The sequence below is a fragment of the Panthera onca genome, chromosome E3 (assembly GCF_046562875.1).
Source record: "Panthera onca isolate mPanOnc1 chromosome E3, mPanOnc1 haplotype 2, whole genome shotgun sequence".
NCBI classification, from domain to species: Eukaryota; Metazoa; Chordata; class Mammalia; order Carnivora; family Felidae; genus Panthera; species Panthera onca.
Genome location: NC_138354.1, coordinates 30,781,454 through 31,269,040, shown reverse-complemented (window position 1 = coordinate 31,269,040; position 487,587 = coordinate 30,781,454). Strand labels below are relative to the sequence as shown.

At 45.1% G+C, this 487,587-nt stretch overlaps 1 protein-coding gene across 2 annotated transcripts; it reads left to right on the top strand.

The window, feature by feature from the left end:
* The first annotated feature begins 21,436 nt into the window (after positions 1-21,436).
* On the top strand, positions 21,437-299,731 carry SHISA9 (shisa family member 9). Of its 2 annotated transcripts, XM_060648542.3 has the most exons (5): positions 21,437-22,461; positions 34,695-34,822; positions 272,512-272,667; positions 280,367-280,414; positions 297,355-299,731. In XM_060648542.3, exons 1-5 carry the CDS (start codon positions 21,776-21,778, stop codon positions 297,732-297,734), a joined length of 1,398 nt encoding a protein of 465 aa, XP_060504525.3. In that variant the 5' UTR covers positions 21,437-21,775; the 3' UTR covers positions 297,735-299,731. The 2 variants fall into 2 exon arrangements, with proteins under 2 accessions (XP_060504525.3, XP_060504526.3); XM_060648543.3 differs by lacking the exon at positions 280,367-280,414.
* Positions 299,732-487,587: the final 187,856 nt, after the last annotated feature.

The window sequence follows — 487,587 nt, the reverse complement described above, 5'->3', positions numbered from 1 at the left end:
AATACCCTTTCCCTGAGACATCCTGCTCATTCTTCAAAACCCATCTTTAGGTCATCTCCTGCATGAGATCTTCCCAAATATTGATCTCTTTCTCTCACTTATACCCAGAGTGCATTGTTGAAACCTTCTCTTTCAGATAATCTGCTCTTTGAAGGACTTAACTGTATGTCTGCCTTTCTCCATCTGAATGTGATGCCCGGATGGCAGGGACTTGGCCCCATTCATCTTTCAGGTCTCACATAGTTTCTAGCTCAATACACGTTTGCTGAAGAGTTGAACCATGGAATATGTTACCATGAATTTTGATGGTATTTAATTAAAAGAAAGTAATCTCAGGGGAAAACAGGATTCGTATTTTGAGAGAACAAAGAATATTTGTCTTAGGGCTCTTTTGGATGAAAGAACCCAAAATCTGTTGAAATTAGCTTAGGTGGAAGTGGGCTTTTAAAGAGAGATCCAAATCCCACAAAATCCCAAGAAAATGTAGAAATCTAGATCTCTCAAAGGAAAAGGAACTGGGTGGTACCACGGAACCTACAGCTGTCAGAATTTATGAACTATTTCTCTGGTGATTACCTTTTCCTTCAATAAGTATATATACACACACATATAGTGTATATACATATATATACATGTGTGTGTATATATATGCGTATATACATATATATAAAATACCTGAGAGAGAGAGTGCAGAGGAGAAAGGCAGAGGGTGAGAGGAGAGAATCCCAAGTAGGCTCCATGCTCAACATGGGCCTCCATCCCATGACCCTGGGATCATGGCCTGAGCCAAAATCAAGAGTCAGAGGCTCAACTGACTGAGCCATCCTGGCACCCCTCAATGAATATTTATTGAGCACCTAGTATGTGCCAGAGTGGTGGTAAGCATTGGGCATACAGCACGAGGAAGACTGTACAATTCCTGCTCTCATGCAACTTTGTCTGGTTCCGAAGCGTTGAGGTAATGGGACTCCCTGTCCCCCATCTGTGTTTTCTTAGCCCAAGTTCTTGAGGACAAATATAATTCATTTTAGGCAGCATTATAATTGACTGGATCCTCCTGGGTCAGGCATCTGCATCCATCTCTGGCCAGGCTATGGAGGACTTTTCTCTGCAGAGGGTGCGCGGTTGATCAGGCGCCCAAATGTGCCTCTTGTAAAAAATCATCTCATTCTACATGATTTGCAAATATGTTATTTATGATTCATTTTATATCCTTTAAGGTGCCAGATTCCAAAGATAACTCTAATAAAGAAAAAGCCATTTCATATTATGATGGCAACATCATACGCTGCTGTGGGAAGCCAGGACAATTACTGCTTTAATTTGAAAGAAAGTTCTGCCCGAGCAATTAGCTCTGTCAGCGACTATTGCAGACGGTTTTTGGAGCCGGGACCTTAGAGAGCATTGAATTCTGCTGACCTATTTTCCAGATGAAAAAACCGAGGCCCAAGGAAGGAAAATGGTTTAGTCAAGGTCAAGGATCCATCATGGAGGTGCCAAAAGTGGAACTCAGGTGGTGGTTGTTGAGCTGTTTGAGGCTCTTTTCTTTTTCATCTACCCTTCAATTAGTGCACTTTCTTGTTTACTTTGCTTTTAAAAACACTTTTATCAATTACTTTGCTGGAAGCAAAGTAAAAAATTACTATGCTGAAGCATATAGATGGTTAAAAAACAGTACAGAGAAGCATTCTGGGAAGAGCAATGCGCCTCGCCATGCTTCCTGTTCTGAGGGTCACTGCTTCTAGTACATCTTCCCAGAAATAGTCTGTGCATTCTAAAAGTAAGTGTGCTTGGGGCGCCTGGGTGGCTCAGTGGGTTGAGTGTCTGACTTCGGCTTAGGTCATCATCTCGCAGTTGACGAGTTGGAACCCTGCGTGGGGCTCTGTGCTGACAGCTCGGAGCCTGGAGCCTGCTTCTGATTCTGTCTCTCCCTCTCTCTCTCTGCCCCTCCCGGCTCATGCTCTGTCTCTCTCTCTCTCTCTCTCTCTCAAAAATAAATAAACATTAAAAAAAATTTTAAGTAAGTATGCTTGTATTTCTGCCTTACTTCTTAAAAAAAAAATTATATCTTGACTGAAGATCATTTCAGATATATATACATACACACACAGTATGTATTTATATGTATATTTTATGTATTATAAATACAAATTTACTTCTAAGTTTAATATTTGTATTATTTACATAAATAAATTCATATGATATACTTATAATATGTATTTTTACATTTTAATAAATAAATATAAATATAAAAAAATAAATATATTTATTATATATTTTTATAAAATATATTTAGATGTATAATAATATGAAATATGTGAATTTATTGTAATTTATAACATGTCTAGAATATAAACATATTTATTAAACATATTTAATAAACATATTTATTAAATATATAAGTAAGGCAGTAATGCTTAAACTGAGTTCTGGATTTTTTTTTTGATTGATTGATTTTGTAAGAGAGGTGGGCAAGGGGCAGAGAGAGAGGGACAGAGAAAGCCAAGCAGTCTTTGAGGTGTCAGCTCAGAGCCTTCACGGGGCTCGATCCCACGAATGGCCAAGATCATGACCTGAGGCAAAATCAAGAGTGGGATACTCAACTGACTGAGCCACCTAGGCACCCCTAGAATTTTTTTAACTGCTGTATAGTATTCCCATATGGAAGTACTGTTAATTATTTAGGCAATATCTCACCGATGGAGAGATCTCTCTGGGAGACTACCAGTTCTCTCACCGATGGAGGTTTTCAGTTCTTTGCTATTACAAACAATGCCATAAGGAACACTTTTCTACATCTTTGTGTGTGTGTGCAATGACACCTTTCTCCTCCCCTCTCCTCCTCCCCTCTTCTTGCCTCTTCTCCCCACCCCTGCCTTCCCCTGACCTCTCCTCCTCCTCTCCATCTGGCCAACTCATGGCTTCCGGGAGGAGAGACACAAAATGTAACACTTGGTGGTGATGTGACGAAGGCCTGAAGAGAGAAACTGGAGATAAAGTATCTCGGTCAGAATTATAACAGGAATCAACTTGAGCTAATTTAGGCAAAAACAGGAGGAAGGTAGGAGGACTTTATTGGAAGATCCAGGAGTATCACACAGAACCCCAAAATCTCAGGATCCAGAAAGCCATCAACAAGGTAGTTAAGTTCCTTTTTGTCTTGTTTCTGCTTCTCTCTGGAATCATATCTATTTTCCTTTTCTGTTTCCCAGCACTGTTTGATCCTGTCTGTGCATGGAGGCCAATGGGATTCCCCACAGGACTCGGTATAGACGTTCTCAGCTCAGACTGGTTGGCTTTTTCTCAGTCCCAGATGGGTGATGAGGACCAGATTGGCTGGCAAAGTGATCTGCATAAGGTGCAAATCTGAACGAACGTGTCTCTCTTTGCTTTACATTGTTAGACAAGGTACCATCATTATAGGAAGCAGTCTCAAGCCCCTTAGCAAGGCATTGAAACAAGCTGACCCCCTACTTGACCTTTATCGCCAGTCTTTTCTCCTCAAAAGCTCCAAGTTCTGGCCATGCCAAGCATCAGATCATTTTCTGTATACACCAAGAGTACGTGACTTGGCCAGGACAGTGCAGGTTGGATTTCAGCCCCAGCTCATGCATCAGTTGGGGACATCTCTGTGGAGCACACATCAGCATAGGCATACAGGCAGAAGCAGGAAGTCAGAGTCAGAAGAGATTAGGAGAAATAGAAATCCCTTGATTGTGGCATGGGTGGTGATGACGGTTAATGCTGGGTTTCTCTTTATATGGGGATGGCGCTCCAACTGTTTTATTCAATTTACAAAGGACATGATGGTCATGGCAACTACAGGATTTGGAAGAAGGCATCCAATGGATAACACCTGGTCTTCACAGGCACCCTCCCTGTTCCTTTAGACTTCCCTAGTTTGTCTCTATTCCGGATAGGTGGTAAGCAGGTTATGTCCTTTGCAGGTACCATCGACCATCAGAGTTGGTGCAGCTGATGTTGGTGATGGAGTGGATGTCTCTTATCAGAGGCGGGCCATCACCAAGTCCTGTTGATTCTACTACATACTGCCAGGACCCTGAATTATTGCCTTTCTACTTTTCTTCTGGAATAAAGCAAATGACTGTCTTCTGCCTCCAGCACTGGTTCCCCTGATCTGCTCTCCACAGAGCAGGTGGGGTCATCACGCAAAAATGCAGATCTTGGTCAGGTCACTCCTGCTTCAATGGCTTCCTGGTGCCCTCAGGCTTAAATTCATTGCCCCCCTCACCTTCCTCTCCTCCCTGCCAAATCCTGTTGGATCTGGACCTTACTACCCTTCAGCCTTAACTTCCACTTCTGACCCTGCCTTCCTGTCTTTTTGCCTAGCTCACTAATGAGGGATCCTTATCTGGAACTCAGTGTAGGCATTACTGCTTGTATTAGTTTCCTCTTGCTGTTGTCACAAATGACCACAAATTCCATGTTTTAACGCAAGAAAGCTTTATTCTCTTATACTTGTGGAGGGTAAAAGTTCAAATTGAGCTTTAACAGGCTAAAATCAAGGTGTCGGCAGGCAGATTCCTTCTGGAGGCTCCAAGAGATTCAAATCTCTTCCTTGCCTTTCTCAGCATTTCAGCTTCGGGGGCCTGTGGACCCTTCCTCTGTCTTCAGAGAACATCACTCCAATCTCTGCTTCTGTCATCCCGTCTACTTTTTCTCTTCCCAGGTCAAATCTCGCTCCCTCTGCCTCTTAGAAGAACACTCATGATTCCAGTTAGGGCCCCCTTGGATAATCCAGAGCAATTTCTGTCTCAAGATCCTTAACTTAATCACATCTACAAAGTCCTTTCTGCCAGGTACTAGGTTTGAGGTTCCAGGGATTAGGACTTAGATATCTTTGGGAGTCATTATTTAGCCCACTGCCCTGCATTCCTGAATCCAAGGATATGTTAAATATATTAGACCCTCCCCTGGTTCCCATAGGATGCATACTTCCCAGTTACATGCATGACAAGCATCCATTGAGGAAAAGACTCGTTATACACTCACCAGCTCTCTGTCCTCCTCTGAGCACATAGGAACACTACACTTCCCAGACTCCTTCGTGCTTAAGTTGGGACCATGTGACCGAGTTCAGCCAATGGAATATGGTGGGAATGATGTATGCTACTTCCCAGGCATGGTCATAAACTACCTCACTCCATCCTTCTGCTCTTTGCTCTATGGCTCCATATGGCCTCCACACGGCTTCCACATGGCTGAAAGTAAAGGATTTTGTGATGGCGGTGCTGCATGATGGGAGGGACCTGGATTCCTAAGTCACCATTCACTGGGTTAAGCCACTGAGATTTTGTGGTTATGCAGTACCGCACATGACCTGCCCTGACGAATAAATTAAGTCTTTTTTGTTTCTTTCTTTAGCCAACGATGGGCTCTCTCTTATTTCCTCTTATGTCTGCCACCACAGCAGAGTGCTTGGCACGATGTGAGCATTCAATAAAGGCTTGTTAAGTGAATGAAAGGCAACTGGATTCAGGATGAGGACATGGAAGTGGGGGTAGGCAAAATTAGGGAGAAGTGTCATCATCACCGCGAGAGATGATGAGGGCTGAACTGAAACAGGAGGAATGGGGATGACAGGAAGGAAGGATCTGATGTTTGTTCAGGAGGGAGAATTAACAGAACTTGGTGACCAACAGGATGTGGAAGTTGAGACAAAGGGAGGCACCAAGGACATCCTGGTTTACCGGTTTGGAAACACGGCTGGCTGTTGGTGCACTGAACTTGCCAATGTACAGGGGTTGCTCTGATTATGCAGGTGAAAACACAGCTTGTGTAACTTCATGTGACTGTTGCTTCTTTGCTAACAGTAAAAAACATGAGTATCAGTTTCTCCTGGAATACTGTCGGTGGGGCAGTCTTGGAGACAGGGAGATTTTCATTCTACTGTGGTTAGTAGTAATGGCATTTGAACTGTTTGTAACTTGAAGCTATTCTCTGTGTGTCCTCTCAAAATTCCCATCTGGAAATCCTAATGACCAATATGATGATATTAGAAGGTGGGACCTGTGGGAGGTGGTTAGGTCATGAGGGTGGCGTCTTCACGAATGGAATCACTCTTCTTATAAAAGAGACCCCACTGTGCTCCATCACCCCTTCCCCCATGTGAGGACACAGTGAAAAGGTGCTGGCTATGAACCAGGAAGAGGGCTGTCACCAGAATGTGTCTATGCTTGTGTCTTGATCTTGCCAGCTTCCAGAACTGTGAGAAATAGATTTCTACTATTTACAAACCACCCAGTGTGTGACATTTTGTTACAGCAGCCCAAATGGACTAAGACAGTTGACATAAAATAGCTACAGTGATTCACACATCCCTGCATGCATGTCCCTTTTTTCTTTCGTTCTTTTCTTTTCTTTTCAGTTTATTTTGAGAGAGAGAGAGAGAGAGAGTGAGTTCAAGGGTCAAGGGGCAGAGAGTGGGAGAGACAGAGTCCCAAGCAGGCTCCACGCTGTCAGCACAGAGCCCAACTGAGGGCTCGAATTCACAAACTGTGAGATTATGCCCCAAGCTGAGATCAAGAGTCGGATGCTTAACTGACTGAGCCACCCAGGCACTGTGTGCATGTTCCTTTACAATGCAACTTTGCCACTCTTCCATATTCTCCTTGAATACGAACTGCCTTTGTAGCTTGTTTTGTGCCAACAGAATATGGCATAGGGATGATGTGCCTGTTCTGACTCTGGGTCTCAATAAGTCTTATGTGCTTTATTTTAGTGAGTAGGAACCCTGCCCAGGCATCATGTGAAAAAGCCTGGGCTAGCCTAATGGCTTATGAGAAATCTCATGGAACAGAGAGGAGCTGTCCCACATGAAGGCTGTCCCAGACCAACCAGCACCCTGGTGACCTGGCAGTTAACAGCAAATGCATGAGTGAGTCCAACCAAGACCAGAGGAACCATCCAGTTGAGGCCAACCTAAGTTGCCAATCCCCAGAAGTATTAAATAAATAGTTGTTATCTTAAGCCACTAAGTTTTGGGATGATTTGTTACATGGCAAAAACTAACTGATACAATCTGTATTTATAGGCATTTGTTGGAGCAGAGAGACACGAGTCTGGGGAGTTGTGTGGTTTGCATCCAGCCATAGCTGATTCCTGGGGATACACCTCGTCATTTCAGCCAATGTATTTAGCTGGAAAATGCATGACCCTAAAACCTATTTTGGTTTCACAGTACAGTTGGAGGGACTTAAATTATTCAGAGAATTGCTTCAAACTACCACTTTACTTGTGAACAAAAGCTACTGTGAGATTCTTAAATTAGTCATCCCAGACTCTGGGATTTCATCTCTAGTAAAATGACCAAAAATTAGGGACGATAAGTCTACCATTTTTTCCCTGGTAAGAAATATTTAAATATGCATACGAGTGCATACACACACACACACACACACACACACACACTGATAAAGATAAGACTAACATAATTGAGAAAGTGAATTATTATACAAATAGAGTACACAACCTTTAAAAGAGGTGCTTACAGAACATCTATTTCATCAACCATAATTTTTCTCCATTTTCTATGGACCAGTGGAAACTTAAGTATGGAAAACTTCAGTTTTGTTCTTCAGACTGACATTTGAGACACCAAATCGTTTCAAAGGCTATGGATGGTGAAATCAGTTATTCTTTTAATTTCTCTTCTTACCCCCTATGTTGTTCTTCATAATTGCATTTCAGTCTCCTCCTTTATCCAAGCCAATGACCCTACAGGGTACATATGTCTGTCTGTCTGTATTTTAAATATGTATTTAAGACCTTGGGTCCTAAATGGAGGCAGAGCTTTGGCTACTGGTCTCAGAAACAATTATTGCCTCTATTTCTATAGAACCACCTAAGTTCATAACTTTTCTCTCACTGCAAAACAAGGGGAGAACATGGGTCTTACGATGAAGGAATTGGTTTCTTTTTTTTTTTAAGTTTATTTATTTGTTTTGAGAGGGGGAGAGGCAGAAAGATGGGGAGAGAGAATCCCACGCAGGCTCCACCCTGTCAGCGCAGAGCCCCATGTAGGGCTCGATCTCAGGAGCTGTGAGATCAGGAGTTGGATACTTAACCGGCTGAATCACCCACGTGCCCTGAGAACTATTTGTAAAGACAATCTACCAGGAGGAGCCAAGATGGTGGAACAGCATGGAAATTTTTTTGCACATCACGTCCATGAAATACAGCCAGATCAACACTAAACCACCCTGCACACCTAGAAAACAGATTTGAGGATCAACACAACTATCTGCACAACCTGAACCACAGAAATCAGCAGGTACGCGGGGCAGAGAGGTGAACTGGGGGAGGGAGAAGCCACTGAGGGCAGGGAACTGTTATTGCCTGCAGAGAGAGGATGGGGGTGGGGGGGAAAGCACACCCCCCACCCCCAAAAGCAGCTGGAGAAAAGTGGAAACAGCCACAGGGACTGAACTAAAGGGGAGAAAGGAGAAAGGAGAGAGTTTAAATTCTATTAAGACTCTATAAACAGGTGATCGCAGAATCTGAAACTCCGCAGCTCGTTACCTGGTGCTGCTCTGGTGGGAAGGGTGAAGCCTTGGGCCAGATGCGTGTTGTGATTTTCCATGATCCCCGAAACGCTGCTGCTACACGATCGCGTGAACCTTCTCTGGGGCAGGCTGGCGCCCAGCCGCAGTCTCTGGCTACGGCAAGAGCAGAGTCCCGCGAACGTTCCCGGGTGAGGCCGGCACCCAGGCACTGCTCAGGGAGACCCTCCTGCAGAGGATCTGAGCGGGTCCAAGCCGCGGTCCCTCCGAAGTGAGGGGTCGGGAAACACAGCCGCGTAGGAAATAAAGCTCGGAGGTAAGTGCCGCCTGGCAACCTGATGGCTTGGACACGGACAGCGTAGAAGCGGGAGCAGAGGAAGCCGGAGACAAAGGATGGGTGCGCGATTGTTGGCCGGGGAGAGCACAGAGTTTCCATACTAGAGACTGGGCAGCTGGATGACGCCATTTTTACCGCTCCCGCGCATGCGCATACACACCTGCAAGCGTCACAACAATCCCTTCCAGTGAGCTGAGCAGCGCCATCTAGTGGAGAACGAAGTCATTACCCTAAGCCCCGCCCAACTGGGCCAACCTCGCTCTTCAGGAACACAAGTCTCTCCGCCTGCTTAGTTTACGAACTATAAAGTGTTTCATAGTTTGACTTCTAGGGGAAAACGAAGTGATTTCAATCATATTTCAGCCTGTTCACTGGTCCATCTATTCAGTTTTCTTTTTTTCTTTTTCACTTCTTTTTCTTGAATACAGAAAGACAAAAAATTTATTTTTATTTTCAATTTTTATTGAAAATATTTTTCTTTATTTTTTCTACTATATTTTTTACTTTTTTGTAAAGTTTTCAAATTCTATTTTACTTCATCATTTCATTTTATTCTATTTCATTGTATTCATTTTCTCAAATTTTCAAACATTTTCCTTTTTTATCTCCCCCTCAACCCTCCCGCTTTTTTCTCTAATCTATCAAGCTCCTTTCAATAACCAGACCAAAACACACCTACAGTCTGGCATCATTTATTTGATTTGTGTGTGTGTGTTGTTTTTAATTTTTTCATTTTAATTTTTTTTTTTTGCTTTATCAATTCCTTTTCTTCCTTCAAAATGACAAACTGAAGGATTTCACCCCAAAAGAAAGAGAAGAAAGAAATGACAGCCAAGGACTTAATCGACACAGATCCAAGCAAGATGTCTGAACCAGAATTTAGAATCACGATAATAAGAATACTAGCTGGGGTCGAAAATAGATTAGACTCCCTTTCTGCAGAGATAAAAGAAGTAAAAGCTAGTCTGGAGGAAATAAAAAATGTTATAACTGAGCTCCAACCTCGAATGGATACCCTGGCAGCAAGGATGGATGACGCAGAGCAGCAAATTAGCAATACAGAGGAAAAACTTATGGAGAATAATGAAGCAGAAAAGCAAACAGTGAAGGCAAAAGAGCACGATTCAAGGATTAGAGAAATCAGTGACTCATTAAAAAGGAACAACTTCAGATCATAGGGGTCCAAGAAGATGAAGAGAGAAAAAAGGGGCAGAAAGGTTATGTGAGCAAAGCATAGTGGAAAACATTCCTAACCTAGGGAAAGACACAGGCATCAAAATCCAGGAAGCACAGAGGACCCCCATTCAATTAAATAAAAATGGGCCATCAATAAGGCATATCATAGTCAAATTCACAAAATACTCAGGCAAGGAGAGAATCATGAAAGCAGCAAGGGAAAAAAAGTCCTTAACCTACAAGAGAAGACAGATCAGGTTTGCAGCAGACCTAGCCACAGAAACTTGGCAGGCCAGAAAGGAGTGGCAGGATATATTCAATGTGCTGAATTGGAAAAATATGCAGACAAGAATTCTTTACGCAGCAAGGCTGTCATTCAAAAGAGAAGGAGAGATTAAAAGTTTCCCAGACAAACAAAAATTAAAGGAGTTAGTGACCATCAAACCAGCCCTGCAAGCAATTTTAAGGGGGACTTGCTGAGGGGAGAAAAGACGGGAAAAAAATTATCAAAAGCAACAAAGACTAGAAAGTACCAAAGAACACCACCAGAAACTCCAACTCTACAAGAAACAAAATGCCAATAAACTCATATCTTTGAGTACTCACTCTAAACGTCAATGTACTAAATGCTCCAATCAAAAGACAGAGTGTAACAGAATGGATAAGAAAACAAGATCCAGGGGCTCAGTCGGTTAGGCATCTGACTTAGGCTCAGGTCATGATCTCACGGTCTGTGACCTTGAGCCCCACGTCGGCCTCTGTGCTGACAGCTCATAGCCTGGAGCCTGCTTTGGATTCTGTGTCTCCCTCTCTCTCTGCACCTCCCCTACTCGCACTCTGTCTCTCGCCATCTCTCAACAATGAATAAATGTTAAAAAAAGTTAAAAAAAGAAAAGAAAACAAGATCCATCTATATGCTGTTTACAAAAGACTCACTTTAGACCTAAAGACACCTTCAGATTGAAAGTAAGGGGATGGAGAACCATCTATCATGCTAATGGTTGACAAAAGAAAGCCTGAGTAGCCACACTCGTATCAGACAATTTAGACTTTAAAATAAAGACTGTAACAAGAGATGGAGAAGGGCATTATATCATAATTTAAGGGGTCTACCCACCAAGAAGACCTAACAATTGTAAACATTTATGCTCCAAATGTGAGAGCACCCAAATATATAAATCAATTAATCACAAACATAAAGAAACTCATTGATAATAATACCATAATAGTAGGGGACTTAAATACCCCACTTACAGCAATGGACACATCATCACAGCAGTGGACACATCCTGACACAGAAAACCAACCAGGAAACAATGGCTTTGAATGACACACTGGGCCAGATGGACTTAACAGATATATTCAGAACATTTCATCCTAAAGCAGAGGAATATACATTCTTCTCCAGTGCACATGGAACATTCTCCAGAATAGATCACATACTGGGACACAAATCAGCCCTCAAAAAGTATAAAAAGATCAAGATCATACAGTGCATATTTTCAGACCACAACGCTATGAAACTCGAAATCAACCACAAGAAAAAATTTGGAAAAATAACAAATACTTGGAGACTAAAGAACATCCTACTAAAGAATGAATGGGCTAACCAAGAAGTTAAAGAGGAAATTGAAAATTACATGGAAGCCAATGAAAATGATAACACCACAACCCGAAACCTCTGGGATGTAGCAAAGGCAGTCAAAAGAGGGAAGTATATAGCAATCCAGGCCTTCCTAAGAAGGAAGAAAGGTCTCAGATACACAACCTAACCTTACACCTTAAAGAACTGGAAAAAGAACAGCAAATAAAACCTAAAACTATCAGAAGATAGGAAATAATAAAGATTACAGCAGAAATCAATGGTATTGAAACTAAAAAACAAATACAGTAGAACAGATCAATAAAACCAGAAGCTGGTTCTTTGAAAGAATTAACAAAATTGATAAACCCCTAGCCAGTTTGATCAAAAAAGAAAAAGGAAAGGACCCAAATAAATAAAATCAAGAAGGAAAGAGGAGAGATCACAACAAACACAGAAGAAATAAAAAAACAATAATAAGAGAATATTATGAGCAATTATATGCCAATAAAATGGGTAATCTGGAAGAAATGGACAAATTCCTACAAACATATAAACTACCAAACTGAAACAGGAAGAAATAGAACATTGAACAGACCCATAACCAGTAAAGAAATCAAATTAGTAATAAAAAATCTGCCAAAAAACAAGAGTCCAGAGCCAGATGGCTTTCCAGGGGCATTCTACCAAACATTTAAGGAAGAGTGAACACCTATTCTCTTGAAGCTGTTCCAAAAAATAGAAATGGAAGGAAAACTTCCAAACCCTTTCTATGATTCCAGAATTACCTTGATTCCAAAACCGGACAAAGACTCCACGAGAAAGCAGAACTATAGATGAATTTCCCTGATGAACATGGATGCAAAAATCCTCAACAAGATATTAGTGTATCTGATCCAACAATCCATGAAGAAAATTATTCACCACGACCAAGTGGGATTTATACTTGGGATGCAGGGCTGGTTCAATATCTGCAAAACAATCAATGTGATTCATCACATCAATAAAAGAAAGGACAGGAACCACATGATCCTGTCAGTAGAGGCAGAGAAAGCATTTGACAAAATACAGCATCCTTTTTTGATAAAAACCATTAAGAAAGAAGGGATAGAAGGATGATACCTCGAGATCATAAAAGCCATATATGAAAGACCCAACACTAATATCCTCAGTGGGGAAAAACTGACAGCTTTCCCCCTAAGGTCAGGAACAAGACAGGGATGTCCACTCTCAGCACTGTTATTCAACATATTATTGCAAGCCTTAGCCTCAGCAGACAACACAAAGAAATAAAAGACATACAAATGGGCCAGGAGTAGGTTAAACTTTCAGTCTTCGCAGATGACATGATACTCTATATGGAAAACCAAAAAGATTCCACCAAAACCTGCTAGAACTGATCCATGAATTCAGCAAAGTGGCAGGATAGAAAATCAATGCACAGAAATCAGTTGCATTCCTATACACCAACAATGAAGCAACAGAAATAGAAATCAAGGAATCAATCTCATTTACAATTGCCCCAAAACCCATGAAATACCTATGAATAAACCTAACCAACGAGGTGAAAAATCTATACACTGAAAACTATAGAAAGCTTATGAAAGAAATTGAAGAATACACAAAAAAATGGAAAAGTATCCCATGCTTCTGGATAGGAAGAACAAATATTGTTAAAATGTCAATACTACTCAAAGCAATCTACATATTTAAGGCAATCCCTATCAAAATAACACCAGAATTCTTCACAGAGCTAGAACAAACAATCCTATAATTTGTTTGGAACCAGAAAAGACCCTGAAAAGCCAACGCAATCTTGAAAAAGATAACCAAAGCAGGAGGCATCACAATCCTGGACTTCAAGCTGTATTACAAAGCTGTAATTATGACGACAGTATGGTATTGGCATAAAAACAAACACTCAGATCAATGGAACAGAACAGAGTACCCAGAAATGGACCCACAAACGTAGGGCCAACTAATCTTTGACAAAGCAGGAAAGAATATCCATTGGAATAAAGACAGTCTCTTCAGCAAGTCATGCTGGGAAAACTGGAAAGTGACCTGTAGAAAATGAACCTGGACCACTTTCTTACACCATACACAAAAATAAACTCAAAATGGATGAAAGACCTCAATGTAAGACAGGAAGCCATCAAAATCCTTAAGGAGAAAGTAGGAAAAAACCTCTTTGACCTTGGCCACAGCAACTTCTTACTCAACATGTCTCTGGAGGCAAGGGAAACAAAAGCAAAAATGAACTATTGGGACCTCATCAAGATGAAAAGCTTCTGCACAGCGAAGAAAACAATCAGCAAAAGTAAAAGGCAACTGACAGAATGGGAGAAGATGACGTAGCAAATGACGTATCAGATAAAGGGCTAGTATCCAAAATCTATAAAGAAGTTATCAAACTCAACACCCAGAAAACAAAAAATCCAGTGAAGAAATGGGCAAAAGACATGAATAGACACTTTACCAAAGAAGACATTCAGATGGCCAACCGACACATGAAAACAATGCTCAATATCACTTATCAGGAAAACACAAATCAAAACCACAATGAGATACCACCTCACACCTGTCAAAATGGCTAACGTTAATAACTCAGGCAACAACAGATGTTGGCGAGGATGTGGAGAGAGGATCTCTTTGGCATTGCTGGTGGGAATGCAAACTGGTACAGCCACTCTGGAAAACAGTATGGAGTTTCCTCAAAAAATTAAAAATAGAACTACCCTACGACCTAGCAATGGCACTACTAGGTATTTATCCAAGGGATAGAGGTGTGCTGTTTCGAAGAGACATATGCACCCCAATGTTTGTAGCAGAACTATCGACAATAGCCAAAGTATGGAAAGAGCCCAAATGTCCATCGATGGATGAATGGATAAAGAAGATGTGGTGTATATACAATGGAGTATTACTCGGCAATCAAAAAGAATGAAATATTGCCATTTGCAACTACATGACTGGAACTAGAGGATATCATGCTAAGTGAAATTTGTCAGTCTGAGAGAGACATATATCACATGACTTCACTCATATGAGAACTTTAAGAGACAAAACAGATTAACACAAGGGAAGGGAAGCAAAAATAATAAAAAACAGGGAGGGGACAAAAACATAATAGACTCCTAAATATGAGAACAAACAGAGGGTTACTGGAGGGGTTGTGGGAGAAGGGATGGGCTAAATCAGCAAAAGGCATTAAGGAATCTACTCCTTAAATCATTGTTGCACTAACTTGGATGTAATTAAAAAAATAAATAAAATTAAAATTAAATAAAAGAGAATAGGGGTGCCTGGGTGGCTCAGTCGGTTAAGCGTCCGACCTCGGCTCAGGTCATGATCTCGCGGTCTGTGGGTTCGAGCCCTGCGGTGGGCTCTGTGCTGACAGCGCAGAGCCTGGAGTCTGTTTCAGATTCTATGTCTCCTTCTTCCTCTGACCCTCCCCTGTTCATGCTCTCTCTCTGTCTCAAAAATAAATAAATGTTAAAAAAAATTAAAATTAAAAAAAAAGAGAATATACCAAAATTCTTCTTGCTATGGGAGTGTCTGGGTGGCTCCATTGGTAAAACTTGATCTCAGGTCAGGTCTTGATGTCACGGTTGTGAGTTCAAGACCAGCATTGGACTCACACTACCCATAAAGCCTACTCAGACAAAAAATTCTTCTTTCTATGTTACTGAGAATGCTTACATGTTGCTGGGATGTCCCCTTTGAGAAGCCTTTGCCTGTGTAGGCTGAGCGAAACATCCTCCTGTAAGTTCCCACACGCTTGGCCTCTCGTTCTGCCAGAGTTGCATCCCCTACATAGCGGACAGGCTGCAGAATTGGTGAGGCCCTGTGTTCAGAAATCATTTGAGTTCCAAGGTAACGGCAGAGCAGCAAAGCATGGGGCCCTCCTGAGCATGGGTTGCTGCATGGAGAGCAAGGATCTTGTCTCAGCCTTTGGTCTCCCCAGGGCTCAGGGCAGTGCCTGACGCCTGCTAGCCTCCTTCAGGTTGGCTGTCATAAGAGTGACTCTTTACTAAGCACTGCCTAAGGTCCGTTTCACTGTGCCAAGCGCTCTACGCAAGATATGGGGTGTTTATAATATTAGAAGATATGGAGTGTTTGTAATATTCCTGGGGAAAGCACCACTCTTTTTTTTTGAGTTTTTATTTATTTATTTATTTATTTATTTATTTATTTATTTATTATTTATTGAGAGAGCGCACCTGTGCATGGCGGAAGGGCAGCGAGAGAGAGAGAGAGAGAGAGAGAGAGAGAGAGAGAGAAAGAATTCTAAGCAGGCTCTGCACACTGTCAGCATCGAGTCCAACACAGGGTTGAACTCATGAACCATGAGATCATGATTGGAGCTAAAATCAAGAGTCAGAGAGGCTTAACGGGCTGAGCCACCCAGCTGCCCCAGGAAAGCACCATTCATATCCACATCTTATAGATGGGGAAACTCAGGCTTAGAAAGGTTAAGTGACTCATTTGAGGCCATAAACCTCATAGGAGAAAGAACTAGGATTTCAACACGGGGCAGTTCTCAATCGATTTCGCAGTGTCTGCTCATCCACAGTGTTTGTTTGTGGCAACTGGGAGGTGCTACTGGCATCTAGTGGGTAGAGTCCAGGGATGCTGCTGAACCTTCTACGATGCACAGGACAGCCCCCCCCCCACCCCCGACACCAGCTCCCCACAGCACAGAATGATCCTCTCTAAAATGTCAGTATCACTGGGGCACCTGGGTGGCTCCCCCCAGAAAGCGAGTACTTTGGCTCAGGTCACGATCTCATGGTCTGTAAGTGCGAACCACTCAACCGGGTCTGTGCTGACAGCTCAGAGCCCGGAGCCTGCTTCAGACTGTGTGTCTTCCTCTCTCTCTCTGCCCCTCCCCCACTCACTCTGTCTCAAAAATAAATGAACATTTAAACGATGTTAAATAAAAGGGGGTGCCTGGGTGGCACAGTCGGTTAAGCCTCCAGCTCTTGATCTCGGCTGAGGTCATGATCTCACAGTCTGTGGGTTCGAGTCGGGCTCTATGCTGACAGCTCAGAGCCCGGAGCCTGCTTCAGATTCTGTGTCTCCGTCTCTCCCTGCCCATTCTCTGTTCATACTCTGTCTCAGTCTCAAAAATAAATAAATACTGAAAAAAGAATGTCAACAGCATTGACACTGAGGAACCCTGTCCTCATACCAAAATCCACCTTTCCTAAACACAAGACACTTCCTCTTATGTTCTTTATTTATATTTTATTAATAAATACTGTAATGTATTTATTATTCTTCTTAAATGTACTTTAAATTGACGTGCACCTGAAATGTTTCTGCCCATGAAGCCAAGTGTGGACGTGTCGTTATTTTTTTCTGACACACATTAAAAGTAAATAGAAAATTGTTAAAAAAAAAACATGTTTGGGTACCACCCAAAATCCTCTCACCTACTACTTGTAGTCTGGGGAAACCCAACTTTAGACCCGCTTCACTTCTCTTGTAGTTTATCTTTTATCTTCCTTTATCTTTTCAGAAAAAGAGAATAAAATACATCAAATCAGTGTGTTGCCCCCGCAAGGCAAGGGGCTGGCCACATTTTGGCTTCTGTTGGAGAAAGTCATCCAGGGGACATGGCCTCCAGTTGACCCCTGAGCTGGAGGTGGGCAATCAGAGGCTCGTCACCCCCTCCTCTGTCCTTGCAACGTATATTCCACCCACTGTTCTGGCACTAGGAGTCTGCTTCAAGGATGCAGCCTTGGGAGAGCAAAGTGCTGTTAAGACCATCTGGACAATTTACTACTGACCCCCATTGCGAGCTCTGTGTAATATAAACTTGTAAGATTCTGGCAGGCAGTTGCAGAGATCCACTCGCCTTGCAGGGCCCAGGGCAGGCCTTGTAAGTTCCCTAGCTTATTACCCCCACCACCCGCCCATCTGGAGACATCTGCCCCCTTCTTTGGTCTCTCCTTACGCTCTGTATATGGGAGTCCAGTTTTGATTCCCCGCCCCCCCTCCAGCCCCCAAGTAGCTCTTAAGGTTTCGAACCAACAGCTTCTGAGTCCTCTCATTTCTTTTTTCTCAAGGCTAACAGTTGCTAAGAAAACTTTTTGAAACCCTAAAAGCCACCTGATGAGGACTATTAACAATCAACGCCTTCAGGTGAGGGCCACAACACAAATAGTCTGATTTGTGGAGTTGCTTATAGAGGGACACTGGCTCCGAGTCCTGGTGAGCAGACTTCCTTTGTAACATCGCTCCTTCCCCCTTAATTGTTGGGAGTACGGTTGCAGGCTCCTTGCACATGGTGCTGCAGACTGACATAATTAAGCCTAGAGCAAACGAGATTCTTCTTTAGGTATTAAAAGTGCCTGTCTTGTAAATAATGTCATCATCTCTTTCATAGAAAGCACTTTCATTAAGAGCTGCGTTTTAATTTCAACACATTTGCATGAATTCATTTGGGTAGTGGTGGGGGGTGGTCTTTGATGATTTTTCATCTTCCATGAACTTGACAGGTGTTTCAATTAGGAAGTTAATAACCATCCCCCCCCACACCGCACCCCTCCCCGTGAGGAACCCTGAAAGAAATGTTTTCTCAACCACGTGTTCTAAATGGGGACATGTTCCCAATAATCACACACCTATTAGGCGACAGTGACTCTATTTACTGAGTTGACATACCCAGAGGAAAGTGGCTTTCTTCCTTTAAAGAGTAAAATGAGCCTGATTCCCCCCTTCTTGTACATATTTTTCAAAGGCTTGGGAAACAGGTGTGGGCGATATTCCAGAGGGGCAGGCGGGAACAGCAAGGGAATTCACTTTGGGTGAAGCTCACAGGGGGAGCAGGTTTAGAGTTTGGGATCTGGCAAATAAGCCGCGAAGGTCGGTCTATTAGGTCGGCTTCTTTCTGAAGCAGGCTCCCTGCACTCTCCTTGTGACAAACAGGGGGCAGTCTCTGTTAATTAAAGCCGGGAACAGCAGCCAGAGTGAGTCTCCTCTGAGAACCGGACTCAAATGTTCTGGTGACAGGCAATATTTTACAGAGATTGGAGACATTCTAAAATGGACTTTGCTGTCTAGATTTTGTCTCTTTTGGCGAAGGTGGTTTTTTTTTTTCTCCCTCTTTCTTAAAATCAAATTTAGAAGTATCTGAACACCCCCAACTCTTGTGGGAACGTGTCTGTGACCTATTCTTCTACCAGGCCACTGACCTAGGCTCCCAGCCCTATGCTTGCTGGGAGGTGCATTGGTGGGGTGCGGTGGGGGTGGGCAAGCAGGAAAGCAGAGGTTAGGAGTCTGGCATTCTGCACCCAGCCCCGGCTTTCCCATTTGCTGACCATGTGACCTTGGGACAAAGCCCTTAACCTCTTTGAGCCTCAGCTTCCTGGACCTCGGCAGGCCTGCTGGAACAGTCTTTTCCTATTCTGATTTAGTGCCTAGAAATATCCCAATCCCTCTGCGTGGTCCTGACAGCAGAAACTCCATTGTCTGTTCCTGTCGTACGGTTCCTTTCCTCCCTTGGTTTAACACCAACGGTCTTGCGTAAGAGAGCTTAGTAAGTTAATCAAAACAGCCTCTAAGTATTTTTTGAGTGTTTGTCATGCTTCTCGCTGCTGTAGGTGCTGGGAGATGCTGCAGGAATCAAGGCCCCTTTCTGTCCTGGAGTTTACCAATCGACGTGCGGAGACAGGAGACAGGCAAAAACCAAATATATAACATAATGTCAGATGGACAGGGAGTCTGGAGGCCTATTTTAGGAAGGCACTACCTGGAATGGTTAGAACACAGACCCAGGAGTCACATTTGTTGGGTCAAATGCCAACTGGGTGGCGTCCCTTGCTGCACTACTGTGGGCAATTGGTTTAATTGCTTTGGGCCTCAGTCTCTCCCTCTGTTGTGTGGGCCCGGTAATATTACCTAGAGATAGAGTTAAATAAGATCAGTCACTCAAGTGGTTTAGCAACTATTCCCAGATTGTCTGCGAGATGCCAGGCACTGCTTTGAGCATCTGTGAGGAGGTGATTTTAGAAAAGACAAGCTTAGTGGGTATGTTGTAAGCATCGAATAAATGTCAGCTATCATTAGCTCTCACACACCAATGCTTGTGTTTGTAGAGGCTCACACAGTGGTGGTGGGTGTGGGTCGACAGACATGTCACACTACCCTATTTCGGGAAGCTCATTCCGATGGCTCTGATGCATTTAGACTGAACAATCTCACACCTTGTCCAGGTGGGTTTGGGACAAAATACAGCCCATAATTCAGTGAGTCTCCGAGGGCTGGCATGCTTCCTGGATATGCTGGGTCAGGGTCGGCCTGGTTCGTTTTTTCCTGGAATAGGGTCATTCTATGCTAGTCTTTCGGAAGACAGTAGGTGACATTCTTCGAAGAGAAAACACAATTAGCTTAGCTCCCTGTCATTCTGAGAAAACTTGCAAGAGAGGCCAGTAACCACCTCTCTAGCATGCTTTTTCAGTTAAAGAGAACCCACTATGTCATTTTATATGTGGTCCAACTTTTTGGTGCTTTGAAAATGCCTGGAGAAGCCCCTGACTGAAGCCCAGGGCAGGGGGTGGGGTGGTTGGAGGCATCATTTCCCTGCAGATCGCCCAGCCGACTGCAAAGTGTATACTTAGTTAATGCAATTAAAAAAACAAAAACGCAGGGGCGTGTGGAGATCTAAATTCGGTGTCGCAGCTTTGGTGCAAATGCTGTTTGGGGGGCTATTGGAGTCAAATTCAAGCAGAGGACAGAAGTGGGAGAAATGAGACAGGGCCGACGGGTGGCTGGAATCTGCTGAGTGGAGAGGGCAGATTTGGAAATGCTGACGGGCGACGACCGGAGGCTGGAAGCCGAGGAGGCAAGGCCGGACTGCGCCACATCGGGTGAGGATGTCTGGGGGGCTCCGTGAGCACAGGCGCCAGCCGTCTCCGGAGACCCACGCGCGAACTCCAGGCGCGGGAGGGTGGCTGAGGCTAGGTGTCCAGGCCTTGCGTTGCACCGGATCTGGGCGCGCAGAGGAGGCGCGGCGGTGTGCCCTCCTGTGGAACGCAGGGAACGCCGCGAGGTCATAGAGGGACAGAAGTGGCAGGTCCTGGGGCCTAGGAGAGTCCCAGGAAAGACCTTCCAGGACGTGGGACGTGCTCCTGCCAGGTCTGCTCTCTCCCTACCCCCTGCGCTTCTTCGACTTCACTTCATCTCACGGCCTTCTCCCGGGGTTGCTGACCTCGGGGCCAGTGGCTTGCCACCCCGCCTTCCCAGCTGAGCCTTGGTCCTCGGCAAGTCCCAGGGAGTAGAACCATCCCGGATGCGCGCCTGGCTGGAGGGCGCATTCGGGGGAAAGGAAGGGCGAGGCGGCCCCGTGCACCATGGAGGGGCGATCCTGATCAGTCTGTACCCCAGTCCGCCTTGGAGTGGAAGCCACTTAGTCTGTCCCTAACCCCTCCGAGTCCCCTCTTCCCTGGAGGGCAGATTGGAGCCGCAGCTCCTCCGCACGCACGCCTGAAAAAGCCACGGGCGGAGCCGCCTCTTCGCCCGGAACAGGTCTGAGCCGTGCCTCCCTCCCCGAGAGGGCGCGGGAGGTCCCGCAGCCATCCTCCACCTGCCGGGAAACCCGAGCGGTGCCTTCAGCCCCGGTGGCTGCCGAAGCTCCCTCCTCCCCGCCCGCCAGCCTAGCTCAGCTCCGCACGCCCCCCAACTCGCTCCCGCCCCCCCGCCCGCCCGAGTCACCTCTTCCGCGCCCCCGCCCCTCTCGAGCTCGCGCCCGTTCCACCCCCCCTTCCCTCCTCTGCCCGCCCTCCTTCCCCTCCCCCTCCCCCTTTCCTCCCGCCCTCCCTTCATTCCACAAGTGTTGCTTCGCTCTCTCCAGCGCACTTGGCGAGCTGGAGAGGTGAGAGGGATCCTGCGAGCCGGCGCAGGGCGGCGAGTCCGGAGCCGCCGGCCAAGGCGAAGCGCGGACAGACCGACGCTCCCCTGCTCTCCGGCCCCCGCCTCTCCCCGCAGCCGGCCGGACCTGCACCCCGCGCTTGCCCCCGCTCATCCTTCCCCCGCCCGGTCAGGCGCGCTCCTCCCCGGCCGGCCCCTCGGCGCGCGGCGCGCTGGAGGCGAACGCGGGCTGAGCCGAGCGCAGTGGCCGCCGACCACCGAGCGCCCCGCGCCGCTCCCTGCATGTGCGGCCCGCGGCGGCTCGCAGCCCCCGGCAGCAGCCTCGGCAGCTTCGGCCGCGCCTCGAGAGGCGGCTGCAGCGGCTCCAGCGGCGGCCGAGCGGCCGAGCCCGGGCTGGGAGACACGATGCGCCGCGTCCTCCGGCTGCTCCTCGGCTGCTTCCTCACCGAGCTGTGCGCCCGCGTGTGCCGGGCGCAGGAGCGAGCGGGGCACGGGCAGCTGGCGCAGCTGGGCGGCGTGGTAGTGCTGGCGGGGGGCAACCGGTCCGGGGCCGCCTCGGGAGAGGCCGGCGAGGGCGCGGGGGCCTCGGACGCGCCCCCGACCCGGGCGCCCACGCCGGACTTCTGCCGGGGCTACTTCGATGTCATGGGCCAGTGGGACCCGCCGTTCAACTGCAGCTCGGGCGACTTCATCTTCTGCTGCGGGACTTGTGGCTTCCGGTTCTGCTGCACATTTAAGAAGCGGCGACTGAACCAGAGCACCTGCACCAACTACGACACTCCGCTGTGGCTCAACACCGGCAAGCCCCCCGCACGCAAGGACGACCCCCTGCACGACCCCACGAAGGACAAGACCAACCTGATCGTTTACATCATCTGCGGGGTGGTGGCCGTCATGGTGCTTGTAGGCATCTTCACCAAGCTGGGGCTGGAGAAAGCGCACCGGCCGCAAAGGGAGCACATGTCCAGGTGGGCTGCCTCCCCTCCCCCCGCCGCCTCCCCTCCAGGCGCCGCTCTCCCTCGTCTTCCCTCTCCACCTTTCCCTGGGCAATGGCGCTTCCCCCCCCCCCGCCCCCCCGCGTCTCCGCTGGGGGAGGTCGCCCGGGAAGCCAACTTCGGCTCCCCGCGCGGAGAGGGGGCGCTGGGCTCCGCACAGGTGTGGACTGGAGCGCGTGTGTGTATGGGGGGGGGGGTTCTCTGCACCCATCACCCTCCCGCCGCCCCCTCCCGCCTAGGATTGAAGCGGGTCTGAGACACACACAGCCCGGGAGCCCGCTGCCCCGGAGTCTTGGGTTTTGGGGAGGGGTCTACCCCTCGGATTCCAGACGCTAGCTTCTAGGTAAACAGGGCAGGCGGGCCCGTAAAGGGAAGGGGGGCGTGTGTGAGCCCGCGCGCGCGCGTGTGTGTGAGGGAGGGAAGGAGTGTGTGCCGCCTGCAACTCGTAAGGCTCGCGAAAAAGAGGCGAGGGAGGTGGAGAGAGAGAGAGGGGAGGGAGGGCGAGAACAAAAGCCTTGCCTGGAGCGGCCGCCTCTCTCTCTCTCTGAGCTGCCAGGTCCCCGGAATCGGGACCTCGGTTGCCTCCCGGCCACCCGCACCCCTCGCCCTTTTCCGCCGTCGCCACCTCTCCCTGCTGGGGGCCGGGGCCTTCGCCGCGCGCTGCGCCCCTTGCAGGGGGTTGGCGCGGACTCCAAGGGCGGGAGCCCCCCTCCCGCCCCCCTGATTCGTCAACTTTCCTGGTTGCCTTATTCATTATGCAAGTCCCAGCGCCAGCAAGTCGCAGCAGATGGGAGAAGGCATTTGGGGATTAATGGAGCTATTTGCCTTTTGCTTTTTTTAAAAGTGTCTAAATTGATTCGCACAACCCAGTAACTTTGGAGGCCGAGAACGCAACCCCCAGGACTCAGCCCCCAGACCCGACGGAGGCCAGGGTTGGCGTGAGGTCTGGGCAGGCGGGGTTGGAGAGCGACTGGCGGTCTTGGAACGGCTGGATGGCTGGGCGCTAGCTAGCTCGATCTTCTTGCCGAGTTTAGGCAACGGGGGTCGCCATGGGCCCCCCCCCCCCCGACACACACCCTCCCCACACCTCCGGCGGGGGCCCATGTGTGCTCGTGTGGATGCACGAGCTCCGTACGCCTGCCTAAAAAATCTGAACAAAGAGACCCACCAAAAATAGGCGAAGGAACATTACCACCTCACTAGTAATTATTTTCTATTTATACGCAGAGTATCCGATGATTCTTTTTTTTTCCCCAGAGGGGAGGGATTTGGGGCAAGAGGTGAGGAAGTTCCTCTTGGTTTGGGTCAGCAGGGAGGGGTGGGTGGATGTTGGGGTCTTGAAGCACAAAAGTAAGCTTCCAGGGGATTCAGGAAACCCTGACCCACTGAGCGAGTAACACGCTGGCCCCGCCCACCTCCTGCACCCCCAAGAAGCCCTGTCGCCAGCCCCACAGGCCGGAGTTTCACTTCCCCGCAGTCCCCGCCAGTCCCTGTAGCTTCCCGGGGTCTGTGTTGAGGTGAAGGAAGAGTACCGAGGCAGGACTGCGGCAGGCGGCGGGTGTCGCCTTGGTAGGGAGAGAGTCCCCAGGGATAGGTAGACTGCCTTGCAGATTCGGGTTAATTCCTCTGCTGAAGTATCCACTGAGCCTTTCCCTTGCAAATCAGCGCTTACAGAAGCCCTCCTGGGTGTTTGGGTGGGGGGTGGAGGAGGGGAGGAAAGGCGGGAGAAGGGGAGGTGGGAAGGTGCCAGCGGAGCTAAGGGTGGGCGGCTCCCTTTGGCCTGCGGCGGGAGAAGGTGATGTGTGATCTTCAGGCTCCGCGTGATCTGGGTATTCCTGTCGAGAGCGCTCCACCGCCGACCTGAGGGCCCAGGAGCGACTCCCATTCCTGTCCTGCCACCTTGCAGCTCTTGTCTGGAGAAAAAGAGTCCCCCCCCCAGCTTGGTCAGTTGTGGCCACTTCTGCAGGGACCACTAAAGGGCTGCTTGGGGGTGGCATCGCGGGGCACCCAGTCCTCTGATAACAGAGCCTGGCCACAGGACTCTCCGGGTACAGTTTGGAAATTCCAGAATGCGGTAGAAGTGCATTCTCTTGAAGAGAAAGGATAGTTGATTTTTATTGGCAGTTTCCACCCTGTGGTTTTCAACCCCAGCTGCTGTTTAGGACCACCTGGAGTGCTTTAAAAAAAAAAAAATCGTGTTGCTAGGGGCCCCGCCCTCGACAATTTCCATCAGAATCTCTAGGGTTGCTGAGTCTGTGTACTTTTGTAAAGCTCTCTAGGTTTTCCAGTGTGTGGACAGTTACCATTACGGAAAATGAAGGAACATTTGCCAAGCACCGTACTAGGGGTGTGTGTGTGTGTGTGTGTGTGTGTGCGTGCGCGTGTGTGCGCGCGCGCACGTGCATGTGTGTGTAAACACGCCTTTAGTGTGCACGGCTGCCCTAGGAGACAAGTGTTGTCAATTCCCACTGATGAGAAAATCACGGTTCAGGTTGGATGGCTTCTCCAAGGTCACACAGTTATAAAACTGCAGTCCCCAGGCCCCTGATTTCAAGGTGTTTTCAGTGCCAGTGAGCATTGGATGGGGGTGGGGGTGGGGGCTTCCTAAAATGCACATTCTTGTGTTCTGTCCGGAAAGGTTCTGGGTCAGTAAAGGTCTGGGATGAGCCCCAGAAATCCGCATGTAACAGTCTCCCTGAATGGCTCTTCAAAAGTGGCCTTGACGTTCTTGAGGAAGACTGTTCTTGAGTTTGGGACTATTTTTTACATTCTTGGGAATGGATGAATTAATCCAAGCCCACTCCCTTATTTGCATTTGGTTGTGTGTTTTCTGCACGTATTTCTGCTTTGTGTATTTGTGGTGCTGGGGGCTGCCCCAAGGACCGTCCAAATGCATGTTGCACTGTGTGTGTGCAGTTGTTCATTTCAAGTCCCAGCCACAGCCATGAGCTCATTGGGTTTTGCTTGTGGGGGCCAGGGGGTACCTGGGTGGGGTGCACCCAGCCACCTGAGAGCTTCTGGGTGAAATTAACGTCTCAGCCACAGCCTCTTAATTTATTTTGTCTTGGGCTGTGCGGGTCACTGAGATGAGGGGTTCATTCTCATTTCATCGGAAAGCACCCCTAGGTCACCAGTTGCTCCTGGTGGTATCCTGGAAGAGGCCTCCGTGATGTCGGTTTTCAGACCCAGAGTCCTGGGCATGTTGGCTGCTCCCTTCTGGGCCGACTGGGACCTGAAAACAGGAGAAAGTCGCTAATTCCAGGAGCTGCGGGGGTCTCACCCACGATATCAGAAGAGCTTCAGAGACCCTCATTCACCAGCCAGAGCAGCATTACATCCAGCCACTGTGGATCGGAACAAGTGACTGCAAACAGTGGCCGGCTGTGGTTACCCAACCATGCAGGCATGTTTTGTTTGGTCTGCAAGGTGTGGCTATTTATGTATTCTTACTTTTATTTTAAAGTTTCTCTCTCTCTCTCTCTCTCTTTTTTTTTTCTTTTTCGGTGAAACATTTTGCACATACAAAAGAAAAAACTTGAAACATAAAAATGTCTTTAGGGTTTGTCACTCCCGGTACGACTGCCATTTGGAGCCGGCTCATTCTCGGTAGTGGGGGGGGGGCTGTTCTGTGCATCGTAGGGGGTCTGGCAGCAAGCTTCGACTCCACCCACTATGCCAATAGCACCCCCCTTACAACCCAGGTGTGACAGTTAAAAAAAAAATGTCCTCAGTCATAGCCACATGTCATCCGGGGGTAGAATCACCCCCAGTTGAGAGTTACTAATCCAGGCCACACAATTATTAGTATTTTGTCATGTTTGCTTTAGTACACACTCTGTATTTTCTTTTCCTCTGTCCCTTTCTCCCTCCCTTTCCTTTTCCTGTGTTTCTTGGCTGAAACATTTGAAAACGAATTGCAGACATGGCACTTCATCCCTAGATACTTCAGCGTGGATTGCCTAAGAACAAGGACATTCTCCCCCACGACACGATCCTAGGATCACCCTCGAGAAGAAGGGCAGAAAGTCTGTCATACCATCAAGTAGCCAATCAGGGTAACATTTTCCTGGTCGTACCAAAGATGTCCTCTGGAGCTTGAGCTCCCAAACTCGGATCCGGTCAAGGCTCACTGCATCTGGCTGTAAAATTTCTTCAGTCTCTGTCATACATTGTGTTTTAAAACCAACTTAGAACTAAGGAGATTTCACGTAGAAATCCCGATTCCTGACTTCTCTTGAGAAACTGGTAGTTTGGACAACACTGACGTGCATTTTCCCAGGGAAGCTGTTGGTTGCCACCCAGTGGTGAGTTCCCTCTTTAGGAAGCTCTCAGGTCGGCCTCCGTCTCCACCCCCACTCTGGAGTCCCTGGAGACTCAGTGGAGCCTACCTCAAGTCAGATGTCTGGAGATTCCATCCAGCCTGGCCGCTTAGGAGCTGTGTGACCTTGGGAATGTGACTTCACCTCTCTGAGTTTTAGATTCTTGTCTGTAGAATGAGACCCTGGTGATCCCTATGTCCCAGGCTTGTGCGAGGTTTCACTGAGACTGGACTTGGGAGGCCCTTAGCACAGGACCTCTTTATGGTCACTGCTCAGCAAGTTTTACCCCTTTGCCATCACCCTTATTACTGGAATTTTCTACCCCTTACCTGCCAAAGGGGTAAATGTTGTAGTCTGAAACTCAGTACCTAGTCCTTGCCCTATTCCATCTTTTAAGCTGTGTGGCATTGGTCCAGTCTCCTAACTCCTTCAGAGTTAAGCAGCAGAGGGGGACAGGTTCAGAATAGGAGAGAAGACCCAGGAATGGCCTCATTAAATGCCTTGCAAAGTGTTGGCCTGGGTGATATGAAAGAAGCCTTGTCCAGCCTGCTATTTCACCACGAGCTTGTGTATAAGTGCTCATTTAATTCCAGGCCCTGCCCCAGTGAGGCAGGCCTTAGGACAGTGTGCCTCTGAAGAGGCACAGATCGCTTTCCGTGAGGATGAACGAGGCCCTGGGGAGTGGAGGAGTCAGACTTCCAACCCGGACAGTCTGAGGCCAGGGCACAGGTCCCTGACCACTAGGCTGCACGGCCTTTGAGTGGACACGTGCTGGACTAACGTGCTCTCAGATCGCAAAGAAGTGCTTGCTGTTCTGCAAATGGCGACACGTGCAGGGGGGCCAGTTCAAGGAGCCCCTGTAAGATCAAGACCAGGAGTGTTTCCTGCATCCGCCCCTGGCAGGGCCAGCGCCCTTGGAAGCAGCAGTTGATGAGAAGCGACCTTGGGGGCAGGAATGTGTGTTTGAAGCTCCATACGCTTGAGGCCAGTAGGGAACACATGTCATTATTTTGCCCACCTTCAAACAGAATCAGAAATCCAACTGGCACATTGCACAGCACAGTGTCCCGGGTGCTTTTCAAACACGCTTCAGAAGAGCTGGAGTCCCTTTTAAAGAAGCAGCATCAACCGATAAACGTCTCGCCTCCTTTTGCCTTTTCTCTCTTCCCGCTGCCCCTTTTTCCTTCATGTCTGTGGTTACCCTCTGGCTTTGACCAGCTCCCCAGCTTGGAGAAACCCTTGCAGGCAAATCTTGTTGCCCATGGAGAAGTCTCTATAAATTCTCGCTCGTGGCAGGTTACTTTACTTCTCTTTGGGCGATGGAGTCCTTGCATTTTAGCAGTCACCTTCAGTGGGGTATATACTTTACACAGTAAAAGGCACACGTTTTAAGTTTAAGTGTGGTTTCAGGAGCTTTGCCTTTACCTGTGTAACCACCACTCCAGAAAGTTACCTCATGCCCACGGCCCTTGCGTTCTTGAAAAAGTAAAAGATGCTTCAGAGGAAATGTTGCGGAATCCTATTCAGGTGTTTAAATGTCAGAACATAGTTTAGACCTCGGGATTCCTGGGAGCTTTGAAGCCAGATGAGGAGGTTCTGAGCTCTGTTTGGGAATGTTGGGGTCTTTTATTTGCTCGCTGTGATTGGAAAGTGAAGGAACACCGTATTCTCTTTTTGTTCCTCAAATATGCCAAGCTCATTGCTACCTTGGAACTGTCGCGTTGGTTTGGCTCGAATCCTCTGTCAGACCTCATGCGCTGGCTCCCTTGCCATGGAGGTCTCCACTCTGGTGTCGCCTTCTCCGAGAAGCTGTCCCTGACGACCCTGACGACTCAGTTACCATTGCCCGCCCCCCTCCGGCTCATCGCCTGGTGTTTCTTGCTTCATTTCACATTACAGCCTAAAATTAACTTATTAATTTCCTGGTTTGCTACTTGATTATCTGTATCTTTGCTTTACTGTCCAAAGTAAGGAGTGTGGGGACACCACATCTCTTCTGTTGTATCTTCAGTGTCTAGAACAGTATCTGGCACGGACAAAACCAGTATCTGGTTTCTGACATCATAATTTACAAAAGAAAGTATCTTGTCTTTTGTTCATTCATTCATTCATTCATTCACCCATTCATGTATTCATTTCATAGGTATTTATTGAGCACCTATGGCATACCTAGTACTGTTTTGAGAGCTATAAGAGAATAGTGACAATACAGACGCAATCCCTGCACTCAAAAGAGGTAACAGTCAAATGGCACGAGACAAATAACACACGAGTACATCTAGAAAGAAATTGACGCTAAATTGAAACTTAGGAAATTGCCAATATTCAATCATCTATGACCACAAAAATGGCAATGTTTCAAGGTAATTGTTCTGAGCTGGGACAAGAGATATCAAAGAAAAGTGTAGTTTCTTTAGTAAGGTTCCTGTATTAGTTATGGTTCTCCAGAGAAACAAAACCTGTAGGAGATATAGAGAGAGAGAGAGCAAGAGTGAGATACATGATGTGGACTTGCCATTAGGAAGTCTGAAATCTGCAGAGCTGACATCCCAGTTTGAAGGCTGTCAGGCAGGAAAATTCCCTTTTACTCAAGAGAGGGTGGGACTTTTGTCTCTGCATGCCTTCAACTGATTAGATGAGGCCCACCCGAATGCTAGAGGGCAATGTACTCAGTCTGTTGAATGTCAGTGTTCATCTCATCCAAACGCACATTCTTAGATGCATCCATGATGACGTTTCACCAAATATTTGGGCACCCTGTGCCATAGTCAAGTGGACACTTAAAAGCTACCATTATAGTTCTTTTAGGGACTTAGTACTCAGAGTATGTCCTGTGGAGCCGCCTCATTTTCGTGACCTGGGAGCTTGAGTGGAAGAATCTCATGCCCTGCCTCAGACTTACTGAAATAGAATCTACATTTTTAACAAGACCCCGAGGTAGCACGAATGCACATGGTTTGAGAAGCACCCAAACTATGTGCCGCAAATAGATGGCAAATCCTTGGGAATTTGGTTTATAACACATAGTTGGTGATGTCCATTGTCTTATTTATGAAGCTTTTTGGACACGTATTTTAACATGTTTTTTGGTCTGTACCCTAATCCATACACATTTATTGTACTAATAAGTATGTGCATGGACCAGTGAACAGTTGTTAGGTACATTATAAAGCACACATAAAAACAAATTTTAAGCTGAGCTGAAAGTGCAGTAAATATTAAAGTCTGTTGGTAAGCATGATGACGTCATGTAATCATTAGCTAATGTCAAATCATGATGTTTGTTGAGGATGAAACTTACCATTAATAAACAGTCCACATTTTGAATATTTTTCATGAGAATTTTGACTATTTTTGGCTGACTTGGCTTTGATCTGAATAGAACATTGTTGTTTTTAACCTTGTAACAAGCTAGCTGTTGAAGAAAAGTGGAGAGGCAACGCAATTGTTTTCTTTTTATGTGTATATATAAAATTTACTGGTTTCCATACAATACCCAGTGCTCATCCCAACAGGTGCCCTCCTCAATGCCTAGCACCCACAACGTGATTGTTTTCTTGTGCTTCCTCTATCAGAATTTTCTTCAGCCTGTGGTTTTGTTACGGTTGGGGGCGCGGTGGTGGTGGTTAAGCCATGTGCCTGCTCAGTGATGGTTAGCCTCGCTAAACCTAGATAATGTATCTGCCTATCCCCTTTAGGGGGGCACATAGCTGTAATATGGGCAATGTACCCCAGTCACCGTTCTTGGTCTGAGCTTCCTGATTCTCGCTGGCTGACGTGGGCATCTCAAGTGAGGGTGCCAGCATCCATACCCATATTGCATTGATTCCTCACTTGAATAACTAAAGACCATACACAGGAGTTCTTGGATTTCCTGTCCTTATGCCAAATCATTTTTTTTTTGTGGTGCGTAGCGTGAGTGGACTCTACTTTGAAGACTGCTTTTCCAGGATATGGAGGCCTCTTAAGAACTCTCCTCTCCATTGCATGCCCTGGGAAGGGCTGCCTTGGGGAAAAGCATCCTTGGCTTTTGGGCTGGGTTTTCAGGAACTTCAGCACACCGGAGAGGCCCAGGGAATGTGCAGATAGCCACGCTGACCGAGTTCGTGGTAGCTGTCCTGATAACTTACTTTACTAACCTCTTGAAAGCCTGAATAACATGGAATTCCGGGGGGGACTCCTTAGAGGAACTGGTGAAAGCTATGGCTCCTTGCTTGAGAAAAATACACAAACAAAATTTCCATTCAATGCCCGAGGGGTCCAGGGACGCCCTGAAGTTCATGATGAAGATCCTGTTTAGAAGTGAAAAAGGCATATCAGGTTTGGAGCGCCTGCTTTACCTCAAACCTTCCGTTTCCTGCAGCCTCCTTGAGTTTCAGACTCTGCTTACAGCACAGAGTAAGGAAGGAGGCTGAACTCTAATTTCAGAGACACTCGGGTTTGTATCTCAATCCCTGCAGTGATGAGCCGGGTGAACTTGAACAGTTTTTTTTTTTTTGCTCCATAAAATGGGTAGGATAATCCTCACCTTGAAAGGTCCCTTCCTTATTGCCTATCCTCCAGCTTCATTGGACTTTTGGCTTGTACTTCAAGTATATGAACTCTTTACTGCCCCAGGGCCTTTGCATTTGCTGCTCCAGCTGCCAGGAAGTTTCTTTCCATCACCTTTACGCGATCAACTCCTTCTTACAGTTCAGGGCTCACCTCAAATGTCAACTCCTCAGGAAAGCTTTTCCTGGTCACCTTATCTCTCTCTCTCTCTCTTTCTCTCTCTCTGTTTATGTAGAATTTTAGAAAAGTGTACAATTCAGTGGTTTTTGACATATTCATAAATTGAAGCAACTATCACTCCTGTCTGATCCCAGAACATTTTCATGGTTGAAAGTCCGTATACATTCCAGAGCCACTCCCCAGTCCTCCCTATCTCCAGCCCCTGGCCACCCCTGGTCTCCTTTTTATCTCTATGGATTAACCCCTTCTCAACACTTAATGGAAATAGAATCACGTACCCCGTGGCTTTTTGGGTCCTTTGCAAGGAGCTTCAAGTTTCCAGGTTCCATCCATGTTGTAGCAGGTGTCGATGTTTCCTTCCTTTTTGTGGCTGAATCATACTCCACTGCATATAACACATTCTGCGTGTCCATTCATCAGCTGATTTGGGTTGTTTCCACTTTGGGGCTGTTGCGAATAAGGCTACCATGTGTCGGTGTCGCTTGATCGTGTTATACTTTTTATTTACTTTTTTTTAATTTTTTATTTATTTTTAATGTTTATTTATTTTTGAGACAGAGAGAGACAGAGCATGAATGGGGAAGGGGCAGGGAGAGAGGGAGACACAGAATCTGAAGCAGGCTCCAGGCTCTGAGCTGTCAGCACAGAGCCCGACGCGGGGCTCGAACCCACGAACTGTGAGATCATGACCTGAGCCGAAGTCAGACGCCTAACCGACTGAGCCACCCAGGCGCCCCACGTGTTATACTTTTTAAAAATGTATTTAACACGCATATATTTTTTTATCCTGTCCCCTAGAATACAAGGTTTGGTAAGACAGTGATCTTGTGCATCTTGCATACTGGCTGTGTTCCCAGAGCTTTGACTAGTGCCTGGCACATAGTAGGCAATGGATATTTGTTGAGTGAATGAGTGAATGATTGGGAGCTGTCGTTATTGTCTTGCGTCTTGGCACGCTCAGTCTGTTCCTCTAATGCGCGAGGGACTCTTGCTGTGTCCCCTGTAGTTCACATCTGACACTTCTCACCCGCTGTGGTTTTTGGGCCATTGTCTCCTTGCCCCCTGAGCAACCACTCAGTCCCCAAGCTTGGGGCCTCCGTGAGCCTAACACAGGCTCAGACTTGGATGTGCACCTGAAAACACGGGTGGCTGCCCCTGGAGTTTCTGAGTCAGTAGGTCTGGGTGGACCCGAGAATTTGCCTTTTAACGTGCTCCCAGGTGATGCCGGTGCCGCTCGTTGGCAGACATTGTTTGAGAATCGATGCTATGCGGGGGCTAAATTTCAGCCGGCAGGCTGACCTCTCTCAAACAGCTCTCCTTCCGTCTCTGTCTCCCTCGATGTGGGCTCAGAGGGTTCTGGTTGGTTAGGAGCATCTGGATGTATCCTAAACCATGGCAGTATGACTTGTGGGTGTGTACCCTGAGAAGCTCTCCCTGGTCCGAGAGGAGGCATGAATGAGGGTGCCTTTGGCTGTGTTGTGTTCAGAGGCAGGGAGGTGCTGAGCGTCTCGGTGCCCATACTTAGGGAAATATTGGGGAAATGGCTAAGCAGGGCTGATACTCGTCTGCTTCTCCATGAAACCACTGGGGAAAGGAGATTCACACTTAGCATCTTGGCTAGCTCTCCTGTCGCGCCAAGAGGAAGAAGCAGAATGAGGTTGGTGGTCAAAACACGGCTCGTGTCAGAGATGCACACCTGTGCAGTTATACCCACAATAGTACGTATCGTTCAAGGATAATCCTGTCTCAGGAATGACCTGGTGGAGCGTAGGCTGAGAGGCAGACGTGGGGTGGTGAGGTCTGACCTTAGATGTGGTATCCGCTTGGCACTTACCTCTGTTCTGCTCTCTGTGCAAACGCTGAGCGGCTTTACTAAGGTTACATCTAATTGCGAAGGTCACCGTTCTGGGGGAACGGCGTACCCCCGCCCCATAACAAAAGCTTTTTTAAAGTCCTGGTCTTGTGGTCCTCAGAATGTGACGTTATTGAGGAATGGGATTTTGCACATGTAATGACTTGAGATGAGCTTATCCTGGAGGAGGGTGCGCCCCAACCCAGTATGACTGGTGTCCTTAAAAGCAGGTCTTGACGGGAAGACAGAGCCTCGTGAGACACACGGGGCAAAGATGGAGGAAGAGCCTGGGGGTGAGGCAGCTGCGAGCTAGCAGATGCCAGAGATTTCCACCAGAAATCTACCGGAAGCCAAGAGGAGGCAAGGGAGGAGTCCCCTAATATCCTGATTTTGGACTTCTGGCCTCCAGAACTGTGAGACAGTACATTTGTGTGGTTTGGGGCCACTTAGTGTGGGGCACTTTGTTACAGCAGCTGGGAGAAACTCACACAGTCACTGCACACCTCTCAACTAGTTTTCTTATTTGTCAAAGACAGCAGAAAGAATACTGACCCTTGGATGAGTGTCAAGGAGGCGAAACGTGATGATAAAACCCAGTTGGTGACTCAGGTTGTAAGCTTGCCCTATGTCCCAGCTACTGATTAAGAGGGGCACCCACCTTGGGGGGTATGGATAGATTGTGCCAAATCCTAACTACAGGAAACCCAATGCACTCAGCGTACAGAGCTGTGAAAATGGACTCTTGTTCAAAGACCCGTGCAACGGGCTGTGTGACTTTTAGCAGGTTAATTCACTTCTCTGAGCCTTTGTCCGCTCATCTGCAAAGAAGGAGTAATAAACCTCATAAGGTGTTTGTAAGCCCCTTAGTTAAGGCTTAACGTGATTCACACGGTGCCCCACTTGTGGTAAGCACCCTATAAATGTTATTTGTGGCTAATAGTGGACCGCTGATGTACGTGGGGTGTGGTATCAGGTGTCAGCTATGAGGGGGGCTAAGTTTATGGGGTGCAGACGCATTCCATATATTCCATATCCTCTCCACAGCTCTCTGCAAGGCAGGTGATATTGCTAATTACACATCTCTTGTGGGGAACGCGTGTCCTGTTTTGCATGAAGTCCTTATGTAATCTGTAATTGCAGTGATCTTTTTAACTTCCTGATGTCTTTTTCTCCCTCCCACCTCTAACGAGCATGGCAACTCCGTGGAGTAAGGGGCCTCGTCCTCCTAAGCACAGTGCTCAGAACACAACAGGTGCCAGTCATTGCGTTTGGAATGAACAGATTTCAATTCTTTCTCTTTTCAGGGCCCTTGCAGATGTCATGAGGCCACAGGGCCACTGCAACACCGACCCCATGGAGAGGGACCTCAACATTGTGGTTCATGTCCAGCATTATGAAAACATGGATACCAGAACTCCCATAAATAATCTTCGTAAGTATAGCTGTGTGGTCCGTTTCCAGCCCCACGTGGTGACCCAGGCAGTGGTCACGTGTCCAGATTGCATGGGATGTGTTTGGATTCATTAAGAGCTTTTCTGTTTGTTGCCTAGTTGCAAGTTTTCTTCCATCTCTCCGGATGAAGCTAGCTAGCTGTGTTCGGCATCATCCGATTTCACTCGGTTGGTGTTTCTGTTACAGATTGATCCATTCGGTTGGCTTCTGATGGTTGGTTCTTCCGTTAACTAATGGCCCTCTTCGTTGGTTCATCATGGGGACTTAGTTAACCAATGGGTTACTTGGTTGTTTCATTTTACGTAATCTGTTTGGCATTGACCCATTTTATTCGTTCATCTTGATCGGAAAATCGTTTAACCAGTGGTCCATTGGCTTATTTGCTTCCTGAGGTGGACCAGTTGTGACCTTTAGGCTTCATGCTGTTTTCAGTGAATGGATAGTAGTTCAGAAGAATTTGATCTCTTTTTCATAAAAAAGAGGGTTTCATAAAAATAATTGCAAACTACTCTGAGTATGTACACATGAACATACATGTGCATTTGTGTATGTGGGGTCTTGACTGCTGGTTATGTTGCTTTGGGGTGCTTATTCCTTGCTATTATGTTTTCAAGTTACCCCCCCACATGAAAGTAATGTGGAGGGCTTCGTTTAAAATAACACAAGCCAGACAGTTTAAAGGATGTATTTAGTTGTGGCTGGAGGTTCTTAAAAACACGGCACATTTTATAGTCTGGGTCGCCTTTGCTGAAGCCCCGTTACAAAAGTTGCATTGGTAGCTTATTTGCTGAATCACCATTTCGGACTTTTGGCTACAAATTCTGATGCTTGATGGGTAGAGGAATAAATCTGCCTTATGTGACACAGGTGATGTAGATTCTCTGATTCTGCATTGTGATAATTTTTCATAGGCTTGGAAATGTTGCCACATAGTTATCAAGCCAACGTTTACATGGTTCGGAAAAGGGCTACCAAATAGAATGTCTTAGGTTTCGCTGTATTCAATGATTTGGCATTATTTATTTATGAATCGGGTCATAGAACGGAGTGAGGAATGACCACATTTTAGAGCGAAATACATCAGCAGTTGGAAGTTTTATGACCAAACCTCACAGCCCTGAAAGATACGGTAAATTGCACCAACTCGGAAATGGCAGTTGCTGAGTTCCATTCTGTCTCTGATGGAAATGAGCACATTCCCTTTAAGGTGTCACTGGGAAAGAAGCAGAACCTAGTTGTATGTGGGTCCCAGACGTCACACGTGAGAGAATGTGGTCACGGAGTAGACAAAGGTGAAATGGTATGGAGTCCGTGGCTCTCCAAGGGGAGTTAACAAGTTTCTCGTGTGAAGTTGTAAGTTTTGTGGTGATTTTTGAATCAACACTCAAACAGAATAACAACCTCACTGAAGTCACCCACGTTTCATCATTGCATTAGGCCAAAGGGCACGGAGCGTTAATGAACCTTGTTGAAATAAGGGACTTCTGTTAAAAGTTGTACTGGAGATAAATTACTGCTCAGAGATGGGTGTCCAGGCACTGAGGAATTCAGAAGTCTCTTGTGACAGACTAACTTGGTTTATTTATGATTCTTGCGTTTGGCCTATGTCTGAGTCTCAGTAATCAGAGATATTTATACCAATTAAAAAAATGTCCTGTAATGTTCTCTTGGGTGGATGTACGCCAGAGCATTCCTGGTGGACTACAGAAGAGAATTTCAGGTCTACACAAAGACTTACTGCATTCGTACAAGATGTTAATTTCCTATACTGCTGCTGGGATGATCCAGTCCTTATTTCCTAGAATTTTTGGGAAGGTCTGGAAAGATAAGAAGCGTATAGCTTTTCCTCCAATTTACATTAATCAGTTGAATTTTGTTTAAAATTTTGTTTAAAATGTATCTATTTTTTGGGGCGCCTGGGTGGCTCAGTCGGTTAAGCGTCCGACTTCAGCTCAGGTCACGATCTCATGGTCCATGAGTTCGAGCCCCGCGTCAGGCTCTGGGCTGATGGCTCAGAGCCTGGAGCCTGTTTCGGATTCTGTGTCTCCCTCTCTCTCTGCCCCTCCCCCATTCATGCTCTGTCTCTCTCTGTCTCAAAAATAAATAAACGTTAAAAATTAAAAAAAAAATGTATCTATTTTTGAGAGAGAGATAGAGCGAGCATGGGAGGGGCAGAGAGAGAGTTAGAGAATCCGTAGCAGGCTTCTGACTGTCAGTACAGAGTCTGATATGGGGCTTGAACTCACAAACTGTGAGTGAGATCATGACCTGAGCCAAAACCGATAGTCAGAAGCTTAACCGATTAAGCTTAACTGATTAACCGATTAAGCCACCCAGGGGCCCCTTAATCAGTTTAATTTTCACAGTTAATTTAGTACTTGGTAGTAAAGATAGCCTTCCTTGTAGTGATTTTGTCTTTTTATTGATTCACAAGAGCTATTTACATATTGTAGACACAGGGAAAATTTACATGTTCAGAAGAGGGAATGATTTTGGAAGTTCATTGACAGGCTAGGCCTAAATGACTGATATTTATCAATTATTGGGGCTTCAAGAGGCCAGGCAGTCACCAGAGCCCATTTTGACCCATAGAGGACTAGGAAAGAAGGAATTCATTCCAACTGAGAAGTTAGACCAGCTCTTGGTGCCAGAATTAGAATGCACCTATTGAATTGAACCCTTCTCTGGACATTGTGAGCAGTGAAGATTTACCATTACCAAAAATGGAAAGAAAGGTGCATCCATTTGTGATATACCAAGAGGGGGCACATCATGCCATTGTTGCAGTATTCTTCACTAAACATGCAAGTTACCAGACTTGACTGGGAATTCTATAACCCAAACTTGAGTGTCATTTTCATCTCTATTCAGTGACCCGCTCAACATAGCTTTCAGAGAATACTCATCTCCAATCTATTTCTCTTTCCTCATTTTTTTTTAATGTTTATGTATTTTTGAGAGAGAGACACACAGACCATGAACGGGGGAGAGGCAGAGAGAGAGGGAGACACAGAATCCAAAGCAGGCTCCAGGCTCTGAGCTGTCAGCACAGAGCCTGACATGGGGCTTGAACTGACGAACCATGAGATCATGACCTGAACTGAAGTCAGACCCTTAACTGACTGAGCCACCCAGGCACCCCACTTTCCTCATCTTGATACTAATGCTAGACCCCTTTCTGATCTTTCCATTATGCCTTGGTCAAGCTAAGAGAATCAAAAGTCTGCAGAAATCCGGATATTTAGAAGGAAGGGCCTGGAGGACTAGGGTAAAGGCAAATCCGGGTGGTGGGGGGGAATCTTCAATGTGGGGAAATGTTGTCAACTTCCCTTTATACATTTCCTAGGGGTGATCTTTCCTGTGATATGCAAGAGTTGCTTTTTTATCTGAAGATGAATTTTTCTTCAGCTGATGCTGTTCATGTTCTTTCCAGGCATTCAGTGATATTGCCTAAAAATATTTAGTCTGATAATCAAAAGGGCCTCGACCTCTTTGATGAACAGGATGTAGATTCAGATGAGATAGTGATTTTTCGCAAACGCTCCTCGGCTTCTGTATAATTATAGTTTGCTTTTGAAGGCACATTTTGTCCTCAAGTGCTATGAACGTGCTTCTGTCTCCCCCACCCCAGCTTCCCAGCCTGCCAGGGACACTCCCCATGCTTTTCGGGAGTGCGGAGTAAATATAGGCTCCCTTGTGTCTTAAGGATGGGAGTTGTGAGGAGACACCTGGGTGGCTCAGTCGGTTAAGCCTCCTACTTCGGCTCAGGTTGTGATCTCAGGGTTTGTGAGTTCAAGCCCCACGTCAGGCTCTGTGCTGACAGCTCAGAGCCTGGAGCCTGCTTCAGATTCTGTGTCTCTGTCTCTCTCCACCTCTCCCCTGCTCATGCTCTGTCTCTACCTCTCAAAAGTAAACATTAAAAAAAAAAAAGGATGGGAGATGTGAGTGAAGGCTGTGGGTGCAAGGAGAGAGACCAGGTTAATGTTCCTCAGCTCATTTGTGTTAACAGCACAATTTCTAAAAAATATATGTAATTTTAATCTGGAAATAATTTTATGTTTACAGAGAAGTAGCAGAGATAACACCCAGAGTTCTATATACTCCTCACCCACTTCCCCCTGATGTTAACATCGTTCATTACTGTGGTACACCTGTCAAAACTAAGACATTAACATTGGTACATTATTTTTAGCTAAACCGTGGATAGTGTTTGGGTTTCAGTAGTTCCTTTTCTTAGGTCCCTTTTCTGTTCCAGGATCCACAACAGGATGCTACATTGTATTTTGTACAGTCAGGCTGATAGTAGCATTTTGGTTGTGCAGTATTGTTTAATGATGTGGTAAAGACTGAAAACGGCACTAAATAAGTCAGCGGCAATTACAAAGCCTTTATTGCCACAGTAGAAAAAGTATCTCCCAGGGTCTATAAAAGCATCCACATAAAATTATTCCCCTGGTCAGTGTGGGAATAGAACCAGTTTATGTCTTCACTGTGCTCTCACAGAGGCTCGTGGGACAGAGTACCCTCTGAGTGTTCTATGCAAACACGTCATGCCTCTTTCGAATTGGGTTGATAGTACAATATTTACTTAGAAGGTGAGATCTCACCCCAGACTGAGGGGAAATGCTGGCTTGATGTTTCTGGACACAGAATCCATCAGAAAGACCAGAAATTCCAGCCTCAGCTCCCCACTGACCACCCTCCTCACCCCCCCCCCCCCCGCCCCGCCCCGACCTCCAGGACCATTTCCCAGTGGGTTTACAGGGAACCAGATGAAAAGCAGATCCATCATTTCGCTTCTGAAGATGTTGTGCAGCTCATATCTAGGGCCAAATGGGTTTCCATTCATTTCTCATATTTACCAAGACACCCAAATGTCCTATACTTGACTTTTAGAGACACTGGCAGGGATATTCCCAAATATCTTTTAAAAATCGGGGGAATTTCCTAATCGGGGCAGGTGTATAAGAGTAAAAATATATGTAAGATAGTGAAATATTAACAGTAACTTATATAGGCAGCATTCTACCCCCCACCTCCACACTGAATGTTCAAAACCTTATTAGGTTGGTACTGTTATTTCCACCATCATAAAGGTGGGGAAACTGGGGCTCAGAGAGGTTAAATGACTTATCCAAAGTTCATACAGCTACTAAATGGTAGAGCTGGGATTTAAACCGGGCCAGTGAGACCCCAAGGTCTGTTTTTCAACCACTATACTATGTGACCTCTCCTTTGGGTACAGGTGTTTGCAGAAGGGGGAAGTCTTCCCCCCCTAGGAGTTGAAGTGGTTAAAGGATTTGGGCTGTGAACCCACAGATCCATTGGCCCTGTAGGAAAGAGAGCTGTTTCAAAAACACACTCCAGTGTAGGTCTTGTGATGAGTCCTTCCTTAGGAGGAACAGGAACTAACGTTTATTGAGCACTTACTATGTGCCAGGCATTATGTTAAAGCTCTGGACGCGTTAGCTCATTTTGTACCGAAAACAACCCGTGAACAGCCTTGCTCATCCCTGCCCCAAGATCTTTGCACTTGCTGTGCTCCCTGCCTGCAGAACCCTGCTCCTAGGCCTCTTCCCTTTTACATCATACGCCTAAAGCTACCTCACTGGAGAAGACTTCCTTGTCTCCCTTTGGCCCCCAAGCTCCCTACTGTTCCTCATTCCCCCATTATTTTCTTAATAACTTTTGTTCTTTCTGAAGTTGTCTTCTTCCTTATTTATGCCTCTTCCACTACCATGTAAACTGCACGAGAGCACATGCTTTGTATTGTGACAGCGACCCCCATACCGTGGGAACCGGGCTGGCTGACAGAAGCAGCCCCATCCAGTTTTGTCTAGAGAATGAAAAAGTCGATGGACAGGGTATCATTATTCCTGTTTCAGTGGAACAGTGGAACAGAAGGGGGGAAATATTGCATATTGCTATTAATAAATATTACTATTATTGTTATTATTTGGTGGCCAAATACATGGGAGTCCATTCTATCTTTGTATTTGAAAATATCCATAATAAAATTAACCACGAAAGATCTTGTCCACGGTGTCGTAGTTAATAGATACAGGAACCAGGATTCGTCCCCAGGTCTGTCTGACTATATAGCCTGAACTTTGTTGGATACACATGGCGTATCTTCTGGGGACTATCCAGGCTCGGGAAGGATAGGAATCAGGGTTACCTTCAGGACTTTAGTAGGTGGAGTGAGTGAAGCATCACTTTTGTCTTTAAGGCAGTTCACTGCTGTGTCTTTTAGTTCCTATTATGCAGAGAGAGAAAACGTGATTAGCTTCTGACCAGCCCTTGGCCTGGCTTCCCCTGGATCAGCTGTCTGACCCGGGTGCAGTCAGTTGAGTGGGGTAGAGAGTATTTTAGCTCCTCTCATGGCTGTGGTGGAGCTGGTTCTCCAAGAAGGCCATCCTTGAGAAGTGGGGTGGAGATAGCTGTTTTAAGCCTTGTTGGGGTGGGGCAGGGGTTGTGTTTGTTTTAGTCACCCTTTTATCATCAGTGAAATGACACAGTGTTCAACAGGTGTTTGTTGGATGAAAGAACACATGCATGGAAGAATGAATCTCTCGTCAGTGGAACCTGTTAGTAGGACCCTTGGGATTTTGAGTTTTGAGGGAACTTGGCTAATTCTGACTCTTGTGAGGCTCTCACTCTTTTCAACGAAGCCATGGCTACCAACGCTCTTGTTTCTGAAATGTGAGCATTCTTTTCCCCAATCAGGCAGACTAAGACTGTTCCATCTGAAGATCTCTGACTGTTAGGGTTTTGGCACATGGCTCAGTAAGTGATGAAGTTAATAAGAGGTAGGGGTTGGGTCTGTAGTGGATTAACACATTTGTAGGTTCTGTGCAATGACTTGAATCAATTTTGTGTGATTTTAGATCAAGAGTTCCGGTTTTCTCTTGAAGTATTCAGTGTTATGGAAGGGTCTCTCACGTGTGGTCGATGTCCACTAAACATGTCCAATATGTCTTTGAGATAGTGCAGTGAGGCAGTGGGGTATGTGGGCTTGGGAGGTAGACGTAACTGGGTATCTGCTCTGTTGCCTGTTGGTTATGTAATCTTGGGAAAATTAATTTCATTTTCTGAACCTCGGTTTCCCATTCTATAAAAGGAGCAAAAGAAGATTGTTTGGGAGGATTAAATGCATTCATTCAGATAGTGAACTTAACATAGTGGCCAACCTAAATGTTGGCTGTTACTCTTACTTGTGGGACGAGGGAACCTTTGTGCTAATGTGGTCCATTAACGAGGGGGTGATGATACACACCAGCACGAATTCATCGTGCAGTTGCTATTTCAAAGTGAAAATGTTTGCCCTCCACAGTCTGCACGTGTGTGTGTGTGTGTGTGTGTGTGTGTGTGTGTGTGTGTGTGTGTTTGTTACTACTAATGTTTTTGATGCCAATGAGAACCGAAGAATCTGTCAATTTCTTCCCAAGGAAATAGTTCTGATGGAACAGCTGTCCTATTCTTAGCCATTTGTTCCTGTCTTATGTTTTTCTTTTATTCCCGTTGAAACACATGAGCTTTTGTTCTGTTAGGAATATTGGTTTTAATATTTTATTTACAGTGGCAGACCAGACCTGTAGAAATCTGTATGGTTTCAAACATGACTTGTATTTTCACCCAGAAAATGGGATTATGCATTCATGAGGGTGTGTGTATCTGTGTGTGTGGGCAACACAGAAACGGAGCCCTTAAAAGAATAAAAAAAACAACAACACAAAAACCCCCCCAAACCCTACCACTTTCTGTAAGCCATCTCCTGGGCTGTTTTCAAAAATTGCTACTAACTCTGGCCACATGGCATTGCTTAATTAGATTTGCATTGCTTTTCCAAAGTGCTTCAAACCAGCTGTAGGACTATTTGTAAAGAAAGCCTAAGTGCCCATCACAGTGTCTGGTTAAAAGATGCCAAGCTCTGTTTCTGCCATACTAGGGGAAGGCTATTCTTGGACACAGGTATTTTTGGGAGAGCGTTTCTATTTATATATCAGGATTAAATGATGCAACATGCCTACTATGTTTTTGACACTTAGTGTGGATATAAAGGGGGTAATAAAACAGAATAATGTTTGTTGTGCACCTGTCACGTGCATGCATTTTACTTCTCACAATAACCCCATGAAATAATTGGAAAAGATCTTGCACCCACATATTATAGATGAGAAAACCGTATCTCAGAGAGTTTAAGTAGCCTGCCCAAGGCCACAGAAATATTTGGTAAGGCATTCACATCCTATATGTGGGTTCAAATATGAACTCAACTCTTGTCTGGCTTTATACTTTGTACTCTATTCATGACTTTTCTTGGGCCTTTTCCAAGGACCTACACTGGGTGATGCTCCAAGTTATGTCTCTTCTCTTTCTTCTCCTTATGTTTTGGTTTCTGCTAATAATCACTGTTTTAGACTACACTAATCTTTGAAAATGGACCAATGGAGAGAAAGTCACCATTTCTGTTTTGGAGGACTCAGATTTTAGCCAATTTGTCTGATTTCTTGTCATTAATATTTCCATCGACTCAATCGATATTTAACTGATACTTATAAAATCCTGCCAGACAATGTGCTAGGAATGGGAGGTATACAGATGAATGAGACAAAATATTGGAACTGTCCTCTTAGAGTTTATGAGATAGTGGAGTAAACAGGTAATTGCAAAGAAGCATGGTAGGCGTAAGGGCAGGATGCCATGGGTGCAGGCAGGAGACCTCCTTGAAACACTTGGGGCCAAAAGAGAATGAAGAGATTAGCACATTTTCTTGAGAAATTGATATTTTGTTCTAAGAGAAATATGCCCTAACAACTTCCCAAGAATCATAGTGAAAGAAAGCAGAAAAATTTCATGTACTGATTTTCCTCACCTTCGATTGAGGGGAGATCTATCAGTTTTAGAATATAGGTCTTTCTTGCAGGTTTGATTAGTTTTATACAGATTGTCTAAAGGGAGAAGGGGATTTTGTTTGGTTGGGGTCACACTGCTTTTGGTAGGAAAATGAAAATGCCACACCTGACGTGGAAGGACTAAAATTTCAGGATTAGCTGTCAGGAGTTGAGTACAGATCCTTTTCAAAGTACTGTTTTCAGTTCAATCAGCTCACTGTTCTTCAGGATTAGTGTTGAATTTTTTCTTCTTTTAAAAATAACAGCCAATATAAAATTGAGCAACATAGTTTAATCCCATAATAAATATATTAAAATAACTTATAATAAGGTTTTAGGAAGCTGCATGAAAACCCCAGTAAGAATTCTCAACAAAGTCAATTACAAGTTGAAAGGGAAACCCCATCAAGTTATTCTGAGAATGCAGTTAATGAAACTAAGTGTAATCATAATCTGAATATTTTATTCCATGGAGACTTAAATTTATTAATTTAGGTATTAGGCCTTGAGTTGTGTGGTCACATGAAGACTGCCATGCTCAAAGCAGAGCCTCCACTGTCTTCTCATTTAAATTTTTTAAAATGTTTTGTTTATTTTTAAGACAGAGAGAGACAGAGCATGAGTGGGGATGGGGCGCAGAGAGAGGGAGACAGAATCTGAAGCAGGCTCCAGGCTCTGAGCTGTCAGCACAGAGCCCGATGCGGGGCTCAAACTCACAAACCGTGAGATCATGACCTGAGCCAAAGTCGGACACTCAACCGACTGAGCCATCCAGGCGCCCCTCTTCTACTCATTTCAATCCAGCCCTTTGTCCCCCAAGACGGGCCCCATATCTGGAGATCTGTCCATGGTGCTGAATCACTCCCTGATGCAGTTAACGGTTCAAACCATCCAGCAAGAAAAGTTTATCTCCTAGAATGCTGGAGCTTGAGAGAACTTCAAGAATTATTCTTGCCTTTGGTTCACCACACTATTGGTTTCAAAGATGATTAAAAATTTTAAAGAAATTGGAGAACTGGGGGATCAACATAGTATACTAACTTCCACTTTTGCCAAGAAAGGAAATTTCGTAAAAAGTAACTATAAAATACTATCACCATCATTTCATAAATGATAGGGACATTTTAACACCAAACATGTAGGTAAGAAATACTTCTCAAAATAAAATACATTTCCTAAATCAAATGAAGTGTTGATTTTGTGAAAAATGTGTTCCACTGTCCTTATTCTCGGTCTGTCTCTTTCTCTCTGCCTCCAATAAGCTGAGAATGAGAAAATGGATTTGGAGTTTTGAGAATAATTGATTATTCCTTAAATGGTTTGCTTTACTCAATGAGTCTTTATTGAATAAATACTGGGGCTTGGTGCTAGGGATGCAGATATTGACTGTGTGTGTGTGTGTGTGTGTGTGTGTGTGTGTGTGAGAGAGAGAGAGAGAGAGAGAGAGAGAGAGAGAGAATGTAGGTATATGTGTATATATCCATATATCACTTCATAGAGATTATGCTCAGTCCATTCTTTGCATTTTACAAGTAATGAAACTGAGGACCAGGAAAATGTATGGGTTTTCTTAAAGTCATACAACAATGAAACTTATCAGATTAATATTGTCTTAAAAATATTATTGAATATTTAGGACACAATAACTGATCACAGATACATATTTACTTGGCAGTTCTCTGAAATGGACTTAAAGATGTGAATGGTAGGGATAGACTATAGCTATTGGTACAGTACTAGTTTAGTTTGATGTCTTACCTCTAATCCAAAGGAGCTCTTTGAAATATTCGGATATTCTTAACATTTTTAACAAAATATTGACTTGTCAAAAGCCCACGAGTTGGAAGTTGTCTAAGAGCAGCATGTGGTATTTGACTTCGTTTATTGAGTAGTAACAAGGAATGGAGAAAGTGCCTCATTCTTCAGTGGCGTTACTTAAAAAATTTTAGAACGTGTATTCAAAGTCAAAGAAGGTCATCAGTCAAACAATTCTTTGATAATAGCCAACAAAGACATTGCACAAACATGTTTTTAAAAATTGTTCCTTGTGAACATTTTTGTTCTCTAATCAGCTTAGAGGTGGCCAGGTTCAGATTCTGGTATGTTTCTTTAAAACACGTATTTGTTTTGTTTTTTGTTTTTGTTTTTTTACTTATGACTGTTACGTACATATATATAATTATAGAAATTTTCATATAATGTGGTACTGAAAATTCTTGCTTCTGTCCTTCATAGCTCCTTTAGAGATACAAACAGGATCTTAAGTCATATAATTACCAATTCTTTGTAAACCAAACTAATCATTTTATTTCAACATGTATGTACCATGTATGATATACATTCTTAAATTTCATCTCCTTTGTTCATTGTTTTGTCTTCTGTGCCTGTAGTAGGGTCTGCCGCATAGTATGTGCTCGATGTGTAATGCTAGATGAGTGAATGAATTTATAGAATTTTGGCACTTTATAGAAGGAAATTCAGAGATTAGTTAAGCTTGTCACCTCAGTTTAATTACAGTACTGAATAATCATCTGTAAATTTTACCTGCCTAAAATTGCCTCATTTTTGGGCAACACCAGCACCCTGACTTTTCTTTTGGGGGAACTATTTCTCATCTACATTTTGGGTGGAGCTCATTTCCTCTTATTCCATGGATGAGCTGTTGACTCAGTCATAAGCCAACAAATGTACTGTAGTCCCACAGTGTATTCTGACTTTTGGAATAATGTAATGTTGGTCATCCACCTTTGTTATTTTTCTTCAGAGTTGTTTTGAGCACAGCTGTGGGTTCAAGACTGGGCAGTTGACCCAGTAAGAACTGGGTTCACAATTTTGTTTGTGTACTGGAGAGAAAAATAACTTACTGATAGGGTTGTAATGAAGGTAGGATGTACTCCTGGAGTTGATGGAAGCCATCTTGTCACTGCAAGGTGGAAAACCTTCCATGGAATAAAGCTATTGTGCAGGAAGGCAGAATGGAGAGAGTGAGTTTAGTTCTGATGATATTCGTTGAGTTCCTGGGTCCAGCCACCCCTGAAGTGAGATTTTTAGTGACCTAAGAGAATGAATTTCTTTCAAACTTAATTAGCTTGAGCTGGATTTCTGTCACTTTGAATGGAAAGAGTGCTGATTTCTGTAAGCAAAAGGTACCTTTCATAAATTAGTCACAGTTTTCAAAGCATATATCTCATTTAATTCCTACAAGAATCACCTGGGACTACAGCCTATTATCCAGGAATACCCAAATTTATGCATAAATGTGCTAATTCTGTTGTGATTTTATCCTACTAGACTGTGAACCCTTTGAGGTCTGGGATTAGGTCCCAACATTTGGACCTGAACACACAGTAGGCAGTTAGGAAATTGTTGGTAAAGACACTATTGAAGCCCTGCCTCTTAACTCGTTGTGACTGGTCGAAGCTCAGGGTCAGAACAAGGACTCCAACCCCAGTCTCCAAACCTCAGGTCTAGCACTTTGATTGCCCACCTTGCATGTGAGCCCTGGCCGCTTTGGGGGTATAGTGACATGTGGGTCTTCACCTTCACTTCATTACATCACAAACTCCATTACCTGCTTAACACTAACCACCTGAGATTTCCATTGCTTGTTTCCATTGCCATGCAAACAAAATACCAAACTCCTCACATGCCCACAAGGTCCTACATAACCTGCCCGAGCTCTTACCCTCTACTCTTCATCTTGCTCGACCACGGCAACTTATATTTTCTCTTCTTCGAACATGTCAGGATTGCTGTCACTTTAGGAGCTTCACTTTGAGTCTTCCATCTGCCCGTGACACTTTTCCCCAGATCTTTGCAAGTGGAGGCTCTTTCCTGCCATTCAGGGCTTGGCTAACCTGCTATGTCTTTGAGGAAGCATTCCCTATAGAAGGTAGCTCACCCTGTATACAGAATCCTACCACCATCCCTCTCTATCAGGTCACCATTTTCTTTACTTTTGTAGTGTGTGTGTGTGTGTGTTTTTTTTTTTTTTTTTTTTTTTTGAGAGAGAGAGAGCACGTGTGCCCCGGTGTGCAGGCGAGCTGGGGAGGCTACAGAAGAGAGATGGAGAGAGAGAATTTTGTATCCTGTAATTGGAGAAGCAGGCTCCACACTATCAGTGCAGAGCCTGACACGGAACTCGATCCCACTAACTGTGAGATCATGACCTGAGCCAAAAATCAAGAGTTGGATTCTTAACCAACTTAGACCACCCAGGCGCCCCACCATTTTATTTTCATCATAGCTCATTACCTAAAATTATCTCGTTTACTTGTTTTCTTTGTGTCTTCCCCACCAAAGTGTGAGGTCCATGGTATCAGGGACCTTGTCTGTTTTGCTCCCCACTTGTAGTATCCCCAGTGCCTAGCATAGCGCCTGGCACATGGTAGGTGCCCTCTAAAAATTAGTCAAGTGAATGCTGTCAAAACACAAGGCTGGGCACCTTTTCAAGTACTTGCTACTATTACTACTTCTTTGTCAGTTCTTTGGGGTTTTATTTCTTGTGGACTAAATCTTCAGTGTTGTTATCGGTTTAGTTTAGCAGATGCCAACTTACATGCCAAGAGAAGTTGCATACGTTTAAAAGATCGTGGACAGATATTCCAGCATTACCTGGAAATTATGAAATGTCACCCAGAGACAACGGTATCAGAATCCAGTCTACCGACTTAATCCCGGTAGATTTTTGTCATTGGCATTTCCCGCCATTTTATTTCATTCAGCTTCTTTGGGTCATAGATGTCGTGTTTTCATCAGCCCGAAAGCAAACTAAGGAAGGAGTTGGGTGTGTTTAATAGTTATGCAATTGCTATGGTGTGTTGATATGGCTAATAATAAAAAAAAGACTTTGGTGGTGCAGGGTAACCTTAATCATCTCCTGCTTAGGATCACAATATTAATTTAAATGTATTGGCAAGCAGAGTATTATATCTCCAGCAGCTATGTTCCACATTTAATTATTGTATTTAAATGGAAGTCTTAACCACCCAGAGGGAGGAGGTGGTGAGTATGGGAGGGGGGGGGGGGGATCTCAGCAGACCCACAGATTCATTTTGTATCCTGTAATTGGGCAATCATCCAATGGCAGGCCCTAAGCCCTGACTTATCCACGGTTACGATCAACTGTTTACCCACCCTTTGAGTCCTCAAATGCTCCAATATGCCACCAGATCTTATAATGCTCACCTCTGGAGCAAAATCAGGTCAAGCTAAGAAAAGTGCTTAAGAACAAAACACGCATCCTTAGGATTTTCAATCACGAACTCTCTGAGCATCTCCCGCTGCCCAGGATACTTTTTAGTAAATGTAGGGAAAGAAAATGGATAGAATGTGTTGTGTGGATAGAGGGGATGGAGGGAGGAAGTTGGATTTTTTTGTTCCCTTTTCCTGATTTTCAGTCTTTGTGTCCCATTGTGCTAGCTTCTGGAAGGTTTCTGTTTATGCCAGCCCATCTTATTAAGCCATCATTGTATGTGAAACCCTCTATGAGGCTTACTTGGGGGAAAACTAATAGCACCGGAAGATTTATTGGATACCTGCTGTGTGCCACATGTTTCAAATATATTATTTAATTCTCTTACCGAAGAGAAAGTGGGTAGGATTATCTATATCTGACAGAGTAACCAGGCACAGATTATCCTTCTGATACATGGATTCAAGCACAATGTGGTCTGACTCCAAAGCTGGGGCTCTTTCTTCCACCCAGAATAAACACCCCCTAGGGGTTCCTTTTGGGTGCTATCACTCATGACCCCTAGAGTCGGCCTGAAGTGGAGTGTTTCAAGGGTCTCGAGGCTGTATTCAAGCCTGGTGGGCGTGAGTGGTGAGATTGAGTAGCCGCGGCTGCTGTTTGTGTGGTATTTATGTTTACCGCTATTTCTGAAACACATATGATAAAGGCACCTCAAAAGACTTATGATTTTGTAAATGAGGGAAGATAAAGGTAATATAAAATGAGGGAATATGCACCAAACTGATGGGTTGGAATGGAAAGGCCTCAAGTGTGTATTGCCTAACATGTGGCATTTGAACATATGGCAGCTGATGAAGCATATCTTTGTTGAATGAATGAATGAATGAATGAATGGATAGTTTGAGGCGTTTGATAGCTTTCTGTTCTCTTAGGTTCTCAAGCTATTTACATGCATCAAGTCATACCACCATGAAACTACGTATCAGAACTGCATTACTTTGTTTCCTATAGGCGTAGCCAATCCAGGACTGTATTCATAGTACCTCCTTGTGTTTGTTTTCCTTTTTTTAAATCATGGTTGATGTAACAAAGGGCAACGTGAAGAATGCATATGCATTCTTGCAAGTGTGCTGTTGAAAATGGGGCTTATTCTATTGTTTAATCCTTTCTACACAGAATAACTTCTGCATTACACAGATCTTTGTCTTGCATGATCTTGTTTAAAGATCGTGCTAGTGGAGCAAAAAGTAAGCCACATCTGTGACCTCTAGAGTCTACAAGTGATTGATGGAAAACTGTTCTTATATTCAATAGATAAAAGTGAGAATTATTATTTGTGATATGTATAGGATGAAGCAAGGAGGGTGGTGAGATAAGGAATAACAACGGTAGCATCATGAGGAGGTGACAATTCAAGTGAGGCCTAAGGATGAATGAGAAGGAATCATCCACATAAAGAGTGGGGGAAAGTGGTATTCTTGGCAGAAAATAAGGAATGTGCAAAAGCCTTGTGGCAGGAAAATATTTCACCATGCCTGCGGACATAAAGGAAGCCCAGTAGGGCCAGAGTCTGGTGAAGGAAGGGAAGGAGTTAGAGAAGTAAATGTGGAGAAAGGCTATTCAGAAATGAGAAGGAACCAAGTGGGATACTAAGTATAAACTGTCGCTATAGTTTTTGAGAGCCTTCTGTAACTAGGCATTGTGTCACCTGCTTTACATCTGTTATGTTGTGTCTCAATGGTTGATATGTCCTTTTTTTATGTAACAAATTTTTTTTGAAAGAGAGAGAGAGAGCGAGAGCGAGCGAGTGCGCATAAGCGGGGGAGGGGCAGAGAGAGAGAGAGGGAGACACAGAATCCGAGGCAGGCTCCAGGCTCCGAGCCATCAGCACAGAGCCTGACGCGGGGCTCGGACCCACGACCTGTGAGATCATGACCTGAGCCGAACTGACTGAGCCACCCAGGCGCCCCTGATGTCCTTCTAATAGTGCTTCCCAGTGGGTGTTTCCCTGAACACTAGTCCTCTGAGATGTTCTACAAAATGAGAGTTTCTTGGCCAAATAAATTTGGGAATACCTCCATGCTCTCCTGCCTCTTGGAGATTTTCAGAAACATAGTAACACGTTGAAGACAGGGAGAATACACACAATGAAGCCATTTTCCATGGCATTCAGGTCAATGCTTTTCAAACCGTTAGATCTAGGAGAAACATCTTTTCATCTGATGATTACGCATGTACAGAGGAGATAACATCTGGAGAGCTAACTTTGAAGAATGCCGCTGGATGAAAGTTAACTTGGCCCTACTTAATCACCCGCTTTGGTGGTAAGCTCTTTACCTCCCGAGGCGATCCCTTTTGCTTTCAGGCAGGCCTCCTTGATGGGAGCCATCACCGCAGCCTGGGAGTCCTCCTTCCAATCCTGCACCAAAGCGTTTGGAGGGTTGCTAGGAAACGGGATGCTTGAGCAGTTGAGATCTGAATATAACAATTCTCTAAGTTCCCATGGCTGGAGGAGGGGCAGGCCAGTCCATTGCCACGTTTTCTTACCTTACTCGGGAGGAGAGTCAGGCATAGGTACCTCTAAGCTGTGTGGATTCAATTCTGTGCTCTCAGGTCAGGGATGGGGAGAAGTGAATGGGAGAGGGGAGCCAGAGGGAGAGAGCGAGAGGGCGACTTAAATAATGTCGGTATTTCTGGTCATCACTCCACACAATGAGCATATGCCGAAAGTAGACGGGAGACGTGAGCCTGCTTTTGCCTCAGACAGACTCACTTCCCACGAGCTTCTCCTGAGTGTGATTCTAGCATTTAAAGATATGCATTTTTCATAGAACTTGGCCCCGAAACACAAGCCAGTTCCTTCATCTGGTGCTCGATCCGAGAAACAGGCACGGTGGGTGATGCTGGCTAAACGTGACTTTAGCTGCTCCTTCTGGCCCCAGACCCCTGCCCCAGAAGGGACTCCAGTGTGTAGTTCGTTGAATCCAAGCTGATGCCATGTAAGTGCCTCTCTGCTGACCTGCCCTCCCCTTGGCACAGTGTGGACTGGCTGGAAAGTAGCGGGGCTCATTTATTTGTCCTGTAGCCCCAAAGATGTCTCTTCTAGGGTCACTATCATAAGCTGGAACAGGAAATACAGCCGGGTACCCTCATACAGTTAGCCGGGCCTCCCGTGAACCCCAGCCCCTCCCCGCCCCCTCCACTGCCCTTGCCTTGCGTATTTCTTGACGTTTCAGGGATTGATTCTCAGATGGTTTGTGTAGCTGGGGATTTCCCAGAAGGACAGCTTCCCTAGGTCTCTGGGCAGTGTCCTCTGCCCGTTGACATAGAGTGCATTTTTTTGGATGTATGTATGTATTTATTTTTTAAATCTTATTTTAGAAAGAATGCGAGCCAACATGGGAGGGGAGGGGGGCGCGAGGGAGAAGGAGAGAGAGAATCTCAAGTGTCAGGCTTCATCTCACCAACCATGAGATCACCACTCGAGCCAAAATCAAGAGTCGGAGGCTTAACCAACTGAGCCACGCAGGCGCCCGTACTTAGAATGCATTTGAAACATTAATGTCTTTCTCTGTCTGAATAGGTCAATACGTATACGGAGTAAAAAATCAAGCAGTAGAAAGGGTGTAAAGGAAGCACTAGGTGTCTCCTGTTCTCGTCAGAGGCCACCACTGTAACAGGTTTTACTGTCTGTTCTCCCAAAGATGCTCTACACATTTATTAACATTTATAAACAGCTTTGCACTTTGTTTATCTCACTTAATGGTACATGTCCGCTCAGGCCGCTCGGGCTACTGTAACAAAATACCGTAGACTCCCTGGCTTCAACAACAGAAAATTATTTCTCCCTGTTTTGGAGGCTGGGAAGTCCAAGATCAAGGTCTAGTCCATTTGGCTCCTGCTGAGAATTCTCATCCCGGCTTGCCGATACCTGCCTGCTTGCCGTGTCTTCACTTGGAGGACAGCTGCCTGGCGTGTCTACTTCTTTTTAACAGGGTGTCAGTGCTATCCGATTAGGGCCCCACCCTTGTGGCCGCATTTAGCTTTTATCACCTCCTCATGGGCCCTGTGTCCCAATACAGTCACCTTGGGGGTTGGGGCTTTAACGTATGAGTTGTGGGGGTCAGGGGACACCCAAACAGCCTGTAACCGCGGATGTTGAAGAGTGTGTGGGGAAACAAGCTCAGGGAGGTAATGACTCCATCTAAGTGGCTATGTTGGGATTTGAATCCCTAAATCTGGTTGGTGTTTTCCCCACTCCATCAACTTTTCTCACCCTGCCTCCCCCTTCTCCTGCCTCTCCCTGCCCTCTTGGTGGTATTGGATGAAGCATCACAGGAATGATAGAAATGATAAGGTTCCTAGCATATGCCCGGCGTGGAACACGGTCTTGTGCATACAAGGTCTGTCAGCGGAGCCTCATTCTCTCGGGGCAGAGATGCTGAGAGAGCAAGTCTGGGGGTGAGCCTGGGACGCATGGCCATTTAACAAGCTCGCCCTTCTGCCAGGTGATGCTGATATAGATGTTGCTGGGCCATATTTTGAGAAACACTGTCTTAAGAGCTCTAAGTATTCAGCTTACTGATTTGGACTCTGGTATAAGGGGTAGATACTCAACCAAAGGTTGACTCCTCCCAGATATCTTATTTTAATTTTTTTTAAGTTGTTTTATTTATTGACGAGGCGGGGAGTGAGCACAGCCAGCAGGGGAGGGGCAAAGAGAACCCCAAGCAGGCTCTGGGCCATCAGCGCAGAGCCTGACGTGGGGCTCCATCCCATGAACTGTGAGATCATGACCTGAGCTGAAATCAAGAGTCGGATGCTTAACTGACTGAGCCGCCCAGGTGCCCCCCCACCCCCCTGCCAGATATCCTATTTTAACAGTGTGGCTCATACATGGCTCTGGTAAGGAAGGCATTTTTTGTTAATGAAGGCCTGGGGCAGGGGGTTCTTCTGCCTACTTGTGGTTCCATGGTGTCCACCTGTCAGGGTCTGAGGCAGAGACCGGAGCGTGGGCTTTGGGGTCCCTTAGACGTGGGTCCAGACTCGTGGGCTGTGCCTCTTATCTGTGCTGTGACCTGGGGCAAAGTGCATATCCTCTCCCTCCTGCCACAGGAAGTGATGGTGTTACGGCTCGTTCCTTGGATTGCCATGAAGAGTAAACGAAATACCGTGTGTAAAACCATTGGCACAGTTCCAAGGCAGCAGCAACAACAGACAAAACAAACACACCTTGTCTTCCCGAGTGTTGTGTTGGGATACTCTGCTCCAGACCTGCCTTTATCCATGGAACTCGAATATGGCACATGGTCAGACTAGGCTTTGTCAAAACATTACTGCTCCAGGACAAGTTTAGGGGCACGATGGCTTTTCTCCTTTTTCTTTGCAAGGACAAAGACTCTGGAACAATCTGTGACTTGGGCTGGTGCCATTTGAGATCCCCAGTGCAGTGACAGCCTGCTGGTAACGTGAGATCCTAACAGCTTGCGTTAATCCTGGGGACAGAAGGTGAGGACAAGGGAGGCTCTTGAGGGTGGCGCCCCTGACGTCTCCATGCCCCTTGCTGCCATCTTCCTTGGGGCTGAAGGATGGGAGATTTTAACTCTCTTGAGCTTCCCTTCTCAGTAGGGGAGGACAGAACCTTCAGGAGCTGGTACAAGTAAGCTGATTTCCAAGCAGGAAAGGGCAGAACAGGCTGAGAATTGTTAGTGGCTACAGTGTTCTAGAATTGGCTCTAGGAACGTTCACCGGTGGAGAGAATCTTCAGGATTGTGCAGAGTTGGATCATGTTGCCTTTCTCCTGATCCCACAGAATCAAGCTGACCAACCCTGTAAGGCGGGTCGGAGGGTGGGTGGGGGGTGTTCCTCAGCATTTGCAACAGAGTCTGGGTAACAGCTTTGCAGATCCCATGATTATATTTGCTGAAGGGTGTGCACCGAAGGGGACGTCCTCTGTATCTCAGCATTTCCTTCTACAAAGCCCATTGTGTTTTGAGAAGCTGGTGCTAGGAGAAAGCTTTGGTTCTAGGAGAAAGCTTGGCGTCTCCTAAGGAGCTCAAATATTCTCATGCCAAACCTACGGAGAATGATGTACCTGGTCACCCTAACCTTCCTTGACCCAAAAAGGCAACCAAATTCAAACCTGCGTCGATTCTCATCTCCTGTTCTCTGGTTTCCATTTTGCCCTCATCTTGTTATGTGCCTGGACTGCGTCAGGATCTTTTACATTCTAGTGACAGAAACTGAATGCAAGCAAACAGATTCAGTGGACCACGTCACTGACCTTCAGACATCACTGGGTTTCAACAGGTGTTCTCAGAGCCCTTTCTCTCCATCTGTAGACTTTGTGTGTTCCCTCATCTTAATTAAAAAAAATTTTTTTTAATGTTTATTTATTTTTGAGAGAGAAAGAGAGCATGAGCAGGCATGGGGCAGAGAGAGAGAGAGAGAGAGACAGAGAGAGACCGAGAGAGAGAGAGAGAGAGAGAGAGAGAGAGACAGAATCTGAAGCAGGCTCCAGGCTCTGAGCTGTCAGCCCAGAGCTCGACGCAGGGCTTGAACTCACGAACCCTGAGATCATGACCTGAGCTGGAGTTGGGCGCTTAACCGACTGAGCCACCCAGGCTACCCTCCTCCCCTTTTTAATGTTTATTTATTTTTGAAGGCGAGAGAGAGAGAGAGAGAGAGAGAGAGAGAGGGAGGGAGAGAGAGAGACAGAACATGAGTAGGGGAGGGACAGAGAGAAGGAGACACAGAATCCAAATCAGGCTCCAGGCTCTGAGCTGTCAGCACAGAGCCCGATGTGGGACTCAAACCTGAGAACTGCGAGATCATGACTTAAGCCGAAGCCAGATGCTTAACCGACTGGGCCACCCACGTGCCCCCTTGTCTTAATTTTAAGACAGGCTCTTTTCCTGGGCTGGCAGTCCTAATGCAGCATTGTCCTTAACTTCCAGACCCCAGAGAATGGGACAGCTGGAGTTCTCCACAAAGTTGGAAAGAACCTTGGAGAGGTCTGTGATTAGTCTCTGGTAGCATGCCAGTCCCTGCACCAATCACGTTGACCAGGCAGAGCGGTGCTCTGACAGGTCACTCTGGGATCACGTGTTCACTCTGGCTGTGGGAAGAGTCAAGTACATCCAGATCTCACAGACGAACAGGATCCCCATGGAGCAGGTGTGTGTTTGTATACAGGGCGTGTTTGATGGGGAGTTCTTCAAGAAAAAAGTTTCCAAACAGACAACCACCTTAACGAAAAACCCTCCACACCCCTTATTCTAATCTGTATTGTTCCTGGTTTGGGTGTATGATTGTTTGTTTATATCTACTTGGCTGCCTCAAACCCTTTGTGAAATGAGGTGGAATAAGTAAATGATAAGATGTGTAAAATGACTGAAAAGACACATCAACACATCTTTCCTTACAAAAAGGGGGTGGGCTTGGCAGAGAGAACAGTCGGCAAACCCAGCACCAAACTGAGCTGTGGAATGTGTTCGAGTGGAAAGCTTGTCTTCGACTTCCTTCAGACTTCCATTCTGTGATGGGCGTGCCTATTTAAGAAATGGCCCCACTTCCTTTTGTGGATGTTGATGAGGGAGTCGTGATAAGGTCAAGACCATTTCCCAAGTGGAGAACCAAAGCAGAAGAGGAAGGCACTAGCCCAGGTTTCACATCTCAAAATTCTCGATTTGGTTTTTGCCATTCTCCCTTCTCCTTCCTCTCTTATAGGGTCTCTCAACCTTGATACTCTTGACTTTTTTTTCTTACTGTTTATTTATTTTTGAGAGAGAGAGAGTGTGGGGAGGGGCAGAGAGAGAGAGAGGGGAGACAGAGGATCCAAAGCAGGCTCTGAGCTGTCAGCACGGAGCCCAGAGCAGGGCTCGAACTCACGAAGCATGGATCATGACCTTAGCTGAAGTCAGATGCTTAACCAACTGAGCCACCCAGGCTCCCCTCACAAACATTATTTTAAACTGCCGTGTTATATTCCAGTGAGTACCATATTAGTTGTTTAATGCCGCGTAACAAATCACCCCGCTTGATGGCTTAAGACAATAACAGTCATTTATTATCTCCCATGGTTTCTGTGGGTCAGGAATTGGGGACTGGTCTGACCAGAAGGTTCTGGCCCAGGGCCTGTCCTGAGATCACGGTCAAGATGCTGGCTGGGGCTGCCATCATCTGATTAGCTCAGGAGGATCCACTTTCAAGATGGCGCACTCTTGATGATAGTGTGAATCTCAGGATGTGAGAATCACTGGAGGCCATCTTGGAAGCTGGCAGATACGTGGGCACTCATTAAATATCTGTTGGATACATTAGTGAGTAGCTGTGATGCAGTCATCCTCTTATTGCAGCATATTCTGATTATTGGTGGGGGGCAAGAATCTTTGGTCCACAGGAGGGGGCCTGAGTGGGGAGGTTAGACTGCCTTGAAGCTCATGACAGAGCTTGATTTTCTCATGTTAGAGTTCCTCGTCCTATTAAAAATGGAAAGCTCGGGGTGGGGGGGTGGCGTGGGGTAAAAATGGGCAGAGCGAGGTGCTGGAAAAAGGATTAAGTCAGGTAAAAAAAAACCCGTCAACTGTGGGCATACCAGCCAACTAATAACAAGACCTGATAATAAAGCGAAATGTTTTTGGAGAATCCGCTGGTTACGGGGCACTTTGACCTTTGCGTTAATGATGAGAGCAGCTTTTCAAGGCAACCATTGTTGTTCTCATCCGGGAAATGGGTGATGTGGGTACTCACTGAGCCTGGGTGTCCTCATTTACAAACGGGCTGACAACACAACCTCCGTAATAGTGTGTGTGTGCCTGTGTGGGTGCCAAAGTGACTAACACGACGCAGTCAGCATAGCACCTGCCATGCTGCTCAAGACCTGCTCCCTGCTCTCGCCACTGTTCTCACTGTGTTTGTTGTTATTCTGACTGTCGTACGTCCCAGGAAGGTGGCAGAGCCCACGTCTGTCAGATTCTGTATTCTTCGTCCTCTACAAATGTGCCAAAGATCCATCCTCCTTGGCATTCGCCACCCTCCAAGGCTCTCAGGGTCTTGGGAAAGATGCACCTTGGGAGCGTAAGACAGCCAAGAGAAGAAGACGATACAGCTTGGGTTTTAATGTCTTATCTCAGGTTGATTTCCTAGAGGTAAAGCCTAAGACACAGATTTGGTTGGGAGTGTTTCCCTTACTGAGGAGAAGGGAGGTGAGGAATCAGAATAAGGCAGAGGAACAAAGCTAAGCGAGCATGTGGCCTTGGTGGGAGATGAGTTTCAGCCTGATCCCATAGGGAAATCTGGAGCATGAATTGTATCACAGAGCGGGTGCTGCCTTGAGGCAAGTGGCTGGCGTTTTGTACCTTTACTTCAGTCAGCCCTTTGTTGGCTGTGGGTGCTCCCCTGAGTGGACGCAGGGCAAAGTAGCTTTCTAGGAGAGATGGTTCTGGTAGCCAAGGTGGAGAAGGGGCAGCCGTGAGCCATTAGCAGCCGGTAGAGATGATCCGAGTCAGGCACTAGCAATGGCCACTGTCCATAGACCGGGGCAGGAGTCCAGAGACTACAGCCCGTGGGCCAAATCCTGCTTGCCACTGTTTTTGTAAATAAAGTTTTATTAGAATACAGCCATGCTCATTCATTCCCATATTGTCTCCGGCTGTCAGTGCTACAACGGCAGAGTTGAGTCCTTGTGACAGAGACCATACGGCCTTCAAAGCTAAAACATTTACTCTTCCCAGCACCTAGTCTAGGGGTTCAGAGAGGACTGAGGTGCTCAGAGTAATCTGGGGTGGCCCCATGGTGGAGGTCACTTTTCCCTGGGACTTAGGGGATGGGTGAGGTGTGGGGTAGTGGTCAGGAATCTGGAAGATCTGCAAGGGCTAGTAGGTGAATGCAGGTACAGGGGAAGCAAATACACCCTGAAAAAGGTGGAAGACTGCACCGGGGAGTGTGATATGGTCTAGAAACTTCTCTCCAAGGACCGCGTGGATATCTGGGACAGGAGCTTGTTTAAGTGAAGAAATCCACTTAAGGCTCATTTCCAGGGAAGAATTCCATTTAGAAACCCTTAATCAGAGGAGTGTGTGGTCTGGGGTGTGCTAAGCGCAAATGCATTCAGACATAATTATTTGGAACAGCTATAAACAAGTCTGGTCACTTAAGATAAAGATGTAAAGCACACACATTGCCTTCATAGGAACAGCAAAAGAAGAGAAGGGTGTCTCAGTCCTTGATATTGGTGAACGCGTAGCAGGAATTCACTCAGCACCGGTAGACATCATGTGCTAGCTAACAGGGACATCAGGACAGCAGCTCTTGCAACCCACGGACTATTTTTGTCAAAGGAGAATTCAGTTTTAAATATTCGATGCCTTTAGGATAACTCATCTATCACTGGGCCAATTTAAGTCTCATTAATCACATAAAGGAAAGGGGAAAGAACTGTCTGCCCCTTGAAGGTATTAGTGCGCAGCTGTGGGATGGGAGCCCGGTTCCCCTGAGAAATGGGACTCGGTGGCCTCAATATGCAGATTGGAGCGACCGTGATCCCCCTGAGTGGGGACTGTTCCTGGACTCAAAATTGCCAATCGTGGCTTTTGCTGCAGATCCCGGGGCAACCAGATTTGAGAGGATTTGGAAGATCATGATGGGGATCTACAGAACCATGGGGCGTTTGGGGTTGGGCAGCCTCCATCTGTGCGTCTGCCATCCACCGAGACCTACTATGTGCCAGGCACTGCACTGAGCACTTTAAACCCCAAATCTCACTTGGTTATCACAACAACCCTATGGGATGTATATCATTGCCACCCTCTGCCCCTTTTACAGGTATGAAAATTGAGGTTTAGAGGCATTAAGTCAAGTTCATAGGGCTTGATAGTGGCCGAGCTGGGATTTGAACCCCGGTTTGACTATTTCCCAAACTAAACCAAACGAAACGCTTTTACTGTTACACTGCCCTGCTCTCAAGGTAAGGCAGTCTCATCAGAGGAGAAGTACTCACCATGCACTTTGGAAAAAGTGGAAAGCACACAATGGTAGGAAGTTGAGAAAAAAATAAACAGCCATTAATTCTAATTGCTCGAAGTAAGATCGATAACACTGTGGTCTATTTCCTTTCAGGCTTTTCAAAAATGGTCCTATTTTAAAAACACTTGTATTCACACAGTGCCTTTTTATCTTATGTTTTCCAAATCAACATGATGCCATAAGTGTTTAAATATTACCACGTACCGTTGTAACAGTAATTTGAAAGAGCCCCCCAATATGTTATTGAGTGGCTGAACATACTCCTCTACGTTAGGTCCCTTATCTTTAAAATGTGGCCAATATTTCCTACCTCATAGCTGTATAGTGAGATAAGATAACAGTTATTAAGTGTCTGGCATATGATGGGTACTCAATAAATATTGTCTATGTTAAGATAAGTTTTCTAGAATCAGAGCCTTAGATGGGGATGCTGGCATAAGCCTCTTTTTTTTTTTTTGAGCTGCTCTCTGATGATAATCTCATCATCAGGATCATCATCTGGGTGATGTCTAGGGTGTCACCTGGCCTTCTGATTAACCAGTTATAAGTCAAGCTTCCCAGGACCCCCCTCCTTGAGTTTGATAATTTGCTGAAATGGCTTAGAGACCTCAGAGAAGCACTTACTTCTGTTTACCGGTTTATTATAAAAGGGTATGATAAAGGATACAGATGAGTATTCAGAGGGAAGAGATCCATAGGGCAGAGTATATGGGAAGGAGTATGGACTTTCTAGTACCTTCGTGTTCAGCAACAGTGTGAAGCTCTCTGAACCTTCTGTTTTTGCGGTTTGATCGCATGATCATGTAGGCACGATAGATACTTAGTTTTTAGTCCCTGTCCCCTTCCTGGAGGGTAGAGAACGGGGCTGAAAACTCCAAGCCTCTAGTCATGAGTTGGTCTTTTTGGTGACCAGCTCCCATCCAGAAGGCCACCAAGCATTGCCTCCTTAGAACAAAAGACACTCCTATCACATTTCAAGGGACTCAGGAGCTCTGTGTCAGGACCCAAGGTCACTGACCATATATTAGAATAAAAACATGCTCTTGGTGCCCGTATCATTTAGGAAAATATAAGGATTTCAGGAGCTCTCTGTCAGGAGCAGGGGCAGAGACCAATATATGTACTTTCTGTTATTTGATAGGTGTAGAATCTTTGAGTGAGGAGTCTCCTAGTCTCCCAGAGGAGACTTTCTAGAGCAGTCCTTCCCAACATGGTAGGGAAGGACTATGAAACGCTCGGAACGTGGCTGGTCTTACCTTGTGATGTACCTTGTGATAAAATACAGACCAGATTTTCGAAGGCTTCACGTGAAAAAGTAGATGTCTATATCATAAATAGATTAAAACTCAATTACATGTTAAAATAACACCTTGAATACAGTGGGTTAAAGAAAATATATTATTAAGATTAATTTCACTGGTTTGCTTTTATTTATGTTTTTAAATGTGGCTGTCAGAAAAAAATGAAATTACATATATGGCTTGCATCTGTGGCTCTGTTGGATAACATTGCTCTGTAGTAGGCGTTGGCAAACTTTTTCCATAAAAGGCCAGAGAGTGACTATTTCAGACTTTGTCGGCTGCCCAGTCTGTGTTGTAACCACTTCAGCTCTGCACTTGTGGAGGGGGTAGGGGTGGGGTGGTGTGGGAAGGGGCCATAGAGACAAGGTAAATGTTGAATGGGCATGGCTGTGTTCCAATAAAACTTTATTGATGAAGGCAGGTGGTGGGCTGGACTTGGCCCATGGGCTGTGGTTTTCTGATTCCTGCTGTAAGAGAAAAGAATCAGCTGTGAACTTTTAGCCAGTGTCCACACCAGTTGGGGATGGTGTGTATCAGTCTGTTAAAGACAATCTGGGTGGGACACCAACAGTGTGTTCTCCATAGTCCCATTTTTCCCCTGGTTAGGGAAGAATTCTCTGCCCACATGATTTCCACCCCCCCCCCCCCCGCCCCTGCCTTTGCTACTGACCTCTACTACTGTCTCTAAAGGAGTAAGCTTTAGCAGAAAACTTTAGGGAGCTTGGACCGTGAGGCTAAAAATGGAGAAATAGAGTTAAGACCAAACATTTCTTTCCTTGAGAATCAGAGGAGAGGAACACACGCCCATCAACCCCATCAACGCAGCATTTGAAGATGCCATTTGGTATTCTAAGGGTCTCTGTAACTGGTCTACCCTGGAAGGTCGCAGGCAGTGTCCTTTTGGGGATTTAAGTAATCTTTTTTTTTTAATGACACAGCCTTCTTCCTTCCTCCCCCTAGCTTTTGCCAACACAAACAGAAACTTGGGGTTTTTCAATGGAGAGCAATTAACATAGAATGGCCTTAGGCCAGGAAATAATTAACACACAATTGTGGGGAAATGGCAGCCCCTGCCTCCCCAAGGTGGACTTACTCAATTAAAATGATCTCTTGGCCTCCAGAGAACTAACTGTGACCTGTTTAGGCAGAACCTGCAAGTCTCCACTGGCTCTGTGAATGTCTCCTGGCAGCCCCACTGCCCAGCCCCTTCTTGCAAATGCTGAGAATCTTCCAGAGGTCCCTTTGGCTGGTTTGCAGCAGATCCTTCTTGATGTTTTACCCATTTATAGCTGAGGATGCCCTCCCAGGTCTCCTGTCCCCTCCAGTCAGGCTCCTTCAAGGCAGATTGACATCTTCCTCTTTCTAATTCTTTCTTGCTTTCACAAATGTTTATTGAACACCTATTATGTGCCAAACCTGTTTTTTAAGGCACCATTTACTAGGTCAGGCTTCGTATGCTAGTGGAGAAGACTAAGAATGAATATGTAAATCAATAAGCAAATAATACAACTCTAGGAAGTGATAAGGGCACGGGGACTGAGATGGGGGGGACAAGAGATGTCTTCTCGAGAAGGTAGCATTTGAAAGGAGGCCTAAAAAAATAGAACGAGCATGGCCAGTGTTTATATCATGCCTCTGTGCTACCGCAGTGTTTCCCAGACATTGATTGATATCCATGAAGAGGCATTGCGATAGACCTAGGATGAGCCCCAGCTGGTAGAACCTGAGGTATAGACAGATGAAGTCATTGGTCTGAGGATGCCAAGTTCACCAGTGGTGGGATGGTTCCAAGCTCCCTGGCTCCAAGTTCTCTCAACTATCAGGAGGCATTAGGACATTGATTTATTGAATATTTGATTCATTGATTTATTCTAGACTCTCAGAGAGGACCTAATATGGGCCATGTAGACATAGGTAAGACCTATTCCTCACTCATTGCCTTGGGGAAGAGGCAGCCTTGGGGCTCAGGCTTGCTGAGAACTGTTTTCAACATGAGCTAGGATCTTTTCTCAGCCTGGGACAGTGGCGGAAGCACCATGGAGACCCCTTGAGAGAAAGTGACAAGATAAACTGATACTTGAAGGACGGATTTGCAGGAAGGCAGTGTTGGACTGGAAAAGCGGGAGAAGAGGGGTCAGGAAGGGCTGGCAGGCACAAGGGACCACACTTCGCAAGGACACGGAGCCATTGCAAGCTCAGGCAAGTAATGGTACCGACAGAGCACCCGTAGGGAGGCAGCAGCTCATGCGACAGGCAACGTGGGCAGAAGTTCAGATTGCTTGAGCAACTGGGGTTGGTAGGATCCCATGGGATGATTCTAAGTAAGAAGTGACATGGTTGTATTTGTGCATTTAGAAGATCCCATGGGTTCCATTGTACGAGTATGTGGCGGTTTTACGGGGGAGACCCAGGTGTATTTGTGTATCACTTCTTATTCCTAAAGTAATATATATTCACCACCAAACATTTAGACCATTTGGGTAAGCAAAAAGAAGAAATCAGAAGTCATCTTTATTCTTTTAAAAATTTTGTTTTTATTTTTTAAAGTTTACTTACTTTGAGAGAGAGTATGAACGGGGGGGGGGGGGCAGAGAGAGAGAGAGAGAGAGAGACAGAGAATCCCAAGTAGGCTCCGTGCTGTCAATGTGGAGCCCTGTGAGGTGCTTGAGCTCACAGACCATGAGCTGAAACCAAGAATTGGACGCTTAACCACCTGGACCACCCAGGTGCCCCCAGAAGTCACCTTCAATCTTACCATCTAGAGATAAATGCTGTTGATATTTTGGAGAGCGTTCATCTAGTTCTCTGTCTCTCTCTCTCTCTCCTATTTATTACAAAATGAAATCATATTGTAAAATGCTATTTTGTAATTGGTCATTTCCCGTCACCACTTGATGGAGGCACCTTGACATTCTTCTCCAGGGATGGTCTTCAAACTGGTTGTAGCCTTCTGATCTGTTTCTATGAGCAATGGAAATGAAATTTATAAGACAGATTGCTTTTGTCTGCTGGGGCTGCTATAATGAAACCACAGCTTGGGGTGCTTAATCAACAGATATTTATTTCTCAGAGTTCTGGAGGCTGGGAAGCCCTCGATGAAGGTGCTCTGATTTCGTCCCTGGAGATCCCTTTCCTGGTTTGCTGTGAAGGGGATCTTTCTTGCTGTGTCCTCATGTGGTAGTAACAGAGAGAGAGAGACAGAGAATGCACTCGCGTGAGCGCTCAGGGGTCTCTTCTTCTTATAAGGATACTAATCCCATCATGGGGTCCCACCCTTATGACCTAATCCTCACCTAATCACCTCCCCAAAGCCCCACCTCCTACTGCCAGCACATGGAGAGTTAGGACTTCGACATACGGATAGGGGGACACCAACATTCAATCCATAATACAGATAAAAGAGCCTCTCGGATTGAAGCAGAAGCAAAGGAACCCAAATTTCATGCATTTGTCCTCTGTTGGCTCCTAAGTCAGCTCTGTGGATCTTCTAGCTTCCCAAGGAGGACTTTTTGCAAAAGGAAAATCCTTCTCTGGCATTATTTTAGGTGGTCTCACTGTATGCCATTGTACCCACGTATCCATTCTGTAGCATCAGACATCTAGATTGCTGTCCATTGTCTGCCATTAAGAACGACATGATAACGGACAGCTTTGTATGTCCAACCGTGTGTGTACCTGTGATCGTTTCCCTCGGATGTGTCTTAGAAGTGAAATGTCTTTTGATTTCTGGCTGGTGGAGATTTCCCTCTGAAGCCCAAATCTTTATTTGGCAGGCCAGGAGGGTAGGCCTGGGTTCTGAGTGCGTATGTGATGGACGCAATATGTCTTCATAAGAGACGGCTGGTGGTGGCCTGCTGAGTCGTGCCATGTTGTCAGGACAGCCACAGACTTACCCCTCGGTCCGGCCTGGCAAGACTAAAGCCTTTCATGCGATCTTGCATTTGCAACAGGCTTTGATAGTTTTCAAAGTCCTCTTCCTCTGTTGTCCCACAGTTACTCTATGAGGTAAATGGGGAGGAGACAGATGGATCTTTAAAACAATTTAAGTCATACTGAGGTCCAGAGAGGTTAAGTGACTTTCCTAAGATTATGCATCTTGTAAATGGTTGCACTCTGTATTAGTCAGTTATTATGGCAATAATGCTGCATAACAAATAATACCACCTCCCCCCCAAAAAAAAACCCAGATCTCAATACCTTACATCTACGATTATTTTTCTTTCTTCCATGACAGCTGAGTGTGAGGGTTGGTTGTGGTTTGGCTGATCTCAGCTGGGGAGCTGTAGCTGGGTGCAGGGGACAAAGGGAAGGGGAGACCAGATAATGTCCTAGAGGAAGATTTTGGCAGGACCCGAAAGGCCACAGTGGGGACTTTAAATGTTACACTTACTGCAAGTTGGGAAGGTGTTGAAAGATTTTACGTGGTGGGGGGGCAGTGTGAACTGATTTATGTCTTAAAGGATTATTTAGACTTGTTTATTCCACGTTGGATTTTCTGTTCGTGGTTCATAACTGATGCACCGTTGATATTTTGTTGGATTAATAATGAACCCGTTTCCCAGAGAAAGCAATGCTTGCCAGACCTGAGGAAATGAGTATTGTCCTGTCCTGTGCGAGACGCTGTCGAGCTGGTTGGCTTGTTTGGGCAGGATCTGTTAGTTTTTTCATTTCACTAATTCAGCAAGCATTTACTGGGTGCTTCCTCTGGGGTGTCCACCCCAGCTCAGGGAAGGCTGTGCATCTGCAGAACTCTGGAGACCTCAGCTAAGGTCCTGACCTCCCCTCTTCTGCTGATCTGCTTTTCTTCTAAGGAGGAAAATCTCAGAGCAGCTGGTGAATAAAAGGGGTTCAGACTCTTGAGAGACAGACTCCTTCTAGAACTATTGGAGGCAAGGAACCAGGGCAGAGGGTGACAGTCATTGGTAGTGCCAGAACACCCTTCATTCACTTCTTCACTCAGTTCAGTTGTGTGGAAACCAAGTCCCCGGATGGGGGAGAGGCAGGGAGGTGTCCTGATTGCTCAGGACAACCCAGCAGGACAACCCAGCAGATTAGCACACAGCCAGGTAGACCCAGGACAACCCAGCAGATTAGCACACAGCCAGGTAGATCCCGCCCCCCCCCCCCTTGTTTTGCTCCTGGGGCTCCTTTGCACCACCCTGCCCGCCCCCCCTCCCCGTACCTTCCACCCCCGCATTCACCTTTAAGCCAACAGTTTCAATGCTGCAAATACAACCTTGGGGAAAGAAAATAATGGTGTTTATTTTGAATTAAAATGCTTTTTTGATTAAGGACCAACTCCGTAAAGATAGTTTACGTTTAAAATGGAATGTCAAAGTGCAAAGGTTGCCTTCAGGAATGGGAATTACGGTTTCTAATTATATAGTATTTGGGACTACGTATTTATGGAACCTTTGAAGAAATGCTTTTATAAATGGGTCAAAACGGGCCTCACAGTCCTTATGTGTTTATTCGCCTGGTACGCTCATTTGGCATCCGGCCCCGATCTTGTGCAGCCCTGACTTTGGTTACATATTCTTGTGTAAATGAATCCTCTCCAGCTAGACTGTAAGCAGGATTTTTTTTTCTTTCTGTTTATCCTTTCTTTCCCTCCGTCACAGTGCCTAGCATCATGGTACCTGGCACAGGGAGCTTACTTAATAAATGCATCTCATTCCTTCTCCCCCCCCCCCCCCCACCCCTCCCCTACCTCTTGTCTTACCACCCTCCTCCTCCCTTCCACAAACACCTCTGGAATAAAACCATTCCAAACCCTTTATAGCCACTGGGGATTCAACGATGAGTACGGTGAACCGTTCCTGCTCTCAGAGTTTTGAGTCTGGCTGGGGAAGCCCAGACACTAAGCAGCTAGAAAGTGCGATCACTTGTAAAATTACATCTCTGATGTGAGCAGGGGAGAATGGGAGACAGGAGCGCATGAAATGGGGGCTTTGGTCAAGGGTTAGGGAATGCTGTTTGCCCAGGATTTGCTGCTGGAGCAGAAACCTGGAGGGCAGGTAGGAAACGCAGTAGGAAGGAACAGAGTAGAACAGCAACCCAGGCCCAGGGCACCACATGGCTCTGCTGGGGGAAGGCCTTGAAGTAGGCAGTGGCCTGGGCCTTTGGAGGAGAGGGCAGGAGTCCTGAGTGGCCAGAGCGGAGAAGGCAGAGGGGGTGTGGAGAGGTCAGTTCACCGACCGTGGGAGGTCTCAGAGGCCATGGGGCAGAGGGTGGCGTTTTTCTCGAGAGCAGTGGAGATCCACAGAAGCGGTTTAAGCAGGAGGAAATCAGTCTGAATTTCATTTCTGGAGGGTCCCTTTAGGCCCCATCAGTAGGGAGTGGGTTAAATAATCGGTGTTGGGTCTGCACTGTAGTGGTCTGCAGGTGTAAGAAAGAAAACAGAGGAGACAGAACGGTCCCCAGAAATGGGGAGAAACCAAGGTGCAGAACGTAAGAAGTAGAGGGAGTAAGACTGTGTATCTGAATTTATGTGTACTTGAAAAAGGAAGCATTGGAAGGCTGAAGACAAATGTAGCAAAAACGGCTGGATATCGTGTAGGGGGAAGACGGATGGGGACAGGGTGGCCGCTGCAGACTTCTCCACGCGTGCCTCTCGATGTCGTACTGCCTTTTGAGCCACGTGGATGGCTTCTGGTTCAGAGATTGCAGACAGATAGATGAGCTGAGCTGGGCCCTAGCAGCCGGGGGCTCTAAGTTTGGGGGTGGGGCGAGGGGAGTGCAGGCTGGCTGTCAGATCTCCACAGGAACCACTCTTTTAACTTTGACTTTCCCTGCCGGTGCTTCCTGGTATGATGGCAATGTTTTAATCATTTATTGAACAGACGCTCCTCATCTCCTAGCTCCTTCTCTGCCAAGACTCTGGCTTTAATAACTAATTCATTGACATCTTACCTTTGACGGTTGTTGTAGGGTTGCCTCAGCTGGAGGGTGACGTTATCTAACTTTTACTGAGCACATACTATTCACCAGACACAGCGTGTTCCTCCTGCACGGTCATATTTAATTCTGACAGCCGTCTCTCGCCACTGCTTGGTGCAGGAGGAAACTGAGACATAGAAAGCTGAGGCGTTTTTGTCAAGAATCCCCCCCTTGGAGGTCACCCTGGGGAGGGTAAGAAAGCATCCCGTTACGGCCCGGGTCATGATCTCACAGTCCGTGGGTTTGAGCCCTGCGCTGACAGCTCAGGACCTGGAGCCTGCTTTGGATTCTCTGCCTCTCCCTCTGCCCCTCTGTCTCCCTCTCTCTGCCCCTCCCCTGCCTGTGCGCTCACTCACTCACTCTCTCTCTTTGCCAAAAATAAATAAAAAACATTAAAAAGAAAAAAAGAAGTGCTCTGAAACTGACATGGGGGAGGAGCTAGGTGGGGGCCAGGTCGTGCTGGGCCTTGATACTGTTCCTGGGCTTTATGTCATTTTCCCCGGCCAGCCCACCTCCGATGTACACCTTTCCAGGCTATCAGTAAGTCCTGTGGCCTTTAGAATAGGTCTGTAGTCAGCTCCCGAGAGTCCTTCCTTGCTCAGCTGAGCACTTGCTATGTGTCAGCCTCTGAGCTAGGGGTTCAGTGGTGAAAATTATGCGGTGCTGTCTTGGGTGAATCTGGCATGGAGACGGACAGTTTCCAGGTGTTAAGTGACATTATACAACGAAGCCCAGAGAAGGGGCATGTAGCTAGAGGCAGACGGTGGTCGGGGAGGGCTTCTTGGAGGAGGTGACCCTGGAGCTAAGTGCTGGTGGATGAGAGGGGGAATTGGGTGGGGGGTGAGCTGGCGATGCCTCAGAGCGGAAGGGGCAGCAGAGGCAAAGAAGTGTGTCTGAAACAGCGGAGTGACCAGAGATAAAAACTAAAGGGCTAACCAAGGCCCTGGGAACCAAACCCTGAAGTTGAATACAGTAGTTGCCAACTGAAGCGGGAAGGAGGAGGAAGGAGAAACAAGGGGAAGAAGGGAGGCATCCTCTATTTCAAAACCGTTTCCCACCCAGAGCAGCCTGTCAGTCAGTCCCCAGAGCACCTGGCACTGGCACTTTCCCCCGGGGGACAGTGAGCTCCTCACAAGAAGTCAGGTTTCGGCTGAGCCCTGCACACTGGGCAGCTGTCAGGTGTGATCGTACATACCTGCCAGAGCTGCCCTTTGTCCGCCAGGCAGTGAGGTCTTCCTGCGTGGCTGAGAGCAGGACCCCAGGGGGCCAGAACCTCCGGCCTGGTAAGAATAATTAAAATGGGATCAGCGGTCCCTGTGGCGACCTGGACATCAGTGCTCCCAGCACGGAGGCCTCTGGCCACGGCCGGACTTAATTTCTGAGGGCTGGCCCCCCTGCCTGCCTTGCCTGCTTTGGCCAGGCTCACCCCAGCCAGGCGGGAAGGAAGCGCCTCCCTCCACCACCTGCCGTCACGTGCTGGCGCTGTGCTGTTGTCACATTATACGCATGATCCGAATTGTCAGGACGGCAGCCTCAGGAGGCAGGAAGGGGAAACTGAGGCCCAGGGAGCCCCTCCCATGGACCGTGGGAGCCGAGTCAGGATGCGACCCCAGGTCTTCGGGCTGCTGCAGGTTCTGGGTTTTCCAGCCTCCCTCACCACCTCTTCTCAGCCCCTCCTCGTTCTAAGAAGGATGCTCACCGTGGTCCCTGTTGTGGACTGAGTGGGTGTGCCCTCCCTAGGTTCCTGTGCAGAAGTCCTCATCTCCATGGTCTTTGCAGGGGGGTCTTGGGAGGGGCTTAGGGTTAGGTGAGCTCATGAGGGCGGACCCCCTTCCCCCCGCCCCCCATGGCAGTAGTGTCCTCAGAGGAAGAGGAAGAGATACCAGAGCTCTCTCTGCCTTGTGGAGACGCATGAGAAGGCGGCCGTCCACAAGCCAGGTTGCCCTCACGGTGACCTGAGTCGCGTAGCGCCTTGACCTTGGACTTCCCAGCCTCCACAGCTGTGGGAAATCAGCGTCTGCTGTTGAAGGGCCCTGGTCTGTGGTGTTTTGTTATGGCAGCCGGAGCAGATTTAGACAGCTGGCACCTATTGTCACTTCCTTAAGGCACCCCGATTTCCACTTGGAGGTTTACCTCCTCTCCCTAGCTACCTCGTGGTGGGCCTGACCGTGGGCTGGTTATGCGACCACGCCAGGCCAGTCGGAACTTTCCCAGACCTGGCCTCTGCAGTAGATTCTCAAAAGTCCAGCAACTTCCTTCCAGGGGCGGCTTGGGGACATGGGGAGTGTGGCCTGACCCCAAGCCTACTTCCGTACCTGGTTCTCAGCCTCCCATCTGCTCTGTAATGTACTTGGGGTCCGTCTAATCTTGTCCCCACAGCTGGTTTCTGGTGCTTTCAGTCAGGGTGGCCCAGGGACAGCAGTAGCCTGGTTCTGGGCACTGTTTTCTTTTCTTTTCTTTTCTTTTCTTTTCTTTTCTTTTCTTTTCTTTTCTTTTCTTTTCTTTTCTCTTCTCTTCTCTTCTCTTCTCTTCTCTTCTCTTCCTTTCCTTTCCTTTCTTTTCTTTTCATTTTTCTGAAAAAAAAGTATTTATTTTTGAGAGAGAGAGAGAGAAGCAGAGAGAGAGGGGGACAGAGAATCCCAAGTAGGCTGTGCACTGACAGCACAGAGTCCGACGAGGGGCTCAGACTCATGGACCAGGAGATCATGACCTGAGCTGAAGTCAGAGGCTTAACTGACCGAGCCACCCAGGCACCCCTGTTTTGTTTCAAACAGCTTTATCAATATATAATTTACATTTCCTCCTGTCCTCAGCCCTTGCAGTTACAAATCTACTTTGTAAACTCTGGCTTTGCCTATTACAGACTTTCCACATAAAAGAATTCACACTATATGCGGCCTTTCGGGTCTGGCTTTTTAGACTTACTGCATTTTCAAGGCTCATCTCTGTCGTAGCTTGTCTCAGTAATCCCTTGCTTTTTAACAAATCTATGGTAAAAAAGACACAGAACATGAGATATATACCCTCTGAGCAAATGTTTAAGCGTCCCGCACAGTGTTATTCAGAACTTTTTCATCCTGCAAAACAGAAACTTGATACACATTAAATGCCATTTTTTAGAAAATATTTTCTTTAAAAATTTGGAGGGGGGGGGCACCGGGTGGCTTAGTCGGTCAAGCGTCCAACTCTGCTCAGGTCATGATCTCACTGTTCTTGAGTTCGAGCCCCGCGTCGGGCTCTGTGCAGACAGCTCAGAGCCTGGAGCCTGCTTCTGATTCTGTGTCTCCCTCTCTCTCTCCCCATGCCCCCACTCCCCCCCACCCCTGGCTCTCAGAAATAATAAATAAACATTAAAAAATAGTTAAAATTTTTTTTAAGTAAACGCTCTGCCCACGGTGGGGCTCAAACTTATGACCCCAAGATCAAGAGTCACCTGCTCTACTGACTGAGCCAGCCAGACGCCCCAAATGCTGTTTGTTTTTAATTGTACACTGGAAGTGTGTAACCACCAAACAAGTTGTTACAACCGAACATGTATCCTGTGAGAATGTGCTAGACCAGCAGGAAAGGCACTGAGCATGGAGTCTGTCTTTGCAGGGTGGAGTCCTGGGGGGTCCAGAGGACCCTAAGCAAGGTGACCGTCTGATCCATTCCTGCAGCTGGAGCAGGACATGGGGGTCAAAGGTGCACCCATCACAGGCTTTGACCTTTGGGGGCTCCTATGTGGCAGGAGAGGTCGGCAGGGCCTAAAATAACCACATTGTGGTGAAAATAATCTGGAGTGGAGGAGACAAGGCAGTGGGTGTTCAGAGGACAGAGGTGGTTCTGTCTGTGGATGATTAATAATGATAACAGGAACAATGACAATAGGGCATTTGTTGAACTTTTATTATGTGCTGGGTGCCTTGCTTCATGTTGTATGTTTTTACATCATTCGATCTTCATAATAGCCCAAGGAGGCAGCCACTGTTCATTCTCCCATTTCCCAGTTGGGGAGACTGAGGCACAAAAGAGGTTATAAAAGGGGCTCACGGTTACAGGGTCAGAGCCACATAGAAACCCTCCCCTTTCTGGCTCCGCAGACCTTGGTTTCCACAAGGTTTCACAGGGCTGGAGTTTTGGGAGTCGAGCTGTGAAGGCAGGCTGGGAACATTTAGCCCAGAGTCAGATAATACTCACCTCAGGCAGAAGGCATTAAAACAAGCTTTTTACATGTTCTGGGTGTTGTAGGTGAGAGAAAATCATTCATGTAATCCCTTCCCTCCAGTCCTCACTGAGGGGGCTTCTGCAACCCCCTCATGTCACAGCCTTATAATTAAGTAAATGAAAAGCTCCCTGCAAACAGGGAATCTTCAAAGGGCTGCTGTTTGCAGACTAATAACACTGACACATCATGGTTTTCATTAGAACAAATTGCTGCCGAAGTCGGGCCAGGCACAGGTCTGCCCTGGTTATGTTACAAAGCAGTCCGTTTTCAGATCTGGCCTGAGATACTGACTTTGAAAAGAACTTGGAGCCAGGATACAGACTTGGCTGATCTGGAAGGAAGCAAGAATGTATCTCCTGTCTGCTGGCCCCAGATCTTGGCACATAGTGGGTACTCCATAAAAATCTGATGCCTGAACAAATAAAAAGAGTTCAGAAGTAATTGTGTGGAGCCTCACCGGCGTCACATGACCCAAAGGGGTGATGGTGAATCAGTCAAACCTTTGTTTGGGGTTTTCTGCTTTTTGATGCAACAGAAATTGAAACTGATTTAAATAATAGAATATATTGGCTATATAACTAAAATGTCCAAAGGCATAGTGGCCTTCAGGAAAGATTTGATCCAGCAATGTCAGTGTCATCAAATTACTGTTTTGTTGTGAAAGCTCAGCTCCTGGGAAATTCAAGACAGGATGTGTTTGTACTACAGCCCTGTTTGAAATCTGATGTTGTGGCTCGGTCAAGGGTAGTATTTTACAGGCACATGATCTGGCCTGAAATGGAAAGAAATCGCCAGATTGCCAGGATTTTGTGAAGTAGAGAGGAGCAAATCAGCAAAAGTCAAGAACACAACAGAGAGTGGAGGGAATTCCTAGCTCTGTTAACCTCAGAAAAGTTGCTTAGAGCTCCCCAAACCTTGTTTCTCTGCAATACAAATGAGTAGTAATTTTTGCCCTGTTTAATTCTTGGGGCTGTCCAAAGGCTCAATTGAGAAAATATATCTATTAGAATTCCACACAAATGAGCAGCTATAACTAGTGATCATGGGAATTAACTGATTATTGATAATGGTAATTTCTTCTAGTAGGTGCTTAGGCTGATTCACTCATTTATCTATGCATTTTTTTTTTTCTGTATAGTTTTCAGGAAATGTTTGATCTAGCGAGATCACCAGATGATTGTTTTTGTCTTGAAAACTCAGCCCCTAGGAAATTTGAGAGGTGATGTGCTTAAACTACAGCCCTATTTGAAGTCTGTTTGAAATAGGCATGTGTGTGTGTGTGCACAATTCACACACCATACAGTTTCAGCCTTTTAAGGTATGCAGTTCAGCGGTTGTTTGCATGCTCACAAAGTTGTGCACCAGTCATCACTTTCATCTCCTCAGAAAGCAACCCCATGTTCATTAGCAATCATCTTCCCTTTCCCTCTTAGCCCAGCCCCTGGCAGACACTAATCTCCTTCCTGTCTCTCTTATTGAGCACCTACTGTGTGCAAAGCCCTCTACCAGGTGCTAGACAGATGATGATAAGAAAATCCTCCTAACTGATTTGGAATCAGATGAACAAACCCTGAATTATTCAGGCAAAACCCCAAAATAAGTGGACCTGCCTGATTGCTGGTGTCACTTAGGCAGGTGACTGCTTTTTCAGGAAGGGACAGCATAGGGTGGAGCAGAGCTGACTCCCTTCTGCCAGGAGTTGGCAGCCCTGTGGCCTTGGTCTTCCTGAGCCCATTTTCTTGTCTTTAAAATGTCATCCAGCTTCTAGTGTTGTTCTGAGGATAGAATGAGGTAATGCATGTTGAGTGCACCTAGGTGATGCATGTTGAGTGCTCCTAGGTGGTGCATGTTAAGTGCTCCTAGGTGGTGCATGTTAAGTGCTCCTAGGTGGTGCATGTTAACTGCTCCTAGGTGATGCATGTTAAGTGCACCTAGGTGATGCATGTTAAGTGCACCTAGGTGATGCATGTTAAGTGCTCCTAGGTGGTGCATGTTAACTGCTCCTAGGTGATGCATGTTAAGTGCACCTAGGTGATGCATGTTAAGTGCACCTAGGTGATGCATGTTAAGTGCACCTAGGTGATGCATGTTAAGTGCACCTAGGTGATGCATGTTAAGTGCTCCTAGGTGGTGCATGTTAACTGCTCCTAGGTGATGCATGTTAAGTGCACCTAGGTGATGCATGTTAAGTGCTCCTAGGTGGTGCATGTTAACTGCTCCTAGGTGATGCGTGTTAAGTGCTCCTAGGTGATGCGTGTTAAGTGCACCTAGGTGATGCGTGTTAAGTGCTCCTAGGTGACACATGTCAAGTGCACCTAGGTGGTACATGTTGGGTACACAGCACCTAGTGCAGAGTAAAATAAGTGGTCAATAAATGGTACCAATATTACCCTTGAGATGAATGATGAGAAAGAAGTCATCTTTACCAAAAAAACAGTAAAGACAGTGCTTATCTCAGGAACGGAAGAATGGGGAACATTTTCTAAACCTACTACATTGAATCTGGGGTCCGACCCTGGCACTCTGGCCTGGATAAATCTCTGTCGGGGTCCAGGTCTATTGTGGGAAGCATAGCAGTGTCCCTGGACTCCAGCCACTGGGTGCCATTTGCATTTTTCAAAAAATAACAACCCAAACTGTCTCCTGACATTTTGCCCCATGTCCCCTGGAGGGAAGAATAGGGTGGCACTGGTCAAAACCGGATACTCAAGTACTTTCTGAAGAACCCTCCTTGGCTTTCTGGCCTCAGTGATTTTGTCCCTTGGGGGATTTCCAATGCCCCAGCCCCACTGTGTCCAAAGCCCCCCATTGACTTTCAAGGCCAAGCTCCAATGCCTCTTCCGTTTTGTATGTTCCCCGTTGTAAGAGCTTCCCCCATCTCAGATCCCACGTGTTTGACAGTCCTCATGGTAATTCCGCAAGGAGGGCATCTGTATCTTCATTTACCGGTGAGGAATCCGAGGCTTGGAAAAGCTGTGTCACTTGCTCAAGGTTGCATAGCTGGAAAGTGGCTGAACCAGAACCTGTGTGTGCCCTTTAGGGTGTATGCTTCTTCCTACACCCCCCGCGGTCTTTGTGAAAATCCCTTTCTTTGCATTGGCATGACCCACATACACAACTCTCTTCCTCTAAAGCCTGGGAAGCCGTTTTGCATTCATTTTCTAGTGCAGCCCCTGGCTCGTAGCAAGGGCTAAAGAGTATTTGTCAAGCGAGTACATGACAAGTAGAAGAAATCTCCGAGGAGGCTGCCAGGTACGGTCACTGAGATTTTGAACCTGGGAAAGACGCTGACCTATCTGAGGTGGTTAAATATTTATCTTCTGGAAGGAAGGCTGTTGTCTGGGTTATCTTTTGAATTCTTGCCTGCTTAGAGCCTTTCAGCAGAAGTTTCTGAGTGTCTCCTGCATGTGATAATTTCTAGGGGTCTAGAAATGAGTAAGACAGGACATTGCTTGGTGGAAATATTCTGGAAACCAATTTGGAAGCTTCTTGGAAAGTTGAAGATGCTGATACCATCTGAATGAGCAGTTTCTCTCCTAGGTGTAGATCCTAAGAAAGTGAGTGTCACGGGCACAGGGAAACCTGCAAAGAATAGTTATTGCAGTGTTAACAGTGAAAAAATTATAGCCAACCTAATTCATTGGTTCCCAAATTTGTCTGCCTGTTAGAATCGCTGGAGATCTTTAAAAAATTCCAAAATTCGGGCTACGACCCATTTCAAGTAAATCGTAATCTCTGGGGGTGAGACACAGCTGTCACTGTGCTTTGAATCTCCCGGGTAACTCCAAGGTGCAGATGGGTTTGGAACCACTGATCCAAATATCCACTGTCAGGTGAATGAATAAATAAATTATGGTATATTTATATAATGGATTACCTTCCTGTAATTACAATGAATGAACTACGCTACAAGATGTGTGCATGGATGTTTATAGCTGCACTCTTCATAATAGCCCTAAACTGGAAACAGCCCAAACATCCGTCAACAGTAAAATGGGTAAATAAATCGTGGTGTGATCATAAAACGGAATACCACACATCAGCAAGAATGAACAAACTGCAATTACATGTGTGAGTCTCTTAGGCTGTGAGTAAAAGAAGGCAAACCCAAAGGTATACAGACCATATGATTCCCTGGATGTGAGACTCTAGAAGAGGGGTCAGCAAAGTTTTCTGTAAAGACAGCAGTAAATATTTCAGGCTTGTGGGCAGTATGGTCTCGATTGCTCACCCGCTTTGCCATTCTCGTGCAAAAGCAACCATGCACCATACATAAATGAGCACGGCTGTGTTCTGATAAAACTTTATTTATAAAAACAGGTGGCAGAATGGATTTGGCCCACCATTTGTAGTTTGCCAATCCCTATTCTAGAGCAAGCAACATTAATTTATGGTGAAACTGCCATGAAATTTGTTACCCTAGGTGGAGACTGGTGAATGGAAAGGCAGCTGCTGGGACTTTTTTTTTTTTTTTTTTTCTTTCCGTTTGGCTGCTGATTATGCTGCTGTGTTCACTCTATGGAAATTCATCGTTCTGTGCACTTACGATGTGTACACTTTTCTGTGTGATATTATTCCTCGGTGTTAAGTTTGCATTGGAAGCAGCAAGTAAACAAATGAACTGAAACAATGTGCTTTAAATGATAGTGTAGGACAAAGTCAGTGTTGGAAGATATATACACAATTTGAAATAGGCAGAACAATGTAACAGACTATTGAGGGACCACGAAGGGGTTCATGGGAATGGTAACCTCCACATCCAGGATAGTGGGTATCTTTTTTTTTGTTTTTTAACGTTTATTTATTTTTGAGACAGAGAGAGACAGAGCGTGAACGGGGGAGGGTCAGAGAGAGAGGGAGACACAGACTCTGAAGCAGGCTCCAGGCTCTGAGCTGTCAGCACAGAGCCCGACGCGGGGCTCGAACTCACGGACCGCGAGATCATGACCTGAGCCGAAGTCGGACACTTAACCGACTGAGCCACCCAGGCCCCCTGATAGTGGGTATCTTGCGAGGAGGGAGGAAAATGGGATGGGCGGGGCTACAGAGGGGGCTTTTGGTGTAGTGCTAATTTCTAATTTTTTTTTATCTGAGTTTGAGTAAATCAAGTTGTCTTTTATTTCCTTTTATGTATCTAAATATGCAGTAATAATAGCAAAAAGAACAGCAGATAATATCCCTGCCTTTCAGGGGTATATGTTTTCAAGTGAGTTGAGAAGATGGTGAGCCCAGGAGGGCAATGGTTTTTAATCCTCTTAATTCATTTCTTTTTCTCCAGTGCCTAGAAAAGGTCCTGAGATAGAGTAATTAAGCACATGAAATACTCATTGAATGAATGAATGAATGAATGAATGAAGCTCTCATCACACAAGACTGAGATTGATTGGTAATTAGAGTTTGAAAGTGTGGGAATTTGGACAGAAGGGGAACCAGGGACTCCCTGAAGACCCACACCTGGGACCTGGGCAGGAACAGTGGACACTGCCCAGTCTTCAAAGGTGCTCATTTTCCAGCCTAAATGACACGATCAAAATGTTGGGTCAAGCATTTAAAAGATGACACCGGCTGACCTTATTTCCCTTCCAGATCCTGAGTTTGTGCAGGGAAGGCGTGAGGACCCCTTGGCTTGCCTGCTTTGTGGGCTGTCTAGTAAATTCTGCAGCCTTTGTTGGGAGCCAGGAAGCTCAGATGGCCAGTGCTCGCTGCTGGGGAGGGAGGCGGTGGGGGAGATACGGGCCGTGTCTGGCCGCGCTGGAGAGGCAGGCAGAAGCCCGCTTGTTTCTTGGCTGGCTGCCCGGTCTTGAATGGGAAAAAGGTCTTCCCATGAAGCATGAGTCAGCCTCTGAAGCTTGGGGAGGGGTGGGGGAACTGTGGCCTAATTTGGTGCATAATTGGGGAGGCAAGCACCCTCCCTGTGCTCTGCGGATGCTGTCGTTTAAAAAATTCATGAATCTCCTTACTCACCCTGTGCTGTTCTGTGGATCATCTCTCTTTAGGAGGATGAACACTGAGAGCCATGTGCCGTACCCGATTATTTCTGTGATCACCATTATTATTAATGCCATCACCGTTGTTCTTGGGGTGGATCTTTGAGGCAATTAATCAAAGCAGCCAGAGTAAAGAAAATCCTGTAAAAATGGAGAAAGCCGGTATTTGGCAGACTTTCCCAGCTCCTTTTCAGCTCAGTGTTCAGCTCAATCTTAGTGGTACCCACGGGGTTATTCATATTAGCTTTCTCTTTAGAGGATTGCCCCATGGATTCTGGCCTGTCTTTGCATCATAGTTAGTCTATTCATTCCATAGAAATTTCTCTTGAGCCCTTAGTCTATACCAGGCACCTTCTAGACGCTAGAGATGTGGTTGTAAATAAATTTGGTAAAATCCCTGCTGTCCCAGAGTTTATGTTCTAGTACGTGTGTGTATATGTAGGGCGGGGGCAGGCATGAGGACAGAACAAACATAAACAAATAGGAACATTTCCAGTAATTGTAAGCACTAAGATTATTATGGTAGCAGAATCCATTAGTTAGAGGAGATCAGGGAGGGTTCTTAGGAAGGGCAAAACCTGAACTAGGACCTGAAAGATCAGAAGAAACAGTAGGGCAGAATGGAAGAGTGTTCCAGCCAAAGAGAACCGTAGGTGCAAAGGTCCCGAGGTAGGAAATAATTTGGCAAGGTCTAAAACCAAACAAAAGTCCAGTGTGGTTGGAACCAAGTGGGCAAGAACATGGGTGACACTTGATGGGATGAGAGGAGATATTGGAATGAGTGAAGTCATATAGAATCTTTCGGACCCTGATAAGGAGTTGAGACCTCCTTCTAAGGCAGCACTCTCCAGTAGAGCTTTCTGTGATGATGAACCTCTCTGTTCAATATGGTAGCCACTCACCATGTGTGGCTACTGGGCAATTGACCTGTGGCTCATGCAACTGAGAAACTCTATTCTTAATTGTATCTAATTTTAATGAATTCAGAGTTATATTGGAATAGCTGCTTATAACTATCCGCTACCATATTGGACAGTGCAATTATAAATGACCCATATACCAGTGGGTGGTTTTGACCAGTGGAATGGTATGATTGGGTAATATTTTTCCTGCTAATGGACTTTTGGGGCAAGAGTAGAAGCAAGGGCCCACTTAGGAGGCTGTTACATCCTATTTTCTTTTCCTAAAGAGCCTGGCAGCTGAGTCCAATACAAAGAAAAATTTCCTTTTTTCCTTCTTCTTTTCCTTCTCAAATGCCATCAGCTTCTCTGGAATGATATGGGATCATGCCTGAGCAGATCCTTTAGGAAAAGAGATAGTCATGGGGAGTAGGCTTTGTGTTTCGATAGACAGCTCTATTCTGGGGGTACTCAGGAAGAGATTCTTGATTCCCATAAAGATATGGACTATAGACCAAGCTAGTTAATGCCATTTGAACAATCACTGGGCAAATGGTACATCTTGATTTCTGAGCAGAAAGCTGTCAGGACACTGGGCAAGAGAAGGCCAGTTTCACATCAGTGGCTTCCCTGCAGAGAAAGCTCACATAATAAAACCGGGAGATGTTTTTTTTTCTTTTTTTTTTCAATATATGAAGTTTATTGTCAGATTGGTTTCCATACAACACCCAGTGCTCCTCCCAAAAGGTGCCCTCCTCAGTACCCATCACCCACCCTCCCCTCCCTCCCACCCCCCATCAACCCTCAGTTTGTTCTCAGTTTTTAAGAGTCTCTTCTGCTTTGGCTCTCAAACCGGGAGATGTTAATGATAGCCTTTTTTGTTGTTGTTGAGTACCTATGAGCTATGCCACTTATGATGTATATGTAACACATTGAATTTTGACAACCGCTCTCCCTGTGGATGATAGATCCCTAAGAAATTTCAAGATACAAATATTTGTATTAAGACTCCTCAAGGGAAGGATGGCATCGCTGATATGGAGACAGTGGAAAGAACAGAGGACCAGTGCTCCAGAGACCTGGGTTCTGGCCTCAGTTCTGCCACTAACTGGCTGTGTGGCCTTGGGAAAGGCTCTTCTCGTGTCAAGATATTATTTGGAGGGGATTAATGAAGTCTGCCCCAAGGCCCTTTCTGGACCCTGCATGTTTGCCCTTCTTATCACCCATAACTGGTGTTATTGAGAGTGAGGCTCAGGGAGGGAGCATGGCAGAGGGTCTCCAGCATTAGCACGGTCAGGGTCCTTGGGTGGCACGCAACAGAACCCAGTTCTGGCCATCCTGAAGAGCTGAAGATGAGGCCTCGGAAGGACAGGAAGCAGGACTTCCAGGGTATCTAGAGAATGGCTGTGAAGGCCTACCTAGGTTGAGCCCTTGTGTTCACATGCACATGATTCCAATTATGGGGAGAAGAGCATATGTTTGGACAAGCTTGGACCACTGCTCGGCCAGGAGAGGGCAGGCCGCCTTTACTGATAACTTCTCAAAAATTGAATCTGGTGGGAGAGAGACCTGTTCCCTAAAAGAAAACTGACACCCTCTTGCTGACAGAAGGGGGAAACCAGGCCAGGTTGGTGGAAATGACCAAGGTGTCTCCTAAAAACAAAGACTATCATTTTGAAAGCGAAACATGTAATCCAACTGCCATATACACATTGATGGTACCAGCCGTAATTCTAAGGGAAATGTGTCTATTAATTAGAATCCTCAATTCACTGTTTTGTTTTGTTGTTTTTTTTTTTTTTTTTTTTAGGTGACTCAATGTGAAAATTATTCTGAACTTGGAACTATTTCTATCTACATCTGTATTATCTATATTTCTACTCATTTCTCTATATTTACATAATGTTTTGGGATTAATGCATAGTCAACTGAGATCCAAACTCTTGTACAATGTTAACCTATATGCATAAGACTCTGATCCCCCCATCCATCCACCCAGCAGGTGTTTGTTGAGTACCTTTTGTGGCTAAGCACTGTCTTTAGGTGCTGTGAACACAAAATTGTAGAAGATACATTCCTGGCTCTTCAAGGAATTTTTGGTTGGGTGTGGGTTATCGTCAGGTGGTGGGTGGGGAGACACATAAGGTAACAAATGAATTGCCACGTATATTGTGGTCAAAGCTATTTTGATCTGGTGAACTAAGTATTGTGGGGAGGGATGGGGCTCAGAGATTGGAGCTATTAGCTCTGTCCAAGTAGTCGGGATTATGGAAGTTGGGTGTTTAAGGATGATTAGAAATATTTAAGTCATAGTGGTGCCTGGATGGCTCAGTCAGTTCAGCCTCTGACTCTTGATTTTGGCTCAGGTCATGATCTCATTGTTTGTGAGTTTGAGCCCCACATCAGGCTCTGCACTGACAGCTCAGAGCCTGCTTGGGATTCTCTGTCTCCCTCTCTCTCTGCTCCTCCCCCGCTTGCTCTCTCTCGTGTGCTCTCTCTCTCTCGCTCTCTCAAAAAAAATAAATAAACATTAAAAAAAGAAATATTTAAGTCATAGTGACCAGGGAAGGCCATTCAGGCCGTGATAACTGAGGAACAAAGGGGTAGCACTGTGAGTAGGCCTGGCCTAATCAGGAATTGTTTAAATTTCAGAGAAAATTTGTGGGTGAGGTCTGTGGCAGACATGGATGATGCCCCAGATATTTGACAAGATCCTCGGTCATCCTTGAGGGATTTGAAGTCATACTCAATAGCCTGGCTTATTAAGAAGGATAATAGCTTCATTTGTTTGAGCAGGATTTTTGGCAGTGAGCATTAAACCGATAGAAATTTCTAGTGAAACATTAATTCATCAGAAAATCTGATGACCCAGAGCCTCCTGACTAATCAAAGTTTTACTGCGATTCTCAATTAGTTTCGTTTGGCAACATGTTTGAACCAATCCTGAGTTGCTTACCCCACTGATAGCTCTAGGAAAAGAAACTCATTAATTTTTGAAGAGGGTGGCCCTTTGGATTCTCTTCTGTCCTTTTGTGGTCACTGGCTTGCGTGCATCATCTCTGAGCTTGAAAGGTGGGAGATGCAGCCTCCCCTGCCGCTAATTCTCATTCTGCTACCGTCTCCGCGGCATTGCAGAGGTTTGGAAAGATGCTTTACTTTCTCCTGTATGTTTGGACCAAAGATATTTTCTCCTGAATCTTTGAATCATTGAATCTGAGAATCTTTGCCTCTCAGAATCTCTGAATCATTCCACGCTGTGGCTTTGCACTGCAATGTGACTTCCAGGGGCTAAATAACAAACGATTTTCAGGCGGGTGAGCGTTACAGTCAAACGCGGGTGACAGTCAAAACCTTGAGCCTGAGTCAGACCACCCTGGTTCCAGGCCTAGCTCTGACTGAAATGTCCCCCTCGACAGACGAAATGAAGTGGCATGGTAGAACTGGGGAGATGTGTCAGGGACCACAGAGGAGGCTGGCTGAAGGTAAGCCAGTGAAGACTTTCAGAAAGAGATGGGTCTTACAATGAATCAAAAGAACACGTAAGGTGGCTGAGAGTCTCGGGAGGAGACCATTATGAGCTTGAATGATGCGGGAAAAGGAGTCATGTGAGTGGAGAATATGTTGGGTATTTTTGTGGGAAGCAGGGCTTGGCAGGATGATTGTGCATCAGTCATCCTAGTTTGGGTTATGCTGCAGTAACAGTTGGTCCCAACACTTCAGTGGCTTAACCCAAAAAGGCTGATTACTCCTGCCTCAAGACGGTTGCAAGTAGGCTCTATTCTGAGTCCTACCCACTCAGGAAGCCCACTTACCAGAACGTCCATTCTCTGGAACGTTGTCCGTCTCTGAGATGGGGCCGAACGGGCTACAGTAAGTCATGTGGTGGCTCTCACAGGCTTCTACTCACGTGTCACTGGCCAAAGCAAGCCACATGTCTCTGCCTGGCATCAGGGGCATTGCAAGGTCCAGTCCTACCCCGTCGGAGGAGAATGGGAAATACCAGTGTACAGAAGGAATGACTACTAACAGAGTTATAAAATTGATTTGGAATCATTTACTATCCTTATGTGATAAGGAGATATTAAAGATTCTTGTGCTGGGCTGACTGAGGATAATTATAATCACTGCTGCAAACCATTGTGCACAGACTATCTGCTAGGCACTGGCTACATGTTTTACGTGCATTAAAAAATGGAGTCTTGGGGCACCTGGGTGGCTCAGTCGGTTACGCACGGGACTTCAGCTCAGGTCATGATCTCGCAGTTCACGAGTTCAAGCCCCGCATCGGGCTCTGGGCTGACAGCTCAGAGCCTGGAGCCTGCTTCAGATTGTGTCTCCCTGTCTCTCTGCTCCTCCCCCCTTGTGCTCTGTCTCTCTCTCTCTCTCTCTCAAAAATAAATAAAAACAAAAAATGGAGTCTTAAAGAACCCCTGGGTGGCTCACTCAGTTGAGTGTCCCACTTCAGCTCAGGTCATGGTCTCATGGTTTGTGAGTTCAAGCCCCGCATCGGGCTCCTTGCTTCAGCGCAGAGCCCACTTCGGATCCTCTGTCCTCCCCCACCCCCCTTTTGCCCCTTCCCTGCTTGTGCTCTCTCTCTCTTTCTCACTCTCTCTTTAAAAAAAAAAAACAAACATAAAAAAATCGAGTCTGTACAACCTACTCTGTAAGCTAGATTTTTAGTTATAAAAATGCATGCCCATTTAATGCATGAAGAAACTGGGGTTCTGAGAGGTTAATCTAAGTTTGCCCGAAGCTACCCATGTAGTGAATTCTAAGGTTCATAGCTTGAGCTCGGGTTTCTCTTGCATCAAAGCTCAGTCTTTCCAGCTGAAAAGGAGATGGAACCCTTATAGGAGCATGGCAGCTCCCGTCCTGGGTGTGTGTGTGTGCGCGCGCGCGCGCGCGCGCGTGCCTATGGGCGTGGCGTTCCCCCTGGATTGTAAGCTCCGTGAAGGTAGAGGACCTTTCCTGTCTCATTGACCCAAGTGCTCATTGTGTCCCAAGTGCCTAGAAGTTTCTAGTACTTGCTCAACAAGTAGCTGTTGAGTGAATGAGAAGGGATAGACCTTGGTGGGTTATCCTCTGGCAGGCACTGAGCATAGACATGAAAGAAATGGGCCCTCCCTTTAGGGGACTCACCACAGATGGGAGTAGGTGGTGCTGTGGGGAACACAGTCCAATGGGGTGCTTGGGCGGGGAGGGAGGAATCGGGTAAAACTTCTTGGGCTTCCTGAGCAGAGCTGTGAAGAACGAGAGGAAGTTACTCACTTGATGTGAATAAGGGTGGGGGTGGGGAGGAAGCTTGCCTAGGGACTAGCTGGTGCAGAGACAGAGGGGAGAGAGAGAAAGAGAGAGAGGGAGGGAGAGAGCGAGCATGGTAATGGGTAGATGGCACCTGGGATGGGGCTGCTGTTCACCAGCTCATAAAATGGAAACCCGAATTTGCCCCACCCTACTTTCATTAACCAAAATGGCACCGCTGACTCGGTGTCAGATAATGGGACCGCTCAGTGTTTCTTCCGGAAGAAACAAGCCTGACTTCTATTCCCCCTTGGGGAAGAATTTTCATAAATGTAGCCCTGTTTCATCCAATTACAATTGCTGATTTATATAAAGAAGGAGGAGTATTATGTAACCTAAGGAGTCAATTTTGATTGTAACTGACGTTTGAGTATTATTTGAAGCACTCAGAATTTAATTATGCTCCATGTAGATGGTAAATAATTTGAAATGTTAGGTGGTGAGTGTGTTTCCAAACCCCAGACCGAATGCCAGTGATGCAAATTGCCACCTCCATAAAACTCACATAAAGAACAATTAAGGACAATAGTGTTTGTTTCCAGAGTAATCTGTTTAATATCTAACAGGAATGACATTATCAAAGCCCCACAGGAGTGCAGCTACCTCGGGTGGGGTGGGGGACAGTTAGGGATCATCGCATATACTGTTTGGTCTCTGTGTGTAAGGAGGTGAGAAATTTCCTTCAACTTTGTTTCCTTCCCAATGCATTGTGACGGAACTAGTAAGGGGACCCTCTCCTTAAAAACATAAACACTAGCAGGGGCACCTGGGTGGCTCAGTCGATTAAGCGTCTGACTTCTGCTCGGGTCATGATCTTAGGGTTCGTGAGTCCGAGCCCCACGTCGGGCTCTGTGCTGACAGCTCAGAGCCTGGAGCCTGCTTTGGATTCTGTGTCGCCCTCTGTCTCTGCCCCTCCCCTGCTCGTGCGCTCTGTCTCTCTCTGTCTCTCAAATATAAATTAATGTTAAAAAAAAATACTAGTAAAAGAAGATGAGTTGAGGGGTGGCTGGAGAATGGATAGAATGAATGATAGATCGTGTGAAAGAAAATCTATCCAAGTACTGACTGTAGCCTCTACATGGTGAGTACGTGGGTCTTCACCATACAATTCTTTCCAATTTTCTGTGTATTGGGAAGTTTCTGTAATAAAATGTTGGGGGGATGAAAAAGCCAGACACCAGTCTCTTCAAGTGATGGGATGGTTTCTAATCAGTTTGGGGGGTTCCAGAACCTGGTTGCCAGTCTTGATTCCTCTCCCCTCTCAGTCTCCCTGTCTAATCAGCCACTGAGTCCTGCGGATTTTGCGTTGGCATTAAATCTTCAGGTACTGCCCTGTCCTTTCCTGTCACCATGTCTTGTCTCACCACGTATCCTTGCCCGGGTTATACAGCCACCCCCTCTTTGCTGGTCTTTCTCCAATCCCTCTGTGATCCTGCACATTGCTGCCAAAGTAATTCTCTATCCATTAAGCACCTTTTGAGTATCTGCTCTGTGCAAGACACATCTGCTATGTGCTGGGCACACAAGACTGGACTGATCATACTCCTTGGTTTAGAGCGGACTCTTATTGTTCCATGCAGGGCTTGCTTTTGTGTGGTTAGTTATGTCTAATAGTTGATCATTTTGGGTGATGTGATAAGCACCTGTGAGCTCATACCCCAGATTAAGGTAGAATATTGATAGTAATGTGCATCTAACCGTATGGTTCCCTGTCAGCCCACTCCCATGGCTTGCTCCATCCAAGTCCAAATACTCCCCCCCCCTTTTTTAAATGTTTATTTGTTTATTTAGAGAGAGAGAAAGAGAGCGTGCACATGTGGGAGGGGCAGAGAGAGATGAACAGAGAGAACCTCAAGCCGAGAGTTTGGATGACTTGGGGCTCTGGCTCATGACCATGAGAACATGACCTGAGCCAAAATCAAGAGTCAGATGATCAACTGACTGAGCCACCCAGGCGTCCCTCCTTGCTCTCCTTCTGATATACTTTTTTTTTTTTTTAATTTTTTTTTTAACGTTTATTTATTTTTGAGACAGAGAGAGACAGAGCATGAACAGGGGAGGGTCAGAGAGCGGGAGACACAGAATCCGAAACAGGCTCCAGGCTCTGAACTGTCAGCACAGAGCCCGATGCGGGGCTCGTACTCACGGACCGCAAGATCGTGACATGAGCCAAAGTCGGCCGCTTAACCGACTGAGCCACCCAGGCGCCCCTCCTTCTGATATACTTATTGTTTCTCCTTATATTCCTAAATGTTTGTATTTTTATTTTGACTGCTTTTTTTTTTTTTTTTTTTTTTTTTTTGTGAAAGGTGTATCATGTTATTTATCACCTTTTGGGTCTTCCCTTTTGTCCCTGATTTAATGAATATTCATCCATAACATTGCATGTTGCCATCGTTCATTCGTTGTGACTGCTGTTTATCTGTTGTAATTTCTTTCAGTGTTTCTCACTTAAAAAATTTTAATCCTTGCTTTCTTTTCACAAATCAATGTCTCTAGGTCTCCTTTTGTAAGATGAGTACTTAACACACTTCCCCATCCCTTTGGCCCTTCCCTCTTTACCACTAACTACTGACTTCATTGGACTGGTGCCTATCACATTCTTTACATTTTTTTAAAAATGTTTTTGTTTATTTTTGAGACAGAGACAGAGCATGAGCAGGGGAGGGGCAGAGAGAGAGGGAGACACAGAATCCGAAGCAGATGTCTCTCACATTCTAATATGTATTTACATCACCTGTAGGTCGTATTAAAATGCAGATTCTGTTTCAGTAGGTTTGGGTGGGGCCTCGATTCCTGCATTTTTAACAAGCCCAGGTGATGCCCCGGCTGCTGGTCCAGGGACCACACTTTCAGTAGGATCTGGAGGCTTTTAATTCTGTGTTTTTATGGATACAATTTCTTTTTATTTGGTCTTAGCCATTCCTTAAAGACTGCATCAAGACAGTTTGTCAGCTTTATCAGTCTATCTGCCATCTCCTGGATATGTCTTTCCCTTTATTTAGGTAATTCATTCCAAATTGTTTTCCATTGTGGGGCTGGCTCTGTGTGACATTTTTGAGGTCTTCTGTGCCTGACAATACTTTTATCATATCTTCATATTTGGATGACAGCTTATTTGGATATAACATTCTAATTTCTATGTTTTTTCCCATTTAATTCTTTGAAAACGCTACTTTGTTCTCACATACAGTGATGCTGATGAAAATTCTGATGTCAGTCTGACTCTTTGATTTTAGAAATGTGATCTCTTTCTCCTTGGAAGCTTTTAGAATTTCCTCTTTCGTTTTGATAATTTTAACTTGTACTCTAATATGTCAACATACATGTTTTTCCTCATTTCTCCTCTTTGGACCTTTAAAAAAAAAAACTTCTGAGAACACCATATCCAGTGTTTTTTCAGATACTTAATCTTCTGTACTTTTATTTCTCTCTTTCTGGGATTCTTATTGTGAGATGTTAGGGGTTCTTTTCCATTCTCTGTATCAGTTGACTTAAAAAGTAATTTTTTGTTTTTTTCTTCTTTCTAGAAGATTTCCTCAATCTTGTCTTCCAGTTGATTAATTCTTTCTTTAGCTGTGTTTGTTCTTTATTTCATTGTATTCTTCATTCACATTGTATTCTTTATTTCAATGATTACATTTTTCATGTCTGATATTCCAACATGGTTTATTTATTAAATTCGTTTTTTATGTTATGTTATGTTACTTATTTATTTATTTTTAAAAATGTATTCATTTTTGAGAGACAGAGACAGAACAGGAGCAGGGGAGAGGCAGAGAGAGAGGCAGACACAGAATCCAAAGCAGGTTCCAGGCTCTGAGCTGTTAGCACAGAGCCCATGCAGGGCTTGAGCCCACGAGCTGTGAGATTATGACCTGAGCTGAAGTCTGATGCTTAACTGACTGAGCCACACAGACGCCCCTGAAGTTTATTTATTTATTTTTGAGAGAGAGAGGGGGGCGGCAGGTGGGTGGAGAGAGAGAATCCCAAGCAGGCTCCCTGCTGTCAGTGCAGAGCCACAGGTCTGTGGGCCTTGATCTCCTGAGCCACAAGGTCATGGCCTGAGCTGAGATCAAGAGTTGGTCACTTAACCAAATGAGCCACCCAGGTAGCTCTCAACATGGTTGTTTTATATATTTTCTTGTTCTTTAAAAAATTTTTTTCATTTCATTTATTTTAGAGACCAAGAGTGTGCAAGAGCATGAATTGGGGAGGGGCATGGGGGGTGAGACAGAGACAGAGAGAGAGAGAGAGAGAGAGAGAGAGAGAGAGAGAGAGAATCTTAAGCAGGGTGCACGCTTAGCGTGGAGCCCAGCTTGGGGCTCCATCCCACGACCTGGGTATCATGACCTGGGCTGAAATCAAGAGTTGGTCTCCACCAACTGAACTACCCGGGCACCCTGATAGTTTCTTGTTCTTATTTTTTATTGCTGATGTTTTCTTTTTATCTTTTTAATACGTTTAATGAAGGACTAATTTTAAATTCTGACTGCTCCAATATTTTTTCTTCTGTTGGAACCTGTAACCCAGTGTGTTGTTTTTCTTTTGAAAAGGTTGTATTCCTCAAATGTCTTGCTATTTGGGGTTGTAGGCTTGTTTTACCCTGAAGGTATTGGGTTATGGTGATGGGCAGTGTAGACGGGTGAACGCCAGTCCCCAGTGTTAGCTCCAGTGGCCTCAGGGCTCAGAGGGTAGGTGGTGGGTGCCCTGGCATGAAGAACCCCAGGTGCCAGCAACCCGCAGCCAATCACTGCTCACCATTCCAGACAGCTTTTCAGGCATCACTGTGCCATCAGGGCGGCAACAGAGGAGGAGACGCTTTTGGGGGTTTGAAGGTCGAGAAGTCCTCACCTTTCTTTGAGGTCAACTTCCTTCCTTCCTTCCTTCCTTCCTTCCTTTTAAAAATTTTAATGTTCATTTAATTTTGAGGAAGAGAGAGACATAGCATAAGCAAGGGAGGGGCAGAGAGAGAGGGAGACACAGAATCCCAAGCAGGCTCCAGGCTCTGAGCTGTCAGCACAGAGCCTGATGTGGGGCTCAAATCCACAAACTGTGAGATCATGACCTCAGGTGAAGTCTGACGCTTAACAAGCTAAAGCCACCCAAGCGCCACAAGGTCCACTTCTTTTAGGTGACTTAGGTCCCACCTGCTTTTTTCAGCACCCTATAAGCACACAGCCTTCCCTTGCCCTGATTTTACCTCCGACAGCATCCGGATGGGAGGCCTGAGTTGGGCGACAAAGGGGCAGGTGCTGTTTGCCCCAGGGCAATGGTAGGGGAGCACTGAGGGCCAAATTCTTACAGCTGCCCTTCTGCTTTATCTTCTTACAGCCATGCTAAGCAGCTTCTGCCTCAGATCCCAGTCATTCCCCACTTTCCCCCGTCCAGATTAGCCCATAGCCGCTCCAGCAACTCCTGCCCAGTCCTCTGCTTTTCTCCCTGGTTCCTCCAGGGTGGATCCCCAGGGGAACGATCCAGCAGCCAGGCTAGCACAGCCTGTGATCAGAATGGAATTGGCAATCTTGATCTGCCGCCTGCTGTAACTTTGTTAGAACATAAATTGTGTGCCCCTCCCCCCCCCCCATTCATATATTTAAGTCCTGACACCCATTACTTCACAGCATGACTGTATTTGGAAACTGAGTCTTTAGAGGGCTCACTGTGTTAAAATGGATCTTATGGGTGGGCTCTGATCCAGTGTGCCTGGCGTCCTTATAGGAAGAGGAGATTAGGACACAGTCATAAAGAGAGAAGGCCATATGGGGACACAGGGAGAAGACGGCCATCTGCAAGCCTCAGAAGAAAGCAGCTCTCCCTCCTGACCCTTGACCTTGGACTTCCAGCCTCTGGAAGGGAGAGAGAATACATTTTTGTTGTTCATTCTGCCCGGCCTATGGGACTCTGTCATGGCGGCCCTAGGCAACCGCCTGTTGCTATGGGACTCTACGGAGGCCACCCCACTCAACACCTCTCAGACTTCTGTCCATCTTCCTGCACTGATGCTTGTTCAGTGGTTCCTGTGTGCCAGGCACCGTTCTCACCGCTTCACATGCACCCACTCACTTCATCCTCCGGTGCTCTGGGGAGACCTTAGCATCATTCCCATATGGCAAATGAGAAAACTGAGGTACAGAGAGGTCATGGAACTCTGGTCAGGGTTGTGCAGCCAGTTGGAGGTGGAGTCAGCCTTAAGGGTGCCTCCAGACACCATTCGGGAACCGTTAAGTGTGGCTGCCTAATATGGCACCGTTAGTCACATGTAGCCATTTACGTTTAAATTAATTCAAATTCCGTAAAAAGGAAAATTAATTAAATCAACATAAAGAGCGGTGAAACCTTGAGGAATTTCCTTGGACCTCTTGGAGCCTCAGTTTCCCCCTCTGAAAAACGGGGATGTTTGCACCTCAGAGACTGTCTGTGTGGGTTAACTGCGAGAGACTGCAGGTCAAGCATTTGGCACAATGCCTGACATGTAGTAGGGCCTCAGAAAACATTATTTGCTTTCACTTGGTGTCACAGAGGACAAAGTACTTTTGAGTATTAACTTTCTGGTTATTTACCGTATTGAGCTCTGCTCTGTGCCCTCTGATTCTTCCAATTTAAATCCCCTTTAGTTCAAGCTGGTTTGACTGGGTTTCTGTTTCTTACAACCCAATGGTACATGATTAAGGTAATGAGTGCTTGTTGGCTCTTGGCGGTGGCTCCTGTTTATGACTCCATATTGGCATCCATTCTCTTTGGCTGTTGGTGTTATTTGCTTCAATACTTGGTAGGCAACGTTGATTTCCAAGCTCAAACCCACCTTGGACTCTCCATACGGGGATCTGGCATTCGTGTAATCCCAGCATTCCCAGCCTTCCTGCCACCTTGCCCTTGTCACTCCATTGCCAATACACTGATTCTTATCTCTTTAAGCTTCCTCAATATCGAAGCTTCAAGCATCAAGGAAATGAGCAGAGGTACTGAGTGGCAGAAAAAAAAAAATGAAAGGCATATTCAATATCTACCATGGTGAAAATTAAAGCCCTTGTAATGTATTCAATCATTTTCTTTGTGGAAGGATTTCATATTAAATCTTAGCGGCCTTTTATTTTGCCCCCAAATATGAGCTCATTTGCTGAAGTTCTGTGAACAGTCGAATTCTCTCTTATTTACTGATCCATGTATGAAGAGAGCTGAAGATCCAGGAGCAAGTTACTCAATTATGTCTCTCTCTCTATAGAGGTGTAAAATGCGATACTTTCCTTCGATCAGAGCCACGCTTAGGTAATCAGCTCTTGGAAACAGTCTCCGAGATGATCTTTATAACTTCAGGAAGGGAGCCTTCTTTCCACTAGACGGCAGGGAAGTTGGTTCTTGGGGTTTAAAGCCTAGGGCTTGGGAGAGTGCTGCTGGGCTTGGGGAAGGATGATGGAGGCCAGTATGTTGTCCGCCTCTCCTCCAGTTGCTTTGGCATGCCTCTGTGGGCTCTGCTTCCCCTGGACTCTTTGAAGGACCCCTTTGGGCAGTTAGCTGGATCCTTTCTGCCTGGGAGCCTGCATGCCCCCAGTGCCTGAGTGATGCAGGCCTGTGGGGCCCAGTTCTCTTACCTTGAGTTGGAACTAACTCTGAGGTCTCGTGTTCACATCAGAACTACAAAGAGGATCAGGATGAGGTTGGCACGTTCCCTGAAATTGCCCCTTGCTCAACCTCTCCCCCTTCCCTGTCCTGTTTTGTCTGCTCCCTTACCAGTTTTTGCTGTGAGCACTTTCTGGAAAATGTGTTGCACATTACCTGAATTGCAAGTAAATCCTCCTCTCAGGGTCTGCTTCTGGATTATGTCTGCACCAAAACGAGGTAGTGCTGGTGGGGGTGGGGGTTAGAGAGAACGTAAGGTGTATTGTCTGGCGAACTTGAGATCCTGGACTTTCTCTGTTACCACTTACCGGTTGTGAAACTTTGTCCAAGTCTCTCAAACGTTCCTAGCCTCAGTGTGCTCCTCTGTAAAATGGGAAGAATATGATCACCTTGCAAAGTGTGGTGAGGTTGGACCCATGGTCTGCCCAATGGTGTTCTATAAGTTTTAACTCTTATCACTCTTTAGTATTGAAGGGAGTGAGACTGGAGGCCAGGAGTTCATTTGGAAATGAATTGCCAGAGGGGCGCCTGGGTGGCTCAGTCGGTTAAGCATCTGACTTCAACGCAGGTCATGATCTCGCGGTTCGTGAGTTCGAGCGCCGCATCGGGCTCTGTGCTGACAGCTCAGAGGCTGGAGCCTGCTTCTGATTCTGTCTCTCTCTCTCTCTCTCTCTCTCTCTCTCTCTGCCCCTCTCCTGCTCTCTCTCTCTCTCTGTCAAAAATAAAAATAAACATTTAAAAACACAGAAATGAATTACCCGAGAGGAGAAATGTTAACCACCTGAGCAGGTACCGTCTGCCACCCTATATACCATTTATCTCCCATAGTCATCATTTATATGCATTCCCTCCCCACCTAAGGGCTTGGACTGACATCCAGCCGGTGTCACGGACAATGTCGGCACTCCACCCAGGTCTGCTAATTTTTCTTTTCAAACTGAAGATACTGGATTTTGTTCAAACATGTTTTTGCATGACTATTTCTAGTTTTAAAAATTATAATTATCATCATTACTACCATTCTCGTGGGATCCGACCTTTGACTTTCCTGTGCTTTTGTTGGCAACAGCCAGTACCACTGATTCTTGTTCAGAGGACTTTCCCAGCTGCTCCTGGAGCTGTTTCGCTCACATGCAAGGAGCCGAAGACGCCTTACGGTTTGTATCCTGCTCCCAGGACAGCCCTGAACTCATGACTGCCAGGCACAAGAATTGAGAGCCCAATTCTCTTGCCCTGGGTCAGGCCATCAGTGGGGCCAGTTTATACCCTAGACCCTGCCCCCCTTTCCTTTCTTTGTTCTGCTTCAGTTGCTTTCTTACTGGTTCATTGTTGTTATATGTTTGTTTGTCCGTTTTTATTTTCTCTGGGAGCAGTTTCTTGTTAGGTCACCCACGAGACACCCGGTCTAGGACAGCTGGTATACACGCGTGTGGCCATGAGCGGTATTTAAATATTGAAGTGCTTCCTTGCCATTTGGGAAATAGCCATTGCCCTGGTGCCCTAAGTGCCCACCTGCCACCTTGGCCCTTCCCATAGATCCTCTAAACCTTCCCAAGATTTTTTTTTTTAACTAAAAGGGTAATGACAGTGTACTTCCAGAACCTTCTCCAATGCTATGGTCAGTGTCCATTCTGATTGGTCAGTAGATGCACTGTCAGGGTTATTAAATATTGTGTGTCAAGCAGGCACACACGGGGTTACCCAGAAGTGTGTGTGTGTGTGTGTGTGTGTGTGTGTGTGTGGAATTGAGAATGGCAGGCAGGCTGGCCCAAATTTGTCATCTTGTGGTGGCACTTCTCCCAGACATCACAAAGCCTCCCTTGTTTAACAAAACCCTCAAGCACTTCTATGTGCCCAAACGTCCCGACTCACGCCAGGGAAAGGAAGAATGGGCTTCTGTTGGAAGTCAGCAAGACACATGAGTCCATTCAGCTTGAGGCTCACCCGCAGTGACCCCAGGGGGCTTCGGGGCAAGCAGGTGTGATGGTGGCATAGTCGTAGGGAGACACCTGTCACCTGTCTGCTCTGGTGAGGCCAGGAGAGAGTGTGCTCAGGTGTGCAGTACCTGTTTGTCCTCAGACAGTCCTGCCCTGACCATGGTTATTCCCCATTCACCCTTTCCTGGTGGTGCTTAAGGACTCGCTTTCTCCATTCCTCTCTCCCTCCTTCTTTCCCTTTCTCTCCCTCTCTGCTTCCTTTTTCCTTCCTCCCTTCCTCCCTCTCCTCCCGTCCTTCTTTCCTTCCTGCCTCCCTCTCCTTCCTTCCTCCTTCCCTCCCTCCCTCCCTCCCTTCCCTCCCTCTCTCCCTCCCTCCCTCCCTTCCCTCCCTCTCTCCCTCCCTCCCTCCCTCCTTTTCCTTTCTCTCTTTCTCTCTCTCTCTCTCTCTCTCTCTCACTCTCATTCTTTTGTGTGTATGTGTGGTAGGGTACAGTGTGGTATTGTCTTTACAATTGACTTAGAATTCCCTTTCCATGTAGTGAATGGATGAATTACTCTTTACAGCCATGAGTTGTTTGTGTTTGGGGGGGAGGTGGTGGAAACAATGAAAGTGTATATCGTAATTCCTGAGAAAGTTTCCTGTAGATCTGGGTGGCGAGATGGAGGGGGAGTTCAGATGTGTGAGGTCATGAGTCCCGAGGCCTTCCCAGACTGGATATTGGAAGGGGTGCCTGACTCCTGCTGAAAGGATCTCATTTCTCTGCAGGTCGGGGAATCGGGGAATCAGGGAATCAGACTGTCTTTCCAGGATCCATACATCTAGTCACCCAGATTTCAGGAGTGCTAGTTACTCACATTCATTAATCACTCACTTGTGTGCCAGGCACGATCCCAAGGGCTTCCCCTTATTCTGTCCTGCCGACGATCCTAAGTGGGAGACGCATTATTGTTATTCTCCCCATTTTACAGATGAAATACTGAGCCTTAGAGAGGTGAAGTTTCTTGTCCAGTTCACATGGCTGATCAGATCTGGAGTTAAAACCAGGGACTATGCCTTCAGGGCCCGAGTGCTAACCATGATCTGACCTTGTGTCCTCTGCTCAATAGCTGCTACCACACTTGACTGACGTGCGTCTTGCCTTCCATCTCTGTCTTGGCCACGGGACTCTGAGCCACCTGAGGCCAACGGGCTGTTTCTTGACCTTCTCAGGATCCCTCGCAGCTCTCCGGGACCCAGCACCTGTCAGTGGGTGCTGAAGGGAAGAGAGCATTGTGGGCAGAGACCATGTGACGATCCCCAGAGCAGGTGATGGGGCCAAGGAGCTGTTGTCTCTCATTCTTTGTGCATCTTCCCACTGATCTAGCCCGTGTTTGAAGTTTCAGAAGGACCATTTCCACGTTGAGGAAGGTTCTAAGTCTACGTTGGGAGGAAACAAAATGAGAGCTGCCATTTTAGTGAATACTTGCTAGGTGCTACCTCCAGTGTGCAAACCAGTTTACCCAGCATCAGTTCCAGCATCTGCCTCTTGTAGATGTGGAAATGAAGGGTTACTACCTGCATAAAGTAAGCAACTTGCTCAGAGGTACAAGAGCTAGTACATAGTGGACCCAGGATTCATCTCTAGGTGGTGGGTCCCCAGCTTTCCTATGCTCACACACAAAGCTATTCTACTTGTCTAATTACGTCAATAGTCAGAGACCCAAAGAGGAAAAGGAAGTTGCGGGACAGGCAGGAAGATCTTGAAGCCAAGTGTCCAGATTCTTTCAGGATGTCCCTGGCCATGCCCATGGTCCTCTTAGATTTCTCTGCAATTACCTGGGACTCCCAACTCTCCAGGCTCTGTAGTCTCAAGGGACGACTGTATGCCCAGTAACATTCTCAGACTCGATTCCCCTGCCTCTTTGTAAGGACTTTCATTGGCTGTTTTAACTGTTAGGTCAACTCTTCATGACCATTGACATTTCCATACTCTTGCTTTGAAGGTCTCTCTCTGCCCAATTCAGACAACATTTTCCTACAGGCCGTGCCCTTCTGCCAGGCAGATTTTTCATCCCTGTCTTTATTCTACCACTAAGAGTTCTGCCCAATGCCAAGTCCCCAAGCACCAGTGACCACTCACTGTCAGATAGCATCTTTCCCCCTGGAGAAATCAGATGAGCTCCTCCTGGCTTGGTGCCGTGTATTTGTTTTCTTTTTAAGAAAAAGGTTTTGGGGCGCCTGGATGGCTCAGCTGGTTAAACATCCAGCTTAGGCTGAGGTCTTGATCTCACAGTTCAAGCGTTCGAGCTCTGTGTTGGGCTGTGTATTTACAGTCTGAGCCTGGAGACTGCTGCATATTCTGTGTCTCTGCCTGCCTATCTCTCTCTCTCTCTCTCTCTCTCTCTCTCTCTCTCTGCTCTTCTCGCACTCGCTCGCTCTCTCTCTCAAAAATAAATAAACACTAAAAACATTTAAAATAAAAAAAGAGAGGGGCACCTGGGTGGCTCAGTCGGTTAAGCGTCCAACTTCAGCTCAGGTCACGATCTCGCGGTCCGTGAGTTCGAGCCCCGCGTCGGGCTCTGGGCTGATGGCTCAGAGCCTGGAGCCTGCTTCCGATTCTGTGTCTCCCTCTCTCTCTGCCCCTCCCCCTTTCATGCTCTGTCTCAAAAATAAATAAAATGTTAAAAAATTTTTTTTTAAATAAAAAAAGAGGAAGTTGAATTAAAATGTAGTTCCTGTTAATGAGAACTAGCTTTTATCTGAATTCTTAACGACTTGCCAGCCACCTTCCTAGGCATTTACGTGTGTTACCACGCGGTTATCCCATGTGGTGGATGAGGTCACAGCAATTCGGAGCTTAAGAGTTAGTAAGAATAAGTGCTAGAAAGTGGCACTGCTGGGATTTAAAGCCAGGCTTTTCAGACTAGAAATCCATTCCCTGAGCTTATAGAACCTGTAGCTGTTTTGAAAAAAGAAACAAAAACTGCTTTTTCATCCTACTACCTAAAGAAAATGGACGTGGGCATTTGCTTTATTTCCACTTAGTCTGTTTTTTTTTTTTTAATTTTTTAATGTTTATTTATTTTTGAAGGAGAGGGAGCAAGACATAGAGTGTGAGCGGGGGGAGGGGCAGAGAGAGAGGGAGACACAGAATGTGAAGCAGGCTCCAGGTTCTGAGCCATCAGCACAGAGCCAGACAACATGGGGCTCAAACCCACCAACTGTGAGATCCTGACCTGAGTGGAAGTCGGGTGCTTAACCGACTCAGCTACCCAGGTGCCCCACTCCACTTAGTCTGTTTTCCTAAGAATACACGTCTAATTAAATTCTCTCCCCCCATGCCATTTTGTTATGATTAGTTTTCCATGCCATTAAATACCTCTTAAAAGCAACATTTTAAATGTCTCCGTAATATTCCATTGTATGAACAGACTATAAATTATTTGACCTTTTTGTTATAATTGGACAGGCGGGTGGCTTAAGTGGTTATTCTTAAATCAGTGGTTTTCCATGGGGATTTTGCACCCCAGGGAACATTTGGCAATGTCTCAAGACAGTTGTGCTTGTTGTGACTGGTGGTGGGTAGGCGAGTGGGTGTGCTCTTGGCCACTAGCAGGTGGAGGCCAGGAATGCTGCTAAGCATCCCAGGATGCACAGGGCGGCTCAGCAGCAGAGACCCCAAGTGTCATTTGTGCTGTGCATGACTGGCCTTGGTCGTAGACATTCTTCATGATGGCCATCCTGTCCATTAAACCAAGCACATTGGACTGACAGAGCTTCTGTGGTTTCTAGAAAGGGAATTGCTGAGTCAAAGATTACCCCCTCTTGGAGGGCCCTTGAAACACAGTGTCAAATTGCTGTCCAGAAATGCAGAAACACCATTCTTCCAACATGGGTACCCATGCCACGACACTCCACCTAGCTTGGAAAATGACGATGTTGCGACCCTTCGCTAATTTGTAACAACAACAACAAAAATGCTCCCCTGTTGTTTTAATTTGCATTTTCTTTGATTAGTAAGGAGTTGACTACTTTTCATATGCTTCTTAGTTGTTCGTATTTCTTTTCCTATGAATTAGCAGCTCATGTCCTTAGTGCCTCCCCTTTTTTTTCCTACTCAAGTTTTAGGGGCTTTTAATTGGTGGGAAAGTGTTCCTTTTGAAACCTTTTTTTTGGATTTCAAAGGCAACTCAGAACATAACGTGTTTGGCTCCTTATGCATAACTTATTAAATATTGTTTGGTAAGAACCATCTAATAGGATGATGATGGGTTTTCTGGAGATTTTCGCCTGTCAGATATAGAGAAGTCTTTGAAAGTTGGCAATATTCTTTGAAGATGAAGACGTCTTTGCCTGGGTGTAAACTAACCTCCTATTGAACTGGAGAGAAGGAGATGAAGGGGCCTGAAGTTTCAAGTGTGAATTGAAAACAGAACCAGGACATTTAAGCATGTTCTCAGAGTGACAGAGCCCAAGTCTCCGGCTCGGAAGAAAAGTTCTTGTAATTGTGGAGTAATTCCTCAATTAACGTCCCTCTGTTCATCGCTCCATCAGAGTGGGCTGGAGGAGAGGAAGGTAAGCTGTGTCATTCCTCCCTCCAGAGGCGTTCAGAACAGCACGCTTGGGAGAATTACATGGAACTCAGCTCTTTTCCGAGCCCAGGTATCCAGAAGCATCCACCTTGTATCACTGGGGGCACCTGAGATTTTATAGACGGATATTGATGGACCCTTCTAATAGTTACGTTTATTATTTTTGTGTTTTTAAAAAATTTTTAAAAAATGTTTATTTGTTTTTGAGAGAAAGAGAGAGAGACAGAGCACGAGTGAGAGAGGGGCAGAGAGAGAGGGAGACACAGAATCCGAAGCAGGCTCCAGGCTCCAAGCGGTCAGCCCAGAGCCCGACGCGGGGCTTGAACTCACGGACCGCGAGATCATGACCTGAGCCAAAGTCGATGCTTAGCCAACTGAGCCACCCAGGTTCCCCTGTTTTGTTTTGTTTTGTTTTGTTATTTTAGAGAGATTGAGAACAGGGAAGGATTGGAAGGGGAAAGAGAGAAAGAATCTTAAGCAGGCTTCGTACTGGGCTCAATCCCATGACCCTGAGATCATGACCTGAGCTGAAATCAAGAGTTGGACACATTCAGCCGACCGAGCCACCCAGGCTCCCCATTATGCATTTATTTTAATGTACTCTAGAGAAAATATCTCTAATTATCTGTATTCACGGATATCAGTGCTCAGGAGAAGGTAAAGTGGTATAATTAGGTAAAAAAACAAAACTGCTCATCTGGAGCAGTGCTCAGTACTCAGAACTGTCTGACACATATCAGGGCTCAACAGACATTTTTTGGATAAACAGAATATATTATTAAGTGGGTGATATGGGTAGTATGTAGGTACTTTATAGTAAATACTGCAAAAGTTGTAAAAGAATGGAAAGTTTGAAGAATAGTGTTACTAACATCCTTGACTTCACACAAGAACCCTGAGCCTCACTCACGGACAGAAAAAAGTTGCCCAAGGTCACATGATAAGACCCAGACTCTGGTCTCGATGCCAGTTTCTCTGTTGCGGAGACCCGTACGATTTCAGCCAGAGTAAAAGGTTGTTTCTCGCAATGTTAGCATGGAATTTTCTTCTTCGCTCTTGTAACTGTAGAAGCCACTTCCCCTGTCGTTGTTGGTCTGGGACATGACAGGTGGTGGTGTGCATTTTGCCAAGGGCATGCTTTCCAGGGGCAGTAAACATTTACCGCGTGCCCATCGCACATGGGGCGGAACTGAGCCCTTCACACGTTTCATCTCTCTGCTTTTCCTCCACATCTCTACCACGTAAGTGCTAGTCGTTTCCTCCCATTTCACAACTGGGAAAACCGAAGCCCAGAAAGATGACATCACACTTCTTGTGTCATCCGTTTGGCCCTTCTGCACGCACTGCCAGTGACATTTTCCTCGTCTTGGATTCTTAAGGAATTCATTTTTGTCTGTATGTATTTATAGCTCTTTCTCTGAAAGAGATGACATGTTTTATGGCGGGGATGGGGTGGAGAGGAGAATGGGGTAGCCTCAGTCCCTCCGGGAGCCTCCCACTGTGTCTGCCCCCAGTTGTGGTTTCTAAAGAAGAAATGAGTGAACTTTCTTCTTGTCTTTGAGGCTGAGTTAGGTGGCAAAGAACAGGAGCATGGCCGGCTGTCTCTGGTCCTGAAAAATTACTTTTGGGGTGCCGCTCGAGGAAGCAACAGACAAAGCACAACAGTTAATTGTGTGGACCCTGAAAGTGGACATAACTGGGTCTGTGTCTCAGTCTGGTTTTTCCTAGCGATAGGACGTTAGGCCCATTCCTCTGCCTTTCTGAACTTCCATTTCCTGGGATTAATATACCTAGATCAGGCATGGTGATGAAATAAAACAATCTAGAAAGTACCTGCAGGCTTGGTGTTCATTCAAGAACCACTTATCAAGCACCTGCTCTGTGTGCTGTGTCCAGCACTCATGATTTGGTGGGGTGAGTCGATACAGCCCCTTGCCCGCATGGAGTTTACCACGTAGTGGAGAGGCGGACATCAAGCCGACACTTGCCCACTTTGGAGTTTTCAACTTCCGATCATTTCAGTTCATAACAAATGTAGGTTATTTAAGGAACTAGTCTGAGGAGCCTGTTTAGCCCGGGCAACCCCTTGCCTTTCTGAGCAAGATATGTTAAGCTGAGATCTGCAAGGTGAGTAGGTGAAGGCTCAGACACCAAGGAGAATGGTGGGGGGTGGGGGGTTGGTTCCCGGTGGAGGGAATGACCAGGAAACGGACAAGAGGTTAGCCAAGTAGGGGGCCTGAAGGCAGGCCAGTGTGGCTGTAGCAGGAGTGAGGGCGGAAAGGGGAGGAAATGAAGCCCTGTATCCCAGGCTAAAAATAGCTAGAGATTTTTAGCTAGAGAAATAGTCAGTGCCCTAGAGGTCAGGATAGGGTATTTGGACTTTCCTGGAGTGCAGTGGGAAGCCATCGGAACATTCACCATGAGCTGATCAACGTGTAGCCAGAAATGCTGGCTCCTGTGTGAAAAACAGATTGGAGGGACTGTAGAAAGCAGGCGATTGCAAGGCTGTGTGACACCCAGTTGAGAAATGACAGTGACTAGGCCCAGGGTGGGGGCAGCGGCCATGGAAGAAGTAGATGGATTCAGGATAGGTTTTGGAGATCACCGAGGACTACATCACTGGCTACACTTTCCCCCCACCATTGGAAGACGGTACTTCCTCAACCACTGATCCTGGGCTTGGCTGCGTGACATGCTTTGGTGAGTGGAATATGAGCAGAACTGACTGTGATCTGAGAAGAAACCCTACGAGGACTTGGACGTGTGTACCGAGCTCTTATGTTCTCTTGATTTGTTATGAGATCGTCAAGCCTGATTGGTGGTCGTGGTGGTGCTCCATCACCCTTGTTCTGGGATGAGGGGACGTGTGATATGGTCCTGCCCTTGCCCTGCATCTTGAGAAGAAGCCCAGCAGAGTCAGGCAGACCTCCTGTTGACTCCCTGTGGTCTCCAACCCCTAAGAGTTTGGAGTTGTTTGTTACTAGAGCAAAAAGTGAACCTTACGGAGGTAGAACGGATGTGATCACGGGCAGGGATGTGATGTCAGAGTGAGGAACACAGTGATGTCAAGGTTGATACCTGCGATTCTGGTATAGGCAGCTGGATGGATGGTGGAGCCATTTACTAGGAAGGTCAAGGGTTCCGTTTTGTTATTGGTAATCTGAGATAACTGTCAGGTGCCCAGGTAGAAATATCAAGTCTATAGATGGACAAACGTGTCTTGGGCTCGCTCACAAGAGGGTTTTGGGTTAAAGATAGGCTTTTCTTTTTCTTTTTCTCGATTAGCCTCTAAACAATGCTCCCAGGCACGGGAATGGGTAAGATCATTTGGGCCAGTGTTTCTTGAACGTTGGTGTGTGCCCAAATCTCTTAATGGTGCTTGCTGAGAAAGCAGGTGTCTTGGCCGCACCCATGGAGATTCCAACTCATTAGGCATTGGCTAGGATCCGGGTTATTGAATTTTTAAGAAATCTCCCCAGGTGATTCTCTGGTCAAGGGTCTGTGGACCATACTTTGAGAAACACTGGACTGCGGAGAGGTACCTCGAATGCAAACATGAGGGTCTTGCGAATCTTCACTTGGCGTTCAGCCCAGCAACAACAATGTGCTCGATTTCCAAATTTAATCCTGCTCTTGACTGCTCCTTCACTTGGCTTCCACCTTCCCACCACCAGAACTCCTAAGCCTCCAAGGATTTCTCAAAGTAATCAGCTTTAAGAGAAGATGTTTGCATTCCTTTTTACTTACTTGTTTGTTTGTTTGTTTGTTTATTTATGGACAAAAGTCTACCATTAGATGACCTAATAAGCATTTTTAATTAGGCATTTAATTGTGTTTATTAATTTGTTTTATTTTTTTTATATTTATTTTTGAGAGAGAGAGAGCGTGTGCGTGTGTGCATGAGTCAGGGAGGGGCAGAGTGAGGGGGACAGAGGATTCAAAGCACAGAGCCCAATGTGGGGCTGGAACTCAGGCACCACAAGATCATGACCTGAATTGAGTCAGATGCTTAACCGACTGAGTCACCCAAGTGCTCCCATCATGTTTATTCGTTAAAAAAAAATTTTTTTTTAATGTTTACTTATTTTTGAGAGAGAGAGAGAGAGAGAGAGAGAGAGAGCGCACGCACGCAGGGGAGGGGCAGAGAGAGAGGGAGACACAGAAGCCAAAGCAGGATTTGAGCTGTCAGCACAGAGCCTGATGCGGGGCTCAAACTCACAAATTGCAAGATCATGACCTGAGCCTAAGTCCGATGCTTAACCGACGGAGCCACCCAGGCGCCCTATGTGTATTCATTTAAGTGGTACCTTCGCTCAGCTGCTTGAGCCTGGGATCTGTGTAACCACAGTCTTGTAATTCCTGCCTTCCCAGTGGCTGTCACTCAGGTGTGTCACTGGCCAAGGGATGGATAGACATACAGGAAGCAGTACCCATGGCACTCATGGTGCTTCCAGACTTGAGTTTGGTGCTCCTGTCTCTGGTAATGCCAATTACATAATTCCCTGGAAATTGCAGGAAGGTGTGACTAAAATCTCCTGCCTCTCAGAAGGCAGACAGCGAAAATTCCTAAATGTATCCAGGACGCAATGGGATAACGTGCACCTGCCTCTTCTCATTTGTTGCCAAGAACGCAGATGATTTTTGATTAAAGTCTTCCGCCCAAAGTTGCAAACTGGTGACCAGGAAGGCTCTGGAGTTGTCTGGCAGATATGTTTGATTTGGGCTGCACCGTGGGTTTTTTTTTAAATCAATTTTATTCCCAGCATTTAAAAACTGGGAAGCTGCATATAAAATGCAGATTTTTGGCTCTCTTGAAAAAATTCAGATCTGGCAGCACTGAGCGCATTTTCCCACATAGCAACCGTCAGTTGGAGGTGAGTAGCTGCCGTCCTGTTTTAAGGGGGTCGGGTTCTCCCATTTGCCACAAGCCCCACCACACCCTCCTGAGCCTGGTATTCTGGCTGAGGGCTGGTTGCCATTTGTCATCTTTTCCAGGCCTCCTTGACTTGCTTCGGTTACCGGCATGGCGCCCACGGCTGCCACAACTAATACCTCAAGCGATGCTATTCACATCATAGTCTGGAGGTGTGCCTGTGTTCTGTGCAACTGTACTCAGCAGCCCTGCAAATTCCCTTGGATCCGTGGTTCTAAACCTGGGATCCCTGAGCCCTTAGCATCTTTTGATGTGTCTCAGGGGCCTTGGAGGTGAAAAGGGAGTTCCTGAGGGTGGGACCTTATGAAGGACTTTACATTGCCTGTCTCTGGTTCCAACAGAAAAGCTTCCTTTGGGTCTGTGATTGTGGAATGCCAAATAATATTTTCATTTTGAAAAAAATAAAAAGTTTTGTGGCTAAGAAAATTTGGAAAAGACGACTGCTCAAATTAGCTTTTCTATAAGGCGCCCAGTGCTGAGCTCTCTGGGGATAATGCCCCTCAGCATGCCTGTAATTGGCATTTGCAGCCCTCCAGTCACCAGATCCTTAGCCTAGAATTTGTTTTAGGCAGTGTGATGTACATACAGTGAGCTGCACATAGCTTAGGTGAACAGTTCGGTGAGTTCTGACAGCTGCATTAACTCTTGTAACCAAGCCCCCAGTCAAGATGAGGAGCCCATCCCTCACCCTCAAAATTCCCTCATGCCCCTTCTCATTCAGCCCGCCCATCCCCTAGAGGAAACCACTATTCTGATTTGTCTCGCCATAGACTAGTTTTGTATGCTCCTGAGTATTGAGTAAATGGAATCATCACTTAATGCTGTCCTTTGTGTTAGCTCTTCTAGTGGGCCAATCCCTGAGGCCCACTGACTAGGTGTCAGAAGGTCTTTCTGCTGTTCCTGAGTTTTCTCCCCTTTCCTGAGATCCCTAGGGTGGATGTATTTACCTAAGCCTTTGGTTCTGAATCTTGGCTGCACAAAGAATCTCCTCGAGAGTATTTAAGATTGTAATGCCCCAATGTAAAGAGAAAGAAATCAAACAGTGGTTGATTCTGGGGAAGGGAGGTGTGGATTGACTGAGGAGTGGTATGGAGGAACTTTCTGGGGCAATGTATCATATCTTGATAGAGATTGGGAATATGCATAGGAATAGGCAGTGTTAAATCCATAAAATGGTATGTGGCAGATTTGTGGGTTACATTCTAAATAAATATTATCTCAAAAGATAAAAGCATAAACAGATTGAACTTCAGTTAATGACATGTTAGGCATGCCAACATATTTAGGGGGAAATACTCTGATGTCTAAAATTTACTCTGAAATTCATAAAAAGTAGTATGGAGTGACGGGTGGATAAAGGGATGGATGGATGGATGGATGGATGAATGCAAGGAAGGATGGAAGGAAGGAAGGAGGGAAGAATGTAAGGAAGAAAGGATGGTTAGACAGATGGAAGGAAGGATGGATGAATGGATGGAAGGAAAGAAGGATGGATAGAGGGATGGGTAGGTGGAAGGATGGATGTATGGATGGGTAAATATACAAGAAAGCAAGAATAGTAAAATGTTAAATGTAGAAGTCAGGTTGTGGGTAATGAGGGTTCACTGTAAAAATCTTTCAACTGAAAAAAAAAAATCTTTCAACCGTTGTGTATGCTTCAAATTTTTCATAAGAAAAATTTTGGGGAAAGTGCCAATGCCCAGGACCCTCCCCCAGATAAATGGATTTAATTGGTCTGGAATGGGGCCTGGTTGTCAGTACTTTCTAAAGCTCCCTGTGGTGGAAAAACCCTGACCCTTTTACCTAGGGTAGTAGCATTTCTCTTTTATCATGTGCCTATTATATGCCAGGACCTCTACGTACAAGATTTCATTTAATCCCTTGTAACAGCTCTGGGTGACCAGAGAGGGGTCATGTGTTCATCGTCACACAGCTGCTAAGTGGAAAAAACAGGTTTGGAAACACCATGCTCCCTATCCTTGATGTGTGACCTTTCGTGCAACCTTTCTCATGGGCCAGGCATGATGATAGCATGCAGAATTTCACTGCTTCCCCATGCAATTGTCCTAGGAGGAGGTCATGATTATCCTCACTGTGGAAAGGCAGAGCCTGAATTGCTCAAGCAGTCGTTCGTTTGGTTGATAAAAAGAGATGTACCAGGCACTGTGACAGTCAGCTGGCTCCTGTGTTCATAGAATTTACTGTCCAGTAGGAAGGGAGGCTCCAAAACGCATTCTGGGCCACACACCTTATGACAGTGGTGATGGGTGCTGCACAAGTCCAATTAGAGGGCGCTATGAGTTTATCTAAGAAGGACATTGGACTGAGCCTTGGACATGAAGAGGCCATAAGCAAAGCACCATAAGAGAATACTATTGAGCTGAAATCTGAAGAAATAGTTGGTCTTGGCAAGGGGGTGAGCACATTCCAGGTAGAGGGAACAGCATGTGCAAAAACTTGGAAGTGGGAAAGAGCAAGAAAGAGCAAGAAGGCCAGGGTGGTTGAAGCAGATCAAGAATTGGACAGGGTGGTGCAAGCTGAGAGTAGGGTGGTAGCCTGTGGCCGGATCCTGCATGGCCTCATGCACCAAGTGGGTGACTTGGAACTTTAGCCCCAAGTCCTAGGGAAACAAGGAGGGGCTCTCAGACCTGAGAAGAATGTGACCCATTTTGTTCCAGACTCCATAAGTGAGAAAATGGCCATATGCAGATTTAGACTGGCATCTCTCTGTCCACAACCTGTGTTCATCTCCCCTAAGCGGTCACTCTAAGCTTGATGGGATTCCACACTTTTTTTTTATGTTTATTTATTTATTTTGGGAGAGAGAGAGAGAGGGAGGGAGAGAGAGATAAAGTGCATGCATATGCACGAGCCAGAAAGGGGCAGAGAGAGGGAGAGAGAATCTTAAGCAGGCTCCACCCTGTCAGCCCAGGGTCCAATGTGGGGCTCAGTCTTACGAATAGTGAAATCATGACCTGAGCTGCGATCCAGAGTCAGATGCTTAAGCCACTGAGCCACTCAGGCGCCTTGGGTTTCCAGGACTTCGAACGCTGGTGTGTTTCCAAGAATTAGTTGTCTTGGCCGTATGTGAAGACCCGATCTGCTCTGACGGTAAGGAAAATTCTCTCTGTTCTAAGGCAGGGGGTATGAAAGCAACCTGTAAACACCACTCACGACAACAAATAATAATCAGAAGTTACAATATCCATAATATTCTGTGCGGCAGGAATAATGAGTGGGTGTTGGATATGCAGGGTGCTGGCCACGCATTCTTTATGATTTCTGTTCCAGAGGTGTCCTGGGAGGACAGCGTGTTGGGCTGTGGTGGGAAATAAAGCAGGAAGGGGAGGACAGCGTGGGGATGCTTTGCATATTCTGAGCATTCTGCTTAATAAGTGCTCAGAAGTTGTCTGAGAAGGGGGACTGTAGATCTCTTCCTTAAGCCTGCCTCAAACGAGGTATAGGAAGGAGCCTACCTTTTGACAGTTCTGGAAGGAAACCTGGGGCCCAATGTGTCCATTTTAAGGAAACCCAGAGGAGCGATGTTACGCAGTCAAGGTTCAGCAGGAAGCCTGTGGTAATTCAGGAGCTGGAAACCGGGTTGCTTGATGGACGGGTCAGCATGTTAAGTATCTCCAAAATCAGGGCCAAAGACATGGTCAACAGCGAGGCTGGAGGGTTGGGCTGGCCCAGTTGCTGCTTTTGGGGTAGGGTCCTAAGGTGAGGATTTTGGTCTTCTTCTCAGAGCCCCAGGAAGCCACTGGAAGACTTGAAGTAGTGGACTGACTTGACCAGATTTACATTTTATGGAGAGATCGCTAGATGCTTGGTCTAGAGCAGATTGGCAGAGTCATTCAGGTGGCAGATGATGGTGATTGAGCCTAGTGTGGGGTGGGGGAGGTGTTGACTGGGGATAGATTCAAGAAATATACAGGAGATACAATTGGACACGACCCTTTTGATGGTTCATGTATGAGGGTGGGAGAGAGGTGTTGAGGATGCTTCCTAGATCTCTAGGTTGGGCCGTTGAGACCAATGGAAGTACCGTTCCTGAGGCAAAGGTGACTAGTTTGTGCAGTTGGTGGGCAAAGGGTGGCTTGATCGCTTGATCTGAGGCACTGAATCCGGGACGCTTGTGAGACAGCCAGTCACAGATGCCACGTCAGCTGTTGGATAAATGAATCTGGAGTTCAGAAGAGAGATCAGTGCTGGAGATTTAAATTTGGGAGTTTTGGAAGGGCTGCAGGACAGATGAGATCAGCTGCTAAGGAAGCATCGAGGGAGAGGAGGCTGGGAGTGTGGGCAAAGGACAGCCAGCACTTATGAAGCACCTACTGTGCACCAGGCCCTCTTGCACCGTGCTAGCACCCTGGGGGTGCATGCCTGTTGTGCCAGTGAGGAAAATGAGGCTCAGGGAAGTTAAGTCATTTTCCCAAGGGCACACAGCTCGTAAGTGGTGGCAGAGTTGGAATTGAAATCCCGGTCTTTCCCTCTCCTAGAAAGAAAGCTCTTCCTGCTCAGTGGATCTCAGAGATGCCATTCATAAGGGTCCTGGGACTGACTTTTGCAGGACAGATATGATACATTCTCATCCCTGTGTCTATCACTCGGGCCAGCGGGACCTCTTGATTGGCCTGGCCTGGGACACATGCCAACCCCTGAGACTAGACACAGACCACATGGCTGGAGAGTGGGGGGAGGGGAGAGCTGTTACCAGAAGAAGGGGGACAGGATGCTGGCAGGGACAAAGAGCAGGTGCTCAATGCAGGCAGACACTTAGCCTCTTGGGCACCAGCATTCCAGAGACCGCAGCCTGTTTGGAAAAGCATTGCTGCCACATGGTGGCTCTTGGGTGACCTCGGCTTATGAGCAGGGGAAGGTCTGAAGCAGTGGGAGGCTCTTATTTCAGACAGCTGAGCGCAGAATGCTGGAGTCCTTTTAGATTGTAAAGTCACCCACAAAGGCATATGTCTCCCTGCAACTCAGGATGCAGATGGGCAGTGAAGCCACACACACATACACACACACACACACACACACACACTCTGAGAGACTGATTTCAGACGAGCTTTTATTAGCTAGCATATCGTCTGTGTGAAGAAGAGACTCACATTTGAGCATTTGCATCATTGGAAGGAAAGGAAAATAAACCTGCCAGACTCTTTCCTTCCTCCCCCAAAGGAAGGGACGAGAGTGACCTCAGCAGCCTGGTGGGTGTGTCTGGTCTGAGCACCTGTCCTCTGGCTTGTTTTCTCAGCCTAGAATGGGAGAGGTCAAATCACAAGCCATCAGCAGTGACAGAGAGTCTGGTGCGGGTGGGGGTGGGGGTGGGGGGAGGAGAAAGTTCTCGCTCCCTGTTACCTATCAACATCACAGTCAGCCCGTGACACTGGGTCAATATTTATCGAGCACTTTCTCTGTCTTTCCAACTTGTGGCTGAGGGCAGAGACGATGCCAGTGAAGCATGACTCAGAGTTCTGTCCTCAAGGACTTTGCAAGTCACTAGGGGACTTGATTCATTCGTTCGTTCATTCATTCATTTATTCATTCATCATTTTTATCTGTCTTGTCCATTATTGTATTGCCAGCACCTTGCACATTGCCTGGTTCGTGAGAGCTGTTCCGTGAATACTTGTGGGGTGCACACAGGAGGGAAGAAATGAGGAAATGAGTGGTAGGAGACCCTTGGTGAAGGGATCAAGAACCTGCCTTCATTAGGGGGACGTAGGCACCCATCACCACATCTGAGGCACCTCCACTGGCCGCTCTCTGATCTTTGAAACTCACCCCTCCCTTGCTTTTCACGCTCCACTTTCTCCTCTGCTTCCTTTCCTTCCACCACCCAGCCCACACAGCTCAGGCTACCCTTCTCCCACCTGTCCCAATCTGTAGATGGATGTCTTTAGCTCTCTTTTTCTCACCTTCCATGCCTTCTGCACATCTGCTGTCTCAGGATCCTGTCCACACCACTGAGCACTACCTGGCTTCATTCTGCCATTCAATCAACAGGGACCCACGGGGAACTGTTCATGAGCCAGGCCCTTCTAGATGCCGGAGAGAATGTGATGAACAGCACAGACCCAGTTCTTGCCCTTGGAGAATGTCTGTCTTCCACCCTGCAGTCCCTCTTGAGTTCTAGACTCATGCAGCCAGATGTTTTCTTGATTAGACGTCCAAAAGGAAATTCATCCTCTTTGCTACAGACCAGCCCATCCTCCTGCGTGAGGGATCTCAGCAGGTGGCTCTTCCCACTACCTGGTTCTCCAAACCAGAGAAGGGAGGCTCACCCTAGGCTCTGCCCTCTTCCCGTACCCCCTGCACCCAACAGGTCTCCAGTCCAGTGGGTCCCACATCTGGCATATCTCTTGTTTTCCACCTGCCCAGCAGAAGTGCTCTGTAGCTCTGGCCTGTATATACTGCTGTGGCCACCATATGGGTCTCCCTGTCTTTGTTCTTGCCTCCTTCCAATTTATATCCCCACTGCTGCCAGAGGGATCTATCCCAATAACATCACACGTCTTCATGGCTCAAAACTTTGAAAGCCTTACATTGCCTTAGGGTGAGAGCCCAAGCTTTTAAATATGGCACTAGGGCCCATCATCTTGACTCTCCCCCCTCTGGATGCTTCCCCACTCTCAGCTCTTCCCCACTCACACTGATCTACCCACCGAAACTCCAACCCTTTGCTCATGCATATCTTCTCTGTAGCTGTGTCTTACACCCCTGCAGAGACCTGGCCTCTCCTTCCTTCAAACGCCACTGGTGCCCTGCAGCCTACCTATCTGTAATTCTTATTACACAGGATTATTTACACATCTTTTAAATATTTTTAAGTTTATTTACTTAGAGAGAGAGAGAGAGAGAGAGAGAGAGAGCGAGAGAGCACACAAGTTGGGGAGGAGCAGAGAACGAGGGAGACAGAGAATCTCAAGCAGGTTCTGAGCTGTCCGCTCAGAGCCCACCGCGGGGCTCGAACTCATGAACCATGAGATCCCAGTCTGAGCTGAAGTCGGAAGCCTAACCACTGAGCCACCCAGGTGCCCCTAAACGTCTTTCTTTTTAAATCCCACAATGGAAAGAGCAGGGTCTTAGTTTCCTCAGTGCCTTGCACTTGTAGGTGACTGTCCCAGACACTTTTGGTGACTGCTTTCCTCTTTCCTGCTGGCTTCTTACCTGCAGGTACCTGGGACTCTGCCTGAGCAGTCTCGACGGCCACAGGAGCAGGCCTGGGATGTGAGAGGGGCAGGGTGGAGGTTAGGGCTGTAGGGAGCATTGGTGGGTAAATAATAATTTAAAATATATGTTAAATTAGGATTGGCATTGGAGGATTAATAGCCCCGCTTCCTTCCTCCTTGGGTGCAACAACCGTGAGATGGTTTCCCCGCCCTCTCTGAGAGGTCCCCGTTGTGATGTGCCCCAGTTATGTCTGTGGTAACCTGCTCGTTAACACACCCTTCCCCCGTATCATGTCCTCACTCCTCTGCTGCGACTTCCTGGGATCATCGTGTGAAATAAGCCATTGTACCCGAAATCTTTGTCTCAATAATGCCTGCTTCTGTGGAACCCCACTAAGACAGTGCCATAAGGAACCCCGTAAGAAATGTTTGATGACTGACCACACAAATGTTATACAATAACTATAGAGTATCCTTAAAACAGTAAGTGAGAGTCCCGAGACAGCTTTTAAGCAACCATCAACAGTTGCAAAGCTTTCTAAGTCAGAGGAGAAGGACCCCAGTGAGGATGGGGAGTGATGAAAGCTAACACTGAATGGGCATCGAGTATGTCTCAGGCTCTATTCTAAGGGTGTGTCCGTGTGTATTTTTTTCCTCATTTAACTGTCACAACAAGTCCTGGTGCTGTTGTAACCGCGCTTTACACGCGGGGAAGTAAACTGGGGCACAGAAGGGCTGAACGTAAGACTTCCCAGCTGTAGGTGAAGGAGCTGGGAGTCTGCTCCAAACGGTCTGGTCTCCAGCTGGATTCTAAGCCGCTGTGCCTTGACAAAGCGATGGGATTTGTTCTGGGTCTGGAATGGCTGGAAGGGATTGGGGGGACGGCTAGGAAGGCAGGTCAGCAGGAGCAGAGCAAAGAGTGTGCACAGCTTTGCTCAAGGTCTCACGCCTTGAGCGAGTCTTTATTTGCAGGAAGGTCTGCGTTTTGCAGCTATCTCCTGTCGTCTTCCGTTTTCCCTGCCCCTCCCCTCCCCCAGTGTTTTTAGCACTGGAGGGTGTGGGGACGTCTGAAGGGCCAAAACCTGGAATCAGAAGCCTCTGAGGAGACTGGCTGCAGACCCAGCTTTATGCATTTGTAGTCAGAGTCTTGCAAGAGTCTGAAATGCACACGGGAACTGAGATCCAAAATCACAGGATCCCCGAGCATCATATCCAAGGTCACAAACTGAAATGCCTTTAAAGGCCAGGCAGTCTGGGCACACAGTGGAACGCCCTGATGTAAGATGGTAAATGCCAGGGCACCTGGGTGGCTCAGTTGGTTAAGTGTCCAACTCTTGATTTTGGCTCAGGTCATGATGTCACAGTTCGTGGGATCGAGCCCTGCGTTGGGCTCTGTGCTGACAGTGCAGAGCCTGCTTGGGCTTCTCTCTGTCTGTCTGTCTGTCTCTCTCTCTGCCCCTCCCCTACTCATGCGCTCACCCTCTCTCTCTCTCTCAAAATAAATAAGTAAACTTAAAAAGAAAAGATGGTCACTGCAGCCTGTATCTTGCCTGGAGAAGCCAGGCAACACCCAGCTGCAGCCTATCATTGCCTGCTGGAAATGCTAAATATTGACAATAAATTAATTTAAGAAAACAGTTTTCAGGCTGACATTGAGGAGGTCAGACAAAATGTGTTGGTGGGTTAGGTTTGGCTCACAAGCCCCCATGTCTAGACTTCCTACTGTAGACAATAGAATACTGTACTCAGATCCACAGAATCCTGGATGTAGAGAATCTTAGCTTCAGAATCATTAGTGTTATAGATGCTCGGACTTAAAACTCTTCTGGATGCTTGGCACATTAGAATAACAGATATAGAATTTTAGCTGAGACCTCGGGTATATAGAATCGTAACCAGAAAATCAGAATCGTTAACCTGATAGAGTTTTCTGAGTCCGAATCTTTATTGTTTAACTTAAAATCTCACAATCGAGTATCATTCGAATCAGATGCATCTGGCCTTTAATGTATTTAAAGTTAGTAAAGATGTTTAGCTGAAAAAGTAGAGTTGCTAAATCTCTGCCTGAATGAATCTCCCTCCCCACCACCCGATATTCTTGTTCATGTCTTCCAAAAATTTTTTACTCAGCACCTGATAGAGGTATCAGTGAACCGAGAGAGACAAGGTGCTGCTGTAACGTAGCTTAAATTCTTGTGCAGGTAGGCAAGCAGTAAACACATACACAAGATGATTTTAGGTGGTGATGATTTCTTTTTTTTTTAAGTGTATTTTCTTTATTTATTTTAAGAGAAAACTTGAGCAGGGGAGGGGCAGAGAGAGAGAGAGAGAGAGAGATGGAGAGAGAGAATCCCAAGCAGGTCCTGCACAGTCAGCCCAGAGGCTGGATGCAAGGCTCAATCTCACAAATGGTGAGATCATGACTTGAACTGAAATCAAGAGTCAGATGCTTAATCAGCTGAGCCACCCAGGCGCCCGGCAGTGATCGTTTCTAAGGAGAAGTGAAACAGAATAATATTACAGAAAAGGAGCTGGTGGGATGAAAACATTGGGGTTCAGGTGGCCCTCTTTGACAAGGTGACCTTTGAGAGGAGACTCGAATGATGAGGAGTCAGCCATGGGAAGATTCGGGGAAAGAGAGTTCTGGGTAGGCAGAACACCATGTGCAAAGGCCCTGGGGTAGGGACAAGTTTGTGTGATTGAGGTGTAGGAGAATACTAGTGTGGTCATAGCACGGTGAGTGGGTTGGAAAATGGGGGGAGGTGAGGCCAGATTGCTGGGCAGGAGTGCACCCTCTTTTCAAGTCAAATAAACAAACTTTCAGCACACTTGTGTTGAACCCCCTGTGTACTCTACGTCACACGTTAAGTGCCTGCTAGGGGGTTTTGCATACAGAATTCAGGTCACAGAGAATGAGGTGGGGCTTAGCTCTGCTCTGGGCCACAGTGTCGTGCAAAGGTCCGCAGTCAATTTTGCTCAGTGCTCTTGTAAGCATCCTCCTCTGTACTTAAACCACTTGCCGTCATCACTGCTTTGTGATATCCCCTCCTCCCTGGTCCTGCAGTGCTGGGGTCCTGTGTCTCTATCAGCAACGGCCAGACAGGGAGGAGAGGCAACTTTCAGAAGGGTGTGTGAGAGCTGTCACAGCCTCTGTGCCTGCTATCTCCATGGTACCCAGGCAGGGGGACAATCTAATTAGGCTATTTTCAGCATCCCAGAGGGAGGGGGGAGTGGAGGGAGACAGGGAGAAGGGGACCTGCCTTTCTTGCTGCCTGTCTCTCCCTCCCTCCCTCTCTGAAGTTCTTATTGATTAAGGAGTCAGGGGCCAGGGAGGCAGGACCTTTGCATGCTCCGTGCTGGGATCAGAGGAGGCTTTCTGACAATGTGGTGGGCCTTGTAAGTCACATCAGGGACCCCAGGGCTGGCAGGCTCCCAGGCCCCCATTACTAATGAGCTCTGAAGCTTATAGCATTGTCCAGAAACATGTCCCCTGCGGGCTATTTGTCCTGTGCTGGGGCCAGCTGCCACCAGCTTCCTCTGGAATGATGGGCCCAGGGATAAGGAGGCTGGCAACCCTGTGTTTCTTAGCCCGGGGCTTGTGTTGGCCTTCAAGGCTTTTGCCTGTGATATTCAGAGCCTTGGAAGGGAGCCGGGCTTTCATCTGCCTGGAACACGTGGCCAGAGGCTTCTGGAGGTGACTCATGGGCTGTAGACTCAATGGAAACCTACCGGACTCTTAAGTTCTGAGTGGCCAGGGATCACAGCCAGTTTGGTCCCCCATGCCCCGGCGTCTAGCACTTACAGGCGCTAAACATTTATTCATCAAGTGTCCTTCTACGGACCTGTAAGAAGGCGGGCTCTGTACGTTTTTTCTTTAAACCACAAGACACCCCTTTTCACATCTGCCCATTTGCTCCTGCTTTGTTCAAACTTTGCCCAGGTCTACTGGATCTGGATGTTAATATGGTCAAATCAGGTTGCAAAATAAAGCCATTACTCTGTGTAGGAAACTGTGCCAGATGGGCCCCGTGCATCGTCTTATTTAACCCTCAGAACGACTCAGCAAAGCAGGTATTTTTATTAGCCCCATTGCACAGATGAGAACGCGGAGCCACAGAGCGGGTAAAGGAAGATGCCCAAGACAACACAGCTGGTGTCAGGTTTGGGATTGAAACCCAGTTTTGCCTGACTCCAGAGCCAGCTTTCCAAGGCAACAAATTTAAATGGGATTCACGGTTTCAGGACTCAAAGGTGTCTTTAAAAGGTTAATATGAGTTGTGAGTCTCAAAGAAGGGGCATCTCCTGAAATTATTTGATCCTTTTTTGTTTTTTTTTTTTTTTTTTTGTTTTCTGGGCACACTTGTTAACGTCTTCTGACAGCATTTTGGGAAGGGCTGCTAGGAGGTAATTAAACAGAGCAAATGATAATGTCCTTAATTAATCCAATTCACTCTCTTTCATTTGTGCTTATTTCCTTATATTGGCAATAGCTCCAACAGGAGGTCTTTAACAGTCAAACCCCTGGTTATTCCATCTGACTCCAGAAAGAGCATGAACACCAGAGGGGGCGCTTTCAGAGAGAGGCTCATCTTGGGTTACTGCTTTGCACCAATTGGAGAGGTGATGCTGTCTGTCATAGCAGAGGGCGGCGCATGAATTCTGAGCCGAGGTTAAGGCTGTTACAGAGCCATACATACACCCTTTGACACACTCACACGCGTGCCCTGATGAATCGGAGCTGACCTTGGGACTTTGTCCTTTTGTTTAAAGTATTACAGAGTCACAGGACTTCAAAGACAACCTTCTGATATTTTTTTTTTTTTTTATTGCTGGATTCCCTTTTACCCATTATTTACTTATTTGCTCTGTGACACTGCCCCGATGGTGGGTCTCACTAGTATGCCTTCTACTTCTCCCTTTCAGTGTCTAGCAGAGGGCTGGCTATGCAGAAAGTCTCAACAAATGACTGGTTGGTGGGTCTTCACTCAGCGTTGCTGTTAGCGTCGTCAAAGCTCCCCCTGGTTGATTGTCTTCTGTGAGTAGACGTCGGGCTTTACGCTTCATAGTCCAGGGTCGATATATTGCAGCCCATCGGCCAAATTCAGCTGGCTGCTTGGTTTTTGTCAAGTAAATTGTTAGTGGAACACAGCCACGCTTTGTCATGTAGGTATTGTCTAGGGCTGCTTTTGTGCTGCAATGGCCGAGGTGAATAGTTTAGGCAAAGCCCTTTGCAGAAAATGTTTGCTGAGCCCTGCTTCGTAAAACACACGCAGTCTCTTTTAATTCTTGTAACAACCTTGAAAGCAATGTTCCCATCTCACAGAGAAGGAGATCGAGGTTCAAGAAGGTTAAACAGGGGCGGCTGGGTGGCTCCGTCAGTTAAGTGTCTGACCTGGGCTCAGGTCATGATCTCACGGTTCGTGAGTTCGAGCCCTGCGTTGGGCTCTGTGCCGACAGCTCAGAGCCTGGAGCTTGTTTCAGATTCTGTGTCTCCCGCTTTCTCTCCTCCCCCGCTCACACTCTGTCTCTGTCTCAAAAATAAATAAACATTAAAAAAGTAGAAAAAAAGAAGGTTAAACCATTCGCTCAGATGTTAAGTGGTAGACCCAGAGTTTGGGCTCAGGTCTGTGCCTCCAAAGCCAACTCTCTGTACTTTGCCCTGTGTCCCCTGTTCCTCAGCAGCACAGAAAACTGAGAACAGCCTGAATAGTTTGGAACTAGGTTTTCAGAGCATCTGGGGTTGGTGCTATTGGTGGTGGAGGGGGCAGTGCCTACCTAAAATCACCCGAGAAGGCAGGCGGGATGCCTGGGTAATTGGAGCTGGAGGGGACTGTTACCCTCTGCTTAGAGACACAGATTCCCTCCTGGAGATCAAAGGTGTCGGGAGCTGCGGATTCATCAACACTTTTGAACTCTGGTGCCAATTTCACAAAGACAAATGAATTTCCTTAGCCTCCCAGCCTCTGATGGCTTCAACACTTCCAGTGCTTTTCCTCTAAAAAAGTCTTGCAGTATTTCTGCACGCCATGGATTCCTAGAGCTGGCCGAGTCTTTGGTGGCTTAGAGTAGAGCCCAGTCCACAGGTGTTAGGTCTGGCTGGTTGGCTGTGCATGGGTGGTGGTGAGGGCAGAGAAATTCTGTGTCTCTGGAAAGAATACTCAGACGAATTAATCTCCCGGTCGTCGGTGGAGTTTTTATCACTTACATTTTCGTTAGGCAAGCCTAACAACCTGACCCAAATGCAGTGCATCTCATTTCGTTCATTGATTTCATTTGGACCTATGGTTATCTTGATGTCAAGGTGCTACAAATTCATGACATCATGTGTCAAGGGAACAGACTTTGTGGAAAGCGTGAAGTGACAGGAGTCAAGACCATCTTGCAAAGGCAGGGGCATGTTGGTTTGGTACTTTCTAGGCACTTTTCAGGGACATTGCAAAACACAATCCCCAAGAGAGGCAGTTTTGACCTAGTGAGCTTTTTGTGGTATTAGGAATTTGAAAGTGCTCACCTGTGTGCTGGGGGGGACACAGAAACCTTTGCTTTTCTGGAGGGATGAGATTTGGGATTCTGTGCAAGGCACTTTGCTGTACATTATCTTCACACGGTAGCTACATAAAAAGCCTTCCATGGTGTGTAATCATTATCCCCGTTTTGTTAAAGCAAAAAAAAAAAAAAAAAAAAGAAAAGAAAAGAAAAGAAAACAAAACAAAACTAAAACTCAAATCTATTAAGCAAGTTGTTGAAAGTCTCACAGTTCCTGGCTAAGCAGGGATTCCCATTTAGATCTGTCTTACTGAAAGTCCTTTTTCTTTGAAAATAATGGTATCATCATCATCAACAATAACCATGAATAGTTGATGGCATTGAGTGCCAGCTACGTGTCAGGCCCGCGGTAAGCGCTGCCCGTGAATTACCTCATTTAATCCTCATGATAACCTCACGAGGCAGGTCTTACATTATCCTCATGTTACAAATTCGAGAAAGTGAGATTCGGGGCAGTTAAGTAACTGTCTCAAGTCTCCCCAAGACTTTACAAGTACCAAAGACAGCGCTTGAGTGCATCTTGCCTGATGCCAGTGCTGGAGGAACAGGAGTTCTGCTGCCTTCTATTCAAGTCACACCCATTCATGTGCTCAACCAGGGATATCCTTGCTTAGGGGTCATCTTATCCCAATCTCATCCAACAGTGAATCCACTGGGACTTCAGGAAACTCCCTCATGTCCCTCTTCCCCTCTCAATGGAGATTTTTGGCTACTTAAAGGTGAAAGGTCTAGACTCAGCCTTCTTCCATATACCACCCAACACCATTCACTCGCCCCAATCCTATGTTGTCCCCCACTGAGGGGCTAGCTCAGAGCCCCAACCCTCTGCTGGACAGAAGCAGCCACAGCTAGATACTCACGCAGCCCACCCTTTCTGCCCCTAGTGGAAACATTCACCGTCCGCAGACATCAATGTGGGGACGGTTATTGAGCCACTGCTGGCCTGGCTTCCCCTGATCATGCATGCCCTACACCCAAAGCCTTGGCCCCAATCTCGCAAGAGGGGTCTGGTCTGCTCTTTGAATTTAGTCTCTTGTCTGTTGGCTCCACCCCTGGGGAAAGCCATTGGCACTGGTCAGTTAAGACCAGATTCTCTGCGTTTCCTGTTTCCTTCCTGGTCTCTCCTCTTCGATCCTCCATCCGCCTACCCTACCGCCAAGCATTTTCCTGGCACCCACATCTTGCACCTCGTGGGTCATTCGTTACAAGCTATGCTTTTGAGCAAGGCAGGGGAAGAGGAGAGGGTTCCATGGGGATGCAGGCAGTGCTCAGCATAGCAGAGAGAAGAGTCACAGGCAGGACATGCGGAGACATCTCAATTTTCTCTCTGCCTCCATCACCGTCATTTCCAGCCCAGGAGAGGCAGTGCAGCTGGTATTTCCAAAATAGAAATCTGCTTCAAATCCCTTACTGATTCCCAGCCACCTATCAGCTTTGGTTATACAATTTTAATGTGCATGAACATCACCTTGTGAGTTTGTAACAATGCAGAGGTCCTGATTCAGTAGAGGTGGGTTGTCTGTATTTGGAAGAACCTCTGGGGAATTCTATGCAGATGGTCCAGGAACTGAACAGTGGAAAGCTTTGACCTACAGTCCAGACTCCTTCGTATATGTCTTAGTCTGCTTGGGCTACAATTACAAAATGCTCTAGACAATAGGCTCCAACAGCGTGAATTTATGGTCTCCCAGGTTTGGAGGCTGGACACCCAAGATCAAGGGCCTAGCTGACTCAGATCTCTCTGCCTGGTTTGCAGATGGTACCTTCTTGCTGTGTTTTCTCATGGCCTTTCCTTGGTGTGTGTGCAAGGAGAGGGAGAGGGAGAGGGAGAGGGAGAGAGAGAGAGAGAGAGAGAGAGAGAACTGGCATCTTATAAAGACATGAACTGTATAGGATCAAGGCCCCATCCTGATGTTCTGACTTAACTTTAATTACTTCCTTTAAAGGCCCCATTTCCAAATACAGTCACACTAGTAGGTTAGGGCTTCAAAATAGGAGGCTTTTGGGGGGGCGAGTAGGGGGACACAAACATTCCGTCCATAACAGTATTGCACTCAGGGTAGGGGGACACAAACACTCAGTCCGTTATAGTATTGCACTCAAGACTCTTTGAGACCTGACCCTCCACATCCTTTGTGTCTCCACTGCCCCTTCTGCTTGGCATTGTCCGGTCCAAATGTACCAAACTACACTAGGCCTGTGATATTTTGGAGGGATGGGTTCCCAGACCTTTGCAGCTCTAAGCATCAAGGCATTCAGAGTGAATGTGATGCTCGCTCCTCTTTGGAGGAATGATACACAAGGGCACAAAGTCTTGATTTCATTCTTGACTGCAGGCCTCTGACAGCTCCCCACCCCCGCGCTTCCGTGGGGATTGGTGCTGGAGCACGAAGCCCAGACGTTAGAATCCCCGTCTTGGTTCTCCTGAATCTGGAAGAGCTGGGTGTGCCGAGCTGAACTTGTTCGTGCAGCCTCATGGACAAAGAGGGGGTGTTCCTGTCTTCCCCATGACCGGATGCATGTGTGCTGGGTTCTCCTCTAGCGGAGGGGTGAATCAACCCGGAGTTACCCTGCCTTTCTTCCTTCTCCCCCAGGGGTATTGAGCAATATCTGGAGACACTGCTGATCATCACTCATGGGGGAGGGCGGTGGCTCTCGGCATGTAGTGAGTGCAAGCCAGGGCTGCAATACACAGGACCCTCTTCCCTCCACACACGCAGAGCAAAGAATTACCCAGTCCACATGAGGGCAATGGGGTTGGGAAACTCAGCTCTAGAGGTCCTGCTGAGGGTATGCTGGCAGAGGGCGTGTGTGTAGAACAGTCTTCCATGTATGGAGGCAAGAAGTGACACAGGAGGGGGGCTTTGCATCTGATATTTACCAGCTTGCTCATCATGCCCACTAGCAAAATGTGTCTCAGTCAATGTAGCTACTTCCAGATGTTCAGATGAGCAACTCCTCTGCCCAGGGGACACTGGAAGACTGGGAGCTGGGATACGGGAGAAGGGGACAGAGAAGTGACCCACTCTCTGGGTGGAGGGGGCATGGGTGGGGGTGGGGGGGGAGGGAGAAGGTGCACCAGGCTCCTGTGACTGCAGCACCACCATCACCACACACAGCCTGGCTGTAACACACTACAAACCAGTTTTCCTAAAGCTTGGGAGGCCAGAGGTCTGAAATCAAGGTGTTGGTAGGGCCACACTGTCTCCAGAGTCTTGAGGGAGGGTCCTTCCTTGCATCATCCAGCTTCTGGTGGCTCCGGGTGTTCGTTGGCCGGTGGCCAACCTCATCCCCGTCTTCACGTGACCTCTTCTCTGTGTTGCAAATCTCCTGCCTTTTCTCTTATAAGGACACCTCTCCCTGGATTTAGGGCCCACCTGGGTAATCCAGGATGATCTCATCTTGAGATCCTTAATTGGATTACATCTGCAAAGAGCATTTTGCTAAATAAGGGCACGTTCACGGTTCTGGGGATTAGGAGTTGGACAGTCCTTTTGCGGGGGGGGGGGGGGGGGCTGTTATCTAACTCACCCGAGAATGGGATAAACCACGGAGATGGAAGAGGATAAAGACACTCCATGGAATATGATTTACCACCTAAAAATTCAGGGCAAGAGGCTGACGAAGGAGACAGAAGCATTAACAGGGCACCCACCATGTGCCAGGAACCGGGCCAAAGTGTTCCATTCCTCAGACCCGTTAATCCTCACGGATACTTGGTGGATTGGTTATCTCCATCTTCAGGATGGAAATAGAAGCTTGGAGAAGGCAAACAAGGAGCTCAAGCACCTACAGAAATTGAACACAGGTCTGCTGTTTCCAGAGCCTGTGCTCTTTCTAGGATAAAGGAAGCATTTGCAGCCTCTTACTAGCAGCTGCGGGGAGAGGCCAACTCCAGAACATCTATTTTGCAACAGAGAAGCTGTCACTGCTCGTCCTAGGCCTCCCCCAGCCTGGCGTTCACCTGCTTCCTTTGGCAGCAGGGACCCAGGTGCTGGACAGCCCAGCTGGCCCGGAGCCTCCTGAGGCTGGGGGACGGAGGCAGATTCTGGCTGGTTCAGAGGCAACGCCCCTTTTGGCGCCCTTGCCCACTTGGCACGGCAGAGGAGCCAGTCCCACAGATAAATATTAGTGGGTTTGGATTCCCTACTCCCACTGGTGCTGGGATCAGAGCAACCCAGGCTGGATTTTCTGAGAGAGGCTGGGCAGAGTGAGAGAAAGAGGAGGTTGCAGGGGGACAGACCTCGGTTCAAATCTCATTTTTCCCACTAATGGGCTGTGTGACCAGAGGCGAGTTATTTCAGTCCTCTGAGCCTCCGCTTCCTCGACATTAGACTAAGGGTGATAGGGCGCCTGGGTGGCTCAGTCGGTTAAGACTAAGGGTGATAATCACCACCTTCGCCGGACACGCACATCATACATCTTGAATGGTGCCCGCTGCATAACAGACTCTCGAAGTTCCTAGGTTGGCTGAATCTGCAGATTCCTGAGATGCTTCCCTACACCAGGTTAGCCTCATTCAGTAGGGCCTGGTCGCTGCTGAACTCTGCAGTTGTAAAGCTGGGATCTCACTGTCGGGTACCTTCTGTCAAATGCAAATGTGTGCATCAATGCTAATGAACGGGGCAGATCAAAAGAGGTTGTTAAAACTCTGCCTTTTGTTCCTTATAAAGGGAACCGTAAACTTCCAACACGGAGCTTGCAGCCCAGAAATTCCACTCCTATGTATCTACCCAAGAGAACTGAAAATTACATCCACACAAAGGAATCTACACTAATATTCATAGAAGCTTTATTCAGATTAGCCCGAAACTGGAGACAACCCAATTGCCCAATAAACAAACTGTGGTACATCCACACAATGGAATAATTCTCAGCAATAAAAAAGAATGAATATGGATACATGCAAAAAAAAAAAAAAAAAAAACACGCTTGAATCTCAAAAGCATTCTTGGGGGTGAAAGAAGCCAGGTATGAATCTATTCATGAGATTCAAAAAAAGGTAAAACTATAGCGATAGAAAGCAGACCAGGGGTTGCCTGGGGTTGGGATGGAGTAATTGACTTCAAACAGACCTTCCTGAGGTGATGAAAATGTCCTCTCTCCATTGTCATGGGCGTTACCTGACTAATACGTCACAACTGATCGAATTGTACCCTTAAGACGGGTGCATTTTATTATGTGTCAATTACACCTCAATAGCGTTTATTTTTTAAAAATCCACCTCCGTCTCTAGGCCCTGCTTACCTCTCTGTGCCTTCACTGTCAGGTAGCCTCTCCCCAGGTGGTGGCAGGGACGGACCTCAGTCACTGTCGCCCTTCAACTTAGCAACCCTAAGGGAAGAGAACTTGTTCCTATTTAAAGCTAGCGTATGCGTTGTTATTGGTCTAGCTGGGTCATATGACCTTCCCTGAACCAATCACTGTCTGGGAGTGGTAGTGGAATTGTCTCATTGGCCAGGCCCGGGTCATGTGCTAGATCCCGGAAGTGGGGTCAGTCCTCCAAGGCCACGGCGCACCGAGGCAGGAGAAGAGAACAGAGGAGCTCTTACCGGAAGGTGGAGGAATGGACGGGCTGCATAGACCTTACCTAGCTATGACCTTTCTGGGACCCTGTCTCTCTTGCAGACCCCTCGTCTTCCAGAATTAGAGAGATCCACCTCCGTCTCGCCTTCTGCCGGCTTGAGGTCGGAGAAAGAGGTGTTGCTGTCAGAAACACGTGGGTTTGAATCTTAGCCCGGCTTCTTCTTAGCCCCTTGACCTCGTGAAGTTTTATTGAAGTTCTCCAAGAATCCCTTTTCTCACCTCTGAAGGGAGCATAATCGCAAGGCCCGCACCGAGCCGCTGTCGTATTAAGTGAGATGATTCACGTCAAGTGTTTGCATAATGGCTGGCACCCAGTAAGCGCTTAAATGTCCTCTATAACTATTGGTTCTGCGATTTCAGATTTCTTTTAAGAGCTGAACATTTTTGTTTATGACCGGGTGGAGCAGATGTATTGGGGCCCTGCCATACACCCTGGGCGCTTGCATTCCCATCTACCCTCGTGGAATCCTCCTTACTACGGGAACCTCCTACTCCTGCTGGAGGGCTTTCTCTGGCATGTTCTCTTGCATGCGAGGTGGGCTAGAAGTGCTGAGTGTTGGCGCCCGTGGGAGGAGCCCTCCGCTAGTGATGGGTACCCAACTTTCTCATCTCTTGGGTGAGACAGTTCTGGGGCACATTCTATAGCGTCTGACAGGGCTCCCCCCTCCCCCACCAGTTGTTCCTGGTAGTAATATGACCTTTAACAAGGGATGGGCTTACATTCCTTTCTTGTCTATCTTCCCTGTTCCTTCCTACCTACTAAACAAACTATTTGCATCCAAACTTTATTTCAGAACCTGCATCTGAGGGAACCCAGCCTGAGATCCAGACCCTATGAGTGAGTTGAAATATCCTTTTTTTTTTTTTTTTTCTCTCTTGGCTGGAATCACACGATTGTCTAGTGTTATAGTGTAGGGTACTTATCTCCTGCAGGCCAGAGGCATTGAGTGGCAGCTCTTTAAGGTTTTGATGAATAAAATATGGTAAAAAATAATGAATTATTCCCTAGTAAATGCAGGTTGATGGATAGGTAGACCCTATAAAAACATTTATAGCGAGGAATGCAAAGGGGGATGTGAATCCCAAAAGGCAAAAAAGAGAGGGAGTCACTGACGGGGTAGTTCTCAGTAAATATTGGTTGAGTGATTGATTAGCCTGGCTCTTTGCACCGGGCTATGACTCAGTGTCAGAATAGTGAGCCGCGGGCTTGTGTGCATCCTAGTGGCTTTGCAGAACTGCAAGGCTTAGAAGGCTGAGCACACAGCCTCAGGCCACTCCTGTAGCCCTGTGCTGTTGCCAGACAGGGCCTCATCTGAGAAGACATTGGCTAAACAAAGTGCCACTGGGCACCCTGGCTATGGTGGGTCTTACCCCATGCTTTTTGGAAATGATTTCGCTAAGGGTCCGCAGCCTCCAATTTTAATCCCTCTCTTGCCATTGTTTTCCTGAGTGACCTTGGTGAGTCCCCTGCTCTCTCTGGCCCTCAGTTTCTTCCTCTGTCCAGTGGAATGGTTTGGATGAAGAGGTCCCAGTGTGTTTTGTGAGCGGTAGGAGCGCTGTTGCCTTGTCCATGGTGTATCCATCCACTGTGCCCTCTCTTGTGATGCGTGTGGGTAGCAAATGGACACTGGCCCATTTTACAGATGGGATAACTTAGGCAGAGTGAGCAATCTGATGCAGTCACCACATACTGTGCCACGTTTAAAAAATTTCAGTGCAGAAGCTTGTGTCATTCCTGACACTTGTGTCGTCAGAGGTAGGGCAACTTAGGCATGTATCATAGGAAATAGCGGCGTTTAGGTGAAGCATGCCCGCGTGGAAAGCAGGTGAGTGCTACGGTCTGATAAACACGGGTTTGAATCGTAGGTTGGCCACTCACTGGCTCTCTGAACCTCAGTGTCTTCCCTTGTAAAATGGGGAGAAATCCTATCTATGTCCCAAGGTTAGAGGTTGGGCTCACGTGAGAGAGTTCTGCTGCCACACTGGCCCCCAACACATGCATTTGTTCCCGTGCGATTAATCTGTTAGGAAATGGTTTTGACTATAATGCAGATTTCACACTTGCTTGCGTGCAGTTTCATCAGCGAGAGACAATAGGTGAATGAAGAAAACTGCACTCACCCGAACTGAGCCGTGCAGGACTACCCCCAGGGCACACATGTGCACACCTCAGATGTCTCCCAGGTGAACTATGAGCCCTACCCATTCACGCCTGCTGGTAAAGCTTCCCATCTGATTTTGGATAGCTAACAGGAGTCCCACGTCTTCACAACCCCAGTTGCAGCCCTTACAACACACACCTCCAGCAGCCACCTTCGGGTCATTTCCAAGGTAAACCGTCACGTTTATTGTCAGGTGCATGCATTTTAAGACCGCAGACTCCATGTGAAACTGTGCTACCATTTTGATGAGGTTCCTGTGTTTTTTTTCCTTTCAAATGCCTCGCTGGTGAGGTTTTTGAGTGCTGTCCCCCAGCCTCGCTTTCCCAGGAGCTCTGTGATGTTTGCTGCGTGATTTTGCCTGGTGCATTGACGTTTAGGGATGCACGTGCTGTACTGTGGCAGAACTGAGTGCAGGGGAGTGCCTAGGATAGTACATGGCACAGAGTGAAGGTTACAGTGTCCTCCTACCTTCGTTCTTCATCCTCATGTGATACAAGGTAGAAAGGCACGGTTGTGACTCTTGATTGTTGGTAAGAGGAACCCCTCAAGATTTATAGGTGAAAAAAGAGGGATTGATAGAATTCTCTAGGGATCTTTCATGGACAGGAATGGAAGTTGGCTTCAGGGAAGTCACACTGATGCCCTTTGGTTGTAAGAAACAGAAAACCCAGCTCACTTCCTAAGACAAAAAAAAAACAAAACCAAAACCAAACTTATTGGCTTGTATTTAAAAAGTTCGCGGAAGATTTGTTTCTGTCACAGATGGATCCAGGAACTCAAGCCACAGCCATGTCCCTGGGACTTCGTTTCTGTCTCTCAGCCCTGCCTTCTGCCACGTTGGCTCTATTTTCGGGCAGGCTTTATCCTAGCGGTACCACGATGGTAGCCAGCAATGATTGGCTTACATCCATACAGCTTCGAGCCAGTGGGAAAGAGGGTGCTCTTTCTTCTAGCCTCAGCTGCCTAAATCCTGAGATTTGTTGGCTCTCATTGGGTCATATTCCCATCCTTGAAATTACAACTGTGGGCGGAGGGACACCATGTTCTTATTTGGCCAGGCTTGGGGGCCACACCATGCCCTGGAATTAGGGTGTGGTCAGCCCTTATGGGAATGACTGGCACTGAGGCTGGGAAAAGAATGGTTCTCCAAAGGAAATTCAAAGTATTAGTACCCACGTTAAGAAGAATGAATATTGGGCAGGTAAACGCAACAGAATTTCATTATATGAAGTTACTCAAACCAGGGATTTGGAAGCCATTTAGATTTTCTTTCCTACTCTGTGCTTCATCCTTTTCTTTGCCGAAAACTTTTCTTTCTCTGCTCGTCTGATTCACATGGTCTTCATAATGGGCAGAATCTGCCAACCCCCACGCTTGCCCCACACCATTACAGAGCCAGCCACCAGAAGGGGGTGACTATCCAATTCAAAATTCTAAAGGAAGGAGTCTATCCCAGCTTGGATCAGGGGCCCGCTTGTATTCATATGGCCTGACTCAGGCATGGGGGTGTTGCTGTTCTGTCGTACAAAGACATGCCAGGAGCCCACTGTTATGTCTGTAGATGGGGAGAATGAGAGGAATAGTCAGCGTGAGTTGGTCAGTTCATAACAAGGCAGGTGTTTTCCACCTGCTCCTACCTTTACTGCTTTCAGGATTCCAGTCCAAGATGGCTTAGCCCATCACTGACAAAGCGGAGGAGGCTAATTATGAGATACCACCGTCTGAGGCCAAAATCTTCCCTTCCCGCAAGCAAAGAAGGAGCCTGTTTGGTCCTTGGAATCTAGCCTATTAGGAAGGATAGAGGGGAACACAGAGGAATGGAGTTGGTGGGGGTAGAGGCAGTGAACAGTACCATCACCTCTTTGCCAGTGACCCGACTTCGCAGCTTCCCTTTCACCTCCTGGCCCTGCTAGACTTGGTAATGAACAGTAACGCTGACTCATGTCTTACAGAAGTCAGGTCGTCGCGATGTTCTTTTTTTCCTCAGATGAGGGAAATTGGATCATAGGCATTTAGCCTCACTCCAGAATTAGTGAGATACGAGAGCAGGAAGTAATTTCAGTTTATCGTTTTGGTCCACTTGGGCATTGTTTGGTCCGCTGGCAGATGGTCATGGCAGACCCAATTCTTTAGCTCTCTTCCACACACACACTCTTTTTTGTGTGACGTTGCAGTTGTCATTGCAAAGAGGCAGAGCTGGTTCCCCAACCTCTTAAGTTTGGTGTGGCCTGCGATGTGCTTTGACAAGTTTGACAGAGGTGACCATGTACCGGTTCTGAGCCTAGAGCTGAAGAGACCCTGTGTGTCTCTCCTTGGACTTATTGCACCTCCACTGCCCAGACCGGCCTGCTGGAGGATGACAGACATGTGAAGCCTCCCTGGGACCCCCGGTAGCCCCGTCTGAGATTTTCGACAGTCAGCCCGTCCTGACGTGTCAGTGAGCTTAGCTGAAGATCTTGGTGGCCGATCCTTACCTCAGCCACTGGTCCTAGACTTAGGAGCTAAATACATTTTGTTTTAATGTTTATTCATTTATTTATTTTGGGAGAGAGAAAGTGAACGAGCAGGGGTGGTACAGAGAGAAGGAGAAAGAGAGTCCCAAGCAGGCTCTACGCTGTCAGTGCAGAGCCCGATGCGGGACTTGAACCCATAAACCGTGCGAGCTGAAACCAAGTGTCAGACGCTTAGCAGACAGAGCCACAGCATTTTTTTTTTGAAGCTTCAGTATTTTTTTTGAGGGGGGGGGAGCTGATTTCTAAAGTAGTGTTCTGTGACACATCACTGATGTATGTTTGGGATAGAACTAATAGTTCTATATCTGAGTATCTATTACGCAACAGACATTTTATGTACCATGGCTTTAGTCTTCCCAGTGCATTTAGGTAGGTTACGTTTGGTAGACAACTGGGATGGGGATCAAAGAAACAAGTGACTTACATGGGGCCAACCAGCTAGCAAGGGGGTAGTTTGAAATAACACAGCAGATAATTGCCAGTCTATCATTCTGCCTACTTCTCTGTTGTGCATCCACACCCATGTTGGTGATACCTATTAGTCCAAAGAGCTCAGTAATTCAGAATGAAGGTGTGTGTATTTGTGTGTGTGTGTGTGTGTGTGTGTGTGTGTGTGTGTGTGTGTGTGTGTGTAGGCAGGGTGGAGGGGCATTCTCATGGATGGTGTCATCCTGAGGTTGATTTTGTCTTCCTGTAACTCCGTTTTAATAATTTCTACCCATAAAGGTCTTGGATTTGTTGGTGGTATTAAAATCATATGTAAAAGAGCAAAAAATTTGAGCAGACAGTTCACCAAAGAAGACATACTAATGGCTGATCAGGTCCTGAAAAGATGCTCAACATCATTAGCCCCCGGGGAAATGCAAATTAAAACCGTAATAAGATACCACCCTATAGAATGACTGCATTAAATAGAGTATCCAGCGATGACAAAAATGCGGAGGCCACTAGAATTTTCATATATGGCAGGTGTCGAAGTCTACAACCAAAAGGAGTTTGGCACTTCTTCCGTAAAGTTAAATCTGCACTGGACCATATGACTCATCAGTTGCACTCTAGGTATTTACTCAAGATACATGTAAACATGTCAGTGGAACGACTTGTACGCTGATGTTCATAGCAGCTTTATTCATAATAGTTCTGGAAGCAACCCAAAAATCCATGTATAGGTTAATAGGTAAACTACTCGTGGGATGTTACTTAACAATGAAAATGAGTTAACTAGTGATATATGCATTAATATGGATGAATTCCAAAGAAATTGTGTGGAGGGAAAGACAGCAGATATAAATGAGAACATACCATGTAATTCCATTAATGCGAAGTCTAGAACTGACAAATCACATCTATAGTGACTGAAGGGAAATAAGTGGGTTTTTTTTCTTCCTGTGGCTGAAGGTGTAGTATTTAATTCATATAAGGCCCAAGGGGGCTTTTGAGGATGACGGAGATGTTCTGTAGCTTGGTGGTGGTGATGGTTAAACGAGTATATAAATTTGTCAAAAGCCTTCAAAATGTACAATTAAAATGAGTGCATTTAATTGTACATAAATTATACCCAATAAAGTTGATTTTCAAAAAGACCTAAAATTAGGTCTTTTGAAAGTCACATGGTTAGGAATTCTTGGGAGATGGTGGATGATGAGGTATAAAACCAGCTTCCAAGAATTAGGGGGGGAAAAAGTCCCTGAGTTGCCCAAGGTAATTCAGGACCACAGACAGCCCCTAAGTGTTCAATGATGTATCTAATGCAGGTAAAGCCAGTAGCACAGAGCCTGGCAAGAGAGTTAAGCTCTTACTAAAAAGGCAGTTCAAAAAACCCTTTAATGAATGCCTACTATGTGCCAAGTATCACGTAAGACCCTATTTATATGCATTATTTCATTTTATTCTCACCAGCCACTATTATTATCGTCACTTTGCATTTGAGAAATCAAGCATTTTCCTTAGTGCAATTTTGTAAGGAAAAGGAAAGTGTGGAGAAACACACACACACACACACACACACACACACACACACACACACACACACCTTTACCATGTTTCCTGAAAGGGGAAAGGGCATTCTTGCTTCTCTTGTATAATCATGTTCTGCTTCCAGGATGTCTGAAGGCAGGGTAGTCATCAGGCAAAGCAGCTGTATGTGCCAGTGTGGAGGAACCACAGGTACATTTCCCCTAGCCTCTGGCAGATTGTTTTTTACATACAAAATTACTTGTCAGGCAGACTTTTTTTTCCTCCCTTAGTTCTCATAGGATAGAAACAACAGTGTTATATAACATGCATCAGCAGCGTTGGTTTTGCAGAGCCTCTGACCAAGATTGGGGGGTGGGCAGCAGCAAGGGAGAAGGTAGTTGTAGCTAAGGGAGCTTTGAAGGCTGGAGTTCAGGGCAGACTGCCGGGTGAGAGCATGGGGCGGAGACGAACCCTTCGCCTTGCAGATTGGGCAAAGGGACAAGCTGGGGAGCTCGAACCCGGGGTCCTTGCCCACCCGCTTCTCCTCCAGTTCACACTGTTGCCCTGTGGTTCCACACCCATCTCTTGCCTGAACTTTAGAAGTGACTTCCTAAGTCCTCTCCGTTCCAGCCTTTCCTTGGCTTAACCCTAGAGCTTTGTACACGTGTATCAGATTTTTTTTTTTACTCCGTTCTAGCAAATGTATGAAACATTCTTCCAAACTAAACTTCGTCGTGTAGAGTCAGTCCTTCATAAGCCTAAGGTGTCGTTGAAGATCAGGGTCCTGAGTTCTTCACCGGCCTCCTTCCTTGCTTCTTTGCACCCTTGATCCTCCTTCCACTGAACTGTTTGCAGATCTCTGAATACATCATGTTGTGCTGTATTTTGCCTGCATATTTCCCTCCACCTGCGGATCCACCTCTCTAACTCCTAAATGTCCTCAAAAAGCAAGAGGTCAGTTGTCAGTTTGTCCCAGAATCTTCCTCATCTCCCTTCCCCCATTACCATTCTGGCTGGATGAGAGATCCCTTTGTTGTGCTCCGACAGTATCCCTATTCCAGTCCCTTATGCAAACTTGTACTTGGTAATATACACATCTGTTTAATCATTCTGTACTTTGCTCTCTTTTCTCTAGTTCTCTTCCCTTCCTCCACTTCCTGCAGAGCAACTAGGGATAATTGTTTTAGGAACCCACTCTTACTAACACTGTTCCAGCTACCATGGGTTTTGGGGTTGGAGAGGAGGCTTCTCCCACATGCACCATACTCCTCCTGCCTCAGGGCCTTTGCATGTGCTGTTCCTACTACCTGGGATACTCTTATCCTTCCCCATAGTTTCCCATCTCATAGCTAATTCCCATGCTTCCTTCAGAATTCAGCTCAAGCATTTCCCCCAGGACCCCCTCTTTGTGCTTTAATGTCACCTTGCATGTTTCTTTAAACACATGTCCTAACCCTGTGAAATTAAGTATTTGCTGATGTGATCGTTTGCGAATTCTCTTCCAGGCTAGGCTGTCATAAGCTCCGCAGAGGTGGAGACCACATGTCATATCTGTGTTGCCTACCACTGAATTACTAGCATCTGGCACATAGTAGAGGCTCAAGAAATTTTTATTGAATCGCTCAATGGCTCTCTCTACGTCATCCCCTCACGTTAGAGTAAAAAGTTCCTAATAGTAATCGTAATGTCACATAATTCAGTTCACAAATGACTTTGACGTGCAATGCCTTCTATATTTCTACTCGAACTCTCTGAGATTGACGGCATAGGGTTATTACCCCATTTTTCAGAAGAGAAGCTTAAGGCTCAGAGAGGTTAAGTGACTCAAGAAGGACACCCAGCTATTCAGGAGCCTCTCTCTGTCTCCTGCTCTTTCCATGCTCCTGACTCCAGCTTCTGTAAATGGAAAAGATATGCCTGACCGATTTGTCAGTGCCGTGGGTTCATTTCCGTGACTCATAGAGGAGGTTGCGAGGCTAAGGAGGGTGGTGTGTTTAGATCCCGGAGAAAGCTACAGTATAATGCAGGCCCTTATTACATTACCCTTTGGAAGATGAATTGGAGCCGCCAGGCATTTGCCTAAATCAATAAGCAGCATGGCATTAACTAGAGCGAGGTCCACTTCTCGTCCCCAAAAAGGAGCAGTTGGCTAGAGGGACTATGCACTAATCCCATACACCTGTTCTTTGCCAGTGACCATAAGCACAAAAGCTCCATAAAAAGAAGGCAGACTGGAAAGAATGTGCTGGGCTCTGGAGCCACACAGACCTGGTTTCATATCTTGGCCCTGACGGTTTCCGGCCCGGTGGCCTGGACCTCAGTCTTCCTAGTTGAGCAAATGGGGATCATAAGCCATTCCTCATCCATCATCCCCCACGGTTGTTGACCTGCTTGATTCTTTTCTCTCTTGAGTCCTATTTTTTTTTTTTCTTCAACTCCATCTATACAGTGTGCCCTGCATCCCCCTGCTTCTGGGCACCACCTTGGTCCAGGCCACCATCATCTCCCTGCTGGTGTCCTGCATTAGCCTCCTCCCAGGTTTCCTGATTCCAGTCAGACCATCCACCCACAGAGCCCTCACTATGCCCTGCGAGGCGTGCATCATCTGGTCTGTGCCTCCCTTTCTTGCTATGTACACCTCCCTGTGCCTTTCCTACTCAGTCACAAGTGTACTGGCCTCCTTTCCTTCCTCCAACACTTGACGCTTGTTCCCCACCCCAGTGCCTTTGCACTTGCTGTTACCACTGCTTGGTGTGCTATTCGCTGTAATGTTTGCATGCCTCCTTGTCATTCATATTTCAGCTCAAATGCCACTTCTACAAATGGTCTCTTTTTCTAAAAAAACTTCCTGCCTGGCCAGTTTGTTTCTTCTGCATCTGCCTGTTTAAAATTTTTTTATAGCATTGATCACATTCCAAATGATCTCATTCATTTGCATGTTTTCATGTTTATGGCCTGACTCCCTCATTAGAACATAAACTTCAAGAGAGAGGGATCTGGCCTATTTTTTTTTCCTGCTCTATCACCAGTGCCTTACACAGTGTCTGATGCATAAAACATCCCCATAGAATTTTTGAATTAAAAATAGCAAACAGTCACTGAGTAAAGAAAAGCTTCTTTTCCTTCTTCCTATCAAGCTAAGGTCTGAGGATGCTTAGAGGTACGGTTCTGGTGCAGGTGAACACTGACCATAGGAGTTTTAGAGTCATAAGCAAACATTGCTTGTCTTAAGCTGCCCCACTGGACTTCACAAGCCCACTTTCTAGAGCCGGCCTGATTTTTCCACCACTTGGAGTGGGGAGCAGGTATGGAATCCTGAACATCACTTCCAGGGCACCTTTGCCTAGAAATGGGCACCTTTGCTTCACCGTGAGCAACAAGGGACTTGTAGCAGATATAGCCCTTCCTCTATCCGTGTATCCATCCCGCCCTCTATCCATCCAGCCAACAAATACAGTAAAACCTTGGTTTGCAAGCATAATTCGTTCCAGAAACATGCTTGTAATCCAAAGCACTTGTATATCGAAGCGAATTTCCCATAAGAAATAATGGAAATTGAGATGATTCGTTCCACAACCCAAAAATATACAAATATACTATATAATATACACTAATCTATATAAATATATACTAACATAATACAAAATAATAACAAAAATACAAAGTAAAAAAGGTAAATAGATTAACCTGCACTCACCTTTGAAAACCTCTGTGGCTGGTGTGAGGGAGGCAAGAGAACAAGAGAGAGGAGTGTTATTGTGTAGGACGACTTTCATTATCACTAATGGAATCACTGCTGTCTGTTGGCTTAATGGAACCTTTTTCTGCATGGGGGTCATTGTATACACTCGCACGGGTGTTGACTACAGTGCAGTATTAATAAACTCTTGTCATATACTATATTTAATGTAACTGGCAGTAAGGCATCGGAGGAAAGGGTCTATATCCTCAAGCAGCCCGACCTAGAATGAAGCAAAACATTCCTAGGCTTACTCTTGTCTGGAAAAGCAAAGGACTGTCCGGAGGTGCTTGGAAGTGACAAAAGATACACCAGTGCCAGTTGTGGGTACCTTCCCGCGTTCTGAAAAATCACTGATTTCTGCCAAATACCGCAGCCTGAGACTGAACATCCGAGCATGGGACACGATCACCCACAGTCCCGCAGCGAGAGAGAGAAGAACCACTGACTCATTCGTGATCACGTGATGTTCGGCATCATGTACTACTCCTCTTGCAAGACATCACTTGCTTATTAAGTTAAAATGTATTAGAAGTGTTTGCCCGTCTCACAAACACTCGCAGAATAAGTTACTCGCAGAGAACAGTTTCTCTGCAAGTCCTGGGCTCCGTATCCAGGATGCAACGTTGAACAAAACTTACATTTTTCCTCTCAGCAGCTCACAGCTGGGTGTGAGGTCTCCGTGATGGACATCATAGCTGTCCCCAGGAGCACTGCTGCACCCTCAAAAGCTCCCCTTTCCTTACCAGTTCCTCCCTGGCCAGATAGAGCCTACCTCTTTGGCCAAGTTGATCTCTTGTTTGCCTCTCTGTGTCCCATAGCTGATCTCTCTTTGTATGTTGGGCTCCAGTCTCATTGTGGCTGATCCATATTTAGGATGCCTGTCTTTGTCCCCAGCCTGGGCTTGGCCAATCCCTGACTCCCTGCTCTAGCTCTTATCAGGCTTTGCAACCTGCCTGGCTCCTCCCCCACATCCAAGGTCGGACCGTGCCTTCCTCTCTTTGGCTGTTCTGTTCCTTGTCAGGGCCAGGTAGCCCCCGATATGGCTTCTGTGGTGCACCCTCTACCCTCCTCAGCCATCTTGAGGCTTGCAAATCAGGGGCTGGGTGCAGTTCTACCCAGATGATTTTGTGTTCTGAAATCCTCATGAAGAACTTATTTTAAGGAAGGGTTCTGTGGCTCTGATCAAGTTTCACAAACACTGATCAGATCAAATGAAGGCGCAAACCGGTTTCTTCCCCTTTTTAGCAAAACGTCAAGGTAGCGCCTAGGTTCACAGTTCTCAAATTTTCGAGTACCCGAGGCTCGTTGAGGAAATTGATAAAATACCAATTCCCTTGACTTCACCTCCACGAATTCTAATTCCGTGTGTGGTAGGACTCTGGAATCCGCCATTTGAAAGAACTCCCCGGGAATTCTGATGTAGGTCCAGGGGTAATATCAAGAATGTTTAGGGGCTCTTGGGTGGCTCAGTCGGTTAAGCGTCCGACTTCAGCTCAGGTCATGATCTCGCAGGTTTGTGAGCTCAAGCCCTGCATTGGGCTCTGTGCTGAGAGCTTAGAGCCTGGAGCCTGCTTCAGATTCTGTGTCTCCCTCTCTCTCTCTCTCTGCCCCTCTCCCACTCACACACACACACTCTCTCTCTCTCTCTCTCTCTCTCTCTCTCTCTCTCTCTCAAAAATAAATAAACATTAAAAAAAAGAATATTTAACAAATGTTATGACATAAGCACCATCCTGTCGACAAAATCTTGTAGGTCCCCCTCAACCTTTCACCAAATGCCTGGCTTGCCTTTTTGGTTTCTGGATTGGAAGGAGATTTAGGGGAGGTTGAGGGAGTTGTGTAGCATTTGGATGATCCAGTGGATATTTTGGGTTCCCAGGGCAGTGCTAGTAGCAACAAATATGGACGTGTTTCTGTATTTTAATAACTGGTATGAGTTCCAAGCTCTTCTGTGATCTGCTGGGTAGAAGGTCTGCCGGAATGCAGCCCATAAGGAAGACTGGAAGTCTTGGACCAGTTCCCACGTCACCCTACAACTGTGCGTTCCTGTTTACTAGCATCTAGAAGAGGCTTCTTCCTTGCTGCTCGGCAAAGTTCTAGCACCATGCTCGTGATTGCCTTTGGCTCACTGGCAGAATTTGTTCCTTTGGGGACTGATCTATAGGATTAATGAAGTCAAAGCGGATTTGCTTTGACTGTCTTTTGTGAGAAATACAATAGCAATTTATAGCAGAAAACAGAGCTGCGTCAAACTCACCAAACACTTTTTGCAAGCGTGTGATCAGGGTCGGAGCAAACGCTTCCCTTGTTCTCGTCAAACTCTTCCCAAGCTCAGATCGTTCGGCTAGATGTCCACTGAGCCAGATGTCCAGTTTTTTGATGAAGGGGGTCAACGGTGGCCCATTTCTTTGACAGCTCTCTGGTCCTCTACTGTGTAGAATGCTAGATACTGAAACAGACTTTTTTGTTTTGTTTTGTTTCAGAAGAAAAGTGGAGGCAAGTGACTCCCTGATTCAGGGTCAGTGCCCTGCTCCCTATTCCTCTCTTCATGTCACCTTGTTTTATTTCCAGTACAGCTCCTTTTGCAGTCTAAAATGCTGTTTTGTGCTTAGTTGCAATGTATCTCTCTTTACTAAAGTTGCATAACAGCAGGGCCCTTTTCCTTGTCCGTTGCTGTGTCCCCGATGCCTAGAAGCATCCCTGGGACAGACTTGACTCTTTGCGGAACGAACTAACTCAAGGAGGATGTTGGTTAAAGTAATGCTAGCTTCCGGAACAGATAAACTCCAGCATCTCAGCGGCTTTAATGCAACAAATGTATCGTGCACAGGAAGTCCGATCGTATATTCCCGGACAGCATTTGGGGACTGGAGATGGCGATAGCACGCACTGCCTCATGCAGTCCCTCAGGGACCCAGGATGTTGGAGGAAGGTCCCGCTTTATTTATTTTTTTAAAGTGTATTTATTTATTTTGAGAGGGAGAGACAGTGCAAGCGGAGTAGGGGCAGAGAGACAGAGAGAGGGAGACAGAGAATCCCAAGCAGGCTCCACACTGTCAGCGCAGAGCCCGACGTGGGGCTCAAACTCGCAAAACCGCGAGATCATGACCTGAGCCCAAAGCAAGAATCAGACGCTTAACCTCCTGAGCCACCCAGGCGCCCCAAAGGTCCCCCCCTTTATCATATGGCTCTCAGGGTTGGTCTAGGTATCATTTTTAGCAGGGAATGCTGTGGACACAGGAGGGAAGGATCCCCTGGGAGTTTTTAATGGGCTCAACCTGGAAGTAGGCATGTCAGTTCTGTCCGTAGTCTTTTGGCCAGAACTCAGTCCCATGGTTACATCCAACTGCAAGGGGGAGCCTGAGAAATGTCTAGCTGTGGGCCTGGGAGGAAAGAGAAACAGGTGTGGTCGTTAGCTAAGCACCCCCTTTTGTGGGGGCTTTCGTGGTTGCTTTGTGATTCCAGAGCTGGACTTTGAGGTGCTTTACTTAGTTTCTGAAAGGACCCCAAATGACATCTCTCCTCCTCCTCACTGGCCCAACAGGCTCCACGAACATTGAATCCCACCTTTCTTAAGTACTCTGTCTGCTTTTTTGACATGTTTACAATTTTCCTTCGGGGTGGGGTGAAATAGGTGTAGGGGATGAAGGGGGACAGACATCCAGTTATAAAACAGATAAGTCACAGAGATGAAAAGTACAGCACATGGAATATAGTCCGTAATACTGCACTCATGGCATAATGACCACACCTTCAAGGTGAGCATTGTGTAGCATATCACACTGAGTCACTTTTTTGTATGCCTGAAACTAGCCTCAGGTTGTATGTCACCTATACATCAGCAATAAAAATTAAATTTTTTTCCATTGTAGAAAGGCAAATAAAGTTAACATTTATGTTGACACAGTCTCTCCTTGAAAAGCCACGTGAGTATTTCACAAGGCTGCCCAGTGTGGCAGTGTTTAACGTAGCTTCCGGAACCCTGCTTCCTGTTTGAATCCCTTCCCTGCAGTTCCTAGCCCCGTGACTTTGTGCCGATTCCTTGTGCCTCAGTTTCCTGATCTGTAAGACCCGATATCAACAGTACCCGCCTTATAAGCTTCTTCTAGAGATTCAATGTGTTTGTTCTTTTTAGTGGGAGAAATTGAAGGTTTTAAAGTGTTTTTAAGGCAAAAGTGTGAGTCAATGTAAAAAAAAAAAGTGTAAGTTTTTCACGGGTAACTTTGATTCCTTACTGGGTATTATTCTAAGTGTCTTACCTGTATCATCTCATTGAATACTTACTATGAGGTGGGTGTTAGAAAACCATTTTACAGGTGTGGGCAGATAAGTGGTTTGCCCAGGGTCACATTGTTAATGACAGAGCAAGGATTTCTGCTGGAATTCTGCCTCTAGAGCCCACACCACTAATCATGATGCCCTGTCTTGGTTTAAGTAACACAAGATAGTCCATGGATATGGCAGAAGTAATGAAATGTGTTCATTCACTTACAAACTCAAGAAATACTTATTTTTTTTTTTCAACGCTTTTTATTTATTTTTGGGACAGAGAGAGACAGAGCATGAACGGGGGAGGGGCAGAGAGAGAGGGAGACACAGAATCGGAAACAGGCTCCAGGCTCCGAGCCATCAGCCCAGAGCCTGACGCGGGGCTCGAACTCACGGACCGCGAGATCGTGACCTGGCTGAAGTCGGACGCTTAACCGACTGCGCCACCCAGGCGCCCCAAGAAATACTTATTGAACATCTACTATGTGCCTGGCTTGCTTGAAAATGCCGGGATCGGTAAATCTCCTGGGGAGTTTCAGTGTACTGGTGATGAATCCATAAGCAAAGACATACACCAGATAATTTCATACCCAGATAAGTCCTGGGAAGAAAATAAAGCCGGAAAATGGGATAGAGTGTCCGGAGAGATCTTGTGTGGCTGCCCCAATGGAAGAGGCCACAAGGGGCTGGGAAAGGAAGGTTTTTGTCATTTCCCCGGCTGCGGCTTGTCCTTGCTGATAAGCCGGGCCATGTCACTGTTATGAATTCAATCCAAATTTCAAGACGGTCAGGCCTATTAAGTCAGACCTTCCGTCCAGTGTGCTGAGCACAGATTTATTATATGTCAATGTTTGTTTAAATCCGTAACTCTCTCACAGCGGAATTGAGAAGGCAGGCTCCAAATAACCATCAGAGCCCATTAATTTTCTCCAAATGCAACAGCATATTAATCAGACCATCACCAAGAAGCTGTGGTCTGGAGGTGACGCTGATGCTAGACAGATAATCTCATCTGCTCCCCTCCTTCAGCCCCTTTCCTGGGGAGACGCAAGTTTCCCTCCGTGCCTGTGTATTCTATGTGTGCAAGATGAATGTCGCGTCACAGCCTATCTGTGCCAGAAGAGACCTTAGTGAGGGAGGCTGTTTTTTTCTTGAACCTCAATTCAAGTCCTGTCTGGGCCGACACAGGATTTTTGAGCTGCTTCTAAATGTGAGAGACATTCTGGATACGGGATCCAGGCTCCCAGAGAGCAGGGTTCCCAGGTCTTTGTGGGGGGGCTGCCGTGACACAGAGGATTTCCTGGGCCTGCCGCTGGGGGAGCCAGGATGCATTCCTGCCCTGATCTCTACTATCAGCTCTCTTGTCTCATCTTCCAGGAGATAGAGCTCAGAGAAGGTGTAAATGACCCCTAAACACATAGCAAGTTATTGAGAGAACGAGTATTCACTGTAAAGCAGCCGGGGCATGTTCATAAGTTTGATGGGGCTTCCTCCTGCCTCAAGCCCTCCGTGGCTCCCCATTGCTCTAACAAGGGAAGTTAAACTCCTTACCTGAGTCTCCTGTTCACCTCCCAGGTGTCTGATAGCTTGGTTTCCTCTGCCTAAAGCACACTACCTCTACTCCACCTGGCTAGTTTCCCCTCATCCTTCAAGCTTCGGTTGTAAAGCCATTTCTCCTGGGATGTCTTTCTGGAAGCTCTCACATGGAGCAGCCGCTCCTGCTCTGTGTCCTCACCGCCCCCCCCCCCCCCCCCCCCCCCGGCCCTAGTCCCTCCCCGCCACAGCGCTCTGCCTGGTGCTGGCCACAGGAAAGAGACCTGACTAAAGGTGCTCACATCGAAGATGATGCGCGGGAGTGCGGGTCTCTCTCCAGGGGACCTGGTTTGCTATTTTCTAGGACAGGCAAACAGGAAGGCTGGAAGTGTATTCATGCCCGAGGTCTGCCCCACTCCTAACTCTTCAGCTCTGCCCCTGACACCCATGTTTCAAGGGTTCCTTTCTGGCAGTTCCCCCAGAGCATTAATGTGTCCCTTTCCGCCCTTCCTACCCACCCCGCGAGAAGGGAGGCAGCCAGCTCACTCTCTGCTCATGACCCTCAGGCTGTCTGTCCCTCCGTTAATCAGACCACCAGCCCATGGTGCCTCACCCATCCTGGGGAAAATCAGAAACCTTTCTCGGAGCCTTTGGGGACAGGGCCAGGGCCTCCAGCTGTGGCTTCCGATGCTGGCACCCATCCAGCCCCAGACTGTGGCAGATTTGCTGTTCTTATTTTAAACAAACTTTCTTAGGCAGCCGAGAGGAGTTTGCCCAGGGCGTAGGAATTGGCTTTCTGATTGTGGCTTTCTGGAGGGGGGGGCTGGGTGTTTACCACGTAATGGTTCTGCCCTTCGTAAAGAGAATGCATTCAGAAAACCCCCAATAGGGCCATCTGGAAAAAGTGACAAGAAATAAACATATATCAAGTTCCTCCCGAGTGCCAGAATCTGTGCTAGTTTCTTTGCGGCTTTTATCTCACTTGAGGCTCTCACAACCCTATGGGCCTAATACCACTGATGATATTCAATAATAAGGTCGCTAAAGCATGGCGAGCAATTACCGTGTCCCAGACCGTATGTCGCGGGCTTAAGATGCATCATCTCATTGGATCATCACCACCGCCCTGTGAGGTCGTGGCTGTTAATGTATGTTCCTTCCCGTAAAAGTGACGTGGAGACTCGGAGAAGCCAAGTGTACTTAGGTTTACCCTGTTCAAAAGTGGGATTCAGATCCTGTCCAGCAAACCGCAAGGCTGGTTCATTTTTAACGCCTGGCATTCCGACTTAATTGTTAGCTGAGCTGATCGTGCAGCCTGTTGAGGCTTTCTGAAAGGACACTGCCCCAGGAGACACCCTCCCACCCCTGCCCTCGCCCCAGGAATTTCTTGAGATGGATTCGGAAGGCTCAGCTTTGAGGTAGCAGTCTCCAAAATTTGCATACCAAACAACTCATTTGTTACTTGTTTTCCCACATCAACTCTGTTGTTATGATAAATGGCATCTCTCACACCACTGGTGTTGAGGAAGTAAACAAGTCACTTCTCTGATGTTTCATTTTGTCAAACTCAAAATCTGGTGGGGTCCTCAAGACTTCTGATCAGTGTGGTAAGGAGGGCAAGCATTCATGGAACCCAAAGCAAATCCAGGCCGGTCTTGAAGGTGCAATTTCTCAGAAGTCTTTTGAGCCACTCAGCATGGCTTATGGACCCACAGCATTTTTAAGAAGCACTTTGTGCATCTAGGAGTCTAGAGAGGAAGCTGGATTGTAAGGTCAGCTTTGGACTTTAAGAGAACTCCATAGTCGTTAGAAGGCATGGGACCTGCTTGTCGAGTATACGTGGGTTTCACTGAGTAGATGATTCAGTCATGAATTAATTATTCAATTAGATACATTTGCTCATTTAATATTTCATTTCTCCTATTATTTATTGATTGATTATGTCATTCAATTCATTAAATCCTTTGAGCCATCGTTTCTGGTCCAGTGTGTGAGGTGTTGGAATGTCTAACAAGGGAAAGTAACCTTAAAAGAAATCTACTTTTTGCTCCTGGCCCTTCAAGGCACATCCAGGAATTATTGGCAAATCCAAAGCTTTGAGCAGCCGTTCTAATTTTGGTGTGTGTGTGTGTGTGTGTGTGTGTGTGTGTGTGTGTGAGAGAGAGAGAGAGAGAGAGAGTGTGTGTGTGTGTGTGTGTGTGTGTGTGTGTGAGAGAGAGAGAGAGAGTGTGTGTGTGTGTGTGTGTGTGTGTGTGTGTGTGTGTGTGTTGAGTCTTCAGGCTTGCTTGGTATTTTTCCAGATAGGTGTCAGGACTCATGGAGGTATTTCATGGCTTCGGGGAAGAAAACAACACTGATGAACGGTCCCAAAGTGCTCTCTGTTAGAAGGTAGCATACCTGGGCCCTGGGGTGGTTCTGTTCCTTAACAGTTATGTCGTTTCTGGTGAGTTGAGGAACATTTCCAAATCCAGCGCCCGCGTCTGTAAAATAAGCTGGTTGACCAGGTGACCCGAGATTCCTTTTATGATTGCTTGTGAAGGGCCCTGCCTTGTGCTCCGTGGGCAGTCAGCTCTTGGTAGGTCATCACTTCCTTTGCTTCTCTTGCTCCAGGTTTGAAATGAGGATTCATGGAGAAATGACCAAGTGTGGTTTTGTTCCTTACTCTCTGGGGAGGAAAGTGTGTCCTCTGTGTTGTTTTCCCCCGCGGGATCATTGATAGTGGCCAGGGAGCTGGAGATCAGAGACCAGCCCGTGTTGTAACTAAAATGAGCAGCTATGGACAGCACAGATTTCTTCTCTCTGTGTGCCTTAAATCTTCCCTGTCAAGAGGGGAGAATTACACAAAGGAAAAGTTCTCCTTTCTTCTGCTGCTTTTCCTCCCGGTGAGGTCAAAGTGTCCTGGCTTCGCCCTGCCGGCCCCAACTCAGCTCATGCTGCCAGATGATTCTGCCCTCGTGAAATGCTCAAATTGGAGAGGTGATGGTATGGGGGTCCGCCTCTCCCTGTCTGTGGGTGGTTCCGCACCCGGAGCCCCACTGCTGATACTTTTTTCCCCTCGATGTTTGTTTTGTCATGTGCCTCTACACGTGTCTATTCAAGGTTTCGAGGACAGAGGGCTATACATCTCCTGAAAAGGAGAAACGACTTCTAGGAATTTATCCCAAGAAAATCAGCGTGGAGGGGTCAACCTGAATGCCCATAAAAGGGGATGTTACATAAACGAAGTATTGTGACATCACATCATGGGGATGTAGAGTAAGTATTCGCATGGAAAGGTGTCTAGGATGTCTTTGGTAAATTTATAAAAAGCATGGTTACCAAATTGTATGAATAATATGACAATGTGATCGGGAGAGGGATATGGAAAGAGTTCTAGATACATCGGTATATAACAAAATATTAAAGTTAATCACTGGGGAGGTATTTCCTGTCTTGCCTTAGTCCCTTAACAAACTAGCAACAGAATAGGCTTAAGCTCTTTTCCTGGGACATCCCATCTCCTAAAGATTCATCAAGAAGGGTGCACCAGGAAAACCCCAAATATTTTGCCACGAGTAAATATCTGTGTATGGAAGCGGGGTAGCTTTGTGTGCTTCTGTTTTACCACTCCTTCGCTGGGTGACTTTGGGTCTCAGTTTTATCCTCTGAAGATGGGGTTAATAATGATCCCATGGTGGGGCGCCGGAGTGGCTTAGTCGATTAAGCACCTGACTTTGGCTCACGTCATGATCTCACAGAGTGAGTTTGAGCCCCGCATCGGGCCCTGTGCTGACAGCTCAGAGCCTGGAGCCTGCTTCGGATTCTGTGTCTCCCTCTCTCTCTCTGCTCCTTCCCAGCTCAAGCTCTGCCTCTCTCTCTCAAAAATAAATAAACATAAAAAACTGATCCCATGAGACTAGGCTTCCAAACAAGCTTAACACAGACTATGTTTGTTCCAAGTACACATCAGCTCCGGCTGGTTTGGGGTTTGGAATTCATGTTCCCTCTCTGCCATTGGTTCTTACTACCCATCTACTTATCTACGTTCTGTTTTTTTTTTCTTCTTCCTCTCCTTCTTCTTCTTCTTTCCCAGTTTCTCCTCCCAACTCTACTGCCTGTCTTCCTCCTTCTCCTCCTCTTCCCAGCTTGAGCAGCATTTTTGTATACCTGGGGCCACATGGTTTAGATAAACAAGTGAGCAGGTAACAGTCAATGTTGGAAGCTAGTCCGTATTTCCAGAGGAAGTACCACTTTGTTTTTTTTATTATTAATTATAACTTATTGTCAAATTGGTTTCCATACAACACCCAGTGCTCATCCCAACAGGTGCCCTCCTCAATACCCATCACCCACCCTCCCCTCCCTCCCACCCCCCATCAACCCTCAGTTTATTCTCAGTATTTAAGAGTCTCTTATGGTTTGCCTCCTTCCCTCTCTGTAACTTTTTTCCCCCTTCCCCTCCCCCAGGGTCTTCTGTTAAGTTTCTCCAGATCCACATGGGAGTGAAAACATATGGTATCTTTCTCTGCCTGACTTATTTCACTTAGCATAATACCCTCCAGTTCTATCCACATTGCTACAAGTGGCCAGATTTCATTCTTTCTCATTGCCAAGTAGTATTCCATTGTGTATATAAACCACATCTTCTGTATCCATTCGTCAGTTGATGGACATTTAGGCTCTTTCCATAATTCGGCTATTGTTGAAAGCGCTGCTGTAAACATTGGGGCACAAGTGCCCCTCTGCATCAGCACTCCTGTATCCCCTGGGTAAATTCCTAGCAGTGCTATTGCTGGGTCATAGGGGTAGGTCTATTTTTAATTTTCTGAGGAACCTCCGCACTGTTTTCCAGAGCGGCTGCACCAGTTTGCATTCACACCAACAGTGCAAGAGGGTTCCCGTTTCTTCACATCCTCTCCAGTATCTATAGTCTCCTGATTTATTCATTTTAGCCACTCTGACCAGCGTGAGGGGGTATCTCAGTGTGGTTTTGATTTGTAGTTCCCTGATGAAGAATGACGTTGAGCATTGTTTCATGTATCTGTTGGCCGTCTGGATGTCTTCTTTGGAGAAGTGTCTATTCATGTCTTCTGCCCATTTCTTCACTGGATTATTTGTTTTTCAGGTGTTAAGTTTGGTGAGTTCTTTATAGATTTTGGATACTAACCCTTTATCTTATATGTCATTTGCAAATATTTTTATCCATTCCGTCGGTTGGCTTTTAGTTTTGTTTAGATTGTTTCCTTTGCAGTGCCGAAGCTTTTTATCTTGATGAGGTCCCAGTAGTTCATTTTTGCTTTTAATTCCCTTGCCTTTGGAGATGTGTCAAGTAAGAAAATGCTGCGGCTGAGGTCAGAGACGTTTTTCACTGCTTTCTCCTCTGGGGTTTTGATGGTTTCCTGTCTCACATTCACGTCCTTCATCCATTTTGAGTTTATTTTTGTGAATGGTGTAAGACAGTGGTCTAGTTTCATTCTTCTGCATGTTGCTGTCCAGTTCTGAGGGAGTACCACTTTGAATTAGAGTCCATTGTGCCCTCAGTCATGCCCCCATATAGTGTTTGTGTTTTTAAGGCATTTTTAGACTTTGAATACTCCTCATTGCAACCCTTAAAGCCTTGAGGAAGGCCCAAACTTAGCTTACCCACAGATGCTAGAAAACCCCAGCCATTAGAAAAATAACACACCAAGAAAAGAAGAGAAAAGAAAAGCAATATTGTGTGAAAGTCCAAATTAGAACCTGATCGCCAAAAGGCTTTATGCTCCCATTAGTGATTTAGAGATCTTCCCCCCTTTTCCTGAATAGGCTTCTGGGCTTTGGAAATAAGCTCGTTTTTCTGATAACTCCTAGGGAACATGTCACCTGAACTGTTTGGGTCTAAGGATGATTAAGGGCTGTGCATGGGAGAGCGAAGAAATAAGACCAGGGAGCTGCATCATTGGGCTCTGTCTTCTGAGAGCTCCACAAACAGCCTTATCTGGAGAGCTTCGTCCGTTGTCCCACTGCTGTGGATGAGGAGTGAATCAACCCCATCTTTTAAATACTCAGAGCTGCCAGTCGCACAGAAATTATGGAGTCTTGAACCCACTGTGGCGAGAGTACAACTGACTGGCGGACTCTGTGCCCAAACCCTATTCAGGTGAGTTCACCGAGCTGTGAAGGCCCTATGGCTCCAAGTTGCTGGAGAGTCACTTGTGTTTTCCTGGATTAAGTTAAATTTCTTTAACCAAACCTGCAAGACACTACTGGAAAACTTTTTTTTTTTTTTTTTTTATAATGCTACCTGGGCTGTGCCCTGCGCAGGGCACCTCCCAGCAACTGTCAATGTGGGCCTGGCTGTTCTCGCTTACGGCTGGGGAAACTGAGGCTCACAATTTTAGGGCGTGGCTTGATGTGGTTGTTAGACACGAGGAAATCCTTTAGGACTCCCTTCCGTCTCTCCTCCCTGTCTCCCACCCTTCCCCTGGGCTGGCGTCCTGTCTGCCTTACGTGGTATACACCAGATCACTTCCTCTGTCCCAGTGCTTGGACCCTGGCCCGAGTCTCCACCACATGTCACCCGTGCTAAACAGGCCTGCTTGCTGCCTCGCTGGCCTCTTGAGATCCATTTTCCATCTGCCGTCCAAGTGTTTGTTTTAAAACGGTAAATCGGATTGTGTCGTTTCACCCCGGCACCCGTCCACAGGTTTCTCATCCGCCGGGCTCAAACTCTACACCCTTCCGCATGAGCTCCCCCTCTGAACTCACCTTTCTTGGTCCCTCTCCTCCCTGAGCTCAGCGATCCGAACCTTTCCCTGTGCACCTGACACCTGCTAGCCATGCTTCTGTCTGCCTCAGTGACGGCACATTTGCGCTTGTCTGGAACGCTCTGCCTCCAGATGCTGGACGCAGCTTCTCGGTCCAGATCTCAGGTCCGTGTCCCCTCCCCAAGAGGTGCTTGTGACCATACCAGCCAGAGAGATCCCCGCCCTTTCCCCCCCAGTCTGTGCCTTCTACATCGCGTACTTGTCAAAGCCCACGTCAGTCAGAAGTACTTTGGCTTAATTTTACGTCTTTCCCATTAGAATACAATGTCCGCAAGGGCAGAAATGATGTCTGCGTGTCCCTTGCATGTAGAACCATGTCGGGCACTTAATGCGAGTTCAACAGTCCTCTGATCACGGAGTAGATGACTCCATCCTTGGGTTTGGAAAACGTGGCCTCAGCTCTTCAATTCCCTTAGGCTCATGCGTTCTTATTTATTGTAAGTTTCCGGGGGCTTTGGGTGTGAGCAGCCTTGCCAGGAAACAAGGTGCCTCCTTACTCAATCCGGAATTTGCTCAGGGGGCTCCGGTACCCCGGGAGCCGTGCCACTTGGCCTGGGACTAGGGGGTTTCCTGGCAGGCCTTTCACTGTTAAAAACTGGGAGAGTCCCAGGCAAATTGGCTAGGTAGGTCACTCTGATGAGCGGGGACCAGCTAACCTACGGCTAGCCCTTTGACCATCGCTTTGTCTTTCTTCCTCACCTTGACCATTAATCAAGGGTAGCAGGCCCACAATAGATCCAGGCTTTGCTTGAGACACTGGCCTCAAACCATCAAAGGAGACTTAGTTCAGTCATCTGTAAAAAGTCGGGGTACTAAAGATCTTTAGCTTTACAGCGGGGTGTGGGGGTGGAATTAGAAATACCAGGGTGGAGCCCATCGCCGGCTCGGCCCCCTCCCCCATGCACACTTGGCCTTGGCTAACGTTACTCTCTTTCTTCTTCTGCCTTTTTGTGTAACACTGAAGTTTCCTCAGCAGCAAATGATGACTGTTCTATTTTAAACTCCCCGATATTTCTGGGAGCCAAGGAGCCTTGTAAGTCATTTGACTACACACACAGCCACAGCAATTCTTATTGGCGAATCAAGGAGAATGCCTTTAACTTTCCATCATAACCTCCTTTTAAAAATAGCTGACAAATTTGACTTATTTTCAGGGCAACAGTAGGATTTTGCTAAGGGGGTTTGTGAAACTCCTCTGGAGATGGCTGATGAAATGGCAAAGAATAAATTGCCCCATGTGGGGAGGGTTTAGACTTGCCTTCAGGCAGAGGCATGCTTACATTAGAGGGAAATCTTCAACATGCGCTGCCTCTCTCTGGCCTCTGCCTGCACCTCCAGCCCCCTTTCAACCTATGTCCCCTTCACTTTCTGCATTCCATTTACACCGACCTCCTTTTAGTGCTTGGAAACGTCCATGTGCCCTCTGGCCACAGGGCCTTTGTACATACTGCTTTGTGCTCGCTCTCTGACTCACTGTTCTCTCTAGTCCAACCTGAGTTGGACTTGGCCTTTAAGTTTCCACTCAAATAGTGGAACTTCCTCTGTTCTGCGAGAACTTTCTCTGACCTTTCCAAATCAAATCCCTTTGCCTCACCCTGTCAGAATGTCCCCGTGATCACAGATGCAAGTTTGTATTCACACACATCATTGTTAAATGAATAATCCTGTTAAATTTGTCCATCGACATCATCGCCATAGCTTACCTGTTTCAAACCTCTTCTCTGTGCCAGGTGCTGTTCTAAGCACTGCACACATGTTAGTTTATATAATTCACACAACAGCCTCGTGAGGGAAGTACTATGATTATGCCCATTTTTCAGGTGGGGAAACTGAGCCACATAGTGGGTAAGTGATTTATGGAAGACCACACAGCAAGTAAGTAGGGCCAGGATTAGAACTCAGGCATCCTTGTTCTAGAGTCTGTGCTTTGAGCACAGTGGGAGCAATGACCGTGGTGATTTTTTTCCTATTCACTGTCTTTCTGGTTCTATTACAGGGCCCAACACTCAGTGGGCTCCACCTAAGTATTTGGGGGATGATTAATGGCTTGCTCTCTCTAATTCTGTGCTCCACACCCACTATTTCCTTAGTCTTGGTGATAGTCACCGGAAGAAGGTGTCTTGATTCTCTGCTCGAATCCCAGTTTCATGAGAGCTATCCTGGGGCTTCATTGGACTCACTGGGGAATGAGTCGCTATCCCTCTCTGGTTTACAACACCCGAGCAGAAGTTGACAGCACCCTCCTCGTCCACCTACCCTTGCTTCCATCACGGAGCTCTGGAGGTCGTGGCCACCCAGAGAAATCCTGAAAATACAGAGAAATTCTGGAATTGCTGAGGGAGTAGCAAAGTTGATATCGTCCTATTCGTTACTCAACCAAGGTGTATTTTATTTTATTTTATTTTATTTTATTTATTTAAAAAAATTTTAAATGTTTATTTCTTTGGAGAGAGAGAGAGAGAGAGAGGCAGACAGAGGCAGAGAGAGAGGGAGAGATAGCATCCCTAGCAGGCTCCACGCTATCAGCACAGAGCCTGATGCGGGGCTCGATCTCACAAACTGGGAGATCATGAACTGAGCCCATATCAAGAGTCGGATGCTTAACCACCTGCCACCACCCACGTGCCCCAGTCAACCAAGGTGTATTTTAGAAAAACCTTTCTTGCGCTCAGGTGAGAGTGGATGAAAACCACCAACTGTCCTTGGTAGCAGCCTGTGAGCCCTTGTTAAACAGAGTTCGTGCGTTGCTGTCCGGATCTCCGGACCCTAGTCAGTGCTGTCATCCGTGGTTTTCGTGATGCTGGGGGCACAGATGTGCTTTGTGGGTCCCACACCTCTCTCCCTCAGTAGGCTGTGAGCTTTGGTGGTGGGAGGAGAGTCAAGGGCTCACCAAGGACTCCCCAGGGCACACTTCAGGGCCAGACACATAGCAGGAGCTCAGGAAATACTGGCTGAATGGATGCATGAGTTTTGGGGGCTGTATGTGCAAATGGGCTGTGGTCTGATTCTTTATACAGGGCATCAGAAGGCATGGAAAGCACGTGTGTGCTGCCTCAGCACACGAAATGATGGGAGACGTGCTGGGGGACGTTCACGGTGATGGAAGACGTGTCGGTAGAGGCAGGAGAGAAGTGTATTTTTCAGGGTGGAGGCAAACCAGGCTTTGTCCGAGGAAGGGTGCAGTCACCTAATAGGGGCTGGAACGCAAGGAGGTAACAGCCAGCTCTCCGAGTCAACTTCTCCGGGCCAACAGGATCTGTGTTGGCCCACCTATGGTGGACTCACCTATTGGCATCAAGGTCAGACGTGTAGACCAACATTAGGTCTGGGGAGGGACTCATATTCAGTGGGAGCTTGTTAAAAATGCAGATTTTGGGGCCTTACCACAGACCCAAGAATCCGAGTGGAGGGAGTAAGGGCCTCAGAGCCTGTATCTTAAATACGCACCAAAGGGGATCTGATACATTACGCAGTGTGGGAACTGCGGCTCTAAACCGGGGATTCTTCATCAAGAGTCTACCGCAAAATTGCCTGGGGAGCTGTTTCCACATATACATGTGCAGGGCTTGCCCTCTGGAGATTCCGATTAGGTAGGGCTAGAGGTGGATTTAAAAATAAATGCTTTGCCAACAATTGGGTGAATACCAACTTGAGTCGCTTTTCGCCTGGCGGTAACAACACCTGCACACTTGTTTAAAATGCCACATCCCAGGCTGGCCCCAGTGTTGCTGGATTTGCCTCTATGGGAAGCGGTGATTCTCAGCATCTGCTAAAGTTTGGGACACGGGGTCCCTTCCTGTGCCTGTTTCTCAAGGGCTCCCTGGTGTCCACAAGCAAGGGAGGTCATGTTGACAAGTATCTGCTCTTTGGCCCCAAGCCAGGAGACACTTTTGTGCCCCTCCTTTTTTTTATTCTCACACCTCTCATAATAGGTGTTCATTATCTTCCCCATTTACACATGAGCAAAGTCGAGGCCTAGGGAGGGAGCCGTGGTGCTGGGAAATGGTGAAGCTGGGTGTAAAATGCTACAGCCTAAAAGGTTCTCCTCCAACCTTTTGCTCCAAGCTTAAAATAGCTGCATGTATCAGCTTGTCGGGGTGGGTCATTGAAAGTTTTGCATGTGCTCAGGGCTACCATGCACCATGCGGGCACCTTGGCATTGGCCTGCTGTTGGCTGGTGTTTGTGTTGTGGGGGAGATATCTCTGGCTGGTGAGGGTCCAACTCCGGGCCAACACACATTAACACCATCAAGTAGCTCACCAAAGAGCAATCCATAATCCTAGACCATTTGGCCAAGATATGCATTGGCTTTGTGTTGGGGATGGACATTTGGAAAGGTGTTTCCATGTATATTTTCTGTAGTAATCAATAAAACATTCTCATGAGGTCATATTATGGGTTGAGCTGTGTCCCTCCCCACCCCCACGTTTCATATGTTGAAGTCCTAAACCTCAGAACCTCAGAATATGACCTTCTTTAGAGATGGGGTCTCTACAGAGGGAGTCAAGTTCAAGTGGGACCATTAGAGTGGGCCCTGATGCAATAGGACTGGTATCCTTGTAACAGGGGAGGTTTGGACACAGGGACATGCATGGAGAGAAGACAAGGGAAGACACAGGAGAAGGCAGACATGTCCAAGCCAAGGAGAGGCCTGGAACAAGTCTCCCTCACAGCCTGTGGACACCTTGATTTAAAAAAAATTTTTTTTTTGATGTTTGTTTATTTTTGAGAGAGAGGGAGAGACAGAGCACACATGGGTGGGGCAGAGAGAGAGGGAGACACAGAATCCAATGCAGCCTCCAGGCTCTGAGCTGTCAGCACAGAGCCTGACATGGGCTTCAAACTCACAAACTGCGAGATCATGACCTGAGCTAAGTCGGTCGCTTAATGCACTGAGCCACCCAGGCAACTCTGGACACCTTGACTTTAGACCTCTAGCCTCCAGATCTGTGAGACTGTTGTCTAAGCCACCAGTTTTTGGTGCCCTGTTACTGTCTCCTGAGCAGACCGATGTAGGAAGTAATTACTGTTGTTTACCCCCATTCTACAGGTGAGGTAACTGGGATTCACAAAGGTCATGACCTTGGTCCAGGGTCTCGCCCTGCCGAACCCCAATTGGACCCAACCCCAGTGTCCTGGCTTTCTCCCTTCCCTTGCTGTGCTCCACCCTGCCACATTATTTAGGCTGTCCAGTCATCATCCTGGGAAAACCATTTGGATTCCTTCCCCTCCTTCGTCTGATGGGGGCTGCTGGTGAGGACGGTGAGGGTATTAACTGAGCTGTCTCCAGACCTCATGTCTGCCTTCGGAAGCAACAGACTGAGGTTGAATTCCCCTGCTCTGTGTCTTGTCATCCGGAGGACATGGGACCGTTTTTTTTGTTTTTGTTTTTGTTTTTGTTTTTGTTTTTAACCTCTCTCTGGGCCTCTGTTTCCCTCTCTGAGAAGTGGGGAGAATGGAACTTATCACAGAGGGCGACGTTGACGATCAGAAGAAATAAGGCCCGGAAGCAGCCTAAGCCCAGCACTGGGCCCACCAGGCTCTGGGTGGTTGGTAGCCACCTCTGTGATTCCTTGGAATCAGACGATGTGCCTTTCAAGTCAAGGTGCTCGTTTCCGGAGAGGTGAGCCTTTTGGCTCTAATCTTCCTATCTCCACTGGGACCAAAGGAACTGGCATATAGGAACAGCAAGCCTTGGCTATCACTCTGCCACTTGGATGCTAATCCCCATTAACCATAGTAAACAGTAGGGATGCTTTTTCCGGCCTCCACACGGGGCCTGCTACGGCTACAGGCAAGACCTACTAGAATAGGCTTCCAAAGCCTTTGCATATGCTCTGTGCTACAGCCGGAGATATAAATATGCCTCACACACAGTGTTAAAAGAATCATTCCCCAGCCTACACAGATGTCAAAATAATAACAGGATGATGTTAGGCAGGGAAATATTTTTGATGACTATTCCCCCATCTAGAGTTATATAATATACATATATTTTTGGTTGTTATTGTTGTTAAGAGAAGTAACGTGACGGTTGGTGAGTCCAAAGGTCTAAGACTGTTGCAGAGCGGCAAAGCCTTTGAACTTTGCAGTTTTGCGCATTGCCCGGGTTAAAGGGAACGTGGGCATGAGGTCACGTGGGAGGGTGCTTTGAGGACAGGCAGGGTGCTGCTGGCCTGGGGCTGCCCAGTGGTTCTTTCGACTCCACACATTTGTTGAGTGCTTTCTAAATGCTGGACACTGTGCGGGAAGCTGGGCGCGGAGACAGGACCCGCCAGGCGCGGCGGCTGCCCTGTGGAGGGACAGCCCCAAACCAAGTGACCAGCCATGTAAGAAAACCATTGCAAGTTATGACTCCTGCTGTAAAAGAAGCAAACAGGCAGAGAGACAGGGAAATAGGACGTGAAGTAACGGGAAGGCTTCTCTGAGGAGGAAGCGTTTAAGCCAAGGCTCGGAGGACAGAAGAGAGCCGTTGAATGGTGGGAGAAGGAATATCACAAGCTGACCGAAGGACCTGTACAGGGTCCTTCCGGTTGGCAACAGCTCCCTGTGCCTGCTGAAAGGAGAGAAGGCCAGTGGGGCTGGACTTGAGTGAGGGAGGGCACAAGCGGGGGCAGGTAAGTGCCCGCTCAGGCGATTCTTTTTATTATCCGATTATTTTCGTTATTCCAAATCTGTTGCAGCTAGGGTTGCTAACGGCAATCCAGGATGCCCAGAGAAACTCAAGGGTCAGATGAACAGCAGGTAACTTTGACTGTGTGTCCCAAATATTACATGGGGCTTACTCTAAAATATTATCCTTTGTTCATCTGAAATTCAAATGCACCTGGGTGTCCTGCATGGCTAAATCTGTCCACCCTGGCCGGAGGGATCCACCAATATTCCATGCAGACCGCGAAGGCAGACCGCGAAGATAGAGGGAGGCGTTCCAATCAATCTAACGGGCAAAGACTCTGGAGTAGAAATAAGGACTGAGTCTGGGTATTGGGATCCCGCCGTGGGGCCTGGAGCAGGTTGCTTAACCCCACTGGGCCCCAGCCGCCACGGCGGAAAAATAGAGTTCCTCTTTGGGTCTCACGGGCCTCAACAGGTTTTACTGAGGCTTCAGTGGCAGAATATTTGCTAAAGCGCCACAAAGGGTATTGAGCGTTTTATAACCTGAGGGCACGAGATACGATGCCGCCCCTTATGAGTCCCTGGCACTAGGTACACAGCCGTTTCCTGGACTCATGTGAGCAGGGTATTTACTGGTTGTTGGCCTCGGGCTCTAATTTGGCTTGGCACAGCAGTACTGATTCTGTATTTTATTTTATTTTTTTAAGTTTTTAATGTTTATTTTTGAGAGACAGAGAGAGAGAGAGAGAGCTGGGGAGGGGCAGAGACAGAAGGAGACACAGAATCGGAAGCAGGCTCCAGGCTCCGAGCTGTCAGTGCAGAACCCGACGCGGGGCTCAAACTCACGAACGCGAGATCATGACCTGAGCCGAAGTCGGACGCTCAACTGACTGAGCCACCCAGGCGCCCCTTTTTGGGCATTTCTAGTTACACCTTCCACTTGCCAGTAAGCAGTGGGGGAAGCCTTCTTTTTTTTCTTAATGTTTATTTATTTTTGAGAGAGAGAGACAGAGTGCGAGCCAGGGAGGGGTAGAGAGAGAGAGAGAGAGAGAGAGAATGAGAGAGCGAATGAGAGAGAGAGAGAGAGAATGAATGAATGAATCTGAAGCAGCCTCCAAGCTCTGGGCTGTCAGCACAGACCCCGGTACAAGGCTCGAACTCACAAACCCTGAGATGGTGACCTGAGCCGAAGTTGGTTGCTTAACCTACTGAGCCACCCAGGTGCCCCGCAGGCTTCTAATCAAGGGCACATATGTGATAGAGGCGCACAGTCAGGAGCCTGAAACAGAAATGTGAAATGTGCGTGCTGGGGGAGTGGGTGTGGTGACGATGAACCTGAAAAAATGGGGGTCTTGAGCGTTCATGCACTGGGAAAAGCCGGGGTTTCCCCATGGCCCACTCTTTGGTTCTCTCCCACCCTTGGGCCCCTGCGTCTGCCTCCCATTGTACCGGAGTCTGCCCTGCGCCGGCCATGCTCTCCAGGCTTCCTGGCCGAGGCAGGCTTTGTGCTGGGTCCCGAGGCTCCTGGCTCCCCTGCACCTCTCCGTGTCTGGGTCCCTGCACTTGGATTCACCTCCCGTTTCCTAGATCGTGACTTTGGAGTCTCCACTCCCCTGGGAGCTGAGACTCAAACAGATGTAGTGGCAGGCTACAGTCCTTCATTTATTCAGTCCACAGATACTGATCCGGAACGTCTGTGCTTGGCACGTCTGTAGATGCTGGGGATACAGCAGTACAGTCACAGAGACGGGTCGCCACGCTGAGGGAGAGCACATGAATGAGCAAGACGACTTCCAGTGGGGGGAAGGAAACCAAGCAGGGCCAAGGGACAGGGCTCGGGGAGGACGTACACTGAGATGTGATGTTGGAGCAGAGGCCCAGTAGACTATAGTCTGCATCCTTCCTTTGAGATTTGTGTCTTTATCTGTGCAACAGGGGTGAGAATCCCACCTCCCGGGGTGACATTAGGAGTAGACACAGCTGGCATTTGACCGCTGCCCTTCAATCTGGCCTGAGTGTCAGAAACCTTGCCTTGATCTCCCCCAGGGGTCCCAGACCACAGTCCTAGTCTAAGAAGGCATCACTTAAGTCTGGGCCTCCCCCTGCTGCGTTCTTCTTCTGTCCTCAGTTTCCATCCATGACAGTGAACACAGCCCATTAACAGTGGAAGTCTCTCTCTCTCTCTCTCTCTCTCTCTCTCTCTCTCTCTCTCTTCTTGTCTCCTGTCTTTTCCTTCTTTCTCTATCTCCTCCCTCTCACAAACCCAGCCTCTCACCACTCCGTGAGTTGGGCCCCCATCTGGACACCACCTCATCGTTCGGGTCCAGACCAGATGTACATAAGCAAAGGACCAGTGATGCTTTCAGAGAGAATAGGATGGAATTTTCACGGTTGCCAAACCATGTCCAGGGTACAGCCACTGTTCGCGCAAAAAAGACACATCTGTTTATCGACTAGATATAAAAATGATAATGATAATCCAGATGGCCTTTCATGCTTCTAGGTGAGATTCCTCCCCACCTCTTTCTAATGCTCTTAACATTCTTTGCCTACGTGAATAATCCTGTCGCCGTGGAAGGGTTACAAGGTTTGCCATGGTTTCCATGCTGTGGCTCTCTGTGGAAAGGAATAGAGAAAGAAAAAGTTCCTAAAGCAAAACGGAAGTCCTTTGAATTTGCCAAGGGAGGTCAAAGCAGTGAGTCTTGTCTGCAGCTCCTAGAATCTCTGCTTGTCAGGAAGACTGGGCAGGTCGTCATCTCCCTGAACTTTGACCTTCAGCATGCACTCCCTGCCATAGTTCACTTGGCAAGGGCTTCTCTCGGGTACCTGTGCTGCATGAACTGTCTCATGTCAGCGTCCATTGATAAGTCATCCTAGTAGCCTGGCCGAGTGAGCAGGTGCAGGCTTGTGAAAGACCGGCGTTCACATGTCCGTTTTCTATGATCTTTCTACCCTGAGCAGCTCCCGCCTCCTGCCCCCACTACTCTGAGGGAGGCTCAGGTTCAGGAGGGCTGAACACAGTAATGTCTCTCCCCCTTCCAGGGGCAAAGTAGGGTCATGCTTGTCTTCATTTTAAGCTAGGAGTGGCCATGCGACTTGCTTTGGCCAGTGAATCATGAGCAGAAGTGACACGTGTGTATCGCTTCTTGTGGAAGCTGTAATAGCCAGTACGTAATTTCCCGTGTCCTCTTTCCCTTGCCTTGGAGATCACGCTGAGATCAAACACACATTGAGATGGAGTCTCCATCAGCCTGGGTCCCTGAGTGACTATGGTGAACACATCCCTCTGCCGGCTGGTACTTGGCATGAAGTGTGAGTGACAGACCAGCCACTGGCTCTTCAGGATTGTGTGTTACTGTAACACAGCCTAATGATTCCTGACGGATACGATATCCCCTTTATGTTTTCTTTTTCCTTTATAGCTTGTATCACCCCCACCAAGCTTATTTATCCTTACTTATTTTTTTTTCTAATTTTTTTTAAACGTTTATTTATTTTTGAGACAGGGAGAGACACAGCATGAACAGGGGAGGGTCAGAGAGAGGGAGACACAGAATCTGAAGCAGGCTCCAGGCTCTGAGCCGTCAGCCCAGAGCCCGATGCGGGGCTAGAACTCACGGACCGCGAGATCATGACCTGAGCCGAGGTCAGCCACTTAACCAACTGAGTCACCCAGGCACCCCTATCCTTACTTATTTTTTATCTCCTTTCTCTAGAACACAAGTTCCATGAGAACCATCTTTTTTGTTATTTTGAAGTTAAAATTTTTTTAATGTTTAAGACAGACAGAGAGAGAGAGAGAGAAGAAGGGGCAGAGAGAGAGGGAGACACAGAATCCAAGTCAGGCTCTAGGCTCTGAGCCATCAGCACATATCCCAATGTGGGGCTCAAACCCACGAACCATGAGATCATGACCTGAGCTAAAGTCTGACGCTTAATGGGCTGAGCCACCCAGGTGCCCCGAGAACCATCTTTTTTGTTAATGTTTACTGGAGTAATTCTAGTATCTTGAAAAGTGCTTAGTACACAGTAGGCACCCAACGAATATGTATCGAGTTGATTAATAATTTGATTAATGTGGGCAGGTCACTTAAGTCCCACAAGCCTCACACTGCTCATCAGTAAAATGGGAGTACTAGCCATACCTGTGTCACAGAAATGTTTTGAGAATTGAAGTGTCAAGAATATAAAGCACCTTGCACTATGCCTGGCACATAGTAGGTGTGCAGTAGATATGTGCTGTTGTTTTGTAACCGTGAACCAAAAACAGAGCCCCTGTTGTCAGTTACACTGGGCAGATATAGTTCACACAGTTCCCCAGACTTATAAAAGGTCCCTCTGCAAATGGGTGGCATCGTTATACTGGAATCCCAGGTCCTCACTCAGAGAGACTCTGCGAGACTTGTTCTAAGTGTCTGCTTTTAGGTTCACAAGCAGGAAATGTAATGTGGGGAAATAAGGTGGTCTACCTTAGGCTGGTGCACAGTCGAGCCCCCAGGGAGCTTTAAGTGCTTTGGGTCTTGGGATGGATGTTCAAATAGGAAGGGATACCTCGTGCCTGTGCAGTTTCCAGGGATTCTACATGGAGAATTAAACTTTTCAAACCCTCAGAAGAGCCGGGGTGCTTACACTTAACTTTCTTTCTCATTGCTCGGTGTGGAATCTGGTTCTGATGTCGGGGATAGGGCCACAGTGGAATCTTCCAGATTCCTCTTGGCCGAGAGACGGATGAGTCTATAAGAAACACCCGACGGGCAGGGGCTCGTGTTGGTGCTGAAGTGTTGGGCTCTGGGGTTGTATGAACTCAAGCTTGAATCTGGGCTCCACAAGTTTATAGACTCGGCAAATGGCTTGTCCTCCCTGTGTGTTGGTTTCCTTTATCTGCCCTTCTGGGGAGAAGCAGGTGAGATTCTCTGTGTCTCCAGCTGGACTTAACCTCAGTCAATCTGTTCTCTTGGCTGAGGCTGATGTGTTCTTCCTAAGAGGCAAATTTGATCATGTGACTCGTCACCTAAAGAACAAATCTTCAGCGGGTGTGTGGCATTTCCCTCAGGGAAGGGTCTCAACTCTGCCTTCCACAAGGGTCCTGCCTTCACTGGGCTTTACCTCCCTTCCCGATTCCACCTGTTTCTCACCCTGCGTGGCTCACCCCACATGCTTGCCTTCCATTCTGACTTCCCTCTTCCTGCCAATTCCTCCTTGACCTTCAGATCTCTCTGTCGGTGTCACCTCCTCGAACCCCAGGCCCTGGCATTTCACTAACAGGACTCAGTCTGTAACGCATAGGCCGTTTTCAGGCTGGCTGGGATGGGGCGATCATCCTGGGAGGGCTGAGGAGCTGAGTGTTTCAGCACGTTGGACAGCACGCCAGGCCTTCCTGTGCCTTGGTTTCCTCACCCGTCAAACAGGCCGACAGCCATATGCCGCGTAGCTGAAATGAGATCACACATGTTAAGTGGTGCCTGGCACATAGAGAATGGTTTTCTAAGTTGTTTTCAGCCTGTCGTTTTGTGGACCTGAAAAGTAAACAGGTTCCTCAAAGGGTGTGTGACACCCACGTAGTCATTCTCTGTCTCTCTCCCTGTCACTAGGGGACATTGGGGACAGTCCCCTCAAAGTACCAGACCTTGTGGTGCAGTCGGGCAGGTTTGGGAGTGGCCTTACTTTTCGATGGAAGCCGGGACCTGTCTTCTCAGGGGTCGTCCTCCGTCCCATACTGGTAGCTCAGTAAGTTGATTTGGAGGTATGGCTTTGGCAGGCGTCCCGGATGCCAATGAACACAGCAGCTGTGCCATTAGGAAGCCCAGCTTCCCCGTGATTTGCAGATGGAAGAGGGTGCTAGGTGTGTGTGTGTGTGTGTGTGTGTGTGTGTGTGTGTGTGTGTGAGATCATATATGCGCGCGTGTATACGTGTATGTGTACATGTGTGTGGATGTGCACGCGTGTGCGTATATGTGTGAAAATAGCAGAAGAGATGGAATTTCTTTTTTTCTTTCTTTCCAGCATTCTGCATTTCTTCCCTGCGTTCCTGCTCGTGTCACTTGGTCTCCGTGCCTGTCTCTGTCCTCTGTTTCCTCCCCTCCCCCCCCACCGTCTCTGACCCTCACTCTGTCAGTCTACACTCCTGGGTCCCTCTCTGTGTCTTCCCTCAGCGCCCCCTCGCCCAGCATCCAGTCTCTCTGTTGGCACAGAGTACTGGTTACCTAGGAAACCACTGCAGGGTGAGCACATGTGATTGGCCAGATTGGGGCTCGACTCTGGGTTGGCGGGCAGATTTTGGGGGTGATTCTTGTCCTCAGTCCCCTTTGGGGGAAGGGCCATTGTCCAGGACACGAAAGGAACCTCAGTGTGCTGCGATGAGCAGGGCTTCTCAGCCGGGGAAGGGATTCCTGTCCTAATGAGTCCTAATGAGGACTCAGAGTTACAGAATGAGGTCGCACTAAGAAATTTCTAAAAGGGCATGCTTGCAGGAGGCTTTGGGAGGGTCTATAATAGTAATAGCTAACACCTACTTACTCAGTCGCTCTTTTCTGAGCTCTTTATATCTATCAGCTCCTTGGCAAACCTATGCAATAGGTGATCTTTTTCTCCCCATTTTACAGATGAGGAGAGGGAGGCTGAGAGAGAACTATCTTGGCTAAGGCGACAGTGCTGGTAAAGCAGAGCCAGGATTTGAACCCAGGCACGTCCTGTATTTAAGCCACTTTGCCTGGGATCTATAGGGAAGGGATGGAACATGTGGGATCACTGCTCATGGAGGCAGGGGCATGGGTGAGATGGCTTTCCAAAACCCTTTTGCCCATTCCCCCAGCCCTGTCCTTTGATCTGCTGTTCTCGCTGCCTCTCCCTCTCTCTGTCTCTCTCTCTTTTTTTTTTTTAATTTTTTAACGTTTATTTATTTTTGAGACAGAGACAGAGCATGAACAGGGGAGGGGCAGAGAGAGGGAGACACAGAATCTGAAACAGGCTCCAGGCTCTGAGCTGTCAGCACAGAGCCTGACGTGGGGCTCGAACTCACGGACCGTGACATCATGACCTGAGCCGAAGTTGGCCGCTTAACCGACTGAGCCACCCAGGCGCCCCTCTCTGTCTCTCTTAAATGTTTATTTATTCTTGAGAGAGGAGACAGAGCCCGAGCGAGGGAGGCTCAGAGAGGGTGACACAGAATCCAAAGCAGGCTCCAGGCTCTGAGCTGTCAGCACAGAGTCCGACGTGGGGCTTGAACTCATGAACCATGAGACCATGACCTGAGCTGAAGTCAGATGCTCAACTGACTGAGCCACCCAGGCACCCTTCTCTCTCTTTTTATTTAAGTTTATTTATTTATTTTGAGAGACAGAGAGAGAGGGGGGCAGGTAGGCAGAGGGGCAGAGAGAGAGGGAGAGAGAATCCCAAGCAGATTCCGTGCCATCAGAGCAGAGCCGGATTGTAGGGCTCGAACTCACGAACTGTAAGATCAGGACCTGAGATCAAGAGTCAGATGCTTAACCCACGGAGCCACTCAGACACCCCAGTCTTTCTTGAGTAGCCCACTGCTTCATGCAGGCCTGGGGTGCTCAGGAACTAATGTATCACACCTGCTTCCTCATCTTTCAAGAATGACAAGGGCTTCTGGAAATGGATGGTTGGTGATGGTCCTCTAACGACGTGAAGGTACCTAATGCTGCAGATGAGTGGTAAATTGTATGTTCTGTGTATTAAAAGAGTGACCAGAGTCCTGTATGCATCCACTTGGGGTCTTGGGAGCCTATAATTCTGGCCCTGTGCCTGTCCCGTGGGAGAGAGAGGAGTCGGCTGGCAGGGTGCTTCAGAGTGCTTTCTCTCTGCTAGTGGGCCATCTGCTAAACCCTTCAACGTCGATTATTTCACTGACTTCTCTCAACACCCCGTGAGGCACTTTCCCTCGTGATCTCCATTTTACTGATAGAGTAGTTGAGGCTTTGCGAGGCTGAAGAAGCTCTGGAGTTCACACAGCTAGCTAGCGATGCCTTCTGGTTTGAAACCCAAGCCTTTCTGACACCAGAACACCTCCTGAATTGCTGAAGGCCTCCTTGCTACCTTATCATTCTGAGGATGCCACTCCTCTGTGGTCCCGGGAGATTAGATGATCCCTTGTCCCTGATTCCAGCTCAGTCCCTTCTCAGGGCCTTGGTGCCCATCTGTCTCCTAGCGGGCAGCTGGCTGGCCCAAGCCATCACCCTAGTGTCCTGAAAGTGTCAAAGCCAGTTCAGTGATGTTGCAAAGTGGTGGCTGGAAATAAACCAGGGACCCAGCGCAAGTAAGCTGGCCAGATCAAAGCTAATGAGGCACATCTTTGGGAAACGCAGTGGAGGTGGGCAACCTCGATCGATTGCCTGCCACTGTCCGTTCTGGAGATGTGGCCGGGCAGTAAATTGGCCAGAGGGGAAGAATCTGGGGCTCTGCAGGGCCGGGAGAGGAAGGGAGGGGGCAGGACACATTCCCTTGCAGTCACGTGGCAAAATTAGAGCCAAGAGTCCTTCCAGCCACCATGTGCCCATCACACATCAGGACTGCTGGCTTGCTGAGAGTTTTAGCCGTGGCAATGGCTTCATTTATACACACAGTCCATTAAGCCTTTCAAGAACTATGACTGGGCCAGTCACGATTCTTCTCCCCAGGTGCCAGGGTGGCTCAGTCGGTTAAGTGCCCAACTCTTGCTTTTAGCTCAGGTCACGCTCTCATGGTTTGTGAGTTCGAGCCCTGTGTCAAGCCCTGCACTGACATTGTGGAGGCTGCTTGGGACTCTCTCTCTCTCATCCTCTCTCTCTGTCCCTCCCCCACTCTCTCTCCTTCTAAATAAATAAATAAATAAACTTAAAAAAAAATGATTCTTCTCCCCATGTTACAAAGGAGGAAGCAGGCTCAGGGAGATGAAATGATTCATCCAAACTCACACACCTGGCAAGATGCAAAGTTGGGTCTGGCTTAAGCCCAACCTCTCTTTTTTTGTACTGCAGGTCTTCCTGCCTCCTGAAGATTAATTGGGGTCACTAGGGAGTCAGGGCAGGGACTTATGAGGTGGTCAAGGATGAAAGATGGGGGCAAAAGTCTACCATCTGTCATAGTCTGTTCAGTGCACACATCTGACATTAGTGCTTAAATACCAGAACATCTGATCACGTGGGCGTGGAGTGTTTTGCCTGTGGCACTGGTCTTCCAAGTGCGGGCACTGGTCTTCCAAGTGCGGTCCCTGGTCCAGAGCATCCGCATCTCCTGAGAACTTGTTAGAAATACAAATTCTGCAGATGGAGCCCAGAAACCATCAATCTGTGTTGACTGGTCGCCCCTCAAAAGGTATGTCCACCTGCAACCTGTGTGTGTGACCTTATTTGGGAAAGGGGCCTCTGCAGATCTAATTCAGGTAAGGATTTTGAGAAGAGATCTTCTGGAGTTAGGATGAGCCCCAAATCCAATGACAAGTATCCTTACAAGGGCAGAAAAGGGGAAAAGGACACGACGTGAAAGCCACTTGAAGACGGAGAAAGAGATTGGAGTGGTGGCGGAGAAGCCAGCGACCCCCCAAATCTAGGAGAGAAGCATGCAGTGGGTTCTCCCTGCGAGCCTCCAGAAGGAAGCCAGCCTGCAGGCACTTGGATTTCAGACTTGTAGCCTCCGGAACTGTCAGAGAACACGTTTCTGTTTTAAATCACCTTGTTTGTGGCCATTTGTTGAGACCGCCAAGGGAAACCGACACAAAACCTGCTAGGTGATCTTGGTGTATAGTAAGCCCTGGCTTAGAGTGGGACCTGTCCGGGTGTGCAGATACATAGGCCCCAGTACTTGCCCACCCAAACCAAGTCAACCCAAGGATGTTTAAGTTTTAACAAGCGTCTATGGTGATTTTCAGGCATAGTCAAATTTGGGAGAATTTAGCACTCGTGAGTATTGCAGGTAAACACCTTTGTCTCTCCTCCCCTGCCTGCCCATGCCAGGCCAGCTGAGGGACACCCTACTTTAGCCAGCTCCCTATGCTTGCAGGAGCATTGTTATTTTTTACCATTATCGTTGTTACTGTTCTTTTTTTGCTCGGTATCTCTGCTTTTCCGCTCTTGGCAAGGGAAGGAGGTGAACGTGGTTTGTGGTAGAGACCCATGTACCCACTTAGGACTCCACACCTGCCCTGCACTGTAAATGCATTCTGGCACACTGCACACAACTACCAGGATGGGCATGACGCTTGACTCCCTAATCCATATCTGGGGGCCGGACCCCTGAGAAAGCAGAGCAGGAATGTGGAAATTTCCTGATCATCTGCTTGGATGGTGTAATGAAGTCAACATGCCACGTACTTACATACTTGAGAAGGTTTCCATTATTCACTGTGTTCTCATCTCCAACACCTGGTGGTGTTGGCCCCTCCGGAGACAGAGGGCCTGGGTGGCCAGAGACGCTTGCCTGGCCTTTCAGGCCCTAAAGCCAACAGCTCCTGAGCACATCCTTCATGATTTGAACCTTTGGAACCATCTTTTGAATCCAAGGTGCTCTGCTCTGCCTGCCTCTTGCAAGAGATAGGAAGATGGGAAGAAGGTGTCTAACCATGAAAATCTCCAGACTGGGCTAGGAGGAGCGTCACCTGTGGCTGTGGGCCCCCCCCCCCCCCCCCCAGGGATTCTTCTGGTTCTGAAAATTCAGCCATGGCTGACCAGGAACGGCCCATTCAGTTAAGAATATCTATTGATGGTCTCCTGTATGCATAGTGCTTCCTATACGTTATCTTTTGACCCTCATAAAAGCTCTACCCTGAAGGTATTATTGATTCCTGTCCTGTAGAAGACAAAATAAGGCCCAAGGAAAAAGTACCCTGCCAAAGGTCACACAGCTCCTAAGGTACCATGAAGATTTGTTTCCCATGGCATTTCTCATCCTTGGTGCTGTTGATATTTTGGACCAGACTGTTTTGTAGGGGGGAGGGGGGGAGGGGGGGGACTGGCTGCCCTGTGCATTGTGGGATGTTTAGCAACATCCTTGGCCTCTACCCATTAGAAACCAGTAGTGCCCTGCCCCCAGCATTGTGACAACCAAAAGTGTGCCCAGACATTGCCAACTGTCTCCTGGGAGCAAAATCATCTCCCGCCGAGAACCGCTGGTCTAGCTTCGGATACTGTGTTATTTCTGCAATGCCAGTTTGTCTCAGCAAACGTTCCGAATCTGAGCACCTTTGTGTGAGGCACCAAGGTATAAATTACATATGACACAACTCATTAACTTCATTACCTTCTAGTTGACTCCTTTTCCACACACACACACACACACACACACACACACACACACACATTTTTGAGGTATGGAACAACAGAGAGTTTTGTCCACTTGTTTCAAGGTCTGTTTGACCTTACAAATAACTGAATCCAGGAGAAAGTCCTGTTTGCAGGCCCTCATCCAGTCCTTTCTCTGCCTCTGCCTTCTCTTCCCACTACCTCCCTGCAGCTCCAAGGCCTGTGTGTTGCTCCTGCAGAAGGCTGGGCGGGCTTCTTGAAGATTCATTATGTTGCGTCAGCCATAGCATCTTGGAATAATTGGTTTCTTTGCTTTCCCTCCATTCTTTCCCAAGAACTATCATCTCCACAGAGTCATAGATGTCTGTAGTGTGTTCGGTACTATATCCTCAATGCCATCATGGCACTGGCACATAGTAGGCCCTCAGTAAATATTTATTGAATTGATGAAGAAATCACTGTTAGGGCTGTTTCCATGAATGAAAATCACAGGGGCATTCGTTACCTCTTGGTATCAGCAACACCTTGGTAACGACTGGTTTTGAGACAAGAAGCAGAAACCCACTTAAGGTGGATAAAGCAAAAAGACGTCCTTTATTGGGAAGCCCCAGGGACATTGCACAGACTTCAGGGGCAGGACAGCCCAGCATCAGCAGGCATCTGGGCCAGGAACTGGACCACTAAGGCTAGCTAGGGTCCGCCTTCTCTCTGCATGAACAGCTTCAGATCTTAGGGTTCCATCTCTCTCTTACTCCTCTCTCTCTGCTCCTCTACCCCCTCATTTTCTTTTTCATTCCCTCTCCATGTCCCGACCGGCTTTCCCTACCTTACCCCCATGGCAGAAGATGACCTTGAAAAATCAAATTCTGGACCTCCAAACTTACTTGACCCCTTAGTTCGAACACAGACTCAGATCAAGGGAGGTCTCTTACTATCAATTTCAGGTTTTCAGCAGGGAGAATCTGATTGGCCTAGTTTGGATCAGGTGGTCCTGTCTGGTCCAATCCGGAATGGCCAGGAAGCAGGTCGGGCTTGCTTAGTATAAAAATGACCCCAGTGGTCCATTTCCATGTGTTGGGGGGCAGTCCTGAGAAAGGTGGGGGTTGGGGAAACACTTCCAAGGGCGTCCACTACACTTTTGTTGCCCAGATGAGAAGTGGCAGCTCTCCCTAGCTTGGGTGAAAGGCAGGTACTCAGTGCAAATCTTCTGAGGCATGCTGTCCCCAGTTGCTAATTACAGCCAGTTTTAGTTCATCGGGATTAATTGGGAGGCAGAAGACCAGTTTACATTAACGAAAAGCCAGATACATATATATTCCTCTGTTTTGATTACTTGTAAGGACACGCGAGGAGTTACACTACAGTCGTAAAAATGTGGTGGCAAAAACAAGTAAAAAGAAGCCAAGAAGGATGAATAGAAACTTAAGCGATAAAAATCCCAGGGGGACCTGCTTTATTCAATAAAACCATAATGGTTGTAATAAACACATAAACAGTTGAAATGGAAACAGGTGCTCGTTTGATTCTCTTAAGTAATAACAATGATAAGAAAGAAAAGAAGCAAGTGTGTGTATAGCATTTACTTTGTGTCAGGCACCGTTCTAAGTGTTTGGTAGATTATAAAAGCAATTCACTTAGTCCTGCAGCAACTCACTGAAGGAGATTCCTAAAGGATGTGAAGCCCAGTACTAGACCCTGAAGCTGGGGTCTGCAAAAATGCTTTGAAGTTACTTTGGGGATTAGTTAGGGGGAGAAAGGGAAGGGTATGTCTAACCTCCTCTAGAGGAGGCCTAACGGAGTGGTTAAGAGGTGGGAGTCTGCAGGAGCCAAGCAGCCTGTGTTTGAAACGAGCTGAGCAACGTTGTGTGAGTTACTTAACCTCTCTGAGCCTCAGCTTCCTCTTCTGTAAAATGGGGATAAAGAACACCTGCCCTGATCGGGGTGAGGGTTAAATGCGACAGAGAGCCTCTGTAAATGCCTAGCACAGCGCCTGGCACATAGTAGATGCTGAGTAAATGCCGTGACCTAGTACTTGAGGACACACTAGATCCCGGCTGTGTGCCTTACAAGCTTTACCCACTGGGAGTTACTTCTCGCTAATCTTCCGTTTTCTCATGGTCGCTGATAGATCCTACTTCGTGGCGTCTGGTGAGGAAGAATTCAGGGAATTCAGGGAACGTACTTAGTCCTGTATCTCGAGTAATGTAAACTTTGCTGCATATTGTTATTACTGTGATCAGCATTCTAGGGGAATGGACTAAAGAAGTGCAGAAAAAAAGATGGTGGGCTATTAAGAATGACAATGTGAAAACCGTTCCACTGTTAACCAGTTTGTGCTGTGCAATTAGAAAGTTACACTTTTCTTTTCTTTTTTTTTTTTTTTCCCAAAAGTGCTTTAACAAAGGAAGGCATTTGTGCCAATCACGACAGCCTGTAAACAATTTTTTGCCCCCGGATGATCCATTTTCTCCTGACAGTGCTGGCTCAGCTTGATGGCATGCACATTCCCCTTGATTTGCCTAATTTTAACGAGACATTAGATAAACATCACAAAAGTAATTTCAGATGACTGTGGTTCCTTGACAGGATTCTGTTACCATGGCAAGACTTGGTTTATACCTGGAGAATCTGTGCCGTTGATTCCCAGGCCCAAACTCTTTTGGACTGCCAACACAAAATGTGAAATGCTGATTGTTTAAACTATGTTATTAAGGTTTTTAAATGTTTGTTGATGCATGCTGCAGAACCCGACCTTGGCTGGCATACGTGAAATGGAAATGTAATTAATGTGTAAGAGAAGGGAAGGCTAGGGAACCAGGACCTGGGGCAACTCCAAGTGTGTGGGAAGCAGGACAGCCGGGACAGTCTTGTCTGGATACCACCACATGGTCAGCTCCACCTTTCTCTCAACCTTCTTTCCTTCCAGGTGAGGATTGAGGTCCCGGGAAGAATCCTATTGGTCTAGCTTGGTCTAGCTTGGATCTTTTGTCTGCTCTTTGGCCGGTTAAAACATGATGACTCAGTCTCGCTGAGACCACAGACATTGAAGAAATTTCCTAAGAGCAGGTGTGACAGGAGCGGGGTCATGGCGTGTGTATGCATGGGGCCTCCTTTTCTCTAGTTGTCATTTACCAGAATCCCGGCTAGCACTTTGCAGTGACTGATTAACGTCCAGACTTAGCCATGCATTAACTGCTATTGGAGATGTAAAATAGGCATGCTGTGAAAGAAGGGGGTTGTTACTTCACAGAGGATTGGGGTTTTCGAAACCATTCTTTGTCTCCTCTGATTCTTAGTCCAGGGAGTTTTTGCTGTATCCAAGAATGGATAGAAAAACGTGAGACACAGAGTCAGAGCCTGTTAGTGATCTGGGCTTTGTGGTCATTTTACACAGAGAGGGAGGGCCACATTTGGATTTAGACGCAGAACTATGGGAAGGGGTCATCATTTAGTCCCCGGAAGAAGAAGAGATGAGCAAGACCACTTCATAACACTCTTTATCAGGAACGTAACCGGGTCAGACGAGGCTGCCAAGCCGGTCCTCAACGGCCACTGTGAATAGGCGAATTCCTTAGCTGGACCGAAATTGCGATGTGAATTATTTAAGTGGGACACGAGGAAGGACTCTGTAGCTGCCAGGAAAGTCAGACATTGTAGCAGGACTTCAAGGTATGGTTTTGATTCAAGGTGGTCAGCTAGTGCCCCTTCTCTCCCCTTCCCTCCTGCTTTTAAATCCTGTGTCTGTGATGTGTATCATCGGGTAATCACCGCCTTTCTTCCAGGCAGGATCAGATTTCAGAATATTTCTCAACTCAGCTTCTGAGATGGCCTCTACCTCTCAACAGGATCAACTCGCAAGTGGGGGAGGGGGAGATGAACAATTTACGGCCCAGAATCTAGATTCAAAATTGAAATTATGAGTGGAATCAGGGGACTGCACTAAATATCTTCTCAGTGTTGTGCCGTACTTAGGAGTCACTGAACAACTCATTAGGTAATTGCCGAGCCAACAATGACAACAACAGGAAACCCCCATGGGGAGGAAAAAAGGACAGGGGATTTTGTCAGGGTGAATTCACTGAGGGCAAGTAAGGCATTAACCAGAAGTGTTTGACTCCTTTGAGAACACACAGAGTAGATACATACCATTTAAGAACTTTTGCGTTGTATGCAAAAAAACCCCAAACTGCAAATCCCTCTGACTTAAAAATCAATGCAACTTATTGACTAACACAACAGGAAAATCAAGAGATGATCTTGATTTAGTTCAGGTAGGGCTTGATCTAGTGGTTTAAAGACCCGATTTCCTCTTACTTTGTCTTTCCATGGTCATAGCCCCATCCTCGGGGCGCCTCTCTGTGGGTCATCAAGAGTTCCATACCGTCTTCTTCTGGTTCCCCAAATGGCTACAACAGCTGCAGACTTGGCATCTTCAGCCCACGGCATTCACAGAAGAGTGTCTCTTCAGATACTTCCTACTCAAGTCCTGGCATCTTTTCTTTCTCATTGGTCCAAATTGGCCAGTGTGCCATACCCTGAACCAGTCACTGGGTGGGGGCCGGTATGAAGGTCAATCCTTGGAATTGAGGGATGGCTCACTCTGCCAAAACCACGTGGCTGAGATTGGAGTGGAGGTAAATTCCCCGAATGAGAAGCCGGGTCAGATTGAAAGGAGAGGGGAGACTGGACACTGAGGAGGTCCTAAAAGCTATTGTCTGCAGTTATAGATTTTATATGTGTGAGTGGATGGGTAAGGGGCGGAAGTCTGTTTCTTACAAGCCCTCCTTTAAATAAAATGGGAATAAGGAAAAGATGGAAAGTTTATCGTGTCCGTAGGTTCTCAAGGTGCACATTTTAGAGAAAATCTTTGGCTCCCCAAGAGAGTCCATCACCTTCTTTACCGCCTCTTCGTGCAGAAATTGGTTTGGGTCATCTTTGCCAGTGGTTTGCTCCACCAGCTTGGTCTGAAGCTTCCCCTCCCTAACAACTCTGCCACATGTGTGCCTGGTTCAGAACCGGTGTGCCGGGTGGACATGGGCTTTCTCAGCCCCTAAAGGTTGGGGCGCGAGCAGCCAACCGTGGGACCCCCCTGTTGGCTGGTAAAGGAGTCACCTGAGAAGTAGATGCTATTTCTCTTGCTCTGTCTCTTCTCGCCCCCACTGGGCCTCATGCTGGCTGCTCCGTGGGTCTGGTGAGGGAATGGGATGGGGATGTGCTAAGACTTGGCCTTGGACAAGTTGCCCAGTCTCTTCTCGGCCTTATGCTTTCCCACTGCAGTGGTGTTATGAGTGAGTTATTCTGAGGATTACCATAGGCATTACATGAGATGATGTAGGCGAAGCAAGAGTGCCTCCTTTTGAGTCTTGGATTGGGTTTTATAGAAGCGGACTCTGAGACGGGGGTTCTTGCACGAGTGGTTTATTGAGGGAGGCTTTCCGGAGAAGGGTGGTGAGAAAAGCAAATAGTTCAGGGGAAGGAGCTCAGCAAGACTGTGGTGGTCTCAGCTGGTCTTCAGCCTGACCCCATGGGAGACTCTGGGATATCAATTGCTGGTCCCACTTTAAGGCAAAGGGTCTGGATTTCTGTGCCCCTGTGTTATTCAGTCATCGTTTGTGGGTGGCTCCAAGGGGCTGCGGGGGCATAACCTCGCTGGTGAGGCAACTCCCATTCAGTTGGAGCCAATTTTCCATGGAAGAGGGTGGCTGTGAGTCATTAGCAATCATCATTCATAGCATCTGGGAATGCCCCCCCCCCCCTCCCGGTGAAAGGAATCTGGGCAGGGCACCAATGGCACCCACTACACCATGCTGGATACAATCTGGTGGCAAATGGGGGAGGGACATAAGGCTTGTGATTAACTCTGATTTATAGATTTGGGAACTGATGTAAAGAGACCATGTTTCTTACTCAAGCTCATGTTGGCGCTAGGGCTTTAGGGGGGCGGGTGAAGGTATAAAGTTCTTTCTGCCTTTTGCGGTGAGGTTTTTAGTGTTGTCAGCTTTCTGAAAAAAAACCCAGAGCAGTCTCTTGTAGATTATCTAGACCGGCCCTTTTATTGTACAAACCAGGAAACTGAGGCCCAGAAAAGACCAAGTGACCCAAATTCATAAAGAGAGTAGGGCAGACTCAAGATCAAACCTGCCCAAACATACCCATCAAACAAACCCAGCAAGGCTCCTCCTGCTGCTGCTTTTTGAAAACAGACAGCTCAGAAAGTGGCTGTTGGTTTGTGGCAATAAGTTCCCATGAACTCAATGACCCCCTGCCACTTAGAAGAAAATTTTGATCATGTGGTGAACACACCTCCCAGACAACAGCATTCTTGGTTCAGAAGAGGCTTGTGGGAAAGTGCAGTGAGCTCAGGTGCACGTTTGTGAGGGTGCCAGAGAGGGCTGGCACCAGGGGGCTTGCATTTCTGTAGCAAGTTTTTATTGTGCTAGACAGTGGGGGGTGTGGCGGTACACAATCCAGATGGGTTCCTTTTTCTGGAGGTTACAGTCCGGTGGGAAAGACAAAAAATTAAACTACTCTTTGTGCGATTGAAATGACAGTCATGGTAAGTGCTATGAAGATGTTCAGGGTATTGTGTGAACATAGAACCAAATGACCTGACCTAGTTTGGGGCCAGGAAGCTTTCTCTGTGGGAGTGATGTTCTAATTGAGATCTAAAGAATGAAGAGAAATTAACCAGGGGTGAGGGTTGAGCAGATGGAAGAACATTCTAGGCAGAGGAAACAGCTTGTGCATCATCTCCGAGGTGGGAAGGTCTTTTGGAGACCTACTTGTTGGGGGAAGGCCAGGGTGGCTGGAGGTAGACAGGGGAGGAGTTTTATAAGAGATGAGGATAGAGAGTTGGCTCTTTAGTTGAGGGAAAGACATTAAGTGGAGGTAGGCAGGAGTGGGTATGAGGAATGAGGGTGGGTGTGTGTGTGTGTGTGTGTGTGTGTGTGTGTGTGTGTGTGTGTAGGGTACAGGATAAGATTTGTGCTTTCGAACTATCATTATGTTAGTGATGGTGTAGGGAGAATAGACTTGGCAATATGGCAGACTCAACTGGCATAGCTATTTCCCTTCTTAAAACATATAGAACTATTTGATATATATATTATTATATATTAATTTGTATATATCTATTGTTTTCTCTTTTTGGTACTTTCATCTCTGGAGTCTTGGCTTCATGGTTACCTCTTGCTGGTCACTTCTTAATTAAACTCAATACTAGATTTGTCTTTCCTCTATGACTCTGCAAAGGATAGTTGGGTGTGCATTCTTCTAGCTCTCCTTTTCCTGTTGGCCTTTTGATCATTTGTTTAAGCTGGCCATGAGCACCTATAGAAGATATCATTTCTTTAGTTTAATTGAACTACAGTAAGTTAACATACAGTGTTATATTAGCTTCAGGTGTACAATAGAATGAATCAGCAATTCTCGGTGCTCATCATGATAAGTGTTCTCTTAATCTTTTTTATTTACCCTGGGCCCTCTTTGTCCCCTGTGACAATATATTATTAGTCAATTAATATGTTATTAACTGGCACTCCTATATAAGGCTAGGACTTGTCCTCTTTTGTTAATGGGCTAGAGAAACTCTGTCCACATGTCCAAGGGAGGTCCTTGGCTGCCCAGGATTCAAGGTTGGGAAAAGATTTCTGGTGAGAAAATGAAAGGCTGAATCTGTGTTACGTGTGGATGTACACACCTGGGTTAGAAATTCCATCCTGGGCAATGAAAGCATTAACTAATCTAGGGCCCAGGAAACCTGAGATCAAGATCTCTTTGTAGGGTAACCTCTGTATCCCTAGGCTCACAGGAGTTTTACAGAATAAAGAACCTATGTTGAAGGTGAGCTCACAATTAAAATATTACAGACTGCATGATTAGGCATATTACATAAAGGAAAGTTAACAGGCAGGATATGTAGAAATAGCATCTCAAGAACTTGAGACTATAGAACCATCCGGAAAAGACTATAAAATAAGTTTGTTGAAAATGACCACAGAGATAAAAGAAGGATGAGAGATCATAATGAAAGCAGAAGATGTTATAAAAAAAGAGAGAAACATTTTTTTAAGCCAACTAAAATTTATAGAAATCAAGAATCTCCCTATTGAAATGAAAAACGCTATTTCAGAGTTAAACAGCAGATTAGACACAGCTTCAGAGAGAGGCTGTGAATTGAAAGACAGACTGGAGGAAATTAGCCACAGGGCAGCAAAGTGGTATTGCTAGATTGGAAGAAGTCAAGAGTAGATTCAGAGACTCTTGGGTTATGTAGGTAAGAGACGGTTGTTGTGTTCTGGGAAAAAGTGGTGCCAGTGAAAATGGAGAATAAAATGGAATTTAGGAGACTTTGTATTTCAGGATTGAGCCAAAGAATGTGCTTAGGCCGATAGTAGGGTGCTTGTCCTCTGAGGGGAAAACAAAGAGTAATGCATGGAAGTTGGAAGGAGGCTGGTTTTTGTGCATTCTTATTTTTCTAAGAACCAGGCTTGGAGACATTATGAATTCTTATTCTGAATACTACTGGTGGAAACATGATTCCAGTTCTTGTTGGCACCAAAGCCCATTTGTGGAAATACTGAGCCGGGGTCTAAAGGGATGCAGCTTTGAGGTTTCCTGCATCTGGCGGGCAATAGCAGAGGCGGAGTGGTTGGGGAACATGGAGGGCACGAACTCTGTTCTTCTGGGTCTTGGCCTAGGACTTACTCAAGCTCAGGCGATTAGGAGGAAATTCTTTGTTTTTTTTCTTAAGTTTATTTATTTATTTTGAGAGAGAGAGGGAGAGAGCGAGTGTGGGCACGAGCAAGTTGGGGAGGAGCAGAGAGAGACAATCCCAAGCAGGCTCCACAGTGTCAGCACAGAGTCTGTCCTGGGGCTCCAACCCACAAACTGCGAGATCATGACCTGAGTCAAAGTCAGATGCACCCCCCCACCTTTCCCCAGGCCTCTCCTGCTCTTATCCTCCCCGCCTTCCCCACTTATCCCCCGCTCCTGCACCTATTCCCCCCTCCTGCACCTATTCCCCCCTCCTGCTTTTATCCATAACAAAGGGGTTAAGAAAACCCCAACTCCCAACTCTGCCACTAACTATGTGATCCTGGTCTGGTTGCTTTCTGTGTCTGGGTCTCTGTTCCTTCATCTGTAAAGCTGGGATGCTAATAGGACTCACCTTGCAGGGCTTTAGACACGATTAACTGAGCAACGCGTAAAACGTCAGGTTTGCTTTAAACTTGGTAATAAACGTTGCAGAAAGGTAGTTACTCATGACTATTTCTGGACACAGTTCACAACTTGGGATGGGAGGGGTCCACTTTGAGGAGATCCCTGACCCTCAGCCTTCACGGATCCCAGGTAAGGACTGAAGTGCCTTAACCATGAAAATTCCAGGTATGGTGTGTGCATACGGGAGAGGGCGGGGCGCAGACATTATAAATTCCCTCTGGGGAACCTCGTGTTTCCCTTTGGGCAGTTCTTTTGCTCCTTTTCAGCCCTGAATTTTTTTTTCCCCAGGTGCTCAGGTGTGTTTTGAGAATTTCCTTGGGAGTTTGGGTATTTTTTTTCCTTGGCCTTCCCCTTCCCTCTGCAGCCTGTGCATCTCCACTGTGGCAGGCCTTTGCTTACACACCACATGGTGCTGTGAGGGATATATATAGTTGGGAGGGCAATCTAGTTCAGATGAAATTGTCACTGACTCAGATGTTCACTCCTCTGGCAGAAGGGACAGGCAGGCAGGATTTAGTGGGTGTGGCTTGCCCTCCTGTCTGTCTCCTTTCTCCTCTGCCTTTCCCTGTGGCCTACTCAGCTCCAGGCCACACCCCAAGAAGGAATGCCCCAGGGGCGGGCCCATTCACAAACCTCCCGTCCCAAGGAGGCTGCCCAGGTCCTGCCCCTTGGTACTTTTCCATTCTGCCTTTGTCCTTTGCCAAGGCGGCAGTGGAAGGGATTCTGGGAGAGAAAAATTTATCGTTGTCACAGGAAAGGAGAAAAGGTGACATGACAAACTCCCCAAGCGTGCTTCTCTGGTTCAGGATGGGGGTAGAAGATGCATTCCACATCCCCCCCCCCCCCCCCCGACCAAGGGCCCGAAACCATGGGCAAAACATGAAACTGAACTTACCATCCTTGGAAGATGACTTTAAAATAGGCCATTAGACAAAAGTAAGCTAAGAGCCAATTTGGTGCTAAATATACCCATTCTTATAAAATCTGCTATTTTTGAGTTAAATGTTGCAGAAATTACCGAATTTGCATTTAATTATTTTAATAGATCTTGTTTACAGATGACTAGGCAAAAATGAAAAAAAAAATAAATATATCCCCCAAACTAATTCACTTTGACTGTTCTGGTTGTAACTGTGCCTAAAATAGAAAAACATTCTCAGAATCTCTCTCAAAGTCGGAGGGAAAGACAACCTTAATTCCATTTTGTCTTGGTGCCTCGACACCACACATGCTGTTTCCCTTCTTAAGTGAAATTCATACCTTTGAGAATGGGGATGAAATATATTTTCCCTGGTGAAGGACTTTTCTTGATCTATCTCCTAATGGGCTTGCAGGCTTTGTATGGGGTGTGATGAGGACTGACATTTTATATAATCCACAAGACCCTGTCTTTGTGGTCCAGCTTGGCTGGGACTGAATTCAAGTTTTGCTGCGTACTAGCTGTTTATCCTTGGGAGAGTCACATAACCTCTCTGAGTCTTGGTTTCTTCTTCTAAAATAGAGATATTAATTTAACTGTGTAAGGGTGTCAGGAAAATTAATGGTAATATACGCGGAAAGCAGCTAGTATCGTGCCCGACATAATAGGTGCTCAGTAAATACATTTTCCTTCCTTTCTTCCCTTCTCTAGATGTGATCAGTCCCTCCCCCTCCCACCTTTTGACAGAGCCAACTTGATGGGTTCAGTGATTTGTCAAACAGTTCCTGGGCCCCAGGGATAACTGTGAGAGAGAAGAGCAGAATTCCCTGAGCAATCAGTTATGACCATGTGTGCAGGCACCTTGTATTTGGAACATGCTTCTTGGGAGGCTGGCAGGCATCTAGTTGCAAGGGTTTTCACTTCTTATCTCTACTTCGGGGATGACCAGCCTCATTAGCCCACAACGTGCAATTTGTCTTGGTGTTTTCACACCGAGCTAAGGATGCCAGGAAGTGGTCAGCTTTGCTGCATTGGCTGACTCCCTACCTTTATAGGGCTAATGGGTAGAAGAGGCAAATTATAACTTCTCAGATCTGAGTGTGGCTACCCCATTGGGCCAGGGAAGGGAAACCAAAAAAAGAAAGTGCTGGGGGGCTGCCAGCTTCCTCCTAGGGACTGTTCTAGCTCACATGGACACAATATTTGCCATGTGTTAAGGAAAAAAGATTGTGTTCCAGGCAGTCTTCATTTTACAGAGCCCTAGCCTTGGGATTCCAAGTATGATAGAGTATAACGTTCTCTCGGCAAGCCCTAAACAGTTAGCTTCATACACACAGGAGCTGGTGATGGTCTTTTCTTGCCACGGTATTCCCAGCATTCCACATACTATCTGGCACATGGTGAATACTCTGTAAGTTGTGAGTGAGTTTACACTGCCAGATAGTAAGCCCTGTGCAGTGGTTGTCAAAGTTGAGCATGCATCAGAATTACTGGGAAGGCTGGTGAGGACAGATTGCTGCCCCTTCGTTAGGTCCTGGGTGGGGCCAGAGACTTTACATTTTGCGAGCTACTGCTCAGGTGGTCAAGAGTGAAAGCTTTGGAGGCAGGAACACTTGATCTGGAATCCGTGTTTCACTAGATGTTAGGCGGGTAACTTTGAGCAAGTCACGTCACTGCTCTGAGCCTCAGTTTCCATTTTCATATAATGGGACTAACACCAGCTATGTCATAAGGTAGTTGAGAAAATTAGATGTGAGGATGCATGTAAGGTGTTAAACGTAAGCCCGTCTCAGAGTAGCTGTTCGATAAATGGAAGCTAGTTTGATGATACGCTGAGCACCTGCTGTCTACAAGGCTCCGTGCTATGCAGTGGGGAAGGCAGAGACAAGTAAGCTATGGTCCCTGTTTCCACGAACTGTATAGATTAGTTGGGAAGGCAAAGGGCTAAAAATGGTTATCTACCGTGACCACATGTGAGAGATGCAGGCTTCTATGGGGGCACAGTGGGAGGCACCCAACCTAGCCGGGGCTAGGGTCTTAAGGAGGGTCCCCGGGCAAGGCTGATGCCCCTGTGGAACCTTAAGAAACATAGTGAAGATGGGGAAAGTTGTTCTAGGTGAAGAAAATGTTTGGGTAGACTTGGGATCTCCCATTTGGTGTCCTTGTAGAGAACCAAAGGCCATTCACGGTGCTGAGTCTTACCATAATTTTGGGGGGTTGAGGCAAGTCTTGGAAGTTTAATTCACTGAGCCCTTATCAGGCATAGACTCCCTGACTCACTCACTCACTTCTGCCTTCTTTGACCCTTTGAGCTTTCATGAAGACCCCAAGTGGTTTTTCCGCTGGGCTTTTGTACCTGCTGTCCCTTCCACCTAGAACTCTCTTCCCCCAGACCTTCTCATGGAGGACTCTCTCCCTTCATGTCATCCTCAGAGAGGCCATTCCTGATACCTGTCTTAAAGTAGCTACTCTGTCCTCTTCACCATATTCTTAACCTGCTTTATTTTTCTTCAAGACACATATCACCCCATGAACTTATATATTTATTTTCTCATTTATTATCTCTCTTCCCCACTAGATGATCGTCTCCCTTAAGACACATACCGTGCCTTGTACCATAGGTGCTTAGGGCATAGCAAGCACTTGATAAGCATTTGTTGACATAATGTATGAGTAACTGAGACAGTGGCTAAGTGACTGAATCCCTGTGTAGACCCCTACAGTACTCCTTGGAGATTATCTAGTTCTGTTCTTTTGTTGTATTGGAAGAAGCCCAGGAAGGGGAAGGGAGTTGCCCAAAGCCATGTAGTGAGTTGCTGTAAGGTCTGGCTTTGAATCCAGGACCTCGAGTCCTAGAACGGAGCTCTTTCCTCTTCTAGCCCAAACAGAGAACAGGTACTTTATGGGGTGGGCCATGAGATGGTAGAAAGTCTTGCATTATAGTGGCATTGTCTGGGTCATGCAGTCTTCAGGGGCTTTGACTTTATTATTTCCTATACAGAATACAGCTTAATAGCACTGGGTGACTGGGGGTGGGCTGGAAAGGCATTTCAAAGTGGGTAGAATATCAAGGTAGACAGCATCCTGCTTCACCAGGTTGCCCCTGGCCAGTGATGGGAACCTTGTAAGGCTCAGAGTCAGAGCTTCGTGGCTTTGGTAGTGACAGTAGTGCTAGGTCTGGGTCTGGTACTTGTAGTTCTAATGATAGTTGTTGTCATTAACTGACTGCATTAACTTCCTATGTGTGAGCCACTGTTTAACGTCTTGCATGCAGATTCCTCTCAACAACCTGCAGATCAGATACTATAGTTATCCCATTTCGCAGAAGAAACTGAGGCCCAGGGACAGGAGGTCCCCTGTCCAAAGTTTTGAACACGGGTTGGTTGACTCCACAGCATGTGCGCCTAACGTTATTGCTGAAGAGTCACAGAAACCTGGGCTCAAATCCGGACTGTGATTCTATGGAGCTGTGTGATCTCGGGCAGATGACAACCTGTCTGAACGTGGCTTTCTTCTTCTGTCGAATTGGAGTAAAACTACAACCCCTGTCAGATTGTTGTAAGATTTAGACATAACGCTTATTCGGTACTGAAGAAATCCCTGGTGCATAATTGGCATCCTTAAATGCCGGCTCTTGTAATTAATGACCACTGGGAGGGGGGCTTTTCTCTTGGCAGAGCCTGGGAGCCACTTCCAGCCTCTAGCAAGAAAGGAAAGAGGCTCGGAGAAAGGGGCATGTGAAATTAACGCAAATGACTTGAGTGGTTTCTGGAGGATGCACAGGGCAGAATGTCCAGATTCTCTTCAAGGACTGGCCATGGGCTCCCGTGCACTCTGTGCATGTGGCCCTTGCTGCCTCAGGGATGGAGCTCGGTGCTGAGATAATGGGCTTGCAGAGGCTGGGTGGTTCTGGAGTCGGGCACACCCCTGGCTCTGCCTCTCCAGACCCCATGACCTTGGACAGCTCCCTTTGTCTCTCCATGCTGGTTTCATCTGCGTGGTTGGTGTGGTTGTTAAAGAGAGTGCTGTCTATATGGGAGGGACATTAAAGCTCTGAGTCTGTTCAGCAAATCTTTTTTGAGTGCTCAGTGTCTGCTAGGCATGTCCTGGATGTGGGGTTGGCAAACAGCCCACGTGTCAAACGCTGCCTATTTTTGTAAATAAAGCATTGTTGGAACACTTCCACATTCATTCGTTTACGTATCCTCTGGCTGATTTGGTGCCACGGTGGCAGAATTGAGTCGCCGTGACAGAGACCACATGGCTCATAAGGCTTAAAATCTTTGCCATCTTACCCTTTCCAGAACACTTGTAGGTGAGGAGATAGGGAATAAACAAAACATGCACACACCTCTTCACTAATTTGAGGAGAGAGAGGAAGCAGGTAAGAAACCAAATAAATAACTGAATTTTATAATATATTAGAAAGTGGAGAAAAATAAAACAGGGGAGGGTGACAGGGCCTGCTGGGAGGGAATGTAGTTGTAATTTTGTATATGTGGACCGGGACCAGCTTCACTGAGAAGGTGACGTTTCAGCCCTGACTTGGAGGAGGTCAGGGAATGAGCAGTGAGGTACCTGGGGGAAGAGTGTTCCAGGTAAAGGGCATGGCAAGTGCAAAAGCCCTGAGGCAGGGGCATGTGTGGTGTGTCCTAAAAGCCTCATGAGTGTGGTGTGGCTGGAGCAGCATGGGTGGGGACAGAGAAGTGGGGAGAAGGAGGAGACTGAGAATCCTCATCTCAGAGTGGTCTTCTGAGACCTTGTGTGTTTTCCGTTTTCCCCCTGAGTGAGCCAGGAGCATGGACGGTGTCGAGCTTGTACTTCACGAGTGTCACTCTGGCTGCTGTGTTTGAGCGGGGCAGAATCTAGGAGATTGGAGAGCCTGGGGTCTCCACGTGGACCTCCAAGCCTTCCATCCTTGACCTTCTCCCTTGGCACCTGAAGGCAGTGTTCAGAAACCACGTACCCACGGGGCGTGTGATCCCACAGGAAAGCAGGGACTGTAGCAAAGTGGGCACGTGGCCCTTTAAGAGATAGCTGCTGATTAGCTCCCGCAGGTTGTCACCATATGGGAATGTGAGCTCCACGTCCCCAGAGCTGATTCCTCAAGAGAACCCAGAAATGCAGATTTTAATATCAAGTCTTCCAGCCTTTGTATGTTTGCTAGTGATTCAGCTTGTCTTTCTAAATACCACGTACAACAAAACATATCTGCAGTATCTTGCCAGCACAAATACAAATATTCCCAGCTTTACCGAAGCTCCACCAGGATTTGGACTGTGGGCTTGTAAATTTTTGAAAATTTTTTTCCGAGAGGGCCGATTGGACCTGGCATTAGCAAATTGTTGTTTCTAATAATGTGCCCTGGTGAACTGTGACATAAACCAGAGTACAAATATTGCTCTGGGTGGGGCTGCTCATGCCAAGCGGGTTATAGCCTCACATGCGCACCAGGACTGGGGTCTGCATGGCCCTATCTGGCTTCTAAAACCTTGAGGGTGTAACTAGCCCAGCAGTGATGGTTGTTTGCCCGGCTCATTCATACTCCAGGCTTGGCTCTGTGCTCTGGACTTTCCAAGGGGCAGAGTTGGCAGTCTTGTTCTTGCCCTCCTGAAGTTTCCACTCTAGAAGAAAAGGTGGCACAAATGTCCTGAAAAACAGAGAAATACTGGCTAGTACCAGGTTGCAAACTGGAGTCCTCAGGTGCACCTAGCCAACAATCATGTGGTGTTTGGGGTGTGTGTGTGTGTGTGTGTGTGTGTGTGTGTGTGTGTGTGTGTGTGTGTGTGTGTGTGTGTGTGTGTCTGTTTTAAGCTAGGTACTGGCTTTTGTTTTGTTTTGTTTTTTAATATTTTTAAAATCCTTGTTTATTTTTGAGAGAGAGAGAGAGAGACACAGAGTGCAAGCTGGGGTGTTGGGCAGAGAGAGAGAGAGGGAGACCCAGAATCTGAAGGAGGCTCCAGGCTCCAAGCTGTCAGCACAGAGCCCGACACAGGACTCGAACCCATGAACCACGCGATCATGACCTGAGCTGAAGCCAGATGCTTAACCCACTGAGGCACCCAGGTGCCCCTAGGTACTGGCTTTTGAAAATGGAAACATTTCACAGTAAATTCCAGATTTGTGCTTCTCTTGAAACGTCAGGAGAATCCAGTCACATTCTGCTCAAATTCCGGTCCAGACAATTGAATGGTGCTGAGAATGGCTGCCTCCTTGAGATGGGGTATGTGCTAGCAACTCACACCTTGTCCGGGTCTACTTTGTTAATTTGTGGTCCCTGCCTGTCCCCCTTTTCCCTGCAGGCTTTGGAGTCTGAATCTTGAAATTAGGGCTTCAGATCTGAGTGAGACCCACTGGCGGCCGTATCCTGTCTCTAGGGACTTCCACGGACTTGCATTCATTCCCAGGACTCAGTCCCTCATGTGTCTGCCATGACCAGTGACCAGTTAGGATCCCTCCTATTTATTGTGTATCCCCAAGCTTCTGGCACAGTGCTCTGGGCTCAACCTCTGGGGCCGAGCAGCCTCCAGAACGAGCTACCAACAGGCCGAGTGCTGCTGTTTTGGTAGATGTCTGACCTGCCCTGGTGTCTTCACCTCTGCCAGGTTCCTGTGTCCTCACCTGATGGCCCAGATCATCATTTTTCAGAGTGTGCCCATGGTAGCCATTGCTGCCTCTCTGAAATACTGAGGGGTAAGAGAGAGAGGACAGGTTTTCCCTCCACCCCTTCTGGTGCCCTGGTGCAGCATTCTCAGGCAAATTGATCATACAGCAATGTCAGGGTCACAGCTGGCCCTTGGGAAACACTTCATCCATGATGTCATAATTGATTTTCCATGTCCTGACTCCCCCCCGCCTCCCCCCCCATTTCCCTGCGTCTCTACTGCTATGATGCTTTACTGATTCCCCTTGATGTTTGGGGGAAAATTCACTCTCCGTGACTTGTTTTGTCCCTGTTAATCCCCAATCAATATGTGGCATCCAGTGCAGTCACTGTTCAGGGGAAAATAATAATTATTCTCCCTGGGCCAAAAGTCATCTTAATTTCAAGGATAAATGGCTAAGTCAACTTTCAGGTTTTTCATTCTTAAAGTGACAGGTCATGGGTTGGCAGAGGGAGGCAACGCTTCCTCCTATCAATTCCAATATGATAGTTTATTCATATAATAATAATACCCTTTTTATCTTTAAAAAAGTGCCTTCTTATTTCTGCTTTGACGGAGCACCTACAGTATGCGGATCTCTTTGAGCACATCATCTCTGGGCCTCTCAATTGCCCATAAGGTGGTTTACTCCTTTTGGAACAGGAGGAAACTGAGGCAAAGAGATTGCATGACTTATCCAAGGTCATATAACTAGTCGGGGTGGTGGAGGTATGTTATGCTCCAAAGCTCACAAGTACATTGAGCAAGAGCCCCACTGGTAACTTCATTCCCTGCCCTTTCATCCTTGTCCATCTCCTGGGACAGCCTGAAAGCCCCCTTCTCAAAACTCCTTTTCCGGCAGGAGTGTGATGATTTACTATTCCAGGTCACAGAGTGTCTTTAATGTTCCGTGAGCAGGTGAGTGGGAGCAGCAGGGGCTGATGGGAAGGAAGCCAGGGTGGCATCTGCAGAGCAAGAAGGGTCTCCGGTGAGATCAGCTCTGCTCTTGAACACTCTCTTCCAGCCTGTGGGGAACAGGGAGTCACAGGGTCAGGGACTGGCCCCGTTTTCGGGCACTGATCATCTCGCACACATGTAGAACTCCTGCCTGTGCAAAGTCTCCTCTGTTATGTCTGAGGATTGTGCAGTGGGTCCGTTGTGTTTTTGCTTTGGTCTGGCTGTATTCTTCTTACAGTGTCCGCCACTTTTTTTTTTTTCTACTTTGGCCTCATTGTCAATGTTTGCAGCTTGAGATGCTCTTGTGGGTGCTTCATGGTGCTGGCACCCATGTATTACCACACCATAGGCTCTGTCTTAGGACGTTTGCAAAGATGCCAACTCTTAAGTTTCCAGAGCAGTGAGAAGTCATGTCTCCTGAACTCTGGGATACACTCTACCATTTGAGCTCCAAATCCATCCATCTTGTGCTTTGCACTTAAAGTGTCTCATAAAAACACAGGCTTCAGTTTATCCATTCATATTCTCTCTAGATTGCACCAGGGACCACGCCCTTGGTTCTTACTCTTCCCCCATCTCTGTCTCTTGGGACATCAAAGCCTCTTGTTTCTTCTTCATCCCCAACCAGTGCCCTTATGCAGTGGGCTCGTGGAAAAGCACTGTTCCAGGGGGCCCAGCGCACCTCTCAGACATGTTGGGATTCCAATTTGGCTTCAAGGTAGGGCCTGGTAATATTTAATAGTATGGGCTTGGATGAGAATGTAAAATGGTGCACGGGGCTTGGAAAACAGGTTGCCGATTCCTTAAAAAAACTAAATGTAGACTTACTCTATGACCCATCAGTTTCACTCCCAGGAAGTTACTCAAGATACAGCCATGAGGATTCTGAAAAGTATTATTCATAATAGCCCCAAAGTGGAAACAAGCCAAGTGGACATCCATCAGTGAATAGATATACAAGATGTGGTAGTTCCATACAGTGGAATACAATTCAGCAGTAAGAAAGCAATGAAATACTGATAACTGCTAGCAAATTCGCTTTTGACCCTCAAACACATGCTGGATGAAGACATCCAGATGTATGGGCACGTTGCACGATTCCATTATGAAATGTCCAGAGAAGGCAACTCTATAGAGACAGGAAGTAGCTTAGTGGTTGCCTGAGGGAAGTAGGAGTAGGGATTAATAGAAAATAGGCATGGGGGGAAATTGGGGGCATGCTGGGAATGTGGAAGACTGGAGGGTGTTGATGGTGGACATTCTATAACTTTACTAAAAACATCATAGAATTGCATACATACAACGGATGAATTTCATGATAGGTAAATTATACCTCAATAAAACTTAAAAAAAAAAAAAAACCCACAACTATGTGGGCCCTGATTCAGACAGACCTTGATTTGAGTCTCCACTCTATTGCTTACTAGCTGTGCCACTGTGGGTTACTTCGTTTATTTTATTATTTTTTTAAGTTTATTTATTTTGAGAGAGACAGTGTACATGTGAGAAAGCAGGGCAGGGGCGGGGGTGGGGGGAGGGAGAGAAAGAGAAAGAGAGAGGGACAGAATCCCAAGCAGGCTCTGCGTGCTGTCTGAGCAGATCCCGACCTGGGGCCTGATCCCACCCCCTGGGATCATGAGCCTGAGCCAAATCAAGAGTCAGACACTTAACCCACTGAGCCACTCAGGTGCCCTGAGCGTTACTTCATTTAACTGAACCTCTGTTTCCTTATCCATAAAATGGGCATAAGCACTGCTTCCTAGGGTTGTTGGCAGGGTTAAAATTGGTCAAAGCACTGTTAGCATCAGGAAAATATAGTAACAATAAAAGTTAACATGTATTAAAAAAATGAACATTGATACACTCTGTGCTCCATGCAAGTTAATTTTTTCATTGTCTTTCCTCCATGCTGAGATACTTTTATATTATTAACTTTTTGGTTTTTTTGAAATGGACCTCAGGAGTGCACAGCTAGTGAAGTAATTCCATTTCTGTATCTTGGAAAGAATTTTCGGACATGTGGTGCCCTGCTTACCACAACGGTCTTTCAGGCTTCCTGGGCTATCAGGCTCCTGCTTCTTATTTTTGCAAAGCTTCTTGTAGAGAGGCTTAGATGGAGGATGGGCAGGATGGCCCCACGGGGCTTCCCGCAGCCTCCCAATTAGACTAGTTGTGGGGAGACTCTGGAGGAGGGAGGTCTGGGCCCGTGCCAGCAGGATGGCTGGGAGTCTGGGGAGAGAACACAGAGCACAGAAAGGGAACTGTCGAAGCAGCCAGTTTCATTCTGGGCTTGGCAATTGCTTGTGCTGTCAGGAGGAATTGAGCTACTCTGCCGAGGAGAGCTGCCAGGGGCTGAGAAACTCTATCCTTCCAGGTCTCCCAGCACCTCTTGGGCTTCCTGAAAACCTGGCACTGCATGGTGGGAGACACAGAGCTTTGAGGTTGGGAAATGTTGAAATGACATTGAGAGCGCCATCTTGGATGATAGTGGCATTCGAAGTCTTCATCATTTGGCTTCTAGTCTGCATCTCCCCCCGAGGCTTGGCTCCTCTGAATGTCCTGGGCTCCCTTTGTCCATAGGTACCATTCCCCCTCTGCCTCTTTGCCTTCATCCCTGCAGCTCCCCCGCCACCTTTTTTTTTTTTTTTTTGCAGAGGGGGACTTTGAACCTTGAGAGGTCAAGCACTTCATTCAAGGTCACACAGCCAGTAAGTGGCAGAGGTGAAATTAGAATCTGGGTTTCGATGATTCAAGAGCCCTTGGCTACTAAGCTCTGTTACCTCCCAAATTTTGGTGTCAATAATAGCACATGTGAATAATTTAGTGTGAATAATTATCACATTATATCGTGACTTGATGATGTCACATCTGTCTCCCCTCTGCAGGGATTGCACATTTTCCACCTCTGTATCTTCTGGGCTTAGCACAGAGCCTGATGTACAGGAGTGACCTTGGGTTCTACCACTTGCTAGTTCTCTGGCTTTGGGTGACTCATTTAAACTTTCTGAGCCTTGGTGAATAATACCTACCCAGGCCATTTGCGAAGATTTGGTGAAGTGATCTATGCATGGTGCTCCATGCCAACTAAGTTTGGGGCCCCCACTCAGTTTGGATGGAGTTTACCTTAATCTCAGCTCCAGGGACTCTGACAGACCCCCGGCTGGCCTGGCCAGATTGCCAGGCCACAGGATTCCTTTGCCACAGGGATTGGTTCAGAGGTGGACATGGGATCTGGATGGGCCAATCTATGCCCTCTCTGGGACCTTGGCTAGAAATACCAGGAAGAGACACATTCCATCCTTCTAAGATAGCGGGTGCTAAGGGCCATATAGACAGTGAGGTATTGCTTTCACCAGGCAGGAAAATACTTTCCTGAGAGCCCAGAGGAAACAGAACCAAGAGGAGAGTGAAAGAGATTTCTGGTCATATTATTTGAGTTTCTGGATCCAGCCACGTCTGGACTTTCTCAGCTACGAACCAATAAATCCTCTCCCTTTCTCGAAACTTTTGGCTCGAGTTAGCTTCTCTGGGCTTTGTCACTTGCAAGTGAAACTACATTTCACACAACAGGCATCTGAAAGTGATGAGTCTTATTTTTATTTATGTGGTCAGTGCTTGAAGGAATGAATGAAATCATACGTGCGTATGAAGTGATCAGAGTTGAACTTCAGATTTAGCGAATATCACATATTGAGATAGGCAGGCAAGGTGAAGACATGGGACAGGGTCTAGAATTCACGGGGCAGGAGGTTCTTCAGCAGGGTGCAGGACATCGAGACCTAGCTGTTTTCTGGTATAAAAGCCACCATGGGGTTGGGGAATAATGACGGCAGGTTGAGGCCCGGTGACGAAGAACTTTAAATGTCATGATGATGCATTGGAGGGTAAGCAGTGGATAGTGAAACCAAAGGCCAGTAGGTCATATGGAATGGGCACGAAGGAGGACAGTACTGGCAAGTATGGGGCACAGCTAGTTCTCAGTCTTGAGTCAGTGAAAGCCAGGTTGGCAAGGGGATGTGGGTAGGGGTCTAACCATGCATAGCATAAGCCCTGCCCGTGGTAGGTGTGACAGGTATGTTTTGATTTGATTTGATTATTTTTTAAGGAACTGAGCTTGTTGACTGTAGTTTTACACTATCCTAGGTTTCATTCATTTAAACCATCCATTTAGCAGGTATTTATGCAGCACCTATCACAGACCAAGCACCCTTGGGGGCCCAGCTGGTAAAAAAAAAAAAAAAAAAAAAAAAAGAGGGATTCCCAGACATCTTAGAGTGTACTTCTCATGGGGTAGTGCATGTGGGGTATGTTAGGTGGTGATCAGAGCTAAGGAGAAAAGACATTTGGGTTTTGGGGGGGACGGGGAGACCGAATGGAGGAGCACATGCTGTTTAGGGAAAGTGGGCAAGGGGAGCTGATAAGGAAGTCTGCCTCAAATTCAAGGCTCATGGCAGGGGATGCTTATTAATTTTTGGGAGGTTGTTTATGGTGTAATACTAAATGGGGAAAATCAGCATAGGAACTACAGACCATTTGGGGCTAGAGTAGGATTGCTTTTACCAGTGGGAAAATCTTGAATCTGAGCCAATCTTTTTTCTTTTTCCTTAAGCAACTTTGGTAATTTTTTTTTTCATGGTTGGAAAGGACTCTCATTGCAATTGATACTAATATCAGAGACCGTCATGAGACCGAGGGGGAGAACAGCCTCCCCCAGGTAAAGTCAAGTTATCCACCTTCCTCCCACAAATGTTGTGTCCTCAATTGACTAAAACCTCCCAGAGTGCCCTGAAATGGGACAGGCAAGGCTGTTGTCTCCAGGCCTGTGACAGGTACAAGCTCCAGGAATCCGGGGCAGGGTGGGGGGCAGAGTGTCTTGACCTGGCTCTCTTGGGACCACAGTCAAGCTTGGTATTTCCAAGCTTGTCAGGATTCTAAAAATCCAATCATTGTCTCATTGATTGATTGATTGATTGATTCATTCATTCATTGAGTTCCCAAGTATTGTGGGCATCAGATGCCCATGTCCCTCATTTCTTACTCAGTCTCTCCTTTTGCTCAGGGATATGGAGGAATGGTGGCAGCCTCAAAAAAAAAAAAAGAAAGTCTGATACATGCATCCTTCACTAATTCAGAAAAATCTGCACGTTTGATGATTAAAACAAAAGACCCCACCGTATGCAGGTACAATTTACATAGCATAGCATTCACCCATTTTAAGTGTACAATTTGGGGGATATTTAGTAAATTCAATGCCTGGTGCTACCATCACTGCTTATCCAATTTTAGAACATTTTCATCGCCCCAATAACATCGCTGTTCTCGTGCCCATTCCTACCCCCAGGCCACACCGGTCTATTTTCTGTTTTTGTAAATTGGCCTATTCTGGCTGTTTAATATCAATGGAAGCATACAATATGTGACCCTTGGTGTCTGGCTTCTTGCGCGTAAGCGCACTGTTTTTGAGGCTCATCTGTGTTGTAGGTGGTATTGAGATTTCATTTCTTTTCATTGCTGAATAATATTCCATTATATGCAGGGACCACTCTATGTATCCATTCTGGCTCTTTTCTGTTTGGAATCTATTGTGAACAATGCTGCTCTGAATATTCTCACACACGTCTGTGTGGATGTCCGTTTTCATTTGTCTTGGGTAGATACCAAGGTGGGGAATTGTTGGGTCATACAGGAAGACTACTTTTAAGTTTTCAGGAAACTCATAGCTTAGGGGTTTTTTTTTTAATGCTTTTCTTTTTCGTTTTGTTTTTGAGAGAGAGAGAGAGACAGAGTGAGAGCACGAGAGGGGCAGAGAGAGAGGGAGACACAGGATCCGAAGCAGGCTCCAGGCTCTGAGCTGTCAGCACAGAGCCTAATGTGGGGTTGGAACCCATGAACCGCAGGATCATGATGTGAGCAGAAGTCAGACGCTTAACCCACTGAGCCACCCAGGCTTATAGCTTAGTTTTTAAGCCATGTTAAAATGTCCTCCCAGCTGCTTGCAAAGGGCCTTTGGTGGCGCTGGATGCCCTTCCCACGTGACTATCCCAGGACTTACAATGGGATTTTCAGTACCTTCTGCCACCTGCCAGAGTAGATCCCCACTGCCACCCCCAGCCACTTGTCCATGCAGCCCCCTCCCAGCTCCGAGGAAGAGGGAACCCGAAGAGGGCCATGACTGTCTGAACTGGGCTTTCTCCCTGGACCAGACCGGTGCAGTCCTGTAAAAGCAGCTGCAAGGTTTCCCTGCTGCAAAGGGTTTTTCATGCAAGGGACAAAGGAGCTGAATGTCGTGTTGGAAAGGTGAACCCAGGTAGCTGGGATGAAAACAGCTGGGCACTATTTGCTCTGCATTTCCCTGGGAGGAATCAGCTGCGTTTGAGGAGAGGTCCGGTCCATTTTTCAGCTTCAGCTGCGGCTTGGGTCTGTGTCAACTTTCAGAAGCATAGAGAGGGGAGGGGACTGAGACTGTAGCAGGAATCAAAGGTCTCTGGAGACTTGGAGACAGCCTCCAGATGGTGTGACAGGTCAGGGAGGCCAGTCAGCCAGCTGAGCAGCTGTGATGGGGAGCCTGTGATCAGAGAGCCACACGTGGCTTCGTTCATCCCGTGGGAACCTGGGGAATTTGGGCTCAACCACACGGTGCCCAATGGAATCTTCACTTGTCTAAGACACAGGAGGTCAGTGTAAGTTGAACAGATGCCAACGGTACCAGTCTTCTTACTGGTAACTGATCCTCCCCTAATGGGGCCGAAGGTGATTTTAGAAAAAGACTCAAAACCAGGTTCCCAAGATGGAATTGTTGGTCGCTGAGAAGGTGCTGTTAAGAAGGCGACCTCAGGGGCGCCTGGGTGGCGCAGTCGGTTAAGCGTCCGACTTCAGCCAGGTCACGATCTCGCGGTCTGTGAGTTCGAGCCCCGCGTCAGGCTTGGGCTGATGGCTCGGAGCCTGGAGCCTGTTTCCGATTCTGTGTCTCCCTCTCTCTCTGCCCCTCCCCCGTTCATGCTCTGTCTCTCTCTGTCCCAAAAATAAATAAAAAAAAAACGTTGGAAAAAAAAAAAAAAAAAAGGCGACCTCAGGGGACACCTGGGTGGCTCAGTCAGTTAAGCATCCAATTCTTGATCTCGGCTGAGGTCATGAGAGATGACCCGTTCGTGAGATTGAGCCTTCCTGTCAGGCTCTGCGCTCAGCCTGGTGCCTGCTTGGGATTCTCTCCCTCCCTCTCTCTCTGCTCCTCCCCTGCTTACATGCACATGCACTCTCCCTCTCTCTCAAAATAAATCAACTTTTAGAAAAAAGAAGGTGATCTCAGGCATCAGATTAGTTATACAAAATCATCGGATAATTTATTTAACTTCTCTGTGCCTTGGCTTCTTCATCTGTTAAATGGAACTGAAAAGAATATCTCCTTGTTTTGAGGATTAACTGGGATTATTTTTGTATAAGCTTTAGCAAAGTGATGGGTTCATAGAAAGACAATAGTAAATCCTACCTATCATTATTTTTATTTTTAAATTTATGCTTTATTTATTACTAAGGTGAGTTTTTAAGTCTCCATTCTACCAGGTGAATCTGGTAGATTCTCCCATTCAGTTCTACCAATTGAATCTTGATGTATTACAAGTAGCCCCTGGTGATTCAGTCTTGCCTCTCCTCACAGATTTTGTGTCTGTAAATGTCGTAGGGTTGTAGGTGAAGCACATGGAGAGAGTGTGGTCATCCTTGCCTGGGCGAGGGACCATCCTGTCTTGAGTTATCATCTGTCCAGGCTGATATCTATGGAGGCTCATTTTATCGTGTTACTTGCAGCTGTAGGAACTGAAGCCCAGAGAGATTAGGAAACGTGCCTAAAGAAACACAGCTGAAAAATGGAGCCAAGATTGAAAACCAGGTGTGTCTGACTTCAGGGACTTGCTCTTTACTCTGTGTCTTCCAGATGTGACCTGAAGGCCTGTGCACCTTAAGTCCAGATGGTCCCATCATTAAAAAACCAAGGGGAAAAAGGGTTTTTTTGAGGAATGGACTAGGATTGCCTTGTGACCGGGCAGAGAGGACCTTGGGTACTTACTTGAGTCATCTGCCAGATAAAAGGTTTTTGTTAAGTTTAGAAAGCAATGGTGTTTCAGTTAACAAGGTATATTCAGTGCATATCTGTTGAACTGAAGGAAGTGGAAAGGGAGAAGAGAAAGAAAAAAGAGGGAAGAACGTAAGAAAAAGAAAGGAAGGTTGGAAAGGAGGAAGGGAGGGAGTGAGGGCAGAAAGGTTTTTGTCTTCCTTCATGAGGCATGCCTTTGGTTTTCTATTTTGTTGTTTTTTTAATATAAATTTTTTTAAATGTGTATTTTTGAAAGAGAAAGGCAAAGCATGAACAGAGGAGGGGCTGAGAGAGGGAGACACGGAATGCAAAGCAGGCTCCAGGCTCTGGGCTGTGAGCACAGAGCCTGACACGGGGCTTGAACCCTTGAACCGCGAGATCATGACTTGAGTAGAAATGGGACACTAAACCAACCGAGCCACCCAGACGCCCCGAGGCATGCCTTGCAATGTAATACATTATGGGACTTCACTAGGTTATGCCTTAGTGTCTCCAGCAGAACATTTTCAAAATTTGTATTCTCGGTTTACACCCCACACGTACTGAGCTGGAATCCCCGGGGTCATTCCTGGGCAGGTAAACACAGGTAAATCGACATTGTAACTGTCATCGAGAACTGTGAGTTTGTAGTTTTTTGATTTGGTTTGGTTGGTTGGTTGTTTTGAAGCAAATTTAGGATTGATTGAGATTTAGCAAATGATTTGTTACAGGTTGTGAGTCTGGGTTGATTGGGTCTCTTATTTAGACACTTCGGACTGATTTCCCTGTCGGAGGTGTGCTCAGTGATGCACTGAGGGACCATTAAAAGGCACCGCTGGGTCAAGGCCCCCTTTGCCTTTGTGAGGGCCAAGGAGTGTGCGGGGTTGACATTTTCCCTTTAAGCAAACCCTGTGTCACTTGGAACCAGAGTCTCTTTTTGTACCTTTATCTCGCTTTAGCTCGCTGATGGTAGAGTAACAGATTTGTACACATCTTCCTGATTTTCAGGAGTAAAGATTTTCAGGTCTAAATGGACCTAAATCAAAAATGTTTTCACTAATTGTAGCGATGGTGGCCACGGCAGAGGTTCCCAAGGGACCAGTGAGACAGCATCTCCTGTGTGTTTGCATGAGGATGTTCTCCCTGCCTGTTAGCATTAGGTTAGGGTTAGAGTGATCTGTTTTTCCAGGCAGTGCCCATCGTGACCTAGCTGGTGATTGCCTGATTTGAATTTCCCGTCACCAGAGTAGAGGATGGTCATCCTTGCTTGGTACAGCATCTCTGAATTAATTGGCTGCCTTCAGGACTTGTAGGTGACAGCCATTGGACAGGAATAGATATTGAAACCTTGGGAAAATTGTCTTGCCTGAGAGGCTCATTACTGCATCCAATACAAAGGAATTTGGGCAGGGAGGTCAGAGCTAATGTGCTTAATATTCGTTGCTGCAGGGACCTAGCCAAGGAATTGAGAATGTCCTGAAAATTACTGGCTCATTTGTTTGCATTCTCTGGCTGTGTTCTTGGAACCCATGGAGGAGGGAGGGCTGAACACAATGGAAACTGGGAAAAGGCCCAGGCCAGTATCTTAGGGATGAGAGGGGTTTTGTGGCCATAGCCAAGAGGTCGTTTAATCTGACTCTGGGTCAATGTAGGCTTCTACCCTAAACTAGCAGCGATCATTCATTCATTCACCACATACTTACCTAGGACCTGCTATAAGCCTGGAATTATGCCTGGAAATTTTTCAGAGATTACCTGTGTTGGTTAAAATATTCCTAGAAACAAGTGACTGTTTTCCCAGAACACAAAGATTTAACGATTTAGCCAAGTCATAATATCGAAGTGTCCCTTCTACTCGCAATGTTTTTTTCTTCTTCGACTACAGTTTTTATTTCGAAGAAGTTAAAAAGGGTACAGAAAAGTACAGAGAACGAGGTAAAAATCACCCGGCCTTCCACCACCCAGACTCTATGATTGTTAACTTTTGGTCCCATTTCTTCGGGATGTATTTTGTTTTGACATCAGAACCAGTAAGTGACAGATCATGTTGAAATTGCCCCTTCTCTGTCACCATCTGTCTTACCCTCTTTCAGGCATGGGGTTAAGGGTCATGAATTTTGGTTAGTTCCTTTTTATATCTAACCTGGATAACATTTAAGTATTTAAAATTTATTTCTTTTTTAATTGTGGTGACATTTATGTAACACAAAATTTGCCATTTTACTACTTTTAAGCACACAGTTCTGTGGCATGAATTGTGCAACCAATTCTATGACCATCCATCTCCAGATTTCTTTTCATCTTGCAAGACTTAAACTCTGTACCCATTAAACACTAGCTTGCCAATTCCACCTACCCAGCTCCTGGCAACCACCCTTCTACTTTTTTTTTTCTACTCTCTACCTCTATAAATTTGAGTACTCTCTGTACCTCATAGAAATGGCATCCTAGAGTATTTGTCCGTTTGTGAATGACATTTCACTCAGCACAATGTCCTCAAGGTTCAACCACGTTGTAGCCTGTGTCAAGATTTCTTCCCTTTTTAAGGCTGAGTAAGGATTCTGTTGTATGTATATACCACATTGTGTTTGTTCATCCGTCCGTGAATACTTGGATGTCTTCTACCTTTTGGTCATTGTGAATCATGTGGCTCGTAACATGGGTGCTCAAATACCTGGTTGAGACCCTGTTATCCGTTCTTTTGGGTGTATCCCCAGAAGTAGAATTGCTGGATCATAGGGAAATTCTATGGTGAATTTTTTGAGGAACCACCATTCTGTTTTCCACAGTTTCATTTTATAGTCCCATCGCTTCTCGGCCTTTTGGCTAAGATCAAGTATAGTCCCACCAGCAGTGCATAAGAGTTCTAATTTCGCCACATCGTTACTGACAATTGTTATTTTCTGTTTTTTTTTTCCTATCTTTTTTTTTAATAGCATCTATTCTAATGGGTGTGAGGTAGTGTCTCACTATGGTCCAGATTTGTGTTTTGCTGATGATGATTGATAATTGAGCTTCATTTCATGAGCTTATTGGCCATCTGTATATCTTCTTTGGAACAGTGTACCTGCAGGTCCTTTGCCCATTTTTGAATTTGGTTGTTCATTTCTTTTTTAGTGTTGAGTTTAGGAGTCCTTTATAAATTCTGGATATCAACCTCTTATCACATAAATAATTTGCAAATATTTTCTCCCATTCTGTGGCTTGCCATTTCACTCTGTTGATTGTGTCCTTTGGTGCGCACAAGTTTTTGATCTCGATGTGGTTCAATTTGCCTGTTTTCTTTTGCTGTCCCTGCTTTTGGTGTCATATCCCATGAGTGTCAAATCCATGAGATCATTGACCAATCCATTGTCATGAAGGTTTTTACATCTGTTGTTTTTTAAGAGCGATGGCTTTGACTCTTATGTGGAGGTCCTCTTGTTAACTTTTACATATAGATTTATGTTTTGGTAAGTAATATATAGTATTTTATGTTTCAGTTTTTGTTCATTATATAATATTTGACATTGCATTCTCCACCTGCCTTTTCCCCCCTCACTCAACATTATGTTCTGAGGCTTTATATATGTTACTGTCTAGCTAGGTATTCCATCTAGCTCCATCCATCCATTATCCATTCAGCCAGCCATTTCTGTTTTTTCCTTCCTTCCTTCCTTCCTATCCATCTGTATCATTTTTCTTCTTTGCCTCCTTCTTTTCCATCATCATCGTCATCATCATCATTTATGTATCTACTTACTTATTCATCTGTCTGGCTGTACCTACTTTACACTTATTCTGCATTACTCATTCGTTATTCTTGCCTCATCAAGTAACAGGGGTGATACTCAAAATATCTAATAACCCATATGCTCCGTAATAAAACTTTGTAACGGCCCCATCAGACTCCATTTGGCTATGAACAACTGGCACATCTGTCGTATTGGTTCGCACCAGCTGACCAGTCTGCCTGCTTGTAGGCACTTGGACTTGTAAACCCCACACTAGCAATACTGCCGTTCCTTCCAGGGGTGATGTTCTTAGAAACAAAATCATCTGAATGTCTTCCTCAGGAAGACTTTCTCCTTTGACTGCTGACTCTCTCACATCATCTCTCCTTGTAGAAGTTTAAGCAGCCTCTTTGGCCTATTTCAAATAGCACTCCCTGCATGGATAACTCTCGGACCTCCAAGGCAAATGTTTGCTTTGATTCTCTACTCTTATAGTTGGGGGTCTATCTGTAGCATTGTCCATCGGTGGCCTGTTCCAATGGACTGTAGGTTCTTTGGACCCGGTAGTGTACCTTACTGGTCCATCTGACTTTATTTTGTACCCACCTCTCACTGAAACATGCATGTCAGCTGGTCTCTGGGGCACACCACAAACTCTTGTCAGGTTGGCAAAGGATCAGTGGTGGTGTCTACTTGCAATGCGACGTCAGGAGTATGTCTGGGACAACACGAAGATATCTGGTTTTCACGTTCTCATTCACAGGAACTTCCCAAGGTGTTCTTGGCCCTACGGGTCCTTGCCTTTGACAGAGCTTGTCAGAGTAACATGGCTCATGGTATGGCACAGTGACGCTGCTGAAGGTATCAGGAAGGAGCTGAAGCCCCAGATAAAAGACTTGCTTTGAGAAGATGGAGGCGAGATGGTGGTTGACAGCCGGGCGGTGTGGACCAGTGAGCAGAGTGCTGGCTTTGGAGCTAGACACTCACCTCTGTGGGGCTGTGCCTAGAGAAGCCTGGGAAAGTGTGCGTCTTAAACACAGTCATTCCTGGCATGCGGTAGGCACTCAGTAAATATTTGCTGAGTGTGTGCATGGAGCCACATAGCCCCGGGTTCAAATCCTGGCTCTGATGCTGGCTGCCACCTGTGAGATTTTGGACACATTTCTCACCTGAACTGAATTTCAGTTTCCCTACCTGAAAACTGGTGACAGGAATATCCACCTTCATGGTTGTTGGAGAAAGGAGGCATCCTGGATGTGTAATGCCTAACACAACTACCTACACAAAGTGTGTGTGCCGTAAACACATTGCACTTAATATAGGTTAGGGCTTTTGTGTATGTTCAGGACAAGCCCTTGGGAGATGGACACATGTATTTGTCCCAGTGCTAGTCTAGTTGTGATCCTGGGAAGGTTTGACGCTGTTGCTGTTTGTTTGTGTTTAAACCCTGTGAGAGAATGAATTTCTGTGAAGCCACCAAGTGTGTGGTCATTCGTTAACAGCAGCCGCCGGAAACTAACTAATTTCTGTGCCGAATTCCGCTTACGCAAGAACGTTTTCTGCGCATTGCAGGTGCTTATTGAAATGCCCTTAAAAAGTTTACCGTACAGTGCTGGGAGAGGACACAGAAGCCAGCAGTTCCACAGCGCAGCAGGTGAGGGTTCGATAGAGAGGAGCCCAGAAAGGACAGGTAACCCCTTGGCAAGGTGGTGCGTGGGTGTTTCCAGGAATACTTCCTGGAGTTCATGGAAGCTGTGTCCCAGAGATCAAGGAGGAGGCAGCTAGACAAGGATGTGGGAGGGCGTTTCAGGAGAGGGCGCCACACACAGAGGCATGAGACAGCAAGAACAGGCAATAATTCTTGTCTTGCCAAGTCTCTCGGGAAGGTCAGAGAGCCGTCTGGGGCGGTGCTTCTCAAACATTGAGGTGCATGCGGATCACCTGTGGGATCTTGTTAAAATGCAGACTCCGATTCGGTGGCTCTGGGGCGGACTCGGAGATTCTGCATTTCTTATGAGCCCCCGGAGGCTGCTGGTGTCGCTGGTCTGCAGAGGCACAAAGCCTTAGGATTCTGAGGTTCCTAACACTATTTCAACCTGCCCCGGAGAGAGCCCGCTGAGAAGAAGGGCCCTGCCTGAGGTCACGCAGCCTCAGATGACATCGTTGATCTTAGAACCTAGGTTTTCTGACTTTGAATCCAGTGCTCGTTTTAAACAAGGCATCGTGCGATTTCTTATGATATGCAAATGAAGACCGGATTTTGATTTAGACCCAGCCTGGGAGTCTTTTTTCTTTTCCTGCATACCTTGCATGCTTATTATCAATTCTGTCTTCATTTTTTGGCGATGCTTTTATTCCTTACGTGTCCTTGCAATTTTCTTTACCCTCCCCCTTGTGTCTTTTCCTCTAGATTGGTGCTTCCCAGCAATAGACACATATAGGAATCCTGTACGGAGCTTTAACAAATTCTGCTGTCTGGCTCCCGCCTGAGATTTGGATTTATTTGCTCTGGCATGTGGCTTAGGTATCAGGATTTTTAAGACTAGCCCCACGTATTCTTTTTTTTTTTTTTTTTTTAATGTTTATTTATTTTTGAGACAGAGAGAGACAGAGCATGAACGGGGGAAGGGCAGAGAGAGAGGGAGACACAGAATCCGAAGCAGGCTCCAGGCTCTGAACCATCAGCCCAGAGCCCGACGCGGGGCTCGAACTCACGGACCGTGAGATCGTGACCTGAGCCGAAGTCAGACGCTCAACCGACTGAGCCACCCAGGCACCCCTAGCCCCACGTATTCTAATGAATACACCCGAGGTTGGGAATCACTGATCTAGTTTTTTTGGCCTCAGTTTTCGCTCCCTTCCTGCTACTTGCCTAATTTTTGGGGGGTTTTGTTGGTTTCATTTTTGGTTTTTTAATTTTTTTTTAAATTCTTAATTTTTTAATTTTTAAAGTTCTTCAGTTGATCATCTATATATTTAAAAAAATTTTTTTAATGTTTATTTCTGAGACAGAGAGAGACAGAGCACGAGTGGGGGAGGGGCAGAGAGAGAGGGAGACACAGAATTCGAAGCAGGCTCCAGGCTCCGAGCTGTCAGCACAGAGCCTGACGCGGGGCTCGAACTCACAGACCGTGTGATCATGACCTGAGCCGAAGTTGGTTGTTCAACCGACTGAGCCACCCAGGCACCCCATCACCTATATATTTTTAACTAGTACATTCAGTTCTTTTCCTTCATTTGTTATCAATCCCTTTGAAGTGGAATCTTTTAATTCGTTATTGTGAAAACATTTGAGACAAATGTGGATATTCACTCCCACATGCCTCTTCCTGTTAGCCCTCTTTATTCCAGCAAATCCCGATTCCAGTGTAATTGGTAAGCTCTGGGTGTATGTCTCTGTGGCCTGTGGGTTTCTTTCACTTCTGTTGGTGTTGTTTATTTTGTACCATTTGACTTTTCCATCGACACTTGTAAGAGCCACATTCTTTTCCCAAGGTTGCTCAGCTTTTAGTTCTGTATTTCCATGGTTTCCTTTGTTAAAACAATTTGAAGAAGTTGGAGGGGCTAGAGGGATGGAAACAAAATTACTGTTTCTAAGATAATAATTAATAGTAATAATAAGTCCTTCTTATCTGGTAAGTCATGACATCTTACTAATCAGGGCTAATTAGGGAGCAGGTTCCAGGCCTTAAGGGGCATTCATTCAGCTGGGGTTTTTTTGTTTTTTGTTTTTTTGGTGGGGGAGGATTTTGTTTTGCATCCATGTGTATAATGGAGACTGGTTTTCTTGTGTGGCCTTTGTTGAGGAAGGCAGACTGGGTTGGATTCAATCCTTATGGTCTTTGTCCAGTCTTGGTACTGATATTATATACTTGTGTCATAAAATGATTGGGGTAACTTACCTCTTTCCTATGTTCTAGAACAGTCTGACTAAACCGGGAATTCTCTGTTTCTCAAAGGTCTGCTACACTTTGGCTATAAAAGTAATTGGGATATTTGCTTTTGTGGGAGTGTATTTTTTTTTTAACACTGGCTTTTATTTTGAAAATTTGAAACATGTTCAACTTACAGAAACATTGAAAGAAAGTACAACAGCAATGACTTTGGTTTAAAAAAATTTTTTTAATGTTTATTTTTTAGAGGGGGGTGGGAAGGTGGGGGGGGGGGTGTAGAGAGAGGGGCTGGCACAGAGGATCCAAAGCAGGCTCTGAACAGTCAGCACGGAGCCCGATGTGGGGCTCGAACTCGTGAGATCATGACCTGAGCTGAAGTTAGCTGCTCAACTGGCTGAGCCACCCCGGCGCCCCAGAAATGACTTGAATTTTTATATGGCTTTTGGTCTACTATGGTTTTCTACTTTCTCTCGGGCCAGTTGGGCAATGTGTGTTTTGCTTGAAAACGTGGCCATTTCAACGAGATTTCTATTTTAGGGTGAAAATTTTAAATAACATTCTCTCATTTTCCTAATCTCGGCCGTATCTGCAGTTGTAGTAACTTTATCATTTCTGACAGGTTTTATGTTATCTCTAATCCTCATAGCGACTCTATGAGGCAGATACGACAGACGTACCAGTACCGTCCGTAGTTTACAGATAAGGACATTGAGAGAGGGAGAAATTCAGTGACTTCCCAGGGCCGAACAGCCGGTAAGCGAGAATACCAGGTTCTAGCCGCAGCTTTCCAGAACAGAGTCCAGCTTCCCTCAGCTGTGTCTTCACGGCCTGCTGCTCTGCCACCCACACTTGGGACAGCAAGACCTCAGTGTTCCGAAGTGTCCAGCACTGTTTGCCCATTTCTTACCACATGTGGGCCTCCCTTGGGGATGGCGGGTTCCCCATTTGCAGCTGGGAAACCAGAAGCTTTCAGAGAAGAGCGGCCTTGCCCAAGGTCACCTGGCCTCCACTGGCACCATTGATTTTCGAACCCAGGTTTTCTGATTCTGATGACAGTACACTTGTTAATAATTCACCATGCCATTTTGTCGTGGCATACGAATAAGGGTTAGGTTTCTATTTTCTGACCCGGTCCGAGAGGCGTTTTCTACTAACAGATTGTTTATATCCTATATCCACTTACTGATGTAGCAGGCACGTTTATTGGCCATTAATAATAATTATTATGTTTCCTATTATTAAATAGTTACATAATCAAGTAACAATTATCAGTGGGTTATTAATAATCATCATTAATTACAACTAATTAAATTAATTCTTATTAAGCTGCCTCTCTTCACAGTCTCCCGAAAGGTGTGGACAGAAGTCTCTCCTTGTGTTGTTACCTTTAGGAGAAGTGACCTAGTGGGGTCTGGGGTGAACTGGGCTACACCCAAATCAGCTTTCCCCCGACCAGAGCCCTAGACGACTATAGTGTGGGGCTTAGGCTTAGTTCAGGCAAACACTGAGTTCTTGGCCACCTGCTTCTATCGGGTAGGTACTGACTATTAAAAGGGGGCTGATATTTTGTTGTTGCTGCTGTCGCTATTATAGATTGCATGAGATCTAAGCTACTGTGCAAACCCATGTGCAGTCAGTAGTTTGGAGGTACATTTTTTGGAAGAAGGATGATGGGCGACCTCAGAAAGAGCCGAGTGCACTCCAAGGCAGATGAGAATGTGATCTGAAGACAGTGTCCTCCTAGACGTCCGGTGGGAATGGGTGATGGCAGCTGGCATGGCCGTAAAAATGGGATGATGGTAGTTGGCTACAGGAGGGGACAGGTAGTGCAGCCCTGAGGACGAATCAAAGGAAGGAAGGTTGTAACTAGATATATCTAGATATGTCTACAGTATTTCTTAGCTTTGGCCACATGAGTTGGGTTGCAGAGTTACTCCCACTGCTGAGGGAGCTCCCACTATAGTAAAGCAGTGAGAGCTGATAAATTCCACTCCAGAGCTTTGGAGCCCTTTGACCTATTACCTGGGGTCACGTGACCAGGGGACCTGTTCACAGAAGGGTCACACATCAAACATCTCCTCCCCACGACCCAGGATAGAGTTGGTGGCCTGGGCCTGCTCCAGGCTACAGGGTGTTGTTGTGTTAGCCGTGCCCTGATTTCCCCGCGGTGGTATATAGGGCGGAGAACCCCGAGGACTGGAGAACATATTTTTACACATAAATATTTATGTCAAATCAGCTCTGGTAAGAAGGTGGCAAAACAAGGCATGAAAACACAATGAGACAGAGCAGCCTGACTTTCTGCAAATATTTATGAGAGAGGAAAATGCTGGGAGAGAAATAGCCCTGGAAGAGAATAGCAGAAGAGGAGAACAGAACCGTCAAGGGTGCCCCGAGCTGTGACAAGGCTGTCTTGTTGGAAGAAGAGGGTACAGAGGGCAGGGCTGATCACATAATGCTGTTAGGGAGGGGAGGGGTTGACACTGTTTATCTGTGTCTTGAATACCTATGTGACAGGCACTTTGCTAAAGCACATGAAATCCTTTTAACATTTTTGTCCACTTCTGTTCAGAAGTGTTAAAAGGAGCATTATCACTAAATTGTGCGCGCATGCACACACACACACACACACACACACACACACACACACACACGCAGAGGACGGGTCTATATAACAGGCATATCTGGCATCCTTCTCTTTGGTAGAGCGATGACAGCGAACGCCCTATTTCATGGGATCCTCTGAGGACTGAGCGAGATGGTCCACATAAAATACCACAGTGCCCAGCACACTGGAAGCTCTCCATCCATGTCAGATGTCACGGTCCTCTTTTCAGCATATGGCTCCTTGGAGAAAGGCACAGAGTGGTGGTCGATGGAGCGTGCATGTGCCATGCTCATAGTAGGGGCTCAGTGCTTCTGTTGTTGTTGAAGAAGAAGATAGAAAGAAATACGCTGGGGCTCTCCCTGGTTTTGAGAGAAGGAGGTCCGGCCTCCGTGTACAGTACCGCTGTAGGCGGTGACCGGCCACTGCGGAATTTTCCTCCAAGGGTCTTCCACTGTCCCTTTAAGATGTGGCCATTTCTTGCCAGGCCACCAGCAACTGTTTCTGCCTGTGGCAAGCAGTTATCCTCAGATTGACTTGACAGTCCTGTCCTTCCTAAATGCTGGAGGGAGCCGAACTGTAAAACCTCTGTCCCATAGGAAACCAGCCAAGCGGTGGTGGTGGTGGTGGAGAAACAGATGCCCCTATGATGTTTGAGTGTTTTCTCAGTTCAGCTTTGATGGACTGTCCATTTTCCAGGCATTGTGTTTGGTGCTGCCTGGGTGTTTTCTCTTTGGATCTTCACACAATGCTGCGGGGGTGAAATTAGCATTCCTGCTTTATAGATGGAGAAGCCAGCTCGACTAAGGTCCTGTAATTCAAACAAATGGGATAGGACTAGGGTTTGGGAGCTAGACTACCCGTCTGGGTTTTAACCCTTTGGGAGGGTGTGTGGGGATCGAAAAAGCAAAGAGGTGTGAGAGTAAATGCGCGTTAGCATGTAGTCGGTTCGGTTTTGTGCCCTTGAGAAGTGGGGCAGGAAAGGGGAGATCTTGTTACTCAAAAGGATACATGCCCTTGTTCACCTGGGAGCTGTGTGTGGCCCCGCTCATGGCTGGCAACCAGAGTCAATCTTGAGCGTCTCATCTGATCTGTTTGGTAGTGGTGCTTGGTGGGAAGTTGACGAATGGGGCCCCTTATGCACGTGGGATAAGGAATCAGTGGCCTGTTTGCTAGATCTCTGTTGCTACTCCTGGAGCAGAGAGGTGACCCTTCTGAGTCATACAGGAAAGGCATAAATAAGGGTGGCTGGATTGTACCATCGTGACAACAGAGGTATGAGGTGAATGGTGAGCACACCTGGCAGAGACAGAATCCAGTGAAAATGGGCAAAAAAGGCCTCATTTTGTGTTATAACGAGAGATCATGAACTTGACAACTCTCCAACTGCCCTGAAGGGAGGCAGCCCAGTCTGGGCAAAAGAGAGACATTCGGAAGAATCCAGAAAGCAAGGGCCTCTTCCAGTAAAGTGGCTACTAACAGTGGGACTTTTGGAGCTGGGCAGGTCACATTTCAAATCCTGGCACCACCACTCAAGAGCTGTGTCACCGGGCTTTTACCTCTATGTTCTCATCCAGAGTGTGTGAGTACTGCTCCTGACGCTCGGTGTTATTCTGAGAATGACGTGACATAACATCAAAGTGCTTTGCATACAGCAGGTGCTCTGTGATCCATAGATCATTCCCTTCCTCTCCACCCACTGTCTTGTACCCTGCATCTGGGGATTCTCTCCTTGTTGAGGAAGGGCCTCATCGGGGAGCACCGAATCCTGACTCAGACTCAGTCCAGCCCTTGGTATACAGGTGTCTCTAATGCCTGCCCCTTTCCATGACCAAACTTCAGGGCCCACTTGGCTTACCCTATTACTATTAATGGAAACTGTGTTCCTAATTCCCCTCCCCGCTGCGCAGTCAATTTACCTCTTAATGCCTGGTAGAGGCAGCATGCAGAAAGATTGACAACATTGTTCACACTGTTTAAAGGTTCCACTGTGCGCTGAAAATTGTCTAAATGGGGGGATAATGAACAATCACCAAATTGGAGCTTTCTCAAGCTGAGAGGAAAGAAAGGCTTCAGAGAGCAGTGGCCACATGACTGAAGTTATTAGCAGGGGTGGGGAGGGGGAGAGAGATAGTTTCAGTTCCCCAAGCCCAAGAAAGATTGGATCTGTTGGAGCATGAAGCGTTTGGAGCCTTACACTATTTGCAGTTTGCCTGGTAACTTTCCAGGGGATGCTGGGACAAGAAGGGTTGGCACACCTTGTATTCTCCTAGCTCCAGACAGGTGAATAAAACTGTAAATCCATTGGCGTCCACCACAATCTGGACCTACTTGAGATATGAATTCACCATCGATTTCCTGACCGCAACTTCCCCGATGGGATATGCTGGATGGAAGGATTGTATCTTAAATCCCATCTCTCTTTTAGTAGGGGTGTATCTTAAGATAGTTGGCTTCACTTTAAGTCTCCACTTTTTGCCTGATAAATGAAGGGATCTCACAGAACCATTAGGAGGAATTATAGTTGTAATATTTAGAAATAAGTATCATTTGCTGTGCTGCCCTTTTATGGTGGAGAAAGACACTGTGCTCTGTTTTGATCAGCAGCCCTGTGACATAGATTATTATCCACATTATAAAAATGAGATGCTGAGCCTCGTAAAGTTGAGATTTGTCATCCAGGACCTCACAATTAGGAACCAAAATCTGCTTAACTCCAAATATGCTACCTCATCCATCTATGTAAGAATAATACCTCCACATGAGTCACTTGCTGGTTCCAGAACCACCCAGTCCGGGGCAGGAATGCTGCTCAGGAAGTATTCATGTTGAGCAACCTGCCAATAGTCTCATGGGTGTTTCCTTGTATGTAACCCCTCTCTTTTCTCTTGCTGCTTTGACTTTTGCCAGTTTACTTAGAATGTGTCGGGTATGGCCCTAATTGAGTTCAGCCCACTTGGGATCCTTCAAGCCTCATGGATTTGGATGTCCATTTCTCTTCCTAGGTTCAGGGCCTTTTCAGCTATTATTGTTCTAAATATACTTTGTCCCTTTCTCTTTCTTTTTTCCTTCTAGAATTCTCATAATGTGAATATTGGGGGGTTGTTTGGTTTTTTTTTTACATTGTCTCCCATGTCTGCTAGGTTTTCTTCAGTATTTTTTTATCTTTTTTCTTTTTTCTCCTTTCACTGGACAATTTCTTCCTCATCTTTTTTTTAAAAATCTGCACCTTTATTTATTTACCTTTCAGTAAGTTTAAGTCCTCGAGGGGGTACAGCATTACACAGATTCTGTGGCCCATGGCTTTGGCGGGAAGGTTGTTTTGGAATTTGGCACGAGCCATATGCCACTGTGTCCATGAGCACGAATTACTTTTCCCAAGATCCCTCTGGTTTTGTTCAGTTTGCCACCAGGAGTCACTGTGTTGTTCTTTGCTTTGTATACATGAGCACATCACTTGCCTAGATAGAATTTAGTTTCATCTCGAGCATAAACACCTTCAGTTTTAAGAAGAGCCATGCCCTCCCTCTGTTTCCAGAGACCCCACTTTAACCTGCAAAAATGACTTTGGACCACAGCTTTCTAGACATATCTGTTGTTTTAGGAGTCCTGTTCCCAGCAGGCCTCCCCAGGTTCCAAGGTGGCGGAAAGAGCTGGGTAATTTCTAATGTTCTGTCCTCCAGGTCACTGATTCTTTCTTCAGGAGATCAGATTTGTGGTTACCAGAGGCAGAGGGTGAGGGGAGGGTGAATTGGTGAAAGTGGCCAAAAGCTACAAACTTCTAGTTTTAAGTTCTGGGGATGTAATGTACAACATGGTGACTGTAGTTAGTGCTGGTATATGACATATAGGAAAGTTAAGAGAGTGGATCTTAAGAATTCTCATCACAAGAAGAAATTTTTCCTTTCTTTTTACTGTATCTGTATGAGATGATGGATGGTATCTGAACCTATTGTGATCATTTCACAGTCTGCGTAAATCAAACCACTATGCTATATGCCTGACACTTACACAGTGGTGCATGCCAATTATTTCTCAGTATTACCTGGAACAAAAGAAATATTTATGTGTTTATTGTTCATTAATCTGTCCTCAGCCCTGAGCACTGATCAGCTCTGAGGTTAGTGTTGGACGTCCACTGGTTCATAACTAATATTACCAGTCTTGTTGATCCTTACCTGGCATAAAGAATGGGTAGGCAGTCGGGGTGCCTGGGTGGCTCAGTCGGTTAAGCGTTGACTTTGGCTCGGGTCATGATCTCACGGATCATGAGTTTGAGCCCCGCGTTGGGCTCTGTGACATCAGCTCAGAGCCTGGAGCCTGCTTTAGATTCCGTGTCTCCCTCTCTCTCTGCCTTTCCCCTGCTCGCACTCTTCTCTCTCTCTCTCTCTCTCTCTCTCTCTCTCAAAATTAAATAAAACATTAAAAAAATTTTTTTGTTAAGAATAGGTAGGCAATAGACTACCTTCTTTGGCTACTACAGCAATGGTGGGCCCTCTTCGAAATTGACAGGAAGTGAGGAAGGGTCCAATTCAATGACATATCCTAGCTAGTGGCAAGTCCTTAGGTGTCTTATGGCACAGGTTGAGAACTCCGTGATTGGCAGAGGCTGACAAAGTGTTCGCAGCCCTGTGTGGGTGGATGGTGACATCTTGAGCTTGGACGGAAGTTTAGACAGTGATGAAGAGGCTGCCTGGAAGTGAAAGCCTTCCCTGGGGCCCTCATCCACACTCACAGCCAACTCTGTTTTCCCTATCGTAATACTTAACCTCACTACTGTGGGGTCTGTTTTGCTCTCTGTCCCCCTACCCCACCTGAATGTGAATTCCTTGAGAAGACAGATATGTCTAATGGATCTGAGTGTTCCCAACGTGTTGCATAAGGCCAGGCAAAGAGTAGGTAGTTAATCAATACTGTGAGAGCCTGAGGGTGCATGAGGGAGGGAGGAAAGGAGGGATGTAGAGAGAAATTGAGGGAAAGGAAGGAGGGAAGGAGAGAGGGAGACAATCAAAGTAAGGAGGGAAGGAAAGAGAGAAAACAAAGGCAGAGAATGGAGGGAGAAAATAAAAGGAATTTAAGTAGGGAGGGAAGGAGGAAGAAGGAAGAGACGAAGGGGAAAGAAAGGATCGAAGAAAAGACTCCACAGGCCAACTCTTGAAGGGTTTCTCTTTGGCTCTCTTGCAAGTCACGAACTCAAGCTGTCTATGTGACTGGTTTCCCAGGACACCAGGCTGCAGGGTGAGCTTAGGAATTTTATTCCAGAAGACCCACCTTTCTCTAGGGCTCAGTCCTCTTGTCTGTGAAACAGGCTTAGCCATGTCTAGCTCACACGATTGTGAGAATGAAGTCACATAGTCACGATAAAAGAGTCATGGCCCCTGAAGCATGGAGACCCAAGCGAGGAGGTGGACCTATTCCAAGAAGCTCGGACCGGAGGAAGGAATCTCAGGGAGGGCCCAGCTTCCCATGGTGACCTGTCAGCCTTTCCCCTTCTAAGTACTCCAATTGTTACATTCTTTTATTAGACTCTTTTCTCTGGTTTAATAGGCCCATGTCTGTGATCAGGACCTTTCCTGGGGTGCTCACAGACTGTGCTATTTTGAATTCTGCATCATTAAGATAATTAGGTGCCCAGACGGAGTTTAAATACTATGAAGGGTTTGATGCACACTGCCTGGCCCTGGTGGCAGAGTCATTTGGGGACACAGCCTCTGCTTGCTGCTGGTGTTGGGAGCTCAGACCCTTGCCTAGGACATAATGTCTCTCCTGGGCGAATGAAGGGAAGAGAAGGGGAAGAAGGTGGCATATTTCCCAGCTCCTTCTCAGTGCCAGGTGATCGGCAGGGAATTCTACATGCCTTGTCTGATATACTTTTATCCCCTGAACAGACTTGTTAGGTGTGCATTATTGCTCCCATTTTATGGATGAAGACAGACTAGTGGAGGGGTGAAGGCTTGTGCCTCAGATCAGCATCTGGGAAGCCCCTCTGGCTGGGTATCTCTGAGACCTCTCCTTCACCTCTCTAAAGCTGGATATGCTGAATTCGTAAAATGAAAATAGCAGTAACACCTACCATGTAGGGTCGAGAAGCAAATTCAGCACCATGGGACATATATAACACTCTTATCACAGTGCCAGGTGGCTACAAAGAACTTGATAGTGGTGTGTTAGCATTCTCATTCATTCCCACATTATCTGGGCCCAGAACCTAAGCTCAGTGTATGAATCTGTGAGCTTCGCTTGTGACCCACCGGGAGACAGACATGGGCCCCACGTGGACAGCAAGAAGTCGCTCTTCTGTTTAGTATGTAATCATTTCCAGTTCCCATCGTGCTCTAGGAATTGAGCTGTACCATGGCTGTGTACTTGTGTCTACACCACAGTGCTGTAAGAACTCACTGTGTCCATGCCTGTATGCCTACTCTGTGCCTGTGTGGCCACCAACCCACTTTTGCAGTGACGGAAAAAACAAATATCTTCACAGAACTTTACTGTTCACAGAAGAGCCGTGTTGTGTGTCAGCTTTTTTTTTTTTTTTTAATGTTTTTATTTATTTTTAAGATAGAGACAGAGCATGAGCAGGGGAGGGGCAGAGAGAGAGCGGACACAGAATCCGAAGCAGGCTCCAGGCTCCGAGCTGTCTGCACAGAGCCCAACGCAGGGCTCGAATTCATGGACTGTGAGATCATGACCTGAGCTGATGTCAGACGCTTAACCGACTGAGACACCCAGGCGCCCCATGTGTCAGCTTTTATCTCTTCCCAGTGACCCTCGGTCACTGATTGACATTCATCTCGTCCTCAACCTACCAATAGTTGTGTCTACAAATGTGTTTCTGAGCATCTTGTTTGTCGGACTGTTTTAGACAGAGGAGCAAATGAGAAGACAGGGTTCTTGTCTTCATGAAGCTTCTGTTCTAGTGGCAGTAAGTGTATAAAGGGAAATAAAATATTTGTATATATTTTTTTAAAAAATTTTAACATTTAGGGGCACCTGGGTGGCTCAGTCGGTTGGGCGTCCGACTTCGGCTCAGGTCATGATCTCACGGTTCGTGGGTTCGAGCCCCGCATCAGGCTCTGTGCTGGCACCTCAGAGCCTGGAGCCTGCTTCAGATTCTGTGTCTCCCTCTCTCTCTGACCCTCCCCCATTCATGCTCTGTCTCTCTGTGTCTCAAAAATAAATAAACATTAAAAAAAAAACTAAAAAAAAAAATTTTAACATTTATTTATTTTTGAGAGAGAGAGAGAGAGAGAGAGAGAGAGAGAGAGAGAGAGACGGAGTGTGAATGGGGGAGGGGCAGACAGAGGGAGACACAGAATCCGAAGCAGGCTCCAGGCTCCCAGCTGTCACCACAGAGCCCTACGTGGAGCTCCAACTCACAAACTGAGATCATGATCTGAGCCAAAGTTGGCCACTTAACCGACTGAGTCACCCAGGTGCCCCAAAAGACTCGTATGTATTAATTAGGTCTACGAAGGAAAACCAGAAACTTCAAACACCCAGTGCATGAATATGACCCGTGTTCACTTCTTGTTCCCATGACAGTGAGCGCTGCTACACGCAATCATTCAGGGCCTCAGGACCCTACGTTCTGCTGGCTCTGCCGTTTTCTTAGGGCCCTGAAGTCCTCCAGTGGGCCCCTAGCAGACCAGGGGACAGTGTAAGATGGGGGACAAGAGGCTTTTTACTAAATAGACCTTGAGGGGCAAACATAACTTCTACTTAGGTTGGATTATCCAGAACTATTGTGTGGCTGTACCTTGTTATGAGGGAGACTGGTAAATACGGTGTGGCCAGTTTCTCAGGAAGAAAAGGGAACCAGTTTAGTAAAACATGCCTATGTCCTCTGCCACCACGTTCATGAGTGTGGTTGTGCTCTGCTGGCTGTTTGCAGCTGTATGGGCTTCTTTGGAGGAACTTGGGGGGGCCACTTTCTGCAAGGGAAGGAGGCATCCCTGGTGGGTGTGTGATGACCCCCCCGCCTCGCCCCTGGTGCCATGATGCTCTGTAGAGGAAAATCTGACCTCTGAGCCTGCCATTTTCACATTCTCTTTCTCTCCCTTTTCTGTCTCTTACCCCATGTCCTATCCTTTGCTCAGGCCTAGACAGTGCTCTGTTTCCCTTCTCCCTTGCCTGAGTTCAGATCTTCTGGCCTTGTGAATCCCCCACCACTCCTCAAAGGCATCTCACAACTGGGAACCCAGATCATTTCTTGTACCTTTGAAAAATTCTCAGTTCTTCGTGGCAGTCACACTAATGTCACTGCTTCGTTTGAATGGCCTTCAGAGTCTTTAGTGAACTTCGGTGTGCTGGGACTTCGGGCTCAAGGTCTGTATCCCAACTAGACTGTGGGTGCCAGGGTGCGGGGACCATGGCTGTCTGAGCACAGCTGTACATCTGGTGACTGGCACAGTCCCGGGTACAAAGTGGAGCATCTGTACGGCATGTTCAGTGGGCACATGCATACATGATTGAATATATCTTATTTCACCCTCCCAGCAACTTTAGGAATTAAGTGTAATTATCCCATTATGCATAATTTCTCTTCCCCAGTTTAATATTACCCTCAGGTTAGAAAACTGACTCTCAAGGAATTTAATAACTACTTTAAATCACAAGAATAATAATTGGGTGGGCTTGGATTCATACTCAGGTGTGCTTGATTCCCAATTCCATGCCTTTTGGCTTTTTTTTTTAAGTTTGTTTATTTATTTTGAGAGAGAGTGAGTGAGCATGCAAGCAGGGAGGCCCAGAGAGAGAGAGAGAGAGAGAGGGGGAGAGAGAGAATTCCAAACAGGCTCCATATGAATTTCTGCATCATATTTGTCCTGTATCATTTCTCCTTTATCATATCCCATCATCTAATACTAATACTGATATATAACAAATATATAATACATATTTTACATAATTTTAAATATAATTGTTACATAATTTATAAATGATTATATACCACATAATAAATATATAAATAATAATAGTATGGCTCACATTTTTTTAGTACTTTTTGAAAGTACTTTTACATAGGTGATTTCATCAGAATATCATGATAATTCAGTTCAGTGTAGTTTGTATCAGAGGCTTGTTTTTATTTTCCTATTGCACAGATTTGGAAAGAAAGTCTATAAAGAGACTTCTACACTAAGGGTCAACAAATTTTTTCTGTAAAAGACTAGACAATAAATATTTAAGGCTTTGTGGATCATACAATCTTTCTTGCAACTACCCAGCTCTTTCCTGGTAGCACAAATACAGCCATAGACAGTATGTAAAAGATGGGTGTGGCCACGTCCCCATAAAACTTTATTGACAAAAACAAGGGACAGCCACATTTGGGCTGCGTGCCACAGTTTGTCAACTCCTGATCTACACAATCATGGAAAGAGTTAAAATGGAAAATACCAGAAAGGAAAAATCAGGCTTGAGAGTTTCAGTAACTCGCCCAAAGTCCCACAACATATTCGTGTCACAGCTGGCCCCCAAATCTGTGTTTCTTGCTTCCTGACATAATGTTCCTTCCAGTACACCAGTCTTCCTCCTTAGCCCCTACGGCGGGGAGAGAACCTGATCTCAGACTCAGAGATTTGCCATTTGTTCCCTTCCACTACAAACACTAGTCACTGCTCAGTCTTTTTTTTTTTTTTTTTAATTTTTTTTTTTTTTAACGTTTATTTATTTTTGAGACAGAGAGAGACAGAGCATGAACGGGGAAGGGGCAGAGAGAGAGGGAGACACAGAATCGGAAGCAGGCTCCAGGCTCTGAGCCATCAGCCCAGAGCCCGACGCGGGGCTCGAACCCACGGACCGCGAGATCGTGACCTGAGCTGAAGTCGGACACTCAACCGACTGAGCCACCCAGGCGCCCCACTGCTCAGTCTTTAGTGCTGATAGCTTCCTTCCACAAAAACCCAGAGAAGGGCAAACACTTTGCTGTCTTGCATTCTCTTTCCTAAAGAAATGAACCTAGAAGCCAGAACAGAAATCCTCTCTTGATTTTCAGTTCACCAGAGTAGTCAAGAATCCATATTTAGGGCCAGGCAGTGGTGGAACAGCAGCTCTGATGCTTACCAGCTGGGTGACTTTGGGAGCCTCAGTTTCCTTATTAGTAAAATGGGGTTAGTAACAGTCCCTGCCTCAAAGGGTGGTTGGATGAGGACCAGAACAGTGAGAAGTGTGTACGCATTTAGGCGAATGTCTGCCATCCAGTAGAGGTTTACTGCTGATGCCGCTGTTTATCACGATCTTCATTATCATTAGTCCCAAATTTAGGGAACGCATGACTGCTTATCTTGACTGCTTCTAACCGCCAGTGCCGGTGATGCAGAGTTTCTTGCTTTTGGCATTAGTGACATTTTGGGCTGGTAACTCCCTGGGTGGAGAGGGAAGTCCCATGCATTTGGGGATGTTTAGCGGCATCCCTGGCCTCTCCCCACTAGATTGAGGAGCATCCTCTCCCTCTTTTGGTTGTAATAACCCAAAATGTGCCCAGACATTGTCACATGTCCCTTGGGTTGAGAGAAATAAACCAGGCTGAAGAATGAGTATTTAAAGCAATGATCGTTCCTTTGGGTTTGTTTCTTCAGGATTTTGTGTTCCTGGGGTAAATATTCCAGGCCACGATCAGGTCCTTTGTGATCCATCAGAAGCTGAAATATGCATCCCAGGCCCTCTGACACTCAGAGATTCTGGGCTAAGATAGGCCCTTTAAGAGAATCCACAGGCTCTTTTAAGGGTTAGAGCTACCTAGAAATAACTGTCCTGAAGCCCTTGCGATTCTGTGGTCTTGTTTTTTTTTTTAATCAACCGTATCAGCGATGCCTCTGTGTATTAGACTGTACAAGCAAAAGACCCGTGTTTCAAGCCAGAAAGACCTGGGCTTGAATTCGAACTCTTTATTACCAGCTGCTTGACCGCAGACAACTTACATAACTTTGCTGAAACTCTGAGGTTTCTGAGACAAGGGCTGGGTTAAGCAAGAAAGAGAACAGGGATTGATTAATGATGTCTGTCACAGGAACAGAATGAGCATATGGGGCCACACATGGCACACACTTGCCGTCTTTGTGGCAACATCAGCAAGATGTATCCTTTCCCATCCAGGAGTTTTCAAGCCTGTCTCAGTTTGTGGGAAATCAGGTAGAGTTTTGCTTTCGCAAGGATGTCTGTCTTTTGTAACTAGCCAAGTGAATGAGAAATATTTGTTGGAACTGCACTTGGAGGCATGCTAGATGCTGTTGGGTGGAGTTCTTAACCTGGCAGTCTTACCTCTTTCTTTAGGACTCAGTTTATGTACATGCACAAGAGTGCTGCTTCTCATGTTAGCATGTATAAAAATCACCTGGAGAATTTGATAGAGCACAGCTTTCTGGGCTTTATCGTCAGAGATTCTGATTTAGTTGGTCTGTAGTAAAGCCTGAGAGTTTGCATTTATGCATACTCATAAATGGCTGTGATGCTGCTATTTCATGGACCGTGTTTTGAGTGGCCCTGTTCCAGAACCTTCTCTCTGCAAACAGCAGCATAAGCATCAGCTGGGCCCATCTGACATGCATAATCTGAGACCCCATCCCAGAGCTGCTGAATCAGAACCCGCACTTGAACAAGATCCCCTGGTAATCCATATGCCAGTTAAAGTTGAGAACCTCTGGTCCAGGAACTGTTGTCTACTCTGCTGTGCTGGGAGAGGTGGGTTAGGTTCTCATCATCCCTCCCTCACATCCCTCCCTTATCACATGATTATAATCAGAGTAATCTGCCTTTTGAGAACACGGCCCCACATCTTCACTTCTGTATATCCATCTCCTAGGCCAGTACTTGTGTAGAGGAGGGCCTCAGAGAAGTGTACGTTGAATGAACAAATATGGTAGCCTCCAGACCTTGGACTCCACTAACCATCCCTCCAGGTCTTATTCAAGTTCTCTCTTGGATGATCTTTGAAGAGGGATTTTAGTTTTTCAGTGATTCAGGAATATGGACGCCTCACAAAGGGAGCATTTGAGCCATTTAGGAGGACAAGGGATTTCCAGACACATCAGCTCTTATTTCCCTGCAAACAATTGCTGTTGTAATTATGAATCATTTTCCCCCATTCATGGGAGCAGGTCATGAGGATTCCCTATTTGGCAATATATTTTTGCAGGATTAGTGCCTCATGAGATGGCTGGAGTGTCTGATCGTCTATCTGAAGTTTTTAATTCTATTACACCTACCTTCACCTTTCGTTCATTGGCACCTTGGGCTAGGAGCTTTTTTTTTTATATATATTATTTTGGAGAGAGAGCATGAGCAGGGGAGAAGGGCAGAGAGAGAGGGAGAGACAGAATCTTTAGCAGGCTCCACACTCAGTGTGGAGCCCCAATACGGGACTTAATCCCACGACTCTGGGATAATGACCTGAGCTGAAATCAAGAGTCGGTCGCTTAACCAAATGAGCCACCCAGGTGCCCCTCAGGCTGGGAGCTTTAATTAGGGTACCTTGCTGCATTGCAGGGTAAGGGGAGTGGGGGTGGGGTGGATGGAGCTAATGGAACTTCTGTTCTCAAACAAATGCACTGAGTTTGAATTAGAAGACTAGAGTCATCATTGTGAAAGTAATGTTTCCTTCCAGAGTGACCTCAGAAATTCTCCTCTCCTGACTTCATTTTCTTGTGATAGGTTTGGATGTTATTAGTAATTTGTTTTCTTCCTTATTTTGTTTTTCTTCCTTAACTTTGTTCCCTCCATCAACCTCCTCCCTTCCTCCCCCCTTCCTCCCCCCTTCCTGCTTCCTTCCCTTCCCTTCCCTTCCCTTCCCTTCCCTTCCCTTCCCTTCCCTTCCCTTTCCTTTCCCTTCCTTTCCCTTTCCCTTTCCCTTTCCCTTTCCCTTTCCCTTTCCCTTTCCCTTTCCCTTTCCCTTTCCCTTCCCCTTTCCCTTCCTTTCTCCTTCTCTCCCTCCCTCTTTCCTTCATTCTTTCCTCCTTTCCTTCCTTTCCTTTCTAGTTTCCTCTCTCCCTCCCTCCTTTTTTGGTTTTGTTCCTTCCTCCCTTCATCTCCCTTCATCTCCCTGTCTGTCTCCTCTCTTCCTTTCCCTTCCTTCTCAACCTTCATCTCCCCGCTCCCAAGCTTCCCCCTCTCTCTTTTTCTTTCCTTCCTTCCTTCCTTCCTTCCTTCCTTCCTTCCTTCCTTCCTTCTCTTTCCCCCTTCCTTTCTCCACCCCACTTCCCTTTGCATTATCAACATAACCATTTCTTCAGGAATCTTGTGTGGGTGCCACTTTGTAAGCCAGTCACGAATGGAGCTGCCCCACTTGGTGTGTCTGCATCACCAGCCTCTTCCACTTTCTCTGTCTTTGAAACAATTCTGTAGAATCCCAAATTCCTGTGAAGTGCAGTTTACAGACCACTGGATTTGATGATCTCTGATGAACATTTTGTTCCCAATAATTTAAAGATCATATGAGTAAACAAGACAAGTCAGGTTAGAATGTCTTGTTTGGCACCTCACAGCAAGACAACTTTAAAGCTCTTACCCCAGGGCCTCAGAAAGGACAACCCTTGAGGCTCAGACTCACTCATATTGGCTCTGATTCAGATGAGTGAGGCTCCTGGTCGTCTGTATCCTTGTACCCTTTGTCATGGTTCTGTCCATTTCTCACCCTACTTCCCAGCTTGGCTCTGTCTTTCTGTTTTGGCTCTTGGCTGTCGGTCAAGCTTTTTTCTTTTATAGGTCAATAATGCTCTCTTCTGGGGGTAAGCAAACATCTCATGGGTCCATTCACTATCCACCCAACAAAGAGTCATTACAGTGAGTTCCATATGCCAGACGCTGTAATAGCCATGGGACTGTAGTAATACATCACACGCTATCTTGCCCTCAGTGATGTTGTAGTCAGGCTGAACATGCAAACGCATCAATACCTATCAGTGTCAGCAGTGCAATGACAGAAACCTGTGCATGGCAGTGAGGGGAGAGCATGAACGCTGTAGGGAGGCTTGTTGGCATTGGGGAGGCTTTCCCAAGAAAGGTCATAGCTAGGTTTTGAAGGAAACCTCCCAAAATTGGACTGGGGAGGAGGTGAGGCATTTGAAGTTGGAGGATTAGATGTATGAAGATTCCGAGTTGTGAGGCCACAGGACATGTGTGTTACACGTATGGGCATTTAGAACTATCGAAAAATAACTGTCATCTCCAGAAGGAGGTGGAGTTGTGGATGATGAAATCACAGGAGCAGGACCAGCCCCTGAAGGCTCTGATATATTACACTGAGAAGCTTTACTTTGTAGATGACTGGGCAACAGTGAAGCCTATGTGCAAATCTGATTTCCCTCAAAAGTCATGGTGGAAATTTTAGGAGACAGAAATCAAAGAGATGCAAAAACAAAACAAAACATCTTACCTATGGAAGCCCATGGTCCAAAGGCAGCAACTGCTTATTTTCTAGTCTTTTTACTATGCATTTTTTGATATAGTGGAAACAATACCAACAGTGAGTTTTCAACAGGATAGTCAAATCCAGACTTGCCCACGAGAGCAATCATTTTGTGGGCCACATGACATCTGGAACCCTAAGCAAAATCTCAATGGACCGGAAATTATGTGATAGTATTTTGTTTCCAAGTGTTTACTTAAGAATAGTTTAGACTTATAGAAAAGTTGCAGAGATACTACAGAGAGCTTCTATGTACCTCTCTCCCCAGTTTCCCATTTCATAGTCTTAATTAATTGAGGTTTATTGCCATCACTTGTTAGTCAGGTAAGACAATAGGCAAGTCATGGGGATTTGTCTAAAAATGTGGTGGCTGGTTGGTACTTCCCCATGACTGCCCTCTCCTTGTAGCTATAATACTGGACATTGAGGATGACAGTTCACATTGATAACTGTGCAGGGACCTGTCCGTAGGTCATCTTTGCCGAAGCAGGAAATTAACTCAGATGGTAGAATGATTCCCCACCATACCAGTTGAAATAAACATGGCTTTCTATTCTACCTGAAATAAAGTTCCAGCATCCCCATGCTGGAAACGTTTCTGAGCCTCATCCTTGAACCCATAGCCAGTTGGAGAAAGCTATGCTGGGTCTGGCTCTAGGTCTTTCCTCTCTGGATGTGGACTGGGTGAAATGGGAGTCCAAGGTTCATTATAATTGTGATAGATAATGGGGTGTCTAGCACGGCCAGGCCGAGTGGCATAGCCACAAGTACTTGTTAGGTCTTCCCTGAGTCCACGTCAGTAACAGCCTACACATTCCCTTCTGTAGCTAGAGAATTTGAGTCCCCCAAACCATACTGCCTGAGCCAGGCAGTTTAACTGCAGCTTCTGAGCTCCTCTTGGCTCCACTTGGTTTTCACAGTCCAGGTAAATACATGTAATCATAACCCAATTTATGACTATAACTCTTTGGCCAGCTGCAGTGGAAACTTTGCAAATAGAGACCATTAGTCTATAATACTCAGGCTCCAAGTCTTGATATTAGAGCTGTGCATAGTTATCTTGCCCTGCCTATGAAGACTGCAGACGATGCATTATCAAATCATCCTTTTGATGGTCCATCACCTGGCTCACCTCTGCCTTTTTTTGACCCCAGATTTAATGCTATTTTTTATCATGTCATTATTTCACCGAGGGAGGGACATTTCCATGGCAATGCAGAGACCTTACTATTTTGAAGCAAGTTAAAGCATGTTAGTATACTGTTTAGGAATTTTTTTTTAGAGGGAACATTATTCAGGATGCTATACAGTATGTCACAGGGGCTGTAAGGCTTTTCCCTAATTCCCCTTTTTATATTTTTCAAGGGAGAAGATATAGTCAAGTTAGTGGGGATGAACTTAAGAGCATATGGAGCTGAGGAAAGGTCCTCAGTAGATGTTTCTTCTATTCCAATTAGCCTACTCACTTAATGTATTAGTGGACATTTTCAGCCTAACAGCACAGTGTGCTTAGGATAAATATGTTTCCATACTTCTCCTTCTGGAATTCAAACTGTTACAACAGAGGGTTATAAGAACTTCACACACGACACAGGGAAGACCAGTAAGCAGCTGCACTGGTTCCCAGTGGGCCAGCTCTGGTCTGGTCACCGTGCTCTAGCTGTGCTCCCCAGCCTTATTGGCTGTCTCTCTTGATGTGACCTGGCTCCAGCAATTGACTCCCACTAGATTGATGTATAAACCATCATAAAAATATATCTATTGCCACTGAAAGAGAGAGTTGGTCATCAAGCAGACAGCGTTGGGGTAGATGAATGAAATCTCTTCTGTGGGTCACACCACATGGGAAGCTAAATTATAGTCAAAATATTCCTTCAGTGGTACCACCAGGGATGCTGGAGCGTGCTTGTTTTGACCTACAAGGATCAATTGTACATGTCTTTTCCCAAATCCAACATTCCTGTTGGTTGCTTGCAGTTGGGCATGCTGAGAATATTTACACTGTGATAATTGGCAAATGTTACAAATTACTGCTTTTTTTTTTCTCCCCCAGAAATCTGATTGTTGAACATTTATCAGTATATCAGTTGACTTACTACATGTATCAGAAAACATATTTAAGTTGGTAGCATAGTCCTGGACATGTCTTGCACAGACCATGGAGGGCCATGACGGATGTCTTCTTCCTTTACTCTTCTTGTGGCTGGACAGGAATTCTGCTAATGGATGGATCTACTGTTATGTCCCAGCATGGGAGACTGTTTTCTCCTTACTACTCCTTTAAGTTGATGTTATTTACCTCTACTCTGGTGTCCATCTTATATTCAGCGGATAACCTAGTTTCTTGATTCCAGGTTCTCTGGGGCCACATCACTGTTGGCCTTGCATACACTACTGGGGGTGAGAGTGGCAAGATAAACAAAAAACAAGAGGCAAGTGCTGCCGTCATTTTAGTGACTGTTAATCGTCTGTCATTAAATGCCCTTGGTGAAACAATAGATTTAATGGAAGCTCAGATTGCATGTGAAAACTGGCCTTCTACTGATCTTGGGCCTTGGTTTGGACAAATGGGAGGAAGCAGAACCCTCACTAAGTAGATTTTGCTCTTCTTAATGAGGGATATAGTGTTGAAAAAATTAAGTTTCTTTCATTAGTGAAAATGAGGCTCCTTCATCAACTTTCACATTACACAAAGAATGAAAGAAAAAACACAGGCAGAAGAGAAGGCAGGGAGCCTAGACAAAGTAAACAATTATTTTTGATTTATTGATCCCTGCAAGAAGATAGAGCTTTTGGCAGAACAAGGAGCATCTTTCTTAATTAGTGCCATGATTTTTCAGCAGTTATTGACCATGCAGTGTCTTCAGCTCTATTGTTTCCTTAATGCCAGTCTCTTTGTCTGTGTTCTTCACTGTCTAGTTTGGATTCTTCATCAGAGGGATGAGAGGGAAAGGAGATTCTCTGCTTCTCCCCAAGAAACCAAAGGGGTGCCTGGATTGCAGCATAGTCCACTATTGGAACCAACCTTGAGTTCAAATTCCACTTGTGTCACTTAGCAGTTACGTGGACTTGGGCAAGTTTTAACTTCGCCAAGTCTAAGATTACTTAGCTTGCACGACTATAAAATGGAATAATCAGACCCGCTTCATGATTTTATTGAGAGAATTAAAGGTGCAGTGTGGAACGCATTTCATGGTTTAGGTGTAAAGTGGCAGTTGTCAATAATAGTAATGATTGGACAGATCGATTTCTGCAATCTGCTGACAGGCACAGTATTCATTTTCCTAACAAATAACTTATTGAAAATAACCTACTCTGTGTCAGAAGCTGTTCTAGACACTGAAGTTTTATCAGCACACACAACATACAAAACATTGCTGATCTTACAGAGTTACATCCTAGTACATCTTGAGAAATTTACACTTCCTTGACTTGAGAAGACACTGGAAACCTCAGCCCAATGACTCTTAACTGAAGTCAAAATTGCTGCATTCAGGAAATGAAAGGGTTATTATCCAAGTCCTCTGGGAGGAAGTTAGGTACGTACTTCTTAAAGCCAACATTTTTTGAGCTCTTACAATGAGACAGCGTGTCAGAGTCAGAATTTAAGCATAGGTGTGCCTAATCTTGAACTCATGCTCTTAGCCATTACTATTGAGATACCAACTTGATGGGTGGGATCTTTCCCTGAAACTTCCTTTCACTTCAGATTCACGTGCAGGTAATGGGACCAACTTTCTGGACAAAAGTCTGATTTCTGTCAATTTTAATATATAAGCTTTACAAGGGCAAAGTATGTGTCTTTTTGGCTGGCTACTGCATTTTAGAAGCTAGTTGAGTTTCTGGAATTTATTAATTGCCCCCAAATATTTTGAATTAATAATGAATGAATGAATGAATGAATGAATGAATGAATGAATGAATATGGTAAGATACGTCCTTCCTGGTCCTTGATGTGTCTACAGAGGGAAGACAGCCGAGTTGGACTTACTCAGCACAAAGGACAGCAACCTGTGTTTCTTTGAGGAGGTTATATTGCCTCTGAGGAACAGTCAGAGCCTAGAAGATATGGTGAGAAGAAGCAGGGAATGAGAAACTAGTACAGTCAGATCATCGAGTGTCTTGAATGGCATGCTAAGGAAGTTGGATACTATCTGGGGGCTATAGGAAGTCAGTGAAAAGTTGTTGAACACATTAAAAAGGGTTGGAATAGTTAAAAATTAAGATGATTCTAGAACCAAGAAGAGGAAAGGTTTGCCTAAGGCCAGACCCCAGAATAGTGACAGAGCAGAAACTAGAAACCCTAAAACCAGAGAATTTCTTCTGAGCCACACTATGTCTTAATTTTTGTGGGAAAATGTGAACTGTGCTTTAACTATATGTTATTTCTGCTCAGGGCACGTTTGGCATTGCTTTTGTTTTGACCATCTCCATTAGGTGGGAAAATCTTTGCCTACAGACTAGAGTTTGAGAGAAGCCCATATGTACCAAGAAATGGTAATTTCTCCAAATACTTCATGCCTAGTCAAAGGGGGTAATCAAGAGTTGGAGTCCCAGAGGGACAAAGGAGAGCAGTGAGTTAGCCTTCTGGAGAGCACCTTCAAATAGGTCTCTGGAAATATGTTGGAGGAGGACCTAGAATGTTCTAAACATTAGAAGGGTGTGCTCAAGAGTCTGTAACCATCTTTTCCTATGTCAGCAGCTGTCATGTGCATGCGCGCATGCACACACACACACACACACGCACACAAATAGTTACACACCCCTTCCAGCACCCACCTGCGTGCTCAACTTAGAGTTCTAGTGCTGCCCACACATGCACACTGTCAACACACATTTCCCACCCATCCCCACACTATCTGAATACACACAAACACACATTCCCCACACTCACTGAAATATATGCACCATACACTCACATAGGCTAGAACAGATGTAATGCCTTATGCTCACACACCCTTACACACCCCTGCAAGCACACATACCATGTTGTTTCTGCAACACACCCATACAACTCGTGCTTTCAGCCACAGAAATACACTACACACCTGCATCAAAACCTTCCCACTCCCCAAACACACACATTTCATACTCACCTTCTCACCCAAGTTACATATACCTTCCTCTACCACCTCTCCACAGCAAACACACCCCATATTGTATTTATACCTATATCTATGTTTCTATGTGCATCCACAGCCACATTTCTAGCTATATTTACCCACACGTACATACCCCATACACACACACGCATGCACCCTCGTTTGCTCACATATATGCATATATACTTATGCCATGATTTTACCATGTGTATGTACCATACTTATTTCCTAGGAATCCTAAGTCAACAGTGAAAACATTGCCCAGGGCTGAGTGCAATCTTTGTCTAGGATCACTAAAAAAATATTATTTAAAGTTTAAAATTTTTATGGGAAAATAAAATTCTATTTGCCTATTTTTAGCTCCCCTGAGGTTAAATATGGCCTTATTCCATGCTCAGGCAGCTTCCGGGATTATGTAACTCAAACAGCTCTGACTTCTGACGTCAGTGCCTGTCTACCCTTGGTAATGGGAGTGTAAGGCCCTTTCATCCACCAGCAGCAGCAGCAGGTGTTCTAGGCAAAGGGATATTTACTGTTCTGGTTAAGGGATAGAATATTTGGGGGAAAGTGATGCCCTCAGCCCATTCGATGAGCTTCCTGAACACAGTAAAGCCCAGACCACAACATGAAAAATGGTCTGTTGTTGCCACATACTGCTTCCCAAGCTCGCTTGATGTGAGTCAGATATCTGGGGGAAAGAGTGTGGACTCCAGGTGATCAGGCTCAAGTTCCAAACATGAGTGTCGAAGGGCAGTTGGGAATAGAGATGAGGGGCCCATGGGGAGAGACTGTGGTTCAACGCCTTGGGCTCTGCTGTTCATACTCACTGGGCATGGGGTCACAGAGGGTTTCCAGAGTCTACTTACTGGCAGGGATGATGTGGCCGCTGCATCACCAGGTGAGGGGCAGTATTGCAGGGTGGTTAAGTATATGGTGCCTAGAATCAGGTTACAGTGAGTCACATCCCGGCTCCTTCATCTTTTAGCTCTTTGGCCTTGGAGAAGTTCCTTGGCTTCTCTAAGCCTCACTTTCCCCAACTCTAAAATGGGGATTGTTGTGATGTCCAAAAGATAGAGTCATGAAAAGAGCATAGCATGTAGGAAACACTCAGTAGTCTTCAGAATATCTTTTTTTTTTCCCAAACCAGACCTATTTTTCTGGTGTCAACTGTGGCCAAGATTGAATTCGGAAGAAGCCCTGCTCTTTGGTTTTTCCTTTGAAGGTAGAACTTTACTCTTCCCCCACATTGGTCCTTCAGTAGTTCTTCAAATATGCTATATTTGTTATAGCTCCATGTCTTTGCTCATGCTGACTCCTCTCCATGTACTGCCATCCCCTTCCTTGTTGGCTTGGCAAACTTTTACTCACCCTTCAAGTGTGAGCTTGTCCCGGTTAGTGTTCCTAGATACCCCAAGAAAGACTCAGGATTCTTCCACTCTGTCACTGCTTCTTGTGCATGGTGACCGTTGTCCCCATCCTTCACTTTTGTGGCAGACTTGACCCTGTTTGGCAGCAGCAAGAGACAGCAGGAGTAGCTAAGAAGGAGGGCTGACGACAGTCTTTAGAATAATGAGTTCAGTCTACTCCAAGCTTTGCTGCTCAACGTATGTTCTGGGGAGTCATCGTCACCTGGGAGCTTGTTAGAGATGCGTGATTTCTACCCTGCCCCAGACCTACTGAGCTGGAATATAAATTTTAATAATGAGGTGATTCATTTGCATAATGACATTTGAGAAGCTCTGTCTAGGACTCCCCCTATGCAATGATGGTGACAAGCAGGGCAGGTGAAATATTGTGCATCTGTGAGCATTTGGTTTATTTTGGCTGCTTTCATCCATGACCATGGGGAAAACACAGGTAGTTACCATATGTATGCAAGATGCAATCAAGAATATGATCGCGGTCTGTCCTGTTTATTGAATCCCCAAATCTTTCTCCATATTATTTTCATCTTGCCCTCATCTTAAACCTTTCCCAAGATCTAGCCCAGTGTTGCCAAGGTGGAACCAGCAGACTATGGTTTTCTCTGCCCTTAATTATTGCATATTTACTTGCACGTAGATTTTTTAATATTATAATTAACAAGGGAAAAATGCTCCAAAGATGGAAAAACCAAGAACGGTACCCAGTCTCTTTGGTTTTCAGTAGACTCTATCTTCCCTTCATTTGACTGAACAGCAAGAAGTTTAGTTTCCTCTTATGTTCACAAGAATATAAAGGCTCTGTAGCTATATCCTCTTTATGTATCCTACCCACCAATACATGCTCCCTCAACTCTCTTCAATTAGGATCTATCTCTACTGTTGTTGTATAAAGAATATTTCCAAATTTACATGACTGCGTAATTAAACCCTTACAAATTCTTGAACTAAATATATTTTATAAGCTTATCAATTAGCCAAATGTACTTCCCTCCTTCAGAAAAAAAATAGATTTCCTTGCTGATCATTCTGTACACCAGCACATGCCTCCTTTGTCTTTATACCCTAATCTCCATGAGTACAGGACCATGGATTAGCTGACACCCAGTAGGTATGCTTAGGACATTTTTCTTAGGTGAGTCACTGAGTAGGACCTTTGGGCCCAGGGAGTCTGACTTTTTCATCTGTACGTTCCCAAGTTTGCTGGCACAGAGTAGGTGCCATAATTAATTCTGAATGAACGAATGGACAACAGGAGCAGTCACTTCTGCAGCCTCTGCCTGTAGGGATCAGAATGGCTCCCTAGATGAAATTACATGAGAAAAAGATCAGGGAAGAAAACAATATGCAGAAACCTTATTTCATGTGTATTATCATACTGCTCTTTTCATTCAGTGTAAATAAATAAAAGGGGCTCGTTCCAACAATGGAGCTGTGAAAATACCCAGAGATGCATATAACAAGTCTACCACTACCACTCCCTAGAAATAAATTCATCTGGTTGAGCTATTTATTTCAGACTCACTTTTTTTTTTCTTCAAAATAAGTCTGCTGTCCTCCATACAAGTCAGAAGAGTGTATCTGCATGCTGGCTTTATCTTTAGGTTCTGTGAGTTTCTCTCCTTGTCTCTGTGTCTCTCCTTTTGCCTGATCTTCCAGGGCTTGTGGGTTGCAAGCAACAGAAACTAATTCTGGATGATGTAAATAAATGATCAACTGGACGAAATAGGGGATGGCTTGTGGATTCAGAGGAAATGCTAGAGAATCGCACTTCCGAAAGGAAAGAGACCAGGGAAGTTTCAGAGAACTGGAACCCAAGGGGTCTTTTCAGCATGCTCTGTCATTGAGATGGTTGAACCTCAACCATTTTTCATTGGTGAGTCGCTCAAGATTTAAATCCCAGCAACGGGGTGGGTGATGGGCCTACCTTGGGCCCCATGTGCAGTCCTTGTCCAGGCAAGGAGAGAACACCCAGTTTGCTGGATTGACCAAGACACATCAGAAGAATAGACGATGTGGTAGGAAGAATAACAATCCCAAACATGTCCACATTCTAATCCTAGAAACCGTGATTATGTTATGGAACATGGCAGGGAAGAATTAAGATTACGGGTGGAATTGAAATTGCTAATCAGTGGACTGACTTTAAGACAAGGAGATCAGTTGTCTAGGTAAGCCACTGTAATCACAAGGGTCCTTTAAATGTGGATGAGGCAGTCAGAGTGATGTCTCATAATAAAAAGTCAACCAGCCAATGCTGACTTTAGAGATGGAAGAGAGCCATGAGCCAAAGAATGAGGACAGTTTCTAGAAGCTATAAAAGGTAAGAAAATGATTCTCCCATTGAAAAGAACGCAGCTTTGTTGACACCTGGATTTTGGCCCCATGAAACCCATTTGGACTTCTGACCTCAAGAAACATAACATAATAGATTTGTGTTGTGTTAAGTAAGCCACACATTTGTGTGGTCGTTTGCCCCAGTAGTAATAGGATGTAGATACAGATTATCAGTCAGAAAAAAAACAACACTGTCTAAAACAGGGGTAGCCTGTAAGTGTTTGTTTCCACGTTGAGCTTTTAATGGAAAGCTTGGTGTCAGCAGTCCTCAGAGGTGGACAGTCGTAGTTTTGTTCCAAGACCCAGCACAAAGGAGGTGCTTGGTGAATGTTGGCTTCCTGAATTGAGAGACAGTAGAGGTTTCTTGCTTTCGGCCTCTTCCTGTTCTGGTGTTCTTTGGGATCTACAGTGAATGTTCTTTGCCCGCTGTTCTAGAAGCTTGTGTGTTCTGGAACTTCGTTGTGTGACTTCACACCAGAAAAGGGCTTCTCCATCTCTGCTTTCTGCAGGGCCTTTAGATAAGGCATAAAAATGTGCCCTGGAGTACCACTTGCACCCATCACGAGCTCCAGAAAACAGAGAGACGCAGCCCTCTGGAGGGGCCCAAACCTGATGTTCCGGGGTGTTTGCCAGTCTTCTCTGGAGCATGAGAAAATATTGTACTTGATGATCGTTCATTTTGATTACACTTCTGCTCCGGGGAGTATGGTACTTTTTTCCTGCAATGTTTGGGAACGGAGCATCTCTGGGTATTGGTCTATGCCCATCAGAAATCAGTGTTGTGATATAATTACATTTTTACATTTGCAAAGCAGATGGATCATCAACGAGCAGGTGGCTGAAGCTCCTGTTTCAAAGAGAGGCAACAGATATGAGGGCTGGGCTGGGGGTGGGGGATTGAAATCTCTCCTCTGTTCCCAGATAAGAGCTGTCTAGTTTGTGCCTCTGATGCTTTTGTAAGGAGGTTGGCAGGGAAACCCATGCAGGGGCTCAGGGAGGGGAACTCATATTTATTAAGCACCTACTATGTGCGGGTTCTTTCCATACCTATCTCACTTAGCGTCTGTCGCAGACCTAAGTAGTTGGTGTTAATCGTCTGCATTTTACAAGCGAGGAAACTGAGGCTCCGGGAAGTTAAGTTAGGGCCCTATAGATGACATACCCAGCAGGTGTAGCAGCCCTTAGCACTGTCCAGCAAATAGTTCCAGTTCTGTTCCTAAGCATGTGAGAATTTGCCTGGTCTCTGACTTTCTCAAAGCGTGATTTCTCTGCTCTGACCTTCGAGTATGGGCATGTGACTTGGTTAGGACAGGGTCATGTGAGTAGAAATGAGGTGTATCTCTTCTGGGTAGGAAGCTGATGCATTTAGAGGCCACTCCATTACTTGCCATGTGCTTTTGGCCTCCATCGTGGTGAGTGTTCCAGATAGAGGCTGCTCTGACAGGAGGCTCTTGGCAGTAAGGATACCACAGAGCAGCACCCCCAGCCAGTGCTTGTGAGACATGAATCACAAGTGAGAAATAAATCTTTGTCTTAAGCCCCTGAGATTTTTGAGGCTATTTGGTATATCAGACAGGCTAACCCTGTCTGATATAGCTGCGAAGGAGAATATCTGGAATTTGACCCCTTCTTAGTCTGGCTTTCCCTCTGCATGGCACCAGAGGAGGCTTGGCTTCTTATTCATGATCTGTATATAGAGAGGCCTTTGGGTTTTGACTTGGTTTTGGTTTTGGTTTAGTTTTGGGTTTTGCCCATGATCTGGGTTCAACTGAGTCTTTGAAGGCAGAGAGGGTTATGTGTTCCTCTGTTGTTTTGGAAGGGTTGTCTCTGCCCACCCCCCCAAGAAGGGTGCATTGATGGGGACTCTGTCTCTCTCTCCATATCCCTCATGGTACTCAGAATGGCTCACAGGGTAGTTGACAAAATACTTACGGCAGCGGTTACTGGAACAGATCGAAATGGTTAAGAAGACAATGAAATAATGGAACAGGATGAAATGGAAGGGAATGGATTGGGACACAGTGGCTTGAAATGGAAGAGGTTGAGATGCCCTGGACGTAGATGAGGGACAATTGTATTGAACTGGAATCCAGTGGAATGAGTTGCAGTTGGAATGGCATGGAATGGGCTGAGCACGGAATAGCTTGGAGTGGACTTCGTGGAATGACATGGAGGGACACGTTTGGATAGGATGGAATGGAATGAACTGGATTGAACAGAGTGACTTACTGGGTTAAAGGCATAGATGGTGCTGGAAAGCGTTCTTTGTTTCCAGTCTCCTGTTCCCACCCCACCCCACCCCACCCCACCTTTGCCTCTGCCCCAGGAACGATTTTTGCTGCTGTAAGTTGTCAGCATGCTGTTGAGAAAGTGCCATTGTTGGGGCACCTGGGTGGCTCAGTCAGTTAAGCGCCCGACTTCAGCTCAGGTCATGATCTCGTGGCTTATGAGTTCTGGTCCCACGTCGGGCTCTGTGCTGACAGCTCGGAGCCTGGAGCCTGCTTCGGATTCTGTCTCCTTCTCTCCACTCCTCCCCTGTTCACGCTCTGTCTCTCCCTCTCTCTCAAAAATAAATAAACATTAAAAAAAATTAAAAAAAAAAGCAAGTGCCATTGTTAAAAAGATGTCCCTTCTGTGAGGGAAATAATTTCGATCTCTTTAGCTATACCAGGCTGCTCCAGGGATGACCTCTGGCCTTTGATGGTGCATATGTGTGTGTGTGTGTGTGTGTGTGTGTGTGTGCACGTGTGAGTGTGTAACACGCACACACACACACACACACACACACACATACACACACACACCCTGGAGTAGAATATGATCCCAACTGGCATATCCACACTGCAGGCTTCGAACCAACTAGCTATTTCTGGGCCTGGGGGAAATAGTGCTGGGTCAGGGGGCATATGGCCGGTTCTCTTCTGGGAAAGTGCATCTTACTACATACCCTCAGCTTCAGCTTCTCTCCCTCTTCCCCATGTCTGCTCTCCCCCTGCCCCTGCTCTGTGTTCCCTGTATAGTAACAAGAGGCTCGCTCTGCTTTTCCCTTCCCTCTCCCAGAACGAGGGAATGTGCTTGGAAACAGTTGCCGAGGGAGCAATCTTGTTTTTGAAAAAGAAACTGTAAAAAAAATGTGTTTGCGGGGATGCCAAAGTGGAGTGAGCCTTATTTAAGTGAGTGGGGTGGTGGGAATGTGTTTACCCAGCAAGAAAACGCAGGCTGACTGTCTGCTATTTCTTAAGTGGATGGTATTTTGAAAGGACTTTATGATCTATCTTTTAATTCATTGTTACTGCCTCCAGCCCAGGAAAGTGTGCCTTCCTGGTGGTATTCACGTAGCTTGGGTTAAGCAGCAGAAAATTGACAGCCAGTCTGAGCCTGTGATTACCTAACAGAAATGTGTGTATGGGCAGCTCAGACAGAGCCAGGCACGCATGCGTGACTGGGCACACCCATCACCACCGCCGGGAGCATTAAGTGGAGTTCACATTTGCAACATGCTTAGGACAGAGCCTGGCACATAGTAAGCCCAAGTTAGTGCTAGCCCATTACTTAGTAACTTTGTGCAGGTGTGTATGTACCCAGTGCTGCAAACACTCATTGATGGGTCCTGTGGTATGTCCGTACACAGCCGTGCACATCAAATGCCGGGCACACCTGCGGGATTCCGTTTGTGCACAGAACTCCATGCACACCTCTGCCTGCACATGTGTACAGCCAGATGTGCCCTTATCTGTGCGCTCGACCCCGTGATGTGTGCACCATCAAAACATGAAAACACAAAGGAACTGAACGCCGAGGGGCTGTAGACGATATATAGAAGCAGTTTGTGAATTTCCTTTGGAAACCTGGCTGAAGGCTTTTCAAGCATGCTTCAGAGGATCCCCTTTTAGAAACTGGTTTCCACGTTCCATTCTTTCTCACTTCCAGATGGCAAGATTCCATCTCCTTGCTCCCATCTGAATCCTCATCTTATGTCTTCTTCCCTCCCCTTCCTTCCTTCCTCCCTCCCTCCCTCTCTCCCTCCCTTCATTCCTCTTCCTCCCTCCCTCCCTCCCTCCCTCCTTTCCTCTTCTTCCCTCCCTCCCTTCCTCACTCCCTCCCTTCCTTCCTCTTCCTCCCTTCCTCTTCCTCCCTTCCTTCCTTCCTTCCTTCCCTTTCCTCCCTCCCTTCCTTCCTTTTTCTTCCTCCCTCCCATCCTGTCTTTCCTAATGTACTTTATGTGCTCATTATTGGCTAAACATGTTGGCTTATAAGACAGTCCTGCACCTCCTTTCTCGGAGCTTCTACTCTATCCTAGCATCAAGTAAAATGCTTGCTGATGTGTGAAACAACTTACAGTCTCAAAGCTCCGCTGCATACATTATAATACTTGGTTAGCCCAGTACCGGAGCTCTACTGGTTTTGGAGCTAGACTACCTGGGCTCACGTCCTAGCTGTGCCAATTTCTTGCTGTAATGGGATGAGTTGCTTCACCTTTCTGTGTCCCATTTTCTCATCAGCGAGACCGAGATGACAGCAGCAGGACCCAGTTCATAAGATTTTGGTGAGGATTGAAAGAATTTATGTATGAAAGCCCTTAAAACGGTGTGCAGTGCACATCATGTGCTATTGGTTGTTTCTAAAATTGCTGTCGTTGATTTCTCTCAGGCAGGCCCGTGCAGCTCATGGCACTGTCCACATTTTGCACACAGGAAAACAGGATCCAAGTGGCTCAGTGTTACCCTTGGCTGACGGTCACTGACTCTCAGCTGTCCTCCCTGCTTTACTCTCCATCCCCGTTCCCCAAAGGACGGGGAGGCCACCCCCAAGTCCCCCAAACAGTCGTTCATCCCCTCTTCCAGTTTCCCCGGACCTGGCGGTGATTGCAGATTTGAACCTTGTTCGGAGATGAGACTTTGAGACATCGCTGCACAGGGTCCAGCGGGCCCTCACCCGTCTCCTTGTCTGGTCTCACCGTGCCTCTGCTTCTACTCATCTCCAGGGCCTCGTTTCCTCTGACGTGGGCTCCTCAGTTAGTCTGAAACAAGATCCTTATGTCAGGAAGTGGTGCTGTTGGGGATGACTTTGGTATACTAGAAAGAACCAGGGGTTTGTGGCCCAAACCCAGGCTCCAGTCCCTTCTAGGCTTACCTCTCTCCTCTCTGCCTCAGCTATAAAACAGGATCAGAGTTCTTCCTGTGTTTCCCCTCAGAGCCACGTGGACGTAGTGGGGAATGCCTGGGCTCTGCCGTCAGGCTGACCGGCATCCAGATCCCGGCTCTGCTTCTCCCCTACTGGAACTTGCTCATCTCCTCCAAGGCTGTTGAATCGGCCCGAGTCCTTAGTCACAAGCAAAGGGACCCTCCTCTGAATGATTCCAGCAGAAAAGGAATTTATTGGAAGGATATTAGGTTGCTCATAGAATTTCCAGGAGACTAGCTTGGAAAATGAGCAGAGACAGAGGGAACCACAGTAGCCAGAACCACTGTGTCACGGAAGGTGTCCTATGAGGACCCTGCTGTAGCCACCCCAGGACACTGGATGTCGTCACAGTGTTTCTCCTCCTAGGATGGCTTCTTCACCATCCCTGTTTCTTGTGCCATGAGCTCCCAAATCAGGAGGCTGAAGCCTGTGAGTGGCCAAGCCTAGGTCACACGCTCTTGCCTGAGCAGCAGGGGAGGCTAGGAAAGGCAGTCTTTCCAGCTGCAGGGAGCCAGACTCCATGTCTCTCCAAGATTCATAAGATGGGGAGCCCCCCCACAAACATAGGAAGAGGGGGATGAAGATGATTGAAAAAAACAGTAAGACAAAAACTCAGCCAAACACCGTCAACTACAATACTGATTCCTCCTCTGTAGATTTGGGGAAACAACACCCATCTCTAAGAATTCTTGTGACGGTTACATGAGTTAACCCCTGCGGAGTGCTTAGACATCATATCTAGCGTGTCATATCACTCAACGAGTACCTGTATCCTTTCGCTTTTTCTAGAATCTGCTTCAAGAATTTAGGCTCATGGAGATGTCCACACCATTTGTCCTTTCTCCACGTCCTAGGTTCGGGTCTGTCCCTTCGGTGAAGCTGTCTATAACCAGTCCCCAGAATTCTCTCTTCCATGAATATGTCTGTAGCCCATTATCTTCTTTTTTTTCTTACGCCTGTTCTTCCTCCTCCAGTTATTCACCGAGGGCCTACTAGGTGCCAGACACTGGAGATAAAGTGGATATGAAGACAAACATGCTATCTCCTCTAGGAGAATGTCCATTCTAGTAGAGGAGAGAGAAAATAAACAAGGAATAAAATAATTCCATATTGTAGTGGGTGAGGGCTAGGGAGACTCTGAAACAGTGGCCCTAGGGAAGCTTAGGAAACTTTGTGTGGATATCAGTGGGAGGTTCCTCGGAGGGGAGAGAGTTCCAGGTAAAGAGAACAATGTGTCCCAAGGCCCTGGGTAAATGTGAGCTGAGGTGTTCTGGGTATAAGTACAGGATGAGCACAGCTAGAGAACAGTAAAGGGAGGAGACAATGGCATACAGGGTTCAGTTAATAGTACTTTTTATCTTGGCTTGTAAACTTGGGTTTTCTGTAATCAAGCGTGCGTCTTCTACTTCTTAATGTCTTCCTGTTATTAATTGTGCCCAGAATGTACTGTTCACTGGAGGAGGTACTTAAGTTGACATTTGTTGATTGACATCCCTATCTCATTTGTGTATTATGTTGCATAGGTGGTCCTGACCCCTTCAAATGTTATTTCCCGCAAAATTGTGAAGCCAAAAGCAGAAGACCATTGAGTCCTACATGGCTTCAGTAGGGTGCATCTAATGCAAGTTGGGTCGCGTAGCCCAACCCCAAGCAGTGGATATGAGGAACAAAGTCTGATGAGAAAATTCTAGTATGCGCTCTTTGAAGATGGTTTTCACACCTCCTTGGGCTCAGTTTAATGATACGGCCCTCTGAACCTAATATTTAATAAGCTCCTACATATGCACGTAGATCTGTTAGAATACTTCCGTTGAGAACATTCTGACAGTAGGGAAATGATGATGTCTCCCTGAAGCCTCCTAATTCCGATGCCTCTGGCTGAGACAGGGGAGGCGAGAAATCAACACTCTCCTTTTCAGACTGGCTGGCTTCAAGGGAACAAGTGGAATCAAGTGGATTTTCAGCCTCAGGGCAGAGGTTGGGTTGAAATGACCCTGGTGTCTTTCCCTAGTCCTGGTTCCCATGGCAAGAGGCATTGAAAGGTTGGCATTGGAGCCAAAACTTTAAAATTTCCTGGAAAAGGCAGATCCTGGTTAGAGCCAAAGACCTGTGTATTTCAAAGGAGCCATAGAAATTCTTAGACTTTTCTGTCCTGTATGTCTCCAGGGAGTTGTGAGCAGAGAAAATTATAGGCTGTGGGGGCCTCCAGGATACCTAGGACTTTCTGAGATACCCATGGAAAAGGAGACCATCCAAGGATTATCAGAAGTCAAGAGAGGAGGGGTTTTGCTACGTTGGTGGTCAATCTTTGTGACATCACTGAGGATGTCTCCCCTCGCTGTTCAGGCCTTTATGTCATCAGATTAAGCTGCCCATATGGACAACCCCACATAGACCTGGACCCTACCACCTTCTCAGTGTTCTTTTTTTAAAACTTCTAAGGAAATTCTCTCTCTCTTTTAGTCAAGTGTAATTTTTTAACATACAATGTTGTATTAGTTTCAGGTGTACAGTATAATGATTCAACAATTCTGTATATGACTCAGTGTTCATCATGATAAGTACTCCCAACTTCACTTAACCTATCTTGAGACATCTTTATAACCAGCTCCTGAAGCAGTTAATTAATCTTTTTCATTTGAGCCCTTTGGGTACTTTTCCCATCTCAACTTTGACTGTCTCTCTATAGCTAAGATGCCACCTCCATATGAACTCAAAGGCGTTTTTTAAAAAATATAATTTATTGTCAAGTTAGCTAACATACAGCGTATACATTGTGCTCATGGCTTTGGGAATAGATTTCCATGATTCATCACTTACATACAACATCCAGTGCTCATCCCAAGTGCCCTCCTCAATGCCCATCTCCCATTTTCCCTCTCTCCATCCCCATCAACCCTGTTTATTTTCTGTATTTAAGAGTCTCTTATGGTTTGCCTCATTCTCTGAAACTATTTTTCCCCTTCCCATCACCCACGGTCTTCTGTTAAGTTTCTCAAATTCCACATAAGAGTGAAAACGTATGATATCTGTCTTTTTCTGACTGACTTATTTCACTTAGCATAATACCCTCCATTTCCATCCACATTGTTGCAAAAGGCAAGATTACATTCTTTCTCATGGCCAAGTAGTATTCCATTGTATATCTAGACCACATCTTCTTTATCCATTCGTCATTTGATAGACATTTGGGCTCTTTCCATAATTTGGCTATTGTTGACAGTGTTGCTATAAACATTGAGGTACATGTGCCCATATGAATCATCACTCCTGTATTCAAGGCATTTTTATGTCCCAGCATTCTTGGGTCTGTGTTGGCCCAGACCCTTGACCAGGACCCAGGCAGTGATGAACCAATTTTTTCTTGTCTTTGCATATTCCAGCCTCTTTTATAGACAGTGGTCTTTTGGGTGCCAGCCATGTACAAGACAAAGTTTTGGGTTGGCTGGGGTGGGAGAGTTTAGAGTCTCCCTTATAAGCAAAGTCCATTTCTGGGTATTTTTCTTACCAGTGCAAGAAATGGGAAGTTTCTAAAGATTTGTTTCCTTGGAGGCTTTATATTGGGGAAGGGGAAAATGTGATGGCACAGGTGGATTTCAGATGTGCCTGGCAGTAGATGAATTAGCCCATATGACCCCCAACATTCTCAAGTAGGTAATATAAGGTTTGGTAAAAGCCAGAAGAGTGGGTGTTTGGAAGGCGGTGGGAGAGAGCTTTTCCTTGGAGATGTGGAATACATGTGTCAGTCTTGGGTTCCTGGTGGACCTAGAATAAAGGGAATAAGTATGAATTTTTAAGACTTATGAGTTAGTGCAGAACAGTATAATTCCTTCATGGTAGACAGTGAAAGTAGTTATTTGTTCGGATATAGAAGTCATTAAGGAACAAATTAAATAAGATTTGCTGGTTCCTATAGCGCTGTCAAGGAAACTGAGAGGCCAGGATGTTCCTTTATACCTTACATTAGCATCCATCACAGTGCACGTTGTTAATACATGGAACTGATTACTGGAATGATACACCAAATTCCACTAAAACAAATTCAAGGCTTGTCCAAATTCTTTTCTGTGATAGAATCAATACATAGCAAATGAGTAATTAGGCCACTCCTAGGCCTTGACAATGTACCGTACAGGATTTTGTTGTAATTCTCTTGGTATAGAAGGTGGCTGTTACCATGTAGGTATGGGATCACTCTAAGGGAAAACAGAAGAGAATGTTAGCAAAGTAGATGTCAGAACGCTTGAAAAAGACTTCAGTTTCTAGTGCTCTGGAAAGCAAATTAAGTTCTTCATTTACATGAAAACAAATACTGATAAGAGGAAGTAGTTTTGAATAGATACTGTTTTATTGCCTCAGAGTAGTTGTTGTATCAAAAGATGGCTCTCCTCAACCTTAATTCTTTTTTTTAAAAAAAAAAGTTTATTTTTGAGAGAGAGAGCCTGAACGTGATCAGGGGAGGGGCCGAGAGAGCTAGGAGACACAGAATCTGAAGCAGGCCCCAGGCTGAGCTGTCAGCAAAGAACCCAACGGCAGGGCTCACTCTCATGAGTAGTGAGATCATGATCTGAGTTGAAGTCAGACACTTAGCCGACTGAGCCACCCAGGTGCCCCTCAACTTTAATTCTTAATGTATTAATTTAAAACGTTTTCTAAACCAGCCCACATCCTTCTCTTAAAGAACATGTTTTAAAAGAACGTGGACAGAACTTGAGCGGCCTTGAACAATTCACTTAATTGACCTGAGTCTCAGTTTCATAGTCTGCAAAGAAAGCTAAGAGTGGTGAGTGGACATCCTTGTCTTGCTTCTGATTCTAGAGCAAAAGCTCTCCATTTCTGACCACGGAGTGCGGTGTTAGCTGAGGGCCTTCATTATGTCGAAGTATGTTTCCTCTAAACCCCCTTTGCTGAGAGTTGTTATCATGAACAGATGTTGAAGTTTGTCAGATGTTCAGTGCAGCATTATTTATAATAGCCGAGGTATGGAAGCAACCTAAGTGTCCACTGATAGGTGAATGGATAAAGAAGAAGTCATTCATATATAATATATATAATATATATATATAACATATATATATATAATATGTGTATTGTAATGGAATATTACTCAGCCATAAAAATAATGAGATCTTGCCTTTTGTGACAATATGATGGACCTCGGGGGTATTATGCTAAGTGAAAGAAGTCAGAGAGAGACAAATACCATATGATTTCACTTATGTGTGGAATCTAAAAAAACAAAACGAGCAAAAAGCAGAAACAGACTCATAAATGCAGAGAACAAACTTATGGTTGCCAGAAGGGATTGGGCAAAATGAGTGAAGGGGAGTGGGAGGTACAGGCTTCCAGTTATGGAACGCATAAGTCATAGGCATGGAAGGTAGAGAAAGCATAGGGAATATAGTTAATGATATTGTACTGGTGTTGTATGGTGACAGATGGTGAAGATACTTGTGGTGAGCGTAGCATAATGTCTCGTCTGATAGGCTTGTTACATGCCTGGAACTCATGTAACATTGTGTGTCAACTGTACTTTAATAAAAAATGGTAATAAAAATGGAAATAAAATGAAAGAAAGCTAATAGTGCTTAACCTCTAGGGTCATACTAAGAGTTAAATGAGAAGATGTGTTTGGAAGTACCTACCTAGAACATGTCCCAAGTTCTAGGGAAAGAGGCAGCCTTGTTTGGGACAAGTCCTAGGGAGAGAGGCAATAAATCCCAAATGTCATTTAAGGGAGGAGAAAGGCATGATCTTCCCTTGACCTTAGGAAAATTATTTAATATCTCTGAGCCAACTTTATTTAAAAATAACTTTTGAAAGTTGCTTCGGTTATTATAGATCTTTTGAATTTCCATATGAATTTTATTTTATTTTATTTTTAAATTTTTTGAGAGAGAGCGAGAGAGAGAGCATGCGCACGGTGGGGAGGGGCAGAGAGAGAAAGAGACTCTGAAGCAGGCTCCATGCTCAGCTTGGAGCCCAACGTGGGGCTTGATCTTGTGACTGAGGTCGTGACCTAAACTGACACCAAGAGTGGGATGCTTAACTGCATAAGCCACCCAGGGGCCCCTCCATATGAATTTTAGAATCAGCTGGTTATTTCTGCAAACAGGTCTGCTTGGATTTTGATTGGGATTGCATTGAATCTATATATCAATTTGGGTCAATTGACAACAGCCTTGAGCCTTCCAAACTATGAATAGAGTGTACCATTCCATTCATTTAGGTCCTTTAAATTTTTTCTCAGTAAGATTTTGTAGTTTTCGTGTACAGGACTTTCACGTCTTTTGTCAGATTTTTCTCTAAGTATTTAATACTGTTATGCAATTCCATGTGATATTTTTCTTCACATTCTATTTCTCATAGTTCATTACTATTCTGTAGAAAAACAGTTGAGTTTTGTATATTGATCTTATGTCCTGCAACCTTGCTGAATAATGTATTAGTTGTAATAGTGTTTGCTTGTGTTTTGTTTTGTTTTGTTTTGTTTTTTGGTTGATCCCAAAGAACTTTTACATAGATGATGAAGTTACCTGAAAATAAAGACAAATTTAAGTTTTTCTTTCCAAAATGCATTTTTTTCTTGCTTTATTGTGCTTTCTGGAACCTCCGGTAACATCCTGACTTAAATAGTGTAAGTGGATAGTCTCACCTTACTCCTGACCTTAGGGGAAAGTTTTGGGTATCTCAACATTAAATATGATGTCCATTATCAATTTGGAGAATTCTTCTCTATTCCAAGTCTGTTGAAATAGGATTAGTAGATGTTGGATTTTATAATATAACTTTTCTGCATCCATTGAAGTAATCATATGGCTTCTTTCTTATATTGTTAATATTATGAATTACATTGATTGGTTTTCAAATGGTAAACTAACCTTAGATTCCTGGGATCATTAACACCTGGTCGTAATATTTTATTTTTATGTATTGTTGAATTTGGTTTGCTAAAATTTGGTGAGAAATGTTTCAGCTATGTTTATGATGGACATTGGTCTGTAGTTTTATTTCATGTGTTTGTCTGGTTTGGTAATGCTGGCCTCACAGAATGAGTTGCAAAATATTCCCTCCTCTTCGGTTTTTTTTTTTTTTTGAAAATATTTTGTGTAATTCATATTATTTCTTCCTTAAATGTTTCTTAAAATAGAAACTGAAGCCGTTCATTGGAGATCTTCTACCGTGAGCATTTATGTTATAAAGTATCCTCTAAATACTACTTTAGCTACATCCCACACATTTGGTTTGCTGTTTTCACTTCAGTTCAAATTACATTCTCCTTTCCTTTTGATCTTTTCTTTGATTCTTAGATTATTAAAAGTGTATTTTAGTTACCAAATGTTTGGGTATTTTGATAATTTTCTGTTACCAGTTCCTATTTTAATTCCATGTGGTCACAGAATATACTTTGTATATGAATCCTTTTAAAATAGTTGAGATTTATCTCATGGCCCAGAATATGTTCTGTCTATGGATTGTCTTCTGGAGTGCATCGTACCTGCTAAGAAATCTGCCATTATTCTTGTCTGATTCCTCTGTATGTAATGTGTCCTTTTTTCCTACTGTTCTTAAGATTTTCTGTATATCATTGGTTTTCAGCAATTTGGTGATGATATGCCTTTAGTATAGTTTTCTTCATGTTTCTTGTGCTTGTGATTTGTTAGCCATCTTGGTTTTTTATAATATTTGGAAAATATTTGGCCATTGATTATTCAAACACTTGTTTTTTCTCTGCCTTTCTCCTCTCCCTCAGGGACTCAGATTCCACATATAATAGGCTGCTTAATGTTATCCGCATCTTGCAAATGTTCTCTTCATATATTTGCTGTCTTTAAAAAAAAAAAAATCTCTGCCTGCCTTCCTTCCTTCCTTCCTTCCTTCCTTCCTTCCTTCCTTCCTTCCTTCCTTTCTTTGTTTCTTTCTTTCTTTTGGAGAAAGGGAGAGAGATTTGAATTAAGTCTTATCGTCTGTATGTCTTTGAAACGAGTCAACTGAGTCTCAGAAGTTAAAATGGCATGTTTCGAATCACCGAGAACCAGGACAAGAATTCAGGCAGTCAGATTTCACAGTCTGGAATCGTATCTTCTACAACTTGCTGTCTCTCTAGTACAGTGGCTCAGTGTAATATACATATCCCTAGCTGTACTTAAGAGGATTTCAGGCTGGGGCAACTGGGTGGCTGAGCCAGTTAAGCGTTCAACTCTCCATCTCAGCTCAGATCATGATCTCACAGTTTGTGAGTTTGAGCCCCATGTTGGGCTGTGCGTTGACAGCACAGAGCTTGCTTGGGATTTCTCTCTCCCTCGTTCTCTCTGCCCCTCACCTGCTCACCCTCTCTCTATCTCAAAAACAAAGAAATAAACATTTTAAAAATAATAAAAAAAGAGGACTTCAGGGAGTACATAATTGAATTTATTGTAACTTCAGTAATTTATTAGAAAAATATAACTAACACATCGAATTTGCAATTTTATAGGTGCTACTGCTTAGAATGAAGCAAAGGTAGTGATATCAGACCTGAGTTTAAGAAGAACTATTTAATAAACACTATTTAATTAGTTAAGTATGTAGTAAATAGATAGGCAAATTTGGCAAAAACCATACAAGTGTCATAAGCTTAGGAAACTTTCTGTTAGATTTCCTATCCCACTGCATGGATGGGGAACCTGAGGCTGAGGCAGAGAGTCCTCTGAACATGAGTAGAGAAGGCACTTTGCCCTGTCTTTCTTCTCTGTCTTCAGGAGGTTCACAGCTTCACATACAACGTCCCTTTCCATAACGGGCAGGAGACTGGACACATTATCGTATGCTGATAGGCAAGCAGAGTGCTTTCTGCTGTGAATTTATTAAGATTAATTTGCGAGGGTAGTCGGGGGACCTATTGAGCCCTTAAAAATGTTAATGGACAGAATTCCCAATAAATCATGTCAACAGATCTTTATAAAAACAGTAGGGAGCTTTTAAATTGGGCCCAAGAAACAGCTTTGGCCCCACAAGGTGGGCTCCGTATAGCCTTTAAAAGAAAAAGGCAGATATTATCCGCCACTCAGAGTCTGGAGTCCGTGATTCCCCAGCCACAGAATTCTCAGTGGGAAGTCATTCGCGTAATCATAGCGATCATTTGTTAATGCCTGCTGTTTAGCAGGAGACCGTGCTTGGGATTTTATATATGCTGTCTTTGATCTTGCAACTGTCAGTTTTCTGATCTCTCATTGCATAACCTTGCGACATTCCAGGTCCTGAGGCATGAAGGGACTTGTCCAGGATTGTGGGTTTTCTCCAAGCCCTCCTCCCAACTGCAGCTGTCAGATTACTAACAGTGCTTTCATGCTTCTGGGCTTCTGATCTGCTTGTTCCTTTCTGGCCAGAGCACCCTCCAGCTCTGTCTCTGTGACAGTAGCCAACGTATCCTTCACGTCACAGCCCTCTTGATAAAACATATGGTCAAGGCACCTACGTCCCTGCTTAACGGTCTTAGAACATCCCCTTTGCCATGGGATCAGGGGCATGCTCTTTAGCATGGCTGACAAGGCAGGATTGGAGAGGACTTTCCTGGCCACTTCTTCTAGGAAATCCCCTTTCCCCTCTCCCTCCCCATTTCCTGTCTCTTTTCTTCCTTTACTTTCTCCATAGCCCCCATAACTGACATTATACACTTGTCCCTTGTGCTGCCTTTCTCCTACACTAGCATGTCAGCCCCACAAGGGCAGGTCTTTTTGTCTCTTTTATCTAGTGCTCTGTCCCCAACATGTCCCCCAAATGTTGCAGAAAAGCTGTCAAAATGAGGGCAAAGGAAAGGTCATTGGATGCGATGAGTGGAAAAGCCCCTGGTGAGCCAGATCATGACGGAGGGAATAGGGAAGCAGAGAAAGTTGTGGGTAGAATATTCTACCAAGACTTTTGTTGTTGTCAGAAGAATGTTTCCCTGTTCTTATTTTACTCTACTTCTGAGGATTTGGCACAGTTGCCTACTCCCTTCGTTCCTGGACACTCTTTATTTAATTTCATAGATTTCCTGTGCTGCTCTGTCTGCTTTGAGTATGACTTCTGGCTCTTCCATGGCTGTTGGCTTGCCATCACTCAGGTCTCATTCACCTGTCTGTAATGACCGTGTTTTCTGATTTCTATACTTGATGCTTTGACATCTGTGGTCTTGCTGGACCCTGGTGGGACTGCCCATCCCAGGGTTAGCCAGTTCCTACAGATGGTAAGGCCTTTCATATGCACACCATCCAACCCAGAGCTCATACCCCCAGCTACCTTTCTTATCCAGTTCTGACACCCCAGGCCAATGACTGTTATTCCACCTGAATCACCCAGGTTTAGGTATTGGACAACTAGGATGGCTTGTGGGTTCCAGAGCCTACCAGAATCATTCAAAGTAACGATTCCCACCCCTGCTGACCATAGAAACCACCACTCTTGTCCATATTCCCTCCCCTTGCATGTCCCTCTGCCTCCTGACTCACCCTGATCCTTCCCCTTGTGACCCCCCGCCCCCCCATGGCATGGGGTGCCTCGTCCTCTTGGGATCTGTGAGTAAGCTATCATTTCAATGGTAAAGGGTTTTCTGATCTCCTGATCTGTTGGCCATGCCATACCTAATAACAAAACCTATACTTTAAAACAATGTTATCTCCCCAGAGAGCCCTTTCCTCACCCCCCTATATTTCTGTGTAAACACACTTGTTGACTTCCTTCATGGGAAGTACCAGAGATTATAATTATTTAATTTGTGTGTTCATTTGTCTTGTTATCTGTCTTCCCCCACCTGATTCTTTGAAGGTGTTTTAGAGAACTAAAAACAATAGGAGATATATCAACTATATATATATATATATATATATATATATATATATATATATATATATGTATATTATATATATATATATATGTAAGACACGCACACACATATATGTAAGATATCTATGTATTATCTATCTAGTGGAAGTTCTAGTTCAAAAGCCAGTAAGTGCAAGACCCAAGAAGGGTTGATTTTCCTGTTTGAGTCTGAAGGCCGAAAAATACAAATGTCTCAGCTCAAGTATCAGGCAGATGAAGTCCCATCTTAACTCTGCCTTTTGTCCTTTACAAGTCTTTGGTCAGTTGGATGAGGCTCACTACACTGGGAAGGATGATCTGCTTTATACTGAGTTTACAGATTCAAATGTTAGTCTCATCTACTAACACCCTCACAGAAACACTTAGGATAATGTTTGACCAGATATCTGGGAAGCTTGGGGTCCAGTCTAGTTGACACATCAAATTAACCATCTGGTGCCTTGCATACAGGAGGTGTTTAATAAAGTCTGTTGATTGAATGCAGAAAGGTGACCTAGAGACATATGGTCACTCTCTGAGAAGGGCTCTAGTTAAGTGAGGCTAGGCTGTGCAACAGTGATGAATAAACCTGGAAACTCAGCAGCTTAACTTTATTTCATATTTACACAACTCTGCAGCATATTGGGCAGGCCACTTCCATTTTGCGGCAACCCACCCACACATATGGCATTTAAAATTGCCACAGCAGTGGCCTGGAAGTGGCTTACATCACTTCTGCCAGCATTCTGTTGGTCAGCGTTTCATCACATGGTCCTAATCTTACCTGCAAAGGAGTCTGGGAAACATAGTCTTCCTGTGTGCCCAGGTGTGGTAAACTGCCAAGCACCTCCTGTCCATGTGACGCCATGAAAGAGAAGAGGGAGCCTTTGGAGAGGCCATGGTCCGCTGCCGTGGAGAAAGCTGTCCCGAAAGCATTGACAGCTTAGAAGCTGCTAGTGGTCTTGGGTTTGCTCTGGATCTCATCAGCACCAGGTTTCTGGGGTTTTTTTTCCCAGCATCTCCTGAGAACCTTGGAGCTCAAGATATGAAATTAGAAGGGCATGATTCCCATCCCCTTGTGCCATTGACTGGTTGTGTGGCTTTGGGCACATCCCATCACCTGTCTGGGCCCCAGGTTCTTCACCAGTAAGAGTGAGCATCGATACCTGCCTATAGAGTTGACGTGAAATTGGCATTTCACGTGCGTTGTGCCTGGCACTAACACCATGCTTAATGAGTGATGGTCACCATTGTAGTTGTCATTTTGTCACCTTATTAATTACACAGAAACCTACTGAGGCACAGACCCTACCTAGCAAAGTGGAAGCATCTTCCAGGTTCTGGGTTTCCAACTCCTCACCTATGGTGACCCCACGGAGGGCCTCATACCTGTTTCGGAGAAGAGAGGCACGCTGTGAGGGGTTCGGCCATTTCTCTGTCTTACAGGTGCCGTGACCCTCACCGCACCCAACTCTAGTTGGAAGGTCAATTGCAGGGCAGCCCTTTTCCAGGGTAATAAGTTTCTAATGTAGATGCAATTAGTGAATAAGCAGTTGATTAGTTCATTATGAAAATGCCGAAAACAACCCCATTTGCTGTGGCAGAAGCTCTGGGAAGACAGATGTACTCCTTTTCATTTCATCAGTTGGGTCATAGTGCCAGGAAAGTTAACATATTTTACCATAATATTAAAGCCCTGTTTAACACTGGAAGGCCATTATGTTAGGAAAAATGTCCCTCTCTGGGGTATTAATTAGAGAGAGAAAGTTTAAAAAAAATCATAATCTCATTAAATTCCTCTCTTATAAAGCCATTTTCATAAAGAATCCTTAATGTGAAATGTGGATGGAAAAACGCAACTCTGGATGAAGAATTTATGAAAAATGCTGAGCAGCTGATCCATCCTTTTTAAAGGGGGGGGGGGAACACAAAAACAAAACCAAAACATTTCATCAGATTCCTGGCTTTGGATTTCTGAAATAATTATGAGCGGCCTGGGCCAGAAGTCAGAGAGTAATGTAGTCTTTGTAGCCCAGTCTCCAGCCTCCCCCCCAAAACTAATGATGACGGATGATCGCTCTGGGTGGAAACTTATGCTCTGCGTCCCAGCCCTGAATCACCCTGTTCTCTCAGGGCTTTCCTGAGATACACTGGGTCTCTGGCTGGCATTATAATCTGGTTCTGATTCTTGCCCATGTGCTTAAAAATATAGCCGCTTAAATATACTCATTCATATTCACACTTATCATCAATATATATTCAGCCCTATAGTAAATATCTATCGAGCTACTGGCCACGCCATAAACCGGGCAGGGGCTATAGTGGCGGATGGAGCAGTCCTGAACTCAGATGCTTCTAGAGTAACAGAGGGGCTCTGTGCTCATCAGTAAATCTCTGAGGCTGGTGAGAAATTGCAAATGGGGCAGATGTAATGGATGAAGGAGGTATGCAGTGCCGAGAGAGGGAATGACCCTCCAAGATGTTGTCAGGGAGCGAGCGGCAGGCAAGGCTCCCTCTGAAGGTGAAAGGCAGGAAGGGAGGGGGTTTTACCAGGTGAATGGGGGGTGTTCCTTGATGAGGAAACCGGATTGGCAAAGGTCCTGCTGTAGGAGCAAAAGAACAAACGTGGCGAATGGAAAAGAGGCCAGGTGGCTGAAAGGGGGGTGTGGGAGGAGGGGTGGAAGGGGGGACAGATGGGTGGAGCTGTGCAGGACTGTCACCTTTTACCCTAAGAGACTAGAAAACTATAGGAGCATTTTAGGAGGTGACGTGATCATTTTATGAATATGTGTGCACACAGACACAGACAGTGCAGTAATTAAAGATGCAACATTAACTCCGTGCCGCTGAACGAATGGTTTTCTCTCTCTGACCCATTCCACGTGGATTAAATGAAGCTAGTAATGGGACCCGCCTCTAGTTTTACAGTAACTATTATGTGGAGTAATCCCAGTGCATATGCTTCTGTTAGTGGTTGGTAGGTCTTAGGGAAGATACTTTCCTTTCTTGATCTCTTTCTCTTTTTCTTCCTTCCAGCCTCCCTTCCTTCCTTCCTTCCAGCCTCCCTTCCTTCCTTCCTTCCTTCCTTCCTTCCTTCCTTCCTCCCTTCCTTCCTTCCTTCCTTCCTTCCTTCCTTCCTCCCTCCTCCCCCCACTCCACCTTCCTCTTCCTCCTCTTCTGTGTCCCTTGTTCCCTCCATTCTTCTGCCTTCATCAAGCTAATACCTCCAGTGGGGGGGGGGGGGGGTGCGGGAAACAACCTACTAACCAAAAGATATATTCTGCTTCTTTTAAATATTAGGACACTTAAGGCTCTTTAAAAACAACACACTAAGTACTCTGCTTATTGCAGTTTTTTTAAAGTTTATTTATTTAGAGAGAGAGAGACTTCTGAGTGGGCCCTGAGCTGATACCGTGCGGAGCCTGATGTGGGGCTCGAACTCACGAACTGTGATCATGACCTCAGTGTAAATCAAGAGTCAGATGCGTAACTGACTCAGCCAACTGGGCATCCAGCTTACTGCACTTATTAAATCGATTAATCAATGGGCGTGAAATGGGGGCTAGCCTTATGCCTGGTTCTACGGAGATAACCCTCGAGTGTGGGAAGCCCCAGTTGTCACACCTGTGCCTCTGTATGGCCGGATGTGCGTAAGGGGCCCTTGATTAAACATGCAGGTGGCTTCAAGGAAGCTGGGTAACTTGCTGATTGGGGAATTTGTTACCAAGCCCAGCCATTAGTTATGGTGTCAGATCATTGTGCAGAGCCTCTGTGTAGATGCACCATCATCTTGTTTATGGTTTTGACTGTTTTCCCTTCTTGTGGCACCGTCCATGGCCCCTCCGTCCTCTTTTTCTTCCTTTTTGTGAAATAATAATGAAAACACCATCACCTCACTATCACCTTCATGCTGGCAAGAACAGCGATCATCCAGCCTGCCAGCGACAATCTGAGCCTGTTTTCTCCTGTCTGTCTCTTCAGACTCATAGACAAGTGTTAAAAACAATCCTACGACTTAATCACAATTCACTAATCCTGATGGTTTCTTTTTCTTTTTCCTCTTCTCTTTCTTTTTCTTTTTCTTCTTTCTTTCCTTTTTTTTTTGGTAAATAATCTTGATATAAATTCCTGGTGGGCCCATTAGAGAGGAGGCGGGTTTTAATGAATGGGAGATGAAGTGGAAATATTTTGAAATGCTGAATAATATATTTTGCTTGTCACCTAATTACTTATCTGCCACCTAATGGCACATTCCATAATATCTTACTTCCCGATCTGTTCATCTGGCAGTAAGTAAAAATTCTTCCTTGTGATTGCCATGTGCTCCAGAGTAAAGACCAGTACATTAGCAACTGAACAGAGAGCCACGCTTTAATGACCCAATAATGTCTTTATTCGGGAATGGAGAAAGGGTTTTCTTGTTTCACTGAAAATTCATTTTCTTCTCCAAGGGTCTTTTGTTTGAGAGGGAACTGTTAGTCAAGATCGATCTCTCTCTCTCTCTCTCTCTCTCTCTCTCTCTCTCTCTGTCTCTCTCTCTCACACACACACACACACACACACACACACACACACACACACACAATTACCAATCCAGAAACAAAACATTAAATTCCGATTAGCGCCAACAGTTTCTCTTACTCTTATTGTAACAAGGCAGTATAAACACAGCAGTGTTGAGCGCATCCCAAAAGAGCAAAAAATGTTGCAGTTTTGGACAGTTTATTTTGGAAACGACAATATGGGGATGGCATGTACATGTGTGTGTGCACACACGTACACACAGTCACGCCCCGCATATGCATGTCCTAAGTATAGATGCAGTTTATTGTATGTTCGCCGTGTTTCAGGCCCTGTGCTGCACGGTAGGAGTATAATGTAGAGAACGGGAGGACATGGCCTCTGCCTTCACACATGTCACAGCCTAGATCACTCCTCTCATCTGGAGGTGTTTTTACTGTTCCGCCCCTGCTCCTCAACCCCAGGGAAAGTTGGTAAGTTCTGGAGACATTTTGGTTGTCACAACTTTAAGGGGATGGGTGATGGGCGTCTAGTGGGTAGAGGCCAGGGATGCCGCTAAACATCCCACAGTACACAGGACAGCCACCCGCCCCCCCCGCCCCGCACCCGAGCAAAGAATGATCCAGCCCAAGATGGGATCTCGTTGTGCCGAGACAAAGAAGCTGTGGTCTAGCATAAAAGGTGAATGAAATGTTCAGCAAGTACAATTGAGTTTGCTAAGTGGATTCTATGCCAGAGGAAGCTTAGAAGGCTGTCAGGGCAAAGGGAGTAGGGCATTTAACCCAGCTAGGGAGTTGAGGGAAGACTTCCTGGAGGAGGTGATGGCCGTACTGAGTCTTAAAAGGCAAAAAGACATAGACGAGAAAAGGAAATGGGAAAAAGATATTCGGGGAGACAGCACACTGAGGGGGGAGCCAGAGTCATGGCAGAGCCCAAAAGCTGGCTCACGGTGTGGCCCTAAGTATGTCATGTCACCTCACTGGGCCTCTCCCCTCCACCGTAAAACAAGAGACTGGAGTGGGTGATTTCCAAAGTCCTTTCTAGCTCTACGTTTGTGATTCTGTGCCTCCAGCCTGTATCCGTTTGCAAAACGCAGTATTCGATTCCTGCCTGGTTTCATTTTTGTTGTTTTCATTGTGGGGCCTTCTCATGTGACAACTTGCAGCCTCCTATTTGTTTACCAACAACAAATGACTTCCTTTGGGCTCCGCGTCATGCTAGGTTCTGAGTAGACAGAAATTCTCTTTTTTCACATCCTCCTCCTCCTCCTGCAACTGAAAATCTCCTAGAAGCTCCCCTCCATCATTGCCATGATCCTTGAGCAGCCCCTGGGAGTCAAAGGGCTGTGAGTCTACGGGAGCTGTTACTCTTAACTGGGCGGTGGTCCTAGGAAAGGTGCTGGTGGCCTGGATCGGGGCAGGGGATGTGGAAATAGAACTGACGCAGGGATGGGTGCGATGAAACTTGAGGGATGTTTATAAGAAAGAATTAGTAGGACTCAGTCAGTTATCGGGGCATATGGTGATGGTGTCCAGGAGGAAGCCTGGGGCTTTGATCGGAGCAGTAGGTGGATGGCGGGCCCTTGGAGGAGGAAAGGCGTGGAAAGGAGAAGCTGTTTTTATATGAACATGGTGCTCCTGGTCCTTCTTTCTTCCTGCTCATGGAGCCAGGAAGCCCTGTGGGAATGTGAGAGGTACAAAGCAGTCGAGTAGATTCGCTTACCACTTGTGGATGGAGGCAGCTCTGACTCAGGGAAACAAAGAGCCCTCCTGTGGGGAGAAAGCTTGCCCCACTGTCCTTGGCTTCCTGACACTGGTGACAGACCTAGATGAAGACCCGGGAAATCCACGACTGACTGCTCAGGCTGGGGCACCCAGTGGGACTCAGATTTGGAGTGACATGATCTGAGCTCGGGTTCCAGATCTTTCTGTGGCATTCTGTCTGTGTCGGGGCTCCACTTTTCCCCTGCCCAAGAGGGAGGCGATTCTTCCCATGTCTGGGGATGCCGTGAGCAGTGAAGGAGAGAATGGGGGGTAAAAGTACTTAGGAGACTTTTGGAATGTTCTGGGATCTGCATGGGACATGCTGAGGGGCAGACTCAGAGAGGCATGGACTCTGGCTCCCTCACATTACCTGCCAGGAGGAAGGTGAGGGTTCAACATAACCCATGAGAGAGGCAGGGCTGCTTACAGGTAACTCCCCTGCTGGTCTTAAAGGGACTTGGGGAGTTGTGGTGTTTCTCAGCAGGGGCTCTGTCAACATGTTGGGGGGATGAGTACCCGTGTTGGGACCCCACACACCGCAGGGCATTTAGCTACAGTGCTGGCAGCTTTCCCTTTATCACCTGACCATTAGAAAATGGCCTCTCCCAGGGGCGCCTGGCTGGCTTACTTGATTAAGCGGCCTCCTTCGTCTCAGGTCATGATCTCACAGTTCTTGGATTCGAGCCCCACGTCAGGCTCTGTGCTGTCAGCTCACACCCTGGAGCCTGCTTTGGATTCTGTGTGTGTCTCTCTCTCTGCCCCTCCCCCATTTGTCCTCCCTCTTGCCTCTCAAAAAGATGAATAAACATTAAAAAAAAAAAAAAAAGACAATGGGCTGTCCCAGACTTGCTCACCTTTCCAACGGTGGTAGGCAGCCCCACTCGGGTTAGAACATCACATATGAGGAGACCAAGCCAGAGGGAGCAAATAACCAGGCCCAGAGCATGTGGCTATCAAGGGCATAACTGGGATTTGAACCTACGTATATTCTCGTTCTTGCCCTCTCTGAATGTAAGTTTATATATGTGTGTGTGTGTGTGTGTATAAATACAGATATATATGGATATATAAATATATGTTATATTTATATATGTTATATAAATCTATATTTATATATGTTATATAAATATATATTTATATTTATAATATATATTTATATATGTTTAATTTTTATATTTGTAACTTGTATATTTATGTTTCTATTATATGTTACATATATTGTTTATAAGTATGTTTATTTGTTTACAGATTTGTAACTTACATATACTTATTGTGCATGTATAACATTTATATGATATGTATTTACATTTATCTTTATCACATGTTTGTATTTATGTATTAATATTTGTTTTCATATATATATGTAAAATGTTATTTATAATTTGGCTTAGTCTCTGCTTTATGTTCATATTTGGCCTAATGTTAAAGACTTACATCGGCCAAGCAAGATTTCCTTACTCAACTTATTCTGCCTCCTTGTTCGTGCCCACGACTGCATCTCAATTCACAGGGGCTGGCCCAGGGTCCAGGCACTTTGGAGGCACAGGTCTGGCCTGCACTTGTCACCTGCTTTGGTCCGTGGCCCACATAAGACGCCTGTCCTCACATTAGCACAGGTGCCTGTGTTCTCCTTCGGTCTCTGGTCCTATGGTCCGTGCCAGGCCCGCTGCTCTGTGTTTGTCGTCTTGACCTCAGGGTCTGTCCAGAGTGCCACAGTCTCCCTTCAGGACCCAGATCTCGACTGGTACCCCCTGTGTCTGGTGGTCCCACGCCTTCCCAGGGCCAGGTGCTACTCACAGGCACAGGGAGTGTCGCCTTGGGCAGCCAGGCAGGCTTATGAACGTGGACCCACAGCAGGGGTTCTCAATTTAGCCCAAGACTTGGCCCCCTCCCACTGACATAACTAGTGGTACCCGTTACATCTGCGAGCTGGTGTTTGACTCACCATTATTTTTTTTTTCACAAGTAAAATATAATTGCAGGCTTATTGTTATACTATAACCTCACACGGAGGAGTGGGTGGTAGGGTGGGCTGAAGGCTCAAGACAGATAATGGCCTTCTACGGCTGCAGCTCTTGGATCACCCACATCTCCTCTCTTCTCCCCGATTTTAATCTCTTTTAGAGACAATAGCTAAGCCCTGATGTTGACTCGGTGTTATTCATCCATGTAGTTACTCCGAGGCTGGGGGGGACTCACAACTCCATTTATAGACTGCTTGCCAGCCTTTGATCTTTGAGGACCCGGGGCTGGGAGCCTCCTCATTTGCTGACGGGGGAAAACCTGATTCTTTCTGCATTTCCTTTTCCCTGCTCAGTCACCAGCCAGGAGGATCTCTGATCTGGGGCCAAACTCTAGATCTGCTTGGAGGTCTGAGTTGTAGAGATCCGTATTTTATTTCCACCACGAGCAGCGTACAGGACCCCACCCCACACCAATGACAGCTCACTCAAATTATTCTCTTACCTAGCTTTATCCTCTCCTGCGACCTGGGATTCCTCTTAGCTTCTGCACCAGAGACAACACAGCTCAGCAAATGCTCGTCCTTATCAACACCATGTTTCGAAGCTCAAAAACCTGGCATCTGACTCTTTGGTTGTCCGAGTCCATTGTGCAAACTCTCCATCGAGACTCTGGCTGCACTGTGGCCATCTGACCAATGGGGAAGGGTCACTGTATTAAAAGAAGTATAGGGCGGGGGGGACAGGGACATGGCCATCAGTTCTGCATACCATCCCACGGCACATGCATTGGCACAACTCGTGCCCAATACTTTTCCTTAAAAGAACTGATGTAACTTGTACATATATTCATGTGATTTTCTTCTGCCTACTCTCTCTCTTTCCCACTAGAGTATGAGTTCCCAGAGGCAGGAATGAGGTCCATTTTTTTTTTCACTGATAAATTCCCGATGCCTTGCATATAGATGCACTCCAAAAATATCTATCGAATGGATGAATCAATGTGATCAGGTCTATTCTGAGGTTCTAGAGGTCCAAAGAGACTCTTGAAGAAGAAATGTGAGCACAGAGAGGAGAACTGGGATATTTTATCCTCAAGTGGCTCAGAGCATCTCCTCCCCCTGTGGACTGGGTGTGAGTTGGGTCAGGTGTGTCTATGTGGGGAGGGATGTGGTCTAAAATTCCAGAGCATTGACTCTCATCCGGCACTGATGCATATTTGCTGAGTGATGGTGGCCAAGCCTACCCCCTCTTCAGGTCTTGTTTTTGTTTTTCATCCAGAACACTTTGAAGGGGCTGATAGAGTGTTCAAGGTCCCCCGTTTTACAGTCTCCTGAGGAAGTTTCTCCCTTCCCATCTTGGGCCTCACGCTTACAAGTTGCTTCCTCCAATCGCCCTCCAGGCTCCTGACACAGCAGATGGAGCCGCTGCCCGCCCACGGCTGACAGATGAGCCTCATTTACAGCCCTCAACATTTAACCACTTGGCTATTTGGCAGAGTCATAGAGCTCTGAGACGCTGGGGGAGCCCTCCTTGTCCTGAGCAACACAGACAACTTCCCGCCCCCATGCCTTGGTCTGTGCCAGGGACCTGGGAATGCGGAGCCTAGAAGCCAGCCTCCTGCCATGGGTCTATGGGGCCTTACAGAGCAGCCACATTTGAGCCTAGCAACACTGCCCAGGGAACAGAAGATGATGAGGCAGTGTCCAGACAAGCATGAGCTAGCTTGACCTATTTCCAGGCCACGGAAGTTTGGACCAGGGTTGCAGGACACCTAACCTAGAGGCAGCCTGTCCATAGGCTGATCTGTGTTCTCAGAGTAAAAAAGATGAACTGACCAGAGGAGACCCCCGACAACCAAATGTTTGGAAATGGAAAACAGACTGAGCCATCCTTATGGATTCAAAATCACGAGCATGGCACAGAGCACTGTCTAGAATGCAAAATTCAACATCTCAGGAAGCAGGTTTGGGGACCAGGTTCCTTTTCACATGCAAAGTTATTCCTGTTTCAGGAGACACCCAGTGGAGTTGCAGAGTCCATCAGAGTAACATTTAGCTTTTTTTTTTCCATCCAGAAACATGTCCTGAGCGGTTACTGTGGGCCGGGCATTGTGCTGGGCACTGGCATTGACCCAGTAAGCAAATTAGATTTGGTCACTGCATGTTTAGGGGAGGACATGGGCATCGGTTAAATAATCATTCAAGGAAATATATTTTTATAAAGTGCGATTACAGAGAGAAAGGTTGTTGTTACTGTTATAATAGTCATCTTTACTATTTGGGGAGGGCCAGATTTATGCAGGGGAGGAGGCTCAAGGAAGTCTTTCCTAGAAAAATAGCTATGAGTCCCCAAAGATCAACCAGAAATCAGGAGACAAGAGAGCATTCTAAGCAAAAGGGGAGAATATGTGTGAAGGCTCTGAGTAGGGACATGACTTGTGTGTGAGAAGGTCCCAGTATGGGCTAGTGTGGCTGGGCGGAGTGTGGGTGGCGGAGAGTGACAGGGAACCAGGGGCTGGCGAGGTGGGCAACTGTTGGTCGTGCGTGACCGCATCGTACATGGTGTGCATTTTGAGTTTACCTGAAAGTGACACTGGGAACTGATTATAGGAATTCAAACAGGGAGTGTTGTGATAGCAGGTGTATAATAAAGATTGCTCAAACTTGTGAGTGGTTAAATGGGTTAGAAGTGGGGGGAGGACATGAAGCATCTTGGTAGGAGGACCCAGATAGGAGACAATGGTGGCTTGGTCTAGAGAGGTGCTGGGATGCGTATTTCATGTAGAACTACTCTAAGGGAACCAGCAGGAATGAAGCATGTTATGAGTTAGGAGTTCCCACAAAACCTTTGCCCCAAACTCTGAGTAGTAAGTATGGTGTGTAACTGCTATGGGGCCTTAGGTGTTTGGGATGGGGATTCAGGAATCATCACCATGGGTAGTGGTAGCTGGACGCATGTAGCAGTGGGGTGCCCAGCAAGCTCAGAGAGAGGCATGTCCAAAAGGAGTCAGTCTGAGACATCCCAAGTTCTCATCCATCCTGAGATAAAACAAAAGGTTTGCCACCCACCTTGGCCTAATCTCTCTAATTTCTGTATCCTTGCGTGTTCATTTTCCCCAGATATTTTTGATGGTGGGCACTCTCTGTGAAATAACTATTATTCCCCTCACTTTTTAGTTGGGAAAGGGAAGGCCAGGGAGGTTAAATTACTTACCCAGGATCACACAGCCAGAACTCCAAGTCCAGAAATCCCCATACAAAACCTTCTTCTTGCCCAGTGGTTTAGAAATATTCAGCTGAAAGAAGAACCCACCATTCCTTGTTGGTTCTGTGTCCACATCCCTTGCCCTGTCCCCTTTTTTTCTCGGCACGTCTCAGCCTACCCACTACTGGTGGTGGTGACGGGGTGGGATAATAACACTGAGTCAAGGGGTGAGAATCCTATTTTTCTTCTCATGGTTCCAGCTGTCGCACATGTTAGGGACTGAAGATTAAATTTCATCTCATTTAATTTCCCGTGAAGTTGAAAACGGATGTTATTTTAAAGAAATGCAAATCTCATATTTTCAGATCTACAAACTAAGATGTTTTTTAATGTGTTGCTGTGTACTGAATTAGCCTCACAAGTCAGCAGCTTGAAACAAAAACAAGCATTTTATTGTCACCCGTAGTTCTAGAGGTTGACTCTTCCCAGCTGGGTGATACTCACTGGGGATTTCTTATGCAGTTACAGTCAGACAGTGGCTGGGGCAGATGTCATCTTGAACTTTCTTTACTCACATATCTGGTAGTTGATTGTGGCCACCAGCTAGACTCTCAGCTGGGACGGTCAGGTGGAACATCTACACATGGCCTCTGTCTGTAGATTGGGCTTCCCCACAACATGGCAGCTGAGTTCCAAGAGCTGGCATTCCAAAAAAGCCAGCAGAATTGCCTGGCAGCTTCTGATCTAGCCATGAAATTCACAAAGCATCATTTCTGCCCTACTGTGTTGGTGAGAGCAGTCACAAAGATCTGTGAGGGCTCTGCAATACAGGACACAGATACCACCACCAGATGGGAGAATTGTCAACATCATATTATAAAAAGAGCAAATGAGTTGGGGAGGTATTGTGACGACCATCTTTGGAAAATGCAATCTGCCACAGATGATAGGAGATAAAGAGTAAAATGAAACATATTAGTTGCTAATGCCCACCTTATGTATTTGTACTCATAGGTGGACACTTCCACTGCATTGTGATTCATGGCTGGTGGTTGTGAGCACTTTCATTGCAATGCATTTCATGGCTACTGCCATAACGAAAAGCAGAATAAAAAGAAGCCTTCCCTGTGTATTGTCTGCTGTAGCTACTCTGAGTTTATTATGGTTCCTTAAAAACCACAAAATACTTTTCTGTGGTTCTTTACTTTCATCCTTACTGTTTCTCCTGCCAGGAATGATCTCACAACTGAGAGCTGGCAGAGTCTAAGAAGGCTGCCCTGAATCCTCCAGAGTTAAATCTCTATGAAGTTCTTCATCTTGGTTTCAACAACTGTGCTTTTCTTTTTGGAAGAACTCTATTTGACTCTTTTTTCATGAATACCTGTTCTTCTTTCATGTATGCAATAGCTCTGAGAATATTAATTACACTCGTTTTAAAGTCCTGAGCTAACAGTTCTGTTGGTTCTGTATCTTTAGATTCACATTCTTCCACTTTTTGAGATTATCTTTTCTATTTCATGGTGTTGGTATCTCCATGGGTTCAGTGAATCTGGATTGGGTACTCATCTTGGTATGTGAGATTACTTGTTAGGTTGTCTACGGATTTGTTAGCACTGTCGTCTTGAGGGAGGGAAGGGAAGGAACTTTTGTTACTTGTAGTTCCTTAACCATATCCACATTCTATGCAGAGAGAGTGAGGGGAGGGTGGGATGTGTCACTCTTTGGGATGCTCAAGCAGGTGGTCTTCTTGGTGGTAGTGATTCTTCCTGAGCACCCCCATCCACCTTGGGCATTCCTCTGTCTGTCTGACCTAAGATGTCTCAATCATGGCGGCTGACTTGCTAAACTGGGAAGCCAGAGGGTTTGGAAAGATACATGATGGCTTGGGTTCTACTTCCCTAGCTACCTCCACTGCAGCACAAAACCAATAACCTGTCAGTGTCCTCAGCATTTCTATCCCCTCTGGGATGTTCGAACACATCTTCTGTAGCTCTGTTCTCTGGTTCAGATCCTGCCCTATGAATCCTTTTTTAAATATAATCCCATTTTGGCCTCACATTTCAGAGATTCCTCACAGTTTCTGCTCTGCCAGCAGAACTCTTTGTTGCTAAGCAGGGTAATGTCTTTACATATTTTTAAAAAATTATTTAAATGTACTTTATAATTTATATACAGTGAAATTGATTCTTTTTGGGGAACAGTTCTGTGAATTTCAACAAATGCATGGAGTCACGTAATCATTACCACAGTCAAGACCCGAAATGTCTCCATCCTTCTACCCCACCTCCAGATTCCTTGGGCTGCCCCTTTGTAGCCGGTTACTCACCTGAACCATCACAATCACAGACCTGATTTCTGTCCCTCTGGTTTTGCCTTGTCTAAAATGTCATATAAATGGAATCATATCCTGTCTGGCATTTTGAGTCTTCCTTCTTTCACTTAACATAATGTGTGTATTCATAGTCTTTTCCTTTTTACTTCTCAGTGGTATTCCACTGGCTGAATGTGCCGAAGCTTATTTACCAATTTTTCAGTTGAAGGACATTTGGTTTGTTCTTAGTTTTGGGTGATTATGAATGCATCCACTTTAAACATCAAGCAGGTTTTTATGTGAGCCTAAGTTTTCATTTCTTTTGGTTAAATACCTAGGAGTGCGATTGTAGAGTCTGATTGTAAGTACAGTAAAACCTTGATTTGTGAGCATAATTCATTCTGGAAACATGCTTGTAGTCCAAAGCACTTGTATATCAAAGCGAATTTCCCCATAAGAAATAATGGAAACTCAGATGATTTGTTCCACAACCCCAAAATAACCATATAAAAGTGATTACAATACTGTAATATAAAATAATAAGGAAAATACAAAATATGAAAAAAAATAAACAAATTAACCTGCGCTTATCTTTGAAAACCTTCGTGGCTAGTGTGAGGGTGACGAGAGAGAAGGGTTATTGTGTAGGACAACTTTCACTGTCACTAATGGAATCACTGCTATCTCTTGGCTCAATGGCATCTTTTTCTTTTTGTGCAGCTTTAACAAGGAACCTATCCAATGACCTAGAATGAAGCACAGCATTCCTAAGCTTACTCTTGTATGGAAAAGCAAAGGACTGTCCATAGGGGCTTTGAAGTGACAAAAAATACACTAGCGCTAGTTGTGGGCACTGTCCATTGTTCTGAAAAATCACTGACTTCTGCCAAACACCATAGCTTGAGGCCGAGCATGCAAGCATGGGAGATTATCACCCACAATCCTGCGGGGGGTGGGTGGCGGGAACCATGGCTCAGTTGTGATCATGTGACATTCAGCATCATGTACTACTCATATTGCAAGACATCACTCATTTATCAAGTTAAAATTTATTGGAAATGTTTGCTTGTCTTGCATAACGCTAGCAGAACAAGTTGCTTGCAATCCCAGGTTTTCTGTATATGTTGAACTTTTTAAGAAACCGCTACATTTATTTTTCCAAAGGGGCTGTATCATTTTGCATTCCTACAAGCAGTGAATGAGAGTTTCTTTTGCTTCATATCCTCATCAGGACTTGGCATTGTGAGATGTTTTATTTTGTTTTTGTTTTTGTTATTCTTTTAGATAGGTAGTGATATATTATCGTGGTTTCATTTTGCATTTTTAAGAGTTTTTTTATGCCTTGATAATCATTTTTAGGAATTTGATATAGGAAGGATTACTATCAGGTAATTTTTATCTTGAAACATAGGTTGCCTCATCTTTGTGTCTACTTTTTTAAAATGTTTATTTATTTTGAGAGTGAGCAAGAGAGCAGGGGCAGAGTAGAGTGAGAGAAGGAGAGAATGAGAATCCCAAGCAGGCTCTGCACTGTCCCTCCAGATCCCAGTGCAGGGCTCAATCCTATGAACCATGAGATCATGATCTGAACGGAAATCAAGAGTCATACACTTAACCGACTGAGCCACCCAGGCGCCCCAGATCTTTGTACCTACTTTTACTATCACATGTGTTACCAGGAGTGGTTTACCTTTCAGTTCCCCCTTCAATGGACTGTGAACTTTTCAGAGGCAGGAGTGGGTCTTAGGCATTTCTCCTTCCCCAGTACCCAGAAAGACACCTGGCCTAGGATTAGCACGTTGTGATTATTTGATAAGTGGGTTATTCAGTGAATGAATTTGCTCATCTGGCAATTAGAAAGGATTTGGTTTAAGCAATAATCACCCCTTGGAACATTCTCAGAGACAAGAAGAAATGGTTACATTGAATGTTTTTAAAATGTGGAAATATTATGGGGAGAAAGGTTTACCATTACAGATTCTTACGTGTGCCAGATATTAAGGTCTGTGCTTTCAGGACATATCTTGCTTGATCTTTTCTGGACTCTGTCGAAGATAATCAGTTAGAATGGAGAAGGAAGCATTGGGTTGGGATCAAGCTGACTTCGTCTCTGCTGCCTGTGACCTCACATACATGGTCCACAGCCCTTTCTTTTTGCCTCATTTTTTCCCATCTGCCTGTTGTGCACAATAATGTCTAACTTACAGAATGGCTTCACGTATAATGAGGGGTGTGTGGATAGAGCACTTGGCACGTGCATCTTGGTTTCAAAATTTGGCAATGAATGCATAACATAAAATTCACTATCTTAACCGTTTCTAGGTGTACAGTTCAGTAACATTAAGTATATTTACATTGTCGTGCGACTGACTTATGGAACTTTGTGTCTTGCAAAACTGAAACTACCCGTTGAACACCAACTCCCCATTCCGGTCTCTGCCTACCCCTGGAAACCACCATTCTGCTTTCTGTGTGACCATGGATCTGACTACTGTAGCTACCTCATATAAGTGGAATCATAGAGTAGAAGTCTTTTTATAACTGGCTTATTTCACTTAGCATAATGTCCTTGAGGTCCATCCATGTTGTAGCATGTATCAGAATTTCCTTCCTTTTTGAAGCTGAATAATAGTCCATTGTACGCGTACGGCACGTTTTCTTTATCCCTTCATCCATTGGTGGACACCTGTTGCCTCCACCTCTTGGCTATTGTGAACAGTGCTGCAGTATAGACGGGCAAGCAAACGGCTGTTTAAGAACCTGCTTCCACTTCTTTTGTTGGCATTCCCATCTCGCCCATTTCATATGCAGTGAACCAGAGGCACCAGAGCTCAGTAATTTTCTTAGGACCTCACAGCTAATACATGGCTGGAGCAGGATTTAAACCCTTGTCTCCCATCTCTAAAGGACGTATTCTTTCTGTGTTCTCACTCTGCTCTCAGATAACTCCTCACAGAGGAAGCTGTTTGGAGAATTTTGGAAGGTATGGAAAATGGGGAGAGACATGATTGTGTCTATCACTGTGAATCTCAACCACTCTCTGTGTGGTAAGTCCTTAAAAATGGACTCTCCAGGGGCGCTTGGTTGGTCAGTTGAATGTCCAACTCATGTTTTCTGCTCGGGTCATGATCTCAGGGTCATGGGATGGAGTCCCGTGTCAAGCTCCATGCTGAGCATGGAGACTGCTTTGGATCCTCCTTCCCTCCCTCTCTCTCTTGCTCTTTTTCTGTCTCTCTCTCGCCCTCAGCCCTTCTCCCCTGCTCAGGCTCTCCTTATGTCTCTGTCAAAAAAGTGTGTGTGGGGGGGGGGGTGCCTGGATGACTCATTTGTTTAAGCATCCAACTTTGGTTTAGGTCATGATCTCACGGTTTTTGGGATTGAGCCCCTCATGGGGCTCCATGCTAATGGTACAGAGCCTGCTTGGGATTCTCTCTCTCTGCCCCTTCCCTGTGCACACTTGCTCTCGCTCTTGCTCTCTCTCTCTCTCTCTCTCCCTCAAAAAATAATAAATAAATGCACTTACAAAACGGACTCTACAAGCTAAGTGGAGGAGATTTGCACCCAATTCAAGTGGGCTCTTTAAGACAGAAAATATACGGGTGATAGGAAATCAGTCTGTACTCTGCATCCGTGCATTGGCTCTGTGAAGCTTCAATGAAAGCTGGAACTAAAGGCCTTCTTGGTGCACACTGGAAAATTCCTTAAGCAACAGGTCCGTTGCAGCCCTGCATAGAATTGTTTCTGCTGGAGACTTGGTATAGGATATACTTCGTCCTCTGTCTGTGGGGCATCTGTGTTGTGTTACCGCCTGGAGGACACATACCTAAGCAGCGTACCATCCCTGGTGTTTGGTTGAGCTGAGCCCAGTTCCCTTATTTGTTTCATCCCTTTGCTTTTTTGTCGTTATCGTTTGCTGTCCCAGGTGTCAGATTGTCCATACACAAAATACTTACCTGATGCACGTACAGTCCAAAAAGAAGAAAAAACTAATTTCAGAGCAACCGAAATGGCTGTTGCTAAGCCGATACATCCAATGCCTTTTTCTTAGTGAAAAAGCTGACTTTTAGGTAAAGCTCCTTGCACACTGCCTGCCACCTAGCAGGTGCCTGAAAAATGGTCTTTTTCCCTCTCATCCTTTCCTGTGTTAGTTAGAACTCAGTTCCATGGAGGGAGCCAGGAGAGGCACTGGGAACGGAGGGGTGGAGGAAACTGAACACATTCCCTGGCCTCAGTGGTATGGGAAAACAGGCACTGGAAATAAATAGAAGTATTTATGTGGCTAAAGAAGTCAAGTTAAGGAAGTGTTACACATTGAATTGTGCCCCTCTCAAATTGAAGTGTTGAAGTCCTAATGCTCAGTACCTCAGGATGTGACCTTATTTGGGGATAGCGTCATGGCAGATGGAATTAGTTAAGGTCATACTGGAGAAGGATGGGCCCCAATTCAATAGAATGGATGTCCTTATGAAAAAAAAAGGGGGAATTTGGACACAGACGTGCACACAAAGGGAACACTATGTAAGGGTGAAGGCAGATATTGGGTGATGCTTCTATAAGCCCAGGAGTGCCCAAGATTGCCAGAAAACCACCAGAGACCAGGAAAGAGGCCCAGAACAGACCCTCCCTCATCACCTCAGAAGGAACCAGGCTTGCTGACACCTTGAACTTAGACTTTCAGCCCCTAGAACTGCAAGACGTTACATTTTTCTTGTTAAAGCCCTACTCTGTGGTTATGGTGGCCCTAGCAGACGAGAGGTGCAGGAGTATTTACGATTGGATGGGGTCAGGAAGGTCCCCTGGAAGCTGTGATGTATAAGCTGACCCTGGAAAGATGATTCACAGTCACCTTGGGAAAGATGTAGGGAAAAAGGAGAGCATTTTGCAGAAGCAAATAGTATTTTTACATACGGTTGTTGTTTTACCATCCATTCTAACAAGCTTGGGTATCTAGTTTCTCTCTTTTTTTAAATTTTTTAAAATGTTTCTTCATTTTTGAGAGAGAGACAGAAGGTGAGTGGGGGAGGGGCAGAGAGAGAGAGGGAGACACAGAATCTGAAGAAGACTCCAGGCTCTGAGCTGTTAGCACAGAGCCCGACAGGGGGCTCAAACCTACAAACTGTGAGATCATGACCTGAGCCAAAGGCGGAACTTAACCAACTGAGCCACCCAGATGCCCCTCTAGTTTCTTTTGTTTTTTAATGCTTATTTATTTATTTATTTTTGAGAGGGAGACAGAGAGAGAGAGAGAGCGAGAGCGAGAGCGCACAAGCAGGGGAGGGGCAGAGAGAGAGAATCCCAAGCAGATTCCATGCTCATTGTGGAGCCCAGCATGGGGCTCCATCTCACGAACCATGAAATCATGACCTGAGTTGAAACCAGGTCAGCTGAGCCACCCAGGCACCCTTTGGGATTAGTTTCTAATCCCACAACACATTTGGACTAGAAATAATGAAGTCCAAGAGGACAGGCCGCAGCTCACCATGCAGCTGGTCAAAGACTAGCCATGGTGGAAGGGAAAAGAAAAGTACTAAATAGAGGTGGAATTGGAAGGAGAAGGATGCCGGGGGAGGAGAAGAGTACAAGGAGCAAAAAAGAAGCAACTATGGCTCCCTGGGCTATTGAAGGAAGGGGCATATACACCATTAGATGGGCTCATGAACTTGACCTTGGGGAATGGCTGCTGTTCACATAAGCAGATGTTGGTATTATAATGATGCTAAGCTATTGGTGGTGAGTTAACCCACCTTGGAGATGTCCCATTGCAGAAGCAATACCAGTAAATGGTAGTTTCTAGATTGTGCTCCTGATGCTATTTCCAACATGGTCCTCTAGTTACTGTCTTTGACAATCTCTCTTTCTCAAAGTGTAGATGAAGGTCTTCTTCCTTCTAAAACTGAGCGAGGTACCCTGTCCCTTGCGCTGTCATGGGACTCTGTGTTTTGCTGTATTATGGCACTGTACTGGTCTATAAAGACCATACTAGTCTTTATGCATATATGTGTGTGTGTGTGTGTGTGTGTGTGTGTGTGTGTGTGTGTGTGTGTGTGTATAAAGTTTATTTATTATATTTATATAATTATATATGTAAAGAGAGAGAGCAGGGGAGGGGCAGAGAGAGAGAATCCCAAGCAGGCTCCACACTGTCAGCACAGAGCCCTACATGGGGGGTGATCTCCCAAACCCTGAGATCATGACCTGAGCTGAAATCAAGAGTCAGATGCTCAACCGAGTGACCCAGGCGCACCTAACCATGCTGGTCTTAACGGTCCTCTGTGTCCCTTGCGTTGTTCTTGTTCTGCCTCCTATCCTAGACTGTCATCTCCTTGGGGCACAACCTGAGATTTGAAATGAATCTCTGCTGCCCCCTCCCCCGCCAGGACCTGCATAAAAACTGGCAAAAGGAACATTAAACAAATATTTAACAACTCCACTTTTAAAATAGTCCCATCCCAAATGGTCAAAATAAGAAAAAAATGTTTTGCATGCTTAGAGGTATAAACCCATGGGCACCACAAATGCCTCATTTACCAAAGGTTTTACAATGATATATGTGCATTTTTTTCCCTCCATTGCAAATCCCTGCTGGTCTCTCTGCCACCAAATTTCAATAAGATGGATTTAATTCTCGTTCTACATAAACCTTTTCTGGTGAGAGGCTCACCTGCTATGTTCTTTTTTGGCAAATTCGGGGTAATTTTGAGTTGGATTTGATTTGATTTTTTTTTTTTTTTTTTTTTTTTGCTTGCTTACGGCCATAGAAAAATCTACATGGTGTTTCAAACTATAATTTTCGGGTTTTTCTCTTTAAAAGGATACTGGGCATAAAGGTTTGGGAATGATAGAAAGGAAAACAGAGCTAAAAGCCAGAGCTCTGCTATGATTTATGAACATGCATTCTCTTTTTTGTTGTTGTTAAGAGAATTATCGGTGCAACTGGCCCCCCGCAGGAACATCTCTTGCCTATTCTCTCTCATTTGTCCTTTTCCGAGTCAACTGAATGATCGGGAACATGTCCAGGAATCCTGAGTCAAGAGAGGACCACTCTCTTTCTGTGGCCACCCCATCATGTTTTCTTTGTTTACTGGACAATTGGAGGCAATAAAGCTTTGGCTAGAATATGTGGGATGGTTACTCTATTTCAGGGGCAATGCTGAGGATTGTGTACATGCAGTCTCCATGAAGTCCCCCACGCCCAAGAGGATGCTTTTATGTCCCTATTATAGAGCTGAGAAGACTGAGGCTCAGACAGGCATGATAACATACCCAGTGATGCTATTGGGAAAGGGAAGAGCCAGAATTTGAGCCAAGAGCTGACTGAGTCAGAATTCCATTCCTTTTTCATTATGTCGAGTCATTATGAGGAGGCACAGAGAATGTGTTGGGGAGCATGGGGTTCATCTGAAGTACAATGCTGGTCAGGACCAACATGGCCTCGCAGGCCAGGCAACCTCATGGGTGTTGAAAAAACCTTGGGAAATGTTTCCCTAATTAGTTCCTCTATTTAGTAAGTGGTACAAGAGCTAGGACTTGTCTGCCAAGTTCAATGCCTGGCCCACCGCAGACACTCAAATATATGAGGAGGGATGGATGGGTGAGCAAGTTGGAGAGGTCAGAGCACAGGCACATTCCACAAGGCAGTAAGGGATTCTCAGGATGGGCAGGGGGTGGGGAGGCCTGCTCACTCCTTGCGTATAACACAAGTTCCATTCTCTGGTAGAAAGGGAAGCAAAAAGACACAAGATCTGGCTAGTGGTTTACGGGTCTGAGTGGGAAATTTTACAAGAGGGAAGATACTTGTGATGCCTGGGTAGCTCAGTTGGTTAAGTGTCCGACTTCATTTAAGGTAATGATCTCACAGTTAATGGGTTCAAGCCCTGCGTTGGGCTCTGTTCTGAGAACTCAGAGCCTGGAGCCTACTTTGGATTCTGTGTCTCCCTCTCTCTGCATCCCCCCCTCTTATGCTCTGTCTCTCAAAAATAGATAAATGTTAAAATTTTTTTCTTTAAAAAAGAGGGAAGATACTTAAGACCCAAGAGTCTCTCCCCATAGAGGAGGCTCCATGCTGAGACAGTAGTTTCTTCTAGTCCCAGCTAGGGGCAGCCTAACTTAATGGAGGAAACACCTGTTCTGCCATCTGACAAAGCTGGGATCAAATCCTGATAGTTACTAACATACTGTGTGACTCTGGGCAAGCACCTCAATCTCTCTGGGCTTTGATTTCCTTGTATGTAAAACAGGATTGTGATAGGCAGAGAAATCTGTTTTTTATGTGGTTAACGTGCTTTTCTATTTGGCCTTTGTAGGTGTGTGACTTCTGTCTGAGTTGGCCCGTGCTAACTGTCTTGCTTGGGAGAGAAAGGAGAGTAGAATCAAGTGGAAGGAAACGATCTATGTGTGGAACCCCCCTGCCCTACAATGAGAGATTCTCTGGCGAGATTCCTGCCCTCAAGCGCTATGGGATGTGAGGGTCATTGAGGAAGGTCAATTTAGGCATCTGGTAGTCAGATCATACCACTCCATTTCTTAACTGGCTCAGCTACCCCCTGACAGCTTAGCGCTTCTTCCCTGTGAGATCCTCCCAGAGTGAGACAAGAGATCCCTGCCGTCAGCATTTTCCTCATCCATCATTCTCCATCCCAACCTGGGTCTGAAGACCAAAGAGAGAAAGTTGAGTGACATTCTTTCATCTCTCTCTCTCTCCTTTTCATTTTCTCGATTCCCTAGAATCAGAGAAGGCAGGCTTCTTATCCCATTTCTTCCCTGGTCTACGCTTGAGAAAAACTCTGTGGTCTTGTCTACCAAGTCCAGACCTCCACATGCTGAAGAGCAGAGAGAAAGGTATGAAAGTTCCTCAAAATGTTAGACATAGAACTACCCTACAATCCAATAATTGCACTATTGGCTATTTCAAAGGGATACACTGATTTACAGGCATACATGGTCCCCTATGTTTATTGCAGCATTATTTACAGTGCCCAAATTATGGAAGCAGCACAAGTGCCCATTGATAGATGAATGGATAAAGAAGAAGTGAGGTGTGTGAATGTGTGTAATGGGATATTATTCAGCCATTAGAAAGAATGAAATCTTGTCATTTGTGACAATATAAATGGACCTAGAGTATATTATGCTAAATGAAGTAAGTTAGCCTAGAGAAAGACAAATGCCATATGATTTCACTCATGTGGCATTTAAGAAACCAACAAAAACAATCAAAGGCAGGGGAAAAAAGAGAAAGAGAGAGCCAAACCAAGAAACAGAGTCTTAACCATAGAGTACAAACTGATGGTTACCAGAGGGACAGTGTCTAGGGGGATGAGTGAAACAGGTCACAGGGATTAAGGAGTGCACTTGTGATGGGCATTGGGTGATATATGGAAGGGTTGAATCACTGTATTGCACACCTGAAACTAATATACATCAACTGTCCGGAATTCAAAATAAAACTTTAAAAACTAAGAAAAAAAAAAAAAGAAAGAAAAACAAAGAGTGGTGAGAAAGGAATAAAAACCTACCACTTTCCAAAGTCAGTCACATGACTTAAAATTGTATTGTTGTCTGGCTACAAAATAATTTTTTGAATGTCAAACATTTGAATTTAACTCCCTTAAAGCCAAAAGGAAGTGGTCAAGAACGCAGATTCTAGAGGCAGATGGCCAGGAACACAGCATAGCTCTGCTGTATATAAATGGTATAACTTTGGGCAAGTTACAAAGCCTCTCTCTGTCTTGGTTTCCTCCTCTGCAAAGTGGGGTTAATAATAGTATCTCACAGAGATTCTTGGAGTGACTGGATTAGTTCGTATACAGAATAGTGCCTCGTACCTAATAACACCTCTGTGCGTATCATGTATGTAAGTGTATCTTCACCATCTCCATCATTGATTGATGCCATCCATAATGATTATTTTTCTTTGTGGTCCTTCTGTAATAAATCCCAATTCCCCAGCATTACCCAGGCATATGGATGCCATGGGCCATGATGCTCTTAGGAAGACAAAAAGAGAAAAACACTTTAATAACTTGAAAAATCCATTGTCCTTAGACTGTGCTGTAATTGATAAAGTTGTTTCCCATGGGGATATGGGATAATGATTCTGGTATTGCTAGACATGGATATTGGACTTAACAACTCAGTCAATGGATGGCGGATGATGGGAGCCATGTTTCTCGTTGGGGTGAAAGATTACAAATAAACAAGGGGAGGAGCCTAGAATGATCCATGGATCATGGATTAGAGCTGGAGAGAGCAGGATGCATGTGTTTGGCTTAAGGTAGATACAAATGGTTACATATATAAATATTTGTAGATCCCGGAGTTTATGAGTTAGGACATACACATAGTTTTCCTTACTCTGTCCGCAGAGAGATAGAGAGAGAGAGAGAGACCAGAAGCACCCAGATCTTGGTTGCTAACACCATTTCTACAATGAAAAGAACCAGGGCTCCTTGGAGAGATGGCTGATTCTAGCCCTAGACAGGGAATATACAAGATGAACGTGGAGCATCTCATATTGCTAGAGAGCAGGGGGTGGGGGTCTGAAAAAGGAGACACAGGAGCCAACTGAAAGAGTTTCCAATGACTGGACCTGGAACAGTTTGAGCAAAAAACAACATGGTATTGGTTTATAACCCAAAGTAATAACATATATATCTATGTGTCCACACTGATATAAATAAATGGTTGAATAATCAAGTGTGGGAAAAGAGACAAATCTCCTACATTGAAGAATTCTAAATAATTTATGTAGATACTCTTTACTCGAGGAGGTCAAATGTAACTCCCCACTCCTGAAATGTGGGTTGTGCAAAGTGGCTTATAGAGGATAGCATGGAAAAAGAAAAAAGTAGAACAACTTTACAGTGGACAAGCTTGATGGACGCTACCTCAGGCAGGTGATCAAGGTTAACATCAACAGTGGTAAGGCATCATAGTATGTATCCTTGATAGGTTATGATGAGAATGTCACTTTATCTCTACAGTTCCCTTCCCCCAAACCCACAGCCTCAGTCTGGTCATGAGAAAAGCATCAGACAGATTCCTCTCAAGGGCCATTCTACAAAATACCTGGCTGGTACTCCTCAAAACTGTCACAGTCATCAAAAACAAGGAAAGTCAAAGAAACTAACCGCCACGAGATACCTAAGGAAACATGAGGGACTCACTTTAATGTGGTAATTGGATGAGATTCTGGAACAGAAAAAGGACATTAGGTAAAAACTGAGGACATGTGAAGAAAGTGTGGACTTGTGTTGATGGTAATTTATCAAATCAGTTCATTATTTGTAACACACACACTACACGACACACGCTGTTACTATCAGGGGAAACTGGACCTGGGGTATATGTGGGACCTCCTGATGGCATCTCTGCAATAGTTTTATAATTCTTAAGATTGTTCTACAACAAAAACTTTATTTTTTTTTAACTTTTCACACGTTTATTTGAGAGAGAGAAAGAGACAGAGAGAGACAGAGAATGAGCAGGGAAGGGTTAGAGAGAGAGAGAGAGGGAGACACAGAATCCAAAGCAGGCTCCAGGCTCCGAGCTGGCAGCACAGAGCCTGATGCGGGGCTTGAACTCACGAACCATAAGATCCTGACCTGAGCTGAAGTTGGACTTTTAACCGACCGAGCCACCCAGGCACGCCTCGAAAACCTTATTTTAAAAGATATTTTGTCCGCAGCTCTCTACCTCATAGGGTTGATATGGGAATTAAAGTGCATGAGAAATTCTTTACCAATGACTGGCATATAATGCATGCTCCACAAAACAACACCATTTGACTGTCTTGTGCCTTTCTCAGTTGTTTCCTTGTGATGTGCCATGAAAGACTGGCTTGTGTCGCTTTGCTTCCAATAGGAGCCACATTGGTCCAGTTTCTGATAGTTGTTATTTGTCTGTTCTACACTGAGAAACCCACAGCATCATCCTAGCGTTTGCCGCGGAGCGTTTTTACCTTAACTGACCCTGTCTGAATGACATCTATCTCCTTTCTGTTTAGTGGCTAAGATATACCACGTATAATGGTATTTCCACAGCAGTTACCTGGGGGCAAGTCAGCCAGAGGTTTCCAATTAGAGTAGCTCTATCTTACCCTTCTTTGAAAACGGTTGTTTAATACATAAGGCCCCTCTTCTGTCTCAGGAAGGAGAGCACAGGGACATCATCAGCTTCTTGTTTGTTGACCGAGGGTCTTGACTGAAAACAGCATCCCAGAACAGAAAGTTCTCGTTGGCTGTTTATAAGGGTCAGGATGAGTTGCAAAACTGTAATGCGGCAAAGAGTTTTTCTTACGGCACGGGGTATGAAGTACTTAGAACGGTATCTCTGGGGCCAAAGTTGGTCTATAAAAGAAACCATCTGGCTGAGAGCAAGACAGAGTTGGTTCAACTGGATTCTCTCTATGGTTATGACTATGCAAATCAAATGAGATAGACATATCAACATATATATCATAAGTAATATATATGTATGCGTACATATACCTACATACATAAAATACATACATATGTATGGGGTGCCTGGGTAGCTTGGTCAGTTAGGTATCTGACTCTTGATTTCAGCTCAGGTCATGATCCCACATTTCATGAGATCAAGCCCCACGTCGATCTCAGCACAGAGCCTGCTTGGAATTCTCTCTCTCTCCCTCTCTCTCTGCCCTTCCATGCCCCCCCGCCATCTCTTTCTCAAAATAAATGAATATTTAAAAAGCGCATACATATGCATATACATGTATACCTACATTCTGTCTATCTATCTATGTATCTATGTCTTTTATTTTTCTTCTCTCTCTTGTCAAGGACAGGATTTGCAGATTATAACCCAGATCTCACTCTTTGTGCTTCCCTCACCCTATTGTTCTATTTTGGTTGGATGCCAAACTGGGCTTCCTTCGCATCTACACTTAGGTATCTCCTCCTTAGCTGGATATATTTGTAGAAAACTCCCAGGGAACCTAGGTGGCCAGCTCTTTTCCATCTTCCTGTTCAGTAAAATGAAAATAACATTTAAAAAAAATCCAGTCACACCTGCATTTAATAATTTTTTGTTGCTGCCCTGAGACCAGATTTCTTTTTTTTAAGTATGTGCCTTTTATTTTTAGGTTGGTTGGTTGGTTGGTTTATTTATTTATTTATTTGGTTGTTTATTTATTTATTTTTGAGAGAGAGAGACTGAGTGCAAGCGAGGGGGGTGCGATCGAAGGGCCAGAGAGAGAGGGAGACACAGAATCTGAAGAAGGCTCCAGGCTCTGAGCTGTCAGCACAGAGCCTGATGCGGGGCTTGAACTCAAGGATGGACTATGAGGAGATTGTGACTTGAGCTGAAGTCAGATGCATAACCAACTGAGCCACCCCGGCGCCCCCTAGATTTCAATATTTCTGAATATTTGATGCCTGGAAGCAGGCACAAAATGGCTGTCTTCCCAGGGTTCTACATGGGATAGCAGGAATGTGACTTTGGGCTGGTGAGGGATCCCTTTGGTGGGCCATCTAGGTCATGCCCACTTACATTAAGTAACTACTCACTGTCCTTGAGGTAGCTCAGGACTTGGGAGATATCATCCAGCAGCAAATACTTTATAATGACATATTAAATATTCTGTTGGATAACATAAAAGGCTGTCGCAAGTGATGAGGAACATCTCTACAGATTTTTTTTTTCCTTTAATGACATGTTTTGCATCTCTCCTGGCAGGCCTGGGAACAGAAGTTGAGCATAGTGGGTGGGATCTAGAACCAAGGGAGCAAGGAGATGGGAGAAAGGGCCCACTGGACAGTGAGCTGGGGAGAGGCCAGCTCTTTAACTACACAGGCTCATGTTTGGGATCTACTTCCAGGGGTCAAAAAAAAAAAAAAAAAAGGCGACCACCATAAAGACATTAGTTAATTAGCTTATGAATAGCTTTGGGCATTCTCTATGTACTAGTAAGGGCACTTGCGGTTTGAAATTTCTACTATATTTCTGTAGAATACCCAGGAACAATGCCTTTATCATCTTAACACCATCCCCAGGCCTTGCTTTATATCCACATGGGCAACTTCCCCTCTGGTTGGTTCCATTTCCCAGAGGAAATCCAGACATCTACACTAGTCCAAACTATACAGTGCAAGAGATACACCCCAAAGCATACTAGCTTATTAGAAAGAGGCTTCCCTGGGGCATCTGGGTGGCTCACTCGGTTAAGCATCGACTTCAGTTCAGGTCGTGATCTCACAGTTCATGAGTTTGAGCCCCGAGTCGGGCTCTGTGCTGATAGTTCATAGCCTGGAGCTTGCTTCAGATTCTGTGTCTCCCTCTCTCTCTGCAGCCCTCCTCCGCGCTTGTGTGTGCTCTCTCTCTCTCTTTCTCAAGAATAAACATAAAAAAAGGGGAGGGCCTTCCCTATCTTCGCTGCTTCGCTCCTGTTGTCCTTATTCCTTCACAGTAAAGAGATTCTCCTTCTCCACTTGGTAGGTTCAAACTCGAATCCATGGCTTCCTGGATTTTTGAATCCAAAGGTTCCAAATAGAAAAATTCAGGGAAGTATTCTGATTGGTCCAGCCTAGATCACGTGCCTGCTTCTGGCCCAATCACTGTGGGAAGAAGGAGGTATTGTGATTTGTCAGATTTGGTCACGTGCTCACTTCTGTGGCCAGAAGTGAGAGTTACTGGCCTGATATCCAACTGCCAGCCCTTACATGTCTGAATAAGAGTTTTTTTGCCTGCTAGAGCACACTCTGACCATGAACATGGTGGGTTGCAAATGCTGAGGCATTGCTGTCTTCCAGAAGCAGCCCTCAACTGATGACTCATGGGAATTGGTATATAAATACTAAGGGGCTTGCTTAATGATAGAATTCTCAGACAGGCATTCCACATCATTTACCAGCATTCCAAAGTGGGATTAAACTCCAGTTTACTAGAATCGCCCCTTGCTTGGCATTGTGCTCTTTGTCTGTTTTCCCGTCCCTTTCTTGCTCCCTTACTCCTTTTCTTTTTTTTTTCTTTTTTTCTTTATTTTATTTCATTTTTTAAATTTATATCCAAGTTAGTTAGCATATAGTGCAACAATGATTTCAGGGGTAGTTTCCTTAATGCCCCTTACCCATTTAGCCCATCCCCCCCACACCCCCTCCAGTTACCCTCTGTTTGTTCTCCATATTTATGAGTCTCTTCTGTTTTGTCCCCCTCCCTTTTTTAAAAAAACTTTTCCCCTTCCCTTATGTTCATCTGTTTTGTCTCTTAAAGACCTCATATGAGTCAAGTCATATGATTTTTGTCTTTCTATGACTAATTTTGCTTAGCATAATACCCTCTAGTTCCATTCATGTTGTTGCAATTGGCAAGAATTCATTTTTTTTGATTGCCGAGTAATACTCCATAGTATGTATATACCACATCTTCTTTATCCATTCATCCATTGATGGATATTTGGGCTCTTTCCATACTTTGCCTATTGTAGATAGTGCTGCTATAAACATAGGGGTGCATGTGTCCCTTCGAAACAGCATACCTATATCCCTGGGATGAATTCCTAGTAGTGTAATTGCTGGGTCATAGGGTAGTTCTATTTTTAATTTTTTGAGGAACCTCCATACTGTTTTCCAGAGTGGCTGCACCGGTTTGCATTCCACCAACAATGCAAAAGAGATCATCTTTCTCCACATCCTCACCAACATCTGTTGTTGGTGAGTTGCCTGAGTTGTTAACGTTAGCTGTTCTGACAGGTGTGAGGAGGTATCTCATTGTGGTTTTGATTTGTGTTTCCCTGGTGATGACTGAGGTTGAGCATGTTTTCATATGTCAGTTGGCCATCTGGATGTCTTCTTTGGAAAAATGTCTGTTCATGTCTTTTGCCCATTTCTTCACTGGATTATTTGTTTTTTGGGTGTTGATTTTGATAAGTTCTTTAGAGATTTTGGTTACTAGCCCTTTATCTGATATGTCGTTTGCAAATATCTTCTCCCATTCTGTTGGTTGCCTTTTAGTTTTGCTGATTGTTTCCTTTGCTGTGCAGAATATTTTATTTTGATGAGGTCCCAGTAGTTCATTTTTGCTTTTGTTTCCCTTGCCTCCAGAGACATGTTGAGTAAGAAGTTGCTGTGGCCAAGGTCAAAGAGGTTTTTGCCTGCTTTCTCATTGAGGATTCAGATGGCTTCATGTCTTACATTTAGGTCTTTCATCCATTTTGAGTTTATTTTTGTGTATGGTGTAAGAAAGTGGTCCAGGTTCATTCTTCTGCATGTCGCAGTTCAGTGTTGCCAGCACCACTTGCTGCAAAGACAGTCTTTATTTCATTGGATATTCTTTCCTGCTTTGTCAAAGATTAGTTGTCCATACGTTTGTGCGTCCATTTCTGGGTCCTCTCTTCTGTTCCATTGATCTGAGTGTCTGTTTTTGTGCCACCCTTACTCCTTTTCTACGGTGTTCCTGAGAGCACCCCCCAGATATGCTCATACTTGGATCCTTATTTCAGTGACTTCTGGGAAAACCCAGACTAAGACAATCACCGTAATTGGCAGCTCATCACATGACCCAAATTCAGATGAAGCAGGATGTAGAAGGAAGTGGCGGTTCTGAAGACACAAAAATAGTAGCTGTCCATTAAAAAAGATACAGTGTGAGCCGCCCCCCCCCCCCAAAACAGCAAACATTGAGAGTTTATAGTAAGTGCTCCCACCAGACCAGCATTTGGGCACAAAACATGTCTGGCCTGACGTGCCGAGATGAAGTTGACCTCCCTAACAGGTGGCTCTGGAGAGGAAGATGTCAGACGATCTCGGGGTCCACACCATAACAAACGCTATGCCTTATGCAGCCCTATTTCCATTATTTTGTTATCTTGAGCCTTCCGGACCCAGCTGAATCACAGCCAAAATGCTATTATGGCAGAAGGATACACCCACTTTCTCACATGCCAGCAGAGGCTGGGCGACGTGGCATATGTTTGGTCACATCCCCATTACGCATTTGGGGTTGTGTGCTTGTGCAGTGATAAAAATGTTCTTATCTCTGTGTCTCAGCTGTGGTATCCCTGCCTCTTTCCATTTGGGTTTATTGGTTTCTAAAGGCAAGCATTCCATACACGTCATGGGGTATAACGTGTAGAGAAGTCATGGGTTGACTTGTCTAGAAGCAGCACTTCAGAGAGGGGGTTCAGGTGTATAATACTCTGAGGGAGTGCTCTTCAACACACACACACACACACACACACACACACACACACGCCCCTCTCAGGTTGTGAGAGAAACAAAATAGGTAAGATGAAGGAGTCTCACACGGATGGGGGTGTCAGTCTCAGGTAAAGTCTGGACCAGGGTTAGTCAAATTATGTCCCTTGAATCGAATCTAGCAGCTACCTGTTTTGATAAATTAAGTTTTATTGACATACAACCACACCCATTATTTGACATAATGTCTGTGTCTGCTTTCTTGATACAAGGGTGGAGTTGAGAGTATTCCTAATGAGACTGTGTGGCCCATAAAGACTGAATTATTTACAGTCTTGTCCCTTTACCCAAAAAAATGCTGTCCCCTGTTCCAAACCCTGGGAGCTCTGGAGCATATCCATTGGTCCATAAAGCTATCCACACCTTGAGGCAAGGGGCTGGTCTGCGCACCTTAGTGTCAGCCAGCCAGACACTGGTGGCCAGCCACCTCAGGTGTTGAGGGTGAGGTTCATGAAGCACCCGAAACCCAGGGTGGTGGTTCCTGAGAATAACTTAGTGCGTGCTAGGGCCAGCTCTGAGCTGTGAGTCCCCTCCAGAGCAGCTGGGAAATGGGCACATATGCCAGGTAAAGGGGATCTTTCAAAGCAGCACCAGCATCCACCGCCATGTTTATCTGGATCTGCATGAGTGCTTCATGTACCTGGAGAGAATCTCCACTTCCTGCCTGAAACTGAACAATAACCCCCCTCTTCTGGACTCCGTGCCTCATCTGAGTTTGCCCCTTCCCTCCCACCGCTCTCAGGGTGACACAGAAACCCTTCACAAGGCATCGTGAGCCCTGCAGGCCTGTTCAGCCCCACCTCCTCCCTCTCCCCTCTTCTGCACGTGCCCGGAACACGCTTCTACTGCCCTCCACCTCCTCCCACATTTAACTCACATCTGGATTTCTGGGTCTCAGCTCAGAGAATATTCCTTCGGAGCCGACTTCTTGAATCTCTCCAGGTGAATTCCATTTCCTGTACGTAGTCAGTATTCTGCTCATGTGTCTTTACATATTTTTTTTCTGTCTTTGCAAATTACAACACGCAGATTTTCTTTACCAAAAATGCTGTATTATTTGCATTGCTTTCTCATTTTCTTTTTCCTTCCTTAACAGTATAAGCCCCAAGGAACTATCCAGGTTGACGTGTAGAGTTAACACATCTTTCTGTAAGATTTTTTTTAAGTTTATTTATTTATTTTGAGAGAGACAGAGACAGTGTGAGTGTGGGATGGGCAGAAAGAGGGAGAGAGAGAGAATCCCAAGTTGCCAGCGCAGAGCCTGATACAGGGCTTGAACTCGTGAAACTGTGAGGTCATGACCTGAGCTGAATCCAAGAGCTGGACTTACCTGGCTGAGCCACCCTGGTGCCCCAGAGTTTAACTCGATTTTAAACACTTTTTTTTAAGCTGCATGATATCCCATTGTATGCATGTACATATTGTGTATGTAATATGAATGTACAATAATTTAATAATTCCCATATGTATTTTTTTTGAGAAAGATAAGAGAGAAAGTGGGGGAGAGGGGCAGAGGGGGAGAGAGGGAGGGAAGGAGAATCTTAAGCAGGGTCCATACTCTAAGCAGAGCCCAACTCAGGGCTCGATCCCATGACCCTGGGATCATGAGCTGAGCTGAAATCAAGAGTCACATGGGCCATCCAGGTGCCCCCAAGAATTCCTGTAATTTTAGGAGCTCATGTTGTTTCTGTGTGTGTGCATATATTTCACCTTATAGACAATGGTGCAGAGAACATCTCTGAACAAATATCCATGTATTCTGATGTCATTTCTGTAGGCTCATTCCCTAGAAGTGGTATTGTTTGGTCAAAATATGCACTCACTTTACATTCTAAGACACACTGTCATGTTCCTTTCCGCAAATATGGCAAATTGCGTGCCCACTGTGAGTTGATGAGACCACACAACTTCCCACATCTTTACGACTATCGGTGTACCTCCCCCCTCTTACTCAATGTTTGCCAATTTCTTGGCGAAGGAACGGCTTCTCGTCATTGTTCTGACTTGCATTTCCTTGACTGTTACTGAAGTTAATCATCTGTATATAGTTTATTTTTTAATGTTTCTTCATTTTTGAGCGAGAGCACGAGATTGGGGGAGGGGCAGACAGAGAGGGGGACAGAGGATCTAAAGCGGGCTCTGCGAACCCGATGTGGGGCTCCAACTCACGAACCGTGAGAGCGTGACCTGAGCCAAAGTTGGACGTTCAACCAGCTGAGCCACCCGGGGAACCCCTATAGTTTTAATAACAGAAATAGCCCCTGCAATGGTAGGGACCTTAACACATCTATTTCAGGGGGAGATGAAAAGTTCTAGGCCCACCCATTGCCCTTTATTCACCCATCCCCTGCTGCTCTCGCTCTCGTGTCCCCAGGAGGGTGGGGCATTTGGGACCCTGCGAGGGTAGGTTGCTTTGCATGGGAGGAAGGTCCCGCCCCGTCTGTGACCACCCCCTGTTATCTTGCTTGCAGATGCTACGCAGATGAACAACGCGGTGCCCACCTCCCCTTTGCTCCAGCAGATGGGCCATCCGCATTCGTACCCCAGCCTGGGCCAGATCTCTAACCCCTACGAGCAGCAGCCGCCGGGCAAAGAGCTCAACAAATATGCCTCCCTGAAGGCGGTTGGTAAGTGCTGTTCTCTTTCTCCCCTGCTTTTCTGTACTTTTCTCTCCCCCCCCCCAAACTGTTTTTTCTGCTCCTCTCTTTCGTTCTACTTCTCGTTTTCTTTTCCTTCTTCTCGTCTCCTGAACTCTGTGTCTCCGTCTGTCCATCTCTTTCTCTATCTCCCTCTCTGTCTCTCTCACACATATTCTTGATGTCTCTACCTGGGGCCCAGGTTACTGTGAAACAGTTGCTTTCCCTATGACAAGCCAGGGTGGGGGTTGGGCAAGGGACACGTGTGGGGGCTGTTTCCTGGGACAGAGCGCGCCTGGAGGCTTATCTGGACCCACAGACACCTCAGCCCCTTCGTCGTCCACCATCTGCCCTAGTGAATCCCCAGGACATAGAATCCAGGACACCCGGTGTCCGAGTGTCTTGCCCTGTAGGAGGTAGCATCCATCACCCCGCAGTCACCCTGTCTCTGTGAAGTCAGTAAGTGGAACGCTTCTGCTCTTCCGGATTGGGCACGCAGCCTGGAGCTTGTGCTAAGTTCTGATCAAGTTCTTATCGATTGCACGGGACATTTTATACATCCTGCCTCTTTTTCTCACAGCGGTCCAAAGAGGAGGGCACAATTATTATCCCAGTTTTCAGATCAGGAAACTAAGACTCAAGGGGTCTCCTTTACCTTGGTCCAAATCAAGCAGCCTGTGGATTTTTATTACTCCAGAGCCTATCCTCCCGCTGCTAGCTTCCCCCGGCCTTGCTCCTCCGTTAGTCCCTTTCCCCAGCTCACACATGAGGGAGCGTCACGTATGATGGTGTCCCGGGCTTCCGAACGAACCGTGTGGGCAGGAGTTCTATCGGATGGAAGCAGCAGCCACAGCAAAGTCACACTTTGGGCAGATGGACTCACAGGCCACCTGCTTGCTTTTATTATCAGCTACTTGTCTTCATTCCTTCCCTCGCAACCACGCCCCTCATCAGAGATGGGATGGGAGGTGTTTGCTGATTGATTCCTGTGTCCAATATCTTAATTCCATTACAAACGGACACCAGAAACCAAAGCCCAGACGCTGTGACGTGTCTGTGATGCTGGAGGTGACCATGGTCTCCAAACATCGGAGGCACAGAGCATCTTGGTGGCTCGGCAGAGGGCCAGGAACATACTAGGAGCTCCGTAAGCGTTTGAATCACAAATATCTTTAGGAATTCATGTCTCCCCGTCTCCTAGGGCTTCCAGATGGAGTCCCTCAAAGATGGGCAGACCAGATTTCTAACCCCAAGGACGCAGGCTGAGCAGACTGACACAGGCTTTTCCAAATCCCAAGCCCTGCGAGAACTCATATACCAGTTCCTGTGTTGCATGTTGAGTTTCTGCACCGAACTCAGCCCTTATACACACCCCGTGACCACAGATTCCCCCCATTCCAGATCACGTGTTTGCACAGCATATGCATCCTGAGCGTGTTTAAGTAGACTCAAATATTAGGAGGAGGAGCTGCAGGCTGTTGCCTAGGAGAGAAGGAGTCAGGGCATCTACACCAATGTAGCTGTGGAAGCCTTCATACACTGTGTGGTGCCCTGCCCCTCCCCGCCCCCTTCCTGAGCCTTGCCTTTAGGTGACAAGTGGCATCTGCCAGTTCCATTTGATTCTTCTTTTGGCATTAAAAAAAAAATCAACCCAGACATCCTTTTCCCTTTGAACTGGTTACATTCCCCTAAACAACTTATTTCTTCAGCTTAGGCCTGGTGTCTTGTTCCCCCTCCAAACCCAGTAGTTATTTGGGTGAATCATAGATGGATATTCCCACAATGCTCCTTGATTTTTCCCCCAGATTTGTACAGAGATCCTGCCCATAGCACATGTCTACAGTGCATTTAGAATTCCATTTGCAGTTTTGCCCTCCTTAAGTAACCCTTTCTTCCATAAAGGATGGAGTTCTGTAGTGTTTACTGAATGAATGATTGCGCTTGTCTTTGGCATGAGTCCAATCATAGCTCAGTTGTAAGGAAGTACCCCTAATCTTCTAGAAAACTCTGAAGGATCTTACATAAAGAACCCTCCTCCATCCTGGATATAGTTGATGTGCCCCTCTTCTTCTCTGTCCTTCCTCTCTGGTTGTTGTGGGAGTTCACAGACTTTACCTGAGTCGCCGATGGTCTTGTGACTCTCCAGGGAGGAGCAAATTAAAGGACTGCCTGACCCAATGGGTTACCCACGTGTCCAGCATCTGCCTGCACAAATGAAATGCAGATCCTGGGCTAAGTGCTGTTCGAAAGGTTTTTTATTAAGGCATAATTCACACCATGATGTGTGTGCGGATGATGAAATGCATTTCATTAGCAAAATCATTACCACCCAGGAGAGAAGTTGTTTAAAAATTTTTTTCCTTTGAGAGTTCTGCAGCCTTCGATAAGCAGATGCATTTTCTAAAAATTCCCAGTAAAGAAGGAAGGACTTGGACAGCCTTTAGGGTTAACTGCCAGGTTCAAAAATACCCCTGGAAAATAAATTTCTCTTGGTGGCTTTAATATCCAGAACATGGGGTAGTTTCATGCAGTCACTGAAACTCTCTGACCTCAGCTTCTTCATGTGAAAAATGAGGAATGAAAAGCGAGGAAATTTTAAAATAGAAAATGAAACAATTCTACTCATTCTAGTTATTAGAATACTGTGGGCCATTAAATATGTCCCATCCATTCACTGCCAACTCCAGAGAGAAAAGAGTGGTAACTGTTGGTACATTTATTTTATTTTATTTTATTTTATTTTATTTTATTTTATTTTATTTTATTTTATTTTATATTTTATTTTACTTTATTTGCTTGTTGAAATCACACTCATTAGTGTTAAAAAATTTTTTTAGTGTTTATTTATTTTTGAGAAAGAGAGTGTGAAAGGAGGAGGCGCAGAGAGAGAGGGAGACACAGAATCCAAAGCAGGCTCCAGGCTCTGAGCCGTCAGCACAGAGGCTGATGCAGGGCTCGAACCTGCGAACCATGAGATCATGAGCCAAAGTCAGACGCTTGATTGACTGAGCCACCCAGGCACCCCAACACACTCATTAATGTTTAAAGAGAGCTCTTTTTTTCTACAATTCAGGGATATAGCATGTGAGTACACAATGTTCTCTGTTCCCAAGGGGTTCACTGCCCAAGTGTCAGCAAAAGATTAGCACACATTAGGGAAATGTTAGCAGCTAAACTTCATCAGATTTTGTACAAGGAGGTATGATGGGGTTGGATTATCATTTGTTTCATTCATTCATTCATTCATTCATTCATTCATTTTAGACATTTAATCTGGTGTCCCTTGATTGTAGGTCCCATTGAGGCATGAACCAAGTCTGTCCCATTCATCAATGCATCCCCAGCACCTAATACCATGCTGGGAACTTACAAGTGCTCCCAATAAGTTTTTGTAAAATTAGTGAATTAGAGCGTATGGTGAGTACCACATCAAGTCAGGAGCATGAGATGATCAGCAAGATGGTGGAACATGGCATGGCCTCTGCCGCTGGTCAGGACGGAGTTTAAGATCTCTCTAGATATTTTCAGGCTCTTTCTGAAATTACCTAACCTCCTCAGGTCTCAGTTTCACCCCTCTGTAAAATGGAGATAATAACAATACGGAGCTGATGGTTTGTTGGGTAGATTCAGTGATACATTGCACAGAATGTGTTTAGCCTGACATACAGTCAACCTCAGTAATACTGGAACATATTAAAGTTTCCAGACCAGAGTTGTTTGTTGGCCATATTTTTCCTCAGATCTCCAAGATATACTGATGCCTTGATTAACATGCAGTGGCTCAGGTGTCATTTTGAGGGAGGGAGAGTTTATTCCAGTTTGATGGGAAAGACATACAAGGAAGCTAACTCACACTGAGGATCTGATAAAACAAACAAGCAAGCAAAACAGCAAATGACGTTTTTGAGCCGTTCTAAGGACCAGCAGTCAGCCAAACCTCTTTACTGCCCCATATCTCCTGAATGACAAAGATCCAGACATATGGCTACTACAGTCCATTAAAAAAAGATTCCTAGTCTCCTCCAACTGACTCTCCTTCCTAAGTTACAACTGCGGATTTAAACATTGTAGTTACATCCTCCACCAAGACTGAAGACAAAAAGTGTGTCTTGTGGTAGATTGAGTCGAAATGTAACCTGAAGTCTCCGTTAAGCACACGAGTTCCCTGGCTTGAGCCTCCAGTTTGATGGGTAGTTACGATGTGAAGAACCCACTTTATGGTTCTTCATAGGCAATGTTGATAGGACAGAGGTGTTTGGGAAAATGTCCAGAAGGCTTACCTGCTGGTTCAGAGAGGGGTGGTTCCTGTCTCCAGAGCTGGAAAAAGACCATACTTTCACGTAATTTCTGATGGACCTTGCATACAGAAAATTGACTACGCATTAGCATTTATCGCCTCTTGGCCCCATGTCCAGTTTTTTCCTCTAGGCACGTAAGACTTAAACTCCTGACCACATTTATTTTATTTTATTATTTTATAATTTTATCTACTTATTTATTTATTTAATATAATTTATTGTCAAGTTGGCTAACATACAGTGTATACAGTGTGCTCTTGGTTGTGGGAGTAGATTCCCATGATTTATCGTTTACATACAACACCCCGTGCTCGTCCCAACAAGTGCCCTCCTCAATGCCCATCCCCCATTTTCCCCTCTCCCCCACTCCCCCACCCTCATCAACCTCAGTTTGTGCTTTGTATTTAAGAGTCTCATATGGTTTGTCTCCCTCCCTCTCTGTTTGTAACAATTTTTCCCCCTTCCCCTCTCCCATGGTCTTCTGTTAAGTTTCTCCAGTTCTACATATGAGTAATGAAGACATATGATATCTGTCTTTCTCTGCCTGACTTATGTCACTTAGCATAATACCCTCCAGTTCCATCCACATTGCTGCAGATGGCAGGATTTCATTCTTTCTCATTGACCTACATGCCCTTTAGATGCTTCATTGCAACCCTGGCTTCTCAGTGAGAGAAAGAGACAGGGCATACCAGCATTATTGATAAAGTGCCATGGTGCCTTCATTTTTACATTAAAATTTTATTAAGAAGATATCTTCTTTGTTGCTATTTGACAGACAAGGGGCTCTTGCCAGAATCCTGTTCCATTTTCCAATGGCACTGTTTAAAACCACAACAATGCACTTCAACATGGCAGCAATTTCCTCTTTCGTTTTGCTGTATGAGTCATGCATGAGAAACCTACCTGATGCATGAGACCTCAGCCATGGATTGACCTCTACATGTTTAATTTTTTTTTTTTTTAAGTTATGGCAAGAAGAGGGCTAACATCATTGAAGTCTCAAAACACTATACCTCTGAGGGAGGTATTGTTCCCAATCTTTGGCAGATGAAATTAAGCAATTTTGGCAGGTGAAATTAAGCAATTTTCCCAGTGTCTTCCAGTAAATGGCAGAGGCAAGAATCACATTCAGGATTACCTGATTCAGAATCCTGTGTTCTTTCCATGACATGATTTCATCTTCCAGAGGGCAATTTCTGGCATCAGAAGGCTATAACCAGACTAAAAAAAAAAAAAAAAAAAAAAAAAAAAAAATGGGGAAGCACCTTTCCCTCTTTTTTGGAGGGAGGATTATTTATATTGAGTTATCTTTCTTTGTTTGAAGTTTAAAGTTTTCCCATGGTGCTGAGTATAATTGAGGTATAATATATTTAAGGTATACTGCAGATAAGGTAAAATTTATATGTAGTGAAATCTGCAGATCATAATTTTACAGTGGCATGATTGTTGAAAGGCACATACTCAAGGATAACAAACATCCCAGTAAGGATAAGAAGTATTTCATCACCCAGAAAGTTACCTCACGTTTGTTTCCTCTCACCGCCTTTGATTCATCCCCCTTTAATAAGTGTTGAAGTTTTTCCACCCAATAAATATTTATCTAATGTCAGGGGTAGTGGCACCAAGCATGTAGTGGGACCTTACGTGTATATTTGGAAGCCTGTGTGCCACCTGATTAAGTGTCCTTATTTTCAGTGGATTTATGAAAGAGAACTTGTTACCACCTTGCCAGAGCTAAGCCCTGCCTTAGGTGGGGATAGGGGTGACCATGGCATGGTTCCTGTCTTCAAGTGATGAACTTGGCTTAGGGGTAATGACCTGTTTGGCGTCCGTGACTCAGTGACTCAGGCAGTCTTGTGTCCACCCACACAGGAAGATTTGGGGCCACATCACTATTTCCAGATGTCAATGAACCTGGGCGGGTCTCAACTTAATTTTAACTTCTTCACCCTCCTGTCCCTTCGTTTCCCCTCTGTTGTGAATAATGAGGGTGTTGAGTTCATATCGGCAGGGGGAATGTGGCAATCTGAGCGTCCTTTGGCATGCCTACGAGGCCAACCAGAAATGTTTAAATGAGACCGGATCTGTGCCCTGTAATCTTTCACATCACACAGAATGTTCCCTGCAACTCCTCTCAGCTGGCAGCCTGATGTCTGTCTGGAAATTGTGCAAAAATGCTGAGAACTTGGGCTTTTCAGGTAGATTCTTAAGAAAGGAAAGGGGAGCCAATGGCACACACTGATTGGTGAGGCCTCTGGCCAATGGACAGAGGCTGCTGCACAGACACGTGAGCAGGTTTACCCCCCTTTGAGTAAAATCCAATCTTACAGAGAAAGTCTAACAAAGACAGGCTTAGGGTGTGGCCATTGCCCTTCTTAACATTCTTTACTTTACACAAGAGGTTACCAGGGAGTTTTCTTAATAAAGTACCATCACCCAGGGCTCATTCAGCACACCTGAAATGAAATTCAACTTAGAGAAACTGATTTCTAAACAAAATTCCAAGCATTATGTGATGCTTAAATAACAAACTTGAATCCTGTAGCATTTAGGGGAATTTCCCTCCCTTAGGAAGAGTGACTCACAGAGAAACTTGAATTTGTTCGTTCATTCATTCATTCATTCATTCATTCAACAGTATTTTTCTTTCTTTTTTCTTTTTTCTTTTAATGTTTTTATTTTTGAGAGGGGGAGGGTCAGGGGAGGGACAGAGAGAGAGAGGGAGACAGAGGATCCAAAGCAGGCTCCATGCTGAGGGCAGAGAGCCCCATGTGGGGCTCAAACTCACAAACCCTGAGATCATGACCTGAACCAAAGTCGGACGCTTAACCGACTGAGCCACCCAGGCGCCCCATCAGTATTTTCAAACACAGATTATGCGCATGGACAGTCCCTACCCCTTGGGTGCCTGCCACCCAGCCTGTAAAGTTGCAGTCACTGCAGAGCCTGGCCCAACCTTGGATTTCCCTCTAACTTTTTCAGGAGAGGGATTGCAGTAAAACAGGATCCAAATGTATCTTGTCAACCAAGTGTTGTCATTAGCGAAAGTGACCTCATGCAACTCACATTTCCCTTTCTTTCTTAGAGGGTTGAGATTTAGAGCCAGATTCACTGCCTGAGAAGTCTCTCTCTCCCTGACGTAACTGAAAGCATCTAGGCCTTTTTCAAGGGACTTCTTCTGACCCTCTGTTGGGTGTTATCTTGATGCTGCAGAAGGAAGTGCCTACAGAATCACATTTGCCCGTTTGGTCTCTCGCCCTGTTCCCGGGGCCCCTGAGGCCTGCTCCCCACCTGCCTTGGAGGCTGCGGCTGGGGCCGGCAGCAGGTGAGGGCAGCGAACACGAGAAGCCGGCCAGCAGATCAGCATCTCTCGATTGTTATTTTTTTAGGAAGTTCTGATGGTGACTGGGCAGTGGCGACGCTTAAGTCACCAAAAGGTACTGTACGGCTCTTTCTAGCTCTTTTGTCTAGGTCTTGTCACATTTGACATTAATCATTGGAAGCACAAAGTGTCCTGGTGTCTGTGTGTGACCCAGTGCCACACGTGTGTCCCCATTGGGTGGACCTGAAATCCGTCTAAGTTCCAGCATGTAGGTGTTCTTGTGTGTGTGTGTGTGTGTGTGTGTGTGTGTGTGTGTGTGTGTGTGAGATGTATCTGTGCTCTGGGCTGTTGGAGAATGTGCTACCCGCCCCCCTTCTCAATATTCATTGCCTGAAGGAAAATGTCCCTATCAGACACCATCCAGGTAAGACATCCAGGAAATGTTTTATTTTATTTTTTTTTCAGAAAGCAGCCCAAGCAAACTAGCAAAACACAAGGTGAATTAATGCAGGGGAGAAAACACACCTTGTGAGGCAGAGATAAACACAGTCAGGTTCTTGGCTCCAGGTCTTGGGGATGATTTAGCCTTTTTGCTCTGTTCAGCTTTCCTGAGGCGGTCTGGGGAGAATCAGGAGTCCTTTACATGGAGTCTGTGAGTTTAACCAGCTGGGTGGCTGGACCAGGAGGTAGCTAGCATCTCCTCACTCCCTACCATGTGCCAGACAGGGTGCTGGCCCTTTGCATCATGTTGTCACTAAATTCCCTGATGACCCAGCCGTGCAGGCAGTGTCCTTCCCCTTTAGCGATGAGGACATGGGCGTCTGAGGGAGGGTGTCTCGCTTACGTCCACAGCTGCTAAGTGCTGGCGTTGTAGTTTGGACCCGCATCCGTCTGACTCACATGCCTAGGTTATTTCCCACCTGAGTGTGATGGGAGTAGCTCTTTTCAGAACAGATGAGAAACTCTGTTCCCTTCTGCTTTCACTCCATTTGCTTTGTTGGATTTGGCGGTGGGGAGGATGTCACTGACCCAAGGCGGTGGAGGCAGAACTGTTTAGTGACCTTGGACTGGGGAAATTAGAAGGCCTCACAGGGCTCTAGACAGGATACTGGCAGTACCATTTTTGCATTCTTGAACGATAGTTTTGGTTTTCAAGTGGAGCTAGGATTAGGGGCAAATGGCCTGGAGGTAGCCCCCCCTCCCCCCCCCGCCCCCGCCGCCCCCGGAGGCTCCTACGATTACCCAGGTGGGCGGTGGCCTGGGCCAGGTGCATAGAGAACACAGAAGACAATGAAGTGGGAGACAAGGGACTGTAGAAGGTCATGAGTATGTGCCTGTGAGCAGGAAGGAGGGAACAGTGGGCCCTCACTGGTTCTCACATTTCAGCTCCTTGAGCAGCATCAGCCTCCCCCAGAGGATTGTTAAAACCCAAATCCCTGGGCTCCATCCTAGAGCTTCTGATTCACTGGGCTTTGGGCTGGGCTCGAGGAGTTACATTGCCACCAGGTTCCCAGGGGATGCTGCTGGCCTGGAGACCACACTTTGAAAACCACCACAGTAGAGAAATCTTGCTGGGAACTAGCACCCTCTGGTTAGGTCTCTAAAGATCTTTCTGTGGGCTGAGGGTTCTGATGAGGGGAGTTTGACTAGTTCTCAGTGGCTCAGAAACAACCTGAGCTCTGGGGGGAGCATGGAAGGGAAGGGGATGCACTGTATTCCCATATCCACAGAGAGAGCCTTAGACCCACGAGTCTGCTAAGGATCCCTTGACTACACAGTTGTTGCTTTTAGAGAGGCAGATTTTTGGGTCTTGCATTAGGTAATAACTGTTTACATGTCAACATCCATTTTTAGAAAGGCAAACAATTTGGAACATGACAGACCGACTAATTTGAGGCATAAACTTTTTTTTTCTCTCCCGTGTGAAAAACAAAGCCATTATGATTCCCGTGACAGCATTTAGAGGCAGTCAGCACCCCTGTCTTTATATCAGCTTATTGTTGTCTGATGCATTTAGGAAATATTTCAGGATGGGTCAAAAGCAAGGGCTTGGAAGCTGTTTTTCCACCCAAACTGGGCTAATTTCACCTGTCCTGTTAAATGCATCTTTATTTATCCTGCCTTGTCTTGGGGGTGGGGGGGGGGGGGAAGGGGTCTCAGAGTTGGCCAGGCCCAAGTTCCTCTAGAGTCACTGATCTTTCTCTAGTGTTCTCTACTCAGTCTCTAGACCCTGAGTCTACATGAGGAAAGGGGTCTCAGAGTTGGCCAGGCCCAAGTTCATCTAGCGTCACTGATCTTTCTCTAGTGTTCTCTACTCAGTCTCCAGACCCTGAGTCTACAGGAGGCATGATAACAAGGTTGGGGAATTTGGATGGCCCCTACCTCCCACATGCCGCTCCCTTCTCAAAAGGGAGACACATGCAGGGTGTGATGGGTTTAGCCCCAGACACTCCTGGGTTACAATCAGGCTCATCATTCAATACTCTTGTGACCCTCAGCAAGTCAGCCAACCCCTCTGAGTCCCTGTTTTCTGATCCGCACAACAGAGACCAGACTGTCACCCACTGCCTAGGTTGCTGTGAAGATAAGGTAACGTGTACAACACGTGGTGCGGTGCCTGGCATACGGAAAGTGGTAACCACATGAAGGCTATTACTGGCATCATTATGACTATTTCCAGGTGAACAAATTAAAGGCTCTGGAAAATCTCGTGGTAACAAAAACTGTCAGACTCTACCACGTCATTTCCCAAACACTTTTGATGTCTGGTCTCTCTCCTCTTCAGGAAACGCAGTTAACCTCTTCATAAACAGGGGCATGAATGTGGCTAGAAACCCACTCTGGGAACGTAGGGCAAGAAGGAACAGAGGAGTAGGAGGAGGGGTGCGTGCCATGTGGGGAGGTTGGTGAAGGAAGGGATAGCTGCCTAGAAGAAAAGACAAGGTCCCTAAAGATGCAAGTGTCCTGCTTCCACTTGCATGATCTATAATTCCCTTGGGAGGTGAACCATATCTGCCAGGATTGAATATGGCAAACAGATCACACCGGTTCGCGCCATTCATTTTTCTCTGAGGTTTCTCATGCACACCACCCCCTAGTGGTCCCTGCTGTTACTCCACCCGTGTCCAGCCCTGGGAACTCCTGGCATAATTGTTGACAGTGCACCTGGGAAGACACTACCCCCTCAAGCCCAGTGGACTTTCCTTATCAGCACAAAGCCATGTCTTTTGAAACCTGGTTATTTGCAAAATGAATATTTGAACCTGACCTATCGCTTAGTCCTGAACTTGGGGAAAATGCCAGCATGGTGCTGTGTACTGTGATATAGTCACTCTGGCTCTGATCAGAAGCAGACCATATGCTTTTGCACAAGCCACTCACATTCTCTGAACACCCATTTCTACCATTTCCAAAGCAGAGGCAATGAAAATCCACACCCTGTTGTGTTTGGGGCTGGGGGATGTTATGAGGTAATACAGGTAATACACGGCAATGGTGACAATGAAGAAAATGCACCTGCTTCAACCTTTCTGCTTTTATGGATGAGAGAACCAAGTCCCCTGAGATAAATGAGGTTGCCCGAAGTCACACGGGAAAATTCTATCATACCCAGGACACGGACCCAGTCTTCAAAGAATGGCTTAAAACCTGGACTCAGAATCACTGGAGATGCTTGTTACAAATGAAAATCCTTTGGACACATTGCAAAGAAGCTGGAACCACTGGATGTGGGACCTCAACATCTTTTCATCATGTTTCTTTCTTTTTTTTTTTTTTTTTTTTTTTTCATTTTGTAACTGCACCTTCTGGATAATTCTCTATATACTAAAGTGTGGACCTACCTTTCCTAAGACCCAATCCCTAGACGCAGTTTGCCCTACAACGCCAATTCCACATGCCAGCATTCTTCCAAACATGAGTATTTTTGGTGTTTGCTGAAATAAAACTGTTTTCTTAATTGAGGGTTTGAGCTGGAGCCCCAGCTGGAAAGTAGGAACATTAGAGGTGACAGTCTTGGATTTGGTGTCCTGCCCTGACACTCATCAGCTGTGGCACAGAAATTTGGTGGCCTAATTACTCAGTATCTCTGGGCCTTAGTTCCCACTGTCACATGGAAAAGATGATATTGCCTTTTCGTCCGTCTTTAAGAGGGTTTAAGTGAGATAGTGTCAGTGAAATGGCTGAGAGCGTGTCCAGCACAGAGTAGGTGGTCAGTAAATTCCAGTTCTTTCTTTTTTTTTGAAGAATATTGATGTAGCTCAATAAATATTCATCCAAGAGATGCTACAGAAGGCACAAAGCAGTAGAAAACATGTAATTTGGGTTGCAGTTCTGTCGGGGTGCGCACATCTTGGGTAAGGACCCACGGAAAAGCAACCTTAGAACATTACTTCATGAAATGCAGCCTTTTGCAATTTTCTGATTTGGGTTATTGGTTTGCTGGTGAGCTGGAGGGTGCAGAGCAGGTGGAGGATAGGGAGGGGATTTTTTTTTAATAAAAATCAAATCCCACCAGCTCCTAAGTATGGCCTCTTTTAAAAGCACACAGTGAGCACTGGAGTTTTGATGAGCTTTCCTGGGAACCCATAGGGCATGGGGGAAATTCTCTGCTTTGCAGAAAAGGCTGCTGTGGTAAGATTGCAATAAACATTTTATGCTAGTTTGAGAATATGCCCCTCAGAGACTAAGCCAGCTAGATCTTATTCATTCCAAACTTCGCTGGCATCTTGCATGGTACCTGTGGCAGATAACAGACACTCAGTATGCATTTTATTAACAAATTATTAAGTGAAGTGAGGCATAGCATTTGCAGGGAATCCTGCAGTCTTTTCTGAAGAGGTGCTGGGACACGGATAAATTAAGCAGATGGAAGTCCAGGAGACCTGTGTTCCAGATCCATTGCTGCTTCCACCTAGTTTGGTATCCTTGAGCCCTTCAGTTTCTCTCCTATAGAATGGAAGGTTGGGGGTCATTGATCTCTTTAGCCCTTCTGTCTCTGTAACCACAGATCCCAGGCTTTGCTCTCATTGGCTTGCCTTGTCACGTGCCCACCTCTGAACAAATTGCTATAGTAAGGGCAACGAAATGGGTTTATTGTAGTCACTGGGGAATAGCTGGGGGTGGGAGAGTGGAGAGGTATGTCATCTAAACCATGTGGATCAACAGTAGGAGACAGGTGGATTCCCCACCTGAAAAGAGCCACCTACGGGGCTCTTCCTAGAAGTAGGATGAGTAAATGATTGGTATTTGTATCAGTAGTCTTGCCATAATAATGCTGCATAACAAGTGGCCCCAAACCTTGTGGTTTAACATTTATTTAGCAGCATTTACTGAGACTAGGTGTCTGTGTACCAGTGACTTATATTGACGTGGGAGTTTATCCACAGCTCAGCTGAGTTGACCCATCTACCTGGGAGGTAGCTGGATGTTGGCTGATCTAGGCTGGTTTTAGCTGGAGAGACTGGGGTGACTTGGCTCTGCTCTAGGTGTCTCATCCTCAGAGAGGGTAGCCTAGACATCTCATGACGATGACATAGGTGCAAAAGAGAAACACAAAGAACTTTATCAAACTTCTGTTATGTCATGTCTTCTACCATTCATTAATCACATGGATGAACTCCGAATCCGCTGGTGGGAAAAAAAGATCTTCCTCTTTTGGGGTGAGTTTCAAAGTCACATAAAAAGAGCATGGATAGAGGGAAGGGTGAGGAATTGAAGCCATTCATGCGTCAATTTAACATAGGATCCCAAACCTTACGATTATCTTTGAGATGGCCCTTTGCCTATAGCATTTTGGAAGGAGGTGCATTGTATTAAGGATAATAACCTGTATTTGTTTCATTAAGAAAAAAAAAAAAACTTGGGGCTTCTGGGTGGCTCAGTCGGTTGAGCATCCGACCGGCTCCAGTCATGATCTCACGCTTCATGATTTCGAGCCCCTTGTCGGGCTTTGTGCTGACAGCTCAGGGCCTGGAGCCTGCTTCTGATTCTGCGTCTGCCTCTGTCTCTGCCCCTCCCCAGCTCATGCTCTGTCTCTCTCTCAAAAATATATAAAGATTAAAAAAATTAAAAAAAAAACCCAGTTGCATAAAATTTCACCAGAGGGGAGGTTGATCACAAGATAAACCACACAAAGGAATTTCTGAAAAGAAGTATCTCCATCTCTGGAGCAGCAGTGTGAGATGCATGGAAGGGTGATGAATGAATGAATGAATGCAGTTTCCATCCAGGACCATTCTGTGCAGGGGGCTCTGTGGGCAGCCATGGCTGGACCCCATCTTTATTCAACAGCCTTTCAGAAAGAGGTGACTGCATAGCAGGCCTGCCTAAGGACAAGACAAAAGACCTGTAGGGTTCGAGGCCTGGAGTTCACAACAGAGGGGCTCATGGCATAGCCTGGACACCTTTGGTGCACAGCCCAAGCCAGGCGCTGTTTCAGAATCTTCTCCAGCAAAGGCAGTGGGAGCCCTCAGGGTTAAGACCAAAAAAAAAAAAAAAAAAAAAAACGGTCCAGGCTCCTGGACTCCCCTTGACAATTTTCTTTCTTAGAGAGACACAGGACTTCAAGAAAGCTGGGAGCCCTGAGCTTTATTAGGACCTGGTTCAAATGCGACTTTTCTTCCTTGTGCCTCTTTAGCAAGGCCCAGAACCAGGTGAAACAGGGCTAATTCACCATAAAGACAGTCCTTCTCATCTCCTCCCTGGCCCTCTCCTGTCTGAGAAGCTAGGCTTTTTTTCCTGCCTTTCTTGTTTCTGCCTGCTGAGACAGTTTCAGGAACCTGCACAGATTTATAGAATGCATTTTAAAAGAAGAGAGAAATACCTGGGTATTTTTTAAACATGAACTGTCCCCGCTTTTGCTTTTTAATTTAGCTTGTGAGGGAGGAAAAAGAAGTAGAGACCCAGAAAATATTCCTGTATAAGTAAAAAGCAAATATTGTCCTACTGAGCCAAAGGTCCCTACAGATACAGTGGCTTGAGGGAAAGAAGTATATCTCTGTTATAGACCCGAGGGGTGGTGGTTGGTGGGGCAGCTTGACTCCAAACTGTCCCACGGGGACCCAGGTTCCTCCAACACCGTTTCTCTACCACCCTCTACCGGATTGTCCTCGGCTGCAGTGTTGTAGCTGGTGGCTGTCATAGGCTATGAGAAGGCGGAAGAGAGGACACCCAGGGGAAATGATTTTCTTGCAAGCAAGTAAGGTGAAGTGGAAAATTGGGTGCATCCCTTTTGCTAACTTCACGTGGGCAAGAGATGAACTACATGGCCAAATTGAGCTTCCGAGAAGGGTGAGGAAATGTAGCTCAGAGCTGGGTGGCCATGTGCCCAAGAGAAAAGGGTAGAAAGAGACCCGAGAGACAAATGACCACGTGCTACACCTTCCCAGGAGATGTGCATTTAAGGAGGCCTGCCTTGTGCCATGCGTAATGGTTTGTGCTTTAACCTGCCTTGTCTCCTTTATTCCTGTACTGCACCCTTCAAAGTCAGTCTTAGTATCCCCATGTGAGTTTCTTTTCCTTTCGAACAATGACAGCAACAGCAGCTACTGTCTGTTGAATACCTACTTACGAGGCAAGGACATTGCTATTGTATATGATTCCCTTTGGTACCCTCACACTCCTGCCACGTAACCCTGGTTGTTTTGTTTTCAATTTTGTTGGTGACCTTAAGAGAGATCAGGTTATTTGCTCAACGTCTCCAGCTTGTAAGTGGAAAACCTGGGATTTGAACCCAGATCCATCTTCTTTCAAAGGGTAGGCTCTTTCCGCCATATTGTAAGGAAGAATTTACGGTCCCAAAAAATCAGGTGGGCTTTCTTCCAGACATCGTTAGATTCTTCCAGACCTGATGCACTGCATCCTTCAAGGTGTAGCCTCATTAATACTTCTTTCTTTTGCTCATTAATCCTTCTGATTCCTGAAATTTAATGCTGAAGCCTTGCCTTTTGAGTCTCAGGCTCTGCTATGGCTGTCAAGAGCCCGGTGTAGGATTCAAAACCAACACTTTGGCTCTCTGTCATCACTGAAATTGATTGCTGCTCTCTGGGTGATGGGGAGGGGATGCTAGAACCACAAGAAAAGGAAATATTGGGTAATATCTGAAAATATCCCACTACATTGAGGGAATCAGCATGATGTAGCGTGAAAAGCCCAGGCAAGCACATCTGCCTCATTGGCTTGGGATGGGGTGGGAGCCAGATACATGACATAATATGGAGAGTGCCTGGCCCTGAGTGATGAGGAAGGAACTTCCGTCTTCTCTCAGTTCTGTGAGAAGTGAATGGTTCTTTCCAGCCCAGCTCTGGGACAGCTGGTCTGCTTTTGGTCAGTGCCCCTCAGAGATGCACAAGACCTGTGCACTAGCCAATGTGAATGCTGGAAGAGTCACAACCTGGCAGGGAGAGTCTCATGTCACCCTCAGCTCCCTCCTCACCTCAAAGAAGAAGATAAACATAGTTTATCTTCTTAAGAGGGAATTTGGGGCTTTGTTAAACTTCCCATGGTGACATGGGAATATGTCTTACTTGAGAATATGATAACTTACCTGTACACCCCCACCCCTGATGTCTGGAGAGGAGGAATCGAGAAAAGTGATTTTTCTGCATAATTCTCATTCTTCCCTCCATTTTCTTTAGTTTAGGGGGATGTTTTCCCACATATAAAACCTTCAAAAGGAAACAAGACTATTCTCCATAAGGCAGGCAGCCTAACCAGGGAAGTGGTGAGTGCTGTAGCCACAAATTCACAAATTCCAGGATACCTGGTATTCAGCCAGGTGTCCTGGGTTCAAATCCCAGTACCGTCGCTTGGACAAGTTGCCAAAGCTCTATAGCCTCAGTTTCCACATTTATAAAATGGGACTGATGATGGCACCTACCTTAGTACTGTATTGAGAGTATTACACGGGTTAACAAATTCCCTAGCCAAGTATCTAGAACAGAGCACACACTTAATAAAGATGAGCTTTTACTCAGTTTACCACTGGGGGAGCTGGGAGGGAGGCCAGATTTCTGCTCTAATGAAGCAGTCTCTAACCAGCCCATGCCTCCTTCACCCACCTTCATCTTGCTTCCTTGAACGAACTGCTCCTCTGCAGTCATGCCTCTGCAAGACTATGGCCAGGGATATGGAGCTGGGCAGCACCAGGTTCTCCTGCCCCAGAAATAAAGGAACTTAACCACTGCTTATTCCTTAAGTTTCTGTAAAGCACAGGGCACAGGTCAGTCTTCCATGATGCGGACTATTAAGGTTCTCCAGAGAAATTGAACTACAGACACACAGATATATCCTATTATTTATATATATTTGTATATATCACACATGAATTTATATATATATATATATATATATATATATTATCAGTTTGATTGAGGCAATTCCCCATAATAAATCTCATATATATGTATGTATCTATATGAATATTATAAATATTCATATATATGAAAAATAGGATATCTATATATATGAAAGGAGATTTATTATGGGGAGTCGGTTCATGTGATTATGGAGTCTGAGAAGTCCCATGATCTATTGTCTGCAAGCTAGAAACTCAGGAAAGCCAGTGGGGTGATTTCAGTCCAAGTCCGAAAGCTTGAAAACCCTGGGAGCCTATGGGGTAACTCCCAGTCCAGGAGCAGAAAAGCAATGCCTCTCCTAGTCCAGGGGCAGAAAACCAATGCCAGACAGTCAGGAAGGACATGGATCTTCCCTTCCTCTGATTTTTGTTGTATTTCATCCTCAAACACATTAGGTAATTCCTACCTACATTGGGGAGGGCAATCTACTTTACTGAGTACATCCGGAAATACCTTCATAGGCACACCCAGAAATAAAAATTAATCCAGACACCCTGTGGACCCATCCTAGTTGATGCATAAAATTAACATGACACACTAGATGGCCTGAACAGGAGACATTCTGCCCATTTCTAATATTCTGGAGAATGCTGTTGGTATGTGAACTATTTCCAGCACTTCCTTGCCTTCATCAGATGAATCATTGTACCCCTACTATATGCCAGGCACTGGGCTAGGTGTTGGAGATACAGTAGTGAGCAGAGCTGATAATGGCCTCTACCCTAATTGGAGCTTATATTCTAGCCAAGGTAGACAGACAATACCCAAGTAACTAAGAAAGATAACTTGACAAAATGACACAGGGTTAAGAATATACAAGATGGGGAGAAGTGACAAGGGCAACTGGGGGTGGAGAGGGCTCTCTTTTGACTGGGTCATCAAGAGGAATTTTAGGAGGAAGTCGCCTTTGATCAGAGAACCAAATGACAAGAGGGGTCCAGATACGCAACCAAGAAGAAGAGCCTTTGGGCAGCTAGGACACAATTCAGTGGCTCTGACATGTGGAAAAGCTTGGTGTGTTCAGAAACAGAAAGGACTCCTGTGCGAACTGGGTTGAAGAGTATCCCTCCAAATCTGTACCACTCAGAAATTAGAACGTCTCCCCACCCTGGGAAATAGGGGCTTTGCAGATGTAATAAGTGAAGGTGAGGTCATACTGGATTCAAGTGGATCCTAATGCAGTGACTGATGTCCTTATAAGAAGAGGGAAATTTGGACACATGGACCCACGCACAGGGGATGGCCAGGTGGAGTTCGAGGCACAGACTGGAATGAGGCAAAAGGCAAGGAACACCAAGGATTGTGGTGACTACCAGAGGCTAGAAGAGGTGAGGAAGGATCCTCCCCTAGAGCCTGCAGAGGGAACATGGCCTGCTGAGACTTTTTTCAGACTTCTGGAATCTGTGAAAGAATAAATTTCTGTTGTTTTAAGCCACCCAATTTGTGGTAATTTGTTATGGCAGCCCTGGAAAATGAATACACTTTGTGACGGGTTCATAATAAGTGTGGAAGAGACAAGGGTGGACAAGTAGCCAGAGATCAGGTCACGCAGACCTTGGGGCCACTGCAAATAACTTGGATTTTATTCTTAAGTGTAATGGGAAGGTTTATCACTTGCTTTCAGCCTATTCTTGGACCAAAGACCGGGGCCAGTGAGGAATAGCAAAAGCTTAGGTTGGTTGGGGCATTGCTTACCAGGTTAAATTCATCACCTGAGACCCAAGAATATCACCGAGTGGTCATGAGCTGTAGGAAGCTCTCCTTAAGACATCTTTGGCTCTGGGAAAGAAGGTAGGTGGGAGGCCACCTGTTGAGACCCCCAGATGTGTGGCATGTGGAAACTGGTTCTTACCTTGACTCTCTCCATCCCCACGGAAGTGAGGCTCTATCCCACCCTGCACCTGTACAAGTGTCTGCTGCTAATTAAGGGAGAGACAGATGGAGGAAGGTACAGTTTAATATTACAGCCTTGGTTCCTTCAAGGCAATGAGGCTTATTGGAAGGAAAGCACCTTTTTCATTCTTTCTTCCTCTTTTTAAATGAAGAAAAATCGAACTAGAGAGGGCCAATGTTGTTGAAAGGCTCACACATCTTTTTCTTGGTTGGCTTGTCAGCCATCTGCCCATAAGGTATCGGGGCTGATTAGGTTAATGCATTTATTAATGGGGCTTTCAAGGCTGTTCAATGAATCTGTTATTTCTTTCACAAGAGGAGTTTTGATAGACTGACAGGGACCATACGGCACAAAGCCAGGAGAGGCCAGGTAGGCATTTCTTCCCCCTCCGGAGCCAAGTTAGAGCATACCAAAAGCACTGGAAGGAAAGCGTCCCGAAAATTGCATTTCCTGGTTATGGGAACAGTTCATCCACCACCATCCACATTCTTGTTATTGAAATACTCTTGAAAATCACTGTTTGAGGAACAGTGTCATGCCCCAGGCAACAAATCTGTGCCATCTCTGTACTTCTCTCAAACACCTCAGAGTCTAGTGGAGGGAAGATGGTCAGACAAATGAATAGCTGTGAATGATACAGTGTTGCCTGCAAGACGTCAGATGGTCTGGTGAGCCCCTGCCTTCTTCGCTCTACCAAATTAGGCATCCTGTCTGTTTCTTGAAGCTGCCACACTCCTTCCCACCTCAGGGCTTTTGCAAATGCTGTTCTGTATCAGTCATATACTGCTGCCTAACAAAGTATCCCAAAGGGCAGTGGCTTCATATAGCCACCACTTATTGGACTCGTAATTCTGGGTCAGCTGGCATTTCTTCTGGTTTGGGCTGGAGTGGCTGTTCTCAGCCAGTTTTACAGTTTGGGCTTCCTTCTGCACATGGAGGCAGGAATCCAAAAGCCTGATAGCAGAAACTGTAGAACTCTTTAAAAAGCCCCAGTTCAGCACATGAGTGACATCACCGGTCATGCTACTGGTCAAAGCCAGCCATACGGGCAGGCCAACTTCAAAGGATGGGGAAAGACATTGCACCTCTTGATGGAACCACAAAGTACTGTGGCCGTGTTTGCTATAAGAACCACATGTGCCCTGGCCTGGAATTCTGCTTCTGCTACTCTTTACCTCCAGCTGGCAGCTAAAGGCACGTCCCCGAGGGGGCCTTCCCTAATCATCCCAAATAGATCAAGTCCCCTTCTTAGGCCACTTCATAGGGCAAACGAGGCCAACACACAGGGTAGGTGGGGGGAAGTGAAGGGGGAAGGAAGAAAGGAAAGAAGGATGGTTGGTTTGGATCAATGCCCCCTTTGTACTTAGCAAGTTGCCTGGCACAGAGTGAGTGCTCAATAAATGTCTGTTGGATTTAATCCAGTTCTTTCATAAGCCAGGAGACAGATGAAATATATGTATCGAATAGTTCCTGCATTCCAGAACTATGCTATGTAGCTTATAGATCCCATATAATTTATTCCTCATAACAAACCTGATTTATCCCCATTTCACACAAAAGGAAATAAAGCTGTAAGAGGTTAAGTAACATTCCTGAGATCTAAACACAGGTCTGTCTGATTCCAGAACCCCCAGATTCGTCTGCCCACCCCCCTCTTTCCCCAAGTACCAAACACTTTCTGTGGTCAGGGGCTCCCCAGTGCCAGGCTCACCAAGAGACCAAGTCAGGGTTGATTATGGAGAAGGTTGTAGATTCTCCATGTGGGACTCCATGACTCCTCTTAATGGAGGACTCTCCCCATCCCTGCACTGATCTGGCAAGAGTTGAATGTCTTTGTGACTTCTTCTCTTTAGAACTTTTTGAGAAAACATCACCTATCCCAGCTGTCGGGACACTTAGTGCATAATCAATTTTCTCGGTTTGTCAGACATGGGAAACCTTGAATACATTCCCTTCTCTGAGCAGAACTTAGACCACTCCATTGTGTGGAAAGAGGAACTGGGGAATGAACAATTCCAAATCATGACTGGGGACATAACGAGGGTGAGCGAGACTTTCATAAGAGACTTCTGGGAGGAATGGGGGAAGGAAGCTTCCACTCCCACGACTGCCCTGATATTCTATGTGCATTCATGATATTTTGCTCCTACATCGACTCACTGAATATTGGTTGGGTACCTAATATCTTCCAGGAGGTAGGCTGGACAGTGCTTATGAAGTATTGGGCAGGAATCTGACCTGGACTTGTCCTCTTGGAACTGCAGTGGGAGAGATAAATAGTAACGAATGAAGTACATTAACAAGGGCAGAATGGTAACTATGATGCATGCCATGGAGAAGAGCCTATCATGGTGGGATCTGACCTTGTTAGACATCCTAGAAGGGAAGGTGGTGGGAGGCGGCTGGAGAGAACAGGAGTGAGGTCAGAGGCCACTTCCCTTGAGTTCTCTAGGAAAGGCTATGTGCCAGCACTGTGCTAGACCCCAGGGCTGTGCCTGTGGTTTCATCTCTGGCTGCACCTTTAGAATCACCTGGGTGGAGGGGCCTTAACAAAAAAAGAAAATCTGTGTCTGGGCCAGACCTGCCCAGAGATTCTAATCGAATGGTTTGGGGTAGCTATCCAGGGATCTGAATGCTTGAAAAGCTCTCCCCTGTGATTTGCATGTACTGCCAGGATTGAGAGCCCCACAGATGCAAAGATAAAGTCCCTGCCTTCAAAGCTCCAACATCTGGTTCCCAGACCAGACTTTATTATAAATATTCATAATACTGAATAGTTCTTCATAGCACTTACCATATGTATACTTTTATGCAATTTCTGAGATTATTTAGTCATTATCTGTCTCTGCCTACTAGATGCCCAGCTCATGAGGCCAGGGACCACATCTGTTTCTGATTCCTCCTTAGATTTCCACTGCCTAGCACATGACTCATGCCACTGTGTTGAATGGCTGCATGAGCAAATTGCTTGAGGAGGTTTTGGTAGATGAGGGACATGGTCACTTTGGCATTTTAGAATTAGGCCTCTGGCTTCAGTGTGGAGAATGGACTGGGTGGAGGCACGACACTCAAGGAAGGGAGGCCAGTTTGGTGGCTGAAGTGGAACAATGTTCAAAGTTGGGGGTCAGGTGGACCGTGTTACAAGAGAAGCATTTGCATGTGTAGCTGGAAGGACTTGGTCATTTATTAGTGGTAACAGAGGAGAGGAGGAGAGTGGAAGTCAGTGAATGCCACCGTGCTTCTGGCTTGAGTGACAAGCTAGTTGGCATCCCCATTGGAGAGATAAGGAAGAGCCTGAAGAAGAACAGTACTTGTAATGATGATGTGTTCAGGTTTGGGCACTTGGAGTGGGGGATACCTGTGAATCTGTCCTAGAGGTACCTGGATACATGTTCCCCGACTAAGTCCAAGGGGGAATATCAGAGCATCCTTCTGTTGAAACTTTATGGCATTGGAAACCTAGCACTTTCTTCTGGAAGGCAGAAAGATAGAGATCTAACACTGACTTGAGTTTAACTCTTGCCACTTCAATGCCTGGTCTGGTGAGAATGTATATTCTTATCTTTAGTAGCAGATTCCTTTTGACAGTGACATTCCGTATCTTCAGACACCTCTAGAATTTATGGGAAAGGGGGACTTTCTCTTGAAAGACCACATCAGCCAGGAGTACTTACATTAACGAGGACAGAAACCCAACATAAACTGTATTAAGCCTGAAAGGTTAACATGTGGCTTCCTGGGGTACTGTGTTGAGTCTGAGTGGAGGCCAGGCTGCCAGGACAGCACAAGTGTGATCCATGAGGGACATCTGCCACGGACACGGAGGGAGCAAGGAGGGCATACTTTTGTCCCCTTGGTCCTAAAACTGAAGCTTTCCCTCTACGGCCTTTCAAACACATAAAATAATGTCTGTCGGACTTCGGTTCTCCCCTGGATTAGTCACTAGCTGTGGGTAACTTTTGTTCATCACTTCATATGTCTGAGTTTGACAATTTCCTAATCTATCAAACAGGGGTTAAAGCCCCCATCTTTCCTACTCCTGAGAGTTCTTGAAAGAAGCCAATGGGAAAATAAATCTGGAACTATAGTGGCTTCCATGAATTTACATAAATTCACATGTCACAGTGTGAGATGTTGTAAGTGTAGATGAAAAAGCAGCAAATATCTTTCATCCCCCAAGAGATGGAAGTTCAAAGGTTTATTGCTAATAAATACATTTTATGTTATTTATCTTATCTATTTTAAGTAATCGCTACACCCAGCATGGGGCCCAAATTCACATCCCCAAGATCAAGACTTGCACACTCCACCGATGGAGCTAGCCGGGCATCGCCACTAAGAAATAAATTTTCAAAGTGTAGAGCACCTTATAGTAAAAGAATTGGAAGAGAACATAAAATAAAAGATCTCATAAAATTATCAAATAGATAAATAAAGAGGAAGGAAGGAAAGAAAGAAAGGGGGAAGGAGGGGAGGAAAAGGGAGGGAGGAAGGAAGGAAAAAAAAGAAAAAAAAAGGAAGGAAGAAAGAAATCATGCTGGAGATAGTGTGGTGAAATGGTGTGGAAGTTGGTGTAACAATTTTGTGGCGTAGCTAGCAATATGTATCAAGACCCTAGATAATATTTACACCCCGTGGTCATGTAATTCCACTTCAGGTAATTCATTTCAGGGCCGGCTAGTAGAGATTTCAGGCTTTGCGGGGCCACACGGTCTCTGTCACATGTACCCAAACCCACTACCCTAGTAGAGCAACAGCAACCACAGACGGTAGGTAAGCAAGTGGGTGTGACTGTGTTCTTGTAACACTTTATGTACAAAAATAGGCAGCACCCACATCTGGTCCAGGGGCTATAGCTTGCTGTCATCGGATGTAGATTAAGAAAATATTTTTAGAATTATTCTAAATGCAAAATTCTAAATACAAAGAGAGCTTGAGTCTTAAAGATTCTTATTTCAGCTTTATTTATGTTAACAACAGAGTAGCAAACTTCACTGTTCATCAGTGGGAGGATCGATTGATTTTAGTAGTTCTACCCAATGAAATATTATGTACGCATTAAAATGTTCATTAGTGGTTTGTAGCAACACGGAGAAATGCTTGATAGAAAGTTATGTGGAAATTAAGCCGTGATTTATAATGATAATTAGCTTGGAAGGGGCTAATATGTAAATGCTTCATGCGCATCATATCATTTAACCCTCTGAACAACCCTGTGAAATATATATACACATGCACACACTTCTAGGAGATGGTGGAGTTGGGGTTTGAACACAGGCCTGCTTAACTGCTAAAAGGCATCAAACACGCTAATAGAAATCCCAAATTAAACCGCGTTTACTGAGAAAACCAGAGGAAAAAAATAGCCAAGTGTTGATTTCGGCGGTCTTGCATGGTGGGTGACAGACACGAATATTTTTCAAGATGTTCACTATTTCTCCTAATGAGAATGCATGATTTTAATAATGAAACAACACTTGAATTTTGTAAAAAAGCCAAGGATGTACAATGCTAGGTGCGCCGTGGTGGAGAAGTGTTTATCTGGGGGAGATCCAGAGTTTCCGTTGGAGATGCCCTTACCTTGTTGGTCCTGATCTTGATTGTGAAAGAAACATGAGCCTCTTTCCTTCTGTCCTCCTTCCTTCTGTCTGTTCCAGATGGAGTTTCTAGTGTGTGTCTCGTTTGGACTGTTGGCCCACTTTGATGCTGTGCTCTGGTACCCTTGCCAATCCCTAACTCTCTTTCTCTCTCCTTTCTCTCCCTCTCTCTTGCTCTCTCCTCCCCTTCCACGTCCGCCTTGGACAGCCGACAAGGTCAATGATGACTTCTACTCCAAGCGACGGCACCTGGCCGAGCTGGCCGCCAAGGGGAACCTACCTCTGCACCCGGTAAGAGTGGAAGATGAGCCGCGGGCCTTCAGCCCTGAGCATGGGCCCGCCAAGCAAAATGGACAGAAGTCACGCACCAACAAGACGCCCCCACATCCCCTGGCCTACAACTCCACCACCAACTTCAAGGGCTGGGACCCCAACGAGCAGTCTCTCCGGCGGCAGGCTTACGGTAACAAGGGCAAACTTGGCGTAGCCGAGTCGGGCTCCAGCGACCCCTTGGGGACTCGCACCCAGCACTACCCACCCCCACAGCCATACTTCATCACCAACAGCAAAACAGAAGTGACTGTCTGAGCTTTCACTACAGGAAGCATCCTGGAGACCATACTCAACTGAGAGGCAAAAAATATCCCTGGCCCACACCCTTCCTGCCCTCCCCGACATGCTCCCTCACGCCCTGACTCCCCATACCAACCGACCATAAACCTGCTGGCGACGCGGAATCATGCTTTTCTTGGGTCATGCCTAACACGTGTCGGCGGGCAGCTGAGCAAGGCCGAAGCAGGGATGTTCAGCAATACAGCAGAGGGGAAACTGAGGCACAGCTCTTTCGACTTCGGGCCAAGGTGGCCGACTCACACGCCCAAACCGTGGGGCTGATTTTTTCTTTTCCTCCTGACTTAAGACTGAAATCCATGATGACGAATTAAAAGTAGCACAACTTAGAGAAATTGTCCATTCGAGCACATATTCCATTTACCACGTGCTGTCTGTTTCCAGGTGAAAGAGCCGGGGGTGTGGGGAGAGGAGAGCGTGGAGGGTACGACAAGAGTGTACTTGAGAATATGAGCTGTTTGGGGAGGAATCTGTGTGCATTATAAGTGTTTTCTAATCCCGAGAAGTAGTGACGTGGAAACACGCTTTTGACGAGCGTGAGACAGTCCAACCCTTCTATTTATAGTACTTTTCATATTGTCAATGTTGGAAGCAAAAAACAACACACACTTGAACTCACAAGGAATAAATAAGACCCTGAACCCACCAATAGTGATGAGAAAGAACGTTGTAGAGAAGTCCCGTAAAGACCATGACCATGGACATGGGAAGGATAGGCTTCTATGGCTGGGAGAGGGTCCAGAGAGTGTTAAATAACTTTTTTCTTAAAAAAAAACAAAAACAAAAACAAAAAACAAAACAAAACAAAAGAACAAAGATAAACGAATACAAGCCCACTACAAAACAGACAAAACGGCAAATCAATTTTTGTCCCAAATCCTTGCGACTTAGGAAACAAACAATGGCATCAAGAACAATGACACCAAAATTCACGGTTGAAAAGTCGACACGAGGTGAAAAGGGGGCCCCCTACTTCCTGCCTTGCCTCCGAGACAAGAAACACAGAAACCAGTCCTCCATTAACTGTCTCTCCCTGACTCCCCTCAGCCCTTGCCACCACCGCTGCCAAATTTCAGCTGCTTTGGACTGAAAATGTCATAAGCGTGGGTGGTGCCTTCAATGTGTTACTGTTTAATGACAGTCTTGTTACCCAAGTGCAACCTGTGTTCTCTTGGCCCCCCTCCCTCCTGTTTCCTGCAATAATAGAAGATGTTTCTATCCCCCCAACCCTTTGTCGGTGAGCCCACCCATAACACACTTTGAGGGGGCTGCTGTGATGTTCAGGGGTACCTAAAGACGAAGACACCCCCCCTTTCCTCCCACCCTGTCACCACTAGTCCTCCCTTTATCTAGCCCCCCCAGACCTATCAAGCATTTCTGCATCTCGTAATTCCAATGGTCCTTCCAAACCACCTCCCCAGATACTTCCATGAATTCAGCTCCCACCCAGAATTCCCTGAGGTGGTTTTTCAGATGGGTTCTCATAGCCAGTGGCCCTTGGGTATCCCAACAAAGCCAATGTCCCTGCTAGTTTTGTTTAGTGGAAGCCCAAAGAGGAGAGTGGAGACACAAGAGATTTTGATTTTAGGTGAGAAGTTTTCAACCAGTCCCTAATGGCCTTAGCCAGTTAATAGGAACCTCCAAGTGACAGCCCCCTGGCCATCCACCCCCACCCCCCAGCTCTTCTGGTGTCAGACTCAGAGAATTCCCCAGGATGGCCACGTGCAGAGTTCTGCCTCACCCGTTTGTCATCTCGGGCATCATGGAAGCAGGGAAATCCGGTGTTTATTCGCCTTCTCATTCCCAGCTGATCTGGGGACATTGACAACGCATGGTATCTCTCTGGGCCTTGGCCTCCCATCTGAAACACAGGCAGTTGGGGCTAGATCAAGCTTTTCAAGGTTCTTGGATAGCAAAACCTCTGCCCGTTAAAAAAAAAAAAAAAGAAAGAAAAATCATCCACAGATGCCAGTATCAAAGATCCTCATTTATAAAGTGGTTCTGTGCTGAACAAAGCAGGGCTGTCAGTGGCGGGGTGGGGGGCAGATACAGTGCCCACCTTCTCAGCCTCTTTTCCAGGATCCCAGCACACCCCAGCGTGGAGTAAACACCGCCAAGCTTGGTCAGTGTTTTCTTGATGTTAGTTCCAGGTACTGCAGTGTGCTTTGGCATCCCTGTGTGTCTCCATCGCTGTATCTAAAGGGATTCATTCTTAATACCTCGAATTTCTAAAAGGAAAACTCCCTCTCATGATTCCAAATAGAAGAGCGGTATCGATCACCCTAAATAGAAAAGAAGGAAGAAAATAAGTACAAAGGCAGCAAAGCAACAGTTGTTAAGCTCTAGGTAAATCGTGTTGCTTGTGGAAGGGTATGACTCTAGAGCCAGGCTTTGGGATTGCGCACATGCTCGCTCTCTCTCTCTCTCTCTCTCTCTTCCCTCCTCACACTCCTCTCTTTTCTTTTCTTCTTTTCTTTTCTCTTTTCTTTTTTCTTCTCTTCTCTTCTCTTCTCTTCTCTTCTCTTCTCTTCTCTTCTCTTCTCTTAAAAAGATGAGCATGTTAAAAAGTTCTTGAAGATCTACCGGCACCCAGTGGAGACATTGCACTCCCAAGGGACTCCATCGGAGTCTAAATGGAAAGGAGCCGATTCCCTCTGTGACTGGGTGTTAGCCAGTCCTCTGTCCACATGCTACGATGAATCATTTTGCATTCGTGAGTGGCGCACGGCGCATACTTCAGGAAATGCTGGTGGGCTTCTCTGGGAGGGTCCCCCCAGCTCCAAAGTCCTGGGGGTCTGGTTTCCCTTTTTATAGCTCATCTTGCCCCCTGCCCTCAACTCACTTGGTGTCACCTTTATCCTGACCCCAATTAAGGACCTTTCTTGGTCTCTGCAACTACAGAATTTCCTTTTTCCTCCGTGTTCCTTCTCTTCTGAGTCAACTGCATCCAGCAAATTGTGTTATTTGGGGGTCTGGGCAGGAAGGTGACCGTGTGGTCAGTAAGATGTGGCAGCGGATGACTGAGAACATATCTTCTAGGTCTCATTACCTTTCAGGAGGCTTTGTGAGCAGGGACTGTTGGACAGGGAGGTTTATTCTTTGGCATCCTCTAGGGAGGGTGGATCAAACTCGTGGTACTGAGGGAACTGTGGCTGCCATGTGTCAGCAAGAATCCTGTAGCTAACAGTGGGGACCTTAGAAGAGAGAAGCCAGAACAAAGCAGAGAGTCGCTCCCTGCCTCAGCCCATGCCCTGGCATCAGCCTCTATTTCTTGCCTTTAGTTTATGCCCAACCCCCAACCCAACAGGACCAGAGTCTGACTTCCCCTTGCCCTCCCAGAGTATCTCAGCCTCCATACACTTTGGGCTCTGCCTGGCATCCCCACCTAAGTCCCCCAGTTTTCCGTGTAAATGGAGCATATTTTATGTGCGAATATTTTAGTAACCTTATGTTCTGCAAGTAAACCTGTGTTAATATTCGTCCACAACTGCAGAGTTTATGATACCAATAACACTTCCTACAATGAAGAAGAAGAAGAAAAAAAAAACATTTGTTTGTTTTCTAAGAATGTTTATTTGTAAACATGTATTCACTATATTAATATGAATTTCTTACCTGGCAATAAAACTGATTATATGTGATGCTGTTGGGGTTGCCCTGTATGTTTTGTCCAAAGTTCAGGAAAACAAACAAACAACAGAGGTTAAGACTAATGCATCACCAAAGTGGTAATTTTACTAAGAGTTTCTTGTGCACACACCAAAAACTTTGCAGACGGGGAGCACTCAAACCAAAACGTGGAATAAGGCTGAGAGGTATATTGTTGGAAAGCAGCTAAGTAGTGTGGAGACAGTGATTGTTTATTTTTCACAGTGACTGGTTCACAGAATTTTCTTAACTGAAAGAGAACTGGTTAGTGGTTACCTCGTATCAATCTTGGGGAACAGCAGGTTTGGCTTGGGATTTTCAGAGGTATCAGCAAGAAGCAACCCAGGTCAAGTGAGCCTTGGTTGTCTTGCAAAAGAAGGTAAATTAAGCTTTGCCTGTGTGACTAAGCTGGTTTTGCCTGCTCAGGGAATTTTCAACTCGGATCTCCGTTTGTGTTTAACACTTTTTAGGATCCCACATCCTAATCTGAACGGGATCCCACCAGGGACTACCAGTGTTACCACAGAGAGCTAAATCTTTCATACGTACTCAGGATGCATGGGTAATTGTTACAGGTAAAGGATGCTTTTGCTTAGTAGCAACTTACACAAATTCTCCTGAGACTTTTTTGTTTGAAACCTTTTTGGTAAGAGTCTGTGTCTCTTAGGTTCACTTCCTGCCTTCAAAAAATACACCATTGCTAGGTCTCTTTATAATAGGGGATTCTTCCCCTATTTGTTAAATTTTACTTCCTGCCTGGCTTCTGTTAAAAGAACAGAATAGTGTTAAGAGCATTATTTCAGTTGGAAATGTTCAGGTAGAAACTTGCCTTAATATGGCCCCACTGGAAAGGGGGTCTGAGAAAAGTTGATTTGAGAGATGAAGGGGATACCAGTAGGTGGGCAGGTGAGGCAGGAAATGGGAAAGAGCCAATAGAGGATACTTTCTCATGCCAGCTCCCACTATGAATGACTGGAGTTTAATGCTGCAGGGAAATGTGGGGGTGGGGTGGAGAGGGTGTAGAACACACACTCAGAATCATCCCACCCAAATGCAGATGGAGCTGGGCTGTATACACACCAACTCCCATCTGACACCATTTGAGCATTGCTTTCAGGGACTGTTAATAATTGGACACTCGTGGGCTCTCCTGAGTGGTGGCAGAGAGATTTTCGAGTCCTGGAGAAAGGCCCAGGCGCAGAGATGCCCCTGTTGGTAACTGGAAGTCAGCCAGCCACTGGGGGAAGACAGAGGGAAGAGGCTGGAGCTCTCTGTAGGGGGCTGCTCAGAGCCAAAGCTCTGAGGTCTGCTGGCATGAAGCTTCTCTCTGGATGCCTAGAGGAGTCGCCTGTAGGGGACGGGACCACAGTCTGCAGTCTGAGCTAGCGTTCTTGCCTTGGGAGGCAGACAGCCTTCATTGGTCACAGGGTCACTTGGCGTCTCCCAAAGTAGATCTCATGGGCTCTCTCTCTCTTTCTCTCTGGGGCATAGCTGTGGATACCAGAGAAGTCTGGATGGCAGAGGGTGCTTGCCTCTCCAGTGCTCAGGAACTCTTCGGAGGTGGAGTCACGGACAGCACGCTTCACAGCCCCACGGATGCGGTGGTAGGACAGAGATCATGCCTCTGTGGAGGGCGGGGAGGGGGGACAGTGACAGACTCTCCCACTAGTGAAGCTGCTTGGTCACAACTCAAAAACAACACCACATAAAATATATTTGTAGAACTCTCATCACATGCCAAACAGTGTTGAGGACTTTGCGTGCGTTGCCACATATGATCCTCACAACTGAATAAGGTGGGCAGTGTTGGCTTTGGAGGTAAGTTCTACTTAGGACTTGAGTAATTTTGCCCCAAGGGATTTAATTAGTAAGCAGCGGAACTGGGCTTTGAATTCCAGAACTCATATGATGCTTTGATTCCTATAGAGTAGTTGTCACTGGGTTGAGCAAGTGAGTCAGTGGGGAAACTTGATAAAAAAGCTGATTCCCAAGCTCCTCCAACCAAGATGAAGTGGGTCTGAATGGGGACCCAGGATTCACTGTAACAGGTGTTCTGTCATCACAGTGCAGTAGCCCCCTGGACCTGAAAGGTGTTGCACCACATTTGCCAATCATCCAACATCTGTGGGCTCATTCTCTGGGACCCGGGATGCAGAAGGAAATGGGATAGAGGTGTGTGCTTCCAAGGAGAGGGCCCCTAACTAACCCCTTGGCTTCATATCCAATGTTGGAAGACTGTGTCCCATACAAGACGAAGGAATGACTCCGGAAGAACTGGTTGCTGGTATTAATTCTCACACTCATTTGCCATGTGCCCTGGGGCCTGAAACTAGTGCTCTTCAGGACTCTTTCTTCATCCCAAGAAGGAGGAGGTTGGGATAGAAAAATCTGCAATCCTACTCTCTCACTTGATTGGGTTGTTTCCCCCTACTTCTCACTATGGCATTTGATATAGTCAACGGGATTAAGTCCTTTATCATTTCCAAAAGTTTGCTCCTGGATGAACAGGATTTTGCTGCGTGTAATGATAATTATTATTGTAGAGGCTTCTATGCCATGAGCACTTGCTAGGTACTTGGCTTTATGCTTAGGGATTTCCATTGCTTTAACAGCTATGGACTTAATGACAATAGTTCTTTTTCATGCCATGGATTCCTTTGGCATTCTGGGGAAGCCTGCAGATCCTTTCTCAGAATAATGATTTTAAATGCATAAAATGGGGGTGCCAGGTTGGCTCAGTGGGTTAAGCCTCTGACTTTGGCTCAGGTCATGATCTCTCAGTTTGTGGGTTCGAGCCTTGCATCAGGCTCTATGCTGACAGCTCGGAGCCTGGAGCCTACTTCAGATTCTGTGTCTCCCGCTCTCTCTGCCCCTCCCCCCCATCAAAATTAATAAATATTAAAATTTTTTTAAAAAATAAATGCACAAAATGAAATACATGGAATTACAAAATAAGCCCATCATCTGGAAATGCAACATGAAAATATTTTAAGGACCTACATGTGTGATACAGTAATATATGTGATTTGTAACTATTGCATTAAATGACAAGATCTAATGACAGGTGTCAATGTAGTGACGAGTACAAACAACCCTTTGAGCTGTTACAAGTGCACATTGAAGTGACAGCATCCGTGATTCTATAGGTGACATAGTCCCAGGTCCGTGCTAATATCATGATGGTTTTTTGCCTATGTTTATAACTGAGGGACATACGACATTTCAGTTAGAGCCTAGTGAAAATAAAGATGTTAGTTTTTACCATCCAAGTCCCCAAACCCACGGAATTCTACCCACAACTCCCCTTGAGGGTCTGTGGGTCTAGGTGAAGCACCCAAGGACTAGAAAGACTCAGAGCTCCTTGCTTTTCTCACCATGCTTCGATTTTCTCATCCTTCAAGTAGAGATAATCATAGTATCTCTTTCATTGGCTGTTGTGAGAAATAAAGTAATAGATTCAAAGACATTAATGAGCTCCTAGTAAACTCTCAGGAGTTAGCTTTTGTTGTCCTAATTATTATTTCAGCTCATTCTATGACAATCCTATGAATGGTTTTTTATTATCCCCCACTCCCAGAAGAAGAGACTGAGGCTCCGAGAGGTTACACTTGCATAGAGAAATAGCAAGTCAGTGACAGAGTGTACTGAACCCCAGATCTTTCTGGTTCACCCTCAAGCTGTTGATCACATACTGTGTTCTATACATATTTGTGTTGCAAATATGTTAAATGTTCTTACAACTCCCTGGAGTCAGCTCAAACTCTGGGGTAGTGACAGTGAAACCCCTAGTTCTTTCCCCCTCCCTGAGGAGAAAGGTAGATGTCTGAGGTTAGGGAACCTTTTATCAGACATGTTTGGGGACTTTTGTTTTTAAGATTTTATTTTTTAAGTAATCTCTCCACCCAATGTGGTGCTTGAACCTACAACCCTGAGATCAAGAGCCACATGCTCTCCTGACTGAGCCAGCCAGGCGCCCTGTCTGGGGACTATTTTTAAAGGAATGTTGGAGACAGTTAATAATAATATCTTTCCATTCAAGGTAAGCTCTCCAAGCCCAGTGCTTAGAAGATCCTGACTACAAAGACTTCACTGTCCCAGAAATTTTCAGATTCTGGTTTTTTTTTAAACCCAGTTAGAAATATATTCATCACCTAAAACTAAAATAAATCTTCCTCATAAATTCAGACAGTCTCAGCCTTAAAAGATAATAATCATAATGATAATAATAGCAACACATCTTTCTGTTACCAGTTATTGAACTTTTATTATGGGCCAGGCACCAGGTTAAGTACTTTCTATGCATTGCCTCATTTTCTCCTCTCAACAGTGCTCTGAGGAAGAGCTGAGACTCGGAGAGGTGAAATGACTCTTACAAGAACATACCTCTAGCGAGTGGCAGGGTTGGGAATCCAAACCCAGTCCGTATGATTCCAAAGCCAACCCTACCACAATGAGTCCGTTCGTACTCAGACGATCCATGCCTGCACTTGCTTCCACTGAACTAAATAATTGGGAACTGTAAGGGTGCCTGGCTGGCTCAGTCTGTTGGGCGTCCGACTTCAGCTCAGGTCATGATCTCGCAGTCAGTGAGTTCAAGCCCCACATCGGGCTCTGTGCTGACAGCTCAGAGCTTGAGCCTGCTTCAGATTCTCTCTCTGTCTCTCTCTCTCTGTCTCTCTCTCTCTCTCTGCTTCTCCCCTACTCATGCTCTGTCTCTCAAAAATGAATAAACGTTAACAATTTTTTTAAAAAATAATTGGGAACCATAATGTGTCCTAAAATTGCTCTAAGGATGTTCAGTTAAGTGCAGGGAGAAGTATATTCCTCTGGGACAGGTAGTATCCACTGGTCAGTATCCATTCCTACCAAATGTCACTGACCTGGAGGCACTCAACTGGCCTGAGGCTGCCTCCATTGATGTTTCCATCCTTCATGTTCTTCAGACCTGTCCTGCAAACTGCTTATGTCACCAGCAAAACAGTACTTGGTCTCCAGAGTGGGTTAGTGTCTGGGGAGTGGGAAAGAAAGCAGCACCAGAGGAGCCCTCTGAGGCCAGCAGACAGGAAACCAGGAATTTTAACTAGGTGTCCCTTAATTTTGTCTGACTCTGGGAGTCATTTCCCCTCTCTAGGAGGTTGTGCTTTCTTTTGGATAAGAGTCGGGTCTCTGGAGTCAGAGGACCTATGTCTGCTTCCAAGTGGGCATAATAATAGCATCTATGAAAGGGTTGGTATGAGAATGGAATAATATAATCTATGTAAAGCTCTGAGCACAGTTTCCAGATAGTACTTTCAGTATTTTAAACCTCCGTTCAGGATCATCACATACCCTAGGCCCCACAGAAGGGATTAGAAGAAACCTCAAGCTCATTAAGCTTCTTCACCTTGGCTTTGGGTAAGACAATTCTGAACTTGGTGTAGGACCTTTTCTTCCATCTCCCTGGCTGTTGGGGATGTCGTGAGCATGTCAAGGACCTGATTTTACTACAGACCCTCTTGTAGTTTTGATACAATTTTTAAAACTAGAAAGAAGCTAAATTCTTGCCCAATGAATGTGGTTTGCTGGATAGAAGGAATTTTTCAGATCTGGAGGTCTACAGGGGATAAAATCATCATTAAGGAGATCATGGTAGTAAAAAATGTTGGATTTAGATGGTTTGTTAGTTATGTATTGTTTATTGTTGCTTATTATAAGAGATCAGGAATCTGAGCGTGGCTTAACTGGGTTCTGTGCTTCAGGGATCTCTTGTGAGCCTGCAGTCAAAGTGTAAGTCAGGGTTGTAGTACCATTTGAAGACTCAAGTGGGGTAGATCTGCTTGCAAGCTCCCTCATGTAGTTGTTGGCAGGATTCAGTTCCTAAGGGATTGTTGGACTGATGGTGTTGGTTCTTCCCTGTCTCTTGGCCTTAGGCCACCTTCAGTTTCTTTCCATGGGGTACTCTCTAATATGTTAGCTTACTCCATCAAAGACGGCAAAAGAGAGCATTTGCTAGCAAGACAGAAGTCACAATCTCTTGGTCATCTAATGATAGAGGTGACAACATCACCATAGTCTATTGGTTAGAAGCACATTGCTCAAGGGGAAAGGACTGCATAAGGCTGTGAAGACCAGAAGATGGGGATCATTTGGGGCCATCTTAGAGGCTGCCTGACAGCTTTTGCCCCCCAGTGCAAAAGTCTAAGCTATAATGTCTTTTGGGAGTATTGAGTATCTGAGCACAATTATGACATCTCTATCACTTTCAGAGAGATAACTAACTAACCTGGAATCAATTCTTAGCTCCACCACCTTCTGTGCCTCAGTTTTCTCCGTCTTCAATAATAGAAGTAATAAGAGCCCCCATACCTCATGTTTTTTGTGTGAGGCCTTTATATGGAATGTATGAGTGGCAAAACAGCTAATTACCCAGTAAAGATGTAACATAGAGTTATGGCAGGCCAGACAAGATCTATGCTTCCCAATCCTTCTCCTTTTGCATCTGGATGGGAGTCATGTGACTGGGTTTGGGACGATATGAGTGGAATTGACGTAGTCAACTTTCAGACATGGTCCATAAAACCTCTGGCATAATCCTCCCACTGCCTCCCCCACCTGCTGAATAGATGCCAATACCCAGCACAACCTCAGAAACCATATATTGAAGATGGCAGAGACTTGGTGAGCCCCAGTCTCTGAATGATTTTGTGGAGCAGTGACTTCCTCCACCACTGTTCCTATCACTAATTGAACTTTATATGAGTGAGAAGTACTCTTACTATTGTGTTAAGCCCTGAGATTTCAGGGTTTATCTGTTAGAGTAGTTAGAATTTCCTTAACAAATCCAATAGATGAAACATCTTCAACAGTGTCTGGCACATAAAAGACACTTAATAGATGTCGTCTCTTATCATCATCATCATCATCATCATCATCACCATCTTGACTAACCTACTCATGCTAAGAAATTCCCCAATGTCTTACCTCCCAGGAACTCTATTTAATAGGGCTAGTAATGCCATTTAATAGCTAAGGGTTTTGTGAAGTTAAGCGACTTCCTTACGATCACAGAGCAAGTGCTGGTTCCACCAATTCTAGTACCCCCCTCAGCCCTCTCCAAGTTGCTGGCACAATCTGGATCCAGTTATGGAGGTGAAATCTTTGTAGGAGAAGAATGTCTACACTGTCAACTTGGCATCTTGCTTATTTTCTTGTCAGAATCCAAATCCTAACTCGTGCTGTGTTGTACAGTTCAAAGAAAGCACTTCACATCAAGAAATGTCATGGTTGCTGGAAATAATTTTTTCACATCATCTTGAATTTTTCCTTTTTGCAAGTTCAGAGGGTTCACTTAGATTCAAATCTTATGATGCCTCCTGTTAAAACATTATAAAAGGGCACCTCGTTTTTAAGAATCTCAACATCCAAATAGAACACTTCATTGTCTTCATCTTAAAAGCTACAAAATAAGGAAATCCTAAAGAGGCAATTTATAACATGCAGGTGCCTTATTTTCTGGTAATTGGAAGCTGGTTTTGATACTCTAATTTTGGTTTTGCGTTTTGCTGCCCACTTATCGAAGGCAGTTGAGCTGAATGTACAGGGTTTCTACAAGCTGTCAGTCGAGCCCCCAGGTTCAGGTCCCAAATGTTAATACCATGTAGGTCTTAAAGCTTTTATTGTTGGTCTCCTTATTTGCTATGGGAATCTGCCTCAGGGGGGTATTTTGTACTTTCTCAAGCAGAGTCAATGGAATTTTGGAGAAAATTTAGAGACACTTCTAAGTGTTTTGTTCCTCTCAAGCACCTCATTTAATCACTCAACAAATACAGAGTACCTACTCTGTGTCAGGTGTTGTACAGGACCTTGAGGTTACAAGGATCTCTGTGCCACTATCCCTCCCTCCCTCCCTGTGAAAAAAACAAATGAAAATGTAAGGTGAACAATGGATAAGCAAGTGCTATAAAGAGAGCATGGGTAGGGGAAAGCCTCGATGACAGCTAGTCTGGGGTTCAAATCCCCTCCCTAGCACTTCTAGCTAGGTGACCTTGGGGAGATTACTGAGTTGTCTCAGAGCCTAGGTTTTCTCATCGCCAGGATGGACACAATCATACCTAACTTGTCATGTTGTTGGAGCATTTGAGGTAAAGTGTGTGAAACATTGAATCATGGTGGATGCTCAATAAAGGGGAGCTGTTATTAATAGGAAGCCCATGGATTCCCAGGCTAATGGCGTAGCTTGGTGTTTCTCTTTTGTTTATATTGGAATCCCCAGAAACAGATCCCAAGACAGAGATTCATGTGCAAGGAAGAAAGGGATCCAAGGAGGGACAGGTAAGGGAAAGGTGGGAGTCCGACAGAAGGGAAAGAAGCCACACGAGGGTACAGTCTCAGGCGATGTCCCGTGAAGGGTCATCGGTGTATAGTGTTCCTCAGAATTTGCAGCTAATCCAAGGAAGGAAGCTGGTCTTTATCAAAAGGGATGGGAACCCCCAGGAACACTGGCTTGCTGTGTGGGAGGGGAACACAGTGCCAGTAGCCCAAGGGAAGAGCTCCAGAATCTCGGGTGCTGGTAGTTAGAATCAAAGGCACACAGAGTCTGAAAGATTGGTGCCTGAAAGTAGGAAGAGGGATATGAGGGCATCTGGGTGAAGCACCAACTCTTGGTCATACCTCCCTTTTCTGACTTCTGGAGGACATTAGTCCTGGCCCAACTAGCCCCAAGAAGTAGGAAAAGTTTTCCTTGGTTCATAAGCATAGAAAGTTTGGGAGAATTTACCTATCCAAATAGGGCTAATGGGAGGCTTTGGGTTCACCCTGGCTTACCATGACGTCTTAGCTTACCTTTCTATTGCCTGTGGCACTTTGGGCAACTGCTTTAGCCTCTCTGACTTAAATGTTCTCATTCGTAGAAGAGGAATAACAATATGCTTTTTTGCAGGTTTGCTCTACAAGGATGTCTTTCTGTTCACTGATTTATCTGACAAATACATACTGAACTTCTGCTATATGTCAGGCTCAGGGCTAAGCATTGGTACACAGAAATGAATCAGACACAGGTCCTGCGATCCAAGACCTTGGCAGCTAGTGGAGGAGGCAGATGTATGAATTACAGACTCCGTGTCCTTCCTCATACGTGATCTCTCTCTCTGTCTTCCTCTCTATCTATGTCTTATTTTCGATGCTGTGCCTTCTCCTCTGTCTCCTTCCGCCCCATGTCCTCCCTCCTTCTCTTCCTCTCTACATTTCTGTCCTGCATCCTCCTACCCTACCCAGAGACTAGTTTTCTTATCAACTGGACACTCTACCACCTTCTGCCCTAGCCAGTTCCTGCCTCCTGCTGCTGTTTTCCAAGGGCCCTTCTGAAGGCTGCAGAGTCTCTGATGTTCTGGACAATTCACTTCATCCTAGGCCCTCTGGTATGACTGTGGGTGACCTGAAGATAACAGGAAACCATCCAGAGCTGCAGTTAAAGCTTGGAGGCTAGAGTAAGGGGTGGGTGTGGGTGTACATGTGCAAGTAGCAGTCCTGAATCCTGGAGAAGAGCAAATTAGAATACATGGCTAATTGTTTGGGGGCAAGGGGTGGGTGGTGGTGCAGGAAGGTCTGGAAAGCAGAGGTGATTTCCATGCTATTTTGCATATAGGTGGATTCCCAAGTGCACTGGGATGGGCCCCAGGAAATTCGTACCAGGAACAAGCTGCATGATACTGGACATTGTTTTCCTCATCCGTAGGATAGGGATAGAGACTGTGACCTTTGAGGACTCTTCTGGTCCTCTTGGCCAGGACCTCTGCATTCAAAAATCTCTTGATTTCTCCCCTTGATGCTTCTCAGTCTTGGAATGACACTGACTAGGGGTTCCTAATAATAGTAACCAGCCTTTGTTTTTCATTCAGGATTCTGGGAGATGATTAACTTTGGGCTTGGGAAAGACTTAGATGCAAGGCCCTGGAAACAGACTCTTTTGGCTGGAGCCCGGTTACCCTTGTGTTGTGAAGTCAAGGGCAACTGCTGCACATAGAGCACTCTGGTGACTTGTATGAAACAGCACTCGGACTTGAACACCACAATCCAATAGCTCTAGGGGCCCAGAAATCAGCATTTTCACAAACACATCAGAGATTCTGATGTGGGTAGTTGGTGGACCCCGAGAATCGCTTCTAGGCACTCGGGCTTGGCTCTACCTCAAATACTCCAAGTTGGTTGTGGAAGGTCTCTGAGCATCTTTCTTTGTCTGCACAGTAGGGCTCTTCACCCCTGCCCTGTCTTTCTGCAGGATTTCTGTGAGAAACAGATGAGATGGCAGATGGGAAGACTCTCAGAGGCTCCACAGAATCAAAGATGATGCCCTTTGTGTGTGAAGCTGCACCACCTCCCAGGTCCCTTGTCTCTGGACTCAAAGAGACTGCAGACAGAGAATATTCCAGCGAACACTTCAGCCCCTCACCCCACCCCCAGTATCACCTCCTCTTGACCAGTGGTTTTTACTCTAGCTGTTGCTGTGGTCTACCCAGGTGGCACCTGGCCTATGTGTGCTCCAGAGCTCTGCCATATGCCTTAGTGCCTTTCTGCCTCTACCGTGTCACGTCAGGACCCTGTGCCGCCATTTTGAAGCATGTGCAAAGCTGGAAGTGTGAGGAGCTTACCACCCCATGGGCTAAACGTTGCCCAATGGGGGTTGGGGATTAGTGGTGCACAGTCCCCATTTCCCTCTCTTGGGAAGACAATTCTGAGGGCATTCCATCAATTCCTCACAGGTCCTGGTGGGCTGGAGCTCCCTTCCTCACAGTGGTAATCAGCTCCATAGAGCCCTCTGAGATCAGCTTTTCCTCCTTTCCTGTTTCACTCTTCCCAGACTTTCCTCCTGTGCCTTAGGACCACTTCCCCAAACAACTCCCTTAAAGCTTCTATGTTGTACTGGGGTCACTTGGCAAACCTCATACACAGGGATCCTCTAGAACAGTTCTGCCAGTTACAACCTTAATCTCGAAACTCCTTTCCAAACCCACCTGCTCACACCTTGCTCCACCCTACAATTTCCTCAGGTATTTGGAGGGTCCACCCAGTTCTTGAGCTGGGGGGGAAATCTGTCCTCTGGGGTACTAGTCCTCCTTAGGCAAGAGTGTGATGGGACAACCCCATTAGGTCAAAAGGTGAGCACAGAAGGAACATTTCACATCATTTCTCTTAACACTCAGATTAAGAAGACAAAAATGAGATGTCACCGAAAGTTACTTTTCTTTGCCTTTTTTTTTTTTTAAATCCTCCCACTTCCTGTTTTCTCTTGGGAGATTGAAGAGTGTCTTCTCACACATTTCTTATTATCAGAACTTAATGAGAACTCTAATTAGGACTACTGCACATTTCACCGGTAGTTTCCGAAATGTAGCTCTGGCTTCTGGTTTGTCAGACTGCCATTCTTTTGCATCCTCGCCAAAGATACCCTCTATCATAATAACACGAATAGCTGTCATTTATTGAAAGTTTACTATGTGCCAGGCAATTTGCATATATTAGTCCTAGTCCTCATAAAAAATCTTACGAGGCAGGAGCTATTCACCCTAAGTGTAGATGAGAAAAGTGGGGTGCGGCTGGTGAAGTGATGGGTCTCAACGCATGCGTCTAGGAGCTGGCGGAGCTGGGATCCAAACGCAGGTGTGCTCTCTGCTCAAAGACTTCTCATGTCCTGCCTGCCCAGGGGATCATGGGGAGGGAGAAGATGAGACAAAAAATAACTTATCACAGCTTCCAGAATGGCCATCAGTTCCCATCATCATGTTTGTTACGAGTTATTTGGTCTCCAGCCTCAGTATCTTGGTCTCTCGGGGAAGAGTGCTGTAGTTTAGGGAATCCCAGGAGACTCTGAAACACCCAATTAGAAGGGCAGTAATAGACCCCATAATAGACTGATTGCTTATTCATTATTCTTGTTATTTCTGAACTCTTCCATCCATCGTAGGGAAGGCTGTCAGCAATTACCACGATGTTCTTTCCGGAAAAGGGCCTCGTAGCCTGGCTCATCACCTCGCCCAGAACTGAATAGAGTCTCAGGGCAAATTCTCCTGATGTGACATCAAACTTCTGCTGTCTCTGGGGCTTCCCAGTGAAACTTCAGTGGACACCTTGGGGTAAAATGAGGACTTTTTGCAAAGGAAGGAGCGGGTCCCTCTCAGGCTTGTTGAGCGCTAGTCGTTTTGTTAAACAGGTGTGCCTAGAGGCAATGTGGTCTTGTAATGGATCAGCAGATTAATACCAGGTAATGGAGGGTCAGGTGTGAGCCAGGGTCATCTGCATAGCAAGAGACACGCTGTATCTGTTACTTTCTCCTCTCCTCTGCTGATCCTTTTGAGCACCTACTTAATAGCACCGCACACCTCATCATACCTGACTTTACCAGGTAGAAAGTGTCACTGGCACCACGCTGTCATCACTGCTCAGCCCCTAAAGCCTGTGTGCCCCCAAAACACACTCTCTCGTTTTGACCCTTTCTGTTTCTCCTCTCTTGCTCTCCATCTTTGGGATTCCTTGTCTCTCTCTTCTCTGTCTGTTTCACTCTCTCCCTCTTTTTCATAAAGGATTAATTCTGTCTTGAGCTCAGTCCATGTTAAACCATCACCACCATCTTCCATTCCTACTTGTTTCAGTCAAGGACCATTCAAGCTCAGAAGACAGAAGTTAGGACCCAGATCTGGCTGGCTCCAAAGCTTGTGTTGTGAGAAGCTGCCTCAATCTCCCCTTTTCTCACTTTCCATGTTCACTCTCTTTCCAGTTCCGGCCATGTTAATACTCAAAATATTTCTGAAACATGAAATGCAACTTCTTGTCCTTACTCTTAATTTATTCATCCAACATAAACTACTGAGCACCTGCTATATGTTGATATCGTGTAATAGGTCTGGACCAAGTGACAGAAAAGTCAGAATTAAGGCAAGAATTCAGTCTACAGGGGAAGGAAATGACCACTATCATTGTATAAGTTTTCATCACATCAGGCCTGGGTTAATGTAACAGAATTTTCTCATAGATTACCTAATACCCTCCATAACCTATCCTGCAACCTTCCTAGACTCATCTTTTACCTTTCTGTACCTTTTTGTGTCCTAGGAAAATTAGGCTGTTGGAAGTTCCCCCATATATCTACCATGCTGTTTCCTGCCACCTGGCTTGGTTTTTTCCTCTGCCTGGAATGACTTTCTTTTGACATCTTGTTAACTCTGCTTATTCTTGAATCTTGAAGACTCATATCAGAATCTTCCCAACCCTCTCAGCCTCGATTAGATGTTCCTCTTTATGACCTATAAATATCCGTTATTGAGATTATTACATATTGTTCTATAATTACCTCCTTAGGTGTCTTTCTCCCTATTAGACTGGGAGCTCACAGGAATAATTTGTCTCTGAATTCCCATGCCTAGAATAGCATGTAAAGTAAGGCAATTGATAAATACTTGAATGAATGACTAAGTGAAGAGATTAGTAAGTGAAAGAATGCTATTTTTACTATACCTTGGTGCCTTTCTGAGCATTGAGAGGCCAAGGCTTATTGAGCACAAGAGATAAATTGTAGCTTAAAAGATCTGAGGACTGAAAACCTTCCTTTGGTTGTGTTAGGGTGGGGGTGTCTCAGACTCCTTTGAGCATCTGGTGTGACCTTTATGCGAAAAATACACGTACACATAACACATTTGCTATAATTGTGGTGAACTGGTGGATTCCCAATGCTTATATATGTTGACCTCTGGCTCACTTGAACACAGTATTAAAAACTCCATCTCTGGAAATGAAGCCAGGGTACAAATGATCTGCCAGAGAGTCTCTGTCCATTTAGGAAGTTTTGTAGAAGTAGAGATAGGGTTAGAATTCTGTGCCTTCTCTGTTTCCCTGGGACATCACATTTCCTCTTGGCTGAAGTATTTGGCCATCAGTATGGAAACCTTCCCTGGACAAGGTTTTCTTTCTTTGGTGCTATTGATACGAGGTACTTTGCTATAACCCTGAAAAGTGACTTGGTTGATTCTTGGAGATACTATGTAGGTTAATTAAATGTAATTAAGCTAGTCTCAGTTGCATCTGGCTTCTTAATTATGTGGCAAGTGACTTCTGGGACTCTCTTTCCTCTTCCCTAAGATTGCACTAATAATAACAAAGCCATAAGGTGTTGAATAGATAACATTCAAAGGGTGTTGACTGGGACAGTATCTTGTATATGATACACACTCAACAATCACACATCACCACTATGATAAACCCCCGCATTCAGGTCTCTCGATCTGATCTATGTGATGCTTTATCTGTACAATATCACCATATTTTGATGACTCCTTTTTGCAAAGCAGAGGGATGCTGGCAGATAGCATTTCCTTCAAGGGTCATCCCACCAGTTTAAATATTGTGGTTCTGAGGAACAATTCAAATGTCTTTGCAAATGTTGTCACCTCTTTATGAATGTCCACCTGGAATCCAGCATTTATATAAAAGCCCTTAAACTGACCTTTAGAGGTGGAATGTTCTCTCTTCCCTTAATGTTTTAGACTCCCTTCTGTGCTTAGAAGCTGATGAAATTGGAAATCTGCCCATTTTGTGCTTTTTGGAGGAAAACCCAGTTTAAACACTTAATTTTATTGGTGACTTAAACCCGTGTTTGCCATTTTCTTTGCAAGGAACTCTGAGAATTTGAAAGCAGCTCTCTGCAAATAAAAACATCATGACCAGACTTCTCAGCACTCCCTGTGTGGATGGGTGGTTTTGCAAGTGGGGGGAAAAAATTGTGCATTTTCTTGATTCCAAGGAGCTGAAATTTGACTAGAAAATCTTAGCAGCCCTGAGGCCATGTAATTTAGTGTTGCTGACACTATTCAGCCATCTGCCATCCACATCTCCAACCTTACTGCCCCTCCTCTACAACCCCATTTGGAGACAGTAAAACTTTGATTACCTAACATAGAGAGAGGAAGATTCTGAATAAATAAACTTTCTGGTTCATTAGGTAATCATCTTCGTAGAAGAAGATTATCGGGCAGGACTGTCTTTGAGTATTGTCACTGCTACTTATTAAGGGTGTCCTTGGCCAAGTCACTTAACTTTCCAGGGTCTTTATTACTACAGCCAAGACATGGGAATGGAAGTGGAACCATTTCAAGGTTACTTTGAGGATTAGAAACAAATTTGTAAAGCATATGGCACGTAATAGGTGCTCGGCAAAAATTGGTTCTCTTACCTTCTACTTTTTCTTTCATTCAACAATTTATTGAATAGTTCCTGGGTGCCCAGCACATTCCTAGGAACTGGGGGTAGAATGTCAAACAAAACTATATTGCCTGTGTCCTTAAGGAGTCTAGTAGTAAAATATGATTATGTTCTATGGTAGGGATGTTTAAGGTGCTTTCAGAGTCCATAGGAGAGGAATCTAACCCAACCTGCATATGTTTAGGTTATAGCTGGGATCATAGATGATGATTATCATCGTCATGGCAATAGTGATGGTGATGGTGCTCATGACTTTGGTGATGACGATGACAGCATCATTCCCATTTTGTGCTGAACACTGACATTAAGTGAGATCACAAAGTCTGCACAGCTGATCAGTGTCAGAGTCCTTTTCATACGGAAGTTCTTCCTAATTCCAGAGCCCAGGACTGTCACCAGCTCTTTCCAAGCTCATGGAGCTTGAGAATTTACTCCAAAGTGGACCAAGAATGAAATTTTGAGCATCCATTATCCTCACAGTGTGATGATATTCACTATACCCTTTAAAAAAAAATAATCCGAGTCCACTGTATTCAATATTTTATAAATTCATACAGGAAAAAGCTGGTGGGTCAACAGTGCCACCTGGCCTGAAATGGATATGAGCAGGTGACCAGACTTTCATGAGCCCAAGAGGACTTTGAGGAAGAATCCGTGAAATGGGGGTTCGTGAGATTCAAACTGAGATGTGGCCGACTTTCTCTGGATATGAACATGCTCAGGAATCAAAACATCTCTTGCCTCAACTATAAATTCTGTGGCTGAGGATGACAGTAAATGGGAGTTTGCTGGCAGGGGTAGCCTACAGGTGTGTTACTGTGAAACTTAAGCATCAACAGCATGACAACAGCTTCAAACATGGCAGAGAGATAATACAGACATTAATTAAATCAGCCAGCCCAGGTGGGTTCCCTCTACAGAGGCTCAGAAACTGGAGATAAGAGCCAGGAGTTCCCTTTGAGGTTCAGCCTGAGAGGAAACCAACATTCCACCACCCTTGAGTGCCCTCAAACAGTCTGGCAAAACAACAGGCTGTCAATCATCCAGTGAGAAAAACTGGTCCTGATATGCTCAGTGCTTGAAAAGAATGGGGTTGATAACAGCCGCAAATTGATGAGAAGCAGCCTGAACACCTCCAGAGGTGATCACAGGCTGAATGTAGTGGTTTTCATTCAGTGGAAACTTAAAAGCCCCAATTCCTGATCTTGGCATCTGCAGCCCTCTGATGAATTTCAGCTTCATTTCTCAGCTCCCTCCTTCCTCAAACACACCAGTCCCTATGGCACTCACTGCTCTATCTGTAAGAGGGGTCTTATCAGATTGTATCACACTGTTGACCTGCTGCATTGCCTGCCTGCCTGGAAGATCCTTAAAGGTAGAAACTCTTATCTTATTAATCATTTTAACTTGAGCCATTAAGACCAATGGAGCTTCCCTATTTTGGCCCAGATAGCAGGTTCTCAATACTTTTTTGTTGAAGGAAGGGAGGGAGGGAGGGAGGGAGGAAGGAAGGAAGGAAGGAAGGAAGGAAGGAAGGAAGGAGTGCCAGCTGTTTCTGCCATGTAATGGGCCACCCACCATGAAGCATGGTGGTCACCTCGACCATGGAATGCACTCCATTCACTAAGATCACCCAACTGAGAGATGTAAAACCAGTCCCTCTTCATTTAGCCTTAAGTTTCAGAAGAGGACATGAACTGTCTCTCTATTCCTTCTAAATCACTTCCCCTAGGTGCAGCCATGCCTTTCACTGCTGCCTCCCTGCATAGCCATGGCCAGTGTTGGGCGGGCGTTGGGGGGGTGGGAGTGGGGAGGTCTCTTCTGTATTACTCATCCCAATCTCAGTACCAAAAAGACTCTATTTCCTTACCTTAAGTTGCCTTACAACATGACTAACCTTTGTTTGGATTCAAAATTTTTCTCAAATATTAAACCACATTTCCAGGGTCTTTACCCTGCACTCCTCATCTCAATCTAAACACACTACCCTCTCTCATGAACATCTCTCTCGGCTACTGCCTTTGGTGAGGGTACCTGTGGTAAACTAAGGCAAGGGCTTTTAGCTTTGCGAACCCATGGTCATGCATGGCCTGTAGATAGCCTTCAGAGACCTATAATCCCTCTGAAATGGAATATGAAATCTTGTATGAAATTGTGCTAATATCAGTTTCCTGGTTTTGATGAGGTACTTTGGTTCTGTATGATGCTGCCACTGGGGGGAAGCTGGATGAAGGGTACTTGGCACTTGTCTGTATTATTTCCAAAACTTCTCATGAGTCTATAAATAAGCCAAAATAATAAAAAGTCTTTAAAAATTGTGCCAAGGAGCACCTGGGTGGCTCAGTCAATTAAACGTCCGACTCCTGATTTTGGCTCAGTTAGTGATCTCCTGGTTTGTGAGTACGAGTCCTGAGTCACAAGGTTGAGTCCTGAGTTGGGCTCTGGCTGACAGCAGCTCTGTGCCCGCAATGAGGAGCCTGCTTTGGAGATTCCGTCTCCCTCTCTGTCTGCCCCTTCCTTGCTCATACTCTCTTTCTCTCTCTCAACAATAAAAAGAAACATTTTCAAGAAACATTGCGTGAAGCAACTAGATACATAAAATGGTGGGGTGGGAGGGGCCAGGGCGGGGGAGACTCTTATGCATGTACCTGTTTACTTTTCAAGAAGATTTGTATCTTTTCTCTATTTCTTAGAGTGGAATTTGATCCACAGAATGTTATAAACACCAATATAACTATTTACACAGTTCTGAGGCTTAGTGCCTTTATCCCTCCCATTGTATGTTCTCCAGTGGGCTGTCATGTGTCATCACTATTGTCTCCTTCTGCACTAAATGGGGGCGGAGGCGAGAGAAGGATTATTTCAAATCTTGAGAATGGAGAAAACCAGGGGCAGCATTCCTCTTGGTTGACAGACTTCGGGACGAAGTACCTGAATACAGGAAAATTCTTTGTACTACAAAGATTCATTCCATCCTAGTATCTCTCTTATACGTAGTTTATTTAACGGAATGTCTCTCTTGTCTCTAGCTCTGAGCTGGGTTTCTGAAGATCCTCCTTTTTTAAAAAAAAAAAAATTTTAACGTTTATTTATTTTTGAGACAGAGAGAGACAGAGCATGAACGGGGGAGGGGCAGAGAGAGCGGGAGACACAGAATCAGAAGCAGGCTCCAGGCTCTGAGCTGTCAGCCCAGAGCCTGACGCGGGGCTCAAAGTCATGGACCACGAGATCATGACCTGAGCTGAAGTCGGACGCTCAACCGACTGAGCCACCCAGGCGCCCCTGAAGATCCTCCTTTTAATAGCTTAGATTTGAGTTGCTAAGGAGCCCTGGTTTAGGAGTCAGAATGAAAGTGGGGCGAAAAGAGGACTCACTTTTAGTGCTAGCCTTTCCAGTGTTAGTCCCAGAAGCTCTGGGCAACTTATAACCCAACCATGGTGTTCAGTATCAGAGCTGCCCAGAGTCCCCCGGTCTCTTCCTCCAGTTGGAAACATGGCAGCTCATGGCTCCACCCCATGAAAGAGGCTGTGTGGCAGCTGTGTTACATTCAGAAATTGTCTGGACCTGGAGACACAGGGACTAAGTTTGAATTCTGGTTCTACCAGTTATTAGCTAGGGCACTTTGCACAAGCCTCCAGGCCTCAATCTTCTGTCTTCCGACCGGGAAAGGTAACATTACCCTCATGACACAGTCATGGGAAGTGCATAAAACAGGCATGTGAAAGCACTCTGAAGACTCCAAAATAAGACACAGGTGTGAGAGATTATTAGTAAGGAGTAATATGGGGAAAGAAATGACCTGGACATGGGGTCAGGATACAGGCCAGACCTGGGCTGTGTACTTTACAAACGTTACCTAAATTAAAAACACTGACTGCCAGAATCCTAAGCAAAGGTAAGAAATATCTCTGCCGTGGAAGGTTTTAATGTATTCCCACGTGGAGGAAAGTGAGTGAACATACTGACTTCCTTAGACCCAAGGAATCATATTCTGTCCTGTCCTAGTCCTAGTCCTGTCCTACCCTACCCTACCCTACCCTACCCTACCCTATCCTATCCTATCCTATCCTGTCCTAGTCCTGTCCTACCCTACCCTACCCTACCCTACCCTACCCTACCCTATCCTATCCTATCCTATCCTATCCTATCCTAGCCTGTCCTCTCCTGTCCTATCCTATCCTATCCTATCCTATCCTATCCTATCCATTAATTCAACATTCACAGAGCATCAAACCATGCCATACATGCTGAGATATGGAAACCAATGAGACACCGGTCCCTTCTCTCCAAGAGTGGAGAGTTTAGTGTGGGACATAGAAACTACTCCTTTCTAGGGAAAGAGGCAAAACAGAATCAAAGAAAAGCAAACAGCTTTAGGGGATTTTGTTTTTAAAAGCATCATTACCAACCTCCAGAGTGTTCTGGCCAACAGTTCACACTGCAATCAATCTTCTAAACTCTAATTCATCTCTGTCTGCAGGCTTGGATGCTGAGAATTTCTGTTAAGATGTAAGAAAAGTTCAGTTCTGCACACCAGACATCAGATAAGAAGTAGGTGCGTAGTTTGTTTTATTTTGCATTGTCATGTTCAGTGGGTGCTTTTTCAGGTATGTTCTTTTTTATAGCAAAGCAACTTCATGCACAGAGTTAAATGTATCAGCTTTATAAGGACAAGTAGGGGTCCCCTCTCCCCATGTCTGCTCATCTCCCGTCTTTGATGCCTTCCCAAAGGCAAAGATTTTTAAGGGTTAGCTCTTCTTCCACAAAGTTAGTGCTATATTTCTTTTTGTTTTTAAAGAATTTTTTACGTTTTTTTTTTCAATGTTTATTTTTTTTTGAGAGAGAGAGAGTGTGTGTGTGTGTGTGTGTAGGGGAATGGCAGAGAGAGAGAGTTGGGGGGAGTGGGGAGACACAGAATCCAAAGCAGGCTCCAGGCTCTGAGCTGTCCATACAGAGCCCAACGCAGGGCTTGAATTCACAGACCGCGAGATCATGACCTGAGCCGAAGTAGGACGCTCAACCGACTGAGCCACCCAGGTGCCCCAGTGCTACATTTCTAAATCTGCCCATGTTGCTGTCTCACAATTAATTTCCCCCAGACATTATCAATGGTTTCCCTCTTTGGGAAGATAAGCATTTCATTCTCTTCTATGGGGGTGAGTTCTTTCCCCAGTCTTGGACTAGAATGAGCATTCTATAGGTCTCAGAGCCTACAGTGCATCTCGGGAACCCCATACAGACTGTTCCTATCTTGAGGCTTGTCCAGGCGAGAGAAAGGAGAGCTTTGAGGGAGTCATTGTTGGCAGGTTCTGACACACAAGCAACCTTCCCACAGGCACTGGCTCTTGCCATTTTCCAGTTGGAATTACTCAGGCACCAAGCCTCCTGGAATGTAGGCTGGCAATGCAAATGCAAAAGAACTTTCAAGATGGGAAACTGTTTGGCTGGAAGTCCAAGGATAGCTCTGGGGACTCTGGTGAAGGAGGAACTGAGTGGGTGGTAGTGGGAGGAATAGAGAGGAGGAAAGACATCTGCACAGGCCCGGGCATGGCTCAGAGAGGAGAGGGCTGAGAAACAGTCACTCTCAGGAATGAGACCTTAATATATGATAACAAGCCACGGGGAAGCCGAGGGATTATTCAGCACATGCTGCTGGGACAAATGTTGGTTAGCAATTTGGCAAAGGCTCGGGTTGATCCTCACGTCAGATTTAATACTGAACAAAAAGAAAAAAAAACCTTCCAGATCGAGTAAAAGAGTTTAGATTTTTAGTAAAAATAAACACCAGAAAAAAAATAAAAGTAAACATTTATTGGGTTGCTGAAAGAGGGAGAACTATGAGTGGATAAAATCACAAAATAAAAGATTTAATTATACATGTGATATATATTTCAAAATAAATAATATAATAATATATTGTATCTATCCTATCTAATACATTATTTATATATCATATATAACAATGTCTTATTATAATATATTAGATTTATTATGTCCAATAGATTATCTGTATACTTTATATATTATATCTGTATCTAATAGATTATATATTATATCTAACATTATAATATTCATTATATCTAATAGATTATATTAGATATATATTGTTATAATAAATCTATTATATTTAATGGATGTATTCCCACATAGAGGGATATATAATCTCTAGCTTTGTATATCTTATATATATCTAATATATATCTATCCAATATATATCTAACATATATTATGTCATTATATCATATCATATACATATATGTGTACCTTTGGTTTAAAAAATGTTGAAAGAGAGCATAGCAGGACAATATTCTAAGCAAAGATGAAAAACCAAGCCTTGATATTCTTAACATAAAAGAGCTTATAAAACCATTATGAAAATCACTAAGCTCCTGAAAGCCAAAATAGACAGAAAATGAAAATCACAAAGAGGAAACAAAACGGCTTTAAAAACATATGTGAAAATGTTCAACCTTACTAGTAATCACAGAAATGCAAATGAAAAATGGAGATGCTATTTGCAGCCAGCAAATGTGTAACATGTGCAAAAAACCAAGAATACCCAAACTGATGGGGGTGTGGTAAAATTGATATTTCTCATGCACCGCTGGAGGCGATGTGAGCTTGTACAGCCCTTTTTGAAGGCAATTTGTAAGTGTGCATCAAGATCCTTAAAAGTATCAATGCTTCTTAATTCAACAATTCTACCTCCAAGGGGGCAATCCTAAATGAAGCCAAGGTTTTTTGTTAAAAAACAAACAAACAAACAAACAAAAACCAAGAAAACAAACTTCATCGCAGTGTTGTTTACAGTGGTGAAAAGGAGAATGCAATCTAAGTGCCTAACGAGAGGAGGAATGGTTAAGTAGCTGATGGAGTCCATTGGTTGCATTATTATAAACCATTAGTAATGAGTCAGACCAACCTGGGACTGTTCTGGCTTCTCTTCTCTGAGCCCCAGGGAATGCTGCTTGCATTTCTCCTCCTGCTTCCTTGTCTGTAAAATTGAACTAATGGGCCCCTGCAGGGTGGTTGTGAGAATTTGGCTGGGTATTTGGTACATTGACTGGGGGTGCTTTTCTTGTTTCTCAGTCTTTCCTGATTTAGCACCTGGCACTGTTGCTCCAAGTGGTGGGATAGATATTCCTGTGCCTCAAAGGATTCCTGGTCAAGGAATTTCACCAGGAAGGCATCAGCAGAGAGGAAAAAAAGGCAAAAGGATTTGGGGGCCACAGGGTGCAGGCAGATGCTGCATAAATGCACATGGGGGGCTTCAGGAACCCCGCCTGCCACCCCTCGTTCCTCTCAGATGGATGGTTTGGTGAGAGTGGGAGCAGAGGTTCATAGTGATGTTTGGGATGTTGAGATGAATAAGACTTTCCTTACGCTCAATAAAGAGTTATCTTTTTAATAGTCAGGCTTTGCAAGATGCTCAGCGGCACATAATGTTCTCCATGTATATGAGAAAGTGAAGATACTATCTTCCATGCTGTTAATGATCCTGTTTCCATCCTCATTGTTGGCATGTTTTCCCCTTTTCTATGGTGGGCACACTTCCTTATGATGTTTCCTTCCTGTTGAGCTAAAGTGTCTTCAAATCAATCCTGGGATCTCTTTGATTAAAAAAAAAAATCAACATGCAGCCTGAATAAATAAGAATTCTTGCAGGAACTACCATCACTAGCTTTGTAATACATTCAGCAGGTATTTGCTGAAAACCTATTAACAGCCCAAGTAGACTCATAATACCAGTTACATCCATCACTTCTCTGTACCTCAGTTTCCTCATCTATAATATAAGCAAGGTAAGCAATATGGCCCCTTTCAGCTATAAAGTTCTGTGCATGTTTTAGGCAGAGGAACCAGTATTACAGAGGTCCTGGGGGATAATATATTTGAGGCAGAATAGATGAAGAGATGGAATAAAGGAGGCTATAGTTGAAATAAATCTGTAGATGTAGGTCAGAATCTGTGACGCTTTCTGGGTTCCAAAGCCATGTACCTTGTAAAGAGGGGAATCTAGGATTTGATCCTAGGTCCAGGTAACCAAATCCCATGCCCCTTCAATCACCATAGACCTGATGAGACTTCACCTCTAGAAGGCTCTCCCCTCTCCAATAACAAGGCTGACATTTGTCAAAAGTTAGGTATAGTTGGATGCAAGGGCATTGGAACCAGGCCCTGAGAGGCTGACCCAATTATCATCACTCTACCTGCCACAGAAAATTTAAAACCAGCCACATTGGGAGGAAGTGTTTGCTGGGCTCTGATAAGGCCTTATTCACCAGACTCCAACAAAATCCAGCTGTTTATTTGTTGAAAAATAGTTTGCCTTTCATTTACCTTTCCCCTGATGGTGTGGGTCTGCAGGCTAAGCCAAGGAGTAGGACTTTATAGCATTGGGCTGATGTGTTCCTCACTGTATAGGATTGTACAGACTTAACAGGGGGGTGTGAGGACACCATCGCATTTCTCCAGGGCACCTCCATCATGTTTTTGGAAAGAGACCTTTTGTACAAGGCAAAGCAGACTTAGAAACAGAATGTACCTTCCTAATGACTTTCTCTTAGGAGGCTGAGGAAGGAAAGGAGAAAATGAGGGAGATAGAATGAGCTTTGCAAGAATGTATTTACAGTTAAATTGCATTTTAAAAGGAATGTGGGAATCCTTGTTCTGCAAAGATGCAAGGTAGAGAGAAGCCAGCAAATTGTAGTAGGAAGTTAGAAAGTGACACAGGCGTTGGAGTCAAGAAGACTTGAGTTGAAGTGTTGATCTGCAATTATCAGCTGTACGACCTTAGCCAATTAACCTAGCTGGGAATCAGTGTCTGAAAATCAGGATAATATACTTGCATGTTACAAAGGTTGTGACACAGAAGTCATTGAATGTATTTTTTTCTCTGTCTCATTAACCAAGAAATATGTACAATAAACAGAAATCAGTAGCGACAGAGCACCTTGGAGTCATAAAAGTAGTCTCTAATTAGAAGCATGGGTAGTTGGCACCTTGGAATCACCTGGAGCCTTCCTTAGAGAGGAAATCAGTTTTGAGTCACTGGAAGTAGTATCAGAGAGAGAGAGAAAGAAGAAGGAGAGGAGAAGGAGGAGAAGGAGAAAGGAGGAAGAGGAAGGAGGAGGGAGGAGGTTGTTCTGGAGCCTCAGTGGGGAAGTAGATCATATGGTCTCATTCTCTTGGAAAAGGAATGTATATAAGGCATTTGGATCCATTCTCAGGGTTTAAGAAAGAGTGAACTGACCACTGATCTCAGACCCTGAGATGGGAAATTGATGGGACTGTGTGGTTTTGTTGGTAACAGGGATATGTCCTAAGTCTGACAGCCAAATGAAATGCTTTGTAATAGAGCTCATGTTTGGACATCCTTGGCCAAGCTTAATCACAAGGAATGAGATAGAAAAAAAAAAAAAAAACATAGTCGTGGGACGCCTGGGTGGCTCAGTTGGTTGGGTATCTGACTCTCAATTTCAGCTCAGGTCATGATGTCACAGTTTGTGGGATTGAGTCCCCCATTGGGCTTTGCACTGACAGCTCAGAGCCTACTTGGGATTCTCTCTCCCTTTCTTTCTGCCCCTCTCCCCTCAAAACAAACAAACAAACAAACAAAAAACCATACCGGTGATCCAGGAACTGCAGTGCCAACATAGACACAGAGGACAAACATTCTCTGTTAGATTCTGTAATATAGTGATTCTCTTGGCCTGTAGAATCATCTGGAAAGCTCTGGAAACAGTTGTTGTGAGCTCTACCACAGGCCCACTCAGTCAAAATCACCATGTGTAGCCAGGCTTGAGAACCACAGGTGTAGACCAACTTTAAAAAGCATGTGGGTTGTTTCAGTTTGGGGCTGTCCTGAATAGTGTTGCTGTGAACATCTGTGTGCAAATCTGTGTGGACACTGGTAAATAGATACAAAAATGTGGTCTGTCTGTACAATGGGATACTTTTCAATGGTACAAAGGAGTCAACTACTGACACCTACTGCATCATGGATGAGCCTCAAATACATGATGTGAAATGAAAAAGAAAAGCAGACACAAAGACACCAGATTGTGCAGTTCTATTTATATGACATGTTCAGAAAAGATAGAAAGGAGAGTACATTAGTGGTTGCCTGGGGCTGGAGGTAGGAATAGCGATTACCTTCAAATGGGCATGGGGGGAGAGTCTTAGGAGGGGTGTGTATTTGTGTGTGCATATGAAAGTGCTCCCAAACTGATTTCTGATGATAGCTGCACCACTTGGGTAACGTTACTAAGAATCATCAAAGTGTGTAATTGTAAAGGATGAATTTCATGATATGTAAACCGTACCTCCATAAAGTTGTCTTTAAAAGCAATTCAGTGAGAAGAAGCATTGCAAGAAGAAGCAATGATGGTTGTGGACTGTTTAAAAGCCATGGATTTTCCTTTCCTGCTTGAGTGTGGAGGCTGAATAAGGATCTTACTCCCTTCACTCTCCTTCCTGTACCACATGTCGATTGCATTAAACCTTAGTTTCTTCTGCTGTATGTGAAATTGGTGGGGAGACCCATGAGAGGGCTACCAGATTTTTTTGGCCAATCTAGTAGGTAAGGACTCTAAGATTTCCTGGAAAAATAAAAATAAAAATAAACAGATTGGCACATGGAAGATGTACAATAAGTATCAGCCCTTCTTTTCTTCTGCATCAGGCAAAGCATATTGTCTTTCTTCTTCCCTAGGATCTACTCTCGTCCCATTGTTTACACTAGAACTGTGCATGTATCATAGGGGATTTTCATTTTCTCCACAGCCCTTAGGATCACTTCTTACCTTTGTCACTACTGAAGACTTCCCAGATTGACTCGGTGATATTCTCTCCCCTCCTCTCTCTCACTCTGTTTTTCTTCGGGATTTTAAACCCTCAGAAAAACCAAACCTACTGCTTTCTGTCTCGTTTTCTGGGACAGCCATGGAATCAGAGAAGTGATGGTGATTTGGCCATGTCCCCAGTTGCCTGCTATCAGAATTGGTACTTTTCACTGCATCACACCAACTCAGCCATCATCAGCTGCAAAAAACAGTCTACAGAAGTATTATTAAGGACCCAGTTCCCAACGATGTAGCTTTCTCATGACAGTGCAAAGAGACCTCAGGCTACTGGTGAGACATCTCCATGGCATGGCCTGATGGAAGCATTGTGAAATCTCAGGGGTGCTATTGAGCAGCTATGTGACCCTGGGCAAGTTGTTTGACTCATAGGGTTTTTATTGGTATGTTACATGGAAATGCTTATTTAAAAGGTAGATAGAAAAACTCAACAAGATCATTTATACAAAGAGGCCACAGGGCCAGGCACAGGGTAGAGGCTCGGTGAATTCTCATTCTCTCCCCCAAGCCTCAGAAGATTAAGATACTACAGGACTGTTATCCATTGGGCATCTGATGTCCATGGGCATCTTTGTCTCTGAAATCAGAAAGCACTTGCACATCTGGTGGTCTCAGTGCCCATCATGCAGAGCATCAGTTTTGAGTGGGTTGGAACTGAAAATACCAATGTTGAAAGTGAATCTAGGCTCTTCCAGTGAGACTGTTTATAGGAATGAGTCACTTTCTGTGTGACCTTGAGAAAGTCAATTTAGTGACTTTGAGAAAGCTATCTTAGTTTTCTCACCTAGGCAAAAGTAACAGATTTGGCTAGACAAAAATATATAACACATGCCATTAGCTTGCTAACTTCTTATTTGAAGCCTCATAAAACCAAAACATAAAAATGTATTTTTCTCCCATCAGTTATTGGGCCATTCCAGAGATGTTGGGGCATCTGATGAAGGGGAAGATAGGCCATCATTTTGAATTGCCACTTGCATTCATGGATGTTTGTGATTCAGTTTCCCGTCTCACAACTTCCCCACGTGAATCCATTTTGATGCTCTGGATAAATTTCCAATTGTTAGACACAACAAGATTGTCCTGCTTTGATGTCAGCTTGTACAGTTTAATTGCTTATATATATGCTCATAAAATATACTTTACACTGATAATATCCTCTTGAAAAGTTTTCTTTTCCTTGTTCATCAATTGAAATGCCTTGAAGAAGTTACCTACTCTTATAGTTTCAATTGCAAAGGCCTGTAAATTGTTTTATCTTAAATTTTAACTGATGATTCCAGCCTCTAGAAGCTGTGCATGGAAGTGGTTGTTAATTCCCCGTTGTAGAGGTAATGTGGGTAGACAGAAGGGAGTCAAATCACTGCTGGCTGACCCTGAAAGGAGGAGGGAGGAGAGAGTCCCCAAATATGACAAGTGGCCTGAATTCCATGACATGCTGACTCTTTGTGGGATCCGAATGCTTGAAAAAGTCATTCATGTTGCCTTGAAGCTAGAGAAGCCACTGAACGTTGATAGCCATCTCTTTGGAGGAAACCCAGTGGAAGCCAACAGGTTTCAGGGAAGTCTCACTAATTCCCTACAGCAGAAAAATGTCAACCATTGGTGGAAATTCGGTCAGCTGTCCTCAGTCTAGCACAGATTGCCAAGCTGCCCTCAAAGTGTGTGGCCCAGGGTGCTAGTCATTGGGTCCACTTTGAGTCGAGGCAATGGTTATTTGATGCAGCTGGGATATCTGTCATTCAGTGTCAAGTGTAAATTCCTCACATCTGACAATAAGGCATGCAGTCAAATATCTATTCAGAAGGCATAGATTGGAGTTCAGCTCCAGTCTTTACCAGCCTTTACCACAGGGCTGGTGTGGGGATCAAGTGTGATAATATTTCTAAAGCCCTTAATATTGTGACTGGTTAGGTGTTCGACACACATTTCTTTTCAGATACTGTTTGTGCATATTTTTACATGACTGAGATTTCACTGCATTTAGTTTTGCCTGATGCAGAAATAAAAGTTCACAGTCATTTTATCAGAACTTAAGACATTACTCTATGGTTCTTATAGATCAGTCAATATAATCTGATTTCTTTTATATAAATGTTTCCCCCTTCTCTTCACTATTTCAACAGGTTCTTATTAAGTTTTGTGATCATAATATGCTGTCATATATATAAATTTGATTTAGCAATCTTCCAAGGATATCCATGTCTATGTGGAGGAGTGATTTTAATCTGTAATTTTATTCATTTTTGGAATGACTTTGGCCAGTTTCAATATCTGCATTTCTCTGGCTGCACAAAACATATTGAGAGGTGCCTCCTCTTTCTCTATTTTTTAAAAGAGCTTGTGTAAGTTTGGTGTGAGTTCTTCCACAAATGTTTGATAGAATCCACCAAAGTCACCTGGACTTCAAATATTCTTTGTGGGAAAGTTTTTGACAAATTCAATTTCTTTTCTAATATTCTCCTCTTCTCCTTCTCATGCCTCTATTTTTCTGTGGAGCTAACAACCTCTTTTCATTCCTGATTTTTAAATGTGCATGATTTCCTATTTTTCTTGATCCCTTTGCTTAGGGCTTTATCAGTTTTGTTGGTATTTTTAAAGAAGCAAACTTTGGGGTTTATTCATTTTTTTTTCTTTCATCAACTTCATTGATTCCTGCTGTTTATTTCCTTTCCTTTTACTCACTTTGCTCTTTTTTTTCCCCTCAGTGCAATATTAGGTCATTAATTCCATACTTAACCTGCTCCAATCTCATCCTTTTCCCTTTTCCCTTTTCCCTTTTGGGGACTTTATACACATGTCAGATCATTTGATATTGTCTCATAGGACCTTGTGGCTCTGTTCATCTTTCTTAAGTCTTTTTTTGTCCTTTGTTCTTTAGAGTTGATAACTTCCAATTACCTGTCTTCAAATTCACTGACTTTTTCTTTTACTTATGCAGGAATTTTTAAATTCCAGGTATCATATTTTAATTGTTTTGCTTTTAATTTCTAGCCCTTTCATTTGGTTCCTTCTTATAATTCCATTTAATTGTTGAGATTTTCTATCTATTTACTCATGAAGACGTTATTTTCCTTTAAGTCTTTCCTTTAATTATTTGCACATATTTGTAACAGCTGCATGAGAATCTTTGTCTGCCTAGCCTCACATTTGGACCAGTTTGGGATTGGTTTATAGTGACAACTTTATTTTTCCTACCTATGGATCACTCTTTCCCATTTCTTTGTATCGCTAGTGTTGTGGGGTTTTTTAATTGAATACTAGATGTGATAGATAATATTATGGAGACTTTGGATTATGCTTTTCTGAAGAATGTTGATTCTTCAACTCCTGGCTGATCACCATGAACTTGTGAACTTTTAATATTACATTTTGCCAGTGCAAATCCATGTTTATCAAACCTCTCTAACTGTGCTGACTTCAACCTCTACATTCTTTGTCCCGTGCAGGTCTTACTGGGGCTTGTTTCTAGGCTTCATTAAGGCAAGCTAGGAGTAGGTCTCACTCTAGGGTGTTTCTTTATCCTAACATGATGAACATTCTTATGTGTCAGCTGGATTTCAGATGTGTTAAGGATGTGTTAAGAAGATCCCTCCACTCTAGGGCCAGAACGGACCATCTCTTGGCACTCTTCTTCTCAGCTGACCTATGGTGTTTCATTCCATTTTCTTTTTTAAATTTTTTTAATGTTTATTTATTTTTGAGAGAGAAGGAACATGACAGAGTGCGAGCAGAGGAGGGGCAGAGAGAGAGGGAGACCCAGAATCTGAAGCAGGCTCCAGGCTCTGAGCTGTCAGCACAGAGCCTGACGTGGGACTCAAACTCAGGAACCGTAAGATCATGACCTGATCTGAAGTCAGAGGCTTAACCTACTGAGCCACCCAGGCACCCCTCATTCCATTTTCAATCCATGGTAGCTTCTGTCTGGTAAGCCTTGGGAGGGCTCACTTTGAGAATGGACAACCTAGCTCTCATCTATGGACTTGCAAGGGACTCCCTGCATAGACTTCCAGGGTTCCCTCTCCACACAGTTTCCGTTTCTTTGAGGCCTTCATCAAACACTAATGACTTTATTATGTCATCAATTCATTCACTAGACAGATTCCCTGCAGCTTCATTTCAGATGTCCAGAACTCTGCCTGATGCGTCCTCAAGTTAGCAGAACTGTTGTTCTCTTCTTATACTTTAGTTCTCTGTGTCACACTGGGAAAATTTTCCATAGACGGAGAGCTATGTGATCATGGGGCTTACCAGGGATGTCCCTTCTCTCAGGTATTAGAGTCTTGTGCTGCCTGTTTTCCACTGTCTGAAAATCCATTAGCTTACAGATTTTGTCTAGTTTTACAATTGTTTACAGTGAGAAGATGGGCCCAGCCCCAGCTATTCTATCATAACCAACAGCAGAAGAATTTGGCACTTTGTTTAAATGTCTGGAATTCAGATAACTTCATCAGGATACCTTTAGATGTGATGTCTGTCTTCCTTATCACTGCATTCAGAATAGTGCTGGACACATAGGTGGTCCATACAAATTTGTTGAATAATCAAGATATCCTGGGTGGTTACCTGGTCAGTCTTTTCTACAGCTCAGGAAGGTTTTCCTTTATTGGTTATTTGACAATTTCCTCTCTTTCATTCTTTCTGGCACATTTACTAAGCAAATTTGGAATTTCTGGATATATCTGAATATCCCCCTACTCCATGTTTGACCTCTTTTACCAGTTCTTTTTTTTTTTAATTTATTTCATTTTTTTATTTTATGTTTTTTTAAATGTTTTTACACTTGTTGGGATGAGCACTGGGTGTTGTACGGAAACCAATTTGACAATAAATTATGTTCAAAAAATAAAAATTAAAAAAATAAATGAAATGTTTTTAAATATTTATTTATTTTTGAGAAAGAGAGCGTGAACAGGGGAAGGGCAGAGAGAGAGGGAGACACAGAATCCGAAGCAGGCTCCAGGCTCCCAGCTGTCAGCACAGAGCCCAATGTGGGGCTTGAACTCATGAACCACAAGATCATGATCTGAGCTGAAGTTGTCCGTGTAACCGACTGAGCCACCCAGTTGCCCCCATGTTTTTATTTTAAATGAATAAATTCTAGGTTGCCAACTACTGAAATGTCATATTTAATGTATATAAAAATTTTAGAAAAAACTTTATTTTTTAATTTTTATTTTTTTAATTTTTATTTGTTTTAATGTTTATTCATTTTTTTATTTTTTTATTTTGTCTTTATTTTTTTAAATATGAAATTTATTGTCAAATTGGTTTCCATACAGCACCCAATGCTCCTTCCAACAGGTGCCCTCCTCAATGCCCATCACCTCCCCTCCTCTCCCTCCCACTCCCCCATCAACGCTCGGTTTATTCTCAGTTTTTAAGTCTCTTATGGTTTGGCTCCCTCCCTCTCTAACTTTTTTTTTTTTTCACCAGTTCTGACAAAACCCTTCACCTTAGTATCCCAGTCCAGATTTTAGTCTTTACTGGTATCCGTTCTTCTATGCAGACCATCCATTTACTACATTTTAGTTTTTAATTTGGCAATTATGGTTTTAAAATTTTGTGTTTTGAGAGTTGTGGATGTTTCTTTTCCTTGGCATCCTGTCTTTTCTTACTGATGTGATAAATGGGTAAGTTTCCTTTGGTTTATTGTGTTAACTGTTCCCCCAGACATTAATTTGCTGCTGCTTGTATTTTGAAATTCTTTTTCACGTTGTTAGTTTTCTTCAAATGTATGGCAGGTATTGGTTGCTTGTCCTAATTGTTGATGTAATTTAAATTGAGTGATGTTGGCAGCCAAGGAATTATTCTTTAGTTGAAGTGAAATTTCATGTTCTCTTGGCAGTGAATGCAGATTTCAATCATGGGGGCCTTAAGGCTGGAGGAGGAGATTGGAAACTGGGCTTCCCTTTAAGGTGTGTAAGCAGAGGATTTTTTCATTTTGAATAAGTGATCTTCCAGTCTTTCCTAAAAGCTATGAGTTGTCTCGGCACAGCCCTACTTCACTGGCCATAGATCACACTCTGGGAGTCTTTGTCAGAATTTCTGGGTACAAGATTTGTACACAAAACCTTATCTTAGAATAAATGTCAATAAAGCCACTCTGATACCCAGGGCCTAGCTCCACTGCTCTACCTTTTAATTCCTTGCCCTGATGACAACTCATGGCCATTGTTCTTTATTTCCTCCACCCCATTGCCTGCCATTTTCCAGAGCTTTCTCTTGTGTCATTATGTATTGGTGGTACTCTTCTCTTCCTCCCCATTCTCCTATAGATTTAAAGAACATGTGGATGCTTTCCTTCTGTTGTTTTCGTCACGGACATCAAACCAGAAGTGTCTACTTCTATCCTTTCACTAACCACCTGTACCCAAGCATCTTCTTTGTCACTAAAGTTATCTGCACCTGTGTGAAATCAACATCACGAACCCAGATAAAAAAGGTACACAGATCTGAGTGAACCACTTGTCTGGATAAAATACAACAGCCAATGTTTGTTTATTAGATCTAATAAACTATTAATAAATATTTTATAACTATTAATAAATAAAATATTAGATAAAGAGTAACAGGCAGGAACATATAATTTGTGAAGGCCATCTGAGAGCTTTCATGTGTGTTTATTTATCACTAGGGGGACATTGTTGACAAAATAGATCTTCATCCAAAGTACCCCAAAACAGCAGATACTGATGGATAGAATAGACTTTTAAGAAAAAGGTATTGGAATTAGCAGAGAGGACACATAAACATTTTGGACCTTGTGTATCAAGCCATAAAGATGATACTCCTTAGAGGCCTTATAAACATATTTCCATTAAAAAGGTGAAGGTGTAGAGTTCATTTATTTATGTTTTGTGCTTTTAGTAAAAGCTGAGCTGAATGAATTATAGTCACTATGCAACTGGAGTGTGGTTACCGGTTTATATACCTGTTTGTCTATCTTTTTCACTCATTACTTTATTGATTCACTCACTAAACAAATATCAATTAAGGATCCACAAAAGACACTAATTAAGGAACTCACAAGGAAGCCCATCGTTGATACCACTGTAAAGTGGTCCTACAACAAGATTGATAACCTGGTCTCTGAGATCCCGTGAGAACTTTATCAAATGTAGGGGGATGAGAAGGCTTCCCAAAGGAAGAACAACTAAGCTGAAGTCAGAAGGAGTTAATCAGGTAAAGAGCAATAGAAATGATGTTTTTAGATAGAGAGAGTAGATATTCAAACATCCAGAGGCATGAGTGAGAAGGATACATTTCAAAAGAATCCTAAGTGGATCCACATGGCCCGAGTAAAGAGTGTGCGGGGGAAGGAGCAAGAAAGAGTGCTGGGGAGGTGAGTTGGGGTCAGAACATTCAGGAACTTTGGCTTGTGCTGAGTTTCAGGCAGGGGAACAGCATAGTCTGGTTTGGCTCCAGAGTGTAGGAGAGATTACAGACAGCGGAACCGCAATCTCGGGACCACGTTGGGGAATGGGTGGAAATCCAGCTGAGCCAAGGCGGTTTCACAAAAGTGTTGTCGGCGAAAGTGACGATAAACAGGGCAGTTCTAGAACTGCTTGGTGGTATAAGTAGGATCTGGTGAGTGTTGGCACCTGAGGGTGAGGAAGAAGGATGCATCGACTTGGAAACCCTCTTACCAATGGGTGAATTCAGGTCCACCCAGAGAGATAAAGAGTATGGTGGGCACCACGATGGAGGAGGAGCTTTGGGAGGAAATGGTATGTTCTGTTTTGGACACACACCTGTGAGGCACCCATGGAACCACATAGTAGGCAGGAAGAAATGTTAATACGCAGCTCAGATGGGAGATCTGGGTCAAAGAGTGTATCCAGGCAGCCTGAAAGGTAATAGTAATTGAAAACACAGGACTGGGTAAAAACCAACCATGAAAAGAGCATAAACAATAAAATATCAGGGAGATAAGAGGAAGACTAGACTAGTTTGCTGTTTTAGTCGGCTCAGGCTGCCACACCAATAGACCTGCAGGAGTGGGTGGCTCGAGCAAAAGAAATGTATTTTCTGACAGTTCTGAAGGCTAGAAGTCCAAGGTCAGGGTTCCAGCGTGGTTGGGATCTGATGAGAACACTCCTCCTGCCTTCTGGCTTGTGTCCCCCCAATATGGTGGAGAGAGTAGACTTGGTTTGTTGATTGATCGATTGATTGATTGATTGATGACTGATTTCTGGCAGTATTGAATTCCAAGATGAATCCTCAAACTCCAGACTCCCACACCCTTTTGTTTGATCACTGTGACCCGCCCAACTTGCCTTCCAGACACACGATTCAAAAATTCCCTCTTTGCCCCAAGCTCATTTGAAGTTGTGCTTCTGCCTTTATATAATTTCTGAAGAATCCTCATTGATCCTGAAATTGCTGCTGTGGTCCCAGAAGCACGAATACTGTGACTTGAGGAGTCAAGGGCAAGGAACTAGAAAAAAACAAACAAACGTGTAGTTGTTTTGTAAGAGAGATTCATTCCTTCCTTCAACGCACATCTACTGTCCTATGCACAGATTTAACACTGAACATAGGTGGAACGGGATGTGCGTAGCTGCGTGTGAAAAAAATCTCTCTGATAAGAAACTGTGTTGAAAATCCAACTTCAGGGCCCATTTATGGTATGACCTAATCTGCGCCCCTACAGTATTGCCTGCGTAGCAATACTATTGCATTTTTATTTAACGCTGCAAGGGTGAACATTTTCATTTCCAGAAGGCAGCCAAAGCAGAGCCTCTCCCTTACATGCAGCATTGGTTTTGGGGATGAAGACGGATACAGAAATACACTTTCCTGGATTGTGTCTTTTCTTGACTATTCTCTTCCATGGCGAGAATCCACTTACACTTGTAGTCAAGATGCCCATCCAGAGAATGACCTGTCACAGCATCGTGAGCACCTAGGAGGACAGAGGCTGATGGAGAAACAGACCTTCTGCATGGGGAACGTGGTGTCTTGAGTTGCTGACAATTAATTAGTGATGAGTTTGTCGTGTTGCTTGTGGTCCAGGATGATTAATCTGAGCCTGAATTCAACTAAACCATTAAGGAAAGTTCACAGCAAGATAAGCTGTGAGTGACAATGTTACCCTTTAGAAGAAGGGGAGCTGACAGAATGAATTGCAACCCCCTGCCTCCCCCTCGCTGGCTTCCAGCCTGTCACAGTAAAATCTCTGAGCTCCCACTGTGACAAAAGAGCTGAGGAGGCATGCTTTCAAGGCATGATCAGGGGACTCTCAGAAGTTAACAGAGCCTGGCAGTTCACGCCTCCAAACTGCTCGTCCCGCACATGAGGGGGTTGAGGTCCAGAGAGGCCGTTGTTCTTGTGTATAGACACACAGCAAGCAGCTGAGGCTGCAGCCCTCTGACTTTGGCAACTCTGTGTTGTCCCTTCCTACTGTGTCACCTCACAGAGGACAGTGGCAGTGTTGAGCACACTTTTTAAGGACATGAGAATAGAGGCCTGGAGACCCACCTTCTAGCACAAGCTCTGAGATCAGCTTGCCCCCGGAACTAAAGGTGCAAAGGGAGAGGCTGGTTGCTGATGGTGGCCTAGGTGCCCCCACCTCCATGGCTTCTGGAAGCTAGATCAACTTCCTCACTTGGTGGTCTCTAGAAACCCATACTCTAAAACTTACACAATATCACCTCCTCCACTGGTAGTTGGTCAAAACCAAGGGTCCTGGCCAGCCCAGCAGACCCCAGCCCTTGAAGAATAGTGACAAAGTGGCATCACCAAAGATCACGTGGGATAGAACTTCTCTTTTTGGCAATCTTTGCAAAGTACATCTTTCACTTCTGACAGTCTAGAAATTTCAAGTCCCCGCAGGAATGACCAAATAACCCCATTAACTCCATCACCCAAATATACCTGATGTCTTTTCTCTGGATGATGTTGCTTATGAACTGCTCTCAATTATCTTGTGCTGGTGGTGGTGTACCGGCCTGGGGCCAAGAGAAAATAGAAACATGTGTGCGTAGATCAGGTAATTACATTTAGGCATGCCTGCCAGTCTATGTTCAAGTGCATGTTTTAATTTGATATTTGACTTATTTGTTTTTCATAAAAGATGTCATATGACTCGAAAGAATATGCGATATAAAAAGACAGAGCCCAAGAGGGGACCTGGGTGGCTCAGTCGGTTGAGCGTCTAACTCTTGGTTTTGGCTCAGGTCGTGATCCCAGGGTTGTGGGATTGAGCCCTGCATCAGGCTCCGTGTGGAGTGTGGAGCCTGCTGGAGATTCTCTCTCTTTCTCTCCCTGAGATTCTCTCTCTTTCTCTCCCTCTGCCCTTCCCCACTCCTTTTCCCTCTCTCTCTCCCTCTCTCCCCCCACCCTCTAAAACAAACAAACAAACGAATCAAAATGTGATCTTAAGGAAAAGAAGAGGCCAAACGTGGAGCTGCCATTGCTTCTGTGTTCTGTCCATGTCCTGGACTAGGCAGAAGCCAGAAGTGGTGGTGACGTACACGAGCCCAATTACAACCCAGAATGTGTGTGTTTGTCCTGATGGCTGCTTCTTATTCTGGCTACTCGTGACACACTCTTTTTTTGCATCACACGGTTGGAACCCGACAAACAGAGGAATTGGGTATCTATCCCTGCGCAGCTTATCAAGAAAGACTGGAGTTTCCCTCTTTTGTACCTCAGCTCTTGGAATGACCCTGGTGTTTACATTTCCCTGATCTTTTTACTTGGAGTCTGTTACTAGCTCTGTGCTCATCCGAAACCTAGTGGCAGATGTTCGGAGTTGTTTTTTTTTTTTTTTTTCTCTTTCTCCATCTTCTGAAGTCTCTCTCAAATATCTGGCTTGCACTGATCTGTCGATCTCCCTGGTGACCTCCATTGTATACTCAAGTTGTACGGATTCTAGAGGCCCAGTCCCCATGCCTGCCAGAGAGCACCACTCAGGTGAGGGGGAGGCACACAAAAAGAAATCTTCACTTCAGGACAAGAGCAGGGAGGGAGGGAAGGTCTCTGGGGTGGGCTTGTACACTGTGCCCTGAGGGGCTGACCTCTTCCAAAGCAGTTAAAAAAAGTGTTGTTGGGGACGCCTGGGTGGCTCAATTGGTCAGGTTTTTGACATCATCTCAGGTCATGATCTCATGGTTCGTGAGTTCGAGCCCCACATCAGGCTCTGTGCTGACAGCTCAGAGCCTGGAGCCTGCTTTGGATTCTGTGTCTCCCTCTCTCTCTGCCCCTCCCCTGCTCGTGCTCTCTGTCTCTCCCTCTCTCAAAAATAAATAAACATTTAAAAAAAATTTTTAATGTTGTCAAAGAGCAAAAGTTCTAGTGCATCCAGTTGAATGAGGACATTTGGCCCCCCTGGTCCCAGCAGTCATCTCTTGGAAATAAAGAAAATATGCTTGCTAGCTTTAGCAGAAAAGCCAGTATTGATCTCTGTTCTAGGCAGAAGGAACACGGCTTCTCGTCAAATAAGGATCTTTTTTAAAAAGAACAAGACAAAGCCAACCATACACAGGGTTTCTCCCCCTCCAAACGGCTGTTAATCTTGTCACATCTTGGCTGCAGTATTAACTGGAAAAGTCATAGAGGCAAACGGATTTCAGAAAGCCTCCGTTTATTCTGTGATAGGGCGATGAGTGTCCACCTGTGGCAGACAGAATCTGGACAAGTTCTTTTACACCAATGGTCTTGTGATTGTTCTGAAATAACTTGCTTATCTGACGTGACACACAGCAGACACACCACTGCTGGGTTCTTTTATTCCCTCTCCCTGCCAAGGGATGTGGAGGCCTCACTTAGGCAACCACTGTGCCAGGTGCCTTCGGAACGTCTGAGGCAGCTTGCGCCCCATGTAAAATTCTGACCAAGGGAAGTTCTTCCTTCTGTTGAAATCCAATCCTTCTCTCAGAAAACTATACCTCTTTGTCCCAGTGCTACTTTCGGAGAACCAAGTCAGAACCAAATATTTGATACTCCTCCTAATATTTGGTGAGAATCATTATTCTCCCGTGAGTCTTTTCTTCTCTAATCAAAATTCTACTCCGTGAGTAGACTTTTTCTTGTTTGTCATGATATATGGGTGCACGCATGTGCACACACACACACACACACACAGAGACACACACCATTCCCTAGAACAAACGAGAAGACCATGTTGTCTCTGAATTGTTTCCAGCTCCCTGTCCCTCACCCCCTGTGGTTAAGAAACCACTAATTCCTGCTTATTCCACCACCTGCAAAGCTCCTAAAAAATGCGGTAGTGACATCATACAGTGGTTAAGAGCCCAGACTCAAGCTCTTCCCGGTTTCGAACTTACCATCTGCACGCTGGGTCACTTTGGCCTCAACATCATTGTCTATAAAGCAGAAGGTGTAACAGTACGTGACCCATAAGATTGTTGATTGAATATATGTGATGCTCTTAGAACAGTGGCCTACATCTGATAAGTGTTGTTACTGACATTGTTTTTATTACAGAATCTGTTTACTCGTTTCTGAAATCTTCTTCATTCAGATTTGGCCCTTCATTCAGGGCCACCACTATCTTCTGCCTAGAAATCACCGATAGCTTCTGTTTTGTGTGTGATTGATTTCTAGTTTCATACTGTTGTGGTTGGGAAGGGTGCATGTAGATTTCAATCTTCTTAAATTTATTGAGATAGCTCTTGAACTTCTGGGCTCTCCCTCCGTCAGTCCATTCTTCCATTGTGTAGCCAGACTAAACAGTTAAACAAAGGAACAAAAACTTGGTGATAGGGCATTTACACTGATGTGGAAATGACAAGAACCATGTGAAGTCTAGGGAACTGAGAAAATCTTTGAAGGGCTTTGGTTTGTAATCCCATGGTTTTGCCCAAGGCTGTGTGAAGGGTTGGGACACCCAACTGACAGGTGGCTATCCAACACTCCCACTCTTGAATGTTGGACTCTTCATGTGAGGTTAAGAGCAGCTCCATTCTCAGCGTCTGGCCACCACTAACAAAGATGACATCATCACTGTGTCCCCTGGAAAATTTGCGATGTCCCATTCAGTGACTGAGTGATGCTAAGGGGTTCCACTGGGCAGTTTATCAGCTCGTGTTTTCTGTGTAACAATCCACCCCAACACTCAGTGGCTTAAAACAACAGCCATTTCTTATTCTGTGGCGTGTAGTGTGGGTTCTCCAAGGATTGGCTGGTCTGGATTGGTTTCAGCACATCTCTGCTGGGTTTGCTACTACTTCTGCAGTTCAGCTGGGGCCCTACTCCATGCTGGATTTGGATAGGTCCCCTTAACCGGGGATGGCCTGCCTTGTGTACCACTCCTCCTTTTTCTAGGACCAGTATCTAGCCTGAGGTTTTCCTTCTGTATAGCAATGAAAATGCAAGAGAAAACATTTAAGACTTAGGCTCAGAACTGACACATCATCATTCTGCTTTCGTGCAGTTGCCCAAACTAAGTCACATGGCCAAATCAGGAGCAGGAAATAATGTCCCACACATTATGCCCACAGACTTCCTAGTGCCCAAAAGTGTGCAGCTGTGGGATCTCCTGACAGGTGCCCGAGTCAGTCTTCCACGTTGGGCATACAAAGTCCCACACTGGCAAGTACTGTATCTTCATCTGAGACCAGGGCTCTTAAGCTCAAATACTTACAGAGGTCAGGCAGCTAATGTAATGAGTGAATCGAGTGGGGTGGGAAATACAATAAAATGGAAGGTTATGCCCTGTCTTGAGCGAGGGAGAGACTGCTGGGAATGCCTGTCTGGTGTTAATTGTGACATAGTGTAGTAACTGTTCCAACACATAAATGGCAGGCACTGGTGTAAAAGCATGGCTTATGTTAATTCATTTAATCCTTACAACAAGCATTTGAGATAGTTATTATTATTGTTATTATTCCCATTTGACAAATGAGAAAACTGAGGCACAGAGAGGTTTGGTAACTTGCCCCCAATCACAGAGCGGGGGTTCTAAACCCAGATACCTGGCTCCAGAGTTCATGTTCTTAAATATTACACTCTGCAATCAACACTTTATATTAAAAAAAAAAAAAGCCAGAAAAGCAGACTTTCACATGAAATCATTCAAGTTTACATCTTGACAAGTAATTTAAATACACAAAAATCACGTGCAGGCCAAGGAAAGTATCTTTATGGGCTGAATTTGACTGTGGGCCTCTAGCTTAAGACCATTAGCTAACCTAGAATATTGGGCTGACCAGGGGAATTTTATGAGCCTGAATTTAGGGCAGCCGCCCAGCCACTGCAGGCCTCCTACCCTTCCGGAAAAGTACTGAACTCAATCAAAGCTTCCGAAATCAATCCCCAAGATCCCAGCAGTGTCTTAACGGGGCTCTGGCTGAGGCTTCTGCCCTGGCACTGGCCCAAGGTATCAGGTAGGCCCTGCCTGACATTGGCCAGTCCTTCTGAGGGCATCAGAAATTAGAACTGGAGCCCCAGGCAGAGACTGGACATACATATCAGGTTTGGGTCAGCTTTGGGCCTTTTCACCTTGGAGGGTTCACCCTCCTGCAGGGGCCTGGGCGGGTAAGCGATGTCTCCAGTGCTGAGCAGGTGCAGTGCAGTTTAACACTGTTGCCAAGACTTGGCTGGGCAGGAGGGGGTGGGGGTTAGAAGAGGAAAACCTTAGGAAGACCAGAGAATGGGAAAACTAGTGATGAAAAATGTATCCCGCAATGCAGGGTGAGGAACAACGCCTGTGGTGTGCAAAGAAAAAGTTTGAAAGTGCAGAGGAGGGAACGTTGATTCAGAGATGTTGCTCTTCTCCTTTCTCGGGAGCTTCTCCTTGACTTGCCCCAAATCACAAGGCAGGTTTTTGTGGGCTCATTCTGCCCCTCTTGAATCTGTACCCGACTCTGTGCGGGTCTGTTAGTTAGAGGAGGGGGGAAAAAGCCTCCCTGCCTTCCTTGCACATCTGAAAAGTATTCTGTCACCAGTCTTTCCAGAGGTTGACACCTGTCACTCCTCCTGCAAAATCCACCTCCCTTGTGCCTTCAGAGGTGATAACAGCCAACATCTCTTATTTTCCTTACTGCAGCATTTGCCTCCATTACCAGCCCCACCTCTTTAAGCTCTGTCAGTTTGAAAGAAAAGAGTTACGATTTTTTTTTCTCTGCAAAATTCCCCACCCTCCATCTTTTTTGGCAGGAACAGACACGGGGATTTCTGAAGGTGGCAAAATAGGTGGTTACATCCTCAAGTTATAATTTTTTAGCATTTTATGTAACAAATCCTGGCAATATTTACCCACTTGTATTATCTAGAGGGTTGTTATTTGCTGTGCCTGCTGTTTTCCAAAAGGCACACAGAAAAATTAAAAAAAAAAAAAAAGGCAGATCCCTGCCTCACTGTGTCCAGGAACACTGGGGATATGTTTGATCCCATTCTGCTTGGGGGACTGACAACAGCGTCACAGCAACAAAGCCATCCAAGATGGGATTGTGAAAAACCTGTCGTGCAGATTATAATACTATTTCCTTATTGTACGTGTAATGCATGTTCATTGTAAACATACCTTAGAAAATACAGAAGGGGTAAAGAGAATAATCACCTGTCTTTCCATCTGTAAGGAACTTAGTGTGAAATACTGTCTCCCATGCACCCATTCAGGACGACACTATAAATACATATTAATATCCAGATTTATTTTGCAGTTTAATGGCATCCCCATAGCAGGAAGGACTTGAAATGCCCACACAATGTTGCAACATATCAATGTTCAATAACGTCTTCATTCCCCTCTGCGTGGATATTTAGGCAACTTCCAGGTTTTCACGTCTACATGTGGATAAATGTCCTTGCTCACAATTCAGGGCACATGGTGGCTCAGTCGGTTAAGCGTCCGACTTCAGCTCAGGTCATGATACGGTTCGTGGGTTTGAGCCCCACATCAGGCTCTGTGCTAACAGCTCAGAGCCTGGCCCCTACTTGGGATTCTGTGTCTCCCTCTCTCTCTCTCTCTCTCTCTCTCTCTGCCCCTCCTCTGTTTATGCTCTGTCTCTCTTTCTCAAAAATTGATGTGTTAAAAAATTTTTTTTTAATTGTTGAGTCAAAGGGAATGGATATTTCTAAGGCTCTTGATAATTTTGTAGGAAGTTGGTGCAAATTTATACCATGTGGTCTTCTGAGACCAGGTCAATGTCAGCCCGTCGTAGGGGCTTCCCTCTGTCCCAGGGAAAAACAGAAAACAGGTGAATGCCTGGAGAGTGCTGGTGTGGAGCTGAGATTTGAAGCAGGACAGTGAGGGATGGTGTTGCCAAGGTGACGGTTATGGAATGAAAGTCTGTGTCTCCCAAATTCATGGGTTGAAACCCTACCTGGCAATGTGATGCTACTAGGAGGTGGGGCCCTGAGGAGGTGACTAGGGTTCAATAAACTGATGACGGTGGAGCCCCCAGGAATAGGATCAGGAACCCTACAAGAGGCACTAGAGAGCTTGCTTCCTCTCCCTGCTCTCTGCCTCTGGAGGGTGCAAGAAGACGTCAGCAATCTGCAAAGTGGAAGGAACCAGAAGAACCTGGCCATGCTGGCACCCGGATCTCAGCCTTCCAGCCTCCAGAGCTGTGAGAAGTAGACTTCTGTTGTTTATAATACACCTGGTCTGTGGCATTCTGTCACCATAGCCCAAGTGGCCTAACACAATGACACCCACCTGCTTGAGGTGAGAAAGAGCCGTATGTATTTAAGGGAAGGGACTCCCAGCAAGGATACGGCAGATACAACATCCCCTAGGCCAGAAAAGGTTTGAGTTGGCAAAGAACGGAAAGAAGGATGGGCTGACTCTTGGCCCTGAGCTTCCTGGCCACCAGAGCAAGAAGGGCAGCTTACCCGGAAGTGTCCTTTCTCCAATCACACAGCGTCCAGGACTTTCTGAAACACTTTTGATGAACTTGCTGGATGCAGGGGGATATGCTCAGGTGCTCAATCCATTGGTTGATACCTGCTACTTGATTGGTAAACAAGGAGGTGACCTTTACCTAAGGCAGAGGTGCTCCTGTCCTCATAGAAACCCAGTGGGCTTCCTGGCTCAGGAGCTCAGAGACTTTGATAGACCCTCCATGCTAGAAGGAACCGATGTTGAAGCTCCTTCTGGAAAAAAGTCCCCCCTGAAAACTCTAATTTGCTATTAACTTTCTTAATTTTGCTAATTATTAACCTCAGTGTATTATCAACAATGAAAATAATTGCTCGTAAATACTAAGAGATTATCTCCCAGGCACTGGGCTAAAAGCTTTATATAGATTACCTCAATTTAATCATTTCAACAACCTTAAGAAGTCAGTAATATTATTATCCTCATTTTTCGGAGGAGGAGGAAACCGGGCTTTAGGGTAAAGTCACTTCTCTAGGATAACAGAGCTGGTAAGCGGGCACAGCTGGGATTCGAACCCACTTCTGTCTGGCGACCTCTGTCTACCTTCTGGTTTGCCTCAGAGAGAGCACTTTCAGAGCCATACTTTATCTGGTGAAATGCTGATATGCAGCCCTTTGGAAGAGTTTATTCAGTTAACTAGGCCCTGGGGAAGGAGGGCTGGAAACCGCTCAAAACACATCCTGGCTGCCATGCTGAGATCTGGCCTAATTATGGCTCTCCCAGCAACGTGCAGGGCTTGGTTCTTCGGGAGGGCACGTTCAGCCTCCCCTCTGCACACCACTGGGTTCCGGTCGCAGCCAGAGTGGGAAGCTCCCCATGCGGGGTGCCTGGAGGCCTGTCCCCAGATCTGCTTGGCCGAAATCAGCAGTCTCCTTGGATCCCCGTGAACTGCAAGAACAAGGTGAAGACTGGCCTGGAGGGAACCCCCAGCAGGATGCTCCAAGGGCAGCCCAAAGACTCCCTGCTCATTCTGTGGAGGCCCACTGAGAGACCCCTCTCCCCTGATCTAACCACCACCACCCCCCCACCTTCACCTGCATGCTCTTTCATTGCACAGAATATTGCTTTATGGTTGAGAAGGTAAAGACTCTTTGGTCACATTTCCATCACCCTTTACCCTGTACAGTCTCTGCTCGAAACGACTGACCATTCAGATCATTTAGACTTAGATTCTCACGCACTGTTCACAACTCTGTGAAGCGGGTAGGCTTTGATCTCCCTTTTCACGAAGGTGACCTGAGGCACAGAGACATTATATAATTTGCTCAAGGGCGCACAGCTGGGTAGGGGAAAGAGCTTGGACGGAAATCTAGATTGGCTGGCTCTAGAATCCACTTTTTTTTTTAATTAAAAAAATTGTTTTAATGTTTATTTTTTGAGACACAGAAAGAGAAACAGAGTGTGAGCAGGGGAGGGGCAGAGAGGGAGACACAGAATCGGAAGCAGGCTCCGGGCTCTGAGCTGTCAGCACAGAGCCCGACGCGGGGCTCGAACTTGGGAACCGTGAGATCATGACCGGAGCCGGAGTCCAGACGCCCAACGTAACAAGTTATTGCCCATTTTTCCCTCGGATAACCCTTGCACTGCAAGGTGTGCTGACTTCCTAGACCCAGTCCACCCCTGGAGCGTTTCTGAGTGGGATCTCATGATGTGACCCGCTACAAAGAGCAGAGCCAGCTCCCCGGGAGCAAGGACCGGTTTTTGGAGCGTCCCTGCAAGTGTAACCCCGCTCCTTCCCCTTTGATCCTCCACAACGGCTCATCCAGGCGGGCCTTCCCAGAGAGAAATGAGGTGGTGCCTTCCCCTGCCTTTCCCCGGTCTGCTCTGGCGTCTGGTCTGCCCCGTCGGCAAAACTTAGAATCCGATCACTCAAGGTCTCGTTTATTAATTGGCAATCGGAGCCCGTTTAGGACAGCACCCAGGCGGTTGGTGAGGAGCTGAGCCGCAATGAAAGAATTTAATTTAAAGAACGAGTCGATTCAATTGAATCCTGAAAATCATTCCGATGTGCTCCCAGGGGAGTCTGTTTGGAATCGATAAATGTGCCTGTGTCACTATATCCTGTCTCCACTCTCCCCCGCTGGCCCTCAGCCAGGGGGAAATTGTTCCAAGGGACCAGGTGTCATTTAGGAGAGGTGTGGGTTCTGCCGGATGCACAAGGTGGGGCATTCCTCAGCCCCAAGATGAGATGGGTCTCTCCTTCTCCGCCCCCCATGCTCCCCCAGCCCCCTACTTCCGTCCTTTGCTGCTTCCCTGCCTCTGTGTGTGTCTGTCTGTCTCTCTATCTCTCTCTCCTTCCTTCACTCTTGGCCTTCTCCTGTCCTCTCTTTTATCTTCCTACAAAGTGCTGCTAAAATAGCCAAACACGCAGAAGCAGAGGGCAGAATTGTGGTGGCCAGGGGCTGAGAGGTACGGGGAGATGTTGGTCGGAGGTTACAACATTACAGTTCTGCAAAGTTCTAGTAGACCTAACCCAACACGTGGAGACCGGGAGACAAGCGGCAGAATTCAGAATTGAGCCACGCTCAGGCTCAAACACTGATTCTGCCAAACCTGTTCTCTTTGAACCCCACTTTTCTCACTGTAAAATGAGGATTATCTCGTCCACTCGGCAGAGTCACTGTGAAGGCTAACAAGACGATGGAGGGTGAACAGAGCTGAGGGCAGTGATGGTGACTCTGCCACTGTGGAAGGACTACAGTCCAGGCACCACGGGGACATGCTGGTTTTTAAAGCGTCCTGGGCAGCCACAGAAGGTTTTACTAGACGGCGGTGACATGATCTGGGCCGGACTGGTAGGACCCAGACCGTTGTCTCTTGGTCTTGCTGAGTCATGAGAAGGGGAAGCCAGCGAGCCAGCAATCTCTATGTGTCATCTCTCATTTCTGCCCTGTGGAACCGAGGTGTGCAGGCAGGAAATTAACTTTTTTTTTTTTTTTTTTTTTTACGAAAGCAAAGATGTCCATAGCTTGTGCACATGTATGAGTGAGCCAGACAGAGCCCCAAGCCTGTCCTGGAATACACAGTTCTTACTAGCAGTGAACCCCACAGAGATCAGCTGCTCTAACTCTGGAAGGTGATGACACCAGCAGCCGGGTGCTGTAGGAGGACAGACTGGAGCCTCTCTGGCCTGAGTTCTTTCCAATCAGACTATCTAGCTGTCTGCTTCTGCCTCCGTTCACATCACCCTGCATCTACACGCTGCCCTTTGTACTCTCCCATCAGTGACTTGCTTCCCTTTAGATAGTCTCACCTCCTCTGGGAAGCCTTCCCTTATAGGGCTGTCACCCAGTGAAAATGGCAATGACTTTTCTGTCTGAGAGACCTGATGACTCTACATGGAAGGCATTTTAAAGCATTCATGTTTTGGGGGCTCCTGGCTGGCTCAGTCGGTAGAGCATGCGACTCCTGATTTGGGGGTCATGAGTTGAAGGCACATGTTAGGTGTAGGGATTACTTAAAAATAAAATCTTTTATTTTACTTTATTTAAAAACAATTTTTTTGATGTTTATTTTATTTTTGAGAGAGAGAGAGAGAGAGAAACAGAACACAAGCAGAAGGGCAGAGAGAGAGGGAGACACAGAATCGGAAGCAGGCTCCAGGCTCTGAGCTGTCAGCACAGAGCCTGATGCGGGGCTTGAACCAACAAACTGTGAGATCATCACCTGAGCCGAAGTTGGACACTTGAATTTTAGGGACACCTGGGTGGCTCAGTCAGTTTTTTTTTTTAAAAAGCATTCATGTTTTCCCCATCTATAAAGAGGGAATATGAAGCAGCTTCTCCAAAAGTTAAACAGAATTACGGTACGAGCCAATAACACAATCCCAGGGGTGTAACTCAAAGAACCGAAAACAGAAACTCAAACCAATAGCTGTACATGTGCTCACAACAGCACTATTCACAATACCCAAAGGTGGAAGCAGCCCCAATGTCCATCGGAGGATGGATGAATAAATGAATTACTGCATCCACACAACAGATTATTACTCAGCCCTAAAAAGGCAGTGTGGATACCTGCCGCAATGTGGGTCAGCTTCAAAACCGTTATATGAAAGCATTCAGTGAAAGAAACAAGGGATGTGCAATATCCAAAGTAAGTAAATCCATAAAGGCAGACTGCACATGGGGAGTTGCTGGGGGCTGAGGAGTGAGGACGGAAAGGGGACTAAGTGGTTAGTGGATACAGGGTTTCCCTTTAGGGTGATGCAAATGTTTTTGGAGCTACACAGAGGTGGCAGCTACACAGCATTGTGAATAAATCCCACTGAATTATCCACTTAAAAATGATTCATGCCGGGGCGCCTGGGTGGCTCAGTCGGTTGAGCGTCCGACTCTTGATTTTAGCTCAGGTCATGATCTCCGGGTCGTGGGATCAAGCCCTGCACCAGGCTCTGCACTGAACATGGAACCTGCTTAGGATTCTCCCTCTCTCCCTCCCCGTCTCCTTCCCTCCCTCTCTCTCTCTCTGTCACTCCCTCTGCTCCACTCACACACTCCCTCTCTCTAAAAAAAATAATAATACGTGATTAATTTTATTATGTGAATTGCACTTTTTTTTTTAAGTGAGGGATAGCAATAACCAGCCACATGATACGGTTGGGTATGAGTGATGAGATAATGAGATAATACGGGTGTAACTCCAAATCCACTCTGGGAATCAGCAGTTGTCACTCAATATACATGTGATTTTCCTTCTTCTTCGTAGAGTGAATCTTCACAGGCTAGGAATGTGAATCTGCATCAGATCCCTGGGTCCTGTATCACAGCTGAGTTATCCTTAACTTGGTAGTACCATATTACTTGTTTCGGGAAACCAACTGGAATTTTTTTACAGGAGGAAGTGTACAAAAAGGTCCCACTCCCGAACTTGATTTCTGTCCAGACTACAGCTTTTTGGGCTCTGATCCTCAATCCACTTCCAACCTCTGTTTTCGAGCATTCACACTCATGCACCTCTGGGCTACTCCACTGTCTTCCTTGGGTTTTTCAGTTTCTAGTTCTTGGAAGATTTGTACAAGTGGTGTCTCCTTGCCACCCACCACACAGAAGCTGCCTTTATTCTTTTTTTTTCTTTTTCTTCTCCTCCTTCTTCTTCCTTTATTATTACTTTATTACTTATTAAAGATAGTTTTGTGTTCTAATAACTGAAGAAAAACACGTGCACACTAAATCAAGTTGGCAAGAGTGTGTAATTTGACGCCGAGTGTAAATTGAACAGAGGAAGCTGGTTTCTAGATATCTTGGCCTTTGTAGATACAAAATAATAAGAGTAATAACGAACAATAATAACTGTTTATTGAGCAGTTACATTGTTCTGAGAACTGTGCCAGAAGTTTTTATGTGCATTTTTAATCCCCACGACCTTAAGAGGCCAGTGCTATTATTAACCCCTTTTTACAGATGGGGAACGGGAAGGTTAGTGAGGTTGAGGACCATGCCCTGGGCTGAAATATGGAATAAATGAGTGATGAACTGAGTGTAGAGAGGACTGCCATCCATTCATTGACTGCAGGGAGCAGAGGAGGCAGGAGGGGAGCATAGCAGGAGCAGATTAAGGCCAAGATACTCAAGGTAGGCAGCTCCTAGGATGTCTCACGGTGATCCCCACCTCACACCACAGGGTATTCAGGCCCTGTAATCACCCCTCTGGGCTGGCCTGGTAACTTGCTTCTAATAAATATATGGCCGGGGTGCCTGGGTGGCTCAATAGGTTGAGTGTCTAACTTCAGCTCAGGTCATGATCTCACCATTCATGAGTCCGAGCCCTGTGTCGGGCTCTGTGCTGACAGCTCAGAGCCTGCATCCTGCTTCGGATTCTGTGTCTCCCTCTCTCTCTGCCCCTACCCCCCTCTCAAAAATAAACAAACATCAAAACAAAAAAAAACTTAAAAAAAATATATGGCAAAGCACCCTCCCTTGCCTGCTCTAATGGAGTCCAGCTGCTGTGTTCTAAGCTGCCCCACAGAGCAGTCCACCTGATGGGAAGGACCCGTGGCCTCCTTACAGCCCCATGAGTGAGCCTGGAAATGGACTGCCCCCCATTGAGCCTCGAGATGAAAAGTGCAATCTCACAAGGGACCTCAAGTCAAATGACCCAACTACATCACACTAGATCCCTGCCCCACAAAAGTGACAAGGTAATGTGTGTTTTGTTGTTTTAAGCCACCATGTTTGGGGATAATTTGTTATGCAGAAGCAGATAATCGGCACAGTAATGTTTCCAAAGCACAGCTTTTGTCAGGCCCTGCTAGAGACAGGAGAGGTTGAGAGGACCAGGACATAGTCTCTACCCTGCAGTAACTAACTCATGGCTCATAGAATGAAAAGAGAACCATTTAAAATGGAAAGTTTAGAAATGTGTGCAAGGCACAGAGCTGGTAGAGGGGATCCAGTGTTAATGAAGGGTTCTGGGGCATTGACATATAAGTAGGAGTTTACTAAGTAGATGCTAGAGACAGAAATTAAATTTTTTTAGTGTTTATTTTTGAGAGAGAGAGACAGAGCATGAGTGGTGGAGGGACAGAGAGAGAGAGGGAGACACAGAATCTGAAGCAGGCTCCAGGCTCTGATCTGTCAGCACAGAGCCTGATGCAGGGCTCGAACCCATGAACTGCAGGATCATGACCTGAGTTGAAGTCGGATGCTCAACTGACTGAGCCTACCCAGGAGCCCCTAGAAACAGTAAGTTTTTGAACAAATGAAGAGGGCTGAGTGCTAAAAGATGGGAAGCAAGACCATTTAAGATTCAGGAAGTGGGATTATCATGATTTGGTGATGACCAATCTGTAGGAATTGAGAAATAGACACAGGAAGGAGTCAAGGGTGACCCAGAGTTTTTTGTTTGGTTGAACAGGTGGGTGGTTGTGCCATCAGTTAAGATGGAAACCACAGAAAAAGGGCTGTGAGCCTTTGGAACAGGTCCCAGATATATTCCGGGCTGTTGTTCTCTCACTTTCTTCGATCACTCTTTGAGAACATACACACACGCCAGAGTATTCGTTATCTATCACTGTGTAACAGAATACCCCACAGCTTAGTGATTTAAAACAACACACATTTATTAAGTTTCTGAAGGTCAGAGTTCTGAGAGTGGCTTAGCTGCTCAGGGTTTCTCACAAAACCGCAGTCAAGATGTTGGCCATTGCTGTAGTCATCTGAAGGCTTGAGTGGGGCAGGAGGATCCACTTCCAAGATGGCCCCGCCACATGGCTGTTGGGTGGAGACCTCAGTTCCTCTCTACATGAGCTTTTTTGTGGGGATGCTCCATATGGTAGCTAACTTCCTCCAGAGCAAAGCAGCCCAAGAGTGAGAGAATAATCAGGAAGCCAAGGGGCTTTTTATAACTTAGTCTTCTAAGTCCTACACTGTCACTTCTGCTTTATTCCATTCATTAGAAGTGAGGAACATCAAAGAATATGTGGACATATCTGAAACGTATACACACACACATACACAGCTCTGTGTATGTGTGTGTGTATACATATCCACATGTCTTTATGCCAGTGCTGAGCTCACAGTAGTTACTCAAATATTTATGAATGGAACAATTACATTGCATGCACAAGCTTTATTCTATCTCACTTAATATATTACGAACATGGTTCCCTGGTGTTGTTAACTGGAAAGATAAAACTGTCCATTATTTTACTGGCAGATATGGGTTTATTCAGGAATGACAGAGAATTGCAATCCAAGAAAAAGCAAGCTACAGCAAAGCCATAGGCAAGTCTGGAGCACAATGATGAGGAACGCTCTTTTACACAGGAAAGGGGGAATTGGGAGGGGTTATTATTTTGTTCATGTTTATTTGTTTTTGACAAAGAGAGAGAGAGAGAGAGTGTGAGCAGGGGAGGGGCAGAGACAGAGGGAGACACAAAATCTGAAGCAGGCTCCAGAGTCTGGAGCCTATCAGCTGAGCTGTTGGCACAGAGCCCCGATATGGGGCTCTAACCCACCAACCGTGAGATAATGGCCTGAGACGAAGTGGGATGCTCAACTGACTGAGCTGCCCAGGCGTCCCCAGGGAGGGGTTATTATAAATAAACTGGGAATGGACTGGGAGTTCAAAGTATAGTGGCTTCTCATTAGTTGAGTCATCACCCTCATTGGCTGGGCTGTTGCTGAGGGAGGAGGAAAGTCTTTCTTCCTCCTGCTGGAGTAGTGAAGTAGTGGCGGAAGTGGTATTCACACGCAAGGCACCCCTCTTCCTGTTGGGTCTGGGACTACAATTGATGAGTGCTAGGGCGTGAGGGCTCCCCCTGCTGGCCTTCCAGCTCCATTCTAAACGAGAGTTCCCATCATTAATTTTCACATCAGAGACAGATACATCGTATACTTTGCAGTCAGACTGCTTGAGTTTCCAGCCCCAGGACCATCTGTGCAAACCAGAACAAATAATGTAACTACTCTGAAGTTCAGTTGCATGGTTTAGCGCCTATATACCAAAGTTGCTGGAAGGATTAAATAATGTAATACATGCACAGAACTTAGTCCACTGCTTGGCGTACAATAATTTTTTTAATGCCATTTATTATTGATATCATGCTTTCCTGAATGGCCCTCCGTGTACTTTCCCTGTTCTTCTGGCATCTGTTTTCCCTTGGCTAGTGGTTGACGCTTTACAGATTCAGGTATCTAGGGATGAGCTTTGACAGGAGCCTCACAGTGCAGAAAGGGATGTGCCTTCTGTTCTAGTAAAAGCACAGGATGGCTAGCTGCTTGTTTTATATTTGCCATACAGGAGTCTAAAAAGCACGGAGCCTGATGCCAGCCATTATGCTGACTGTAGACATGATTAATTGGTTGTCTATTCCAAGCATTAACAGTTATTCCCACAGCTACCTGATTACAATGACTAATTAGACAAAAGTTCCTTCCAAAGCCTGTTTGAATTATAGCTCTAATGCAATAAACCTCAAAGTTTGTATTCAATCCGTACATGATCTTTTTTCCTGTTCTTTTTCTTTACAGGAATCGATAAGTTGTTTAGACACCTTTAATAGAGAGGAAATGAACAGAACGCAGATTTTGGCACTTTATAAAAGGGACTTTGAAATGTTTTACCTTTAACAAAGACTATCCTTTTCATCTACCCAACAAGTTGGGATTTTCAGGATAATTTAGATGGGCTTATTTCCATGATTATGTGAGGACAGTTAATGGCCTTGCCAGCGATTAAAGTTGGATTTCACCATAAATAAGATGGACTTGCTTTCACGAAGCTCCCTGTGTTTATTCTGGGCACCATATATCACAGGCTAGGGGCAATTTGTTTTCTCTTCTTGCTTGGTGCCACATCCAATGCTCGTTTCCAGTGCTCTTTCGTGACATTCAAAGTGCATCTGAGAAGCAAAGATGCTCTCAGAAAATAATTATTTTGAGGCATCACATGAATAATAGGATAGTGAAGAAAGAGAATAGAATGTTCTGGGACTTTTTAACCGCCAAAGCAGCAGACTGTATGAAGTGTTCTATTTTGCAAAGTAGTCTCTGTTCCTGGCCCATCCTCTTGGGGAAAAAAAATCTTGTTTTGGTGCTTATAGAAGGGAGGACGTGGAGGCAAAGCACCATGTAAATTTCGGGTGTCAATGTCTGTTGAGGTAGAATGGTGGGACAAGAGACTGGTACCCACTGTAATGACTGCTGGTCTTTATCCACTCCCTGTAACCATCATGCCAAGGGTCCCGAAGTGACACTATTTAAGGTAGACCATTTAGGGAGGACAGTTGGTGGAGATGAGGTTGGTCACATAGTGTGTCCCCAACATCGACAGGTCTCAGGCAAACATCCTAGATCAAAGACATTCTAAGTATCCCAAAGACAGTAACTCCTTGACGTTTCCTTCTGCCCCCCCTGCCCCAGTCCCAACATAACATGACCAGCTCCCATCCATCATAGCAGGAAATCCACAGATAATTGCCCAAGTAGAGGCTTCTAGAGGTCACATACTAGTTAACGATAGGGAGAGACCAGTAGAAAAACTTTAAAGGTAAAAGGTTAAAAGTGGTTCCCCAGGGAATCTCCGAATGTGTGCCTACGTGGGCAGAAGATGGGAATACGACGGGGGACTGTTGCATTTTATTATTGAAAAGGGGAAAAAATGTTTATGAGGCGTCTGTAATACCATGGAAAAATATTTATAATGTAAGTGGGAAGGCTGGTAACAAGTTATATACACAGTGCATTCACAAGTATATAAAAACTAGAACCAAAACAAACAAAAAGCTATGCACAGGGAAGGCCTAGAAGGAAACATGCCAAGTTATGTACGGCTCCCTGGGTGGTGGGAAACAGGATCATTTTATTTTTGTCATCACTTTGTGCATTTCCGTATTTTCCTAATTTTCTATGGCAAACACGCACAGCTTTTCGAATGCCAAAATAAACTGGATATCACAAGACTCGAATGGAAGCCCTCGGTGCAGTTTGCTATCCTCTCCTCTCTCCTCCTGCGGAGTGGCTAGCAAAAGGGATTGTTTGGCGGGGAGTCAGAAGCCACGGGGCTTTGCTCCAGCTCTGCTAATGAGCTGTATCCCTCGGGCAGGGATCCAGCTTTCTTCCACCACGCAGACGAGGCTGGATCGCCAAGTTCCCTTGTTGCTCTGGCATCTTGGGATCAGTCCTAGGGCAGTTTGCTATGAGCTGGGAACAACTCCTTATCCTTTGATCCCAACGGTCCCCCAGTCTTTCCTGGTCCCCTTGAAGTGATCTTTTGCCTCTGTGTCAGATGCCACCTGCTGTTGGAGCCAGAGGTCCCCTGGAGAGAGAACCATCTTGGAGTCAGGGAGACCTGCCTTCTCAATAGCTGTGTGCCCTGGGGCCAACCACCCCTAGCACAGCACCTATAATGTGTCTGATCCACAAGAATTTGTAATGAAGAAACCTCTCTGAACCTAGCTCCTCGCCTTTAAAAGGAAGGTGATAATTATTCCTATTTCCTATGAGGGCGAGAGAAATTGAATGTTTGGGGACATAGCACAATGAGTGGCACATGAGAAGTACTTGATAAATGGAAGCTGTTGCAGTAAAAGCCAACTTTATTGTGTGTATAAAGCTTAGCACTGAGCTATATGCTTTGCATTCATTATCTCATTTAATCTTACCACACTTTGCATCAAGGAGGTAGTTCTATCGGGAGACAACAGAACTGTGGTTAACAGCCTGAGCGCCGGAGACAGACTGTCTGCTACTGTCCAGCTATATAATTGGGCAAGTTATATAATGTCTGGAAGCATCCTTTTCATCACTTGTAAAATGGGGATGCTCATAGGGTACCCACCTCATAGACGGTTGCTAGGATTAAATAAATTATTTTATGTTAACTGCACGGAACAGTGCCTGGAACATAATACAGATGAGGTCACTGAGGCTGATAGTCGTCGGATGGCTTTCCTACGAAGGAAGGTCACATGTTTAGCAGTGAGGACACGAACCCAGGCAGCTTAGTCATTGTGCTGCACTTCTCCTCTCCCTGGCCAACTCTTTAACATGCGTGCATATTGAGAAAAATGCCCAGATGAACAGCATGTCCTCTTATAATCACATCTGTAGGTCGGAGTAAATAAAATCTGCTAAAGAGCGTTGGGACCTGAACAATGACAAGGACAATGCCGGGGAGTCACCATCACCCAGCTGTGTGGCCAAGATGAGGGACAGTTTTTGGAAAAAGCTGATGACTGGTCAGACGGATCCTGGGCACGGAGCAATCATTTGTTCACTGGTGAGTCCCCGGTTACCACCTGTGGTCTGAGCAGTTTGTCAGCGGGCAGGAAACAGAGGTGGACGGGTCAGTTTTGTCTGGTAAATTGTGGAACAAAGAAGGCACCATTTCTTCACCAGAGTGTCACCATTTCTTCCTGTCTTGGGGATTCTGTCCATAAGGTTGTATTGACCACTTTCCCCAGGAAGGGAGTCCAGAATGTGACGTCTCCTTGCTTTTTACTGGGTTCAAGCGTTCAAATATACCTTCGGGTCAGGCTCGAACTCCTGAGGGATCTTCTTTGCGTCCACAGTTACTGAGTGCTTACGATGTGCACTAGGAGCTGGTGATCTAAATAGAAACAATAATTCCTGACATTTGAAGTCCGTACCACAGTCCAGCCATTCTGTATCACTGAATCTAAGATGACATCAATAGTTCACGCTTGTATTTTATGTTAAGGAAAAACCCCACTCCATCCAATAATTGATGATAAACTGTCACTTGTGAGCCACATTCTAGTTTCAGAGATGACAAAACGTGGGAGATGTGCCCCATAGAAGTGATGATGAAATACGCTGTTAACGCCTTTGGCCTTCCATCCACTCCACAAAGCAGATCTTAAGATGCACCCCTTCAAGAAGGGGAAACTTGTCCAGAGACATTAAATAATGTGTTTGAAGTTCTACATCTAGCCAGACAGAACCAAGGCTTAAGCCTCGGCAGACTGATGCTAGCCTGTGGGATTCCAACAGCCTGAAAGGTATCTGTTCTCCTTGCACATCAGGCAGGAAGCCTGCCTGTTCCTCCTCTACTTCCTCCCCAAAGAGCCTTAGGCTTCTCTTCACACCTTCCAGCCTTCCCTGCTGCACAGCCTGACTCCCTCCCTACTTCCAGAGGCCAGCACAGCCCAGGAGGTCCAGGGACCCTTTCCTGGATCTTTCTTTCTGGGACTTCTCTGGTTGCAAACAACAGAAACTACCAATGATTTATAAACAAAAGGGGGAGTTTTATTGATGAGAAAGGGGAGGCTTGCAGAATGGTCAGGGACCTGGGGTTTAGGGGAACCCCTGGAGTCTAGATGCCAGGGAAGCTTCGAACATCTGCTCAAAGGGCTCTGTAGCAGCCACTTCTGGTTGGTTTTCCTCAATCTGGGTCAAAGCTCAAGAGTCCGTGTTCCAGGACAGAGTTCTGTTGGCCTGGTGTGGATTACGACAGGGGACGCTCAGTAGGACACTAGAATTTTCCTGATCTCGCACACAGCAGAGGGTTCCCCAAGAGGAGATCTGGGGGAAGAGCATAGCTTCTGGGGTCAAGCTGCTTTCTCTCACAGGCTGGTTCTGCCTACTAGCAGGGTGAACCACCCCCCTGCCCCCTGCACTTCCATTCCAGAGGAAAATGGAGATCACATCAGACTTACCTCGCTGGGTTGTTGGGTGGGGGGATACATGAAACAATGCCTCGCACCCTGCGTGTATTCACTGTCTACAGCTTGTCCCCATACATGGCTAACTTCAACAGCAATGGCTGTCTGTCCCAGAATCTTCCTGATTCTTAGAGCTTCACAAATCATTGTTTTCCCAGACATACCTTGTGTCCCTAAAATTGGAAATGCCTCCCATTTGATCATCTGGGGTCCTCACTTGGAAGCAAAAAAATACTTTTTTTGCTCAAATCTTCTGTCTGAAATACCTAATAACTCACATGGTATATAAACAGATCATTTCTGGGGCACCTGGGTGGCTCAGTTAGTTGAGCATCTGACTCTTGGTTTCAGCACAGGTCGTGATCCCAGGGTCATGGGATCGAGGTCTGCATTGGGCTCCGTGCTAAGCATGGAGCCTGTCGGGGTTCTCTTTCTAAAATTAAAACTTAAAAAAAAAAGGATAATTTCTAAAGCCATCCCACATGTGCCTTTTTAGACTTAATCTACTATTTACATACTCTGTGCCCAGCACTGTGGTAGTGTCCATAATTTATATGCAGGGTAAAAGGTTCTGTATCATTCATAAGTTTATTACCTACCAGGTTAGGGATTTCCTACCTTCTCTACCATTGACATTTTGTTGATTCTTTGTTGTGGGGGCCTGTCCTGTGCATTGTAGGATGTTTAACATCCCTGGCCTCTGTTCCTAGGTGCCAGTAGCAAATATTACTCCCCAATAATTATGAAATCTAAAAATATCCCCAGGGGCACCTGGGTGGCTCAGTCGGTTAAGCCTCTGACTTTGGCTTAGGTCATGATCTCACGGTCTGTGAGTTTAAGCCCCCTCTACAGGCTCCATGCTGACAGCTCAGAGCCTGGAACCTGCTTTGGATTGTGTGTGTGTCTCTCTTTCTGACCCTTGCCCTCTCTCTCTCTCTCAAAAGACAACATTAAAAACTAAATAAATAAAAATATCTCCAGACATTTGCAAATATCCTAGGGGGCGGTGCAACACTTCCCCCAGTTGAGAACCACTATTCTAGATGAGTCTAAATCCCATCACAACCTGCCTGTGTCTGTCTGGTTCATCCTTAAATTCCCATGGCCTAGGAACAGTAGCTGGCACACAGTGGGTGCTTAATATTTGCAAAATGATCAGATAAACCCAGATCACAGCAATTTTCTGCTGAAAATAAAGCAAACAAAAACCTGGTTCCACCACCATCCCCTATCAAGTTCAAATTCCTAGCTGACATTCATAGTCCTACCCAATACAGGTCCAGTCTACACCCCCAGTCTCATCAGGACTCAAGGGGTCCTTCTGGATTCACTTTCCTGCGTTCGTTTTTGCAAAACAAACTCTCCAGCCAGCTGCATCTCTCCTGCCCTAAGAGACCTGTGGGAAAACTCTCCAACAAATATTTTAGTCGTCAAAGTGACACTAAGAGGTAAGCCCTACATATAAGAGACAGTAACGCTTTATCGCACAAGAATAAAGCTGACTCTCCTCCTTGCCTGATACGGATTTGAAACTGCATAGCTGAAGCTGTGGTTGGAGAGAGCCCAACTTCAAGGAAGCCTTCTGCCTTTTGTTTCTCCCTCCCTGAATCCCCAGATGGAGAAGGGCCTAAGGAGGGTGTGAGTGGTATGCATGCCTTGAGGGGGACCGGTCTCCCATCTGATTTTTTCAACCCTTCACATCCATGCTGGAAGTGCGGTCCTGAGTTTACAGCCCGAGGCTCAGCATCTCAGCCAAGTTCTTCCAGATACCCTCTTTCTGGGTCCTTCTGGTGCCTATGGAGAGTGTTTCCAGGGACTGCTGTGCAGAGATGTGTACAGGCCTGATAAGAAATGGGACCAGGGACTGAAGAGGTGTGGCTTTTCCAGCAGGGATGGTTCTTGTTTAAACTTTGGTTTTACATTTGTTTTGGTATTTGAATTTGAAGCAAGGCCAAGAAAGAGGAACATTTGCAATTATAATTGCTTCTTATTCTGTTAAAAGTAAAACCTTAAAATTGTAGGTTAGGGTGGAAGCAAACAGCATTGAGCTCTGGGGGCCAAAGATCTGAGTTCCAATTCTTGTTTCTCTCTTTGAAGCTCGGTGACCTCAGACAAGTTAGTCACCTTTCTGGGCCTTAGTTTCCTTATCCGTAATAATGATACCAACTCTTCGGGTTGTTGGGGAGGCTTAAAAGAGATAACGGATGCCAAGTTCACCGCACAGAAAGGGAGGCATTGTTGCTGTTCTTGTTGTGTAGTTACTGGTGCATACAACCTCCTGGGGAGGTAGCACAGTCACCTCTGGAGAAGGGCTTCTTCTGAAGGCCAAAGCTTCCTCCCTGGTGTGTGACCAACAATGTCAAATCTGAAGTCAGTGATTGCTTACCCTTGGTGTGTGAGGGAAGACTGGATGGGCGAAGAAGAGGGCAGGGGATATTATTTGGCAAAGTTACTGTAAGTTTCCATTTGTAACTACACTGTGGACTCATTCTCTGGCCACCCCTCTCTGGGCCTCATTTTCACCATTTGTACAATGAGGAGGGTAGAACTTGAATACCTCCAAACTATTGTCATTCTTTGACATTTCAGTCTGGTAACCTTCAAAATCTCTGCAATGATGGCAATATCCTATATCCACCCTGTCCAAGATGGTAACCAGTAGCCAGGGGAGGTATTGAGCACCCAAAATGAGGCTAGCATTACCAGGAACTCAATTTTTAACTTTATTTAATTTTAATAAATTTAAATTCAAACAGAAATAGCCCAGGTGGCTAGTGGCTACCATATTGGATAACACAGCTCCAGGATTCTAGGAATCCACAATGAGAATTCTAAATGGAAGGACAGTCCCCAGATCATGACTATCTCTCTCCATCTACAGTGGCATCAGGAGGACATGGTTAAGATCAAGTGTAACTCTAGCAGATTCTGATACCTGGGAAGTCAAGGATCATGACTGTCTTTGTGGTATCCTCTCTAGAGCCTTGCACAGTGGGTGGCACATGGCTGGTGATCAATCTATTACAACGAATGAATGAATGAATGAATGATCTTTCCCCAGGATTCTCTCTTTGGTATTCCTACTACAGGCCTGAAATTCCCCCCAAGGACAAGTAATTCTGGCAGCTTTTGCACCACAGTGTCCACAATTCATCTGTTAAACTTCAGCTACCCTGGGAAGAGGACTGTAATAAAGTCTACTTGCATCTTCTCTGAATTAATCTATCAGATTATGAGTGGAGGCCCGGAAGCAGTAAGACAGGGGATGACGCAGTATCTGGAGAAGGAGAATTCAAGGAGCATATGAATACTATGAATACAGCCAATACTGTACAATGTCTGTGTCTCCTTGTGTGTCTTCAGGTGTGTCTGTTTAGCGGTCTCTGGTTGTGTTTGTATGTAGATGTGTGCAATGTATAGATGGGCTTTATGGATTGTTAGACAGTTGTGCTCCATGTAATAATAATAATAATAGCCGCCAATTCATAGCTAATGTGACCTTGAGCAAGGACTTAACTTTTTGAGATTCTCTAGCTGTGAAATAGGGATAATAATAAGGATTACGTCTTTAGAATTTGTGATAATTCAGTAAGATATTTTTAATATATATTAAAATATATATGTTTTTTTCTGAGAGAGAGAGTGAGTGAAACCATGAATGGGGGAGAGGGGCAGAGGAAAAGGGAGAGAGAGAATCCCAAGCAGGCTGCATACCCAGCCTGGAGTCCAATGCAGGGCTTGATCTCTACGACTGTGAGATCACTATCTGAACCCAAATCAATAGTTGGATACTTACCGACTAAGCCACCCAGGATCCCCTAAGATGTTTTTTAAAGTACCTAATACCTGGCATATAATAGGTGCTCAACAAATGCTTGATAAATAATAGAGTTGTGACTAGATATTGTATTGCCCACATACCGTATTCTTTCAGTAATCATGCTAAGTACATTACAGATATTCTTGCCTTTAACTCTCTTGACCATGTTGCCAGCTAGGTCATGTATTACCCAATTTTTACAGATGGGAATGGTCGCAAAGAAAGTGAATGTCATAATAAACGTTGGCTTTCATCATTCCATTTATACCCGACATCCCTTTGGAAATGAAATGTGATTAGCTTCATGTCCAGGCGCCAGGCTGGCCATGTCCTGTCACAAAGTCTGCACCCAGGGTGGGGCTAACACATACACATTGTCTCCCATGTCCCTCAGGAGGCAACACCCCCAGTAATTTAGTGGCAGATCCACAGTTTGGCACTTGGCTCCCAATCAGAATTGATACTCCTTGGTCTATGAAGCTTTGATTTCGTAGTATCTTCCCTGACCCGGTCTAAGCCAGGGTAGCTGCCTCTGAGAGTTTCTATAGCTCAAGAGCCATCTCCAGGGTCCCAGCCCAGTTTTCAGCCATCTTCTGATCAACATCCCCAAAGAAAAACATGTACGAGAAGAGTACATGTTCTTGATTTCGGCAGATGGGGTTCAAATCCCATCTCTACCACTCACTAGCTAGCTGTGTGACATAATTGTACCTTTGTGACTTGCAGTTGTTCTTTGCTTTTTTTTGTTTTTTTATTTATGTTTGCCTTTAAAGAGGAATAGTCTTCGCCCATCTACTAGGGTTACATTATCAGGTATGGTTCTTTGGTCACAGGCAACAGAATCTGGTTCCAGATTGCTGAAGCAAAACTGAATTAATTAGAAAAATATGGACTAGCTTCTAGGATATGAGAAATAGCACAAAGTGCCTGAGCAAATCCAAAAGGTGTTGGTAGCACAAACCTCTTGATGGTTGCATTAATCAGGGTTCTCCAGAGAACCTATCGGATTGATCCATGTATCTATATCTACCTGTCTATCTACCTGCCTGCCTACCATCATCTATTATCTATCTGTCATCTATCTATATACCTACCTACCATCATCTATTACCTGTCATCTATCTACCTACATACCTACCTACCATTATCTATTATCTATCTGCCATCTCTCTCTCTCTCTCTCTCATCATCTATTATCTATCTGCTATCTATCTATCTATCTATCTACCTACCTACCTACCTACCATCATCTATTATCTATCTATCTATCTATCTATCTATCTATCTATCTATCTATCTATCTAAGATTTATGGTTGAGCAACATAGGTTTGAACTGTGCAGGGGTCCACTTCACATAGATTTTTTTAAATATAAATACAGCACGTACTGTAAGTGTATTTTCTCTTCTTTATGATTTTCTTAGTAATGTTTCCTTTTCTCTAGCTTACCTTATTGTAAGAATACAGTATATAACATATATAACATAAAAATATGTGTTAGCCAACTGTTAATGTTAGTGATAATGTTAACAGGCCATTTGTAGTTAATTTTTGGGGGGGGGTAGTCAAAAGTTATATGTGGGTTTTTTTAATGTTTATTTCTGACAGAGAGAGAACATGGGGAAGGGCAGAGAGAGAGGGCTTCAGAGGATCTGAAGCAGGCTCTATGCTGACAGCAGAGAGACTGATGCGGGGCTTGAACCCATGCCCTGAGCCAAAGTCAGATGCTTAACCAATTGAGCCACCTAGGTGCCCCTATACATGGATTTCTGACTATGTAGGGTCAAAGGTCAAGGACAAGGGTCAACTATATTATAAGGAATTGTCTCACACAGTTATGGAGGCTGGTTAGTCCCACATTCTTCCATCTGCAAGTTGGAGACCCAGGAAAGCTGGTGGTAGAATTCCATTCTGAGTGTGAGGGCCTGAGAACCAAGGGGATTGATGGTGCACATTCCAGCCCCATGCAGAAGACTAATGTCCTTCTTGAAAGCAACCAGGAACAGAGAGCAAATTCTCCCTTACCCTACCTTTCCCTTTTTTCTTCTATGCAGGCCTCTCGTTGATTCACTGAGGCCCAACCACCTTAGGAAGAGGCTTACATGGTCTATCCACCCAAATATTAATGTCATCTAGAAACACCCTCACAGACACATCCAGAATGATGTTTGACCAAGTATCTCAGCAGCCAGTGGTCCAGTCAAATCAACACATAAAATTAATTGTCACAGTGGTCTTACTTAGGTGCCATAAAGAAACCACAGTGGTTCCAAGTTCCTTCCATTACTTCACTTAAGAGGCAAAGTCCCAAGAAAGAGTCTGATTGGTTGATATCAGATCACAGGATGGTCCCTTCTGTATTGGGGTAGTGAGGAAAATGATCTGGTAGGACTACACAGCACCTAACACATGTTCCGTAAATGGGTAGCTATTGTTATTATTTTCATCTCTCTCCTCTCTGTGCCTTATTATCGGTAACTCAGTGAATCATCTCAGAATGTCTTGCCACCTGGTTATCCTGAAGACAACCTCCTCAACGCCCACCAGCCAAATTTCCTTCTTCCCCAGCAAGAGTATATACAATTTAGGTGTTAAACAGTATGATAACAGTTATTTCAGTTCTTGCCATGGTGTTTACCAATTTTTTGAAGTCTTGCCTCCAGGAGACACCAAGTATTATCACTCCATGAAAGTAACACTTACTCTTCTTGGTACATCAAAACAGAGTCCTGCCAGCCCTTCTCTCTGCCCACTCCACTCGAGATACACCCACATCCTAACCAGGGAGGAAGGGAGCCCAGGGGTGGGACATGCTGGGGGCAGAGCCTGAGCCTCTCCTTTTCAGTTGGTGTATCAGTGATCATGTAAAAAGGCCCTAGCTCTTGCCTTTCTTTGGGCCTCAAGGTTGTAGTTTGACACTGTGTCATCCGAAAACATCTCCTCACACCCATACCAACATCTTGTTCATACATTAGCTTTGAACAAATGACTGAAAAGTTTCCACTTTTGAAAACAGTGATCTCTTCTGCTCCCCTAAATATACTTTGGCCCCTGTCCCCCTTCTCTCAATTCCAAACGGGGCCTGGAGCAGGTGCCCCTACCCCCCACCCCCTCTAGCCCTTATACACCTGTGCAGAATTCTTGGCTGGCTGGAACAGCTTTGCAAGAGAAGAAAAGATCAACTCCTAGATGCCAGCTTTCTAGGAAGGGTCTGTTTTCCCCCTTGACAACACCAGTGTCATTACACATGAATAATCTACATACCCCTCCCTCCTCCACCACCCATCAGGGTGTTGGAACTTCTCAACATTAGCAACCTGCCCCCCCCCACCCCACCCAAAGAGGCAGCCTACTGCCCTGGGCTTGTGACCCACAAACATGCATAAAAATCCATGTGGTAGATGGTATCGTTGACCCTAATTCTTCAGCCCCTCCAACCCCTCCTATCCCTGCCTTTTGCCTGGGGTCTTTTATTTTCTTTGCTAAAGGAGTAAACAATAAATTCCCACTCCTCTAATTCAGGTTCAGCCAAGTGACTTTCTGTAGCTAATAGAATGAGGCAGAGGTGATGCTGTGCCAATTCTGAGATTACGCCTCTTGAAGATCGCATGCTTCCTTTTGCTTTCTTTCATCTCTGCCATGCCAGGAGAAGAATATGCCCAGGACAGCCCACTAGATGGAGGCCACATGGAGCAGCGCAGAGCCACTCCAGCTAATCCCTGCCCCCAGCCAACCTACAGAACTTGAGCTAAATACATGCTTATTGCTGCATGCTGTTAAGATATTGGAATTTGTTAAGGAGCAATATTTAAAATTGATATATGGTTTATACATCATTCCTGCCACTTTATCTTTGTGTGGCTCTACTCAGAACTGTTTCCTCAACTCCTTCATCAAGGGATTGAACTGGACGATTCTTAAAGGTCATTTTAGCTCTGAAGTTATTCACTTTCTTCTCCAGACCCCCGATAATCCCATTAGTGGATCATCCCCCAGTATCTTTGGGCTGAACATTTACTACATTGTACTGTAGTGATGTACAGAGGTGGATCCCACTCCCATCCACTGTGACATCCAGATGGGTCAACTGGGTCTTATCCATCAGAGCAGTACAAGCATCCACCTCAGTGTGGGCATGTGTTAAGTTTTCAGTTAATGTTTATTGTGGCATTGACTAGGTAGCTGAGGAAACTATCCAGAGGCACATCCAGATGGACACGCATTTACCTTCCTTCCTCAATGGCAAACAAATGTTTCCAGATCCACTAGACTACATGCAGGCTAACTTTTGTGCTGAGGTGACATGACCAATCAGCAATAGTTTCATGTAATTAATTTCCAGCATACTTATAAATGGGTACAGTATGTCAAACTACCTTTATATTTTCATTTATTTGTATTATCTAGCTATCTGCTTGACCACCTACCAGAAGGCAATACATGCAAATGATAAAAAAAAAATAAGTGCTATAAAAGGGTGTCTAGTCAAAATTAAGTCTCTCTTGCTCTTAATCTTTAATCCCCTAGTTCACCTCTTTCTCAAGGGTTTCCTGGGCATTACAAAGATCATAAAGATATTTTATGGACGTACAAGGAAATATGCACCTATCATCCCATTTTTGCTATCTTTTTAATATAAATGCAGGATATCTTCTCATTATTTCTATATTTCTCATTATTCTATATTTCTCACTTAGATTTGCTTAAAGATAGTACCAGAGTTGGTAGGTATAGCTCTATCTTTATCCTTTCATAGCTGTATTGAATTCCATCTTATGGCTTACATCATAATTTAAACAGTCTCTATTATGAGCATTAAGGTTATTTCTAGTCTTTGGACCAAATTCTTTTGAAAACTCTGGCTTCATCTGGGACCAACTGGGACTGACACTTAAGCCCACACTCCACTCACTGAACCTGGAACCCTACGGTAAGGCTGTAGTCATGAGTTGAACAGGTATGGTAAGAGGACAGCTCCCTGACTTCACTCTTCTAGAAGTCTTAAAGTACTCCTCTCAACTTAGCACGTAGCCTATCCCAGGGATCAGCTAAGTGAGGTGACCAGTAGCCACCAGTAACTACCACAGACACTACTCATAAGGAGTAGTTAATTATGAAGAGGCAGACGGAGTAAGAGCTCCTGAGTAGGGAGCTGGATGAAAGGCTGGGACTGGAGAAAGGACCATGAAAAGCCATGAAGTACCCACCACTAGAGAGAAGGAGAGGATGCAGAGGGGGAGGGGATGGTGATATTAAGCGTTGGTCCCTGGGCAGGAGATAGAACCTGAAGAGGGTCAGTGTGAGGGTTCCTAAAGTTTAACAGAGTAAGGGAAAAGTGAATGGCTGCAAATATGATTGTGAAAAATCTCATTAAAAAAATTAGGAAACTTTTAAAATATTTTTCCAAAATGTTATCACTTTTCTCAAATAAAAGAGAAAAGATATTTTCCCCAAAGTTTTCTCCTTCTTCCTATGTCCTCGTGTCTTTAAATAAATACCCCAAACATGGTAATTTTATGAGCAAACCATATTATACATTATACATTTTTATGTTTCAAAGCTTACAAAGTGACTTGAATTCCATAGTGTTAAAATTAAAAACAAAAAGAGGAATGCATATATTTCAGTTTTCCCACATTGCTGCTTTATCTACTCTCCTCCACCACACTAGATTTTGGCTTCAACATTTTGGGAAATTTTATAACTGTAACCTCAAACTTCCTTTCCAGGACGACCTCTACTCTTCCCTAGACAAGACCTGGAATCTCATTCCAGCCCCATTATTTGTTTGCAGAGTGACTTCCAGTGAGTCACTTAATCTCTCTAATCCCTAGTTTGCTATCTGGAAAATGGAGAAAGTGCTACTACTTATGCCATGTTGTGATGATAACATGGTACATGTTAATAGCTGGTACAGTTCTTGGCACACATTAGGGTGGATTCATGTTCTGTTTCCCCTTCCTGATACCCTTCAGAAAATGCTTCCTATTATCATGGGCCAGTTGTCCTTCTTGTTAACCTGGGTGGGGTAGAAATTAGACGATAGTATTTAGGGGAGATAATAAGGGACCATAAGTCAGGAGAAGTGACTGAAAGTGGATCTCAAACAAAAGAGGTGACACTAGGAACGAAACAATAATTAGAATCTGTCATTATATGGGAGAAGACAGGCCTATTGGAAGAGGCTGGGACATATCTCTAAGATGACCCGCTTGGCCTGGTTTTCCTGGGACTAAAAAGGGTCCCTGGATGTGGCCTCTAGCACTGGCTAGACCCAGGGAAGGCCCAGACTAACTGGAACAACTTGGTCATCATATGTCTTAAGCTTGTGGAAGTTATGAAAGATCCTTCCCATGCCTGTGAAGGACTGGATGGACTTAGTGTCAACATGATGGCTGAGTAACCTCCATTTCGTTGTGTAGAAATATGGCAAGGGCACGTGAGAGAACACTGGTTCAAGAAAACACTGGAGATGAGGGAGATATAACCAAGGAATGACTCAGCTACTCTAATTGGCTCAGCAAGTCCCCATATTCCCTCAAAAATCCACCTGTGTTCTGAAAGAAGATTCAAATTTGATTAAAAATGACATCCGTCCACCAGACAAGGACAAAGAACCCTCCATCAGAGCAGCGAAGAAGCTGTACTGACTGCCCAGATGTCCTCAGAAGCCCCAGAGAGGGTAAGGTGGAGTTTCCCCACTGAGAAAGAAGAGGAAATGGAGAATGGAAATATCCAACAGGGTGTGACTCCAGGAGGCCTCTCAGAAACCCCAGCTGGGAAGATCATTAGTGATACAATAAAATAATTGGGAATTTGTCTTTGAGCACTCATGTGTTCTGTCTTGGTGTTACTCATGCCTCTCCTCTCCACTGGGGCACAGATACTGAGTGGTCTGGTGCCTGGAACACCAAATCCTGGGGATGCCCAACATGTCTAGAACTGTCAGAGGAGTTGTTCTGCCCTCTGCAAATGGACTCTTCTTTTGAAAATATCCATCCCTTCATCCTGCTTCTTCTCTCCATAAAAGGTCCCCTATGGTGGCTGTCTTCGTAAGCCAGAGGCCTGGAAAAACCACCTTTCACTGGGGAAGGGAGAGAGGGATGATATTCTCTGGTCCAGCTCTTAGACCCTGAAGATTGGGGTCATCAGCACACATGCAATTGGAACATCCATCCAAATACCAAACAGCCTTTCCTCTCTCTTTTAGGAGAATGGAAATAAAGCCACAGTCAGGGATAGGCAGGACCATCTTGGTTCCACAACCCTTCCAGCTTCAGTCAAAGTTTCATTTGATTCTCCAGTAACCTGGGAAGGAAGACGCTGCTTTGGGTAACGTGTGAAATGTTATCACCCTGATGGAGTCATTGATATGTCTCCCACACGTCCCCAGATGCACATTTGACCGAGATGCATGTACATCACAAATGCCACCCTCTTGAAATCTAGGAGGGAGGTAGGTTTTCAAGACTGCCTATTTTATGTCATGCATATTTCATGGCATTCAGGGTGAATGGAACTTCTGGACATCTTCCAACAATGTCAGACTTTCTGGAGCCAAGAGCAACATTATGCATTTGAAGGGATGAGTTGTTTAACTTTGAGGAGAAAATACCTCAGGTTTCTATTTACCCCTTAAAAGCTTTGGTAGAGGGGCTCCTGGGTGGCTCAGTCAGTTAAGCGTCTGACTTTGGCTCAGGTCATCATCTCATGGTTTGTGAGTTACAGCCCTGCATTGGACTCTGTGCTGACAGCTCAGAGCCTGGAGCCTGCTTGAGCTTCTGTGTCTCCCTGTCTCTCTCTTCCCCTTCCCTGCTTGCACTCTGTCTTTGTCTCAAAAAAATAAATAAATAAATAAATAAACATTTAAAAAAAGTAAAAGATTTGGGAGAGATGGATGGGGGAGATCAGCGGGGATGTCCTAAAATAGGAACAGAAGGAAATCATTCTGTGAATATCTGGTACTTAAACTACTTTGCCTTAAGGTAACCATCCACTGCTTTGCAGCAAAAAAATGTGGGGTAGAGGCATTCTCCATTGCCTGTACTTGCTGACATAATTCATGCTTTATATGCTTCCTTGTTAAAACTCTGCAACCTTGTTAAAAAGGATAACAAAGTCCCTGTCTCTTAGGAAATATCCACCTCATCTAGCTCTAAGCTGTCTCTGCTCTAAATACAACCACGGGAACTAAGAAGATCAACATTTTCATCATGTTTTCCTTCATATCTTATTCCATTTGATTTCCCCAGCCATGTTCATGTCCCCAGTTTTCAGATAAGGCAACTGAGGTTTGGCAATCTTTAGACTTTGAGGACAAGTTTCAAAGTTTAATGTCAAAGTTCAATGTCAAGAATCAAGACCCAATTCTTGTTTTCTCCTCATTGGGAATAGACATTCATCACCAGCCCATGAGCTCAGTGTTTGGTCTCCTCTTTCCTGGGTCTTTCATGTTTCCACCACACCTAAGGGGAAGAATCTGTTTCTTGGTGGTCATTGCCCAAGTGTCTGAGGTCTGAGCCAGTGTTGGTCACCAGCCAATCCTCATGGATACATATGGCCAACTGTGGGATGAAAAATCTCACTGCTCCTAATTTGGAATTCTAGTCCTGCTGGCTGAGGCACTTTCCCTTCCCTGGATGTCACTCTTTTCCTCTGTAAAATGAAGACAATAGGAGTCCCTGCCCCCTAGGTTTGTTGTGAAGGATCAGTAAACTGATCTACAAACTCCTTTGCCCATTACTAACTGAGCTAAATAGGGTAATGATAGTAAAGTCTTTACAGGGAGTCAGACACTGAGTAGGTGCTCAGAAAACGTTGCCCACCTTCCCCTCCTAAAGCAGGATAGTGCACTTCAGTCTTCTAAGAGGCTATGTGAATCCCACCTTTGGTTCTGGTAACTTTTCATGCTTCCTAACTCATCTTTTGGTCCTTTGCATGTGCAAAGCTAATTCCTAGATTCTGATTCCCACAGAGAAAAGCCAGGAGTCATAGGTGAGTTGTGTCTCACCCCACCAATAAACAAATATTAAAGTCCTAACCCCAGGACCTCAGAATATGACCTTAGAGACAGGGACTTTACAGAAGTAATTAAGATGCAGTCGTGAAGGTGGGCCCTAATCCATTATGACTGATGACTGGAAATTTGGACACAGAAACAGTCATACACAGAAGGCAGATGATGTGAAGACACCATGGGAGAAGAAAGCCACGGGACTAGGGGAGAGGGTCATGAAACACTTCCTTCCCTGTGTCTTCAAGGGACAAGGACCCTGGTGGCACCTTAAGTTCAGACCTTCTGGCCTCCAGAACTGTGAGATATAAATCCGTGTTGTTTTAAGCCACCCATTTTGGGCTACTCTGTTATGGAAGCACTAGGAAACCAATACACTAGGGGTTTGGAGATGGGCTCATCTAGGGATCTATGGCTTGGGGGTAAGAGCCAACTCAGACTTTTCCCATGACCTCGCTGATGCATGCTTCATAGTCTGACCTTTTGAGCCCAAATCTTCTAATCTAATCTATTACAGAAAGCCAAGACACTTGCAGAAACACACACACACACACACACACACACACACACACACACACACACACTCACAGAAGTCTCCACCTCAAATGCTAATTAAAAAGCAAATAAGGGGGGCGCCTGGGTGGCGCAGTCGGTTGGGCGTCCAACTTCAGCCAGGTCACGATCTCGCGGTCCGTGAGTTCGAGCCCCGCGTCAGGCTCTGGGCTGATGGCTCAGAGCCTGGAGCCTGTTTCCGATTCTGTGTCTCCCTCTCTCTGCCCCTCCCCCGTTCATGCTCTGTCTCTCTCTGTCCCAAAAAATAAATAAATGTTGAAAAAAAAAAAAAATTTAAAAAAAAAAAAAAAAAAAAAAAGCAAATAAGGAAAGGGAATCTTTAGATCAGGAGGGCTGACCTATAGATAAGGACATATAGACCCTCACCCGGAAACAACATGATCTTTTGAAAGACCTTAGATTTTGGACCCAGGCAGCATCCAGGGTAAAACCTAGCTCGCTATTCACCTGCACTGTGAATGTGGACCAGTTTCCCACCTGCAAAATGAAATCTAACACTACTGGCCTTATAGGACTGTCATCAAGTTAAATGAGAAGCCATAAGCATTGTGTCTACCACAGAGGTAGGTATACAGTGGTGTGCACTCCTTAAAGGGTAATTACTGATAATGCAGTTGCTGTTGTCTCCTAAAGACTGACACAGTCATACCTTGTTTCCCCAGAGTTGTTTTTTTTTCCTAATTGCATAGCTCATTAAAAACATTTGAAGAAGATGGAGAGAGAATCTAATGGCCTAATTACCTCAACTACCCAGGAAGTATGGTTCTGTGGGTCTGTTTTCCCTATGCAATAAAGAGGGAATGATAAAACATGCAGTTTTGCCTTTGAAGATGGAGCTTCTGATGAACTAGAAGGGAAGATATTTGAGTGGATTATCGAGTGGCAGTGGAAGCTTACAGATCTTGTACTTCTTCATGACCTCACCTGCATCCTGACCAGCAGCATAATGGGGCAACAATTCTGGGAAGACTTGGGGAACGGATCAGTATCACCAGTGTAGAGTAAAGATGGAATATGGGCTGTCACTCTCCACTTTGTGCCCAGGCACACATTGCTAATCACTAGTGGACCTCCTTCCCACAAAGGAAGGAACCTATCCATATATCTAGAACCTTAACAACTCAGCCACTATCCCCTAATTACAGCCAGCCTTTGGTTTGAAAGATACTTGTTCTCTCTAGCTCCCGAAAAAGAGAGAAGACCCTAACTGATTTATGTCTCTTTCATGGGGCAAAGATGAAACAAGTTACCCATCCACAAAATGTGATGGTCATAGTAGGAGGAAGGGTAGGGCTTTGGGTGTGAAGGGCTTGTTGAAATTAGAAATGGGAAAATACATAAGCAGATGATGAATCAGGCTCACGGGTAATTATATCAGAGAAATTACATCTGGAGAAAGAAAGGACTCAGGGCAAAGACTTCAGGAAAAAGAAGGAGATGGGTGCCTAAGTTTTGGAGGTCCCAGCTAGACAGCTCAGTGGTGATGCCTAAGGAATCACACAGGGCCAGGACATAAATACTTACTGAGCAAGTATTAGGTGTCGGGGACTCTCGAGACACTTCCATGGACATTTTGTCATTCAACACTTGCAACAACTATATCAGGCTGGAAGTAATGTTCTCAGTTTACAGATGAAGTCACAGATCCAGAGAGATTAAGTAACTTATCCAAAGTATGCTATCTGCGTTCAAGTCTTTTTCTTTCATATCATAGCTGATGTTCATACTTTTTAAAAATTTTTTTTAATGTTTCTGTTTATTTTTGAGACAGAGAGAGACAGAGCATGAGCAGGGGAGGGTCAGAGAGAGAGGGAGACACAGAATCCGAAGTAGGCTCCAGGCTCTGAGCTGTCAGCACAGAGCCCCACGTGGAGCCCGAACTCACAAACTGTGAGATCATGACCTGAGCTGAAGTCGGACACTCAACCGACTGAGCCACCCAGGCGCCCCTGATGTTCATACTTTTTGATCTTGAAAGCTTTCCAGACCACTAATAAAATACACAATGATAGCAACAAGAATAATGAGAAGAAATAATAAAGATACTATAAACTTTGCCAGGTCATGTTGGCCAAAAATTTTACTTGATAATCAAGGATCTTCATGGTTGGATCTAATCGATATGCAGACTGGAAAAAGACCGGAAAAGGAGGTAAAAGATACCAAAGACAACACTTGAAAGGAGAGGCTGAAGGTGTTTATTGCAACTCTGTGCCAAGGTCAGAGGCAACCCAGAGTAACAGGTTGGTGGTGTCTCTGTCCCCGGAGGGTGCAGTCCTTGGTGAATGAGAACCAGTGCAACACAATCATGTCTGGAGTTGAGAGATGAAATGCAGAGCTTTCATTAGGGAGACTGGTGGACTAATGGACTAAAAGGGGGATGGATGGAGTAGGTTGGTTGCAGAACAGCCTTGAATCATGATAGTTTTTCTGGCTCAACTTCCATCATATATATGCTGGCAATACTCACCCTCTGGCTCCTTTTAAAGGTGACTGTAGTCCCTTAAAATAGGGCAACCATATAATTTTTTATCGTTTGGCCCCCCCGGGTGCAAAATAGGATGTCACCCCCGCAAAAAAACAGAGAGAAGTCATGTGACTTTCCCTCCAACTCCAACTTTAACTTATCAGCCACACACCTTCTCTGAGCCCTGGTCTCCTCATCTGTTATAGTGCCTGGACAAATTCTAAGGCAAGGATATCCTACAGAGTTCCCAAGACAAGAATATCTTACAGGGTTCCCATGCTCCTTTGAGGGAGGCTGAGGCCATTAGAGCATGGGTGTGTAATCAAGTAGGAACTGCAGAATGGAGGCCCCTATTTCCTTGGGCTCTGGGGAGGACTATCTTGGTGCTTGTGCCCTATACCCCTGATGCCTAGAGAAGAAATAGAGATGTGTTAATAACCAAATGAGTGAAGATAAATATAGCCCTTGTTGGATTAATATCCCCAGGATTACTCATGTCTCCTTCAAAGTGAAGCAAAGATCATGTGCTGCCCGACAATCACCCATCTGGCCCGAGAAAAGTTGCCATATGGGTGGTTCTCGCTAATTATAGTTAAATACTGAAGGGAGGGGTTCCAGTGTGGATTCTCATCAGATCAGATTTCTCTTGGTTTTCCCCTTTCCAGGAGTTGTGGAAAGGCTCTTTCCCCTGCTCACACTTGCCTAGGTGCATTCAGCAATGCTACCCAACTTTCCAGAATCAACGTTCTCCAACTCAGAAGTGGAGGAATAATACTCATACTTCCTTATGTTAAAAGGAGTTAACAACATGGCCTCTGTGTCAAAGAATCAATGAAGATCCTAAATCATGAAGGACTCCAAGGAAACAAGCAATAATGTAATAAATGCACATTTTGTGGTTCTTATTATGAATCTGAGTCCTTGTTTAGGCATACCAGGATTTACCCAAAACATAAATATATGGGTGGTGTTTTGGGGTTTTGTTTGTTTGTTTGTTTGTGGCAGTCCCAGGCAAAAAGCACCCGGTGGATCATTCTGATCCCAGAAAGGAAGTTCCTTTGTTGAAAGCATGTAGCAACCTATGGCACTGATTCCTTAAAATAGTTGGCGATTACTTGCTTTCCATCCCAAGAGGATGACCAGCTTGAAAGATGAGAAATGCATTTCCCATGTATGTGCCCTGGGACAATCACCAAAGGCTGTCAGTTCAGCTGTGGACCAAATGTTGGGCAGGCATTCAGGTTGGGGTGAGGTGGAATGTTCAAATTGCAGATGAATGTTTGTAAGTGCTCTCATTCTGTCTGCATTGTTTTGTCCACCCCTGGATCCTGGTCATCTAACCCAGGAATCTCTCCCATCCACCACTCCATCAAAGTAAGACTACTCTCCCATGGAAGCATAAGCTACCATACCCTCGGACACCAGGTAGGCAACGTACATAACTTTAATGAAACAAGTGTAAGAAAATTCACATGGCTTTCTCAGTGTCCAGTAGTTGACCCACTTTTCTTTAAGATGTGGCCATAAAGAAAGAATTCGCTTCTAAAACCAAAACAATGGAAGCATGGTGATAGACGACAACTGATGTCTGGCCCTAGAAATGTGGGAGACTCCAGAGTTTGAGGGAGGGATGGTAATAACCTGGAAAGCACATGCCCTGCTTCAAGGGAACACCTCTAAGCAGCCGGCCCTTGGCTACCATGTGCCAAGGAAGGCTCGGTATTGACCGGTCATCTGAGTTTTCCAGAGATACTCTCATGGCACTATTTCATGGGTACTATGCTGATTTTTTTCTTGACTCACATCTTCGGTAAGTACTTGAAGCGTTTCTACTATTATTATTTTTTTTTAATAAGGATGATCTTTGTTCTGGCCTGGATGTGAGCCAAGCACTTTTGGCCAACTAAGGGAGGGAGCATATCTAAAATGACACTAACACAGAGGGAAACAGAGCTGAGAGATGGTGAGGCTCTAGGTCCTGGTGATGTCACTTGAACACCTGGATCTAGCCACACCTGCAATTTCCTGTATCCCTGAACTTATCAACTGTATAGCCTAATAATTTCTTCCTTTGGCTTAAGTCAGTTTGAGTTAAGATGATTTTACATGCAACTGAAGAAAAAATCCTAATCAATGAAAGGACCTCGGGGTCACTCATAATTCATAACAGGATTTTTTTAAATTTTTTGTAATGTTTATTATTGAGAGACAGAGAGACATAGAGCATGAGCAGGCGAGGGGCCGAGAGATGGAGAGACACAGAATCTGAAGCAGGCTCCAGGCTCTGAGCTGTCAGCACAGAGCCCAATGCGGGGCTCGAACCCACAAACTGTGAGATCATGACCTGAGCTGAAGTCGGACGCTTAACCGACTGAGCCACCCAGGTGCCCCATCATAACAGGATTTTTTAATATGACCATACCAAGGATCTGTCATTTTTCAAAATGGCTAGAAAGAAACTGTGTTGGGGCCAGAGCAAGTTGCCAAGATAGAAAGAAGGTGTATCACAAATTACCTAGGAGGCTTTCCTAAAAAGTTCATTTCTTCACCCACAGGCAAGAGTAAGCCAGTGAACATTTTGGGAAGTGGCCCAGCTTTCTCTGTCTTGGGATTTTTGAGATTAAAACAAAAAAAAATTTTTTTAAGTAGGCCCTATCCCCGGAGTGCAGCACAACACAGGGCTCGAACTTGTGACCCTGAGAACAAGACCTGAGCTGAGATCAAGGGTCAGCCACTTAACCAACTGAGCCACCCAGGCACCCCTTTATTTGGGATTTTGACTTCTTTCCTACAACTTTTTTTTTCCTGCTAGTTGCTTCCAGGGCAGTGGAGGGGTTTCCTCCTGGATGATGGGGTGGAATGAGGAAGCCTATGTTTTCTGGATTCCTAACCTTTCAGAGCACGGTGCAGACTCATCTGACTGGTTTGTAACCCCCAGGTGAATATACAGTAGGCAGAAGCTCTTGGCACTTTGAGTACATGGTACAAGAAAGCAAAAGGCACGATCATAGAAGAACAAATGGCGCAATATTTTCCTAAGCGTGTTTGGATTCTATTTGTGTTAGATTTGGGAACCTGGCAATTTAATAGGTGGGAAAACTTTCATCAGACTTCAGAAAGTACATGTATAATTCATGGCCGCTTGGTGCATGGAATTGCAGGGAGAGAGTAGAACCAGAGAGAGAGAGCTGTAGTATGACACAGTACAAAATAGCATCACCCGTCACCCTGTTGAGGCTCCTCTTGCAATTTATGGAGACTGTCAGCTACCAACAATCTAAATAACTCATTTCCATGCCAGAGATTATAACAGAAGCAGAAAATACATAGGAGATCAGTTCCATGTTGTGACTGGTTTTTGTTTTTTGTTTTTTTTTTGAAATAAGGACACAGCCTGGCATGTGGGTGTCTCCGAGTGAGAGCTGGCATGGCTTAATACATAATGGGCACTTTTTACCATATCGAACTTCTATTTTATTTTTTTCACAAGGGTCCCAAAGTTCACTCAAGAAGGGCTGAGATGGAACCGGTTGAGAGAGGATGATGGGAAGCTGTTTTCATGTCCTAATATCAATAGGGCTTTGGGGTCAACCAGACCTGGACTGGAATGCTGACTCTTCTGGTTACAATCTGTGTTATCTCTAATAAGTAATACATGCCTCTGAGCCTTAGTTTCCTTATCAGTAAAATGGAGTCAGTAGTAGGAATAGCAAGTTGTGACAGCAGATGTATGGGCCTTTGTAATTCCTTTTGAAAATGGGTTCAGATAAAAATTTGTGAGTGGTAGTCATGGGTTTTGTTTTTTCCCCTTTGTGGTGTGTGTGTATGTGTGTGTGTGTGTGTTATGTGGTGTTGAGAGAGACACACAGTGAGAATGGTATAGATATATAGATATAGATAGATGTTTATCTATATATCTACATACATACATATATATGTATGAGAGAGAGAAAGAGAGAGAGAGTGCAAACATGTAAAGAGCCTGGATGCTGAGGCCAGTCTACTGTGGTTTAAGTTATGACTGCTACTTATGTAAATTGTTCAAATTACTTAATTTCTCAGTGCCTCAGTGACCTGTTAAGTGGAAACGCTAAATAATGTTTCCTTATAGGTTCTTGCAGGGGTTAAATGAATAAATACATGGAGAGTGTTTAGAACAGTGCCTGGCAAATAGTGTACTATATGTCTTAGCTATCAGCAGTAATTGTGTTATTAATTGAACACTGCTATTATTTCTATTAAGAATCATAATGATAATAATGACTCATTTGATATAGAGGGTTATGAGATTTGAGGAGGAAAATGATGAAGTGTTGGTAGACTTTGAAGTTATTCCCGGTTTAAAATATGTTCAACTTTCATTTCTAATTTATAAAATGGGGATGATAATTTCTACCCTGTGGGGTTACAATGGCATTACAGTGAGACTGTGGTGTATCAGCCTGGGACACAGAGGCTGTTGTCATGATCTCCCGTTTTACAGAGGAGGGAGTTGGGTCGATTAAGCCATCTGTCCACAGACACACAAATGATTTGGCCAAGTGTCTTCCCCAAAATCCTTTGCCCTCTTCACTCCCCAGATACTGCCTCCTCTGAACGACATTGGGAACGTTTAAGGGACAGTGACAGTCTTTGGGTTTTCTTATCATGGAAAGTGATGGTGCCATGTGAATTGATCCAATAGTCATTTGGGGGATTCTGTCCAGTTCATCTCTGGGGAAGACTTCCCTCAGGTGGGCCCTCAGCAGCCAGGTTCCTGACACATGAACCCCACCTCCTGATAATGATTGGACCAGGGCTGGGCACCTGATTCCAGGTGAACCAATCAGATCCACTCTCTGAGGAGCTGGGACTTGGAAGCTGAGTTCCCTCAAATCCTTCACCATAATTAAGACAGACTGATCCTTTCGAAAGGCAATTGCCCTCTCCTGCTTCAAACATATATATGGTTCCCTGTTGTTCTTGGAATAAGAACGTGTTTAGTCTAACATGTTTAGTTACATACTGTGGATCTGTAGGGCCTCATCTCACACTATATCACATTTCTTTTTAGTGCTGTAGCCCCGCTGGCCTTCACTGCCCCTTGGACTCCCAATGCTGCCTTTGGCTGTGAGACCTTGGCACATGCTGTTCCCTCCACCTGGAATACCCGCCCCCCTACCCTTCTCCTCTTCTTTCCAATGCCATTTCCATGATTACTTTCTCGGGGAAATCTTCCCTCCCCTCTCTGGTTGGGTCAAACTTGCCCCCTGTGGACTTTCCTCGCACTGTATGTCTTTCCATCCTAATGCTAATCACAGCTGTGACTATTCATCTGCGTGTATGATCATTTGACTAATGACCACATCTCCTATCTGACTCCAGGCTCTATCAGGGTGAGGTCGTCTCTCCTTTTGCTCAGTTTTGTATCCCCAGCATCTGGCACAATGCCTGGTCCATAATAGATGCTCAGTAAATACCCACAGGGAGGATGAATTAGTACTAGGATAGGCCAAGCTGCAGAGTGAAGGTACCGGGGATTCAAGAGTTGTCTTGGTCCCCACCCCCACCCTTCTTGAAGCCTGCTCCCTCATATTTTCTTTAGGATCAAAGGCATTCACCATGATTCCATTGCATTCTTATGCTTTGCTTCCTGTCCTGTGAGTGGGGTTCTCTTATCTGCAACCCAATGAGACCCTTCAGGCTGCTGTAAGGAGATGGAACTGAGAAAATCCTGATGGCTTTCTTCTTCCAAATGATCCAACATGGGGACACATGGCACAGATAACAAAGATGGCCACAGTTCCAGCAAACACGAAAGATGTTTGTAGATTTTACCAGCTTTTTATTCATCCTCAGGCTCAGCAGACTACCCAGCTGGACCGGGAAGCACTACTTCAGTTATTTCTAGTTCTTCTGGGCCTGACCTCAGCCCTTGTAATGCCTTCCCCACCCTCTGCATTCACCTTCCCATTTTCTACACTCTCTCTTCCCACTGAGCCTATTTGAGTTCGTTAGTAACTAAGGCACATGGAAACCTTTCCTTCCACTAGATGCAGCATTGAAAGCCACATCTAAGGGTCCTGTATCTATGTAAGAAAAATCTTGGCTTATCTGAAACTTTTTTAAAGTATCTCCAGCCCTAGTGTTTACTCTGGATTCATTGTTTTTCTCGTTCCCAGTCATTCATTCATTCATTCATTCATTCATTCATTCATTTTTATGATTGAACCCCATCAACTTGCACCCAGTTGTCAAAACCAGGACTTAGAATCTGGGCATCACTTTGCTTCCTCCCTTTCCCTGACTCCCCACTCAGTCAAACCCACACTGTTCATCCACCCTTCCATCTGCTAAATATCTTCACAGTCCACCCACTTCCTCACTGGCACCCCCACTGCCACCATGCTAGCCAAGCTGTCAAGACCTCTCCCTCTCCAGGAGACTATTCTAACCCTCTCCCCACCTCCAGGATTGCCCCTTGCATACTGCTTACCTTCCCAAACACGAATCTGACCATGTCTGTTCTTTCACCTCCTCTTTACCACCGCAGGGATATGCCTTAGAACTCACTATCACTGGGGCATCCAGCTCGCTCAGTCATGATCTCGGTTCGTGAGTTCGAGCCCCGCACTAGGCTATGCACCGACAGTACAGAGCCTGTGTGGGATTCTCTCTCTCCCCCTCTCTCTGTTCCTCCCCAACTTGTGCGCGCTCTCTCTCTCTCTCTCTCTCTCTCTGTCTCTCTCAAAATAAACTTGAAAAAAAAAAAAAAAAAGAACTTTCACCGGACACTGCCCATGTACAGACATCACCAATGCCAACTTCTGACTCCATAACTGCAAACTCCTATTCTTCCAACCTGAAGACAACAACCTCTGACACAATAATTCCTCCACTTCTCTATGACTCCAGGCCATTTACGCCACCACATTCATTTGTCCCCCACCACTACTTTCCTCTCCCGTTTCTATCCTGATCTCATAGCCCATCACTTGCAACTGCTTGCTTCCAAATGCCCACTTACACAATATCCTTGACTCATTTTCTCTCCACAGCATCTTTGCTTGGCAAAACCCAACCCTAGATACAGTAAGCCATCTGCATTCTCTGTGCTACACCTGAGCCACTAAAAACACCAGACAGAAAATAACACTGGGATACTGGTTTTACATCTCATAATGTGTTTCTACTGACCTTGCGTGCCTGCTCTCCGAGATCCAATCTAGCCTCAACAAAGTCGTTGTGAACACTAAGAACTAATACAATGCAAAACGATTACAGTAATACCTGGCACATGGGATGAACTGATTGAATGTTGGCCCATTTGTAATATGACTGTTGTTATTATTGTCATTGACCCATGCTTCTTCCATCTAATGACCTTACTTCATACTTAATTGAGAAACTGGAAGATTTCAGATGACAACTCCCTAGTCTTGATGTCACCAACTCTTCAAACCTCCAGATAACCTTACTGATCTCATTCTTTCCACAAAGTCATTTCCTTGACATGTGATTCAGATCTTATATACATTGGCTTTCTTAAGACCTTTACATTTGCCCATATATCCCTTTTATCTCTTGTACCATAAAATAAAATGCTGGATACCACCCGAACTAAAGAATTAAGTCACACACCCCCTTCTCTAGACAGTTCATTAACTCAAGAATTTAAAGCATGTTCCACAAAATGGCACTAGGTGTCTGGCCTCTGGATGAAAAAAGTCTAGGAGGAAAATAAGCATCAATTGCTTGGGGGGAAAAAGGAAATCCTATAATTAATGTCCTAGTTGATACACATATTTGTATCCTGAAAGCCATTTCCTTCAGAATTGCAATTCATTAGCCCAGAGCAATTTAGCTCTGGTGCTTACATGTCTAAAAGTGCAAGAACTAACCAGACAGAAAGGCCGACTGAACTAATTATATTAGGCATCATGATCTTTAATTAGATCAATAGGAGAAGAGCATTGGTACACATCTTAGGAGGCTTTTGCCACATTGCTTGTTCCCTCCAAGAAACTCCAAGCATCAATACTAATCCATAGAAGAATGTTCAGAAAAGCACAGCAGATTAACAGTGACAGAAAGGATCATTTGGATGAAATAAATCATTGTTATCATTGTACAAAAGCAGTACTTGCCTGATAAAATGAGTCCAGGGCATTGGAGACCATGTCCTTTTCCTCCAAAAAAAATTTTTTTTAATGTTTATTTATTTTTGAAAGAGAGAGACAGAGTGCAAGTGGGAGAGGGGCAGAGAGAGAGGGAGGCACAGAATCTGAAGCAGGCTCCAGGCTCTGAGCTGTCAGCACAGATTCCGATGTGGGGCTCCAACTCATGAACCACGAGATCATGACCTGAGCCAAAGTCAGACACTTAACCAACTGAGCCACCCAGGCACCCCCCTGGGTCACTGTTAGTCTCAGAGCCCATGGCTTTCTAAACCTTCTCATTGGTGGAGACACAGGACAGTTCCATCACCAGTATGTACTCTTCCATTCACAGGAAAACCCTACAATTATTATGCTTTTAATGAGATCACCCAAGAAATTCACTGAGTAGGAGTCACAGAGAAGAATCAGAGCTTTCCTAACTCACTGGGTTCAGGGAAGACCACAGAAGGGAATAATGAGATTGGAGACCTAGCTGATAGGTCTGTATTTGGCCATCATGTAGATCTTGGTTTTATAATAATTCATATTTATCCTACTAAGGATTCACACATATATGAATATAGAATATTCATATATAGAGAGGAAATGGCATACTCTCCCATTTCATGGCAGGTTATAATTATCATCCAGTGGTAGGAGCCTCCTTTCTTTTCATATTTATTTCCTATTTTTCCCTACCAGGTACCCACACTAGTGCACCTAGCATATATCCTTCAAGTCACTTTCCATAGTTTATACACATTTAAAATATACCTGCACCCTTGAAAAAATATGGTGTTTGTATATGCATGTTTTGAATTTACATAAATGGTATTATGCTATAAGTCCCATCCTGTTTCTTACCTTTCTTCCCTTGCGTTAGGCATTTGAGATTTATTCACATTACTCGATATAAATATGGCGCTCGGACCTCTGGTTTCCTGGTTTCCTCCTACTCTCCGCCTTCACTCATTGACTCAAAAGAACCAAAGGATCACCAAAAAGCAACCAATCCAGCCAGCTTTATTTGTGAACAAAGAAATACTTCTCTTAAAAGAAAAAAGTTCAACCAAAAGAAAACAATGTATTGTACTCTTTTAACTTCTTTTTAGTTCTCTTCCTGGTGGTGTAAGAAAAGATAATACCAGAGATCTGCTTTTGATTCCCGGTTCAACCAAATAAAAGGAGTGGAAGCTACCACTTTTGAGCATTTGCTGTACATTCAGCCCTAGGTCAGGCACAGCCTTCTCATTTGATTCCCAGAACAATCCTTTGAGGTGGCAAACATTGTCCCCATTTTATACAAGGAGGATATTGAGACTAAGAGAGGCTCGGTAGCTTGCTTGGGGTCCCAAAGCTCATAAGAGGCACAGTTAGGATTCAAATGCCCGCTCCCTCAAGCCTGCCCATAACCCAATTCCAAGGGCAATCACACAGCACAAGGCCAGCGCTCCAGAAATCCTGCATCTGAAAGTCTCCATCTTTCACATAACAGTGAAGAGACAATGACAGCTTAGAGGAGGTGGAAGAGGAATCTGGAGCACACTTTTCAAGACAGGATTGCATTTCTGGACAAAGAAAAGATACTACTGTGGACTTGACTCCCCAAAAATACTGCAATAGATTATCAATGAGGGATGCAATTTTATGTACCTAGATGCCACTGGCTGACCTAAAAGGCCCGGGTCATCTTTAGATGAGTGTTTTATACCTGAAAAAGGAAACATGCCCATCAACCAGGGACCACATCCCGAGATTTCCTAACCGTGGCAAGTGTGTCAATGGCATGTTACACATGAAGAGTGAAGAGTTGACATACACTGGTGGGTAGTGTTTTGGTATCAGTGGTCACTGTGATAGGATTGAGTAGTTGTTGTGCAGAACACTGTTACTGGGAACATTTCCATTTTCTCAAGATTCCAATGGTTAAGTATTAGCAACTCAAGCTTTTTTGAGCCAGCTTAAGAAAAAAAGAGAGAGACAGAGAGAGAGAGAATGTTGGGAACTGGAAAGGCCCCAGAACTCTATATGTCTGCCCTGTCTTCGCTCTCCTGTAGAACTGCTTCCTTTCAGTCACCATTTTCACCTTGTCCTATTGTGGCAGGTAGATTACTGCTGACCCAGAGATGTCCATATCTCAATCTCCATAACCCAGGAATGTGCTACATTTTGTGGCAAAGCAGTATTAAGATTGCTAATTGAATGAAGGTTTCCAATCAGCTGACCTCAAAGTAGGGACATTCTCCTGGATTATCCAGGTGGGGCTCTATGGAAGCAAGTAACCACAGGCTGAGACCTGTGTTGGATTTCTAACCTATGGAAGGATAAGATAAATTTGTGTTACATTAAGCCACTAAGTTTGGGATAACTTGTTATGGCAACCACAGAAAACTGAAACAATAATGTTGGTATTTACTGAGTACTTTTTATGTGCCAACAACAATGTGCTAAACATCTTAGAAGGTGTGGGTGCTGTCATTTCCCTTATGAGTTCTCAAGGGAGAAGTCAGCAAATAACTGCCTCAGGGGAGTTAGGAAGTGGTGGAGGGGTCCCCAGGTGTCTGACTTCATAACTGGGGTTCTTAGCCAACCACAGATAGACCCTGAAAGGCTGCTGCTCGATTGGATTCTGAATTCTATTAGAGAACATCTGATAGGCCCTGTTTTAATCACGTGATCAGCATGACAATACAGAGGCCCAATGGGCCTCTGTAGACCCAACAGGGCAGAGGAAGGAAAGACACATGGAACAACATTCCCTCCCACCAGGAGTCGGCTAGTACACAGTCCCCTGGCTGTATGCTTTGTGGCCTCCTCAACTCTTCTCCCTTCCCACTCTCCATCTGATGTGGACTAACACTCCCCTTTGCCAGAGGACACAGCAGTGGGTGGGTTAGTCGCCCCCAAGGTCACTCTCAAATACTCTCTGCTCACGTGCAGCCATGGTCTTGACATTTATTCTTCGGAATCAACCAAACTGGAAAGAGGGCCTTCCTAACCAAGAAAATAAATCTGGTTTCGGACCAAAGAGGTAAATAAGAGGCATGTGATTGCCATGGAGAACTTCATATGATAAATATCATCCCCCTTTGTCCTTCTAGTCCCCTCCAGCAAAATGTCAATGAGGTTTGCAAAGCAGTCATGTTCCTGTTACTTGATATTGTGTCTTAATCACCCACCAGAGTCTCCTATGGTGGCAGTCTGGTTTTCTGCAGGAGAAAACACAAACAAAAACAAAACAACTTGCCTAACTGCAGAGAGGGAGGCTGGAGTCACAGGGACAGATACTATGGATGTGTGTGCCATCACTGGTTAAGCAGAAGCTCTGGAGGCTAGGTGCAGCGTTCATGAGGATGGTGGGACAGAGACAGACAGGAGGGCTGGGCACTCTGCTGCCACACAGCCACTGCTGCACTTCTTAATCCACTGACAGTTCTAGCATTTCTGTAGCAAGCAGTGCCCATGAAGTTAAGATGTCTAATTTTTCTTCTATCCCAAGTTCTGCATCTTTCCCCATTTCAGCATTCTCAGAGCACAACTGAATCAATGTGCACATTTATTTTTGTGTTTTTCTTCCAGGGAGGTGCTATCAGATCAGTGATGTGTCTTACAAATCGTTGTCTTAGAATCATGAAAACGTAGTAATACATTTCATGTAGGGAGGGCTATTTTGGTTTAAATGAGCAGATAAAAGGGTCTGGTCTTTATCTGGCCTGGAAGGGAGGGGCCACGTCACATATAAAGACAGACTTAGTTCCTTAGAAGATGTGCAAAAGTTAGGAATTCCATTACTTTTTTTTAATGTTTATTTTGAGAGAGAGAGAGAATGAACGTGGGGGATGGAGAAGCGGAAGAGAGAGAGGAAGAGAGAGATCCCAGGCAGGCTCTGAGCTGTCAGTGCAAAGCCCAACACAGGGCTCGATCTCAGGAACCATGAGATCATGACCTAAGTCAAAACCAGGAGCCAGACACTCAACCAACTGAGCCACCCAGTCACCCCAGGAGCTCCATTATTTTTACTAGAGCTCTTTGCAAGGTGCCCAAACTGATATCCGCTGAGATAAGCCTGGAACCCATCCGACCTCAGGGTTCAGTCCTCTGAGAGCCATTCTTGGGAGCTTTGGGTTTCTGCCTCTGCCTCCTAAAAGGCAGAGATGCATTTGCAGAAGTGGGTCTTTTCCAGATGTGACTTCAGGCCCCAGAGGCACAAGGCATTCTAAGACTCACCTCGCTGCTATGCTCATGTGTGCAGAGAGAGAAAGAGGATGAGGAAAAAGGCAAGTACTGGGGTATGAACTCGGAATGGCTTGTTGAATGGCTGGTTTTCAGATGTTTCTTGTTATTACACAGAATCTCTTTTATTCTCCAAAAGAGGCCTTGGCAAAGTCAGAGCAAGGAACCCAGCTGTTCCAGAGAACATTCTATCCTCATATCTTCTACCAACAGTATTTCTTGGACCTACAACAGGCTTTCACTTCTTCCCAAACAGGAACAATGACTATCATTTATTGAACCCAGATGTACAAGTACGATGCTGAATTCTTTATGGGAGTAATTTCTTTTATATAAGTTAGTTGTCTCAATCAATTTTCATAACAATCCCCATTCTACTCATGAAGAAACTGGGAATCACAAAGATTAAGTAACATTCTCAAGGCCACACAGCAAACGCAGCAGAGCCAGGACTCAAACCCAGATGTACATTACTCCAAAGCCTAGCCTCCAACCCACTTACCCACACTGCCTGCCACTTGCCACTTATATTCTCCATCCCGAAGCAGGCTGCCCATCTGATGGGGAAAAAAGAGGGGGGGGGGGTGGTTCCTCACCAGACAGTGTCAAGGCTACCAAGTAAAGCAAATGGTAGGTGCTTCCATATAAGCACATTCTTCTGTGTAAGTTGGTTTCCTGCCTTTCATAAGCTCATGGACTGGTGGGAGGGAGGCAGAGAAGAGAAAGGAAAGAAAACAAGTATGACACATGGATGAGCAAAGTCCGAACCAAGGACTGCTCATGTGCAAAGCCCGTTGAAAGAGCAAAGGAAGGAAGCCAGGGCAGCCCCAGAGCTGACTTTCGCCTGGCCACCCTCCTCTTTCCAGGCTGTGATGGCTCTGGGGAGGGGAAGTCAACAGACACTTGCCCAAGTTGCTGTTTATTTCCTGAAGTTCACAGGAGAGAAAACTGAATCTCCCCTCCTGCATTTAGAAAAATTGATGTGTTGGGATAATTATGATTCATCCTCTGATCTGTCTCTATCTGCAAAGCATAAATAGTGTTGGCTGGTGAGGTCTGATTGCTCCGATATTTCAGGTTTATATTTTGAATAACACAAGACTTGGTTGTTACACCGGTAAATAATTTACTCTAGTCTGAAATACAAGCTCCAGGCAAGAAACAGGAGATCAAACATGGGCAACTGTGGTGCCATAGCAAATACACTGCTACCCTGCAAAGAGTTCTTCTAAATTCACTGCCGGAGGAAGGAGGGAGAATGACAACAGGTGGTGAATCAGCCACAGTCCTTCTGGCTACTGCCCGAATAAAAATGGCTTTGCTGACATCAAAGGAGGCTGGAGAGATTAATATCAATCATGAGCGTGGCTGGGGGGGTGGTGCGGGGAGGGTGACAGTTGAAGGAGAATTCCTGAAGGTTCTAACACCAAAACATCTCTTTGCCCACTGCAAACCCTCAGCCTTGCCCAAGCTGAGTGGCAATGCCCACTTCTTAGTCTCCTTTGAAAACACATTCTGTGCCACCGGGTGAAGAAGAGTGGGAGTGCATGGTCTGGTTTCTTTGACTTCATATATATGGGCCAGAAATAAAGATTAACAAATGGACAGGTGCCTGGGTGGCTAAGTTGGTTGAGCACCCGGCTCTTGATCTCAGCTCATGATCTCATGGTTTGTGGGTTTGAGCCCCGTGTTGGGTTCTGCACTGACAGGGCAGAGCCTGCCTAGGATTCTGTATCTCCCTCTCTCTGCCCCTCCCCTGTTCTCACTCTCTCTTCGCTCGCTCTCTCTCGCTCTCTAAGTAAAGAAATAAGCTTAAAAAATTCAGGGTGCCTTGGCGGCTCAGTGGGTTAAGCATCCGACTTTGGTTTAAGTCATGATCTCACAATTCATGGGTTTGAGCCCCTTGTTGGGTTCTGTGCTGACAGCTCGGAGCCTGGAGCCTGCTTCGGATTCTTTGTCTCCCTCTCTCTCTGCCCCTCCCCTGCTTTCTCTCTCTCTCTCTCTCTCTCTCTCTCTCTCTCTCTCTCTCTCTCTCAAATATAAACATTAAAATTTTTTTAAAAAAACTTTAAAAAATTAACAAATGGAGACTTTATTATGGCATGGAGATTATGATTTGAAATGCAGCTGCAGTGTAGGCAGAGTTAAGTCCAAGCCAAGAGCAATATTTCTGGAAGTAGAAAATGCATTAACGTATTATCAGTGGCTGCTGCTAGGGGATGGGAGGATAGCCATACACAGCACTCCTTATTATCAAAGGGAGATCATGGTGAGGATGTAGGGTCCACTGTATTGTCCTGAGATGACCTTTGAGACTGGTCTGGACAGTCATGGGGCATGGCCTCCCTTGAAGAAAGAGAATCATCCTTCTGCCTGCAAGTTTTTGGTAAACATGAAGGGCATCAGTTGGCCCCTACTACTCTCTACTTGATTGATAATGGACTGTGTGGGACACTGAGATGGAAAGGATTCTGAAATCAGTGGAATAAAAGGAATAATCAGTGGAATCAGTGGAATAAAAGGCCTGAATGATTAGTGATGTCTGCCTGGGAGCAGAATAGGAGATAGCAGCATGAGATGAAATATTTGCTGTCTGGTTTTGAAGTCAGCCATCTGAGTTCAAATCTTGGCTTTGAGCATGGGTGCTTGAACTTTGAACGTTCACCCTAATTTTCTTGGATCTGTTAGAAACCTGTGAGAATTAGATGAAATAATCTATGAGGATATAGCTGGCATAGGTAAATGTTTAATAAATTTCTCTCCCTGCTTCTTCCTTTCCTTTTCATCCTGCAAGACACAGAAACCATCAGAGAACATTATTCTGTTTTTCAGAATTTTCACAGATTCAGCAGAAATGTAAGTTCTTCAAGCAGCCAGTGGAAGGTCTCAGGTTAGAGGAGGATTAGAACCCTCTTTTGCACATTATGCCTGGCCTGTGTCAGACTGTTGAGGGTTACGAGTTTCAGGTGTCAACAACAGGTGTAACACCCGCTATTTGTGTGGTTTTCTGCACAGTTATAGGAAGATGAACCGTATGCAGTTGACAGGTCTACAAGACAAGGTGTTTTAGGGCCAAATAGTGTTAGAAAAACTTAGGACACCTGGGTGCCTCAGTGGGTTAAGTGTCCGACTTTGGCTCAGGTCATAATCTCATGGTTCATGAGTTCGAGCCCCACAACCATCTCTGTGCTAACAGCTCAGAGACTGGAGCCTGCTTTGGTCTTTGTCTCCCTCCTTCTCTGCTCCTCCCCCATTGACTCTTTTTCTTTCTCAAAAAATAAAAGAAAGATCTATCAGAATGAGGAAAACAGAAAAATACCTCATATCACTGGGCATATGCTGAGATAAGCAAATTACAGATAGAATTTTTGGAATTCTCCCTTTGAGGCTGGAAGCCTGGAACTTAAATAGCTACATATCCCTGGAGGTAAAGAACCTCTTGATTGGGCTGAGAAATGCAATTCCCATTCCCTGGACTTCAACTGGGCAGGGTATCCAATTTTGGATTCTCTGTGGCTCTCATTTTCCTCTTTAGACTCTGTGTATCCACTCTCTCAAGAAATGGGTATTTTTAGGTTCTGGTCTGGAGAAGAGTAAGTCAGCAAAACTCCAATAATTAGTACTGGGGAGAATTGGCCCATTAATGCTATTGCCATTTTCATTGTAATGGAATTTTTTGCTGAAGGCTAGCAACACGGTAGGTGGGGAAAGTGTGTATATTTTGGATTCCATCTGAGTTTAACCCCCAATTTGCCAACTTATTTTCACCTTCTGAGCTGTGGGTCTTCGTGTATTAAATGATACTGAAGGTACTTATACATTTTGTGATTTTTCTAAGATCTGAAGTATATTAATTCTTTCTCTTTCTCAAGCAGATGCTGTCAGTGCCCAGTATCACTTTCACTGAGTCCAACTCTGACTTTAGCTACAGAAAATGGTCACTGCCAGTGTCCTGTCTCAAGTCCCCACTGTGTCTCTCCACTTTACTGTCTCAGATCTTTTTTAAAAATGGTGGCAGTTCATTCAGAGCACACATAGGCAGAGCCTAGAAACACAAGGGAGGTAACACCAGCATGGCAACCTCAGCCAGTGGGAGTTGGGAGTCAATGGACATGCTGAGGTGCAGTCTCCACAGTTTCTCAGAGGATCCCCAACAAGATGCCTTCTGGTTGTCCATAGTGGTAATCAGCTCAATAATACCCCTTACCAACTGTCCTTCCTTTCTCATGTCACTTGCCCTAGTCTCTCCTTCCTGCTTTTGGACATAAACTGTCACATAAAGTACCTACACCCAAATCCTTGTCTCAGGTTTTGTTTGGGGAGATTTACATCAACACCATAACTATGTTACCTGTTCTTACTTTTGCCCAACACTCACTGTTCCTCCTTCATTCCCCACCCTGATGGATGATTCCATCTCTCCTTTAAAGGTTGAGAAAATTCACCATCTGCATTTCCTTTACATCTCTTTGCCTATCTTGCTTCCATTCTCAGAGGAAATAGGACTCCTCTCTCTCTTTCTTGGGGTAACACTTTTATGGTGTCTTGACAAAGTCTGATTCTCCAGCAGAGTCATCCATTTCAGTTAATGGCACCACTAATCTCTCAGTTGCTCAACCCAAAAACCTGGGGGTCATTCTCTTCTCATCCCCTCATGAACCACCAAATCCTAAATGTTTCTCACTTTTATCTATTTCTGTCTCAATTCATATTAGCTAACCTTTTCTTGACTATTTGCTATATGCTAAGCATCTGGCGAGTTCTGTGCTTTATCTCAGGTACATCCCTATAGAGACGGTTCTGTTTTTACTCTCATTTACAGATGACAAAATCTAGGCACAGGGATGTCAAGGAATTGGACCACGGTTGTTTGGGTGGGTCCCTGGAGTGTTGAGCCCGTTCTTAATTACAGAGCTCATGTTCTTTTTATTTATTTTCTTTAGCGTTTATTTATCTTGAGAGCAAGTGGAGGAAGGGAAGAGAGAGGGAGAGAGAGAATCCCAAGCAGTCGCAGAGACAAAATGGGGCTCGATCCCTTGAACCTCGAGTTCATGACCTGAGCCAAAACCAAGAGTTGGACACTTGTTCTATCCCCAGTTCTGTAAGAACGTCCAGCACTAAGTCATGCTCAGTGAATGTTTCTTGACCAAGTGGCATCCTGATTCAACAGAATCACTTCATGGCCATCACCTTGCCATTGTTCCATGAATCATGACTCCAGTTCTGATTGTGCTGAGCCAGACACTAAACCCAACCTCTTCCTTTATTTCCCAAAATCACCTGAAGAACGCGTTTGTGAATGGCAAATTCTATTGAAAATTATAGGGTACACAGTGCAGACAATAGAAAGGTTCCCAAAATAGTGTAAAAAAAATGACTTCCACTGTGACAGAGCCACCCAGGTGCCCCAGAGAACTCATGTTCTTTTTTGTTTGTTTGTTTGTTTTATGTTTATTTATTTATTTTGAGAGAGGGAAGAGGAGCAGAGAGAGAGAGAGAGAGAGAGAGAGAGAGAGAGAGAATCCCAAGCAGGCTCCTTGCCTTCCTCACAGAGCCAGATGTGGGGCTCAATCTAATGAACCCTAAGATCATGACCTGAGCCAAAATCAAGAATCAGATGTTTAACCAAATGAGCCATGCAGGCACCCCGCAGAGCTCATGTTCTTAACCACTCTGCTTTCCACCTGTACATCTCCCCAAGCATCATTACCCACACACTTCCCTTCCACTCCATCATCTCCACACGCTTCTTCTCACAGGGCTTCTTCCTCCTGCCTTCACTCATTATGATGTCTCCTTTGTTGCATCAGGTTGTCTCACACAAATGACTTACTGAATGACTGAGCCTTTATTCAGCTGGTTATTCACTCGACATGTATTGTGGGCATTCACACTTGACTGTGTGCTGTTTGTCATTGCTGAATGGAGGCAAAAGATTTCGAGTTTTGGAGTCGGAAAGACTTCAGGTCAAGCCCTGCTGCCGTCACTTAATAGTTATGTAACCGTGGGTGACTCATGGAACATGTCCCAGCATTAGTTTCCTCATCTGCAAAGCATGGAGTAAAAATAGCTCCTGGGCCACAGGTTTGTTGAGAGAAGAGAATGAGATAATTTCTATATGCACATCACTCTTCAACATTTCTGCTATATAATGAACGTTTGTTACTCGGTATTACTACCATCAGCAGTACTTATCTGCTCCACACCCGCTAGTGGTTCCCCATCCCACACCCCACCCCATTCACAGTGAAATCCAGATTCCTTGTCATTCAACAGCTCACGTGATCTGCCCCCTGCTGTCTGGCCAAACCCCACTCCCTCCACTGCCCCCTCTGCTCCAGATCTGCTGGTGCCCTTGCTGCTATCAGTTGCACCAACCATTCTCTCTCTCAAGGCTCTTCCGCTTGTTCTCTCTGCCTGGAGCTCTCTTACCGCAGACAGCCTACCACTTATTTCATTCAGTTCTCTGCTTCAACATCTTCTTTTCAAAGAGGATTTCCCCAAGCACCATGTACCATCATCACACCCCCATCTCGTCCTGCTTCATTTTCCTTCCAAGCACTCAGCACCCCAGTTACGTTAAATGTCTCCCCCCAGTGCATACACTCCATGGGACCAAGGGCTTTTCCATTGGTTCACTGCAGTATCCCCAGTTCTAGAAGAAAGTCCAGGACTAAGCCATGCTCAGTGAGTATTTCTTGACCAAGTAGCATCCTGATTCAATGAAATCCCTTCATGGCACATCACCTTGCCGCTGTTCCCTGAATCATGGCTATGGTCCTCAATGTGCTGAGCCAGACACTCAACTCAGTCTCTTCCTCTATTTCCCAAAAGCAAACATTAACAGAAGCACCTGAAGAAGGCATTTGTGAATGGCACATTCTATTGAAAATTATAAGGTGCACAGGGCAGACCATAGGAAAGTTCCACAGTAGTAAAATACAAAAACAAAAAAACAAAACAAAACAAAAAAAAACCGCTTCACCTGTTACTGAATGGTTTGGTCATCCTGGGACTAGAGGATTTCAATGGGCCATCTCATCCCATCATTGTGCGTGAGCCTTACCCCACCTCACTGATGGCGGGCCCCTCCCTTTCTCAATCTTTTTCACTTTCCACTTTTCATTTCCACTTTTTCATTTCATTTTCCCAGTCCAAGTGCCCTTTCTTCTGTATTCCTTCTCCCCCTACCTCAAGAGCAAAGCCACCTTTCTTTCATCTTCTCCCACAGAGCCACGTAGCCGTAGCCGTTTCTTTCATTGCCTTCATTTTTTTCTAAAGTCCAGGCACTCTGAGCTTTACTTAGAGCTGCACGTAGCTTCTCAAGGGATTTCTCTCAACAAAAACAGTCCCGATACATAAAAGGAATTCTGATGCCAACTAATAATATAATTAAGGTTTTCACATCTGTTGCACTAGTGTTTGTATAAGATTGTATCCCTTTGGGAATAAGAGCTATGTTGTATTGAACTCAGAAAATGTTTAGAAAACACTCAACCATCTCACCAACTCTCTATAGGAACTGGGCAACCAGAGATGAAAAGATGTAGCTTTGGCCCCCTAAGGGGGCACCGTCTAAGTGGGAGAATAAGCCATAAGAAAACAACCGATTTGATGTTAGGTAATAAGCCCAACATTGAAATATGTGTAAGGCCCAGCAAAACACAGAGGCAGTATCACAAATTGGAGTTGTTCATTTCATGACCTCCACTCCAGACTATAATTTCCTTGAGGGAAAGAGTTTCCTTAAAGAAGGACAAAGTCCCCTTAGGGGAGAGTGATACTGAGGATTATGGCATCAGAACAGCATTTTGAAGGATGAAACAGAGAAATGGGGGAAAGTGTTCTGGACAGGTGAAAAAACCATGTGCAAAGACACAAAGGCACAGAACAGCTTGGAATTTGGAGAACTATAAGTGGTCTGATAGAGCTGGGATGTAAAGCAGGGTCAGGGAGCAAGCAGAACCAGCCTTTACTGTACCCTCTGGGCTAAATCTAGCCCATTGCTGGCTTCAGAATTGCACTGGTGGTCTTAAACCTTTGGGTGCATGGTTCCATAGGATGTATGGTACACGTGCATTCTCAAGTCTCAGAATATGGCGATCAAAACTTCTAGAGCAGAAGTACTCAAATGGCAGTCCAAAGACCAGCAATGTCAGCACCTCCTGGGATATTTTTAGAAATGCACATTCTCTGGTCCTCCCAGACCTTTTGGATCAGAAACTGAGGGGGTGGGGCCCAGCAACCTGTATTTTAACAAACATTCCAGGTGAGTTCTGATGCATGCTCTAGTTTGAGGACTTCTGAGCTGGCTGTGGGGCTAAAAAATCTATACCAAAAAAAAACAAAAAAAACAAAAAAAACAAAAACAAAAACAAAAAACAAACCAAATGCACACATATCTTTGATGATCTGCCCAGTTTGAGAAACTCCACTGTAGACATGTCCCTTATCTTTATTGCTGTTGGCTTAGCACCACACTGACAGATTTAGTCTGCCTTTTAGAACTAGCTTCAGCTTCCTTTGGAAGACCTGTGTCCACTAGGTCCTTAATAAAAATATGAAACAGACCAGAATCTGGGGAGGGGGCAGAAGCTAGTCTCTGATGTTGACATGTTCTAACAAAGAGGAAAAAGCAATTGTCTCTTTGCTGAAGACAGTGAATCACACAAAGACAAGAGACACCCTGAGAAAACAAAGAGAAACAAATTTAGAACAAGCAACAAGAGATATTTCCCCACTTAGCATTTACTCAACTTGCAGAATCTGGGTGATTTATGTCTTTTGATGAATATGCACGATGATTCTTTTCACCCAAATATAATCAACACCATTCAGTATTTTTATTCAACGGACAATATACCACATGGACAATATTACACAGACAATACCCAATTATAATGAACACTAGGGAATATTTTTTATTATACATTATAATGGTAAGAGGCTCCTGGAAGATTATTTCATATTTCACTTATTCTCTGATCAACTTCTAGAAGAGGGTTGATTCTCTATGGGTAAGGAATTGTGCCCTCTGAATGCGCTCCTTCCCTGGACATTGACAATGTTTTGAATAATGCAGGTATCAGTTATAATGAAAGCATGCATATCTGGTTCATTTCTTTGGTTCGAACATCATGCTCATTAGAGCACATTGCTGGCAATGTCAGGATTAGGGGTTTAGTCCTTGCATAGTAAGAATGAGGAAATGGACAATTTAGGGTAAAGGACAATGTAGGGGACAGATGTGGATGGCAACATCCAAGGACCTTGGGACTTCATAAGTATGTGCTGAAAAGAATTAAGATGGTGATGAGGAGGGAATTGAAGATAGTAATGAGCCAAGAATGATTCCTAAGTTTATATCTGCTTGTGGAACCTCATGGATGGCGTGTACATTTGAACCTCTGAAAAAATAGAGGACAACGGTGAAATGATATGACAACCACAAGGAATCTCCCCCAAGGAAAGTTCTAGCTCATAGAAAACAAAGTCTTCTAAATTGCCTTAAGTTGAAATGCACGGAACCCCTACTTTGGTATTATCACACGGTGTAACATGGGTAATTTCATCTGGCAGTGGGCCCAGAAAATTATGGATCATTCAAGGCCATGTAAAAAATGTGTGAACAAAACTGCCATCAGTTACTCACCTATTGACAAAATAGCCAGTATCTTGTTTAAGTGGCTCATGTCATTTGGAAAGAGCCTGCAGATCACTCAACAGGTAGTGCTTTAATGTAACACTGCGTCTGGTCCACGCACTTTCCTATAGTGCCTGCTGGAGACACAGCATGCACAAGGAGAGGACATGTCTGTCTAAGGACAGAGAGGCATGTTTTCATGTAGTATAAATATTTAGGTAAATATGTTTCAAACTTTACTGTCCATACCAGTCACCTAAGGATCTTGTTAAAATACAGATTTTTTTTAAAAGTTTATTTATTTTGAGAGAGAGAGAGAGAGAGAGAAAGAGTGCAAGTGGGGGAGGGGCAGAAAGAGGAAGAGAAAGAATCCCAAGCAGGCACTGTCAGCACGGAGCCTGACCCCATGAGCCATGAGATCATGACCTGAGCTGAAATCAAGAGTCAGATGTTTAACCAACTGAGCCACCCAGGCTCCCCTATAGGTTCTGATTCAGTAGGTTCTGGGGGTGCTGAGCTTCTGTATTTGTAACAAGCTCCGAGGTGATGCCAAATTTGCTGGTCTCCAGACCACACTTTGAGTCGCAAGGATCTAGGTTTGTAAAACTCTGAGCCAACATGTGTAAACCAGTACTCTCCTCTCTCAGAGACCTTAATAACCTCAAGGATGATCTGTCAAACCAGTACAGCAAGGAGTTCCAGTCAACAAAATTTAAACTCAAAGAATTAAAGCACCTACCAGGGTGAACATCTAAATAAATGTCCAACAGTAAGTGCCAACAACCACTCAGAGATCACACTTTTTGCAACCACCATGTGTCGAATGCTTATTGAATGCCAGGCACCCTGTAGCATTTACTCCATGGCATACTGTCATGCTGAGGTCTGAATTCAGGCAAACCAGATACATAAAGCAGAGAGAGGGAAGATACCACCCATGGGTACCATTTATCAAGCTCTTATACTGTGCCAGGCATTTCACATTCTCCCATTTAATCCGCACAAGATGATAAGAGGAAAATATCACCCTTGTCCCCATTTTTCAGAACGGGAAGCCAAGACACAGAGAAATTAAGCCATTTGTTCAAATTCTCCTTGTTCTTAAGCGGGTCACTGAGAATTTGAACCTTGTTTCTGTTGATCCACGATTCAGCTTCTATTGAATTTTACATCATTTGGAATGGAAATATGGCCTCCGATCCTAAAATAAGATGAACATCTAGCCGAATGAGCCGAGAAAATGAAGATCCCTCCCTAAAGGGGTGCATGAGCATGCGCACGCGCGCACACACACCTCAATCTGCTAATAAACCCTTACTTATCCCTGGGTATACCACAGTCTTCCAGACCATTAACCCCCTTGTTACAATCCAAATCCATATTGTCAGGGCTGCAATCATCTGTAATTCAGAAAAACCTTCTCCAAAAAAACACCTCACAGACTGGCAATTCCCTACTGTGCTTCGAGTGATTAATCAACCAAGTCAATCAACATGTCCTTAAAACTAGACTGAGATCACCTGCAAAGGCATTTCTAATCAGCCAGATCTGAGCAGTGGGCGCTGGTAGGTGGAATCGTGGGAATCGTTTTGCAACCACTTTTCCATCCCTTGGGGAGCCAGAGGTAGTTTCTGACATAGTGAGGTGGGAAGAGGGGGACTTCAAGGAATTTGGGGAGTGTAAGTAGGCTCTTTCTTGTAACTGGTATCCAAGGAGTTACCACGGACCAACCAGCCCCACACTCTATTAGTTGCACCCATGTGTATGGGACTGTGCTAAGTCAAAGGAGCATGACTTCTAGCTATCAACAGAAATCAATACGAACTTGGAACCTGAATGGACTGTACAATTTTGTTTTTTTTTTAACGTTTATTTATTTTGAGAGAGAGCAAGTGGGGGAGGGGCAGAGAGAGGGAGAGAGAAAATCCCAAGCAGGCTCTGCACTGTCAGCACGGATCCTGATGTGGGGATCTATCTCACGAACCGGGAGATCATGACCTGAGCTGAAATCAAGAGTCGGACTCTTGACCGACTGAGCCACCCAGGGGCCACTGGACTGTACAGGTTTTACAGCTTGATGGTGGAGGGGGAGGTAGTGTGGAGGAGGAGAGAGTGTGTGTAATGCAGTGCAAGCTTGTTTTAACAGTGAGAGAACACTTTAAATATTTTTTAACGTTCATTTGTTTTTGAAGGAGAGGGAGAGACAGAGCATGAGCAGGGGAGGGGCAGAGAGAGAGGGACACACAGAATCCGAAGCAGGCTCCAGGCTCTGAGGTGTCAGCACAGAGCCTGACATGGGGCTCAAACTCACGGACTATGAGATCATGACCTGAGCTGAAGTCGGATGCTCAACCAACTGAGCCACCCAGGCGCCCCCTATAAAAACATTTTAATCGGAGCCCAATGCGGGCTGTGAGACATGACCTGTGTTGGAGTGGGACGCTTACCTGAGCCACCCAGGCACCCCCAGGGGAACACTTTTAAAAGACAAACATGGCTGGTGCGATAATGATGAGTTGTATTGATCAGAAGTGAATTCTTTCACGTTGGAAGATGGGAAGATGTTAACTAATAAACACAGAAAATACATTTGATTGGAGCACTAGCCTCCAAAGCAAAATGTGTGTGGAAAAAATCCCACTGAGATATGGGAAGAAATGTTAGAACTTCTAATAATGTTCCTTTTTACTTAAAATTAAGAAAGAAATTAAGCATGAGGGATCTTGAGCATATGATTGCAGTGGGATAAGCGTGCAATGTGTAAATGAACACACACACATTTGGGTGTATAATTACACATTTTTCCTGGGAGAAAGGACACTCTTTCACGTGAATATGCATGTTTAGATAGATTCTAAGTGTCATGTTGGTAGAAAGAAAATAGACCAGAATGGATAAATAAAGTGGTAGATATTAACATAATGGAGCATTAGACATCTGTTAAAACAAGTAAGCTGAATTCAGATAAATCTCGCACAAAACGCCAAATGAAAAATAAGCTGCGGAATAGCATTCAGGAGTGACTTCATTCATGTGTAGCTTTAAAAACATACAAAACAATATCCCAAGTTGACTATTAAGGCTCACTTATATAAAAAGACTCTCTCCTGGATAAGAGCGGTGCTCACGAATTTTAGAGGAATGGGGACACCTGGGAGAAAATAAAGGGCACAAGGTTAGGGAGGACCACAAGGGACATCTGAACAGAGGAGGGGACCAAGTTGGTGGAACAGCATCCAGGGTTTTTGGGTTTGTTTTTTGTTTGTTTGTTTTTTTTTTTTTGCATCTCTACTCCTGGAAAGTCTGAACAAAGCTTATTATAATTTGTTCACTCTGGAAGAGAGCACTGGTTGCTGGCTGGCTGATGAAATTAACATCTTCTTCATATATTCAAAATATTTCCTCCTCATCAAAGGCATGAAAAGTGCTAAACTGGTGGGTTGAGGACAACATATCCTGGACAGTGAGATTTATAAGATACCGTGTGGGGAGGCTGCAGGGACTTAACCTTCTCATGACCTCAAGAGTGAGATGAGCCAAAAACAGGGTGTTCAGCCAAGAGAGACAGAGGGTGCCACCAAGAGTCAACCGTGCCACTGCCATTTCTGGGCTGACCCCGCGTGGGGCTCCCTCTTCATGCAAAGTGCATGGTAATTAGCAGAGCTGGGAGCAGTGTGCCACACGATCTTGTGAACCCCGTCTTGGAGGATTGGGGTGAATTTGAGAGGGACATGAGAGGACAAAAGTTGAGCTCACAAGGGCCAGGTAGGCCAGTGGCTCTCGGCCCCAGCTGCATACTAGCAACATGGAGGCAGCTTAGGTGTGCCTGACTCCTCTCTCAGCATTTCTGGGAATGGAGATCTGTATGGACATTTCATTGAACATTCCCCAGTTGATTCCAACATGCAGCCTAGATTGAGAGCCTTGGGCTATAATGTGTGCTCCCGGGTTCCCAAACCATGGATTCTGTCTGTTATACTCTTGGGCTGGTAACAACCATGCAGCTTCTGTCTGCACATACACATTGCTTTCCCAGCCCTGCCGGTTGCCTTTTCTGCTCAGACATGGATCCCAGCAGGAAATGGAGACTAGAGTCAACAGTCTTTAAAGGAATCTGGGACCATTTGATACCGTGGCCCTGTTTTCAAAATGAGGACACCAACATTCTGAAACACAAAGTACCTTGGCCCCCAAATATATGGCTAATTAGTAGTAGATCCAGGATTTGAATGCTAATTTTCTGACACCATCTTGAAAGCAATATAGAAGTTCTATTAATAAGGGTTTATTTCTGGAGCGCCTGAGCGGCTCAGTCACTTGAGCGTCCGACTTCGGCTCAGGTCATGATCTCACGGTTCATGAGTTCGAGCCCCATGTCAGGGTCTGTGCTGACAGCTCAGAACCTGGAGTCTGCTTCAGATTCTGTGTCTCCCTCTCTCTCTTCCCCTCCCCTGCTTGTGCTGTCTCTCTCTCTCTCAAAAATAAATACAAAAAAAATTTAAAAGGGGCACCTGGGTAGCTTAGTCAGTTAAGCATCCAACTTTGGCTCAGGTGATGATCTCACAGTCTTTAGTTCAAGCGCCACTTCAGGCTCTGTGCTGACAGCTTGAAGCCTGGAGCCTGTTTCCGATTCTGTGTCTCCCTCTCTCTCTGCCCCTCCCCTGCTTGTGTGCTTTCTCTCTGTGTCAAAAATAAATAAATAAATGTTGGGAAAAAAAAAAAAAAAGGATTTATTTCCCAGAAGCGATCCTGGTAACCTGAACTGGCATGAGAAGGTGCTAATGAGTGGACCTTCTTTCAAGCACAACATAATTTATAATTACTCTAATTTTGTGGAAATGAAAGCTTCTCAAGCATGTGAAATTTCAGAAAAATATCTCGTTCAGTTAACTATTTTAAGTATTCCCACTATAATCTTGTTTTTAACCTGAAATTATTTTATTTTCGAGGGAGTGTTTGCTTAGTAATGAAAAGCCCTAACCTACCCTCTGTGTGAATGGTCATGCATTAACATTACTGGAAGCCAAATTAATAAGGGACTGAAGGGCTCTTTATTCTGAGAGGCTTGGAGTGGAGTGGGGCCAATAATAAAAATAAAAAAATAATAATAGCAAACATTTATTAGTACCGGCTGGGCACTCTTCTAGGTGTTTAAGTGAGAGGGTTGCCAGATTTAGCAAATGAAAATACAGGACACCCAGTTAAACTTGAATTCCACATAATGCTGAGTAAAGATACGTTCTCTGAGTTTCTTTGCTGATTCTTGCAACTCACTACCTTATTAACTCCACTTGACCCTTACAACCCTATGAGGCAGGTTCTCTTTGAACTCCCATGACACAGATGAGAAAATGGGGGCAGGAATTTTAGGTAACTTGTGCCCAAAGTGACAGAGCTAGTATGTGGCAGAGTTGAACCAAGGAAGTCTGACTGCAGAGCCTCTTAATTTAACCACAAGGACATACTGCCTCTCTTAACAAATAAAGTGAAAAAGCTAGTCAACAACTATTCAGTTAGTAAACATTGATTCTGTGTCTGAAGCCTGAGAGAGACAGACCTGGAAAAGTCATTTTCTTCTGTATCCTCCTGTGTACGAGGAAAAGATAAAGCCAGACCCTTGGCTCTCAACTTGGGCAGGCAACTTGAGAACTTGCAAATGCCTCTGCTCATCTCCACAGATTCTGAGGGGTTTGGGTATGGATTCTTGGAATCTGGATTCTCTAAAAGCAAGTTGAAGTCAATGAATCTGAAATTCAAGACCCTCCAGGTGAGGTAATCTCTCAACTTCATGATTCTCAACCCTGGCTGTGCATCAGAATCACCTGCAGTTCGCCTGGGTGGCTCAGTCCGTTAAGCGCCCAACTTTGGCTCAGGTCACGATCTTATCGTTGGTGAGTTTGAGCCCAACATCGGGCTCTGTGCTACCAGCTCGAAGCTGGGAGCCTGCTTTGGATTCTGTGTCTCCCTCTCTCTCTGATTACACTCTGTCTGTCTCTCTCTCTCTCAAAAATAAATGAAAACACTAAAAAAAAATTTTAAGAGAATCACCTGGGGAAGTGGTGACTCATTGGGTGTGGGGTGGAGTCCCCTGAGTGATTCCACTGTGGGAGCCAAGGCTGAGGACCACTGCCAGACACCTCCCAGCTCTGAATGGTCAATGACAAGGGAACACCCATGGTTGAAACACTTCTGAAGAAGTGAAGTTAGAGATAAAAGGGAGTGAGAGCATTGATGTTCCTTCATGATAGAAGACCTGCTCCTTATGTGACGTTCATTTTTGCATCAGTGAGTTCAACTGATTGAATTGATGTATATATGTATATATACTGAGAACCTACTATGAGCTTGGTGAAGAGATGTACGGAACCAAAGACTATATAATAGGGATAAAAGGCACAGCAGAGGGAATATAGTCAATGGTATTGTAATGGCATTGTATGGTGATGGATTGTAGCTATACTTGTGGTGAGGAGAGCATAACCTACAGACTTGTCAAGTCATTATGTTGTACACCTGGAACTAGCGTAACATTGTGTGTCAACTATAATTCAATTTTTAAGGAAAGTCTATATACATACCTGAAATGTGGTTTGCTATATTGCCACTGCTGAAGGGTTTGTCCTTAGGGAGCAGAGCTGGGGGGTGGGCAGTAGGTATCATGGTCCTACCTTCCTTTTGTGGACTCCTGGGATTTTGAATCCCTCAGTCAGCTTTTGAAAGTCTCCATGTGTGTAGGAAACTCTGAGCTAAAGAAGGCTTAGGGAAACCTCAGAGTTCTGAAACCCAATATATTTCATTCATTCAACAAATAGCTGAGTGCTGAGCCTTGGGCTAGATCATGGGACAATAAGGCTAGTCAAGACAGACAAGACCCCATGGGGCTTATATTCACTCTGAGATAGAGTCAGGTGGTATAGCTTCCTCCTAGCAAATATGGCAAAGGGGCTACTGAATGTCCCAACATAATTCCTCTACCATACCCAGGTATAAAAAGCACCATCTTGGTGGCAGGAATGAGGGCTACATTGCTGAGATTTGGGACAGTGGGGCCTGTAGAAATTCTCTTCTGAAGGTTCTGGTCAGCCATTTGCCCCAGTTCTTAGCATTCACTAAGGGTACCCAAAGATGGCGAAGTTTTTCTGACTCTAGAGTTGGTGTGCCTGGCTACACCCGGTACTTCTTCCTCCATAGATTCATGGTTAATGATGCCATGTTTGGAATCACATCGTGGTTAACATCTGACTGCTGCATGCTGGTAATGTGATCTTAGGAAGATTGCTGCAGACCTCTGAGCCTCAGTTTCCTTTTTTATAAAATAGGGAGTTTTTATGAGAAAACCGCATTTTTTAGTTGCTTCCCAGGCATTTTACAGAATGCCAACCCTGCTCACACCCAGAGTCTGGACATCTAGATGAGAACCTGAGCTTAGAATTCCCACCACCTGTTCCTACCTTGCTTTTCCTTGGGAATCTTTTAAAATAAACACTTAGAGGCACCTGGGTGGCTCAGTTGGTTAAGCGTCCGACTCTAGATCTCCACTCAGGTCATGATCTCATGGTTTTTGAGTTCAAGCCCCACATCGGGCTACATGCTGATGGTGCAGAGCCTGCTTGGGATTCTCTCTTTCTCTCTGCCCCTCCCCCACTTGTGTGCGCGCGCTCTCTCTCTCTCTCTCTCTCTCAAAATAAATAAATAAATAAACATAGAAAAATTAAAATAACCACTTAGAATTGAGCCCCCCAAAAGTTAGTGAACTCTGCCCCCACCATCTTTATAACTAACAGGTGCATAGTACCCGCTGTCTGTCTCATGCTCACCTTCATGACCTGGGGTGGAGGACTGCCCTTTTCCAAGTTCCTTGTGCCCAAATCTAAGATCTCTAAGTAATAAATCTCGTGACATTAATTCCTTTGTGTGAGTGTACTGAAACTCTGCCTTCAGTCAAAGTGGCCAAACTTTTTCATTCTCCAAAGTGGGAGCCCAGAGGCCTACGTAGCTACCTGCTGACCCCCTGTGTGTGCCTCCTCATTAACCAGGTCGTCATCTGTGTGTTTTTAACTTAGTGCACTAGCTCTGGGTTTTCCGCCACAGGAGTACTGCCACACTTCCAAATTTAAGGCACACACTGTTTTCACATTTTTAAAACATTTCTCAAATTAGAATGTGACATACGATTGATTTAGACGTTAAATGTTCATTTTCTCCTCCTTGGTTTCTGAACTGACGATGCATTTAACAATTTATGGCAGTTTAGAGAAAATACAGCAATAAGATCTGGGTAAGATAGCTGATTAGCTGAAAATTTCCATTGGGTTTAACTCTTGGTTGGTTATGGAAAATATTAATTTCTTCCTTGACTCATCAAATATGTAGTAAGTACTTGCAACAGTGCATTGTACTAGGTAGAGGGATATAATGGTAAATAAGACAAATTAAATTACTGCTCTTGTGGAACATTCAGTTGAATGACAGAGATATTTTTAAAAATATTATAAAAGTAAAACATGTAGCCTCAGATTTAACTTCCAACAGAGGGACATTAGTGAGAGTGGCACCATAAAGACTTCCCAAAATCTACTTTTCCATTTAAGCAGCAATGATAAGAATTGTCAAAAGTCAACTTTTTCAGAACCCTAGAAATTACCCAAAACGTTGCAAGAATCTAAGGAGCACTTATTCAAGAAAACCAGCTAAATATTGGTAAGAAGAGCAAACTTTGTGGCATTTTAACTGGCTTCATTCAACCCCCATCCTCAGCTCCAGAGTAGTGTTGAAAACCAAGAGCCTGCCACCGTAATGAAAGACAGCAGCCTAGAATCCACTGGAAGGGAAGCCACTGGAAGTGAGTTGGAGCTCTCCAAAAGCACCATTCTCAGATAATTATCATTACTGACTCGTCTGACATTTCCCAGGAAACACACACACTAACAAGGCTTGTATTTACTTGAACTCAGAGCCTTCTCTTGTGAACAGCCTCTTCCGTGAAGGCATTTGTCAAAAACAATCAGCGACAGTTGTTTAACATAGCAACTGCCTGAGGCAGCAATAAAAATCTGAGCAAACAAATTTTTGCAAGCTGACAAAAAACCTTAAAAGGAAAAGGTGAAAAATGAGATGTCCACTGAGGATTCTGAAAATCTCTGACATGTTTCTGAGAATCTGAAAGTCTATACGATGCACAAGACTGGGCTGTGAACATACTCAGGAAAGAATTGACAAGACCCTAAATTCTCACTGCTGGCTGACCTTAGGCTTTGCACAAGTAAGAGGTGAAAGCTAAGAAAGAGTTGTAAACTGCCTGTCTGAGCACTGAAGGGGTTCCTTAACATACACAAAGAGACACTGGGCAAAAGTCTGGAGACTTACTGATCCAAGAATAAGAAATGTCTATTCAAACCTTAGCTGAGCTAAGCAAGCAGAAACTTCAATGTCCACACTTAACAAACAATACAAATTAAAAAAAAAAAAAAAACATTTCAGGATGGGGCGCCTAGGTGGCTCAGTTTGTTAAGCATCTGACTTCAGCTCAGGTCAAGATCTCATGGTTCACGAGCTTGAGCCCTGCGTTGGGCTCTGTGTTGACGGCTAGGAGCCTGGAGACTGCTGCAGATTCTATGTCTGTCTCTCTCTCTCTCTGCCCCTCCCCCACTTGCATTCTGTACTCTCGTTCTCTCAAAAATAAATAAACATTTAAAAAAACTTTTTTAAATATCTCAGGAAAGTCAACAGCGGCAGGAGGAGCATTAGCAACATCAACCACAGCAAACAACAACAAACCTTGCTGATGACGAGAGAATCAGAAAGATTTCAAGTCAACAACTTGGTCTTCTACATTAACAAACTAGGAAAAGAAGATCAAACTAAACCCAAAGCAAAGAGAAGGAAACAATAAAGATTAGAAAAGCAGTTAGTGAAATAGAAAAAAGAAAAATATGTAGGAAAACCAATGAAACTACCAAACTTCGGTTCTTTGAAAATATAAAAAGTGAAAAACTCTTAGTTAGACTGGCTAAGAAAAAAGGGAGGAATCAAATTACTAATACAATCAGGAATGAAAGTGGAGTCATTACTACCAGCCTCATAAAAAATACAAAGAACTCTGAGAAAATATTATGAACAACCATATGCCAACAAATGAGAAAAACTAGATGAAATGGACAAGTTCCTAGAAACCCACAGATTACCAACACTGATTTTAAAAAACCTGAATGTCGGGGTGCCTGGGTGGCTCAGTTGGTTAAGCAACCGACTTCAGCTCAGATCATGATTTTGCGGTTCGTGGGTTCGAGCCCCATGTCGGGCTCTGTGCTGTAAGCTCAGAGCCTGTAGCTTGCAGCCTGCTTCAGATTCTGTGTCTCCCTCTCTCTCTGCCCCTCTCCTGCTCATGCTTTCTCTCTCCCTCTCTCTCTCAAAAATAAATAAATGTTAAAAAAATTTTTTTTAAACTGAATATCAAGTTTAGAAAAAACTTTACACAAAACAAATCCCAGACCCAGATGGCTTTACTGACAAATTATACCAAATGTTTAAAGAAGATATAACAACAATCTTTCCCAAAAATCTTTAAAAATAGAAGGGGAGGAAATACTTCCCAACTCATTATATTAAGCCAATATTAGGCCCTAATACCAAAACCAGATAAAGACATCACAAGAAAACTACAAGCCAATATCCCTTGTAAATATCATAAACACATCTTGAACAAAATACTAAAATGACATATCCTGCAAAATAAAAAAAAAAAAAATTATACACCATAACCAAGTGGGATTTATTCCAGAAATGTAAGGTTGCAGAATATATGAACAATGTAATATGTCAGATTAATATAATTTAAAATTTTTAAATGTTTATTATTTATTTTTAAGAGAGAGAGAGTGCAAGCAGGGGAGGGGCAGAGAGAAAGAGATGTGGAATCTGAAGCAGGTGCCAGGTTCTAAGCTGTCAGCACAGAGTCCGACGTGGGGCTCAAACTCACGAACCACAAGATAATGACCTGAGCCAAAGTCGGAACGCTTAACCAACTAAGCCACCCAGGTGCCCCTATCAGAGTAATATAATTAAGGACAGAACCACATGATCATTTCAATAGATGCAGAAAAATCGTTTGAAAAAAATCCAACTGTTGTTCCTGATAAAAATAATCAATAAACTAGGACTAGAAAGGAACAATTTCAACTTAATAAAGACCATCCATAAAAAATCTGCAGCTAACATCATGCTTAATGGTAAAGGACTGAAAGTGTTAAGATTAGGAAAAAGACAAGGATGTCCACTTTTGCCACTTTCATTTGACATCACACTAGAGTTTCTAGCCAGGGCAATTACACAAGAAAAATAAATTAAAACGTATCCATATTGAAAGGAAAGAAGCAAAACTGGCATCCCGGCATCTGTTTACAGATGGCATAATCTTGTATACAGAAAGTCCAAAGGAATAAAAAAAAAAAAAGACTGCTGAAGCTAATAAATTATTTCAGCAAGGTAACAATATAATATCAATATGCAAAAATCAGTTATATTTCTATATGCAAAAATCAGTTATATTTCTATATACTACAATGAAGAATCCAAAAAAAGCATCCAGGGCAATAGTAAACGCCTATCTGGGACATTGCAGATAGTGTTGCAAAGAAAAGAGGTAGAATACCTCTCAATGACTCCTCAAACTTGGGCTCCTAATTAGCTCACATCATTTTGATTCAGAATCCATTTACCAAAACAAGTCACATGGCCAAGCCTGATAACAATGGGCAAAAAGGTAGAATCCTCCCTGAGGGGAAGGCAGTGGATAGCCCAGAGACAATATTTCAGATAGGCGGATGGCATAATAATATGGGGTCTAGTCATAACAGAAGGGTATATTAGAACAGTCCTGTTCACCCTCCCTTCCCTGCAAGGTTATGAGGCATCAAGATTGAGAACAAATGTGCTGTTTGAAATATAAATGAATGATTGGCATTTGGCGACATCATGGAAAAGAACTGGTGGGTGACCAGCGCCTGAACAGCTCATCGTCCTAAATACCTATTTGTTCTTAATACTCAGCTTGCCCCATAAAAAGGTGTGCCTGTAACTTTCTGTCGCTGGGCAGTGGGATCATCAGTCAATGTATGCTGCCCATAGGCTACCATTATCATCCATACTAGAAGAGCTTTTTACTTAACCATTCGAGGCACTATGCAGTTCTTGGAGGCTCACCATGTCCTGCACCCATGGTAGCCATTGTGTGGGGAGATACTATGACCCTTTCCTCTCCCCTGCCCCTTGGGAAGATGGAGGTGGCATTAAAGCTGTCTTCTGATTTATTTTCCCTTTGGTCATCCACCTTCTTGACATAAAGACCTCATCAGTAACAGAAGAAGAAATATCCTCTCAACTCTACTCCTGGAAACAGAAACTTAGTTTTTAATCAGCCTATGATAAATTAATCTGCTTATTCACAGGTACAGCCCGGCTTCTGACTTGCTGCAACTTTAACCTCTCTTGGGCTTTCTAGAAAAACAATCTCTGGTCTTAGAGATAAGGACTAGAATATTCTCAGATACCTTAGGGAGTGGGTGGGCTGGCCCGGGATTCCCCACCTGCTTTGAATCTGTAGGCTTCTGAGAAGCAGGTAGTCATAAGTGTGTTGACATCATCTTCACACTTTCTGAGGGTTCTGGGGGAGAATCAGTCGGGATCTAGGGGGGGGGGGGGGAAGAGGTGTTTAAAAAAAAAAAAAGCCTCCTTCTGAAAGGGCCCATCTCCTGCTCCTCTAGCAACAAAGGACCATTTCCAGGAACTTCAGGTAACTTCGGCTCATCCAAGCTGTGCAACCGTGCTCATGATTGATAAAATGCTATTTTAAATAGCAATGAGATCCAATTTTTCTCAGGTGGACAAGAACTAAAACGCTTGGTAAAACCCACTATGGATGAGAGTGTGAGGAAAAGGGGCATTCATTGGTGTGGGTGTGTAAACCAGTGCAGCTTCTTTAAAGAACGACTTGGAAACATTTGCCAAAGAAAAAAATGCTTTCCCTTTGGCTCAGTGATTTCACCCTCTGTAAATGTATCTTCATTTGTGTGCATTAATTTGTGTGCAAAGACATATGTAGACCAGCTTTCCCTTGCTGCATGGCTTGTAAGAGCCCCATGCTGTAAATAACCTAAATGTTTATCAATAACAGACTAATTAAATGAATTATGGCACATCTATTGACTAGAATACCATGAAGCTGTTTAAAACACCAAAATTTATCAGTGTAAGCTGGTATGGAAGGATGTCCAAGTTATGTTGCTAGGTGTTAAAAGCAAGTTAGAAAGTGATTCTTTTCTTTTCTTTGCAATATTTTTGATTTTATTAAAGAAAGTAAAAAAAATGAATTCTATATTTTTAATGTAGACTGCCATCATGTTTGCAGTATTTCTGTATATCCTAAGTAGTATCTCTAAAAAGTGTTGAAATCTCCCACAAATAGGCTGGTACCAGTTTTCAACAAGGATACTGGTAATAACATTTCTTAGGTTTTCCGTGGGGTCTCCCCAATTTTCCCCCCCATTTCTTTTCTCAGTTTATTTGCCTTGTATATCTTGGCCATTGCTGTAAGATCTTTTAGATGAGGGCCTCTCCACTTCAGTGCTATTGACATCTTGGGCCCAATGATTCTTTATTGTGGGGGTTGTTCTGTGCATTGTAGGATGTTTAACGGGATCCCCGGCCTCTACCCACTGGATATCAGTAGAAATCCCCTACCACTCTCAAGTCGTGTCACTCAAGTTGTGACAATAAAAAATGTCTCCAGACATTGCCACATGTCCCCTTGGGACTGGGGGGAGTGTGATGCATGGAACCTGTATGCTGTGGGTGTTTGGGTGTGCGTGGATCATTTCTGGAATAACCATGTGACTCCATGGTGATGGCTGCCTCTGAAGAGTGGAACTGGGACTGTAGGTAGGAGAGACACCCAGGCTTCTTTGTGAATACTTTTGTAATGTTTGCGTTTTACCGTACAGTTTTACTCTAGAGTTAAACGCAAACGATACACATTCTATCAGATGTATGCTATTGTTAAAATCAGATCAAAAGTAAGCTACACAATGATATCTCCATAACTGTTGAAAGTAGAAAAGGCATTTTTTTAAAGATACCATTTTGATCCAAAGAACTCAGCACATTTCCCCTCCATTTGCAAAGTACACAGAACAAAGGTTTAGGGGACAACAGCAAGACCAGGAAATACATATTCTTGGTGATAGAAATATATCTCTGGTCAATGGTATCACATTAGTTTGGGGAAATATTTTGCTGTAAAGAGCATGAACGGCCTTTGAGACCAAGAGGGTTTTAGCTTTTAATCCATGATTTGCCTCTGAATGGTATATGAGCTCACACAAGTTAAGTCTCTGAGTCTCAGGTTTCTCATTTGCCAAGTGAGCATAAAATTATCCAGCTCATAGAAATTTTGTGAGCATTAAATAACGTGCTTGTGCACACGTGCGCACGCGCACACAATTTCTGCATAAAACTTCTAGTGACTACCAGTTAAGAATACGTTGTCTGAATGAAAGGTAAATGGGGCCTCCACCATGATGGCTAAGAGCTTTATCTTTGGAATCAGAAAAACCTGAATCCAAATCTCATTGGTGCCACATGATTGCTTATGTGACTTTGGGGAAAAAAAATAACTTCTCTGGGTCTCAGGTTTTCTTCTGTACGAAGGGGAAAAAATCACTATGGTAGAAACTGGACATATATGACACATCGCCATCCCTGATTCCGCAAAGCCTAAAGAGTCGGGATAGATGATCTCTCAGGTCTTATATTACTTAGGGACAGAGCTCAAACTGGTTTAGGTCAAGGGAGTGATTTCATGATCCACAAACTGGACAGGTGACTCATTTCAGACACTCAAATTACATCATGAGGGCTTGGTCTATCTCTATCCCTCTTTGCCCCACTTTACTCTGCCTTGGTTTTATTCTCAGACTCTCCATGTGATAACGGGGCGATTGTATGCACTGAAAAAAAGTCTAGCATAAATTGCATGCCTATAACCAAAGGGTCAGAGCAAAGTTTCTGGGTTGTGTTATTAATTCTGCTCAAGTCCTGCCCCTGTTCATATGTCCATCCCTGAGAGTACAGTGGGGTCAGCTCCTCTAAACCCATGAAGAATTTCTGAATGGGTCTGTTATCTATGGCATTTACCATTACAGATAATTTGTTTTATTGATTTTTCTTTTTCTAGCTTTTTCCTCTTCCAGACTCTGCACAGCACAAGGGCTTTGACTCTTGTCAAAGGGTCAGGGTCCAGTACAGTGCCTGAAAATATGGGTAATCAATAACTTCCTCCAGCACAATGAATACAAGGACCACTTGCATTCTAATGATCCTGTCTGGGGTCTGTGCACAGCTCAAAAATATTTGTTGAATAAATTGACAGATCTTCTGGGGATAGAAATCATATCTGATTCACTGTTTGTATACTCAGCAAAGTACACTTTAAGTGGCCGATGAATACTTGTTAAATAATCTATTCATTGCACGAATGAAATCTAAGTTCTGCCACAGCAGGAATCCCATCTCCTTCATCTGTCACTTCCCAGGGGCAGGTCCAGTGAGCTCTACCCTGCGGTGACCCAGGCATCTTTGGCGACACCCTCCCTTCCCTCCATGTGGACAGCCGTTTCTCCCCTACTCCCCGGGAGATGTTCAGAGGATGGGGCCACAGGGAGAAGGTAGTAGCTTTGAATATGCAGAAGAGGCAAGAAGAAGGAGGCAAATGAGTTCATTCCAAGTTCACGTCTATCTTATTTTGGAAGGAAGTGGGAAAGGAGAACAAAGTTTTCATGAATAATGCTGCTTATTAAAATGCCTGCTCTCTCCGATGGTGATTAAGATGGACGCAGCATCACAGTGACTTTCAGAGAGGGTGGGAGTACAGCTGACAATTTTCCCATCAGAGTTTTTTACAAAGAAGGAGCAACTCTTAGGTCCCCTCCCTTCCCTCCTCCCCCTCCAGCCTGCCTTTCCTGCAGAGCTTCTGGCTGCTTCAAGGCACTGGGGGAGGAATTCATCAGGGGCTGACAAGTGGCAAATGACATTAGCTTCCAACTGTATTAAAGAATGTGAACACAGCAGGCTGGTGCCTTTTTCCCTCTCCATGTTCCCAGCTCCTGTGCCTGTCATAGTGCCTGGGCCCTGGTAGGCACGTATTGCTTTGAATCATCCTGTAGTGGGTATCTGTCATCTTTGGTGTCCCGCATCCATTTCCTTTTCTTGTGTAATCGATGCCTTTCTTTTCTTTGGGAGAACCACTCCCAGACTTCAAACCACTTCTGGGAATTAAAGGAGCTAGTTTTGTAAAGTTCTCAGAATACTCTCTGGCTCAATTAATATTAGCTACCATTATAGCTAATATTATATTGTAATTCATGAAACACCCATGAAACAGGATCCAGTAAATAGAGGAATTATCAGAATGTATGGAAGAGCTCATTTAAATTAAAACATCATAAACATCATAACCAATCCTTTTAAAGAACTAAATAAGCATAAGAGTAGGAAGATTAAAAAAAACAAGGACATCTCAGAGGAAGGAGAGCCAAAAGACAAAGACGGAAATTCGCGTGCATGCGTGCGCACGCGCGCACACACACACACATTTTTAATTTGAGCATCAATCCAAGAGGTCCAATATTTCACTAAGAGTCTCAAAAAAAATAGTACAGGAATCACAAAGGAAGGAAATTATCAAAGAAAAAATACAAGAAAATTTCCCAGGCTTGGAAAATACTCTTTTCCTAACCAAATGCCCAGAACAATCAACAGCAGCAACAACAAAAATACTGGTTTAAAAAAAAAAAAAAAAAAAAAAACTAAGACATATCATTATTAACTTCAAAAACCATGTCAGTAAAGAAAAACATTAAATTGCTTTAAAAGAGAAAAAGAGCAGATAACACACAAAGCATTGGAAATCAGTGGGGTATTAGATTTCTTAACAATGGGATTGGAGACTAAGAGGCAATATAACAATGATGTCAAAATTCTGATTAATAATGACTTCCAGATATGGGATAGCCTGGGTGGCCCATTCAGTTAAGTGTCTGACTCTTGGTTTTGGCTAAGATCATGATCTCCCAGTTCATGAGATCAAGCCCCATGTCTGGCTGTGCACTGACACTGTCTGCTTGGGATTCTCTCTCAGTCTCTCTCTGCTCCTCCCCAGCTAGCATGCCCTCTCTTTCTCTTTCTCTCAAAATAAATAAATGTTAAGAAAATAATGGCTTCCAGATAAGAATTCTATTCCCATTCAAACTACAGTTAAGTATAAGAAAGAACCTCCCCCCTCCCCAGTTTGCAAGTTCTCTGAAAGTTGTTGGACAATGTGTTCCACCAGACAAAAGAAGTAAACAAAAAGACAGAAAAATAAGATGCCTAAGGAAGGGATCCAGCAGAGAATAGAGGCAAATGTAATTTCAAGAATTGTTTTGAAAGGAATGATGACAACTAGATCCCTTGATGACATCTGGGAATTAGCCCTAGAGAGCAATTAAAGCAGATTGGAGCAGTAAAACAGAGAGTTATGAGAGATATGAATAGATTCATCTCCAGGAAAACAGTGGAACCAACAGAATAATTGAGTCATTTGACTATGAGGAAAAATAGTGTTAAAATGATTTCTAGAGTTCTCTAGAGGATGTAAAGTAACTTATACATAGAAAATGAAGCAAAGGAAAAAATGAGGTAATTATCAACTTAAGGAAAACAGAAAGTGACATAATGGAAAAAGATAATCAAAGTACACTACTTGACCCAGCAGTGAGCCTGTATGTACTAACGGGGTCATGACCTATCAATAAATAAGTAGTTGTATGGTTTAAATATTGAATGATTAATTATATTTGAGCTATTACTTTATTTGAAGGGTTGGGAAAGGAACAGCAATCAGAAAATAATTAACAAGATGGCAATAGGAAGTCCTTAGCCATCAATAATTACTTTAAATGTAAATGGATTAAATACTCCAACCAAGAGACATAAAGTGGCTGAATGGATAAAAAATTAAGACCCAATTATATCTTGTATAAAAAAGTCTCACTTCAGATTGAAGGACACACATAGCCTGAAAGGGATGGTAAAAAGATATTCAATGCAGGGGCGCCTGGGTGGCTCAGTCGGTTGGGCGGCCGACTTCGGCTCAGGTCACGATCTCACAATCCGTGAGTTCGAGCCCCGCGTCGGGCTCTGTGCTGACAGCTCAGAGCCTGGAGCCCATTTAAGATTCTGTGTCTCCCTCTCTCTCTGCCCCTCCCCTGTTCATGCTCTGTCTCTCTCTGTCTCAAAAATAAATAAACGTTAAAAAAAAAAACATATTAAAAAAAAAAAAAAAAGATATTCAATGCAAATAGTAACCAAAAGAGTGCAGGGGTGACCATACTTAAATCAGACAAAATAGACTTCAAGTCAAAAACTGTCACAGAAGACAAATAAAATCATTATATAATGATAAATTATAATTAACTAGAAAGATACAGTTATCAACATACATGTGCCCAACATCAGAGCACCTGTATATATTTAGCAAATACTGAATATATTAAGCAGAGTTCTGAAGGCAAATTTAGACAGAAATGCAATAATAGGGGACTTCAATACCTCACTTTCAACAATGGGTATATCATCCAGATAATCAATAAGGAAATACTGGACTTAAACTATACTTTAGAGTAAACACACCCAACAGATATATACATAACATTCCATTCAACAGCAGCAGAATACACATTCTTTTCAAGTGCACGTGGAACATTCTCCAGGATAGATCATATAAGTAAGATAAGTCTTAAACAATGTAAGAAGATAGAAATCATAACAAGTATCTTTTCAGTTACAGTGGTATGAAACTAGAAATCAATAACAGGATGAAAACTGGAAAATTCACAAATATGTAGGTATTAAATGTACACCTCTGAATAATCAGTGGGTCAAAGAAGAAATCAAGAGGAGAAAAAATATCTTGAAACAAATGGAAATGGGAATATCAAATACCAAAACTTATGGAAGATAGCCAAAGCAGTTTTAAGAGGGAAATTTGTAGCAATGAATGACCACACTAAGAAGAAAAGAAAAAGGGAACCAGTTAAGTGTCTGACTCTTGGTTTTGGCTCAGGTCATGATCTCACAGTTTGTGAGTTCGAACCCCATGTTGGGCTCTGCATTGACAGTGTGATACCTACTTTGGATTCTCTCTCTACCCCTTTCTCTGACCCTACCCCACTCATGCACATGTTCTTTTTCTCTCTCAAAACAAACAAATAAATAACTTTTAAAAAAGAAAAGTGTCAAACAAACAACCTAACTTTACACCTTAAGGAAGTAGAAAAAGGAGGACAAACTAAATAAAGTTAGCATAAGGAAGGAAAGAATAAATATCAGAGCAGAAATAAATGAAATAGAAACTAGAGTAACAATAGAAAAGATCAATGAAACTAAGAGTTGTTTTTTGTAAAGATAAACAATATTAACGAACCTTTAGCTAGACTAAGAAAAAAAAGACTCAAATAAATAAAATAAAAAATGAAAGGAGATATTATAACTGATACCACAAAAATACAAAATATCACAAGAGACTACTATGAACAATTATATACCAAAAAATTGGACAAACTAAAAGAAATAGGTATATCTCTAGAAACATATAACTTACCAAGTCTTAATCAAGGAGAAATAGACAGTTGAACAGATCAATTACTAATAAGGAGATTGAACTGGTAATCAAAAAGCTCCCAACAAAGAAAAGCCCAGGACAAAAAGGTTTTATGGGTAAATTCCACCAAACTTTTAAAGAAAAATTAATGTCAGCCCTCAAACTCTTCCAAAAAAATCTAAAGAAAAGGGAACACACCCAAACTCATTTTATGAGGCCAACATTACCTTTATATCAAAACCAGGTAAGGATCTACAAGAAAATAAAACTACAGGTCAATATCCCTGATAAATATAGATGCAAAATTCCTCAAGAAAATATTAGTGAGCCAAATTCAACAGCACATTATAATCATCATATATCATGATCAAGTGGGATTTATTCCTGGGATGCATGAATGGCCCAACATATGCAAATCAATAAATGTAATACACCACATTAAAAGGATGAAGGATAAAAACCATATGATTACCTCAATAGATGCAGAAAAAGTATTTGACATTATTCAATATTTGTTTATGATTAAAAAATAAAACTTTCAATGATAAGGTATAGAAGGAGTATACCTCAACAAAAGACAGGCCATATGTGACAAGCCAACAGCTACTCATACTTAATAATGAAAAGCTAAAAGTTTTTCCTCTTGGATGAGGAACAAGACAAAGGTACCGTTGTCACTACTTCCATTCAATGTAGTACCAGAAGTCCTAGCCAAAGTAATTAGACAACAGAAAGAAATAAATGGCATCCAAATAGGTAAGGAAGTAGGAAAATTGTTGCAGATGATGTGATCTTATATGTAAAAACCCTAAAGGCACCACCAAAAAAACTGTTAGAACTAATAAAGGAATTTAGTAAAGTTGCAGGATACAAAATCAACATACAAAAAAATCAGTTCTATTGCTACACACTGACAGTGAAATATGTGGAAAATAAATTATGAAAGCAATCCCATTTACAATGGGATGAAAAAGAATAAAATACTTATGAATACATTTAACCAATGAAATGAAAGACCTGATACTAAAAACTATAAATGCTGATGAAAGAAACTGAAGATGATACAAATAAGTGGAAAAATATCCTATTTTCATGGATTGGGATATTTTTAAATGTCCATACTACCCCCAAAGATCTACAGATTCAATGCAAATCTTATTCAAATTCCGATGGTATTTTTCACAGAAATAGTAAAAACAATTGTAAAATTCATATGGAACCAAAAAAGACCCCACCTATCCAAACCTATATTGAGGAAGAACATAGTGGAGGTATCACACTACCTTATTTCAAAATGTTCAACAAGGCTATAGTAATCCAAAAAGTATGGTACTGGCTTTAAAATAGACATACAGACAAGTGGAACAGAGAGTCCAGAAATAAATCCATGCAGTTATAGTCACTTGATCTTTGACAAAGGTGCCAAGAACACACAACGGGGAAAGGATAGTGTTGTCTATAAATGGTACTGGGAAAATTGGATCTCCACATGCAGATGGATGTAAATAGGGGCAACCTTATCTCAAATGATTTATAAAGATCAACTCAAAATGGATTAAAGATTTAAGTGGAAAATCTGAAACTGTGAAACTACTAGAAGAAAACCACAGGACATTCTGGAAAAGCAAAAACTATGGAAATAATAAAAAGATAGGTGGTTACCAAGTGTGTAAAGCAAAGGAGGAGATAAATAGGCAGAGCACAGAGGGTGTGTGGGAAAGCAGAAATGCTCCAGTGCAGACATTGGATACATGTGACATGTGTCCAAACCCAGAGAATGTACAACACCAAGATGAACCTAATGTAAACTGTGGGCTTTGGGTGATAGTGATTTGTTAATGTAGGTTCATCATTTATACTAAATGTACCATTCGGGGGGGGGGGTGGATATTGATAACGGGGGAGGTTATGCATGTGTTGGGGCAGGGAGAATATGGGGAAATGTACACCTGCCTCTCAATTCTGTGAATCTAAAATTGCTCAAAAAATGGTTTAAAAGGTACACAGAGCTAAAAACACACACATGAATGAGTACAAGTAAAAGTGGGTAAATGTAAACAAGATCAGTGGATTATATCAATGTCAGTATTCTGGTTGTAATATTTTACTATAATTTTGCAAGATATTATCATCATTGGTAGAAACTGAGTAAACGTTACACAGTATCTCTCTGCATTGTTTCCTATAATTGTCAAAAAATTAAAGGCTAACATCTCATTCACTACTGTCTGGAGTCATGGAACCCCCCCCCCCCCATACTTCACTCTTGGAGGTAACTACTCATTACTATTATGTATTCTTCCAGACAGAACACATAACGCAGCAGAAGAAATATCCCTTTGAATTCAGACAAGACTAGGTTACAAATTCCAATTCCACCACTCAGTAACTTTAGAGGAGGAACTTTCTCTCTCCCTTAGCTTCCTATTCATTAAATGGGGTATAATAATATTAGCTAACTTCTTATGAGAAGTTAATTAAGTGTCATTCCATCATAACAGTGCCTCATACATAGTTTATGCTCAATATATTTTTATTATACATGTATTTTTGGGAGACATGTAGCATACTTTGTTTTGATGTTGATTTTTGTGTTTTGTATAAATGGTAGCCCATCTCTGTATCTGTTATTTGCCTTCTTCTCCCCACAACAATATGGCTTAGATTCCTTTCCATGTCACTAAATACAAACTATCTCATTCTTTATCATTGTTGCATAGTATTCCATGGTTGGCTCTACTTCAATTTATTTGCCATTTCCCTATTGGTGGAAATTTAGATTATTTCTAATTTTTTGCTATCTAAACTCCTGTGAGTGTGGAAAACTCCTGTGAGTGCGTTTAGAGAAATCTAGTGTTGAGAAATCAAATGGTTGGTTCACTAAACATGGCCTTAAAATTTTCAGACGACAGGTCAAGTTTCACTACTATTTATATAAATCTCCTTGCCACTTAAAAAAAAAAAGTACTTGATCAGGGTAGGATTGACATATTATAAAATTCATCTATCTCTGCAAATTTACACAGGTGTGCGAGCAGCACCAGGATTCATTTTGCTGTGGGTTGAATTGTATTCACTAAAGGAGGTAAGTTGAGGTTCTGGCCTCCAGGACCTCAGAATGTGACCTTAGTTGGAAATAGGGTCCTTGTAGATGTCATTAGTAAGTTGAGGTCATATTGGAATAGGCTGGTCCCTAGTCCAGAAAGAATGGTGTCTTCATAAGAAGAGGAAAATGTGGACACTGAGACAGAATGCCACGTGGCAAAAGAGTGATGTGGCCGCAAGCCAAGGAATGCCTGGGGCTGCCAGCCAGAAACTAGAAGAGACAAGGCGGGGAAGGGTGGAGATCCTTCCCTAGAGCCTTCAGAGGAAGCATGGCCCTGTCAACACCTTGAGTTTGGACATCTAGTCTCCAGAACTGTGAGAGTATGAAATTCTTTTGTTCCATGCCGCCTGTTGATGGCACTTTGTTAACAGCAACTCTAGGCAACTAATTCACTGACCCCAGGAAAGCCCGAGTCCCATGTTGGAGTGCAGGAGAAGACCCAAATCTTTCAGCTGATGCCTTCATAGGTATTACCCCTGATGACTCATTTTCTCTCATGAAAATGACCCAACAGGAGACTTTTAGGTGGTCAAGTTTGGGACATAGCTTCCTTATGTCCACCCTTGGTCTTAAGAGTTCTTCATCATTAGGTCAAATTCAATTTTGAAAACCTGGTGAAAATCTCCAATCAAAATGGTATGTATCTATCTCCATATTGAGAAATGTGGCAATTTTAGACTCCGCAGAGCCCACCTGTGAACCCCAGTTTAAGAATCTTTGGCCTTTCTGCCTGTCCACTGCCTGCTTGAATATCTGTGGTGATGGGGAAGTCAAGACTGCTGTGGCAGCCCATTCCAACCTGGGGAGCTCTGTTCACTGCAAGCCAATTCCTATTAGTTAAAATCTGGGTCCTGGTGGATTCCATCTCCGGTCCCTGGGATGGCCTTTGTGAATGGCAGCATGGAGCAGGGAAATGAGGAGTGTTCAGTCCCTGCAGTCAAAGAGGAACCTACAGAAACATGCATGGGAATGACTGTCAAACCCTAGCAAACTCTCAGGATGGGGAAGCCATGAGAAAGCCAAGAATATAAAAAATCTGGCTCTATCACGTGCAAAGTCTCTGGCCTTCAGGAATACTGGTAGCCAGTCTGAGCCTAAGTCTTATGTGTCTGTAAATAGGAAAACCTGGCACACAGTAGGTGTTCCATCATGAATGAATTTAGACTGAAAAGAACAACATTCATGAACAAGAGATAGGACCTAATCCAGAGGAGATGGGAAAGTAGAGAAGGAACAAAAATTTTCATATCTAATAGCATCCTAATAAGTGAGATGATCAAGTCTTTAATACATAGACCTTTTGTAAAAATAATAATAATAATACACTCTTTTCAGGGCAGTTTTAGGTTCACAGCAAAATTCAAAGAACGTCATATACCTGTATATGCATTTGTATATAGAGTACGTAGCCCTTTCAGATTGGCTTCTTTTATTTAGCCATTTGCTTTTAAGGTTCCTCCGTGTCTTTCCATGGCTTAGTAGCTTATTTCTTTTTAATGTTGACTAATACTCCACTATCTGGATGTACCACAGTTCATTTATCTACTCACCTACTGAAGGACATAGCTCATTTATTGAATTAAATTGTCCCCATCTTACAGCCGAGTGACTACAGCATTGAATGAGCAAATGGCAGCCTTCCAACATCACTTGGAAGGGAAACAGGTCCTCCCAGTGATGCAGAGTCCCACCAATGGACCACAAAGGACAGGTCCTAGGTCTCTAACATCACAAGACCTACTGCATTAAGTAATTAAAGAAGCAAAATTTGCTGAGGAAGCTGGGATTGATGTGCAAATCACAATGCAGTATCTCCATCAGCTGTAACTGTGGATGAGTCCCATTCACCCCGAAGGACTGACCCGCCTCCCTAGGATGGGTGCCCTTGGAAAATCAAATCTGGGAAATGCACCCCCATCACAGTTCATTATCCCAACTTCTCAGGACAATTCTGAGTTAGGCACTTGATACAATGGGGTCTTTCAAGATCCCCAACTGGGAAGAGCAAACGATAAAACTTGAAAAAAAAAAATCAGAGTGCTTTGCTTTGGTTTACTGAAGGCTGAATTAAACAGAACTTAAATACTGTTTTGTTTTTGCTTTTGTTTTTTTTTCTAGGGCCTAGAATCAGGGGAATTTTTCCCCTCTCTCCCTTTTCAAAGGGTTCACCAGGTGAACCAGAAGTAAGCACGCATTTTCTAAAACCAGTGAACCATGACATAAGAATATTCTCCAAATCACACCTGAACCAGACCTACATTTCACAGAGTTGGGAGTCTCTCATTGAAATTATGCCCCAGACATAGAGTTCTTTTACCCAATTCAGAGAAGCAGTATGAAGTGTGTTTATAGGGTCTCTCTCTCTCTCTCTCTCTCCCTCCCTCTCTCTCCCACTTCCTCTCTCTCTCTCCCTCCCTCTCTCTCTCCCTCTCTCTCTCAGTTCTGTTGTGGTTTTTATAGTTCCATTCAGTCTCTGAGTTCTTTGCATCTTAGTGACCGTCTCCTTTCATCCCTTTGTATGTCCATCTTTTGTCTCTACTTGATTATTTTTATCTGTGTTCTCTGACTGTGATCTTTCTTCCTCCCCCAATGCCTCCTTCTGAAACGCTTGCAATATAAAGTCAAGTTTTTAAAAAAAATTTTTTTAACGTTTATTCATTTTTGAGAGACAGAGACAGAGCATGAGTGGAGGAGGGGGGGTAGAGAGAAGGAGACACAGAATCCGAAGCAGGCTCCAGGCCGTGAGCTGTCAGCACAGAGCTCGACACAGAGCTCGAACTCATGGACTGTGAGATCATGACCTGAGCCAAAGTCAGACCCTTAACTGACTGACCCACCCAGGCTCCCCTATAAAGTCAAATTTTAAGAGCACAGACTCTGGAGCAGACAAGCTGGGCTTGAAATCACCTTCTGTATCTAGGCATCTGTTTCTTTATCTGTCAAACACACTTGAAAGGGTACCTGGCATGTAATAAACATGTTATAGTCACTTGCTATTATTATTGCCTACATTCTTTAGCCAGCTTCCCCAAGTAGCTTCTGGGACCAGAAAACAGAGTGACACAGCAGATTTAGAAAGAGGACATCATGGGTGAGGGAAACAAGGACAAAGACTTCACTTAGCTCTCTTGGTTGTGTGGTTTCTCCTCGAGTCTTCTGCAAGAGGCAACATGAGTCATCTCAGAAGACTGAGGTGTATGCACCTTGACCATGACAACCTGTGAGAGCAAGAAGTTTGAGGCGAGAAGGAGAAAGAGGGAGACAACATGAGGTAGAACATAAGAGAAAGACGGGCACCTGTGTGGCTCATGTCATGATATCGCAGTTCATGAGTTCGAGTCCCACATCAGGCTCTGCGTTGACAGTGCAAAGCCTGCTTGGGACTCTTTCTCTCTCTCTCTCTCTCTCTCTCTCTCTCTCTCTCTCTCTCTCTCCCTCTCTCTAAAAAAAAACTGGAAAAAAAGGAGGAGAAAGAGATAAGATAGTAGAGAGATAGTGAGAGGATAGTAAGAGGAAGAAAAGGAGAGAGTGGGAGAGACATTGTCTGAGGTTCACTGAAGCCACATACCGGTGTTTCCTCATGAGTAGAGTGAGCTCCATCAACCTGCATCCTTGGAAAACAGATGATCTGTTGCTCCTTACAATAAACTGCGCTAAATGCAAGCCTATTACCTGTCGAATTCAGCTTAGTACAATTCACTGTGCTGCCACAGGCCTCAGTTTCCAGCTGAGTCCCTGCCTCTGTAAGCAAAAGTAAAGCTCCATAGGGCAAAGATGTGGCCCCTTAGCAGCTGAACAAAGTTCAGTTCAAGAAAAGAAAATAGAGCACACGGCGCTTCAGAGTTAAAGTATAGAGATACTGAAGCATTTCATTTGGAAGCAACAAACAACAACAACAAAAAAACCCAGCCCTCAACAAACCCAATGCCACTGCCATCTGCAATCAATATGCATCATTACAGCTACGCAGATGGCTGGGTTCTGAAAGAGTTCCAAGCCAGTGGTTCTCCACCTTAGCTGCACACTGTAATCACCTGAGAGCTTTAAAAAGTGAAATCTCATTGCCCACACTGCACCCCAGCCCAATTAAATGGTGGGACTCAGGCAATGAGTATTTTTTTTTTCAGAGCTCCCCAGATCACTCCAATGTGTACCTACAGTGACAACCTCGGGTCTTGGATAACCCCGTGAGCCAAGTCACAATGTTTTAGAGCTCTGCAATCTGACTGCAGCTAAGGTGGCTCAAGAAATGACTGCACCTGTTGGGTAATTAAGGGAACAACTCAGGGACTGTCAGAGGAGTATAAAAAGGCCATCTGTTTTGGATAAATAACACAGCTTAGTCAAATGATGTTCTTCGGAAGCAACTCTCGTTCCTTGACATTTGGTTTGCCCCAAGTGTTTGGTGGTCCTGGTGTGCTGGTGTCTGTTTATGGACATCTGCTGTGATTGGGGGTCAGTGGGGATTGAAGGAGTGGCCTGCCAGGTGACAGGTGCAGCTTTCCTAATACCAGGCTCCTGGGAGGGAGAAGGTCTATGTCAGGGCATGACCCTGCACCTCTGGCCCAAGCACCCACAATACACCTGTTGTGGGTTGAGCTGTTTCCATCTCAAATTCCCATGTTGGAGTCCTAACCCCCACTGTTTTAGAATGTGACCTTATCTGGGAATACGGTTATTGTGGATGTAGTTAGTTAAGATGAGGTCATGCTGGAGTAGGGTGGGCCCCTCATCCGATACGAGTTGTGTCTTATAAAAAGTGGAAACTTGGACACAGAGACCCACACACAGGGAGAATGCCTTGGGAGGGTGAAGGTAGAGACTGGATCCTGTTCCACAGGCCAAGGACCAGAGATGGCCAAAAAATCACCAGAAACCAGGGGAGGGGCGTGGAACAGATTCTCCCTCCCAGCCTCAGAAGGAACCGGCCCTGCAGACACCTGGATCTCAGTTCTCAGAACTGTGACACAGTCAGTTTCCATTGGTGGTTGATCATTGCAGCAGCCTTGAGCAAACTAGCACAGAACCCCAGCCTAGGAGAATCAATACTGTGCCTGGAATTGATGGAGGTTTCAGGTTTGGGAGAGGAAGGGCCCTGAAACAAGCAGCTGCCCCAGTTCCAAACCTGGTTCCAAACCAATCCTCATAATGGTCACTCCCGACCCCCTCCTGCTCACTGCATCCACTGTGAGAGGGACTGAAATGCCCCAAGTGGGGCTGGCTTCGTGGGCATGTGACACATGGACCCCACTCTTAGGAGACTCCCATGCTTGTCTCTTGTGTTGCCATCTTGAAATTTTTAGTAATTTTTGAACAAAGGCCCAGCCTTTTCTTTTTGTACTCGTCCCTGCAAATTGTATATCTGGTCCTCTCCCCAAACCTCCCACCCACTTGCCCTCCTTCAGTCAGATGTCATCTACCTTCTCACAGGAATTTCTCATAACTTCTGGTCCCTGGCCACTCCCTTTTGGTTTCTCAATGATGCTATGGATTTTTCCATTTATCAATATTGTTTGGGTCCTTTGTAGGGAGGGATTTGGGGCAGGAGATGATGGTGGAAGGGGATTGTATTGGGCAGCCAAATAAAATATTCCAGTCTTGTTGGTTAAGCTTTTAGTCCTCTAAAGGACCAAGGTTGAAGGAAAGCACAGAAGTTTATGAAAGACTGTGTGACTCTCTAGGAACAGACAGTCTGGCTTTGGGGCTCAGGTGACCAAGTGTGACCAAGAAACATGGATGGTGCTGTACCCCTCAGGACTCGTGCGGGGGGCTGTCTGAGCCTAGCTCTTGTTAGCACAGTGTTTCTGGTCATTTATTCACGGCTCTCTCTAAAACCCTGGCATACGTGTCTGTTATCCATGGATGCTGTGACAGGTGGGTTATTATTCCCACTATGTTCCTCACTCCCTGAATTAGAAACTGTACATTCATGCTCTTTGCCATGGGTCTCTGCAGTGTCTCCCATTGTGGGCAAAGTGACCTTCCCTGCCTCAGTGATGTTGGGTTGGCCCTGTGACTTGCCTTGGCCAATGGAACCTGTGGAACTGTCATTGTGCCAGTTCCCAGCTGAGACTTTAAGAAACATGACGTGTTTCTTCTTGCCTTCTTGCAAACCTGCCATCTGCCATGAGAAAAACCTGCCCCATGTAGCCGTTGGCCCAAACAGAATGAGGAGGCAGGTGGAACAGACCCAACGCCCAGCCTAGATCCAAATCTAGCTGATCCCCGCCAAGGCCACAAGCGTCACAGCCTCTACAGAGACCCATAAGCAAAACATAAGCGCTTGTTTTTATAGTCCAGTGAGTTTGGGAGGTCTTTGTTGCAGAGTTACTATGGTCCTAAAGCTGACCAGTACAAGAATCATGTTAATTCTTTAATTGGGTTGTCATGGCTTTGCCTGGCCTGGCCCTTCCTTTTATTATTCAGCCTTAACCCCCAGCCCCCAGCCCCTTCTCCCTCCACTTCAGGCTTGCTTCTTTTATTTTTTTTATTTTTGAGAGCGCACAGTTGGGGAGGTGCAGAGAGGGGGTGGGGACAGAGGATCCAAAGCAGGCCCTGTGTGCACAGCAGCAAGCCCAATGTGGGGCTCAAACTCATGAACTGTGAGATTATAACCTGAGCCGAAGTCATACACTCAACCAGCTGAGCCACCCAGGCGCCCCTGTGTTTGGTTCTTTCACGCTTCAAATGTGCCATGTTCTCGCATGACTTTGAGCCAGTAACACGTTCCCTCCCCACGTCCCCCAGCTCACTTATCCTTTTCCCTGGCTGGCTCCTTCTTGTTCATTTGCTCTCAGGCTACATGACCACCTAACTCCTCTTCAAGGCCCATGAGGACCCGCTGAAGGCTCCTGCTGTGTGCTTCTGTTACATGGTGGGTTCTCCCATCACAGCCCTTGAAACAGTACATTGCCATCACTAGCATGGTAGGAAGACAGACTGAGATGTTTCTTGGTGTTTGCTTTTCACTGCTGTGGGAGGACCAGACAGAGTCAATGAGAGATAGCAATGCTTCACTTCCCATGCTTCCCATCCCAACCATACCACACACACACACACACACTAATCCCAAGAGTCTATACGACCCTTTGCGTCCACGTCATTCTAAAGCAAATTCAGAATCTGGGTGTTTTCTGCCTCTTGTGAACTCCTAAGCCATTTCTAGTGTCATCCCAGAAGGGAAATTGTGAGAGGGAAGTATGGCTTTGGGGTCTGGCTGTGAGAAAAAGATATCCCCTCTGAGTAAGGCTGAACAATGGGGATCTGTGTTCAACACAAGGACTTGAAGTTCTAGTACCCTGCAGAAGGGTTGGCCCCCCCGCCCTGTCTGAGCTCCTGCTCAGCAAGAATGCCTGTTTCTTAGGTGTCATGGAAACAACAGCAAGAGATGTGAAGGCATGCTCAACAGGGCCCTCGACGGAAGCCAGGGTAGAGCTGAGGAAGGTTGGAGACACCTGTGTATTCACTTTCTATTGCTGAACAACAGATCACCACCAATTGTGTGACTTTAGGACAACACAAACTTATCATCTCATAGTTTCCAGGAGTCTGGGTAGGACATGACTAAGTCCCCTGCTCAGAGTTTCACCAGGCTGAAATCAAGGTTGGTTACCAAGTCCCATATTAAAGGAGCGAGTCCTAATAATGCCCGAGACAGAATTATCTGCCAACCAGATGTGACTGGGGCTGGGAATGAGACCTAACTTGATTTCTAGAAAATAGATATATCTTTGCGATTTCTTGCATCCTCATAGTTTGGTTTTAAATTCACATCCACTACGCTTTAATCCTCTGTTTTTCCTAGTGGACCATAAGCTCTTGGAAGCCAGGATGTATGTCTTGCTGATTATTACATCTCCTAAGCCTAATACAGTGCCTGGAATTTATGGAGAAGGAAGTAACAAATAGTTGCCAAATGAGGGACTGTCTTAGGTGCTCAGTAAATCCTTATTCACTTAAACTGACTCAGTTCTTATAAACATCAAGGACATCACTGTAACTGTTTCAGAGAAGAAGAAACCAGATGTGAGAAGTTTAGGCAACATGTTCAGGGTCACATAAATAGTAACAGCAGAGCTAGAACTTTTCCATTATATTCAGAGAAAAAAATATTCCTTTCTTTTGGAACTTGGCCCTGAAATGTAACACTATGACACATCCTAAATTGCATGACTCATACTTTTCATCTTCCGTGATCAACAGTGGGGGAAAATGTAATGAATTAGAAACCTTTATAAGACAGTTGCTAACGTCTCAAAATCCCAAACTGGATTTTGGATTTGCCTGGATTTGCCAAGTGGGTGACTCCCCTCTCACTGGGAGCACAAACTAAGTCACTACCAAGGACTCACAGGATAGTCTGGTTTGTCCCAGACAGACTTGACTTACCTCCTCTTTCAGGTTTTAGGTTACCTAACTAGTGTGGTTGTTTAGCGAGCAGAGATTCTAAAGTGTGGGTTATATTTCTTATAAATCACATAACAACTCCATTCTTTTCTCAGGGCCTTTGTGCAGGCTGTGATGTGTGCTTAAAATATTCATCCACTTTCCTATGGCTCAATCCCTCTTGCTCTTCAGTTCTTGGCTTGGACGTCAGTCGTCAAAGGGGTTTCCCTGGTACCCTGAGGGCCTACCCCCTCCCCATTAATCCCTGTCCCTACATACCCTATATAACACTTTTCATAAATTGCAATTATATATTAATTTTACATGCCTGTCCACCCCCTGCAAGATGACATGCTCACAAGGGCAGCCACCAACTTGGTTGCTACACCAATGTTAACAACTCAGCTCTCACCCAGTGCCTGGGCTATAATAGACATCCACTAATTATTTGTTAAATGAATGAATGGAGTCCACTAAGCCATTCTGCAAGCATCATCAGTGGAGCATAAATTTTGTGTACCAGGTGCTGGTAATACAAAGTTATACAAGGGGCACCTGGGTGGCTCAGTTGGTTAAGCGTCTGACTTCAGCTCAGGTCATGATCTCACAGTTCCTGAGTTCGAGCCCCGTGTCAGGCTCTGTGCTGACAGCTCAGAGCCTGGAGCCTGCTTGGGATTCTGTGTCTCTCCCTCTCTCTCTGCCCCTCCCCTGCTTGTGCTCTGTCTCTCTCTCTCTCTCTCTCTCTCAAAAATAAATAAACATTAAAAAATTTTTTAAATTAAATAAAGTTATACAAGACCTGGGTCCTTCCTTCCAGTGGCACCCAATCTAGTGCGGAAACATGAATGGATATATCCTAAATGGCCCAGGCTTCACCTGGCTTAACCTCAAATGGTGTCCAATCAGCACAAACACTTAAGTTGCAATGGCTTTTCATCCCCAGCCAAGAACCATGTGACTTTACCCTCCCTCAAGGTCTCCCTTGGTTATTTCTGAGTCCCCAGGGCTGCCTCACAAGTGCTCTGAGAAGAGCCTACTCAAGTCCTCATCCCCAGCCTCCTGATCCAGTTTGCAAGTCACTCCTGGCACCATTACTTCCGTTTCCTTCCATGGGTGTGTGGCTTTCTTGCCTGACACTGGAGCTCTCCATTTGTTCAGTGCCACACAACAGGCCAGCCAGGTGTGGCCCCGGTGTCCTAGCATAGATCAGGAGGATGCCTGTGTACATCTGGATCACCTGGGATCTGGCTGAAATTCAGCCTCTGACTCAGTAGGCCTGGGATGAGCCCTGAGATCCTGCATCTCATGTAAGCATCCCGGTGATGTGGACCCTGCTGGTCCACAGGCCACACCTGAAGAGCGAGGATATCTGCAGCAGGCATGGTAAATGCTCCATCCACGTTGGCCGTTGTGATTTCATACCTGCAAGGCACCCAGTACAGGGGCCATCATTTTGCCGATGTATCAGACGCTGTTGGTAACCTACCCAACTGTATCAGACGCACCTCTACACGCCCCAAACTGGCAACTCTGAATATCTGTTATTTTTCTTAGCCCGTGAGAGCAAGATTGGCTGTCATGTGAGGTAAACCAGACAGGCTAGAAAGTAAATGCTTCCTAGATCAATCTCAACCAATGATAGGAAACTAGGAGATAAATGCCCCCATCCCCCTGGCCCATCTAGTTGAATCATTGTGAGGTACCTGTTCATATGGGGTCCCAGATATGTTCATATGGGGTCCCACAGAACAGAGACATATTAGAAACTTTCCTGATAATGCCCCATTCATTGGCTTTCTTCCCTTCCCCTGCTCACTCCCCTCTGCTCCCCTCCCCAGCCTGGTGTTTCCAGACACTACCTCCCAAGTCAACTCTTTCCACTCAAACAAATCCTTGCCTCTGGCTCTGCTTCTGGGGGAGTCCAAACTGAGACCAAAGGCTTGTTTGCTTTGGGGGGCTGTTAAAATTAAATACAAAAAGAAGAGCATGCTCTAAGCACATAAAACCATTTAAGCCAAACTAAATCTAGCTTATTTCATGAACATAAGTGAAACCGAACTTAGGTTATTTCTTGTAAATGCTTCTGATAATAAAAGAAAACTGAAGTCCTCTTTCTACAAATGGTATAAGATAATCAGGTTTTTAAAATTTGTTTTACTGAAATACATTTGATGTATAACATTGTATAAGTTTAAGATGTGTGACATTTTGATTTGATACATTTATATATTGCAGTATGATTGACAATGATGTGGTACCTAACACCTCTCACATACTATCATTTCTTTTTTTTGTGGCGAACAATTAGGTTCTAGTCTCTTAGCAAGATTGATGTTTCTATTACAATATTATGGACACTATTACAATATCGTTACAACAATGATTATGCGGTGCATTAGATTTGGAGGATTTATTTAGCTACTAGTTGCAACTTTGGACCCTTGAACAATATCTCTCCTGGTGAGGGAATAGATGATCCCTTTTAACCAAGCCCCTGCCCATAGGGAAACTCTCAGTGTTGTTTTTTTTTTAATGTTTAATCATTTATTTTGAGAGAGAGAGAGAGAGAGAGAGAGAGAGAGAGTGTGTGTGTGTGTGTGTGTGTGTGCGTGCATGTGCATGAGTGGGGGAGGGGCAGGAAGAGAGGGAGAGAGAATGCCAAGCAGGTTCCTCACTGTGGGTGCAGAGCGTGACTTTCAGTGCCGCGAACCAGGAGATCATGACCTTAGCCGAAATCAAGAGTGGAATGCTCAACTGACTGAGCCACCCAGCTGCCCCTGGAACCTCTCATTGTGATAACCAGTCATTGTCAAGGTGAAACAACTTCCTCATTTTCATGTTATAAGCCATCCTGTAATGTCATGGCCCTGAGCTTCACATCCGTTTAAAATTTGAAAGCTCCCAGCTCACAAGCTATCTTTAAATGCACAATAAACACCTACTAAATACTTTTTTATTGATTTAGTCATTTTCATTTTGCTATTTCTGGTTTTTTGACGGGGCCCAATCATCATAATATAAAATCACTATTTTTTTTTTTGGTGCGGGGGGGCGGGGGGTGGGGAAGGACTCAATATGAGTATAGAGGCCACATCCAGGGACCACCCACTGAGTCTAGCAGAAGTTCAGCCACAGCTTTCTGTGCCCTCCCTGCGACATCATCTCAAATAAGGGAGATAGTTGTTTCCAGGGTCCTCACAATGCTTTTGCAATCTGATGGCAATTGAAAAACGTATTCCCACAATCCTAACTCCATGGCTAACACCTTAGTTTGCCTGTATCCTTTTCATGCAGGCAACCGGCTCTCCGATGACACTGACCCCAAATGAGACAGGTGTCTAAGGACACAGCCTAGTAGGCACTGATGTCAGCTGTACAGAGCAGCAAGGGGGATCTCTCTTACAGATACTTTCCTTTCAACCCCAAGGAAGAAAGACACATTTTGTATCTGAGAACAAAATAAAGAGAGGAAGTTACAGAGAACCAGACCAATTCAACCAACCTCCCTTAGCAGGTAGGCTGGTGAGTCTCCAATTTAAGCCTGCCTCTCAGGCACTTTGGGAGTGTGCTAAAATTTCATATTGCCAGATCCAGATCTAGAGAATTTGACGGCACTTTGGGAAATACTGCTGTAAACTGTCAGAGGCATGAACGGCCCACGGAATCTCCCCTGGTTTGGAGGGAATTTATCATGTGTCCGCAGGCCGGTTCCTCTCCTGAGCGCTCTACCTTTATTCTCTTCTTGTTAGATACAGTTATCGGCTTCATTTTACAGATAAGTAAAGTAAGGCACACGTAGGTTAAGGAAATTGCCCCGTGTCACACAGCATACAGCCAGATGCAGGGAGCAGGGATGCAAACTGCCCATGTGGTTCCAGAGCTATGCATGTCCCATCGCACTGGAGCTGGAAGACTGAGCGAGGCCCTCACAGGTTACCTCCATTCCCTATGAAGACCCTCTTAGGGATTGCATGTTTATGTCCCCCCTCCCCCCTGCATTTATAAGTTGAGGCCCTAACCCCTAATGTGACTGTATTAGGAGATAGGGCCTCTGGGGAGGGGAGGAAAATTAAATGAGGCCATAAAGGAAGGGTCCTAATCCACTAGGGCTGGTGCCCTTAGAAGAAGAGGAAGAGACATCAGAGACACCTCTTTCTCCGTCATGTGAGGACAAAGCAAAAAGGCTGCCAAGTGCAAGCCAAGAAGAGAGTTCTCACCAGAAACTGTCAGCCAGCACCTTGACTTCAGACTTTCCAGTTGCCAGAACTGTGAGTAAATATATTTCTGTTGTGGAAGCCACCCACTCTATGATCTTGTGGTGTCAGCCCAACCATAAGGTTTTCCGGATTCTTATCACAACTGATGTGTTCTATGGACATTCTCTCACATCCCTGCCGTGTGACCAGAAACAAACTAGACACAAATATGAGGGGTGCCTGGGTGGCTCAGTCCAGTAAGCATCTGACTTTGGCTCAGGTCATGATGTCATGGGTCGTGAGCTCAAGCCCCGCATAGGGCTCTGCACGGACAGTATGAGGTTTGCCTGGGATTCTCTCTCCCTCTCTCTGCCCCTTCTGCTCTCTCTCTCTCTCTTGCTCACTCAAAATAAATAAGCATAAAAATTTTTTTGAACTGCCTTCCAGAACTTAATTTTTATTACTTGTTATGTATTTATTTATTTTGAGGGGGCAGAGGTGGGGGGGAGAGAGAGAGAGAGAGAGAGAGAGAGAGAGATTGAGAGAGAGAGAGAGAGAGAAAATCCCAAACCGGCTCCACAATGAGTGCAAAGTCTGACATGGGACTCAATCCTAGGATCCTGGGATCATGACCTGAGCTGAAATCAAGAGCAGGACGCTCAACTGATTAAACCACAAAGGCTCCCCAAGGACCTAATTTTTAAAAATAACTTCTTTCTTTCTGTAATCATAAATTGAGTTCAGAGCACATATTTGGCGTGTGGTACATCTTTGGGGGATGCAGGAATGCCTTTGCAGGACCAGAAACTGAGGGATAGCCCCTGAGGAATGCACCCTTAGTAAGAATCCCACAAATCCAGTGTGGAATGTTATCCCTAATCACTATTGGATTCGACACTTTCTAGCACTGTGTTGGAAGTGGAGACAGTCATTCAAAAGCAGCACTTAATCACATACTGGACAGTACAGCTCGGAATCATCATACACATGCTTCCACAAGGAAAGGAGCAAGTCATTAACCTTAAATCATCTTCTGAGTAGGTCGTATCAGGAAGTGAGGACAGAAAGATGCCTTCCTACTTCAGGATCTAGAATGGCACTCTTGAAAAGATGACTGAAAAATAAAATAACCCAATTTTGTAGACGCGAGTTTTGCTACCATGTGTGTGAGCCTTCTTTGGCCAGTCGCTTTCCCTCCATGGGCCTCAGTTTCCTCCCGTGTAAAGGAAGGGGCATAAAGCTGGTAGTTGCTCTGACTTTTCTTTGATCCTCACAAGCCACAGGAGATATCCCTTCTTTGAAAACATATTTTAAGAGCAAATATCTCAAGAGAGAAGCATATCTTGTAAATGGCATATTATAATTCAAAGCCAGTCTTTCCTTATACTCAACCCCTTTGCTTTCCATTATTATTTTCTTTACATTACCCCTTACCACCTGAAATTCCCTTTTTTACTCAGCAAGAACTAAAAATGTATACGGGGCATCTGTACTGGTCCTTATTGCTATTTGTTCTCCAGGCTCGGAGCCAGAGCACCCTCCTCTTCCCTGATCCTGTGAAACTTCCTGGCCAGTATTCAGCTGCCCTATTCTCCACCTCAGCCCTTGGCCATGCTCTACAAAGTTCTAGAACTTTCTAGTATGCACCAGGTATATGGCCCTGTGGGTTGGGAAGGCTATAGGACTTGGTAGAAAGCATCAGTAGGTTTCAGAGACAAACACACATGGGTTTTCTAATTTCACCACTTTCTAAGTGATGCTTTTCTAAGTGTGTCACTTTGCAGACATCACTTCATGTCACTGAGCCTTAATTTATGTGCAAAAAAGGGACCATGGCACCATTGTGACCACTGTTGGTTGCCTAACCAGCAGTCATTCCATCTTTGTGGACAAAGTAGTGCTGGGTCTGTTCAGGTATTCAGGGAAATGTGTCCTGTACTAGGGATGGATTTTGATTTCTAGATGGAACATAACCTATTTCCATTTGTCAGTGACTGCTTTAGGTTTGGCTGTATGACTGTATCTGGACTGGATATAAAGGGAAATCCGCTGGAAAGTACTGGGGAAAGACTTCCCTCCCTGACAGCAGGAGAGAAATGAGAAGAAAGCAAGCCCATCTTGCTGTCTTCATAATTTTAGACATGACTGTGCAATTTTGTGACGACGGTCGCTACATCACCCAACTTGCAGTTAGGAGGGGAAAGCCAAGGGGCACCTGGGTGGCTCAGTCAGTGCCTGACTTCAGCTCAGGTCATGATCTCACAGTTCATGAGTTCGAGCCCCACAATGGGCTCTGTGCTGACAGCCCAGAGCATGGAGCCTGCTTCAGATTCTGTGTCTTCCACTCTTTCTGCCCCTCCCCACTCATGCTCGCTCTCTCTCTCTCTCTCTCAAAAATAAATAAAATAAACATTGAAAAATTGAAGAAAAAAAAAAGAGGAGAAAGCCAAGAAGATCACAGAAAAGCTATAGGGTCTGACAGTATGTAGATTGTGAATCGACTTTCCCTGAAACCATCTATCTCCAGATGTTTTATTTATGAGAAATAAAAATCTCTGTTGGTCAAGCCATTTGTACACTTTTATGGGATCTGAAGTTTACACACCCTTTAAGTAAAAGAATAAAAAAATTAAAATATAAAAGACAGACATGAAAATTAATACATTTTTAAAAATAATACTAATGTTTAAATAATTCTAATTCTTAAAATTCTAAAAATAACTCTAAGAAATCTAAAAAAATTCTAATTTAAAAATTATTCTTATACTAAATTAATAATTCTCAGGGTGCCCAAGTGGCTCATTTGGTTAAGCATCTGATTTCTTGATTTCAGTTCCAGTCATGATCTCACGGTTTGTGAGTTTGAGCCCCCACATCTGGGTCAGTGGAGCCTGCTTGGGATATTCTCTCTCTCTCTCTCTCTCTCTCTCTCTCTCTCTCTCTCTCTCTCTCTCCTTTTCCCTCTCCCTCTCTCTGTTCCTCCTCTCCTCTCTCTCTCAAAATAAATAAATAAACTTAAAAGAAAAGACTAGTTTATTTTAAAAAGTTGATAATTCTCTTTAGGAAGTAACAGTAGATTCTAACTTTTAAAGGTTTATAAATGCCCAAACATTATAAGATTTTTAAAAATAATAGTTCTTGGGGTGCCTGAGTGGTTCAGTCAGTTAAGCAACTGACTCTTGATCTCAGCTCAAGTCTTAATCTCAGGGTCATGAGTTCAAGCCCCATGTTGGGGTCTCTGTTGGTCATGAAGCTTATTTAAAATTTAATAATAATAATAATAGTAATAATAATAATAATAATAAATAGTTCTTATTAATAACTAATAAACCTCTATAATATTTGTATCCTTTATGTTTCGGCTGCATGCTCTGTCTTCATATAACAATAATTTAAAACAGCATTTTCTATAGAGAACAAACAATTCTTTTTTTTGAGCATGGTTGACAGAAAATTAAAATTATTATTCATGGCTTAGAAAATTTACCTTCAACTTCACAACTCACTGTTGGTAACATCATGTACATTTTTAGGATCGTCATCAAATTTGGGGAAATCTCCAACAAGTAGGTTTTTTTTCATACATGAGATCTATGTTTTAGAAGAATTTTCCCACCTACTAGCTTCTGACTCCATGAAATTCAAGCCTAATTTCTCCTGTGTTACCTACCTTTCTTTCGGTTCCCACTGCAATACCACCTCCGGGCCTGCTGTTCTGTATCAAGACACCAGGTGAGTCAGCACAGTGGGGGTAGGAATGTTCCTGGAAGCTCTCCCCATTCCCTCCTCTGGTGGGTTGGGAATGAATGAGAACCACATAAACATATCCCACTAAGCCCATCCTAATCTATTCCTGGAGTGGAATCCCAAATCCAAATCCCAAATGCTCTCAATGTTTCCACCACTAATCAATACAGAGGGATGTATAACAAAGGAGATGTCCCAGGGGAAAGACTTAGCCATCTTAAACCACTGCAGTTAAAACGTTGATGTTCGCATATATAAACCACATCATCTTTATCTATCCATCAGTTGATGGACATTTGGGCTTTTTCCATAATTTGGCTATTGTTGAAAGTGCTGCTATAAACATTGGGGTACATGTGCCCCTATGAATCAGCACTCCTGTATCCTTTGGATAAATTCCTAGGAGTGCCATTGCTGGGTTGTAGAGTAGTTCTATTTTTAATTGGAATACTATTTGGCAATGAAAAAGAATGAAACCATGCCGTTTGCAGCAATGTGGATAGAACTGGAAGGTATTATGCTGAGTGAAATAAGTCAGTGAGAGAAGGACAGATATCATATGTTTTCACTCATATGTGGATCTTGAGGAATTTAACAGAAGACCATGGGAGAAGCGAACTGGGAAAAATAGTTACCAACAAAGAGGGAGGGAGGCAAACCATAGGAGACTCTTAAATAGAACAAACTGAGGGTTGATGGGGGGGAAGGGGGAGAGGGGAAAATGGGTGACGGGCATTGAGGAGGGGACTGTTGGGATGAACACTGGGTGTTGTATGTAAGCGATGAACCACGGGAATCTACCCCCAAAACCAAGAGCACACTGTATACACTGTATGTTAGCCAACGTGACAATAAATTATATTTAAAAAAAAATAAAAAATAAAATTATGACTGAGATTAAAAAAAAAAACATTTACTTTTGCAAATTAAAAAAACAATCAAACAGACAAACGAATAGCAGTGATCCTAGAGCCTCAGAAAATGTCCACGCAAGTGAGGGGGCCCTAAAACGTAAACTTTGTTTACTTCACATCAAATTCATCTTCCTCTGATCCTGGGCATGTTGTGAAAACTGAATGAACCCATAATACAAATAAAGTGTTGGGCACAGTGTCTGGCACGTAATGAACTTTGAAACAGGGCAGCAACCATTCTACTTTTAGTGATGTCAGTATTATTTAAGACTGTACCTCCCACAGTACATACGTCCTTCTTTCCTCCTTCCTCCTTCCTCCTTCCTCCTTCCTCCTTCCCTTCCCTTCCCCCTGACCGTGTTTTCACAGCTAGACTCAAAAGACCAGACCTCAGAGGAGACATGCCTTTCAAGTTGTTTTTCAGTGTGAAATCTGTTCATGATAAAATCGTAGTTTTCAGGGGTTAAATATTCCCATGCCTGAAAAGGGCAAATGTCTCTATAATCGCAGTGACCAGGAAATCAAAGTGACATCTTTCCAATCAATAGTTTTATCATTACATTTTAAAATTGCATTTTTGCCCTAAAATTGGCATGCTATATTTAGTCACCACCACCAAGAGACATCTGCCCAATGAAGCAACCGTGCCTTTCACGAGTGATATGTCATTTATTTATTTCGGCAGCTAAGCACCTCCTGGCACAACACACAGCCACCTTTGGAAACAAAGATGGAATTCTGGGTGCCTTAAACAGAGAGGGGCTGTCTAAAATTACAGACGATGCTAATTAACTAGAACACAGAATTAGAACCTACAGTTTGGAAAATATGCAGGAAAAATAGAGTGTCTGTCAGAAACTTTACCATCGGGGAGCTGACGCTGGCTGTTTCAAGGATGCTAAATTGATGATAAGAATTCTATACCACTGTTAAATCTCAATAAACAAAGCCCCAGGTTGCGCCTGAATTATACCATGTGTTTGCTCAAAGAGCTGGTGTTTTAAGTAAATTCCCTTTCACTGATAAAAATTATTAATAAACCTAGTGAGAAAGATACTGTCTGAAAGAGGGGAGACTGAAAGTGACCATAACTTTATTTATGTTTGATGAACAAATTATTTTTTTCTGTCACAGGCACCTTAATTCAAACAAAGCAAATGCCATGAGATGTTCTTGAATTTAAAACCTGATTGAGTTGCTTCGTGTATTTTTAAAAATATCAGGAGGGGCTGGGGGAGTTACTTGGTACATGTGCTGGTGTTCTACATGAGCTCTGTTGGTGGAGGCAAGTGAAAAGGCAAAGCTTCCAGGTCTGGAGACTGGGATTTTCATCCCAGGTCCACTGCTAATTCACAGGATGAGTTTAGGTAGGTTACCGAACTGATCTGGCTAATAAAGACAATAGTAGTTCTTGCCTCCTTGACTGAGTAACAATTATAGAAGACTGTGTTAGAAGGCACTCCATAAAAAGGAAAAGTGGAAATGGCAGCAGAGCATGGGGATTAGGAGCCCCTATTGTATGTGAGTGAAGACCAGAGTCTGCTAGAAGTTCAGTCATTGACCAAGTGAACAGTCAAGGGCAGAGTACTTAATTTCTCTTCTTCTTCTTTTGACAGAGAGAGAGAGAGAGAGAAAGCATGGGGGAGGCACAGAGAGAGAGAGAGAGAGAGAGAGAGAGAGAGAGAGAGAGAGAGAATCTCAAGCAGGTTCCGAGCAATCAGCACAGAGCCTGATGCAGGGCTCCATCTCACAAACCATGAGATCCTGACCCGAGCCCAAATCAAGAGTTAGATGCTCACCCCTCAACCGCTCAACGACTGAGCCACCCACGTGCCCCCATAGGCTGTTCCACTTTGCATCAGCAAAGATGGCCTGACATCACATCTGAATTCCAAACCACAGGATGAGTGAAGGCAAGGTAAGGGGAATAAAGGCGCACTCCCTTTCTCTGAAAATACAACCTATAAATCGCACCTGATACTGCCGCGTCCAGGCCACGGGCTCGAACTTAGAAAGGTGACTGCTCTTGTCATCAAGAGAAACTGGCTACAGCCCAGCTAAAATATAGCAAGAAGGAGACAGAGAAAACTTACGTGGGTGAGATACCAAGCTGACTCTGTCATAGTGTCCAAGCTTCTTAGCAGATATGAGCGGTCAATAAATCGTAGCACAGAACGTCCCATGTTCCAGGTTCCCCCTCAGTCCTGGGAAAACTGTGATGGTTGGTCACCCAAGATGCTCTATGGTGGGCTTCTGGGAGACCTCTGGAAATGAGACTTCAGGTAGGAGAACCAGCTGAACCTGCGGTGTCAAAAATAGAAGAGGCCTTGAAAATATAGGTCAAACACTCATTGTATGGTTCAAGTTGCTGTATATAAAAAAGGGAAAGGGATTTTACTTATGACTTTGCCATTCCTAAGTACAGAGGTAGGTAGAGTATTTGCAAAGGGCTGAGAAGGAGATCATTGTCCAAACATACTTCTACCATGGGTCTGTCCTGGCATGGCCTTCCCCTCCTGCTTAACAGAAAAGTCCATTCAGTAGCTCTGCTGGTGTGTTAGACCAGAAATACCCAATAACTGGAGGGGATTTACCAGCAGGGGTACCCTAACCTCTCCTTTTTCTTTCTTCTCTCACTTATAATTCATAGTAATTGGAACTCTCTTGGTTACAGGTGAAAGAAAGCTAACTCAAACTGGTTTCAGCAGCCAAATGGAAATACACTGGCTTATGGAACTAGATTCACAAATCAGATTCAGTCACAGCTGGATACAGGGGCTCAAATCACAGCATCAGGAACTGGATCCGTTTCCATCCCTGCTTCTATAGGAGTAAGTTTCATTCACTGGCAGATTCTTCCCCTCCTGGTGACAAAATTGTTGCTGGCAGACCAACTCCATTGAAACCAATGGAGAGAGTTTCCCTTTTCAGTAGTTCTAATAAAATTCCCAGAATTGTGTTAGGCCAGTCTGACTTGCTCATCATTGTGATCAAAGAGGGGAACATGCCGAGTGGACAACGTGACTTGTGTGTTCATGCCTGGAGTGAGAGACTGTGAGGTCAGCCCCACATGAGATACATGGGCTGGGTGGGAGTAGAGAGGGGTGGTTTCCCAGATAAAAATATAGATGCTAAAGACAGAGGAAGGGAATACAGGCACTCAGTAGGCAAACAACAGATGTCTATAACATCTCCTAAATTCCCTTTCTTTTCTTTCCTCTCTCTTCCTTCTCCTTCCCACATTCTCTTTCTTCCATCCCTCTTCTCTCTCTTTCTCTCTCTCTCTCTCTCTGTGTCTTTCCCTGTGTCTCTGTCTATATTTTTCTCAGTGTGATTGCCATCAAGCAAGATGCAAAGGTGAACTTCTTGCGACCCCTGACTTCAAGCAACTCTCAGGTTCAAGAAGAAAAAGGGACAATTAGGTAACAAACTGTAATAAAATGTGATATGCTTGGGGAATGCACTCATGCATACATCTCTGAATAAATAAATAAATAACACACGCATGAATGAGATGGTAAAACACAGAATTATGCAACATTAGGTGCACAAATAAAGAAGGGGTTAATTTAATCTGGATCAAGTGAAAACTCAGAGAAATGATCACACAGGAGACATTTCATCTGACTGTGAAGGATAAGGAGCAGTCTGTAATATGTTTTCAGCAGAAAGAGACCCCTATGCAATCATAATTATGGTCCTGTCAGTTTCACGCCACCTTCAAAGTTCCTCATGGAATCTAAGTAAATCCAATCATCAAAAATCAGGAAATTTGGACAGACAGAGCCTGTCATTAAATTTAACCTTGTGTAAGTCATTTATCATCTCGTGTCAGCAGTTTTTAATCATTTGTAAAACAAGCAGATGGAACTATTTCTGGGGCTCCTTGCAGCTCTGAAAACAAGCAATTTGTCTCTCAAAAACACTGGAGACCACTGGCTTATAGAGTGAATGGAAGGGTCTCTGATGTTGAGTTACATGTGCAGATGTCTGAATCAGCTAGTCTAGTCGATGCTATAGGTACCAAGGAGAAGAGGCAATGAGATTTCCCTAAGCTGAATCTGGGTCTTTTTATCACATTATCTCAACTCATCCTGAAAGTGTAGCAACTGAAGGCAACTACAGGGCCACTTGGAGATTTCTATGACAGGATGAATCTGTTCTGTGTGTCTGACCATTGAAAGATCGTCTTAGAAAGTCCTTTTTGTGGCTTTTCCCTCAGTGAGTTAAGTTTTGCTTTCTCATGGCTGAGATATCACACGTGGCCAACAAATGGGATAGAATTGGGTGTCCTAAAATATGTTTACAGTTTTAAATGATCACCAGGTTCTACTTTCACTTCTTAGTTTAGTAAATAGGAGGAAAACAAACCCTATACCACCTCTCAGTGCTGCGATCTTATATTCAAAAGTCCTGTTGAGAGACCAGCATGACCCATTAAGCCCTGACTTTCCAACCACAGAAATTACTACTTCGACCTAATGATTACAATTTGTTATTGGTGCACAGCCCCAGCAGATGAGTAAGTTCTAGCATCCAGGGAGAAAATGGACTTGAAAGCAGGATGGAGTAGGAGTTCACAAATGCCCACACAGCATTCCTTGAAACAAGGGCTATAAATTCCCTGGGGACATTATTAGCCTCATTTTCAACACAAGGAAGTAAGCAAGGAGACGTCAAATGATGCCTTCATCACACATCTAGGAAGTGAACATGTAAATTAGAGGTAGGGGCTCAAATCACATTCATTCATTCATTCATTCATTTATTTCTACAGCATCCTTTTCATTGCTCTTTGCCAAACTGATTTTCAAAAGGGAAGCCAACACACCTACCCAAACAGCTTGTATGGAAAAGACAGAAAATACTAGTGGCAGAAATGAGGAACATGTAGAGGTCTCACATGCAACAAGAGTGTTAAGTGGCACAGCAGCTTTGAAAAACTGTTTGGCATTGTCTACTAAAGCCACACATCCTCTAAGAGCCACCCATCCCATTGCCAAGAGTAACGCGTGCCTCTGTCCACCCAAAGACACATTCAGGAGAGTCCAGCACTCTTCGTGACATTCCCAAACTGCAGGTGACATGAACACCCATCACCGAGAGAACAGCTACACAAACCATGGTATATTCCCAGGGTGGGATGTCATACATAAAGGGCTGCTAGACATGTGACAACATGGGTGGATTATACAAATCGAATATTGATCAAAGTGAGCCAGACACAGATGAGTACAGTAGATTATGTAAAATTGAACAACAGGCAAAACCAACCCATAGCACTAGAAATCAGAACAGCACATCTCCTCAGGGAGTAGTGACTAGAAGAAGGTATGAGGGGGAGTCATGTTCTTGGGTCCAGGTGATGTTCTGTTTCTTGATCTGGGGCTGGTTCCATGACTGTGATCAGTTTGTGAAAACTCACGGCTCTGCCCTCTTATGACCTATGCACCCTTGTGTATATATATTATATACACATACATATACATAATATATATATGATGTACACGTGAATAAAATCTCCAAAGGTAGAAAACTAATAATAATAAAGCAAATTCACACCAGGTTAAGAGATGAGCTAAATGCAGGCAGAAATATATACAAATGATAGCAAAAGGGCCTGGCACTTCATCATAGGCTCACTTAGAGTCTTGCACTTTTATGCATTAGTTATTTGAGTCTTTCAATATCACAAAGTGAATACAGTTGTCACCCCCTCCTTAGAAGGTAAAACAAGACTGGAAAGCTTAATTGCCTAAACCCTGACCATACAGCTGAGAAGCAAGAGGGCAGCTACTCAAACCAAAGCAGCCCACCTCCAGGGTCCACCTCTTAACCATCACGTGATGTCATATCTCATGATGGTAGGACCTGGGACACCCAGGAACACTTTGACTCATTGAGTTTAGCCCCCTGAAACCTGGAAACCACAGGAATTGGGATAAAATCCCTTAGGTTAGCTCTGTAAGAAAAGAAAATGTTTAAATCCAAATCCAATATCGAGTACGTTGGAGAAAGGCTGTTTATCAAAAATTTCGGGCAGCCATGGAGAATGTCACTAGGGCTATAACTTTGTGCTTGCCTAAGGCTCCCTTTAAATAAATCACCGCTTGCATCACTCTGTAGCAACTGGAGAAGATGGGGATGGAAGCAGTCATTTCAGGAGGTTAGAGGACAGTGCAGGATTCATGACAATGTGTTGAAAGATGGTTGGCACCCAAAGGAGGGAATGATACATGTTTCACGTTTTATGGCATGTTTTGTCATGGGGGGAATTCAGAGGTGGAGGCACTTATAAAGTGAAATGGAAGCCAACTTTCTCTACTGGCCACTTGTGTTATTCGGGAGGTTTCTTGCGGGAAAAAAGAAAACTGGAGACTGATTCTGTCCACGAAAGGGCAAGAGCGTTACTCCAAAGAACTGGATGGGAACTAGGAAGTAGTCAGAGTTGGGGGCAAAGCTACTTCCTCCGTTTTCTCCAGTCCTAGCGTCTTGGTTTCCTTCTGCAAGTCTTGTCTGTTGGTCTCTTTCAACCTGTTCACATCACCACATCCCTGTTCCTAAACCAGAGGGAGCTTCACTGAGTGTCATGGTCATGGGCATCACACACACAGGGCAGACCTCACCCTCACAGGTTATTTCGGGAGTCACCATCTGCAAAGTCAACCAGTGCAGGGTGCTGGGAGGATGCAGGGGCACCCCAGCTCAAGGAACACTGCATTGCAGCTTCCTTGGACTGGAGACAATGGGCAGATTAATTCCTAAGAGCAGAGAGAGGAGGGTTTGGTGGGTTGCCCTATTGACATGGTAATTACGACTTATTTATCAAACTCAATTTATTTATCAAACACTGTCCAACCTTTAGGAAGGTTTACACCAAATACAGAAGCCCCATCTGGTGTTTTTCTTGCTGCAACCAGGAGGCTCTCACTGTCATTCTTCCTCCCTTCCTTCTTTAAACCCTTCCTTCTTTTCTTCCTTTACTCATCCATTCAACAGATACCTGATATGTTTTGGAGTGGCGACCCTAGCCTAAAACTAAATTATATTTATCTCTGAGACTATGCCTTGTCTAGGCATGTCTGATTTGCTCTTACACATATCTTTTTTTTTTAGCAATGATCCTTCAAGAAAAGAAGTAGAAAGAGGTGTTCCAGTTTTTTATTGCCGCATAACACAACAGATCCAAACTTAGTGGCAAAACGGCACAGCCATTTTAATATGCTCACGACTGCAGGTCGAAAATTTGAAAGCACATGAAAGGATAGTTTGTCCTTCCTTGTATGTCCATGTTCCACAGTGTCTGGTATAATCTGTCTAGAGATGGCAGGAATGGCTCACCTGGGGATATATGTGGGGCCTAAATTCTTCACCACGGGGCACCTGCTGAAATTGGAATGTTCCAGATGAGTACCTCACAAGCCGGGTGCTTGGGATGAGATGGCTGAGACATTTGGGGGCTACTGGCAGTTGCTTTCCTCCATATGACCAGCTTGGGCTTCCTCTCAATAGGGTGGTCCTCAAGATATTCAATCTAGTTAAATGATAGCTGACTTCCCCTGGAGCAAGTGTTCAAGGTAGAAGTTGCTGAGAAGGAAAGCTGGCAAAAGCAAATTAAAAAAAGATGGGGGGGGGGGGCAGCCAGATGCTTTTGGCTTCTGTAATCTTGCTTGCCTCTTGCATGAGCCAACTGCCTGCATAGCACAACCAATAGTAACCCTCCCAACCCCACCCTGCCCTGTGTAGCCAATAGAACGTTTCCAAGTACCCAGAAGCTAGCCAAGCATAAAAGAAGGCCCACACCAGGACTCGGGGCTCAACTTTTGGAGGTGACTCTGCTGGGCCAGCACCAGTGCAAACTAAACAGTCTTTTCTGATTCCCTGAGTGACTGTCACTTGTCTCTTCCTGGGCACTGAGTATTTGCTATAACACTGAGTATAGCAAAAAAAAAAGTATTGCTGAGTATTTGCTGCAAACCCTCCTTGAACCTAGCTTTGGAAGTCATGCATTATTTTTGGTATGTTCTATTAGTTAGACAGGGCCAGCCCAGATTCACTGTGGGAGACTATTTAAAGGCATGGATATGAGAAAGTGAGGTTCTTGGGGGTAAGGCATCTTTGGAGACCCACTATCACAGTAGAAATGAAGTACATAACAAAGAGTCAGCTTGGATCCCCCAACCAGCCCCAGAGACTCCTGTCTGAGCCCTGGAGAACCGCAGGAGGGGGTGGATGATTCTATTTACCTTCTGCATGACCCCACAGACATACAATATGGCTCTAGCATCTTAAGTCCTGCAAGTCTCAAACCAACCTTAAGAACATAGGAGACAGTACACTTGGCATGGTCCCACTGAGACATCTGCCCAACCCAAGAGGCAGAATCCACAGCAAAGGGCAGAGCCAAAGAGAAGGAACACATTGCATACCACACAGCATTCTGCTGACAGCCTGGTTAACGAGCACAAATGAGACCAGCCTTGGGAGATTCCCAGATGTACGCAAGGGGGCTTGGTGGCTCTTTCTGAGTAGTCAAAGAAAAACTAGAGAAATGTGGATCTTCAATCTTCTATAAGCCCATGTGTACAAGCTGGATCATGAAGACACAAATTACATTTGATAACAGTTTTAGTTCAAGCTTTGTACTTAATGACCTCACCCTCAGGGGTTTAGCTTCTAATTGGGAAAATAAAATTAATATACATTAAATAATGGCATAAGGCAACATAAAAGCTGTCACCAGGGAACCACAAATAAATGGCTCATGCATTAAGTTTTATAGGAATAACCTCAGAGGAAGAGGCATTCTGAGAGCCCGAAAGAAGTGAAGGGCCTCCAGGAAGAGGAAAATTTGATCTGTGCCTTGGAAGTTAGTAAATTTAATTAGGCAGGGAAGAAGCAGAGGGTGGAAGAAATCTCAAAGTTAGAAATGTTTCTGAATGACTTTTGGCCCGAGATACAATTATTTTCTCCTAAACATTTAAAATTTTTAAACTCTAGCCATTTTTAGTGTGTAAGGCATGGAACTCAGGAGTTTAAAGATTAATGAGAAGACTGAATGTGGTTATAGGAAGGGATTCAGTAACCAGAAGGAGAGGAAGCATTTGAGAGTGGTTATTTACTTTATATCTCTTTTTGTACTTGAAAAAAAAAATCTAGACCAGGAATTGGCCAGAGTAAATAGTCTTTGCTGCAGCTACCCAAGTCTGCTTTTGTAGCACAAGATAAGCCATAGACTATCCCATAAACAAATGGTCATCACTGTGTTCCAATAAAACCACTTCCAATAAAACCAAGGGGCAGGCTGGATCTGGCCCACTAGGCAGGGCTGTTAACCTCTGTTCTGTTTTATCCTGTGAATGTTTACTGAAAGCCACACTATCCCTACCACTGTTGATAAGAACGTGATGCAAAACTCACTCAACAGGTGGTGACTCTAGGTCCATTGTGTGCTTTTCACCACGGGTCATGTGGGATATTTAGCTAAGCAGGGAGAGGTGACGCTCCCCTCACGGAGCCTAGGAGGGAAGCCTGGAGGTGAGGAGGGAACATGCCACAGGATCTAAGCTAATCTTAGGGGATGAAGGAGTCCGAAATGACTTCCCCTGAAGAAGTGACATTTTACCTGAGCCTGGGAGCAGCTTGTGTCAGCACAGATCATTTGTGGAAGAAGTGATGTTAGGGAGGGTAGAAATACTCCATGTAGGAGAAAGAGTTGTTCCAGATGCACCGAAATAAGAGAAAGGGTGTTTCACTAGAGAAACCAATAAAAGTATGGCCACAATGGAAAGAGAGAGGGATGGGGGAAAGATGGGATTGGAGATCTCAAGAAATTGGAATTACCCCCAAGAAATGCACTGGTGTGGTGAACTGTCCCTGACCCCCACCCCCACACTCATTTCCTCTCCAGCATCAGGATGTATCATAGTCAGCCTTGTCTGGGAACAACTGAGGTCCTGCAGATGACAAACACTGTGAAATCGTCTCAGACAGACACTGAGTCTGCTCACAAGATGGTGTTATGGCTACTCCAAGCCAACAAGCTCAGATTTGCTTCAGGGAAAAGCAGTGATCCACTCTCTATTCTTCCCACACACCAGGGGAGGACAGAGTCTGTTTCCACACCATTTTCAATGCTGATTAAACTGGCACCAATTAATGAAAACCTAGAGAGCACTTGGAAGTGAACCTTTCCCTTCCGAGATGACATAAATTTGGTTGGAGCTCAACATTCACGGACTGTGCCAGGTGATGCTCTTTCTGAACTCCACACAATTCTGATGTGCCATCCTTGGGCTCCGTGAACTTCGTCCAATGAACACAGTAAACATTCAGTACATTTTAATTTATATTATCTTGGGGTATGTCAAAGGACCCAGGGCAATGTGTGCCATGCAGTGTGTATGAGCAAATAGTTCTCTTCCCTTTCTTCCAGCCCATTCTACTACACAACTCTTGCCTGAAATCTCATAAAATCTCTCATGGGTCATGTTTTCCACTTCGTCAGTTGCCTTGGGGCATCTGCATAAACAAATCCCAGGTTGGAGCAGATCCTTTCCAGTCACACTGAAAGAAATGTCTGATCGGCAGGAGGCAGGGAAAAAAACTGAAATGCCCGACAAGCATAGGAATGCCCATGTGGGTTCCCAACTTTCACGTGGGTTTTTTTTTTTGCTTACTCTATTTTCTAACAGGACTGCATCTGCAGAGCCAGGTCTGAGCTGGTATTGCTTGGTTGGCCTTTCTGTGGAGGCCATAGGAAAGGGTCCCCAGGAGAGGGTACTCGTCAAGGACACAGACCCACCCACTAGTAAAATGTGGCCTTTGATGTCACACTCAAATGCATTGTGCACATGTTCCCCTAGAACCATCGCTGAGGTACAGGGAGCCTCCAAATTTGGGGGGGGGGTGCATATAACATATATCCTCAGGCGAAAGCACAATGCAAGGGGCACAGGTGTGTTACTCCCCACCAGAAGAGTCAGGTGAGTGAGTAAGTGAATGAATGAATGAATGAATGAATAAAATGGGGTTTCTTAATGTGAATATTCCAGTAGACTGGAGAAAACCACCTTGGAAATGGTTGATATAAGACAACTGGATTGCAGAGTGAAGTTTGAATTCTCACCCTGTAACTTCCACTATCTGTTCAGGGTTCTTAGCACGATCATTTCATGGGTCCCGTGTCTCTGTTTCCTCATCTGTCTGGTGAGGGCCTCACTCCAGATGAGCAGGAAGCTTCCTGCCAGCTCTAAAATCAAATGTTCTTATGGTAACTCTGGAGTAAAGAGGATGGTGTCCAGGACTTGAAGTTGGCGAGTGTGGGCTCCTATCCTAACTTACTGTGAATCTGTTGTGTGGCCTTGAGTAAATAATTTAGTCTCTCCAGAACCAGTTCTCTTACCCCTGAAATGAGAGGTCTCCATCAAGTCCAAGATATTGCTCTGAGTATCTTCTCTGAACAGGATCCATGAGCTGACGGGGCTCAGATATTCAAATGTTTGCCTGAGGCGAACGAAGCTTTGATCTGCCAGGCAGTGCAGAAATTTTTGTGTACTCACTCTGCAGAGACACCACCGGGCTCTGTCCACCTGACATCTGTCTTGTGTTTACCTGGACATTGTTTTCTTTATTTTTGTCTTGTTACAAAAGTGAGACATATTCAAAGGGAGAGAAAAGCAAAGGGAAGAAATAACCCCATACAATCTACCCTTCCCCCAAAGATACTCATTGTTAAATTGTGTTTTATATCCTCCAGATCTGTTTTCAGCATCTCCAAGAGAGACTCAGCATTTACCCAAATCATCTCTAAGTTCTTCAGCTTTGTGGCACCAGCCTTTCATTTAATACTCAAAACAACCTATTTCCCCTGTGTTGGTTCTACACAACAAGTTATCATAGGCACTGAAAACAAAGTCCATGCATGGTATGGCTGAGTTGTCTGCTCAAGGTCTCATGAGGCTGAAACAAGGTGTTGGCTTAGCTGTGTTCCACTCTGGAGGCTCTGGGTATGAAGTGACTTCCAAGCTCAGACTGTTGGCTGAATTCAGTTCCTTGCAACTGTAAGACTGCCATGTTTGTTTCCTTGCCTTGCAGCCAAGGGCTGCTCCCAGTGCCAAGAGGCCACCTCCATTCCTCACCACCTGTCTCCCCATATTTAAGCCAGTAAGGGCACACTGAGTCCTTCTCCTGTTTTGACTCTCTTTACGGAAAGAGCCCTGTCTTTTTTCAAGACTCACCTGATTAGGTCAGGCTTACCCAGATGCTCTCTCTCATTTGATGAACTTGAAGTCAAGTGATGAGTGACCTAATCATGTAACCATATACATGAGGCCCACCCACTCTCAAACGGAGGGGATTATATAGAGGATTTATGGGGCAGGAGGGCAGGAATCTGGGGGGGGGGGGGGCATGTTAGAATCTTGCCTATCACATAACCCCATTCTGTGTAACTGCAAGAGAGCCACTCCTCTCCTGAGTACTTCACTAATAAGCAGTCTGTCCCAGGGCTCAGCACATAGCTGGCACTCAATAAACTTGTACAAAGTGAATCCAAGTGTTCCAGAATTCAATCACTTCATTGTTGCCAGTCCCTTCTCATTTACTACTCCAGTGTTGCCTTGGTTTTGGTCACCTCTGGCCACATCACTGGCTTCCATGCTTTTCTGCATTGTCTTTTCTGAATCAGTGCCAAAGACTTCAGCCTTCTTCCAAGGCAACAGTAACAGAAGCCAATGGGGACGATGACAAAACTAGAAATAATGAATCACACAACACTTGGTAACAGACATCATTACTCCTTTAGTCCCAGTCACATTCTGTCAAAAGAAGTCCCTAACTGGTCTTGGCTTAGGCCAGGGTGGTGGTATATAAGAAAAACATTTGGTTCTTGTCCCCAGTTCCCAGCACTTATCTCCTAAAACCCTTGGAATTGCCTGAGAGACAGGAGTGTCTTTTGTTATTCATAAGGAGCCCTCCCACCTTTTTTGTTAAAGTTTATTTATCTACTTTGAGAGAGAGAGAGAGAGAGAGAGAGAGAGAGAGAGAGAGAGAGAGAGAGAGAAAATAGAATGAGTGGGGAAGGGGCACAGAGAAGGGGAGAGAGAGAGAATCCCAAGCAGGCTCTGTGATGTTAGTGCAGAGCCTGACCCTTGGCTCAAACTCACAAACCGTGACATCATGACCCGAATCAAAATCAAGAGTCAGATGCTTAACCAACTGAGCCACCCAGGCACCCCTAAAGAGCCCCTTCTGAGCACACCAGAGTTTATGCTAATGAGACCAGTGTAGGGCCTCTGAGAGCCTCTGTCTACTAGAAAGACCAAGTGATTAGAGGACTGGAACTTTCAACCCCACCCATAGCCCTCAGGGAAGCAAAAAGGGAAGGAAGTGCCAGGTTAAGCTCTATAAAAATTCTTGAGGGGCACCTGGGTGTCTCAGTTGGCTAAGCCGCTGACTTCAGCCCACATCTGGGCTCATGGGTTTGAGCCCCGCGTTGGGTTCTGTGTTGACAGCTCAGAGCCCAGAGCCTGCTTCGGATTCTCTGTCTCCTCTTTCGTTGCCCCTCCCCTGCTTGCACTCTGGCTCTGTCTCTCAAAACTGAGTAACGTTAAAAAAAAAAAAGGTAACAAAACCTCTTGAGCAAGATTTGGTGAGCTTCCATGTTGGTGACTACATCCACGTGCCAGGAGGGTGGAGCACCCTAATGCTACCCATGGGGACAGAAACTCTGGCATATGGGACCCTTGGACCTCACCTTTATCTATCTCTTCTCCTGATGGTTCACTTGTATCCTTTACCATATCACTTGTAATAAACCGGTAAATGCAAGGGCACTAGTCCCATCCCTTATTCATGGTTTGGAAGCAAAGGATCCTTCTGCCATCTTGTCAGGTTGGTAGTAACCCAGTGCTACACCACAGCGTGTACCTCATCTGCCTCATTTCATCCCATCATAAAGGCATTTTTTTAAGGGTTTTATTTCTTTTTGAGAGAGCGAGTGTGAGAAGGGGAGGGGCAGAGAGAGGGAGACAGAGGATCCAAAGCAGGCTCTGTGCTGACAGCAGAAAGCCCAATGTGGGGCTCGAACTCACGAACCATGAGATCATGACCTGCACTGAAATTGGACACTCAGCTGACTGAGTCACCCAGGCGCCCTGTCAGGAAGGCATTTTATCATCTCACATCATCAGCCCAAGAAGGGTGAGCACAGTACAGTAAGATATTATAATTGTTCTGTTTTACCACTAGCTATTGTTATTCATCTCTGACGGTGCCTAGTTTGTAAATTAAACTTTATCATAGGTGTGTATGTGTAGGAAAAGCACAGTATACATAGGGTTTGGTACTATCTGTGGTTTCAGGCATTCCAGTTTTAGACCATATCCTCTGCAGAAAGAAGGCAACAGTGCAGTCTCTGAGTTCCAGGGGCAAATTAATCAAACCCAAGGTGGGGAGTCATGGGAACCTCCAATTGATAGCTAGTTGGTCAGAAGCAGAGGCAAAAACCCAGGTTTGAGACTGGCATCGGAAGCCAGGGGGAGGGGGCCGCAGCTCATGGGACTGAGCCCTTCACCTGTGCAATCCAACCTCTCCAAGTAGTTATGTCAGAAATGAGTTAAATTGTAGGACACATAGCTGGTGCCACAGAATCGTTTCATGTGTGGACAACCCACACATCTGGTATCAGTGTTGTCTCAGAGTAGTGAGGGTGAAGGAGATACATGGAAGGAGTGAGGTTTTCCCTCTTAAGAGCTTGGCAAACTTCCCTAAAGGGCCAGGTAGTAAACATTCTAGACTTGGCAGGCCATCAGGTCACCCACTGCAGCGCTTTCTCTTGAATACTGTAATGAGAAAGCGGTCACAGACGATGTGCAAACAAAGAGGTGTGGCAGCGTCACAATTAAAATGCATTTATACAATCAGATGTGGGCCAGAATTAGCCTTTGGGTCACTGCTTGGAGTCCTCTGCCTTAGATCCTGGAGGCTGTGAGGCTGTGACCCCTGTCTTGGAACTGAGTCTCTCCTTTATCCTTCTGGGTTGAAGGAAACTCCTATCTCAGGCAACCAGTGGCAAGTAAAAACTTCATGACATCCACACAAACTCTGTTCCAAGAGATTCACTCATTTGCATCAACATGAAAAACAGTTTTGGCTTTCTCTTGTCCTGATTTCCATTCTGGATCAGCATTACCTTGGAAAAACCAATTTAAGCATCTCTGCTGCTGTTGATTTCCTCATTTGTTTTCTCCCAACGAAGAATTCTTAAGCAACCTGAAGACCTCGAAGAAACAATGAAATTAGAGCTGTTTTTGTTGTCCTGCTGATTCTGTAGCTGTAGATGGAGTTCTCAAGCACAGTTCAAGGTTAAGTGACTTCTTTCCCTCTCCCTATAGCCCTTCTGTCAGGGAGACTAAGAGGCGGGAAACGGATAACAGAAAAATTATCTCCACTTTCCCATCTCAACATCGACATCGCTGTTTTCTTTCTTTCTTCCCCCCTTCCTGTTATAATAGGAACTTCACAGTTCAAGGGGTTCTGTAGAGTATTTGGCAGAAAATGCAGTTTGAGCTACAACTTGCTATAAGAATAACAGCAACCATTTATTGGGAGCCTACTACACGCCAGTCCTTTGCCAAGCGTTTTATGTGCATTATCTCATTTAATTCTTGCGACAGTTCTTCGAGAGAGGCACTATTCTTTCCTCTGTTTCTTGCAAGGGAAGCAGTGGTGGCAAGAGGTTAGCCAGCCCCCCTAGGTTCACAGAGCCAGAAAGCAGCAGAGTCCATTCTGAGCAAAGGTCTCTCTGACTCCAAAGCCATTTCCCCCAGCCATTAGAGCAAGGAGCCTCTACATCTAGGACACCCCCCATCCCCACCCCTGGTTTGCACTGTCTGTGCACCTTCCCTCTGCCCCCATCGTGATGAAAGGAAATGACCTCTCTTCTAAAGGGCGCCATAGAGATTATCGACATTCTTTTAAGGCCAACCCCACATAATAAAGTACTTCCATTGATGTTCTACTAAATAAGTTCAAGACAAGCTAGAGGGCTTAATTTCAGACAAAACAATACATTAGGTGGAAGCAAGTGCCACAGAGCTAACTTGATCAAGTGTCTACACCTGTGGGATCTTCCAGAACACATCCAAATGTAACATTGCAGTTGAATGGCTGCACACAGATAATGTAGCATTGACATCATCTCTACTTGACTGCGTGCTTTGTGAATGGTGTGAACAGTGCTGGAGCACTTCCTGCCTGTCAGGTATCCCCAAGCATTCTACTTACACAACCATATTGAATTCTCTACATCAGTCAGGACAGTCTAGGCTCTGCCATGGAAACAGGAGACTCCAAAGTCTCAGAGGCTTCTAACCAGAGGTTTAGTTCTTGCTCGTGTGCCATCTCAGTTACAGGCAGCCAGAGACTGCTTCTCTGAGAGCAGGCACTACCTGGAACCGTCCTGGTTGGTATCTGGAACATCCTCGGTCGGCATCACACAGGGAGACAAATGGGATCATTCTAGAACAACTCGTACTCACAACTTGAAAAAACACTGAAGGCACAAACCCACTCAGCAATGAGTCAAAAGCCTCATTTTTGATAGAGGTATAGCATTTCTGGGGCTCTACAGAGTGCTGGGCATACCACACTGTAGGTGTTTTATAAATATTTATTGAATATCGAATGGTTTCCAGGAGAAGTGTACATGAGGTTCAGAGTCTGCCCTGAGGACACAATAGGAAGAACTGCTAGAAGTCTAGGGATAGAGGGAGCCCTGCAAAGAATTTTCTAGATTGAGTTTGTCACTGAGGACACAGAACACCAACATGCTGGCAAACAGCCAAGACGACAAGAAAGACGAAATGCTAGCGCAAACTGTGTGGGTCAAGGTTTAACTAGTCTCGCAGTGAATGGGGCTGCCATATGGAATTGTTTTTATTTGCTGTGGGTAATTTTCTGTGGAAAGGCATCCTCCTAACCCAGCATAATGAAGCCAATTATTCGTGCTTAGAATCAGCAGCAAGAAAAAAAAGAGAGAGAGAAATGCAATCATAGAAACACTTTTATGAGTGAGCTATAGCCTTAGCTGGATTCCATCAGTGGGGACCATCTTGGATGGACCACCAAGGAGATGACAAGGGCTGGATTGTCAAGTGCACTGACCAAGAGCTGAAACCAGATGAGAGGGTTTCTTATCCCAAATACACACACTGAGTGGAGAGTGAAGTCTTCTTAGAGGACCCTGGTGATCTCCAATCTTAAAGACAGATGTAAACAGTTCCTGGTTGGATAGCTTCCTGATGGTCACTCAGACTCCTGAGAGTGGGCCATTCATTTCATGTCCAAGTGAATGCTGACCCCTAAGAAGACACTTCTGAGATCTGAAAATTGGATAGAGGATGCTCGGGGAAGAGAACTGACTGTATTAATGGACTTGTATGTTGGGCTGGGTGGATCTTGGCTGGCATCCTAAGGGTAATGGTGAAGATTCCTTACAAGGGGACACTTGAATTACAGAAAGATCCCTGGGCAGATGGGTGGAGAATGGATGGAAAGACAGGGTGTTAGTCTTACAGTGGCCCCAGTGCTTGAAGTTGAGTGTGAGAGGCCAGCTGAGCAATGAAAGATGAAACATCAATTTTGGCTGTAGGGATGCGCATAGAGGAGGGGAGCTGTATTTGCTTGCTGGGGCTGCCATAACCAAGGACAACACTGGGTGACTTAAAAAACACAAAGTTACTATCTCACAATTTCTGGAGGCTAGAATTCTGAGGCCAAGGAGGGAGCAGGGCTGGCTTTTACGGAGGGCCGTGAGGGATAGATCTCTTCTGTGCCTCTTTCCCAGCTCCTGCTGGTTTGCAGCTCATCTTTGCTACTCTTTGGCTTGTGCCACATCATCTCAACCTCTGCTTTTATCTTAACAGCGCATTTTCTCTGTGTCTCTTCACGTGGTCTCTCCTCTGGGCATGTCTATGTGTCCAAACTTCCTCTTTTTACAAGGACACCAGTGATACTGGATTAGACCCTCCCACCACCACCCTACTCCTGCATCACTGTATCTCAACTAATTACATCTGCAAAGACCTTATTTCCCAACAAGGACTCATTCTGAGGTACTGGGGTTAGAACTTCAACATACAAATTTGGGGGGGCACACAACAACCCATTTCAAAGGTATTTTGGAATTTCAATTAAAATGACTTGGTGATCGATTTTAGTATTTATGCATCAACATAGCTGTCAGTTGATGGAAATATTAGCATACAAGGGGAGCATCTGCAATTTAGCAAGGGGTCAACTTAAGTGCCAGCATCCTTGTTGGAAGCTGAATTATGTCACCTGGCCAAAATTCATATGTTGAAGCCCTAGTGCCTGGCATGTCAGAACGTGACTATATTTGGCCTTTAAAGAGAAAATTAAGGTTCAATAAGGTCACTAGGGTGGGGCCTAATCCAATGCACTTGGCATCCTTTTAAGAACAAGTGGTGGAGGGGCACTTGGGTGGCTCAGTCGGATAAGCATCCGACTTCAGCTCAGGTTATGATCTCACCATCTGTGAGTTCGAGCCCTGTGTTGGGCTCTGTCTCTCTTGCTTTCAAAAATAAATAAAACATAAAAAAAAATTTTTTAATAAAAAAAGAACAAGTGATGGATGTGTGAAATACCTTGACTGTGGTGGTCATTTTGCATGTCTTCATATATCAAAAGATGATGTTGTGAACCCTAAATATATACCATGTTTATGTGCGAAGTATACCTTGATAAAGACGGACAAACTAAGAAAATAAAACAGAATTGGAGATTAGGACACACATAAACACAGAAGCAGCATGGTGTGAGGACACAACGAGAAGACGTCCATCTATAAACCAAGGAGAGAGGTCTCAGAAGAAATAACCCTGCAGACACTTTGATCCCAGACTTCCAGCTTCCGGAACTGCAAGAACATAAATGTGTGTTGTTTGTGCCACTTTGCTATGGCAGTCCGAGTAGACTAACACAGTCCTCATTAATCTAATGATCATTTATGGTATTGTGCCTAACTAGTGCAGGAGATAGATCCTCGGGACTGGGGAACATTGAGTCTTTCCAGGTAACTGGATTCTTATCTGTCAAGACACAAGATTAGTTTTGCCTATTAGGGATCATTGGTTTGCAAACTCGAGCAGGTCTAAAGCTCAGAGGAAGAAGCATTTGTAGGCATCCCACTTGAACAAGCCCTGGAATCCTAAGTGCCGCCATGTTGTTTGCCTCTGGCAACTACTGCCATTTGAATTTTTAGGCATCATGTTCGCTCAGTGAGTAAAAAATGCCTTTTATCCATCACTGAAAGGGGAAAGATGTTGAATGAAAGAGAGGACAAGAATGAGAAAGAGAAAAGCAAAGGGAAGAAGGGAAAAAGGAGAAGATGAAAGTGGATAGAGTATGAGGCAGAAGAGCTAATGTATCTGCGGCCAGTGTCTCAGCCTCCAACGACATTGGAGGCTGGATCATTCTACACTGTTGGGGGCTGTCCTGTGCACTGTAGGATGTTTCATAGCATCCCTGGCCTCCACCTACTCGACGCCAGTAGCACGGACCCCCTCACCGCCAGGTATGACTAGCAAAAATGTCCCTGGACCTTGTCAAATGTCCCCTGGTAGGCACCATCTATGCTATGGTCTACAGTATGATTTCTCATAAAATATGTGAGCAATCCTTTACATTTTTTTAGAATAAAGGGCAGAGGTGAAGAAACATAAAAACACATAAAGACAGGAAGACAGGGATGTAGGCATGGGCCTGCAGAGTCCCACACTTTGGGGGTCTTAGCTTGCAAGGATGTGGCAGATGTGATGAGGGGCTCAGTATGTGCTGTGCTGTGTTTATCAGGCACAATTACAGCTGCGACTCATGCCTCATGCTTCAGACGATGGGTTCCATGTACACATAACAGTGATATCACACTTCTACCAAAACACTGTCCTCCCTGCTTGGAACACCACTTGATGGTCCAAACCAAACACAGTCAGAGGTAGGGGTTTGACTTCATTTTCTTAATTGGCTCGAGGGCATCCTACTTTTTGATATCATACTTTTCCTTGGCTAAAAGGTAGTAAAGGGTATATCAGGTCTTTATCTCTAATTGTTTTAATGACATCAGTGGGAATCTAGGAGGCAGCATTATTATTCACAGCTAAAAGCGAGGTGTGTTCCTTTGGGTGGGTTACTTTCTGAGTCTTCATTTTCTCCTTCACAAATGGGATAAAAATAGTCTCTCAAAGGATTTGCTGTGAGGATGGAGATAGTAAGAAAAGTGCTTCGTACAGGCCCTTTTTACCAACAAAGGGTGACCAGAAAGATAAAGGAACTAGATATTAGGTTATATGAGGAGTAATTAAAAGATGTTTCTTTTGACAAGAGGGGGCATAAGGGCTGTCTTCAAGTAGCTGATGGGATTCTATGAAAAGGAAAGGATCTTTCCAAAACACAGAACTAGGGACAAGAGAGGCATATTTAGGTTCAAGAAGTTTTCCAACAACTGTATCCACATGGCTAACTACTGGAGAAGGAGGAAGGTTTTCCTCATGAGAAATGATTGAGCAGAGGCTGTTTGGGAAACCTCTTCAGCTGGATAAGAGAAAATTTCTACACATCTATCAACATCCAGCCTACCTGAGGAAGGCTGCCCAGATCATCTTGATGGCCCAGCCTGAACTGAGTATCTTGAACTTGACTTCCCAAGATTTTATAGTAGTTACCTGTTTACCTGCCTCTTTCCACACCTACATGGTGATTTTACAGTAATTACCTTTTCACCTCCCTCTTTCCACATCTACACGGGGAAATTCTCCAGGACAAGAACTCGGTGGTTCACTTCCTTAGCCACACTGCCTTTCTTAATTCCTGGAACCAAGCAGATGCTCAGAAGATGCCAAAAAGGAAAAAGAACTGCATGTCCAGAAGAGATTTCTGATTTAGGGGAGAGGGTTGACGTTGATTGCCTATACATTTCCATCCAACTCAAATATGTGATAATTTCTTCAGTTATATTTTCTAACATCCGACTTATTTTTACCAAGGCCTTGTCAGGCTGAATATTGAGCAACAAAACAACAGCTTGAAGCCAGAAAGGAAGAAAAAAAACAATCATTTCACTGCTTTTTTTTTGTTTTTCCATACCATGTCCAATGGCCCTTTTTGTGGTAGGCATGATTTTTCCCAGGGACTGGCCAATCTGTGAGTCAGTTGGCTCAAACAACTGGTTCTGGACTGACTCAGCTTCCTGCCTTCTACCAGTGAGTTGATGGTCAAAGACCTGTGAAGGGATTAAGACTTGCAAGAAAATCTGTACCCAATTCCAATAACAAAAATATTGTTGTACCAAGGCTTGTAAAGTCTCATATTATGAATTTCTATCCTATAGTTTCTGAAAGATGAAAAGCTCCATGACCAATTGAAGAAGCTAGTGGGTCTACCCTTATGCCTCTTTTCTGTACTTCGAAGTTCAGAAGATGTAGGACATCTTGTTGGAGAAACATATAAAGTACTGTGCCAAAGATGGCTGTTGGGACTAAAACAAGCTCTGGTCTCTAGCTTAGAGACCCCTCTTCTGGGTTCTTCCTGCCCTGTTTGCCTCTCACGTGAAAACCCCCACAGATGTGGAAGCTGACAACTATAGTTGTCCTCCCCACTTGCATTCAGCATTCAAATCTTTGGAGAAATGGTCTCCTCTGACCCGCTGGTGTTAAATAAATCTCTGATCCATCAAGATCTCTGAGTGCTGCTTGGTTTTTCCACCAGCATTCCAGCCTGGTTCTGTAACATATTTGGTTCCCTGACCGGGAAACCCAAAGGTGCTGGCCCACTGTTGCCACTGGTTTGGAAGAACAGTGAGGTGGTGACTGAGCAAGAAATCGCCAGGGAGAAGCTGCGCCCTGCCTGAATTTTGGCAGTCTCCTATTTGGTCACCTTGGGCCAGCCCCGCTCTGTTGTTGCTGATGGACTCAAAGAGACCTGGTAGGTGAGGGCCTGGACCCAACATCAGAATCGCTAAGGCCAGGGCCCTAAAGTAGTCAGGCCCACCCAAAAGGGTGGAAGGGGGACCTGATCAATCCCCGGAGACCTTAGTGGTCTCACAGGTAGAAAATTTCACAGGAGGGAATGTAATAGCCTCTGGTGTGTTTGTGTGTGTGTGTTTGTGTGTGTGTGTGTGTGTGTATGTGTATGTGTATGTGTGTGAGAATGTGCGGCTCAGCCAGGCTTGCCAGGTGAGTTCAAGTTTGTGGCTCCACGGATGAGCACCTTTAAGGTCCCCAAAAGTCTACAGAGTCTGAGTGGGCTCTCCTGAGTCATGGTAAAAGCATAAGGTCCAGGGCAGCATCAGATCAGACTCTGATTGCAAGTCACAAAGCTGAATCCACTATGGCCAGGCCTCACCTAAAGTTTCCCTTGGGAATGCAACCAGTGGAGTATCGAATTGGTCTTCTCATCCGAGGGGATAGCTTCACTTTGTCTGTCTCTGTGACACTGAACACGAGAAAAGAATTAATAATGGGATCAGAACAGAGTAAGCCTAAGATTTTAGAGGTCATGCTCAAAAATTTTTAAAAGGAATTTTCAGGTGATTATGGGGTGAAAAATGACACCAGGGAAGTTAAGGACCTTTTGTGAACTAGAATGGCCCATATTCAATGTAGGATGGCACCCAGAAGGGACATTAGATGGTCAAATAGTGCAGCGGGTTTGGCTAATAGTCACTGGGAACCCAGGTCACCCTGATCAATTTCCATACATTGACTCCTGGCTTCAAATTGCCTGAAATCTTCTGCCTTGGGTGTAATTCATCCATAGCAAGCAGAGCCAGGCAAAGGTTTTAGCTGCTTTATCCAGGGACACACCCAGGGAGCCAAAGAAGCAACCCACTGCTCCCCTAGTGTTTGCAGGAGACCCTGAAGAAGATCCCATCTTTCTGCCTCCTTATGACTCACCAGGTTCCCTCCCCGCTGACCTTGAGCTTGAAACTCCTCCCCCGTCTGTCTCTCCACCACTGCTGCCACTGCCCATCTCCTCTCCTCCCCTCTCGGACCCAGAGAACCTCCTCCCCACAGAGGCCAGCAGCCAGATTGCACCCCAGACCCAGACCTAACGCTCTCCAAGTACCTACAAGGGAGAGAAGAGAGCCTGAAAGACAGAATTAGGATTGAACAGTCCAGCCCAGCCATTCCGTGATGTATTATCAACCTTTCTCTACAACTGACCTCCTCAATTGGAAACACAACACTCCATCATACTCTGAAAAGCCACAAGCAATGGTCGACTTGATGGAGTCCCTCTTCCAGACCCACTGACCGACTTGGGAAGATTGTCAACAGTTACTCCATACTCCATTTAATACAGAAGAAAGAAGAAGAACGAGAGAAACATGACAGTACCTAGAAGATCACGCACATCCGGGATCAATGACCCTGCTATCTGGGTTCAAGCTGCCATGCCTGAAGAATGTCTAACTTGGGATTTCACCACAGAAGGAGGAAAGCCCACATCCGATAATACAAGGAAGCCCTCCTTCGGGGAATCAGAGCTGGAGCCCAAAAGCCCACAAACATGACTAAAATACCATCAGTCACATAGCACCTGGGGAGTCTCCCGGATACTACTATGAAAGATTATGTGAAGTATACCGTGTATACACCCCGGTTGACTCCAAGGCACCAGAAAGTCATCAACAAATGGTAAATACCTCTTTTGTGGCACAGGCTGCCCCAGATATCAGAAGAAAACTCCGGAAGGTGGAGGGCTTTACCAGGACGAACATCACTCAGCTGATAGAGGTCACCAGTAAAATTTTCATGAACAGAGAAGTTGAAGCTGAAAGAGAAGCAAAGACTAAAAAAGAAAGGCACCCTTCTCACAGCAGCACTAAAAGAAACAGACACTGCAAAGATAGGAAGACCCCAATCACCAAAAGGGGGGAGGCCCAGAGCCCCCTTAGCAAAGGACCAATAGTGCAAAGAGAAGGGACACTGGAAGAATGAATGTCCGAATCGGAAGGGGCCCTCAAAACCCAGCCAATATTGGGAGGAACCTCGAGGTGAAGAACCTCGTTGGTTTGGCTGGAATAGAATCAGACTGAGGGGGACTGGGCCCTTTCTCTCTTGACCCCCATGAGACCACAGTCGAAATGAAAGTAGGGGGCTGAACAATAACTTTCATGGTTGACACTGGGGCTGAACACTCGGTTGTTTCTTCCCCAGTGGCACCCTTCAGCCAAAAGACGATAACCATACTTGGGGCTACTGGGACACAGGCGATGCAAAAGCCCTTCTGTCAAGCTCAACAATGTGAATTTGGGGGTCACAAGGTCCAGCATGAGTGACTTACTTGCCTGACTGCCCGATTCCTCTCCTGGGCCAGGGTCTGCTCTACAAGCTTGGGCCCCAGATAACTTTTGAACCCACTGGACACACTAGCCTCCAATTAAACCCAAGGTAGGAGGAAACCCTGGTCTGGGCAATTACCCTGCCAAGGGCAATTACCCTGCCAATGGAGACTATTCTGAGTACAGGCCCTACCCTGCAGCCCCTCAGAATTCAGGCTTACATTCCCCTCTGTATGGGCTGAAGATAACCCACCTGGACTAGCTTGAAGTCGGGACCCCATCATTGTTGACCTGATCCCTGGAGCCCAACCTCAGAGACAAAGGTAATACCCCCTTCCACTCAAGGCTAGAATGGGTATACAAGAGCACCTGACCAAGCTCAGAGAAGCAGGTATTTTAACTGAGGGCCAATTGGCTTGGAATACCCTGCTCTTGCCAGTCAAGAAACCAGGAGGAGGATACAGACCAGTACAGGATTTGAGGGCCATTAACAAAGTGACTATTTCCTTACAGCCAGTGGTTCCGAGCCCATATACTCTCCTCAGCCAAATTCTGGAGTCAGCCGTATGGTTTGCATGCCTCACCCAAAAGGATGCTTTCTTCTGCCTCCGCCTGGCTCCTCAAATTCAACCACTGTTTGCCTTTGAATGGACTGAGCCCCATTACAGAGCACCAGATGCCGCTGACCTGGACACGACTTTCCCAAGACTTCAAGAACTTGCCCACTCTTTTGGGGGAAGCACTAGCTGCAGACCTCGCTGACTTTCCAAGGGAAACCACAGGGTGTGTCCTCCTCCAATATGTAGACGACCTCCTCCTTGCCAGCAACACCCAAGAAGGCCCAAGAAGAAAGGTATCAAGGCCCTCCTGCAGCTCCTATCCTACTCGGGGTACCAGGCCTCTTGGAAAAAGGCACACATTTGTCAGCAGCAGGTCCAATACTTAGGCTTCCTCCTCTCAAAAGGAGAAAGAGAACTGGGACCGGAAAGGAACACACTGCCACAGCCCCAAACAAAATGAGGTTTGTGTGAATTTTTAGGGGCCACAAGGTTCTGTCGCATTTGGATTCCCAGATTCTCAGCCATAGCAAGGCCCCTCCATGACCTGTTGGGAGGGCCAGACCGGGAGCCCCTTGCATGGACTGAGGAGGCAAGGGATGCTTTCACAGAAATAAAGTTGGCTCTGGGACGAGCCCCAGCCCTGGGTTTGCCTGACTTAGAAAGGCCCTTTAACCTCTTCATACGTAAAAAGGACAAAATAGCCCATGGAGTGCTCACTCAGAGCATGGGGCCTTGGCAACGGCCAGGGGCCTACCTGTCAAAAAAACTTGATCCTGTGGCTGCAGGATGGCCACTGTGCCTCAGAGCGCTGGCAGCCACAGTCCTGTTCATCAAGGAGGCAGACAAACTCATACTGGGACAAACACTTAATGTTAAGGTCCCACATGTGGTCATGTCCCTCATGAACACCCAAGGATATCTTTTCCTCTCCAATTCTCGGCTGACACAAGACCAAGGCCTTCTCTATGAAAACCCAAGTGTCACCCTTGAAACAGTAAGAACACTAAACCCGGCCACCTTCCTTCCCACAGAGGAGGGAGAACCCGACCATGACTCTTCCAAAGTAGCGGATGAAGTCTATGCCAGCCACCCGGACCTCCAAGACGAGGCTGTAACAAGTCCAGAGATCACCATGTTTGGCGATGGGAGCAGCTATTTACAAGAGGGCAGCTGAGGAGCAGTATATGTGGTAACCACAACCACCAAAGTTCTGGAAGCCAAGGCCTTGTTGGAAGGGTGGTCAGCACAACGAGCTGAACTGTACAGCTTAACCTGAGCCCTCATCCTTAGCAAAGGTAAATGAGTTAACATCTACACTGATTCCTGGTATGCCTTCTCTACCGTGCGTGTACATGGGGCCATCTATAAAGAAAGAGGCCTCCTTAGTGCTGCAGGGAAAATGATCAAAAACAAGGAAGAAATACTAAAGCTTCTTGAGGCCATATGGCTGTCAGACAAGGTAGCTATCCTACATTGTAAGGGACATCAGAAAGGAGATGACCCCATAACTCAAGGAAATTGCCTGGCCGACAAAACAGCCAGAGTGGCCGCCTGTGGTGTTCCAGGCGAAGCTCCTACCTACACTATGACTCTTGCACCCCAGAGGGAAGCCTCCCTGCCCCTGTACACAAATGAAGAAAGAATTGGGCCTCGACAGAGGGGACACACTAAGCAAAGAGGGATGGTGGGTCATGCCAAATGGGCACATCTGTGTCCTGTCATCTATGTGAAAACACCTAGTGAAGGAATATCACCAACTCACACACCTAGGGAAAACTGCACTAGAGGCCCTCCTCAAAAAGAACTACTGTACCAGCCAGCTGCAGGCATTATGCTGAGCTGTCAGCGACCAGTGTGTAACGTGTGCCAAAAACAATGCTCGGTCGGCCCCACGGCCCCCGCCTGGGTGGGACACAAAGGATGGGGGCCGCCCCTGTCAAAGACAGAGGTGGACTTTACTCACATACAACAAAATAAAGGGTTCAGGTACCTTCTTGTAATCATCTGCGCATATTTGGGATGGGTCAAAGCATTCCCAACCAGAACGGAACAAAGTCGCAAGGTGGCCAAAGCTCTTCTACGGGAGATTGTGCCTCAGTTTGGTCTGCCCTTAACCATACACAGTGATAATGGACCTGCATTTGTGGCAGACATTATATAAACCCTGACAAAGTCCCTCAACATTACCTGGAAACTGCACACTGCTTACCGACCCCAGAGCTCAGGGAGAGTAGAGTGGATGAATCGCACCCTCAAAGAAACCCTGGTTAAGTTCCACCAAGAGACTAATCTCCCATGGCCAGATTTACTACTGCTGGCCCTCTTGCATGCCCAATGCACACCTGGGCACTAGGATTCTCCCCTTTTGAGTTATTATATGGGCGACCCCCCCTCCATGCTTAGGAAAACTCCCAGGAGACCTACACCAGACTGGAAATAAGGGAATAAGAGAACAGCCCCAGACCTTGGGTGCAGTCCTAAACAAGTTACAGAGATACACCACAGAGAGGGCCCCAATTTCCATAGGGACACCCATTCACCCATTTCTTCCAGGAGACTCTGTGCGGGTCAAAGATTGGAAGAGGGAACCTCTTAAACCACAGTGAACTGGGCCTCATACTGTTATTCTAACAACTCCTACAGCCCTTAAAATTTCAGGTATCACCCCATGGGTTCATCACTCCAGAGTTAAGAAGGTCAACTCAGAAGAACCCGCAATCTGGCAAAGTGATCCGGATCCAGTCAACCCGCTTAAACTGACCCTCAAAAGGGACACTGGCCCTTGAGACCTCCATCCCTGCTCCAGCCACACCCCGGAAGCTGGCTGGCCTGCACACAGCAGAAGCTTGAGGAATCAATGCGTGAACCTAGCCCAGGGGTTTTGATGCAACTCTGCCAGCCCTTGCCCCTTACTGGTGTCATAGCCTTGATCTTACTTCTTACTGTTGGGCTGACAGAGATGGCACCAACAAGCTGGACATGGGACAAAAGACGCATGTTGGGTCTCACATACCTCCTCTGGATGGGAGGGCCAGTAAGTATTGCCTGTATATTATGGTAACCTCTCTCACCCTCACAACTGCCGCTTACCCCCAGGATTGTTATATGACAATAAGGGGGTCAAGGGCGTTCAGCGCCTTCACCTCCCTCCACAAAGATGGCCACAAGGGAAAAACACCCACTCTCTGTCAGTCACCTGGTGTCCCAAGGACTAAGTATTGTACCGTAGAGATAACCCAAAATATCAGGAACCCACATCACAAGAAGGGCCTCCAGAGAGGGAAGCGAGCTTGCTACACTTACCTTCCTCAATGGGGGAATCTCACACAGGGTAGGGTTGCAAGACAGGGCCCTCGAAAAATTTATAAAGGATATCCAGGATAGGGTAATACAAGCCATAAAGGTGACTACTCCCCTGGCAGCCTACCAGGGTTTGAACCTTTCAGCCTTCAATCAGATGTTTACCAATTTCCCACTCCAGCGTTGAGCCAACACTACTCTACAAGTCTTCCATAAAATAGATTATCACACCCAAACCTGGTGGATGTGCTTGCCCCTCAGCTGGAGGGCTTACTTAGCCACTCCCATCCCTTTGACCTGAGAAGCTCCTGAAAATCTCAAAACCAACACCTCTGTCTTAATTGGAGCCCTGGCCACTGGGGTCCGTCTCACAAATGCTGACAATCTAATCTGTACAGTTGCTGAAGGTATGAACGGTACCTCTCTATGCAGAAGAAATATAACCTTAAGGAGGAAGACAACCCTATGTTCAACCCCTGGGGTGTTCTGTGTTCTAATTCGGCCTACCGATGCTTAGAGGCCAACTGGACTCAGATACTTTATTCTGTCTTCCTGACCCGGAGATGTCGATATACACTGAAGATCAGTTCCCAACAGCCTTTAGCCCCAAGTCCCGGGCTAAACAGGCAGTCCTGCTACCTGTTCTGATAGGAGCAGGAATTGCGACAGGAATAGGAACCGGAATAAGAGGCATAGGTTCATCTGTAGGACCATACCATAGACCATCTCAAGAGCTCAGTGAAGACATGGAACAGGTGGCAGATTCTCTGGTAACCTTACAAAGCCAAATAAACTATCTGCCAGCAGTGACCCTCCAAAATAGGCAAGCCCTCGACCCCCTCACTTCAGAAAAAGGAGGGACTTGCATCTTTCTGTGGGAGGGATGTTCCTATTTTGTAAACCTGTCAAGAACAGTTACAACTAAGGTTAAGGAACTCAAGAAAAGAATTCAACGTAGACAACAGGAAAGTATCAATCAATGCAAAGGATGGGATCTCACGGATTGGGCATCCTGGATTCTACCCTGGCGGGACCCTTCCTCCATAATTTTACTTGTATCCATCAGCCCCTGTATACTGAATGCCATGGTATGTTTTATTGAAAACACTGTTGCTCGCCAAACTACCGCACATATCTTAGCCTTCCAAGAGTACCAACCTGTAGGACCGAAAGGTGATGCCTACTAAAAGTTTTTTTAAAAGGCATCAAGGGGGGGAATGTTGGAGAAATAAATAAAGTATGCCAAAGATGGCCGAGGGGACTAAAACAAGCTCTGGTCTCTAGCTTAGAAACCCCTCCTCCAGGTTCTTCTTGCCCTGTTTGCCACGCATGCGAAAACCCCCACAGATAATGAAACTGACAACGAAAAATTACCCTTCCCACTTGTATTTGGTGCTCAGATCTTTGGAGAAAGGGTCTTCTCTGAGCCCACCGGTGTTAAATAAATTTCCAATCCACCAAAATCTCTGAGTGCCGCTTGGTTTTTCTGCCAGCGTTCCAGCCTGGTTCTGTAACAATCCGTACTCTTTTTAAACCTCTTAGCATAGTGGGCCATTCCCCTGAGCCAGTGGGCAGATGACTGTTTGCAAGGTGGCAAATAAATACAAGTTGCAAATCTTGGATGGAAGGTGAGAATTATTTTCTAAGAATGGCTTATGGGGAGGGGTTGAGAGAGGAAGAAAAGAACTGGAAGCTGAAAAGCTGTGAAATCATTGGAATGGAGGGTGACATTCTAAAGTGTTCAAAAATTTGCATTTTGCACTAGTGTCTAGGGTCCTGGAAAAAACACTTATCGGAAAAAAAAAAAAGGACAGAATTATCATTTAACACTATATATCCCTTAGGGTTTTTTTGTTTTCTTTTGCTTTCTTTTGTTTTTAGGGAAGGCATTTCAATCCAATTCGATGAACAAATGTTGTGGACCTACTATATGCAGAGCACAGAAGGTGGAAGATGGATAAATAGATGTGGCAAGATGTTATGAACACAGTGGTGGGAAAAGATCATAAAAATTGTGTTTATTTTAAGGAAAAGAGCTACCACTTACTAACACCTATGGTGCTCTTTTACAAAAATCAGGATAGCAGAGTGGTAAGCTCTGAAAGCCTGGAGGCCATATACCTCAATCCAAAACTCAGACCCAACACTTAACTGACTGTGTAACATTGAGAGAGCTCCTTAACCTCTCCGCTTCTGTTTTCTAATCTGAAATAATGGAAGTGCCTACTTCATGGGATTATTGTGAGAACTAGATGACTGAATATGACTGAAACAACTTAGAAAAATTCAGTTAGTGCTGCACGTAGTAGTTACAATGGCTATCATTTCTATGCGTGTGCAACAGAGGGCATTTGTTTTATCTCGGGGCAACCTTTTATTATGCCTGTTTCACAGATGAAGAAGCTGAGGTCCAGGGGGGTTAAGCTAGTTCTATGTTTGAAGACATAAAACAATAAAGCGTTGAAGCTAGAATGCAAATCTCAATCTGACTCTAAAAGTTCACATTCTTACCACTGTGTTTGACTGAATCCAAGGTAATAATAATATAACACAAAGGAAATACAGGAAAATGGAAGTTTTGAGTAAACATTTTGGGAATGCAGGGGGAAACAGGTGGATGGATTCACGGAGAAGGTAAAAACTGAGCCCAGCATGGAGGAAGGGTTGACCCACCTGATTTAACCCCATATCCCCAGGATAGACAGCCTCTGTGTGCTTTGGGTCTAGACCATCTATTGCCTGCCTTTTTCATCAGCTTGGTGGCCTCACAGTGTTCGACAAGCCACACTTGGTACATAGTAAGTGCTCAATAATTCTCAATGGAATGAGGAATGAATGAATGAATAAATGGGATCAGTGTTCCAGGTTTCTAGCAGAACTTCAGCTAAGGCTCTCAGTTACATTCAGCCAGCCTACTAGCCAGTCTCCTTATTACAAAGTTGTGGGATTCCCCTTTGTTTGGAAAGAGACTGGTGCTTTTCAGAATATACTGTGAACAGAGAATGCCTCTAAGCTTAATGAATAAGCCCTCTCTAAAATGAAAAATGCGCTAACACTGCAAACCTATCGTGTGACAAGATTTCAGCCCTGTAGGTAATCTGTTCTTTTTCAAACATAATTTCTTCCCTATTTACTTGATCCATTATGCTAATTAATGAAAACAACAGCTTTCAAGATGTGCCCAGGTTTTGTTTTGTTTTTTTCTCGTAGTAAAACTCCTATTATTTTAACAACACGCATTGCCTGAGAGGATTCATGTACAACTTCCCTGAGTCGGTGTCTTCAGCACACGTAGTGAGAAAACTATAGGAGTATTTGGAGCTACAGGGGCTTCCGAGGGGTTCAGCAAGAACGCACCCCTAAAAGAATCTGAACAATGGTGGAAAAGACAAGACAAACACACAAACCATCAGGCAAATGATGGTAAAGTATGTTGCGGGAAATGGCAGAAAATTGTGCGTGATTGAGCCCAAGTTGGTGGAAAATGACGTCCATTCGCAGAGGATTAAAAAAATAATAATAATTTGAGGGTGGTTGGGTGGCTTAGTCGGTTAAGCATCTGACTTCGTCTCAGGTCATGGTCCCAGGGTTCGTGAGTTCGAGCCCTGCATGGGGCTCTGTGCTGACAGGTCAGAGCCTGCTTGGGATTCTGTGTCTCCCCCTCTGTCTCTGTGCCTCCTCCACTGTGTGCTCTCTCTCTCAAAAATAAATAAATAAACATTGAAAAAAATTCAAGTTTACTGGAGTATAACTGGAGAAAGGCAGTACTTAAATTATTTTTGGTGGACTTAACCTTGGCAAAATGTGAGAAAAAACAAAAATTAGTTCACCCCACAGCTCCTGATAGTTCAAGCAAAATGGTTTATTTTTAAACATTTGAATATTGTCATTCTTCCTTAGGGTGCTGTTAAGAAGGAAACTCAATAGGGAAATAAATTGGGAGATTGGTGTCCTGTCCCATATATATTTTTTTTACTTCAATATAGATTTTTATGTTCAAGGACATAGAAAAAAAAATAAACTGCTCAGGTGAGCAAGGACACTTTAGAATTCTCTCCCATTTCCTATTCCTGCTGAAGCTGCCACAGTTACCTTAAACATAAAGACCTTGTATTTCAGATACATTTGATTTTGTCTCTTCCATTTGTGTAGTTAATTGCTTTAGAACATCCTGTCTAATCCCCCATATCCTTGTTTTAAAGCCCTTTATGCTCTGATAGAAACCTAGATTCTCCTTGGCCTGGAAAAATTAGATATATTTGCCTTTCAAAAGAGATTTGCAAGTTTTTGCTTAAAGAAACAACAAAAAAAATGTCATGGAAACATCTAGAGAAGCCTTTTACCATGGTTACCGTCTTGAAAACACGGCTCCAGAAAAGATGGACATTGAAGGCTGCTGCCACACCCTGGGGAGGAGAGATTTCAGAGATGGATACTAATTATTCAGCGTTTAATCTTTTTCAGGCTCAGCTCTATCCACTTTAATATATTAATGCACCCAACAGTGCAACAAGGACATGAGCACTATCTATATTTCTATTCTACAGATAAAAAAATGGAAACAGAGAGAGGTAGAACATTTTTCCCAAGGCTGCACAGTCAGTAGGTGGGCAACTGGGATGAAAACCAGCCCAGTCCCAGGCTCCATGCACTTACTCTTCATTCTGTAGAGTCTCTTGAACCATAAAGAACAGGGTCATGGCAATTCCATTAGGGAAGATCCTGATAGGGTTTAATCATCCCTTCTGTGAATGTCCCATTGGATTCTTGAGGATAACAGCATTTATCATATATAAGTTACTAATAACAGCTCGGTCTTTTCAAGGTGACCCTTGACTTGGAGGGGAAGGGATCCAAGGTCATAAACATGAACACAGCAAAAACTGCCAAAGCCCTGAAAACTCCAAGTATTTGCTTTAGGGTAAGACCATCCTGGGTTTATAGGACTTTTCTACCACTCAATTAACTACTGCAGAAATTTGTGCAAGTCACTAAAATTCTCTGAATCTTGGTTTGCTCCTCTGTAAAGCAGCAATGACATCATCCATTTTGAAGAGATTCTAGGTCGATAAAGAGATTAAACAGGTAACAGGCGCATAATAGTTACTCAAAGGGTAATCTCTTCCACGTGCCCATCATTGGGATGCTTATATTACAAGGATCTGACAATACCTGCCCATTTTCTATCAGTTACAGTACCTAGTCGTGCACTCTTATATGCTTAGTGAGGCCTCAGGAACTATTTGAAAATACCTGAAGTAATCATTTTATTTTATAGGTACAACATTAAGCTGAGAAAGAAGACAGCAGAACTCATGTACTTGGTGGGAACATCACTGCAGACAGGGAGCTGAAAATTAGGCATAGAATTCTTATTGACTGTTTCTCAAAAACGGGAGTCTGCTATTGCAACCAGGAGGTGAAACAGTAATCATTTCATGATTCTTGTTGACAAGTTTTGGCAAAACTGTGAAGGACCCAAGAGAGGTAAGCAGCGAAAATTCATTAAAAGGTCAGAAAAAGGGGTCCATGTGAAAAGGTTAAAAATAATTGGAATTAGCCCAGAAAGGAAAAGGCTATGTAGCAACTTAATTATTGTCTGTGTTCCTTCGCAAAATGAGGTGCCCTCCATGACTTCCATCTTGGATAATGAGAATACAAGAAGAGCTGACCTTAAAAAGAAAGCAAAGGCAATGTAGGCACAGTTCTTGAGACCTTTTTTTATTGGACAAAGGAAACACTTGAAAGGTGACCTAAAATGAGGCTAGAATGGTCTACTCAGGAAAGCCTGTCTTTCAGGCATGATATGTCTGGAACATGGGGGCCGAGGGGGGAGGACTTGTTACACCCTAATAAGAGAATGGTTGAAACCGGAAGGCACGAAACCGGACCCAATAGCTTTTGGTGGCCCCACGAGCTCTCAAATTTTGAATTCCTTGAATTTCAGTCTGAGTCGCCACCTCCCCAAGCGTCTGCGCCACTGCCATTGTGTTCAGCCCAATTACAGGGACCTTCTTGGGAAATGAGGACTTGTGTCTGCAGCACAGCCATGGAGGAAATAAAAGGTCAGCTCTCAAAAGCCCAGTTGGGAGCCAACTCTGCTTCTTTTGACCTTCCAAACTTTCCATTAGAAGGGCAGTGATCTCAGCGATTTACCAGCATGGGCAGCTGGGGCTGTGATTACATGAAATGCTGTTAAGGGGCTGAGTTAATACTTAGGCAGGCACAATGGAGGAGGATGTGTATTCTGGGCGGATCAGGTCTTCTTATAGACTTATTGGAGGAGGGGAAACCTGGTAAATCCTCAGTCTTACTCTTACCCCGCAAATGCCCCACCAAATCTATGAATGTACAGATGGCTTTTTAATAGTGTGTATGTGTGTGTGTGTGGGGGGGGGGGTCATTTTAGATTCTTGGGGCTTCCTTTCCTTAGAAAGAAGTCTCTCCCCTTTATATCTCCTCCACTTTCCATTTCCAATCTCTGGCACCCTTATCTCCTTAATGCCTTTAATTTCCCCTGCATTCCCCTCTCTTCTCTCTGGCTTTAGAGGAGACCTGTCAGTCATTTGATTGCATCTATCCAGTTTCCTGCTGGACTGGGGATCGGGGATAGAGTTTAAGTCCTTTTATTGTAGGAGAAGGAGAAAGGAAGCCTTTGACATTGTCTGGCCCTAAAGCATAGCAACTACAAGACGTCCAGATTTCAAAATGTCAAGACTGGCTATCTGCTCACATGACCCCTAGTGATTCCATTAACAGTCTCCCTTCTTCTGCTTTGCATTTCCTTTCCAAGTGCCTTTTCCATTAACCTAAAATCTGTGTACGTTTTGTCTAAAGAAGGGGTACAGGCATGTTCCAAGTCCTGGGATCAATCCAACTCCCAACAGAAATAATTAGATCAAGTGGTTGGGAGTGGGAAGGGAGTGGAGAGAAACAAGGGATGGCAGATAAGGAATAAATCTTATTTCGCGGTGATGTAAGACAAGATAAAAACAATTGAATAAGAAAATGTGTGAGGTGTGCCTGGAACCCCATTTCTGTCCGTAGACCAGGCATGAGCTAAATCATGGAGGAGGAAATGCAAGCACCAAGAACATCCTTCTAAACTGAAAATGCTTACACTTGCTAGGATAATAGGGATACAAAAATGTCCTGTACTTTCCAAAGTTCCTCAGATCATGACATCTTAACAGTAGGGATCTGTGGACCCCAACTTAAGAACTCTGATTTCAAAGATGTTCTGTGTGAAGCAGCTATGGGTGGGTGGGAAGCCATATAATTCCATGCCTTCAGGGAGGTGCTGGAGACTTACCCCGAGGTCATTTCAAAGTTCCCCTTCTGAAGAATACACTTAAAACTCCACTGCCTCCAGAGGCCAGGCAGGGAATGCAACTGAATGGAGATTCATAGACCAGGAGGGTGCTTGTCGGTTAACACGGACAACCACTAACTGGTCACCAAAAGCTCCCATGCAGGGGCACATTGCTGAGTCTTCCAATTTCTAAGACTGAAATTCTAACTTTTATGCTGGATCTCGTAGGTTTGTTGCTGATGTTTGCCTGCTTGTTTTGTTTTAGTTTTAGTAACTAAATCAGAAAAACAAGAACATTAAAACACTCTGTGGTGATATTGTACTATTGATGTATTAGGTGTTCCCATGGGGGTAAGCTGGGGGAAGGGTATGTGGACCTCTACTATTTTTGCAATTTCCAGGGAATCTATAACTATTTCAAAATCTGAAGTTAAGACTGAACAAAATAAATGGCTCAAAACAACACATTCTGTAAATAAAATCAAACTAGGTTGGACAGCAGCATTTACACTACTCGCCTCCAGTTTTGAGAGGCGGCTTTGCTACTTGAGAATCATAACTCACCCAAAGGCAAGAACAGACAGTACTAAGGGCTGCTCATAAGAAGACTTTTCATTACATTTTTTCTTTCGAGATAACAAGGCATTTCTTCTGGGGAAGCTCACCGGAGAGAAGTAGAAAATAATGTTACTGGAATTTCAGCTACTCCAAATGTATGAACTTCAAGTGTGTGAAAGAGATGTTTTCAAGGTTGATGGTTAAAATGTGACTCTGGGACAAGGAGAATGGAGGAGTCCTAACTAATGTTCCGCAGAAGATGTTTGCTCAGAGGGGGCATGCTGGAGAAGGTGTTATACGGGCAAAATGAACTCATTTTAGAGTCAGTGCACCCGAGTTTGAATTCCAGTTTGGCTCCTTACTGGCTGAAAGACCTTGAACAAGACTCGTCCATCTCATTCTCCACTGTCTGTAAAATGGGGGTGATATAATTCTCCACCCCCAAGGATGAGATAAAAATCACATGTAATAATGCATCGTGAAAGGTCGTGATAATCTCTGAAGTAGCAAATCATCAGAAATGGCAGTGGTTGTTTTTGTTGCTATATGGTGGAACATAATCCCAATGATTAATTTTATGCCCTGGTAAATCAACTCTCCATGTTCCCAAGCCCCTATACTTTTATTTAGTTTACAGGGGCTCGTTGCTTCAAACAAGAGAAAATAAAACTTTCATCCATCGCCTTGTTCTGTGACTTATATAACCCACCTGGGAAAGCTTAGCATTAACAAAAGGCTGTGCATCATAAACCACCCACTAATGCCCCTTCATTAGTTTTCTCAGGTCCGTCTTTATTCATTTTTCTCCCCCTTGACATTATTTTCTGTCGCTTATGAGGTAATCTGAATATCCGCTTTGTTCTTAAGGGCAGTTTTCTTTTCAGATGAAGTAGGAGTCCAGCCTGGAAGTCTAGTGACTTGTGTGAAGTCCTTCTCGGCCTGGAGAAGCAGTGATCATCCATATGATAGCTATCTCCTGAGGTTCTATGCTACACACAGCCATCTGACAAAGAAGCTTCCATCATCCTCATGAAGACCAGTTTGTTTCCTTTTCAATGCTGTTAAACAGGTTATAGAAAATGGAAGTTCTCATAGGTCTTCTGGAACCACTTTCTTCATCTCTCCAGCATGTTCTCTTGACTGTGTTCCATGTTCTCCAGCCTTATCTCTGGTCACTTCTTCTCACTTGGCTCTAGAAACATCAGACTGCTTGTCTTGCTGGAGCTGTCCCAACACGCTTCACCTGGTTGTCACGTGAGATTCTCTCAAGATTCACGTGCAGCTGTGTCTCCTCCAGGAAGCCTTCTGGAGAGGACTGGAGTTGGACTCAGTGTCTCCCACATTGGGTTTCTGTTCTTTTTCACTCCTTCTCACTTTAATTATGGCAGTTGTGTCTGTCTCCCTTATCACAGAGGAGTTCTTGAAGGATCTCAGACTCTTCCTGACTCCTTCTTATTTCTCCAGAACCTACCATAATCCTGAGATTCTCTGGAGATGTTTGTTGAAGGACAGTTAAATTGAAATGAATTTAGATGCTAAGGTTTTGGAGATATCGGGCTGTATCCTTTTCTGTTCATTACTGAAAGCTAATTCCTAAAAGTGTCTCTGCAATATAGTCACCAGTCAATAAATATTTGTAGATGGAGCAAAGGAACAAATGAATGAACCTACATTAACATAAATATTAGTGGTAGTGGAAAGGGAGTGTTATTCTTACAAGTTTAAACCATTTGATTACTACCCATCTCCTATGACTGAACCTTCTGGTCTTAATTCACAGTGCCATGTGGTTATTCAAGGGATGATATAAAATAGGATAAAGTCATGGACTGTACTCAAAGCCAGAGGACTTGGACTAAAATCCTGACTCCCCCACCTCCCATTTGTGTGACTTTGGGCAAGTTGCTGCACCTCTCTAGGCCTCTATTTCCTCCTTTGTAAAATGGAGGGTAATAATATTACCTCCCAGACTAGTATGACTTAGTAAGTATAAAAGACACAGTTAGATTAGTGCCTAACACATAGTAAGTGCTCCTTATAAAGATTATTTATATAAATTAGAAGTCAGATTTCCAGTAACATTTAATAGCATTTTAAAAAACATTTAATGAGCACATACTATGTGCTTGGCACTGAGTTCAACCCTAGGGAGGCAAAAGTGGGGGAATAAATTGGTGTTTGCCCACAAGTCAGTCATAATTTATAAAAACTGAAAATCTATTTTGGTGCTATGAGTTCAGTGAGGCAAACAAAACAGGGTCAGAAGAGTGAAAGGATTTGTTTTGGATTGGTGGAGTCGGACAGGAGGGTTCCCAAGTCTAGAGGGGGTGGTTTGGGGTTCCCGATGTACTGCGGACTTGCACCCTCCACGTTCAGGGTCACGAGAAGATGTCAGGAACTCGAGGAGAAATGAACAAGATGTACGGAGAGCTTGGAGCCCAGTCCCTGGACTCATGACATGACTGTGGCAGGGGGCAGCTAGCTCAGCGACATGGGACTGGTGGGAGAGAAGGAGCACCTGCCAAGCCCACTATGGATGCTGCACCTGTTCGTAGATCCAGGCGACCAGTATCCAGCCTGGAGTATCCAGCATCCAGGCATTTGCCTTTTTAGTCCCAGTCCCATCTCCATGGACATTGCAGTCATTTTCTTTTGGGGGGTGGGGGGCGGTGGGCATGTATTTTAAACATCCAGTCACAGAATAAACACTAAAGAACCAAGAATGTCTGGGTTCAGGAAACTCAGAGTACGTAACCTCACCAACCGTGTACTATTTATCACAAAACTCTTTTCTTCTTCCTTTTTTTTCTTAGGTAGCCAAAGACTGTCACAGAAATGACATTAACCCTTGTGGATAAATATTACAGTGCCTAATAATGCATCCTGCAAAACATACACATGCATATTCACAACAAAAACCACTGCAGCCAGGATTTTACATATGATGGATGTGAAAACAGATGTACAAAAACTACTGAGTGATGGTGACCATCATGTGATGCAAAGGCACTTAGAGGGGAACCTGGCAGGGAGACCACAGTCAGTAGGCACAGGCCCAACGGGTGTCTAAACTTAGGCAAAGAATCAGTATTTCCAAAGTGGGTTTAGAAGGAGACCATCCGTTCGCATGAAGCTCTTGCTCCCGGGCAGAACCATCATTGGATTTACTGTCTTGGGCTTTTAGAAAGTCTACAGGAATTGAGCTTTCCTGCTCATGGTAAAGAATTTTCATTGGAGGAGCTTTCCTAGAAACAAATTTGGAAGTGCCCTATACAGAGCATGCACACACACCCTGGCCTTTTATTCCAGCGCAAAAGGCCGGATTTCTTGGAGATGGGAGGGTGATTTTAAATAGCAGAACATGCCTTCAAAGGCCATTATCCAGTCTGACCTAAATGTTAGGTTGGCCCTGATCATTATGCCTCTCAGCTGTGCCCTGCACTGTAATTATCAGCTCTCACACCATCCCACCCTCACAAAGGCACCCTCTGAAGCTGTGCAAGTCACAGACTGGGTCTGTCAACTTCTTCCTTCTCCATGCCCATGATGAAATGAGAGGTGAACAGAATGTACTCTTCTGAAGGAGGTTATGTAATGGGAGGCCATCTGTGACCCTGCTCCAAGGCAGCCCACAAATGTCCCTTGTCTGTCCTCCCTATGCATTGCTCACTGATGGCTCCAGATGTTGAACCAAAGTGATTTCTGAGGTCACCTATTCAGAATATCTCAGTATTCTAGAATAGGAGAGGGAAAATAAGCTACCATTGTTCTTTGGAGTGGCACTGAACACAACTGTTCTTTGGAGAGCTTCTCTGGGTTTTTCCAGATAGTAGTTCAAGTTTCAAAAACAAAAAAACAAAACAAAAAAAACAATGGTGTTTAATGCTGGTGAGTGGGATGCCTAATGGGTACCCTTTGGGTACCCAGATGTAGGAACGTAAATCAATCTGTTCTGGAACGCTCTCTGAAGATACAGATCTTTCTCAACTTACAGTGGGGTTATATCCTGATAAACCCATAGTCAGTTGAAAATACCATAAGTTGAAAATGCATTTCATACCCCTAAACTATAGAACATCATAGCTTAGCCTCGCCCACCTTAAATATGCTCAGATCACTTACGTTAGCCTAGAGTTGGGCCAAGTCATCCAATACAAAACCTATTTTACAATAATGTATTGAATAGCTCATGTAATTTATTGAGTACTGTACTGAAAGTGACAAATTGCAGTGGTTGTCAGCATATCAGTCACTTACTCTCGTGATTGTAGTTGACTGGGGGCTGTGGCTGCTGCCACTACCCAGGATCACGAGGGAAGACCAGACTGCCTATCTCTAGCCCCAGGAAAGATCCACATTCAAAATTCCAAGGACAGTTTCTACTGAATGCATATCACTTTCACACCATTGTAAAGGTGAAAAATCACAAGGTGAACCATGGTAAGTCGGGGACTGTCTGTACATAACAGGAGTTTGAATATATGTATTCTTTTAACTCTGTACCTCCACACCCATTCTAAGAGAACGATCTGAGAGCCAGACAACTTAATGGAAAAAGGCATTCATTACCGCAAAACAGTGGGGGAAAAAAACAAACTAAAATCACCAACATGTATGGAACTGGTCAATACTTTTTGCTAAAATCCTCAGTGGAATATTTAAAGCCATCTAAAATGATGCTTATTTACAAAGACTTTGTAATTAACCTGGAAACGTTTGTGACCTGATGATTGGTTTAAAAATCAGAATATAGGGGCGCCTGGGTGGCGCAGTCGGTTGGGCGTCCGACTTCAGCCAGGTCACGATCTCGCAGTCTGTGAGTTCGAGCCCCGCGTCAGGCTCTGGGCTGATGGCTCAGAGCCTGGAACCTGTTTCCGATTCTGTGTCTCCCTCTCTCTCTGCCCCTCCCCCGTTCATGCTCTGTCTCTTTCTGTCCCAAAAATAAATAAATGTTGAAAAAAAAAATTTAAAAAAAAAAATCAGAATATAAAATGGAATATACGATATGGGCTCAAGTTAAAATAAAAGATGAATAAAGACAACAAGAAACAGATGAAAATGTTCAAGGTGGCTACTTCTGCACTATAGGATTACAGGTGAGTTAACTTATTGCATTTAGTACCTTTGTCATTGTATGAATGTTCTACAACAAGCATTTATTCCTTCTACCCATTAAAAATATGTTACTTTAAAATTTAATTTTTGGAGATAAAAGTCAGAAGAGTGATTTCTTGAGGATAAGGAGGAGGACTGGAAAGGGGCATGACAGAACTTTCTGGCAGGATGTAAACAGCTTATGTCTTAATCTGGGTTGTGGCTATATGGATGTAAACGGAGTTACAAACTGGGTTGTGCCATTAATACACATGTACTCCATTGTATGTAACTGTCACCTCAATTTTAAAAATATGGCATGCTGACCCTTGCACCCTTTTGATTGAGTAAAGTGTCCACTTGTTTTTCTCCCATGGCCCTTTAGGCCAGCCCCTTATTTTCACATGGCTCTTATCCCTAATGCCCAGTTGCCCTCACCCACGTGTCTTACCCCCACCCTTATGTTGTAGTACGTTCTCTGATTAACCACATTGTCTCTTTCCTACAAAGCTCTCCAAAGACAATTACTTCTGGTACATAATCTGTTTCTTATGTGTTTACAAGGAGACTTCCTGCTCCCTGGGAACAGCCCTCAGTGATTCATGGGAGCTGGTGGGCATCGACCAGGGCTCTGCCACCCCTCAGCTATGGCAAGTCTGAGTTTTGTGCTCTTCACTGGTTCCAGGAGTTTCCCAGAGGGATCACATCCCAGAGACCCAATGGTAATTCACTTGATAACACACCAGCGATCAACTGAAGATTTGTATCCCCACAACTTGATATGTTAAAAATTAATTTCTGCTGTAATGGTATTTGAGGGCTTTGGGAGGTGATTATGGTGATGAGGGTAGAAGCTTCATGAATGGAATTAGCATCCTTATAAAAAAAGACTTTGGCGGGCTCCCTTCCTCATTCCGCATTTATTCCACGAAAGACACAAGGAGACATCGACCATCTGCAGCCAGGAAGGGGGCTCTCACCAGAACCTGATCAGGATGGTACCCTGATTTCAGACTTCCAGCATCTGGAACTGTGAAAAATCAGCTCCTGTTGTTCATAAGCCCCCTAGTCGATGATAACTTGTTATCACAGCCCTTCAGTGGCTGCTTTCCCTTCCTGGTCTCCCTCCCACCTCCTGACTTCACTTCCTTTGCCTCCCAAATATGCCCCTTGGACTTGAATCCTTGCCTCAAGCATCGGGGTTGGGAGGAAACCAAGCAAAGATAAGCAATACATCTATTGGGCACCTGCCTTTTTTGCAGCTTGCACCCTTGTGGGGGTGGCCAGCCATAAATAAGCAAACAGTAAATAAAAGATAATTATAGGTTGTGAAAATTAGCAGGCAAGAACCAAGAGGATGTGATAGGGGACAAGTGGGGTGGAGGAGATATTTCAGACATAATGGTCAGGCATGTCCTCTAGTGAAAGCAACTTTAAAAAGAGACCTGGGAAACAAGATGGAACCAGGCACACAAAAGGCAGGAGAGAGAGAATTTAGGAAGGCAGAACACCAAGGGCAAAGGTCCCCCAGGTGGGAAACGTGTTGCGTATTTATGAACTCAAAGGAAGACCGAAGGGCGGCGGGAGCAGAGTGAATGAGGAATTTGGAGACACTGGCAGGTGTGACAGACCTTCCAGGGTTTGTCGGCATGTATGTCAAGAAGGAGGGAACCATGGGAATCCACTCACGTGGTTTAAGGAAGGTCTTTGCTGTGCACCTGAATTTGAGTCCTGTGTGGAGGTTACTGCCTCCACCCTTCAGATTCAAATCCATTCACCCGGCTTCAGGGCGGAAGGGAGAGGAAAAAGGACACCGGGAGGCTTGCTTCTGCAAAAAAGTATGTCGGGAGAAGCTGATGGGACCCTTTGTTTCATCAGGCTAGTTTTGCCTTTGATTCCTCAATACCTCTAATTCTGCTTGTCACCACCAAATAGGTGTGCTGCAGCTTGGTGACAGCCTTTCCCAGTGTCTATGGCAACCTGGGGCTGGGGCATTTCTCCTTCATCAAAAGAATGGGCTGGCTTCCTGAAGATAAGTAAAGCCCCATTGTTGTTCTAAACTGTTAGAGAAGTAGCATGCACCGGAGTCATAAAGACACGACAGAATGCTGCTAGAGATCTTGTATGAAATAACATGAATTAAATAAGCCATTTCTCTCCAGTTTAATTATACACGCTTCAGGATGAAAATGCGAAATGGGGCCTTGCTTCTTAGTCTAGCCATTAATTCTGGTGTTCTTTTTTTTTCTTTCTTTCCATCTTCTTTCTTTCTACTTTCTCTCCTTCCTTCCTTCCTTCCTTTCTTCCTTCCTTCCTTCCGTCAGTCCATCTGTCCTTCCTTCCCTCCTTCCTTCTTTCCTTCCTTCCGTCTTTCTCTTTTTCTTACTCTCTCTCTCTCACTCTCTCTTTCTTTCTTTGGTAGCCAGAGTCCAGATCTGTCCTTGTCTGAAGACTCTGCAAAAAGCTGGCTTCCAGGTTTGTGAATGAGAAGCACTTAGCTGTGTTCTTGAGAGGAATGACAGAGCTAAACAAAGCACAGTGGGTGGAGGAAGGAGCACTATTTGGCCACAAAAGTCTCCCAACTTGCAGATCAGGTGGGTGTGAGGTTCTTCCTTCCCCTGCATACCCCTTGCACGGGGTTATCTTTCCAAAGGAAAGGAGTTGGTAGAATCCAATAGTGATTCAACAGTAAAAACCTTGGGTCATTCCCAGAAGACTAGAAGAGAAAACCCAAGTGTTTAGCCCAATCTCCTGGACTGGTGCCTCCATGATGCACCTTGTACTTACTCTGCTGGGCTTTTCCCAGTTTCTCCAATCACCAAGCTGGATCTGGCCTCTGAGATTTTGGGTGAGCTGTGCTCTCTTCCTGGATTGCCCTTCCTCCTATTAAAGAACACACACTCATCTTCAAAAACTTGGCCCCAGAATCTTTTTTTTTTTAACTTTTTAAATGTTTATTTATTTTGAAAGAAAGAGAGACAGAGACAGAGACAGAGTGCGAGTGGAAGAGGGGCAGAGAGAGAGGGAGACACAGAATCTGAAGCAGGTTCTAGGCTCTGAGCTGTCAGCACACAGCCCAACATAGGGCTCGAACCCATGAGTCATGAGATCATAACCTGAGCCAAAGTAGGATGCTCAACTGACTGAGCCACTCAGATGCCCCAAGAATCTTTCTTTTTAAATGTTCATTTATTTATTTAATGAAAGAGAGAGAGAGTGCATGGAGGGGAGAAGCAGAGAGAGAGAATCTCAAGTAGGCTCCTGGCTTTCAGTGCAGAGCCCGATGCAGGGATCGATCTCACGAACCTTGAGATCATGACCTGAGCCAAAATCAAGAGTCAGATTCTTAACCCACTGAGCCGCCCAGGTGCCCCAACAATCTTTTTTTTATCATAAAGCTTTCTAAGGCCTGATGTAACACCGTTCTCACCGTTGCAAACTGTATACACCTCATATTGCAATCTTTGGGACTGAGGAGATTCATTGCATGAATGGCCCCAGTGAATGGCCTGCCTGTATCCACACCCTTTGCTTATAATTTTGTAGCTCCCTGGCTCAGATGGGTGGCTTGTTTTGTAAGATAAGACTGTAGCAAACCTCATGCAATCAGAGGCTTCAAAGCATGTGTGGGTCTCTTCTGGTCCTTTTATACAATTAGGTTTACTCAACGTCAGACCCCACCACCACTGCATGTTCAAGCCTGGGCTCTACTGCTGGAGAATGAATGACACGTTGAGCAGCTTTGCACCCCGATGCAATCCTAGACCCCCCCGAGTCAACCCTCCCGCTGGCTGAAGATGCCTTAATGAGCCCACCAAAGCTGGAAAAACTACTCAGATAGCCCACAGACTTGTAAAAAAAAAATAATAAATGGTTCTTTTAAGCCACTAAATTTTATGATCATTTGTTTCACGCCAATTGCCAAATGATATAGGGATCCACACAGGGGAAGATTTAGGTCTGGCTGGTCACTTGCCCAACCAGCTACGTGAAAAATACCATAGCTTTCTCCACTCCCATCGAGAGTAAAGGGAAGAGAAAAGAGGGGTCCATTCATTCTACACATTAGTTTTTTCCAGTAGAGAAGGCTGGTCCCATTTATGTTCTAACCTTGTACCCCCATTAATCAGATGTAGAACACTTCCTCCTTCAAAGGCAACCGTATCTACTTGATCCTTTTGAGAGGACAGAATGGTCTCATTTATGGGCCAGTCGTCAGGAGACAGGGAAAGGGAATGGCTCCCCCTACAGGACATATTTGACCAGCCACACACAATTCTGAAGGGTTGAAGTTTCCAGAACTAATGTTACACCCTCTTTCACTAGTGCTTGCTTGCCTGTTTGTTTTTGGACTTGAAGGAGAAACGAGGTCGACCACCAAGGAGGGAATGAAAGGGAAAGATACAGGAAGAAGGAAAAGGGACTGAGAGGTGCAGACAACACGTCAGACACTTTAGGAAGGCAATTTGCCCTCCCTGACACCCAGCCTCGCATTGGGTGTGGCCAGTCCTCTCCAACACGTTAAATACCATACTAAAAAACATGTGATGAGTGTTTGTTCCATGCCAGCACTGTGCCAACCATGCGACAGTAACTCCAAATGTGGGCTCATTCTCCACATGAGGAAAAAACATCAGCAAGTTATCCAAAGGACTGAGGTATGAGTGACAGAAATGGGATGCAAAGTAGGAAGACTTGGGGGTGACTGAGTGGCTCGGTCGGCTGAGCATCCGACTCTCGATCTTGGCTCAGGTCATGATCTCATGGTTCCTTAGATGAAGCCCCACATTGGGCTCCTCAATGAAAGTGTGGAGCCTGCATGGGATTCTCTTTCTCTGCCCCTCCCCCAGTGACGAATGCGCTGCGCCCTTTCTCTCTCTCAGCATAAACAAACTTACAAAAAATAGGCAGACATGCTCTGATGGCTGTGTATATACTATCTTGAAGAAAGAAGCCACGTGGCACTAGACATTGGAGGTGGGTCAACAGGAATGGACAAAAGACAGGAGCAGTGCCTCCTCCATACCGCATCTCAGAACTTCTTCCAAATCATCACTACTAGACCTGTGTCCTTATGCCCCTGATTACGACATACTTCCAGACATATGGTTTATTGGTCTCACAGGCATTAGGCTAAGGAAAGGGCATCTCAGAGCCAGGCGCTTTTGAGTTTTGGCTGGGTTCACCCTTAGAACACTCCACTCCACTTGGTTGAATTCCACCGGTCTTGGCTCACCTCGCTACTGCTATCACGGAAACATAATCAGCCACCTCTTTTGTACCTCACAGTCCAACTCATGTTCTAACTCTACTATTTTAGTCCATTTAATTTCTACACCAGAGTATTTCCAAATATATATAACCACATAATTATACCTTTATAAGCCATTTATCCAAATTCACTCTATATACATAATTTAGTACACAGTCCATCTCTGAAACAAAAGATCCCCCTTTTGTTCAATATTTTGCATCATCCCCTGCCCCAGCCTTTGTCTGAAGTTCTTACATCCCAGCAAATAGAAGCCACCTCTGCATTGTCCCCAAGTCATTCTCTGACAATTTACACCCCCCCCCAAAAAGCCATGAAGTACCTCTAATTTCCTCGACAGAAAGAAAAGTCAAATTCCATTTTTCCCCCATCCCCAGTTGGACTGATTCCAGGAACAGCTTTGATGTTTTGCATTTCACCAGGGATTTATGTGGAAATCGATAAGCGGAGTCAAAAGAAAGTGACACAAATTTGCACATGGTGGATGAGAAAAGTGAGCCCAAGTGCTCGTTGCCATTGTCAACAGTCTGTGTCTAGGAAGAATTTGCCTGACCCCAGCTGAATGGTAATATGCATGTGGAAATTGATAATTATGTTCACTCAACCCTTTGCAAAATGCCTTCATGTGTTAAGATACAAAAACATGAAGCTAAGTGGCCAAGACTTTATTAACTCAGTGTGAAGTTTTTACAGTTGAAGGCAGCAGGTTTGCATCTATAATTACTCCTCAGCTTTCCAGCGGATCTAAATGGACAAATGCACCATGGTACCAGCAGCTTCTACTCCCCCTGATACAATACATCGCACTCCTGCTGGAAGAAACGAATGGGAGTTGATGTGGAGCTAGACACTCTTTTGGTGGCTGGGAGTTTCTCTTTGATTTAGCTGGAGAAACCTAAGCCCTGGAGGTAGAAAGTTCCAAGATCCTTCTTGTGGCATGGGGGTGGAGGAAAATTCATTTAACAAATGAATAATGAGTGTCTACATTGTCCTAGGCACTCTTCCACGGACTGGGAACAGTGGGGTGAGAGAAAGAGGCAAACATCTTCCCTCATACTTCTGGGAAAGACAAAAACTAAATGAACAAATAAGTAAGCAAGACAATTTTAGATGCAGAAGAAAATAAAAACAAAATAAAGATCTGGCTAGTGACTCCTCTTTGCCCATTTGCTATGGATGTGAAAGACTTGTCACCATGCCCTGGCTACATGGTTGGACTTTTTCCTTCTGATCTTCCTGTAATAAGAAAAGGGAGCCCTATGCCCCTTTAGACTAAGCCCTAAACTTCCCTATTTCCCACTCCAGGGCTATATTCTCTGGTTAGCTAGATCACCTTTCCATCTTCCATCTGTTCCATGTCTCCCATGATTGCTCACATTTGAGTCAGCTCAAGAATCATGTCTTAACCACCATTTCCCCTATAGTGCCTAGTGTGGTGTTTGGCACAGAGACATGAATCAATGAATGAAAGAATGAATGTTTCATTGGGGGGCAATTCTGGGTTGCTAATATGCATAAGGCTACTGTGTAGTGAAGAATCAACTTACCTGTGCCCTTGGCTGCTGGGATGTAATCCCTAGACCCTTGGGGATGTTCACTCCTTGTAGGAGTATCTTTGTTTCCTAGGGACCCTGGCCACCAGTCTAACAATAGGATGTAAAATGGAGGTTTGGGGCTATACAGTATTAGTTCCACCTATGAAGGAACTAGAGACTAATGGTCAGTCCCACATTGTCAGATCTAACTCCAGAGGGGCTGCCACACAAGCCGTATGGGATGAAGCCCCAATAAAAATGCAAAATACCAACACTTGGGCGAGCTTCTGTGATTGGCACTACTCTGTGCCTATGATCACACATCGATGCTGGGGAAGTCACACTGTCCATAACTCTATAGAGAGAGGACAACTGAAGCTCCACATTTGAAACCTTTCCTAGACTCTGCTCATGAGATTCCTCCATTAGCTGATTTTATCCCCCCTCCATTGACTGATTTTAACCTGTATCCTTTCCCTACAATAAACTGTAACTGTGAGTACAACAACGTTCAGTGAGTTCCATGAATCTTTCTAGCAAATTATCAGAACTAAAAGTATTTTTGGGGACCCCCTGAACTTGCAATTTATTTCAGGAGTGAGGGCATCTTTGTGTGGACTTTGTTCCCTCTACCGTACAATTGTCTACCTCTCACAGCCACATGCCTGCCCCATGTCACCACATAAAAAGATCCTGCACTAACTTGTAACTCACAGTCTAAGTTATGAATATCTATTTCTGGCTGATTCTCTATACAGATATCAGCTCTGTATAGCCTTTCACCTCCCAGATTCTGTTTGTCCATGTCCTTTTTATTTAACTTAGAACCATTTTATATTCTAAAAATAATAATTCATCTTGAACTGAGTTTCTTTGTACTGGCTATTCAGCTACCAATAAACATAGTCCCCAAAACTTCATATTGCCATTCTTTATGCTTAGGACAGTCCCTAAAAAGGACCTGAAGGTCTGGGTAATTTACCTGAGAAATAAGAAGAAAATTCAATAAATTAATGGTTCCATATAAGAAATAACAAATGTGGGGCACCTGGGTAGTTCAGTCGGTTAAGCGACTGACTTCAGCTCAGGTCATGATCTCATGGTTTGTGAGCTCAAGCCCCGCATTGGCCTCTGCGCTGACAGCTCAGAGCCTGGAGCCCGTTTTGGATTCTGTGTCTCCCTCTCTCTCTGCCCCTCCCCTGCTCATGCTCTGTCTCTCTTTCCTTCAAAAATAAATAAACGTTAAAAAATTAAAAAAAAAAAGAAATAAAAAATGTGACTAGGGCCACTCTTGGCAAGACCTTAGGGAGAATTCACTTATCTTCCTTCCTTCCTCCTTTCCTTCCTTCCTTCCTTCCTTCCTTCCTTCCTTCCTTCCTTCCTTCATGTATGTCAAAGACAATGTCTGCCATGTCACTCGAAGCTCAAAAATATTTGCAATATATCCTCAATGTATAGATGAACTAACTTATACTGAGCACCTACCATATTTCATACACTGTGCTAGGCACTAAGATACAGTGATGGATAATAAAGAAATGTTCCAATTTTGATGTACTTGTTCTACCAGTCAACCTGTTGAACTAAAGAAAAAAGAACCATCTAGAGGAAACACAGAAGGTCCTAAGCATAACTTCTTCAGGATGTTTATTCTGTTATGGCTCACCTTCTCTACCAATTATGATTTTTTGGGGGTCATGGGATATCATACAAATGATAGAGATTCTTTGACTGGAATGACCTTAGACATTCCTAGCATGAAACCTTGCCTGATGAGCCAAGTCCTGGTCTAGACTACCTTGGGGAGAAAGGATTTTACAAAGACTTTATAAAGAAAACTTTCTCTCCCCTCCCTTCAAGTCTACCCTCCTTCTCTCATGTCACCAAGTATATGATCAGGGGAGTAGGTTACCAAGGGAGTATTATCAATCAAAACAAGAATGTGTGTAACCTTCATATCTGCCTGGAGACGTTCTAGCCTACTGGTTTTTCCTTCTCTTTTTTTGCAGGGAGACTAATCTCCTTTGTTTTTCCAAATAACTTATAACTAGATAATTTGCTGCCCCAAGCCATACATCAAAATTCAGTCACCGGAGTTTATATATCAGATAGGGAAAAATGTATATCGCAGAGGAGAGAGAAAGTGCATTCCTTTTCATTTTTTCTAGCCTGGTGTTTGCTAATAGTAGACTGTAATGACCCTACATATCATGTCTGGAGACCTTAATGGAGGTGTTTAACACAATTAGTTTAGAAGCAAAAGGGCAAAGTAAAAGCATCGTGCTGGTATCGGGCTGTTAGAAGTTAATCTACCTTAAGATAATGGGTATGAAAAGAGAAACAAGTTTGTATGAATCCTTAGATATCCTTATAGTCAGTATCAAGCTCCACATGATTATTAATATACATTTACATATTCAATGGTCAGTAATTGAGCATCAAAACCCAATAACATTGGACTCACAGAAGATGTAAAAGGAGAAATATAGTTCTTGCCCTCCTGGAGATGCAACCTACCGGTACAGAAACAGAACATACATAAACAACCTCAAAATGAGTCTGTTCTATGAGTGCCTTGAGGATAGGGGTGGTATCATTAGGGTTACAGTAATAATAATACAAACACTTAGTATTTTATTGAGTTCTTTCTATGTGCTATAAACTTGATGCTCCCTTTTCTAATCTTTACAGCAAGCCCCTGACTTCTAACATGTTAGCCACATTTTATAGATGAGAAAGCTCAAGTTTCAAAGTCACATGAGCTGCCCAATTTCACCTGGTTGGCAAATGCCAGGGTCAGGACTCACACAGAAGAATATCTAATACTTTTAAAGCCCATTATTTTTCCGGTAATTTATTTTTGGGGCACAAGGTGACAGGGGACAACCTGTCACATGGCACAGGTTCCAATAAACTTGCTGGATGCTTAAAAGAATATGGCAGAGTTATCAGGAGGATGTTTAAAACAAGGGAACCTCTGGGTGCCTGGGTGGCTCTGTCGGTTGAGCATCTGACTTCGGCTCATGTCATGATCTCATGGCTCATGAGTTTGAGCCCCGCATCGGACTTTGTGCTGACAGCTCAGAGCCTAGAGCCTACTTCGGATTCTGTGTCTCTGTCTCTCTCTATGCCTCCCCTGTTTGTGCTCCCTCTCCCTGTCTCTCAAAAGTACATAAACATTAAAAAAAAAATAAAAGCAAACAAACAAAAACAAAGGAAACTCACGGGTTTAGCACCAAAGTGGCTCAAAGTGAAGGAGGTTCATATTATGGTCATAAACTGTCTTCTCTCTAATATGATCTGCCTTAGGTGGACTGCAGTTGGCCTGAATTTCTACCGATGCAGAAGACCAGAGTTAGACAAGGTAAATCCCATTCCACATTCAGAGGAACTGACTGGACTTGGCTTGCAGAACCTTCACAGGCTCCCAACCAGCTCCTCAGTATGGCACAAAGACATTCTTCTGGTCTTTTGCTACTCCTTCTAGGCCACTTCTAGCTTTTCATTTGTGTCTTGCTCTCTCAGGCAGTAATCCCTGTCTCACCATGTCATTTATCGAATACACAACAGAGAAACACGGCAGCTTCGATTCATCCGGAAGTGTTCGGCCAATGAAGGAGATGCCCTGCCTGAGGTCACATTAATGTTCATGGAAATCTGAGCCTGGAATTATAACAGTTCTCTGAACCTGAGCACACTTGCCCCACTTAGGCAGTGCTGAGTGTTTGCAAAGACTGGCTGGGACACCCTCCTGGTGGCTGAATCCAAGATAGTTAACCCTTAAGGTTTAGTGAATCTCTAAAGAGCTATAGATGTCCTTTGTTGATGAAGGCTCTACCTATTCAACCAAGAATTATTGAGTACCTACTATATTCCAGGACTATTAATTTCTTTATATCCAAGATATATTTATTGAACTTCTACTATTTCTTGCCACAGGATGGACAGCCGTGATATAGAGATTAGTAATAAATGGTCTAGTCTCTTAGGAAATGTCAACTTTATCATTTAAATCATCCATTTAACAAATATTTATAAAATATATATTCTGTGCTAGATACCAAGTGAAACACTTGATATTCATTATCTTATGTAGTTATCACAATAATGCCTTGTCAAATTGGATTTTCCTGTTCTGCATGCCCCACAGAATCTTGCCATCCCTATCAAAAGAT

Coding starts and splice junctions, on each gene's coding strand:
- SHISA9 (XM_060648542.3), top strand. CDS start 21,776: ATGTGCGGCCCGCGGCGGCTCGCAGCCCCCGGCAGCAGCCTCGGCAGC. Junction 34,823..272,511: donor AACTCCCATAAATAATCTTC/GTAAGTATAGCT, acceptor TCTTGCTTGCAG/ATGCTACGCAGATGAACAAC. Junction 280,415..297,354: donor GACGCTTAAGTCACCAAAAG/GTACTGTACGGC, acceptor CGCCTTGGACAG/CCGACAAGGTCAATGATGAC.